The sequence below is a fragment of the Cygnus atratus genome, chromosome 2, assembly GCF_013377495.2.
Source record: "Cygnus atratus isolate AKBS03 ecotype Queensland, Australia chromosome 2, CAtr_DNAZoo_HiC_assembly, whole genome shotgun sequence".
NCBI classification, from domain to species: Eukaryota; Metazoa; Chordata; class Aves; order Anseriformes; family Anatidae; genus Cygnus; species Cygnus atratus.
Window position 1 is genome coordinate 59,796,757 of NC_066363.1, and position 560,619 is coordinate 60,357,375.

A 560,619-nucleotide genomic window follows, 5' to 3' on the forward strand; every position below is an offset into this window, starting at 1 on the left:
TTTCAGATCTATAAATCTGAATCCTGTCATAGAGAGTAGTTACTAAAAAGTGAAGAACTGACGTTAGCGGCAGTCCTAGTACATTTCCTTACTATTTTCTGACACAAAAAGCTCATGTACGGAGATACTTACATAGAAAGTACTTATGAAAAAGGTTCTCCTCAGATTTCTGCTATTTCTAGCCTTCTGTTAAAGTGCCAGGAAAACAGACCACATAAGATGACTTTCATTATTTCTGGTTTAGAAGATACTTGGAAAAAAAATTAAAATAAAACAGATTTGATTCTAATTTGTAAGCAAGGTTCAGACAGCCTTATGACAAAAAGTTATATCAGGGTGATTCAGAAAAAGAAAGAAGTAGCATTTCTAAATGAACATAAGTTGTCAAGCCAAGAAAACAAGAAAAAATGAGCTAAGCTCCCACCTCTAAGGTACCAGCTGTATTTCATTTGATATTGGGGTAGCCAATAACTGTGTAAGGGGTTATTTACACTGCAATTCTACAGCTCATTTCCACTTTGCCTTCTCCTTACCCTCACCCTGCACATATGGATCTGCCATACAAACAGTTAATTCATGGGGGCATGGATGTGTTCTAGATACTGTCTCTGTGTAATCCCATGTCCTTGTGTGACCTGAGCAGCATCAGAAGAGTATAGAGGTGACAATCTCACACTTGAACATACCCTTCATTTTTCAGGGCAGAAAGGTGGAACAGTATGAGAGAGTCCTAAATCACTTCTTCAAGGCAGGCCGCATTATCCTGGCAATGGCTAAAACCAGAGCCAGCCCTGAGACTGACCACTCAGAGATCTGCCTGAAAGAGTTCCATGGGATAAGGCCCTAGAGGGAAGAGTGGTTTAAGAAAGTTTATTGATATTCTAGGTTCACTTCCTCCAAACTCAACAACAGGCCATCCTGATGAAAAGGTCTATCAAAAATGCCAGGAGGCCTGAATGGATGAACAAGTACACAAAAGATATACATGAAAAGTACAAAAAAGTGTCCAAGCATGCAGATACGGGATTAGAAAAAGCAAAAGTCCACCTGAAGTTGAATTTGGGATGTCAAAGGCAACAAGAAGAACTTCTGTAAGTACATACAATTAACAAAAGGAAGACCAGGGAAAGTGTGGGCCTACTACTGAATGGGGAAGGGGTCCTGGTGACACAGGACTTGGAAAATGCTGAGGTACTGAATGATTTCTTTGACTCAGTGTTCAGTAAAGACAGTCTTTACAGTCAGGAATGCCAGCTCCCAGAGACCAGGGAGAAATTCAGGAGCAAAGAAGACAAACTGTTGGCTCACAAAAATTGGCTGAAAATTAATGCGGAGGGTGGGGATCAGTGGTATGAATTGTAGTTGGAAGTCAGTAACTAGCAGTGTACCCCAGGAGATGACAGATGCTCCTTTCAGTGGTGGCCAGTAACAGGGCAAGGGGCTATGGGCACCAGCTGAAACACAGGAGGCTCCCTGTGAACATCAGGGAACACTTTTCTACAGTGTAGGTGACCAAGCACTAACACAGGTTGCCTGGAGAGGTTGTGAAGTCACCCTCCTTGGAGACCTTCAAAAGCCCTTCGAAAGCTGCCTGAACATGGTCTTAGGCAACTGGCTCTAAGGTAGCAGTGCTTGAGCAGGGCTGTTGGACCAGATGACCTCCAGAGTTACCTTCCCACCCCAACCATTCTGTGAACAAATTACATCAAGCATAGGTCTGCTGTGGATAAAGCAGCCCCTGAGAAGTCTTCTGCCCCAGAGGATTGTGTCCAAAAGGTGCTGTAATGCTTAGAGGATCATTTTGGGTATGATCTGCTTCATTTCACATATTTCACAGCTAGGTAGCTGCTTAGTATAGAAATGAAAAAAAAATGTTAAAGGCTAACAGAGACAGGGCTCACCTGAATCTTTTGGGCAGAGAATAGCACAAAGTGTCTCTGAAATGTTAGACTAATATGAATAATATCTGATGTGAATCTAAATTGCTGTTGGTTATATTACTTCAGGCCCTAAAACACATGAAAACTGGAAGATGTCCAGGGTAGCATAGGACCAACTTACCTCAAGAAGGTTGAGGAAGTGGGAGTTATCAGATCTACCTATAAACACTGCTTGTTAAGAAAGGACTACTACCATAGATGTAAAGCAGACGTGTCAGAAAATACACCAACCAAAGATACTATAATAACCCCACTCCCATACTTTCCTGTAACTATCAACTATGATAGGATTCAGACAAAAGATCTAGAAGAAATGCTTGAGTCAACAAATACTATTTCTTTCAGTATATATTCCAGAAAAAAAAAAATAAATAACACTCGTTTCCTAAATCTTTTCCAGCATAATCTTTATTCTCTAGTTCAGCAAAAGAGCAAGCAAGTCCAAGAGAACTTTGGAAAGTGGGAGATATTTGTTTCAGCCTTTGCCATCTGAGAAGTTCATATAAGCACACCTGTTAATGTAACAAAAACATTTCTGAACTCTTCACCAATTTGCTTTGAAATTTAGTGTCTTCATTTCCTGAGGAATAGGGCTTAACATTATCCAAAGACTTGGCTTAACAGAGCTGATATTTACATGGTGCAAAATATGAACTTTGGCTAGCTTACCAGCCATTTCTACACTCCCCAGAACAATTCAAATCATATTCTCCAGTAGCTTTGTCCCAGTATCACAATATCTGCATGAGATATTACTCATTTCTGCCAAGACAGATACAGACAGACTGCCATGATAGTATTGTCTGCCTATCATCTTGTTTCTTTCCATATATGCACACTCAAGACCCAAAAAGCTATTTGCATTGCCTGCTGTGTTACAAAGACAAACTTAAATGGTCTAGCTTTGTGTTTGCATCTAGAGCATCTGAAACAGTGGCAAACTGATACTTGAATGTCAAAACTGGACTTGACAATGTCCCTGTCAAAGCAAACACTATACATGACAAAACAAATCATACAACTCCCCTTGCCCTCTCTCCCCCATTAAAAAAAAAAAAAATCACACTTTTATAATACTTGCAAATGCTTAATGGCAAGACTGATAAGAAGGGGATGATGTGAATTTGTGGGCTCTGTGAGAAAGATTCCTTCTTTCCAAGTTGTGTTGTATAATATGGGTTTCTAGAGAAGGAACAGTTACATGCATGAGAAAAAGCAGTGAGATGGCAGGGTAGTGAAGACTATGTTCATTGTCATAGGCATCCTGATAAAAGCTGAGGAGGAAGATCATTTAGCTAGGAATAAAAGGAATACGAAATAAGAACAAAGGAAACGTTTTCATTATAGTTTAACAGAAGTTAACATATTTCCTTTTTAGTTCAAAAGAAATCAACAATTCTAAGTCCTTAGGTCATTTATATGCAAAAGCAAAGAAGAGACATATAATACATTGAGTCATTGACCACAGTCTCAGGAAGAAAACAGGAGACTTGATCTGTAAGTTAAACCCTATGGTACAACTTGAGGTACTGTGGAGAGAAGCAAAGTGAGAAAGATTCTCTACTCCCCGCATGAAGAAAGCAAGGACTGTGAACAAGAATTTCTCATGCACTTCAGCAGGAAAGTACTTTCCATTAGAAAGTAGAGAAATAAATATATATAATTATATACTACCTAAATCTGGGAGAAAGAACAGACAGGAAGGATTGCATCTTAGTTCTATGCTGTGGCATCAGTCCATCAGCACACAAAGCTCAGGAAAAGAAGCTTGCTTTCACTCTCTAGAAGATACCAGGCTATTCAGCAGAGAGGACAGTGGACTGTGCACAGAGTCCTGTTGCGACAGAGGGGACACTGGGAACAAGTGTGGAGGAGAGAAAGGCCACAAATAAAAAAACATGACTTTAAAAACTGAGCAACATAGAAGTAACAGGAGATCCAGAAGTTGGGTAGAGGAAGTCAGATAGGGTAAAGAGACAGGAATGCAAGACGAAGGGTTACTGCAGAGCAAGGAGAGTGTTCATGCATCACAGAAAGTTTGGATTAATGGAGTTGCCCTCCAGCTGAGTTGGGGAACTGACTGAATGTGTTCGTGCTCTGCCAACTCCCTGCACCTCGCTGCCAGAATGGGCTATTTTTCTTTTTCTCTAGAAACACAGGAATTAAATTATGGCTTCTTCCAATCTGAATAGTTCTATCTTCCAGCTCCACAAAGCTGTCAGATGGGCAGGAGACAACGGGCAGAACAATACAACCAAAGTTCCAGAAGAAAGAACACAATTGGATAGGGCTGAAAACAAACCCAGAAATGTAACTTTCTTGTTTGGAACTGGTTACTGTTAATGCACAGCGAATCCCTCGTACTGTCAGAATACAGAAGACCACTGGGTAACAGATGAGTTCAGCTGGTGACAACCTCCCTCAACTTGCTACACTAACCATGAGAGTAAAAGGCAGGGTCTTATCCATGTATTGAATATAGACAGCAGGGTTTTCCCTTCAGCTACTGTCCAGTCTGTACCAGCAGTCTGTGAAAGCAGGGGAAAAGGGACTACCTCCTTACAAAGCAGAAACAGCAATGTATCTTCAATGGGAACAAATTGCCATGAAACATATGTCACCAGCTCTGATGGTGGTTGGTACAGACAACCATGGCTGGAAAACATCAGGGGAACAAAAGTAAGCTCCTTGCCTCAGACCACAGTTGACTAGAAGTGAAAGCTGCAAGAAATCAGGGACAGTTGCACTGAAGTTTCGCTTTCTGCGGGAAACAAATGGGCACAAACATTTCCAAGTCCGTACCTATCTGTCCAGTTTCCCTCCAGTAACTGTGGGAAAAGAATGTGAAGGTTCCTGACTCTGAAGACAATCTTGGGTGAGCCTCATCCTTTTTAGCAAGGATGTAAACACCAGAAAAGTAGGAGAAAGTCCAGAATGTCTGTCTTTGGGCAGGCAAGATGAGCAAGAAAGGTGTATCTGTATATAGGCACTGCATTTTCTTTCCTGAAACAGGAACCATCTGTCTATTAGCACATGCTCCAAGCCTTCAAAGACATAAAATATGTTATTTTTGAAGCCACCTCTTTAGGAATACTAATAGATGAAGAAAGACACTTTCTCAAGAGAGATCAGGAAGAAGTAAAAGTGTTCTCAGTGCTGAGACAGGGCACATAGGATATGGAATGACAATAATCTAAATACTTCTCTGATTTTTAAAACAATTTTGAACCAAACTCTGATTATTTAAAACAATAAACTAGTATCCAGAAACCAGAAGATATTTTTGCTTCCAGAATTGCATTATGTTGTCCTGATCTTTAAAGAGCATGCCCCGCAATGAGAAAAAGACCAAGCTGACAGCATTAACTTGCTTAGACATACGAAAAGGTGGCTGAAGGAGCTGGCAACGCTCTCCTTTTTTCAGGGGCACGTTGTAAGCCACAACGTGTATGGGGGCATACTCCACACTGGGAGGAGTTCATACACAATGCTGATGGAACTAGAGTAAACCACAGTGTCAAACAGGAGCTAGGATGACACAACTTGCCAATGACTTAGAGGCAGGGGTATGAGGAGGAAACAGTTCTGAGTTTCCCCCAGGTAAATCCATGCTTGTCTTTATAATATGAAGACTGTATTTTCTTTGACCTTTATATTGTCACACATCTATGAAGCTAACCTAAAGGAATGCTGGAAAGGAGGTGAGAGACTATTTTTAACTTTGGTTTCATAGAGAAATGCCCTGAGGCCTTACTCATCATGACAGTGCCAGTTACAATGCTGTAATTGAAACGTAATTTCTTTTTCTGTTTAAAAGAAGGTTCCTCATTCTTTGTTTGAAAGCTAGAGAATACACAGCACAATTCATCCTGTGATCAAAGATTATCAGTAAAAACATACCTTTAAGGAATCTGGTTACTTATGTCAGACTTTTCCTTATCCCCATATCGTTTAACAGGAAAATCATGTAGAAATTTGACACCTTACAGCGTGAATATCACCAGATGAGAAGCTTAATTGTGGTATCAATGACGAGATCTAGGGCATGAGAAAATTGACATACAGACTCAACTTACTGCTTTCATTGGGTATTAAAAAGACATAGCCTACCTCCTTTCTCAGGAGGAGAAAGGACCCCACAAAATCTTACCTGTCATAATCAATGTTTTCTCCAGCTACAAAAATAATTTTAAGAATTTAATTTGGACTTCTGTCCAAAAGGTTAGTTTTCTTCGGGCTTTTCTGGATTTCTCATAAGTATTCCTTTATCTATGTTACCATGTTATATACATAGAAAGTAAACAAACAAACCCCAACACCTTACTTATCTAATTTTAGGGATGCCTTTATCCTTAGTATTATTCTACAGCACCCTTCCAAACAGTGACATAAATAATGAAAAATGTTCTGGGAGCTGCAGAGCTTCCCAGAGCACTTTTTTCATTTCCCTACAGCCTAATTTCTTGAAGTCCTTTTCATCAGGAGGGGGCTCCCCAGCAACTGCAAGGACTTTGAGGCCCCACTTGTGACCCATAATCCACAACTTAATATGGCAAACTGAGAACCATCAAGGCCCAATTTTCATCTCTTTTACCCTCACTCCAATCACTAGCGCAACTACCTTGAAGACAATGGATTTTGGGCTAGGATAAAAGTAAAGTTTTTTTTTTCTTTTTTTTTTAAAAAAAAAGAGGACTGAACAAAAATATGCAGTCCGATGTAGAAAAGGGAAGGGCACAGCAGGAATGTAACCATAATTAGCTCATGATGAGAGTCAGCACCTGCATAGATACTGCCAGACAACTCTAAATTGGTCCATGATTATGGATGGGTAAAGTGGAGCTTGGCCACTCCCTGCCCTTCACCCTCTGCCGCAGATTCCCACCCCCCCCCCCAGTGCCATGTGGTAGGAAAAGGGGAAAGGAGGCAGGAGCCAACATGCTTATGCCAGCAGGGAGTTTTCCTATGATGGGATTAGACATTTGCAGCTGTTTTCCAGACCCTCACTTCCTCCAGGTGCAGAAAGAGACCTGGATGGATGCTGGGCCTTTAGCCTCATAAGTCTAAGTGATTTCTAAATGACCACAACTACACATTCTTCAGATCAAGAGCAACCTGCTCCTATACACCTCAGCCTCATCCAAAGGGAATAACCCCACCAAGGAGACAACTTTTTTCAGTGCCTCTGCCAGGCTCCAATATCTGGGGTGGGGGGAAGAGGGGAAATCATTTTTTCACTTTATATTCTGCACTTTCATGCTTACTGCCCTAAGGCATTTTGTTCACTTTACTGACGTGTTTATGGTTCAAAAATGTTGATATCCAAAAATGTTTTTAGCCAATTAATAACCCAAGTTAAAACAATTACAACAGAAAACAAAAACAAACCCAGCTTTGCTTCACTGTGGCCTTAACAGGTTGTACAGAATAACCTTCAAAGTCATTTTCACTTATTTCAGGGTAGGAGAAAAATAAATAAGAAGGGCTGGGCTCAGCCAGCATCTCTGTTGTCCTACCTGGGCACCTTCTGGGTGTTCCCCAGAGACCTAGTGACCACCCTGAATCAGCCTCCCCGTGGGCCCCAGGTTAGCACTCACACGTCTGGTGTTTTTCTCCATGGCCCTGTGAACAATGATTATTCTGCTTTGGCACATAACCAGTATGTTGCATAACTGGGAAGAAATCTAGCATGAATCCCTGCACCGCAACGATCATTCTCAAGCAGTGTAGGCTGCCCTCCAGAACAGCAATGTCAATCAAGAAGCAGAAAGATGCTTCCATAAGGAGGGAAGTGGGGGGGGGGGGGAGGTGGGAATAGAAAAAAATAAAAAGTTCCTTTAATAAAGCTTTGACTGTTTTTTTTTAATGCTGTAGGCTCAAAAGCAGAATTTTCACTGATATCTCAAACGACAAAGAATGTGAAGAATGTTACCATTGTGATTGCAATAATAGGTACAAAGGACTTGGCACAAGAGCCACTTTGTCTAAAGCCAGGATTAATTATCAGAATTGACCTGGAGAGAAAAAAAAAAAGCCTGAACAGCCTTGAACTGAGCTTAATGAAAACGTTGTGACATCCTTCTGACAAACCTGCCCTTCAATTGCTTGCTTTAATGATATGAAGCAGAACACCCATAGCTCAGAAAAAAAAAATCCTACAAATTTAGATGCCATAAAAGAATCTCATCATGGGAAGCCCAGGCCCAAAAATCCTCTAACATACTAACAGCACAGATGGAACCAGTATCTCATTTTAACTGGAATCCAGAGCAGAGCAGTTACAGGTATATTTCCTTTACACAGAAAACTGCCCACCAGGCTCTTCTACAGTGCATCTTCAGTTTCTCCATTTCAGAGCATAAGAGAGTTTTTCAGACAGAATTTTCAGGGGTAGATGAGCCAAAGTTTGCACAGTGCTCCATTGATCACAACTCGATTCTTCTGTTTTGGAACATTGATTTTTACACTTCCCGGACTCATATGATCAGGTGTCCAAGGCTGCAGTTAGCTTGCTTGAATTGTACTCGACTTCTCTTTGTGGAGCAAGTAACTGTGGTTTGCTGACTAAGCCGTTCACTGTTTTTAATCTGCTTTTGTAAAGGAAAGTTCAGTTCCATAGCTCAGCCTTAAATTGTCATGGATATCAATAGCACAGAAGGAAAAGTCCTTTACTAAATATCCTTCCCTGAATGCCAACTAAATGGACAAACTGCAGCCTTGTCACTAGGAGAAAACATGATAAAAACAAAATTGAGTGTGAAGGGCTGCTGCTTCACAAAATTCTCTCATTTAGTTCCTCCCCTCCCCCTTTTCGTTACTTTTTTTTTTTTTTTTTAATGAATTCACTACTTAGCTAACAAAGAGAGTAAAGAGACTGGAGACAGCTGCCCTCTGCACAACCCATGTGCCAAGTGCAGCGCAGACATGAGCAATGCCGGCTCACCACGCTGCTCTGTTGCTGCACATGAGGCCTGGCCAGTAGACACAGCATCTCATGGTTGGAAAGCAACCACGACACCTACCCATGACAGGTATAAGAAGTGTCAGAACATCACCCCAAATGTGGGCTGATGATGCCAGTGAATTCTAGAGTGCCTTCTTCTCAGGGTGAGACATTATTCCCTGAAAATTGTAAAGCTGCACAGATGCAGTGTTTTTACAGTACTTTTCAGCTCAATTTCAAAACTCAGAATTCTAAGTATGGAGTATCTACACTTGTTAGCAAAGGAAAATATAGACTTCTAAGTAAGTGACCCAACCCTGTGAACAGAGGATGACAATCACACTGAAAACATAGCTTCTTGACAGGGACTTAGGGACTAACCTCAGGGAGTTGAGCCCAGAATTCTTGACCCTGAAACCTGAACAAGATTTTAAGTCCTCAAAAAGCACTTCCATTTGTGAAAACATTCAGTAGTGATGAGGGACCCCAAAATCAAGTGAGCCCTTGTAGCTTGTCCCATGGTGGTAATGGTCAGCTTAGGGTGCTGATAAAGTTGACATAAGTCACCATATAATCAGCAGCTCTTTCTTTCAGGACTTGGATTTATTGCTCATTTCTCTACTCTCTCCCACTATTGACAATGGAAGATCAGTAGCTGAAGCCACACAGATGCCCAGGTACTTCCCTCAGTGAGGTTTTAATTCATGAAGCTACAGAAAAAGCCAGTAAAGTGGGCATACATTGCAACATCTTAACCATATGCTCTGCCTGTTTCTCTCTTGTCCTTTTCTGCCTCTCCAACCCCCAGTAGCTCTTTCAGCTTTATGGCACCAGAGCTCTCCAGCTGCTTTAAACCTGAAAGTTGTTCCTCCTGTATGGAATAATCTTACCTTGCCACTTCTAAAGAAAGGAAAGAAGTGTTCAGCGTTAACAATGTATCAATGTATTTTTATCTGTTGCCCTGCTTCAGAAGCTGTCTTGAGCTTGCACCACAGAGGACAAATTGTAGCCCCAACAAACAGCAAGATCTTCTTTCATTAGTCTCAACAGCACAGAACTGATGTCAAAGACCTTTACATGCACCAATTCATGAACCCTCCCAGTATGCCTATGCAATGCTATACTGACTATAACCAAGTTGTTGTATCTAACTATAGTTACAATTCAGTGACTTTTATAAATTGACATTCCTTTCTCTCTACTCCAAATATGCACCCTTCATCACGTTAGACATGAGACGCATTAAAGGGTTGCAGCAATTTTACTGTTATTATTAACTTGCATAAAGAAAAATAAGTTTAATCTGCTCTTGAAACCTGACATCCATTTGCTTATAAGTAGTAACTTAATTTTGGATATATAACGTTACTTTGGGTATATAACTAGAATAGCTTAACTTTTGCTGGAGAAAACGCTTTCTTTTTCTTTTCTTTAAGACATTAAAAAAGCTTTCTTTCCTAGTGTAGATGTGGTCCCAGAGAATACGCCAGTAAATAGGTTAGCTTACTGCCAATTAACACCATCTTTTACAACTTTATTTTAAAGATAGACTAGATATTTGTCTGAGACACTCAACTTTTTTTTTTTTTTTTTAAACCCTTGGACCTCACTTACTTGGAGCACAAGAATTCTTACCCTGACATAAATCTACCCAGACTAGCTTGTAGAAATATGCTAACTGCCTCGAGTAAATTGGCACTCAGGTAATTGAAGCCTGAATAAAGAAAAAATAGTCCAGTGTAGACAAACAATAGTCATCCAGACAAGTAAAAAACATAATCATTTGGTATGATTTTTTTGTCTGCTGAGATTTTTCACTGCTACAATTTATATGGCCTTTCACTCATCATGCATTTGGTTTACCTGAATGTAAAAGGCAAGCCCACAGGTAGGTAAGTCCCTTACAAGAATAAAAAATTTGGTTTGGAATCAAAGACATTTAAACGTGAGAAATTTGACTTGTGATTTAATCTCTAAAGGAATGAGAATGACTAGTTAAAGATCATAAGGTAGTGTTCAAGTTGTAAATAGAGATGAATTATGAAAGGAAGAATAAATCTCACTTGAACCTAGGACCTGTTATAAAGTCAAGCTGACAAATCCCTCACTTAGCAGTAACATTTTAATAAAGTAAACATTCAAAAGTCTAACAATACAGACTGACATAGCTAGCAAATCAAGGAATCAGTATAGGTTGTGATGGAACTTGCTAATTCTTAAATACTCAGGACCATCAAAATATACTGGCTAACAAGCGTTAAACCCCTGGCAGATAGTTTCTGTTGAGTGTGCTGAAATGTTCCAGCTAAACCTTTGAGCATAACTGCTGAAACAGTGCCAATGATGCCTGTACTAGCAAGAAGCAGGTAGATCATTCAAACCAAGTTGGGGCTAGTTTCAGCAATTCGTGGGATTAAAATTATGAATGAGAAACTTATACCCCAGCAGAAATAGATGTTCAACCTAAGAAAAATTAAACTCGTGAAACATCAAGATAGCATTTTAGCAATACTACCTCAATATTTTAACCCAGTTATTCAGGATTCACAGTTCAACATGCAAATCCTCCCTGAAATGTTAACAATAACCCATTCAGCAACGCTGGAAAAATCTTGTTACTGCGTCAGTGGAGCATTACGTAAGAGTTAGCAATCTGCACTTGGCCAGGAGAATTATTTTTAAAAACCTTAAACTATGAGCTATGATAGAAGATGAATGGAAACTAAATAATATCTTACAGAGACTTAAAGCATGAATGGCGAAACAGTCTAGGAATGAGTGAGAGAGACTGTGCATTGTTTCTTGCAAACCCTGAACTAAGGGCAGCTGAATACAGGGTCTCACTAACTGAAACATCAAAAGTTAGAAAGAAAAGTTAGAAAGAAAAGTTATGAACCGAAGGAATTTTTTTTTCCTCATCCCTGTCATGAAGAACTATTTCCTAGGTCCTGATACAGCCCTTCACTAACACAACAATCTTTCATTCTTGAGTCTAATGAAAGAACCTGAGCCTTTTTTGCCAGTTCCTGTGCTCATGATTAATCAGGTCCATCCTGAAATAGCAGGCAACAACCTGAAACACCTTTGCAGATTTGGGGGTTGGAACTAAACGATCTTTAAGCTCTCTTCCAACCCAAACCATTCTGTGAAATCTGTGCCCTTTTGCCAGGGAGAGCGTCAATTTAAAAGAACAACCTCCAATTCCAAAAGTTAAAAAAAAAAAAAAAATTCCAAGAACAAAAGTTTTGTCTTTTTTTTTTTTCCTTTATATGACTCCCTTATATAAGGCAGTTCAGCATTTGGTTTTTGAACACTGCGCATTCAGTCTCTCAAGTTCAGTGAACTGCAAGGAAGCAATTTGATTTCCAGGTGGTCACATGGTTCATCTGCCACCAGGGCAGATGGAACTCCTGGCTCTTCTTTCCTTCTCTAACCACATATGTTCCTTCACTCCTTGATATGAGATGACCACATGAGAACTGGAGATGAGTGAGTCACACTACGATCCCCACCACACAGTGAATCACAGCATGACACTGCTTTACAAGAAATCTTGTTTAGGGATGGGTTTGGGGGTGAAAGGGAAGTTCAGCCCTCGGCAGAGGCATCCAGGCAGGGACTGACCAATGACTTGCTGATATTGTGCTGGCAGCGACTCCCCAAGCACAGTAGGTCTGCGAGAAAAATAATATCAAGCTGATCAGTACTGTAAATTGGTGTCCTGTCAGCTTCATTAGGTTTGCTTGCATCACGTTAGCAGGAGAAGGCCTGCAGATGCTGGCGATTGTGATACTGTATAAGTTGTAAATTGAATATAATTAATGAAGATCTTTAATAGACAGGCAAGCATTTGGATGGCTTCCAGAATTAATGTTGACTATGCATTTTAAACCTAGACCTTCGTGATAATGCCTTCAACTAAAGCTCACATTCTGTGGGGTTTTCCCCCTACATTTGACTTCCTATGTTGTATTCCACAACTGACAAGAGTTTTTATAAAGTCTCCAGCAGCTAGCCATCCTTTCCTGAAAGCATTAAATGCACGTGACTTAACCACACACCTCTGTTTTTATTTGTAAAGTTTTAATCACCTTTATCATGACCATAAGTAACTCATCACCTACCAAAAATCCACGGAAAACATGTACGGTCAGGCATTTAGAGTTGTAGTTTTTACAAATGGAGTAGAATAAAGTGGGCTTTGGGCTTTGTTTGTTTATTTATTCATATACTCCTTAATGATTATACTTAATGGTTAGAACTTTGGAATTATATTAATTCTTGTGAAAAGCTGCTCATTAATCATAGATTGTTGCATTTGTGCTATATGAAGAAAATATACATTTAATTTTGAGAAAATGTTATCTTGGGATCAGTTCCAAATTAAGACATTCATAAGTGAGACACTCAAAAAATGTACATTGCACACCTTCATAAGGTAGATGAACTTCAAACATGCCTAAGGTATGAGTTACTCAAACTCTGGAAAAATGTCAGGTCTCTATCAAAACCAAGATCCACCCCCCTACCTCCGTTTAGAGGAGGTAAAAGCAATACCAGTCTTCTTTGAGATGGAGTATGTTAGCTGCTGTTGAGAAGCTCCAGGGAGACACCACAGTCTCAGGAAAGAGCCTAGAAATATCAAAGGATGACCCACTGAATTTAAATAGCAAACTGACGTGTAGCACCACAAAGCCAAACTGCTGATGGTAACTCTGGGCGTGAGTGAACCACCTCAGCTATATACTGCTATACACTATAGCTATATAGCAGCTATATAGAGCTATATACTATCGAAATTATGCCCTCAAGTAGATTCATTAGTAACACAATTTTCAGCTGTGCTGTTTGGGTAGTCATTGTATAACAATATGTTACTATTTATATGAACTACCTGTAGCAAATAGGCCTTCTGTACTGCCTTTCTTCAATACTTTGAACAGGACACTGTTACATTAAATATATATTTTAAAATTAGGGAACTGAGGAATTTAAGGAACCCCAAGAATTCTGATAACATTTCTTGAGCTTTCACAAAAGATAAACCTTTTTGTACTTCCTAAAAAATCATAAACCATTAGAGTTCATGAAATTTTCAAAAATAAAATAAGAGAAAGTGATATATACACACAAAGGTTTTAAACAAGACTTGGTTTGTTTTATATTCTATCCTGGTGAGTTTAGCTTGATTTCTAAGATGTATATAAAACCTTGACATTACATGCCTGACATTCTACATATTGTTAAACGTTTTCAGATTCAGGACTCCAGACAACAGAAACAAATCTAGACTTAAGCTAATTCTTTTAAGTGATTTTTTTTTTTTTTTTTTTAATTTTCAGATCTTTCCCCAGCAAACAATGACTGTTTTCTTTACATAGCTTTTTTTTTTTTTAATCACATTTTCTCCCATTGGATTAGAAGTATAGATTAGTTTGTTGTTACAGCCTTTTCTAAAGATGCTGCTGTTCTCAAAACCCAGACTTTTAAAATCCATCTTTTTCCACTCAAAAAATAACAAAAACCCTTGTCTATAGAAAAAAATGCATATTTTCTTCCAAAATTGACTTTCCTTTAGAAATTCATCATTACACAGTAAAGCACTGTTGACAGTGAGATTTCACTTAAGTTTACAACTGACTTTAGACATGGAGAGCATTGCTGAAGCAGACAAAGTTCTGCTCTTGCTTGGCTGAATGGCTGCTGGGGTACATGTGTGTGAGGGGAGGGAAACAGGCAAATTAAATTAGCTGATGACCCCACTGGAACATGATGAAACAGGAATACTCATCCATCCCCCTCCAGTTTACCATCACTCTCAGTGAAGTAACTTAAAACCAAGAATGAAATTGGCACCATATTCAACAGGCCCCCTTCACAGACAAGCTTTGGTCTGCAGATGAGAGGCAAGCCTAAATTTTCACTGCTTTTGCCTCCCTGAAGTTCTAAGCAGGGAGGAGAGGATACACTGGATTTGAGCCTTCCTGCCCACAAGTGGCTTTTCTTCCATCTTTGCAATGGCTTGCATTTGTGCACCCTCCTGAGTGTGGGTTCTGTGCAAATACAAGACAGCCCTGGGAACTCCTGTCCAACCAAGTCAATAGGAAGAATAAAGAATCCAGCTTTGTTGAGTTTTTTTTTTCCCCTTCTTATTTGCCGAACCCATCAGCTCAATGCAAAAAATAAATAAATAAAACAATTCAACACAATTGTATTTGGGAATCAAGATTATCTGACATACAATTAACGAGGAACAAATAAATGTGGTATTTTCCAATGTTATTTTTCCTCCTAGGAAACCTCCCAGACCTGAAGCAAACTTTGTTTTCCTTTAAGGAATCAACTTGCTGACCTGCCATCCCCAAATGGCCCTGCACATAATGCTAGAATCCCTGTGAGCAGATGAATTATCAACTGGCAGAGAAGTTTTGCAGGCTTATGCAAAGACACAGGAGCTGGCTCAGTTGCTGGTTTACTCCTTCCTGCCCGAACACAGGGAACGTCCCTTCTGACTGAGCACAGCAGCATCCCTTCTCTCTCTTCATACTTGTAGTATAAACCATTGGTCTTTTTATGCTCATTATTGCTGTTGAGATTCGTCTATCTCAGAAGCTGACTATTTAACAAAGTTATCACAATCAGAGCCCCTCCTATTAACATTTGCTCAGTGCAATCTCTTATGTAAGACTATTTTCTGACCTTCAAAAACTGCAAACATTTTAATTGTTTACTATGTTCCTTTATGGGCTGAATTATATATTATAGTTCATTTCAATAAGAGGTTGACTATCTCCAAGAGTGCAATTTTTAGAGACAAGTAGAAAAATTGTTTACATCACTTTTGACAAAACAGAAGTTTAATAAGCCTTCTTCGTATAGCTCCACTCAAACTGTAGGTCTTTGAAATATCAGTTAAGCCATGTAACTACCCCTGAGAAGCTACATGATATAAGCTCTGTTTAACAAATTTTCTGGATGCCTAACTTGAATGCTGATTTTTGAATTACGTAAGTGCTGGTCACTTATGGCCACAGCTATCCTGCATTGCATAGATCAAGCTAATTTGGAAAAAGAAAACTTGGAAAAGAAATCAGGTCCTTGGCATCTCAAATTTCCTTAAAATGAATGGATACATTTAACTTAATCTCTCTTGCATATCAGTTTCCAGAATGCAAACCTGAGATAACACTTCCTTCATTTTATTCATATGAAGGAAAAGTTCTTGAAGCAATTTGAAAATGCAGTGATAAGAATTAAAAACAAATTAACAAACCAAACCCCACATTTCTGAGGAAAATAAAAATTCAGTATTTGAAGTATGGTATGAATGCAGTAAATGAGTCAGGTCCACACTGTGAACAACAATAAAAAATGTGATTAGTTGGTAACCAGGAACATTATCCATCCCATTACCTGAATAATGCAACGATTCTGCAGAAAAAGAGAAGCATATGACTGTGTGATTGAATAAAACTTTATCAATACAAATACATAAGGGACTGACCTAAATTCATGCTGACAGCCTCACATAATGGTACTTCCTACTATCTGAGTACTTGGCCATACAATGTTATTAATAGTCTTTGGAAGCAAAGGAAAAGTTTCTGCACATAATTTACACTGCTGAAATTGGAAGACTCCATGCCAATTTGGATCATCATGCTAACATAACCAAAATCTCCGTGCTAATATGAGCTTGTACTAGTGTGATTACAAGCAAAAAGTGATACTCAGACTACAAACAGATAAAGATTTCTCTGCATTTCACCTCCTGTGATTTTTTTATGTTAAGTTTTAAAGAAATGATGATTCTCACCACTTTTTGAGAAGGAACAGACATCCAACTTTTTCTAGCATTTAGAGTTAAAAATTATTTATTTTTTCAATAGAGATATACACCATCTCAAAATCTTGATAAAAAATAATGCAGGCATTTTGCCCAATGCCAGGGAAGCGTCCATTACACATAGACACACACATCTATATAAAAGCGGACATTTTCCCTAGTATTGAAGTTGTTGCTCTGTGTCTGAATGAAAGACCCATCAGCCCATTTTTTACTTCCCCATTGTTACAATTGTGTTGTCCCTAGGCTCATTCATACACCCTATTTCCTATAGGCAAGCCCCCAAAAGTGTTTCTCTATTACATTTTATATCCATAGCTATCATACAAAAGTTACACCAATACATTAATGGAAATTTCTATGGTCTTCACTACAGTGACTTTTGTCTTCGCAATGCTTAGACTGTTACTAAAACATGTAATAGAAAGACTAATATTTTTCTAACCATCTATCTGGGTTGATTCATGGCTTTTACATGCAATAAAACTATTGATTAATGAACTGAGCTCAATTTCAAACACACTTTTTACATACACAGAGTCAAAATACTAAGTACAGTTGAAATCCAACTTGCCAGAAACTTACCTCAGACTATTTTTCTTATCATCCTTACTGTCACCAGAGCTACCAAATTCAAGAGAAATAGTTCAAGATAACTCCAACTTCTACATGAATGCATTTGGATATTTTGAAGATATAAAAAAAAGCTCTGCACACTTATTAATAACGTAGAGCAGAAATGTTGTTAATGTGCAGTAAGAAGCAGATAGTGTAGTGAAAAGTACAGGTGACAAAGTCTACTGATGTTTATTCCTTAGAGTAACATTTGTGGAACATAAGTGTCAGATTAAGAGAGAAGAGGGAAAAATAAAACATACAGATGACAAGACAAAGAGTAATAGAATTCCCTAGTAAAACCCTGCCTGACATTTTTAAACAGACGAGAATAAGAAGGGAAACAGTCAAAATACAATCAGGAAAGAAAAGTAGGAGGGAAAGGGGATTTGGAAGTCTGGAACACTTGGTAAAAGTTAGAGATGGACTGTAACCAAAATTCTTGATCCAAATACCTCTAAATTTTGGAGGACATTTGAGAGCTTGAACTGGATTTGAGTTCTACAAAGTTGCCTTCCCTCCCCTCCCCCTCCCCCCCAATACATTTCTAGCCAAACTCTGCTTCCAAGATCTGCAACAGCTTGAGAAAATCTTTGGATTCATGTTCCTGAATCTTCCACCCACATCAGCTGAAAAATCTTACATTAATGCAATTGTTGAGAAATAGCGCTGCTAGCCAGGCCTCTATTTTCAGCAGCTCAACCTCCAGAGCTGTTCTAGGCCACCTTTGTCTAATGGAAATAGTGCATAAGGCTGGACCTGGGCAGCTCAAATGCCTCTGTGCAGTGCACAGAGGGAGGTTTTATTGTAAGCCTCTTTCCACCACTTCAGTCCCTCCTACGCAGCTCAGTAAACAGTTAATTTATACACTCTGCTGGAAGCACTCCCTCTGGCTTCATGACACAATATCTAAAATGATGAAAGTGTATGAAAGAGTGGACATGGCTGTTCCAAAGTCAAGTCCTTAGCATTGCACTGCCTGCTGGCACAAGGACTCTCATCGCCAGCCCTGCATCCCGTGGCAGACCGGGATATCCTTAGCTGTGTACTGTGCTCATACCTTCCCTCCACATAGGCACCTCGCTCCACCAGTGTTTCCACTACGTTCCCTGTGCAGCATCCTTGCTCCTGCCAGGTGCTTCTGGAAAAAATTTTAGTTTGGAAACTGTTTTTGTGCAAAGAGGCTTACAGAGGAGACTAAGGGACATGAAAGGAGGAGGAAAAAAAAATAAAGGAAGGGTTGAAACGACTAGTTTATGAACACACAAGGATTCGCTAGCACTATTCATTGTGCTATATATATATTCCACATATTTCTTGTGGGAAAAAAATCAATCAAATAGCTACCTAGAAAAATGTAAATGCCAAATCATTTTCTTTCCCCTTTTGAGGATGCTGGCAGGGACCCAGCAACACAGATCCTCTGTCAAATCTGCCTGAATCAAGCAAGTGGACCCAAAAGTTACTTGGGAGAATACACTAGAAAAATATCTTCACAGACAATGCAACCAAACTAAAAAAGATGAGAAGCAACCTGTTGACTGCCCACCCTCTCTGCAAAAAGCAAGGGGAATCAAAAGGACCTTTGGGCACCCTCAGGAACTTTCTGATGTCCTCCATATGTAGCACCCCTATAGAAAGGTGATCCACAGGAATTGCCATGTAAGTTGATAACCAACGTGTTTGCTATGAGGACAGTAGCTTTTTATTAGCCCTGGCTCTGAGACACTTGCTAAACAGACTTTGCCTCATTTCAGATACTTATTTGTACCTAATAGGTAAAATAATACCTTATTAGCATAGTGCCCAGTTCCAGTAAATGTCTAATATGGCTATAGGTTTGTGCGTCTGTACATAAGAGCAGAAAACAGATTTCCTGTTTTTTCCTAGGATGTTTAAAATATCAAATTGTTCTGATACTTCAGTTTTTCAATACATCTCCAAGAGAAATAAAAACAAACTTTATTCCAATCTAATGACATGAAAATGTTACCATTTTTAAGAAGTCAATTCTGAGAAGTTTTTAAATATTTGTCCAAAGTTGCCAAATGGATAATTACAGCAGTAATTTTTTATTTTACAATACATTTTAAATTAGATGCATGTTACATCATGTTGAAAAGGGCAATTCTTTTTCCGAGAAAAATGGCCAAGTTCCTTTTTGGCCGTCCTCAGTTTCAACAAGAGTCCCGTCAGAGGCTTACAGATGCTCTTCTGCAACATTTTCTTGGTAACACAGGTGAGACTCACTGTCCCTGTGAATCCTTTGCTATCCTGATGAGATTAGTGTAGGGTTTCCCAAAAAAGATGACTGAAAGGTGAAAACAGACTGTTAGTTTCAGCCCAGGAACACAAATTAAAAACTGATAGTTGCAGCCTATGATGTTCACAATCAACATAAAGGACCTGGGAATTTGAATAACTTTAGCTTTCTTGGCTTTAAAAATCAGTATAAAGAGAGCAAATGACTTGATTCCACTAGCCTTTTGTACCAAGAATTCCATTTATATCCATATATGGATAAAGGAGACTGAGACAGTACAGTGGGGTTTATTTTTTTTTAGGGGGTTGGGGGAAGGCGTGTCTAAGTTGTAGAAGAAAAGGACTTTGGAATTTATGTCAGAGGAAAGGTAAACAGATATCATCTACCCCTGCCCCTCTTCTGTATAATATATTGTTCCTTGCAACAGAATTTAAATTAACATAATGCAAAAGCAAGTTACAACTTTGGGATTTAGTTTCCTTTTGGTTTCTTTTATCATTTTTTATTATTACCTTCTGAGTAATTCCTTTTTAGAAAAAAATGTTTTATGAAAACACTGTGGCAGGAACACCAGAATATTTTTTAGATCACTAATGAGATTTTGTCTCATGATTCATGCTGCACAATCCAATTCCAAATTATTGCTTTTTATGTTCAAATATTTTCTTATGTAAGCAGGAATTCATATACTTGTGGCATGGGAAAAATGTGGTAAATCCTATTCCAATGTAATTCTTTTCATGTACAACCTGTCATGCTTAGCTCCCAAGGATTTTAAAATAGCCCAAAGAAAAACAAATGAAATGAAAATAAAGTAAATTCTACAAGTAGAAAGAAAAATACAGTTTACCACATACCAAATTAATGTTTATTGGGTACATAATACTTAGGTACAGGTTTTCACAGTTTTATTGATAACAATGTCCAGTACTTAATTTTAAAACTCTAAAGGTAATTCACCAATCTTCAAAATCCTTCAAAGTAAATAAATATTATTTTAGAAGGATTAAAAAAAGAAGCTGACAAGACTTTCAAGGCTGCACTTTGGTTTCAGACTTGATTCTTGTTGATTCAAAGGCTTCTGAGGTTTACCTCAATGCTAAAGCCATTGGCTTCATTAACTGTGTGTGGGAAAACAGCTGCATTAACCTTAATCAGTGCACACCTAAGCCTCAGTCTCTAAATAAACAGCACATTCAGGGAGAACATGCACCACACAGGTGCATCTCAGCAACTCACTGACCAATATGACTTTGCAGCAAGGGTGGGACCATTCCTCAGCAAGCACAAAAAGGAATTAAATCCCCTCCCATTGCTCCCTTTTCTGTAGTGGAAATGGTTTTCCACAGAAACTCATCCAGCTACTGAGCCTAACCCACCAATCCCTCCTCCCTAGAATTTCCTGAAATTCTCCTAAACATTTAATAAGTTTTGAATATGTTTAGCTCAAAATAACAAGCTATTTAATTTGGATTTCATCCCACCTTAAGGCTTGCTTCTTCCACAAGGCCTACCAGACTCTGACAGCTAGTAACATGCAGCCAGGAAGAGATGAATTGGGTGATAACTAATGGTAAATGAGCTCATCCTCCCACTATCCATTTCTACCAATTCGCTTCATCCACATGTTGTTGCTTGTTATTCACTTAGATTTTAAGCTTTTGGAGGCACAGTCATCTCTTTACTATAACTTGGTGTAGTCTCTAATCAAGTCCAAACTCCAGAATGGGGCTTAAGTGTGGTCCTGCAACAGAAACCCTTTGTCCTCCGCATGCTATCATTTGATTATATCATTAGGCAATAACTGAAGCTATTAAAACTGTTTTTAAAAAAAAAAACAGTTCAAGTCCAATGAAGAAACAGTTTTTATCCCAGCTGACTCGACTCAGCAAGGTGTTACTACAAAGAATAACCATAGGGCTGAAAGGGACACCAAGAGCTCCCTCAGTCCCTTGATCCAGTCAACACTACACCTATGAATCTACAACAGCTCAAAAAAAAATATGCTTATGCCTTTCTTGACAGATGTTCGTTCAACATTACCACTGAAAATCCTACAGTGCCTACAGACATGAAGGTTTCACCAGTATATAGTAACTAATCAGTATCATTACTGCCAGATAATATTTTCTACCATCTCACTTCCATATTTTTCCATGCATTATAAACTCATTTCTCCTTATGCAGAAATATTACCAAAAGATTTCTTTGCAGTTTGCCATCTTTCAAAGTGCATCCTTCCTTAGTCTTCTCTGCTTTAGACTAAGCAAGCCCTAAAGGAACATAACAGTCCATTACTGGGAGTGCCTTTAGTCATTTGTTTCCCACTGGATCCCATCATTTTGGGAGGGCAAGCTCCAAAACTCCAAAAGTACAGTCCTCCAACTTGTTCCTTGCTATGGCATGCCTAGCGCAGTACAAGATTTTGGTCATATCTCTTCCACAAGATATTTCGCCCAAGTATCCTCATACACCTACACCTGCCCCCCACCCCCCACCCAATCTATTTTTGGCTCACGTTCAGTTTGTAAGCTACAACAGCTACAGCAGTCTTATAAAACTGCTACTGAGCCAGTTCTTGTCCATCATGTTTCTGCAGATGATCAGATATATTCTCCCTTTGGGGGACAGGAGCTAGACTTGCCCTCACTGACTTGACTTGTGCTGTTTTAAAGAGGTATCACCAGTCCATCAAAATAATTTTGAAATTTAATCCAATTCTCCAGCCTAGGATCCCCGCTCTTTCCATCTTACTATCACCTACAAATTTGGTGAGGCACATTCTCTATTCTCCCAATCGCTGTTAAAAACACAAGGTTTGATAGAGAAACTTGATAATCTCTTTCAAAATATGGTTTTCCAGTCAGTCCTTCCTGTAGAGTCTAACACAACCACATACTTTCATCTATTGCCATGCCTCTTCACGTTTAAAGCCTCACTGAATTAGGATGGCCTGATTTTAACAAATAGCATAGGGAAATACTGTTGTTGCTGCTGCTGCTTCTTTGTTGCTGCAGTTATTATGATGCATGACTCACATTCTTCAAAAGCAACTATTGTTTTTCAGCACTCATTTAAGCAAATACAGCTTAATGGAGATGAATGCACAGTCCTTTAACAGAAAAATCTTCTTTGAGATTTATTCTCAGCATTTCATCATTCATTTCCTGTTCCCTGTGGTTTACATTTTCTTTCAGGTATGTCTAATCTGGGGACGCTTTTGTAAGTAACACTTCTTTCCTCATGTGCACCTTAAACTGAAGGCCAAAATGAAAAAAGGTTGAGATTCATCAAAACTATATTCAAGATTCTGAAATACAATCTTCTCTATAATACCCAAATGCTTTCTGGAAGTGCAGTAGGTAAACCAACAAGGATTCAGGGCATAAAGATACACATATATAAATTGCTTTCACTTTTCAGAAATCTTAGAAAAGGGAAGTAAAAAGAGGGGTTACATCTAATTAAAAATCTGTGCCTGATATTCTCAAATTAAAATCTGGTTAAGAAAACCTATCATCTTGGATATGTTGCACAACTTTTTGGGCATTTACTCTCATTTGACTTTAATATGCTAGCAAAGTTTACTTCTTCAATGATTCTGGTTTGCAATAATAAAAGTTAATTTGAAAAATTATTATAATCCAAATACAAAGATATGTCTAAGTAAGCTCAACATTCCCATAGTATTAGGGGATCTTAAAATTAGGACTGAAAACAGCAGATCATCTAATTTTACCCCTTCTCACAGAACTGAGAATGTAAAATTCTCTAAATATCACATATTTAGATAGAGATTTTAAAGTGGAAAAAAAAGTTAGTTGATAGAGAAAAAGAAGTATGGTCATTACTAATCAAATGGGAAACTGGCCTCCTCAGTTCAGCATAAGAAAAGCAAATAAATTAGCAGAATACAAGCCTTTTTTAAAATTAGAAATCACTTTTTTTTAAAATCTCTATATAACCACAGAATATGAAAGCCCACTGCTAACTCTTCAGAATCAGTTTTCTCTGCGATTACATCCTTTTCCACATCTTTTCTGAGAATAAGAAACTGTGAAAAATACAGGTAGTGTATGCTTCTAGAATACAAGATGACAGAAATTGTCTGTGAACTCCCTGAAAATTACTGTCATCTTTCCTTAGCGGAATACTTTTCCGCCCTTAAATCTAACCACCATAACCTCTATCCAAGTGCCCTGGGGCCCAAGATACATATTCCAATTTCAGTCCAATTTCACCTGGGGAGTAAATGGCAACAAACATTATTGCTGGCTGTAACATCACCATGCATATCTGTCGTTATTCCATTTATTGCATGAGCAAGTGAAGACAGACAAGAAATAAGTAGATGGCTACCATTCATTTCAATCTTCACAAATGAAATCACATTCTCATGACTATTTCTAGTAAGCTTTCCTTCCAGTCAAATGCAAGAGGTGTTACCAAGAAAACATCTTACTCCAGTATCACATTACTGGTCATTTCTAAACAAGCTTCTGTGGCTTCACAAACTAACAATATCAGACAATAAGTAGTCTTAAGGTCCTTTTCATTCACTTGCTTTCCCTCGTTAGGGGGAAGAAGACAAGGATCTTTCATAGAGGTACTTTCTTCTAGACTTGTCCTCTTGAATTTAGGCAGCTTAAGGAAACGACTGCTGACAACTTCATTATTACCAGCAATTAATGGCCAGTTTGTTAATTAGTGTCCTGAGGCAAAGTTAATGTAGCATTTCCAGCTAAAACAAAAACATAGCCCACATCCAAAAATATTCTGACAGCTCTGTATTATTCACTATTTTTCTTAACAAGGACAGATTTTCCTGTCCAAATCAGTGGACTCCAAAGTACATATTCTGGGAAAAGAGATCAGCTTCATTAAAATGAAAAAATAATAAATTGGTTGTGATCTTTTTCCTGACCCAAAACATTTGAAGTTCCCAGTGCATTCAGGGGAGAGAGGGAAAAAAATGGAAAACTTTTCTCTGCATTTTCAATGAAAACTCCAATCAATACTGGGGGCTTTCCTCACAGGCTGTCTTTATGTCAATTAATCAAACAAGAATAATCTATCAACTACTGAAAGTGCCTTAAAGGAGCTAACACCTTAAAAAGTAAGAAAAGTAATAGCACAGGACTTGGTTCTAAGAAGTGTTTCTTATTTTGATGCTCCCTACTTACGCATTAGAAAATGATCAACTCCCTTAATCTTTAAGAAGGCAAATTAGAAAACCATTGCATACTCTTTTCACCACTTCTCTGCCTCTAGAAGTGTGGTAAAATCTTCATCTTTTCCTCACTGAACCAGCAGAGAGAGACAAGATACCTTCCCTCTAGATAATGGTGCTCCTGGAGTAATGTCTATATTGGGCATCAATATTGTTCTTCAGGATTTCTCAGAGGTGTCCCAATAGGGTGTTGCTCTTGGGACCTCCAGGACAGGAACAAAAATAAATCAAGCCAGCCTTAAAAATCACTGCCAGCTGCAAAGGCAACAAAAATCCTACAGTTACCACATTTGGATCACAAGTCTTTTTAGAAGTGACCTCCATTACCACAATTTCTATATCCTCTATACTGCTCCTAACATGTAACCATAGTGGTTAACTCAGGGGAAAAAAAAACTAACACTAGCCTCTGCTCTTCATGACAGACACCTTAAAGACCATAGATTTCTCTTCAGCTTTCCATAAGGAAAATAGCCAAAACTGAAAACCTGCCCATGTGGCTCCTCTACAAGCCACATAGATGGTAATGCCAAGGCAGATGTGCCAGCAACAGTGACTCTGAACAGCTCATAGGGAGGTTTCTGCAGCAGAGAGGCTGAACTTTCATGCTGCAACAGCTCATTTCATGACTCTCCAGGAAGAGGTGGGCTACAGCCTGCAGCTCTAGTCAGTGAAGACATTGCTAAGAACATATTCCCTATCAATGTGTGATAAAGCTTTACACAGAGTCAGAGTATTATAAATATGAAGTTTCCTTCATTAATAAAGCATAACCAGGCTGATTTAGTTTCAGACTTCACATCAGCCAAACACAACTTTCAGCTGTGAAACATTTATAAACGTCTACATTTAATAAAAATGTTAAAACTTCTTAAAATAATTCTCTCAAACATGTTAAACCACATGAAATGCAATCAAAGCTGCAGCATGTTTTAGAAATTTTACAAGGCTTTTATTGTATAAACTATATTAAGCTTTAATACCAGCAATGATGTACTTACAACAAAAACAAAGCAAAGTGCACTAAAGAAAAAAAAGAAAGAAAGCTACTTGAGCAGTATCTCCATAAATAACTGAACCTAGCCACCAGCTAGTGGTTGTGCAGCCACTTCCCCCACAAAGGAATTCAGGAAGTATGCTGTCAGAATACTTCAGAGAGTAATCAAGGTTTCATTTGTTTGGTTAATATATTCATTATTGCTGGGAACTGTACTATATGTAAAAGTAGAATAATCAAGAGCCATCTTTTACATGTTTTTCTCCCCATTCTCACCTCCTAATGGATTACAAATCACTTTGAAGTTATGAATAATGACTTCATGATAAGTTTAAGATAGCTTATTTAAGGGCTGTAAGAAATATAAAAAAAATCAGGATTTTAGGCCAACTTTGTTACTCTGCCTTTGGGGATCATTACATGAATACATTTGGAGGGAAATCATTGTATTCCAATAATATGTCAAGATTTGGCATTGGTGACACTGTTTCAACACAGTGATTCTACAAACCGCTGATAATGGATTTATATATCATCATCTACATTTATAAAAGCAAACAGGGATAACTTGACAGGTTGTACATAACATTTATTCACCAAGGCTGTAACCTTAAGAAATCTGGGGCTTTATCAGCACCCCCTTCATTGTTGAATGAAAAGTTGTATGAACTTCAGACAGTTACGACTTATACACAGAGTCTGTGTTAACATCTTATATGTAAACTTGCTGCACTTGCATCAGACAGGCTTATTGCTAGCGTCTTATATGCAAGATTCAACCTCAACACAAGTCTGAAGCTAGAAAAGTCATCTTAAAACATAATCAAGTCTTAAACCAATGCTGACTGTACATTATAACTACTTAGACCATCTGAAAAAATCCCATTTAGAGCAAACAAATCCAGAAGCATTCTGCACACCCACTGTAACAAGCAGCATCCAAGAAGCATTTAGTAATGCTTTAATCAGGCATATAGTAAATAGTTTTCATTTTAAATGATGTGCATCTTACTCAAAAGGACCCCAGAAGTTTTCACAAAAACAAGTTGGAAGATGAAGACATTTTCTACATAAGAACTTCTGGGGGAGGTTGGAAGAGATGACAGTCTAGTTCTGCCAAAACCTGCATGAAAGTTTCCTAGATAACACACACTAACAGTAAATGAGCTTCTTCCCCTGCCCTGTCACCACTTGAGGAGTGAATATTAGACTGATCAACCAATCTTTATAGTCCTGACATCAAAAAAGGATGTTTGAAGCCAGAGCACAAACTCAAGATTTTTTTTTTAAAAGGCTGAACCAACACCATCTGAAATCTCCTAGAACATAGCTCCAATAGCTACTTAAACAAAAGTTTAATAGACTTCTATCTTAATCAGCATTACAATAGAGAAACATAGCACAAAGCCACACAAAAACAGAAGAGGCAGGAAACGATGAAAACGGTTTAAGTATAGAAGAGAATCTGACTAAAACAGCCCACACCTCAGGACTGAGTTTGTTGAAAATAACTTTGCTATAGAACAGCAATTAGAGGAAGAGACAGACATAATGTGAAAAAGTATTAACAACAGGTCAAGACTTCAGTAGAGTTCCATCAGAAGTAAACAATGATTTGCTGCCTGGGTTCCTTCTCGTTCAGAGATGACGTTTTCTACTTTGACACTTCACACCTCTGAACCACAGTATGTCTTTACTGCTATTTGCTAAAAAAAAAAAAAAAAAAAGCATGGTTGTGCTTTGTCCTTTGGAGTGGGGAAAAGAAAATACCTTTTCACTTTCCAATGCTTTTATCTTAATATGCTTGGTGTGAACAATACAGCATAGTCATGCAGGCCTATGCCCAGGTGAGTCATCCATCTGAAAGGTGTACTACTCCATGTGAAACAGTCTTCTTTATTGGGATTATATTTTGAGTCATGTGGTGAATGTCTGGGTAACAATTCCACCCCAGGCTGTGTGTGGTAGATCTGTTCAGGGATTAGAAGCAAAACTCTAGTCAGCTGAGAGGATGCACTGAAAAATATAGCCATATCTACAGACTAACTGACCTCCACCTATCCACCCATGCAGCTACCTGCATCAGGAAAGAAGGTGAGTAATATATGCTCACTTCTGTAAATTTGTTTAATATTACTGAGTGATTCACAGAAAGAGGAACATGGAACAACAACATATACGGACAAATGAAAAACAAAAAATCCTTTCAACAGATATACATTCTTTGGTATGAAATACACCTGGGCTGTCAGCCACATTCTTCTCTTTTCTTTAAATATACCTTTCACTCCCAGAGACCTCAATACAACTTCAGAAGTCTGCCTGAGACCTCCGCAGCACCATTTTTAAAATGGTTCTCATTCAGGTGAAGCATAAATTCTCTTCTCCATTCCTGATGGAGAGCTCTCCATAATCACAGCACAAACACACCAAAGGAACCTTTTTCCTCCTGTCATGCTCTAATGGAAATGGATCATGCGTAGTTTTGATAAAGCTGTGCCAAGGCAAAGTTTCTTGGCAATGCTGTTCCCCACACACGCCAAGCAGAAAAAGTAAAAAATAAAATAAATAAAGACATTCCCCCCCCCCCCAAAAAAAAAAAAAAAAAAAGATTTCAATAAGAAGAAACCAGTGTTAAAGAACACCTTTGCTGCTCTGTGTGGAGGACTGGAGAACAGATGGGAGACAGCATTATTCTCCTAGTCTTTATAACAGTCAAAAAAAGAAGGCTTGAGAAATTCTAAAATAATTTTAATGAGCAACAGGTGAAAGAGGCAGATAACATGATTGTATTTGTGCACATGAGATAACATACCTAAATAAACCATCATGGTGATTGCAATGAAGCTACTTTGCCACTAACACGCTGATGTGTTTTCTACCATAGAATCATTTAGATTGGAAAACACCTCTAAGATCATCAAGTCCACCCGTTAACCTAGCACTGCCAAGTCTGCCACTAACACATGGCTGTAAGCACCATATCTACACATCTTTTAAATACATTCAGGGATGGTAACTCTACTTCTCTGGGCAGCTTTTTCCAATACTTCACAACCCTCTGAGCGAATAAATGTTTTCTAATACCCAACCCACACCTCCCCTGGTGTAATTTGAGGACATTTCTTCATGTCCTATCGCTTGTTGCTTGAGAGAAGAGAGACTGCCACCTCACTACAACGTCCTTTGAGATAGCTGTAGAGAGTACTAAGATCTCCCCTCAGCCTCCTTTTTTCTAAGTTAAATAATCCCAGTTCCTTCAACCAGTCCTCGTAAAACGTGTTCTCTAAACCCTTCACAAGCTTTGTTGCACTTCTTTGGGTGTGCTCCAGCACCTTGATGTGTATCTTGTAGTGAGGGGCCCAAAACTGAACACAGTATTTGAGGTGGGGCCTCACCAGACCGGAGTACAGAGGGACAATCACTTCCCTAGTCCTGCTGGCTGGCCACACTGTTTCTAATACAAGCCAGAATACTGTTGGTAACCCTTTTGGTCAACTGACCACACTGCTGGTACATATTCAACCAACTACCAACCAATACCCCCAGCCCCTTTTCCACCAGGCAGTTTTCCAGCCACTCTTTCCCCAGCCTGTAGCACTGTGTGAGGTTGTTGCGCCCCAGGTGCAGGACCCAGCACTTAGCCTTGTTGACCTGCATGAGGTTCGTCGATCCAGCCTACCCAGATCTGTCTGTTGAGCCTTTCTACTCTCAAGCAGATTAACACTCATGCCCAACTTGGTGTTGTCTGTGAACTTATTGGGTGCCCTCGATCCTCTTGTCCAGGTCATTGACAAAGATATTAAAGAGAACTGGCCCCAGTACTGAGGTCTGTGGGACACCACTTGTGATAAGTCACCAACTGGATTTAACTGCATTCACCGCAACTCTTTGGGCCTAGCCACCCATCCAGTTCTTTACCCAGCAAATGTGTACACCCACCCAAGCCATGAGCAGCAGGTTTCTCCAGGAGAATGCTTCGGGAAACAGTGTCAAAAGCTTTACTAAAGTCTAGGTAGACGGCCACAGCCTTTCCCTCATCCACTAATCAGGTCACCTTGCTATAGGTCAGGATAGTCAAGCAGGACCTGCTTTTAATAAAGGCATGCTGACTGGCCCTGATCAGCTGGTTGCCCTGTGTGTGCTGCATGATAGCAATCAAGATGATCAGCTCCATAACTTCCCCTAGCTGATAGGTCAGGCTGATAAGGTCTGTAGTCTCCCAGATCCTCCTTCTGGCCCTTCCTGTAGATGGATGTCACATTTGCTAGCCACCAATCAAACTGGGGAATCCCCAGGTAGCCAGGACTGCTGATAAATGATGGAAAGTGGCCGAGCGCTTCTGCCAACTCCTTCAGCATCATTGGGTGGATCCCATCTGGCCCCATAGACTTGTGTACAACTAAGTGGTGTAGCATGTCACTAACCATTTCCTCTTTGATTATGGGGGCTTCATTCTGCTTCCAATCCCTATCTTCCAGCTCAGAGGGCTAGGTACCCAGAGAACAACTGGTCTTAGTGCTAAAGCCTGAGGCAAGGAAGGCATTAAGTACCTCGGACTTTTCCTCATCCTTTGCCACTGTTTCCCCCCCAAATCCAGTAATGGATGGGGATTCTACTTTGTCTTCCTTATGTTGCTAATGTATTTATAGAAGTATTTTTTTTTTTATTGTCTTTAATAGCAGTAGCCAGATTAATTTCCAGATGGGCATTGGCCCATCTAATTTTCTGCCTGCATAGACTCAAAACATCTTTGTTCTCCTGAGTGGCCTGCCCTTCTTCCAAAGGTCATAAACTCTCTTTTTCTTCCTGAGCTCTAGCCAAAATTCTCTGTTCAGGCAGGCCGGTCTTCTTCCACACTACCTCGTCTTTTGACACATGGGGATAGCCTGCTCCTAATATATTTTTGTAGACCTGAGTTCAGGAGAGCATACCTCCCAGGGAAAGGTGCTCATATTACTATTTGCTTATTGGTAGGCATGTACTTGAGTACATCCCTGAATTAAGATACTGTTAAAATTGAGATCCTATGTTATATCCTTCACTTCCATAAATGTGCTGAACTTGCCAGAACAAACACTGTGAAAGTAAATGAAATTTTTAAAACAGCTCCTAGTGTTTTGTTCGCATCTGGCAGACCAACATCTACTTTCAGGCACTTTAAAATAGGCCTCTTGTAATAAGATAAGAACATGCAGCTTCCACAAACATCCACACTCATCACTGGGTAGCTTAGATTACCTTAAAAAATGCAAAGATTTAACATCCCTAAACTTAGATTCAGAAGCCTAAATTTAAAGTCTGAGAAGCTGCCTCTGAGCTTTAAAAAGAACAGGAACCTGACATCATGCTCTAAATCATTTCCTCTTAAATAATACCATAAATTAATGCTGACTCTCCTCAGATATAAAATTAGGTGATCAACAAAACAGCCTTTTCATCAAAAGGTGCTCTGCACAACTGGAAAATCCAGCTCTTTTAAATAAGCTATAAACATAAACTTTGTTCCTTTTTTCCTTTCAAAAGCACTGCAATAATTTCAAAGGCAAGAAGTTCTGAAGATGTTTTATTTTTAACTTTTTTTTTTTTAATGAATACTCTATCACCCAAAATCACCCAAATACTTCTGCTCCAGTGAGCTCCTCTTTGAAGAGAGAAAAGTCAGGTAGGATAAGACTAGCAAAAGCCATGTCATGCAAATCCACTGGACAAAGTCATTTCACAGCAAAAGGAGAAGAGAGCTATAGTCAAGGTTAGTTCCCCAAGAGCAACATCTCCTAAGGTCTTGGGGGCAGATCACCAGGGAAACACAGAACACTTGTATAGAGGGTCCCAAAATCCTACGGTCATTGGCCTACATACAGATTACAATTATATCAACTGATGATTGATCGAATAATGTGAAATTACAAATATTACCCAAAGGACAATAATGAACCCCAAATGAACATGAAAGTTTCATATCTTTATCTCTTAGCAGCACCATGCTCAGGCTGAAGCCTTGCCTTTAAAACAATTTTAATTCCACCTACTACTATCAGTGTCATAACATTAACAAGCATCACAAGATAATGTAGTCACTCTGGACTTGAAAAACAAACTGCAATATGTGTAACAAGTAAGTTTCAATTAAATTCTCCACCTAAATACTGCCAGATTAATGAGATACAGTTGTAGGAAATAAAAATACTGCAGTACCAAAGCATTTCTATGTTCCTGTTAGTTGGGTGCCCTCTCTCAGCAAGAGGCTTTGCTTAAGAGAAGCTTGCAGTTCTTCAGAGGAAGAAATAAAATTCTGGTAATATACGTAACTATGATGAACTCTCCTGTAAGGAGAGGGTTCTTCCTGACCACAGCTGGGAGAACGGGGGACACACTGAGACCGCTTGTTGTCTGTTTATCTTAGTAGTAATAAACCATGGGCCAACTCCCTCCCTTTCACAAGTGTACTTTACGTTTGGTCACTATATAACATCATTATAGCAAATACTATAATTACCATATATTGAGAGCAGAAGCAAGTAGCTCTGTAAAGCCAACTTTTAATGAAATTCAAGATGTGAAAATAAAGAAAAGGGTATATATAAGGAATAAACTATCTTTCTGTAGACTTCCAGAAAAACTGTTCCACAGACTGTCAGACCGCCCCCCCAGGAAATCAAGTTTCACTCTTCTTAAATAACTCTACAAAATAAGTACTATTCACTGTAGGAGAGTTTATCACTAAAAATGCCAGGACTACATTATTTGGCAAGGAGCCTCATGAAATGTGATAGAGGGTGGCTCAATTTGACCCCAAAATTTCTCACTAACCTGTAGAACTTGTTGTCTAATCATGCTAATTACATGTGCAGTAAAACAAAACAAAACAAAAACTTCAATGAGTTGTTCTTGTGACACTGAGAAATTAAATGTAGGGCGACCCATTTATGTTTCTTCTTTATTTGTTATTCCAATGTCAGTCTGTGACTTGGGGAAACAGTCAAAAACTGAAGTGGATACCTCCCACCATTTGATAAAAGTAGATGTTCCAATTCCTGAGCACAACTGTAATATGGAAAATAAAGCAGAACTGAAATAACTATTACTTTCATAGCACCTTTTATGAAGCTGTCAAAGCAATTAACAAGCATTATTGGTTTCACAACAGCCTGATGAGACACTTAAGTTACAATATTATTTTAACGGAAAGACTTCAAAGTACAGCAACTAGTGAAATATGCAAATTTTTGTATTGCATAAAAATCGTATTTTTACAGGTAGCCTACTTTCAGTCTCCTCTTTTTCACTGCCAGTCTCCCTTCCCCCCCTTCTTTTTTTGAATAAAGAATCAGCTACAGAGAGTTCATGTATTTCTGTACTGAGTTCTTACAGCTAACCCTAAGCCATAAAAATGGCTATGAATCAAAGACTACAGAATATATTGAATCAAATACTGCATGAAGTAGCAACCCCTCTAATTCCCCTGGAACACGGCAGGTGATAAATGCCACATTCCAGTGGAATTAGCACCTCTCCCTCCTTCCTGCTCAATCACAGCAAAAAGGCACAGGGGGGTCATCTGAGGTTACAGGAAAGGTATGCAATCAAGAAACCCAGCACCAGCAGAGGATTCCTTTGGTTCTGGAATATAAAGGGAACTTGAGCCATACTCAAAGGACCCCTCTAACTCACCTCAATGACATCAGCATAGGCCTTCTCACAGCTGGTTAAGATCTGCTCTACACAGCTAGCTAAGGAATTAAACTTGTTCTTAGAATAACCTGAAAAAGCTGTGGAGAAGGCTCCCTGTCATGTGTCAGGCAAGCTTCTTCAGCTCCTGCATAAGAGGACATATAGCTGTAAGCAAGTCCAAAGCAATGTTACACATGCCCATCTTATGAACTGTGTATATTTGAAACTTGCCCCTAGAGCCAAACACACTAACTGTAATGAACATAGAATCATAGAACAGTTTGGGTTGGGAGGAACCTTAAAGCTCATCTAGTTCCAACCCTCCTGCCATGGGCAGGGATGCCACCCACTAGACCAGGTTGCCCAAAGCCCCATCCAGCCTGGCCCTGAACACCTCCAGGAGTGGGGCATCCACAGCTCCTCTGGACAACCTGTTCCAGTGTCTCACCACCCTCATAATAAGATTTTCTTCCTGTATCTAATCTAAATCTACCTTTCTTCCCCCCCCCCCCAACTTTTTTCTTAATATTAAAGCCATTACCCCTTGTCCTATCACTACACTCCCTGATAAATGCATTCATGTTTTCACAGCAACAAAACTTAACACCACAAAACCAAAGAGTAAATCTTATTTGCTCTTAGTTTGATCTCAGGTGACAGCTTCCAAGATTCTGGTGGAGAAAGAAAAATTGTTACTGTTTATATAGTGTTCCTTATGGTAAGTCACTACAGGTTGTTCTCATATGTCAGATATTCATTCTACAGATACCATATAGGCAAGTTTTCAGCCACAGCTGGCATGTCATTCACAGCAGTACACATATTTAATATGCTGACAGTTCCTAGCCATGTTACTTTTGTTACAATGGGCTTTTCTGAAGAGTCCTGCAAGAGCTTTAATTTCCCACTAAAGATCTGGAGCTAGCAGACAAGTAGGCAAAAGCATCGCCTCCAAGGTTAGGCCAGAGGTCTTATAGGCCCTATCTGGCTTCATCAGTTGTCAGCATCTTTGTTTCTTCATCAGGGAATAAGAACCCGATACTGACCATGCTGTTCTCACTCATCCATAAGGGCAGTACACCTCCTAGACTCACATGATGTTCCACAGTAAAGTCCTTGTAAATCCAGGATTTCCCATGACAGCTCTCATAGGGCTCACAGATCTACAGCTAATTCTTGTCACCAGTTTCCCTAGTGAGAGGTCCTGCTGAACAACACATGACAGCCACCATCCACACCAAGTGGGTCTTCATTGCCATATTACCACCATTGGAGAAAGGCCAGGGCAACCCATATCCTTCTAGCTCTATTTAATTTCTCACGCTTTCCTCTTACCTTAAATATCAGGCAACAGGCACAGCCATAGCACTGCTTTATCTATATATACAGTATTAGGAGCTCTCCATTTCAAATGCTGATCTGGATGAATGCCATACACCCCCTGGAAGCATCTGCATTTGAATTTAAAGGGGTGGGTGAGTGACAGCAAAACTAGCTTCTTCTTCTGACAAGGCTTTGGCAGATCATCGGTTGTCATCAAACCTATTGCATTTCTTGGTCTCTGCCAAGAATTCCACCTACATGCCTGATGGCAATTAAACCTTTGTAGGTGCTAATGAATAAAAGCAGCACGCACACTTTACAGACCTAAAAAGAATATCCCAATCCATATATTAATTCCATAAATAAATTCACATGCACACACAGTTCCCCTCCTTCCCCTATCCACATGCCACTATGCACCCACACCCAAATTCGTGCTTAGAAAAAAAACAAGCAGCAGTAAGATGATCATTCAACTGTGTGCAAGTAGGATTTTTTCATGAATCATTATCTGTTTTTCCATAACTCATCTACTGCAAAAAGCATTGCTTTATGAATGCAGAAGGCAGCCTACGTTTGGGATAATGAAGCACATTCATCTCATGCTTGAACCTTTCAAAGGTTCAGACATTTCACACTCTCTCTCTAACCATGACTTTTCTGTGGTAACCAAAATCATCTGGGATATGATAGTACGACATAACCACGCTTCATGCAAATACACCAACAATTTCCATAGAAGGGAAAATGAATAAAATAGGGGCACCATGAGGCTTCAGCACCACAGTACTTCTGAATCGACAAACTGAACATTGCTTTCATGTTTGTGTAATTCTGGGTTTTCTGTTTTCTGTCAATTTTAGAAGACAAGGCATCAAAACAGCATGAGGAGACACAGTGTGTAAAGCTGATTGAACAGTCCTTATTAGCACTTCATATCAGAAAAAATCAGTTTAGTCAAACTATGTTATGGGAGTATATTAAGTCAAAACCAAATTTTTACACGCAAACATCGTTGGTTTTTTTGTTTGTTTGTTTTACATTAATGCTATACGCACAAACAATTTAGGTTTTAGAGTAAAAAACAAGTAAATTAAATTCTACAGGAACATTTGATTCATCCTGAAAGCGATAATGTATTTTTTCCCCAACCCTCAGACTACACTTTTTACAGGAAGTTCTAGCTCTCAATTTGAGCATAAAATGCTTTTGAAATATGGGAATTTCCCAGCCACTTTCACACTATTTATGAATCAATCAAAAGTAAAGTGCTCTGTATCTTACCATAACATTTCCAGACCAGGTTTCACAGACTCCAAAAGACTTCAGAAACTTGTTTTTTAAATCATCACTATGTAGATAATACCTTTCTTTAGTCTCACTCAATTACAGTGGGATCCACTTTTTTCTACTAGCTGAACTGCAGATCAGAGAAAAAAAAAAAAAAAAAAAAAAAAAACAACAGCAGCTCCAGAACTTAAATGAAGTGTGTCTCAGCTGAATGGTATTGCCAATCACTGGTCAGAAAAGGCAGCAGCTGTTGCTGCATGGCTTTGCCTGAGTTCTAAATTGTCTGGACCTTCACATAGCAGGGTCTTTCTTCTTCCCATCTGCTGCTTCCTGTGTTACATGCAGTAGCATTGTGCACTGTACTTACATGGTATTTTTGATAGTGTTCCACCATACCAGCCACTAGAAAGTCATCTCGTTTGTGAGGTCATTTTACCTTTTGTAGTATTTCTATAAAGGCAGGAAAGTCAGGGAAGAAGTCTTAAGTATTCCCAGTGCAGGTGAGTCCAGCATTCACAAGCAGCTGCAGCATAAAGGACCTCTCCACATTGTCTCCATTGTCTCCATCTGTGACATCTCCATCAATGTAGCACCTGGGCATCTCTTGCTTTATAATGTGGTTTTATCTGTGTAAGCAGCAGAGATGAGGGGGACAACTGTCAGACTGCACCTCTGTGAGTCCTTAGCTGTGGCATCCTCTCATTTTAGTTTCCAGAAGAGGTCTTTAAGTTTTATGCCAAAACAAACACATTTTATAGTTCATCTGAGCTCGGCAGGGAACTTTTTTTCCATTTTAATTTACTTTCTTCTAGCCTGCAACAGGATCACCGTCCCAGCCCATTCTGAACCATAATACATCCACAAACAGAGCATGGATCAACAGCAGACATGTTTTTTCTTTTCTTTTTCCTGTTTACAAATTTCTCCTCCAATTTTCACTAACAGCTGAGTAATTCAGGTCAAAAAATCTGACCATTCCTGTCTCCTCTACCATATTAATATTCATAGTACCAGCTACTTTACAAAACACTTAACATCATCAGCATAGCATTGATGCTAAACATCTGAATGCTCTGAAATGCCCCAACACTTCACCTTGTGCAGCTCACATTTCACTGGCAGGACTTTGCTACTAGAGGAGGCAACTGTAATTTCAGGAGTATTGCAACTGTAGTCACTAAACCATTTTGCAAAGGCCTGTTTCTATCACGGGTATTGAAGTACACTTTATCCAAAGGAGGTTCCACTAATTCCCACTGGGAAAACCAAACTCAGATGGATGGTTGTTCCTGCAGGTGGATCCCACCTGTGGGACCTGTGTGCTTTGAGAATAGGCCAAGGTTTCAGGTGCTCCTGAAGGGCCTGTTCCAGGAAGGGCCTGGCTGAGGTGCTGCTTTTTCTCAGCCTGAAAGGGCTAAAACCTCTGTCTTTCTCTGCTCCAACCTTCTAATTATAGCATGCTGCCCCTGTGAAGGGCTTTTTCTACAGATATGCTCAAAGTTGGTTGAAACGTGGACTATGGTATGGGCAAGAAGGCACCACTCTTCCAGCAGAAGGCAGGACATGGGATCTGTAGCCTGATGGGCAGAACACACCACTGGGAGGAAGAAAACTGCTTCCTGAAATTAGCCCAGGATAATTTTCTTTCTGTTCAATGACTGTTTAATGTAAAATGCATTAAAAGCTTAGGAGCAAAATGTGAAAACATATGGAGTGAAGATGTTTAGGCAAATTTACAAATATAGCCCTACCTCCCTGGAAAGTCTTACAAATGTCTTAGAAACTCCTTGGATTTAAATATCCCTTTGGCTTTCACTGTCCCCTATTGTGTTCTAGACAGCTTTTGGGAATATCACTGCTCAGAGTACTCTGTTTTATAAGGTTCTGAATATCCCCTAAGTTCCACTTATCTTAAGAATTGTCAAATTATCAAGGTCATCAATGTAATCCTAGTGTTTACAGAAAAACTAAACTTTTAACTGGCATGTCTTACCACTCTGAAGGGAGTTCAGCTACTGCTTGTGTTTCATCTGTAGTCTCCATTCAGAATCCCACAACTATATGACCACATTTTTAATCTCCTGCTCTCTCTGAGCTGTAAAAGTTTTCTATTTTCTTCTTCACTGAGTGGTTACTAAAGTGGAAAGATAAAAATAAAACAAAGGCAAAGAAAAACATTAAAGTAATATTTCAGGAAAGTGATTTCTTTCACAGTATTTTTAATTTTTTACATGATTCAAAATAATTTCACATACAGTAACCACTCAAACCAACTGACTCATCTTCGTGTCCACATGCTTTCTTTAAAAACTGAAAATTCTTCTTTCTCCTTTTTTTTTTTTTTAATGTTCAAAACATAACATTTTGCTGGAACAGATGCCTTATTTGAGCAAAGTGCCACATTCTGCAATATTTAAAATGATGTTTCAATTTAACCAAGATGTGACTAATAGTCAATGAGTAGGAAAAGGCACCATGCCTGTTTTTTTGTCCAGCACCAGTGACACTATCATGAACCATTCTGATAAGTGGTAAGGACTCATGGCTGAACAGTATTTTTTGTCTTCTTAGTTATTGGTTTGGTTATTAGCTTTGCTCAAAGGAACTGAACAGTGCAAAAAATAATGAGGTGAGGCTTGCAACCTTGGGCTAATATTGACTTTTTAATGATTCATTTCTTGTCTTCTGTCTTATTTTTATAATCTCCATCTTATCCCTTCTGCTGTTAAATCTTGTGAAAAGCCACCTACTCTAGTAGCTGGAAGAATCCAGCCCCCAGTGAAGAACTCACTGCTTTTAAGTCCTTTTTTCTTTTTTTTTTTCTTTTCTTTTCTTGTCTTTTTTTTTTTTTCCAGCAGCAGCACATCTGTCTCTGAAAGGTTTTGAGTGTCTTTGTAACTAATACAAGAAGAACTTCAAAAAGTTTTATTTGCTTTGGCTCAGCTAAAGGCTTTGGTTTCTAGCTGTGTGTTCAATCCTCCTGGAACTGTAAAAATAGATGGGGAATCTCAGGATGTTTCACTGTGTTTTTGTCACCTCCCCGTATCCAGTATGAAATTTCACAAGAGCCTTCTTTATAGTAAACTGACATTTATGTTAATGGATCTACATCTTAGTTGTAGACTTAGCTGTAGACTTATACTGGCCAACTTAGCTGTAATACTCACAAGACATAGGAGAAGACAAGGAGGAATAACAGACCATACTTATCCCACTTCCGCCATTTTGGCAGAGAGAATTTGGTTACTGTTTTGAGTCTAATCCAAGTACTCAGGATTTCCATAGAGATGATGACAGTGTTTTTTGTTGTTTTTGTTTGCGCCCTCCCCCCCTTCTCAAGCTTTATGACCAAAATGTGGTAGGGAATTGGGTCTCTAGTGTCTGCTATCCAGAAGCTCTCTAGAGATGTAAAGGTACAATTTAGAAATGGTGGAGGGTTTTTGGTAGCCCTTTTTCCTGCCCAAGTGACAAGACCATAACAGGTTATGCAGTGAGAGACCCTTCAGGTCTCACATGCTGAAGCTGTAAGGAAAAGAGTCAGCACAGCAGTGTCATGAGGTTGCACCACTATTTTGATTTTTCAGCTTCTAAATGAGAAATGTGAAAGTATGACATCTGTTTACAAGAATATAACACGTACGCAGCAAGACCCTCAATGCTGACTGAGGGCATAGCTAGACATGTAGGCAAGGGATATAAATAGCAGGGTCTATGGATTACAAAGACAGAGTGAGCACTGTAGGATGGCAATGGTCCCTTGCCGCATCCTAGTCCATGCTGTCTGCTCCACTGCCAGCTGATGCCGACTCCTGTCTGTACAGCCTGCCAGAAACCCTGCAATTCCAGAAATGCCCAGCCTCTGTCATCTCAGAGTGGACACATAAATGATACTCAATTTTTTCTCACTGTTCCCATAATTTTGATAATCTAATAACAACTCAGGTTGTTATGGGATTTGGAAACAGATGATTTCATCTTGAAAAGGCATGTGAAATCCATACAGATGTTTAATATCTCAGAGCTGAGCGTCAAATCCAATAAATCCTTAGTCCTGAGCAATGTAATTCTGTTAGTCCCTAGGAAATGGAGAAAGAAAGAATTCCTTTTCATGCCTCTTTAGTTTCCTAATCCTAATATGTATGCAAATGCTGTACATCGCTGTACTTATTTTCTGTCAGTATGTTAAAGGAGTCAGTAGATAATCAAGAGTATCAACAGATTTTCTAAAGGTGGATAGACACTGACCAGTGCTGGAAAAACTGATGGATTTAACCCAGTTTAGACCAGCTAGGAAACTGCACTTTTATTAAATAATACATTTAGGAGTGCTGATTATGATTCTCACCATAAGCCTCTAAGTTATATCCTCTGGTTTTACCTGTAGCTAAATCTATCCTATGAATGCTCTTGTCCAGCACTTGTACTGGCCAGTTCCACACTCATGAATACATCTTGTGGTTTTAATGAGATTGAAATTATCCAGGAAAGAGAAGGTGACCTAGATGATCTGGATATCTGAGGTGATACACTGTGGTGTACGTTGGCAAAGGAGAATAACAGAAAAAGGAAAGACAAAGAAAAACTATCATGTGATTACCTAAATTTAAATTTATTAAAAGCTACCAGTTTTAGACTAACACTGTTATGTGCCCTTCCATTTATCTGGTCTGGTCTTCACAAGTTCCAAATGCTTATGCCTCCGCTGTGTCTTCTGTTAAACGGGACCATAAGTGCTGCCAGCTGTTTTACCTTCACTAGTGTCTGTTTTATTGGATCTTTAAAAGACATTATTACTTAGGCTTATCTCCACCCTCATTTACATCAGTCTTGGATATAATGGCACAGATACTCTAGGAAGATGTAGGAAAGACCAGAACAGAACAGAACAGAATAGTTCAGTTAGAAGGGACCATCAAAGACCATCTAGTCCAACTGCCTGTCCTCTTCAGGGCTAACCAAAATTTAAAACACATTATGCTGGGCACTGTCCAAATGTCTCTTGAACACTGACAGGCACAGGGCATCGACTACTTCTCTAGGAAGCCTGTTCCAGTGCTTGACCACCCTCAGATAAATAAATTGTTCCCAGTGCCCAGTCTGAACATCCCCAGTGCATTTCTGTGCCACTCCCATGCATCCTGCCATGGGCGACCAGGAGCAGAGACCGGCACCTCGCTCTGTGCTTCCCCTCCCCAGGGTGCTGCAGAGAGCAGCAAGGTCGCCTCTCGGCCTCCTTTTCTCCAGACTGGAGGACCCAAGTGTCCTTGGCCTCTCCTCACAGGACAGGCCCTGCAGCCCCTTTGACAGCTTTGACACCCTCCTCTGGAAGCTTTCAAGGACCTTAAGATCCATTTTATATTGTGGAGGCCAGAACTGTGCCCAGCTTTCAAGGTTAGGCTGCACCAATGCTAAACGTACCAGGAGGATCACCTCTTTTAACTGGCTGGCTGTGCTGTCTTCAGTGTAACCCAATATGCAGTTTGCCATCCTGGCTGCCAGAGCACACTGCTCATGTTGAGCCTGCTGTCACCAGCAACCCCAGATCCCTTTCCGCAGGGCTGCTCTCCAGACACTCATCTCCCAGTCTGTACTTGTGTCCAGCATTAGTCTGTCCCACGTGCACAACCTGGCATTTTCCTTTGTTCAGCGTCATCAGTTCAGTGTCATCAGCAAACCTGCTGAGGATGTACTCCACTCCTGCATCCACTCCTGGATCCAGATCACTGATAAAAACTGTCAATCCAGTTCATCACCCAGCACAAACAAAATCAAACAAATAAATCAGGGTTTTGATTACACCTGCTTGTGATAAGAATTTTCCTTTTACCCTTTTCCAAGGAAGATCTGGATTGTTATGTCAAACATGTATTCCTCAACCTGCTGAGAGTTTGAATTGGATGCAGAACAGAACTTAAACGCACTGGATCACACCTAGCTCAGTTCAAAATCTTTAATATTGATACAGACTACAGGTGAAATTGAATCTATCTCCACAGTGTAGGTGGCCTCTAATATTAGTATACTATTTCCTAACACGAAATAGCTGGAGTCTGTGAAAGAGCTCAGCATACAAATTACATGTATCCAATCAAGTAATTTTCTTATTACTTTTATTTTTGTCATTAATAGAATTATCAACAGAAAGTCTTAAATCACCAGGTGAGTCACCAGCAGGGAGGTGTGTCAGCATAGCAACTGCAAGGTATCTCCTTGTTCAGTCTCATTACCTAGTCACTTTTCCTACGAGGAATTCTTCCCAGAGGGCAGGAAAACCCCATAATGTCCCAGGATGATGAAGAAAGGAAAGTACATCTTGTGTCATCAGAGCGAGGCAGTCACTGAAGTGCATTCTGTGAAATGACACAAAAGGGTTTCTCCATAATAAAACGCGCAGTGCTGGCTACACAGTGATTAACTCTGTCTCATAGACAGGAAGCAAGAATCACACCCCTTTTTAAAGTATGTTGATAATTTTAAGTGTATCAGATCCTCCTTCCTGTTTACCTCCAGAGCCACAAGAGTAGTCACAGAAGACAGATACAACCCTTACTATGCTGCATTTTTCCCTTCCTTCCAGTAGTAAGAAACTTCCTGGAATTTGCTAAAGGCTTTGTATTAGTGTTATAAATGACAGTACATGGAAGGGGAAGTATTTCCATGCTTTTTACCATATTTGGACACCTCTTTGAAAGCTGTGGGATTTAATTTCAGTTGTGAAATTGCAAAGATTGTTGCTCAGGGAGACACATGTGCCTGTCCTGGCTTTACTGAAGTCAGCATGGCTCCTCTGAACAGACCTCATTTCAGGACTTAAAAGTGTAATTCAAGACCTGTGGTCCAATTTCCATTTGGCGCTCGCAAAATGAGATGCCAAGACTAGTCTATGGTTTCAGATCTTATTTCCCTTGTTATCCTAAAACCGGGAAAAGGATTTATTTTCAAAGAAGTCTCTTCATAGTTTGTATAACAGCAGACTTCTTTTAGAAATTTTCAATTCTGAAGGGAGGAGGAGGAGGTGTGCAATCCAAAAGTTGAAGCTGGAGTTAGACAAATTTAGGCTGGAAATATGTACAAACATTTACCAAGAAAAGCATATGACCACTGAAGCAATGGATCCTTCAGCATTTTCTGTCTTGAAATGTGGTTCAGATATCTTTCTACAAGATGCAGTTGTTCCCATGCCTCCAAACTGACACTTTTTACGTCAGCATGAAAGTCACTCTGAAGTGAGGAAAACACACACACAGGATACATACACATAGTGTGTGTATCCTCAGGAGACAATGTTACTCCCTGGAATGGGTGGGTCAAGGTGATACACACATCTCAAAAAGTTTTATCAAGGAGCAAATCTAAAATGTAAATTCTAAAATTCTAAAATTCCTCGAGAAAGTCCATCAGCAGGGAATTCAGCAGGTCTTACTCAGTACCAACTCAGAAGTGACTCCCATTGAGGTGGATGTTAAATTTGCTCAATAAGAAATGACTAAGATGTAGAATAAAATGTCAGGTCTCTCTCCAGCTTCCGCTACCATTAATGGCAAACTGCATACCATGGAATTCAAATTCTTCTTCTTTCTGTGGTTGATGAGGTGACTCTCTGGAGTGGAGGCTGAGACTTCACCCCCTGCTACAGAGTCTGGCAGTGAGGTTTCTCAAATCTACTAATCTACCTAAGCTTTCTTTAGACCTTCATAGTTTGACAGGGAATGGGCAATGAGATTGTGCCACCACTTCTATTATCCCCAGTTGACCCCAGAAAAATTAATTTTGGTATTTCTAACTTTCATCTTGACCAGAGGTCATGATGGAAAAAGGCTAAAAATTTCATTAACTGTTCTAATTTAAAAAATCTGAACATAGAGTAAGATCTGTGTTTCAGCATCAGGCCCATACCTTTGCACTGACTGCCATGACCTTGATGCTATCAGGATCAAAAGCCACTAAACTCTCAAAATATTCTAAAAGTAGATGATAGAAGGTCAGTTTTTCAGAATGAAACAAGCCCTCAGAATACGTCTTTTTTTTTTTTTAAGGAAAGCAAACATTTATTTTTGTTAGTTGTTTATATATTTAACATAAATGTTAACCTGAGTTTACATCAGCAGGATGTTCAGAAAAGTCTCCTATACAAGTATTTGAGCAACATTTCATTCAGTTTTCTCAGGAGACAGTATTCTGAAACAAAGAACCCAAAGACAACCTAAAGTTTTCTTTTCTCTATTTAGGGAGATATAGCTATGTGCTAGCTTCAAAAAGTGGTAACTAATACTCTGAATTTCCTAGTTTTCATATAATTATATTTACAAATATATTTTAATATGTTTAATTCCCAACATTTCTAATGTCAATAAAAGAATAAATAAAATTTCCTTATATTTTCTCCAAACAGAAAAGAAAATAAGCTTTGGGCTGAGATCAAGCAGAGGAACGTTTTGAGCCCCAATGAATATTTTTTTGTTCAAAGTTCAAGATACGAAGTATAATGTTATATAGAGATAATTTTGCTTTCAGAAGTAAAAGTACTGTAACTTTTCTTTCTAATGATACATAGCTGAAAAAAAAAAAACACAAAACAAAACACATTTCTCACTAGCAACTAAGTAATCACCACTTTTTTTTTTCTTTTCACCAAAATGCAGTCTATCAACATTTTTTTGACAATGACAGACAAAGTGCTGTCATACTGATAACAGAACCAGATGAAACATCCAGAAACAAGGAACACAAAGGGGTAAATACTGCAATACAGAAAGTTTTTTTGTTGTTGTTTTTGTTTTTTTCTTCTTTCTTTTCATAGTTTTGCTGCTGGAAAAAGATCACTCTATATTCACACATTGCCTCAGACCTTAGCTTCTCTCAAAAAACAGAAAACCTTTCCAGAACCTTGGTCTAGGTTCCCAAAGAATGCTAAATAAGAATTGTTCCCACTAAGTGAGCACCCCCTGAAAACGTATGTATCAATATGGACCAAATGCACTAATGACCTTTGCTAACTAGATACTAGTTGCTAACACAGGAGAAGATCAAACACTCCCATGTGGGGGAATTTTATTCTACAGACTGCAGGAAAAACAGCTGTCCTAACAAAATGGTGTGGTTCTACCAGGGGGCTGGGGTGCCTGGAGAGCCATGTGTGGGTGACAGCACACAGCCACCACTGGAAGCCACTGCCACACAGGAAGACCCATCTCGGAGGAGGGCTTGGGGGACACACAGACTTCAGCCCTGGCCTTTTGTTGAAGAAACACTCTCACACGTGTTTGAATACTGCATCGTTTCAGCAGAGAAGGAAAGGCTTCCAAGCTGCACAATTAAGCTATTGTAGTCACATGGCGCAGGCCAAATTAGACAGAGTAGCTCTGTTTTCCCGAATCCGGTTTTTATAAGCTACATTCTAGCGGCGCTCCATTACGCTGCTATGCAGAAGTGTCTGGCATTGTTTCCATCACAAACAAATCTTTATGCCCTAAATTCATGTTGGACGGAAACTTGGCTTCCAAGGCTTAAACCTAAGAATTACATTTGTTTGTTTAAACAAATTTGAGGGAAAACATACTTGGCCATCTTTGAGTTATATGATGACAAGATGATTTAGATTTCCCATAAAAGATATAATTCTTTTTCTCTCCTCATGCCAAACAATGATGCTTTCTTATAGCTGGACAGTTGCTGGCTAAAAGAACAAACCTATCAAGAAAAGCCAACTTGCAGTTATATTGATTAGGGCAGCAGATGCTGAGCACCTCACAGGATGTGGTTCTTTCTTTGGAAGAGTGAAGACAAAGGTTTATCTACATTTATGAGACTGCACTTGCATTTCTCTGATGCTGCTCTGTGTAAAGCTAAATTGAAATTGATTTATTTTGACTGTATTGTGTAATATTGGAATGATTTTATCTTTCTGTGTAAAGCTAAATTGAAATTGATGTATTGTGTACTATTGGAACAATTTTATCTTCTCAAGACAGCACATATTTACAAATGGCTACTGTAATAAGCCATCCTTGAAAGTAAACATCCTAAGGAAGATACAATTGAAACATACAAGAAATGCAACCAAAACTCAGTTTTCCACTTTCTCACAACAAATTATCCCTTATCCTTAACCAAAGTACTATCAAAAGAAAATGATGGTAACATTCTGCACCCAACACACACACATACACACAAAATCAGATCTTTGAGTTTATTCCTCGAAATTATATGTCTAGTTTTATTCTTATCTCTTTGTAGAATAATTGGAAAAGCACTTCATATATTGCTCCAGAAAGTAATTTATCCTGTGGAGAAAATATCATAGTCTAAATATATTCATCTTTTCCCTCTCTATTGGAGAAGTACCATCATTTTGGGTTGTTCATGTGATTATGTATATCAAACTAATCCCACAAAAATCTGGCACTGAAGTATCACAAAGGAATAGAAAAGTTTGGCAAAAATAGAAATCATTAGGAAAGCTTTCTCTAAAATAAAAGGTTTAACTATCCCTAGCAAACAGTATATTATCAGTCAACTTTTATTACATATTTTATTTCCTATCACATTTCATTCAGTTGTGATCTACACTCTACTAGGCTGTACCAAAAAGGAGAATAAACAGGTACCTCATAGAAAAACTACATATATATTCTTAGAAAAGCATACTGGATAATGTTGTATAGCTCCCTTTGAAGATATTTTAGACATTGCCTTTCTGATTGTCTAAAACCCATTTGTACCTTTGAAAACTGCTGGGTTAGGAGACAGCAAAAATATATGTGAATGTTTAAAATTTGAAAAGTGTTTTATAAATTCTATATATGACCAAAGCCAAGCCAAAGCTCTTCTACTTTATTGAAATCAAGCCTACAGTGTACAGGCACAAGACTCCAGACTTCTTGGTAGGCTTGGGTCTTGATTAAGCATTTTCTTGTTTGAGAAGATATTCATAAGACATTCTTTACAACCCCGCCAGACCTACCAGCTAATTGCCTTTTCTAAATTGTCTCTTAAGATTTAATTTCCAGGACTGAATATTATTCCTTGGCAGCCTCAGAACAACCCAGAAATACACATTAAACAAACCATTACATGCTTAGACACCTGCTACTCTATGGTATACAATTAACAGAGTCAAGTCTCAGCAAATGATTTCGTTTGTTCATTGTTATGTTTAAGCAAGTGCTTGCCATTTAAAATAAAGCAGTTCCGAGCAGTTTCCATTATGGAGTTATCTGTTCTTAATGTCATCATTCATTAGAGCAGTGGTCAGAAGAGGATTTTCCATCTTAACTAGATCATAGTTTACTTTGACATAGTAATTATCTATTATTCCCATGTATACTGTTTGTTTATAGGTTCAGTACCACATTCTTCTTTCTAAACAGTGCTTCAGAAGTGGTGGTAGTTGCTCAAGGCAAACAAAGCAATGAGTTAACATGAAGAAATAGACTGGTAGACACTTAAATCCTCATAATTTAAAAACCTACAAGCCAGGCATGAAATTGCTTTTGGACAGAGGAAGGAAATAAAGAAGCTATGTGGTGAGCTAAGAAGCTGACACTAGCCAAGAAAGGACGTCACAAGATGATTGTAAAACTTTAACCAATTTTTCCAAGCTATCGAACCACTAAGGGTCACTTGGACCTCCAACTAAGATTACAAATATCTCCCACAACTGACTGAGCTTTCTATACTTCTCCTTGACTTTGGGATTCATGCTCACCCTCTTCCCCTTACAGAGGAGATGCCTTTGCATTTTACCTTATTACTGTGCCAAAGCAACCCTGAACTCAATTTGATTGTTTCCCAGTGTTACAGCCTTGTAAAGAGCCAGGGAACATGCGCTACTCATCAGCCCAAAACATCGACTCTCACTCTTCCTTGGGACTTTTTCATATTGCACTAATTTATCTGGCTGGCTTCCACTATGAAATGACACCGCACTTCTCCTTAGAACCAGTCTTCATTTGTTTTCTCTGATCCTCCACCAATAACAACATCCACTTTCAGAAATTGTGCTTTTCCCCACTACTGCCCACACTTCTTTTTTCTTTTCTCAAAACATTTTGTAGGGTGAGTAACTGATCTTTATCATCTTCCCAAACTTCACTTTTTATCCATCACAATATCTGATTCCTTACTGCATGCACCAGTTATTGCTTCCTCCTAAGAAGAGAAGTCAAATCTGGCACAGCTGACATCTAGCTCTCTTAAAAAATCTATTTCCCTTTGTTGGTTGAAGTAAAAATGCATATTAAATCTTTCAGCACTAGTTAAAGTAATTCATTACTATTTCCTTCTGAAGGGAAATGAGGAGGGTGATCTCTATGTACCAGCATGACAAAGTAACACCTGGAGATGTGACATGATCAGCCCCTAATATTTGCAAGGAAAGGAGGGACAGAAGGCAAGGCTGTTCCCAGTCAGAACAAATGCACACTGAAACAAGTTCAGAAGTAGTTCACATTGGTCCACCCTCATGCTTCTGCCAGTACCACCTTGATCTAGCCCTCATATAAAAGAAAAGGTTTTAAGTTGAAACTGAAACAGTGAAAGACATCTTAATAAGAAGCATATGCAAGCACACGTGCAGACACATATACACACAAAGCTTCTTGACAGCAACTGGCACCTGGAGACTGGTTTCAGTATTCAGTATCTCAGTTCTCCACAAACATTTAGAGGGAAACAGAATGGGAAACATGAAGTCCCAGGCTCCAGTAAAATCCACGGCAAAACTCCCACTGACTTCAGCTATCCTCATTCTTCCACTCAACCTCAAGTCAATGCGCCTTTTTGTTTATTTTCTTATTCAAATACTTTCCTCTAACAATATTAACGCAGGAAAAATAACTGCTTGTCAGCAGAGCTGTACAGAAATTAGCAGTTTTTGTTTGAAGGCGTTTATGCAAGCTTCGTATTTAGTTTGATTAGAGTAGATTCTAGCCACAGTATTTGGACACAGATCAAGACAGAAATTTCAAATTCTGCCCACAGAACACTCATGTACAGCATTTGAATTGGGCTGAGGTCATTCTGCCTTCATTTTCATGCCTTGAGGTTTGTTACTAGCTTTAGAACCAGAAACTTGCAGCAGAATCCAGCTGAAGCCATCTCCTTTCACCTAGTTTCATGACACAATTATCTAACATCAGGAACTACTTGCATGAGTGAGTGTATACCAACAGTTATCACACAATGGTATCTGGGATGGAGCATTTATTTCCTGTTTTAAAACCTAAGGAAATATTATGATAACAAAATGTCATTACCCCTGAAAGTATTGTCTTTTACATGATGACCACAGGGTCCATTTTTGGACCAGTTCGTCTGAAATTCATCACGCCAACAAAAGACTGGCAGGTTGGGTTCTTTCTTTCTTTCTCTCTCTCTGGGTCATGTTCTAAGAAACTATGGAGTCATAAAAGTTTAGTGCCATGTGAAACTGGGCAAGAGAAGCTTTGCACAGTTCGTCAGTTTGTCTTCTTCTGCAGCTGCAGACAGAATCAAGAGACAGTAGCTTTCACAGTAATGTTCATTAGTAGATCTCTGAAAATCAATGGTCTTTTAATTTCCATCACTTCAGAGGAGTCTGCTGGAAAAGTCTGTGCGTCCTTCAAGACAACATTTCAAGTTGCAGCCAGTGAAACTCTGAACCCTACTATGAGAGCACAGAACTCAAGCTGGCATGACCAAAATTGGTCTGTGCTGGATATATTCAAAATATATATACATATTCTGAAGATTGACCTCAAAGGCCTCTCATAAGCACCAAAATAACTGCCAATACTGTTTTTGCTGGTTTCTTAATATTCTTGTTTCCTCGTCAGTCTCAGTATCTACTTATTTCTATTGTCCCTGCAAGTGTTTCTCTCTGATCTGCATTCCTCCCTGTGTCACAGTGCTGATCAAGTACCACGCAGTCCTACCAATGATACTATTCATCAATTCATATAATGTAAAAATTATACTAAAATGCTGTTATGTTACAATATCATCTTAGATATTTCATATTAGAGCTCATGTAGCAGCATTTTAGCTTGTGACCATGCAGAGGTCATCCCCATCTAATTGAATGGAAAATCTGCAGCATTCGTTCATTTGTACATTCATGTATTTTTGAAGGACAGAGCAGTCTGGCAACCTGGTGAAGACCACTGCCAGCTTGCATACACAGTATCTGGCTAGCGAGTGTTCCTGTAGAACCGTGACTCCACACATAACCACATTCTGTTTGACTTCCCCCCCTACCCTGGTTCTATTTTCCAAATCAAATTTTAAAGGGTTGGATCTGACCTTCTCACCCTGAGAAACAGAGAAAGTGCTCAAGCAGGAATACCTGGCCAGTCACACTATTAAAACAAAAACAATTACTGCCTTATTTAACAAAACAAGCCACAATCTCAAAATGGTAGAGGCCGCCTATTTTGTTAAGGTCTTAATAGCATATTTTGTGGTTCCCTGAGGAATAATTCTCCTTATTCAGAGAAACACTTATTAACCTTCATAATTTATTTGTGGCTTCACTAAACACACACATACTGTACTGCATGGCCATTAATCCTGAGAATGAACTTATTAATGATGGGTTAACCTTAAAAGGTTCAGTTTAGCTCAGATAACCACCCAGATTTCTGGATGCCTTTTCAAATGTATCAGCTTTTTGAGACGTACTACTGCACTTTTTCCAAAGTCCTTGTTATTTGGCTCAGTGTTTCTAGTCAATCCTCCTAGAAGGTCCTCAGTTCCCTCCCACGACGTTAGGTGAAGGGTTACCTCAGACATTTGTTAAAAGACACCACAAATAGCTTATTTGACATTCTGGAATAAAACCTTAGCTGTTAGCTAAAAGGTCCTAGGGTAAAGCAGAGTGTATTTTATTCCTTATCTTTGCCAACAACTGCATCAAAAATACATGGTGCCTCTCCTCTATAACACTTGATTCAATGACCTTCCTCTGACTGAGTGAGAAGAGCAGTGGGACTACAGAAATTACCCCATCTGACTCCTATAAATTGTGTGTATGACCAGCCTATGCTAAAACCTCATCTAGCTTTAGTGACTTCATCTTCTTATTTTCTGTAACCTGCTTATTCATTCTGTATTATTCATTTCTGTAACCTGCTTATTCATACCCAGCCACTATTAAAAATAATATCAACAATTTTATTTTAAATATCAGAGAAATAAATTCTTAATACTAAAGAGAACAAACACCCATGTACTGTGAAGCCAGTCTCTTTACTAATGCCCACTGCTGTATGGTTTCTGAATAATTCTCATGTTTTTGACTTTTGCTACTACTTTCATCTAGTTATTGCAACTGAATATGAAGAAGAACTCCTTAACATATTCTGTCATTTTCAGAAAATGGAGGAACTCAATGCTAATGATTCTGACTTACAGGAAATTAATACATCCTAACATGGAGCCTGTGGAGCCTGTGGAAGGAACAGACGTACCACGGTTATGTGAGCAATTACTGCTTGAACCAGAACTAACTTTACAGAAAGCTATAGTTATTTCTAGCCAAATTGAGACTGCCATGGAAGAGGCTAAAATAATTACTCAAGAAGCTATAGACCATGTCCAAGCAGTTCATTCATTAACAGGATGATTACCAAACTCACATAAAAGTGGCAGACAGAATGGTGGTAAATGGAGCACATTTGATACATCTAGAAAGCACCACACCATCTCAACACCCTCTGGTACTTCAAAGTCAGCCTTTGATTTTGAATCTGTACTGTGTATTGCCAACTGCATTGTAAAACAAAACCATGGACTGCAGGCAATTACTGTATTGAATCATGCATAGGACAAGGATGAGACTGAAGAATCCCATACCTGTGTCTATATCTACCACATGCAAAGACGTGAAGAGATCAGGCATTCATCTTTTATCAAAAAAATTAAAAAGTGAGCAAACAAAAACACACTAGAGCACCTGATTTTCAAGCCTTTGCTGATTACAGAGAAAACTTTGAAAACATGACCATATGTAATCCATGTAACAGGCCAGACTAAATCTGCAGACAGGCTGAAACAGTGGTACTGAAAGATGTGGACTGCCCTGTGCATATCAATAGAGAATTAACGATAAGAACAACTGCTCCACAGGACCTTATCCACATCACTGTAATGAAACACATCCATTACTGGAACACCTCCTGGGAGGGACTGGGGAAGGAGGAGAAGGATGTCTTGTTGTTGACATCTTTGTCTGGTTGGCCAGATAAAGGGAGAGAGGAGCAAAACGATATTTCTGACTGCCCTCAGGAAGAGAAGGAAGGTGCTACTCTGGCCAGATTGGGAACGGAAGGCCACTTGCTTCTTCTGACAACTTGACTTCAATGTGCACTTGGGCACAGGGCTCACCTGGGCATACAAGACAAAAGACCCAGACGGGACCGAACAAGAATGTGCTGCTGTTGGAAGTGAAGCATCTGATTCTATTTAAGGGTCTGAAAGATGTTGTGCTTCCTTGTAGGTTACCCCAGTCAGCGTCAACTCAGTATGAAAGAACAAGTCAAGATAAGCACATGCTGTGTAACATTCATATGGCTCGGTTAGCTTTCATGTGAATAATTAAATACAAGTCCTGGAACGAAAACACTTCAATAGCTCGCTCACTGAAACAGAAAGACAGACAATTGCTATCTAAGGTGGGGAGGGCATAACACTCTTCACTTGCTAAAGAATCAGCCCATCTTGCTGAACAGTTCAAAGTACGTGATGGAATAGATTCAGAAAATTTGAGGCTACCTAACTTGTGTAAACTGCAGGAAGATTTCCTGATATGTGTGTGATGAGTCCCCTCTGCCTGAAAGAGTTGCAGGGGACACTACTCTGTGTCCCGCTGATCTCCAAAGCCAGGTGCCTCCAACTCGTTCAGAAGCTGCTGAGAAAGTTGGCTGGAAGACCTATGGCTCGGAACCAGATTAAAGACCTAGGAAATCCTGTTACTTGCCAGAGGCACGAGAAAAGAGCTGCAATACAGTTGGCCCAATTGTATCCATTGTTCCTGATATGCTATATTAGGACCTTTTGCAACAGCATCAGAGAGCTTACAGCATGCTACTGCTTGTAATAGCGTACGCCAGCCAATGCCTAGAAATAAGCTTTCTATCTGCATTACTTTTATAATAGAGCATCTATAAAATACTCCTGTGTTGTCTAAGTTATGCACCTATATGGAATACAAGCCTTATTGTTGTTAGGTAAAAGCTCCAAGAATAAAATAAACAGAAGGGCTGGCTTGTTCTTTTTCCTCTATGTTCATTAGCATAGCCAGTCACAAAAGTGAAAGTAGGAAAACAAAAACATTTTCCTAGAGAAGTTCATTTTTAACTGAAAATATGTTTTTAATTATATATTTTTAGTCATCTCTTCAGCCATTCAAAAAACATGTGTTCTTTATGTGCTTGGAGATTGGGGGGCATCACTTTCAATAACAATTCTCATTATTTTCCATTGAAAATGTAGACAAAATTTTTCTGACAATCTGTACTAAATAAAATGTGTAAAGCCTGCAAATATTCATTTTATTTATATCATGTTAATCACCACCGCATTTCTGGAACACCTAAATATAAATGGAACCCTATATTATAATTCCACTAGTTCCTGTCTGTTATTATGTATTCCAATTGCAGAAGAGTGTTTTCTGACTGAAAACACTGCGCACCACTGTAATGTAAACGTTAAATACAATAAAATATTAATGGGCTATTGTTGTAATTTACAGAGCTAAAAATACACAAAGTATCTGCAAAGAACATGTAACAAGATAGGGTCAGGAGTTTTTAATGGTTTTTCGCATGTGGTTGACTGCAACTCAAAGTTTTGTTAATAATTGCATTAAAATCTAAGTCTCATTTATCACAACTTGCATCCTATGGTAACTGTGAGGAAAGAAATGGTCTTCCACTGACTCGCCCTGCCGGCTGCTGGTACAACAGGGTCATGAGCAAGGCAGGCTAAGCAAACCAAGAAGACTGATGTTTCTATTTATTTACAAAGGATATCTTCCTTCCTCTGGTCTGCCTACCTCCCTTCTTCACCCCCGCAGTCTAACCCTGCCCTGTCTGGTACGTGGGCATGGTATTTGTCTTCAAAACATAACAAATAGAAGTTAACATTCACCAACTGTGACTTATCTGACAGCTCAGCACTCTGTTTCAAGTAGTTCACCATTGCAACTTGATTTCCACAAAGCCCTGTGTCATGCAATGGCATGCTGCCAGGTCATAGGCTGCTCAGTCTCTTGAAAATGGAAATTTGTAAAGTTCACTTAGCATTTTCCTCCTTCTCTTGCTGTACTTCATATATTAAGTGAAGAACATGCCAAACAGTATTATCGCAGGGAACAGAGATTCACAGATCAGCAAAACTGTCCCTCCTTTTTCAGCATGAAATTTTACTGATCTTTTTTGACTAGGGATTCACCAAATTCCTCTCCTATGAAGATTTTGTCTTTCTAATATTCTTCTCTGGAGTAGAACAAAAATTCTCCTATATGGTTCAGGTGTCAATTACTCCAGTCAAGAGGTAACATCCTCTCCCTCTCTCTAACCAGATTTGTTTCAGGCATATTAGGGCATTGGTCCAGACTCCTGCTATGATCAACTACTTCCTGACCTCAGCTGCACCATAGCAACTTATTTTAAACTTTTTTTTAAAGGTCCAATATGTTTTGTATGTTTTTTTTTTTCTTTCTCCCTTTTAGAATTTGGAATAGATCAAGGACTATTTGAAAGTCAAAATGGAGCAATTCATAACAAGTACAACAACAAAAAATAATGAAGAAACATGTTCCAAAATATGGATTTTCCATTATGGCAAATTTGTCTGCAAGTGTTTCTTAAGAGAGCTAGTAACATTTTATTTTGTCAAACGTCCACTCATATTTGTAACTATTTCAGGAAGAATAGAAACTTCTTAATCCCTTGGTATAAGGGCTGAGTCATCACAAGCCAAATCCCATACTCTGGGGGCATTCAAGATCTGCATGGCAACAGTAACTTCCTTTCTTTGTTTTTTTTGCTCCACATCCAATCTTCCTGCCCCATTACCTCACACTGAAGCGATGCCGGAACCTGTAACTTGCAGGTGCACCCCCGGATGCCTAAATCCAAAAGCAAGAGTATCACATTGAATCTGTGATGTTGGATTAGTGGGCTAGAACCCTTTCTTGCTTTCAGTGCCTCTGCACCACTCCAGAAACTCAGATTAACTTGAAAAACCCTGGATACAAACGTGATTTGCTCCACCACCTGTGCTAACTGCTCTGATGGGGGGTGTGGGTGGCATTTGCAGAGCCCAATCTACAACACATCTCTTCATAGTCTCCAGAGGATATCACAAGACAGAAACATCACCAAACAACTTGCAGGGTGATACTCTAAGACATGTCTTGTTAGTCTGTTCTTAGGAAACTGAGTTTTACAAGATGGACTTTCCCAAGGACCACAGAAAGTTGGAATAATGTCCTAGCTCACTACTCTGGTCATCTGTAAGTTAAGACCAACCATTTCCTAATTGTATTTTGCTATTTTCTGCTGTATGGCACTGTGTTCGTGAATTCTTGTTAGCCTAAGTGATGAGTAGCCCCTGTTGGTTACTTCTGTCTTTGTGCCCTCCCTACCTACCAGGGGAGATTTCCTCAGCTGAAGTGCAATTATGTCCCAGCCTTCAGTCCACACACCAACTGTGTGTGGTGTGGAGTTCTGTCCCATGAAGAAGCAGGCACAACTTTGGACTCTCCTCCTGCGTAACACAAAAATCCTCCCCTGTTGCTGTTAGTCTATATCTTTGGTGATGGAAGCAAACGTAGGAATCTGCTTTTATCCATAATTTAATTTCACTGATACCTTTTTCAGAGCACCACGTGCTCTCTAATGGAGTGATCATACTGGTATTACGCAGAAGCGAGCAACAGAGCACCCAACCCTGACTCACTTTCTTAGCTGAACCTTCCTTAGACAGAGAAGGATTGAATAAAACCTCAGTAAAGAACTACAGACATGGCCCACAGTGATTAATTCTCTCCCACAAGTACAAGACACAGAGGGTGGTGCCTGACCATAGGTACCAAACCCTTCCCGTCTCTCTCTAGGGCAGGAAATCCTCACCCATATCCTGAAGGAGCAGGGCACCCCCTGCTGACCCTGCACTCAGAAGACAGGCACCTTTCCATATCCTTAAACCCAATTAAAAACAAACAAACAAACAAACAAATAAAAGAACAAATCAGTGGAAATCGTGGTGGTTTTGTTTGTTTGTTTGTTTTGTTTTGTTTTGTTTTTTTGTACAGAGTCCCAATCTCATTCTTTACAGAATACATTTCATTTCTCTCTTCAGAGGGAGTTGCTTCTCACAGCTCAAGAGTTGCCTAAGTTGCAACGAAATAAGATTGCTCTTCTCTGTTCTGAGCTTTCCTTCTTACTCATGGCATCTTTGGAGAATTTGTCTGAAGTAACAACAGTTGCAGAGAGGAAAATTGGCTTTTATACAACGCTGTTATGCCTTTCCACTGTTGTTACCATAGCTGAATAATAGGTCTGATTTCTTGTATCTTTTTCCCCTGTGGGACACTGCTGGAGGGAAGAATTACTATTGTTCAGTTCTGATACAGCCATGTCCTCAGCTCCAACACCTGCACTGGCTTCTCTCATCAACTAAAGGTAGCTTTGGAAGAAGTGTACAGAAAGGCCATTAATACTTCAGTATTTCTACAGGAAGCATGAAAGGATGAGCGCTTGCCTCTGTCTTGTATTTGTCTGGGGACAATTTAGCTTGAGGACAATAAATGTGGTTCTAAAATCTGAAAGGCTTCACAAATGCCAGGTCTCAAATTATTTCAAAGTCTCAAGAACTTTGGAAATCAAGATCCATATTTTAAATTGAACACTTTCAGCTTTCTACCTGACACACTAAAGACACATGAAGAATCCTAAATCCCATCTTCTAGCATTCAAACTCCAGATTACTCCTCTTTAGGAAACGTCTGAGTAGGAAGCAGAATAGGTGAGGGATGATTACACCCCACAGAAAAAATGCACATGAAAAAATGTCATAAATCTCTAATCCAATCTGGACAATCTTGATTATAACAACACATTCTCTCTTAATATAATGCAATGTAATTCATTTAAATTCATCACATATGCCTAAAATTGAAGGAAAACAGATTCTTCTTTTCTTAGGGGAGGACATAATTCCAAGTCTTCTACCTTTTTTGTGTGTTTTCAGCATCTCACAAAGGCATTTAAAATTGCTGTTCTATTTCACAAGATATTTCACAAGGGGCATTTTCCCCCATACTACATTGCTAAAAAATACAAATGTATGGAAGCTTTTACTATCAAACCTGTTCTGATAATTCCTTGTTAAGTTTTTTATTATTATTATTCGAGAGCTGAAAGTTTTAAAGTAGTAGAAACTTCCAGTCTTTTCAATTAAAAATTTCAGTTTAAAAAACTTAAGTAAACTAGAAACAAAAACAAAACAAAACAAACAAACAAACAAAAAACTCAGTGCAGAACAAATATAAACTGAAGCACTATTAAATGTTAAGGAATAAAACACTGTTTGAACCATGAGTATGACAGATGGAAAAAGAGACGGCCTCTTTCCTGAAGATCAGTCAGACTAAGGGCTTGTCTGATCTCTGCAAGACGATTTCACATTCTCTGATTAAGAAAGTCTTGTATCTGGTTCTCACATACTTTCTTCTGGGCAATGCATTCTGCTTCAGTCAGTAGGAATACTATTGTCATGATGGTTCATACATAAAAATTTGGATTTGATTAGCTGCTGTTGATTCACTAACCACTTTCAGTACTGAAAGTGACATCAGAAGCTCACCAAGCACCCTGAGAAGACTTGAACTGCTATGTTCAAGGTAGCTTCCACCACAGAAGAATAAGGTAGCAACATCTACAGACATTTAACACACCACTGGGCAGTTGCATTAACCTGATCCTGAACACGAGCATCATTTTTACACTCAGATGAAACACATTCAGATCAAATGAGTTTCAATAACCTACAGTGGAAGCAGCAAAGCTGTGTGCTCCTGCTCTCAGGTTATCACGGTCTGGGAGGAAAGAGGGGACATTTCCTAGCTAGCTAGCTGTGAAATGTTTAGAAAGCAGCACTACCTGGCCATCGAAGCCAGGCGGGACCCAGGGGCTTTGCACAACTTTGATAAATGGAGGCCATATGTCTTCAATGAGCGGAAGGTGGAGACAGTCCCTTGGCCCACTCTTCAAAGCATTCCCTCTTTCTGACTAGCATTGCTTTGGTCTTGCCTGTGTTCAACTTGAGCCAGCTGCTCTTTATCCAAGAGTTTATTTCCTGAAGGCATTCCAAAATCCTATGGCCAGTGTGAATATACTGTCAGGTTAGACCATCTAATAGCCCTGTCTGCCCTCAAAAACCTCAGAATTGCTGAAGTATTAGCACCTACAAGGCTCAGCTGAGATTACAGCCTGCTGAGATTATGCACAGGAAGGCAGCCCTTGCCTGGAACAGTTTCCATCTGAAATTAATAAAGCAAATGCAAAGGCAATGGGGTTATTCAATGGCTGCAGGACTCCCCCTAGGAGTGGTGAAGGCACACCAGGCATGGCCAACCTCCATTCCAGTACTTAACTGCTCCACAAGCTCCCTGGTAGAAGAACTTTGACAGGAGATGAAGGAAGAGAACTTTGTTAAAGGAGAAAAATATTAACCCCAATTTCCAGTTTCTGAATCCAGAAAGTACCTCAGTCTTAGAACCCTTTTTTGCCCTGTAGAAGTTCATGGTTTTTCAAACTAGACTATTTTAATGACTTAAAATATTTGCACAGAAATATATACTGACACCTTGTTTTTTCCAAGACCTGTTTTTTTATGAAAATAATGCAAGTATATCTAAATATAACCAGAAACATTCTTTTAATCATATTTCTTGTCTTCTTCTCTAAGAACCTATTTGTTGGAGATTTATTTATTTATTTATTGTGGGTCAGAAGCTACCAGTACAATCAGCTGGTCTATTTTCCTACCTAACAGACCTTAAAATCATCTTCAGAAATTTCTCTACTGAGCCCAGTATTCCTGCTCAAGTCAGAGGATTTCTCCCAGATCTTTGGCAAATCAGAAATACATTTTTGTGGTCTGTATTAAGTCAGTAAGACACTGCAGACAAAGAAAATAAAAAATAAATAAATAAAATAGCCCCTGTATTTTAATTCTCACATATTCATTCTACTTCTCATAGAATTAAATATCAACCAGTTAGCTAAAGCCCTAATCAATTAATGTTCACAATGTGCACTGAGTAATATTGATCATTACTGTGTGCAACTTTCTTGTGAATTTTGTTTTAACTCATCAAAACTGAGAATGAGAGAAGTGCTAATGTCAACCTCATGATCATAACCATAACATCTTTCTAATATATACCTGCTGCTGCTACATCTTTTCATGAGAAATTCTTATTTTGGCCAGTAGAGACCAAGAGTAGCTGTTATACTTCTGTGCAGAGGAAAATCTTCCTGACATAGGAAATACAATGAAGGGTGGTGAATGAGACTTTAAGGTCTTTTGTGCATCAAAACAGATCCAGCCATGCTGGCTTTGCATAGCTTGGCATCTTCGTGGCTGAAATCCAAGCTGATTCCCTCAGGACCACAGATGCATCGATCCTTGCTAGCACTGCCTTTTATATTTCAAGCTATGAAGAGCACAGTGCAGATATATGCAGGTGGCTCTGAAGCTTAGACTGCAGTCCTGTGGCAGGCATGCAGATAGGCAAGATGGGGAAGGTACTGTCCCTCCCCAATACCACCCTTTTGTTCCTGTTTATTAACACAAGTTCAATATTGTGGAAGAAATATATATATATGTGTGTATATATATATATATTACTACTTTTGGATTTTGTTTATCCTTGAAAATAATGTGGCTGCACATGAAAAGCAGTGAAACCTTCTGGAATCTGCACATGCAGAAAAAATGTTGCTAACCTCTACCAAAAATTCAGTTGGCACTTTTCACCTTTTGCCCCCTTAATGATGAAGTTTTAGGTTTTCATGCTTTTCTTCCCTTTTACAAGTGATATATATATCATTTTTTCAGATGTTTTTTCTTATCCCATGAGTCTAAAAATTAGCACTTCAAAAACTGAAAGAACTGGTAACATTGCTGATTGGTCACCAAAGAATTAAGTCAACATGGCAACAAATGTACAGCAGGAACATTACACATGTCAACAATTTTCACTAGTATATTTACCACAGTGGGAGAGGTTGGGAGCAGAGTCAGCCTATCTTTGAGAATAAACAGCTTTCAACAATTTATAATTAGACAGTGGACAAGATAACACATAATGACTGCATATCTTCTATTCCCCTATATTTGGATGAAAATAAATAAATAAATAAATTGGAAATTGCTTTCTAAACAGATAGATTTCCTGTATTACCCCAGACAGTTTGAGAGCCACCATGACTTTTGTTATGTCTAATAATGGCTTTTGGATGGAATTCTGGCTCTCATTTATTTCCTATATATTTGGCATAGATCATAACTCAATATCTTGGATGAAAAAAGAACCAGAAAAGTCATTAACTTTATAGAGCAAAATAAATTCATTATGGTGGGCTAATGGTATTAGCCCTCCCTCAGCTGGCATTGCGTCAAGGTCACTGTTATGGTAGTAGGTGAGACTTCTTGACTGAAGCTGAGAATGAGAGAAAAGGATGGAACTTGACAAAGCCGCAACTGTCATGACTATAAGATACTGTCTGGGGACTTCATGGGCTTTATTATGTAATAAACAATTGAGTAATATATATAATTATTCCAAGAAAGGACACAAATCAGCAACAAGAACACAACATCAGTGAACCCCCTGAAGTATGATCCTTTGTGAAGGCCATAACCATCAGGAATAAATGTACTTTTCTTTTTTTTTCTTCTCCTGGTCTGTCACTCCCATCCCCTACAAACATTTTATCACATCTTTTAAGAAGGATATGAGAATTCTTAATCCCTTATGAACATTAAATTTATATGTAGACAACAGCCTGAACAACAACAACAACAACAAAACCTACTTCCAAAGCACCTCAAACTTTGTGAGAAATGTGCACTTAGCTCCTGCCTGGTATGACCCAATCCAAATGTTGTAACACAGCAAAGTTCAGAAAGGGACAAAAATGATGGTGACTGGGTAAAGGAAACATTTGGTTATCAACAACAAAAGGGAGATTTCTGTTCCAGGAGTGCAACACAAGACTGGTGTCATCTCAGAGACTTGTGTAGGGACAAACCAAGGCTACACAGCACAGAAGCAGAGTTTGTAACAGGAGATTGGCAACATTTACCCACATCTCAAAACATTTTTCCACCAGGTCCCAGATAGCAACAGTTATACCTGATACTTTCCCCTTGTTTAATAAAATTTTCAACGTATGATTTTTCAGTTCTCTTTCTCTCTCCTTCCTCCCCCCATCCAAGTGCTATGATCACTGGAAATAATATTAAAAGTTCAAGACCTGAAAACACTTAAAGCCATGACTAATTTTTACAGCTTAAGGAAATCCAAGATGACATATAGTAATTTTACATATTCATGCAAGTGACACTAAGTATTGTTAGGCCAGCACAATATTCAAATAAGAATTGTGAACTTGTATTCTCAAGAGCATGGGATATTCAGGTCCCAGGTTTTGCTAAAGATCAAGAGGGAGTCTCTGAATCACAATCCAATTTAATCTATGATTGCTTCTTTTAGGAATGTATCAGAAACTTCCTTTTTACTTTGCTATTAATCAATATGTGAATCCATGTCCTAAATTTCCAGTGCAAAATTTGCTCCACAACCTAGAGCAACTAGGTGTTGCTGAAAGGGAAGGACTGCTCTCACAGTCAGAGCTAGGCAATACTTTTCAAATAAGATATTTTTTAAGAAAAAGGTAGATTTACCCACGTTAAAATATTTCACTCATTAAAATGCTTTCATTGACATCTTAACAGCATCTTAAGTTCTTGCATGCTGAATGTTTGTTTCAATGTTTTCCTGGCATTTTTTTAAACTGAAAATCAATTGCCTTTTAAGTTATTTAAATGCAACTTTTTTGTAGCAATGTCAGAATACAAATTCATTGGTATTCCATTTTGTACCTTTTTTTTCCCACCCTCAGTTTGTTTCATTTGAAATATCTGAGAGTCAAGGTGTCAAGACTGCTAGTGCACTGGAAAATAAGTTATTGAAAGTGGTCTAGCCGTGCCAATTGAAGGTTTTACAAATATTCTAAAGTAAGGACTCTGAGAATTTCGGAAGAGCACAGAAGTGATTCAGCATGCCTGTCTGAAGCACACACTTAGCAGGAGGATTTTCAGTTTGCAGGATCAGGTTGCGTACCGGCACAGCCCTGGTGAATCAATGGAACAACTTTGGTAACTGCACACCAATGTAAATGAAAGTCTCCTCAGTGTGACTCTACATTTTAACTTTACTTCTAACCAAAGCTAATTTGGGAAACAATAATTAGCCACTTTTCTCTCAAATGTCAAGCCACAATATTTGCTCTTGTTGCCACCAAAAAAACAAAACAACACACACACACAACCTCTCCTAACTATTTGATATATCTTAAGCAAAATGCTAGAGATAAAAAAAGAAAAAGCTTCAAAACCACTGTAGGAGGCTGCAGAATGACCTCAAGACCTGGTTTGGTAAATTTATTCCTACCTTTCCTCACAAGAGTCATCCTGTTAACTTCAACAGGACTGTTGGCACAGGCAGACTCATGCCCAAGTGCTCAGAAGACGGAGTGGATGAACTATTACAAAGTAACTGAAATTTGGGATTTAAAACCCTCACAAAAATGGCTAATGCTTCAAAAAATACCTGCTGCAGCCTCTGAGGGCTGTATTGGCATCCTCAATACCCTATCCTCATTGGAGAGTAACTCTCCCAGCAGTGATCACTCCTGGTAGCAGTAGCATTTCCCACCTTGCTCCCCATTACCACCAGTGTATTTGTGCTCAAACAGGACCCTGGGCATGCAGTAACAAGCACAATCTTGTAAAGGCAGAGAGAATCCTGGCCCTGCCTCCCCAGCTCATGCAGCTGGCAGAAGAGCAGGAGGGCCATGACGCTTTGCAAATTTTGAACCCCATCCCCTCTCTCCATCCTGGGGGAAGCAGGAGGAGAAATGCAACTCTTGAAGGTGAATCCCATCCTACTTCTCATACAGAACTGAGGTGACAGCAAAGGTTTAGACCTCAAAGCATGGGTCAGGCCTGTCTCTAGGCAGCCCCTTGGACAGGATGCCCCATGGTCTGTAACACAGAAGCTTTTTCTTTACAGAGGACCAAACAGCAGCTTTATTATTATTTGCAGAAGTATACCAAAACGACAGGATTGGAGGCTGATAGATTCTGCTTATTGCTGGCCAGGGACCTCAGAGTATTTGTACCAAGTGCTACCTCCCTTTAAAAAACACATATAACATCTACCATCAGTTTCCTATTTGTTTATCCATGGTACAAGTCACACAGGGGCAGTAATTCATCTCCCATTTAGAGATGTTACATCCAGGCGCTGAGAGTGTACAGGTCATTTATGAGCATACAGCTCATTTGCAGACCATTTATTACGCCCATTCATCTCACAGCCTCTCGCTGGCGTTGCCAATATAAGATAGCTGCTTTTCCAGTTCTACCAAGTTCCTCATTCCCAACATATCCGAGCATCTCCGTGATATTAATGAACATCTCTTCACAATGCTCCCATGAGGCACATGGATATTATCACCATTTACAGAGGACTTGCCTATGGCTATACAATCTGTGGCAGAGCTGGGAACAAGACCAAGAAATCTGGTGCTTCAGTGCTCTTCCTCTGCTCCTTTTTATGAGCTGGACACCTGTTCACTGGTGGAGGACCACCAAACAGCTATCAGATGGTAATAAACTTTTACAGTCACTACAGACCTGAGCTGGATTTGAACCAGCATTTTAGAGGTGCAAAAGCTTTATATATAGCCTGTTATTAGTCCCTCGAGCTAGGTATTCCTCTGGTGGATGGTTTGTTACCCACTGTAAATGTAAGCTTACGATGCCAGCAGTCTCCAAAAGGAGGTATCGTCATGCACTCAACATTATTTAGGTTTGACGGAGAATTCATACGGTGAAGGTATGTGCGTGCCTGTATGTGTGTGTGTGTGCATGTGAGTGTTTTCCATGGGAGACCCATGGAAACATTAAGAATCAACCTTAAGGATGTGAGCTTAGTTTAAATGTCAGCTGAAAAACAGCTGCTAAAAAGACCTATAATCCACAAGCCAAAAAAAGTGGGGCTGGGAGGAAGTTGAAATGAGAGATGTTTGGTTCACTAATGCTCCTGTGTGAGGATAAAAGGGTGAGATGTGGGGAATCTTCTTTGGCACGAGGTCCCGCAAATTGTTCTGGAAGATTCGGGTTAGCAGAATATGATCTTCCCATATGGCAGTTTTGAAAAAGTGGTGAAAGAAGTCCAAGCATATGCAGCAGTGATGTAACAGGGCCAGAGGGGTCAGGCACCTGTGACTTTCTAGCCACATTAAGTTCTTCAGAAGCTGCTTTTTGACTTAGCAGAGCAGAGTTTTCCATCACATATGTGTAAAACATTTCATCCATTACAGGTTTCTTGGCTCTTCTGGATTGATTTTGTTCATGTGTGGGGAAATTTAAGGAAACAAAACAACAACAAAAAAGCTTCTGAAACACATTTCTTCTCCTATTTCAAAATTTATCACTCATCCCCTTGAAGCACGAGTCTCCTCTCTTGCATTTGAAATGTCAGCTTTTCAGTATTGTGTTTTGTTATGTGTTTGCATACTTATTTAGCACAATTAACAAGCAGAGCTGCATGAACTTTCACCTATCAGTAGGTATCTTAGGCAGTGCTACAATACAAGAACAGTAATGAATCACTGCCTACTATCCACCCTAAAACTTTACAAAAACAATGTGTGAGCTCTAGCCACAGGCAGACAAACAACTGCCTATCCCTCCTCATATCAAAAATGACTTAGAGCAGAGTTTTCTCCAGATAGCCGTAATCCTCAAACAATCCTCACTTGCCGCAACAAAAAATAACAGAAAAAAAAATATTCACTGTTGCAGTGCAGCTGTCTCCTTTACCTTCCACTGTGTCTGGTAAATGAGGAAAGGAGAGAGTATGGGGGCTCCAAGCAGCTATGTGGGGCTCAGAGTTCATCACAGACCTCAGCTCCTATGCAGGTTCAAGCCATCACCATGAGGAGAGCAGGAATGCAGCCTGTGGAGGAGTCCCAGCAGATCCAGGATTACACCTGAGTCCACAAAGGATGATGCTGCAGTCTCCAGAGCAGGTTCCCAGCAAAAATCCCTCATCTTCTGCCAGTTGGGGTTGCTGTTCAGGGCAACAGCTGGGTAGACACAAACAGTAATACTAAAATACCTTAAAAAAATAGGATGTCAGCCTTTACACCATGTATACTGCTCCCGTGATAGGTGCAGAAAGAGAGAACCTGACTCCAGTTATCCTGAAGCCTAACCTTCTGAAATTCAGCCCCTTGTAAAAGCAAAGGTAACATTGATTCCTACTTTTCTGCAACTAGGGATGAAATCATCTTGTGCTGCTTAAACATTGAGCTATCCAGAGCTATCAGCCATCCAGAATGAGCTAGGGTCAGCATGGTCCTTCAGGGTGTTATCTCTTTCCCTCATTACGTTCGTTACTCTGTAATAATACGCTTGAGGCCCCACTCAAGACAGCAAATTTTGCAAATTAAAGCAACAATTAGTTCATTGTGCAGCACTTCAGAAAGTTGTCAGGCTTTCCACAGCCAAAGGTGTAAAGGCTGGGCTAGCACTTAGCCCATCCTCAAGTTCTCACCCTCCAGCTAGAAGAGCAGGAAAGATGTGCCAGACTTAATTTGTGCTCCCTCTAGCTTTTGAGCCATCCTGAATTCACCAATTCCTTTAGTTTCAGGAACACGTTAGAAAAAATATAGTTCTTTTAAATGCAGCATATTACTCATTACTCTCTTGTTGAATTCCTCACACAATTCCAGCTGTATTTTACCTTGAACTGTATCGCAACATGTTGGAGTAGGTTCCTTAAACCTGTCTAGGCAACATCACAGGTGTTTGGAGAGCTGCATTAAGTGCAAGCTTTCACCAACCATGACAACACCCCTTGATGCACTGGCTGCACCCACAGGTCAAGGTGTTGGCAGAAAGTTCCCTCCATGGAGGCCACTGACTGAGCTGCTCACCTTTGTCTGAGTGTAGATACGGGGTGGGAAGTGGAGGGGCTGAGAGGTTGAAAGGTTTGCTGCCATTAACCGCTCTGGGGAGAACGAGCACCAAACGGGAGCCCTATCTCTTTCAGCAGTAGCACCTCACCACTCATGGACCAGTGCAGTCTTCCCCTGCAGCAAACCCAAAGGAAAACCCACAGGAGGGTGAGCTGCAACTAACCAGGTGCCTGGCAACAGCACAGAGAGCCACCATGCAGCCAAGAGACAAGGGTGAACCCCCCAGACTCCCCCACCCAGTGCTGAACGCCACCAGCCATCCCGGCTGGGCAGCGCCACAAGGTCTGTGGCAGCGGTCAGAATTAGGGCCGTTCTCTGGCATTTGATGTTGTTTGTGACAGCACCCGCGAAGCATCACAAGTGGATACTATCAAGGATTACTATTTGTGTATTAGTGAGTCACAATACGCCAGATTCATAAGAGCCAGATGTCACAGCTGACCCAGACAAGGCACTCAGACAGATCCCACGCGTTTCATGTGTCAGCCTTATATCCATTCATAAAACAGCTCCCTCCCAAAATATAAGTCTTGGGAAAATTTAAGATCATGGTGCAATTCTAAGTCAAGTTTCAATCAAATTCTTAGGTTTATTTTTCCCCTTCTCCTTCTTTTTCTTTTTCTTTTCTTTTTTTTTTTTCTTTTTTTGGTCAACAGTGGTTGAAAGAAAGGAGGGGCAGGAAATGATGTCCATCACAGTGGAGGATATAAAAAATGAAAAATATGGGTAGACAGGCTTGGAAAAATAACTTTTTTTTTTTTCTTCAAAATGTTACAGCTATAGAAACAATCTCCTGGACAAAGTCAGACAGATGTTTTTTTCTTCCACCCCCCCTCCCCCTTCCTTTGGATGGAGTGACTTTCTCAAGAGCACAGCTGAAAAACTTTTGGAAAAAAAAACACACACGCAGTCTCAGGCGTTGGAGGTGTCTGGGTCTGAGGATTACAGAAGTTCAAATTGGCTCCCCCTGTCAAAATTACAGCTGCACAAAAGATGGTACAGTGTATCAGCCCAGGGCTCAAAAGGACTTTTTCCGGTTCTCAAGAACGATGCAGGTCTTGAGAAAACGCAGCTGTGCGGCGACCAGACAGGCGGTGCTGGCGGAGCCAGCGCTGCCGCCTGCCCTGAAACCAGTTAGCGAGGATGCCAACCTGCTACGGGGTGCGATTAAAGGATACCTCCCCCCACGCATTTGTCATTTAGGGAAGATTTACTACCAGGGCATACCCTTCATGACTCCTTATAATATGTTTTATTTGTTTTTACACTTTCCTCTTGAGACTTGAAATTTAATATCTATTCCAGCAAGCAGAGTTCTTGCTCCCTTGCCCTCTCTGTCTCACTCTCCCTCTCCTTCCAGCATATTACCTTTGTCCATTGCCCAGATGAAGTGAGCTGATTAAAATTTATGTGCATTGTCACTGAGGCGCTGTTTTAAGCATACAAATGTTTTCTGAGGCTGTTGTTCTGTTCGAACCCACCCCACACTGCTGACCCTGCTAATCTCAAACCACAGCACTTGTCAGGTGATGACTACCAAGGGGTCCCTGTACAGGCAGCACTGCACTGTGGTTTCACGGCTGTGCGGGTGTTGGTGTAAGATTCCTGCACGCTACACCTGGCTTCTGCAGCATCAGCCAGTTGCGTGCAGGTGGAGCAGTTCAGTGGCCTACACACAGCGTGGATGTTCTCAGTATGATCTGCCAGATATTTTTGCCTATGTGTTCTAAATGCCACATTTCCCCTTCTCCCTCCTTCCTTCAAAGTGAAGACAAGTTGACTGGTTATGGAAAGCCAGCTACATAACTGGATTTGCAGCTCCTGAGCAGATATTATGCATAATATCGCCTGACTCCTGCACACACTGCTGTTTAATGCATGAGAGTAACACAACCTCCTTCTTGCAAAGGCTTAATACTTCAGCTACAAATTATGCTGTGGTCCTCAGAAATTCTGAAGCAAGGGCAAATGATGCACTTCTATAGGAAAGACAGCTAAACTACTCATTTGACTTTCCCATTTTGATCACACGACTAATGAAAACCATAACCTAAGAACACAAAGATCCTCCTAGATCACTCACAAGCTGGTCAAAACTTCTGGTTCACCTCTAAAACTGCTATTTTTGTATAGTAAGCTCTAGATAAAATCTCTGTGATTTACAGATACAGATTTACAGATACAGGAGCACCTGTAAATTCTGGGTTCTTCCCTTGATGACTGCTTAGGTCTAAAAAAACTTGCACCCTCTAAAAATTATCTTGCAAAACTGTCACTATTCTGTGTGTTATATTCTGCCAGCTCTAGAATTGATTAACTACCGTTGCCTTCCTTCCTTCCTTCTCACTCAATAGTACCAATTATGCTGCTAAAAAAATCACCCTCCTCCCCCACCCATCTAATCACATTCTTCTCTTCAAATCCTTCAGTAGGCTTTTCTATACTCAGAGGAAATTTCTCATGCTTCCACGGTAATCTCTACTTACGCCTATATCCCTGTTCTCCCTTATTTGAGTTCCATGCCCTGTTGCCTAAACGTACTCCCCAGGATCCTTCTGATGTCTTTCACCAATTGTTCCTCCCCTTCCAGCTCTTCCTCACAACATAGGGCTACTTCCCATCTTGCTATTCACCAAATGGTCATCACTTTCTCACTCTTAATTCTGGGAGGTATATCAGCCTAAAGGCAGCCTGTATAAGTCATGCATATGTAGAGATGTATGTGTATAATATTAGACTGCTCTCAGGCTAGATCATTGTCCAGATAACAGATGCATTATCTGAACACCATTTCCTCTGAAATTTAAAACATTGCCTTAGATTACTTGTAACTTGTTGAAAAAATTAGTTATGTGCTCAAATTTTTCATCTTCTGTCAAAATTTCTCTCATTCAATATATGGGTAGTGGTAAAGTATAACCATATCACTAGAAATACAGTGCAACCTTTGACAAGTCATTTAATTTATCACCCTGGTTTGGTTGCCTCTGTAAAGTAGATGAAAGTAGTTGTTCTCCAAGGTAGTGGTGATGAGGCTTCTTATCATGACCTTCATCTGTTCAGTCCATTTATAAATCCCTCTGAGTCTGAACTAGGTCTTGGTATATCAATGTACGTTGCCACACACACTGAAACCTCTGATCTTGGTCCGTACCAGTGTAACACAAATCTAACAACAGAGTCATGAAAATTAGTTAATATTTTTTCCAGTGCCTTGAGCATGGAAAACACTGCATAAGTGCCAACAAGGTGTTTTGTTTGCTTTTGGTCAGGGACATTTTGTGGCAGGAGTAACAGTAAAATGTGTTAAACAGATCATTCCCCAGGAATTGTTCAGTCAGATCCCAATATTATTATTGGAGTCAAGTACATGTAATTAAATATATTAAAACATTTACAGTCTTTATTTCAAATTATATATTCTGGATTACTCCCATAACATTCTCAAATTCATACCATTGGGTTTTACAGTAGCTATATTGTGTAAAGCGTACATTAAGTAGACTTCATTATATGATGACAGTATTTTTGATCAGTGATCTTCAGAGTATATTGTATGTGGCATATGTTTTTCTTTTTTTCCCCAAAACTATTATCCTTGATAACAAAACTCTTGGAAAAACTTGGAGATGAGGGGGATTTTCTACTGCTGCTAACTCATTTCAAAGCCAACTGGAAACGTAGTTGGAAAATTTTCCATAGCATTTTCCTTTTTGCTTTCTGAAATGATAGAAAATTAAATCTGATGCCTATTGAACTTGTTGATTAGTAACACCCTTTATACCCAGGGACAATGTTTCCAAATTCCCCTACCTCTTTTCTTTCAAGCTTTGTGTGTAAATTCAGTCCTCATGGAAGGGGGGAGGGGAAAAATCTGATGTCAGTGACCTAAGTCAATACAGTAGAAGCAGATGCTGTGCTAGCTCCTACTCAAAGCTTTGCCACTACTTCTGATTCCAGTTTGTTATATCCTCTCCCATACTGAGTCTTATCTCTTTTCTGACTAGATCAGCGATTGTCCCTCAGTAAAAATTAAATAGGAGAGCTATGAAGTTTGCCAAGTGTCATCTACAAATTAGAATGAGCCCCCACAAAAGGTAGTCATGCTTGATCATGCTTGAGATCAAATTTGATGAAGGCCAAACACTTTGCTCTTCTCCAGGACCTGCTAGTGGGGTCTCAAAGCTCAAAAGGCATTTGAGCAGTGGTATTCAAGCATGGTCAGTCCACCTCGCATAGATCTATACCGTGAGTGCACACAGAGAAGACTTTTCATAAGCCTACAGGAAGAAGCCGGGACAGAAGCACAAGTGTCAGATTTCCCATCAATATTTCACATCAGAACAAACCATGCTACCAGCATACTACTACTTTAAACACGTAGGAAAGTGCTACCAGATCAAAATGATCACATTTTGCTTTGTTGTAAAGTCACAGATGGCGACTCACAAGCTTGGCACCTCTCTTTCCTTTATTTCAGCCTTTCTAGAGGCAGAAATGGTCTTTTGTGTATTGTAACTCAAACTTCTACACTGGCATTACACAGGGATACTGAATGGTGCCCTCTTGCACAGTCCTACATGCTTTACACTGCCTTCTATCTTGTTTTCAATTTCATATAGTTTGCCAAGCTAATTGCTTTTGCTGAATAAGGCAGAGATGTAGGAGGAAACAAGCAGCATGAGATCACACAGTTAGAGCCTACATTAATGTGTGTATCCACGGTGCACATGGGGCCAAACTAGGGCAGGAGCAACTGATTTAATATTCTGTTTTCTCCAGTTATCCAGATAGAAATGGCACTGAATCTATGGCAGTTGTTTTAATTCTCAGGATTCATTTAGGGAAAAAACAGTATAGCATAGGCTCAGTGTCAAATACTGAGGAGACTGGCACTGTACATGCTTTTCCCAGCATTACAATGATAGGGATTATGGACACGAGAACAAATCTCAAGGCAGCTGCTCTCTAGTAACCACCCCCGTGAATGCTATCAACACATTATAGATGTGAGATAGCTTATTATTCCTTTACTTAGGAGTAAACAGCCTTGAATCACCTCACAACAACATAACCAGGGATAGCTACACTTTGTATGCATGGTAGGCTGTTATCCTATGGAAACTTTATTTAATTGAGAATCACAAATGACAGATTTAAAACCAATTACAGTAAGTAAAACTTCATCTTTGATTCAAGAAGAAAGAATTCAGTAACAGTATTTGTGTATGTGTGTATGTGTAACTAAGTAGCCCCTCTTCTTGGCCATTCCACCTAGAAGTATTATCTTCTTAGCCACTTCAATTAGAGTTAAAAGAAAAACGCTACAATCCTTGTTGACTACCTATGGCTTTATCTACATTGTTTCTTCCATCTTCTTGTAAAAGATATGTCTCCTGTCAAAGATGACATGGGACTTTGTGCTTTAATGCTGTATATCAATTCCAGTGTTCTTAAAAATGTTAAAATCCAAACTGGTTAAAGACTTCAGAATAGGCAAAAATTTTCATGGTAACAGAAGTTTTAGATACTCTGCTTGTAGAGCCTTCACAGAACTAACAAGCGCCATAAATCTCACCTTAACCAGAATACCCAACCTATCACAAAGCCTAACTTTTTAAAGAGAGATCACATCAATAAAAGAACCTTTTATGTTGAATGTGCCTCTGTGTTTTATCTTCCAGCACTACTGCAAAGAAACACTGTTAAAGCGTTAAAGATAAGTCAGAAGATAGAATCTTCAGGAATCCACTTATTGAAAGATTAGCAAAGAGTTAAGTTTAATTCTCATCGGCTCCTATTCCTGTAGACTGTTCTAATACAGTTCCTACCCTGCTGCTTACCACAGTTAAGAGACTGCATCAATATGCCTATTATAAATGTCATGTTTCCAGTACTTACAGCTCAGCTGCTGGTATTTTCCTTTGGACTAACTATGGAAATTCAAGCCTATAACCTAAAAAGCATGTATAAATGCTCCATTTACTCACACAAAACCTTTACTGCCAGCTACCTAAACAGAAAGTTTTAGGAACAACAGCTAAAAATGACAGCCTACAACATCAGCTTTAACCACCTACTGCTGCAGGCAGTATAATCCTAAACATGGCAATATATTAGGCTACAATATAGTCTCATAAGAAGTGACTGGATATATTTTTAAACTTTCCAATCTCACTGTTCAACAGTAGTGTTTTAAGATATCTATAATCACTTAAATCACACGATGGCCCGCAACAGTTCCAATGATGGGCAGTAAAAAAACAGTCCTTGACTTAAGAGCTCTCAGACTAATTTCTGCTGTGGTTGCACATGTAGCCACAGCAAATTCACAGTGGTCATAGTTGCCAGACACACAAAAGAGCAATAAAAAGTGAATTTTTACACAGTGGTTGCACACAAAGTCCCTGGTGGCCACATTTGGGAATTGCTGGTTTAGCAAATACAACTCTTAAATGAGACTGGGAGCCTCAGTTCCATTTCTGGTTCAGACCTTTTTGCTTGCTATACTCATTTAACTTGCCAGTTCCTTCCTAGACATAGCACCTCCCTCTGTGCAGGCCTGTGGGGTAAGCACTTTCCAATAACAACTGGATTTGATGGCAAACCTAAACACTAAACATGCAACTGTAGAAAAAGTGCTGCCACCTTTGGAGTTAAATATTTACTAAACTCTGTACAAGCTTTTTCCTCTTCATTTGACAGTTCATGGCAAAGTCAGCACTTGTATGAAAAGCAGAGTTCTTAGCTGAGTCCACAATCTGTTTAACGCCAGAACAAGTATGAGCTTTCTACCAGGACCTCACATACGTGTTTCAGCACTAATCTACACATCATTGTGGGATGGAAAAATAAAGAAATAAACCACAGCAGTGTGTCAGCTGGCATCATTTTGGCATCCACCTCAAGAATTTTATGAGGCACAGAACTGATACCTAAGAGGCTTCTCTAATCCATTAAATGCATGTTCTGAAGTGACCTTTTGCTTCGAGAGAAAACTCACCAACTAAAAAAGTGATCCCTGCCTGCACAGTCCTGGACCTTGTCACTGTGACTCTCACTGTAATGCCATTTAATACCAAATGTGGTGACAGAGTTTATCATTAAAGTTGCTTTTCCAGGACTGAGCCATCAATTCATTTCAGCAGTCACCTTTTCTCATAGAACAAATTATCACCAAAAATGCAAAGTATTTGCCTCTTCTAGTAACAGATGGTCCTTAGATAACAGAGAACCGAGTCTTATCAATAACACTCTCAGCTACACAGGGAAAAGAAAGCTTCCTGAGCTGCAGCATAAAGTACCATTTACTGCCACAAGGGAATGCTTGGTGGGGCCAGAGCTCCTACAGCACGCTGACTTGAAACAGGAGATAGAAGACCCTGAGGGGCCAATTCATACAGATTTTTCTAGCCTGTGGAATGTATTTCTGTGGGGAGAGAGGGGGGAAGAAAGAATGCAATAGTAAAAAGTAAAAAGGAGTAAAAAGGAGTACTGTAATCTAAAGGGGGTTTGGCTGATATCAGGAAGGTGAGGGATTGGAGTGCTGTACCCCAGGAGGGACAAGGCTGGAAGAGCAGGGAGCTGAGCCAGTGTACGGGTTGAGCACAGGATAACAGAAACACTGGAGAAGTAGCAAAGACTCAGATAAAAGAAGAAACTGCTTTTCCCGGCTGTCCGCTAATGAAGGTGCTTATAATTTCATTCTAAAAAGGGGGAGAACGGGAGGAGGAGTTGGAGGAGTGTGTGCTCTTTCTCATTAAAATCCTTCCTTGCTGCCAACTACATACCCATGCTCTAACTGCCTCTTTCTTTGCCATGGCTGGGTGGCTTCAATACATAGAGCAAGAGAACCAGCACAGGAAAGCCAGAACCTTTACTTGCATCTTGTTTGCAAGGACCATCAGAGCTCTAACCCAACAAGTACCTGCCTATCTACTGACCCTCATATAGGGCAGTAGTCCCAGAGAACAAGAGATAGTTCATGGGTGAAATCCAGAAAGCGATGCAGGACCAAGGTGCCAATTCCAGTACACTCTGATCAGAAGCAGCATGTTCCTGAAACCTGCTAATGCCTGGAGTATAAATATCAAGAACACCAAGTTAAAACTCAGGCTATGGACTATGCACTGCTGTTCAGAAATCCTTCCTGACACATCCCCCCAGAATTCATTCAAGTTTTGTTGCTTCTTTTGGCTTTAAAGGATGACATACTTACTACCCCATAGCACTTTGACATAAAAAATGGGAGGTATTAACACCAGTACCAAAAGAATAGCTGTTATTAGTGGGATTTTATCTTTTTTTTTTTTTTTGTACTTTGCTCCCCACAGACACTTCCTTTCCCTTTGAAGCTTCCTTCCCTTCTCTCCTGCTTCCACATACACATCTATGATCCTTTCTTTAATCTGTGTACCCAGAAAAAGGAAAAGAAAGGTCAGTGAAAGGTGTTGAATTAGACAGAAAACATTTGTTTCTTCTCATGGGAAAGGTCTAGTGTTTTTCAGCTAGCCTAAATAGAGTCTATCAAATATTCTTGTTATAGATGAACTTTTCAGAAGAACTGTGAAGTTCTGCTTCTGAGGAGTTATTCTAAATCAAGAGTCTACTCTCCTTTAAAACCAAAGGCACAAGTGGTATCAGAATTATAGCAGACAATGACTTAATGCCCCCACACCTGAGAAAAATCTAAAGTTCCTGTTAGTTTCTTTTCTTCTACCTTGCTCCAGTTTCTTTTTCTCTGACTGGCAGAAAGCAGGCTTGGTGCAAGTTTTGCAACATTTCTTACATTTATGAACTTGCATTTCTTTTATGCAGTGTGTTTTAAAATGCACCTGTTCCTAGTAACCTTCTCCATTAAAAATACTTTTTGTTTCTGAGCTGGATTCAAAATGGAGGGCAAGTCACCTGTGGAAAATCTCCTCCCATGGCCTTATGAAAAAAAAAAAGTCACCTTCTGGGTCAGCTGCAGGTTTGCCCCCAGTTCTTTGTGCACCGCCTTTGTTGAGCATGGCTGTAACTGATTTTTAGCCACCTGATCCTCACAACAGAAACTACAGCTCTCATCCAGTGGCCTGAACTTCCCTTTTCATGGGTGGAGAGAGGTCTATCTGGGTAGACTCAACCATATCCCACGCAATGAAAGAGAAGCCACTGAAATTCTGTGATGGATGTTTATTTTATGTGCCTTTAAAAAGGGGAGCATAAAGACCTGCTTTGTCAGCTACTGAGCCTGCAAGGTGCAGTAGCAGACAACATAGTCTGAAATATGGGATTCCATAGCACAAAACAGAATGGAAAGGGTTAAGGTGTGAAGAGGCATCTTTCTCCGACCAGCTAACACTTGCTGCTACTCAGAAAATCACCAAATTGAAAGCAACAATCAACCCAGTGAGACATGGCGGAGAGGGTGAGGTGTATAAACTTTTTACAATTACTGTTCCGTCTGCTATCACTGCTTTGAGCTCTTTCTATATAAAAAGTTCTTGACTTTTATTCTAAGCAAATTTTGTTCTTTTAAGTCAACAAGCCCTTTGGTCATTTTGGGAAGCTCACTCCTGGGAAGAGGTCTGGGTACACTGACTTCAAACTGTGGCCAGAGAAGGGTACCTGCACATTAATCAATGGGAAATGCTAAAGAGGGGAGCAGATGCTTAACTTCTTTGGCTTCAAATGTGTAGCTAATTAGCTCAGAGGGCTGAATCCTGTCTTTGACTACTCCTTTACTTAAAATATTACTTCTGCTAAAACCATTTTTTGTCCATCGGAAGCTGTTAAGAAACTAACCTGGAATATGGGAGACCCAAGCTAATTTGCTTTTCACATTGACAAGAGGAATGGAAGCTAGATCCACTTAAAATAGGCTATAGTCTGATCTTTACCAGTAACCAAACACCAAAGCGTCTTCAGGTGTCCTCAAACCCAAAGGAAAGGAGATACCTTCTAATAGACCAGAATTAAAGCCCATAAGCCTGAAGAGGGAGACATGCTTATCCATATTATTTCCAGTCAGCTAGCTTCCAGATGCATTTGTAGGTGGAAATAAGTGCACACACACTGAGCTTACCAGCTCCCTTCATACAGGCATGTTAGTATCAGCCCACTTCCAGTCACCACACACATAAATTTGTTCCCTTATTTACTGCTGTATCACTGAGGATAGTTGTTGTGAATTGCACTTTGAAGACCCTGGTTCTTCCCACTCATAGTGGATATAGCCCTGACACTGAATTCCAGGTTGAGGCAAAAGTACCAAGATGCCTAAAAAAGTTAGAGCTCCCTTGGTGGCTTTAACTCATAGCACTCAGAAGTACAGTTAAAACCATGGCAGCTAGGAGGATTTAAGTATCCCTGATGACAAGCTGTAAAAAGGGAGGTTACAAAAATTTCTTAGCAATAGTGGAAGTAAATCCATTATTGTCTGGAAGATGCTCAGATACTCCAGAGGAGAAGTAAGGGAAACATACATATTAAACACACATATTATTTGTAAAACTAAGCAGTATATCTCTCTGTATCTGAAAACAAGCAGCTTGGCTCAAGTGTGGGAAACAGGAGACATTTAAACTATTGAGAGCAATTTCTCTTCTTATATGAATTTCCTGTATATTTAACCTAATTTTCCTATTATTATGTTCACATTGCACTTGGTAAGGTACCTAGTAACTGAACACATCAGTAGTATATGCTGCATACAGAGCTTTGATTTTCTATCTCTGCCACATACCATCACTACACTCATTTATCTTAGATCTCAGTCGAGTCAGAAAGGCACGTCAATCTGTAAATCTAGGTTTTTAGCATTTCCAGTTCTGTTATCTTTAATAGCAATACACAACCTTGTGTTATCATAACTCCTTCCAAATCAGTGGCCAGAACTGACACATGAAAAGCAATTTCAAAAGAAAAACAAACAAAAAACCAACCAAACAAACAAACAAACAAAAAAAAAAACACATGGTTCAGCCACTGAATATCTTCGCCATAATGATTAATAATGTTTAAACCACTTTTAGCAGAGCTTCAGTATTTAATGCACATGCCTGTCCTTACGAATATCACATTGCCTTGCAACAGTGCTTTTCAGGTTCATTCCCCTGGTGAATGACAGAGAGAGTTCAGAGTGATAACCTGGGCTGCTGCTACTAAAGAGTCACCTGAAAATATAAAATAAAAGATAATTTAACTGTAACTCTGAGTAGCTACCGTTGTCAGGCATTACCCACACAATACACAGTTTGGTTTGGTCCACCCACTGAAGGTGGTTCCCTGAGTCCTCTGCTGAAGGTCTTTTTTTGTTCACCTTTGCAGAACTGATGCTGCTCTGTGCCTTAATAACGTCTCCTAAGACACCGAATATATGACTCATCAGGAGAATAGTGAGAGGGAGGAGAATGTGCATAGGAAGCTCACGTTAAGGCACATGAAAAAATTCCTAAAATTCAGGAGGGAAAAAAGGACAGATGGATTTTTTAGTAAATACTGTTGCTTCACATCTTCTTGGCTCCATAAGGGAAAACATTTTCTACTAAAAATAGAAGCTGGACCGAAAAGGTACCAATTTATCTAAGGGTATAAAATGAGGTGTGAGCTATTGGAAAAGGCAACTCAAACTGTGTTTGCCAGAAAACAGCCAGAATATCATACCACTAGGTTGGGGGTTAATCCAGTGGTAAATACAGGGTATGTGCCTTGGGAAAAAGTTTTGAGCGGCAGAATACTTAAATGATGAGGTGCAAATCTGGTAGCTGCACCTCCAACAACATATTGAGGACAAAGACATTGGTACAGTATTTCCACTTCCAGCTTGGACCTCTGCTTGTTTTTCTGATAAACAAGCCCCATCAGGCTTTTCCACCTTCTTTTTGTTCCCAGACCCATCAGAGCATCATCTTCTGGCCGGCAGCCTTGAGAATAACTAAGCAGCTATGCATAAAAAGTAATAAGCATGCATGCAAAACCAAATAGCTATTGTGTCTATACTTAGTATAGAAGAACTCTGTGCATTTGTTCCATTCTTGTGACTGCTTTGTTGTCTACTTTTGTGTGTAACTCCACTGCCTGTGGCACTGGGACCAGGTTAAGCATGGCATCCTCATTAAGAATGCACTTATAAGTTTTGATGAACAGGTTTTCTGGCAAGAGATGAGCCAAACATTTACTTGTAAGTATGCTATTGGACCCAAATGCTTAATGATAGGAACACCTCTAAATACTTACCTAATTTTAACAGAATAAGTAGACAGAGAGCACTACTGCTTGGGGTATTTTGCACTTGCAAAATTTATTATGCAAATGCATAGAGTTCCTGCCAGATATCATGAGCTTCCACCCAGAGCTTTGACTGAGTACCCCTGGGAAAAAGGTTTCTTTCAGGTGAAAATTCAGCCAATGAAATCAATACAGTTCTTAAGAGAAGCCCAAAACTCTGCTAGTGTCTGTAGAGAGAGAACCATGCAGTCACCCCAGAGCAAGCAGTAGCTGGAACGGACAGGCATACAGGAGGCTGGCAAGTGAGTGTTATACATATTGCTGCCTGCGGTTGTGAGAGAATTAAAAGCATTTGCTGTGATGACATTTTCATTAACAAGTTTCCACTTTGCTCACAAGGGAATATAAACCAGTCGTCTCCACTGGAAGAATCACATCGTGCGATCAGGAAAACATCAGAAAGGAATAGACATAACATGGGTGAATTTAATTTTAGAAAAACTTGCATAAAGACTGTGGGATATTAATGGAAGAGGCTATTCAAATTCTTTCCCCTTCTTGAATGGAAAAATCATCCTATGATTGTAGGTTTAAGGCTCTGGAGGGGACACATTTATTCCCTGTTCTTCAGCACAATTGATATAACAGGCTCTGATATAATAGACCTGAAACAGCCAGGGAGAAGGCAGTGATGACCTGGCATTGGGCATCCATGACCTCTGAACACAGGGCGAGGGAAGGGTGACTTACAGCAAAAATGCTGGGCTACAGATGTTGAGAGCTTGATGAGCTACATGGCTTAAGGTGAAGGAGTGTTCCTGTTACTGAAATCATTGCTTTAAAAGTAGGCTTTTGATGGCTAAAAGAAGAAATTGCTTGTTAATCACATTCATTTTTCAACTGCTTTCTCTAAGGACTCTTTATTAAAAAAAAGGGGTTTTCTCATTCCATAACAGGAGAATTCAATAATGTTCATTTTTACAGTCTACAAGCTGACACTGGAAATAGATGCTGAAACCTTTCCTATTTGCTCCAAGATGATGTGATTTATTAGAGCATTCTGACTAATACAAAGCTGCAAGGTGCATTCGTGAAATCTGCTTACTCTGGAGGTTGCATAAAAAAAAAAAAAAAGTTGAGAAGTTTGGGGGCAGAGTTTTTTCCCGTGGGGGTGGTCTGACTAAGAAATGACTAAGAGCTCTAAAGAAGAAATTATAGTAAGCAAAAGAGCATCCTAGGGTATCTGCAAACAACTGGCATAAATGTAACACTTAGTAAGGCAGATGACTAACATACACATCACTAAGCACTTTGTGTGGCATGGCTTTTCAGGTCATCTCGTGGTGTGTAGGCTCACACTGGAAATCTCCACGAGAACTACAAAGGTAACCAAAGATGCGCAGGCGGAGGAAGCAATAAAAGTTCAGGAGTAGAATGTGAGGGAGTGATAGTGATATAACTCTAATTGAGCTGGATGAGACATTGCTGTCCTAGTGAGCCAAGAAGTTTGTAAGCTCTGAAAGGATAGCGATAGCAGCAAACTTAAATAAAAATCAGAACTCTTACAGGATATACTAGAGCTGAGGAAGATAACACACTGTAGTCATGCTTCAGGATGTTGTGCATGATTTACGAACTTGAAGGGATGGCTTGCACTAACCAAATTGTCCTCCCAGTTTATGTGAGTTCAGTGACAAATTATGTATGCCTTTAGTTACGGATTTACCACAGCATTTCATTGTCCACCTGACCAAAACTGATACTTTCTGATAGGATGTATAGCACTCACAGTTCCTCATTCACAGAATCACAGAATCACAGAATCGTCTAGGTTGGAAGAGACCTCCAAGATCACTGAGTCCAACCTCTGACCAAACACTAACAAGACCTCCACTAAACCATATCACTAAGGACTACGTCTAAACGTCTTTTAAAGACCTCCAGGGATGGCGACTCAACCACTTCCCTGGGCAGCCCATTCCAATGCCTAACAACCCTTTCAGTAAAGAAGTTCTTCCTAATATCCAACCTAAACCTCCCCTGGTGCAACTTTAGCCCATTCCCCCTCATCCTGCCACCAGGCACGTGGGAGAATAGACCAACCCCCACCTCGCTACAGCCTCCTTTAAGGTACCTATAGAGAGCAATGAGGTCTCCCCTGAGCCTCCTCTTCTCCAGGCTAAACAACCCCAGCTCCCTCAGCTGCTCCTCGTAAGACTTGTTCTCCAGACCCCTCACCAGCTTCGTTGCCCTTCTCTGGACTCTCTCGAGCACCTCCATGTCCTTCTTGTAGCGAGGGGCCCAAAACTGAACACAGTACTCGAGGTGTGGCCTCACCAGAGCCGAGTAAAGGGGGACAATCACTGCCCTAGACCTGCTGGCCACGCTGCTTCTTATACAAGCCAGGATGCTGTTGGCCTTCTTGGCCACCTGAGCACACTGCTGGCTCATATTCAGCTGACTATCAACCAATGCTCCCAGGTCCTTCTCTGCCAGGCAGCTTTCCAACCACTCATCTCCCAGCCTGTAGCTCTGCTTGGGGTTGTTGCGCCCCAGGTGCAGGACCCGGCACTTGGCCATGTTGAACTTCATACAGTTGGCCTCAGCCCATCGGTCCAGCCTATCCAGATCCTTCTGCAGAGCCCTCCTTCCCTCGAGCAGATCGACACACGCACCTAACTTGGTGTCATCTGCAAGCTTACTGAGGGTGCACTCGATCCCCTCGTCCAGGTCATCGATAAAGATATTAAAGACGACCGGCCCCAGTACTGAGCCCTGGGGGACTCCACTAGTAACCGGCCTCCAACTGGATTTGACTCCATTCACCACAACTCTTTGGGCCCGGCCATCCAGCCAGTTTCTAACCCAGCGAAGCATACGCCAGTCCAAGCCACGAGCAGCCAGTTTCTTGAGGAGAATGTTGTGGGAAACGGTGTCAAAAGCCTTACTGAAGTCAAGGTAGATCACATCCACAGCCTTCCCCTCATCCACCAAGCACGTCACTTGGTCATAGAAGGAGATCAGGTTTGTCAAGCAGGACCTGCCTTTCATAAACCCATGCTGACTGGGCCTGATCGCCTGGTTGCCCTTCAAGTGCCGCGTGACGACATTCAAGATAATCTGCTCCATGAGCTTCCCTGGCACTGAGGTCAAACTAACAGGCCTATAGTTCCCCGGGTCTACCCTCCGACCCTTCTTGTAGATGGGCGTCACATTTGCTAGCCGCCAGTCGACTGGGACCTCTCCTGATAGCCAGGACTGCCAATAAATGATGGAAAGCAGCTTGGCCAGCTCCTCCACCAGTTCGCTCAGTACCCTCAGGTGGATCCCATCCGGCCCCATTGACTTGCATACATCCAAGTGCTGTAGCAGGTCACCAACCATTTCCTCATGGATAGCGAGGGCCACATCCTGCTCCCCATCCCCTTCCACCAGCTCAGGGTACCAGGTATCCAGAGAACAACTGGTCTTGCCGCTAAAGACTGAGGCAAAGAAGGCATTGAGTACCTCAGCCTCTTCCTCATCTTTTGTAACTAAGTTTCCCCCCGCATCCAGTAAAGGACGGAGATTCTCCTTAGTCCTCCTTTTTGTGTTGATGTATTTGTAAAAACTTTTTTTGTTATCTTTAACGGCAGTAGCCAGATTGAGCTCCAGATGAGCTTTGGCCTTTCTAATTTTATCCCTGCACAGCCTCGCAACATCCTTATAGTCCTCTTGAGTAGCCCGCCCTCTTTTCCAAAGATTATAAACCCTCCTTTTTCTCCTAAGCTCAAACCACAACTCTCTGTTCAGCCAGGCCAGTCTAGTTCCACGCCGGCTCGTCTTTCGGCATGTGGGAACAGACCTCTCCTGAGCCATTAAGATTTCCTTCTTGAAGAGTGCGCAGCCTTCCTGGACTCCTCTGCCCTTCAGAACCTCCTCCCAAGGGACTCTGCCAACCAGTGTCCTGAACAGCTCAAAGTCAGCCCTCCAGAAGTCCAAGACAGCGGTTTTACTGGTCCCCTTCCTGACTTCACCAAGAATAGAGAACTGAACCATTTCGTGGTCACTCTGCCCAAGACAGCTCTCGACCACCACATCTCCCACCAGTCCGTCACTGTTTGTGAACAGAAAGTCTAGCGGGGCACCTCCCCTGGTAGGCTCTCTAACCAGCTGCATCAGGAAGCTATCTTCCATGCTCTCCAGAAACCTCTTAGACTGCTTTCTCTGGGCTGTGTTGTGCTTCCAGGATATGTCTGGGAAGTTGAAGTCCCCCACGAGAACAAGCGCTGACGATTTCGCGGCTTCTGCCAGCTGCCTGTAGAACTCCTCATCCGTCTCCTCATCCTGGTTCGGCGGTCTATAACAGACCCCCACCAGGATGCTTGCCTTGTTGGCCTTCCCTCTGATCCTAACCCAAACAGACTCAACCTTATCATTCCCACCCTCAAGTTCCACAACATCAAAACACTCTCTAATATAGACAGCCACACCACCACCCTTTCTGTGCTGCCTGTGCCTTCTGAAGAGGCTATAGCCAGGCATTGCAGCATTCCAGTCATGAGAGTGGTCCCACCACGTTTCCGTGATGGCAACCAAGTCATAGCCTGCCTGCTGTACGATGGCTTCCAGCTCCTCTTGTTTGTTACCCATGCTGCGTGCATTAGTGTAGATGCACTTCAGTCGGGCCATTGCCTTCTCCCCCGGCCTTGCCATTGTTCCCCCTGGTACAGCTCCAACAAGCCTTATTTCAGCCCTGTCCCCTTCTTTCCTAGTTTAAAGCCCTCTCAATGAGCCCTGCCAGCTCCTGGGCTAGGATCCGTTTTCCCCTTGGAGATAAGGACCCGTCTGCGGTCACCAGGCCGGGTGCCGAGTAAAGCACCCCATGGTCAAAAAAAACGAAATTTCTGTGCTGGCACCAGCCTCTGAGCCACGTGTTAATCAGGTGGGCTTTCCGTGTCCTCTCAGTACCCCTCCCTGCCACTGCAGGGATGGACGAAAACACCACCTGTACTCCCGCTCCATCCACTAACCGTCCCAGTCCCCTAAAGTCCCATTTGATAGCCTTCAGGCTTCTCTCTTCAATATCATCACTGCCAGCCTGGACTATCAAAAGAGGGTAGTAGTCAGACAGGCGAACCAGGTTGGGAAGCTTTCTGGCAACATCCCTGACCCTGGCCCCAGGGAGGCAGCAGACTTCCCTACGGGTAGGGTCAGGCCAACAAACAGGGCCCTCTGTTCCCCTGAGAAGGGAGTCACCTACAACGATCACCCTTCTGTCTTTCTTGGTGGAGGCTGTCTTGAGGTGTGGAGTCGAATTCCTCGCCATAGGCATCCTCCTGGGTAGACTTTCTACCTCGTCCTCACCCACCGGCCTCTCAAGCTCCAGGGCCTCAAATCTGTTATGTAAGGGCACCTGGGAAGGAGGGGCCGGTGGGGGGGTGCGTTGCCTGCGAGGTCAAGCAGGGACCTGTCTCCATTCCTCCTCAACTCCTAGGTCGCCTCCCTCTGCCCGACAGCGACAGGGCAGGGGGTCCACCCCCATTTGGGGTGTCTCGCCCCGGTACCTCTCCTTCAAGCCCTGCAGGGAGTCGCTCCACCAGTCTATCTCCCGCTCACACTCCCTGATAGCCCTCAACCTATCCACCTCCTCTTTGAGTTCTGCCACCAGGCGGACCAGGTCATCCACCTGCTCGCACCTCACACACACGGAGCCTCTGCCTCCCTCAGATGGCAGCAACCGGCTCAGACACTCCCTGCACCCAGAGACCTGAACCGTCGCATTGTTGAGCAGGTGGTCAGTCTGGGTGGATACAGACTTTCTAGAGAGACCAGTCTGCCCAGTGTAGACCATTGCAGCCTAGTTAGCAGTCGACAGCCGTTAAAGGTGTTGTTCTTATGGGCGGGGGGAAACTCTGCCCTCTCCGCCCTCCCTGCTCGCCCTCCCTGCGCGAACTGAACTGCCGCGCAAACTGCCGCGCCCCGCCCTTCTGATGCGCCACGCCCTGTTTGCCCGTCCTGTTCGCCGCGCTCCTGGTCGCTCGCGCTCCCTAGGGGCTGCTTTTGAACGGCCAGGGAGGGGACGCTGCTGGCTCCGCCTACGCCTCGTCAGCCTCCCTCGCGAGGGCTGCCGGGTCCTGGCGGCTCCCTCGAGCGGCCTCGATGTCGGAAAAAAAGCCCTGCCTGTCCCGATCCCCCGCTCCGCTGCAGAACGTGTCTGCCCCGGAGCCGATCGCCTCGGCAAGTGACAAATTATGTATGCCTTTAGTTACGGATTTACCACAGCATTTCATTGTCTACTTGACCAAAACTGATACTTTCTGATAGGATGTATAGCACTCACAGTTCCTCATTCATGATGTCTTTAAACTCCATATTAGAGGGGAATGAAGAATGTATTTTCAAGCATATCTAATGAAGACTGACTGTGAATCAAGAAAAAAAAAAGACAACGCACACCCTTCTATATATATAATTTTTTTTTCTGGACTACTTTTGTGCAGGAAGATGCTTTAGAAAGGTGATATTATTTTCCTGACATTTTCATAATCATTTTAACTTTTTCTTGTGTTCAGCTGTTTCAATGGGACATTACCTAGGTTTTAAGCTATAAAACACTGCAAAAACATTGCCTAAATCTGAGCTTGTAAACCAAATTACATAGCAGTTTGAACAGCATTTTAGGAACTCCAATAGCTAGTTGAAGAAGAAGGATATGATATATACTCCCAATTTCTTGCAGAGACAGCAAAAGCACTGTTCAAGTGTAGTGGGTTTATGTGGCAAGGTTTTGGTAGTGAGGGGGTCATAGGGGTAGCTTCTGCGAGAAGAATCCAGAAACTGCCACATGTTAGGTAAGGGCCCCACTGCTGACCAGAGCCAAGCCAATAAGCGATGTTGTTTGCACCTCTGTGAGAGCATACTGTTTGCAGAGTAAAACCACCACAGCAAGAGAAGAGTATGACTGGGGAGTCCTAGAGAAGTGTAGGTTGAGCAGAGAGGGCTCCCTCCTCCAACTTAATCTACTATATATCATCACTGCCCCTCTAAATGCTGCAGTTATTACTATGTGAACTTACTACCTATGCCAAGCATGAAATTGGCACAACTGAGTATGATGTCTCTAACTCACACTTAAGCCTGTTTAAATTATTCCTTCCTTTTTAAGGAATGGAAGCAATGAGCATCTTTTGAAGAACAGTCTCAGCTAAACCCAGTAAAACAGTGACAGTCATAGAATGATCTAGGTTGGAAAAGACCTTCAAGATCATCAAGTCCAATCATCAGCATGAGCTACTCAGTCCCATCACTAAGACATGTTCCTGATTGTCACATCGACATGTCTATTAAATATCTGAAGGGATGGGGACTCCACCACTTTCCTGGGCAGCCTGTTCCAATATTCGACCACCCTCTCCAAGATGAAATTCTTCCAATTCTTCCTAATGTCTGATCTAAACCTCCTCTGGTGCAACTTGAAGCCTCATGTCCTATCACTTCTCACCTGAAAAAAGAGACTGATACCCACCCCACTGCGAACTCCTGTCAAGTACTTGCAGAGAGTGATGAGGTTTCCCCTCAACCTCCTTTTCTCTAGACTAAAAAACTCCAGTTCCCTCAGCCTCTCCTCATAACTCGTATTCTGGTCCTTTAACTAGTTTCATTGCTCTTCTCTGTACATACTGAAGCAACTCAATATCCTTCTTTTAGTGACGGTCCCAAAACCAAACAATATTCAAAATGTGGTCTTACTAGTACTTCTGAGTACAGAAGCTGTCCTGCTGGCCACATTATTTCTAATACAAGTGAGGGTGTCATTGGCCTTCTTGGCCCCTTGAGCACTCAGCTGGCTCATGTTCAGCTGGCTGTCAACCAGCACTACCAGACCTTTTTCTGATGGGCATGTTTCCAGCCACTCTTCCCCAACCCTATGCTGCTGAATGGAGTTGTTATGACCCAAGTGCAGCACCCAGTAGTCAACCTTGTTGAATATCATGCAACTGGACTCAGCCCATCAATCTAGACTATCCAAATCCTTCTGCAAAGCCTTCTTACACTCAAGCAGACCAACAGTCCTGCCTAACTTGGTGTGATATGTGAACTTACTGAGTGTACACCCCACCCCCTCATCCAGATCATTGATAAAAATGTTAAAAAAAAAAATTGGCCCCAGTACTGAGCCCTGGGGAACACCACTGATGACTGGTTGCCAAGTAGATTAACTCCATTTACTGTGACTCTTTGAGTCCAGTCATCCAACCAGTTGTCCACCCAACAAACTGTACACCTGTCCAAACCATGAGCAGCCAGTTTCTCCAGGAGAATACTGTGGTAGACAGTATCAAACACTTCACTAAAATCAAGGTAAGCAATAGCCATAGCCTTTCCCTCATTTACTATGTGGGTCACCTTTTCATAGGAGATCAGATTAGTCAAGCAGGATGTAACTTTCATAAATCCATGCTGGCTGCTTCTGGTCACTCAGTTGCCCTATATGTGCCATGTGATAGCACTCAAGGTGATCTACTCCATGACCTTTCCTAGTGCTGAGGTCAAACTGACAGGTCTGTAATTCCCTGGATCCTCCTTCCTGCCCTTCTTGTGGATTGGAGTAACATTCGCTAACTTCCAGTCAACTGGGACCTCCCCAGTTAGCCAGGATTGCTGGTATATTATTGAAACCAGCTTGGTGAACACTTCCATGAGCTCCTTCAGTACCTTTAGATGAATCCCATCCAGCCTCATAGACCCATGAATATTCAAAACATGGAGGAGGTCACTTACAGTTTCACCTTGGATTATAAGGTTTTCATCTCACTCCATCACTGTCTTCCAACTCAGGGTGCTAAATATCCTGAGAACAACTGGCTTTACTAATAAAGACTGAGGCAAAAGGGGCATTAAGTACCTCTGCCTTGTTCTCATCTTTCACCACTACTTTTCCCCTCATATTCAATAAAGGATGGAGATTCTCCTTAATCCACCTTTTGCTCTTGATATATTTATAAAAACATTTTTATTGTCTTTTACTATGTTAGCCAAACGGAGTTCTAGTTGGGCTTTACCCCTTCTAGATTTCTTCATGCACAGCTTGACAACAGCTTTATAATCCTCCTGTGTTGCCTGCTCTTTCTTCTGGGGTTTCTAACTCTCATTTTCTTCCCGAGCTCCAGAAGAAGCTCTCTGTTATGTCAGGTGTTATACCAGGCTGGTCTTCTCCCCCAGTGGCTTGACTTTTGGTGCATTGGGATGGCCTGCTCCTGTGCTTTTAAGATGTCATTCTTGACGAAGGCCAGCCTTCCTGGACTCCTTTACCTTACAGAACCACCTCCCAAGGGACTCTATCAGCCAGGTCTCTAAATAGGCCAAACTCTGGATTTCCAGAGGGATTTGGCAATTTGGCAGTTCCACCAACAACCCTCCTTTGAGAAGGAAAAACTCCATCATTTCATGCTCATTGTGTACAAGGCAGCCTCCAACCATCACATCACCTGCAAGTCTTAGTCAGGACAGGGAATCTGGTAAAAGATGTCCACAGCTGTGTGCAAGTGGGAAAAGAAATGTTAATAAACTTGATTGAAAGCCATGGTGTTTTAAAACAGACAGCTAGGGACATGGAGCTGTGAGCCATGTTCTGACCACACTGCTGAATGGGAGAGCAGTAGCTGTAAGGACCCCACCACTAAGTAACAATACAACAGCAGGAAAAGCACCCCCTTTCCTTGGACAAAATGATTACTATTTCCTCATTTTTTTGTTGGTGTAAAGTTTTGTTTGTTTTAAGTATTATTCTGGTTCCAAGGGAAAGACTTTTTTTTTTTTTTAGTAGGAAATTCTTGAAGTTTCCTCCATGCAGTAAAATTTATCTTTTCACCCCTGGGATGATAATAGTTCCATTTGCCCACCCATTGTCTCTCTTGTCCATTTGTATTACTCTCTTGTCCATTTGTATTATAAACTCTTAAGTAACAGGGATTACTCCTTTCTCTCCAAATATATATGTAACATCTCCTTCATCCTGAGTCTCCCATTTCAAATGACACCTCCACTGTAAAATACAGCCAAGCAAAAGGAAGTTTAAGAACTGCTCTACACATACAGATGATTGCCAAGGCCAGCCAGGGACAGAATGAGAAGCAGAAATCAGGACTTTCTGTTTTCCGCTCTTGCTTAGTTCACAAATCCATGCACTTTTCAAGAATGGAAGCAAGAATTTGACAGTATGGCTTTGTTAGTATTCTTTAATCTCCAAATGAAAAAAAAAAAAAGTATTTTGATCAAGTTAAATAAACAAACAAAAACAACAACAACCAAAAAAAACACATTAATTTGTGAATATTTTGATCCTATTAAATGGCTGTAGAAATGACTGTAAGTCTCTCCCTTGACTTCTGTGAGCCCTCAGCAAGAGCCCTTATGAACTCAACGCCAGACAGAGCTGAGTGGGGCTGAGGGATGTTTTTTGTACACACATCCTGCTCTGCTTTGGGGATTTGGTTTCTGCTCACAGAGGAAAGAGGGTCCAAGATAAAATAGAAGGGGAGCTCCCTCCCTTCATCTGATTTCAACAGTCAGAGCAATCTGAGAAACATTCTTGTATGAAATAAATCCTATCCTCACTACACCCATGCAACTGAAGGCAGCATTTGGCTGCAAGACAAGTGTATTTCTTAACTATTTTGAGTGCCATATGCTATATGAGTGCCATATGTTAGCATTTCTTAACTATATATAGCCATTTCAAATGGTATGCAGAGTTAAAGGAGAGAGCACTGCCCTGGTCTCCCCTTCACCTCCCCTCAGATCTCTCCTCCCCCTTCCCTTCCCTTCCCTTTTCTCTTTCTTCTGCACTCCTCCCTGCCTACACTCAGCTTCCTTCATCACACTTCCTACTATTTTTTATTTTAAAAAACAAACAGTATTTTTCATTCTAACAAACCTCCTCCTCCCTCCCCTCCCATCTGACATCTGGTTTTATCCCCCCCCCCTTCCCCCACACAGCATACAGCACGAGTTTCCATTTTCACAAAACTAGGGTGATGCGAGGCAGTGGCAGCAAGGGCAGGAGCTCTGTGGCAGGTGCACAAAGTGCCCATGAGCCCTCTACCCCATCCTCTCTACCCCTGCTCCCACCTCCCTATCTCTCTGAATCTTTTCAGGACCTCTTGTTTTCTCCCCTGCTTTGAGCAGTTGGTTGAGAGATGCTGCTTCCCACCAAGGCTGGTCCAGCGGGTGTTGTCCTCCAGAATACAATGATTTGTTTTATTTTTTTTTATTTCAAACCTCCTTTAATCCCTTTCTTTTTCTTGTGTGGCACCAGGTGCTCGCTCATTCCTTTCCAAAATGCAATGCATGGGACAGCCTGACTCTGCCATAAAAACACCTCAGCTTTGAACCCTGCATCCTGCAGGTTAAAACAGCTTCCATCACACATCTCAGATTGTTTGATCATCTTTAAAAATACAGAGCCCAGCTGTTGTGGCATGGTACTTCTCAAAAGAAGAGAGGAAACACCATCAGGGGCATTATTTCCCTGCCCACCCAGACTATGTGAACCATCCTCTAGCATCTGTGGTGAAAGAACTGGGACACTTCCACCAAGCTGTCACTTAACAAAACTAACTTTATTATTATTAGGCTGTGATCACTAAAAAAAATATATAAATAAATAAATTATTTTGACTGTTGCAGTGGCACAAGCACTTAGAAATTTTTGCTCCTTGTAGGCCCCACCTCCACAAATCTATTCATGGAAGCAGCAAAGTGAAAAAGGGAATAAAAACACAGGGGAAAAGGCAGGTCCTCAATGTAGCAAAAGTCCCTTCACAGTCCTTAATGAGGAAAGCCAAGAACAATAAATATTATAAGGGAGGAACACTAAGGCAGGATAAAATCCACCTCTGTTCCCATAATCAGTCTGAAACAATGTCATAAGTTACACTTTCCTTAGCACAGGCCAGGATGAGCAGGATTCAAGGGGTGCATAGGCCTTTGCACCACAGGATGCCCCCATTTTTACACAAACAGCCCACAGGCTGCTGGTGCCCTGTGGGATACTGCAGCTCCTGCCTGAAGAACTGAAAGCAGAATCCTACCATGACACTGTGTTGCCTCCAGCCCTTCCTTCTGTCAAGCTCCCCTCTTAGCAGCTGGGCTCCATGATGCAAAAAAACATCCTTTATGAACAATGGTGCCGGGATGAGGGAAACGCCACAAAAGGCTGGAACAGAAAACAGCATGGGCTCCTCTCAGCTGCTCCCAATGTTTTTTATAATATACCATAGAGCAATAATGCCCATCTGAATGTGACATTCCTCTGAGGTCTAACCTCAGTCTGTACCTTTTGAGAACTGTATGAAGTAACTTACGTACTTGGTAAAAAATATTGTGATTTATGATTTGCATGTTTTATTGCTTATAATTATAATCCAACAGTGCCATCCACTGCTTCTCCAAATAATCTTTGCTTGGAGTTTCTTCCTGAAGTCATCTTTCATAAGTCACGACACTAAAACTGAACAGTTTTGCTGTATCTGTGTATATATATATACATATATATATATATATATATATATATGGTGTATATGAATGTGGGGCCAGATGTGGAAAAAAAAATTGAAAGAGAAAAATAAAAATTGTAATCTGGTGACATTCATGAGGGATTACCAGAGCTGTCAAACAAAACCTTTTTGGGCTGTAGATAACACCATGTTTCATAGTTAGAAAAAACACACTCCTGAGTCACACAGAGAGAGCTTGTGTGCGTAATTTTATAATACTTCTTGAAATCAATCCAACAAAATAATTTCTTTCAACTCAAAGTTTTCCTCAAATATAATCACCTAGCAGACGGGGACAGAGCATCCCATGCTGTGAAATGCCAGTTGATGACCCTCTGAGATCACTGTTTTGGATGATAGTATCCAGCACTCCAAAGAACCACAATTAACACCTAATTTTTCTGTGTCCTGTGACTGTTGGAACTCCAGATCTGCTTGATAAAGATCCCTTGAAGAAAGCAGCAAGCGTGTTCCTAGGACACCACTAATGGTGTTGCCTTCCCAGCAGGAAGCCATAAAAATTTAGCCTGACCTTATTCAAACCATTGCTATTTTCTTGTATTTCATATGTGTCTTCATGTTATATTTTGGGTATGGTACATGGGTGTGTATATACATATCACATATAGATGCACATATATGTAGGTATACGTATGCAGATACCCACACAAATGCTGACACCAATAATAACACAAAGTAGTATTTAGCTGCACATATTTTTTAAGTAGCTCTTTAAAATTTTGCTTCTAGCTCTGTATTTAGGAGCTTAAGTAAATTTAGACTGCTTTAAAGATGTAATAAGCTTTGACTCAGTTTTGTTAGAGCTACAAATAGCTTCACAGAAAATTTTGAACAGTAAAATTGTGTGGAGGGGAGGGGGGTGGGATAAGACCTCAAATCTTTTGTACCTTAGCTTCCTTGTTTCTAAAAAGCAGAGGAAGTGCGCAAGTCCATGAGACCTAATGAGATACATACCCAGGTCTTGAGAGAACTAGCACATGAAGTTGCTAAACCACTATCCATCACACTTGAGAAGTTGCGGCAGTCCAGAAAAGTTCCCACTGACTGGAAAAGGGGAAACATAACCCCCATTTTTAAAAAGGGAAAAAAGAAAGACCCAGGGAACTACAGGCCAGTCAGTCACACCTCTGTGCCTGACAAGACCACAGAGGCAGATCCTCCTGGAAGCAATGCTAAGGCATATGGAAAATAAGGAGGTGATTGGTGACAGCCAACATGGCTTCACTAAGGGCAAACTGTGCCTGATGACTTCGGTGGCCTTCTAAAACAGGGTTTACAACATCCATGGATAGGGGAAGAGCAGCTGATGTCATCTACCTGGGCTTGTGCAAAGCATTTGACACTATCTCACACAATATCCTTGTTTCTAAATTGGAGAGACTTGGACTTGATGGATGGACTACTTGGTGGGTAAGGAATTGGCTGGATGGTCACACTTAACGAGTTGCTGTCAACAGCTCAATGTCCAAGTGGAGACCAGTGATGAGTGGAATTCCTCAGGGGTCAGTATTGGGACCAGCACTCTTTAACATCTTTGTCAGTGATGTGAACAGTGGGATCGAGTGCACCCTCAGCAAGTTTGCTGATGACATCAAGTTGGGTGTTGTGGACAACACGCTGGAGGGAAGGGATGCCATCCAGAGGGACCTGGACAGGCTTAAGAGGTGGGCCTTTGTGAACCTCATGAGGTTCAACAAGGCCAAGTGCAAGGTCCTGCATCTGGGTTGGGGCAATCCCAGGTGCAAATACAGGCTGGGTGGAGAATGGACTGAGAGCAGCCCTGAAGAGAAGGACCTAGGGGTGAAAAGCTTGACATGAGCTGGCAATGTGTGTTTGCAGCCCAGAAAACCAAGCATATCCTGGGCTGCATCAAAAGAAGCATGGCCAGCAGGTTGAGGGAGGTGATTCTCCCTCTCTACCCAGCTCTCATGAGAATCCATCTGGAGTGCTGCATTCAGCTTTGGGGTCCCCAGTATAAGAAGGACAGAGTCAGTGGTGCGGGTCCAGAGGAGGACCATGAGGATGATCAGAGGGCTGGAGCACCTCTCCTGTGAAGACAGGCTGAGAAAAGTTGGGGTTGTTCAGTCTGGAGAAGAGAAGACTCTGGGGAGACTTTATAGCAGCCTTCCAGCACCTAAAGGGGACGTACAAGAAAGCTGGAGAGGGACTTTTTACAAGGCAGTGTAATTACAGGGTAATAACAGCTTTAAATTCAAAGAGGGGAGGTTTAGATTAGATATAAGGAAGAAATTCTTTACTCAGAAGGTGGTGAGGCCCTGGAACAGGTTGCCCAGAGGAGCTGTAGATGCCCCATCCCTGGAAGTGTTTAAGGCCAGGCTGGATGGGGCTTTGAGCAACTTGGTCTAGTGGGAGGTGTCCCTGCCCATGGCAGGGGGGGTGGAACTGGATGATCTTTAAGGTCCCTTCCAACCCAAACCATTCTATGATTCTGTGACTCTCTGAATTCATAGAAGAAAGCTTCCAAATTAGTGAAAAACTGGATTTAAAGAAATCAAAAAAAAAGAGATTATAATAGGTATTTGCGCTGCACAAAAGCTCCCAGGCAGGCAACTGCATCTGGAAATGAATCAGCAGCCTCAGCATTAATAGCAGAGAGCTACTGCATACCGATTTATCCAGTCTGCATGGATGCACATGGACATACACAACATATCAGCTACTTTTAAATAAGCATTTTATTTACCACCTTCACATGTGAACCCAAAGCAAACATCCTTGAAATGCATTATCTCCGTTATACTTCCTGACACTGAGAACTAGGATGTAAATGTACTATTTTTAATTTGGTTTGCCAACCCATTTCCTAACAGAATCCAACAGAATTATCTACAGTTTAAATTGTCCTCTGGAAGCAATTCATGACCAGAAGAGACTTACCAAACCTTGTCCCAGGGAATGAGAAAGAACTTCTGGACATGTGCAACTGGGAGTAAAGTGATTTAGTGGTAGTTTTTATTTTATAACTAAAAGGATCATGTTTATACAAGTATTACTTCTGCCAATACCTCCCACTACAGTAAATTTATCTAACCCTTGAATCATCAATAGCACATGAAAAAACTACAAACATCTATCTGGCCGTTACTGAGCCAAAACGCAGGCATATGGACTGTTGTATATTCTGTCATCAGGAATAAAGCATTGCAGTACGTTCCTTCTATTTATAGTTCAAAGAAATTAAAAAGAAAATTGCAAAACCTTAAGTGTCAGCAAAGGGAGCTACAAAAGCTGCTGGGGCTTACACTTTTCATGACCACAACTTCACCATATGCAGTTAAAAAATAGTAACTCTGATTGACAGTATTTATCAGTTCTGTTTATGTGAAGCTAAAAGGAAGACTTGTAATACACTGTAGAATGTCTGATCTGACACTGTGTTGTATACTTGGAAGGAAAACAGTAACAAAATGTGGGCAAGTTCAGTAGCTAAATGCACAGTTTATGACTGAGAAAACTGCTTCAGAACAAAAGTTCTTTTTTTCCTATCATGTGCCAAGGCAACACTTTCAAAAGACAAAACCTAGCATATTTATGAGAACGGAAAATTTTGGAAAATTATTTCCCAAATACACGTGCATACATATACACACAGTGAACAACTAATGAAAAGCTTTTTCAATCCCAAAAGCCAGGTAGAAAAAACAATCTTCCTTTCTTCCTTTTTTGAGTTTTGTCAGTCAGACAAGACTCATCATCAGTTACACAGATCATGACGTTACTCAGCTACTTGCAATGAACACAGCAGCAAAATGCTAGGACAGCAGTGGCAGCAGGCACACTAATACAGACAGGAATCCAAGGGTCAGATCCTTAGATGGCCCAAGCTGGAAGGAATCTGTTGATCTGAATAACAAGAAACTGAAAAACGAGCCTGACAAATTTCCACAGACCTTCAAAGATTCATGGAAAACATGGCTGGCAGTGATCTGAAAGCATTATTCAGTACATATTACTGACCGAAGGGAGGATCGGATTTCTCCAACCAAAAGTCATTAGCTATTAAACACAGTGGTTTAGGAACATTCTTCAGATCATTCCTAAAATTTGCCAGAAGTGAGAGGGATGTAATGGGAATGCTGTACTGTCCTTATCTCCTCATCAACATATCCACTGCTTACCACCACACACCAGGATAGATGAAGCTCTGGATCACCTGCTCTCCTGTTCCTCTTTCCCCAAAGTCTTTGAAATAACTGCGTAAGCATGCTCCATCTCCCCCTGGCTCTTGAGGTTATAAACTAATGCAAATCTTTCTATTTTTCATCAACCAGAAGAGCAACAACATCTTGAAGACCACCAACATAGCAAGTTGAGAGCAACGCCAGACAAGTAAAAAGATTAATTTATGTACAAAGAGACTACAACCCATCCATAACAAGCCATCCAGTGCGCATCCACAATCAGATCCAGCAAATGAACACTGGTTCTAAATAAAGGCAAGTGAGAAACTACAACTCAGAGGAAGAGACAGAAATGGTACCAAGGAAATAACATTCCCACCCCACCCCCCGCCCCCCCCGCCCAGTATAACAGTATTTTTCCTTTTTTTTTTTAATTATTTTTATTTTTACTTTTTTAATATATGGGAGAATGCAGTGCAAAACTCAAAAATAGTCAGAGAGGTGGCCTTGGGATCCAGCCTTTATCTTGAGTTGGCTCTACTTCACCTGCAGTGGAAGAGGCAGTCCAGCCCACGCCAAGAGCTCAGCCTCTATGTAGCATTTAGGCAAGCTGAGATGGTTTTTGGCAGAGAAGTCTGTACAGAGCATCCCAATATCTGATTTAAAATGCATCGACGTCAGTCCCTCTGTTAAGAATCACATAGCAATGTGACTTAATGTGACCTAGTACCAAGAATACCATCTCCTCTGTACCAAGCAGAAGAAGACAACACAAGGAACAACAAAACAGTTGCAACTCTGAAAATAACCCCTATGGGATAATTTTATTCTTCCAACACCCATGCAAGCAAAGAAACCATTGCAGGGCAAACCACATCATGAACCTTGGTGGCAGAGACCTCTGCTTGGAATCCATTATCCAACCTGAGACCTTTGTGATGGTCTTAGATTGGAGAAGACATAACATCACAAGAGAACCACACTCATCCCCATATATTGTATGACCTCGATTAGTACACAATTGAAGTAGTACGCAATTGAAGGCAAATTAAAGAAGATTGGAAGCTTACAGTCTGCCCCAGTACACAGGAATACAAATTTCACAGTCATTTTCACTCTCCAGGCCTCTTTGGGAATGTTAATCTTTTTTTAGGTCATAAATGTGTGCTTGGTGTGGGATTTGCAGTGGGTTATCACCGCTGTCCAGCCCATCTTTGGCAGACCTATACTCATTCTGCAGTCTCCACAAAAGCCAGGCAGTATCACCAACTGATTACACAGTGGCATGAATTTGTGACAATGCCTTATGTGGTAGCACCATAAAGCAATGACTTTATCCTCAGTGTTAACCTCTTAGTCCAAAACACATATTTCCTCCTCACTGTTGCTGTGGGAAGATTTTTTTTTTCTATTGCTATTTCTCCAATATTTGTACGGATTTACATCCTGCCCCAACATATTTTTCAGTCTTATAGCTGTCAATGAGGATCAAGTTTAAGCTTCATAACAAAGCTACTGTGCTTGAGCCTGGAAACTACAGGCAACATGTACTTAAGCCCACACCTGTGAAACAGAATGACTCTAAATGTGTTTTCTTTTCTTGGTCATTTTTTGAGTACTGTCCTTTAAACTCTGGTAGATACTGCAATTTGTTATTGCTATGGGAGGGAAATTTTTTGTTGTTGTTGTTGTTGGATTTTTCTGTATGTTATAAATGTGCAGCCCTCAGGAGTTAGAGCAGTGGAAAAGGAAGGGCTGCTCCTCTTCGCTATCTGAGGAACTACAGAATCAGTGTTGCACGCCAAGTTTTATCATTCTGCAGGGTGATGTTATAACTTTCTCACACTCAACCATCTTCTAAGGCAGTATTTGTATGGAGAATAGAAAATGAATAGCATGCTCTCCCTCAACTCAACAAAGGGCATACACCTGTCCTTAATTTTGGTAAGTTTCATGTTTATAAAAACTTCAACAATAGGAGAATATAATTTCTAAATGAAATACTGTCAGTTAATCATCATGACCAGAAGGAAATTACTGGGGTGGACGTTAGATTTGTTGCTTAGAGTTATAAAGCATACAATAATGGCTGGATCAAACACCAAAGATGGTTTCAATGATGTGGAGAAAAGGATGATGATATTAAATTGACAAAGGCCTGTTATGCATGAATTTTAAGAAGATTTCAATAGGAGATAGGGGTAAATCAAGTATTAAAGTATGATTCTATGTGAAGAGGACTAGTTTCACATCTAATTTAATGAAAAGAATAAATGGCTTGATATTATGACCTTTTGCATCTACTGTTATGCAGATCCTGCATTATATGCATAACCACCTTTCCTTTTGTGTGCAATCCTACTAAGTTCAGTGGGAATGTTAATCATGTCTAATTACTGTAGAGGGGAGAGACTCTTCTCTCCCCTTTGAATCTGAACAAAGTTTACATTTAGTGAAAACTAACACCATCACCTAAGTGATTTGGTTCATTATATGAATTTATAATCAGTTAATGCTCATATGAATTATCAGGTGGTATTTTCCAAATTTCTGAGTCATTTAGAAGCTCAAATTTCCATTTTATGAAGGAGATTTAGAAGAAGCCATGCACTTCCAAGGCCTACAGTGCTTTTAAAACCTGTAAACATTCTAGTTCATCTCAGATGTTAGGTTGGTGCATTTCCATTAGCAGAAAAGTCATGAAATAATTGAGAGGTTTGCCTTTTTCTCTATTTCCTACTTAAATTGAGAGAAGAACGAAAAGGAGATAATAGGCCTTCCAGTAATAATAAAAATTCTCTTAAATATGTTTAGAAATGCATACAGTTAATCAGAAATAGACACAAAAAATCAGATGTGGTATACTGCAAATCTATTGTTCTAACCACTATTTTCTGCAATGAAATTTGTAAAAACAAAACAAAACTGACAATTTAAAAAAAAAAATCCCATTAAACACCTTTGTGAGTTCCACCAATGTTGTTAGAACTTTTTCTGATTTTATCAAAGTAACATCATTGACATCATTAAGGAGGGATGGCAGCTGCTCTAAGTTTAAGATTGCAACAGAGCCCCCACTGGAATTTCACTCTGGACCCCACAAAAACATTCCACCGAATAAGGGGGTTTCCCTTCTGCAACCACAAGACAAATGGCAGAAGAAGAAAGGCTTTACACAGGCAGGACCTACCATCATGTTTCCTGTTTGGGTTGAAAAATCTGGCTTTCTTTTTCACTGTAAGAAGTGACCAACTTTTACATCTATGTTCAATGTGTAGCTTGCATTTTGTATTGGGAAAAAAAAAGTGAATCCATGGGAAACAAAGCAAATTTGGTCTTTGGTGTCCTTCTTAACCAGGCTCCTCTTGCAAAAATCACTTCCATGCTGCTTTCATTTTCCCAAACTTACCCTGCTTAACCAAGTTTCCTTAGAAATGAGGATCTAAGATACCACACTCTCATCCAGTCATTTTCTCCTATCAGTTGATCCCCAATAAGTTTTGAATTTCCTGTTCATTTGCAGCCAAGTCTGACACAATGGTAGGTGCAGGCTGAGTGAAAATCAGCACGCAGAGCCAGTGTGGGAAAGGTTGCAGAATATACCCTTACCAGACATCAGAGGATATAAGCAGGAGACTTGTAGAAAGGAGGGAAGTGAGAGAAAGAATCTTTTAGAGAGAAGTCTATAGGAAATGAGGTTCCATGAGCTGTACTATTCACTTAAAATATGGGAATTGACCTGTCTCTAGTCTCCATATAAGTGATGTATATCCTTCTCCTCTGTTCTTTACTATTAGGCATTGCTGCTTTGGCTTTTCTTGAATTAACTTCATATTTCTCATGCTACTAAAGACAAGTTGCAAGCTACAGTGCAGTTGGCTTATTTACATTTAACTAGGAAATCTACCTGGACTCAATATTTGCAATACCCCTTCTCTTACCTGTTAATACAGGTAACTACAGTAACTTGGTTTGAAAATGCTATGTGTCACCCTAATACTGGGAACAAAAGATACTATAATCAACAGTAGTTTTATAAAAGAAACTAAGATAATAAGATAAAAGGTAAAGCTAAGCTAAATAACCTTCAGTCATGTCTACACTAAACCCAAGGACAGCAGGGCCAGGCAGATTCTGCTTCTTTACATCCTACAGCAAAGCCAAGCCCCACCAGCATGTCCTGTGTGAACTGGACCCAAACAGCTCTCTCCTCCCTCACTCCACGGAATGGTTTAAAAAAAAAAATATTTAGTGTCCTTTTGATCTTTTGGCTCCTTGCCTTGGCATGTCTTATGACTTCAGCCGGAACCTGGAAGAAACATCTTCCTAATTAATAGCTCAGGAATTATTTGAGACTGCCACCCACCAGGACTGTTTAGCTGGATGGATTGTGTGACCTTTCTGCTGCTTTCCTCTAGCCTTGTCCCAGGGTACTGCTGTGACCTTTTTGTGACTGTGCCACCAAGCTCTTGCCTACCCTAGGCACCATCCATCCTTTAGCAACCCTAAAAAGACCTACCAGAGCCTTCCACCGCTAAGCTCTTCCATTTTACTAGGACATTTTTATATGTACTTTTCCCATGCTTCAAACAACAGCAATGCTGCAGTGATGCTGCAATGCCCTATTCCCTCTTGACATACTTTGTGTGTGGTTAGTAAACAGATCCACATTCGAGACCTAACCTACGAAATCTCCCTAGGCCTCCCTTCACAAACTTTGAGACCACTACAACTGTTTCTGCTTCTAGCAAAGTGCTTCTACCTACAACATAATTTATAAAAAGTGCTGTTAACATTTATTTATAGAGTCTGTATACAAACATGCAAGGAGTATTCACAGAGAGATATAAACCAGAAAACAATACCTTGGTGCATAACTTTATGGCTAACACTTTCAAATGAGAAATAATTTTGACAACTTCTGGGTTTTCTTGGTGTCCAGCAAGAAACATTTATATGGATCCTCAATTTTTAGAAGGTTTTTGGAACCCGTATGCTGAAACACAAGCCCTTTTAAGGTATTTTTAATGGATCATCCGAAGAATAAGACATCCAAAACAATTAGTCACCCTCAAAAAATCTTGACCATTTATGTAACCTTATTTTTCTAGTTGTGAATAATTGACTGAGCTTATGAACCCATACAGTCAACTTCATGGCATTTCTTTGTTGGTTCATCTGTTTGTCTGTCACACAACAGCTTGGGAATTCTGCATTTGCTCAATTAAAGATGTTAGAGACTATTCCAGATGCTCCCAGCCAAGGAAAATGAGAATGACAGTAATGGGGAACACAAAGAGCCTTCGTCATTAGCTGTGTGCTTCCACCACTCCCTCTTAGGTCAAAGGTTTGGCTGACAAAATTCATTAACACTTTCCGAAATAACAGTATCACTCCCTCATCACTTTCCATCCCATCTTCCCAATAGAGCTTATTACGCCATCTCCCCACAAACATCTTACTTTCCCAAATAATGGGAGGAAGGAAATGGAAGGTGAGAAATACAAATGCAGGCCTTTGCAGGGAAATGTATGGTGTGGGACATGGGTAGCAGCATAAATGACCTGAGCACATGCTTTTTATGGGAGCATGATTAGTGATCCTGGTGAAATGGAGGTGAATAAGGGGAATGAGAATCGAGAAGGAAGAGGTATGTACAAGGTGTCCATCCTAACAGAAAGGACTAGTGGAGAAGGATGGAAGATGGAAGAATCCAGACCTGGAGGTACAAACTGAAATAACACAAATTCATACTGGAAGGAGTTCTGAAAACTTCCTTCAAATTTCATGTCAAAACCAACAGTTTAGGACACTTGATACTGAAAGTACTGGAAGCAAGGACCAGAATAAATACTTTTTGGACACAGTATTGCACTTTCATGTTATTGAAAAACGAAGAAAAATAAAAAGGAGAAGAAGAAACACGAGGGCCTACCAAGTGTTCATTTCATTTTTTTCACCTATCATTCCAGCTAAAATGCACATAGCATTGAGACATCTTTGACTTTGCAGAGTTCTTTCAGCAGTGGAATAGTTTTCATCTTGGCCACAAGTTTACTACCTTCAATAAAGACAAACCAAGTATAGTTGCAGTCTATATTGTTTTACACCCTAGCAGGAGACAGCATTCAGCTTGCTATTACAGGTTTAATCTGGGAGAAAGAATTAGAAAACACAGTGTAGAAAACATGGTCACATACTTGACTTTTACATATTTAACAGATGAATTGAAGGAAATGTACCTGAGGGCTACACTCCACAGAAGCCTACAGAAAACAAAACGATATGATGGAGCTGATGATTATATGTCCCCCGTGATTATGTTTTCAAAAACTAGAACAGTGTGTACAAGTGAAAAGTTGATCGACAGTCTTGACATTTTGGCAGTAAGGAAAACATACAGATGAACTTTCCATAAATACTGTGCAAGCATCTGTTTTGTCCACACAAATCTGATAAGTGTGTGCACAGATGAAGAAACTGCATGCACAAGCTGAACCATGCAATCAGCAGAGTTTCATAACAAATGGATGGTTTGACCAACATTCTTGGCAGATGAATCAGAGACGTGGGCTTTAAACTTTTGTCTCTCTAGACTAATCCCAGGATGCACTGTGGTTATACAGGTAAGCATAATTGGTAGATTTATAAGTATTTACACATCCGGTACAGTACCCTGAAGAAATGTGATTAAGATCTGTCTCTTTAGCACTGCTGGCACTGGAAAGGACAATATGCAACTTTCCTGAACAGACAGAAATAAAACCAGTAGGTCAGAAATTTTGACATCTACCTTCTAAGTTACTATTACTAATTAGAAACAAAATAGCGACCAATTAAAATAGCATCATGCTGTTCTTTTAAGATATGCAGAATGTCATTGAAAATCCTCCTAGCTTGAAATGAATACAATGAACTGAGCACCAGATTACACTTACCAAGCACACTCCTGCTTTCAGCTCTAAGTGGAGCCTAAGCTGCCTCCATAGCACAAAAGTATTGCACTGGCTGTGAAGAATTGTGCTAGTTTGGGTAAGCCCAACAAGCTTTACCACAATGTCTGTTCAACATGGAGAGAGAGAAAAAAAAAAAAAAAAAAAAGGCTACAGAGAACGCTTTCAGTAAGTTTGGTCCAACATTATATTTTTCTGCCACTCTGCAGACATAAAAATAGGTACAGGTGTTTGGGAGTGGTAGGTCTGTCCGTCAGAGCACAGGTGTACACTGAAGCAGCAAGTTGCTTTTATCTTACACACTCTTCTCAGTCACTGTTCTGCAGGACTAACACCTCTGCTGAACAGTCTGTGCCAGATTATCCCCCTGAAGTGTTTGTGGTGGTTTTGATTTTGGCTGGCTTCACTGACCCTCCTTTGCAAGCTTCCCATTCTCCATTTCTTTTTTGCAAACTCTAAATGCATTCAGCTGATTTCCTGCACTCAGAGTTGTTTTCAAATGCTTCAGCCTGTGCATTTCATCTCACACAATTTAAATGAAAATTTTATCTGTAATGAATAGAGGCCTCAGACAGATCTGCTTTTAAATGGAGCACTGTACTACTAATGCAACTCAAAAATGGGGACCGAGATTTCTAAAGACCTCTAAAGTCCCCGGTGCCTGCAGTTGGAGCTCTCTTCACTTCAGCACTCTTGGAAACCAGGTCCACAGTGCCCCAGGTGAAGAAACCATAGAACTGGTGTCCATCATAATTAATAATAATAATAATAACAACAACAACAACAACAACTATAATAATAATTAAAGAAAAATCAGACTTGAGGCTTCTTCATACACAGCCAAGCCCTCCCAGAGCTGAAGGCCCAACATGCTACGAGAGGGAATCACTGGTCTCACAGGCAGTTGAGAGACTGAACCCTCATTTCTGATGGATTTGAGACTCATGTGGGACTGACTCTGGGTTGTGAGAAAGGACAAGCTCAGACAGCAACACCTCGTGTATTGGCAGCCTCTGCGTTAGTAGTGGTCATAATGCGGCCTCTCTTCCTTCCTCCATTAACTGACTACCTATTTGCATATAACTTATGGGACCATAACCAATTTAGAGATTTCCAAACCCTCTCTTAAACATTTCTGTAACGGTCAAAAGGCTCAGAAATCACAGGGAAAATAGGCAGACGCAAAAAATCTTGGGGCTGAAAGACCTCAGTTAAAGCTCCAGGCTGGGATTTTGACAGGACATTATGCTTGCATCACAATGAAATGGAAACTGAGCACCTCTTCTGAAGCACATAAAACAATTCTACAGAAGATGATGAAATCAAAGCAGATAAAAGTTTTTTGTTTTGTTTTGTTTTGTGTTTTTATAAGTTTTGTTTCTTTCCAAAGCAGTGTTAGCAATGATACTGCAATGCTGATATGGCTGAAGAATCAAGGAAAGCAATGCTGATTTTAAACTAGCATTGTTATGAGTCTAAGCCCTTAATTTTTCCAGTTGCACTTGTTTGACATATTGGGAAGTGCTGTTCTACTGAAAAAGTCGTTACTGCCATTTAAGTACCAGTGATAATAGCGATGTATTATCAGCCATTTTCACCCTATTCCTTTCAGGCTAAGAAGCAGCTGTAAAGACGTCACGTTTTACAGCGTGAAACTCTGGGATAGAACCCTTCAGCCTTTTGCCCACAGTTGTGTTTACATACATGGTCAGGCCTGCATCTTTACGATTTCTTCTGCTGAACGCTTATTCAATCCAACCAAGGGCGAAAGCTGAAACCATGTCAGCTGCTTGCTCCGCAGAGCCCGGCGCGTAACCTACAGCTTCAGATTCACACAATAGCTGTAAACAGCCACCGTAGACAGAAACGATTATATAACAAAGTTCATCTAGAGGATGTGTTCAAAAACAGGGGAAAGGAGGGGAGGTAGCCTAAGCTTTCCTTCATAATGGAAAATGAACTCAGAAAAGGTGGAAACTTCACAAGGAGACAAGAAAATGTGAAATGAATACCCTTTGGTTTTCTGCCCCAGAACTCATCCTCCCCAGGCTTTGTTCTGTGGAGAGGAAGTAGGAAACAAAAATGAAAATATTTCTGGCATGAACTGAGAGCTAAGAGAAAAGGGGGGTTGGGGGGGGGGGGGGAGAGGTTAGTGTGACTGCTAAAATTCCATATTTCCACATCTGCTTTCAATTATACTTATGTCAAGTCATTTTACTATTTGACGAAACCAATCCAAGGAATTAGGCTTTTGTCAGATGCCTTGAAATGTCATTAAGTGCTCAAACACAAACACACATACAAATAAAGTCACGTTTTCCACACGATGCAAACGTGATCACCAGCCTCGAGGGTAGTGGGAGGAGAGAAGTATTACCAGCTTTCAAGCTGCCACTGCCCTGCTCTCTGGCCAGCGTTGCCCTCCCAGGCAAGGCCAACGCCAGGGCAAGGTCCCTGGTCCTCTACAGTGACAGCTGGGAGACCCATGGTGCATGTGCTGGGAGCAGCAAGAGGAGGAAACATGAGAGAGAGCACTGCTCAAATTAAGCTGGGAAGGGTTGGGGGGCAAGTGTCCGTTTACAAGTTATAATTTTGTCAACAATCCAAATCTGGTTTTAAATTAAATATTAGCAATAAACTCGGAGAGAAAAGATTTCCAAAACACATGACAAAGGAAGTGCTAGGAGCATATGTCTTTTCAACAACTCAACAGATGTCTCTCTTTCCCTCCCAGTTATCCCAGCCCTTCTATTTAAGGTTCTCTATACTTTTAAGAGCTGGAGCCCTCTGACCGCTATTTGTATACTAGCTTCAGAGGAAATCCCCATAGGCCTTCTGTTCCTTTAACACAACCTGAGGTATGGCTTTGCGGGGGGAAGTGCTCAACAACTACTGAAAAAAATCAGACCCCGTGGATTTGCAACCCAAAGGTGTACAGCACCAAAGCTCAAATAGTCACTTAATACAAACAAAAAATAAAGAAAAATCAACCTCTTGTCTCTGATCACTTCATTTGCTACATGTTTTAGAAGACAGCATTGCTTTACTACTCAATACAATCGTGATCTCTCATGGTAATAGCTGAGGAAATAAAATCTGCATGTTTCTTTTGGCATTTTCTCATTTCAGGATCTGCAGGCTTGGTGATGTGTTTTCATTCAGCATGCTGATATTACTGGCTTTTCAGTATCTTATCAATGAGGCAGCTGGAGGAATCCATCACCGACACCTACTTGGGCCATAAAAGATAATCCTGGTCCTGAAGTTTTCCTTCCTCTGCTTTAGAGACTCTCATTCAAACTTTTGCCTGAATTTTTTTTTGGCAAAATAATGACAGGAATGGTACCTTTTGCATGACAGTCAATGGTTTGCAAAATGAGACCTCTCAGCAGTCAGACAGCTTTCTTTTATATATTTGAGCTCAGCCTATTTTGTTCACCTTGCAAGTATAGGCTGAAAATTTTCTTCTATCTATATCACTCATGCTCCCAGAGCCTAGATGTCCCCTCTCTTCCACGGCAACAGCTACATGTACTACAATACCGATGTATTCAACAAGGCTTTTATTTTTCCTGCCTTTCCACACTGTGACCACTGGCATTTTCCTTCCAATACTCTAAGCAACACTTCTGAAGATCAAATTTTGACAGACATGGGCTGTGACAGAAAGATTAATGACGACTGCACTGCATGTGGAACAACTGGGTTAACCACAAGCAGTAAAATATGAAGCTTAACACATGATCCTGAAACATATCACAGTGATACTGCCATCGCATCTGCGGTGTAAAGAGTCAGGAATTATTCAAAACCAATTCAGGTTTTAGCAGAAGTCCTAGCAACCTGGTCAGCTTCACAAATAAGAGTACAAATCCCCAAGAAACTATCTTATATTGGAAATAAAAAGACCTCATCTTTATTAGTTTTCCTTTATACCTTTTCTAGACTAAGTGGTAAACTCAAAAAAAAAAAAAAAGAGCAATACATGGTATGAGATGAAAAATAAGGAGGAAGATATTGCAGTAATATACTATCAAATTTCAATTAAGAATGGGAACATTCAAACAGGATCTAAGACACTTGAAAATGGATAGCATCAGTAGTTGCTCCTTTTCGGTTGTTGTCACAAGGAGGTGAGAAGACCCATCCCAGAATACAACCTGCTTCCAGGTGACTCAGGTACCAGACCAAAACAGTAAGGACTTGAAAGTTACCTATCATTTCTTGAAAAACCTGGCTCCATATCTAAGCTTGCAATGCGAGCTGACCTGCCAGAGACACTCTAAGGTCTTCCAGACAGGCTGGAAATGTTCAGCCAATGTCTTTAAAATGACACCTCAATGGCATGATTCATACTAGCTCAACAAAGCTCAAGGATTTTCACTAATCAGAAAATATCGAACATCAGAAATCTGTTGCCATGCAACACCCCACCCAGTTTTTCTGACTGGAAATATATGGAACAAATATATTTCTTTCCTCTTTGGAACACAACCTTTCACATATCCCATCTCTAATTTTAGTATGTACTCCTATTTGTAAATAGTTAATTAGGCTGCAAAGATTTCAGGATAGAGAAAACATCCGCAGTTCGCACACACACACGCACACACACACAAAAAAAAATCCAGACACTAGTAGAATAGAAGTAAGCAATTGTTTTAATAAAAATTGCAAAAGATATCGGAAGTGGGGGACCAGGAATTACTTAGACACATGGAACAATTGGAAATCATTTACCATACTTGAGATGTTTGTGTGTTGCATAATACTGTCTCTGGTTACAAATACTGTTGTTTTTGACTGGAGGAAGAGAGGAGTAGGTAGCAATTTCTAATGCGCTCTCACTGATAGTGCTCATGCCATTTGTCTCTGTTGACTACTGCATAAACAATGATTAAAAGCAAAAGCACAACTTAGGGGTAGATTTGAGACTTCATATCCAAGGTGCCACTAAAAGCCTGGGCTCCAAGTGCCAGCAGACAGAACAACACTCGAAGAAGCTACATCTACACAAAATGGGTAATGAAGCAATAGCAGGGGCGGAGGGGATTTTTTTATATATATATATATTTTTTAAGAGTCAGGCTTGGAGTTCATAAGCTGAAACCTTGGGTGGAATTATGATCCTTAAGTGTCTGTTGGGTAATGTGGCATCAAAGCTTTGTTTGGGACCAAACAAACTGAAGCTTTAAGGAAAAAAAAATCTGTTTGTGGGTTGCATTCCTGTAATAATAAAGTCATGACTCACTGAATGACTGACAAAGTTATAAATTAGATGGTGATTTAGTGAGTTATCTCACACCTACCTTGGAATGCAGTCAGGAGGAAGAATGTTTTTAAAGGGACAAAAAAATAGCCGTTGCATGACTGGAACTAATGGGGACCTAAGTCACAGTAAACATTTGTTGTAAACTCTTCTAAGCTTTGGTACACAATATCACATTCACTTAAGAGTATGTGCAGGGTAGGATGGTTCTGAATTCCCCTTATCACAGAAAAACAAAACAAAACAAAACAAAAAAAACCCTGCTCTCAATCTACAGACTAAATTTAATTGCAAGGCTAAAATGCAGTTGGATTCAAGGACACACACAAGTTTTACTATGCTGGAGAAGACTCAATCTTTAGCCAAAATAACGTGTCATGGCTTCACTATGGTTATTGACAGAAATACTGAACTACTACCTCATTCCATAGAATCACAAAATGGTTTGGGTTGGAAGGAACCTTATAAAGATCATCCAGTTCCAACCCCACTGCCATGGGCAGGGGCACCTTCCACAAACCAGGCTGCCCAAAGCCCCATCTAACCTGGCCTTGAACACCTCCAGGGATCGGGCATCCACAGCTCCTCTGGGCAGCCTGTTCCAGGGCCTCACCACCCTCTGAGTAAAGAATTTCTTCCTTATATCTAATCTAAATCTCCCCTCTTTCAGTTTAAAGCCATTACTCCTTGTCCTGTCACTACAATGCCTTGACAAAAGAGTCCCTTGCCAGGTGAGGGCACGGCCCATTCCCCTGCTGGGTCACTCCAGTGTAACCCCAAGAGCAGTCCTCTATGGAGACCCAGGCACTGCAGGTGTGGTGCAGCAGGGCATGTGAGCTAAACAAGGCAAACGCAAGCAGGAAAGCTTTCTGCCCTCCTCTTCAAGCTGCTGTTGCCAAACCTAAAGTGTGGTGATAAGCAGGGAAGAAAAATAAAGTGGGGGAAAGAATATTAAGAAGGGGCTTAAATAGGACAAATATTTGCACAGGACACAGTTATTATTTTAGAGGTGGCTCAATCCAGACAGACCCCTAACAAATTGTGCAGTTTCAAGGATCCTGTGCTTTCAAAGCTACTCTTCAGCATGGTAAAAATGAGTGAGCTTGGGTACCATTTTCTCTAGCTTCTAGCCCTGTTAACTAAACTGCAAAATGAAAATGGGCCAGCAGGAGAAATGCTGAAGAACTGAGAAGAAAGTTTGACAGCAAAATGGAAAATAAAAACTTAAAAATGCAGAGAACGGCTTATTTTTGTAAAATAAACATATTCCCTTGTGCCCATAACATGTGGAGACATCAAAGAAACCTGGTGGTTCCCAATCATGTTTTGCAACAATTTTGTGGCTTTGATTATTTATACAAGTGACTTGGCTAAATTCACCTTCCATGTTGCTCTCTATATGCCACTTAAGTCCCATAAGGGATGAATCTGTTTTTACTCTCTAAGAGAGCAAGCATTTGACAAAGGGGGAGCAGAGGCTACCAGTGCTGTTCCATGGTCTATAGCAATATCTGAAGCAATCGATCTCATTTACTGCCCTAAAACAACCACCACCATAGGCACTGGCAGCCTGCCTGTTGTAACTTGACCTCAGTAAGCACACAGGGAGATGCTCTTCTTCTTCATGTTCTTGGCCTCTTTACTTTGGTTAGACCCTGTGTCCAAGGAAAGCTTCATGTGCATTTTTCAGCATGTAGTACTCCAGTCTCTCTCATGGGCTGAACGCCACAGATGAATTTAACACCTGTGCTCTTTACTTAGGGAACTGGGGGACATTCAGCAACCTGGACCTCCATCACCCCTGCCCGAGGATGGTGCACCAACCACTAGACCTTCCTTCCTCTTCTCAAACTCATTGAAACTTGAGCATTTATCTCAGAAGGCAGTCCCACAAGATTTGGTTACCAGCCCTACAAGCAAAATATGACTTTTCCAAGTATGGCTTTTTTTCCTGAAGAGTCAGCATAAAAATGGCATACTGGTGTTCAACAGATACGTTCCTGATTGAACATGCACTCCTGCCTTCTGTCTTAGGAGTCAGGGGGTTCAGAGGTTTTTGATTTAAGCCTAAATGCAGAATAATTTTACATAGTGTGACATACTTATTATTCCTGCCTTCCCATTTATTAATTTAATCTGTCCCACAGAAACCTTTAATGTTGTCTGCGCTTTATACTGAATAATCATATGTTCAACATTCTCTGTGCAGTAAAAGTAGGCACACCAGCAGTAAGCAAGGATTAACTGGTGTGCTATAAATTTAGACACTAACTCACCCAGCAGCAACATACTGATGTGCTTATATCCCTGAAAATTTGATTTTCTATCCTCCTTAGTAAAACTTCAGGTCTGGAATCTAGTTTCTTTATTCTCACAGTGCTCCTTCTGCCAAATGAAGAGTTGAGGTAGCCTCTCCATCACTTGAATAAGGATGCTGGTGCCAGTGAATCCAGGGATATTCTGAGGCTCTATAGGTAGAGCTGAAAACAGAATCCAATTCATAACTTTGTTTGCTGCATCCTAGGCTGTTGCTATGGAAATGAAGGTAAAATCCTATAATTATAAATTGCTTGCTTTCAACATGGTATCTACTTTTCACTTGCACATGCATTTATTAGTAAAATTGCAGCCAGGCAAAGCCCAAGCCTTAAAATCACACTGCATGTTTGGTATAGGTAGTTACAGACTTTAACATTCCCTTGCTAGTTCAACTGATAAATGCATCAGAGCAAGTATCTGGAATCCAGACCCTTCTAGCACTTAAAGCTATGTGTACCTGAGGCCAACTCCTTTTCAAAGGAAAAATTGGAAACTTCACTCTAGGAGTGAGACCTGAGCTGGGAATCTCCTCTAACCTGAAAGCCTGCAGTGCGCCAAGTCAAACAAATGCATCTAGTATGAAAATACTGGGTATCCATCAGGGAGAGTGGGGGGAAGAGACATTATTTATCCTTCTTCCTCTGCCATCTGCACTGCTATCACTGCTATTAAGTGCATACCAAAGTAGTTAATGCCCTGTGTCTGTTTAGATACAAAAGGCACCTCCAACCCTAAATACTGCTAATGAGCAGCACCGCTCACCTGGAAAATACTGTTAAATCAACTTTCAGATGGAGACGGCCACACTAGTGGAAAAGCATACACTCCATAGATTTTTTTTTAAACTGCTTTTTTTTTAATCTCACCTTCTGCATTGCCTTTCTACACAGAAGTTTCCCTCCAGAGCCCATACAATTTTTTGACTCCTCAAAGTTAAAATTCCCTTTTTCTGATCGCCATGTCTTGACATCCAAACAAGCAGGATGATGCGAACAAGAGGCAGTCCCATAGTCTGATCTGCTAGAAAAAATAAAAATAGCTGAGACACCCTTCAAAGGTTTTCTTATAAACCAGCAACATGGAAGATAGTGTTTTCTGTAACTTTAATGTATAACACTACCACAGTAAAACAATCAGCAGCAGTACATCTGAGAAAAGGGTAGAGATGACTGAAGGTATGTGGGTAAAAGAGATTTTCATTAAGCAGTGCTGATTTACTGGATTGTCCCCGCTGCAAGAACACGCAGACGAGCAGCAGCTTTGAATTCGGCAGAAATCCTCCTGGTTTTCACCAGAAGCTCACACTCTGGATCCCCACACAGCTCCTCAGCTAGAGCACATCCTCATGAGGACAAGTGGGACCTGGCCTAAACTGTGTGTGCTCGTTTCGACCAGAGACTTAATGACAGGCTTCATACACCAGGTAGTTATTCCTACCACCTGGCTATTCTCAAGTGAGATTCCCTGAATTTCTCCTGTGGGAACCTCTGTGCTTTGCTAATCAAAAAATTCACTGGGTCTCCGGCATCCCAGATGAATGCCTGTCTTTGGAGCTTCTAGAGCAGGAGACTTCTGTCTTGCTCCCATGAAAAAAAAAAAAAAGTTGTTTTCAAAGGCCTTGGTTTCATTCCAGGGAAGAAGAGAAGGCATCTTGTTAATAAAGAAAAGAGAACATACTGAACATTTTAATAAGAATGGTAAGCTGATTTGTCTACTGCAAACCTATCAGCAGCACTTGGGATAAACAGCAAAACTACGTTTTTTTTTGTTTTGTTTACTTGTTTTACAAACAGCACTCACAAAACCCATCACAGACAAAGTAAATAGCATTTTCTATTGGGCTCTATTGTGAAATAAATACATAATACAAAGAAAGATACTTGTGTGCAGCATGCCCTTGTAATAAATCAAGTGTATGCAATGTTTTGCTTGGTCCAAGAGAGAGGGCACAAACTATGTTTTGATCTAATGGAAACAACAAAGGAAAACACTGCTTATAATAACCCCCTTGGTGACACAGGTTGCTCTGAACATGCCGGGGCTGCTGGTCCCTCCCCTGCAACCAGGCAGCACCCAGCTCAGTGTCCGCACCCCTGCAGTGGATGCTCCCCGTTCCCTGGGGCTCTACAGCGGTGGCTTGAGGAACCCTCCCCGCAGGACCTCCCATCCCCTGCATCAAGAAGGCTGCCAAAGGGGCTTGTGATCCTGGGCTGCAGGAATCCCTCCAGAACCAAAGCCAGTCTTCGGAGCAGATGTTACCCTGCCTGGTACATGCAAAAAGCCCTAGAGCTGTGCAGCGGCTGCTGTCGGATCTGAAGGATAAGCTGACTTCTTGTTTTTCTTAACAGGCTTACACACAGGAACCTGTTCTTAAAATAAGAACAGGTAAATAAAAAAGCCATACAAAAGGGACAGGATGATTTATAAAAAAACCACACACATATTCCTGAAAATATATGTATATATTCCTGGGTATAAATACATGAGAAGTACTCAGACATTTCAGCAGTATGGTCCATGCAAGTACCTGTATGCGTGTAGATAGGCCACAACCCTATTTTAAATGATGAAATTTAAAATCTGCCACTACAGAACATTGGCCTGAAACATTACACAAATGACGTGAGTTAAGGATGGAGTAACAGCCTTTACACTCAATTTCCTGGCTTTCCTTGGTTTGCATCACACCCTTAATGTTATTTCAACATTGCATTTTGTCCTCTAAATTAAATGTACAGTAGGTGTTTTGTATTTAATTTCCTTACTGTTTCTTTCCCTCCTAAAGGAAGAAGAATGGAAGAGATTCATGAAAGGTTATAAAACACACATTGTGTACTGGAGAGGCTGGAGTAGCTCTTTTGGAGCCTTTTCATTCTCCTGGGAAAATATGTAATTAGGTAGTTTTTTTAACATGTGTATTATGTACTGAATTACATGTATTTATACATTTCTCAAAGGAGTATTGCTTACACAATAGCCTGGAGCAACTCTTTTGGAGCCAGTTAGGTCTATCATGTAATTATGACCCATTTATAGTAAATTTTGTTGTGCCTACGTAGTAGATTTTTTTTTATTTAAGATTAATTTCAAGGCTTGTGAGGGGTGCTACAATGACAACCCTGGAGACTGCAGGCTTCTGTTTATTTTACAGAAAAGGAAAACACAGGTAATGAAAGTGTGGGCATCCCCAGACTAACCCCTCCAAAGTTTACCTTATTCATGACTGCAGGAACAACTTCCCAAAGTAGAAGGCAAATGATTCAGCTTTCTTAGCAAATTGTTATGGCAGGCTTTGGGATGAGGACAGCCATCCGCCTGGAACTGGACTAATACCAAAAAAATTATTCCACATAGGCTGCTAAGTATTTGCCATCTGCTAATCTGCAAATTATCTCATTTCATTTTCTTCTCTTATATAGGAGGAGAAGAAAAAAAAACACTTGCAGCAGATTTCTGTAGACATTTATGTGCTTTAAAACAGACATAGGCACCAAATATGATTATGAAAAAGGGTATTAGTTATATTTGTGTTCTTCCAACATACAGCTTTCTGAGTCTTTAAACATCAGAAAGAATTTAAAGGTTCTGTACCTTTTTTTTCCTGGAAAGAAAGAATATATAAACCAAATTATTTTTCTCTTAAAATCATAAACAAACACCCTCCACCCCCCAAATACAGTGCAGTTAAAACATGGCTTAACGTGATACTGCTAAGATAACATGGAGACAGCTGTAATGGAAATGCATGGATGGATATATTCTTAAGTTACCTGAAATCCAAGGACAATGTCTTTCTCTAAATGAGAGAAACTGCAGTCATCAAAGAGTAGTAAATGGATAAATCAAAGACTTCTTTAGCTATTAGAATTGGAAAAGAAAAAAAAGTTGATATTAACTTCCAAATTAGTTTAACATCCCCCATCCCCAAGTATAACTTCAGTTTGCTTAGACGATTTTGTTTTGAATTTTAAATGTTTTGGTTATTTCAAAAGTTCATGTTCTTTTTATTTTTAAACAGTCCTCTTTTAACCAAAGTTTCAGAAACTATTTTTCAGAAATGTTAAAGTAATTCTGCTTTTCCCAAGTAAAAATTTTACATGGGAAAAAAAAAGTTGAAAGACTTTTTAAATTCTTTCTTTTCAATTAAAACATGAGTTGAATTCAGCCCAATATGTGAAAAGCCTTAAAACCTTCCAAAACTCAGTTCTTGGAAAAATTCCTATATGTAAAAAAGCCTTCATCTCAGCTTCCTAAGGAGTAGTCAAGAGCATGATATTTGGCTCCAGCTCCCCTTTTCCTTAACAGGCTGTGGTGGACAGAGTGAGAAGGGAAGCTAATGATGTAGGTCAGTATGAGATTTTATTTTTTAATTCGGTCAAAGCAGTGTTTTCAGAGTGTAAGTAGAAGTGACACACACCCTACCTTTCTCTCACTATAGTCCATCACTGAGGTTGCTTTTCTGTTCAGAAAACAGTAGCACCCCCTAACTATGGAAAGGCAGGACACATTTCCTATCTTATGCTAGGAGAATATTTCTCAAAAAGCAATCAAAAAGCAGGGAGAATGCCTATAACTGACGCACTGCTACACAGGTACCACCATCATTTTATTTATTTTTTTTTTTATAAAAGGTTCTGTTTAGCTATGCATTTTGCCAGCTTAACGCTCAGTACAGAAAGTACCTTTGAGCACAGAGAATACATATTTCAGTGAGTTACAGCTGACTCAAATCAAAGCTACCAAAGTACTGTGTGTCAATCTGCTTTCCTGGAGGCTATTTCTGTGCCTCCTTCAGCTTTTTCTCCTCAGCTCATTTTGCAATGAAGAGGTCCAAACCAAGTTCGCATGTACGTAGTTGTTAAGATTTAGGAAAGAGACAAGCTCCTAAAATATCACTGATAAATAAAGGAGCAAGCCTGGAAAGTTTCAGCTCAAAAGGTCAAAGATACAGAAAGGAATTAGTAACAGGAAATAGCAGGTGGGAACAGAAACACAGTTAAGTTTCACAGGTGATGTCATTTAGGAAGACGAATGGCACAATAGGCAGACTACCAGGTTGAAAAACAGAAGACCAGTGTCCTGGCATCATTGTGCCAGGCTTCAGGTCCCCAAACCCTCAATGCTTCAGCTCCTTTACCTGTCAAACATGCATCACACTGCTATTCTAGCTGCAGCATAGAAGGAAATGTGTAATCATGAGCATCATATTTAAAGGTTGTATGAATTTTTAGCAGCAGCAGGAAACCATTTAAAGTTATGAGAAGTCCCTTATCTCAGTACTGTCATTTTTGAGATATTTCTGATTTCCAATGATAGGAGCTACTTTTCCCCTTTCAGGTTACATGATTGAAAGTCCAGTTTTGCATCCCTTTCTCACAAAAGGAACCTTATTGTTACAAAAGCCGCAGAGATATGGGGCTTTGCCATGAACAGAGAGTCACTTACACAGGCACAAGCAATGCTGGAAGTTCCCCCAGACCATTAAAGGACATTATTAACATAGCCATAGTTTAACATCAGCACTTTCATTTTCAGCAGAAGGTATTTTTTCAGGACAGAAGACCACCACCAGCTGCAGAACATGTCCTTAACCTTAACCCCATACTAATGCACCTGGTTAGGGATATAGGACCAGAAGGAAACTACACAGTTGCGATGCCTGAGTCTCTGTGGATACAGGCACCACACAGCACAGTCCCTCTCATGGACCACAAAAACTATTTCTTGCCACTGTTGGTCCTGCTGGATGGCAGTTTCAGGACTTCACTATACTGAAGGGTAGAAACCACCCAATTTCCAGTTTAAACCTATTCAGGGCCAAGTTTATGCCCATTTGTTCTTATGCAAATATTGCTCTTGGGCTTAAATAGCTTTTTCCCCTCTCTGGCAGTTAGCCCTGGCTGTATTTATAGTGTGCTGTCAAATCCTCTCCCAACTCTGTTTTGCTAAACTAAACAAGCCAATCTCTTGTTGTCCCTCCCCATAAGATAGGCTTTCCAGTCTTTTAATAACCTCGCTAAACTTTCCATACATCTTTTCTATCTTGAATTCTATTTTAATGTAGTTATTAAAAAAATCTGCAATATTTTAAATAAAGTTTCCCATTATTTTGGACAATGGTACCAGTGTCACGCCTGATATATTTTGCTTCTCTGCAGCTTCGTTGCTCTCCAATAGTCACCATGCCACTACCTAGAATAGGGTGGACAGAGTTAATCTTGGAGCTTTAGCCCTAGATGTGCAAGTACCATGGAAAGTTGAGCATGAAGTTAAGAGGGTCCTTCCAGTCCCCCACAGTGCAGTTTCCTAACAGGTCAGAGAGGCACTCTCTCACTCACGTGTGCAACAGGTCTCATTTTTATGGCCAGCGCTGACCAAGAGACCAGAAAGTGATAGGTTCCACCAAGGTTGATCTTTTCTCCCACACATCCCTTCCCCAGCCATAACTGGCCACACCTCTGCATCTAGGCATCTGCTTTTGTTTTGAAATGAGAGCAATGCCAAATTGTCTCCAGGTATCAGGCCTGATTCATCCACATCCACAGATTTAGACAGGAACCAGCTTGATTTACTGCCTTCTCCTGCTACTACTGCCCTCTTCATGGGGGGACTGGAGGCTGATCAGCCTTTCGCTGCTGCACTGACATGTCAAAGGCTGCACTTGTGTCACCTGGCCTTCCAGCATGCTTCTCTTCAGCCCGCAGCTGAGCTGCAGTTGCCCTGCTCTGCTCTCAGCTGCTGTATGCCAAAACAAAACAAAAACAACAAAAAAAGTCAAATAAAATAAAAGTCGCACAGCAGTAGGCAGCATGCTGTGTCTCCCTAACTGGCTGTGACAGCTTTGCAAAACAAGCAGAACAGCAGCAGCGTGCAACACACCAATGCAGGTGCCACGTGCTATGGCAGCAGAACAAACCTGAGAGCTACCGATGATCATGACCCTCTCTGCCCCCTGCACACCAATGCTTGAGGCCCTGCAACATTTCATCATGCTTGCAATTTTATTTTCCCCCACCCCAGATGCTGTCCTGAAGCCAGAGCCTGATCTGGCAATCTATCAGTGCCAAAATAAGTGCAGCCACCCACACACTACAGCTCTTAAGCATCTGATGAGCATTTAGTACGAATAAGTATTTCTTCAAGCATCCTCAATCACTAACCTTTTCAGAACATGTGTCAAGAATATGAATGCACTAAAAGGACTCTCTAGATGTGGTTTCTTACTGCTGTTTTCCCTATGGTGGCAACCAAGGACTCTGCAAGGAGCTCACTATGGTATGCACTAGGTAACAAGGTAACATAGGACAGTTGCCACCCTGTGATTTTGCAGCCTATGGTTCTGAGGAGACGGATGAGGCAGACAGCTAATGGTAGACAGGGGATAACATGACAAGAAGCGATAGTGAGGTGCGGCAACATAATAGTTATCAGTAATACTTGATACAGTCACTCTAGTCCACGGCCCATTTTTCCTCTTCTCTGTTTCAGCTCACACACTTTGCTTGGACACCCATCCCAGGAGCAGTTTATACAGTGCAATTTCTGCAACATATATACCCTGGGTTTTCCATAGATGGACACAGAGGCAGCACATCCCCCATTATCCTTGCTGTTTCTCCAGGCACAGTTTTAGGAGAAGGAGATAGAAGTCCTTCTGAAGCACCTTCCCTTTCCTGAAGGAAGTAATCCTCACATTAGCCTTAAAACAAACAAACAAACAAACATGAGACCACCAATACGAGCTGCAATGTGCTTGCAGGCTAAAAATCCTTCCTTGTCTTCCCACTGATTTCTTCTACAAGCACCCCACCTTCCTCACTCATATATATACAGGTCTCTTCCTCAGAATGTAACACCTTTTCCTCCTAAATATTTAGAAAGCTTTCCCACATTTTAATGGCTCAAAAATAGATTTCCACTAACTTGCTGGTATTCTCAAATTTGCAGCTCCAAAAGCACAGTGAGTGGTCTGCAGAACAGGTCTTGAAAAATATTTTAAGTGCATGAAAGATTAATATATAAAATCAAGGCAGAACCAAAAATATCATTTGGGTCTTGGCTATGTCCTTCTTACTTTAGCACAGTTGGACTTCTTTAAAGTGTAACTTTAACTTTCAATTACAATATCCCTTTAATGTTTTACCCATGTTTCATCAAGTTGTGTAAACACAAGTCTCATTTTTCTTCTCAGAATACATGAAACTGTTACACAAGAAATTCAAAGAGCCTGCTGGTCCTGCATCACCAAGTCAACAGCAATATATGATAACCAGAGATCATCTTGAAGTCTGAGATTCACTCACCCATTCAAGCAGGACATTAAGCACAGCGCTACATTAGCAGTAACTCTGCATTTCCACAGCACCGCAAGGTTGCCCTAGCCCCACTAATACAGGCAAACACAGCTCCTAAGAGAGCAATGATTAATAGAACAGCAGCAGCAGCAAGTTATCAATGAAAATAACACACTGGTGGCTCTCTTAATACACACCACAGCAAGCAGAATTGTTATGGATGCATGGGACAATGAGGGTAGCTGCTCTCCTCCCCATGTTACAAGCACTAAATGAACACTAAAATGCTACTGTGTTGGCACATTTTATATGCTCTTAGTGATTACGTACAACTCTTCAGACGTACGCTTTTCCAAATGCAATGCTTACAATTAAATTTAATGATAACAGGTTTGAAGTGAATAAAAATCCATTTTAGGTCACAGTAATAACAATTTGCTTATGGGTTTTGAGAATACGTATTCTGTTACTCAAAAAAAAAGTGGTGGGCTTCACTATTTACAGTTTAAAAAAAAATAAAAGTGACAGACTTCTATTAAAATAGAGCCCAGACTTCTGAGCTAGAGATGATCTTCACTATAAGAACACCTTCCAGAAACAGTAAGCTTAACACACTCAAAGTTGCAGATTCTCCCTTTTGTATAGGGTGTTGTTTGGGGGGGGAGGTTTTTTAGCCTCTGGTAAATTCAGGGAAACATTAGTGAATTGATATGAATGTATCTCTATATTTTTCCAGCGCAACTGAAGTTTACTTGAAGATGCTCTCTAACTCGATGTAGATACTTGGCAGTTATCTACAGTGAGAGTTGAAACATTCTAGAAATGCTTAAGGAATGGATGTTTCAAAGACACCTTCAGATCTGAACACTCAGTTCTCTGGCAAAGAACCTTTGAATAAATGTTCACAAAAACCGGGAAACTCAACATTCCAGCATGAACCATTTCCACAAAATCATGACAACAGATTAAAGTTCTGAGACACAAAAATTTCAAATTCATATGCAGGCATCTTTCTCTTCATTCATCCTTCCTCTTAAACAAACAAATTCTGAGATTCTCTTCCAGTCTCTATTCCAGAAACTGAAACCTTATGGAAAAGAAACTTGCAGCATGCCTCCTCCTATGGCTTGAAGTGTAAATTTTCATCTGGGAGAAATAGATATTTGCTTTTATATTTCCTTAGGGTCAGTAAAAATGAAAGGTTAGCCGTTAATTTAAGGGTTTTGTCTTATGTGTCTGAGTGCATGCCTCATCCTTCTTGATTAGATCACAAAAGTAAAAGGCCTCCATGAGATTTCATGGCTTCTTCAGTTCTTGCTTCTCATCACGGGGGGGATAAATAAATCGAGCCCTAATTCTAAATCAACAATTGCTACTGCTACTCAACCAAGTTTTATGAAAATTTTGTTAGAGAAAAATATTCCTGAAGTATTTTAACATGTTTGCTGAAGAGGTTTCAGATACCTAGTTAATCTAATTCCTGAGCTTTGTTCTACCGTATTTAATTCTGGACCACCAAACTTCTTTCCAAATTTCTCACTCTTCTATCAAATCACACTGTCCTCTAGAAAAGATAAAGGATAAATCATGGCCTCATGGCATGGATTTTTTTTTCAGCACTAGAGATTTAATTGGTTAACCAGAATTAATGGGAGCCAAACTTCCCAGAAAATTAAAGATGTTTTCAACCACAGCATCCACCACTCAGCTTACGGGCATCTCCACTGAGATGAGCAGACTGAATCCAGGTCCCAGATATTAGGTACATCGTATTATGGCTACTTGAAATTATGGCCAACAGCTTGGCAACACCTCTCCTTTGAGATGATCAGGTTTTGTATAGAGTTTCTAAGTTGTGGTTTGTTATGATGACATCTTTTGTTTTTAAAGGACATTCTGATAAAGTAACTAAATGAGCTTAGATGATAAATACAGGCTCAGTAAAAATGGACCATGCCTTTAAAGTAAGTGTACATGTCTGATAACAGTTCATAAAATAATATTGTTTTTCCTTTTCTCAATAGAAAGAAATGTTAACAGGGAGCAAGCCAAAGACAGGAAGGGAAGGGAGGTGCCAAGGATTCTTGGGATGTCAGATTTACTGCAATTGGGCTCAATTCTCCAGTGTGGTTTGTTCCACAGCAGACACAAAGGGTGAAAAGGCCGAACAGACTGGTAGTGGGTATGGCTGATGGTTTACAAGAAGCGTACCGAAAGAGCAGTCTAAGGCTTTGTACAATGCTCTGAATAACCCTTCATTTTCACGCTTTTCCACACAGATAAAGAGATTGAGCTTGAGCAGCAGTAGTGACGGATAGTTGCCACACCAATAGTTATCATACCAAATCCAATCTGTTTTAGCTTCATTTAAACAAGTTAGTTTTCTAAAGGTTTTGTTATCCCTTGAGCTGGAATAAGAATATCTCTTATTTATATTAGTTGTTTAACACTCTCTTGTGTTATGCGCTGTGTGGTGGTATAGTAAGTGCGTTCCATCCTGAAGAGCTCACAATATAAACAAAAGATACAGGGGATACTATTATTCTTGCTTCTAGTAATACAGACCCAAGTCATAGAATGATCAAAAAAAGACTTCTTACAGTCACAAAGGATACCTGTAGCATGACTGCATTTTTTTTTTTTTAAATGAATTCAGACCTGTCATATCCTGCTATAGCTGTCTGCCAGCAGGCTTGATGTCATCCCTTGAGAGACTAAAGCTGCCACTGCAGGTTCACCGATGCAGAGTTCTTACTGACTTAACAGCTCTCCATCAACTCTATCCACATGCAGCCCCAAGCTTATTCCAAGCTTAACATTATTCAAAGCTCCCATTTGTTCACTAGAAGCATTTGTAACACTTTCCACTTAGCTCCTCCACAGCTAAGTATCTCCTACTCTTAAAATCTGGATGCTCATTTCCAGTCATAAGAATTGCTCTAGTATCTTAATACAAGCCTTAGGCCATACATCTTAACTAAATCCAAAGCCTAGAGCCCTTGATCATCCCCGTGTATCTGAGTATTTCACGAATCAGCCTTCACAGTACATAAGCCAGAACTTCACGCGGTCAATTCCCACGGCTGTATCTGTCATTGAAGGCCACCTGAGAAGGGAGGCATTGACTCGGGTCACATAGGAGAAGAGAGCCCATCACACTTGGTCCAGTGTCTCCTACCAGACTCCTCCGAGCTCCTCTTGCTGCTACGTGGCCAGTGACCTGCCTCAGGGAGCAGCAGCAGGTCTACACTACAGGAAGAAGATGAGGAACAGCTCTAGCACCTGCACAGACAAGCCCTGTGCTCAGCAACTAGTACTTGGAAGGAACATAGGAGAGAAGAATTATACATTTTCCTTTCTTTTAAGGAATATCAGTGTGTATTCCTTCAACCATGAACCCAATGTAGCAACCCAAATGTAGTAACATGAGATGACACACAGCTAAACACTCAGCATAAAGTAGTTACTACATACAGGAGAAGGGGAAAACTGTCCATTAGGATGGCTGACACAGCCTCAGCGATACAAACCCTTTAAGCAAACTCAGTGCTACTGAGCCTCAGTAGTGGGTTTGAAGAATGCCACAAACACCACATGAACATTAATTAAGCAAAAGGTAAAGCCATAAACATTTTAACAGTAACCACAGCACTCTGGGAGGCCTGGTTACCCACTGTGGTTGGCTCTGACCTGGTAGTTCCCTCAGGACCTCCTTTCTGTCACACTGCTGCTTGAAGGCCATGATGACCTGCTTTTCCAGAACATTCTCAACATGTTTCAATGGGCACTGTAGAAATACAGATGTGCGTGCCACTTCCACATGCCATTAATTCTGGGACATAAAGTAACTAAGTACAAGCTCCAGCTTTTCAGCACTCTGGGAAGTACCAAAGAGTCATTCAGTGAAAGTAGGTGTACATTCAACTACTTTGGGCCTTCACTGTAGGCATGGGTAATGTCACAGTCATTAAAACTAAGCTCAGTTCCATAAAGTTCTACTGAAGACAGAATTTACTTGATAGAAGAGTAAACTGACTGTATGTTCTATTACAGCGCATAAACAACAATATCTTTAAAAAAAGAGAACTGAACAACTATTACACAACTATTACATACGTACTTCTCACAAAAAGAAAAAAAAATGAGCTAGAAAAAAAATCACTTTAAAATACATTAAAGGATCATTACACCACACTCTGTTTAAGAGCAGGACTGACATAAGTGCTAGCACAAAACATCAACAAAGCAGGGCATAAATCTTTTGAGTCCGGAAAAGACTCTTGGTAGTTTTGATTTTTTTTTTTTTTTTTTCCTACAAAGCAACAATGTAATCTTCAAGCAAACAGAGTGAGTGAAGGAATGAATAACTGAGGGCCAGGCTTATTTTTCACTAATGTAAATGTATTCACCTCCTGGAACAATCAGGAAGTTACTCCTTTCCATGGACTTCCTGCTATTTTACCTTCTGGAAGGGAAATTATTTGAAATGGTATCTTTGCATACATATGTGCACTTGTACTCACACGCATGCATGTAAAACGTGTTTAGACTTGTAATACCATTATCCATCCATCTCTGTGAACTGAAGTGATGTATGGAGACAACATTCATTTCTGTTTTTGTTTTTGTTGTTGTTTGGTTGGTTTTTAATAGTATGTAGGGTAATAGTTGCTGACTTTAAGGAATGGCACAAGGCTATTCTCTGGGATGGTGAGGAGAGGAGGGACAAAGAACAAACCCAAAGGAGAACAAGCCTGTAAAAAACTGAAAGACTTCACCCTGGCAAAAAGCACTCCAGTAACACAAGCCTCAACATCAGCATGCACATATTTGCTGAGGTATGCTCTATTGTTTTAGCAGGTCTTTAAACCCCAAGTAAGCTGCCGTCTTCGTATCTCAGCTCTAGGATTTCTCCTAGTAAGGACCTGGACTGCCTTCCTCTGATTATGGGAGAATATGAAGCATGGGAAATCTCAAAGCAGCAGGCAGAAAAGTCTTTGCAGAGAAACAGAGACAGATCTTTATATAGGCCCAAACTGAGCCAGGTATGTAAACATCTGTACAGCTATAAGCTGAAGGAGCACTCCCATTGTAATCAAGAAGATCTCTTAAACACGCTTACCATGAGGCTTGTGCTTACATACCTGGCATAAACGGAGACAGAACCAGCCACCATGGGGCCTCCCTACAGGGAGGTTTATGGTGCACACGGACAGTAAGCAACGGGGCTGCATTTCCAAGAGTGGCTGATAATTCTGGATGGCCAATTAAGGTAAAGCTGATATTTAGAGAATCTAAAATAAACATCTAAGAAACTTTAAAAAAAATAGGTGTATATGTGTGTATTTAAATATTTATATACAAATAAAATCATGCTATAAGATTCAGGATGGCAACTCACAACTTCTGAGGCTCCTGAAGCTAACAGCATCTGCTGTTACAAACCAGGATGTAAATGTCAAATACCAACGTTTCTTAAGTGCTGCTTAATTAAAACGGAAGAAAAACAGCATTCATGTATGAGTTCAGTCATTCAGGAGATTTGTATGTATTCACAGCAAGAACCTAACCTACTCTCCATGGAATCCAGCAGCTTTAGGCTCTCTAAGTTTTTGCTTAATGGCTCTTTATTTGTAGAAGTACCACATTTCTGCATGCGAACCAAAAGCTGTCATTATCTCTATAGCCCTGGTAAGTCAGGTCTCTACTGTTTAAAGTATACCCCATGCCTTACTGATATTCTGTAGCCCAGAGCATCATAGCGCATAAGTGACTTGTCCTACAAGACAGACCTTTGCTCTCAACAACATCCCACCAAGGACACTAATGTCAGAAGAAAAAAATCACAAACCAAGTAGGTACTCTGCATACTTCAGTGAAAGAAATATACATAGTAGTTAAATACAGTTTAGCATGACATATTCTAGTCCCAAACCAACAGCTCTGAGTTACAGTTATCTGTGCAACAGGAGCAGAACTTTGACCAGAGTGTTTTACTGATGCTTATGCTATATAAAAGAAATAGCTGATACATAACATATTGTAAAAAATATTGAATTAAATTAGCAGACATATTGAATCCACTTGTGTGAGTAAAAACTGAGAGTTAATTATTAATATATTGTAATACAATTAACAGCTTAAATGTCAACCTGCAGTCCAGAATTTTCACGTCAGAAGGAATTTACTACCGATCTTGAAGAACAAGATTAATTACATGCACTAAACCATTTTATGACACTATTTGACAATAAGAAAAAAAAAAAGTATCAAATCACATAATCCATGAATCAATAGCAATTTTCTAAAGAAAAACAAGGTGAAAAAGAAGAAAAATACTATGTTTAGGAGTGGGTTAAAAAACAACAACGCTCTTGCTTTCTCCATAAGGAATTAAACTTTGCTTTACAGTATTTCTTTGCATCATCAGAATCCATACATAGTTTTATTTTCTTCAAGCACTTGTTGCTTTGCTTCTTCATAAAGGAACTGCTCCACATGCATTAAGTCTTTTTATTAAAAAAATAAAATCAACTCTTTCCTGATCTTTCTTTGCAGCCCCCCTATTTATTTTAGCATGGAGAATTTTTTTCTGTCTCCATAACTCTTGCCAAAATCCATTCTATATCTTAAGCAGATAAAGAATGTGTTTAAGGTACAGCACCTATCTTGCTCTTCTAAACACATCGTTTTCTGAAGGCTAACAGATGCATCAGAAAGAATAACAAGAAACTGAACTTTCAGAAAGGTTTTCAAAGTTTGATCACTTCATCAAATTGCCATTAGCTCCCTTGCAACCAACCAGACAAAACTCTGTTGCTTTTTCAAACAAAACTTCTGGCACCTACACTGAACTCTGAGGAGTCATGGTTAAACTCCATTAGGTTATACGGCTGCATCTCTTTGGATATCTTCTCCGAGAACAATGGTCTCCCATGTTTTCACTAGTTACCAGGGATCTGTTTTTGAAGCAGAAACGTACACTAATATGAGAGATGTGATAGCTTCACCAAAGTATTACCATTATACCAGTGTTGTCCTGCTCACAAGTACAGGTATTTTTCTAACTGTGGCAGCAGAGCAGGCAGGATTGTGGGGGAGACCAGAGTTCATGGTTACGCTACATTTAGGACTAAAAGTGGTTTTAACAAAGATGTCCCTGGCTACTTTCCATAAGGAGGTTAAGTTTATGTTCTTCAAAGATTGCTAGGAAACTGTACTGGAAGACAGGAAGTTCCTGCCTAATGGTCAGTGCTGCTGTGATGTGTACCCAACACATTGGAAAGCAGAAAACCACTCACTGGAGTGATCAGCTTGAAGAGATACACTTGACTAAGTTCTGCAATATCTCTGCTTTGATTTAGCAAGAGTTAAAGGATTAGAGAAAACAAATGTCCTGTTATTTCAGAAAAGATAATTCCTGGAACAATTGCTGCCAGGGGGACACAGCAACAAAGCAAACAAAATGGGAGAGATTCAGGGTAATTCTTTCCTATCAAGTTGGCATACACCCCAGAGATTGTTCAGCAATTCTCCAGGATCAGCAAAAGAAAGTCAGCTGTGGGAATGTAGCATTGCCATTGCAAGCATCGGCAACCTTATAAACACCCAGTAAAAAGACTCCAAAGTGAGCAAAAATATGAAATCAGGCTGCATTCCCAGCTGGTGTGAACTGGTGTAATCCCACCTACTGAAAGCCAAGCTGCTTAGTTTCCTCTCTCCTGCTGAGATCATGTTCCTAGGTACCACTGGACCTTTCAGGCTACAGTTCAGCACTAAGGAAGTTTTGCAATGTGACTGTGTACAGAGACTCTACAAGAATCTCCCTTTCAGACCTGGGGGCAGAAGCATTCCCTCGCTGCAGCAGGCACGTGCTTTTCTCTAGAGCTATTTTTGCCTTTATTATGGAAGAGGAACTAGCTGAGATAGAGCACCCTCAAACTGCCCCAGTAGCACTGTTCTACACTCAAAGCACTGGAAGGAGCATATTTGCCCCTTATCAACAATAAAAAGGTGGCAAAGGAAGATTAGTTAACCACACAGGATTTCCCTAGGCCCCACCAGGCAGAGCTGAACTCCAAGACAGAAACTGAACAGTTAAACTGCACTCCTCCCTGAGTACCCATTAAAAGAAAAGCCCTTGTCTTTAGCCAACTGAAAATCCACTATTCTGCAAAATTGAATTAAAGTAGCTGGAACAGAGCTTTTCTAAAGCAATTTACATTGGAGAGATTGCAAGAACAATAATCACAAAACATGCTTTCTGTGAACCTTCCAAATTATCACATTTCTTCTTTTGACAACAACAGAAAGCATTCAGAAAAAAAATTAAATAGCCTGAAATCTAAGGGATAAGTGCAAGGCAGTTTTAAGGGTTAAGAATCTGAAAGAGGAACAAAAGCAAAAGGTTAAATAAAAAAAAAAAAAGTCTTTTGAGCATAGCCCAAATTCATAGTGATAGAAGTCAGATACTTGCTTGGTGACAAAGTTCAAAAACACAACAAGAAAGAGCCAGCTTTCTCAGAATTTATAGCTGATGAACAAAACACATATAAGTGTAACATCCAAGCAAAATCAGTACCTCATTATGCTAGCCAAACACACAAGAACAGGAGGTCCTTGCCCAAAGAGATTATAAGCTAACTGGATAAAACAGAGAGCAGGAGGGGAAAGAGCAACCACCAGCAACCCTCAATAGGGCACTTCAGCAGCAAGCTCAGAGAATACCCTTCAGTGTCCTGCCTCAGGGAGCAAACCACCTGCCATAAATTTCTGCTCATTTGTTTCAGGTGAGACACATCACTGCATCCTGGTATTTTCACGCTTATATTCCCCAGCTTGGAAGGACAAGGCATAAGTACAGCCATAGACCTGCAGCACTACTAAATCTCCAGCAGTTTTGCTGGCTTGCTCTATCTGCAGGCTATCTGTCAAGCTCAGGAGTAAAATAAATCCAAGAGCGGTTAATGCTAGCTGCTCACAGATTTGGCATGATAGAGTGGTTCAAATCACGTGACTAGCAGCCAGCCGGAGCTGCCCTGCTGCACAGCTTAGCCTTCCCCCTCAGCCTTCCCCCATCCCTATATAGCTTTACAAGGCATCTCAGCTGCATCGGACTGAATTTCAGGACCCCTTCGCTTTCAAAGAAACAGAAATAAGGACCAAAACACCTTTGGGGTTCCCAATTATCCCACAAGGCCTCCCTCCTTCAACTGGTCCCTCAAATCATCACTCCCCAACCCTTCACACCCTGAGTTCTCCCTGCAAACCTTCCTTTTTCCTTCACCAGGCATGAGCTCCGTGGGCCCAACTGCCCCCCAGCTCACCATGCTGAGGGGCACAGGGGTCCGTGCCCCCAACAATGCCACTCTCAGCCTTCCTTGCACGAGAAGGCAGGACACTGTTGCATCTCAGGGGCAGCTCTGATACCCTCTCACCTCTGCCTTAATGCTCTCATTTTGGGTTGGTCTTAAAGGAGTTGAGCCACTGCTGGGATACCCATGTCTCAGCTGCTCCTCTGCACCAGACACCCACATGCATCAGCAGCATAGTCAGGAAATGCAAAAGGAGATTTTTTCTAATGAATCTAAATATAATATCTAAATAAGTATCTCTGGAGCCCAAATGATCTTTCACATACTTTCAATTTCTTCCCATCTTTAAATAGGAAAAAATAAGTTTTTGGTGTGGCAGGTCAAAAGGTGAGTTACTGACATTAATGTTTGAAAAACAGCCCAAGTTCCTGATTTTTCTTCCTTTGGAAACTGATGCATTTCACACTGACTTGCATGGAAGCTAAACTAGATTATTTAAACTGCATGGCTTGACATGGCCGTGTAGGTCATTTTATTTCTTTTCATTTTTTACTTTGAGAGCAGATTGCAAAATTGGATATTAGCTGAAATCAAAAGGAATCCTGTTTTTTTAATGGGTGGAGATGACTTCAGTAACTAATGAGCAAGGCACAAATGACGGCCTTAGCCAGGCTTGGGCTGTTTCAGATTTCTTCTATATTTGAGCATGCAAGCTTTCAATCCACTTTTCGTTGGTATCTCTACTTCTTGAGTTCAAATATTTCAGTATTTCCTGGAATGCATATGAGCATTACAAATATAATCAGACTGAAATTCACTTTCAAAACATTTTGTCGTTACTGATTCAGATCTACTTTTAAGCATAGGCCAAATTCCACATTCATCTGTGTCCGGGAAGTTCAGTGGGTTCCACGCGCACACCTTGAAAGCAGAAACAAACCATCTGAAATTAATGAGATAAGTGTGGGTCCCATCTTTATATCTGGAAAAGGTAAAGTGAAAAGTTCAAAACCAAATACTATTTATAAAAGACTATTAATTAAATGCTGAGCCAGAATGTATCAAAGACAAAGGAAGTAATTCCATGTGCTCCACTTGGCACGGGATCAGGCCCTTAGTTTGAAATTTTGCAGGGTGAGGAACATAGAAAAGAACACAGTATTACCTTCTGATTTTCAAAAGGCAAAGTCTGTTGTCCACTCCTCTAGGGAAGTTTTTGAAGCAAGTGATCAGAGCACACAACTCCAGATGAGGGCACAGATCACATGGGATTGCCTAGCTCATTTGAGTGTATTTTCCAAGATTTGGATAGCTTTTGTTTGCAGCCAGTTCTTCCTGGGTTCCTCTGTGCCCCAGTGGCAGAGGTAGCTCTGCTTAATGCTCCACCCACATGTCTGTCCTTCCCCATGTGATTTCAACTTTCTGCTTAGTAAACACTATGCACACACCAGTGACTAAATCATGCAATGCCTGAGGCCTTCCAGTATTGCTACTGAAATCAATCCTTTGGCTAGCCCAGGTTACTGCTGGTGCTGTCAGTCTTTCCATGGCTGTGATCATTCTGTGATCATGGCATTAATTCTATATATCATTCTTACAGATTAAGCTACTGGAAGGATCAACCACAGCAACATATATGACAGGTTTTTTCTCTCCTCTCCTCTCCTCTCCTCTCCTCTCCTCTCCTCTCCTCTCCTCTCCTCTCCTCTCCTCTCCTCTCCTCTCCTCTCCTCTCCTCTCCTCTCCTCTCCTCTCCTCTCCTCCCCTCCCCTCCCCTCCCCTCCCCTCCCCTCCCCTCCCCTCTTCCCTCCTCTCCCCTCCCCTCCCCTCTTCCCTCCTCTCCCCTCCCCTCTTCTCCCTTTCTCTTTCCTTCCTTCCTTCCTTCCTTCCTTCCTTCCTTCTTTCCTTCCTTCCTTCCTTCCTTCCTTCCTCTTCTTCCTTCCTTTCTTCCTTTTTTCTTTTTTTCTTTCTTTCTTTCTTCCTTTCTTCCTTTCTTCCTTTCTTTCCACCTTAGACATAAAAACATCTTTTTTTCCATTTCCCCTAATGCTGCCAGTAGTCCTTACTGGGAATATACGTTGCAGCTAATCTCCCTAACCTTAAAGTCACTATTCCAGTCAGAAAATGAGATTAACTTCCTGAACTTTTTTGCAGCTGCTGCCAGAAAGGCCAAACTCTAAAAGTTTGTGATCTGAGTTTTATATGTAAGCAATCACTAGGTACAAAGATACTATCTGTTTATACCAAAATGATCTGTGGAGGTCTTTCACAAGCCCTTTGGGGAGGCTTCACTCTGCTTCAGTAATGGGAGATTGGGAAACTGCGGTTGTTCATACTGGTTTTACGGGAAAAATAGAATGTCCTCACTTTGCAAAACAATTTAACTTCTCTGCTATGCTGCAACACATGCATTCTAAAATCAACACAATGGCTCTGCAAGACAGACAATGCATTCCATCTGTCTAAACAGAGATGGCCTCCACTACAAGGTCAGCTCACAATCTCTAGTTTGTCCTTCTGATTGGAACGTACCATACTACATATGGACAGCTTAAAAGAAGGGAATGGGACTTGCCCAGCATCAAACAAGAAGTCTGTGGCATGCAGATTTTCTGGTAGCCCTTGGTTAGCCCAACAACCACTGGACTTGTCTTGTTTAAGGATAAATCCTTAAAAGCTATGTAAGCCCACAGAGCTAAGATAGATCCACTATTTCAAAACCTTCTCTGCTATCAATCTTCACCCCATCTTAAGAGTTGGACTTCTGGCTCCTTCTCCAATAAAGATTTTGAAGAACTGCCTTTAATTTTACTGGTAGGAAGAAGTGGGGAATGCACTTGACCAGTCCAATTAAGATAGCTTTTAATCACACAATGCTTATTTTCTTTACACTGCAAATTTTTACATCCAACTTATTCAAATGCATGGTGCATAACATGAAAGAGCACCTATTTCAATATATCACACAAAATCAGCTGGATCTCAGCATTCAGTTGCTGACTGAATGCCCAGGTAGTACTATAAACAGCCAGATATTTAAAAAATATCGCTAGCAAAATCATCATCAGTATTCATTTCCAACAGCTTCCTAAAAAAATTCCCTGAAAAACTGAACTGCCTAAAACTGAGAGAACGGAGCTGGACAAATTCCAGGCATTCAAGGAAGCTAGTAATGACCTGCATTTTGTTCCACAGACACACATACGCATAAGAAATGTCACCAGCTCCATCAACTTTATCACAAATCTTGCTATTGCTTATTTTCCTTTTAAAATCTCATCTAGATATGTAGTTCTATCATACTATTTTAGAACTCTCTTATTAATTTTTAAATGGCTCCTGATTGTTTTAGGGTCTGATTCTGGATATTTGAGTAATTAAGGTTGGCAATAGTCCACACTTCCCACAATAAGCTACTCACAAAAATGGTTAGGATTTCTCCTCTCTTCAAAAAACAGTTCAGTAAATGAGTCTTTTATTGATATTACATACTGGCATTACTAATAGTATGATTACTAATGTAATTATACATATATAAAGCCTCATGGGACATTTGATTTAAGAAATACGTATGATATATTATAATTTAAAGTGAAAATGAAATGACAAGAGAGAAAGAACAATTTTAACTCTACCAAAGAAACAAAAACAACAAGAAAATAATGTTTTAAGTTTTCTCAATGGGAGCATAGAAAAATATGAAAGCTTTTCCCATGGGGAGTTAAAGAAATAAGGGTTTGTGTACCTGCAATGTCTCTGATTATTCTAAAGCATCTCCAGAGAGGAAATATGTTAATAGGTTGTCTATAAGCAAATGACACAATCTGGCATATTCACAAATATGAAAAATTCATGATGTTGACTTAGGTTTAGATTTAAAGCCCACTGAAATCAATGACAGTTCCCCTTCATTACCTTCAAAGGGCAATGGATTAGGCTTTTAATTATGCAATGTTTATGGCATAAAATAGATCTGTAAAGTTTTCTAATAGTTTTCATACTTTGGGATAATCGATTGCTTGGTACAGTGTGTTGGAAACCAGCAATGCACTATTAGAAAGCAGATGTGTGCCCCCAAAACTCTGCAAATGCAGTTGTATATTCAAAGGAGATAGGACAGCCATGGAATTCAGAGAGAATCCAAAGAAGACAAGACCCATAAAATCACACAAAATGGATCAGCAGGTAGGAGAGAGTCTTCAAAAGCATTAAAAAGGCAAATTTGTTAATGAACTAACATTTCCTACACAATTAACATTATGGGTGCACCCACTTCACTAGGTCCAAGATAGTTAATTCTGGTTTGCAGTCAGGATCTGCTGCCATTCTATTTGTTCATGTAAGCTCTTGACAAGTGTGCTGCTGTTACAACTAGCATCTTTCTGCAGAGGTACGGGTAGACTTGGGCTGTACACAAGGGCTTTAGATAATTCATCAGCCTTACTTACCACACCGCAAAATCTGGAGGTCTGTGTCAACACAGATGTAACTGAATATAAGTCTCAACCAATGTTTGCTCTTTGATCATGGCTGTTCTTAAGGTCCCTTATCTATCTCAAGCTGTTCCCAATAAAATATGCCCCTTAGAGCACAGAAAATTCATTGAAGTGGATACATTACACTCCACAGGCAGGACCTCATAGGAGTACAGGCAGATGATGGGTTTTGTTTCTCTATACTTGAATTCAGAAAAATGGTGCCCCAGTGACTCATGTATAGTTTTGTAGTGTGACTGTTTCTTGATCCCATTTTTCCTCTGCCTAGGTTGCATTTCCCATTAAGTGGCATGGTATACTCTCATGAAAAACTCATGATACATCACAAGAGTCCTGTGGCCACCTGGCCTGAAGATGAAAGGGAGCATGAGATACTTGCAGGAAGCTCCACAGTGGCATTGCTGAGTAAGTATTTTCATCTTTCAGCTAAAAGCCTTCACTCTTGGCTTTGGGAGATGGTTTTGATGAAAAGAAAAAAAAAATCAGAGAAATGTCACTTTTGTCACAAGACATCCAGTTTAGCCAGAGTTTCAATCCTCTAGGAGAAGAGAGTGTCAGTGGAAAATGTATACGCTACCCTGCATTTTTATATGAAAACTTTTAATGTGGGATTTTAGCTTCTCCTAAAATGGATCTGCAAGAGATGAGAGCTACATATGTATTCTTTTACCAGGTTACACATCTTCAAATTTCTTCCTGTACTTTAAAGCTCTTTTGGACAGTTTGGAGTAGTAATTACATTGACAAATTGTGAAATAGCTAAAGAACAGAAGCAATTTCAGTGAAGTGGGTTCCTCCTTGGCCTGCTTTCCTGAGTATCTTTTAAAAAAGCAGTGTGACACTGCTCATTAAGTTAGACCATCATGAGGGCCTTTTAAGGAAGGTAGTTTAGCATACCCTTTACATTATGATTTTTAAGAATTTCTTATTAGCTAAGGACTAATTGGTACTTACTAATTCACTTTTATCTGTAACACTGGAGAACAGAAAAAAATAAAAGTTAACAACTTGTCCCCACCTCAACCCTTGCTTGGCCCCCCTTCAATGCTTGATGGAGCCCATGCCAGAAAAAGAGATCTTGTTGCAAAAGTTGCATGGGTCCTTGGCATAAGTGAACCCAAGCATTTTTCTCATACATCTGATCCAAATTCCAGTCACAACAGAAACACACAGTAATTGAATTGATTGGTTGTCAACTTTAAAAAGGTGACTATATCACTGTTTATCAGTGTATTTTTAGCACATTGGCCAGTATCATGCAGCCTTCTGTGTGGGGAGGTTACTTGATCCTGCAGGAACTGCTCTGAGGTTGATTTTTTATTTTTTATTTTTTGTCAGCTAATAGCGTTTAGCATTTCACCAGGCCACATTAAACTCAATGTACAAGCAGTTAAGAAAAGTACTCTATCTGGCACTGTTTAATGTCACTGACATGAAATGTGAGCAGCTGTGCCAGCATTCCTGAACTCTGAAAGTACTTTACCTTTCCTCTGTCTTTTGGCAATTAAATACTTTTTAATACATTTTGGGGAAATAAATACCTTTTAATACACTGCTATAATGTTATGAAAGTTGAAGGATTAACTATGTCTTGTCATTTAGATATTTGAAGAAATTGTCACCATTTTAATCATAGAGATGCATAGCTCCCTTTTATCTCCTGGTTCACCAGGCTGAGGAGTTACAGCCCTCCGTGAATGGCAGAGCTGCATGTTGATTTAATGAAAATGCCTTCCCCAGTTATTGAGTATACATGCACATGCACTAAAAGAGTTATTCTGACTGCTACTTTAGCCTTAGTACATTGTCATTAGACATCTTCAGATTGAGCTTTAATCTTTCAAGAAGCGAGGCCAAAACCAATTAAGATCAACAGGCATCCAGAGAATCTCTTTCATTGATCTTAAAACAAAATGACCTTTATATTTTGTATATAAGTCAGGAATGGGGATATTTTCCTTTCTCTACTTCTTTATGTATGTGTATATATATATATATATATATGTATATATATATAACAGGAAATAAAAATAATATATTTTTTCTGTTCACTTTTGCTGATTTTATAAGAAAAGGAGCATTTGCCTGCATGCACAATCAGGGGAGCCCTATCAATAGATCAGTCTTCACATGAATATGGCTACACTGGCCTTTGCACATAGGCTGGATAGCTGACAAGGCTTCTGCTTGTAACTTGTTCCTCCTGGCCACTAATCAAAAAAGACTTACTTTTGAACATCACCTGTAGGGTACCTACTGCAGGCAACCATGCAAGGACTTCTCATGCTCTCAGGCAACCATACGGGGACTTCCCAAGTGCATGGGAAGATCCTGGAGAAGAGATCAGGAACAAGAACAAGGAACAAGATCTGCTTAGGAGTGAGAAAAATCTGTCACTATCCATTTGCCTGTTGTTTGACTGAGTTCTCTTTTGATGCACTAAAGTATCCCGGAGGTAGATCCTCAGACTATATGACTACACAAAACTGTCCTGACTTCACCATCTTTTCAGTCTTCTGGGTGATTTATACCTGGTGAAGAGCCATACTAGCTTTCATGGGAAAAGAAAGGAAGACAATTATCTGAGGTAGCCTGAGTATTTTTTTTTTTAATGGTCAAGTAAAGGTGATACAAGGACAATGGGGTCCTCCAGTGCAGAGAATGGAGTCAAAGAGGCCACAGGCCAGAGTCAGAACTGATGCAAAAATGAAAATCTTCCTTTCAAATAGTTGTTAAAGGATCCTGGCAAACAGTTATAGGTGGGTTCAGTTTTGAACTAGACAAGTGTCTAGTGAGACAAGTGTCAAGTGACTAGACAAGTGATCGACAAGTGTCCTTTTTTATTTTATTTTTTTCAATACAGCAATGTGTAAATCAAGTCAAATTAAAGCCAATCCCACTCACACCATGGCAGCAGCAGATTCCTTTCCAATTTAAGTAGAGAGAAAAAAAAACATTCATTCCAAGAGAGCTGTGCATCCTCATTCCTAACTATATCCTTTCCTTGAAATTGGAGGGATCTCAGCTTATGGTCCAAAATCCCATGTGATGATTTATGTCCAGTTTTGCAGGACAAAAGAAAGCCACTTTGAAATGAAAGACTGTCAAAATGTATCTAACAATTGAACTCTAGGACACATAGTCCTGCAGATTACTGGGAAAAGTACATTAAAATTTATAAATACTTTTTCTGTATTTATTCATTCATTTTTTAAGGAAAATTGTACTATAATAGTAATAATAATAATATTATCAAAATAGTTATTTACTGCATCCACCAATTATCCGAAATTAAAGGGCCAAACCTTGTAAAAGGGCAAAATTTCACCATCAGATCTTGGAAGGTTACAGGACTTTTGGGGCTTTGATACCCACCTTTGATACCAGATACCCACCTTTTTCTAACTTGAAGAAGAGTTAGCAACAGTCTCTGTTTTAGCGTATGATTTAATCAAACACAAAAAAGGTAAAATGGTATCTGGATCACCCTTATTGCAGTAGGTACTGTAAATTAGACAATATAATGTCTCTGATTATCCCCTTAGGCATTTGATTGTCAACATACCAGAGAGGAAAACACTAAGAAGAAAAGAAAAAAAGAGAAACACTGTTTGCATGTGAACTCTGCAAGAAATACATTACAAAGTTAACAGACAAATATTCAGCTGATTTAAACCAGCATTGTTACGTTAAAGTCAAGGAAGCTCTGCCAATATACTGTAGCTAAGAATGTGGTGATTAGCTATTACCATTGCTTGGAAAAGCACAGGGGAAAAAAATGAATTCTTTTTTTTAGACATCCTTTAAAAAAAACCTGAGCAATATTTTAATATACCTTATGTATGCAGCTCTTAGAAATGGGAAGAAAAGGACCCTTAAAAAGTAAAACTATCAAATTTGTTTGTAAATGTTATCTGAAAGTACTAAATAGTTTTCATTAATAAACAAAGTTCATTTTAATACCAGATTATCCATTTATGTGAAGCTGAATTGAAAATTCTGCTTTTCTCATTAAAAAAGGGATGTTCCCCTTAGATTAAAGGGAAGGTAGACTATATCAAAACCTCTTCCAATCCAGTTTCAATTCTTCTCCTATGGTCTCTCTATTCTCAGTTCAGACTTATTTCTATATTTATTTAAGAAGTCACTCTTCCAGGATCTCTTTAACACATGGACAGAGTATGGAGTTTGGTGCCAGGAATGCAGTGCAAGTCAAAAAAAAAAAAAAAAAAAAAACCAATCTGAAAATCAAATCAAAACAAACCCGAAACACAAAAACACACAGAAAACAAGCAAACAAATGGACCATAACACACTGGGCTTCAAAAATAAGCAACCACCACATAGGCTTCCACTTCAATTTCATAACATAATAACCTCTTTTCTTCCACCAGAAGGTAATACAGAGTTGTGAAGTTCAGATATAGTGCAGAGGATGTTGCTTGTTAGAGTGAAAACAAAGTGACAAGCTAGTTATAATGCCCGGACTTTGTGATACTTTGGGAAAAATACAGACATGATTTGTTGAGCATCAATTTGAGTTAGTTTTATTTAGTTCTAGAAATAGGAAGGCTTTGCCTCTCTCCTGGGGTGCATACAACAAAGGTTAAGCCCTTCCCATACACAGTTTACATTAGCTGTAAATTATATGCTGGGATAGAGGAGCATGGCATTTCTTCTGTGAGTGAAGTACTGCCAGATTGGTTTGTTCAGGGGAAAGGGGTATTTTCCTTACTACTCTTCATGGATCAAATTCTTCCACCTTCTCACAATATGTGGTGCCTTACTGTTAAGTGCAACCCTTCTACAGGATATGACGTTACTAACTTCGAGGTAGGTTTGTCAACTCTGACCATGCTTTAATCATGGGGGTGGGACCAAGTCAAAAGCTTTGCAGAGATTTGTATTTTAACTATATTTTCTTCAGAGTGAAAGGTATTTTGGTTGGGAATTAGAGTCAGAGATAGGGATCAGTACCTACCCACAGAACCAGATTTAAATCTTGGGCAAGTTCTGGTATTTGACATTCAGCATGTGGTTTTGTGTGGATCAATGTTTAATTAACAGCACCCAGGGCATTCTTGAATAAAATTACAAAAGACTATTCAATCATAGTTCATCTCTCAACTGGTCTTGGAATAGGTTCATTTCATAACTGAAGAACTCTGCCAATTCCAGCTTATTTCTGCTAACATGCTGGGATTGTCATGACCATACAATGTAATATAAAGACATACCAGTAATTGGTAATACCAGAGAACTGAAGTGAGCTTTGCAATGGTTACTCTACCCTTGATTTGAAATAGAGATGAACAAAGAGTTCATAACCAATGATTCTGTTCAAAATCATTCAGATCAACCACCAATTTGTACATGGCTGATTTTCTCCTAAAGTAACTGTGCAAGCCAGCTTTCTACAAATGGAGAGTTTAGTACACAGATTTCTAAGGTTCTGCTTCTTTTCACTAACATGATGTCTTTCTGGGGACAAACATTTAGGCAATTACTGTAATTGTGATAAGAACTCCATTTCCCATACGATGTACTGAAAATGAGTAGCCACACAGGACCATATAATTACATTTACCCCTACCCCCCAAGAAAATCTTTCAGTCAGACAGTATGAGATTGTTTATTTGATACATCAGTGTTAAAATCATACAAATACACATGGAAGAAAATTAGGAATTAAATTATGTCTTCTCTTTGAGTCCCATTAGGGGAGCTGAAGGGAGCAAAGAGAGGACAAAGCTATGTGAACTCAGTGTGAAGGAATGTAGCTAATGTTCCTTATCTGACCTCATGCTGAGCCACAACACCAGTGTGGAGCAGTTCTTCTATGGCATCATCCTCATACTTCAGCATGCCCTTCAGTATCTCCACCGTATGCTGTCCAACAAGTGGAGGTGGTCTGGGATGCGACACAGCAAATTCACTGTATCTGACACCTGGTCCTGGAAAAAAAAAAAAAAAAGAAAAAAAAAGAGGGAAATTATTTACTGTCTATATTAATATTGAAGTGTCTATGTTAGTTTAAAGAAAAGTATCTCATTTTCACAAGTCTTATCACAGTGTTTATTTATCACAGAAATGTTATATTCTAGAATTATATACTAAACAAATTCCTGCTGACAGTAAAGTATTAATAAGCCAGTTTTACGTAGTACAGCCAAATGCAGAATTGCTGCATATTTGCCCAATTTTAAGAAAGTCTTCCCATTGTTCTCAGTGGTATGTATATCAGGTATTCTGAGTCATATTAAATCCCAGATTTACTACTCCCTGCTTCCTGAACAACATATGCCCAAACCACAAAATGGGACGTGCTGCAGAAATCCCCACACTCTGTATACAACAGGAGGCAGCACAACCATGAGAAGCCAAAGAAGAGTCATGTTAAGGCATTGTTACTACTGTCACAGCAGCATAAGATGATGGGCAGCACCATTTCTTGTCAGCAACAGCTCAAACACCTCTGCAGTGTTCTCCATTATCCTGCAGTGATGAAGGACTAACATCATGCACAGAAATGACATTCCCCAGATTGTTTTATGTCTTCTATCAAAAATGTAGGTAGCATAAGAAACTCAACAATGGTTTATTTACTCTGGCAAGAATCATTTCAAAGGTGGAAACAGCTTAGGGAAGCTGGCAACGATATGAAGAATTATGTCTACTGCAGATAGTCAGGTCTTACTTTTTAGCAATCCTCTGTAGTGAAACCAACAGAGATTTCAGTGTAGTTCCTTGCAGACAAGTAGCTATATCATTACTATCAGTCTCAGAAGAGAGAACAGGCCACAGATTTACTCCAGAATCAAAACTGAGATATACGTTCCCTGTATGTGTAGAAAAACTAACTGCTTTATAGAGAAGCAGGGGATAATAATTTCCAGAATTGTCACCTGAAAACTTGCCTTTAATAAAATATTCAACAACCTCTGATGCTTTGGACAATGGAAAAAATGATTCCTTTATTCTTAATTACAGCCTTTATTATATCATCATAAAGATTTTACAGAAAAAGTTATATGTAGTTGTGTCTTTCTGCATGCCACTACAGCTTTACTTAGAAATGCAAATAAATACATAAGAATAGTGTTTGACTTAGTTCCAAAGGAACAATAGACTATCACATGGCAAGGAAAACAAATCACAACAAGAAGTCATCCTATAAAAGCATGAGTAAGGAAGCTGACTACTTGAGTTACTACTTATTTGAGCAGAGCTGATGAAAAAGGTCATGCCAAAATATTCCATTTTTGCTGCAGTCTTCATTAAACAGATCACCAGTGATAAAATGTTTAACACAGTAAAGGTATTTACCTCAAAATGAGCAAGAATACACTCATGGGTACTTAGAAAGATTTTTTTCCAAGATGATTAGGTGTGTTCCTAATGAGTATGCTCCTGGCAGAGGCGAGGTACTGTTCCAGTGCTTAAAAAGGAAACGAGGGGGAATTGGGAAATTACAGACCAAATCATTTAACTTGAAGGAACATTAAATATTGGAACCAATAATCACACTGTACTCAGGAGATGAGGAACAGCGAGCATGTATCTATTAAGAAAAAGTAATGTTCACTCAGTTTGATTTCTGTCTATCAGGAGACGCACTTACGGTGAGATACATCACATCTAACTTTAGATGCAAATAGTCTAGAGATAGATTTTTAGTTGCTTTGATATTTAGTTGACTCCCTTTTGAGTGATTGCAGACAAGAAGACACACGTACAGTGCAGTTCGTCTCAGACACTGGTAAATGCCTAAACCTGGTCAGATGAATTGTGATCATTTACATTTTTCCATAAAACAGAGGACACAGAATTATCTTAGAAGCAAACCTCTACATTCCAAACATCCAAAATCATGTGAGATGACCCCCTCCCCCCCCCCCCAAGCCACCAGGATGTCAGATCAATATTTGAGTTTCAGAAAGACTTTCAGCTCTATCTTCCGTAAATTCACTAAAGAAACATGGTCTAGGTAAATCCAAAACCAGGTGGAGTCCTGAGCGGGAAATCATATTCAGAGAATAGCTACCTAGGGTCTTCTAAAAGAGGAGGATGTTTCAAGTGAGCTCCACAGGAATCTGTTCAGGATGAAACATTCATCAGTACTTTTTTAGTGGGTCAGCTGATGAAACTTATATTGTACTCACTCAGGTTTCAGAGGAGTTCAAGCTAAAACCGACTGTGAAAAAATTTTACAATGACTGGGCTAAACTGGAGAAAAAAAAACGGATAAAACAGATGAAATTCAATAATGTCAAGGGGAAGGAGCTGCATTTATTAATATAAATACAGGGCAGAGGACAAACAGCAAGGTAGGAAGAGCTAGGGGTTACTCTAGATCACAAAACGAACGTGAGTCAACCATGTTGTTGAGAAAAAGGCAAGCGTCATACAGGGATGTACAAACAAGAGAGAAGCCTGCAGGACACATGAAATTATCTTTTTGTTCTAGTTGGGGCTGGCAGATCACAGCTGGAGTAGTGGCTGGTGGGGGCCCCCCACCGCACAACCTTGTGGAGCACCTGAAGAGATTCTACAGGACAGCAACCAAAGCGAGAAAACATGAACGGCTGAACAAAGTGGTCATGGGCCTGAAGAGAAGGCCAGGAAAATAACACTGTCTTCAAAACTGTTTTCAAAAGATGAAAGAAGAAAAGAAAGAGAAAAAAAAAAAAGAAAAGGAAAAAAAAATGTAACCCTTCTGCAAGAAGAAAGCAAATCCTTTCTCATGCCCATGATAGATGACAAATTAATTGACTCAAGTTGAAAAAAAAAAAAAAAAAAAAAAAGAAAGAAAGTTGGCTACTTGAAAATAAACTTAAATCATGGTACAGGTAGTGAAATGCTAAAACAGGTCATGTGAGGAGGCTGCAGACTTCCTACCAATTAGGACCTTAGGAACTAGAATTGCTTTGGTATAGCTGAACCTATATCTGATCCTTGGGGTTGCTGATGGATTGGGTGATCTCACATAATACATTCCCCCCACTAATATTCATGAAAACTAAGAAAGGGCTTACATCAGGGGTAATTTTTCTGTTAACTTATTCCCCTAATTCTACTCAGTTTGAATATACTAAGTTAAATTTTGAGAGGAACTCTCATGTGAGAGATCAGTAAATTTTAAAGGAACAGGTGACATCACTAAACAATATTTGTATTATCTTCTCTTCCTAGCACTGCCTGAGGGCTGTACTGGCCCTAGTGCAAGCCACAGGAATGATGTATCTGTGCCAACTGAAATGCTTATGAAGACAATTTCAGAGTAAAAATGCCCCTTAGAGATTTATTGGTCTAGAATTTCAAAGTAGCCATAAAACTATTAGGCAATTTCTATTAAAAATGTAATAAATAGATATAAAGATTCTCATTTCAGGTGTCTGCATCTGAGACCATATATATGTTCTCTTTATACAGAGAAATCATCAGACTAACAGGAACTAATTTAGTAGATATACATGGTTTTCATTTGCTTGTGCAATTTTTTGCTAGTGTAAAAATTGCCTATCTCAAACCCCAGGAGTTGAAATGATATCAAAAGACATTGAATAAAACCTCTAATGAAAAGAAAACAAAATTGACATTAAGTGTACAACAGGCATAGAATGCTTCACACTTCCCAAAGAAATTAATCTTACAAACTAGAGCATGCTAGAAATTTGCACAGCAATTATAAAACCAGTGTCTTTCTTGAGCCTTTATTGTTTGATGCATCATTCATCATGCTACTTTTCACTTTGATAGAGTTATAAAGTTATCTACTTTCATTCAAAGGAGCTACTTGCTAATGATCCATCATTAACGATTCTCTGTTCTTTCCTTGTGTAACTTCTACTTGGCTTCTGTGTCAATTAGGAGGGTGCAAAGCTTGCCAGTCAGGCTTCAGCAATCCCACGCTCCTACTGAACAACGCTCCCGGAGAGCAACCAGCAGAATGCTATCCAAATGCTAATTAAACACAACTGCCTTATGAGGAAACCATCCCTTGAGGCAGAGAGAGGTGAACTGCTTTAATTAAGGTCAGAAGCATTTGCATGTGGGTGAGTTACAGGGAGCTTTGCAGATGAAAACAGGCCTTTGCTGGGATAAAAGCAGTTACCGGTTGGAGGAGGTCACCTGCACATCCCAACTGTAAGCAGGACACTATATTCAATTCAGCCCTGAAGTTAAAGGGACAGATACAGTCACCTGAAGAAAGCCACAAAGGAATGAGTAGTAGCTGAGATTTGACTTTGTCCTGTTAAATTAAAAGGAGCCTTCTTCTCTTTTTATTTTAACTTTTGCCAGTAAAGCAAAAAGTTATTTCTTTTACCGCATTTAAATTCTAGGCTTATTTTTTATTATAATCATTTTGACTTTGGCACATTGTTAAAATACATGCTGTGCATAACACACAATGTTCAAGGATTAATAGTGCAACAAGAAGTCAAAATTTGTATCAGTTGCAACTACAATGACAACTCTACCAGGTTACCTTGAAGACTTCCCCAGTATTTGAACTCAACACCATCACAATAAATTCCATTTCTTTTGTGCCTATCTGCTACAGCAGTGCTAGACATCAAGCAGAGCTATTAAGTAGAGACATATTAAACACATTAAAGCAAACGATAAAGGGAGATAAAACCACTGAAACAGGTCCAGAGGAAAGGCCCAACAATAACGAAATGCCTTTGAACATACACCTTAACCAGGTGAAACACATGGCACGTTTTGGAATGTGTCACTGGATGTTTCTGAGATTCAGGGCTGCAGAAGCAAAGTTAGTTTTGTTCTACTATTCAGTAGTAGAAATTGAAGTTGAATTAGAATATTAAAGGAGCAAAGCACAAGTGGATAAAGGTAATAAATTTTGCTTTGTCCTGCCAAATAGCAATCCTGCAGCACTGTGCACGAGTCACCAGATAACACTTTCTCTGCAGCACAGGTTAAAGCATATTGAACTAATCTAATTCTCAAATTATGTAGAGGGAATTAGGCCCAGGGACAGCCAAGCTCAGGAAAAAGACATGAATATTTGTTACAATTCAATTGGGACAAGGAAAAAGAAAGGGGAAGTCTGAACTAATGTACGTGTATATGTCCTTCTTCCAACATATCACCTACGTTTACAGGAAAGAGCAATGAGTAACCTATCACCCCTCGTTAGCTAGCTCTACCCCAGCTCACAGTGTAGTCTATATACATGTATGAACCACACAAAAACAAACCAAGAACTTGTACCTCTTCCAAATAACACCGTGTTGCTACATAACAGTTTTGCAATTCCAATGAAATATCATTAACAGTCAACAGAGATGGCCCAGAACCAAATCATTTGCACCCAGATCCCATATACACTACAGTTCAAGTGTTTGGGGCATTCAATCAGCTAGTTATGAAACCAGCCAAAGAAGAGGACCAGCAGGAAACAAGAAGTAACTTTTAAGGCACTGAAAAGGAAAACAATAGAGAATATGTCTGAGAAATGGCCTTAATGGCTCACATGAAGGACACTCGGGAGTTAGAAGTGATGAGTTCAGGGATATGTTACCAGGAGTAGACCTGGGAGACTTCATTTTGAATGTCAGGTCTCTTCCCTTTTGTCCCAGCCATGACTTCTGTTAATTCATCATTCACAGCTGAGAAGTGGATGAGGTGGCTGAGCACACAGTACAGCCCAGCCTGGCTACACTGCCTTTACACTGAGCTTCTTTCCCGTGATAAAACACAAAGTAAAAGTACACACAGGCAAAAAAAAGCCTCATTAAAAATTGATGTTAGTACAAGTAGTGCACACAGACTTCAGGAAATATCCAGAACAAATTATTTGCTCCAGCTTAACTGGGGAACTACAATGTTTTTTCTTTCTTGCCATAGACATGACAGTTTGGGAGCTTGGAGGGCTTCTTAGGAATCTTTTTAATCACTGGAAAAATCCTTTCCTTTTGCATGACATTAGAGCTGGTGATTTACCTTTTAAGAACAACTCATAATAGATTTGGAAAAAATAAATTAAGGGAATAATATTCAAGAACTCACTCCTTCTTTCACTGCAGGTTCCACTTCCTCCCCCACTTAAAGCATAGCCACACAGAGTGTTCATTTGGCACCCAGCGCAGCTGAGAGGGTGGAAAACTTTGGCAGGATGAGTAGGAATGAGTAACTGAGAGAAGAGGGGATGGACAACCCTTTTCAGATGGCAATAAAAAAGGTATATCTTGTGTTAGGTGCCATACAAACACAGATGTAAATATATTAGTAAATAGTAGTAGTAAATAGTAAAATCAGTAGTGCAGTGAAAGTAATATCAATACTAAACATATCTATAAGTCATCTGTTTACCTTTTCTCATCTGGCAAATGTTGACTGCCATGGGAGAGCTAAAAGAATTATCACAATTATTAGCGACAAGAGTCAAGAATGTAAAAGCTGAATCACTATGAGAGGAAGGAATTGAGAGGCAGAGCACAAAAAAAAAAAGGTTTATTTGTGATAATCATAGATGGGTGTTTAAGAATCAATCACTTTTAAACCCTGACTTAGACATTCAGGACATCCATTACACAACTCTTAAAACCCTTTGTCAAGTACACTTACAAAAGTACTTTTTTTTTTTTTTAACCCAAAGCTGCACATACAGAAATGCATTAAAAAGCATTTTATGTATTTCCTATCAACCAACATCCTGGATATAATCAGTGTAAAAATACCACTCAGCATTTATATACACTTTACATTTTCAAAGTGTCACCATACTAACTATATCTAATTAATCTTGCATGACTGCTGGGGTAAAAGCAATCATTTATCAGTCACTCTGCTTGCATATTTGATAGTAATCCTGACTAACTGCATCACTCAACACAGTTTTGAGAGAGAACTCTTGGCACGTAAGAGCTTTAAGAACCTCACAGTAAGGTAGTGTCTACTGCTTCCCATATGTATCACCTCACAACATTGAAAATTTGGCCTTTTTGTACAGCCTCACACAGTTCCATTCCTTTATGAAACCCCCAAAGACCTAAAGAGAAGACAAAGAAAGGCAGGAAGGAAGATGACAAGTAAGAATACTCAGAGATAGCAATTTTAAAGAACTGTAAATTCCCTAGGTAATAAACCGTAGCTTCATTTCCTAAGGAAACGTGTTCACATGTCTGTGCTGTCTTTCTAATCATCTGTTTGCCTTGCTTTACCCACTGCTCCACCCCTAACTTTTGAACCTGTCAATCTGGACAACAGTATCGAAATCCTAAGGAAAATTAAGTTCTTACCAGTTTTGCAAAAATTGGCAACTGCTGAAGGACAGACACCCAAACTACTGCCTTGATGACATTGTATAAATAAATAAATAAATAAATAAAAGAACTCAGGTATTATATACCCTGTTTGGTTGCAAAGGGCTTACTAATAAGTACAGACACAACTGTGTAAGAGTCACCTAGCACATACTGTGGAGACACAGCATAAAGGACATGAGACAAGGTCAGGTCATCATAAGTACACATAGGGTTTATAAAGGAGAGAAGTCTGAAGGAAAAGATTATTCAATTCCACTGTACATGGAACAAGTCTTCTAGACATCTTTCCTACAGCACTGTGGGAGGTGTATTCAGGCTGTGCAAGCCCAAGGTAAGGACACTAAACACTTCTAGTTTAACATAAATTGGTCTTGCTGGAAAGAGCTGAATAAGTAGAGGGCAAAAACTGGGAGAAGCCTTACAAAACTTTAATAGGAAAAACCTACAAAGGCAAGCCTAAACTAATGAAAATCCAAGATAAAAATGTAATTTTTCTCCAGTTATAATCTAGTCAATACAAAACTTGATGTATAATCCCACCACAGGATGCAGGTTAACCACAGGATGTGTACCTAATGCAGAAATTGTGGGGTCAGGCTGAAAGGCTAGCGCTATTCAGGAGGTCAGACTATGTGACCATAATGGTTATTTCTGGGCATAAAGTACATGGAATTCTGAAACACCCATAAGCACAACTGTTTCCACAGAATGGAACTGGGTTTAAGATGGACCTGAGCTTCCTCTGATACTTGAGAGGTCAAGTGAGATATTGTTTCACTAAGATATTAATGCCTTAATCAATTTCTCTTAAAGAGAGCAATCAGTGAGAGGTGTGTTACAAGCATGGAATAAAAAAATCAAAATGCCACCTGAAATGAGTCTCTTAAAAGGACAGAGAACTGCTTAGTTGCAACATGCTCACATGATCTTGGAAGTTGAATCATGTCCCCAGCTGTGCAGGCAGGCAAGAACCTCCTCAGGGACCTCCTACTGAGCCTGGTGAAAACTATTTCCAAGTCCCATGCCTTGTGGTTAGTGTGACCCTGCATGTTGGAATAAGACACGTCAGCCAACCCAGAAAGTGTCTGCATCTCCTCAGTACACCAATCTGTCCTTTCCTGTGTCCAGTCTCCAGCTATAGGTTAGATTCTTTGGCTCTTCAGAGACCCCAAAGGTAATCCTCCTGGCCAGCTGTGCATCATCAGAGTAGGAGGAGATTAACTTTTCCTTGCAGATGAGCTCTTCCTTGCTCTTTAGGCAGCTAGCTGAAGCCTGCATACCTGAAGCTGATTCTAGTCTCTTAATTCTGGGATGCAAGACAATCCACGCTGAAGAACATACACACTGTGAACCTAAGGCTGGATATAATTTTCTCTCTTATCCCTTACTTGTTAAGCTGCCCTTTTTTGAGGTAGGAGTCTTTAAGTTTTTCCCAAACAACTGGTAAAAATAACATAAAATTAAAAACCTTCTCTTAACGTAAATTTGAAAGAATTTTCAAAACATTCTCCTAAGTAACTTTTGCCAATGCACTTATCATGCCCAAACACACTGAAAATGCTCACATCACAAGTCTGATCTTCCAGCTCCTAGGGATCATTTTTCTATGTCCTGTCCTCAAAGTCTTTGCCTAGTCGTTTCTGCACCATTTTGAAACCACGGATATCAGAATGGGGTACAGTTTATTGCACAGAAAAAAAAAAAAAGGAAAAAAAAAAAACATTTTTCTGTATCTCTCTAAAGCTCTTTTAAGTACAGCTTGAAATGGGAACTGATGTTAAGATGATTATTTATGATGATACCAATCAAGTTTATTTAAGTCTCTTTTTAAAATCTGAGGTCTATCTGGCATTCCGGCCTGACGGTATTAAAACCCACTGTAACAGCTGCTTTGGCAGAGACAGTTGGTAGCCTGGAATAGAGTGAACTGGGTGGTAAACGGCTTGTGACAGAAGCACTGTATCACAGAGCTTTGCTTTAGTTCCCTAGCCTCAACACAACCCATCTGTATATTAGTACATGATTTATTCATTAATTTAGGATAATTAATGTCTTAAAGCATCTATCTTAGCCTGTTGAGAAAAAGAAATTGAGAAACAAAAACCTTCTACAGTCTACCTGTAGCAGAACTATTTGCAATCACTTCTAAACACTTTTACATTGACTAATTTTTCCTTAACAATCCCTTCTTTTGGTCAAAGGATTAAGTCAAAAGGGGTGTATTGTTATTAAAAAAAAAAAAAAAAAAGATCAGACATTCAGTTAGATGTCAAATCATGTGTCTGTTACATGTTGCATGTTTATTGCCATGAGTGTTTATTCTACACATCTTCAGACTGTTCCTCTGTGGCTACAATGCACAGGCATATAAACCTTCACATTTGGAAAATTCAACAGTCTGATGATATTTTCTTGCCTGGTTAGTGACCCACACCAAGTAAATATCTGCTGAGTGAGTATTAAAATAATGGAAAAAGTCATCAGCTGCAGCACAGCCAAGGAAATTCTGGTGGTTGAAATTCTTCAGAGCAAATGACAGCTAGGTAACTCTATGTTTGAGCACCATGGAAATATTTGGAACTTGATTCTCGAGCAAGGCATCTGTGATTAAGTAGGGCTGAGTACTTTGCATAGCCTGATCACTCTTCCAAAAGCTCTCCCACTCCACCCTCCATTTACTTCTGTTGTCCCCTGTGCTGCAGAATGAGGCCAGTTCCACTGCATAGGGACTTTCCCTGGCAAAGGAAGATGGGAAGGGATTTGATACTTTGTTTTGGATTACTTGAAGAACTGCAAATTACATTTTTAGCTCTTTTTGGGTAAGGTGCCCAGACTCCTTGAGGCATAGGCTACTAAAAATGCTGGCAGAGTTTTGAAAAGCACTGTGCAATCTGGGACAACTCTCTTTCTGAGTGTCATACTTGAGACATCTTTACAGGGGCCCAGTTTCCAGAAAAAGCTGAGGACATCTGAAAATCTTTCTCTTTTAGGATGTCTCAATTTGACTGTGCAAAGACATCTGGTATTCAAAATAGACAAGAAGAGCAAAAATCCTTTCATTTAGCAGGGGAAAGTAAAAGTCTGGATATATAACTCTTTCTAGCCCTTCTATTTTCCTATTTCCTACTGAAAAGCAATCATCAGGTTAATTATAAGTTTTTCAAAGGGAAATTGGGCTTTGGGAGTCAGCTAGAGAGGGAGCATACTGAAGATTAGGCTGGTTTTTTTTCCACAGATTTGTAAGTGACAATTTGATCAATACTGTCTCTGTGTGAAGAACTGGGAACAGCTTTTTGGCTTTCCATTGTCTGCTGCCAATCCCTGACATGTGATATTCAGCTCATCAACTTGCAAATATCAAAGCAGTATGGGGCACGAGAAACAGCCGTTTCAAACCAAGCAGCCTTCAGTCTGGTTTTTGGTTGTGTGGGCATGCCGATGTGAGCATGTGTATGTTAGTTAAGTATAGGCTGGTTCTGTATCTAAGTTCTTGTGGTTTCTAACATTTGCCAGCCTTTACTCTGTCAGAAGGGATTTCAGTGTTGTGTTCTACCCTACAACGGTCAAAAGAGTCAGAAATCATCTCTCCTCACCCACAAAGACTACAGTAGGATTAAGAAACAGAAATTTAAGTCGGACACACCCATGAAGAGGAATGAGGCACAAGGTTAGGAAGCCATCCAAAGCTCACTTGCCTATCCCCTTACTAAACTAAACTTAAAAGACTCTTTTTTGCTCAAGAAGACAACTAAAAAGCTGGGAAACAAAAATTAAAATCATATTGAAACCAGCCATGCCTAAGCAATAGCCCATTTTAAATGTGCACAGATCAGTTTCATTAAAATATTTCCCCATTCTCTCTTTTTCCACCTCCTAATATTTTTGCTGTTTTCTTTAGCTCCCCTTTAAACTCCAAAGCAAAATGCTTTTACTGACATGCTTTGTAACTTTGGAGTCCTAATCTTAAGCAGCAGGTGCTTAGTTTTAACGGAATTTTTCCATCTCTGAATGTCTGGGAGCATCAGTAGCACCTCCCTCCTACACAGCCCCTCACCTTTGATCCTTTGCCATTTGCACTTGTGGGTTTTCATTTACTGTATTTCTTCTTCTTTCTACAATCTGGTTTTTCACTGCAAAGCCTTCAATCTCTCCTCTCCTTTCTTTTACCTCATATGATTGGAAAGTGCTGTCTCCTAAAAATCCTTATAAAATATGAAGGGCCTGGCTGTCCCTTTCTTCATTTTCAGAAATGCTGTGTCTATTTTACACTGTACTGGCAATTTAAAATGGCCTTAGAATGGTTGTAAATATTTGCATCACAAGAACAATTATATTTTAATTGCCAGAGGTCCCAGGGCTTATCCACACAAAAACTGGAACCAAAATAACAGTTGGTTTTACTTCACACAATTACTTACTTTGGAGCAAGTCTGTGTGTGGGCACTTTTGTTTCATACTAACAGTTTTTGTTTCCATTTAATTTTAGCTTTTCGGGTAATCTGATTTTACTTAATTTTCTCTTATAATTTCCCATTTTGAGTAAACATAAATGATTTTGTACAGATTTAATCTCAAGTAATATCCAAGGAAAAAGCATCTATACTCAGTTTACACTGATATATCTAAAAGTTTGGATTAAAAGTAGTTGTGTAAATTCCTGTTTGCATGTAGAAAGAATGGGATTCACATCCTAATGTTAGAATTAGAGATGCTGTAATGAGTGAGTATCTGCCCTGCCTTGGTGCTGGTAGATTTCTCCTGAACACCATATGATTTAACAAAGTTTAATCGTCTGGTGTTTCTTATATCCAGGAATCTTATATCCCTAGTTTGTGTTTCAGTTAGTCTCCAAAGCATATTTGTATTTGGCTGTTACAGAATAGCTTCTTACACTCATTTGCCTTTCTATTGCTTATTGTATGCACATCAGAATAGAGTTCTTGCTCAAAAAGCAATGACTTGTTGCAGAAGTGACCTCATCTTTATCCCTAATAACTCAACAGAAATTTGACTGAAAATTCTGCCTTTTAAAATATGAACCTGCATTGTGCTGCAGTAAATCACAAAGGCTCACATAGTTTTCTAATAACTAAATTTTAATTGAATTTTCCATTCTTAACAAGACGACCCAATTCCAGAAAGTCATATCAGCCCCTTCCTTAATCCACAAAGTTCAGAGGCTATCTTCTGCACTGACAGCGTGCAAAAATGTTTAAGACTAACACAAATACTTTTCATAGATTATTCTGATTCTTAGGCTGATTTCTAAGCCAGCTGTTCTCTGCCTGATTCAATGTGCAGATTTCATTTTAAAACACAGAATATTCCCTGGTTACCTGCCATATAACTAGATCTTACAGGTGTAGGGCATGTTTGTAATACTTGTTCATCCAGTTGCAGGAAAAAAAAATCATAAAATAAAATACTTTGTCTAGCTTTCCTGTATTCTAATGCTTTCCCCCCAACTTTCACATACTGTATCAACTGAAGAATGCCAGGAATTACTTCATGCTTTATATATGTACCTGTTACAGATTATATTCATTAATTTCAAAGCCAGCTGCTGTTTTTGCTTAAAGTAATCCTTGATGGAACACTTTTTTATGACATAAGTCTTTTAACAAGAACTGCTTGCTATGATATAGAAACATTTAAATTTACCCTAATTATAGATCTACTACTTTTCTGTTCTTTTTCACATAAGTAGGGTAACTAGCATAATGCTCCTCCTTGGACTTACTCTCTCTATAGCAATTTCGACACACAACACCAAATACAAAATACAAATACAAATTCTTTCAATACAAAAGAAAACCATGTACACATAAAAAAACTGTCAGAAGAAACAAATAAACATCTAGTAGATTATTTAGAATTAGTAAAATCAACCATAGAATAGACTGCAGGAGTTGAGAATCTAAACAGAGGCATTTGGCTCCTTGCTCTGTCACCAAACAACCCTGTGATCACAGGCAAATCAGGTTCCTTTACCATACCCTTCTATTTCCCCTACAGTTTTGTTAGTCTTGCCTATTTAGATTATAAAATGTGAAGGACTGGAGTTGCCTCTTACTATTTGTTTGTCTAGTGTCTGACACAATGGGCCACACTTTGTATTGGAATAAAATACAGATAATAATTTTCTGATATCCTGACTCCCAAAGCTGCTTCAGCAAAGTATGAACCACTGTCCCAAGTTATATCTGATAAATTGTGCATTACTCTGTTGTGGGAGAGATTTCTTTCTAATCCTAAATCCATCTGTCTTGCTGTGCTCCAAGTGATAGTTTCTGGGCAGAGAGCATACTAATTGCAGGATTAAACTCTTAGCTAACTCTTGGGTGGAAACTGTTTCCCATAATGTGGTAGAAAACACGTGTTGGTTTCTGTCTGCAGATCCTTGAACATCATAGCCCTGATCCTGACTGGGAAATTTAGGTTCTCTATTGAAGCGTGTCTCTGCAGTATAATTTAATTAAAATTAAATAATAACTAGCTATCAAAATGTATTATTGAGATTTTGGTGGCTCCAGAACTGCTTAGCCTGGTTTAGTTGCTCTTTGAAAGGCAGACACTATTGTGCTGAATGCAGTGAATTGAGCACCTCCTCCAAATAAGCAGGGCACAAACTTGGAGATGAAAAATGAACTGTAATTTTGGTTTACTGTCTTAGGACCATTTTAATTTTACAAACACAGAAATTTGAAACATTTTAAGCACATCTGAAGTACATCTCTGTATATGACATTTAATTGTAATATATATCATTTATGTGGACACGCACACTGAGGTGAATGACTGACATCACTGATGTGACACAGACTCTACTGGGAAGCTGCAAGACACAGCTGGCCTCCAAAATCTTTTCTTCCCATGGGTATATAAGGGGGCACATACCAGATTGGCAGTCACAAACATTGAAATCTTTCAGAAATTATTCTGCTTGTATCTTATCTTCTTAGGGCTCTCCAGTTAAAAGCCATCTTGCTAACAAAACACTAAACTTTCCGTAATATTAAAACACACTGAAAATGTTGAAAACAACCTCATATTTCAAGAAGAGCTACATTATTAGGCAAAGCTAATTGTTGTTTTAATCCAATTCTTAAGGTTGTGTTAACGGTTGCACTGCAATCAAGAGACATTACTGGCACTAGCACCCAACCAAGAGCCCTGTACTATATTTTTAAATATTTGAACCAAATCCCCATGCCAGACAGCATTAGTAAACCTAAGAGTAAAGTTAGCTAGGTGAAGGGATTGAATGAAGCAGGGTGAGATATGCAGAGGGCTGGACCAACAGGTAATTTTTGAGTTCAGGAGTTCCAAAAACCAGATATGTGTTTGTGAAAACACAGTTCTTCTGGAACATAGGATAAAGTTCAGCTGGGATAAGCACTTCCCATCATTAACTTCTGTTCCTATCACCTTCTGACTCTTATCTGCCCTCATGTTACAGTGGCCTAACCAATCTATTAGCACAGCAAGGCTTAAGCTGTATCTATATTTCTCCCATTGACACTACTCTTTGTTCTCCTTTGCCAATTAACCACATCTTGGCAAACATTCACCCTTCCATACAGATTATCAAAGTCAATATAAAGACAGAAAGACACCCATAAAAGTTCAGTACACTAGACCTCCCTCTGCAAAGGTCAAACGTAGATGTTTTTGGAGGAGGGCAAGAATAGGGCGAGAACATCCAATATTTTCCCCTGATACTTTCCTCGCCTCTAACAATTCACCATCTAGCTCCACTATCCCACCCTCCTCTAATGCATACTCCTCTGCTCTTCCCAATTCTCTCCCTAGTCTCCCATTAACCAACGCCTACTCTAACATCCTGAGGATAATCACCACAAGCAACTTAATACACCATGAGATAATATATCCCATGTAACTCAATTACTCATCAACCTTCAGTGCTCTTTCTTGTTCCCAAAGCCCACAACTCACCACGGCACTTGCCATTGAACCCTAAGCCTTATTTTCCCTCTCTCCTTCTCCCACTCCTTCTCCAAAACTTTCTACTGACCTTAAGTATTGAATACTGTGAATGCTTCATATTCTTCACTGTTCACATTTTTCCTTCATTAATCCATGTACTCCCTCATCTATTTCTCACAGAAACTGACAAGTTGCACATTGTACATTGAAAGTAATATTTGAGAAACAGAGAAAGATGAAGCAGCACTTCTGACTAAATAGACTATATTTGCTGAATTCTTCCTCTGGATTTGTTAGATCTCTGCAGCTGGGATTTATCCTTAATTACAAGCCAAGTAACCCCACTTCGCAGCATGCGCTACAACCAACATATTTTAAGCAGGTGTGGGAAAATTCAGCAAAGCGCTAATGACTCCTAAAAGTGCTAGCAGAACCTGAATTCATACTGAAAGTACTGAAAGATGTAATGCCAATTCAACACACAAAGTGATTTTTTGTAATTTCTGTGTCTGGCTTATCCAGTCTTCCTAGAGGCTGACCACAAAAAAAAAAAAAAAAAAAAAAAAAAAAAAAAGTAGAAACAGATTCAGATAAAGAAATCAAATAGGGTGGGAAAATGGGTCTGCTTTAATACAGAGTATCTCTGTATTAATATCTCTGTCTGATATCATTTATTTAATTTTGCAGTATCTAGAACTCTCTGTGGAAATATGCTGTTTAGGTAGATGCAACATCAATCTTAGGGTACCGCAGCCTTCTGTATTAGATATGAGAAACAAGATTTCTCATTAAAGAAATCCAACTTCTGTTTTTTCTGGGTGACTCAGAGGAAAGACACAACCTTGGCATCTTTACTTATTCTCCTAGGTGAACCAACAGAAGCAGACTCTATACATAAAATGTCTAGATACTCAGCTTGTTAAGTATAGCACTATGACAAGTTAATCCAGGTCAGCATATGCTTCCCCCATCTCTTTTTCCAACCAGCTTTGACTCATAATGTGACTAGAGAGAAATAGGGACATAGTTTTCACGAATGACTGAGTAGGAACTGTCTGACTTTGCTTTTGGATCTGAGATGACTGTTGTAGTCCTAATGTGAAGAAAGTACACTCTCTGAAATTCAGTCTTTAATGCAGCTTCAGCTGTGTAATCAAATTAAGAGTAGCCCTAACCATTTATCATCTTTGAAAAGTTCATCTTAATTAGTATTTTTGTGCTGTAGCTGTCCTCTTTTGTAAAGCCTTCTGAATCCTTTTAAAGATGTTATAGAATGTCGGCCTTAATTCTATTAAAATAATTATGTCCTGCTTGGTTCATAGACAAAACATAGACAAATAACATACGTCTGCTTTATATGGTGTGATTTCTGCAACATGTGGAAACTGCTGTTGAAGTCACTGGCAAATGGCAGCATGCGAATAATCCTTACATCTGTGTACAAGCAAACCCACAAGTTTCACAGAAGCTGCTCACATTGGATATTCTTAGAGTGAGAAAGACTGAAAAGAAAATCACACTGTTTCTGATTAGTTTTAATTAAAGCATTGGTTCATCTCCTTATTCCCATTCATACTAAGGTATATTTTACAACTTGAAAAGATTTTAATAGGATTCAGATCCTGTTTTTAAATTAAGCTCTGGCTCTCCCTATCCATCACATTTAATTTGCAGGCCATAAATATTGCCACTTTCAAATAAAAGACTTAGGACCAGATTCAACAAACATTTAGTCTTGTAAGCACAGTGTAAAATCAATGTAAAGTTAGAAAAATAAAAATTATTTAGGAATATAGATATTTTCAATCTACATGTTCCTCAAGATATTTTGAACACTTCAGAAATAATGTTGCTTTTGGAGAGGGCATAAACTGACAGCATGGGCAAAGTAAGCCACTGGTCACTTTAAATCCTTTGGTTTGATATTTCTAAATAAAATTCAGAATAAAAATACTCAAGTACTGTGCTATTTTCCTTACAAGCTAGCATCAGGTTAACTATGTCATCTCAGCAAGAAACTGTAGTTATAGAAAAGCTCTTAAGAAATGAGTGAAAAGAAGGGGGAAATAAGAGAATGACTGTGAATGTGAGAAAATAAAGGAAGAAAACACTATTAATCTCTCTATAATATGGTTACACGTGCTTTAGAATTGTTAAAAAAGGCCAAAATGGGAAAAAAAAAACCTACAGGATTGTAACATATTGTGCATAAAAAATGAATAAAATTGTAAAAAACAATATCTCTGATGTGATGAATACTGTTATCAGCTCTTAGACTTACACTTCCAGGATAATTGTATTTCACACTCATTGGTGGTATAAATTTCAAGCACAGTTTGAAGAAGAAATAAGTTTCATACCAGAAAATCAAGATTTTTATTTCAGCTACTTACATTTCAATAAGCATTCCATTTATACATAGATGTACTGATATTAGATAAATGCATATGGACTTGCATTCATACAATGAGATGTCTACATGACATACGTATTTATATAGCATGCTTATAATTACTTCCATTAATACAGCAGAGGTTTTCAGATGATTATTGCCCTCATGGAGAATATAATTAACAAAAACAGGCACACACTTTTCGATTTCTTCCTTCCAACAAAAGCCTAACCCTTATGAAATGGTATCTTTCACATTCCCAATACAAATCTAAAGGAGAATAACCATTAGACACAGAACCATAAAATTCTAGCACCTTCACTAACTTGCAATACAGCTTCATGTCAAGTAGTTACTATGTGTGGATATGAACCAGCACACCATTTCAGCATGTGTCTAAATGACTCAGTCTCCCCAGCTGTAATACACTGATAACAGTATTTGCTGACTTAACTCAGGTTATTTTGAAGGCCTAGGTAACATTTGCAAGGTATGCTGAAATCGTAGAGCAGCAGATGCAGTGCTGCAACCACTAAGGACTATTAAACTTCCCTTAGAACAATGCTGCTAAACTTTTTTCTGTGTTGCATGCCAATATGCCTGGCTGCAATAGAACTTTACACTTAGACAGTGGGCATGTTCCCTCTGTGGTATATCTCACTCCACAGTCCTTACTGTCTAGAAACATGGTCAGACAAAGCATCGTGTCTTTCCCACCAATGCACCTGCTTTTCTTTCCAAAAGAAACTAGGAGAGTAAAGGACAACAAAAGTACAGATGAAAGAGAGCAGAGATGTTTACCCGCCTGTATCTGTGAGCTGCAAAGGTGCCTGGGCTGCAGAGTACAGACTCATGGAGAGCAGACATAAAGCAGGTGAACAGGCAGTGAGAGAACAGAGCCTGGCACATGCCATTGCTCCTCTGCCATGAGGAAAGGATGGGCCAGTGATGAGTGGGTAGTCAAGGACCTGAGCACATGAAATTCATTTTTCTTCTCTGTTATCAGTGGCCCTAGAGTGACTTAGGGAAAGTGTTCTTTGTCCCTGTGAAAGAGGTATAAGAGTTCTTAAGTGGTTCTCAGGATGCTAAGATTCATGAGTTTATCTACTGTTTAGATACAATAGTAATAGATACATTAAAGTATCTTAGGCAAACAGGAGTTGTGTTTTTCAGGTAAATTTATACAAACAATCAAACAAAAAGAACACTGGTACAAATGAAGTCAAACTTACTTTTTAATTTTAGATGAGTTAAAATAATTACTACCCAAGGTAAAAATGAAATAAACTGTTATGATTATTAAAGGCATCCCATAATACTGGTTATTTAAAAGAAAGAAAAAAGCAAGACTGCCTTTTTAGCTTCTATGACCTGGCCCAGAAGACATTAACCTCTCCTATAGATGAACACTTCTAGGGGAAAACATAACTTTATTAGCGATACCCACTGAATGTGCTTAATATTTAGAGAGAAGTGAAACTGCTATCTCTCACAGATGCAATACATGACTATCAGACTAGACCAGAGTCCTTGAAGAGATTTTAGACTACTAGAGTAAAAACTGCTTTCAGATGGATATGACTTAAGAAATTTGAAGAAAAGAAAAAAAAAAGGCTTTTAGCAATTCAGATCTCAATGGCCATATTTTTCTCTTATATGTCATGGACTCTGTCTTGAAGTGAAAAACAGATCATCTTTATAAACAGTCTAATCATCATGTTTCAATTAACACCTTTTTTAGCACAACCTACTGTCCTATTCTCAGTTTCCTCTCAACATACAGATGACAGATCCTGAAAAGGATAAAATATTTTAAGGTCTTCCAAAGGACACCTTGTGTGAAGGATGTGATATTGAAAGTAGAGAAAATGAACCTTTCAGTTGAGAAGAGAATGTGCCTTTAAGGCATTAATAACAAATGCTAAAACACCAAAAGGAAACTTTTCCAAACTGGTTATGATTAGCTGTTCTAATTCTGTACACTGCCCTGAGGAATTTGAACACCCATTGAAACCAAGGATCTTCCTTTAAACAAGGAGACATAAAACATAATCCCATAGACTTTAAGGCAAGTAACTTCCAAGGGATTTGCTACAGCGATTTATTTGCAACAGGTTTGCTGCAGTAATAACTTTTCACTGCAAGTACACAATGTCTGTCTTTTGCAAAATACTTCCACTTCATTTTCTATCAGAGGGCCACCAATCCTTCGTGCCAGGATTTCATAAAATTAATAAATCTACTTCCATAATCCTTGCTGCCTTTACTGACAAACGTAATAAACTACAGGATGCAAAACTCTGGAAGCCTACTGGGATTTATTTCCTTTTTTTTTTTTTTTTCCTTGACAAGCTTTACAGAGTAGCACTTCTGAGACATGCTCATGTGCCGTAAACCTAATCCTTAGCAATTTCCTCTTTTCTCAAATAACCCAAATATTTTATGAATAGTGAAGGATTTCCTTTATCAGACAACACTTGCTTTTTTTTTTTTTTTTTCATATGAGTTGTTCTCAAGGAAATGCACTTTTTAGAACGATTGGATGTTCTCAAGTCGACATTCATAGGACACATTCCTAACAAAGCATGTAAAACATAACCAAGAAGAAAATTTGCTGTAGTTTAAAGGCACTACACAGAAGGTGGGAGAACTGGTGGGACTTGAGACCAAAACAACCTTGTTTTTTCTGTCCTCATCATAGTATGTCTTTTGGTGCTATTTTTTATTCCCATCAATCTCTGTAGATTTGCTTTTCTACTGCAGGAGGTGGCACATGGATGCATTTTTCAGCATTGATGGGCCAGTGAAGTCACAGTCTTCTGCTACTTTCTTTTCTCAGTCCTCTTTTCCCTGAAATGTGGGTGACACCATTCCATCTATAACAGAAGGTTTCACCATACTGATAGAACAATTACATTTACTTGCATGACTTCTTCAGCTAGGCCAGCACCTATGCAACTCTTCTCTAGATTGAGCTCATCCTTTGGCTGGTGTAGTTTTAGTGGGCAAGTGTATTAGTGCACACGCACATCTACACTGATAGGAAGTGACCTTCTGGAAACAATTCCTCAGTGCAAAGTTTACTATAGCACCAACCCATCTGCTAAAAATTCTTATTTTTGCTGTAGAAAGAGAAGTGTGACTGGAATCCAGCTCCTAATGACAAAGCCAGCACACTGGTTCCTATCACCTTCCTGCTCCCACACGTAATGGCTGCAATCACAACTGTACTTCATCCTTCTGCTGCTGAGAGACACCCTTGATTTACCTGGGAAGTGGGGAATAGGGCAATGTAAGCACAACGACTCCGTTATTTCTTGTTTATTCTAAAAGGACCGATAAAGGGATAAACACAAATCTTGGCTGAAATAACTGTGAGGAAAAATGGTTGAGATTTTTTTTGACATTTAGTTACCTACAGGAAGCCTTAAGATGGTCTAAAACTCGCTCCTCAGAAAGAAGAGCTGCTCAGAAATTCCTTAAATTGACAAGCAACATTTAAGAAATTAATCAAATGGAATTAATTTTTATTTTGCTGCACATACAGCTCCAAATCAAATATTACAGGAGCACAGAAAATCTCGAGAAAATGCCCCATGAGGCAGGGAAAACAATTAGTGGGCAAAAAAGAGAAGTATTCAGCACATCCCTCACCCTAGAAGTCCAAGCCAATTACAGTAGAAATAGTCAGTGATTCAGCACAAAGGTTCCTTGGCAGACTAGTGAGGAAAAGGCAAGACTCCAGCTGGGTCACTCAGAGAAACAAAAATGCAACAGTACATCATAAGGGCAGGATTTGAGTTTGCAGCCCTTAAAAAAGGGGGCATTTAATAATTTAGTACATGGCATTCTTAAAAAGTTCTTCTTCAATTGTATTTCTTCTTGAGATTGTGAACACAAAGTTTCCATTAGAAGTGGTTTGTTATCACAGGGTCACAAAGTTCTCCAACCATCAAGGGTCTCTGCTGTAGTTCAAATGAAAGAATGATGCTTTTTTTTTTTTTTTTTTTTTTGGGGGGGGGGGGCGGGGTTAGTTGAACTCTAATACTTCTGGGAGAAAACAGAGTGCAAACCAAAATTTCCATTTTTAAACCATCCTGGATTCCTGGATTCTTTACCGAGTTTTACTAAAAGAGAGAAGAGGGAAAGAGAAGGAAGAAGAGGGAAAGAGAGAGAAGGAAAGCTTTGATTATTGTTTTTTTGTTTGTTTGTTTTTCTGATGGGAGAGCCAAAACTTTGGTTATTGTCAGAGAAAACCCAGAATGAGATACAGACCTTCGAACTGCCCCAGAATGATCACTCTTAGTTTCTTGAGTATGCATGAGCCATCCTTGAAATGAGTTTGGGGAGAGTTAGAGAGTAGAAAAAAAAATATGGAGAAGATAAGAATGGAGGAAAAGGCAACCAAAAGCAGGGAAATCAAGAACTACAGAGGCAAAGAAAGAAGTTGGAGGATGAGAGCAAAAAATAATAGAGAAAGCAGCAGGAGCAGTGGAGAGTTTGATGTTAAAAGTGATGAAAAGATAACTGAGATGCTTATCAGTGAGATTCAGAAGAAATGCTGGTGGAGCAAAAAGATGGCAGATACAAAGCAGAGTCATCATCACTTGCAACTGAGGAAGTCCATATGATCACGGGAATTTTTCATAATGTGCTCAGCCAGCTGCGGCTGGCTCTGTGAATAATGTAGCTGGGAACAGGGGTGAAAAAATGAGCTAAGAGACAATGTGGAAGGAGCCAACAGCTGATTTGACAAAAGGCAGCAAAAAGGAAAAAAAAAAAAAAAAAAAAAAAAAAACAGATAATTTGAATGGGTTACATCTGAAAAAAAGTCAACTGCACTGGCTTGAGCATCACTGACAAACAGCATCATAAGGACATGGAAAGCAACTTTGAGATAGATTCTCAATTCCCTCTGCAATCAAAACGTCTCATCCAAGAAGAACAGCTTTTAACAATGAATTACTCTTAAAGATAAAACTGCAGACTGTAAAAATTGTATCCTTCAGGAGTATTTAAAAAGCATGTGTGTGTATGATCTTATTAGCTTAAAAATAAAAAGATGTAGTTTGAATAAAAAGTTGTTTGTTTATTTTTTTAATGTTCATGTCTTCTAACCCTTTTTGCCATAATAGAGCCACAACATATCATGATACAAAAACTGCTCATGCAAAACTATTGTCCTTACCAATGGTGCCAGAAATGTGAGTTTCATAAATTTTACTGTACAGCTGGAGGAGTATGTGCATGTGTTACTGTTCCACAGCACTCATATAAAACAGTTAGAAAATAATCATTTTAAGGTGACACTGTCAATTTTTAAATAATACTAGATGTCTTTTTTTTTTTTTTTTTCCATTGTATTGTTTCAGATAACACCTGGCAATACCATAATTGAAAGTGAAAAGACAATCTATTTCCCACTGCTCCAACACAGTCTGCCTTCAGACAGCAGGTTTCACAAGAGCTTTTAGAAGACGTTGTGGGATCTCCATCTTTGGGGCTTTTCAAGCCAAAACCCTAAGTGACCTGGTCTCAATTCAGCGCTGAACCCGCTCTGACCAGTGTGATTCTCTGAGTCAGATCATCACATATAGACAAGTTCAGTATCTCCTTCTTGCTAGTCAATCTCACCAGTAGGGCACTATTCAAATATTGTCTTCACTTAACATTAAAGACTATGTAAAGGTAAATATAGTATTTAAATAACTTCATTTCATCAGCGAGGGAGGGAGAGTGGGGAACTCAGTATCAAACACAGGCAAAAGGGAGAGTAAAATGTAAACTGATAAAAAACTAGGGAGGGATCACAAGTAAGCTTCTACAGTGCTATGTCCTCTTTTATTACTCAGTATTGCACTTGTTTTTCATGTGAAATTCATTGAACGTGGTGCTACATAACTTTTAACAGGTTTCTATTCTACCCACAATGTATGAGATTAGCCAGCTAGATTTCAAACTGACTGTTTCAATCAAATCTCTTATAATGCTCTCCCCACTTTCATTAGGGGAGAACACGAAAGTTCTCAGGGTTTTCAGATGTCATGCAAAGGCATTACCTTGGATCTCAAAAGGTTTATGGTCTGCAGCCTTTTTTCTTTTGCACTGGGGAAATGAGAGTGGATAAAGCATCTTGTTAACAACAACTTCTGTGGTTCTCGAGACTGCCTGGATGTCCTTGTCTCGTCCGTTGTTGTATGGCTTAAGCCTTTTCAATCGTTTACAATCAGACCAGTAAGCAGTTTCTAAAATCATAACCATTTAAGAAATATGGCATGCAAAAATCATTTCTGAAAAGCTCACATGTTTTAAATATACTAAATACTTTTAAACCTGAAAAAAAAAAATGAATAAACTATAAAAAGAGATAACTTTTCAGATTTTTTTGTCTGTCTGTGGATTTACATTGTCCCTGCAATATGCCACAAACATTAAACTTTCAATTGGAAGCAAATGAGAACAATTCTCAGCCACCTCTTTCATAAAAACCCTTCAATCATTTGTAATGTTTTTTGACCAGTAAATAATAGAGCTGCTTCACTGAGCTATTTAAGCCATATTACTTACAGCTGGAGAAAAATGAGGAACAGTCATTTTCTAGAGAGGCCAAAAAATATGATACACCCATGCAAACTAAATTAGATTAGGATTTCTTTGCCATTGGTTTGAGAAGATAAAGGATAACCTTTTCAACTTTTACTTTGCCTGGCATTGCATTTATATTTTCATATGAAAGATCTTGAACATAGAACTTCACAAGTGTTAATAGGTTTCAGTCCTATCACCAATGTGCTGAGACTAAATACAGATGGAACTACTGAAATATTGCTGTAGCTGAAATGTCCATGCTGAGGCTTCTAGAAAAACAGCAGTCAGTGGCATTTAATTTTTCCTTAATTACATGGTGTCAAATTAAACACGACTGTGCAAAGACTTGTTAAACAGACTCCTGAGAAAGCATCTTTACAGATTTCTTTTTCTTTTTTGGGGGGGTGGGGTGGGGTGGGAGGAGATATAGGTATAAAGTTATATCCTGCATTTTGACTTGCTGCTTACATGGGGTGAAATTTGATCACTGCACAGCACATCTCAGCACAGCGTCCCCACAGGCAATGGAGACTTGCTAATAAACAAACAGGGCTACTCTCCAGTAACGGACAATTCCTATGCCGCAATGCTTGCAGAATCACCACCGAGGGGCTTTGGGAAGAAGGAGATGTTAAATTTGGGAAGCACAGTGGATCCATTGTATTCTGAACCTCTCACCATTTTCCATTACTTTCTCATTAAAAAATGGAACATTTGAAGGCATCTTCAGAGTACATAGTTGAGTTATTGCTATTGTTTTTAATCTAGACAGAGGCCCAAGCTGAACCAAGAACTGCACAATTAGAAGAAAACAACCCTCAATCTGAAAAGTTTTCAGGCTGAACTTACACTACTGAGCTACATAATAGTAAAAAATCTCAAAAAAACAGCAAAAAAAAAAAAATACCAAAATGCATTTACTGAAAGGAGAGGTGGAATAAATAGGTAGAAAATGGTCAGGTTTTCAGCCTAAACCAAGATGGTTTATGCTAAAGAGCGAGCTGGCAGAACCTGTTCTTTGCATCTCACACTGTTCCCAGACAGAAAGCTTTGTGGGAGAGAGTTACAGAATAGGCTGGCAAGTTACCTTGGGTGTAATAAACAGACATACAGCCTTTCTCTCCTGCATCTTTTAACTTAACTAAGAGAAGCAACTCAGGAGCCTTTCAGAAACCCATTCTTCTATGAGTAATTAGAATATCCACAATAAATTTGACCAAAGAGCTGAGACCATTTATTCTATGCTGACTAGTGTTATGTTATCTCAGTGCTTCTTTTTGCTTTGTACAGTTTTGTTCCCTCATGTGTTACACCTAGATTACAAACTCCACAGAGAAGGGTCTACCTTTTCATTCTATTTCATTTATGGTTGTGGCACAATGTAGATGGGAATCTGACCTCCAAACATGTTGTGAAAGATCAATGAAGGACTCCACCACCACAACCAATTTGTCCTATACAGAGTTCAACCTTGTAAGTTAACTTCCTCACTGTTTTCATGTCAATAAACCAAACGTTTGCCCCATTATACCTTACACCAAAATTTAAGGTGTTTTTCCAAGAGCATAAGAAGCCAAAAGTACAGATTATGGTCCCCTCATTTAATAGAGAGACCATCTTTCTCTCATCAAGCAGACAAAATGTGTGCAAGAAACACTTTTGTACATTAAAAACAAACAAACAAGCAAACAAAAACAATTATGGTGAGCCTCAGTAATTCTGATCTCTGCTTACGAACAATATATATAACTTAGTTAATAATATACATTGCATATGCAACCTCAATTAATTGTTTGCCTCATAACAATTTGGAGTATCAGGGAAAAATAATATCTCTCAGCTGTGGTGCTGGCTGTGGTTTTAGTTTGTTTTGCTTTTCCATTAGGAATCTGGTATTTGTGGCTGACATTTTTATTGCATTAATGGCAGGAAACAATATGAAAAGAATGCAGACAGAAGTGGAAAGCATTAACAGAAACATTTAGAACCATTGCAGGGACATTCTAATTATGATGGTGAGTAATAGTCATGTAGTGGAAAAGGCCAGGTTCAATGAATGTTCAAGGAACAAGCTTCACACTTTAAAATTTAATTTCAAGTCTAAAAAGCTGAAGATATGCAAAATCTTAATGAGTATTCACTCTTTGCAGCTTTGTACTAGATATGGACCCCTTCACTTCTGGAAACTGCCAAATAAAACACCATGAGACAGAAAAAAAAAATTATCTGTATCTTCACACAGCTTCACTGAAAAGTCCAATTATTAAGAAAAATACCCTTGGTTAAATCTCTAATTCAAGGTGCTACTCTTTGTTTTAAGTTGTTTGTCTTTGCAAACACAGCTTGGGTTTCTGGCATTTGAAGATAAAGGCTGAGGCATGATGAAAATTTGGGGTCAATGTGTCATGCTCTATTTGTTATTATAGTAAGAAGCACAGTATATTCCGTACCAATTGCATTTACTCATTGCCATATTTACTTTTATTAAAAAGCAACAATAAAAATATCACTGTTTAGTTTTGCTCAAAGATGCAACAGATTTTGCCATTTGTTGAGAAACAGAATACATCCAAAAAAAAAAAAAGAAAAGACGGCTTATCATGGAATTTATGTATAACTGGAGATATATCTAGCTTTGTCTTATTAAATAAGGACCAGATCTAACTGCCAGTGAAGTTAACAGAAGACTTCCCCTTACACTTCAGCAGGCATTGGATTAAAGCATTGTTTTTTAGTGAGTCACAATTTGCTACAGCTGTCATTTTATCAGTGTTGCAGACCTTATTTGTGAGTTTCAGTACATGCTTTCCTTTCATTCTGAGCTTTAGAAGTTGCCTTGTGGGCTAGGAAGGAGGATGGCTTTTTCAGGAATGGGTGTATTTAAAAATCCTTTTTTCAAAGACAACTCAATGGGAACTGTATTGATCTAAATATAATTATCTCCCCACCAATAGTTCAGCTGCAAAGGATAGCAACTAAGCTCTATACAGTGACTGCACTTGGGCCCTTCAAACTCCTGTACTTGGGAGTAACTGTACATATTGACTAGTTCCACAGGTTCAGCGGGACTAATCACTTCAGTGGTTACTGATGTACATGGGTGTTAGCAAGAACAAGCACCAGCAGAGAGAAAACGTATCCTTGGAGGGAGCTACCAAACAGAAAATACATGAGGGGTGAGGAACAAAGAGATATTTCAAGATGAGGTACTGCACACAAAATACATGAGTCATGGAAAAGATGGTAAGTGATTCATTAATACCAGAAGCTTAGCCAATAAAGAATGCCCACGTATGAAACTAGTGACCGTGCTTTTACAGTACTACCAAATTATTTGCTTTTGTAAATTTAACATAAGAAAAATTCCCATTTTGAAAATTTATTATGCAATTAGTTGTCACTTGAATAAACTGTATGCATGACTGTGATACCGGTTGCTCAAAATACTGAGGAGTTTACAGTTTTTGTTTTAAAAAAGAAAAACACTAGGAACTTAAAGTCCTGCCAATTTTTCCTCTCTGCCAAGTCCTATTAGCATAAATGAACGGTTTATTTTAAGAAATGCCTGATAAATTACTCTACACAATCAGTAATGAGGGTACTGTCAGCAAAGGAGAATCATTTCCAAAATTTACTTGGCACAAATGAGTGGTTGACTAGCTCACAACCATTTTACATGGCCTGAGGCCCTGTTTTATTCCATAAATCTGCCTGACCTCTTCAGGGTGAAAGTAAATGGTTCTATAGAAAAGGTAGCTGAGCAAACCTGTTGCCTTTGTGCATTTCCACCTTTTCTGTCTTTTTTTTTTTTCCTTTTTTTTGTTGTTGTTGTTGTTGTTTTAATGAACGCATTCAAACTCTCTAGCTGTAGGAATATTCTTCTAGCTTCATCTTCTTCAGCAGACTGGAGCTGCATCCTTAAAATAATTGTCATAGGTAGTATAAGATTGCACATCTTTTTCCTATTATGAACTACAATAAACAAAAACATAAAACCAAGAAGAATACAATGTCTTAAGAAAAAATGAGATGCCACGAGTCTCCATCCTGATTAAGTTAGTCTCTTACCATTAGTGTGTTATCTAACAAATTGATTCTCTTTCCTTTTTAGAATATAGTTTCAAAAGTAGAGAGAAATCCCTTGGCAATGATTGCTGTGTCAATTAGCAACTGAGGCTAATAATCATTCATCATCTCTTCTAAACATTCCCTGGTATAAGTCCCTAAATACCTCACTCATCATTGCTATGGAATTCATTACATTAAAGGAGGGGAAAAACCTTTCAAAGAAATAATTTAAGATTATAAGATTAAAAAAAGGCCTAAGAAATTGCTTATCCTCTCCTCTCCCACTAATGCATATTATTTCCAATTGTCATTCTTTTTTTTTTCTTTAAATTCTATTGTTAATGCTTTGTCCAGCCTATTTTTACAAGTCCCAATTTATAGTTTTCCAACAGTCCCGCGAAGACCTCTTGACTGATTAAAAAGTTTTTATTAAAATTTTCAAAATATCTCTAATATGGTTGGTTTACTCTAAGTTAGAATACTAGATCAGAACCTTTTGTGTTCCCTAGTAGGATACAAAAGTGTCCAATGTAATTTACGCGGCACTTACCTTGTGTATAATGTGCCAAGTTCTTCATGTGTAACCATACATTAAATATACGGTTAAACATTCATAACCAGCTAAAATGTCTAACACAATATGAGTATTCAGGCAGGCTATATAAAGTACAGATGAACAGAAAAGGTCCCACAAGTCTTGTGAAGTTTCATAGTAAAAGGATATGCACCAACTGCCTCCCAAAAGATATGTTGTGAATCCCACTCTGCTTGTCAATGCACAGCTGTGGTATTGTCAGTTAGATGTCACACTACCCTTTTTTCCAACAAGAAAGAGAAGGGCCTAGAGAGCAGATTACCCTGAGCTGCAGGAGAGTGCTGTGCAGACTCAGTCCTGGAGCTGAACCATCACACTGACTGACAGGTCCAGAATACAAGCTTTCTGTGCCGTATCCAAAGGTATCTGTAACAACTATTAAACCTCGGGTGGAAGAAGAGGCCGACTCAAAGTAGAGTAGACTAGCAGTCATCCCATGTTGAGGCTTTTGCTCAACAAAAACTTTCAATCCTGAGATGACTGTGAGTGATGAAACCACTCACTAGGAAGGTTTACAAAGATGGTTTCCCTTCTCTGCAGGAGGGATTTTAGCCACAGTAAACTCAGACCAAGCGATGTATGTGAGTTTAAATGTAGCCTGACATTTCAGAAAAGTTTATCTCTGCACAACTGTAACTGTGTGAAACAGCAAGAAAAACCCTATTCAGAGACTCTAAAGTCTCTCAAGTTTTCTCGCTTTTCCATATTAAGTTGATTCCAGGAAGCTGCCTAATGAAATGCTTGTTTCTCCAGAGCAGGGTTCTGAACATGAAACTTTACTTAACCCACGTGAAGCACATTCTGCTTTTTTTTTTTTTTTTTTTTTTTTTTTTTTTCTGCCAAAAAGAGCACTGAGGACCAAGAAAACAAACCTGCCAGGTCAGACACCTTCCTGGAAGAAGGCTGCATCTGATCTCTTGGGTCCAAGATTTCACATCAGAAGAGGAAAAGGTTTTTCACTTTTGGGTAGTTATTCTGACATTGCAATGGGTACAGTGTGAAAGCAAAAACAAATCTGAAGCATCTCTCAGGATGAGTTTTTATTTTCTCTATTTTTCTGTGAAACTTGTTTAAACAGCTTACAGGTATACAGTACAGTAATGGGGGAAACTGGAAACTACCACTCCACACAAGTGGTGTGCTCTCCTGCAGCTACAGCTGCGTGCTCACAGGTTCTGGCCACAGCACACCTTCAGAGCCGCCTGTAGAAAATCAGTCAATCAAGAGTGCCTTGGCCGTATGTACTTTCATGTTAACTTTTCCTTCAAGCGAATTAGTAGTTGTTCAAGTTGTTCAAGTAGTTGCGTCAAAAGATGCTAATCTTTTGACACAACTACTTCATTATTTTGCTTCTTTTTGTATTGCTCATTCACTTTGCTTTTGATTTTGCAGGGTACTATCTTCAGATTTTCCTCTGCTAGTAACCTTAGCCTTCAGTTTTTGCTATTGTTGCCAGCAGATTTTTGGCAGCTGGGCCAGACATGGTTGCCTACTTAATGGTATCAAATCATTGACTTTTTTCACTGATCTTCTCTAATTCATCGTATGGTCTATTGTTTCCATTTTGCAAGCTCTTTGCCAAATTTGCTTTCCTGATGTTCTCTGAGCATTCAGCCTAACATGGCCTATTTTGTGCTAAATTGTTTGAAATCTACTGCCAGGCATGTTTAGTTTTCAGACACTGTCTTGTAGTCCAGACCTTGCAAAGTATGCTTTTAGATATACCTCAACTCCTGTCACAGCCTTTGTTTGAATGTCCTCCAGCAAGCCTTAAAGCAGCTGAAAAGGTAAGCTTGTCTAACCATCAAAACAGAGTTTTTTTTCTTTTTCTTTTCTTTTGTTTCTTTTTTTTTTTTTTTTTTTTTTTTTTTTGCTTTTTACCAGGGCTAACCTTTCATGAAGCTCTTCAACCAAGTGTCAGAATGCTCTTTCTGTGCTTCCACCTTCCACCTTGGTGTTCATGTCTGGCTAATAAACCAGCTGGTTCATTTCACAGACATTTATCAGCAGCTCTGAAGTATATTTCAGGCCCACTATACCACCCTTTAAACCTTCCAGGATTACTGTTCAGTCCTCTTTAAACAAAATCCTATTTTGCATGTACAGCTCATCCCTAAGAGACCAAAATGGAGTAGATTCCTGTGGCAAAGGCTCCATCAGACTGCCGTGGTTGGCTGATTTATTGCCTGCTCATTAGAGGACTGCTTGAAGTCTACCATGGGAGAGGCAGTTTTTGTTCCATAAAGCCATGTGTATTGCATTCTGGAAGACACATCCTGTTCTGTGCATCTACCATAGGTAGTGATTTTCCTGTGAAGCACCTTCTGATAGATTTTGAGCAAACAAGACAATTGATAACAAGTTATTGGGTGCCAAAAGGTGAACTGAAGGAACTGCATTTCAAAAAGCACAGCTCTGGTTTTCCTTTTTATTTCTCAACTTTAAGCAAACATTCTGTGCTGCTTGATTTGCGTCAGTACTGCTCCTAAGCACCTTCAGAACAAAATACCATTGCTTTAGATGACCTACAGAGTCTTAGGAACAGTCCCCGCCTTCTGGGTTTCCTCACTGTTTTAAAGGTCTCTGATCATTGCAGAAGTTCACTAATTCTAAAAATGGCAGGACTCCTTTCACTTCAAGAGCTTTCCTAATTGCTCTGACTTTTCCAGGATCTAACGGCCACCCAACAGATGTCAGCTAACAAAGGAGTTTTTCTCAAGTTCTGTGCATCTACATTCAATCTCATATTCTACTACTTACTTAGTGACATTGACTTTCTTTTTTATCAGATCATTCATTTTTAATAGATCTGTCACCAGCCCCAAGCTATGGGAATCCATCCTAGTGCCTCAGTTTACACTGGAACACCTTAGATGTTGGACTCAGGTTAAAAGCATTCACACCAGGTGATTATCTGCCAAAAAGTGCAGTCAGTGTTGTCATGCTGCTCAAGGACTTACCACAACATGGTAAAACTCCATCTTAGCATCACAAGCAGTGATGTTAAGCAGATGATAGATTAGACAGTACAATCTTCATCGGTGGTGATAAGCTGCAACTTCTTTACAATGATATATTTAGTGGTTTGGCTAAATGAAGATCCTCTGTTTACTCCAAAATTTCTTCAGCATTAATTAGGCATCTGAGTCATTCTCTGAAAATTTAATGGATACAGTGATGTCTTTTCTTAGTAGGTTTGTCAACTTTTTGTAACAGCTCTGCCATAACAAAACTCTGAATTTCAGTCACCTCACTGAAGGTATATAGGGGATTGCTTATTTCTGACTTTCACTTGTCTTTTGTGTGTCTGGTTCCTTGAAATATGATCTTAAATTTTCTGAAAACGGTTGAAAAAACCCACAGGGGCTATTTTGTCTCCTTTCTCATGTTCAGGAAATAATGCTTTTGCACATGAAACATCACTTGATTTTCGGGATTCTTCGCTACAGGCTGCACTTTCTCTTTGACTTCATGTGCCCACATGTACATCATGAATACCTGATTCTACTCCTACAGATTAATGTGGACAATAACCAGCTTGGTAGGATTAGACTGCTGGATGGTTTTACAATCCAATCAGAGTCAACTTATAAAGACCTAATACTGTAGTTCCAAAAATGAACAGAATAGTTGGTATCCTTCTGTGGTGCAATGAGTTTCTTTGGACCTATGCAAGGCAGCCAGTAGACATCTTTCTTTTAACAATAATCTCTGTGTTCTCCATCTCTATTACTGTATGGGGTTTTTGTTTGTTTGTTTTTCTTCTGAGATAGCTGCAACACACTGGACGGAAAGTGTTGCTATGCTCACTGCTTTTTACCTATTTTCCCAGGAGCCAGGCAATTTTCTTTCTGTCTTCTGAATTGTTTCTCTCAGCGCACACCATGCATCATGATGCCTGCATTCCTGGTCAGTCTATCTCTGCCCTGCTTCCCAATTTCCTTCAAATTGGCTCTGTGAACTTGTTCTGCACTAGTGACACTGTTTTGATCCTTTTCCTAGACAATTCAGCTGTCCTTGCCTTTTGGGGAAATTTCTCAAAGCTTAGATCTGTTTCTTTCAACAGCTTCTCCTGTATGCTGGAGTCATTTGCCCCATATATATTTCTGTCTCTCATTAAGCAACTTTTTATATCTCTAAAAGTACATGTGGATGCCAGAGCATGTGACTGTCAGGCAGGCATCTATTCCCCCTTCTGTTTCTTGGGTTTGAACAAAAACACAGTCACATTCTTTCTGGGGTCACAGTGTATCAAATACTTCTATCAGCTGCTGCAGTATTTTAGGTATTATTAGTACCAACATCTCATTCAATTATCTTTTTTACCTGAAGTGACAGTAAAACTTCTATCACAATTTCCTCATTTTTACCTTCCTCAGTCAATGCTTTATTCAGTACATATTTGTACTGCAATGCTTGAGTAAGGATTTTTTGTATGGAAATTCAATATTCTTAGTGATACTAGTGTCTCATGGCTACTTATTGCCACATGATTGCTGGTTTTCTCTCTTTAAGGCTCTTGCTTTATTTGTCTTTCAGTTATGCTTTATTCTTGCTGTCATTCTCACCCAATTGACTTTTGTATCGCTGTTCTTTACAGTATAAAGGATAATAAGTGAGAGTACCTCCTATTTGTAAAGTCCAATGGTATTGTATTGAGAGAATTACCAGCAGAGATCCTTCAACTGCAGTTAACATCTCAGCCACAAGTACGCAATCTAGCTCTCTGATGATTTCTCCAAATCTCTTTTTCCTCTTGAGATCAGCACTTTTCTCTACCAGCTCCATGCCCTGCTCAGCAAGAACAGACTTGAACAAAAAGTCAGAATCTAATGGATTACCCTAGCCCATATATAAAACTAGTGAGGCAACAAAAGACTGCATTATGTGGCAGAATGCTCCACAGTGGCTGCTGACTTTGTTCCAGAGAGGCTGCCCATTGTCTCAAGTATTCCAACCACTTACTTCAAACTAGTTGCTGAGAAAAAATATTTTCATACTTATAAAAAGCACTGAAAGCCAAGCACAAGACAAACTGCAGAAGAACATCACTGTAACAATGAAGCACAGCCTGTGCTATTCAGGACCTTAAGCACAGCAGCTAGAACCAAGGGGTGAAGCCAAATGCACAATGTTACTGACTGGTGACAGCTCCTAGGACAAGCAGAATAAAAGGAGGGGGAAAAAATCCCCCAAAGATGGCTTTCTTTTTCAGTTATTTGTGCATGAGTTATTCTGTACGTCCTGTAATTTCTGTGACCTCCAAGCCTCCCTAGGATTATGAATACCTATTGTTGACTTAATTGGCAGAATAACAAGAACCATCTGCCAAACAAACCCAGTTTCTTATCCTCTGCTGGTTCTGGACACATTATGACTTTAGGGAAAAGAATAATGGGTTTTGTTTCTACGAACCATCACAGACTGGATGCTTTCATGGTTCAAGGAGCCATTTCTAGTGTACATCAGAGAACCAACATCAACAGAGATTTCACAAAGGCCTTCATAGTATCAGGTACCCATCTGACATGGGCTTTGTATTATGTCCAGAATATTAATGCCAGAATGAAAGGGCAGCATTAAAGACTAACAAAAAAACTTTGCCCTTGCTAGTAAATCATTCTGGGAGGAGCTGGGTGGACACACAGGTGGGCAGAAGATATAAGGAAGACCTAAACAAAGATGTTGTAGAATTACAGTGCACAATAAAGGAAGCAACTTTCACTAGTGATGTGTATGGACTATATCCCTTTGTGATAAATTAATTCCACCTAATCCAAAATGTTAGCATATATGGTACTCTGAGCACTTCCTGTTGCACAAGATCTCCTTTAGTATACAGTATATGGAAGGCATATGCCTACACTACAGTTGCCTGGGACAAACTGAAAAAAAATGTGCCTGAGAAACCTGCGTGGAGGTGGGGGCAATAATCCCCAATACACAAGTATTACGAAACAAAATGTGAAAAAGAATGTAGTAATTTAAACTTAACAGCTTCTTTACACAATCAAAATACTATTCAACATCACGTAGATAACAACTGCAATACACAACATATATGGCTTACATCTATCTTTTAGGCCTATGAAGTAGGATTATTGAAGAAAGAAGCACTAGTTCGATATACTTTATTATATTTGTCAATTTGATGCAACAGCATTGGAAAATACAATTTTATATCATATCCTGTATGGTGAGTTGTCAGATAAAAGTACCCTGGTAAATGTAGATCGTTGTAATAATTTGACTTTCCTATTATATAGCTCTCCCACATCTACAGAGATGCAAATCTATTCAATCATCCTGCTTTTTATTTTAGGCTGAATGTTACCACTGGGAGACCACCACCAGTAAGTGAACTGTACATCTTAAAGTTCACATATCTTAAAGTTCAGATTAAAATTGTTTTCTCTACCGACATGCCTCAGTCATTACGTTTCATAGTTGCAGCATTTAGGAAAGACTGGAAATATGACGGTTGTGGAAGAAGACAACATTTAATCAAAAGTTGTGAGTCTTTCAAAGGCTGTGTGAGTTGTACACCAATTACATCTGTACCCAGAAATAACTTCTGAATTAAGTATAATTGCATTCCTGCCTAGATTGGTGTCATTGGTCAATAGGTATGATAGTTAAGTAGCTAAAAGCAGCAATGAAGTAAAAATTAGCTATTATCCCAGTATGACAAGCAAAACAGTATACAGTTCTTCCTCCCCAAAGCAATGGCTCAAATACCTTCATCAGTGAGAGTGGGATTTTATTATTTTTTTTTTATGGGGTAAGGTGTGGTAATTGCTATACTACTCAAATACAGAAGTAGAATTTGAACTCCTGAAGACTCTTCAGATAGAGTTACTAAGTACTAGAAGAAAGTGAAATTTCTTAAATTATGATTGAGTTTCTGATCTTAGCTCTCGTCTTTTTGAAGAACCTCCAAAAATGGATCCCCTAGTTCTGTATAGTTAGAAGACAATCTGAATTGGTATGCTTACATTCTCTTGCATGTATTAGGTTCAATATTATATAGTACATTTAAGTTGATTACCAATCATGACCTCTAATTAATTACAGTAAATTTAGAAAATCTATATGACAAAGTTTCTGAAAATAGAACCTAAGACTTCAGAAAGAACAGAGAACTGTTACTGAGGATTTCATACTTTGCTGTAAATAAGATAACATTTAAGTCATTCATCTTGAGTTTGAAAATTATCCACAATTTTCCAGGGCATTTATGTTCAACAGTGTAATCTCCACATCATCAGAGCATGCAAATTCCCCGAAGGTGCTCAATATTTGAAATCTTGCATATAAATTAGTAAGTAATGACTTTTTCTTCTCTTTGATATCACTTTGATATGAATTACACTTAAATACTACTCAAAGATTATCAGATACAAAAATGCAGTATGATACTACCTTGGTTGAGCTTTCTTTTCACATACAATAATTTCCGTTGTACAATACATTATGTTGTAAAAAAAAAAAAAAGTTAATGTTATGTTTTAAACACAGAAAAATACTATTTTTTTTAAAGGTAAAACTATTAAAATCATCCTCGATAGATTTTATACATTGATACTTCCTAATTCTTCTCTCACTACAAATAACCTTCATGGTTTCAATACTTTCATGTTCTATAATGGTATATAATATACAGTCATATATATTACACAGGTGTGATATATAACTATGTTATAGAGGTACAGTGATGAGGGAAAGGCTGTGGATGTGGTCTACCTTGATTTCAGTAAGGCTTTTGACACCATTTCCCACAGCATTCTCCTCAAGAAACTGGCTGCTCGTGGCTTGGACTGGCGTACGCTTCATTGGGTTAAAAACTGGCTGAATAGCCTGGCCCAAAGAGTCGTGGTGAATGGAGTTAACCCAGTTGGAGGCCAGTCACTAGTGGAGTCCCCCAGGGCTCAGTACTGGGGCCAGTCCTCTTTAATGTCTTTATCGATGATCTGGATGAGGGGATCGAGTGCACCCTCAGTAAGTTTGCAGATGACACCAAGTTAGGTGCGTGTGTCGATCTGCTCGAGGGTAGGAAGGTTCTGCAGAAGGATCTGGATGGGCTGGACCGATGGGCTGAGGCCAACTGTATGAAGTTCAACAAGGCCAAGTGCCGGGTCCTGCAACTGGGGTGCAACAACCCCAAGCAGAGCTACAGGCTGGGAGATGAGTGGTTGGAAAGCTGCCTGGCAGAGAAGGACCTGGGAGCATTGGTTGATAGTCAGCTGAATATGAGCCAGCAGTGTGCTCAGGTGGCCAAGAAGGCCAACAGCATCCTGGCTTGTATAAGAAACAGTGTGGCCAGCAGGTCTAGGGCAGTGATTGTCCCCCTGTACTCGGCTCTGGTGAAGCCGCACCTCGAGTACTGTGTTCAGTTTTGGGGCCCTCGCTACAAGGACATCGAGGTACTCAAGCGAGTCCAGAGAAGCTGATGAGGGGTCTCTGGAGAACAAGTCTTACGAGGAGAGGCTGAGGGAGCTGGGACTGTTCAGCCTGGAGAAGAGGAGGCTCAGGGGCGACCTTATCACTCTCTACAGGTACCTTAAAGGAGGCTGTAGCAAGGTGGGGGTTGGTCTATTCTCCCACATGCGTGGTGACAGGACGAGGGGGAATGGGCTAAAGTTGCGCCAGGGGAGGTTTAGGTTGGATATTAGGAACCCTTTACTGAAAGGGTTGTTAGGCATTGGAATGGACTGCCCAGGGAAGTGGTGGAGTCACCATCCCTGGAGGTCTTTAAGAGACATTTGGATGTAGAGCTTAGTTGTCACTAAGTTTAGTGGAGGTTTAGTGGAGGACTTGTTAGTGTTAGGTCAGAAGTTGGACTAGGTGATCTTGGAGGTCTCTTCCAACCTAGACGATTCTGTGAGTATATAATTATATTTCGTTGGAGCAGGTGTCCAGTATGTCCAGCAGGTTTCCATGAATCAGATAAGACTTAGATTTAGTTTCCAAATACTCTCAATGAGGCATTTTGATTAACTTCTGAATGTACCTGGGGAAAGGAACAGCAATCTGAAAATATCTAAAATTAAAAGTATTTGCTATACCTCTTGATGTAATAACTAAACTGCTAACTTCCCACATACAAAAAAAAAAAAAAAAAAGTAGACATGGTATTGCTTCCTTCCTTAAAGTCAACTAGAAGGAAGCTTCCAAGGTATCTCTACACTAGTGAACATTTTGGGAGACTTTAAATAAGTCAGAACAATTACTCTTAGAAAGTGAATGGCTTCATAAGAAGATACCAAGGGTTTTCTATTAAATTTTCATTTACTAATGCCTCTGAACTATTCCTACAATTTCTTCTTCTCTGCCCCCCTCCCCCACCAGTAGCTCTATCTACAGTGTTAGTATTACAGAAGAACTTCAAAAACTATGAAAGATAGGTTATGTTATCTTCCAATCTACATTGCTATACAGCTATACCAAATCTGCACTTCACCTGTGTTCTGCAGTTCTTACAACACTCCTTCAGAGCTGGTGAAAGCTAGAGCACGGTACCTGAACCTATGAGAACACAAGGACATTTCAACATTTTCTGATGTTTTCTCAGGAAATCCAAACAAAATGAGGAGCAGAAGTGTAAGCTATTAAAGTACATATACATTTCTGAAATAAAAAAACTATTCAATCATACAGTGGATTTACTGGGGACATTGATTTGTGAGTATAATCAAAATCAGGAAGGAAAATTGCCCTTTCAGGAATTACAACTCTAATCCGTATCTAGATATCTAGGAAGGTAGCAGAGGTAACTACACTACCAACATGAAAATATATGCCCTACTTTATCTTCTCTATTTCTCTAAGTATGAATAAACATAAATATGGGAATGTTGGCTGAAACAGACTCCTTTGCCAAGTAGACTGATCCGTAACACATTCTCCATTAGGAGCTGAAGGCAGGATTTTAAAACATAGGCCCATTTAAAGGAAACAGCAGAACATTTATTTACATAAACATCTGGCTTGCACATACAAAATAGTAAACAATACATTCATATGATCAAGTATATCATTCACTTATAGAACTCATTAGAAAGTGATCACCTTTGCAAAGAGATTTTTTTGTTTTCTTAAGTGACATTTTCTAAGCACATCCACAAAAACTTACGTCCCAAGAGGCAAACCACATATGAAACCATGCTGAAAAATGGATTGCATAGACTGTAAAGCTAGGAAGAAATGGCTTCTTGGCATCACCAGAACTTGACCTGGCTCAAAAGAAAAGACACTAGCTCAACACAAAATTTTATTATCCACTTCCTTGAGAAAGGAAAAACAACTCCTAGATATAACTCAGGAATTTAGGGGACTCCAAGAGTTTTCATCACAGATTTACTCATGCAGGAATCTAAACCTCATAGTCAAACCAACACAAATCACTTCAGTGCACCTTAATTTTTAGCATTAATCTTGTAATTTCTTGAGAATACTATTGAGTTGCTAAGAATTGATACAAGCTTGCACAAATATGTCTATGTTCATGGGCTGGGAATAGCAGATGTGTGCATGCAGTTGCAATTTCAGTATGTGCAAGTTAGGACTACACAACTGGAATTGGGTATTTGTGCATGCTCAACTTTGAAATTTTATTTGCCCCACATGTTTGTTTGTAAATTGTATTGCCTCACTTCACAACTGTGCCTGATTTTACATTCCCTGTGATGTTTCTAAAAACAGCTTGCAAAGAATATTAAAAAGCTTGTTCTAATCCGTAAGCCTCTGTGTCATTTCATCTCTGCATCCAGTTCAAAACCCACGAGGGACACTCTTATACAAAAATCAATATAAAACTTTTATTGGCCTGCCACAGGCACAATCTCTAAACAACTAATTTAAAGCAATAAACTGGCACCAAATTTTAAAATTCATTAAGATATCAATCCCTTTTAATAGAACAATTATCTGCATTTCATAAGGGTAAATAATTTTTATTTACAGCTACATTCAGTCTAGTTTCAGACAGACAAAAAAAAAAAAAGTGGATTCTGTGTCTTCTCTGGGGACACTGTTCCATACCTCAACAGACTTTGCGTCAGGAAGATTTTTCTAATAGAGTCTTGACCTGATGCCTCAGGTTTTCAATAGACCTTAAAATAACTGAGTTCACATCTGTTCTGTCTTGGTTTAAACCTTTTACATGCAGTGATAGGATGGACAAACCAGTTTTATTTATTATTTTTTTCAAGAAAATGTTTGGTTTAACAAAACACGATTTGCAAGTCTACGTCAAATTAGATGAGTAATTTTATCTAAATAAAAATCTGAAGAAAAAAAAACAAAACACAAAAAAACAACAACAAACAAACAAAAAAATGGATGTCTTCAGAATCTGAATCACAAAACATTTGTGAAGTCACAAAAAATCGGAAGTCACAAAACATTTGCAGAAAGTCTTGGAAGTTCTTGACTCTTCCGGAACTCCAAAAAAGCTCCAGAATAATTAGCAAAACAGCAGGAGGTGAAATGGCAACAATGATTTGTTCTTGATAGCCCAAATGATGAAAGCATCATTTGGAGTATTTAAGACAGATCCAAATCACCATGCTTGTTTTGAAGCAGTGATTTTATTCTGGGCAGAATATTACAAGAAAGAGCTGTGGAAAGTGCAAGGAAAAGGAGTAAAAATAATTGCAAGTTCATGTTGACCACTAGAGCTGTTAAATTTGCCCTACTTCAGGAGTTACAGATAAAAAAGTTAAATATATTTATTAAGCCATGTCAGGTACATGTTATATATTGGTGGTAGGCTCTCCACAGCTGAACAGTAAAGCTACCATTTTAACCCTTATTTCGCCCCTCACTTCTACCCAATCTCTTCTTCCACAATCTATAAAGAAAGTGCAGCATCAGATTTCATATATTGCCATCACTGTAATTTGAGCAAATCTGAGCATATTTACCCTGCAATTACCTGTGAGTTCTATTATCTCCGTATTTTGGATGAAGTGAGAAATGTAACTTTGAGGGCTACATGAGGTTAGAGGTTTGTGATACAGCACACCTGAATCAAGTTGCTGAGGAGCAACTGTGATTCGAAAGACTAAAGAAGAATAAACCAGGGAATACTATTATAGTCCTCCAGTAGTATAAATAAATGGAAGAACAGATCAAGAGGGAAATGAACAGATTAAAGGCTAAAGTTGTTCCTTTTTCCTCTAGAGTACTCCTTTTCCCATCTAAACCTGACAACATAACTCAAAAAGACTATAGAGATTGGAACGGTAGGTTAGTAAACTAAATTCAGGTATTGATAATGAAACTCAAACCAAAAAAAAAAAAAAAAAAAAAAAAAGTGAGAAGAAATTGGAATGGATTCTGGACCAGATCTGTTCTTTAGACCCCTAGGGTAAGCTCACGGGGGCTGAATGCATAGTGCAGGCTGATGCCGCTGCCAAACCTGCTGGTTGCAGGAACCTGGAACACACATAGGATCTATCCATCACAAAGAACAATAAATGCAAAAATACACACTGACCCCTAAAGAAGCTAACTGACGGGAAATATTTCAACTAGAGTTGGAATTAAATCAAGGCAAGTTATGTTATAAACACACACAAATAAAACAAGATTTTTTTGTCAGTAAAACATATACACGTAAAAAGGAAAAATATATATAATTATATTCATGCAGATGCATGGAATGTAGGGAAAACAAAGTTACTGTACTGTCTATCCCTGGTATTTTCTGCTATTCCGATCAAGTAGACTACAAAGGCTTTTCATGTGTTATGCCTTCCCAAAGTCGTCATCTTTTTGTAGCAAAAAGTATCACTCCATACATCTGTACACCTGCAAATTTTTCCTGTAAATCTGCAGTGCGCAGACTGCAATATAAGAGACAGAGCTGCTGCACTTTGCTTACACAATGTACCTTAAAAGACCTAGCACAATACCCTACATGGTTTGCCAAAAAGTCATCTAGATGTGACTTCTGTCATGTAAGTACATGACAGTTTCATGGGCAAAAAACAGAAGTAGTTAAAGCTCTCGCATATGTGAGAAAGACAAGAATAAACCTAATGGCTACACTATAACTCTAAGCTAGTTTTGGACTAATATATATATATATATATTTTTTTTTTTTTTTTAAAGAAAGTGGCAGATAGTTGATGTATTTTCCATTTCTTGAGGACTTCTGGATAAGACACACTGTAGTCAAGCACATGAAAGGAGTAAATTGGTGAAATTCGGTGTCCATACCTGTAGGAAGGCAAACTATATGATCTAATGGCCACTGCTGACCATAAAATGTTTTGGTCTAGGTTTTCATAAAACAGCTTAAGTCCAATCATTCTTTTCACTCACAGGAGGCAGGGCTTGGGTCAAAGTGACATGGCAGAAACACAAATGAGGATTAGTATACTCAGTATCCTAGGGATTAAGTAAAATTGTCTAAATGTTTAAAACATATTTTTACATTTAATGAAACCAAACTTCTTAGCTGACAGTGGATTCTTTTTCATATCCAATAATTATTAAAGATCATAAAGATACACTTACAATTTATGGGTGTTGAAGTAATTTGGCTGTTTTACAGTGCACCCGAGGCATGCAGATATATCTTTAACAATCACACACTCTGAACTCTGTGAGCACCTGGTCGTGCTTGTTACAGAGTGAGGACCTAAGAAAGTACTTTCTAAGTTACTGTTACTTACATAACAAGAAGTGGCAAATGTATTTAAACAGAGAAAAAAAATCTTTAAACAAGGCTGAATTCTAGAACTGTGACCTTTGGTGGGAAATTAATGAGTTTATTTGGATATTCAGGTAATGCTTCAACTTTTCTTTTCCTCATGTACCAGCGAGGTGACATTTATTGTTTAGTTTACTCTCCATAAGAAACTGTTATGTTCAGTTTAAAGAAAGTCCTAGTATATCTCAGGACATATGGAGCAAAATATAAAGAAATATTCTCCAGTAGAAATATAATTACCGATCAGCACTCAGCCAAATTCAACCACAACTGCACTTGACTTAATTACTTTATGTACAGAGTAGAGAAATGTCCTCACTTGTCCACTGAAATATTTTTATTTCATATCCCAATACCACAGAATCAGGTCCTGGAAAGAAACATGTGATGCAAGAAAAACAACTTTGATTGCCACATATGCACACAACTTAAAGAAAGACTTGAAAAACACTCAGGTCTGCCAACAGAAGAGTCCAACTGAGACACTCTTAATAGCAACCACAAAGAGCCACTGCCTGAGCAGCACAGATCACTACTTGTCCCTGCCGGTGCTGTCATGACAGCAAAGCACATATACACTTACTCTGAGCCTGGTGGGAAAGACTTCCACTGTTTCTTAATTTCCCCCAATAACTGAAGCCCTAAAAGTAGGTAAGAGACAGGTGGCTTTTCTTCCTTAAAAAATTAACTTTAAAAGTATTAGCTGTGGCACTAAGAACACTCTAGAAAGTATAACAAATTTTAAAATATAGGGTAGAAAAATGCTCTGGACACATACAACAAAAGAGAAAAAATATTAAGAGGTTCGTTGTTTATGTTTTACTTTAAAAGAAACCTTAAAGTTTTCAAATAACTGTATCATACATTAAGAAAGATACACTAGCCTTTTCTACATAATCCTGAAACTTGTAACATAATCCTCTCCATTCCCACCATGTCTTTTCTCCTTTTGCAATCTGTATGAATATATTACTTAGATATTTATTAAGATTTTTTAAAGTACTTTGAGGATAGCTAAGTGAGCTGTCATACATCATTTCTGCTGTGTTTCTGTAATGGTCCTGAATTCCTCAAAACTGAAATCAGGTCTGTGAATGTAAAAGACATAAACAGTCAACCCTGATGACTAAAAAAGGTGAATGAGGTAACGGTAATGCCGGTGAAGCTGTTTGTCTCAAATGTACCATAAATAGTGAAGTGAAATTAAAATTTTTCAAACATCAGTTATGCACATGCATGCACATACACATGCGCGTGCACACACACACACACACACACGAAAAAGCTGCCTGATGAGAAGCAGACAGGATCAGAAGTTCAAGCAGAGGTTCTTGAAAATAAAATAAAACAAAAAAAAAGTTGGGCTTTTTTATGCTGTTGTTGTTGTTCCTATATGGTGGGATCTCCTAGCTGCAGGAAATGATGGCTTGTAGTACAGACCTCCTTAATTTCCTTCAAACTCTCCCCAAGCAGAAGTCACTTTTCTATGGCATATATCTAAGTCCTACTGAAGCTTCCTCTACTTCACTCACATTAAATGAACAGAAAAAGATAGTATATATCATTAACAGCCATATCTGCTCCCTGTCTTGAAATGTAATGAGCAAACATACAGAAACCCCACTGTTATTAATGTTAATTAGTCTTCCCTCTACATGGAGAAAATAAATATAAATACATACATAATAAATAGTAATATATATTTAAAATAATACATATCATTTTTACAATAATTTGTTCCCTTAGAATTCAAAGTATTTTTAAGCTATTAAGATCTCAAAAACTGCAAATGATTAACAAGGTGAGACAGAGAGTGATAGATGATTTGTCCAAGGTTAAGAAAGAAATCTGTGGCAAAATAAGGAAGTACTATTAGATTTCTTCCCTCCTAGTCTTATTCCTTAAAACCATTCTTCTAAGAGATTGATAGCAATTAGTCTCCATGGAACCAGGACATCATTTAATGAATCATACAACAGGAAAAGGCTATCTCAAAAAAAAAAAAAAAAAGTCTTTCCTGTTCCAGTAGTATATTTGTAATGTACAGTGACAGGAGAAGACCGGAAAAAAGGACATTTCTCCTGAGTAGGTTCATTAATTAAAATAGATTGCCTGAATTCAGTCCAAGAAATCTATGCCAAGGAGGAATCCTGTAGTGCTTTTCCTGACTGAGCCTGGATCAGTCCCCCAAATACATTATCTCAAGAGCACAGAAGGAAGTCATGAAGCCAGGTATGAAACTGCCCTCTCAGAGCAATAAAGACATCGTTGATGTAGATAATGTGCCAAAAGACAGAAAGAGTGTTTATCAACTGAGGAAACTGGGATAAGGAGAACACAGAATATGAACACTATCAAAACTAAGAATAGCTGTTTTGTCTGGAATAGGTGTTTTACAAGATTTCTACAGTTACATTATTTCCTGTTTGATGAGAGATGATTCCAAAGTGTAGGCTTATATCCAAATCCCCATTTCACTAAAGCTTAGAAGGGGTCAGAAATAAGGTTTCTTTCACAGAGTTTCCTGCCAGTTAATAAAGTAAATTCTGTGAAGGTTGATTTGTCTGTGACAGCTGAATGCCTTTTTTTTCCCTCCTTTTTTTATTTTGTCATTCTACAATCACATTTGACTACAAAAAACAACTGTCAACTTTTAAAAGTCAACATTAGCCACTGCATAATGCAAAAGTTGAGAATATTATTATTTGAATTTCCTAAACCGTATAAAATAGATGATAATGGAGACAGTTTGGGCAAGACTGCATTGCATCCGTTAGCTTTTTCTTTTTTTTTTTCTTTTCTTTTTTTTTTTTTTTTTTAAACAAAGTCACTGTGGGTTGGTATCCATTACACTCCACATAGCTACTCAGAATAAATTACTCAGTGGCTCCCGGAAACCCACATGCTACTGCTCTTTGGAAAAGTCCATTACCCTTTGGCAAAGGACCTCAAGACTATTCCAGATGCTAAAGCTTCTTGAAATTTTGTCCCTTCACTTAACTGTATTGTATCTGTGCCATTCAGCATCATCTGCAATCTGGCACTCTATAAAACATATCTTCCCTATCATTTTTTGCCCTCAAAAGTACTTTGTGCTCTACATTTCTCATTTTCTTAAAAATACGTTATTCGTACAAATGAGAAATCTTCCAAATCTTTATGGAAAGGGCTAAGTCAAAGAGAGCTTTGTGAGGAGATACTGAGGTTAATTACAGAATAAGAACATAAACCAAGTTTGAAAGTACCTCAAGAGGTCTCCAGTTTAAGCTCCTGCATGAACTGAGCTCAGGTCTGAGGTCAGACCAACTTGCTCAGGGCTTTATCTAGTCGTTTACTGAAAAACTCCTAGGACTGAGCCTGCACAACCTCTCTAGGCAACCTGCTCCACTGTCTCGTTTCACGGTGAAAAAGAGTTTCCCAATATTCACTCTGAACTTCCGTTGTCTCATCCTCCCACTGTTCACTGTTGTGAAGAGCCTGGCTCTTCTCTTTGATAACCCCCTTGTAGGCTGCTGTGCAGGATCAACCTTTTCCCAAGGCTGATACAGACTTCAGCCTCTCCAGCTGAGGTACTCTAGCCCCTGACTGTCCTGGGGGGCATCCCCTGAACTAAAAATGATCAAGATAACTTTAGAGATGGAGCCAGAAGAATCTCATCAGTACAGTCCTGCAATTGAATGAATCAGTCCTGCAAAGAGTAATGAGTGCAGTACAGTGCCAGGTCTTTGGGACTCAAGCAAGGATCTCTCACAGTATTGCATTCTGTATAGATGATATATGATAATTCAGTATAAGACAAATAAATATATCTGTATATGACAAGTTAGCTCTTGAATAATTTTACAACATGACTATACTGAATTATCCTAATGACATTATCCTAATGACATTTTCCAATTAATACTAGAAGAAAGAGATATCCAAACACAAGATCTGTATCTCTCCTACCATCAATACGCATTTTTGAAAGCAATTGAATAGAAATATACTATTTATAATGCAACTTCTCCTATTCCAGTTCCATCAGTCACAGATACCTTAGGATGTGTTTATCAGCAAACAGTATATCAAGCTGGGAATTGTAAAAAAAACAAAGGCAAGGGGGAAAGCATTGACCTGGTGTAGAAAGAACCAAATTCAGTAACCATATAAGGAGTATTCAAAACACATTTAAGCAAAGGAGGGGTGTGAATCACCAAGTCCAATGTTACAAATGTAGCCTGCGTTAAAGTCAATGGCAAAATCCATCAGGATTTCAAAAAACATGAGATCTACAAGTGAGAATTCATATACAGACTGGAAGCCACTCTCAAAGTGAGGTTATGCCTGGAGAAGGACTAGTCCAAACCAGTATGTTAGAGATAGAGGTTAACCATGATATTCAGAGCTAAAACATGCCAGCATGCTCACTCTCAGTAAATGTATGTCACTGCACTTGCAACTTTCCTTGGCAGCTCAAGTCTGACCTCTGTCAAGAGCCTCAAGAGTGATGTCCAGTTCAATTAATACATATTAAAATCTTGCTTATATGGTTAAGAAATAACAGTTATTCACTTTACTTTGGGATCAGAGTCTCTCCAGTCTCTTTAAGGAGAGGTATTTTTACTCTGCTCAGCTCCAACATTCACATTAATATCTTTATTAAGCAACCCTGAGCCAGTAACTGAGAGCTTAGTAAAGCCCTTCTCTGCCTAATGTTCAAAGATAATTACATCAAAGAAACAGTTTTTACTAATTTAAACAGTCATCAAGAGACCATTTATCTGCTGGAGGCCTTCTCAACACACTTTCTCCTCTACTCTTCACATATATCATTGACCAGGACAATTCCAGGATACTTCCATTACCTACCATCAACTGTAGCCAAACTCCTTATGCACTCCAGTTTTGAGACAGAATAATGCTGTGTCTTTCCATTGATATCAATAGGTTCATTCTGCTCACACTGAGTGAGTGTCCTTCACCCTTCCCTCCCTTGTCTCTCCCCTCCCTGTCCTTTCATGCCAGGAAAGGAAGGAATTCTCTTTTTCCTGCTCAAATATCCAATAATCATTACAGCCATCTGCTTCAATACAACGAACTCTTCATAGAAGCCCATCTAAATGGCAAATCATTAGAGATTAAGATGATTTATTTTTGTTTTGTACAGTGTCACTGGTTTGAGTTTTAGTAAAATAAAAAATAACTAAGGATTTGGGAAGTGCTATGGCTTACCTATGTGAAAACTCCCTCTCTTGCCAATACTCTCTATCGCTGCTGACAGACATTAGAACATTCCTTTCATCTCCTTCCTCTTCTTGCAGTTCAACCTATCCCCTTAAGGAGTATTTGCTTTCTCTAAGATAGATTATACATTGTATGCAACATGAAAACCTTACACACTTTTTCTACCATCTGCAAGGCTTTTCTGCCCACTTCTCAAAAAAGAATTAAATCAAACCCCTTATTACTCTTTCCATTTTGTATAAATAAAACAGGATTACTTTTCTGTTAGAAACTAAAACAAAAGGATTGGTATTTCCAGATATGTGCATCTAAATTAAAGAAGCATTTTTGAATACAGTCAAACAAATTTCCAAGCCTAGGGGGACCAAATGTGGAATGCAAACTGTGATAAAGAGCAAATATGAAGCATACACATACACACACACAAAACACCCCCCTCTATTCATGCAGAAAACATGATCTAATATGGGATCAATTTCTTTCAAATAATTCTTTCTGCATCCCAGTGTGATTCCAGGATGTGCAAATTAAGATAAATTTTATGGGTCAAATTCTTCTTACCACTACATGTACTCAAGTCAACTGAAATTGATGACAACTGGATGCTGTGTCAGAGGGTGGAATTTGGCACAGAAAGTTACAATGTAAGGAGAAGATGTTATAAAAATAAAAATGACATGGTGCTCTGAATGAGGGAGGAAACAATTCTCAATGTGGCTTGGGAGAGAGAAAAGCATAGAGAAGCAGGAAAAGTTGACCAAATAGCTAGTAGATTGTCAGATAAATCTCAGTCATCAAAACAGAGTCAACTGCAATGATCTAAATGAAGATTTACATAACAGCCCTTTATGAACTTAACCCCATTCCACAGCTAACTCCAATGGAAGTAAAGCTACAGCAACTCCAAGTCCTGATCCACTCAGAGCTTAAAAGATTCATTCATTACTTCTGTATTATTTGGAAATCCGAAACAGATATTTAAGACTTCATCATTGCAGAGCTTTATGTCTGGTTTCATTAAACAAAATGCTGTGATGAAACCCTCAGTATGAACATCCCTCCTCTTCCTTCTTTCTTCTATTTTTTAAAACTGAAATGTTCCTAAAAGAAGGCTGTGTAACTTGCAAAATAGAACTAAATCAAAAACAGATTCACGTATTCATGCAATGATTTAGCAGTAATATTTCTAGCAGTGGGAGTTTGCAAATATTATCAAATCCATGTTCATATTTTATGACAACTGACCGATGAAAACCAGAAGCTATTCTGACACATATTTTAACCCATTTTTCTGCTACCAGGATGGATATGAGCATAAATGTCTTCCTGGTTAAACTTTTGCTCATTTGAGTGAAATTTGAAGATGTGTCATGTCCTCAGCTGAGTTCCAGAACTATTCAGGATGTCATGTAGCATTTAATTTCAAGCTCCATTTAGAAAAGAGAATTAAACATCTAACCTGGAACAACTATCCTCCCAGCTGTTGGATGATTCATTTCCATCATAAGTCCATTGTGCAGCACCTATTAAAAAAGAAATATATATATATATGTATATGTGATCAAAAAACTATAACTAGTTCCTAAACTCAAGAGGAAAAAAAGATACATATATTATCATGTTATTTCAAAGAACATCTAAAAATACAGAGAGCTACAATTCACATAATTTGCTTAATATGTAAAATGGAAGCCCTGATGTTTGACACTACTCTCTCTATATGCATCTCAATAAACGCTTCTGTAGGACTTTACATGTCTAACATATCTTTAAGCTTCTGTATCCATCAAGCACAAGCAACTGTTCTGCAAGCGTGTCATACTTTCCACCACTGACAGACAACTGCTAGCAATGTGGAATGAGAATTAAAACCCTCACCCACTTTCCCTTTTACTCTGCAATATATATTAAAGGCATACAAGCAGCTTACATTCTCTAGTTTTCTGTTACTCAGCTGATTTTGAGCTCTTAATTGATCATGCTATGCAATGCTGTCCTAATAGCTCTTACAAACATTAAGGAAAGACATCAAAAGTTTGCTGTTATTTCTGTTCTTTAGGGAGTGTATGCCATAACTCAATCCTGTGTTTCTCTGTGTGGGATGATTATTCACCACAATTTCCAGTTTCTTGCTATTAACCTCAACTAGGAAAAAATAAATAAATAAATAAATAAAAAAGGTATGAAACCAAAACTCCCAAATAACAGAGAAAAAGAAATTCATAATAGCAAATTCACTATTCAACTATTCAATGGAAATCTACATCCAAAGTCAATGAGTACGCTTTTTAGTTTCCTCACCTATTGCTCTGACATCCTTCTAACACTGTTAGTTTAGTCACATAATCAGAAATATTAATATTCTCTGTAACTGAAGTATCCTGTACAGATAAGCCTCCCAGTAACCAATTGTTTTTATATCCAATGTAACAACAAATCTGATATAAAATAAGAGTGCCTTGCCAAAGATAATGGCTATAGAAATGAAGGACAGGAAAAGACTCTTAAATGATCACCTAATCTATCTACCTTTTCACCTTCCATTGTGAATAACATCAGCAACCTTGACTACTAATCATACGTATTGGTCTAATTATTCTTGAAAATTTCCAGTAAACAAGATGACAATTTTCTTAATATAGCCTGTACCAGATTCTCCTATTAGCATTAGAATTTTTTCTCCTAATACAGAATCTAAATATCTTTGCTTTGTATTAAACATCTTCATTCCTGTCTTGTCCCCAACTGGATACAGAAAACCAATCAGTAGCATCTTTATAACATTCTTCAACATACTGGAAGATTGTAATCACATCCTCCCTCTGTCTGCTCTTTCCTAGACTAAACAAAACTAATCCTTTTAACCATTCTTTCCAGGTCAGATTTTGTGAACTTTTTATTTGGGTAGAATAGCATCCTTAAGAAATTCCCATTCTTGAACAGGTGGAGTCAAAAGGTCAGGTCAGCTTTCTCTTAGCTTGTGGGTTACATATACTTAGATGACATTTAGAAAGATATTTCTGATAAAAGATGTTGCTAGAAGAAAGTCTGTTCACTGGTCTAATTGTTTGGCACTGTACCAAATCATTAGTTCTATTTCTCTTTCAGAAGGTTAACACCAATTTTGGTAGACATTCAAGCAAGACATTCAGATATTTTTTTTTTTCCAAATGACAGAACTGGAAAATGTAATTGCTTGTTTTAATTCATATTTAGAATCTTTCCAGTTACACCCTTAATCAAACAGTGTTGAAAGTTTAGCCTTCTTCCTCCATAACTTACTTGTATAGGTTTTCTTTATGCATTTTTTTGAATTATGATCTGAATGCAAGAAAACTAACTCAATTGAACTTGAAATCAATAGGACATTCAGGTGCACACCCACTTTAGACTGCAAATTAAAGGCTGGGCCTAAAAATGACATCATTTGGTTAAAGAAAAACACATTCTCTAGCAACTAACTCAGGGTTCAACAAAATTCATGCCTTTCTGTTCCAGGTCCCTACAATCAAATTCTGATTTTGCAGACTTATAATAATTTAAAAAGATTTCTTTTTATTAGTTTCAAATTCCATCTCCTTTTTTTTTTACAGAATGAACTAAGAAAAGACTTCTGTATCTTTGAGGATCACCAGTGACTTCTATTCCCTTTTAAAAAGAACTAAAGATGCATTCTAAATCTTCCTTTCCATTTTCATGATAAGTATGGTGTTGATTTTCCCTTTCAGATACATTTGATCTAAAACACTGAAATTCTGTAACTCTTGTTACTCTTCTGTTTATTTTCTACAGTTATTACTGATACAGATCAATATACTCAGATCTATCTTCTTTGTTGAAGGACTCAATGCTTATAACTTAACCTCCATGCAATGAGTCTGGCCAAAGACTGATTTTTTCCCACATCATTATACCATTTCAAAGAATTGTGTATTTCCCAGTTCATGTGTTCCACTATTAGAATTCTCAAAAAGAAAGAAGAAAAAAATAAAAATAGAACACTTTAGTGACTCCTCCTCATGTTCTCATGTGCATTCTAAAAAATTCATAGAAACATACAAGACTAGAATGCAGCGTTCACATCCTTTACCATCAAAGACAAGGGAAGTCTGAGAACAAATTAAGAGACAGAACTTGAAGGTCTTCTCCAGTGTCTTGTACCCCTCCTATGGTTATGATCCTTCTTATGTGGTAGAGTCCTCTATACATTTCATATTCATACACCTTAGCTCAGCATAAGGAATTGATTAATTAAGATGATCATACAAAAGATGATCTTTTTTTAGAATCTTTTTTTTTTTTTTTTTACATTTTTTTTTTCTATATGGCTTACTTTCCACTTACTTTCCAGGCTAGAAATATTCTATTACTATATTACCTGTTACCATTTGAGGCTGTGTGAATCAAATTAATGTTTGGGTGGCATTTTAGTCTAAAATCACAGAATCTCTGATCGGTGATTCTGTGATTTTAGACTGACTATAATGGGATCATTGTAAGGGAATCAGAAGCATGGTCTATCCTTCACTAATAACCTTTTCATGCCTTTTCATTTTATTCTAAATACAGTCATCTAGTAAATTAAAACAGGAACCTCTCTTGTCTGTCTGCTGGTTAATGAAAAGAAAACCTGATGTCACCATTTTTTAATCTTAGCCTAATGACAACACTAGTAGTGTTCCACTGTTATCTGTGACACGTCCATGTAGAACTAATTTTTTCTGTTAATACATATTTATGTCTTTCAGCCTGACACTTAGAACTGCAAAGGCAAAGTCTCTCATATTTGCATGAAATAAAAATGTACATAACATAAAATAATAAAAAAATACTCAGCATCCTATTGATGTGAATCGAATATAGTGTTGCTTTGAATTGTGCCATCCTGGTATGTTAGTATGATTCCTACATTAACTTTTGCTAAATAATCTTTTTTCTTTTGTCTTTTTTTTTTCCCAGAAATTGTGTTTTCTTGCAGACTGAATTTGTAAAATGATATACCTATTATATATACGACACAGAATATATGTAAATTTCTATCATTAGTTGCTGCAATTCTATTTTGGAATTATTTACTGTATATGCAGACAGTATCATATTTGCTCATGTTATAACAGAAAAATATTGTTCAGTGATGGATAATAGTAACAGAAGTCATGTTTTAATTTTGTTTAGCTGGCACACGTTATTGCATGACTTTATTCAAACTACAGCAAATAGAATAATTCATATGATTGTCTCCTAACCTCAGAGAATAAAATAATTTAATTTAAAATTATTTCAATATTCTTTTCCTAATATTATACACAAGGAAGTCCACATAGAATCTTTTAAGCACAGATCTTAATATTTTACTTGTGTAAAGTAAACCAAGGGTAATTTAATATATTTCATTGTGTATATTCTCAGTTATTTCATCATTTCCTCTAAGCTTGTCATGAGAACAAGTATAGAGAATACTTATATCAGCTGTTATGAAGCTCAGATTAATTCAGATATAATAACTTCAATGATTAATTTTGCTCTTTTCCCTAATGCTGTTATTAACTGTAAGTTCAGAAGTGGTAAAACATTTTATAACAGAGAAATTCCCTTAGCCATCCGCTTTCACAAGGAGGATTAAATATTAACTCTACTTATTTCTGTATTCACACCTTCTTCAAAACCAATCATTCAACTGACACTGCTTTTCTGCATTAATATTTATGTTACCATTGGACATGTTCAGTTCAATATTTTTATTTTAATTGCGACATTTGAGTCTCTTGATTCTCATTCTAGTTAACTGACATGTAAGGCAGAAAATATGAATAAAAGAAACTCTGAAAATATATAATTATGATATAAAAATAAAATATGTTTGAAAAATAAATTTTAATCTTCATGCAATACTTGTAAGGTTGAAAATCTAGATTCAAATAGGGGCTTTATCTTTGACCACTTGAGAGTTAAAACTCATTCTCTACATGTTCACATATCACAAAAAGTAGTACAGGATTCTTTTTCAACTTTCACAGATCCTTCAAGGCAAAAAAGTGAAACCCTCATTTTTCTAGGACTGCTTTCTTCTTTAAAATAGTAAGACATACAGACACTAACACAGTTGTTTTCTTTGGGACTTATTTGTGAGTATTGATTTATCTAAAGGACAGCTAGGCAAATTATCACCATGCAGGATATGTCTTCAGGAGAATTTAAAGAAATCTGGTACTTCTTGGACACTCCACAACTTACGGATGTTGCATCACCAACAGCTTGATGATTGCTCCCTTAACTGCTAAACAAGCTAACTGTACATGCAAAAAGGGTTGGGTGGCTTTTATTTCAGCAGAAAGATTCTATTAGTGAAGTAACAAAAGCTGTGAAACAAATTAATAATGAATGCATTATTAACAAGCATTCATGTTCCTCTCACCCCTCAAAAACAAATGGCTCTGTTACATGTAAAAGAAGTAAAATATTTTATTGTATTATTGATGTAGCAGCAAAAAGGCAGGTAGGAGAGAAACAGAAAGTTTGTCTTTTCTCACATGGATAATTGGGTGTTTGGCCATCTACTAAATATTTGGCAAATTCTGCAATTATCACAAGGTTCACGTCATATCATATGAGTTCATTTCAGCTGTAATGTAACTGATTATGCATGTAACCAATCACCTATGACAATGTAGTTCCTTTCTGAACTACCAGCAAGGTTTCAAACCCATTCTAGTTACTACCTAAGAAACAATTAACTTCCATATTCCAAATGGAAGGTGATCCTGAAATCAGAAACATGTCAAATATGTTTCCAGTCAAAAAAAAAAAAAAAGGTTTAAAGTTCTAGTTAATGTAGGGCCATGCGTTCTGCATACACATTTGCACAGATACTACTTTTACACAGTTTTCACAGTTTCATCTAGAGTTCAGTGGAAAGGATTTCCAGGGACACAAAGGAAATGATGTAAACTTTTTTTTTTTATATATGTATTTTTGAAGCCACAAGATAGCTGGCTGTTGGTAAATGTAATTACAACTCATGCCTCCAAACCACACAAAAATAATAAGACTGTTTTTCCTGTACATGCTGAACATAGTGCCACAGCCATAATCACTCCCTGAAGAAGTAAGAGCACATGTTGTGAACAGAATCTTATATTGGAATTGTATCCTGCACCTTAAAAACACCTCTTTCCAAATAATAAAGATTTTAACTCATTTGAAATTTGAAAAGGGGGTTAAATATGTCTGTATCTCATGTCTAGTTTAACTTGGTGGTGTATTATTTGAATGATGTTAAGAAGCAGAATGTTTTGCATATCACCATATCATGTTCTCCCAACCCCCTTTTTTTCAATGCAATAGTTCCAGTATTTTCAAGACCTGTTGCAACTGAAAATTATATTTCTAATAATTTTATTCTTCTGTTTTGAAACATAGCTTCTACCTTCTAATATATAGTTTACATGTTGTATTGTATTAGCAAAACACATCTCTCTTCACCTGCATCTACCTCACATGTTTGAAGCATCTCACCATTTTACAATGGAACAGTACCTAGTTAAACAAAATTAAGGTTATTAATAATTTTTTGAATGAGCGAGATCTGCTTGTTTGTTTGTTTCTGGTTTCTTTTTGATTTATCTCTTTACTCCTGATCCTCTTATTCTGACACATTAAATTCTGTTAATATATCATAGTCTGTTATGTCACTAGCACCATATCTGTGATACTAAATGAATACAACAGAAAACTACACTTCACTGGAATGCCCTTCCTATCCATATTTGCTTTCTGCTAGGCATTGATTGCTTGCTCTGGCGAATTTTTTCCTTTTTTAATGGGTATGAGGTGATGTTTTTGACAGAGTCTTTCTTATGCCACAGCTTCACACCTTTTAAGCACATGCCGTGGGGAAGAGTCCATTTTATTGACATCCCTCGGGATTGGTTTCTAATTCCTGAAGCATGCATCTTTGGTTCAAAGAAATCCTGACCCACATAACCACATATTCAAATACTTCTCTAATCCCTTGATTGCTGTGTCTCTTTCTTGGTCTATTACAGAATACTACAACTGGATTCTGTATCAGTTCTCAGGATTTAATTTCCTTACTTCTTATTTAGTTTCTTTTGTTTGTTTGTTTGTTTTCCTAGATTGTTTTTACATTCTCCAGTTTAATGGTGTTTCTATAAACTTATTTCTAGCTATTGGAACTTCAATATTGAACTGCAGTTTTACAATGATCATGACTTTAACAAACAAAAAAAAAAGCAACTTGCTAAGATACAGTCCTGAATTTCTTACCTGCCTTCCTGTGTGTCACTTAAGTCAAGAATTGCCACTCAGTTTGCATGCCCTAGAACTAAATGTTCCAAAATGGCTATCATTCACAGTGATGAGAAATTACTTCCCTTATGCTTTATCCCACTGTGACATTTGACCAGCTGAAGGTAGTTGAAGTCACCCATTATTACTACCTCATTAGGCTTAGCTGATTCTTTGATCTCCTTCAACATTTTGGACTCAATATCCGTTTCCTGATCAGAAGGCTCAACCGTATACTGCTCCCCCAGCTCTATGACCTAATCTGTCCTTCCTGTTCAGTTTATAGCCAGGTATTACACTCTCCTATTGATTTTTGTCATTCCAACATTCTTTTGTAATGGCTACTATGTCAAGATCCTCTTTCTTTGCCAAGAATTTCATGTCACCTATTTTTTTCCTTTACACATCTCACGTTGGTATACAGATATGTATAGGTTTTGCATGCATTTGGGAAGCAGGGAGTTGGCCACATAATTTTTTATTTAACTCTTAGGTTTGACACTATATTAGCTTTCCAGAATTTCTCAGTTGTCCCTCCTTCACTTTTATTGTACATTTCATTCTTGTTTCTTGCACTTTTTGTGTGACTGACATCATTAACAGATGTCTTTAAACAGTCTGAGCCCTCATTTGTCAGCTTTTCCTCAACTCCTGTATGAGAAACTACACTCATTAATTTCCTACACCAGCAATCTATTTTTACTGCAGTTCAAGCCAACCTGTTTCACAGAGGTTCTTCCTCTTCTGTGTAAGCATTCCTCTTGTGTGTAACCATTTTCCTATGGAAATCCTACTTCTCATCCTTCAGCTGCAATACTGAAGATCTTCTTAAACTGTGGAACCTACACATTAGCCTAAAAGCATTTCAGAAATGAGCAAAAAACTGATAAGACTTTTTACCAAGTTTCCAGGCAATATTTTAGTAGTTTCTTTTTCTGGCACTGAATACGTCCACTACAGTGAACTCCTCTCAGACATATTACAAAAGTCTGTTCATCAAGTTCTGGCCTCACCATCTTCATATCTGAGACTCTACTCTGCAAATTGTTTTAGTTGCCAATCTGAGCCAGACAATTAATGTTCTTAGCAATTAGTTTCCCAGATCATCTTTCAAATTCAGTAACTGAAGTAATATATGACTGATATTTAGATGACATATTAACATTTTACTTCCATTGAAACTTATTGCTGCAAAATAAAAATGAAAAAAAAAATAAAATCTTCGCTGCTAAATCAGCCATAATCTAATGCAAAAAAAGAAAGACATTAAACAATCCAAAAAATATTAAACAATGAAAACCATTTGTGACAGAGCAGAAACAGCTTTGCCTTTTACTAATCTTCAAACACATACTCATTCTTGAGAAAAAGTATTAAATTCAATTTATACCTTACAGTCTAGGTAAATGTAAGACAGCTGCTAAATACGTCTATATAAATCTCAAATGTTTTCATCAGACATATTGGAAAATAATGAGAGTAAAAGAAGGTACTTTTACTGACCTATTCCAGCAAAGAATAAGGTTTTTAACTATTCTGGAGAAGCAAGTATTTCGGGGGGGGTTGTTAGCATATGAGATAATTAATATTTATAATGAATAGCTGGGAGACTAATAGAACAAGGTTTTGTAACTTAGGACAAAATATACAAAAATGCAAGAATACAGGTCTGTAAGTAACTGCATAAATATTCTGTTTTACAAGTTTACAGACACAATCCTGATTTCATGGGGTTTCCTGGGTGCTCAAAAATCTGTACCCTTCACAGGTACAGCTCCCTGACAACCTCTTGTGCCATCAGTCTGGAAGTGTGGCAGAGGAGAAAATCTGCCCTTCTTGGCTAAAAAGAAAAAAAAAAAGTACATATACTCTTCAGATATTTTTTTATTTTCCCCTGAGAAATGAAATATGATTGTAAAACCACACTTTTGGTGGGTTTGAATGTGTAAATCCTAAGTTCACAGAAAAGCTTAAGCAAAGATGGTTGGCTGTACTGCTATTTGGATATGAGACCTGGCTCATCCTGAGAGCAAGATGTGCTGTGGTTGCATTCAAAGCACTGGCTCTGAGATCAAAGAGCCTGTCTCCAGCTGTGGCATATTTTTAATGTATAACACTGATAACTCCAGACTGATCACCTGGAAAGTGCTACAAAAACAGATTGATTTTACTTCTGCCATAGACTGAATACTGTTTGTGCTTCTTGCAGTCAGAATTACCAGTAAGTCAATGCTGACAGTAGTGTTACAAATCACTATTTTTCCAAATTTTTTCTGACATTAGGTTATTTCAAATATTATACTCAACTTGTAAATATTATGTTTACAGTTTCTCTGCTCAAAAAGCATGTAAAAACCTAATTACAGATTGTTTAAATGCAAGTGAATGAAAAAAAATGAAGAAAAGTGTCTTGAATTGTTCATGAATATATTTTTATATATTTATGTATTATTATATTTTGGTATCAAGAATGTCATGCAAAAAGCTTTCATTTTATTTCATTATGATTCAGCTTTCATATTAAACAACAACAGATGTTTTCCTTTGTGAAAACTGACTTGTAAATGCAAATGACTGTAAGTGTATTCCTAAAGTAGTAATAAGCAATGACTGCCGGGCCTTCAAGCCCTACATATGAAGTGGGAGACTGGTGAGGAAGAAATACTAAGAGCCTTTCCACTGCCCTTGTTTGCATACTATTCCCATAAATATTTTGTATGTTCATTACATTTGGGGACCATATCCAGACTTGCCTACGGAGCTGGCAATTAAGAGAAAATTCTGATGGTTTCTGTGGGGCTTTGTAGAAGTGAAGTTTTACAGAAGTACCTTTTTGCTATGTGGTATAGGAATAAGTCACATACAGTTGCAACTTTGGATTAAAAATGTACTGAGGTGTTTCTCCAACATATAGGAGAACTTTTTTTAAACAATAGTGAATAGAAAGAACACTTCTCATAGTTCTGTTATAGAAATCATATCTGTTTTCTCAGATACATACGCATAGTATGGCAAGCATACATTTATAGAAAGAAAAAAAATCTCAGCAGTCAGGAAGCCTCAAATATTCACAAACTTACTGCTGGGCTAAGAGAAAGCAAAGGAACCATTAACAACAGTGCTGTACCATCATGCTAATATATCACTTGGTTTCTGACGGTCCTTAGGGACCTCACCTGTTTCTCCCAGTACAAAGTACATAATCAGTATAGGTTTTCCAATCTTGCACTCCACACTGAGTTCCCAAGAGCCTCCTTTTAAGTACTCCAACCATCTTTCACCTGCCATGTAAGTGTTGCAGTTTATTTATACATCATTCATTGTTTTGTTAGAGCTGGTCTGTCAGCTCAGAGTACTTAACCCTTCCCAGGACCACAAAACTTGCTCATCCACAGAGGAATGCCACTTAACATTGGCACCTGCTTAGTGTCGTGACGTACATCCAGATGGGAGCATCTCCCTGCAGACACTGCAGCATGCTGCAGTCAGATATGCGTTACACTTCTCCTCATAAGCAGTTTATTCCTGCATACCCTTGCACTGACCTTTGTAGCCCTTCAGAAAGTGAATGGTGATCATGGTTCAAACTATAGCATAGCATATAGGTGTTTTGTATTTTCTCAGTGCTTTATGTCCTCGGCAGTCAGAGAAACATTCATCAACAGGAACTCTGGTGCATAGAGATCTTTTGTGATTTACACGCTGCCCTGTTAACATTGGTCTTCATAACAAAAGCCTTGAAGATGGAGGACTCCTTAACCATGCATACACCAAGGAACTGGCATTCAAGAATGCTACTTGCAGGACACATAGAAAAGCATACCTAAGTGGAAAATAGCTTCCCATATTTATCGATCTCTTCTACTCCTTTCTAGGAATGCAGTACTTATGTATTTTTGTCTATGTTTCCATTATTAACATTTAATTTCATGAATTTTATTATGTGACCATAAAATTTCTCTACAATTTGCAGTAGGGCAAAAATATTTGAAGGCTAGCCAGGTATTTCAGAGCCATGAATGTACAAATGAAAGAGGTGATTTCTTTCAGAAACAGAACAGAAAGGAACGAAAAGGAGAAGGGGAAAGGGAAGAAACAGAAAAAAAAAAAAAGAAAAACAGAAAAGAAAAAGAAGAGAAAAGAGTTTTGAAAACACTACATTTCACAGTTGTTTGGTTAATAATGTGCATCAGATGATCTGTGAAAATTTAAATTTTTTAAAAATTTAAAAAGTGATTAGTATTTGGACGCTATTGATGTAACTGTGGGGAAGGAAAAAAAAAAAAAGGGTTTTTAAAGAAAACACTTTTTATGAATGTGTAGTGCTTCCAGACTTCCCTTGCTTTGAAGTTAATGATCCTACACCATTAACCTTAACAATGAAAATACTGGTCCTAAGTTTACAAAATATAACAGAAATATCAGTTGTGAGTGCTAATGTACAGAGTAACCAAATAGCCTACAGTAATGTCACTAGCTATTACGCTATACATTTTATTTATGTTCCCTTACCAAAACACAGTTCAGATGGAAAATACACATCAGCTAATTAATAGAAATTTTAGGAAAGCACTGTTCATTTCCTTAAGTCACAGAAACGTTAGAAAATCAGAAAGTTCTAGATATACCAGTTCTAGATATATTTTGCTAGGTTAAAGGTTGGACCAGATGATCTTAGGTCTTTTCCAACATAAATGATTCTATGATTCTATACCCCTAACAACACGGAGAACCTGATAAAGCATGAAATGCTGTTTCTGCTCTGATCTTCCACATTATGTTCCCACCTGTGGTCAGACCTGTCGTGTAAGAAGTAGCCTGAACTTTGTTTTGCCCTGTAAGATTCCCAGCAAGGACACCTCAGAACAAAGGTACTAGGGATAAGCCTCAATAAACTTAAGGATCAGCAACTCCATGTGGAATTACCATGAAACTGGTAAGTTTTCCTGAAAACTCATCTGCAGCAAACAGGCTGAATATAAGCCATATCAGTCCCTTGTGACATGCTTTCTTCATCTCTGTTCCCAGCACAATCAGAAATCCAGAGAGTTCAGTGTCTATACAGAGACAAACTTTCACATGCCCTCCAGAAAAACAGCATCATACCTTTTACAGATCAGCTGATTGGAAAAAAGAACTGCTGAAACAAGTTGTTCAAGAAGCTATAACGGACGAGGAAATAAATATATATATATTAAAGAAAAAAAAAAAAAGGACTGATTTTCCCACTTGAAGTCTTACACCAGCTGGTATGAATAAAGGTATGAAATAGTTCACCTGGATAAATTCACAGGTTCAAATGTTCTGATTTATTTGTGAAGTTACACTCATCTTTAACCCCACACTTTTGTGATGAGGACTTTCTTCTACCTCAACAGCAGTACCTGTTGTGTATTATTACATAAGTCAATATTGTAATTTGATATCATTAAAAGCATAATTGATGACAATCTCTCATGGCAGAGAAGTCTTTTTTTTTTCTTTCATTTAAATATAAGCATATGTCCAATGTAATTGGAACTGTGATTTGTACTTGTCTACATACTGAAGCATTTCAGAACCTGCATAACACCATCAATTAGCAACATTCACTGTATCTGTATTCACTGTTCCTTTGAAGCAGGTTGCACAGCAATTAACTTTTGCCAGAAGAAATCTCTCATGTCAAGCCATAAGCATTACTCTAAATGTTCTGTTTGTATAAGACCTTTGACTTTTAAGTAGTACTATTTAAGCAATTAGAATTAAGGAGAATCAAACCATACAAAATGTACAGAGGTGACATATAATAAAATATACATTAAAAAAAAAAGTCTGTTTTGCAGCTGTTTTATGAGGCTAGGTCCTCCATGGGTTAAGATGAGACACAGCTCAAGTGCATAAAAATTGCATGTTTTCAGCCTTCTGATTAAAATGCCACTAGCTAATTATACAGTATATAAAAAAGAGCAAATGTATTTAATAATCTCCAGTCCTGCAAAAGGATTCTTCTTCTGGATCTACTTTTGGACCTATAAATCCGTTTGACTCCTTAAAATTTCCATACAGGCCAGAAGAAGTTGGACTTGGTGATCCTTGTGGGTCCATTTCAACTTGGGATATTCTATGATTCTATGATACTAAGAAGTTTGCGTACACCACCCCACCTGAATATCAGAGTAAGCATCTGCTATACCCTCTGGACAAAAAAAGGCAATTGAAGAATGTAGCTGTAAAATTGTATACAATTTACTAGTAATAACTCTTCCATGATAATAAATTATCGTGAAATAAGTTATGATAAGTTATCTTCCATGATAACTGTCATGGAAGAAACGACCATTTACAATACCTAAATAGTAGCAATAGCAATTGGTTATGCAGAGCAACTAGTTAGGGTGATGCACTGGGCCATAAGAAAATGAAAATAAAATAGGAAAAATATAAACTTAGGAACATTTAAACTTCCTGCTATGAAGATCTACCTATGACTTTCAGATGGAGAGAAATTTTAAAACTAAATAAAAACATTAGAAATATACTATGTACAACAACCTCGGCTTTTCAGAAAACAAAGATTTTTCATGATGTGATCCACCTCTAACATCTAGGTTCTGTGATTAAGTTAAAGCCTGATATCAGGGTATTTCCAGTGAGGATCAGGTCATGTCAGAGACCTAATGGGAAATCTATTCCCACAAAACTTCTAGCCTAATTTCCACATGAACTGCATAAATTGGTTTCAGTTAGACAAGCTTTTTTATTATCAGAACTGAATCTGTGAACCTGGCATGTTTTCTCACTTATCTAATGCCACTAAAAAAAAAAAAAAAAAAGATTCCAACATTTTCCAGCCTTTTGCTTCTATCTTATATCTGAAGAAATATTCTTTTGGAAGGACTAGAAAGTTCTGTCTTCACGTTGATGTTTTCCTTAGCCTTCTGAAGATACTGCAGCTGAGGATGTCAGTATTTGACCAAAAGCTGTTTTTTGAAAGATGATTGCTGTTCACCGGATTCAGCCCACCTTCCACCTTCCTCCAAGCACAGTAAAACAGAAATTATCAAAACACTGTTGCCACATAAAAATAATTTACAGTGGCTACTGACTGTACTGACTGTACTCGAATATGTGACTTGGTGAGTTAGTGAAGAAAGTCTGAGGAAAGGATTTCTCATTGAAAAAGAACTCACATAGTGGGATCTTTTGCTCTGCTGTGCACGTCTGGAAATTAACCATATGATCCACACTCACCTCAACTAATATCAGACGCTTCACTAAGAAGCCTAAGGTGGTAACTGAATTTCCCTAGTTATAGGCAACAGAGAGAGACACACACACACAGAAAGTGATTATGACTATGAGGTTTGACTATGATTTTCATTACTATGATCATGATATTTCTCCACTAACCACAGAATAATCTCGGAACGAGTGTTTAACTATCTCAGAAATCTCACTTAAATACTTAGAGTTAACATAGATGTATTCAGGGCTGGGTATATCAGCCCCTCATCTGTAAATTATGGGAAATAATATTTCCACTTTTTTTTTTTTTTAAGAATAAAAGGCACATGGGACACTGAATGATACAGAAGGGACATGGTGTCGGGGCAGTTTCAGATCAAAAGGCCTAAGTCATCTGCCTTCTGATTTACAGCAGCAGAGGTGAGACAAGCTGCCAGAATGAATTTGCACTATATAATAAAATCCTCAGTATTGCTGAATTTTACTGTCACTGCTCCCATATATCCACCGGCACAGATGTTCCTTATCAGTTCTTTCCTTTCTACTCAAAACAAAATATTCAAAGGCTTAGAGCCCATATGCAGTGGGTTGAAGGAAAAGACAGTAATGCATTCAGAAAACGTGACCTGAATGAGTGGTAAGTGAATAAGGTATAAAAGGACAGCTCAGATATATGTATAATCCAGTTCTCCCTTTCAGCACCGACAAACGCTCCGTCTTCAGTCAAGCCTCTGTGTGTACAGGCAGTTGACAGTTAGGGCCTGCCTGCATTCTCCCTTAATCCATCAACATACACGTGAAGAGGAAAGAGATACTCACACCATCTCCAGAAGAAATCTGGAGTTTTTTTAAGTAAGAATCACGGAGATAGCTTGTTTGTCCTGCATAAACACATTACTCCAGAAGACAACATCAAAGACAGCAGAACTGTTGTAAGTCTGATGCTTGTTTTTTTTGTCATTGTAATTGCTCAGCTATTCAAGGCAATGAAGTCTTCGCTAAACTTCATGAAGGTAAACCATGCAAAGCTGGGATGATTTTCAACTTTAAGAAATGTGGTACTAAGAAGAAAATTATAAAATAATTCCATAAAATAAGTTCCATGTGTAACTGATACCCACATGAAGCTACAAGATATTAATACTTATATTTACCTTGACTTTGATTAGTAAATTGTAGACGCCTAATTTTGATTGCAATTTATTATAGGCAAAAAGCAAATGAGGTACGAATCTAATCTGGTCTCTCTGAGGTGGCTCCACAACGTGAACCAAAGCATAATAAATAGAGATTTTCATCAGAACCTCTAAAATGCTAAAGTAAATGCACCTACAGTTGCTTAAAGGTTCACTGCAAATTAGGTAGGAATAATTTCACAAAGAGGAGAAGTATTCAACTGTGGGCCTGTACAAGGAGCTGCATAATGTAATCTAGGGTTGCGTGTTGATTAGCTCAGAAGACAACAGATCCTGCTTGCACTGACGTAAACAGGAGTCAGAGCAAAACCCGAAACGTGCTGGGTTTCTGCTGTTCAGTCAGGTTTTAAATTTTAGCCTGTTAGTGATGAATACCAGATGGACATTCACAGTTGTCTCTTGAAAAACTGGAGTAGTAAATACATTTTGTGCATTATCATTCGTTTATGTAGGTAAAAGTTCTAAGTGTCAGGCTACAGACAGCCTTCAGGCATGCAGAATATTTTTCTTTCTATTGCTAGGTAAGAGATGTTAGACTAATGTGATTCTGTCAGTGAAGGTAGCTGCCTGAATCTTTCTCCTGAAATACTTACACTTTTCTGTTTGCACAAGCTGTCAGAGTTTGAAACTGGTATTGACGGATCTTTCAAATTCCAATTAAAATAATATGTATGTATGGAGCTTTAAAGCCAGCTATTTCTGCTTAGAAAATATGTGCAACCACAGAATCATTTGAGACTAAAAACATAAGACACAGAAACCCCTCAAGAACTTCATCTTAGGCCAGCTGTCATTCTCATAGCAAATTTCAGAAAAGAAACAACCTAATGGAAAAAAAAAAAAAAAGTCTCTTCTGTTCACAACAGTAGAAATAGTGAAGTTGTATTTTTCAGATTTAATAGTATTTTTGATGGATTATATGATCCAGAAAACTGTTATTGCTCTATTTTGAAAATTATATGTTTATATAGTAAAACAAACAAAGAAAGAAAACTAGTTCATCAACCTCTTACTACTGTGCAGTACTGAGATGTCTTTAGAAGTGTTATTTTCCTTCTTTTGATAATGGCAAGATTTCTAAATGAATTTGAGAAGAACATGAAAACCATATGTTAAAATTTGACAGTGGTGATCAAATGACAACAGAGATCTGTTAGTTCTTCCTTTAACTTTGTAAATATGTGTTAAAATATTTCCCCAGATCATCACAAGGATTAACAAACTAACACATGTAAAGACAGTAGTCAAGAGGTTAGCTATGAAAATGACATTAACAGAGTTACCAAGGAAGAAAAAGAATACAAATAAAGAACTGAAGCTGCAACTCAAAAATTCAATAGCATAATTCATATTTCTTAAAGAAAATGAGTTCCACTAAAAAAAATTAAACCAAATTCTCTATTAGCTCCCTGTTAGCTTTGACTTCCATTTGCTGTGACATTAAATGGACATTTCAGAATCTGATCTATTTGCAATGTTTCTCTTCATCTTTGAATACCACTAGAGAAACACAAATGCTTCACAATCCTATCTTCTGCTTCTCTGCACTGGCATCTCAAAGTAAGAATTCTTTTTAGTTTTACTTGATCATGATGGAAGAATCTTTCTCTTAACTATCACTACAGATCTGACAGCAGATACAGTGTTAGGGGCATGCTTTCATGCCAGGAAGTCCATAGTTAAACTTTTCAATGGAGCCACATCTCAGTTTAAACTCCTGCCATATTGAGAAGACAAACACAAGAGTTGTTTTCTCATCAGGATGTGATGGCAATCTAAGCAAAAGACTTCAGTTCCATCTTGTTTAAATATATGAGTTGTTTAATGGATTTTCTTGGGAATGGCAGACATCAAACTGTTTCTGGAATGCTCTATTTTTTATTTTATTTTTTTAAGACTTATCTTATACACTTGAATATTTATAGTTGTATGTAGTGTTTCAGATACACACAGTTTTATGTACAGCACATTTTAAAGCTGCATTTATGCCTTGAAAAAGGATTAGCAGAGCCATCATTCTAAGAAAAACAGTAGCTGTTCCCTAGGCAAGCTGAGGAGTAAATAAAATGTCTGTGTCATTCTGCAGCACTGAAATTAAGAGGTCAGCTGCCAATGGTGGCACTCTCTGAGGGACAGAGCAAGGGTCTGGAGGAAGGGCAGATGTCCCCATGACTCCTGCTTGCTGATGTCTGCTGGTAGTTAGTTTCATGTGCTAGCATGCTAAGGTCATGAAGGAAATCTATAGTTGTTCCAGAAACATTTTCCTCTCAGAGATGTCTCCAATGACATAAATTAGAAAAAAAAAAAATATTTGGACAATATGCAATGAATACATTATTCTAAAAATGGTGGCACTCAAGTGTTCTATGAGAAAAAGCCCAAAATCAAGACTCCTCTTCTTGCCCTAGCACAATTTAACTAAAAGGAGCACTTAGCAAATCACAACACTTTGCACATTTGCTCCACTAGTTAAACTAATTTCACTATGAAGAAAAAATCCTAATGCAATTTTTGAAGCTCCATGAACAGAGAATGCATACTCATGCTTTTTAACACTTTCCATTGCCATACATCCACGTCAATTTGCTCATAATTCAGTTTGTTTAGGAAGGATGGTACTTGGGCTAATGTGGACTAACTAATAGCAGACAATTCTACTATTTTAATTCTATGAATTCTTGCAAGTGTCTTTAAAGCTCAGAGGAGAGATTTGAATGGGGGGACTAGGAAGAGAGTAACAAACGAAACAGGCACATGGTTTTAATTTGGGGGGAGGGAGTCTGTTATGAAATTTACTTGACTGCTGCAGGCAATATTGGAGAATTAAATGGAAACTGGCTGAACCTTAGCTTCCAGTTTATAAAGAGCATTCACTCTATAAAGTTTCCTTATAGCACCTTTTTACATAATGAGCTTTAACTAAATTCTGTCAGCACGGAAAGTGCTTCATATGGTTTAAGATGTGTCTTACTTCAGGAATTCAGAAGCTTTTCCTTTCAAAGGCAGAGAAGCAGCTTTAAAAGAGAGCTTGAGTCTCTAAGCAGTGGAAGATATTGTACCTTTCCCATGTCTCATGCTTTCAGCTAAAGACTTAAACAAATCTATGGCGGGATGTTGATCTTGTCAGCTGCATGTATCCTTTATCTGATTATTCATATACTGTACTATAACCCTCAGCCTCCAGAAAACGTGAGCTCTCCTGATAGTACTGTAACAGGTAAGAAAAGTAGGAAGGACAAATATATATCCCAGTTTCACTTGTATTTAATTTTCTTAATTTTCAACATGTTTTCTTTATTTTGGTTTTGGGTTCAGACAGCTCAGGTGGCTTGCCCTTTCTGATATCTATTTGACTCATCTAGGTGCCTCCCTTTCTTTCCTCTTTGTAGCCCTTCAGGAACTTCCAGCAGGCTCTGTCTTGCATAAGTACCACTGGATGGTATAAGAAGAGGAACAAATGAACATCCAGCATCAAGATTTGTAGTCCTCCACCTGTTTTTTTCCACTTAGTTATTATAAACAATAATGATGAATGATATTTTGTGTAGTTGTGCTTAGAGAAATATCAGTGTGTGTTGTTTCAGGCACTGTATAGCCACAAAACCTTTGCTACCGTTTTAAGTAGACACAAAAGCTAAGAGACCTAATACTTCAAATGCTTCTAAGAAGGTAAGTATCTTTAGCAGTGTACAGTGTTCCTGGGAACTCAAAGTAGTTACACTGCTCACATGTGCAGTTGGAACTGAGCTTCTATTTGCAGAACAAAAATCTTAAAAGTCAGTTGAGAAACTTTTTTTTTTTCTCTAACAAGGAATCGTGGAGATTTTTGAGTCTTCTAGATGTAAAGATGTGTTTTAGCAATGTCATCTTTCTGCAAGTATTTGATTTTTCAACCCATCGTTCAAGACAAAAGGATTAAAGGAATAAAATCTGTGGTCAAACGCGATGTTCATTTAAATTGGAAATTAAATATTGATACTTGTGTTCTGATAAAGTGTAAATGAACTTTGTCTCAAAATGTTACTTTCAGAAGAAGGATCAAAGTTCTAAAATTTCACACACTAAGTGCCTGCAAAGATACACTGTGCTTATTTTTTCTTAAGATGAATCTATTTAAAGATTTACCAAAAAAATTCAGTTGAAAAATACCATTACCTCACAAATCAACTATTGATTTGAACTTTTTAAATGACTGTCCTTGTAAGTACTATTCAAATGAAAACACTGGAATTCCTTATAAAGGTTAGGTACACAGTGTAATTTAATTAAAAAATTTATGACCATCTTTACAAAAGTAAGGAATAGCTATAATGAGGTAAAAGGCAGAAAAATATATAATGCTAAATTTGCTTCATATTCAGTACAGAAGCTAGAATGCAGAAGAAAATAATACAAGCAGGTGATAGTCAAAACAGAATCAGCCAGAGTGTTAGAATGACACGTGTATTCTTCTTTTGTTTGTTTGTAATTTGGAAGCCAGAATTATTTCCTTGAACTCCATCAGACAATTAAAGTTTCTGGCATACTAACTCAGCAAAGGGGGAAAGAATCAATTTTACAAGTGTAATATAAAATGTGATATTTATACTGTTTTCCGGTAGTAATCAGCACTGTCTGATGTGCAAGTAATTTGTTGAATGCCAAAGACACTTATGTCTGGCTAACAGTTGTTGGCTGATTTTGCTGAAAGCTGTGTGTCAGACCAGGAATCTGTTTGCGGTAAAACAGTTCGTGCAGGAAGGTAGGCAGCCTGCTTCCACGTTCTGCACTAATGATGTCTCTTCCCGGCAACCACATTTTCCATTTTGGACCCCTGCTCTAAGAAGTCCCTAAACTTCCTCTGAGGGTATGCTGGGGGAAGAGGGTATATCCCTTCCTCAAAGACTCAGTTCCAAAATTCATAAATTAACCAAAATGAAAACAAGATGGAAATGACTCTTTCAGATAAATTAATATTTTCTTATTTTAAGCCAAGTAATAACTATATTTTGTCTTTGCTGCCCACAGACCTCAATATTCTTTACATTAGATAAACAGGCCTCATATAATTAAAGTATTACCTTTTGCAAGCATTTTTATCACGTTATAAGAAACAGTGAAATGAAAGGATATAATAGAGAAGAATGAGCTGCCATGTATGTTGCTTTTCAGAAACACTGAGAAAGTGCTGTGACAGTAGCTGAATCACAGCCAACCTCTTCCCAGCTCAACTCCACCACCCGATCTTGAGAGAGGAGAAGTACCAATTGCAAACCCTCTAATTCCTTCTCTTCCCCTTTCTCCTGATGCCCAACCTGGAATAGGAGTGAAGGGAGCAGTAATATAATCATGCTGGTAGGGGAGCTGCTTTATACCCTACAAGAATGCCCTGGAGCACATTGTAATCCAGCCATGACTGCATGCCAGAGGCCACACAGGAGCTGTGTGGCACAAGCTGGGAAAGACCCCAGGTTCCCAGTACAAAGATCTAACTCTCAATCATAAGACTACCCTTTCTTCTTCCTTAATCCTTTATTTTATTGTCAGTAACATGATAAATTCTAATCTACCTCATAACCCCATTAGTGCTGCATGCCAGTCCCTGGCCCATCTGCAACCATCCTGAAACCACTTCAGATGGCACTTTTTCAAGCCACGCTAATCAAAATGAAGTATCTCTCAATTAATTATCCCTCTACAACCTGCATTCCAATCCCTCTCCATAATTGGCAATTACTTACCCATTCTTCCTCACAAAGCCCAGAGTAAATTGGGTAATTTTAGCATTTGTTTTACTTTGACTGGTCCTAAATTTAACGTGGGAAACTCTTTGCACCCCCTCGCCTTTCTGTTTTGGTAAAACAAGTTAGAACCCATGTCTTCACAATTAAATTTTCAACAACACATTGGGAAGGTCATTGCCTCAGCTGTTTATTGATCTCATTATTACTAAAAGCATGTGTTTATAGCTATGTCTGGCCTTTTATCATACTTTTTCATGTTATTTTAAAACATATTAAACAATGTATTCAAAATATCATTTTTAATATAAACATTATATATTAAGGCCTCCTCCCCAATTTCTTCCAGACCAACATGTTGCAAAGTATTTCCCAGTTCATATTAAACACACATGAGAACATTTGCACTTATGATTAGGAATCAGCTCTTGACCTTCTAAACTTGTATTGTTCCCTGATGAATGCTTTGGTTCTAATTCCCCAGAAGGCCATGACCTGCTGAGTACCCAAGGTCAATTAAAATGAAGTCCTTAAAGCTTTCTCATATGAATTCTAACATGCTTTCTAAGAATTTTAGGCTCAAATTTAACCCTCTCTGTTTTATAAGATTTTTCTAATATGAGTTTCTGGTTATTCTGAGCAGCTGAGTGTGCTGCATATTCTATGGTTCATTCCCTGCACAAACAGCCCTTCTGGCTTATCACCTTCCCCTTCATCACTCTCTCCTGGAATCACAAGAATGAGAAGCATTAGAAATCTGCTCAGCCATCAAGACCATTGGCTTGCTTGGACAGCCTGTTTCTTACGGAGCTATCCATGCTAATGTTTTCCCAGTCTCATTTCAGTCTCATATGGTTTTGTTCACAGGGTAATGGCTGATATTCAACAGTTTTTCTCTTGGTATTTAGTGTAGATTTTCCCTTTCAAAACTTACTGTCATCAACTTCACCTTGACCATCTCTGATCTCGCTTATGCTGCTTCTGCCCAATGATTGTGTTCCTACTGTGCAACATCCCTATTTATGCAACCTAAGATGACAAGTAATGCAAAAGATAGTGAAACAAAAGACAAGGCACTGGAAAAAACTCTGGTTGGGTGACTTCAGATGGTATCAAGGGAGGGGAAAAAAAGCATGACCAGAATTCAGAATTCAGACCAGAATCAGCAAGCACAGCCAAGAAGAGACTGCCAGGACTGACGTAAATGGCCCAGCTGGGAAATGCACAGGTGATTAGAAAGGAAACTAGTCAGAAGATCGTGGGAATGGGCTGTGAGGCCTGAAGATAGGCAGCTGGAGCTGAGAGCTGCAGAAAGAGGGTACGTAAGGTAGAGCTAGTGGAGAGATGTAGAGGGGGCAATTCCTGTCAAATAGTAGGGTTGTGACACGGTCAAAAAATCTCTGCTGAGCACACAGATGAAACAGCCAGGCGAAGCACAACTGGAAATGCTATCAACCACACGTGACAAATTGGGAGGCTGGGACAAAAGACATCTCTGGTATCCTAGTGAGATTCAAAGGCAGAAACGCTGCCTCCAATTATAACATGCTCTTAGAATAACAGTAGAGAGCATGGAACAGTAATTATTACATGCAACAGGATTTGGGAAGAGAGGCAATATCTTTTATTAGCTCAACTGATATAGGTAGAAAAAAAAAAAAGACAATCTTGCAAGCACGCAAGGCCTTTTTCCATATCTTATTTTACATACTACATCTTTTAATTGTTTTATGAATATCTTAGTAAAACATTCTTTCCAGTGTTACATCTATTTTACTTTTTTTTTTTTTTTTTTTTTTTGTAAAAGGCTGCTAGCTTGATAGAAGTGTTATTTGGCTCATCTTCTTTTTAGATTTTGGTTCACACTGTGGCATCACAGAAGCTGATCAGAAAGTGGCAAAGATCTCAGTGAGGTTAACGTTCAGCCCACCAGACTGACATTTTTTAACAGAGCTTTCTATTTTTATGTTAATTTTTCAGCTCATTCAGATTAAAAAAAAAAATATCTTTGAGATAAGATTATCCTGGGCTAACTAATCATCTAGAAAAGCAGCTAAAATAGCTTTTCACAAAGTAAAATCAAAACAATAAAGCAGATAAGGAGGAATAGTATATATTTCTTAGCTTATACAATACTGTATTTCAATTGTAGTGCACTTAAATAACAGGGATTTAATAAACTAGTACTTAATAAGGTAGCATTTCAGGTAATGGGGTTTATGAGCTTTTTTAAAATCTGTTAAATAATAACATGGGAGTAAGGAGAATCTTAGAGTGCTATCATGCTGCAAGTTTGTTACAAGTTTAGACTGGCAATAACACTCCTGATATTCAGAAATGTCTGTACATACTCAGCTGGCACGCAGGTGTTTGGCTAATAAAACAGAAATAGAAATTTGACAGTGAGGCAGAAAGCTACCAGATGTTCCTAAGGAATAATCAGGAGAAAAGAGAAAGATGCACTGATATATCTTAAAAACAAACAAAAACCACGGCTACCACCTTTGCTTACCTGGTATCTTGAAAGTTATCATGATAAGAAGAATTTCTCTTTATGTTTAGAAAACAGCCATATCACTGTATTTGCAGAGTATTGTATAAAATGTTAGGGAAAGGAACCTAGGAGACTCTTATAAAACATATAGAAATAGCTGTAGAACTGTATCTCTATAAGGCAACTAATTTTAAGGACAGGCAATTGAAATGGAGGGAAGTTAATTGTTCAGTTGGAAATGTGCTTAGTAATGAAGACTTCAGTTTCTTTAGATATTCAGACATGCTAACCACAAGGTCAGTACTGATTAATTCAAGTTTTCTTCATAAATCAGGAATAAAGTTTAATAAAACCCAGGGTTGAAATCTGATCCCATTTACGCTTGCACAGCACTAGAAGAATAACCCACCTGAATAATCTCCAAACTTACCCTAGACTAGCAAAAACCTCCAGCTCCACATCCCTAAGTGCCAAATCTGCTCCAAGTACAATATTCAAAAGCATAAATTTTTATGCAATAGCTTCATCAAGAAAATCTTTATAGTCTATAACTGTGGTCCCCATGCACTTCTGTTGTTTCAATAACACTGTCTTTATCAGTCTCATCAAAGCTGCTGTCCAGCATGAGGTTGCTGGTAACTATAATGAAGTGATGATGCTGTAGATTTCCTTATAGCTAAAGACTTTCCACTGCTAGGCAGGTGACTGCAATTTCCATCACATCAGGACAATTACTTTTAAGAACGGAAGGAACCTTCACCCTCCCTCCTTTTCCTCTACCCCTCCCAGCTTAGGTTGCACATCATGATCCACAAACTTTCAGATAATACTTTGCTTGTGATTCTCAGCATAATCAGTACTATAGGAAATTGAACTGCAAGACAGAAAGGTATTTTTTAAAGGAAACTCTATTTGAAAACCTAAGCCTGGGAAACAGATCACGGAAAATACTGTGAATAAGCTCTTGATTTTACCTTTTGAACAAGGAGATGATACTATGGGTCCCTGCAGAATAGGTTTTCAGAAACAGCCATTAAAGCATGTAAGAATAAAAAATAAAATAGAAATATAAAAAAGAAGTTTTTAATACAAGAAAAAATTGAAAAAACTTATTTTAATTTGTACACACTACAAAACTCCAGAACACCTCCATGTTTTCATTCTTATGGCAAACTGAAAACATACAGGATTCTCTTTTTCTCTTTTAAGTTATGACCTCCCTAAGCAAAAACTTGAAAATCTGAAATACCAAATCCTTAACTGAAAACATTTCCCTTGCAAAATAGAAAACTAAATCCAACTGTGAAGGCATAGGAACCCAAACTCTCTAAGAATGGTTAGAACAAACAAGGCATCATTAATCTGCTCTGTTTTCATATCCTGTTCTAAAGATTATGAATTGCAACAGTTTACCTTAGTGTGGTAAGAGACATGTACATGGCTATGCAACACTGCAAAAATAGGAACATCACTGCATCTTAATACTACAGAAGCATTTACAGCTTCAATTAACTGCTATCATGGCCTGACTCTGCATCATTTATTTATTTTATTATTTATTTATTTTATTATTTATTTATTTATTTTATTATTTATTTTATTTTTGCAATAGGCCAAATGCAATCACTAAATTGCAGAGCACAGTAACCTGGCAAAATAACATAATAATATATCTTTAGAATGAAGTCTGCACTGTTTTTTGTTTTGTTTTGTTCGTTTGTTTTTGTTTTCCTGGGAGTGAACAATAGCACAATTAGCTGACATTACATTACCAGAACTCACTCCATGTGCTTACGGAAGCATATACCTCCACTCATCCACTTGAGTAAATTACTTGCATTGTAATTTACTCTTACACAGTGGACTTACACAAAATAAACAGAGGTGTTCTCCCACTTAACTGAGCAGCACACGGGAGCTGCTAAGTTTAGGCTAGAATGTGGCTGTAATGCAAGGCAAAGGTGAATGAACAGAAAGTGTCTATCTGTTATTTGGCAAAAGTGATGGTCTCTGATTAATTACCAGTGGGCATCACTGAACTTTAGGAAAATAGGCCATACTAAGAAAATGCTATGGTAAGTTATCACAGCAGAGATGCTAGGTTCCTGGGTAAGTATCCTATCCTTGCAAGGGGCATGATTCCCATTTGGAAGCAAGTCCCACTGAAAATGTTTGTCTCATCTGACTGCTAAATCACATTGTATGTAAACAGCAAACTTTTATAAGCACTTTATCTTAGGCTCTGAGTTACTTACTCTGAAAAAGGGTTAAATACATGTAGCTTGCAGGGAAATATTAACTGTCCCATTCTCTCTTGCTCTTTAATGTAGAACAGGATGGCACAGTTAAAATTTAAAATTGATAAAGCAGCTAGGAATATTACTGGAAATTAGCAGAAAACACTATTTTCTTTAGGTTAACTGCAAGTTTTGAGTGATTGTTTGCAAACTGATTTATCTCAGTGTTTCAGTAAAAGTAACTGGAGAACATGTATACAACTTGCATTTTCAAATCTGAGGTAGAGAGTCGAGATGTCCAAAATGGCGTGCCAGAAAGGGGCCTAACTTCCGGAAATCAGTATCTCAGCATTTTCTTAGTCTTTTTAATTAGAGTAGCGTAAAAATGAGACATTCAGCGTCACTATCATAATTCCATCTCTCTCTTTCTTTAAAGCATGTTTGTTTACTAAGAACTCTAATCCTTTTTCCTCAATGACACAAATCAGTAGGATGAAATTACAGAGAAATACCTATACATACTACGTATCACATATGGGTTTGAAGTAACCAAGTCATTTTAGAAGAGAAAAACTCTCAAAGTATATCAAAATCATATGAAATGACAATCTTTATTGCTATTTTCAGGACAAGACTTTTTTTTTTTTCCTAGACGTTTATCAAAAATCCTCAAGAGAAACCCAGTTTATCTTTCTACCAACCATTGAGTCAATCCTGTTTGTATTTAAAACTGCCACCTCATAAAGTCAGAGTTTTAAAACTGTAAAATTCTGGATCCTTGAAGTCAACAGCAAGATCTCTATCAACATAAATAAAGTCAGCTTTTCACCTTCATGTTTACTTAATATTATTACACACTGCATTTCTACTGGGCTATACTTATGATGCATCTACTGAGATATGCTTTTCAAATGTACTTTATTTATTAATGTAGCAATTTGAAGAGCATAAGATTACTACATTTTGGACTGAAATTCTTGTTCCTGTTTTATGCCTAGTTTTTTGCAAGCGTAGTTAGTAAATGCTTGAGCTATTACTGCTAAACAGCATATCAGTTCTTCTGACATTAGAAAGGAATAAAATGTTTCTCCTTTATGTGGCAACTCTGGTTAATCCATTACGAATCTACTTTAAAAATGTCTTGAATCCTGTTTCCTGGAATAAGATCAATCAGACTGTGGCAGATTTTAAAACCACAACTTGCCTACAAGCTGAAATGAAAGCAAAAGACAGAATAGCCTTGCCTGTACCAAAAGAACACTGAAAAGTTATTTCATTTTGTTTTTTATCAAGGTGGTAATGTTTGAACTATGGTTGGAAGACATTAGTAGCATCTTTTTTTTTACAATGGAATTTCCACAACTGTGAAGATCTTGTGAAGTATTTATCTGTGAAGATCATGTGGAGTATATACAAACAGGGATGATACAGTAACAAACATTAGAGCTGAAGCCAGTAAAAATATAAAACCTCAAAACTGGGATTCTTTTGACGGATGGGGACATATGAAGCAGAATTTTGGTAAATCAGAAATTCACATTCCAATAGTAATCCATTCCTTGAAGCATGCCTATGAGAAAGCAAAACAGAAAGAATCCTAGCAGCATATATTTGAACAAGCAGTTTAGAAGATCCAAACCCATTTTCTCAGAAAGCAATAAGAAATTTGTTATTGTGTTGAGGTGGATAATGTTTACTGAGCTATGTTCCCGGATTTAAGTTCTTATTCAAACGAATCTCCATGGAAATCAATTAGAAAGCAGATGTGAGAAAATAACTCAGGTGCTGAGCTCAGATCTAACGTTTTGGAAAAATGAGTCAGGATCCCACCCTCAGTATAATGGCAAAACATTACTTGAATGGGATCAGAATCCTATTCTTCATCCTTTCAGTTTTTAAATAAGATAGCATTAAACATAGAATTTTAATCTCTGAAGATTCTTTTTTTCATACTGTCACAATAATATTTTATAATGCTGGGGAAAAATTATGGCTTTTGTATTTTCCTTAAGTGGGTTACTCAACAGCATAATAATAGTAGTGCAATAATATCATAATTTTGTTATCATGACTAATGGTATTCATTAAAAACACCTGTGGCCATAAAATAGAGGACAGATGCAAATTCTCTTGCCTTAAGATGTCACCTCTTCACCTTGCCAAATCTCTTCACCCTTGCACACAGGGCTGGTATAGTTAAGTGGCAGTAGCTAACAAAGTTTAACAAAGTTAAAGCATTAACTTTGTACCGAATAAACAACAATTGTCATACGTTTAGCAGACATAAAGCACCACTAGTATAAAAAACTACAACAAAAATCAACTTTTATCAGATCAATTTGATTTGGAACATACAAGATGTGAGAGCAAGCTTGCAGTACCGATCCCTTCAGTACAGCTTTTCATGACCACTAAATCCCAGTTGTTAAATGCTCTATTAATTAGAGGTAGATCCTACTGAAAACCTATTGTATTGTTCAATTAATTACTCACTGCTTGTCAAGGTTAAGCAAAACTCAAACTTCAAGCTAAACTTCCATACTTGTTGCTATTAATATGTATATGAATCAAGCAAAAAACACTAAAACAGCTTCCTAAACACTAATGCAAACGTGCAGGCAATGTTATCAGGACTATAGGCTGAAGCAGAAATAAGGCTTTCCCATACCTGCCAGTTCCAAAAAACCAATCAGAACCTGCACTTCAGCTGCAGATACTAACAAATGTACTTTTAAAACTAAACTAAAGATTCTGTTGTAAGAAGTGAATAAGTGCAAACGAGATCTCATTGATACTGAGAGATAACTGCAGAAGAAGTACCAGCCTTCATGAACTTAAAATTCATCATACATGAATATTACAAGGTCAGCAGAGTGCAGAAATGGCTTGCATAGTTCTTTAACCCATGTTTCTTTGTAGTAAAGTTAAAAGTAGAAATTCATATAAGCAGACAACTAGGTAAGTCAGCTGAAAAACTGAAGCTGAAGATGTAGTTATCAATAGGCTGGAAAGTACAAAGAGATTGTGTAGGCATAGTATTGAACCTCTGTGAGAAACCTTTGGTTGCCATAAATGAATTGAGTGCTAGCAGAAGATGCCAAACTCCTATTCCTGGAGATACACATGCTCTGTTTATCCACAGAAAGGAAACCCACCCTGGATACACTGGTTCTAGCCAACTACCGCCCAGAATAAAATTTCCCACGAGCAAGTCCATAGAGAAGCTAGTCAAAGGCCAAGGACATTCTCATGTAATTGAAATTAACCTTTTAGACGCAGCATAATCTGGAATCGAGCCAGGACACAGAATTCACACCACCTACGAGACTGATGAATATTCTCCACCCATCAGTGGGCAAAGGACAGACATCCGTTCTCATCATCTTGGACCTCTGCAGTCAGAGTAGTGCTCTAAAATTATTTGAATCCTTCCTGGAGAGGTACGCCCAGTGAGCAGTGACAGGAAACTGTACCTCCACCACTGGACTCCTCAAACTGTGTGGGCAATTGCAGAAGCCAAGAACTGTGGAAATGACATTTACGTCAAATATCACTTTGTTCACACAGCTTTTGTGTGATACCTCTACCCCACCCTACCCCTGCTTTATTTGGACTGTGAGCTCCTTAGCTACTGATGATCGACACCTCTTTGTTTATCCAGAACCTAGCACAATCATGGACTTTGTTGGCAGTCCTTTGTATAACTTAACAAATACTCTCAGTATTTGTAGAGTTTCAAAAGTATCAATTCTCCTCCAGATTATTTTCAACAGCTACATGGAAAAACTAGCTGAAACTGGACTGAATCTAGTCCCAACAATATGCAGAAAATAACCACTACAACAGATCAGTTCCTGCATAAGCAACAGCCAACTATATTGGAAGATAGACAGAGAAAAAACATTCAGGAGTTAACATTCCTATACATGTTAACGGCCATTCAGTGAGTGCTGGAAGAGTATACTTTGGTTAAGCTGATCTCTCTCTCTTTTGACCAGAATCACTAGCAATGTTTTTTCAACCTGAACCAAGTAGAAGACTACCCCAAATATACTGACAATATTGGGGCACTTTGACACCTCAGCTCAATGATCAGCAAGACAATATATCTGGACATGAATATTTCAGACCCTTGAAACCCCCCACTAACATAGACCATGGGACATCTCCTGAGAATCACAGCTGTTACACTGAATTTTCAGACAATCTCAAATCAAGTTCAGATCTCTTATATATATATATATCATATGTATATATATATATATGTATGTATTCAAGGCATTTAATGGCCTGTGTCACTTCAATACTTTATGCATACACACACACACCACACACATATATAGGTGCATATACATACACAAATAAAGTTCTATTCTATTCTGAATATATACCACTACTCTATTCTGTTTGGATACCATAGGTACTTATTTGTTAGTGCAAGGAATCCATGAAGGGGAAGAATACAGTACACAAAAGAAAAATACACAAGAGAGAATACAGACAGTGACAAGATTTTTCTCCATAATTCTTTATTAATGCATTGTAAAGTTTCATTTCAGTTTCAGTGCGCTAATTTACACGCTTTTCTTTAACCTGTATTTCATTCCTATCTTAGAAAATGATCACACAGGTGTTTCCAAGTAAGATAATACCATGTGTTTTTCAGGTTACTTTTGATTACACCTTTGAATTTTTAAAAATCTTTCTACAAGAGTTAGTTGTGTCTAGACTTGCAACAGACCCTCCTTCATCAGTTATTCGTAGGAAATTTTTCCATTTATAAGCTTGTTTCTAAACTATTTCTCTGTGCTATTCATGACTGTGTGACCGTGACCATGAAAATATAAGGATCAGAGGGAAAAATACTGTTTACCTTTCAATATAACCCAAAAAAACTAAAGAATATGGGCAATACATTTGTAAGATCTGAGCTACTCTATGTAAACTTCAACTGAGCAATTTGGAACAGTTGTTGGTGAGAGCTAGAACACTGGAAAGTTTTTGGAGTATTAATATGATACTTAGAAATGCAGCAATAATAGTATTCAAAGCAAGTGGAGACAAAACAAACAAACAAAATCACTAACATTTCAGGGTCTATGTAGAGACTTTCCATTGCCTGAACACTGAAAAGTTAAGCAGATCACTTTGGCTTTGTTTGTAATGTGTTTATTTTCAGAAGATACTGAAAGACAAATGAACAAATATCATAGGCATTAATATTAGGACTTGTGGCTGAATTTTTTTAACATTATGTACATGCGTCTGTTGTGAGAGCATGAGAGTACTCCAAAATACTTCAGGTCAACTTAGCAAAGATTCCCCCCCGCCCCCCCCCCCCCCACCCCCCGAGTGAATGTTTAATTTATTTATTTATAAAGGTGACTTCTACGCATAAAGCATACATCTTGGAATTTTATAACATCTGGAGACACCTCCTGAGAACAATACCTAACAGGAGAAGCTGCAATGCAAAGTGGGCTGGATGAACCTGTATGGGAATTTGGGAATTACTGGAGAACATATCTTACAGATTATATGTATAATTATACTGACATCTTGAATATAGCAGAGCTGTGTGAGTTCCTGAGGGATTTGGGCAGGTAGAAAGGTAATCTTCCATTTGACATTATTTGTTTGTAGTTCTCTGGAATTGCAAAGGAAGGAAGAGAAGGGAAGGGCTTTAAATGGACATATTCTCGTTATCAGCAATCTATGGATCTCAGCTACAGTTGCTAGGAATAAAGGTAAATACTCCAGACTTTCACAAAAAAAAAAAAAAAAAAAAGATAAGAATCCTGCAGTTGGCTCTAAAAAAGACTCTCTTACAGCCATTTAAAACATTTACAGTGTTGTGTGCAACGATTCTATCAATCAGTGTCTGTGCCTAAATTCATAGAATCATTTAGGTTGGAAAAGACTTTCAAGATCATCAAGTCCATCCATCAAGTTCATAGCTTTTTTTGTCTTAGGCTCCCTAGAGCTTGCAAGCAAAGCAGTAAGCGGTAAAAAGTAACATTTTCTTTTATTAGGGTTCTGTATAGGGACAGGCAAGGGGGAAAGGGGGCACTTTTGATGTAGCTGTAACTAGAAAGAAAAAACAGAATTTTAAATAGTAAGCTAAAGAATAAAAAATACAACAGAGAACTAACATGTCCACATCTCAAGTATGCATGTGAAGAGGTTTTATGTGAGCCCTACACAGTGAGTGCACAGTCTTTTTCATTGCCAAACACAACAAACCGACAAATACACATACATACCAGTGTCACTAGAACAGAGGTAGACCAGGCAAAATTGCATTCCTCTCACTGGCATACCCTATCTTGATCATTTCTGAAAATGTTTCTCTCCTCATTCTGTGCAGATGTGAAGGCAGGTAAATAAAAATTTAATAAGAAAATACCATCAAGAAGGAATAATGGCTGGTTACCACATATGTTTCAGACAATAAACTGGTTTGGTAGAAAAACTGAAGGGACATGGGAATTGAAAGAGCAAACTGTCAACCAGTCTCTCCAAACATACAAAAAAAATACAGTGGTAATGAAAACAAACAAACGAACAAACAAACAATAACAACAAGACATATATCAATAAGCAATAGGGAAATAAGGGAAATTTGGTTCTGATAGCTGTCTAAAACTTGGAATAATCTCAGGAGCTATCCCGGTCCAAGGAAGCCAAAAGCCCACATGATTAACTGTCCCTTGTGAACTCTTCCCCAGGTGAACATCCTCAGGATGAAATACAGTTGTTTATTGTGTGTCTTGGTAACAGAAAATTCAATACATCATTGGCCTCTGACTATCCATCTCATTTCCAGTCTTCACAATATCTGGTAAGTTATTGAGAGAATTTTCTCCCCAGTAAAGAAAATCATCCTTTAAAATGTCAGTGCGATTAATTAGACATTAATGGACCCATCTCAGCACCTTGTCTGCTCAAATGTCACCTTTTGTGGTGTTTGGCAGTTCTCTTTTCCTGAAGGGCATAAAAGGCGACAGTCTTGATCAGACAAGAGGTGCACTTGTTGGCACATAAACACAGACACTAACAATTTTAAATTATACAAGTTAACAAAAAGAAACTGGTTTTATCCTCTCTGGAAAAATTTGTAACTCAGACCTTTCACTGCTTCTGATGTTGCATTTGGCTGAACACCATTAATTTGAATGCTTGTACTTGTTGCGTGTTGGGTGATTGAACATATTTGTGTCAAAACAAATGTCTTGTTCATACATGCTGTATGAAGAGGCTTCTTTCTTCCTGCTGAAACGTGATCTTTATTAACCTTTCATATCAGAAGGAGGACGTTATATATGAATGTCTGGGCAAAGTATGCGTTATTTTTGACAGCCTGCATATAGTGAGGCATCAGCATACCTATGCCTCAACTCTTATCTCATATCTGTTATTTAGGAAAATAGGAACTAGCAGTAGTTTCTAGATAGAACAGAATGTACACATATGACTCAAAAAAAAAAAAAAAGTGAAACTTACCTAAAAATTTATTTTAAGGTTTTAATTCAGAAGTTATTTTATTTATACCAATAAAACTATAAAACTACAGTTTGTATGATTTACTGGTATCATTATTTTAATATGCATGATTTTAATTTTAATATGAAAGTCTAGCACCACCAAAGATGAAAACCAAGAATAGTCCAAAATGTTGTTCATATTCTAGTGTGGTATATAGATCAAGATGAAATGGATCCATTGATCTGTGAGCTTTATCCATATTAATCTGAAATGAGTGGTAAAAATACATTAAAAGGATAAGTGACAACAGGGAAACTGATAGCTCCATTTCACAGCAAATTTTGAGGTTTCATTAAATGCTTTCATTCTGTACTGGAACGAACACATCTTTTATGCATTTTTGTCAAAATTATCTTGTGCTCCCTTTCTGATTGAAACTGGAGCTTTACATGGAAAAAAAAAATGTATGCTTCTCTCTGTGTGGCTTCAGAGAGGGAACTGTTTTATGGAATAATGTTTTATGTTGATAATGAAGTTGTATGGCCAAAAGAATCCAGATTCTTTTGCGTCTTCCCTCCCCCCTTGCCTTATTCAAAACATAACTTTCAATCCCCAAAACATAAATCAAGGTAAAAAAGTTAGACTGAGTGCCAATATTGAGAATCAAAGGGCCCAGCTTTAGTGCTCCAATTAAAATGGGGCCTATAATGTATAACAGACCAAAAAGATTGTGTCTGATTGTAGTTGGAACTACTCTAAAAGATTTTAAATTATTTTGCTAATAAGTGGCCCGTTTACTTCCATAATGGGATTTCTGAAAAAAACTGTAGAAGTTAGAAAAAAAACAGCTGTGATTGCTCATTTGCAATTCACAAAGTTGCCTCATAATTTATAACTTTATATGGTTGGAACCACATCTTCTGAGAAGGATGACCATATGTCCTTTGTATACATTACAGTTATGACACTGATTGTCACCTACTGAATAAATGAAAAAAGCTTAAATTTAAACATAGAAAACCTATATGCAAGAGATATTTTTGGCAAACCAGTGAAGGTTTCCTGTCAACAGCAATGGCACATGTTCATAGACTGTTCCATTAAAATTATTTGTAATGCATATTAAATGAGTGCTACACCAATTAAAATAAGGAGGTAAATGAAGGCAATGAAGAAGGAGGAGAGATGTACTATCAAGTATACTTTTATCTTTCCATTTGAAAAATCCATATTAAACTGTGGGACCAAAGATAAAGATGTAAATGGGTCAAATTCATGCCAAATGGAATCTTTCAATTTCTCCATTATATCTTTGTGTATGTGCAAGAGGCCAGACTGGAAAAAGAAACAGAATATGTTACAATACAATACTCAGAGAGATGGCCAAAAGGGAGTTATTGCTCTGAATTAAACAGATAGGTTTCCATGCCAAGCTATGTTGCTTTTGCCTTTCCTTCACTCAACGGTAAGGGATCAAATGTAACATTTCCTTTTTTTTTTTTTTTTTTTTTTCTACAGCTATCCTAAGTGAACAGAAGTATAAAGTTATCCGTGAAACAATTTAAACAGAAAAAATAAATACTAGAACTGCAGTATAGTATGGTGACCATATGCATTAATCCTCAAAAACACAAAGCACAATATTAATTTCCTTATCCTGCTAGAAAACTTTTGATTGCTGACATAAGCACCTATTACTGCTAAGTGGTAATTTACAGGAACTATTTTTTAAATGTGGAAAGCTATGGATACAATAAACAACAGATGGAAGAAGATAACTGACGTAATCTGGAGATTTACTCCTAATATTGTAAAGGTTTGCTTCTTTGGGGGAGGGTTAATTTTTATTTTGGTTTTATTTCTGACAGTTCCACAGGCATGTCATAAGAGATTTCAGTGAAGGACGCTAAATCCTTGTTAGAGAATTTATAGAACAGAAACAAATAATTTCTCATCTCATTCCAAAGTGTTGGTAATTACTGCCTTGGACAACTGAAATTCTTTGCTAGACAGTGTCCTTTTTCTGACACAGGGGAATAGAGTGTTTTGTCATGTGAGGATTTCATCTTCATTATAGGCCAAAAGTTTGTGCCAGTAGGAATGATATTTTTTTAAAGCTAGCTTTTCTGTTGAGATTCTTATGCAATATTTTTTTCTCTCTTTCCTACTTTTCCTCCTCTGCTGACACTTTACATAGAAGCCAATCTTTTCTTTTGCAAGAGAGCAGAGTTCTTGGAAAGACCATAAAACTCTTTCACTAGGAAATCTGTATTTCCAGGCTGACTAGAGACATAAAACAGATATAAGGAATTAAGTATTCATCCAACTACCCCAGCCCTTCTCTCCCTTCAGACAGCCTTAGGTTTCCTGGGTACACCACTTGCCATTCAGTGCACATCTAAGGCTTCAGATCCAACAATGCAGCCTATGCTAGCTGTAGCTGGATTTTCAATCATTCAGTATGCTGAAGTGAATAAAAACAAAACAAAACAAAAAAATGCAGCATAGAATGATGGAATATGTATTAAGGTAGTTCATGGCCTCCACCGAATACCCCATTTACAATGAGTTTTAAAGAAATCTAGAATTTTGTTCTCAGTGCCATGGAATAAAAATAGTTATTTTTTCCACTTCTGGTTGCCAAATGTGAATAAAACAAATCCTACATAAAAATCATATTCCAACATTACTGTTCTTAAGACCAATCCTTTCATGGAGTTTTTTGTTTTGTTTTGTTTTTCCAATGAATTTTTGTCACATATATCATATCATACATGCTCATACTGTTCAATAACACCGCTCTAAAATTCTGACTTTGGGGTTTTGGTGGTCTTTTTCTTCCTTATCTATGTATAACACCTATCACATATGTATCGCTACCCAAATCCCCTAAATTTAGGATTTATATCAGTTAAAGAATTCAATACTTCTATCATATGAAAAACAGATCATATTTCATTTTATGAAATGAGCTATTCACAAAACTAAAAATGCCAGTGGAGGACTGGATGAATCTGTTTTAAAAAATTTGTTTTCTTCAGTGCTAAAAATCATATTTCTGTTGCCAAGTAAAGGCAGAAAATATTCTGTTTATACAATGACCTTATAATGAGAACTTTTTTCATAATAAAATTATCATGTAAGGATCATAGGAAGAAAACAAAGGTTCTTTCTTCTTTTGATAAATTTGATGCCAAGTCACTAACCATTTTTTACTTGATTTAGCTGTCAAGAGGAGAAAGACTATAAATTCAAAGCCTGTCAATATCTGTGTTGGGCTGCTTTAAGGATAGACTATCCTTTTAAGGGTTTTCCTTTTTTATTTCTGGATAGCTGAAAAGAGTTCACTACTGGGTGAGCATAGTTCTCCAAAAAACATAGTTAAACAAACAAACAAACAAAAAATCTAACCCAGATTCAAAGCAAAAAAAATGTTTTCCTTTTAGAATAAACTCTGATCTGGTGTTGCACTGCATTGACTAATATTTTGTGTTCACATCCACAAGTATAATTAATATGTAAAATCTTCTCTCTCTTATATTCATATACATATATACACAAATACAAAATGCTCAGAATATCTGGCCTCTTACCAAAACCTTTCTCTAAGAATTGAGTGCTTTATACCTTAGACATTCTAGAAAGTACTTGCTAATGTAATGACTTAAAAAAAAATAGATTTGCATGAGTTAATTATAGGAAAAGTTATTTTTGGAGGTAGTGTATGATTTACAATCCACATATTATTTCAGGCAGAATATCTTGTTTCCCCCTGTGTTGGCAAGATTGGTCATAAAGAGATATCATCTGACACTGTAAATCTGTGTTTTAAATACAAATTGGTCTGTTCACACTGGCCATTTTTTCTAACTACTGGAAAATGCCAACAGCCTCTGCAGAGGCAAGAACTACATTTCTGTGTTTTCCACTTTATTGGATTTGAAAGATAGATTATATTTATGTTAGGTTTTTTTTGCAGTTTAATACACAGAAGACTTAAAATTACTGCTACTATGAGACCCTTAACTATGAAAAAAGCATTGGAAAATGACCAAAATCTTTGTTAGCAGCCAGCAATAGTCAATGGTGCAGAAAACTAGCGTTCTCAATATGGCTTATGACAATCTTATGTCAATGCTAATGCTGTTCATTGTGCCCGATTCCACCAGTTAAAACTTCCTACAGTGATCTGTCATTACTTTTTCTGCTAGTTATCATCTTTTAGTCATCCAAAATTTTCTTTTATGCTTTTTTATGTATTCTATAAAAGAGTACCATGACATAACTGCTGATGACTAAGTATACTAATGAATATCCCATGAACATCCACCAACAGGTTTCCTACCTCCACGGAAAGAATATGTGAAATCAGCTCAGAACATAACCACTGTGCAGTCCACAGTGTGCAATGCATATAATACGTCATTGAGTCTGTAACATCACTTTCTCTTGAGTGTAAAGTTGATATTAAAATTTCCCTTGCCAAATCCTGACTTAGGTGGGCAATTTGCCCCAGTTATCGTTTGGCAATTGCAGTTTCACACATCTAAACTACAAAATACTTGACTGTACTTCAGACCTTTAGAGTGAGACCGTACATCTATTCTGTGCTTGTACAGAGCCCTGACTGTGCTTAAGAGCTATGATAAAATTATAGGGATGCTGTTAAGAGACAGCTGCTTTGTCAGAATTACCTGACTAAACTAAAACTTAGTCTTGCAATTAACTTGTCTGCCTCAGAAAGAGCCTACATTTACTGCTGCTGCTGACCAGCAAAGTCTTAGATAGCTACGGCTTACTGTAATGAAATACACAACCACTCCATACATACAGATGAAGACTGAAATAAAAGATGAAAGGGAAGAGTCATCTTCCTCAAATTTAACAATACTTTAGAAAATATACAGTTGTTATTTTATAATGACTGTGTCCTTTTCAGCAACAGCAGACTCTTTTCAATCAGTATAACTTTTTATACCAATCCCCATCTAAATCCAGATCTCCTTCTGATCAATAACAGTTTTCAAAGAAACTGCATCACTAACATGAGATCCAAACCTGAAGGGCAGTCATAACCAAATAACAACTTATTCCAAGGATGTGAAATCACCCTTTATCCAAAATTTGCTCTTGCATTTCCTGTGAACAAGAGGGTGTTGCTGAACCTTTTATCTGATATCTTTCATTCCTAGGACATGGACAACAGCTGCATATTCCCTGCTATCTCCATATTGAACGAGTGTTACAGAGAACACAGAATAGCAAGATGAACCAAACAGCTGAACAACCAACACACGAACAGACAAAAGTATCCTCTTTTACTTCAGTTGGAAAATCCACTGTAAACTTAGTTTTAAAAGGTGGGGATATTTTCTTTCTTTTTTTTTTTTTTCCTCACTACCTGAATAGTGCTGGACAACAATATTACAAAATGTTAATGTAACTCTCCTGCAAAGTCAGGTTTGCTGGACAGAAATCCATAGCACACATCTTGTTTTATTAACCGAAGCAATGCAGATTTATATAAATACTTGAGGTAAAATTTAATTTTTTAATGCTGCTAACTAACCAGAAAGCGTGTGAATGAAAATGTATTATTGTCTACTGGTTAGTTTTACCAGATGGCTGTATCAAACAAAATATAATTTTTATGTTCAGATAAAAGCCTGCATTTTTGGTCGCTTATTTCATGAGGGCACAAGTGGCAGAATAGGCTCTATATTATTCATTCTCAAATTTAAACTGGAGGTAAATCCTATGATTTGATAGGATCTCCTACTGCACATGTACACGGATGTGTGTGCACTGAGCGTGCATGTGTGTACATGAATGATACAACTGCCATCCAGTTTTACTCTGTTTCATAACATTGCAGTCCACAGGAGTAAAGTGGCACAGCAAAGATGTTCAATGACAGAGATGTGTGGAGAACTTGGGAAAGACAAAAATTAGTGTGTGCAGTAGCAATGTCAGATGTGAATTAGAATCACAGAATCATAGAATCATAGAATATCCCGAGTTGGAAGGGACCCATAAGGATCATGAGTTCAACTCCTGGCACCGCACAGGTCTACCCAAAATATAGATCATGTGACTAAGTGCACAGTCCAATCTCTTCTTAAATTCAGACAGGCTTGGTGCAGTGACTACTTCCCTGGGGAGCCTGTTCCAGTGTGCGACCAACCTCTCAGTGAAGAACCTCTTCCTGATATCCAGCCTGAACCTCCCCTGCCTCAGATTAACATCGTTCCCACAGGTCCTATCACTGGTGATAACGGAGAATAGGTCACCTGCCCCTCCACTCCCCCTTGTGAGGAAGTTGTAGACTGCAATGAGGTCCCCCCTCAGCCTCCTCTTCTCCAGGCTGAACAGGCCAAGTGACCTCAGCCGCTCCTCATATATCTTCCCCTCTAGGCCCTTCACCATCTTCGTTGCCCTCCTCTGGACACTCTCCAACAGTTTCATGTCCTTTTTGTACTGTGGTGCCCAGAACTGCATACAGTACTCAAGGTGAGGCCGCACCAGCGCAGAGTAGAGCGGGACAACCACTTCCCTCAACCGACTAGCAGTGCCGTGCTTGATGCATCCCATGATAGGGTTGGCCCTCCTGGCTGCCAGGGCACACTGCTGGCTCATATTCAGCTTGCTGTCAACCACAACCCCCAGATCCTTCTCTGCGGGGCTGCTCTCCAGCGTCTCGTGGCCCAGTCTGTATGTATAGCCAGGGTTGCCCCGTCCCAGGTGCAGGACCCGGCACTTGCTTTTGTTAAACTTCATGTGGTTGGTGATTGCCCAGCTCTCCCATCTGTCCAGATCTCTCTGCAAGGCCTTTCCACCCTCATCCGAGTCCACAACTCCTCCAAGTTTGGTGTCGTCAGCAAATTTGCTCACAACACCTTCTAGTCCTACATCCAAATCATTTATAAAAACATTGAAGAGGACTGGCCCTAAAATGGAGCCTTGAGGGACCCCACTAGTGACCATCCGCCAGCCAGATGTGGCCCCATTTACCACAACCCTTTGAGCCCTGCCCGTCAGCCAATTGCTCACCCATCGTATGATGTTTTTGTTAAGTTGTATGCTGGACATTTTGTCCAGTAGGACCCTATGGGAAACCGTGTCAAAAGCCTTGCTGAAGTCCAAAAAGATCAAATCAGCTGGTTTCCCTTGATTAATTAGATGGGTGATCTCATCATAAAAGGAAATCAACTTTGTTAGGCAGGACCTACCCCTCATGAACCCATGTTGGCTGGGACCAATGACTGCATTGTCCCCCAGGTGCGCTTCAACAACTTCAAGGATCATCCTCTCCATAATTTTACCAGGCACTGACGTGAGACTGACAGGCCTGTAGTTGCCAGGGTCTTCTTTCTTACCCTTCTTGAAAATTGGCACAACATTTGCCAGCTTCCAGTCTACTGGCACCCCTCCAGATTCCCAAGATCGTTGAAAAATAATTGAGAGAGGTCCCGCAATGACGTCAGCCAGCTCTTTAAACACCCTGGGATGAATCCCATCCAGACCCATGGACTTGTATGGATCCAGGTGGAGCAGCAAATCCTGCACATGTTCAGGGTTGGTTGGGAGTTTATCATTCCCACTGTCATGGTCCTCCAGCTCAGGACACCCTGGGTCCCGAAGCCCATCATCAGTGTTGAAGACAGAGGCGAAGAAGGCATTAAACGTCTCTGCTTCGCCTATGTCATCGTCTGCGAGGAGACCTTCCCCATCAAGTAATACCAGGTTCTTGTTCCTCAGATTATCGAAATTAGGCCCAGCATAACTTTGATGCTAGTCTGTAAATCCACCTAGTCCTGTATGTGTTGCAAATACTCTCCTGTACCTCCTTCAGGAAGGTAATAGAGTATTGGCAATAAACACTGGTTCTCAGGTGGCTCTTTTTCACCTGTGGCTGACAAAGTAATCTTGGTGAAGGAATGTGAAATAGAAAAATCTGACTTTTCTTCCAACCTTGTACTGTTTTCCCGTGACCTGCTCAAAGCCCATGTAGTCACTTTGTGCCCCAGTTTCTCAAACTTTATTTTAATTATGAAATCTGCAACATACACCAAGGGTAGTAAGTCAATTAAAACAATATTAGACTAGAAAGTATAACCGTAATGTAGAACAGTTGAAAAAGAAAATAACCTCCTATAGCTAGAAAAAGTATTCAAACACGAGATAAAATGCCCCATAATGTTTTAACCATTATTGGATTAAGACCTGCAACTTAAACTGAACATCCCCTGGTTTCTGGGTACATAAACCAGTACACAGATCACAATTTCGGACTCTTAAAATCATTTTATATTTATTTATATTTATTTTATTATATTTATTTATATTTATTTTATTTTAGCTGACAACTTGTTTCTCTGAAACTCCTTCCTGTACCACAACCTATTAACTTCTTCTGTTAGCATATGCCTTTTAAAGATATCTGAGGATGTTTAAAGCCTTTGAGAGAGTTTGTGCATGCGTGTGCACACGTGAACTTTCAGTATCTTCTGTAACATTTGGCCTACACATGGAGAAACCTGTGATTTAAAACTAGCTAAAGATTACCAGACAGGCCCCTAAGCAACACACACAGATGAATGTGCCAAGGGACAGTTATTAGAAAAGGAGAAGGAGATTTCTACAGCTCCGTAAGAGGAATGCAGTTTACCACTAAAATAAGCATACATTCCCTTTAAGAGCCTCATTTTTGTATGCGTGACTTGAAGCAAACAATTTGTTTAGTTCTATTTTCTCAATGATCAAGACAAATACATTAAGACTGAATTTTTTATAAGTAACCAGTTACTTCGAATGCTTCCATTTTAAAGTGCCTGATCTAAGGATATCTAAGGATATGCGCCCAGCACTTAGAACAATTAAAAGAGGCAGGAAACTGCAAAAAGTTATTTTCATCCATGGTACTTCATATTCAGACACACTGTGATATAGTGCAAGCTGGCACTCTTTTCTTGACTATGAACAAACTGAACTCCCAAATGACGCAGGTATTTGGCATGCACTAGCAAAACTTCAGGTTGGATCCAATGCCACTTGGATGAGATGATATCTACAGGATTTAAAAGCAATTATGCTTTGCACACAGCTTTTTCTTCTGTAAGAGTCCCTAAGACATTTCATGATTTATACAGCTGGATAGCACTTCCAGTGAATGATGTGCGATTTTTGAGCCCAAGTGAAAATGATTTACAAATTCAGGTTGAAATCAGCAATACTTTTGCAGAAAAGGAAGGAGGGAAGGAAGGAGGAAAGGAAGGAAGGAGGGAAGGAGGGAAGGAGGGAAGGAAGGAGGGAGGGAGGGAACGAGGGAAGGAGGGAAGGAAGGGAGGGAGGGAGGGAGGGAGGAATTACAAACCTAAGACAAATTACTTAAAAGCGTAATTATTTCATTCTAAATTATGTTCCTATTTCAAAATTCACTTTTAAACAAAATGAAGAAAAAAAAATAAATTTAAAACTCAACAAAATATTTTGATTTGTGATGACAGGGCTATACCTGACTCCAACAAATCACTTCAGATCACCAGGAAATGTTTTTATATTTTTTTTTTCACTGAAAATAACAAAAGAATAAAAAATAATAATTAAAATTCAGGTCCACTAAACAATCCTCTCACTCTGGGAAGCACTCCTCATTCACTTTCACTGGGATCTTGTTCATCCCCAAATCCAGTTGCTTCTCTCCTTTTCTGAAATGGTAAAAGGACCAACTCCACCCTACATTTCTGACTACATTTTTTTTGTCCACTCACAATTCTTCTTCCTCCTTGGCCTCCTTCTCCAACCATTTGTCTGCAGCTGGATGTCATTCTTGTGCTGGGATTGCTCTATCGATCTCAAGGCTCCTGTATCCCTGAATCACATCCTCTCCCTAAATCTCTCCTTCCTTCTTCTCTTTGGCTTATCTGTTTCATGGCTTTTTCACACAAGGAGGACACTACATAAAATTCACACCGTTCTGCAGCCATTTATTTCGAGATAAGGCACCATATTCAAACCCAGGCAATGAATTTACAAACATCATCTGCAATTCTGTTATTTTTATAAGGCACTGTTCTATGAGGGTGGTACTAGCTTGCCAGTTAAAATCACTAACTGCAATTGGCAAAAATGCATGCAGTACAAAAAGACTTCAGCTTATATCCACAAACTCACTGCCAGCATTGTTTTTTCTCATAGTATGGGAGCTGGAAAAAAAAAAAAAAAAGGAGCAATAAATACAGAAGGGTGCTTCAAAGTTGAAAAACGAGCTCTCAAAACACATATGTAATTTTATAAACAAAGATTAAACCAGATTAAGCAGGACCTACATTTAAAAGCCTTCCTGTAGGTGTATGGGTGTACGTCTGTTTTTTTTTTGTTTTTTTTTTTGAGGAGCAAGTTTGTAATTACCTGTCAAAGAACAAAATAGCAATGGCGTCAGGAAAGAATGCATTATTTAGAGAGAGTGACTACTTAAGAAAGAGGCTTTCATCACAGGATACCTTCTGCTGAAACATACAGTTTACCTTGTACCATGAGCTATTTTACTGTAACTTAACTCCCGTCTTGACACTCAGTTTTCAATGAAAACAACCAATGGCTACTTACTCAGCCAACCTACACTAAAAAACAACCCCTACCCCAAAACCTCCCCCCCCAAATAAAAAAAAAAATCTCCAAATCTCTAAAAAGAAATATTGGAAATACTGAATCTAGTAAAAAGAAATATTAAAACCACTTTTCTTTTTTTTTTTTTTAATTTGTCTTGAATTAAAATGTAAAGCAAAGCTCATGACAGACCATTTTCCAGTCACACCACATCATGAAAAAATTTACTTGACAAGATAGATTAATGTTAACATGTACTTGGGGACCCTTCACTCTCAGACATCATGATATAAAAGCACTTAATAAGTAAGAATTGCCATGGTATGAAGGCGTGAAATAACAGTTTCCAATAACATTTTTTAAATACAGGAGATCAATTAAAGAAAATTCCCATCAGCATAAGTATCAGCATTTTCCATTACAGGGGCATTGTTACCATAACCCAAACTGTTTGTCTTTCCACTTAATATGGATACGTGAGACTGAACTCTCAATTTCAGTGTAGTTGCTGAAGTATATTAGGTCATTCTAATTCTAAGCCATCTGAGTTCCTGCAATGAGAAGCAAGAAATGTTTCAAGGCCAAATCTGTTGCTTTTGTGAATGCTATCAGGCCAGACGCTCTCCTGTGAAATTTTACATGGAAAAGGCAAGCTAGGGAATGCTATCAGGAAGCCATTTATAGCTCCCTAATTCTGTGAGCACCTGGTTGAGACAGCAGAACACAGCTGCAATATGCCCTGACACACATATACACACACACCCTTCTTGCCCCCAGCATGCAATCAAGGGCTGGTGGGACAACTGGGTACAGTAGCAAGGGGCTTCATGCACCAGGGGAGTTCTTCAGCGGGCAGGTGGGAGCAGGTTCCAAGTCCTTTCATTTGCACACACACTGCAAAGGTGGCTAGCATGGCCTTTATGAATTCAGGTTATCTGACTACAGGTTATCTGACTAGGTGGAAAGGGGATCAAATGCAATAGGAATATAAAGCTTCTTAAGGAGACTTTTTGTTGATGTTGCTGTTACAAGTAGCGCACGAAGTGATTAATCCTCATACACTTCCATGGTACTATTGCAAACATGAAGCTTCCATCCTGAGGGCTATATGTGGAATACCCTTTTCACCTTGCATGTGAAAATCAGGTTTTTACACCATGTTAATAGCCATCTGTCTTACATATTTTCCTTTTTTCTCTGCACTGTATACCACAATGTACCTTTTTCCTAATGCCATAAACACACCTTCATATTGCTCTTAAAAAAAAAAAAAAGACACACCAAAAACAAACAAACAAAAAAAAACCTTCCTCAAAAAAATACAACAAAACAACTCCATAGCAGGTGGACTCAGAAAAAAAAAAAAAAAAAAAAAAAAAAAAAAGCAAATGTGATTTCAGGCTTTTTATTCACTCTGCAATATTCCCCCAACACAAACATCAAATTGCAGGTGCATGCAAAATACTTCTGTTATGACAAGAGCTGCGTATCTTCATAACCAGTGCTTCTCATAACGACGTGTGAACTAAATGCTAACTGGAATAAAATGGACAAAAGCCAACAAAGTCCCAAGTGGCAGTCACATACAGAAGAGGGACTAAACCATGTGAGAACAAATGCTCACATGGCTGATGGTCCAAAGGGAATCACCATTTCCTTTTGTTTCTTAAAATTCTAGGGTTACAGGAGTAGTGACTGCACAGTAACAGGATTTGAGCTCACAATGCTGAGGGATGCTGAGTGGCATCATAATCATCACAGTGAATCATCACGTAAAGTAAAGGACGACAGACAGGGGTAAAGGTTGAAACAGAGAAATTGGCTGATTCTTAAAGACTGTAGCTGGCAAAGTTTATACCTTTGTTACTTCCATTTAATAAAAACTGCATGCCACAAACTATCAAAAAAGCACATAGCTGGGCCAAGAATTTAGAAGACTGAGATTTCTTGGAAGAAGCAAAGACTATGTTCACTTCCACCTTAGGTGTCCAGATCTGGGCCTTTGTACTTCAAAACCATAATCTTCTCTGTAAACTCCTTCTTAAGGACAAGAACCGTGAGGACAAGAACTCAGAATATCCTAATCACAATGTCCATAAACAGAAATCACCTGTATACTGTGCATTGGTATCCTGTTAAAAACATACTTTAACATGACATTTTTCATTAAGAATAAATTCTCACCTCTTTTCCCCACTTGTGTAGCAAGAAGCTAATACAAATCCTCTAGCATAACCTTCCACCTGTAGCTAGATATGTTTTATCTTAAGATTGGCCATACATTTACAGTGCATTGACAAAAGAGGCAACTTCACTGAGTAATGGTTCCCAGTACTTTTCTTCAGTTCTTTTTTATATAGATCATAAGGAAATTTCTATCCTGTTGACTTCAAGGACCTAAGGATGCAAGACTTACTTTAAATTCGTTAGATTGTGAAGCTTCTTCCTCTAGGCCAACTAGTAAAGGTGAAATTCATCCCCTCTAAATTCAGTCAGATGACAAGTAAGCACCTCGGCTCACCTAGACAGGTGGGATGAACTGCCATCTAGAGGTGCCCCTGCTCCATTTCTCTTCACTGAAAACTGACTATAAAACCTGCTTAGACTATATGAGTAACTTGAAAGCTAAAACTAGGCAAAATGAACACCTCCCCTCCACCTCCAGCTATTTAAAAAGACCCCAATGCTATGGGATTTTTCTGTAAAAATTCTGCAGCTAATTTTAGATTTTTAGATCTGTATCTTTATTCACTTTCTCAAGGTAAAGCATCCTATTAACTGGATGCTACAACAGACTGGGATGAACTTTGATGAACAATGTTAAAATGCCCTGGTTACGGACCAATGCTATACAGGAATGACCTTACCCTTTGCCACCTCAGTTCCTTCATCTGCCACCTCCAAGCACAAACCAAAAAGTTCACTAACTTGCTAGCTGTGCAGGAATTACATTTGATTTACAAATCAAACTTTGGACACATATCAGTACTTACAAGTAGGGGTACAGTCTTTCAGTCTTGAGAAACTGCTCTATGACCTTTTTAACAAAACCTAGACAAGACTGTTATATCGAGTTAATGCTAAGATCTATGTAATCTCTTCAGCAAGAATCATTTAGAAACACATTTCCACTGAATAAACCCAGTATTTCACTCGTTGTCCTCGTGAAAACAGCTCTATATATTAGTGTTACACCATGCCACTTACTTGACTTTTTTGTTAATTTAAGACATAGCTCAAACCTATAAAGACACAACTCATTAGCTCTGTTTTGCAAGACTTTCCACGCATTTCTCTAGAAATTAAAGTTTCTTGTTATGCTGGGGTTAAGGTGCAGTGGGAAGGGTGTGGGCAAACAGGGAAGGGAGATGACATTTAAAAATGCTTTATAAAACACCAGATGTTGCAGAACCAACAGAGTGGAACAATGTATTTGCAATTATCAAAAGAAGAGAGTTGTTTGTCCGCATTTTTAAAAACTCATGGGATACTTTTAAGTCACTTAGTTGTGGTCTTTGTGTGTGTGAAGAACATAGCAAACGCCCTTATAGATTTGATATTTAAATGACATGCACGACAAGGGAACCGCTTGATGTGGTTCAGCATTTGCTCTTGTTACACTCTGTACTATGCTGTAAACATTCCAGCTGTGTGAATAATATAAAAACTATGTAAAAGCGTTTTGTCCTTCTTAGCATATCTTCCTAGTGCTCATTTCAGTTCTACAGAGTTGTCATGGACATATTGCAACGTGATCCTGGAAACACACTACTGTATAGTTCCAATAAGCTAACAAGAAGATTCTACTTCCTAAATTATGCTTACAGCTTCAGTTTCAAAAAAAGAAAAAACAAAAAAAAACACTTAGACAGAATCCTAAGAGCTATGTAGATTTCCTATTCCCCAGCAATGAGCAGAGTCATTTATATATATATATATATATACACATATATTGTCAGTAGGAGAAGAAAACATTTTAACACTCAAGCATCTCTTCCTTCTAAAAATTACAGAAAAGGCCACATTCACTTAAAATCAATCCATTCTCACACATTTAAAGAGCTGTTGCTGACGTTTTACACAACCTGACAGATATTTTTGTTTGGAAACAATTGTGCTTGCATATTACATCATTTCTATATTGCTCTAGAAATGTTCTGCAGAGGCTAGGAGACAGTCAGAAATCTTGAGCTCTGTGTTCACTCTGCCATTAACTGACTGCTCTTTTAGACCATTTAATCTCTCTGTGCCTTGGTTTTACCATCTGTAAAAAGCAACAGTTATAAATATTCAGCTCTCTGACAGAGGTGTTGTGAATGCCAAAATATAGTACAACTCTGAAAAGTGACTATGCAAAAAGGCATCTTCTGACTCAAAGAGCCTCTCCCTTGGTGAAATCCACACATGAATTCACATGGCCTATACACCACATAAGCCCCATTTTGAGCACTTAAGGAGAACATTGCTATACAGTGGGCTCGTGTAGAGTGATGGATTTCATTCCCCAGAGGATATTCAGCCACATGTGCTGACTTCGGTGGCAAAAAAAAAATGTATTTTTATTGATTTTACTCCTGATGGTCATGCAGAACATAGTTGAGATTGATGCAGCTGCAGATTCCATTCCATCCTGTTCCCCTTCGATACAATCATTTACTCTTCTTTCACATAGAGCAGCAACAGTGCGGCAACACTATTGAAAGTGTTGGAATTGCCTACAAATCTCCAAGGGAAAGAATCTGAAGGCAGAGGGATAAAATGAGCCTTGAAGCAAATTGGACTGCACAGGTGTAAATAACTTGGTCAGCAGAATCTTTATAACCAGTGATGATGAATGCATTGGGAAGAATCCAATCAGCTTTCAGAGCAACAGTTCTGAAATAAGGATAAGGAAAAGCTTATTTTTAGCGGCAAGCAGCAATGACTTGATCATGAGTTTCTGAGGACAACTAACATTGAAGGTTTCAAAACCATTTCTGCAGCAGCTTTTCAAAAAAATCTTTAATGTATTAATACTTGAGAAGAACTGTAAAATTGTGAGATGAAAGGCAATGCAGAACATATTTGAATGCTTCTCCTTTGGGTTTTTGGTCATTTACAGGAAAACAAATCTTTGCTTCTTAAGAATTCATCTGCTCCTTATATTCCCATTGTTTGTGTTTATGACAATCATTTCCACAGCAACTAATTAGGAGAAATCAAGAATTATGGTCTGAGATGAGGCCTGTAAGGAGCAAATGAAATCATACAAAACACATAGGAGGCATTTTAGTGGTCCTCTATCGAGCTAACGCAATGAAGTAGGGAAGCCACAATTTACTACGCAGAAGTTAATTTCTTAAAGTTGAAGAAATTCAAGCAAAGCTGTGTCTTTTATTCACTGGCCCATTTTCTTCTTGCGCATATAGTGCACATTCAAAAATAGGAATGACTGTACCGAGTCAGATCAAAAGTCCAGGCAGTTTAATGACCAGTGAAAGAATATAAACAAATATGTGGAGTTACTTTTCCAGAATACTGTCACAGTAATTTTCAGCCAGAGACTTCCATATGGATGTTATTCAATGTCAGAGAATCAATCCTCCTTCACATAATGCCCCTATACGAAACCACATTAGAGTCCTCCTCTGCAAATGGCTGACTCTCTTACTGTCTTGGGACAAAGTGTGAGGAAGGGGTTCATTAATCCCTCGTGTTCTTTGGCATGCTGAATTACTCTTCAGCTATTGTTATAGAAAACTGCTAAATATCAAAATCATGAGCATCTGAGCAAGGCTTAAGTCAAAGCTATTGATTCTATGGTTGGGTGGAGTATGGCCAAGGGCAGGCTTGTGGAAGTGAAAGTGGAAGGAGCATTCAGGCAGCTACAGTGCACATCAGTTCACTTATAACTAAGGATATTTGTCATAGTGATTTTGGCCATCCAGTGGCCAGCCTACCTATTTAGCAAAAGACCAAAGAGGGATAATGACTTATATCACTAAGGTGGAATTAGGACTAATATACTTTGCCACATTCCCTCAAAACCATTTTAGCTTACCTAAAGTACTTTCCTCCAGAGGTGCTAAGTAGCTCCCATTATCAGAGCCTCTGAATCTTAGAGAAGTCACTTTGTTTGCTACACTGCTTTATGTCTTCAAGAAGCTTCAAGATGCTCACAGATACCAAAGAAGATTACTTCTTTTTCAGAGAGACAGCTTGAATAACCAGCAAAGAGAAGGCAGTATAGAAGATTAAGCAGGGAACAAACCACCTTCTAGGGACAATCAGTTTGTAAAATACTAGTTTATTCTTCTTCCTCCAGTCACCAAAACCCTCCTTTGAGAGAGGGACATTGGGGAGTGAAACAAAGAGGTCAGCAATGCCAACTGGCCTCCATGTTATGGGAATTCAAGGAATGATCTTTATTTTCCTCATTAGATGTGAACACACACGGCACAAGGAAAAGGCATAACAAAATGGAAAGAGGCTCCTTGCCATTTATTATGTAGTGTTTGGCCCTTAGACTGAGAAGGGTGAACATAATTGTGCGAGATAAAACTTTATTGTACAGTCTCCACTCCTGAGGTTAAAAGGAGTTTTTATTAAAGTGAATTCAAAGTTTTGCTTATTCACTATAAACATTTCAAGGATACACTGTGTCAAAGAGCTCCTTATGTTAAATAAAATATATGACACTGACGTTTTCCACAGTTTATCATTGATAGAACTGGAAGTGTAACAGCAATGGTTTTTAACTTTGTGGGCAGACAAAGTCAGCTTGATAGCGGTGGCCACCAGAGACAGGATGAAGTCTAAACATTCTTGATCTTTGGGGTTAGTGGGAAATCAGATGAATGTGGAGGGACCACACATGGTCTCTTGGGAGAAGGGTGCTGGCAGCCTTGTGTAACAGTCCTTTTTTTGGCTCACACACAAAGGAATGGGAGAACCAGCTCTAAGAAAGTTACACTTCTGGACAGATGCAAGTCATTTCAACTGCATGTACCATATGTGGGGAATGGTAAGAAAAGGACTGAATATAAAAAAGCAAGAGAGGGAAAGTGACAGAGCCCTGGAAAGTGGGTTCCTCCTGAAGTAGCAAGGAGCTTAAAGAAACACTTGCCATGCCAAGTAAGCCCAGAGAACTTTCCCTGCTGTCAGCTGAGCTCTCAGGCAGATTAAACAAAGAAAGGAAAATGAACAAAAGGGCATTAACAATAAAAGGACAGGAGTCAGCGTAAGATCCAGTGAAATGAAGCCTTTCGTATGTCAGCCTGGTCTTGTTAACCTAACTTGAACTCCCCACATGACTACTTTGGGTCAGGAAATGGAGTGATTACAAGCAAAGAGCTACTGCTCTTTGTCCACAGGAGGAAAACAGTTTTTCTCCTTGCAGCAATGCTCCATGGAAATGGAGCATGGTTTTGAAAATGCACTGGTTTGAAAAACCAAACATGGTTTTGAAAATGCACTGAAGAGTTTCACATTAACGTGCAGATCTACCACTGTGAGAGTTGCCTGCTTTAAGGCAGGTAGAGTGGTTTATTCTGCTACCAAAACAGACAGGGAAACAGACAAGAAATTGCTGTTAAAATGTGCCATAACTTCTGATGTAACCAAAAGGCTGAAATACTCCCATTTGTTTAGAGCAAGCCTTTGCCAGCCTACATCTACCCTCTATCAGAAAGGATCATGAGGAACAAAAAGCTCACCTCTGACTTAGCCTTACTAGCAAAAGTACATGCAGTTAAGCTATGAAATAAAATTCTGCCTTTTTTTTTATTGGGGAAAAACAGTATGACCTATAGCAACAAAACCCATAAGCTATGTTTCTCTAGGAGGCCTTGCCAGTACAGTTTAGCCAGGAAATACATTTTAGTGTTAATAAACTTAGGAAACGCCATAAGATATTGCACCAACAATGTTAACAGAAATTGGAAAACAAGGAGTTGAATCCTCCTTATTGGTTGAAGTTTTGTCACCAACTTCATTTTGGGTTAGATTTTCACCCACAAATCCACAATCCACAATCCACAATACTTTTATGATCTAGGTAGTTAGACTCAGGTATCCAGAACTATCGACACACAATTACACATGAAAAAAATTAATTGGTAGTCTCCATTCTACATACACACAGACCTAGTATTTGTACAGTGCTTAACATGCAATTCAAGCTACATACTTTGATGCTGTGGTGATTTGCTTCATAAGGGCCCCCAGAGATTTTGATTTTCAATCATATAACCAATGTTGTTAAATAAAAAGTTCCTGGATGTCAGTTTCATGACTGTGCAAGAGCTATGTTATGAACTAAGGTTTCTGTTTCTTCCCTCTGTGATATACTGGCAAGATGCAATCCTTCTCCCAATGAAATCAATATCATCTTTGTCACTGATTGCCTAAAGGGACATATTCTTAGGTTTGTGTGCTGTCATTAATGGGCTAGTGACTCCATCTCACATCCCAGATTACCTCAAACTCACCAGGTCCTTACAAAAAAGACCTGAAATATACCAAAAAAATAAAAATATCAGTTTGGAGAGGATTGTTAACAATTGAATAAAAGGTTAACAATGATTTAAAAACAGCTGAAGTCTTCAAAATTTTCAACACAGTATCCTAGAAAACCAAAATATAATTAAACTTGCCTTAAAAAAAAAGAAGCCTCTAACATCAAACAGTACTAGGTATTTATCTTCAGAGCAGTACATTACAGGTGACCTCTATAGATTGGAAATAGGATTACATCAACAAACCTTTCACTTTAAAGTGGTGGATGGTGCGAGATGAAAGGGTGCTCTCCCTAACATTTCACAGTGCTACTGGCTCAGGTTTAAAGGAAGTATGCAACCAGGTATTCCCTGTCACATTCTAATCTGCAATACTGACACAGACGTGAAAAGCAAAAGCCTTTGAAAATGATACTTTCAGATGATGAAAAAAATCTGGAGAACTGTGCACAAATGGGTGTGAGAAACGTGAGGAGGAATACAGATAAGGAGATAAAGAGGAACCTTTACAATGAACATGGCCACATACTTATGCCATCAGCAATAACTTATGTCTGTAGCAGTGTGGATTGACTTCAGATGAAATGATATTAGAGTTTGAGGTTTAAGCCTAATACCCACATTTGGTGCCTCCTTGTTTCTGTAAAGTTTTCAAAGATGTAGCCTGTTTTTCACAGCAGGCAAGCCATAAAGTTACTTTCCTGGACCGTATTTTACAAACAAAATAGCTACTTTTATTCAAAGATTTAGCAAACAAACAAACAAACAAAAAATGTAAAGCAACTTCAGTCCTGGTATTCCCTTTCACGATTTGCATGGTGTTCTAGGCACACTGAGTTGGTTTGAACCACCCCTGTTTAGTGCAGTAAGAAATTCCTATTTACTTCTTATTTGATGTTTTTGTTCCATCACAAAAAAAAAAAAATAATGTATCAACAGCTGCCCAACTGTACTATATCTTGATGACTCCTTTATAATAATTCACATCATATCCAAAGGCCTCCACGTGAAACTGATGAGAGGACTCAACTTCCCAGCACTACTCTTTTTTAGGGATCAGTGCTTTCCCTGATGAACTGTTCTGATTCAATAGACCTGAGCCTACAGCGGACTTTGTATGTCATATGTCATATTAAACTTAAAATAGTTATTATCTGGAAAATAAATAGAAATTATGAGAGGAGAATCTTGAGTCTCAAGTCTTCAGGTACTGATTTATCACTGTAAAGTTTAAGCAGGTGTATACAAAGAAAGCCTGAACACTAAATGATTCAGTGAAGCATCTGAATAAAGAAATACAATCCAAGTAGTTATTTAACTCACTGCAGCAAAACTACAGTTGGAAAAAGTGGCTTACATTATCCCATCAATCTCATTGTCCAAAAGAGTGACTGTAACAAAGTGATCATAGAATCATAGAATATCCTGAGTTGGAAGGGACCTACAAGGATCATCAAGTCCAACTCCTGTGGGTAGACCCACACAGGTCTACCCAAAAATTCAGACCATATGACTAAGCGCACAGTCCAAACACTTCTTAAACTCCGACAAGCTTGGTGCCATGATACTTCCCTGAGGAGCCCGTTCCAAGTGCGCGACCACCCTCTCAGTGAAGAGACCCTCTCACCTCTTCCTGATATCCAGCCTGAACCTCCCCTGTTGCAGCTTGACTCCATTCCTGTGAGTCCTATTGCTGGTCACTAAAGAGAATAGATAAGCGCCTTCCCTTCCACTCCCCCTTGTGAGGAAGCTGTAGACCGTAATGAGGTCTCCCCTCAGCCTCCTCTTCTCCAGGCTGAACAGGCCAAATGACCTCAGCCGCTCCTCATATATCTTCCCCTCTAGGCCCTTCACCATCTTCGTTGCCCTCCTCTGGACACTCTCCAACAGTTTCATGTCCTTTTTGTAATATGGTGCCCAGAACTGCACACAGTACTCAAGGTGAGGCCGCACCAGCGCAGAGTAGAGTGGGACAATCACTTCCCTCGACCGACTAGCAATGCCGTGCTTGATGCACCCCAGGATAGGGTTGGCCCTCCTGGCTGCCAGGGCACACTGCTGGCTCATATTCAGCTTGGTCCAGCAATGCTTGATCCAGCATTTGTCTCTAACTCTATATACTAGTGGTACAAAATGAGTTAAATATATACTCATAAAATCAGTATATGTTCCTCACTTTTACTTAGTGACATGAAAATTATTTCTTAACAGTATTCTACAATAGTGGCTGATATTTTTAAAAGCTTTACAGCGTCCCCTGAGCTCCATGTTTGGTGGTACACTAACTGCAAGCCAGTTGCTAGTTCTGTATAAAGAAGGATATAGCCCTCTGTTGCCAGACACTTCCTTTATTCCTCATAGTTTGAATTTTGCTGGAAGAGATTTCAAATCTGACCACAACAGTTAAGGAAAACAAAAATGCATTCTAGTATAAAATATACAAATCAGAAAATATATACAACTAACGAAAACAGACTCAGTACTACTTGATGAGAGGTATTTGTTTTCCCCTCCAACATTCCAGCAATGTAAAACCAGCGTATAAGGTAGAAAATCATTTTTCAATTTCAGGAAACATCATTACTAGCTGCCAAAAGTCTATCCATATAATAAGAACTATTTGCGAAAGCTGAACACCTGCAGTTTTATAGAAGGCCTCCGAGGACAGCTGTAAGTAAGTATTCCAGTCTACTGATACAGCAGCCAATCAAAACGTGAAGGTTTTGTCTCTGAAAACACATTTTGCTAGCCAGGGCTACATTTGCATGTACAAACATTCTATTTAGACAGATAGACAGACAGACAGACAGATAAATACACCGATCTCCTGAACATGATATAATGCCTTGTATGCAAAAGCCAAGGCTAATGAAGGAGGTCTTAGCCGCATCCTAAAAATACAGTTTCCTGCTTCCAAAACGCTCTTGGAAGCACTCCAGAGTGCTGGAAGTTTGCATCGTAGCAAACTGTCATACAAATATGTGTGCGTTAGTTGCCTTCCCAAATACAAGGCAATTGTTTTGAATAGTTCATAGAAAATGATCAGTACAAATGAAACATCTTTCTCATAATATATATAAACAATACATGCACTCCACTAACTCTGCTGGCTTCAGTCCTACCACCATTTCAGGTATTAATAAGATACACTTTTTATTTGGTCAATGACCTCGTTAACAAAGTTCTGCTATTCTTATTTAGTAACAGCCAGATGCTGTTAATAAAAGGTTATGCTTCTTTACAGGAATTTCACCTACAAAAAAATCAGTCCTTATATTTAAAAGTCCGTGCATATTTATGAACTACCAAAGTGCTCTTAATTAAATTCACATGGACAAGGTGACTATGACAGAAAATAACCAGACTTTAAATGTGGAGAAGCAGCACAGCAAGAAGGAGGACTCTCCCTTCTCACTGCACCGTGATAAAAAGTATTTCCCACTACTCTATTGCCATCCTCCTTGGTTGGTGCAGGTTCTTTCTCAGATCTCCAGCTGCATTAACCATCATATACCACAGGTTTTGTGCACACATGGTATTTTTGCCTCCAGTAATTAAACCACAAATAACCAATATGTTCAGAAATGTTACAATAAACAGGTATCCAGACAGAGGACACCTCTTTCCCCTTAACTTTTTGTCCATCTGTTTGAAGATGAGCTGAAATTATAGATGCTGCTTAACCTGGTATCTGCTTCTCACCTCTTCCACAGGCAGAGGTCATGACCACAGACATGCACAATGCAGAACTTTTTCCCTCCTCCTCTGAGCAGAGAACGCAACCTATCTTCCAAAACATGTTTCTGAGCACACCCAGTTTTACTAACTGCCAACCAGGCTCCATGTCATGCAAACTGCATGCTGAATGTCAACCTTTTATAATCCACTAAGTAGAATCTTCTGCAAAGAGAAAGATTTGGAAGACATAATTTGAGATACAAATAAACTTTAAAAAAAAAAAAAAAAAAAAAAAAAAGCCAATGCATGAAACTCTCAGTTTCAACAGGTGTTTATAAAACCAGAAGTAGCATCGTTCTTGAAGTAAAACCAGAAATTCTTTTCAATCTACTTCTATGTAAATGAGACAAGCTCAGCTGTTATCTAAAGGTAAACAAAATGAACATTATGTACCACCTTCCAAACTTAAAGGAAGAAATGAATGCTGTTAACTGCCCTGAAAAAAAAAAAAAAAAAAAAAAAAAAACACTCAAATCTACTCCTGTTTTGGCCGGGAAGTTGAAAATACAGCTATTACGTAATCTCCACCAGCTTTCCATGTACCATGGGGTCACTGCACATTTTGTACAAAATGGAAAGATGTGAATGTGGGAATGGTTTCAAGGAAAGTTTCAATAACTAGACTCTAACAGAACCTCTGTGTATGCTCAGACTTGTCTCCTCCTCAGTCATGACTGCAACCAAATGCAATCAGGTCCGTGTCTTACCAGAAGAGCCACGGTAAAACTGATTTGAACCACAAGCTTATCTTCCCATCAGAAAGACTAGCTTTTTTTTTTTTTTTTTTAAAAAAAAAAGAGGGGGGTCTATGCCAGACAAGCTCATGTGGTTCCTCAGTAAGGTTCAACCCATAGTGAAGATGAAGGTCTAAAAGCAATTAAGTAACTTAAAAAGAACACTTACTCAAGCAGTATCTATTCACTGTGGCCCAATAACCACATGCTTATCTATAATATCAAATGACGTAATATCGCACAATCTAAATTTTCAACTTTTCTGACTGAAGCTCTAGTCACACCAAAGTCAGTCTCTACTGACTACTTTCCTGAGGCCAGATTTCATCCTTGTTATTTGGAGAATTGGCATTCTGCACTGAATATCTGGATATAAAAGCACAACAGAACACAGGACACAGAATACAATCTGCATTAAATAAAAATATTTTTTCATAGAATCATTAAATGCTTTAGGTTGGAAGGGATCTTTAAAAGGTCATCTAGTCCAAACCCCCTGCCATGGGCAGAAACATCTTTTGGGTTGCCCAATGCCCCATCCAGCCTGTTCTTGAACACTTCCAGGGATGGGGCATCCGCTACTTCTCTGAACAACCTGTGCCAGTGCCTCACCACCCTCATAATGAAGAATTTCTTACTTATATATAATCTAAATCTACCTTCTTATAGTTGAAAACCATTACCTCCTGTCCTAACACTACAGACCCTAGTAAAAAGTCTCTCCCCGTTTCCCCCCCCCCTTTCTTTTTTTTAAATAAGCCCCCTTTAAGTAATGAAAGGCTGCAATAAGGCCTCCCTGGAGCCTTATTTTCTCTAGGCTAAATAACCTCAGTTCTCTCAGCTTTTCTTCATAGGACAGGTGCTCCAGACCTCTGATCATTTTTGTGGCCTTTCCCTGGACCTGCTGTAACAGGTCCATGTCTTTCTTTTGCTGGGGGTCCCAGAGCTGGACACATACTCCAGGTGTGTGTGTGTGCTTTGCTTTTTCAATTGTATGCTTCCAGTAAGGTGTATTTTCTACATGAAAATTCTTGTTCCCTCTTCATTATGTTTTAATTTGATGCACATCTCTTAGCCGATGTCCTACACTCCATCAGTAAATATATTTTCTTTGGATTAAGAGAAATATCCCACTGCCCAGGTAGGCACTACACAAACATAAAAATGACATCCAAAGAAATTGAAATGGTCATCACTAGACATCTTTTCTGAGTTTTTTATTTCAAACAAGAAAATATAATAATTATATCCTTAGCATACAATCTTATGCATTGCTTAAAATATATGTTAGTAAACCTACTGAAAGGATAGTTTTCCACAAAAACCTATAGCTCCTTTTATCTTGTAACTGTATAATTGTTAATATATATATGGCTCATAAACATTCATTAATTTTGTTATTGCTGACCATCAACTTTCTTCAGCAGAAGTAATAACTTAATTCTTGGTTCAAGTTCAGAAAGAGCTCAGAATGTTGTTTTAGTTAGAAAGAAAATCCCTTAGACTCTACACAGGCAAAAGCTGACTATTGCAGAGGCACCTGTGTTTAAAGGGTTACGTTTAACAAATTGTTCATAATTACATTTTTTTTTAATTAAAAACTGATCATTAGTGAAATATTTAATTCCATACTTTGATCACAGCAAAAGCAGGAAATTCACAGTTGACATTCCCACAGAAACTTTAACTCCGTCCCACTGTGTATATTCATTTCAACTGAGTCTCTTCTATGACCTCATAACATATGTGAAACAAAGGAAGGTGCTAGGAAAAAATCCTAAAATTCATGTAAATCAGACATATGTTGTTCAGTTCCACTATCACAGCAGTAGCATTTGAGAGTGGAGATTGTATTCTTAATAAAAATTATATATGTTGACTATTCCATGTGTTTATTGAATATTATTGCCTGTGAATGCACATGTTCTACCAACATATCTGGTTGCTCACCTTTCACATTAGGATGGTTACTTTATCCACATCTGGATGCAAGAAACCTGGCACCTGAAAGGGTCTGTTAGGTATCAGTCTCCAGGTAAGTGCTACTAAACTGAATCCAAATTTGGCTCCTGGAGGTCTACAATCATTTGCATTCCAACCAAAATCTAATAACCTGCCAATCCCAATCTGTCTCCATACATAGAAAACTCAAAAGCTGTTGGCAGCATTTTCCCAGAACCAGAGCACTAGGATACTCAGGGCATCAACTCTCTTGTGTTCCTACATGGAATTGGGACAGGCTCATCTAAGCTTATGAGCTCTGGGTCTGCTGTATACGGACTTGTTCCATTCCCCTTTGCCCTCAATTTCACATTAGAATGGATGCAGAGTGGCACAGAAACATGAATCTATCACAAACCTGGTATGTACATCCTAATAAGAGCATTTGCTGTACTGAAGGTAAATGTGATGCAGTTCCTTCCCTTGTGGATTTTCAGGAATTGGCCTGAGCCCAACAAATCCAATGCTGTGTTCCACCTCTCAAGTGAAAAAGATTTGTTGCTGTTCTCCTCAGGATGTTCATCATCTTGGGTTAACCATCAGACCCAAACAGGTTCCATGTATTTGTGGCCCAAATTGGCCTGCACTGGGTGACACTGTGAAGCCTCTGTACTCTACTCCCCAAAATAATATGTAATACAGCAATGAGTGGATCTTTCCACTACCTGGGTTATCCCTCTTCCCCATGGTACATGACAACACTTGGTACTTTATGAAATTTGAGTGCAAGTACTTCCACACCTGTATTTAGGCAAGCATTTTCAAATGCTGCTGAAAGACCTAAGTTATCTGCAGAGTTCAAATTTAAAAATAATATAGAACCAAAAGGATCTCTTTCAGCTGCACTACACTGGGTATTTCACATCCTGAAAGCTCAAAAAGGCATCTCACAGCACTTCATAAAGCAAGTCAGGCATAGGTCTCACAGACAGAAATACAATTCAGAAAACCTAGCCTCCAAGAAGAGAGGGCAATTCCAGTGACTTTGCACATCTCTATCTCGAGGTAAGAGAGGGAGATGATTTGAGGTCTAAAGGTAATGAAGAGACATCTCAGGGCTCTCATGTCAGTGAGGACTGCTGCTTTTCAGAGCAGAAAATTTGAGAAATGAATGAACTCTAGCACAGTTCTGGCTGCAAAGCTGGAGATGACACAGCTAACTGGAGATGTGTACCTACTAGACACACTCTGGCTATTATTGAGAGAGAACATATTTATCACCTTAAGTTTTGGAGGAGATTTTTTACTGGAATGGTGCATAAGAGGCCTTAGCTAGAACCTAAATGCTGTTTCTCTAGAGAAAGTTAAGATGTCAGTCAAACACAGTATTTTTCAACTGGAAAACAGTATCTAAACTATGATATGTGCTCTCTGCGGAAACTTAGAGAATGATTTTCAGAGGGAAAATTCTGATGCCATTCTGCATAGCCCTCTCTAGAGTTTTCAGTACTGAGCCCTTGCTTTGTAGACTAAACAAGGAAACTGTATCTTACCGGATAGTGCATGTGGAAGAATCTTCAGCCATTAACTATTTGGCTTTCTTAAACCCAAGAAATTTTTAACCCCACCTTTGGAACAGCTGAAAATATGGCACGTGGTATACCATGAAACAAATCACACAAGATGCACATGAAAAACATGCTAATTGCAATTACTTTTGGTCACTAAGAACTATATACCGTATGCTTGAACTAAACATGTATCTCTCTTCAGCAACAGTGGAAGTTCACTGAACAGATGGAAGCTGTACATAGTCTAAATTTGCTGCTATGCAGCCATTTCCATTACCTCTCAAAATGAAATACAGTGTACGCAGTACATAGAGGCCACACAGTAATGTTTTCATTCACCTCTGCAGTTCAGCACAGCTTATTACCTTCCTCGTCTGCAAAAATGCTTGTTATTTCTAAGTACTTTTAAATGGATGGCTATGGAAGACTATTTTAAAGTGTAGCATTGCTTTTTTTTTTCCTCTTTCTCGTGAGAGAAAGTTAAGTGACTACATGGGCACTGGCTGTGTAAAATGCATCATTTTAAAGTTGTTTATGTGTATCAACACAGAAGCTATGTCTTCTTTTCAGTTTGGAAAGGCAGGCAGAACAACATAGACCTCATCAGAATCTAATATCTAACAATTACATATAACAAAATATTTTAAATATGTGATTAAAAACAAGAATAATACAAAGTTACCAATAATCTTCCACAGTGGCATATAAATGCTTTTTGTCAACACCAGAAAGTTAGTGAGGCACTCACAGTACCTATAGCATGGAAAGTTTAAGCCCTCATTCAGTATTTATTTACAAAATGAGTACAGCTGAACAATGACCTCCACCTGTCCCTAAGGAAAACAAATGGACAAACAAAACAAGTGTTAAATCAGTTTCTTTGAATTCTGTAAAAACTACTGTGATGGGGTATGTAAAAGTTTAGGAAACTGATGGACTTTTCAGATGTCTGCAGGATAAGGAGCAGCCAGATAGAATTACTGGGGCTCATGTCATTAGAAACGACACAGAGACAAATACATTTGTTTTTATCTTTCCATCCCAATGGAAAGGTTTGTAGTTGGTTTCCAAAATGCTGAGTAACAGCCAGCAGAATACTAACAGTTCACATAACAGCATTTTGATGAGGCCTCATTGGGCACCTTCATTAACCATTCCTCTATGTTGAAGTGATTTTTGTTACTGTCCTGTAAAAAGTAGTGCAAAATACCTTGAAATAACATATTTTGATAAAGATCATATTTATATATATATATTTAAAATAAATAAATAAATAAATAACAAGCCAGCTAGACAATTCCTCTTAGGAAACAGTATGTACAAAAGCAGTACCAACAGAATTCATTGGTAGATAAATAAAGGGATTTAGGCTTTGAAAACTTGCTCTAAGGTACACCAGATGATTCAACTATAATGGCTTTTTTTGGGGAAAAGCATAGAAGCTTTGGCATTTAGTAATAATGTATTTCTATTAAAATGGTCGTTCTTTAATAGCTACTCCCACTTTTAATCATCTCATAACTTTCTTTTTACAATGCATAATAATATACCAACTCCCTGGCTCATCCTTGCTTTGGACTTCTGTGGTGGCACTTGGTAACCAGTTCAGTCCTGACCAACAGCTTCAGTGGTCATTGGATTGGGTTCTAATGCTGCAGGAAATTCAAGCAAACCCAGAGAAAATTCTACCAGCTAGCATTGCAGATGATATGTGGGGTAAGCAGTAGGTTAAAGGCTATAAGCTGAAAGATGTGAGTGTATGGCTGTACTCCATCATGGACTGCTCTGGATAGGCCACTTCCACCCAAATTTACAAACTCTCCAGGAAACCAGTGTCTTCAGAAGCAATCGTGCCCAACCAGCACTGTGGAACTGGGTTTATTTTTTTCTGTGACTTCTACCTTAAAATAAGGAAAACAGCTTTTTCTCAGATTTTTAGGAGGATAAGTTCACTGAGGGCTTAGAGCACATGCAAGAGAGAGAACACTGGGAGTCAAAGAACTTTTTGATTCCCAGTCCCCACATTAAAGTCAATTTAATAGTCTTCTAATGAAGAATTAGCTTATTCTAAATATTTACTGAGAATATAACATTGATAATTTTATTTTCTTGAGTGATTTTCAGTAGTCAAAAATGAACAGTTGAATGAATTTGAATACTTCTATAAAAGAGAGGGAGAAAATTACAGATGTATTGCTTTTCCTTGAAGTATAAAAGAAAAATATCTAAGACTGTAATTCAATAACAAAAGCCAAAACAAGTGACTATTTTTGAGTATTTTACTGCAAAATCCTTTCCAGAATAATAATTTCAGCTACAAAATGTTCTACCTTATTAGTTTTCTGTATTTTTGGATATCCACAGAGAAATGGTGGAAGTTCAAACTACAACTTTTTTTTTTTTTCACTACATAATTCAGAAAGAACAAGAGGAAAACTGTTGTTTCCTCCATTACCAGGCAGTAAGAAAAGGTATGCCAAAAGGAAATTAGCTTACACAATTAACTTTGTGTAGCATCAGTGTCAGAAAGTGAGGATTTGCACACACACACACACACACACAGATTTCTAGGTTGGAAGAGACCTCAAGATCATCGAGTCCAACCTCCGACCTAACACTAAGTACTCCACTAAACCATATCACTAAGCTCTACATCTAAACGTCTTTTAAAGACCTCCAGGGATGGCGACTCCACCACCTCCCTGGGCAGCCCGTTCCAATGCTTAATAACCCTTTCGGTAAAGAAGTACTTCCTAACATCCAACCTAAAACTCCCCTGTCGCAACTTTCGCCCATTCCCCCTCGTCCTGTCACCAGGCACGTGGGAGAACAGACCAACCCCCACCTCACTACAGCTTCCTTTAAGGTAACTGTAGAGAGCGATAAGGTCGCCCCTGAGCCTCCTCTTCTCCAGGCTGAACAAGCCCAGCTCCCTCAGCCGCTCCTCGTAAGACTTGTTCTCCAGACCCCTCACCAGCTTGGTCGCCCTTCTCTGGAATGCAGCTGAATGTCATAATACCATTTGCAGTAGATGTATTTGAGCAATGCTTCAATGTCCTTAGTATGCCTACAGTATCATACTCAGCTACGAACAAGTGCAAAAAGAATACAAATCCCTGTTCTAGAAGAGTCAAAGCCTAAAGGCAGACAAAACGGAATAATGTACACAACTTTTCCAGCCTTTCTACTGGGAAAGCCCATATCCTAGAAATACCCAATTATGGTGGCAAGAAAAAGTTAGAATCTATGAACTACACAACACCCCATTAACACAAGAAGTATGTCTTTATGACAAGCATTAGGAAATCCTTAACTAGAAACGTTCAGAAAAATCCAGGACCTTTTATCTTTAAAAAGTAGAAAGGCTTCTTCAGTCCAATAATGAACCTTAGCGCATGAAGAAGCATTAATACAGAACTGAATCAAATTAAAGGGCTTAAGTACTTAAGCAATTTTAGTATCAGTTTCTAGTGGCATCTTGTTGTACTTTATATCCAAGCAATGACCCAAGTCAGACTTGTACAGCAACATAAAGGAAAAGCAAAATTTTACAGAGATGAAGAACACTTACTGTGCTTGGTCTGGCATTGAGTCTTCTTACAGGAAAAAGAAATAACACCTTGTCCTGTCACTGGTGGACTATGTTGCACAAGTTTGCAACAGCTTTTCTAGAACAGTGTGTACCTGGGCTCTATAAAATTTATTACAATCCTGTGTTACAAAAAGGAGATCTCAAGGCTGTCTTACTCTCAAACTATGATTTTTTGATAGTTATTTGAAGCACTGTGGTAAGTTACAACATGCATACCTTCTGTTTTGCCCAGAGAAGGGAATGAAATAAAAAACAAACAAACAAACAAACAAAACAACACAGTGCCTTTTAAAGAAAGTAAGAACTAAACAAGAATGCTGGTGCTGCAGTATCAAATAAATTTTGAGGACATAATTTAAAAATAAATAAATAAAAATCACAGATATAGGAATAAAATGCAATGTTAACAGAAGGGAAAAATATTTTTAAAAAGCAGCAAATGAATTCAGCAAATGAGAACTTCAGATGAAAAGAAGGCTAACCACAATAGGAAATCATGTTTGCATACATGTTAACAAATTTAAGTGACTATTTAGAACTTAATTGTATGTTAGGCTTGGAAAATATATGAGCAAAAGAAAATAGGACTATGCATATGTATGTGTATATGCCATCCATATATGCTCCTCAGACATTACAGTTTACCATCTGAAATTTCTTATTATTACTGTAATATGAAAGTGAAAAAAAAAAAGTTAAACTCGTTTAGTCAATTTTCAAAATATTCACTCACAATGTTTCAGTCAGCTATGGCTACAATAAAATTGAGACAGACTAGGGATAGTGCTCTTGAAATGCGAAGAAATCATTTGAAACATGGAAAAAAGTAATATTTTATTTATTTTCTAAGCTTTTTGTCAAATGATACCTATGGTACCTATCTTCACCAACTCAGAATGCGGCCTGTTGCATGTTCTGCTTGTCAGATACTCATGGGGAATGTGCTATCTGTGTAAAACAGTGTATCTGAGCGTCAGAAAGCACAGACACCCTTGTTATTCTCTGTTATTCTCTGGAGGCAACACCAGAGTAATTAAAGAGGGGGCAAAATAAGATTAAAAAAAAAATCACAGAAAGAGTAGGATGGAACTGGGTGAGGGCTTCCACATCACCCAGGTGGAGATAACCCATCAGAACCAACAGGAAAAGCTACAGCTAGGGAGGATTTTTAGGAAAAGTGAGATCACCTATATTTGGAAAGAACACCAATGTCGACAAGGAAGATTTACATGTGTGTAGGTGTGAGATAAAACAGATCCTATTAAAGGAAGGTATGCAAACTAAATGAGTCTATATGTATTCATAGGGGAGAGAAGGAACAAAAATCAATGGCAACAGACACAGGGTATGAATTTGGAAGGTAATTCTACTACAACTTCTTCCTACATCTGCCCAAAGAGGATTTGGGGCAGATACTCACCTCTGTCAGCAATAGGACACGGATGACAAGGAACTAATCCATTGCATTCCTACTAGGGCTGGTCAGAATTTGCTGCAAGGAAGTGATGCAAAGGAGAGCAGACAATTCCGAACTGAGGGAACTGGCAGGGGAAAACCTAAAGTAAATAACAGAGCACATGGTTCAAGGTAACACAGTGCCATTCTTAGTCAAAATTCTTTAAAAGCTAGACAAAGTAAAAAGGAATAATATGTCTGCCCTAGTAACTGGGTCAGGTTGCAACATAAATAAATAAATAAAACTTTACAGGAATAAAAAGGGAATTTAGTTAGAACTCCAATGTAATATATCACTCAAAGTACTGAGCACATGGAGAGAGTTGCCAAGTGAAATCATCAAAGTAAATGATATAGATGAGCTTAAAAGATACTTAGACGTTTTTATGGCGAGAGAGAAAAAGGGATTGAAGGATACAGTAGATACAAACCAGGCAGTAAGGACTGCAGCAAACTTAAAGGAGAACCTTCTTGGTTCGAAAGTACTCTTCCGGTCCAGAAATTCCTTTTGACCATACTGGTGATTAAATGAAACTAACTCCTTATATGTTAAGTATCTGCTAAGCAGCATAGTCATTGCTCTAGAAGTTATGATAGACAGCTGCATGCAGAAAATCCCCACAATTTCGCTTTCCTTCTGGCCACAAAAAGCTACTGTGATCACTGACCAACTCTGTAACATATATCACTAAGAACAAAACTCATAAAATTCAGATCCTCCCATTGGACGTACGCAAGTTGATGGGGCCGGATGGGATCCACCAGAGGGTACTGAGAGAACTGGCGGAGGAGCTGGCCAAGACACTTTCCATCATTTATTGGCAGTCCTGGCTATCAGGGGAGGTCCCAGTCGACTGGCGGCTAGCAAATGTGATGCCCATCTACAAGAAGGGCCGGAAGATAGACCCGGGGAACTATAGGCCTGTTAGTTTGACCTCAGTGCCAGGGAAGCTCATGGAGCAGATTATCTTGAGTGTCATCACGCAGCACTTACAAGGCAACCAGGCGATCAGGCCCAGTCAGCATGGGTTTATGATAAGCAGGTCCTGCTTGACGAACCTGATCTCCTTCTATGACAAAGTGACGCGCTTAGGGGATGAGGGAAAGGCTGTGGATGTGGTCTACCTTGATTTCAGTAAGGCTTTTGACACCATTTCCCACAACATTCTCCTCAAGAAACTGGCTGCTCGTGGCTTGGACTGGCGTATGCTTCGTTGGGTTAAAAGCTGGCTGGATAGCCTGGCCCAAAGAGTCGTGGTGAATGGAGTCAAATCCAGTTGGAGGCCGGTCACTAGCGGAGTCCCCCAGGGCTCAGTACTGGGGCCAGTCCTCTTTAATATCTTTATCGATGATCTGGATGAGGGGATCGAGTGCACCCTCAGTAAGTTTGCAGATGACACCAAGTTAGGTGCGTGTGTCGATCTGCTCGAGGGTAGGAAGGTTCTGCAGAAGGATCTGGATAGGCTGGACCGATGGGCTGAGGCCAACTGTATGAAGTTCAACAAGGCCAAGTGCCGGGTCCTGCAACTGGGGTGCAACAACCCCAAGCAGAGCTACAGGCTGGGAGATGAGTGGTTGGAAAGCTGCCTGGCAGAGAAGGACCTGGGAGCATTGGTTGATAGTCAGCTGAATATGAGCCAGCAGTGTGCTCAGGTGGCCAAGAAGGCCAACAGCATCCTGGCTTGTATAAGAAACAGTGTGGCCAGCGGGACTAGGGAAGTGATTGTCCCCCTGTACTCAGCTCTGGTGAAGCCGCACCTCGAGTACTGTGTTCAGTTTTGGGGCCCTCACTACAAGAAGGACATCGAGGTGCTCGAGAGAGTCCAGAGAAGGGCAACGAAGCTGATGAGGGGTCTGGAGAACAAGTCTTACGAGGAGCGGCTGAGGGAGCTGGGACTGTTCAGCCTGGAGAAGAGGAGGCTCAGGGGCGACCTTATCGCACTCTACAGGTACCTTAAAGGAGGCTGTAGCAAGGTGGGGGTTGGTCTATTCTCCCATGTGCCTGGTGACAGGACGAGGGGGAATGGGCTAAAGTTGCGCCAGGGGAGGTTTAGGTTGGATATTAGGAAAAACTTCTTTACTGAAAGGGTTGTTAGGCATTGGAATGGGCTGCCCAGGGAAGTGGTTGAGTCACCATCCCTGGAGGTCTTTAAAAGACGTTTAGATGTTGAGCTTAGTGATATGGTTTACTGAAGGACTTGTTAGTGTTAGGTCAGAGGCTGGACTCAGTGATCTTGGAGGTCTCTTCCAACCTAGACGATTCTGTGATTCTGTGATTTGGCTTGTGAAGAAATGCTCAAGCAAGTTGGGCATATTTTTCAGCATTGATCGATCTAACCTCACATATTCCAGCCCAGTAACATGACAGAAGAGCACAGACAGACCAGCAAATATAGTATGACAAAGACCTTGATTTAATCCTTGTTTGTAGCAGTTTTAACTAAGAAAAAGGACAGAATGGATAAAAAATTGGGAAAAGAGTAAAAAGTCAAAATTAGGTGCTTTAACCAGAACAAATTAACATCTATTGCACAGAGACCCTATAATCATGATCATATAGAAATAAGAAAAGCTGCTGAGAGTGCTGTTACATAGATAATCAAATACTGTTTTGTTGTGTTTTTGTTTTTGTTTGTTTTTTCTTTTAAGGACACATACACACTATAAAATTTGACTTATCTTTTGATTCTCACACCTCCTGCATTTAACTCTTGCTCCATCTTTCCTAAATAATTTCATAGAGCTCACAGTATTCCTAATCACACCACCCTAAGGCTCAGTAGTGCTTTTTGCACTCTAACAGCAGGCCTGACATGTAGGATTCTCCATGTCTTTTAAGTATTTTGAAATAAAAAGCAAAGGAAGTCCCTTTCATGCTAATGGACTAGATGGAAGAGCAACACTTGCATCTCTTCCACCTCCTTCCCACAACACACTACACTTCTTACTATTTATGCTTTAGCAATGGTTGACAGCTTGAAGTTCAGAAAATGATGAAATACAAAGACTCCCCTATTTTGTGACCCACTCTGACATTTCAATCATTTACTGTCTGTATATACAACAAATTTCTTTCTTGTTTCTGTTGAAAATATATTAAGGAGAACAAAAGACTAAGTGCAAAAAGAGATATGCATCTTTCCTGTTGTTAATAGAATTTTTATTACTAGCAGATAATTTTAATTTTTCTTTTATATTTAAATATTGACCCAAGAGGCCAAAGTGAATTCAGAATTTTGCTTTAGTTAAGCAAGGAAATAGTCACATGTAGGTATATTTTTATTATATCAAAAACTATATGGTCCTATCTCCCTGAACACAGGACATATCAGATAAAAATCATCCTTTCTGTATTGATAGACCAAGAAGCTTGTCAACTTATCATCTGACTGCAAGCCATTTCCTTGAGGCTCTTCTCAGACTGACAAATTCTCTGGTCTGCAACTGAGGATTTCTTTTTAGCTCCTCTTGTGTCTTTCTCAAACTTCTTTTTTCTCTTCATCCATTTCCTATCAGCCTCATAATATCCAGAAAAGCCCAAGTCAAACAGTTCTTAATTCCTAAGGGTTTACATGTACACTTCTTTTTCAGGACAGTGACATGTTTCTGAGTTTTAGCTCATGGCCCCCCAAATGTTCTTCATTTTTCACTCAATAGCAGTATTTCCAATTGACAGAATTGCAAAACCGTCCTGATTTGGAGTGAACTGTTTTCCAGACATTCCACAGCTGTAACAATCTGTCCTTGCCTCATGTGTCCACAGGAACTAACTTGCTCAAAAATAAAAATACCAAGAAAAAAAATACTGTTAGGTTGGCAAAATGAAGCATATGACTAAGACTGATTTTATTCTCTGTCCCCTTTGTTTCAAGGTGGTTCTCATTACAGTAGTAAGCCTGACAGCCCTAAAGTCTGAAACCTTGTGGTCATCCCAGAAAATCAGCAATGAGAGTTTAACTTTCTCCTCTGTCTTGCCCGTAAGCTTCATATACAATCTGGAGGAATCAAAGCTAGCCAGAAGAAGAATATTCAGGCTTCAAAACTATCCAGATATCTGCTTTTGTCCTTTAGACTGTGCAACGAATGTGCCCATTATGCATATGTCTAATGGGAGATTACCAGCAATGGTCACTAGGTCAATATTCCAAATTTATGTAGCTTTCATAAAATGGCCTGATTTTCAGAAACTAGAACCAAGCATGCCTTCACCAGGGTTCTAAGACTATGCTGCTACTCCTGCAGTGACAATTGCCAGTAAGAGATTTTTATTTATTTATTTATTTATTACCTACAAGGAAGATTTTTTTTAACTTGCACTTCTACCCTCCCACATAAAAAGTCTTGAAGAATAACCATGCTTCCAGGAGATTGTATTACTATTTTATTACAGGAGATGCTATGATGTAACAGGGTTCAGATCATTCTCCATATGTCTGCTATTTTTATTTCCTGTCTTAATGATCTCCCACTGCTCACTCATGAAAACAGAATATTTACTTAGATAAGTCTTTAGTCTAATCTAGTTTTGTCTCATGTTCTCAATCAGATTTTGTGTGCTACCCTGAAACACAGAGTTAAAAAATGTCCAAATGACTTATCAGTATAACGTGTAAAAGAACTAAACAGGTAATCAATAGGGTAACTATATAACAACACACAAAAGAGGCTTTTAAAAGGGCTGTTCAAGCAATACCTAGAGCAAAGCATTGGAATTCACGAAGATTTTGTTACCTTCCTGCATTCTTGTAAAAGCAAGGTGATGCTTTTTCTCACTGTTCTCTGAAGTATACTGATAGGCAGAAAACCTCAGGACATTCAGGTGAAAAGCAAATTATGCACTGAGTGCAAAAATCTAATCTTCAGCTAGGCAGTTTTTTACTAGCTGCTACATAACGCTTCTGCCATCACCATTTCTCAAACAAATGTGTTCACATTTGGCAAAGCACACACAGGATTTCAACCTGCAAGCTGTGATGTATATGATTAACTTCACTAATATGGAGACCTACTGACTTCAGTGACCCACACATGTGAGTATCCAATCGATGCTCACTCTCTTGTACCAATGCTTCAGTAATCACACCTGTCCCAAGGAGGCTCTCAAAAACAGCAACCACAAGAGGAAGACCTCTGAATGGAGAAATGACACAATTGCACAGTGAATACTTATCTTGCATCTGAATTCTCAGACTACTTTTAGCTTTCCAAACATTTAATTTCAGACATGATTACTTTTTCACTATCTATTCCTCTTCACCACTATCACCCCACCTCACTATCCAAAGAGACTCTCTTCCAGCCACATATGTAAGCTCTCACTGGACATCTGCAAGGAGGTGAGCTAAAAAGCAGCTTCCCCCTTCCCATATAGTGGTACAAAGTCTGCTCACAAAAACGTGTCCTCAGAAATGCAAGACCTTTCTGGTTCACAACCCCAGAAATTTGAAGAAAGAGAAAGTAGGCCTAGATCCTCCCCACGCTCTGCATTAGCATGCAGAACATGGAAAATAATTTGGTAATACACTGTACATGTACTTCTCTCACCCACTTGTACCCACAGCATCATTGAAAGGCTTGATCCCTGTTTTCACCAGTTTATTCTCTTAATGTTTACTATTAGAATAAATACTCCTGCCAGCCAAGTCATTTTGTTGAATCTCCTATGAACATAAGCATTACAGGGCCAAAAGAAATTGGTGTTTTTCATTTAGGAGATTCGTTCCTCCTGTCTTTCTCTTCACCTGAAAGAGCTGAATGACACAAGTGAAATACCTGAGCGATTTCATTGCCAGCAGTAGAAGTAGGTGCCAAAAAAGAGGAAGGCAGAGGGTAGGGAAAGGAGAGTAGACAGAAGAATGCAAAAATCTCCATTTTAAAGCCTGTTCCAGATCATGTAAAGCTGGCAGTGCATTTGGTTAATCCCTCTAGTGCTTCAGTGGAAAAATCACAGCAGGCAGCTGAATACAACAGTCAAGGCTGCCCTTTCTTGTGTTTTTTCCTTTTCTGGCAGCATACTGTCACACATGCAGCATCTGTCCATTTCCACAGACTGTGGCTGTACATTCCATTGACTTAAAACAGGTAAAGGAAAAAGCAAAAGCATAGGTTCAGAGGGCAATGAATAGCTGGGGCTCATGGAATTCTGCAGGTGTGGGATTCCAGATCTCAGCTAGCTACCCCAGCAGCACAAATCACTACAATTACTTGCAGTTTTCATGTCTGCCTTCTCCCACCCAACCAGCATCCAAATTTCAAAAGCTTGATAATGCTGCCATCAAACATTAATAATAACAAAAACAAGAATTATAATAATTAAAAATAATAATAATTTCTAACCTGGTCTCTGACCTTGAATTTTTAATGTGGAAGGACAAGAGGGGCAATCATAATTCAGGAAAAAGCATTTTTATTAATTCAGAAGTATAAGTATCAGTAATGTAGATGCATAATGCCGTCTTTAGGATGCCTTTGTACAGATAAAGCACAATTTTCCTTCTTCTACAGCTGCTACAGGTTTCTCAAAAAAAAAAAGTTTAAATATTACAAGTGTCAACTCAGAAGCCTCCTTTTTCATATGATAGATTTCTGATGCACTTATAGATGTAACTCAGTCTCTTTTAAGGACATTGTATAGAAGGATGCTGCACAGATGCATAAAATCTTGCCCACTACTATGTGGACTCTATATTTATGCTCTTTTTTATTTAACTTACATCTGGTGACTTCTACTAAAAGTGTACTTGAGCTTGGCACAGTTAAAATACTTACAAACACAAAACAAAGCACTGCTCCAAAGAGCTCTCAGTCTCAATAAATAAAATGGACAAAAAGTACAAAAGGAAGTTGGATTATTCAGTTTTACATAGTGAGAATTAAAACCATAGCTCTATAATACTAGGTTACCAAAACAAACAAACAGAAATAAGATCAGGATTAGGCACAAGCAAAAAAAAATCATTTATTCTCAAGCTAACCCCAGATGTGATACAGACATAGCACTGGCTGTAGAAAGACAAGTTAAGTCTGATCTAACAAATATTTACCTGAACACCGCTTAAGAAGGATGGGTGCCTTTCAGGTCCTGTTTCAGACATGGTGCCACACAGTCACAAGATCTAGCTAATGCTTGTGCACTTTTTGTTATTTCTTAGTGTTGCTGCAAATAAAAGCATTCTGATGATGCTAAAGTAACCACACATTCTATCTTAACCAAAAAATAAAATAAAATAAAATAAAATAAAATAAAATAAAATAAAATAAAATAAAAAAGGTAATTTTTACTATTGTAACTCTAGCACTGAAAAAGTGGGAAAAAAGCAAGTGTGTGAACATGGACAGCATAAAGATTTGCACTGTGTTTCATTGTTAGTAGGTGTTAGGATGTCTTTTACACTATAAACACATCTCTGGAGTTACTCTAATAGATAAGTATAACTGACAGGAAAATAAAAACAATTAAAAAACATAGTACAAGTTTTGAAGTGCTGAGTGTAAATATTCATAAGACTGGTAGAGTGTTTGCATAAAAGAGTAACTCAGCTTAGATAAAAAGATAAAAGTGTTTTAACAGACTCTTGGTCAGCTGCAATATTGACAACCAACAGATATATAAACCAAAGAGACTCAGAAAAGAAAAAACATCCTGCTCTTTCTATACAAAGCTGTTGAGTGAAGGTGATTCTACAAATACAAAACCTTGATCATTATCATAAGTTAGAAGAAAAACAATACTTTTATTAAACAATGTTTATCTGCCAATGGCATTTGAGGCGTTTCCTACAAAATAACACACAGATTAGAGACAAAAATAGTGACAAAAAATAGCACGATTAAAAACAGAAAGCCCCTTAAAAACATTCAATCGCCACATAATGCTGAAAGTCTCAAAAAGGTTTCTGAGGTCAGAAAGTACATGAGTTGAGTGAAATCGTTTGTGGTTAAGAAGCAATAGAGAAGAACATAGCTTGCCATTAGATCCTGTTTCTTACCAACAAGTTTCTCAAAAAAAAAAAATTACTCCTTTTACTTGTAAACATATGTCATAATACAAATAAATTTAATGGAATTTAATAAATTTATGTAATTTCTTTAACTTTCAAGTAAGACCCATGCTACTGATACTGTTCAAAGCAAAATCTAGGACCAGTCAGCAACTAGCTAAATGAACAAATACCTTTTCATGTAGAAATGTTTTGCTTATAGTGTATAAGAAATTAGAGTTCCCTACTGAATTAAACACTCCTTCAAAACAAGTGAAAATTTTCAATCATACTTCATCGCCACATCCAATTTGCAGACAACATTCAATATATTTTATTAAAAATCTGCCCTGATCACCATTCTTTAAAGCTTCCCTGTGTCTCCTTCAACGTGGAATATTTACATTTCTGAATCAGCATCTGAAATCTCAAGGCTTGTTTAAATATAAATATATACGTATATGTAATGTGTGACTCTTACTCCACACTTCAAGAGTGATAACAATCCATGGTTTAGTTGATATATTAGCTTTAGATAGAAAACCATCAAATTTTACTCAGAAATAACTCTGGATACTTCCTTGACTAACCCAAGGCCTGCAAAGTGCTATCTTTCCTACGCTTCCAAAGCAACTTAATTTGTTTTAACTATTCAAAGTAAAACAAATCTCACACTTCAGTCCAAGCAAAATGTGCACCTCTTTCATAAACTGGGAAATTCTTTCTGGCGTTTGGTGTATTTTTGCTTGCCTTCATGGTGTTTTCAGTCTAGAAACATTAAAACACTGGAGTAGACAGAATTTTTAAAATTAATTTGAAAATATTTTTTCTCGTTAGAAAAAGAAAACTAATTTAAATCACAGCAAAGGTTGAAAATGAAATAACTCTTTCAGTATGTGCTGACTTCCACCAAGATCTCTATGCAGTCAAGAAAACGTGTTCTAAATATCTATAAAATAGGGAAAACAAATAAAGAAAGGAAGAACAAGATGTAAGTGAAGTATATTAATTTACTGGATAGCAGAGGTATATTAGCCAAAACTGGGAATGAACCAGCTATTCTTGTCTACTGCTATTGTGGACTGGAAATGTGTTGATTTAAAAGGTTCTGGACCAAAAGAGGAGAAAATCCTGGGCACCCTCCAAAAATCCAGAAAAAATCCTCATCCCAAACATCTTCACCAGGTTGCTGTGATAGGCCTATACTTGTTAACTTACCCAGCAGAGCCAGGGCATCTGACGTCTTCCTGATCAGCCCTTTGACAGAAGCCCAATGCAGAAATTGGTATTTCACTTCTCAGCAGAGGGACAGACAGCTTAAAGTCATAAGTAACAAAGCTGAAATATATATTTTCCTGCTCTTACTGTCTCCCGTATATACTTCACAAGAACCGTATCTGTATGTAAAACAAGGATAGTTCATCCACTAGGCAATGACATCATCTGTAGCCCATTTTTTTCAGGACTGAACAAGAGCTCATTATAAGTAGGGAAAAAAATACTGTTAATTTTATAGAACTGACAGCTGCATACATGCCATTAAGAATACACCCCTATTTTCATTACTAAAGCCTTTAAAAAGTAATAAACCAACTCACATGTACGCTCTTTTTTGATAAAGAGTTTTGAAATAAACATGCCTATCACGTGTGATAAATCATGTGCACATACACATACTCTGGTTAGAGGACATTCCACTGTATAAAAGCCCAAAGTAGAATTGAAGGGAGGGGAAAAAGAAAGGATTTCAGTCCTAGAGTACAATCCACATTTGATTCAAGCAAATTGAAATTTTCACATTGATTTGAAGTTGCATTCCACCCATAATGAGTTATAGATCCCAATTCTTAAGCACAACAATTCAGAAACTTTTCAGGAAAGTCTACCATGCAAGTTACAGTTGGCCACTTTTGAGTCCATCTTATATTCCACGACTTGTTTCAGTTGCACATGTGCACTACTAGTATATTGCACGTATATTACATAAACCTAAGGGAGTAATTTTTATTTAAATTTTGACTGGGTTACTTTCTACATGCATTTTACAATGAACCATGCAAACAGCACCTGATGCATACATTCATGCATTTCCTTCACTAGAAACAGCATTAGGTATTTGCAGTTACTGGAGTATTGCACTGTATACTTCTACATTTTAACCATTATTCTTAATGCTGCAGTTGGAGGAACCTATCAGCTTTATAATCATTGGGTAAATTTGGAAATGCACATGTTCAGGAATGTGCATGTATAAAACTGTATATGTATAGGTTCCAGATTTTGAAAATCAGACCCATAAATCATGTGTTCCAAGTGGTAAACCAATGACACCCATCAAATGATAAGAAATAATTACAGATGTTTCACTGTTTCTACCCTACCCCTTCAATCTACAATAGTAAACATAGCACAAATTACTCTCAAAAGTTCTGGCACTGAACTGCAAGACACGATACCCAGTAAAACAGACTGGTGCAATAACAATGGATACTGGTGAAACAGAACTCCCTCTGCTTTCATTTACACTGGCATACATGAACTTAGAGCAGCATAAAAACTATTGCAAAACATATATCAAGACATTTCTTCTTAAGTAAGTGAAAATAGTTCATCTATTCACTGGAGAAGGAAATACTATAAGCCAAGGAGTGGACAGAAATCAGGATGCCCCAAAGCCTTCCTGGAGTCATATCAAGGAAACTTTGGTGTTGGGCAATTGGCCTTCCACAAACCAACCTTTTCCAGTCCCTCAGGATTTGAAAGAGCAACCTTAAACAAAATCTTAAAGTGCTTTGTTTTTTGGTCTGAAATTCTTAACCATAAAGACCAGCTCCTCTTTCTTTTAAATCAGCAGTTGTGCCCACTTAAGAGGCATCAGAGGAGCACTGTGGTTTTCTTTTAAAAATTAAAAAAGAGAAGCAGAGAAAGAAATATATCCCCTTATTTCCTTAAAATTGCTAGTACTTCAGGAGCTTCTAGAGCACTAGGCTGTTTTATTAAATTGCCTCTTGGTAGCATTATAGCATTGCCAAAAAGGACTTCTTACTGCCATGATTAAAAAGTTACGCTTTTTCTTAGGAAAGCTTTGAATTTTTTAGTCTGTCCCTCCCAACAGTAGCAAGTGGGCAAAGGGTATGTTTTTAAAAAATAAATTAAGAAAAATAAAAGGCTTAGCACAATGGAATTGGATCACTGTCTTCCCCCAGTAAATATATCTAATATCACATGCCTATTCAAAGTGGGAATATGGGATTTCCCCTCAGTAACCTCCGTGAGAGAAGCAGAGAAGAGAATGCAATTGTTCCCCATCTCATTGTATTTGTTACTAAGCCCTGATGCCAGCCACATGCTGATTATCTCTTGTGTTACATAAAGCGCTCTCCTGCAGGGCCAATTGCCTGCCGTGTTGTCTGTATCCTGTTACATAAAGCGTTATCCTGTACCGCTGTGCACGGTGCCAAAGCACTGTTCTTTGCCACCATGCTCCCCATCTTCTGAGCTCAAACGCCCTTTGTTTCCATGCCCAATTCTGCCCACATCTTAAAAGCCACCTAATAATTAAAACAAAACAAGAATAATACTCAATAAACAGCAATTTTGCAGTTACACTGTAAAATGAGAAAGAACACGAAATTGCTCAGGGATACTAGGGGAATATGAGAGGATCGTAGGAAGAGATCCTGGGAAAGACAGAATCACTGCATGGTCTTCTGCAACTCAGATGTTGCACCTACACATTTTTATCATTTAAGGGTCATTCTCAAGATAGTATTTCATCCACCTCGATATTTCTCTAAGGTGGTCAACTGCAGTGAAAATAATCAGCTGCATTGCTGAAGATGAAAGCATCCTTGGAGTAAAATCCACTCAGAGTAGCTGTCTCTCATGATGCATTGCAATAACAAATGGTCAAAGGGCTCTGTTGCTCCAGTGATGTGTAAACATGCTGCATAATCAAAATGCTGGAACAATGAGGCGTTATTGGAAGGATGGCAGCAGTATAGGAAGAGCACATCTAGAAGCAGAGTTCACCTGACTGTAGGCTGACAGCCAGTTCACACAGTACAGTATAATAGAAAATGCTCTTTTGGGTGGCCTAGAGGGAACAAAACTGCTAAATCAGCTGCTCTGGCACTACCGTTTCTGGCAACTGAAAATGGCAAGTCTTACATACACAATGATAAAGGTTAGGCAAATGGTTTCTCAATTGAGAAGAAAGAGAAATTGAATTATCAAATTTTTGTGAGGCCACACAAAACAGAATCTCATCTCCTGCAGCTTGTGGCCTTTTCTGCAATGCTTTGTAAAGAAGGATGACAGCCAGCAGTACTATACATTTTCCCTTGAATCACTGTACAAAGCTAAGAGGGATTTTAGAATAAATCTTTCAATTTGTGATTTTCTGTTTTTTGTTCGTTTGTTTTGTTTTTAATATTTTTCAGATTTCAAATAACCCTCTTTTGTGTCTGGTAAAATATTAATTAAATATCAATACAATCCATCTTCAAGAGCAAAGAAACCCCGCAAGCAAGAGAAAAATAGCTGTGCATGGTCAGCCTCACTTATCGAAGGGCCAAGATTAACTTCAGGGATGCTTCAATTTTTGGGAGCTTCACTCCCATTCACATGATGAAGGCTAGGGAAGGAAGAAGCATAACCTCTTCATTTAAATCAATGCCTCTTGAGACTTAGTTACGAATATGCAGGGCAAAGTTCTGATGCCAGACATAAAATATGCAGATAGATGTGTAAGTAACAGTTTCCCTCCAGTTCTACATTGGAGCCCATACAACAGGAGGCAAATATTTAAAAAGACACAGAGTAGGCTTAGTAGATTAGTTAGTAGATTCAGTTTTTGTGAAAACATGAAGTCTTATAAAAACTTCTGACTTACACAGAAAGTTTACAAGAAAATAATGGCAAGACTGCCTGAAATGGGGTACCTCAAGACTTAAAAAGCATTAAGAAAATCCCAAACCCTGTCACAAAGCCCTTAGCTTATACAGAGATACAACATTATTTCTGCTGTCATTCAAAGCTCACAGTGGAGATTTTCCATTTGTTACTACTAGCTTTGAGTTGGGATTAAATTGCTCAATTTTGGGGGCTACAGAGACCCTCTCCTAGAATCACAAAAGAAAATTCAGTGTCTTTGAAGAAAACTTAGCAGAAGAAGCAATTGATAATAGATAGTAGTCTTATGGTGCATAAACACTGTGGAAGTGATTTTTACTATTTTTTTTAAACTGAATTAATGCAATCAATGTGTCTTTCCCAGATAACCTTTCTGCTGTACCATTAATTTCTTGCACTGTACATTGTGTCATACTGCACCATATATTCTTCCCCCCCCCCAACATCCCTAGGGTCAAAGGTAGAAGACAGAAAAATTCCTGGAATAATATCCCCAATAAATTACTGTTAACTATTATAATTCAACATGGGCATATAAATGGCACTTTAAAGAAAATTGAATTTGTTGAAAATTAAAGTAAACCTGGTGTTACTTTGAACAAGAGGCTCACTGATTGTTTTCAGACTTCCATTATAAAATAGGCTTTTTTGTTTTATGTGTTATATACCCTCTGAGGAAAGGAATCGTACCTCAAAACATATGGGTGTTCAGAATTTTTATTTTTAAACACAATGCTCCATGCCCATAAAACTTTGCTTGGAAGCCAAGGAATTTATAACAAGGTGCATAACAGCAATTCTGAAATAAGGCTAAAGATGAAGAAAAACATAGCTTGTACTCACTAATTAAAATAAATAAGAACAGAGCATAGAAGTAAAAGCAAACTTAATTTAGGGACAAATATCTGTGGTTTAATTTAGTGCTGTCTTCTCGTTATCTGTGGTTGTACAGACACTGGAATACGCAAGAAGACAGACTAGTAAACAGCCATGTATTTTGTGGAACAGGCATATTGTTTTCAGTCTACAACATGGTGCTTTCGTTTTACTGCTGTACTACATTACACTAAAGAGCATGAAGAGGGGACTCTTGCTATCTGGATTTTAAGAAATTTTTTCATGCACAGCTTTCATTTTAAAACACACATTCTGTTAGAACAATAAGCTTACACATCTTATTTTAAACTAAGTGCTATATAAACAGGAATGCTGTTAAATATTCTCTTATAGTATAAGCCATGACTGAGTGTGCCTTGCTATGATTCAATGTATGTCTTGGGTGTGTTTCAGCTTTGTGTATTCAACCACCTGTGAAGAGTGCTTATAACCCACTAATGCACACCCGGGAGAAGCTTTTTACTATTAGGAGAATGGCTCATTAATTTTACATTACGAAAAAATGTAAACACTCATTTTTGGTTTGGTTTATGCAACATATCCTTTTATTATAGAAAGTCACTTCCAGTGAGAGGTAAGAGCATGGAAAGGGGAAGGTTATCATTGTTTTTTATCTATGTTGTCCAAAACCTTGCGTCTTCTGTTACCTAATGGACTTACTTTCCCTCTCTCTGCTCTTAGCTACATAAGCTTTACTACTTGTGTATGGTTGTGTTCTGTATTCATCCTTTCACTAAAAGACGAGACCAATATGCCAATAGGGCCACAAAGTTGTAGCTAGAAAGGAAAACTTGACAAGAAACGTCAATTAAAAATATAGTGCCTCACAAAGGATACTTCCTGCCTCAATTCCTTGCTCTACGCCTATTACATTCTCATACATTAATGAATTGTTTCAACCCATCAGGCACAAACTTGGTTTGATGGTGACATGAAACCACCACCTGCGTGACCAAGGTGAAAGCACTCCTGTAATTTTTCTAAAAAGATTCACCCAGCCAATCAGAGTGTAGTTTTGAGTAGTCAAAATCTACATCCAGAATCTGATAGTTTATTCACTTTCAAATGCTATCTGATATTTCCGATTCATCAGTTCCCTCCTGATGATCCCTCTGAGCCTGGTCACTGTCATTTTCTTGCAGGCCTAAGAGCAGGTGGAGAAGAGCAACTGGAATTTGCTTCAAGGATACTCAACGGCACAAAGAGATCAGCAACCAGTAGTCTGCGGGCATGCACAGATAGTTTGTCTATGCAATTGAAGTTGCACAGTTAAATTGCATGCACAACAGTTTTACGAGCAATACTGGACTTCACAAGTTTGGGAAATCGGGCTCTGCAACTATAAAATTATACACTTGATATATATTAGTAGTACAGTAAATAGAGTATAATTAGAACAGAATACAATGTACTATTTTTCACTGCTTTTTATTCTTACTTCCCTAGAGCTACAAAATGAGCTTCTAATGAGCTTTGGGTAGTCACATAAATAGAAAACCTAACCTTGTAATGCCTGATAGTGATCTAAACTGCTTAGATATGTTTTGTATTATACCACAAAACAGTGGTTTGTTCATGGAATGGAACAAAATTTCATGTGTTACTCATACTTTGGCCCTAGGCATGCATGTGTTGAAACCATAATCCCCAGCGTATTTCAGAATATGTTTGGACAACCGAAGTTGCTCTGTGAAAATGACCCAGAAGGAAACCCCCCTATCCATTAAAAACACAAATTACCAAGACCTCAATGGTTAAGTGTAGCCTACAGCATATACAGAAAAATTTCCAATACACTGCTTATTTTCTCAGTTAAAAAGAAGGAAGAAAGAAGATGAGAAGGATTCATTCAGGAACCATACAGGAAAACTGTAAACTAGCTGTATGTGGATACACTACATAAATATTATAATATTCTGTCCAAAAGAAAAAAAAATATTCTATGCCAAGACAGGAAATTTCCCTATTAAAATGTCTTTGAACGTGACTGCACAGATCTGTCCAGATTTCATATAGATGGGTTCTCCCCTAAGATTTCCAACAGCCATTTGTTCTTTCTCTTGCAGGGTAAATAACATGAGAAACAAGGAACTTTTCTGATAATAGCAGAAATTGTTTTTTTTCCCACTCTAAGAGTTCCTTGCAGCTATTAGGCAGACTCTTGTATGGGAAGTGTAATTGGCATTATTCTCACAGCCCCTCTATGATGCAGACAGATAAACAGACAGGCTGACAGGTCAATAGGTAGATATACAGAGACTAAGAATTACCAAGAGCCAAACAAGGAATTTGCCGCACTTAAGAAATGGATCCAAATCCCCAAACTCCTTTCTGGTGTTTTAAATATAAGGTGACCTGCATACAGTAACACTTCTTTTTACCAGGTAGCAGCTAATACCTTTAGACTACTTCTAGGTGTCTATTGTTTTATAAGCAGAAGCTGAAGCTTCATAAGTTTATTTCTGTAGCCTCGTAAGTGTCCATTTTATGCAGATGGATGGAGCTTAAAACCAAAGAACAAACAGATTTGAGAAGCTTTAGACGTAAAAGTCTACTTATACATTCTATATATGCAAAGTATACTTTAGAATAGGAAGATAAAGTATGTTTCTATGCATTATCTTCCTGTTCCAACGCATGAACCCAAACAAGACAGATTCCAATTGACATTATATATTTCTCTTAATACTTTTTGCTTTTACTTCTTCAGAGTAATTCAAGAAATAAGCTGTGTTTAAATGAGCCAGAAAAAAAAAAAGTAACAAGAAGAAGTGCTAAATTTTGATTTGAATCTCTTGGGGATAAAACAGATCAACTGTTCATTACAAAAGATTTACTGTAAGATGGTATAACATACACTAAAAGTAAGCTAAAAGTTACATTGATTAATTACATTATATTTTTACAACAGGAAAACAAAAAATTGTGAAAATATTGCCATGAAATTAAAATATCTTTTTTGTGAAGGGCTGCATTTTGGTCTACATGCAGCACCATTTTACACAACTTTGGCTATGAAAAGGGATTTTCAGTGGGCCTTTAGTGGAATTTTTGCTAGCTTTAAGGGTAGTTGAATAGCCAGAGGATTGTAAGGAGCCTTCATGTAAATGAAAATCTGTTCTTTAATGTGCACACTCCTCAAAGTAATAAAGATTTTATTATTTTGAAAGTTATGTACACCCACTGCGCAATATCAAATATGCATGTTGTAAACACAGTGGACCAACTTCAGACATGATGTAAGCATGTGTAACTTGACTGACTTCAAAGGGACCACTTTTGAAACAGAACTCTACTTCACATGGCTACGGTCTACAGGATCCACACTAAGTAGTCACGTTATTTTAAATAGAATTTTTTGAGTAGCATAGTGTTACACAGCATCAGAAAGTATAGCAGAACTGGGCTGTCAGTAATTTACAGGGTCGGGTACCAAAAGAATTAATTCTGGCTTAGTGCAAGGCACAAAAAACACTTCAAGCACACTGAAAAGAATAGACATTAAGAGTGCTGAGATGTCATTTCAGAGCAAGAATGGCCACCATTGCTTTAAACAAGAAAAGCCTAGTAGTTTCTGTACACTGGTGCTGTATTTAAGAAAAACAATGACTGTGTAGGCAATGTACAGAGAAAAGAAAAAGGACAAGGACTGGGCAGAAAGGACCATTAGCAACAAAATGACAAGAAATATTGGCCAGGACTCTGGCACATGTATTATAATGCAGAGAGCAGTAGACTAGGAAGGAGGTGGCACAGATCTCAAGTAATTTTTTACAGAACTATGTTCTCCCTTAAACTTTTCAATTCCCATCATTGCATTTATTAGCTGTTTTCTTACCAAAGTGCTTTTGGAAAATAGAAAATGAAGTTCTACTTTGTAAGACGGCAGACACTAGTTACTTCCTCTTTTTCTATTTTTAAGAAAAAATAGGGCATTGGATGATTCACAACACTGAAGATGTTTCATCATGGATCATCAATTGTAGACTATGAGCTTGAAATCAAATGGAAAGGAAACTCAGAGAAACCACAAGCAAGAAATTCTGTTGAAAAACAATCTTCAAGAATAAAGACATTCAAGAAGAAAAGGCATTTCTGAAACAAATGCATGCAATAGAGCTTCTGACTTCCTGTGCAGATAAGCCCCAGTCCCAGGTGTTGTCTCCCTAACAGTATGAACCAGTGAAGACTTCAGCTGGCAAAGCTACTCCAATATTTGGGAAGTTGTTCTGACTTAGAGGACAAATGCACATGGACTTTTTCTTGTGAAAGTTAAACAGTTTACTGCATACTTTCAAAATCCTCCCAAAGTCACTGTTTTGCTCAGAAAAACTCCAGAGTTACTCCAGTGTAAATCTAAAAGTTGCAAAAGCAGTAAGATTTCATGAAACAATGGAGGATTTCTTTCTTTCAGCAGCAAGAGAAATGCTGCAAGTGTTCTTTTCTCCCAACATAAGCAAGTGGCTGACTTACTGTTCCTCTTCTGTCAAAAGATACAGTGACAGGAATAATCTGAGATCTGGGTAAGAATGTGGAGAGAAAAAAAAATAATAAATAAAATAAAATAAAAAAGCATTTGCAGCCGTTTTGCAACTGTTTGAAAATATCATCTAAGATGGCTTCCTAATTTAATATCAGACATGAATCTCAAAGTAATGTGAAAAAGAACTGCTAATAAACACCCATATGAATATGAAAGCTATTTTTCAAATACCAAATGTATTCATATGTGAGAATAGCCCTAAACAGTCACACTGCACTGGAATATACTCAGAGAGAGGACAACTCCCCAGCTGCATCAAATACCAATTCATTTTTAAATGACATTTATTGGTCTCAAGAGCAATACAGCTGATGTAGTATTTGAATTTTGCCCAGAGTACAACTCTTCTTGTTTGAACATTCATTTGGTTCTCCCCATGCTTTGATGATATCCTGAAGTTTGTACAACTTGCTTACTTAACTGATATTTTTGCCCAGTCAAGGACTGCAAGAGCATACAGTGTACAAGAGAGTAATGAAGCCCTGCTTTTAAATGCTGATTCTGGGAACTCAGCAAATAAATGAAGATAGTTTTGACATGTTTCATGGTTTGGCAGCATGCCAGAGAGCACCTTCCATTCAAAATGAATACATGTATTATTCATGAAAATTTGACACTGCTCAAATAACCCCCATTTGAATAGTTCCCCAAAGACTAATGTAGCGATGAGTGTATTAGTAAGTCTTTCACAGCAGTAAGTAGCAATATTTAAAGTTTGTCTTGAAAAACATCAGCCACCTCTTGGAGACACTAAAGACTTTATCCAATAACTGACCTCAGGAAAAAGGTCTGTAACTACACGTAAATACTTGCCCCTTACAAAACCAACACGGAAATGAATGTTTAATGTCTTTTATATTGGCATACCCACATGACAACAGGTTTTCAGTGTTTTCCTGTTACAGACAATATAAAGGGCCAAGCCTGAAGCTGCCACAGCCTTATGGCTTCAGACACCTCCAATATGACAGCACATGCGTCAGTATATCTAATACATCCATAGCCTGAAAGATGAGCACAGAGTTTCAAAATTATTCTGCATAAGCAGCTTTGGGGTCACCCCACAGGGTTAAAAAAAAAAAAATAAGTATGTGAACACAAATCTGTTGATCATTACAAAGCTGAAAGAGACCAAAAAACTTTTGAAAATCTGGATAATTTTCAGCTCAGACCAGTATTACAATACAAAGAAAAACACAGCTGTAATTTGAACCCTGGATAATACAATACAGTACCTACCGGTAAACATTAATATTAAAAACTCTGAATGTCTTTGAATGTCAAATTCTTCCCTCTGTGTAATCTTTCACCTATTTGCCAATATATGATCATTTTTGCTGTATTCTCATGCCAGTACGAATGACTGTTTGTGTATTTAAATGTCTTTGAAATATTGTAATATTGAACCCTACAAGCTATTAAAGAAAAGGAAGCCTGAAAAAAATATTTTTTTTCTAAATTTTGTTACAAATTCACAACACTGAATGTTTACCTTGATCCTTTACTTTTGCTGTGATCTTGCTTGAAATAAAGGTGACAAAGCTGTTCCTAGCTATTGAATAGGGCACCATTGCTTGTGGTTTTACTTAGTAACAAGAAACAAAAGAAAACCTAGCTTATGCTGGAGGGGAAAATTCTCTGGGACTTTAAAGACTAAATTGAAGAATAATTCAGATGAGATGCTTTTTTCACCCTGACCACTCTACAAAGGAGATGGGGGAGGAAGGTGGATAATTCGTGTCCCTGGACCACCTGCAGCAGCCTTGGAGACCCCAACCCCGGAGGCAGAGCAGGGGAAGTGCACAGCAGGACTGCCTGCCCAGGGCTGCCGAGAAGGCCAGGAGGAGGAAGAAGAGGAGGAGAAGGAAGAGAGGGGAGGGGGAACCTGCTGAGGCAGCTGACAGCCTCATCTTCCTGGCTAGAGGAAACTGCAACACACTCAGCCCTGCTGAGCCCTGTTTGAGCCCCAATATGTAATGTGCCAGAACTGGTGCAGAGGTGTGTTTCAGCTGCCTCCTTGCAACAGGAATCATGCAGCCTCTTTCAAGCATGCACACAAACAGCTAAGCGCAAGTTGGAAGGAGGTTTCAAGTCATGGGACAGCGCAACTCAAACTGTGAAACCGCATTGCATAAAAATATTCCTTAAATGAGATACAGCCATCAGGCATAGAACAGAATGGTGTTTCCTACCAGATGCCTGACTTACTTGTCCTCTATCAGATTCTGGAAAAATACCCTGAAAAGTTGTGATACCTATTAGTATGTCTATTTATTTATTATTATTATTTAGATCTATTTATTGCTCATTTTCGAACACATCTAATCTGTGTTACTTTGCAAAAGCAAGTGCCAATTTCAGAAGCTCCCCAAAAAAATCACATCTGAAGAGCTTACACGTGTCCCCATTAGCCTTGAAGTAAACAAAATGCCTCTAAGTGTACAATAATGACTTATTTGGATATAATGACTTATTTGGATTCAGTTCTGTCATTCACTGCATTTCAACTCAGCATTTTTCTTTTGTTTACCAAAACTGGGACAAAACCCCACTGCCTCCATATACAGTAATCAGAAGTAGAATAATGGAAAGAAGAGCAAAACAATTGTTACACTTGACAGTAAATCCATGACAATGACAATAAAATCCATGTGTTACACAAACAGGGCAACTTTAAAAGATGGGGACATCTGAAAAATTCAGGTTGAGAATTTGTTTCTATATAAAAATACATGGGTAGGAAATGCTGGGATCTACAACTTTGATTTGAGTCTATCTCTGTTTAAAAAGAAAGTATTGTTCCATGAAGAAACAAAGGAAACTTCAGCCCAGGTTATACTGCAGGGGACTGAAAAGCATAAATACTCTAAGGCGTAACAAATCATGCCACTACAAAATATTAGCTAACATTTCACTTAATTCTTTAACCTTTCTCTTTGCATGCTTGTATTTCTCAAAAACTTGTAGAAACTAATCATAGCCACTCAGATTATCTTTAGGACAAGAATAGCATTCCCAACAGCTGGAAATCAAGCATTCCTCAAAGAGGTAAACAATAGCTAGAAAAGGAATTTCAGCCCATTGTTTGAAATAAATAATCCAGAAAAGTTTCCCTATGGAGTATCTTGGGGAATACTGTGAGACATACCTCTGCGACAATCTGAGCAGCAAGCCCCCACATTCTGAACACACTGGGTATTCAGTCACCTGAGGCTACCCATCAGCAGCATACCCATCTAGGAGACCACTTCTTCATTTCCCAGAAAAATATCAACAGCTGCCAGTGGGCACGAGAGTTTTGTGGTCAAAAATCTGCATCTGGGAATGGGTCCTCAGGAATCCAGTCTCCCACTGTGAGACGTAAGCACAAACCTAGCACATCCAAAGGAGGTTGGATGATGTAACATGCAGAGAGTTCACTACGTCATGTAAAAGCAATGAATATTGCACTAGGTAAGTATGTTATATAAAGCAAAATAGTTTTCTCAGCATGTCACTACCTTACAAAAAATGGATGTTCAATGGAACACAGGAAAGGGGCTTCTACACAGTTAAATCCAATTTCTGCTATGATAAGCAACCACAGTATGTTATCCTTTTTGTAATAGATTAAATGGAGACTGTAGATTGACTGGTATTTCTTGCATAAAGGGGAATAGGGGAATGTGGTAAATACTTCCCTCTGAAGGAGTATGCATGAGCTGCAAGGTCTAAATTTACAGCTGGATCCCATCGACAGTGCTAAAAAGGAACAAAATTCTCTCTCCCAGCCCTCCCTTCATTTTCTTCCTGCTGTAAATGCCAGTCACAGCCTGGCCTGTAATACACATGGAGGGGGGGGAAGATGTTAACTCTTCTAAATACAAATCAACAGATTTGCAGCTGAAATGAGAAATAAATCAGGTCTGCATGTTCTACTTTGCATGAGGAAATAGTTTTCCTGCAAGTAAAAGCTGGATGTTCTTAAAAACACATCATAACACAATGACAGGAGAATAATGAGAAATGAGGTAAACTGTTGCCAGATTGGTATCTCAAAATCTGCTCAGTGATGGCTCATTCCCTAACCTGTATGTGAATTAAAACAGAGCAAATGCTTGGCTGTAATGGACCTCAAGAGAAAGTTGTAAGATGAATCCTGATCCTTCTGGGAAACAAAAGAAAGATCATGACTCTATGATAATATCACCTCATGATAAGATTTAGGAAAAAATCTGAGGTATATGCTAATACTGACAAAAAAATCAGTATGACTTGACTGTTACTCCACAGAATCACAAAGCATTTCAGAAGTTTTGGGTGGTTTTTGTCCTGCTTTTAGCTGGGTAGCCACACAAATACATTTGGTTTGTATCATGGGTACATCTTATCTCCTACTTCACAAACAGTACTACTGGATCATTGATAAGCATTTAGTGTGTATGTATGAATTCATCCCAGTTTAAGATCTGTTTTTGTTGATAGGCTGGACTGTGGAACAAGACAAATAAGTTATTTTCCACCTTTGATTCTGATTCAGTAACAAAACAGAGTTGTACTTTGTTCCTGGTACTGAAGGGTAATATTTATTTTAGGCAGGTGCTTTACTTAACTGTATTTTAAAATGATGCAAACTTCAAGTGGCTAAAAATAAGTTCTATTGAGTAAAAAGTCAATAGAAATTCTGCCTCTCACATCAACAGGGTTAGAAGCTAATCCCTGATATTGATTGCTTCAAACAAATTTAAGATTACATAGAATCATAGAATGGTTTATATTCAAAAGGACATTTAAAGAGCATCTAGTCTAACCCCTCTGCTATGGCTAGGATCTTTAATTACACCTAATTCACATTGTCTTAAGTGAAGAGAAAGACTCTAAATTGTCCTAATTTCTCCATAATCTGAAATTGTCAGGCATGACAATGAATCTCCAAGTGTTCAGGTCTCTAGTAATTGTTGAGTTTGTTAAAGTGCCCAAACACTTAATGAGGAGGAAACCTCTAAAATTTGTGTTTTCAAAATCTCTGCCCAAGCTAACAGCCTACTTTGAGGTCTGCCACCTGCCAAAAGGGTGAAAACCTCTCAAAATCACATGAATATTAAAGAGTCTATTTTAATACTGTATTATGACCAGAGAGTAGAAATCCCAAATCCTCCCAACTGTAGAAACCAGAATTTTGAATTGAGCTCTTTCAAAGGAGGTGCTGGGTTCTTGTCACTCCTGGAAATTTATCATCAGTTTCCTGAGGAGACCACATAATTTTAATAGCAATGCTCAAACAGATTTGTATATTTTCCCCAAATACTCTGAAGTATATTGTACTATGCGATTCTTTCAGGAGACTCATTGTGGATTGATCTTTTAAAATTATCCTGAGTAAAATGTTTAACTCTCCCATGATTCAAAAGAGAGAGGGGGGAAAATAAGTGTGGATCATATTAACTTAAGTCAGAGAAATGATGTAAAACCTCCAGGGATTACACAGATGCATGAAGGTTCTCTCATATAGTCCCAAAACAGATTTGTGCTAACAAGATTGAATTTCATACCTTGGGATTTTTAAGAGTTGATTTTGCATGCCTCTATTGATATAACTGGTCTCCTTGACTTCAGTGGGTCGAACTGTAAGAGCAACGATGACTAGTGAGCTTGAATATATAAAAGTGTGTTTATAGGGCAAAATAAAATATACCCAACTCTAACATATATTTAACAAGAGCCCTTGAGGAAATTAAGATCAGGAAGAATAATACAGCAACTAAACAGCTACAGGAACGAACCACAAAGTACAAAAATTTGCAAGTAGAAATGTAGAAGACAAAAAGATGGCTCATGTCTGAAAGAGACAACATAAACATGAAAATCATGACATGCAAAGGGAAGACTGGCTGCTATTTGATAAGGCTAAATTATTTCCATTCTGCATGCAGGACATTTTGGAAATTAACATACGTTTAACAAATAATTATAATCCTGGGTTTAATCCCTCAGCATGAATGCTGACCATATCATCCTTCGAAAAGTACCTAAAAATGTCTTAAGTGGTGATTTGATTTGGAATAAAACAAACAAACAAAACAACAAAAGCAACCAAAAAACTCCTTTAGTGAAGTCTTTCACAGCACCTCTTTTTCATTAAAATGATTATTTTTTTTTGCTTTACCTTAACACAAGAAAGCCTCTCCCAGTTTTCAGTGTGCAGAATAAAATTTTTGTAAAATATATGCATATATAGCAGGAAGCAGATAAAATCATCTAATGCACTAGCATTAACAATATAGAAAAAGCAGCTGCATTTGCTTCAGTGGCTAGCTCTATTTGCAGCCTAAATTCCGACTGAATAATTCCAAACTATTTCTACCCATCTGAATGGAGATAAGACTAGATACGCACCTCTATAACCAAGGAAAGAATCTAGTCTGGAATTACTAAGATATTTTTAAGTCATCAGAATGCATATATATTATCATTAATGAATACTATTTTAATGAAAATACATTGTATCTAACTCCCAGTGCAAGCTTGAATTGTACAGCATCATTTCTGGGGAGTTCAGATGTTCTGGGAAAGCCTCGATAACAAAGATGCCAAAAAAGATATGCAGGTGAAACACAGGACAGACTCTGAAATACTATATTATACTGCCCAAAGGAATGAGTTTGCGTTGTACTACTACCTTGCACAGGCTGTACATGCATTATGCATTTAAACCTGTCAAAGGCTGAAAACAAAACTAGCAATAAGAACTTGAACATTTTTATCTAATCTGGGACTTATTAATTTCTGTCACCTCATGTTATATTTGTTCAAAGAGAATTAAGGTACTACAGAGGATGAGTTGCCATCAAGTACTCTTTCTAAAGCAGAGACTGAACATTAGACGAGATGGGAAAAAGGATGGGTATAAACAATGAGGGCATTGGCAAGAAATGTACATTTCTCCAAAATTGGCTAGACTACTGCATGCTTAGCAATGATGGAATGCTGCCTTCTCTGAAGCTGGCATAGATGATTTCAGTTATTATGAAGGCCAGATGGTCTTCAGTACTTTTCATCATCTATGTGGTAGGCCAGAACTTCCTCAAGGCTTCAAACGCTTTCTCTGTGACTGGCCCAAACCATGTCAACAGAGATAGGCTTTGGATGCTTATTTTCAGGGTTTAGTTCTTGCTTCCTTGGTCACAGCAAGATATTCAAAGGGTCTGCTGATCTGATCAGAAATTCCAATTCTGAAGGCAGCTGGAGGTGCTCCAAGAAAGTCTGCTTTTTGTAAGGAACACTTTCAGATATTGTGATCTGGTGGTTATAATTATGGCTGAATATGTCGGGTTCAGTGCAAGTTTCCGAATAAAGCATTTGCAGTTATTTCAGGACTGGTTACATGCAGGTTCACAAGTCATTGGAACAAACAAATTAACTGAAATCCAGCCTGTAAGCACAATTTCAAGACCTTCAGACAAACACTGCCCACTCAGTTGACTTCCATTTAATAGCACCCCAGTGACAAGCTTTGGAGCAAATGTTCAAGTGATCCCCTTTCTTCCTCGTTTTAGAATGAAACTTTTTAAATTTTATTCAGCTTTCTGTTCAATGAAGTCTCTAGGCTATTTCAAGATGAAGAACAGAAAAAAAGGAGTTGTATTTGAAGCAATCCTAATATATTTTCTACTAAATACCATGACCATTGCTAAATAGATTGATGAGTCATGCCTGGTAGTGATCACTTGTTTTCTATCCACTGATGAAAACTCTTTCAACTATAGCAGATTTTTGAAGATGATCTTTTTTTGTATATTTGCATACAGAACAGCATACACATTTGTTTGTATTATAACAAGACATACTTTCAAGCCAGAAACAGTTTTAGCTTTCTTATGCCAGTATAGAAGTGTAGTGAGTCGGTAAGAATTATTTTAACACGAGAAATAAAACTGTGACAGAGTATTCCAGTTAGATCCTTCTCATGATGAAACAGGAAGGTCTACAAAGAAATACGTGCCAATATAATGAGCTTATAAATTCATAGTAATTGGTATATATCCCTTGATATCATCCAAATCAACTTAAGTCATTAAAAAAATATATATATAAGCAACTTTTACACAGATCAGTATAAGTACTGCTAGTTACTTCTGAAACTCCTGCCTAGCCAATCTGAATTGAATTTGTTTATGCTTAAAGGATTTTACCAGATTGAAGACATGAGTCAATGCAAAAATCTCATAGTGAATAACTCATAGTGAATAATATGAATAACATAGTAATTCTCATTACTGAAGAAAAAGATTCACTACATTTATTATTTATATGGATTCCTTTGACTGCTCTCCCAGGGGCATATACCTAAATCAGACTGTGAAGGATGGCAAACTATCTCAAATTAAAGCATCAGACTTTAGATGTTTCTGCTTATTTTCTAAAGTCCAAAGAACTGGCTTCCCTTCATAGATGAAGCTCTTTATGTTATTAGCTAAATTTCACACACGCCTAAAGACTTTCCTCTTTGGCACTGAATTTTCATATCCTGTTTGGTTTAATTTTTTTTTTCAAAGTACTACAAGATGTTTGTAGGAAGGGCACTCAGTAAAAGTGAATGTATTGAAAGGATGTACTGCATACAGACTACGTGCACACACTTTTCATAGAATGCACCCCATATGCTAATTCACATCTACATACTCACATACACATATTTAAATAACATCAATGAAGACAAACATTACTGCTAGGAAAAGTTACCAATCAAACTATAAATAGCTATTCCAATGCCTAGCTATTTCTCAGCTGTAAAATCCTTAATCCTCCCAGATGGATGGAGGGGGTGAGAGGGAAAGGGGGGAGGGGAAGAGGAAATGATAGGGAAATGGAGTCCCTCTAAAGAAACCAGCTCTGCAAAGTCATAAACAGAGAAGATAAAAGTGTTTAATTCAACACAGAGACAATTTTTCAAGTGAAAAAAAAAAAAAAAAAAAAAAAAAGCAGCATCCTGGCAAGAAGCAAGTCCCTAGTGCTTAAATTTCTTCCTAGAGAATAACCATCAGATCCTGAGCTACTACTTATGAGCACAATTTCCTCATTGTTAGCAGCTGTTCATTGGTTAGCATTGCACAACTGGCCAGGTGCATTATGAAGGAATGAAGGAGGAGAGGGGGTTCTCTTCCTCTAAGGCATCAGATGGACTAATAGTATTCTGCAATACAGCAGTAACTGGCACACATCCTAGGCTACATCTGAGTTTTACTGAATGTAAATAAATAGCAGAGGGAAAAGGACACCCACAGTCCTGGACAAAGTTGAAGTCGTCTTCAGGTATGTGGGCTTTTTTCTCCCCCCACTGGAAGCTGGGAACTGCAAGAAGATTAAGGTTTTTTTCTGCTAGCCTCCCGAGAATTCCTGGGAAGTCCTCAGGGACTGGACCAGTCCTTCACCAGCTGCTTTGGGGCCAGCATCCCGCTGGCTCTTGGTGAGACCTGTCATGTTTACATTGTATTTACTATGGCTGCTGATATTAAAATGGACAAATACAAGTTATTTTGAAAGCTCTCAACTGATTTTTGTCAATTTGTATTTCCATCTTTTCCATGTATTACTGAGCAGAATTCTTGACACAATGAGTACTTAGTTTTAGCAGTTCTCCCATATCAGCTCAAAACCTAATTACTTTTGTGCTGCTACAGTTGCATACTCTTAAGAGAAAGAATCTGCCATAACCTTGTGCAGAAAGATTAATGGATGCAGGTTCAGACGCGTCTATAACAATCACAGCTACTGAAATGCTTCAACTTAAAACATTTATCATTATTATTCTTGATATACTGTCTGAAATGCACCAAAAATATGACTAACACCCAAGAGAAGACCAATATCAAGGATTGAGATACTAATGGTATATGTACACATGAACATGTCTTAAATCTAAAAGCTTTTCTATAATGATTGACATTTTAAAACAGGTCTCAAAGTAGCTTTTTTTTTTTTAATATTATGACATGGGAAGGATATAAAAAAGACTGAAGCAGAGAACATCTTCAGAAAAAGGTGTTTAGAACAAATTATTTTTCCAAAGGTCTTGGATCTAACATGTAAACCATAACACTGATGAAACCAGAACATGAAAAACCTATTTTAACCTTTTTTTTCCTTTTTTTTTTTTTTTTTTTTGACAGAGGATAATGTATCCTGGATCATTTGTGCAAGCAGTGATACAAATGTATAGCAAAACTCATTGAATTGTTTTCTGGATGGCATACAATCTGCCCAGACACCCTGCTTCATACTTAGAACACCAAGCTCTAAGTAAGGCAGTGAGGGAAAGAACACATGGAGTGCCACTTGCCATACATGCTGTGCCATGAATGTCTTGTTGATATCTAACTGTATAGATTCAGATAATAAGTTCATGATATGTTGAGATTACACATACACAGCCTTAGATTGGCTTTATTGCATTTATCACTATGGAAAATAGAGAAGCATAAATAAATACCTACAAACCATTATATAGCAATTTAAAGCAAAGTTTGAGAACATCACCATAAAAAGCTACCATCTTTTTCTTCTCCCAAATCAAGTGGAAAAATACCTAAAGACTATCTAAACAAACTTCTACCAAAGAAAAGGAAATTGGAAAGAATATATTTTTTCCCCGGCTTTGTGACTGCAAATGATTTTTGTTTATGACTCCAATGATTTTCTCTTGCTCAGTTTTCATCCATTGTGTTCTGATTGTTTCCCTTTATTATTATGGGCATATTTAAACTATATTCTTCCACTGCTTTAACTGAATGATTAACATTGCTCCACCATTTCAGAAATCCCAAATAAAGTTGCACTTGTAATGGTAACCAATAAACATCTTTTAACAAAGAATTTTTACTTTTAAGTAGCTAAATGTCTGACAGCTATTCCCTTGAGAGGTACAAAAAGAGTTACCCATTGTAGAGCTTGGCTCAGACTGGGCCAGATTTGTCACCAAGTACAAGAGAATCACAAGAAATAGTTTGGCCCATTGTCTTTAATATCTTTAATATAGTGGACTGGGATTTTCATACTTGATTATTTAAATGAGTACTTTAAATATCTCAGTTCATGTTTATGCCTAATTGGCTCTTCTAGAAAAAGCAGACAAATCACAACACTGATGTTAGCGGGTGCTAAAATGTAAAATGACACACGCTTTTGAAGTCCATTAATAAAAATTATTCAGCTTAATGTTAGATCTTTGGCTTCAAAAATCTTGTACCTCAAGGCATAATGAATCTGATTTTTGTTTAACATTACCTTACTATACACTAATCAAGCCTCAACATGGTTGGTTTCACCTAGCTGTAATTTAAATAAGGTCTATCAAATCTTTCCTGTCGGATCATTTAATGAGTAGAGAGATTTATTACAGCCTGACTTACTTCTCCTAGTGGCCAAAGTGACTATATCCAGCTTCTTGGGGCTGGATGGTGACTAAGCACTTCCCTTAAACTCTAGATTTCTCTAGAGAACTTACAGTTGACACAGTTTTCCCTTCCAGTAGGATGCTGTCATTCAGCTGCTCTGGATCTTGATATTATTTTTTTTTTGAGTTCATAAACATTTCTGTCAAGTTCCACTTTGGGCTCTCAGATGGCTAGGGGAAAATATGGCAAGCAATCAAAGACTACCAGCTTAGCAAAGGAATGCGCATTAACCATTGACATGTCTTGGCAACAGTATTCAGAGCCACAGATGACTAAAAGAAATAAATGGTCCTGAACTTGCCTCTACCCCTGTTCCCATTCAGAACTCTATTCTTTCACTGGACTTCATCAAAGAAGGATCAAGAAGTCCAGTGAAGGACCACTAAGAAGATTAAAGGACTGGAGCATCTATCACATAAGGAGAGGCTGAGGGACCGACCTGGGACTCTTCAGCCTGGAGAACGGAAGATTCAGGAAGGAATCTCATCAAATGCATATTGGAATATCTGAAGGGATGGTGCAAAGAGTTCTCTCTCTTTTCAGTCATGTTCAGCAACAGGTCAAAAGGGAACATCAGAAAACATTTTTCTTAATGTAACGGCGACCAAGTGATGGAATAGGTTGCCCGGAGAAGTGGTAGAGTACCACCCTTGGATGGAAATATTCAGAAGCTTGAACATTATCCTGGGCAACCTACCCTAGGTGACCCTATCTGAGCACAGGGGTTAGACTAGATGACTTCCAGAGATCCCTTCCAACCTCAATCATTCAGTGATTCTGTAACAAAATACAAGGTAACACTCTCAAATGGAGGTTACAGCACAAAGCAAAAGAAAGTGAAATTAAAAAAAAAAAAAAAAAGTTCGTACTGGTGATATAGATATATACTTGGCTCTGGCACAGATTTCTTTATGCTATTGTTGCTATATAGTCCCTTTTTTTTTTTTTTGCTTCCTCGAGAACTCTGATTTGTTACTTAACATACCTTTGATAACACGAAGCTCATGCATGAAAAAGTAAACCCTTAATTTTTTTAAGAGGAGCAAATGAAGATTTTTAATACTTCTCTTATAGACAATCAGATAAAATCTAGTTTACATCTAAAATATTTTGAAAACCATATATTGATGGCTGTTCTGTTACCTGCTATGAATCTGTCTTTAACAATTATACGTAAACAGGTGATCCATCCTGCACAGGAAACAGTTACACAACTTTTTAATAAAGTTCTAATTTTTCCCACGATTTATATAAAATACAATCTTCATCCTGTGCTTTCCATAGTGTTTCCAATGAAAACAACTTGTGACACCACAATATTACATTACTCTTTATCTAAATGGAATATAAATGTGAGCAAGGCCAAAGCTGAATACGAGAAAGGAAATGCTAAATAGTTATTACCTTGATCCTGAATATATGCAAGAAATAATGATAAATGGAACATCCTTGAAATATCCTTTTAAAGTCTGAACAGGTTCAAAAACATTTAATCTGCACTAGTGGAATCTTTAAAACAGGATGTTATACTTAAGGTATAATGTAATGTGTTTGTCTTTCATGAAGCAATTAATCACTGGATGGAGGAGTTAAGACCCAATCAAAACGGAAAGGTGTTTATTGCTGCAGCTGGTCATTAAATTATTTCTATAAAGCTTAAACACTGGATTTTATTGTTTTTATTACAGATCCGCTCCTATAAAAAATACATTTAAACTTCCCTTTTTAGATTTTGTGGTTTAGTTTCTTGTGCTTCTGTTAACCAAACATTTCTAGTGAAACACAAACATGTTTCCCCACCCAAAGAAATGGCATGCTATTATGTTATCAGTGGAATTATCACTGATAGTACAAACCAGAACAAAAGAAAAAGATCTCACTATGAATTCCGAGGCATAAACATGCATCTATGGAAGAAGTTTTAAATGATAGCTGTATCATAAAATAATCATGATGTGAGATTATTTTTGCTTGGGTAGGAATTCCTTTTATTTAAGGCAGGTGATTAATTAAGAAGTAACAATAATAACTAATATATGAATGTACTTAAGATTTTCATTAGTCTGAAGATACTGACTTTTGCAGCCAATCAATCTAACAAAGCATTTATCGTTTTGGATTGACTCCTTGGCTGGTAGAGAAGGAATGAAAGGAACTTCTTTGCTATGTTTAACCCTTCAAATGACAATAGTAAAGGAAACATGACTGTGGAAAGGGACATCCACCCTCCCTACCTCACATTAAAAGATTTGTTGCCTTGTTTGCTTCAATAAGGTATTATAACAGATACAGATGCCTTGTTGAATAACATGTTCATACTGAGACAACAGGTGGAGGTTCATGTCTTTGGTTTGTAGCAAAACCTACAGACTGCCCTGACTTCTCGTAAGAGGAAATTTGAATTGCAAATTCTGTCACCTTTGGAGCAATTGCCATAATGAATGCTACAGCATTGACACATTATGGCAAATAAAACCACAGCATGAGTTTGGGTGACATTTCAGAGAAGCCAACCTGACACCAGAATAATTTCTAAAGAAAATTAATGGGTTACAAAGGGCATATTGAACTAACATTAAAAAGAAAAAAATACCAAGCTCATACAAATTTTATTGAAAAAACTTACTTAAATAGCAGAACTGATGCTTTCTGGCAATAGGACACAGACAAAATTATGTTTTGCAGAATGAGTCAGAAATACTGAGGCAAAAGCTGGCATCCTTCTCCTGGAGCTGGAGCAAAGCACAGAACTCCCATGATATATGTACAACGATTTTGCTAGCCAAAAATCTTACAGTTTAACTATGTGGCTGTAAACAGATCAAGATCAGAACATGTACACATTCTCTAAGATGAAGCAGCAAATGCTACAAAGATTTATACAAAATCCTTTTAATGTCCTACATGCTTCCACTTAACACATCAATCAAGAGGAACAAATTCCTGATAAATTCATTTGTAATGACTTCAATACCTTTATTATGGTATTAAATACTTGACTCCATTCTTTGGAATGTAAATGTAGTTTGTTCACATTGTCACAGCTAGAATTTAGAAAAACGATCCTTGAGTATAAACTCTGTATCTTTTTTAAGGGTAGGGAACACACACACAATACAAAAATCAGTATAGTTCATAATAGGAATTTTTGAGGGAAAAGTACTTATTGTCAAGTCATCGAATTTGCAGGGTGGAAATGGATAGTAATCTAACATCAGGAAAAGAGAAATCAGTAAAATCTCTTCTGTGTTGCAAAAAGCATGACTTAAACTTTTTGGAAACATTCTTTGCAGTATGAGGGGAAAGTTATATATTGGACATCATATTGCTTATGGGAAAAATAGACTGGATTAAGCCACACCTGGCTGGCTGAAGAGGGAAAAATTGTATTTGAAACAGTCTGCAGAGTTCATTAGTACCTTGATACCAAATGATTCAAAGCTACCTTTGGCTTTAACTCAAGCTGTTGTCCTAAGCATGGCAACACAATGACAATTCAAAAAGCTCCACAGATGTATACTAGAAAATAATAGTATTTCATCAATTACCGAAGTAAAAGTTTGCTAAATGAGCTCTTAGATACCAGAGCATTTTGGAAAATGAAAAATAAGGAGACTGCTAAAAACGGATGGAAAATTGACTATATAGGCCATTACCTTTATATTTACAACTGATACTAAGTATTACTAGTTTGTTAATTTTTATATAAACATCCATGTTTGTATTACTGCATTCAGTTTTACTCGAAGTTCATTGTACTACCTGGACCATTAAGCTGATTAAAAAAAGATAAATCATAAAACTTAAAATTGATAAGTTCTCCCAAGCAGAGTGAAATCGAGAATAACCTAGGCCAAGACTTTGGTTAGAACTGTAGTAAGATAACAATGGATATTTGAGGCATATGAAGAACGTGTAAATCCACACAGCTACTTGAACATCTATTCATTGCAAAATATAATGATAAAAGCTTTACAATACTAAACATAGCAATGCTTCTTTCTTCATTTTATGCTCGTAAGAATCACGTTCAACGTTTGAACATTTTTTGGCCCATAGTGCAACTCAGAGTAACGTAAAATGTCTGTTCACATGCTGTGCTCAGCACAAAGATGTCCACTACATGAAGAATGCAGAAGAAAATACACAACTGGCACAGACCTGGAAACAGAAAATTTTACAACCCAGTAATTTCCCGCTGACAAAAAGGAGAGATCTTTAGCCTCTTGGTGTAGCTATGGGAACAAGAAGAGCCATAAAAATTATGCCCTGAGGTTTTTACGTTGACTTACTCTCTGATAACTACTCCATTACATTTGTTACCTTGAAAAATCCTGACTACTTTAAAATCTTTAAAATCACTTTTTTAAGTTTCTTTCTTCACACTGAGCATACCTCCATTTTTAGCAGAGGGAATTTAAAAATAGAAAAACTCAGACTTGACTAAATGATCTTTTTATCTCTAGAATCGTATTTGGAGATTGAAAATCTCTGTTAATTTTCCCTTGTACTGTTATTTTTTAATTCAAAATATTTCTATATTTTCATTAATTTATTCCTATATTTTTGAAAGAAGAATACACCTTGAACCTCTCTCCTGCATCTTCAAGGTCCTCCAGATTCACTTTTCACTCATTTGGCTGCCGAGAATCACGCTCTTCCTCTAGGAAAGATTTTTCTACAGTCAGAAAATACTGCCATGAACCTCAATAAATTTATTTCAAACATCTGATAATACCTGAAAAGATATTGCCTAACCTAGATTTAGCACCAGCTGTTGAGACCAGGAGGTGTATGTGGGATATTTGTTCCAAGTCATCTGAGACACCACTTGTTCTTCTTGATACATCTATATTCTTAAAACACTGTCATTAATTTATCACATAGCTTTTTCTTTTTGCATCTGTGTTCCAATTTAGGGTGTGATAGGGCATAACAGAGAAAATACTTCCTCCCATTTCCCCTAAATATGGGTTCTAAAATTGACGACTTTATCCATAGATTTTCTTCTTTGTGGAAAAAAAAAAAGGGGTTTCATGGGAAAATACAAGAATATATATATATGTTCTTGGTCCAATATATGCAATTGCACAATTTTTTTGTTTTCCCTATGAAAAAATGAATTTAATGATACTAAGACATTTCATCCAGATTTACTCCTGGGAAGCCACATATTTAACAAAGATAGTAAGTTGGCCAAGCTACAGTCTTGTGTAATGCTAAACAGACTTAATTAACCAATTTCTGCCAAAACAAATTTTGAATGCTTTCTTCTACACCTCATTGTGGTTTATCCTTGTAGACTCTGGTCATTCCCATGAATTTAGCCAGAACTACTGTACTGGCCCAAATATAAGGTGACTTCAAATATAAGACCACCATCATTTTTCAAAGGATAAAGAGAAAAAAAAAAATATGTATTTAAAACAGTCTAAACTCCCTGGCACTCCTCAGCCCATCTCCTCCAGCCCCAGTCTCCAAAGCCCTTTCTCCTCAGGGTCGGCTTGCCAGGCCAGCTGCTGGCTGTCAGCACAGCTGTCAACTCCATGGCTATTTAACCACAGGGCCTGGACCAATCATACCAGTTGTACATGTCGCACTGCTGGATCTGGACTTCAGCAGAGCAAAGTGGGGCTGGGGGACAGGGACACGGAACTACTTTCCTGTAAACTCTCTAAGCCCTGTGGCAGACTATCAACTACACACCTTTCTTCAAAACCCTAAAACGAGTGGGCCTGGGCTGCTTCCTGCCCTATGCTCGCACCTGCTTCCTGTGTCAGGCCGGCGTGTTCAGAAAGCTCACCTCTTAAATGAGGTTTTAAAGGAGGCAAATACAGTTAATCTGTGCCTTAAAAATACAGGAATAAGTTGTTTTGGGGGCTTTTTACCTTAAGGTTGGCCTTTCAACCACACTTCATTGAAATGTGAATTGAAAGTAGAGGCCTACTGAAGTAATATGTATGCATTTTGCAATGCAGTATGGATGATAATCACCCTTTTATTCCCCCCCTCCCCCCCCACCAACCTATCTAAGCACATATGATTTCATGCAATTTTATATCACTGTATGAATCTGTATCTTATGGATTCATACAAAGATGGTGAAGGGTCTGGAGGGGAAGTCATGCAAGGAGCAGCTGAGGACCCTTTGTTCAGCCCAGAGCAGAGCAGACTTAGGGGAGAGGCCTCATGGTGGCCTGCAGCTCCCTCACGAGGGGAGCGGAGGGGCAGGCGCTGAGCTCTGCTCTCTGGGGACAGCGACAGGACCCAAGGGAACGGCATGGAGCTGGGACAGGGGAGGGTCATGCTGGGTGTTAGGGAGAGCTTCTTCACTGGGAGGGTGGTCGGGCAGTGGGACAGGCTCCCCATGGCAGCGGTCATGGCACCGAGCCTGTTGGAGTTCAAGAAGCATTTGGACAATGCTCTCAGACACATGGTCTGATTTTGGGGTGGTCTTGTGTGGGGCCAGGAGTTGGAGGCAATGATCCTTGTGGGTCCCTTCCAACTCAGGATATGCTATGCTATGATTCAAGTTAAGTCTGTGATACTTCTGTTAGTTACCAACTTGTTGTTTCCCTCATTTCCCTTCAACGGTATAACTTTTCCTTAAACTTTCATAAGGCTGTGATCCTATCCTAGCTGACGGAGTAAGGGAAAAATTCTGCACTTACTATCCAAATGTAATTGCTACCAAGATTAACAGACCTGCACAGAATAAGAAGCACCTGTGAGATTAAATTTTGGAGATAACAAAAAGGTAGCATGTAAATAAAGAAGAAGCATATACCTACCAACACACATCAAGACCTCCTTATACTGTAATATCTACCTTGCTATTTATTATTATAATTATTATTTTTATTATTGCAGGTGCCAAATAAATTCAAGGGTTTGGATATGATCCTCCACATGTTGAAAATTTCCAGCCTGGCTGCCAGGTATCTTTAAGGTTATTACCCCTGATTCACTACTGGTTATTTTACTATTTCATACTAATCATCATGTTTTCTAGAGTAAATCCAGCACTCCTTCTTTAAAGCAAAATTTGCTGGGATACCCTCAATCAGAAGCAATACAACTTTACGTTTGGGATATAAAGATCAGCTACTCTGAGTGACATCTGTGATTCAGAGGATGCAATTCAAATGTTAGATAATGCTATTTACAGATAAAGAGGAAACTCCTTTTGGCAAAAGGAGAGGGCATCAGAGGTCTAACACTATTTGTTCATGACCTTACGTAAAGATTCTGGTCATGCCAAAGTCATTTCCCTTTACAGACAGGTGGGCTAAAACATGGCAAACAACACAGTGGGAAAAATATTATGGTCATAGGGTATGAATAGTGTCAATAAATTCTCAGTATCTCAGAAAGTTAATGATTGCACTGTGACCCAGAAATGAGCAGTAATGAATAGTGTTGAATCATTTCATCTTTAAATGTAGCAAGAACAAAGTCTAATTGTTATCCACAGCAGCTTAAATTCAGAAAACCACAAATGGATTTACCATTCAAAATGCAGGGAAAAGGCTAAGAAAACTTGCAGCCAAATGCCGGAAGGGTTAGTTTAGGTCTTTGAGTGTCAGAATCCTGCTTTCTAAGACTGGCTCAGGGGGTTCTGATTCAAGTAGATGGCAGAAAAGCCAACATGCTTTTATCAGACGTTAGTGTTTATAGAAGCAATACAAAACAGGATTTTGTTAAATGTATATTACGCCAGATCAAACTATAAATTGAAACATCTGTGTCCAAGTTAATCTCAGATGCAGCAAGGAGATTATTTGAATTGTGTGTTTCCTTTTGTGACCCTTTTAGATGTGGCTTTGTTTGAAAGGGGGAAGGGATAATTTTCTTAAGTTTTTATTCCTAAGCAACAATGCCAATAGTCCAATATAACAGCAATATCTTTTAAAATCACCCACCTGAATAGCAAAAAAAAAAAAAACAAAAAAAAAAAAAAAACACTTTAGTAATTTCCCAATATTGTCATACAGGGAGCTCTAAAAAATAAACCATAGTCATATAAATAGAGCCATGTAGTTTTAAGCATGCTACAAGCCATTCATGACATAAGCATTCAATTAAAACTACTTTTATGAGCAATAATCACATTCTGAAAAGGCAAACATGGACAGTTTGTGGATATAGCCATAATGCCTGCAAAATTAACTTTGAAAAAACAAACAAACAAACAAAAAAAAAAACAGGTAAACATAGTTCTGTCTCTATACTACTTAAATAAAGGATCTTAAAACATTTTTGTTCCTGCCTCCAGGCCACAAGGGACAGGAAGAATCAAGGATTAATATATCTTTTTTTTTTCATTAAAAACTATGGTAATTATTTGTATTTATGCAGTCATATTACCATAAACCAATCTTAGTGTAATTGAAACAATGATTTCAATACAGAAATTTGAGTGTAGGAAGTAATAGAATGAAACAGCTGAAGTTTCTAATAGTATAAATCAGGCTAACTGGCAACAGCATAGCAATTTAAATCAGAAAAACTTTTAGCTTTATAGGCCACTCCACAATTACTCTTGAGCTCAAGTAGCTTATGATGAAGTTCTGCAGTGGTCACCTTTTTTTTAGAAGCATATATGCCCACCCTTAAACCCCTAGAAGCCACTGTTATTGCACTGAGACAATATTTACAAAAGAGACAACTAAGTTTGCAGGGAATACCTCTTCCCATTCCCCTGACTCTCCCTTTCAATCTCTTCAGTCTCCTCCTTCTGAATGCTCCTTCCTCCTCCTCAGCTCCTAACCCACTGCCTGTCATGCACACTCACAGGTTACGTCCTCTAACTGGTCAGACAGAGAGCAGAGTCAGGGCTGAGAAGGGTTCATGTAAAACAAAGGAGAAGATCACTGTTTTACGGAACGGATGAGGGTATTGATATTTGGTACTTCAGAGAAGAACTTTTCTGGACCACAATATAAATATTTTGTACAATATGTACAATATATATACAGTATACAATATAAAACAGAAACCAGGCCTTTGAAATTCAGCTGCTCAAGAAGGGCATGAAGGGTCATCTCCTCACCTGTTCAAGGCACTTTCTACTTTTTCCACGCTATAGACTGTGGCATCACACTCACCAGCAGAACTACATTTGTATAACTGCTCTATTAAATAAAGCTATTTTAAGCCCACCAACTGTTCACACTCCATAGCATACTGCATAGCTTTGAACAAGATGGTAACAAGATTTTATTTTATCCCTAACGTTACTTGATAAATTCTTTCCCTTTTAGAGAACTACAGATATAGAAATCTACTCTAAGGCACAAGATAGCATAAATACATCAATGGGAACTTCAATGTTGACTTGGAAAAAGTGGGATAGAATTATATTGCATTTCCTTTCACTGATCTACTGTTAACTTATATAGGAGTGATAATATGCTGCCTATCAGGGCTCTTTCAAGGGATGCTTTGCTTCTTGCACATTTTGCTGAGGGAACAGCACATTGGAACATATATTCTCTGATATACAACTTTTTAGATTTTCATGTATTGGGGGCAATTTTTTATAATTTCCAAATGCTTGGAACATTTACTTGGAAAAAATGATGGTTCAAAAACTTCTGGATGATGTTTCTCATACTGATATTTCTCATTAGAACAACTAAAAACTGATCAAACAATCATAGTTTTCACTGATTGTATTGATTTCAGTCAAAACTTAAAAGCACTCTAAGACCAGCCAATGTCCTCAGGTTAATGGCCCCAGCCACCAGGTGAAAAGAGTTGCCAGAGGTTTCTTTCAACAGGACTCTGCTAAAGTTATGTCTGAAATAGAAGGCAAGTGTGAAATCTAGGTATAGAACTCAAAATACCACTTCAGAAGAAAACCAAAACACTCAGTATAACGAACAAAAAGAAAAAAGGAAAGAGAACTGTGAGGTAATAGTGGCCTCTGAATTAGATCCAATTTTACCCTTTCAAAATGACAGTCTGAAGTATATTGCTGTCTGTTCCTCTAACTCATAGCCAGTTATAAAGTCGATGAGTGCCTTGGCATGACTTAAGTCAAATGAAACTGCAAGTCTACAAAAACTGGGAAAATCTCTTGTAGAAGAAGTTGTACTTAGCTCACTCTTTGTTTTGAAGAAAGTATTATCTTCATGTCACAGCAACACAGAAAAAAAAGAGTGTGATCAACCTAATATACAAATCGATAACTGAAAAAAATTAAGAATTCTCTACTAGTGGGGAACTGAAGAGATTTTGGCAAGAGTGGAAAGAACAGCAGGGCAATAAAAACTCAGGACAAAAATAGCTCTGTGATCCACTCCCTATTTTTGAAGAGGCCTCTTACATGGTAGTTAATTATTCTAAACATGCAGGTGGGAAAGGTGAGGAGAGAAGGGTAATTCTACAGTCCCCTTCTCCTGTCCTAGTTAAGGCAGTAGATATGTTTGCCTTGATATTTGGCAGCATAACATACCAGGCACAAAAATGTTTCCAGAAGAAGTTTCTATATGATGGTAATAGAAGTGTTACAGACCCACTGTGACCACTTAAAAAGCAGATCGGACACATTGACACATATTATGTACAGTCTGCTGTATAAAATTGTACTGGTATTCAGAGAAGTAGAACCATCTCCAAACAACCAGCTGTTGAACCAGCTCCACAATTCATACAAATTTCAATCGACCTGAGGAGGTATCTAAATAAGATTTTGAAGAATTTGAAGTATATTTATGCCACTTTTCCCCATCTTGCATTTGGAACAGAAAAGGTGCAGGTTTCCATTGCTCTTGATTGTCCCAAGATCTTATACCTGCACAGATTTCTTGTGAAAGGTAGCATATGGAGCTTGGAATTAATGGGAACACAAGACATGGAGAATAGGAGTTAAGACTAAGGTTTGCAAGTGTGTAAAACTGTGGAAGCTAAATAGTTTGCAGGAACTAAACACCCCAGCCATTTTCACATTCATTGGAAAGTGGAGAAATGAAATTTCTCTGACCTTACCTAAGATAAACCTAAAGTAACATAAACATGTCCAAAAGCAAAAACATTAAATCATGCATTATTAAGGTACCTATCTCCTCAACAAAGCATAAGATAAAGAACAAACAACATATGGGAGATGCTAGTCACATTGCTTAATGTTCTATGGGATGGTCCTTGGATTTACAAGGGAAAAAAAAAAAAAAAAAAAGTAGAAGATTCTGAATACAGTAGAAGAAAAAATAAAAACTTGCCAGTATAGCATAGAGCCCAGCAGCCAACCAAGGAAGAGCTCACAACAGCATTCTCCAAAGCCACCTCTAAAGAAAACATTCTCTCACATTTTAACAAATATATTTCCATTTGTGTGACTGATGCGCTTTTCCTCCAAATTCAAGAAAAAATAAAATGGCTAATGGACTGCTAAAATGCCTCAGTTCCAAGTCTGTACTCATCTATTCAGAAGACCATATATTATAATTAATTTATCAGGATTTGCAGTTTTCTCCTAGAAGCACTGGGGCTTTAACAAAAGCTTATTATTTATGTGCACAGAGTTCAGACAGTTGAGCTGGGGCTTTTCTGAGGCATGGGATCTCTTTCAAACTTTTTTTCTCATTTTCTGTTCAACAGTGATAGTCTATATCTGTGAATCCATCTTTCCTATGCAATTTTAAACCACAAAACAAAAATGGTTTCTTGATCCATCGCTGAGTCCTTCCACACACAGAGGAGAATCTTGGAGAATACAAAATTGCTGGAAATCATTAGAAAAAACAAACTTTTCTTTCCTGTAAATTCAAGCAAGCAAGGACAAGTCCCCTGATTTGCCTTTAGACCAAAAATAAAGGAAGCATCAATTCTCCTGGGAACACTGTTATCTGTCCTGTTGTTTCCTTACCCTGAACCTCATCTTTAGTATTACAGCTTGCAAGAATAGTACAAAGTCTTGTGATGTGTAGATGACCAGATATCCTCCACTGAAATAACTGGAGTCTTCACCCAATTCTCAGTCACCACTGGACAATAGTGCTACCAAAGCTCAAGTCAAGCACATAGATGGAAAAACCTTCTCTGGTCAGATCTACAGCATGATAAAGAAATATGAAGTGAAAATCTGTCCTGTACCAAAGATGAGCATGATATGCTACTGAAGATTCGGGGCTTGAGAAAAAAGGTCAGTAACTAGCCAAAAAGCTGTTGCTGAATAGTAGCTCCCTCTGCAGACATGCTTATTTCAAGCAGCGCATCTTTATATTGTTTCACTTAGCCCCTTTGAAAGGGAAACCACAAAATGGCTGCCTTTGAAAATAAAAGCACCCACATGGCATGTTAGAATTAAACACTCATGAAGCTTTACTGTCACTTCTTTTGCCAACAGCTTTCTTGTCAGGAGATTTTTTTTTTCCTCACTCAAAGCAGTTTTATTTTTGAACAGGATTTGTAGCTGTATAATAAAATTAACCTCAAGAGGCTCAGAACGCAACAAGGCCCAGAGTGGCTGAAGGCAGAAGAGATGGTACAACTAAGCTATAAACAGTTTCTGGTAGAACACAGACATTGAAATCATAGGCAGTGCTGGCTGAAGAAGAAACAAAGCAAAACATCAAGAACACTAGGTGTGTTCTTTAGATAGTATCTACTGGGAGATAGAAGAGGTGGAAATTGTGAAGTATATAGTTGCTTGCACAATGCGTTGGGGAATGCAAGAGCACATATTCAACCTATCCTCTATTGTAGTTTAGTTTGCTTTCCCCTGTTGCAGACAGTTGATGTGTTCCATAATGTGCTCCAACTCCAAGCTGTGTTTCGAATAAGCTACAGTACTAAAAGGAAAGGCAGAAAAAGAAGAGCAAAAGTTCTCAGTCCAACATTGACTTGCGCTGCTTCTGGAATTTCAGAAAATGTATTTTTCCCCCTCCTTCAAAATTAATGTGCATTTCCTGCTTTAAATAAGACAAGAAAGAGACTTCCTAGAATACTGTGAGAATGGTTGCTGCAGTGTAATCAGAAGAAGAAAAGGTCATAAACTTTACAAGAAAGTCTGTTTTGAAATTTCCAGTGTGATTTTGCAAACTTCATACAGTCCAAATATTTTGGAAAATGAAACAAACTTTTAATAATAATAATAAAGCAATAAATACTTAACATTTACCCTTTGGTATTGAATAAGTACACTAGAGCATACTAGAAAACATTAAAGAAGAAGGAACCTGATGATTCCCAGTTTTGATCTTCAGTATGAGTCAGATAACATGAAGTTTAAACATTTCTTAGGGTGTATCTCTGTGTTTCTTTATGCAGATCTATAGATAAACAGTTTAGAAATGACTTGGCTGAATACAGATTGTTTTCCACATACACAATTTTGTGATCTGATTTTAGTGGGACTACTTTGTGTGTATTGCTTTGCAGACTTATTCTATACCCTTAATATTTTTCAATCTTTTGACATCCATGTAGCCAACAGAGTCCAAGAAACAACCAACCTGAAACCCTCCAGTCTTTCATGCAAACACTTCATTTCCAAATCCTGTACGGTGATCTAAATGACCTTTCTCTTATCTCTGGTTGTATATTATGCAAGAAACTCCACTGAAACTCCACTGGAAGTGAGTCTGTGAGACTACTACCTTTACTACATGCAGTCAAAAACCATGTACTCTCCTTTGCTGCCTTCTAACCTCTGCAGGAGAGTGGAAAACACACAGCCACCATTGAGATACCATGTGTTTTCCACACTACAGTGACTTTTTACCTTGTTGGGTTGCTTTGAGAAAGAGACACAAATCCTGTGGCTTACCATGGTTTGCACAGTTTGAAGGAACCATGTAATATGAAGATCAAGCATTGAGCAGGCAGAGACACAACAACAGGTTGTCATAGTGGAAGAAGAGTGGAGGATAACATGGTATTTAGAGGGGGTGAGTGGTAGGGAAGAGAAATCATGTTTCATTGGAAGTATGTCATTCAGATTAGCCAAACTACCTTTTTAAACTCAACCAATTCCTTGTTGGATATTGTCTCATAAAATAAAGAACTCCTCCTTGTATTTCTCCATTTATGATACAAATGAGGATAGCTGGAGCTTTGGAGGAAAGAAGGAGAAAAAAAAAAAACCAGGAAAAATCTTAACCAAAATGTGACCTTAGCAGATGTAATCCAATCTGATTTCCACTACATTAGCCTACGGATGCTTATGCAACTGCATAGCACAGCAACTGAGAGACAAAACAATGGAAGTTTTAAGGCTTTATTTATTGCTCATTCTCAAAACATTCAATCGCCATCATGCTTCAACTGCCAAATCTAAATTAGAGAGGTTATATAAAAAAAAAAAAAGTACTCTTCAGGGGAACATTAGAGCTCTATAGAGAGGTGTGAGCTCCAGGAGATGGAGCATCTGGCTAGAGACCAACTTGCCTGTAAGTCCAGACCAAGTGGACCCATATGGATAGCTTTTAGAAAATCATAAGTGGTAACAAGTAGAAGAATTTCCTCCCTTCCATGTTCAGCATCATTTTTTGGCATTAGTAATTAAAACGTACTTATTGCCATTAGCAGATTACAGAAACTTCCATCATAATCTAAAATAATTTCATACAACCTAATCAATTCTTCATTTATTCATGTTTACCCACAATTTTCCTCCTCTATTCTATAGATTGCTGTGGAATATTACAAAGCATAACAAAACCTATTTTACTACTAATGAAGTGCACCAGAGCAGTATATTCATCTCTTCTTTTGAGAGCACAAGGAATATGCATCAAATCTCAGCTTGCAGGTTTAAAAAGATTACCACTTAAGCTTTCGTATGTCCTATGCCTAAAGACTGCTGGAAGCATTTCGTCATTACACTTTTGCTAACATACAAACTCTACACAATGTTCAGCAGCTGCATTATGAATCTATGCTAGTGATCAATGATACGTTTAACCTCATCTCTCACATAAATTTGACGCAGGCCACATATTTATAATTTGCACAGCTTTTTTTCTTGTATTTTTGTATTCAACCAATATGCTTTCTTCCTTTGGTATTACCCAGCTAGTGAACACATACAGGACATTACTGAACTGTTACTACTAATTTCTCACATAATACTCTCGAAAAGACAGGAATCATCAATATTTCCATTATAGGGGAAATCAGTCTTTTACTTCGTAAATTTCCTCTTTTCTCATCAAAACTTAGCAGCAGAAATAACAGGAATCAAAATTCATTACCTGCTCTCTGATCTAACCTGCTTTTACTTAAAATTAAAATTACTAATTCTCATATTTCTTTAAAATGCACCTGCATCATGAAAATGAAAACAAAAGTAATGAGAACAAGATGGACAGCTATTCCCTCAAAGAAAAACAAACAACAAAAAAACTCTCCTGTGAATTTAAGAGGCCTTCACACCAAGAAATTTGGATCTTTTTTTCTTCTCTACCAGAAATTTTATATTTAGTCATAATATGCATTATACATACACAAGTGAACATGTAAGCATACATTTTAAAAATAACTGAGTTATGAAGTAATGCCCCTATTTTACAAGGGGAAAACTATATTTTACAGAAGTTGCCCTTATCTTCATAAGGAATAATATTATGTTCTGGCTGCTCATGAATGGTAGTTAATACATGGGAAAATTAGAGTGAAAACTAAGAAGCTTTTGTGAATGCTACCACTTCACCAATATGAGCTAACTCTAGAATCCTGCCTAGCATTTAACTTACCTTTCCCCAAACTCCAATACATAATTACTAACTACAACGTCTTCAATTAACATCTCATCCTAAAATTAACTGTAAGTTCCTATGTTCACTAAAACCCTTCCCCCTTTGGGGGTACACTATTGAGTGATTTTTCCTAATGCCAAACAGCATATCACCGTCAGAACCTGCAATATTCCCAGACAGAATTATGCTTAATCCATCAGATACTACAGTCCCCTAAATAGCATGAACTAATAATCTGCCTGTATTCCTAAACTGGAAAACAAATACAGCAATCAAACCCCTGAAGAAAGGCAGGGCTAGGGAAAAAGATAGTCTAAAGATGAAAAGGGAGCAGGATGGAAACCCAGTGGACACTAGACTATGGTTCAGAATGAGGTACCTTCTCTTCTTGACCCCCTAAAAGAGTGTTATAGATAAAAACATTGCACGAGCAGACGTGTATGTTAGGATAAAGCCCTAGTCATCATTTATGCACTTAAAACTATTTAACTGTGAAGGCAAAAGGGAAGAAACAAAAATAGAACAAAGAGGCCAACCCCCATGACACATTCTGATCTCGATGGGTGAACAACGAACTGAATATTTCCATCTGGAGAGGAGCGTCATCTCAGCACTATGTGATGTATTAGCCAAAAGCCAAGCACGGGTTTCTAGTTTCAGCCCAGCATTAGACAGTCAAGTCAACTCTTAGAGACACTGGTTTTCACAGGAAAGTAGGTTTGAAAATCTCAATTCAAATACAGTAGAAGAATAAAATAAAAAATAAATCATTCGCTGCCTGACAGTTTTTGTAACGTGCCCTCTCTCTTCATTCCCTTCATGACGTGAACTGAGAACACAGAATTCTCTACTGAATGGGTACATCCTTGAAAGTTTTGATTCACTTCCAACCAGCAGAAAGGTATACTGTAAAGTTGAGTGTGGATTGGGTATTTTTATTTCACAATCGCTCTTTCTGCCAGTTTTTTCATACTCAGTTTTACTTCAAGCTTCAGACACAAGAACATTTGAAAATAAATGGTAAAACCCCAACTGAAATTGACATGATTTACTAAGTGAGCAAATATAAGTGATACGTTGCAAACTTTTACCTTACAGCAGTTTGACCTTGCTGATTTCAAGATTGACTGGTTCACATACACACACACACAAAAAAAAAAAAAAAAAAGAGGTCTGAAGAACCCTGTCCCTTCCCAGAATCCTAAAAGCATGAAAAAATTGTAAGGAATATTCTCCTATAATACAGCAGATCCCATTTCTTTTGCTGACTGCCACAAGCCTGATGTATAGCAAGTCCACTGTCCTAGTGTTTCTATTTCCTGGTAAGTTACCTGGAGATCCTGACACTTATCTTTTCAGCAGACCTTTGAGATGTACAGATCTAAAGTGTTATAGATAGGACAAATACTGTTATAGAGAAGATTATTACATTTAAAAGATGCTTAAATCAAACAGTTTCAAAACAGTGAAGTGGGAAATCATGAACAAACATTTGATAATAAAGTGTTATATTATGATTTACTTCCATTTTTTTCTTAGAAATTTTGTATCCTCTACCTACCTATATTTTTGGTTATTTTGCAGTACCTTTTGGCTTCTAGATATGGTTTCATATTAGAACTTTTGGAAAAAAATGCTTATTTTTTGAGTTCACAACCATGACCAAGAAAAATGTTCTAAAGTTATCGAAAGTGTTTTGCATCACACCTTTAATTGAGAAAACTGCATTATGACATAATTTGTGTTCCTTTTGTGACTTTCTTTATATATACTGTTCTAAATAGAAAGTAACAGATACAAATTCACAGATTTCATGACTCTTTCTTGAAAAAAAGATGCCTTTCCTCAATTCTCTTTTTTTTGGGGGGAGGCTATGTGAATTGCCATAGCCAGTACTTGAAAAAAAGACTACATACTGACATACTGAAAACTTTTCAACTGATGATGAGTTAATGCACATCAGATGCTCACTCCTCAGTAAGTCTCCCACATGCTCTGGGCCACAGTAAGCATGATGCAAACTTTCAACTTTTGTGTCAGTGGGAAAGGTACATTACCTCACCTTTTCCATGCACTCATAAATAAATAAATAAATAAATAAATCTGTCAAAGCCTTCAGAGTGGAAAGTATACTGCTGGGCACAGCCCACCCATTCTGCTGTCTCCACCAACTGGAACTGCCATACTGCTCATGCAGTGAATATTATTCAATGACGTTAAACAGTATCAAAGACTTCTCTCCTATTTTGAAACAGTTTAATAAGTGTAATCTGATTATCAACTAGACAAAGTAAATTGGGAAAAATACTGGTTATTTTCTGCATAACAAAAGCAATTATAAAAATACAGAGGGAACTGCACCTTTTCAGACTTCTATGTAACAGTATCCTGCTAAAATAATATATTTTACTATAACGATTTACCTCATTTTTCATTTCTTCTTATCAAGAACAAGGATCTTAATGGCAACAAGTTTCTTAGGCTGAGAAGCATTTACCCTAAACCACCTTTTTTTTCTGAAGTTGTCTCTCTCTTTTAATCTGTAACAATCTGGCCTGATTTTGAGAAAGAGAACACTGACAGCTTCTGTCGATTTCAGCAAGGACTGAGGATGCATTTTGCTTACAGTTTCCTCAAATTCACTTTATTAGTTGGTCTAAAAAACTATCGCCTTTCCCATGTCTCCGAGAATCTGGTGCTCAACCCTTTCGCAGATGTCATTGAGCTAACTTAACTCACTGTGGATATTTTGCTGAAGTCTATAAAATACAAGGCTCTTCCACAGACTAACTACAGCCTGAATCTCCTAAACTTTAGGAACAAGTCTATTCCAAGAGATATTTCTATTGTTCATCGAGGACTGATAATAGCTCATGTCTTCTCCTGCCTTCTTTAACTAGTTGATCCTCTTTCCCAGTTTGCCCAGAGGGAGAGAATGGTATCCCTGAACAGATACGCTCAAGTGAAATGCTAGAGGAAACGTACAGCCATGGAGGAGAACGCGTGTGGCTTCCGCACTACTCTTTCTGAAAAACTAAGGCAAGATACTCTATATTTTTTAATACAAATAATATATAAAATACGAAGCGGTAAATGTGGTTCGCAGGATGAACACAGGAGGAAAAAAAAAAAAAAAAAACACACATAAAAAGACATACCCAGCTTCCCCACAAAGATGCCTTTTCACGGCTTTCACATTATCTATATCCATCCCAAAATAGATTCTGCAATGGGTCCTGCAACTGACACATCAAAAATTATGGCTCTGATTCAGGAAAGATTTAGACCATCACCATTCAGCTAAGCACTTAAGTATTTTAAGTAGATGCTGAAAATCCTGTTGAAGTTATGGACAAGCAAAAGCAATTTTCTTGAACAGTGAATTGTTGACTTGAGTGAAGCTTATAAGGATACATTTATTTTTGAGAATTAACGTCCTCCCTCATCTGAGAACAAGACCATGAATAATATACAAGACTGGGAATCAATGATGACAATACACCAAGTGTCAGAGGAAAAAGGAGAGATTTATCTTGATAATCTGCAAGAAAACCTGCATAACTAACCACTGCCAAAAGTACCAGATGCACAACTTTGCATAAATGCAATAGAAATTGGAAAACCTTAAGGTAATGATGATTTCAACTTCAGAAATGTGAGACAGGGAATGCACATCCACAGTAAAGCTTGCACTGTAGCTGCAGGACAACTAAATATACCCTGTCTTTGCACTAGGGTGGGCAAAAATGGTACCTGACCAGCATGCGTGGTGGCTGAGTGATTTGTTCGATTACAGTTAGGAACTGATATATGTTAAAATTGCTCCCTGAATTTGAAACACAAATAGTAAAGGGTGTGTACATATTTAGACCCCAGCTGTGGGACTGTACTATATAGGTCACCTATGGCATTATATAGGTCACCTATGGCATTATATAGGTCACCTATGCAACAGTGCATCATTAGAGCAGCAGCCTTCACATCTAAATCACACTACATTGCAGCAGTGAAGTTTCACGAAGATCAAGTTCAACTTTGTGAAATGTTTGAGTTACCCTTCAGAAGGAATACAGGACTTATGAGGGAAAAGAAAAGGCCACAGCAAAACCAGGCCCATTACCTGGTTATGAATCTTTGCCTCTAAACTCCATCTAATGAGGAAGAAAACTCTCAACATAAGTTTTCACCCCTGAAGGTTTTTGATATTGCAGCCTTGGACCTGCCCATTCCAGAAATGCCAGATTTAGCATGCCATTAAATCTGAAGAAGAAGGATCACAACAGAGGAGAGGAAGACACTCTTCACCTAACCAAATTCACCCTGATACCTGGAAAATTTATTTCATCTTGGAAACCATCATTTAGTTTCAATTAATGTACGCTTCTAAGAAAAAGAAGAGAAAAAAAAAAAGAGGAAGTTAAATTTTAAACTATTTGATATGATGTGTACACACAAAGCTTTGAAAAACACAGGTCTGGTTCCTATCTGTTTTTTTCAATCACAGCAAAAAAAACATCATACGAAAATAATAAAACTGTAAGTAAATCCAGCTCATGAATTTACTTATAGTGAAATCTGAAGCAGCTTGAGTGCATGTGAAAGAAATGAAGCTTCCTTTCTTCAATGACTTCCAAAATTCTGTGAATGAAATATTAGCATTCATCAATGTGGATTCTTCTCTTGCAAATATACTGTTCAGGAAGTACCTGGTTAGCAATTAGTGAGATCATATGTAATGGTCTACACATTAAAAACAAATAAAATAAATATCCAAGACAGATTACAGATGTAACAATACAGACATTACCAAGCCAAGAAGACAATGAAGGAGCCCTGTGTCCTTTCACAGGCATTTTGTATCTCAATCTACATCCTTATCCATAGGCTAGATTCCGCTCATGGTGGCATCAGAACAGGAATGTCTTCAAATGGTCAGGTTTGAACAGGCTACCTCAGAAGCAAATCCAGTTGAAAAACTTAAGAAAGAACACTTTTCTAGAAAAGCTGTAGTTTACATTCTGTTTCATACCTGGTCTATGTAAAATGGGGTCAAGGCACAAACAAGCACTGCTTTCTCCATTGGTTTTTATCTCATAAATGCTGCATGTATGTAGAAGTATGACTAATGTAGCTGAAAATAGAGAAAGTGGAAGTAACACCCAGGCCCCTGCTCTAATGCACAACTGGAACCCAGCAACAAGGAACACAGAATATGGGTGATACTTCTCTACTTTGCTGCTCTGCTACCAGAAAACTCTGTGCACAGCAGCTGGAAGGCTGCCAGAAGGCTAAGGGAGAAAGCAGGCTGAATTTCTGCCAGCTAACGAATCTATCCTTTTATGCTAATTGTCCTAAGAGAGAATCAGATGAGGTGCCAACATAAGAACCCTTGGTGCCTTCCTGATTCAGTGGGACAAAACAGCTCCTACAAAGTGGTTCTGGAGACTACCAATGGGCCAATCCCTCTGCTTCCATTCTCCAAATCCTTGCTCCATGTTACTAGTCCAGCCAAGGCTGGTCCCTGATGCTGTACACTGGTACAGCACATGGCAAGGGGTGGAGGCTTCATTTCTTGCCATTAATGTAGCTCTTAGAGTTCATAAAATCCCAACACCTCTGCAAGAAATTTTACTGTGGCTCTTCTATACCAATTACATGATGCAAATGTTAAGCTTTGAACTTTGCTGTCAGGGGAAAAAAAGTTAAAAAAAAATACTTTAAAACCAGCTGCATTTTCCAATTCTTCTACCAACCAACATGTTCTGTAAGCCTGGCCATGTTACAGCAGTCATCATGTTACACTCACTGGGAATATGCCTAAGCATACATATGTACATGCATGTTTAAATGCATACTCACACACCAAAGCTATAATACATGTGTAAATTTCATTCTTGTATTTACTCATTTGCTGTAAGCACCATTCCTAATGGAAAATAGACCATGTCTCCTTTTCAAGGGAATGATTAGGACCACATGTTTCACTGACTGTTACGTTGAGGACTTTGACAATATTTTCGAAACCAAATTACTAACAGCATACTGAACTTATTTCCCTGGTGAAAACCACTGGCTACTAACTTCACGAATATGAATCCATTTGTCCCTAAACATGCAGGTAATCATCATATAAAGCCAGAGGCCTAAAATGAGTACGTATGGGGCAGAAGAGAGCAAGGTTCATATGCAATAGTAACATATTCTATAACCAAATGACTTTGTTTATCTGAGAAACCCAGTATTACATCAGTTTTCCTAAAGAGAATATAAACAGCACATTTTTGAAGAAACGGTTACTTAATGTGCAACTTGTCACCACTATCAGCTTTAACATAATAAAATACATGTGGAAAATCCCTTGAAGCAAACCTTCTGCAAAGCAGATTCTTCTCCAGTCTGGGTCAGAGGGTGTGTATGTCTATGAAGGAAATGCTATCTCTCTGGCTTTCACACACCCACTCACTGTAGGTCATGCAGCAGAGCTCACTGTTGTGATGTGTCTGCTGTATGCGTGGCATCAACTCCTTGAGGTAAAGAAATTACTGTTGTTTCTTGGGGAGCATCTGTGCCTTGTAAAGAAAACCAGCAAATCGCACTTCAGTATATTAAATAGCAGCATTCATTGAAATTTCAACCCAGGATCTCTGAAGTACTTTGCAGAAAATGACTAAAGCATGTTTCAGCAAGGTAAATATTACTATCCATATTTTGTAAATATGGAAACCACAGCACAACCTAGCTGAATAATTTAACCGAAGTCATTCCAAAGGCCTATGGGAAGTGACAAGTGTTATAATCAAGCCCTGGACCCTCTAATTTGGGGACCATCAGACTTCTACAATTAAGTCTGGATGAATGTTTGCACAACCTGATCTTGCAAGGTGCCAAATGTCTCCTGGCCAGAGATAAAGCTTCTCATTTCTCTCGGACTCTATGATCAGTACTGCTCACACGCCAAGGGCAGGCAAGTTGGACAGTTTGCTCCAAATTCTATTTTAAGAGGTTAAAGCAAATTTCACAGTAAGTGGATCATAGTACCTTTGCATTTTGCAGTAGACTAGATAATTCCTGTGCAGCACCCTGCAGAACCACTCTTGCATTAACCACTTTTTTTTTTTTTTAAAGTAAGTAAACCTCAGTCCAGCCTGATAAACACTCAGGCATGGCTGTCGAGAAGATTTTGACAACAACTTTTATACTATAGCTTTGTCCTATAAGCAAAGATTGATAAACTTTACAAATTCTGAGATGCAGAAGTCATAAATATTATTTAGAAGGCAACCGTGCAACCTGATTTCTTTTAATTTCATACCCTTAATATTAAATCAAAAAATTCATCTTTAAGCCATTCTAGTATATTCTCTCACGGTATCATAAATTTTGAAACTGTTCAAATTATTGTGCCCATCTAACTGTTCTCAAAGTTTATGTCAGAACTAATATAAACTGTACCACTTCTTTAATCAAAAAGTGATATAGCTGAAAACATTAAGTGACAAAGAAAATAGATGAGAAGCTATACAGATACACAAATTTGCCATTTACATGTGGCAAATAAGTTATTTAATGCCATTAAAGAATTATTTTTGCAGTCTGAGTTGATAATTCTTTTCATTATGCAACAGAGTCTATCTCAAAACTGCTGACAAAAGAGTTATTGGTGAGCAGCAGTAATGGGTTAATAAAAGATGGTATGCTATTAGATAAACCTTTTACAGGTTTGCATCTGAAAGTCATAACATAACCTTTTATTTCATGTGTCACTGGGACAGAAGGTTTTCAAGGCAGAGTTCTTGAAACTGCAAGATGTTAAACAGATGTACTGTACAGCCTTCCAGATTTAAATCATGAGAACTGCATTTGCAGCCTGTGTGTTGTATCCCCATTTTTTTTCCCCTTATCAGCTTTGGATACTTTAAATAAATCCGTCTGTTTTATGCACTTTTTTATTTTATGTAATGGACCCTAAAAAACACTTTCCCCCCCCCCCCTCCTCTGCTCTCTTTTCTTTTTAATTCAGACTAGAAAAGGTTATTCAAAATACATCCTTTAGGCAGGGAAATCTCTCCCTTTTTCCTTATTCTGCAGGTGCTGGCAACCCAGACCAGTTTGTTAATGTAAAGAAGTCTGTAGGAATAGGCAGGAAAGACAGCTGAAAGAAGAAATAAATAAAAACAGACCTGCTGAAAATTCAGATTGAACATGCCTCTAAACTACTTAAATATTGATAGTCCCCTACCTTTTCAGTTTCAACTGTTACTTGCACTCTTACAAAACTCTGCTTATAAATGTTTGCATAGTCATGCATTTAGCTTTCCTGCCTAGTCAAGTGCCACCATTTGTGTCCTTTGGCACAATTAACACAACCATACTTTAAATATATTGTTAAAATCAGAGTCATTTTGTTCAGCAGGTATCTCTTGAAGTCTTTCAGTCCAAATTCTTTGTAAAGCAGGGCCAACTTTAAAGTCAGGTGAGGCTTTAAGTTCATTCATTTATTGACCATCTCCTGAGGATGGAGATTTCACAACTTCTCTAATCCAAAACCTGATCATCCCCACTGATTTTTTTCTTCCTTGTTTGTAATCAGAATTTCCCTTGCTGCAATTTTTTCATCATCTCTCCTCCTGTCAACATGCACTTTTGATGCTGCAACCGTACTATTTCAATGCAGCATGGAATTAGTATTTCTCACAATGACACACTGTTTTCTCATGTTCAGTTTGTAGCCCACAAGGATCATCAGGTCTTCATCTGCAAAGCTGGTTTCTACACTGTCCATCTCTAACCTGTTTTGTAGAATGTAGTTTTTCTATCTCACCTCAGGTAGTGGGCTTCATATCTGTTTGTTTGGTTTTGTTTGTTTTTTGAACTTCATGAGGTTCCTGTTAGCCCATTCATCCAACCTTTGAAGGTTCCTCTGAATGAGGTTCCTACCCTCCAACTACTCTACCCAGTTTGGTGTCATGTGCAAAATCGCTGAGGTTCACTCCGTCACATTCTTCAGGTCATTAATGAAGTGGTTAAACAGTATTGGTCCCATCATGGACTCAAGGAAAACAAGACTACTGTATATTCCATAGGGTATATAAAGGCTGAATACACAAACTGTACTGCATATTCCATGCAACACTGCATGAAATAAATGAAGTTTTCGATTAGTAAAAAATAATTCACTAAATTGCACAAATAATTTTATGGTAGTCAGCACAGTACAACAGCTAGAACTCACACTATACCATAGTAGCATTTATGTTTGTTTTTTTTCGCATCTATGTGTATCTTTTAATTGACATTGCTCGTATTGCCCTGCGGTATTCAGAGAATATGCATACAAAGAAACGTGGCACATAAAAGAATGGAGGAAACACATTCCTTGATCTAAAAAATTTAAAATATATCTCAAGAAAATATGTTAAACTAAAATTGTGGATCAGCCATCACACCAGAGAACTGAGTGAATGCATCAAGATATTAAAACCAAAATTATTTCCCCAGTTCCAAAAGTGAAAGACCCATATAATTTTCACAGTGAGAAGCAGGAATAGGAACTGACATTTCCAGCAGAGGACAAGAAAGATTAGGCATATATGTATGGATGAACATCATAGCATCCAATCCTGAAAGAATGCAGAACAGCACCACCATCAAAAATTAGACCAATCAGAATTAGTGGTCGGGGGGGAAAAAAAAAAAATAAAATATTTTTGTCCTCAATATGAACAGGAAGAACAGATAGATCTTGTTTAGAATTCATGAGATGTTTGAACTGAACCAAAGACAAACATTCATAGATCCCTTCTGTGAACTACTTCTAGACTTATTCCATAGATGCTCTCCTTGCTCTGCTTTTCCAGAGTAGCCAGTGGTGGGTATCGTGCAGTTTTCAGCTTTTCGGTGTGCAGTTCATTAGATCAGAAAAAGGAATGACTTGAATTAATTTAACCTCAGCACTGATATCATTCCTCTTTTGGGGGACCATATTGATTTTTATGCTATTAAAAAATTCTATCTTAATAGTATCATAGGCTTAATAGCATATCACAATTATTACACTGATCATGTTTCTGAGTGGGGGGAAGCATTTCTTCATATCTCTCTCCTGATCTGGGATACAGCATATCTGACAGAAAATACTTAATGGTCTCTTTAATATTTTGTTCACATTTAAGCTTTTGACAATATTTAAAACTAGTTAGTGAATTTAATACAAATAACAAATCATTTCATTTGTACTAGAACCACTCTTCTTATGAAGAATTCACCAGAGAAGCCCAATTCTATGTAGTATAATTGTCTTATTAAAAATAATAATAATAAGGCCTAAGAGAATAATAAAAAAAAATCTCCACTACTTTTAAGCCATATTTTCCCTGTCAGAAGAAAGCCAGTCAGGACCATACATTAATTTGTTCAAGGAAGCAGTGAAGAAATGTTTAACTGTTGAATACTTCTTTGCTAGGAAGGATTCGTGACAGTATGAAGCTATACACATGGGGAAAAATGCTTTGCTTTAGTAACAGAAAACATTGTTAGATCAGCAAATGTACTTCGTGTTTTGCTTTCCTGAGAGGTGCTGCAGTGACTCAAAGACAGCGTAGTAAGTGGGACAGGGAAGAATTTTGTCATTCGGATGAAACAACTAAAACATGCAGCCACTAAACAGAGAAAACAATGGGTATTACCAACTATAGCGATCTTCCTGTTCTTATTTTTATCACTCTGTAGCTTTTTAAGGGATTTTGAATAAGTGCTAAAGTTAGAGGCAAAACAGCAAGAATATAAAAACTTAATTTAACATAAAGAAGAATAAGAAGATAGAAGTTTTCTAAGCAAGAACAAGTTTCATATTATCTTTCATCCCCTGTCATAATTTAAAATACAGCTAAATCAAGCTGCAGTCTATTTTATATGCAATTTTAGCCTCTTCCAGAACATCAGGCAAACATGATGTTTTTTTACTAATTAACCACACACAGCAAGCAGGCAAGACTCCTCTGCAGCAAGACTATGGTCTATAATTGGTGAAATAATTCCTAGTTCTGCTTTCTACACATAAATTTCAAACATAATTGCTATGTGTAGATTTTACAATTTTATACATTTATTCATTCCCACATATAATGTGCACAAAATGCATTAAAAATGTTCCTGACAAAAGATAAAACAAAAACAACAACAAAAAACACAACCATTTCTTTTTCAAAACATAAAATAGATTTTTGAGTTCTCAGTTATGTTTTCACCTACTGAGTAGTCAAAGCTAATTAGCACTAAGCTCACCACACCCTCTCCAAAAAAATAGTGACCTCTATAAATGAATTGGTGATCTAATGTAAAATACTCATGTCAAAGTATCTTTCTACCCACCCAAAGGCTGTCCTACATACTGGTTCCTTCATCAGAAGAAAAAAAGGCAAAAAATAAATAAATGCTGTGAATTAACAAACCAACTCCATAGCCATCAGTAGAGCAGTTGCACTGCTTTATCTGTAATATACTTTTTCTTTTTAACATTCACATCACTTGGATAACAATATTTTGTATTAATTTGTAATCAAGGGCATGGCTGAAGACAAACTATTCACATAAACAAGTACTGAGCTGCAATCACACCCATCACTTTACTGACTTCTGAGATTATTCAGATGGTCAGCTAGAGACAGCTACTTCAGCTAGAATAGCAGCACTGGGTTCTCGATTTGACACAGGTCAAACTGATGCAAAGGCAATAATCTCAAATTAAGTACACCTACAATATGACAAGTGCATCTGTCTTTCCTTTTGAAGCAGCTGAAAGCTTATAGCCATACGTTTTAGTATGTTCAAAACAAAAATTTTCTTAAATGAATTCAAGCCAAGAAGCTTGAAAAAGTGCTTTGTATTGTGAAATGACTAACACTTCTTTCTGTACCCTTTCCTTGATGATTTGTAAAGATATAAACTATCTCCACATGCTTTCATTTCATGTTATTTTCCATCAGTCATATAAAAAGAGAAGTAAAATGTATACAGAGAGTGAACGTGTTTGCATTTTGCTCTAAAGTAAGAAAAATGACTGGATTGAAGAGTGTTCTGTAATAGCAAATATGTCACAAGGAACCTATAATTTGCTGTTACTTTTATAAATCTGCTAGTCATACAGGATAGAGATAGATATTTACTTGATTAACAGTTGCAGTGGTTTTTCTGTGCCTTTAATTTCAATTAGAATAGCAGTTTGACTAATATTTTAGCTTTTTTGAATTTGAGGACATGCTCAGAGGAAAAAGACAAAGGTTATGATATTTAAATTTCCAAACATTTTGAAATTTTACCACAGAGATACTGAATGTCTTTAAAAAAAAATTATTTGATGCTAGTTATAGCAGCATGTTTACTGGAGTTGACAGCATACAACAGAAAAAAGGCAATTAAAAAAAATCATTCTATATTAAGGATATATCTTCTGTGTTTCAAAACACATGACCTACAAAACCCTCAAGTACATATTCCTATTAAAGGCATGTTCTTACATCCTCAGACCAGGAAGTTAACACTCTGAAAAATGCAGCAAGTTCTTACAATCAATAGGAATTGCCCTGCAAATTCTCTCTCCTTTCATATATGTTGGTTTAGGTTAAAGAATAAAGTGTAACAGAATACTGCATCAATATAACTTAAGTTTCCACTAGTAAATACTATGAAATAGGATAACTTAGGCATAAACACTACATACAGAAAATTCACATTGTATGGAGCATGAAACTCAAATTCCAGATTTAATATTAGATTCACAAGGGAAATGTTAAAAACAAAGAATCATCAGCTTGAAAAACATATAAAGATGAAAAACAATGCCATAGTAGCATTAAAGCATCTGCCTACTGCATGCTTCCAGCTTCCTTTTCTTCTGCTAGTATTTTTCAGTAGTAAGAGACATATAAGAAAAACTATATATAATTTGCTACTGCAGTTCTTAACCAGAACAAATAACATAGCCCAAAACAGATGAAGAAAGTCATCAACAGAGAGCCGATTCCTACAATAAAACATACATTAAAGGTCAGATAGCAAACCTATATGGCAAAGTGTGGGATGTAACAGATTCCTTTATCAAAAACGTGTTTGATGAATCTGGTACAAACAAGAAGTCGGGTTTACCTGCTGACAGCATCAAGACAAATGAGTAAAATAATATCATGATAACTTCAGAAACCAAAAGATGCTGTCTCCCTTCAGAAAATGATGCTTCTTCCCAGTTCCCTGTACAAAGTAGCCCCTAATTGCAAGGGAGCATCATGATAAAAGTTCAGGATTATTTTTTTTTTTCGCACACTCCAGTTGTCAGCAAATGCTATTCTCTTCTGATTTCATGAATTCTCATGGGTAAATGGAAGGAGGAGAAGGTTTGGGTTTGTTTTTTTGTTGTTGTTGTTGTTGTTTTTTCCACAAAATCTGTTATTACAGAATTTAAACATCAAAGTTTCTCTAAAATTCAAAGTCTGTATCTTGATGATTGGAAGAGAGAATTCAGCTATTTTAGATAAATGTATAGCCTTCAGCATAACAAGGGAAGACTAGAGAAAACCTACCTCTTCCTTCCCCTCATTTGTGACCCTGTGGAAATATAGTAATAGAAATTAAAATAAGATATGCAGATGCTAAATGGTGTTTCTGATCCTGTCCACTTTGGATGTGAATTGAGGACTGTGGGAAAAGGCACTTCAGTTGCTTGCACCATGTCAGGGGAGCATCTGACTACATTTGGCAAAATCTTCTCTCCAAAGTTCAGCTTGTGCAAACACCAACCCTCAAACCTGTGGAGGTTGGTAGGAGACACAGTCTGATTTTTGAAATTCCCACATATATTTGACAGCCTCAGTTTCCAATGCATAGTGTTCATCATGAATTAACTGCTTCAGAAGAAGCAATATCCCTCACAACTCTATGACCAAGGGCATGGACAGCTTTAGAGGAATTTTAAAACATTTTTGGAAACCAACACGTGCAGTTCTTGATTACAAAGCTGAAAATAGAATTAAAAAATGAGAAAAGTACAAAAAATCTGAAGTTTGAGATCCCTAAAGCATACTGGGTGACAGAATATGTGCATACAAATACACCTCTTGAATACTTGTTCTCAAATATAAATATGGCAAATAAATTATCTCAAGCACTTCATCAGCATTTTGCAATGACTTTATAGTCTTGTTGCATGGTTGGTGGGTTTGTATTGTTGTTTTCATTGTCTTTTTTAAAGAAGTACTCTTTCTCTAATCAAAATAACCATCCTTCTGGTCATTTTGTTTTCAGAAATTATCATATTTCCTGAATCATATGTTAAGAAAGTATGCCTATTACCCTATAGAGATGCTAAAAAAGAGTAATAGTTTAGATGATACACTTGAATTTTAAAGCTTGTTGTCCAAACTATCTTTGTGACCTTAGTTAGCTTTAGAAGATTGGAGAGGTCCTCCATAGTTCTTCTCAGTTTTCTTAAAATCCTTTTGGGGTAGTTCACATCCAGACCGTCAAGGAAGTAAAGTCATCTTTTACATGGGAGTTTTCACGTGCCCTTTTGTCTTGAGAAACCCTATGCAGAGGTTTAATTTCAGCGTCAGGTTAATCTCACTGTATTATGGGCGCTCAGCTGAACACTGTCTGGAACCTAGAAGAAATAATCTCACACCTAGGACTGACAAGGTGTATTATGGAACTGCCTTCCTTCTGCCACCTTGCTAATTTGTCACCATGCTAAGAAGCTTCTAAGAGACTGCAAAGGATCATCTTGGAAATACCCAATTCTTCAGGCTAGTCAGAAAAGGAAAAGTAGTCTTTAAATCGTAACGTGGGATTTAACATCAATGTTTATATCATGGATATTGAAATAATAGAGACAAACTTCCAGTTGTTTTATTTTTGTTTGTTTTGATTTCTAAAGAGTCTCTCTTTTTACCACTTGTTCTTAGAAATTAAACTGGAATGCACAGTGTAAATATTGTCTGTTTGGCATCTCAATTTATCCTTGTGACTTTCTCATGCCATTCCTAAACTTGGCTCAAAATTCCCGAAGTATCATTCTCTTTGTCCACCTCATGTGTGACTCAGGATCTCCACATTTAGTATTATCATTAATCATCTTCAAGCACTATTTTCACATTGAGGTGACTCTTTCCTTAGAGGAATGTTTATTTTAATAGGCCATTACACACATGCACAAGAATATAAATACATTTTCCTCTCATGTGAGCTATGTTGTATTTCAGGTGTCATTCTAGACAACTAAAATTCAATTGAGCTATCCCAAAGGCCTTTTTGTAAACCTCATCAAGATTTGGCACTCATATTTTTTAGGTAACAATATACCTAGATTATTTTTCAGAACTAAGAAAAGTTCTGAGGAGCACCCAAGATCACCAAAAATATTAATCAAGATTTATATGCGATTCAAATGAAGTTTTACCCCTAAAACATATACTACAAAATTACACAACTTGATATTTAAATTGCTATAATTGAATGCTACAGTTGCTAAGTAGCCAATTGAAATTGTGTGGAAAAAATTTCAACATGTGGCTGGGTGCTCAGAGTGTTGACATCAAAATGCTGTAGCCAGTTTTAAGCTTAGGATGAGTTCTTAAAAACAATGGTAATAATGCTCCTGGCCTCAGCAACCATGCACAGTGAAGAAATATTGCCTGCTTCTTTACAAGCTGTCTACTTGAATCATCATAAAAAACCTACACAAAACCAGTCAGGGATGAGAAGGAAAACAGCAATGACAGAGAAAACTTGCCTGACTAATTAGTGTCTTTTTGTGGTGGTTAGAAATCTAAGTCTTTGAATATCCACTCCTACTCAGCCTACATACTTGCCTTTTCATGGCTCAAATATTCCTCCTTGTCAGCAAGAAACAAAACAAAAACAGTATATTTTTTTTAAATGTTACTGTGCAAGTACAATGCAAAGTGAACATGTCAGTATCCCATCTGCAGGGGGGGGGTACGACACTTTCCGAAGTGAGTGGGTCTCCAAGATGAACTTAGGCTGATGAGAGGAGGAAATCTCATAATTTCAGGATGACAGGAAAAGGTCGTGGCTTGAGCTAAGATTTTTGAGTTGAATTGAGCACTCCGAGAAAGCAGTTGAAGATCAAACGATAACTAAAGCCTGATCTCCACAGTTTAGTCTCTGCAATTCCTTTTTATTTGCTTCCTTGCTGGAATACAGATATCATCATCAGAATCTCTCAAATGGTAGCACCTACAGAAGCACAAGGTACCAAATAATTATTCTCCAGAATATCACTGATATTTTTATGCCTACAAAACAATTTGCACTACAAGGATGTGCCATGCTAGTTATATTGATTACAAACCAATCTATTTGAAAGTGAACAAGACCAATCACAAAATCTACCCTTCATGGTCTCTGAGAAAGAAAGAAAAATCCAGGTTATCTTCATATGAAGTCCAAAGAGACAGGGTAGCAATTAGTTTTCAAAACATAAAAATACAATAAGAAGCTTAAAAAGTAACCCTTTGCTGGAAGCAGTTATATACTGAAGCATATCTAAAATTCAGTCTGAAATACCAGTGTTTATTATTGACCCTACTATATGTTTTCCTAAGTAAGCAGACACATCTACTTAGAAAAAAAAAAATGTTTTGAATGAAAAATTTAAAAAAAAAAAGTTCTCTTGCTTGACCGTCTATGGTCTTGTTATTCAGTAAACCAACAGACAATACAGATACAATTTACAGACTACGAGGAAAGTAAAGAAGATCCATGCTTAACCGGCCACTATTTTGCAACCATGATTCAGCAAACGCTCAGATGAAGAAAGCTTCTACACAATTTACTGAGTCAATTGGGCTTCAGCAGACAAACTCTGTTCAGGCTGCAAGACTTGAAGGAAAAGACAAATACAGATATTTCCCCCCAGCCCCAAACACATAACAGACTTGATAGTCATCAAACTTCGGATAAATGCAACAACTTGCTTAATTAAAAACTCTTTTGACCTTCAATTTACACAGCTTATATGAATAAAAGTTCATGTTCTGTAAGGGATTTCTAAGTTACACATTACCTAGCTCAGTACACTAAACTACATTCAGCTAAAGATGGATGGCGCTATCCTGACCATACTCCAGTAGAGCAAAGTCCGTCCCAAATACAGATTCTTTGAAGCCAACTGACATCAATGACCAGCAAGATCAGGAAACCAGCATGTAACTCCTGCAGGGACAGACACTACCCCAGGAGTTTTGGTGGCAAGGCTGTAATACACATTATGGATTCCTAACCATGAGACCTAACAAAGACTTTAAGGCTTAAAAAAAATTGTTCTGCTCTTTGCTGCAAAACCTGAACATGGCTTTTTGACCAGTCTCCTTCTAGAAGGGTGTTCCCAAAAAGGCTAGGTGACCCTTCCTACCTTTAAGTGGCATTGACTGAAATGTTTTTAAGTGCAACTTTAAAAAAAAAAAAAAATGACAATGGACCACTAATAAGATGGTTTTGAGAATTTTTTTTCCACTACCGAGAAATATTTGTACAACTCTTACCTTGATGGAAGCTCATACTATTTGCACATGCATAAGACATACAATTCACATGTATATACACACTTGAAAAGAAATTAGAAGAGAACATTCAAAATGCTTCTATTGAGCATCATCTGCTTGCTAGCACAGAAAAATAAAATACAAGACGAGCTTGAAGCTCATAATCAGATGACCTTTCTGTTAGGCTCTTTCCTCCTTCAGTGAAGCAAATGGTATTCAAAAGAATTTCTATTTCTCATAAGTAAGGTGTAGTTGCAGGCCTTACTGCAATATTTCTCACACAAATCACACACACACACAAATAATTTCCCACAGGGTTATTTCTCTGGTGCTCTCATCCTAGAAGCTATACTTTTCAGAAGCATAACTACTTCATCTTTAAAATACTGCTTTAAGATGAGTCCCAGTTTCATGGCTAAGGAACAAAAGTACAGGGAAATCTAAGGGTAAAACTGCTGCATTAGGATTTTTAGCTTTTTCAACAATATTACATCTTAAAGTGACCAAAACATATTTTCAACAGTTGCATTCAGATCCATGAGAACAATTGATGCTGTATATGTAGCATACAGTGTCATAAGGAGCGCACTCAAAATAATAATAAGAAGAAGCAGCAGCACATGTTTAGTGAGCAGTTTTTAATGCTTTGATTTAAAGGACTTTCTCAAAATCATGTGTGAACTGTGTGGCAGATGCAGGAAGAGATTCTTGTCTGACATTCAACTTCTATAAAAATGAAGCCTAAAACTTTTATCTAGTGTACTTAAACAATTTCTAATCTGGGTCTTAAGCAAATCTGACAGCTTTCAGCTCACAAAATACACAAAGGACTGGAATATGTGGTAACAGGTGAAAGCTCATCTTTTGCATGCACTGTCTAGGGACTCCATTGCTCGTTATTCATAGCCAGCATCTCTTCCACAGCCTTAAAAAAGGACAGCAAAAAAAGCTCATTCATGACACTGCAGTCACCTTTCTGCCCAAGCCACTTTGTGTAAGAACTAGTTAACTTGTTCTCTAAGAAGGGGCAGCAGAGCTCTAAACAAAATAAATAAATAAAATAAAGTTTACAGATTTCTGTAAACTTGTTCTCAAAATATTTTATCTAAAATGTTTCTATATACAGTTCACAAGTAGACAGACAACCAGCACTGGAAATTTTAGATCAAATTATTAAATTCTGCAAAGTTATAAGCAATTAAAATAAAATCTTAGAGTAGAAAATGCTGAGCTTCCTTCTTTATCTTTCTTACCTAGACAATAGATGTGTATTACATGTATGTACAAACCAAAGCCTACCATTAATATAAACATAACCATATATTTTTATTTAGAAACCCAACATATTTCAAGATGTCTCCACCATAAGCATTCTACTATTTGTTGTAAGACAAGCAGGCCAGACAAAGGTATGGCATAGTGATGGACCACATTTCACCACAGGCAAAATTTAAACACTTCTATTACAATATTTCTCACACAAAAATACAAGTGATATCTCATTTTGAGCCCTTTTTGTAACATCTAGATATCAAACTATCTCATAATTTATATAAAGCCTGCATAATTGTGCACATGTGGGAATCACAAACTACAAACAGTGTTAGAACTAGATTTTCCATTTCACTTCTTCAAACTGTATTCCATTCCTTAATGCTTTCCACTTCAGAACAGCATTAACTTCCCTAAACTTCACACAGACCAAAAAGCCTAAAAACATTTGTAATTTAGTACAAAAGAGATACTTTTGACAAAATTAAAGGTCAGGGTATGGTTTGGTGGTTTGGTTTTTTGTTTTGTTTTTTTTTTCATTGCATAAAATTTAAAAATTGAAGTTAAAAAGTTGGTTTGAAACCCCAAGACAAAGCTAGGCAGTACACACTTTCAACTTAGCAAAACAAGCAGGAATAGAGCTCAAATTCTGTTTCAGGACAGAATTTAATTGTAGACACCTTCGTGGGGATGTTTCACTTTCAAAGAATTGGCATTTTTAAATGGAAAAACATTCCATCGGAAATTTTCCAGCCAGTTTTAGTACTTAATAGACACATGTAAAATTTAATTCCTCTCTTTCTCTTGTCTGTTAGGAATTACTTCCAGACACATTGTAATACCTCAGGCCTGCATCAACTGCTTTTCAGTTGCAGAAACCTCTGTATGTAAAATGAAAAAAGAAAAAAAAATCCCTGCAGTATTGTGGAAATGAATATAATTTCATTTGACTTGGGACAGCCGTCAGTGGGCCACAAAAGTCTCTTTCAACAAAGAATAACAATTAAAGACATGGTCCATATAATCTGTCACCATATTTGGGAGGGAGTGAAGGGGAACAAAAAACAACAATCACAAAACCATCAACAGACATGCATAGGATTCTTACAAAAAAATATCACAACATCACTGTATGTTTTTCTATGTGTTCACAAGATTGATTGTAGAAACTTTAACAGATGCTATGAAATTTTTGCCAGAATGCGTTCAAGCCATTTTGAAATTACTTCGAAAATAAGAGATGATCCGGAGGTTAATAAAAACCTACCAGTTTTCTAAGTTTCCACAAATAATAAATGTCAGATAAATTCCAGCTATCAAATATTTCAGTACTTCAGTTTCCTGGTAGTTTGTCAGGTTTTTTTTTTTTTCCTGAGGCATATTCAGAGAAATGGCTAAAGGAACTGTAATGGCCTTCTGGGACAGGAAAACTAAGGTTTCTGTAAAAAATGTTAAATTAATTTTTATAGTGATGCAAAGTCAAGGAAGAGTTGTTAAGGGATGGCCTCTTGCCACAGGGTGGAGTTTTGTTTTGGTATCCTTTTAGAGTCTGCAGGTGTTTGGCAGGAGCTGAAATCAGGGCCAGCTGTGATATTTCAGCCCCGATATTTCCCTCCCCATATTTCTCAGAAGTGATGCATCAGAGTGATGTCTTACACCTGATGTACTCAACTTGTGTGGTATGACTGTAACTGCTTTGAGAAGAGGAAAAAAGTACCACTGCATGGCTCATTTTTATTTTCGGCAAAGCAGCACTGATATAGTAATATTCATCAACAAACACTGATTTAGTCTGGTAAAACATTAGCTAACAAACTGCTTATAATATTTTTGGGTTGCTCTGTTGCTTCTTATATACGTCAGTCATCTGAAGTAATGACATTTTATAAGGACTGTGAAAAAATTATATTGCAAGAAAAAGGGAGGATAATGCTTTAAAGGAAACAAAACAACAACAAAAAAGCGTTTATTTGCCTTGCTTAACCAGCAAAGATCTTTGTTATTTCATAGTTAGCTGCAGTACAACACGTACCTGTTTTTGTTTTGTTTTATCTTTTGGGAGAATTTGAATAGTTTCTATTAAAAATTGTATTCTCTTTTAAGTTTGTTTTGTTTGGAAAACCTCAAACCACGTTGTATTTCATACACATGTTCCCCAGGGTATGCTAAATAGGACCATACTGAGGTCACTAGTAAGTTTTTAAAACGTTTTAAGAATTCCTTTAATGTTTTGTACTATCTTGGCCTGGTTAAAAGAACATATTTTTAAAAAATAGCTTGAAGAAGTTTGACTATAAAGTTTCATGAAAATAGTCTATACTGTACTATTTAGAGTTTGTAAGAACTTTTACAAACATTATTTCCTCCCTCTTGTTTTTAAGAAAGAGGTCTCCTCTACTACAAAATCTGCTTCTCTTTCTCTCAGCCCTTTTAACCATGCATGCACAAGTACACATCTAAGCATGTACTTCTATCCACAGACTGATTTACTTAGCAGTACTTAGCCTGTGGTATCCATTTTAGCTTCACAAATGAATAAAAGATTATAATCGGTGGGAAAAGTGGATATTTTAGTCCATTCATGGAAAAAACAGTATCAGCTGGCACTCCAGCTTAGTGAAAAATAAAAAATCCATGGTTTTTGGCAGCTCACTTGGAGTATGATTGAAACTGCTAATGATATTAACAATATGTGCTGGGACCAAAAAATGTGTTGTTTTATCTCAGTTTATAGAAGCAGTTATACAAACCCCTCTTGGCCTTCAGGGTTCTGAGGTCCTTTTAGTTAAAAATAAAATTTAAAAACACAACCCACCTGTAGATGATTAAGTTCCATTAGACCACTTTAGTCACCTCTTTTAGCTGGTCTTTCCCATCTCCTCAGACTTACTTCTGTTACTCCTTTGCATTATTCCAACAGTTCCAAGGACTTCTGCCTTTGGCTGCTAACAGCTCATTGCATCCTTTGAAGCACTGCTAACAGCTGAGCTGGCATGTGCTTTGAAGACTGTTGACATGCATGTAGTGCACCTTGGTCACCAATGGTGCAAGACTGCACTTATAATGAAAGACAGCTACATTACAGGTATTCAAATCTGTAGATTAGGAAGATAATGGCAATAAAATAAAAAATGGAGTTGTGTTCAGGTCCAGTTCTGCTGATAACACTTAAAATGGAAAAAATCAACAAAATCTAAGCAGCATCTGTTAGCAGTAAGTTGAAGTTTGCCTATACTGAAGTATCACCAGGTTTAGTATAAGTATTTATACTTGTTGCTATATAGTATTATTAAGTAAAGCTATTACTCACAAGCTAAGTGGCAACTTTCTTAGAAATACATTTTCTGATTTAAACTAAGCCTGGGAAAAACAAACAAACAAAAAGAAACTCCACATTATAATGCTAGTGTTGTGGAGAATTATTACATTCTCATATTTAATGACTGATTGAGCTTTACACATGAGATTTTTCTTGCTGTGATTACAGCATGTTCTTTTTGGTGTGTGCTGTTTCTTCCCTTATATAACTGGGACTTCAGAGTGAGAAGATTCTTGAATTCCAGATTCTCAGGTGTTGAGATAGATTTCCTCCTAGTCTGGACATTGTCCCAGGGCACTCTCATGCTTTCTGAGGCTTCAGAAACCAAAATTACAGACTAGGTTATGAAAGAGCAAAGCTATGCACAAGCATGTGTGTTTATCCCAGATACGTGCTGTCTATACAGCAGCAGAAGGATGAGCAAGTGAAGGCAGACTGGACAAGGTACAATAGCAAAAACTGTAGTTCACACAAATGTGAAGGTGAAAACCTTTGCTTGAACTGTCCCTAAGCCTCTGAATCCAAAGTATGGGTAAATGAGTCCTGTGAAGGTCTGAAGTGGTCACCACCAAAATAAAAATTCAAGGAGAAGTTAGCAAAATGTGCTGAAGAAGCTGAGTATGCTATTCCAAATTGCTCATCTCCTGGATAGCCTCTCAGATATATAAAGATGGAGCGGGGGGCTTAACTTTATGTGAAGTGATGTAAATACAAGAACAATTCTATAGAATGTCAACAACGCTTCATATTTCGAGAAAGAAAAGGAAAGGACTGGATAGACTCTCCCCCCACACATACACTGGAACAGAACAAGAATTGTGAGAAAATGCTTTAGGAGGGAGGCAGCATCAGAAATTAAACCTAAGTATAACATCAGACATTACCAGAAATACTGACATTTCATTTCCAACAGTAATAAGAACATGGTCACTGAGTGCCATTTATTTCAAAGAAGGGTGTAGAAGAAACTTTTTCAAGGAGTTTCATAAGGAGAAAAGAAAAACATACAATTTGTATGACTCTTAATGGGGAAAAAAAAATTTGAAAAACCTGCCACTATTGCAAAGCACTTATACCTTTCATGGACAGGTTATTTAATATTTAGATGAACTCTAAGAACAAGGTAACCACACTAATCTTTTTTTCAATTTGGGAGGTAGCAGACATGCCACAACATACAACCTTTTAAAAGCAGTCTTACAGGGGAATTGACTTTTTAAAATTTGATGCACCATCAAAAAAAAACCCACAGACTATTTTTTTCAACATTGTCCCAAGCACAGCCAAGTCAACCAAGTTCAGAATAAAATAAATTAATAAATTGCTGTACATTCTTCAAAGTTCAACCATAATCCCTGTGAAAATTATGAAGTGAAAAATTTGGCCCACGCATACTCTACAGCATGGTACTACATCATTTTAAGGAAAAAGAGCACATTTATCTGTGAAAGAAATTTCTGTCCTTGTGGTAGCCTTACAAATGTTCTTACAGTTCTAAAAGTACAGTAAACATATAAACATATTTATAACAACCATTTATAGTAAACTTATTCCCTTATGATAGAGATTGATTTGCATGTTTTTTTCCCCAAAGACAATATTTGTATTTGCACTCCTGACAAACACTTCTTGAGAAAAAAGACACACAAAAGATTGGCTCCTTCCCCCCCGCCCCCCCATACTATAGCCAATTATTTCTCTTGTTATTTCCGTTAGTAGAAATTTAATTTTAACATTCATCGCAAGATAGAAGAGCTGTAAATACTATTACACCATTCAAGACAGTATAGTTGAGTTTGTGTCAGGCCCTTTAAACTAACATAAGCCACAGTGTGAGGAGAAGGGGAGGGATCAGTGAATATGAAGATATACAAACTCTACAGATGCTGGAAAGCAAAAATATTGTTTAGATTTTTATGTTTCAGTTTTGTGATTGCAGTCAGAAACCTGGCTTCTTTTTTTCCCCTCCAAAACTATAGATTCTGGTCATCTGTACTCCGTACAGAAAACTGGTTGCTTGTGGACAAGAAAGTTACTTGAATGTATATCTGATAGAATGTGATTATGAATATATTACAGTTTCTTTCCTTCCTTTACCAGCCATTTTTGAAAGACAGACTGCATACGGGACATAGAACACCTACAGTTTAATGCATCACGGCCAAGTCTGTGTTCCCAAGCACATAACTCATTTAGGGATCTATATTTACTTCTAATTATACCGTACTATTGGCCTTAAACTCAAACCCCCATATAATTCTCAAATACCATTTTAAAGTAGCTGAAATCTGGTTTGAGTGGCAGGAAAAGTGATCATTATTAAGCAGCTGTAAAACACATGTAGTAATGTATAGAAAATACTGGGTAAGAACCAACCTGTGGATCCGAGAATACCTGCTGCATATTGTTGATCGGACCATATGGAACTCCACTTCCTTCAAAGAGCTGCAACCACTTGACTGTTGTTTTTTCCAAAAACCTAAGAGCATAAGAAGCATGTGGTTTCAACTCAGTGCTTCAGATTCTAAAAAAAAGTATAGCATCTCTCCTCCCTCTCTCAGTGCTTCCATACCCTTCCCCATTGATTTCTTCCCAGGCAGTCCATAACATAACGAAAACGTACTATACGTGTTCCTCAGAAACACAAAAACCAAAGCCATAGGGGAAAGGACATAGCTGAGCTGACTTCTACTTCTATCTGACCATCTGAAGAAATCCAGCAATGATGTAAAGCTAAATTTATTGGCAGTTTCAAAAAAGGATCAATGGTTTTCCTCCAGTCCTTAATTACACTAATGTGCTTCACATTTGTTTTCTTTTATGTACATATTTAAAAACAGAAAAGAAAAAAAAAAGATATAATGTGTGTATGAGTCTAACGTGCAACGCTGCTCACGAAAAGATGATTTTAAAGTACCACAGTGTTTTTCGTCCATTACATCCAAAATATATGTCAGGATTAACAGACACATTTTTTGGTCAGATAACAACATTAACTACATATTTATTTGTTGTTTGATTGTATAATCTATCCTAAGGACATCCAGTTCAGCAGATATAAACTGTGCCTATGCTGGTGAATGCAGAGCTTCTTTTCCTTTACAGAAGGCTGTGCTGAATTTTTGCTAGCAACTGAACCACTTCCTTCCTAAGAGGCTCCATAATTCATGGCCCACTAACCCCCCCCACTTCCACAAATAAATTAAAAGGTGTTTTTCATCTACTACTTTTTCTGACCCCCTCCCCCAACCTCCACAGCTTTCTGATTTCTAACAAAAGATAATGTATTTAGAAGAGGACTCTAAAATAATCATGGTGTTGAATACAACACTAAGAAATGAACATAATTCTCATATTTGTATTATCCATGATCATTCCCTAGAACCACTGGTAACACAAGTCCTGACATATTTTGTGCTTTGTACTTTTTTTTTTTTTAAGTTTATAAAATTCTCATTAAAAAAATATTTTGGAATTTAAACGCTATTTTGAAAATGAAGTCTTTTCAGCTAAACTGTCAGATATCTACATTTGCATAATCAGTATGCAATTTCATGGTGTCATGGTAAGTTTGAATAATATTCTGGATATACATCCTTCCTTATTATGAGTGACTGAATGTACAGTGAAGTGCCTGTTTTGCAAGAGTTCTATGTGGTGCATAAGCTTCTGAAATTTTAGCTTCTGCTTAGGTTTTTCCTTACTATGTAACAGACAAACAATTAAAAAAAAAAAAAACTAACAGTCTTAGTCTTACTTATTAATTTATTTAATTGGTGGTTGGAGAGAATCCCTAAAATCTTTAAATTCATTCAAAGTTGTAAAATCCCACATTCACCATCCCAAAGGAAACACACATCATTTTCTCTTGAAATTAAAAATCTTGACTCAAATCTTATGTAGTATAGATACCTTTATTTGTAGTAAAAAGGGGCTGTTGAGAGCATATTGTTAAGCAAACTGTTTAAAAAGAAAACAGAACATCACCACTGTCAGTAAAGGCCCATTATTCAGATTTTGAGAGCAACAGTATGCAACTATTTTGTTCATTCAGTTGTGGTTTACATATTGAAATATCTGTTATACAGTTCTAAGAGAAGAAATACTGCTTCAAAATCTGATAAAAGATAAGACACGGATAAAAAATGCCCAAGTTCATACCTTTCTGATAACAGCTACACAAACTTAAAATTTTATTTATTTTACTAACCTCCATGTATCACTCATCTAACTATAATTTTAATAACATTTATACAAATAAATACCATAAGCTTTCCTCCTAGCACAGTGCTGATGTTTAGGTTACTGGATGTCAATTGATATCATGCTCACTGCTCCAAAATATCAAGTATAGGAAATTGATGGCAACTAATATAAAGTATAGCAAATTGATGACAACTTAAACTTCCAAGAGAAGTACAAGACTGAAATTCTCTCCTGAAAATGAAAATCTCTATCAGCAGGAATTTATGAGGCCTAGACAATCTTTCTCCCTTTAATGTTTGTTTTAAAACATCCTATGCTTTGATATTGCCTTTTATATTTCCCTACTTGGTACACAATTTCCTTTTGTAAACTAGAAGATTTACAATGTCATCTGCTGCCTTTCAGTGGGAAAATATATTTTCTTATATACATGTATAAAAGCCCTGACAGAAACACGCACAAGGCTAACAAACAGTCCATCTTCCTAACTTAAGCTAGGGCCATAACATCCAAGATTGTACAGCAGCTGAGTTCTGAGGCATGATAGTTGCATGTGAATCTTTATCTGTCCACAGAGCCTCAATGGTATTGAGTGGCTGCAGGAGAGCTCAACCTTGGGATTCACACTGCAGAACTAAAGCTTCTTGTATTTCCAGATGAATCCCTTTTTCATCTATAACAGATGGAGCATTTTAGATATCACATAAATGCCATTTAAATTATCTATGATTTGTCTGTGTAATCATTTTTAATCTGTAGTTTAGCTGTCTACAATTACTACTAGTATTTTAGAAGTTCAAAAGAATTTATTTTTTACTCTATTAGTCTGTAGTATGATACTTGAATGCATGCTTATTCCAAAAAGTCCTGAAAAAAGGGTATGTACTCTGACGGGGAATACACCAATTTCATTGTATTTCATTTTAATTGGTAGCATTCCTTTAAATATAAAATAATAATGTGTGAACACTGAGATTTATGAATACAATATCTTCTTTTTGTAGTGGGTTTACGTGGCAAGGTTTTGGTAGCAGGGGGCCAGAGGGGTGGCTTCTGTGAGAAGGACCTAGAAGCTGCCCCATGTTTGGTAAGGGCCCCACTGCTGACCAGAGCCGAGCCAATAAGTGATGTTGTTTGCGCCTCTGTGAGAGCATATTTAAGTCAGGGAAAAAAAAAAAAAAAACACAGCGCCACACAGCAGCTGGGAGAGTGACAGGAGTGAGGGAGAGCCTTGCAGGTGCCAAGGTCAGTGAAGAAGGAGGGGGAGAGGTGCTCCAGGCGCCAGAGCAGAAGTCCCCTGCAGCCTGTGGTGAGGACCATAGTGAAGCAGGTTGTCCCCCTGCAGCCCATGGAGTACCACGGTGGAGCAGGGTTCCACCCTGCAGCCCGTGGAGGAGACCACGGTGGAGCAGGTGGACCTGCACCAATGGAGACTGCAGCCTGTGGAAGACCCCTGCCAGAGCAGATTCTGGGCCGGACCTGTAGCCCGTGGAGAGGAGACCACGCAGGAGCAGGTGACCGGGCAGGAACTGCTGCCCATGGGGGATCCAGGTTGGAGCAGTTCGCTCCTGAGGGATGGACCCCGTGGTACAGACCCATATCTGGAGCAGTTCTTGAAGAGGTGCGGCCTGTGGGCAGCCCACGCCGGATCAGTTCAGCAAGGACTGCATCCCGTGGGAGGGACCCCACAGCACAGGGGACAAGAGTGACCGAGAAGGAGCAGCAGAGAAGAAGCGCTATAGACTGACCATAACCCCCATTGCCCCGTTCTCCTGCACCGCTTGGGGGGAGGAGGTGGAAGAGGGTGGATGGGGGGGAAGGTGCTTTTGGTTTCTTTCCTTTGTTTCTCGCTTCTCTAGCTTGTTAGTAATAGGCAATAAATCTTACTATCTCCCTACGCTGAGTCCATTTTGCCCGTCACAATAATAATTACTGCGCGATCTCCTCATCCTTATCTCAACCCTTGAGCCCTTTTCATCGTATTTTCTCCCCGTTCCTCTTTGAGGAGAGAGAGTGAGAGAGCGGTTGTGGTGGAGCTCAGCCGCCCACCTGAGTAAAACCACAATTTTAAATTGTATTTTCTAAAACTGCATTTCCTTAGCTCTAACAATGGGAGAATGGAACATTTAAAAAAAAAGTGCAACTGCTTGACACACACAACTTGGATAAAATAACGTACTAATTTCTTGTTAATTATTTGTGTAAACTTTGTTTCTTTTAAAGAACAAGGAATCTTTTTTGGTTGATCAATCAAGGCAGGCAGAGAAACGCATGACATTTCTGAACACAAGGACAAGAAATAAGGTAGGTAATGGGAAGGCTGTACCTGCACAACACATGGTAAACTTGAGGGTTGAGAAGAAAGAAGTACACGGAGTACAGAACAAAGCAAATCACAGAGAACACTATGAAAATAATTACATTGTTAGTCTTTGCCATGCTCCACAAAACAGATATGCAAAGGTGGTTATCTTCCCATCTCACAGATGGAAGACTTATCTGCAATTTATCAGTTCTTGTCAAACATGTACTGGCAATCACCTATGAGCTGTCACAACAGATCTTGCATACAATATCAAAAAAATGTCCTTCTGTTTCTGGGGCCTTTTCTGGTTATGGATTATGGTGCAAGCATTAATTCACTGTGTGCATTCTTCACATATGCCCCATTTTCCATGTTTTCTAGGAAACATACAGTCAGTGCTGTGCATCCTCTCACACTTCTCTAATGGACGAAGCCATCTAATTCCACACAAAGTATGTTTAGAAGAACTACTGAAGCAAAATGCTGCTCTTTTCTATATGAAGCATATGGCTATTAATTTGTAGTAGTAATTTGAACCAAATGGAGACACAGCAGCAATCGAACTAGGATTCTGTGACAGTTTTTATTTTGGACTGTTTTGTTTGTTGGTGTTTTTTTTGTTAGTTTGTGTTTTTTTTTTGTTGTTGTTGGTTTTTAAACATGTAGTCAATCACATAAACCCTCTCTGCACTCAAAGGTCACAGGCATTCTTGTGTTTTGTAACATGACTGGAGTTTGCATTATGTTTTTTGTGTTATCCTTTGCTCTATCAACAGTCTATTAACTTTCAAATATCTACACCATTTTCTCTCTTCACTATTAATCATCCCTCTAGAGGTCATTAACTCAGTAAAATAGTTTGTGTAGTTTCTAACAGTAGCATCTGTGGGAGACACTGTATAAAACATAAATCATAGGAAAAAATATTTTGAAAATTCAAAAAACAGATCATTACCCCCTAGTGTACTATAAATATACCATTACAGCTTTCAAAATGAATATTATAGCATTTAGTCAATAATTGGTAAGCATCTCTGTGTTAGAGTCTAATTAGTCTCTTCTCAGTTACAGATTAATCACTCAGCAAACCACTACATACAGTTAAAATATTTGGGGATCAACATGATTGTACTGACATGTTTTGCTGATGAATATGTCAGCTACTTTAGAAGATGTCACTTACAGTACATTGTAAGTGATGGCCACAAAGTGTTGTCAAGATACATGTAGGTACCACAAATTCACCTTGGAAATTGTATTAAATTTCTGCATACCTGAAACAATGTTACCCATTTAGAATAGAAACATTAATAAACCTTACTTTTATGTGCAGGATTTGTGCTGTAGAATGTATGGTCTATACATATATAAATGAATGCACATTTGCGTTCCATTTTGATGTTTTGCAATCTGTTTTAAAGCCATATATGATTTTTAAAGAATGGCATACCAGAGAGAGGAAAATATGTCTGTATTATAAAATATGTTTCTCCCAATTCCTGAGTAGCAAAATCCAGCATGTTCCAGAACTATTTGTTTTTGGATTCAGATTTTAAACTACGCATGTTAGAATAGATAAAAGATAAATAGATTAACTCCTTTCCCCAAGCCTTCCTCTCCTTTTCTCAACAGGAGAAAGGACTGCAACTTTGGTAGTTAGGACAAAGGAAGTGGAAATCAACTGAAAAACATGCATCAGTAAAAACACATTGAGAATAATGGGAAATAGATTTTGTTGTTGTTCTTTTAACTATTCAGGGGAAGTAAAGATATGGATCACATAAAACGATTCATTGAAAAATCAATGAAAAGATATCCCTTGATTTCAGCATCCTTGTAGCTAGTAATGCACGGCATAAGAAAAAAAAAAAAAAAGTCAGCAAATTATTTTACAGAAAGAATCTCAAGTTTCACAGTTATGTAATAAAATACTTAGAGGCTTACTAAATAGTGAGAAAAATAAGAACGAGAAAATACACATTAGCTTACCTACTCCAAAAACAAGATGTTTAAGACATTTTGGATCTCTCTTGTTTCAACACATAAAAGTCAATGTGAAACTAATAATGATTTAAAACACAGCATTTTAAAACAAACCATGGCAGCTGGTGTTCATGTAGCTCAACCACCTCTGTACCAATGGTGAGGTATATGATTAGGGAAATTAAACGTCATCAGCTATGCTACACTGAACTCAATCATCTTTCAGACCAAAGACACCTGTCTTGCTGAAGGAGTAGGCAATCAGACGCCCATTCCTGTAACATTATCAACAGTGACTGCAGTCTCCAGTCTCTTGCACTCTTGGTTTAGTAAAAGAAAGGGTGGGGGTGGGGAACGGGGTTTACAGAGACTAGTTTATAGACACTCAACAAACGTAAGTTTAACAGTGCTCCTCATCAGGCAAATTAAACATTTTGCAATAGTTTTCCCTCCTCTTCTGTTATTAGGTGGAAACAATTTAGCAAGGTCTCATTAACTGGGGATCAGGTTCCTCGGTGTTTCCTTCCTGCTCATTCCTTTTCCCCTCACACTCACATGCACAACATGCAGCTGTGGTGCACAGTCAAGAATAAGGTTTTTAAAATATAAGTCCTAGGAATAGAAGTTCCACTCTGAATTGTTTCCAGCCTTAATACTTCTAAATCTACAATAATTTAGCTCTCTAGACAGTGTGGTTTCATTTAGATGTAGCTGCAGGAGTACTAATCATGATGAATTTGTGTTCTTCATTATGTTAGCTGCTTCACTTTAAAGTCTGAGGGAATGCCTGCTATTCCCCTTCCCCCTTGCACTCATACAACCCCACAGACCCTGCTCTACTTACAGGTTAATTTCCCTGAGTACTCTGGCCTACACGTTTAGGTGCACTGTTTTAAAATGTGTCTGCATTACTGAGGTGCAGGGTGGGATTAATGTTCAAATTCTGGAGTAATTGGAAGAAGGTCAACAGATTAAGCTCCCTTCCTCAAAACAGCTTCTCTTAAAACTGGCATTATAACAGCTTTTGCACAGATGCATTTCAAATTATAGCACATGCTACATACGTATGTCTTAGCATATGTATATTTCTCTATATACACAAAATAATCCATGTTGTGCCTAGCACTATTCTTTTCCAGAGGAAACAAAGGTAAAAGTGGAAGGGAGCAACAATTAAAATTTGGTTCTCTTGGATGGATGTACATCTAACTCACAAACCAGAGGTTTCCATTGGAAACATAAAAAAACAAAATGCTCTGTAGTCTGTCAGCTCTCACATGAGCAAGGAGTCTCAGGGGCCTCTGTAGTAGCCATTGAACCCGACCTCCACCCAGGTAGGGTCATTTCAAATTTGACTCTTGGAGCACATCCAAGGGCAATTCACTTTTCAGAATTCTGCTTTCCTGTCACTTGGGGAAAATGTCACCTAAATAAATAAGAAGATACAGAAGGCTGTGAAACACCTTTTTTTTTTTTTTTTTTTTTTTTTTTTTTGTAAAGCAGATGCAGTAGATGTGCAAACATGGGCAGTGGAAGAAATAAGCAGTAGGAAGTGGAGAAGGAAGATGGGGACAGGAAAATAAAAGGCACAGCAGGAAGAAGAACAGAGATGGGAAAGGAATAACAGCACCAGTAGCGAAGCAAATACAAAATACCCCATAGGCCTATATTCTTCTTCCCTGTAAATATCTTATTACCCAGTGTTCCTTGCAGCATTGCACTTACTTCCCCATATAAGATGGGAACTGAAAACACTCCCCCTCGCAAGATGTCTGGGATTGGTTTCTGTAATTTCTTCTCCTTATCTCAATGTGAGAGCTGTATATTTCAGAATATGCTTATCATGCTAGCGTGGTCAGCCTTCCAATTGCTTTTATTGCGATCTGACTGTCTTTATGGATATGTGAATTTATTTCCTCTACCTGCTCTCGCTTTCTTTCTTTTATGTGTGCTCTGTGGAGGGAGTTGAGATGATGGAAGCAGGCAGCAAGGAGAGGCTGCGGTGAAGAGCTGAGGACAGATGTGCCTCCCTCTTCAGATCTCTTGGGAGAGAAAGGATGAGAAAATTCCTTCTGAAATGAATAGAGCAATTCACACCTCTCAGAGCTGTTGTTTCAAGCTACATTTATGTCTCAAATAATATTCATCTCCATCTTGTATTCTTACTCAACTCAGGACATCCGACTGTGATGAATAGGTCATTTCACACCTTTCTGAAAAGTCTTCTGTTTAAAGGTCAATTTCTTCTAAGTGCTATATAATCCCCATGCTTATCTAACTGCCTTGAAATCTGGCACAGTTACTGCAGGTGGTGAGTAGAATTATTGATCTAAATCAGAGGTCATTTGAGCCAAGAATTCCCAAGATACAGCCTTCTTTTAAAAAATAGCATTCCTTAACATTGACCGATTGTACCAATGTTTTCTTTGTGCACACTTCCAGAATCAAACTGTGGCTAAAGAATTTCTATTGCTTAACATTTACTTTAGCAAATGAAAGGCATCAACTGTCTCATTGGTATTCAGTGTTCAGATGTATTTAAAATTTTGAGCTCTACACATGCAGCAAATTAAATGCTCAGGACTTCTGGGATTTTCTGACCCTTTGAGTAGGTCTAAACATCTCCTTCTATTCCTAAATAAAACCTGGGAAATCTTTTTTCCTTTAGATGAGGAGGACAAGAATTCTCCTTGCTACACTTACTAAGTGTTCAGGAGCTAGACATGAATTGCAGTTAGTCCATTTTGAAAATTAAGAAATAAAGGAAACAAAAAGGTAACTCACACCTCTGGAAGCAGTTTAAAAGAGAGAGGAGGAAGGAGACAGGTTATATAGGTCAGTGGAAGCCAAGTCTAAGCTCTGGTGGGATCTTGGCTCAACAAGAACATCAGCTTGTAAAGAAAGTAAGCATACACCCACTGTGCAATGGCAGTAATATATGCAAGCAACAGCAAAGAGTACCACATTTCTGCCATACAGATGACCAGATTCCTATATATACATGCAAATTTTACCTCCTTTTTACTGCTCAGCCTGGCACAGCAAACAAGATTGCTCATTTTTCCATTGCAATGTTACTGGAAAAAGCTGCTTTGCCTCGGGTCAGAGGCAACCTGCCTGTCACAGCACCAAAATTATATGTGAATGAATAGCATACCTAAATCCTTAAAAGACTTTCATGTTCCTTTTCACTTTCCAGAACACAAAGGAGGTGCTCGTTTCAACAAAAGTGGTTGTAATAGAACTCACTGCTATGACAATCACAACTCTTTTAAGCTGTTCCAGTTATTGTCACCATAAATTCATCATGAGGTGGATAGTAGTGTAGATATAGTAACTGAATGTGAGGTGAATGCAGGTGTTTCTTCCCAACTAATGCACCTTACGTTTATATATTCCATGTTTTGGAAGCTGCAATGCTATCAAGCAATTGGTGATTTAATTAAGGTATTTTTCAGTGAAATTATGCCATTACTATTTTGTCATTTCCTTTCATTTCTCAAGGGCTGACATTTTTCAGCACTGACAAACTATTCATTTAATTCTCTAAGTAACATCCAAAATGAACTACATGTAATTTTACAAACAACTGAGTTAGTGAATAAAAGGAAAGTTACCATGGAATGCGTGTGGAAACATATTCAACCTCCATTTGAGTGCCAAAGGTGTTTGCTAAAGTCAGTGTTTCAAAACTGAATGCCAGATGAATTCACAGTAATATGACATAACATAATACTATTGGAAGTGTCTACTCCAAAAATGTGTGTACAGCCACATCTGTACTTGCATATAAATTACACAGAAACGCAGCCTAAATGGTGCTAATAAAACAGAACACAAACTGACAAAAAAAGATATAAAGCAGTAATTGACAGAGCAATGATGTAATCTGATGAACTAATAGCTACAGATATAAAAACAAATCTGGCAATTTAGTCACAGAACAACTGTTCCGTGAACTTTAGCTTCTTATTCAGATATTGTCTATAAAAAATAATAAATAAAATAAAATAAAATAAAATAAAATAAAATAAAAACCTGCATTTGGAATCAACCACATCATTAGGTAATTATCTGTGGATGGCAAAACAGCACTTCGATAAGGTTCCAGAGTACATCAGATAAATACCATATTAAGTGAAATGAACTCCAAACAAATCAACTTTGAAACTAAGAGTAAGTGTCAAGAAAGTAAGAGCTAAAAAGTAGATCAAAAGATACCTATTCCCTTTCAAGGGCTTAAAAAATGTAGGAAGAGTGGATTCATCTATTATCACACTGCATTTCTAATAGGAAGGCAAGTAAAAGACAATCACAGAATCACAGAATCGTCTAGGTTGGAAGAGACCTCCAAGATCACCCAGTCCAACCTCTGACCTAACCCTAACAAGTCCTCCACTAAACCATATCACTAAGCTCAACATCTAAACATCTCTTAAAGACCTCCAGGGATGGTGACTCAACCACTTCCCTGGGCAGCCTATTCCAATGCCTAAAAGTTGTAAAAGTTCATTATGGACAGTTGTATCAAAATTATTTAAAAATGCAAAGTCACTTGGTACTTCTAGTTTTCAACAGGGGCAAGATACCTGAAAATGGACAGGTAACAGAGAGATAAAAGTGCAACTAAACAAGAAGAGGAAAAATTACTCTCTTTGCAGTCGTAAATGCAAGATTATTCTGGTTCTCATTATCCAAAAAATGTGTAGGGTTGGCTTGAGGGGAAAAGGTGTGCTATTGAAACTTTTCTCAAATGCAATGAAAAGACAAGGTATCTGGCTTAACGCTTCTTTAAAAAAAAAAATAGTGTCTGAATGAAAATTGTTACACATTTGTTAATAAAGACTCATACAGGCCAAGTGTCAAAATGATAGTGTGACTTTTCTTGAATTATTGACAATGACAGATATACTGCTTCTAATGCTCTTAACCCAAAATGCAAAGTGTTGCTGAAACTACCTTCCAATAGCTTTACAGATTAGTTTTTTTCTTATATTGCAGAAATATACCTTCCTCTTTATCAAAGAGAACTCCACAGAACTAAGGCCTTCTCAAACATAATGCAGAAGACAATTAAACTATTTTAATCTCTCAGTTAAAAGATTCCTGAGCTTTATCTTATATATTTTTTTAATTAAGTACTTAATAGGATGATTCTCCTGTAGAACAGTAAGTACACATCCTTTTTATTTCAAAAGAATTCACCCAGGGAGGATTTGGGGCACAGAGTACTGCAATACAGAACCAACAGTGAGGGTAGAGTCAAGTGGAACTCCCTTGGGTACACAAATTCTTACTGAAAGCTTTAAAATCCCTTTCACAGCAAAAGTAATGTCCAAGAATTTCATTACGAGCACTGATATTTGTCCAGAAAAGCAAAAAGCACTAGTTGTTTCACTAAAATTCAAGTTAATGAATTAAGTTAAAATGTTTAAAAATAAGTTTAAATGATTTCTGAAAACCTAGAACTATAGTTTGGCTTCTTGGTAGCCCACATTATAGTATGTGTGCAAAAGACACAGTTAATATCAGTAAGTAAGCTCAATTCTTTCTTTAAAAAAAATCTCTCAAATATTACAGAAAAATTTTTACATAATGAGTGTTCCTTATACATAACTGTTTGCATTAACAGATTAAATATCATTTCTTTGCTTTTAATGAACTTACCGAGTTGACAATATGTCAATAAGTTCTTTTCTGTTCTGGACTCTGAGTGTATTAGTTTTGTATCTGGAATCCTTACTAACTTCAGGCAGATTCAGGATCTAAGTAAAAATAAAGCTGAGTAAGACATGTGCTTGGCATGAGACATTTATAAGGTAAAGAAAATTCATTAAGGATTTAAGATAGCTTTCCAAAAGTCACTACTTCTCCTTAATCTTATATAGATTAGGAAGTTATGAAAAGACAATGCCTCCTATTCAGTTACACAAGCACAGAAAAAAGAGAAATTAAACAAGAAAGTTATGAAAAGACAATGCCTCCTATTCAGTTACACAAGTACAGAAAAAAGAGAAATTAAACAAGATCCAAATCTTAGTCAATAGCTTTGATTATTAACTAGGAGAAACTCTTGTTATTATACTGTAGAACACTAAAACGTTTTTTAAGTTATTACTTTGAGGTTGGAGAGATCTGTGGGATTCTCCTTCACTGAGTTATAAATCACGGAAAAAGAAATGTGACTGTACTTCATATGCTAGACTGAGAAAAGATATGTCTAAGACTGTTTCTTTTGATTTCAGTAATCTTTTCAAAAAGGGTGAAATAAAAAATAAAATGTATTTTCTATTGAAATGTCATAGTTTTTCGTTATGATTTCTTCAAAAACATCTTATAAAGAAAATTGGTGGTTTAACCTCCAAGAAAGTAGAAGCATATCTTCTACATGTAACTCCTACCTGGCATATTAAAAGTATGACCCTCCTGCAAAGACAATATAAATTATATTATAAAGAGAATTAAATGTGGAGAACAAGTGTTAGAATTTTGTAGAGGCATATATGAGACAGCGTAGTTGTGTGGACAATCAATATTTACTATATAACTTATCTGTTCATGCTATAATGTACTTACATAGAATATAAATAAACAGAATGGGTTGTTCTTTTCAAATTTAATAAAAAATATCCCAGTAACATCTGCTACTGAGGAAGGATGAAAAGAAGTTTACAAAAAAAGAGACTGTCATGTATTTAGTGGTCCTCAATAGATTCTTGTTTTATTAACATGTCCAGTCACTCCTTGAATTCATATGTCTATGTACTACCACATATAAGTGATACACAGATTGGTGTCAATCGCTTTGGAACTTGCTTCAAACTTAAAATTCTACTAATACCTCTGAGACCGGTTCAGACCAAAGACACTATACTTTAATGACTTTGCTGGAGTGAATAAGGATATAGCTTCACTCTCAAGTGAATAGCTGTTGAAGAGTTAAAACCATGAGCAAAACAGATATTCTTTCAACAGATACTTAGAGATATTCAAATCAGATAGTCACCCTTGACCTGTTTGTCACCCAGAGTGACAAAACTGAGCATGGAAACCAAAGTACCAATTAAGTTATTTTAGAACAATGATCATATTACATAAATTTTCTGCAGATTTTTATCTGTGAGGTAAAACAGCATTCTAACATCTTCCATTAACACTGAATTCACTGCATATTTTCTTTTCCATCTATGTTCACACAATCTAGTTTATGAAAATTGTAACATATCATAATCTGGCTTTAGAAAATTTTCTTCTTTTCCTGCCTGAAAGTTCAACAATAATATTGGCACTCCATTAAAATTATTTCCTCCTTTTGATACTGTTATTTTTGGCATTAAAAATCACTGCTTTAGGAAAAAAAAAAATGCAAGGTTGTTCAAAGTAAATGATAGTGAATACTTATTTATGAGAGCATAAACAACTGAGAAATTCATAAGAAAACTATGGTTTCATTTGATAAATTATATGAAAAATGATCATATTGAGTTGCTTAGTATACTGTTTTAACGTTAATGACTTCATCTTTAACTTAATATAGATCTGTTAGAAAACTCTTTGTCTATATATGTTCTTCTCAATTTTTTGTGTTTAACAAATACACATTTGAGAAGTTATTCATCAATGTGTCATTCATCTTTCTGTATCATGCTGCCAATGTTATTTTCTTTATTTCATTCTGACCAGCTGGAATTAAACTGCTCTTTACCATTTCTCCTTCAAGCTTACCTGATATACAGTTGGTCTCTACAGTACAGATCTAAGAAACACAGAGTTTACAGTCTCTGAGTTCTTTCCCCCACTTCTAGCAAAATTGTTTGCACACAAAAGCAGTCTTCTGAAGACTCTTGCTCAGTATTCCTATTTAGACTGAAGCAGCCACACATCGGGATGTGCTTTAGTAACTCTTGATAACTATGAAATGCACTTCAACCAGCACTGTTATGAAGTTTTTCAGCAATTATCAGTCCCCAAACAAGCTACAGTTCATTTTCACTGATTCTGAAATTATTTCATTTTTTTCTTTCTTGCTTGCTAATTGCTTCTCTAAAAAGATACAGTTGAAGCAGAATGTTTGCAATTGTTTACAGCCTAAGCCAGCTGTTACATCTCTTGAGTGCGTCTGCAGGGCAATGGCTTCCATACATTCCGTATTTTTAGCACCAGCTCATCTCAGAAAGGTTCTCTAATAGCGATCCCAATGTTTGAATTAGCGTCCTCTGTATTTACTAAAGGTTCACTAGAGTGTTGAGGGCCTTCCTGTAAGAAAGTCCTTTTCCTTTATTGGCTCTCCCCCTTCAGTGTCTTTTAAGCTCCAAATCGCCTTCACCTTAACACAGAACATACCTCTAACAGTTTCCACAGCATTCCACTGAATTCCACATTCCTCAATCTCTGGACACTTTAACAGTCTAAATCAATATCTACAATATTTTGATAAGGGCAAAAAAGAATGTTCATGCTATTTCTCATACAAGCCAGGATGCTGTTGGCCTTCTTGGCCACCTGTGCACACTGCTGGCTAATATTCAACCAGCTATCCACCAATACCCCCAGGTCCCTTTCCAGCCACTCTTCCCCCAGACTGCAGCATTACATGGGGTTGTTGTGCCCTAAATGACACTTAGGCGCTTAGTCTTGTTGAACCTCATGCAGTTGGCCTCAGCCCATCGGTCCAGCCTATCCAGATTCCTCTGGAGAATCCTCCTACCCTCAAGCAGATCAATACTCACACCTCGTTGTGGTTTAGCCCGGCTGGCAGCTAAACACCACACAGCCGTTCGCTCACCCTCCCCCCTCCCTCTCTGGGATGGGGGAGAGAAACGGGAAAGTGAAGCCTGTGAGCTGAGATAAAGACAGTTTATTAAGACAGGAAAATAATAATAACAATAATAATAATAATAATAGTGATAATAGTATTATTAATAATAATGTGTACGAAACAAGTGATGCACAATTCAATTGCTCACCACCTGCTGACCGATGCCCAGCCTATCCCTGAGCAGCTGGACCCCCACCCCGGCTAGCCACCCCTATATATTGTTCAGCATGACCCCAGATGGTATGGAATACCCCTTTGGCCAGTTTGGGTCAGCTGTCCTGGGTCTGTCCCCTCCCAGCTCCTGCTGCACCCCCAGCCTGCCTGCTGGCAGGACAGAGCGAGAAGCTGAAAAGTCCTTGGCTTGGTGTAAGCACTGCTCTGCAACAATTAAAACATCAGCATGTTATCAGCGCTCTTCTAATTCAAAACATAGCACCCTACCAGCTACTAGGAGGAAAATTAACTCTGTCCTAACTGAAACCAGGACACACCTAAATTGGTGTCATCTGCAAACTTACTAAGGGTGCAGATCCCCTCATCCAGATCATTGATAAAGATGTTGAAAAGAACTGGCCCCAGTACTGAGGCCTGGCAGACACCACTTGTGACTGGCCTCCAACGACTCTTTGCACCCGGCCACCCAGCCAGTTTTTATCCCAACAAAGCATACACCAGTCCAAGCCATGAGCAGCTAGTTTCTTCAGGAAACTGCTGTGAGAAACAGCGTCAAAAGCTTTACTGAAGTCTAGGTGGACCACATCCACAGCCTTTCCCTCATTCACTGAGCACATCATCTTGTCATAGAAGGAGAGCAGGTTCGTCAAGCAGGACCTGCCTTTCATAAGGGCATTCTGACTGGGCCTGATCAGCTAGTTGTCCTGTAGATGCTATATGATGGCAATCAAGATAATCTGTTCCATAAGCTTCTGAGGTGCTGAAGTCAGACTGACAGGCCTGTAGTTCCCCAGGTCCTCCTTCCAACCTTTTTTGTAGACGGGTGTCATATTTGCCAGCCTCCTGTCAACTGGGACCTTCCTGGATAGCCAGGACTGCTGATAAATGACGGAAAGCAGCTTGGTAAGCACTTCCACCAAGTTCTTCAGTACCCTCAGGTGGATCCCATCTGGCCCCATAGACTTGTGTATGCCTAAGTGGTGTAACAGGTTGCTAAACACTTCCTTGTGGATTATGAGGGCTTCACTCTGCTCCTCATCCCTATCTACCAGTTCAGGGGGCTGGGTACTGAGAACAACTGCTCTTGCAGTTGCCTGCAACTGCAGGCAGAGGCAAAGAAGGCATTAAGTACCTCAGCCTTTTCCTCATCCTTTGTCACTATGTTTCCCCCCACATCCAATGACGGATGAAGATTTTCCTTAGTCCTCCTTTTCTTGTTTATGTGTTTATAAAAACATCTTTTTATTGTCTTTAATAGCAGTAGCCAAATTGAGCTCCAGTTGGGCCTTGGCCCTTCTAGTTTTCTCCCTGCACAGCTGCACAACATCTTTATAGTCCTCCAGAGTGGCCCAGCCCTTCTTCCAAAGGTCATAAACCCTCTTTTTCTTCGTGAGCTCTAGCCACAGCTCTCTGGTCAGGCAGGCTAGTCTTCTTTCATGCCAGCTCATCTTTCAGCACATGGGGATGGCCTGCTGCTGTGCCTTTAAGATTTTTGTCTCGAAGAGCGCCCATCTTTCCTGCACTCCTTTGCCCTTCAGGACTGCCTCCCAAGGCACTCCGCCAACCAGTCTCCTAAACAGGCCCGTCTGCCCTCCGGAAGTCCAGGATGGCAGTTCTGCTAACCCCTCTCCTTACTTTTCTAAGAATCAAAAACTCTATTAATTCATCACTATGCCCAAGATGGCCTCCAACGTTCACATCGCCCACAAGTCCTTCTCTGTTTGCAAGCAAAAGGGCCAGTGGGGTGCTGTCCCTAGTTGGCCCACTCACCAGCTGTGTCAGGAAGTTATCTTCCCGACACTCTGTGAACCTCCTAGGCTGTTTCCTCTCTGCTATCTTGTATTTCCAGCATAAATGTGGTAAATTGAAGTCCCCCACCAGAACAAGGGCTAGCAATTGTGAGACTTCTCCCAGCTGCTTTTAGAACATTTTGTCTGCCTCTTCATCCTGGTTGGACAGTCCGTAATAGACTCCCACCATGACATCTGCCTCATTGGCCTTCCCTGATTGTTACACATAACCACTCAACACTGTCATCACTGCTGTTCAGCTGAAACCGTCAAAATGCTCTCTAACATACAGAGCCACCCTCACCCCCACCCCACCTCCCACCTCTCAAATAAGATAACTGGTTTATAGAAAAATCTGGCCCTTACCCAAAACTTGAACTAAATTTTCTGGTCTTTTACTCTCTTTGACAAGCAAGCAATCACAATTTTTTCACGCTTTGTGCTTCCTACTTTCAATTCTAGAAATACCAAAACATCATTACAAGGATGAAACAAAGAACCAGCAGCCTGTAGACTAAGGCAAATATTCATCTCACTTAACTTCAGGCTCTTCAGATTCTGTAGTAACACAAATCATTGACATGTTGCCCCATCTTCTGGGGTACCACTTGCTCATTACTGATCACAAAGGGATTACGTAGCAGCAAGTCCCACCATAAGTCTCACAGCAGCACCCTAAAGAGAGGTGAAAGCATGGTCTGAATTTTCAGTGCCTTCTAGCTCACACTATAGTGCCAGAATCTACTGAGCCAGACTTTCAGTTGTGCCTTACTCGAGGATGGCAGAATGACCAGCACTTGATGCATAATTCTTCAGGTGACAAAACACAAAGAAGACATTCACAGCAATGTGCTGGGACCTTCTGGGAAGATTACCTTTATGGGACAATGAGTCCTTGAAAAAACACAGATGTGGCAGGTAGATACTTATTCAGTCATTAGTCCATTAGCCTTCATTCATGTTAATATAATGACCACACTATAGTGGTTCAACATTTGTATGATGAAAACCCACTGAGAAAAATCTGAAGAAGTTAACTTGCTTCTTACTGTGAGAGCCAATCTGAGCAAATGGAAGCAGACTCCTCCAGAGAGCTAGGTGGGCATATGTAGCCCAAAACACACTAGGAGAGAAGAGAGTTTCAGACAATCATAACTGCACTATCTTCTTACTACATATTCCAGTTATTAGTCATGAACAACCATGGAGATGTGAAATGGCTGATATGAACAAATGGAAGAAAATAATGCTCAATTTCCTGAGGCTGACAGCTCTTCAGAGTATGAATAGTACAGGCTAAATATCCCAAGTCCAAGAGGAAAAAAACTAAAATAAATAAATAAAAACAATGGGAGCTAAAAGGTAGAACTAATTTTAAAAAAGCTGTCCAATACTATCTGAAAAACTTCTCTTGTGCCATCCTACATGTTAATTGGATCTTTTGTTTGGAATGTTGATTTTTTTTCACCTTCAATCAATACTTCTTTTTTTTTAAATATATTCACTGTCCAGGGAAAAGCAATTCCAGGTCTTGAAATGACAGGAAAACAGTATGTGAAAAATCCAAAACTATTTTAAAACTTTTCAAGCTACCCTCTGTAAAAACAGAATTGCCAGAGAATCATGTTTCTTCAATCCAAAATAAGGAAGATCGCATATTTTTGCTGAAGCTTTCTTCTCCGATGTCATATCTGCACCGCTGCCGTGTCAGCCCACAGTCCTGTAATACTTTTCCAAGAAATCCACAAGTTTCTCTGTGAGCACAGACCAGTACATAATAGTTTGAAAAGGGACTGCATGCTCGGCTACTGATTAAGGTGATACAAGAACTATCCATCTCCTAACTTGGGTATGTTAATAACTGTGCCTACACTATGTGTTTTATGGAGAAATAGTGTCACATTTCTTCCTGAAAAAGACACTGGTGTGATTTTCATGACATTCATCATTTTATATATAGGAGGTTGTTAGCTGGTTCATGTTTTGGCAAATTAGCTGTGCAGGTGCTTTGAAGGGGATTCAGCACACACAAATTTTGGAGTTAGGGTGTTCTTAATACACAGGCAAATCACAGAATTGCATCAGTGCCCTAAACTACCAGCTAGAAGCACAGAGTTAGAATTTATAGTTGCTACTTACTTTCATTAAAAAAAAAGGGGGGGGGGGGGGGGGGGGGACGGAGGGGGACAACACTAAGAAGCAGTCTCTATTTCCCTACACAGCACAGAAACTGTCACACGTTTTTGTATTGTCAGCCTAATACACCATTACCTTGCACACAGTGACAAACTGCTGATCGTTTCCAGCTCCCACCACAATGTAGCCATCCTTGGTCTTAAAAGCCTAAAAGAACAAAGAGAAGTGATAAGTTGTGACGGAAGTATAAAATATTAGTACAACTATTAGGATAAAACTTTGTAAATAATTTTCAAATGCTTTCCTTAAATAAACATTTCCATTCAAACTCTCTCTCTAGTTCTACAAAAGTGGCTCACAGTCATCCACAAGGAGGAAAATTCAATTTAAAAGGGGAAGTAGCCCTTTTGATTTTATTTATTGTTTTTGGAGTTGAGAAATTATCTTAGTTCATAGTTTTTTGCTGAAAATACAGCTTGAGGCAACCAGAAACTTTGCAAATGTGACCCACACTCATAGGGACTGAGGACGATTTCCCAGAATGACACTTACTTGTTATGAGTTATTTATTCAGCTTCCCTCTCAGCCTGACTGAGAGCAGACAGCTGCACTGAGTCTCACAGATACTCATTGAATGTGCCAGCCACAAGGCTACAGGGTAATCTGAGCAATTCTAGGGCAAAAAAAAAAATTGCCAAATAGCAATGACAAGTTAGGCACTTGCATGGGAATGAAAGGGATGGGCTGCATCTTTCCAGCTCTTCAGCTGGAAGTTAAGCTATCTCCTTAGTCAGTGGTCTCAAGACCAAGGTCCTAGAGAAAACCGAACTTTTTTCCCAGCTTTGAGGAGTATTTTTTTGTTTTGACTTCATTACAGTACCCTTACTGGCACACTTCATGTTGAAATCGTCTCCACTTAGATTTTCACAGGAATGAAGAAAATCTGTAATTGGCATCATCCTAGATTTCTACCACTGCATCAGGGCATCTTCCAAAAATGGATAATGCAAATAGATTCCCCTTTCTTCCACATCTCTCCTTTATTACTACCACAGTTGTCATTAGCACTTGGGAAATACTCTTTCACTTTTAATTTGAATTCAATGCACAGGTTCATGCACAAATGGGGACGAGGCCTTGTGCTAGTTTCTCACAGAGAACGTAACGCATCTTGCATTATCAGAAATCAATTTTCTCATCAGTTATAATGGCCTGATCTAAAGCTGTGAATTCTTAGTATAATTTTTTGTAAAATAACACACAAACAAAAGCTCTGGTATGGGAACATTTAATAATAAAGTCTTCTCACACCAGTGTGGCTTATTCTCCATCACAAATATGCTATTCTAGCTTGAAAACTTTTATAACATTAACCACCTGGCGCAGTCAAAGCTTTAAAACTGTATGTGGAAAATTATCTCCATTGAAGTGCAAGGAACTGTATATCACATTTACAGTATCGTTTGTTTGCTCCCTCTATGCTTCATTTCTGACAAATAGTATTAGTCTGATAAAATTTATGAATTTATTTTTCAGACATTTAATTAAGCACTTGAGTCTAAGACTCTTAGCAAACAAAGATGAAATTCAGCAAACATTTAGTCTCAAGCATGCAAAAAGTAAAAAGTCTCATTTGGCCCCAATACAATAAAAGTCTAGAAGCATGCATAATATATAGGTACTGCATACTCACACTGATGAAAGCAATGAGCACAGAAACAGTTGGGAAAAAGAATACAGAAAAGTATGTAAATGTATAAACATTTTTAGATAGATCTATTCATGCAGATTTTTGTCTAAAACAGTCAAGAAAGTTGTGAAAATTGTTATAAATATACATGTTATAAAGTCTAGCAATATTTAAGAAACTTTTTTTTTTTCAGAATAAATGGCTTTTAGTAGGAATAGTTATGAACTAAAGCTGTCAGTATAATCTTATTACCTTTACTTACAGGCAAGATCTGTTTCCTGAACCCCCCTGCCCAAATCCTGATGTCTTCGCTGATGTTCTGAACTTTAAAAGCAGCCACACACATTTCACACAAATTATGGGGCAAATACTACACATATCTGTGTGTGTATCTAACACAACATAGTTTTTTATTGGTACAACCACCTACTACTTCCAGTAAACACAAATTACAAATTCTTTTACACAGTCTTTTAAACTTGTAGTCTGAATGTCTGTTACAGACTGCAAACACCACAGTGCATGTCATGTGCACTTATATACAGATTCCCTTCCTCCATACTTCAAAATCTATCTAAACTGGCGATATGGTCAAATCTTAAACAGTTCGCTATTTATCAGCAAGTTCTTTTGAGACTCGCATCTCTGTAAGAAGAGTGCAGTCACACAATAGCCGCATACTACTCTGAGACATACATCTGCAACCGTGGGCTGTCCACGCAGCAGCAGAAGTCACTCAAAATTTAAGGGCCTGGTTATTAGCATTTGGGCTTCAGTGGCTTTGTGGAATGTGTGGGAAAACTGATTATTCTTAATTACATTGTATGTCTAAAAAGCTAAAACAACAATCATGTCATCCTTACACAACAAAAATGGTATCATCATAAATGCAGCAGTGTCTTTTTCCATGGAGCTTAACTCAAATGTCTTCGGCTGCTATTTTAAGCTTCCCATTACAAAACAGCTGATTATTTGCCAATCATTGCTGCTGATAAAGCAAAAACTTCCAACTGTTATTAGCACAATACTGATGCCAAAATTTAAGGGTGATAACAATGGTTTTATTCATCACCCATAAATGTACGCACACTACAGGTTACCACAGGTTACTGACTGGTCACAGACAGCTTCATGATCTTATTATACAAAGGAGAGTTAGGGCAAAGTGCAGACAGACTTTAATGAGATTTTGTTTTGATAAACTGCTGTCCATCACATCGAATCATTTCACATTAGTGCAATAAAAGGCACTACACACACAAGGCAAAAGTCTTTTTTCCCTTCCCCTTTTTCTGAATGGTTTCAATGAAAGACTGTCAATCTCCTGTGTTTATTGCCCACTTTATGAATTTTAAGCCTATAAATGCTATGGCAATCATCAATCACATAAATATCTTTGCATATATTTCAATTTGCACATTGATTCCACAAACAAAACTTTAAAATATAAGGGACCAATTAAAAGATATGCCAATTACAAGAAAATTATCACAATCCAGGTCAGTCTGCAGTATTTGAATCACATCCATACAAATCACAGAAATCAAAGCAATCAGAACATCTGCTGTTGTGTATGATGACTCTTTACTCCTCTCTATCATGTATTTATACACATTCATAGGATCTTCCAGAGCCTCCTCTGGGATAAACAGTCCCAGCTCTCTCAGTCTTTCCTCATATGAGAGATGCTCCAAATCCTTAACCATTTTCATGGCCCTTTGCTTGACTTGCTCCAGTACACACATGTTCTTGTCCTGCAAACCTCAGAAGTGGACCCAGTTGTGGACCCATAACTGGATCCACTGGTGATGCATCCTTACTGCACACCTGAGCAGAGGGGAAGGACCACCTCCCCTTGACCTGCTGGCAATGCTCCTTCTAATGCAACTCCAGATTGTGTTGGCCTCATTTATCACAAGGGCACTCTGCTGGCTCACATTGCACTTTTTGTATATAAGGATTTTCAGGTCTTTTTCTACAAAGTCATTTTCCAGCCAACTGTGTCCAGTCTGTACTGATACATGGAGTTATTCCCTACCATGTGCAGAACTGCATTCCCTTAGTTGAATTTCTCTACGTTCCTGTTGGCCTATTTCTCCAGCCTATCAAAGTCCCTCTGGATGGCAGCACAACCATAGAGTGTGTCAAACACTCCTCCCAGTTTTATTTATTTTGCAGATTTGCTGAGGCTACACTCTGCTCACCCACCCTGGTCACTAATGACCATGTTAAACATTACTGGCCCAATGATTCCCTGTACACCACTAGTATTGGCCCCCAGATGGACTTCATACCGTTGATCACAACCTTTCGAGTCCAACAGGTCAACAAACATTCATCCCATGTCAAAGATCTAAAGCTAAAGCAGCACTGACGAGGGAGAGCACATTGAGAGCACTTAGTGGTCTAATCTCAAAAGCCATTGGCAGATCAAATACTGCAAACACCGAAATATAGCATTTCATTGCCATGAGTAGGCAGCCTCCCAGTGCCACAAGGACTGCCAAGCTCAAATGCAAAGGATGCAGGTGACATCCAGGCAGAAACTAGATGTCAATTCTTCATAGACTCTTCTCAGGAAGAAAAAAAATGGAGGCCAAACAATACTTGGAGAGACCAATAGAACAAAGCATTGGGTTTTTGAAACTCCATATTTAGGAGAGATTAGAAGCTTTAATTATCTGAATAAGTGACTGCTTATTTTCACGAGTAGATACCCTCTTGGCTCCTTTACTGAAAATAGCAGAGTTGATAGTCCAAATATTTGAAAGCTTACAGGTTTTCCCCTTGGAGGAAGATTTGCACTACAACAGGTATATTGAAAAGGGGTCTAATTGCTTGTTTTTATGAGTTTTCTGGTCTGATGTTCCTATGTGAAGAGCAGTTGGGATCCATAAAGATACTTTTTAACCCTTTTCACTGGGAATAGCTGATGTTAGATACCCTCAGATTTGTACCATCTTGCAACATAGCACTGTCTTTTGATTCAAAAAGTTGAACAGCAGTATCTAAAAGCTTCCAAGATCAGACAACCTGAGGGTTTGCAGAGAGTCTCTATGCATTGGTGAGTTCTGGAGCAGGGTAGTAACTTTCAAATGCCTTCTAACGGATGTTGGCTTTACAGAGCAGGTGTTTAATTGTTTCAGCTGGCATCATGTAGCAGCTTGCTTAAGATTTTGGAAGGGTGACATCCTTTTATAAAGACTAGATAGAGTATTTCTGTAAGGTACACGTCTGTCAGCACAGCAGGGAGCTCTCATAGATGGCATTGTGAACAATCTTCTGAGCTTCTTCCCAAGGCTGGCATCAGAGAAAGCAGCTTTGGCTGAATGTGGAATGATTCTTTGGGACTGGCTGGTGACACTGCAGAACAAATACACCTACTCAAGAAATCTATAAACATAAAACCAGAAAAAGTGAAAACAATATTTTCAAAAAAAGCTTTGAGACTTATTATCAACACTTTAAAAGAGATTTTCATATTCCACTCCTTCCTCTCCCCTCCACTCTCCTATTTGCAGAAGTCTCTGTGCATGTACAGAATTAATGCATAGATATTCAGTAAAATATTTTGTGACCATGCAAAGGTCTGCACATATGTGCTGTAGTTTCCTGCTATTAACGAGTGTGCTCACAGACAAAAGCTGGTCTCTTGCAGGCTTGGAACCACAGAAAAATTACAATGTTACTTTTAATTTGTTGCATAATTTTTCTTCAATTGCACTTTGAAGTTTCCAGTCAGATACTCAATTCAACATACAGATCATTTAACGAGCAGTGTTCTCTAGTCTTAAAGCAGATTAAAGGCTGTAATTAAGAAGGTGACGTATTCAGGATTTGACTGACCCATACACAGGTTTTTTTCTCCTGCCAATCAAACATATCTAAAGCATATATTGATTTTTTTGTCTCTTTCCGACCTTATCAACCTCTGGTTCCCAAATACATTACAGAGCAGGAGATCCTCAGCTTTGCTTTGGATCCAGAACTGTTACATTCCTTCCAGATGGGATAAACTTGGCACATCATTTCTCTACCTTTTCACACCGGCTTGAAAAAAAAAAAACATCATCTGTGCCACAGTATCATAGTATCTGTATGTTTTTTTCTTTCAAGGGAAGGTCACAGTTCTTTCATAAAAAATTAATATTTAATTACACTCTAACAAACGGGAACAAGACCAAGAAGTTTGGTCAGTGGTAGTTCTGAGCAAGATATATAAATCATAAGGACCACACACTTTGAAACTATTTGCCTACTTTGCACTCTCTTCTAGTGAAAGCAAACAGTAAAAATAAAAAGTGTAAATTTCATGGACTGGAGTAATGTATGCTGAATGCTCTCACTAAGCAAATTGAAGAAGGGCATTCCACAAAAATACTTCACTTCTTTGCTCTGGTTTTCTCGACCTGCATTACTTGTCTCTCTTCACTGTTATGTCATAGGATGTACTAACCTGCAACTTCATAGCCATCACAGTCTACCAGACAGATCACTGTCAATTACATCTGCAACAATCCACTTGTAGAGAGTGATGTTTGACTGGATGCCATGAGGTGGGAAAGGTGTTCATGGTAAGACTGGGAATGATTACATGTATGTATCCACAATGTGTATCCACACGTGGATACATGTGTATCCACAATGAGGCAGAACACCAGCACAGATGTTAAAGAAAGCCCACTACACTCTACCATCCGGGGAATATCATTCACTTCCATTGGACACCTTTTCTGGTCAACCTTTAAGTTCCATGTATGTCTGAGGGTGGGAAAAATGACACGGAAAGCCAAGCACCTCACTCTGCCCAGCTGATCCAAGAGCAAAGCAGATAGCCATTAAATGCAGTCTGCATGCTCCTTGCTGAAAGGAGCAGCAAAGTTAACACAAAATCACAGCATCGAGCAGGGATATCTACATTTGGCTTTATAATGTATTATTCTCAACACTCAGGAAGTCGGACAGCCTAGTTTTGCTCTCCAGACTATGTCACACTTTTATCCAGTTGTTGCCTATGTGAGAAGTATAAACCACTGGGAACAGAGACTGCGACCAAGACCTCTCCAATCCTTTGCTCAGTGTCCTAGCCACTATATTGGAGGCAGGACTCCTCTCTCACTTACTGTTCTTCCAGTCATATGACATCTGCATTGTTGACATTCATATGAAATAGACGTAATGCATAAATTTGTAATCTAAAAGTATCAGTCGGGCACACTACTTACCCAAAATACTTTTAAATACTTTTATAGCTGTTACTTTATATTCAACAGAACAATGAATGTTAACTTTGGATTGGTTTCTTGGTTTTAGAGATAAAAGGCTTTTGTCTCAAAAAAAAAAAAAAAGAAAAAGAAAAAAGACAATGTGGCAACCCACCAAGCCTACTACAGCACAAGGAGGAAAAGAATATACTCCACAAGGAAATACACCAATTTTCTTTGCTTTCTAATTTAAATGCAATATACATCTAGTCTCACCACCCAAAAAGCCATTTAAAAACTCCTGGAAGAGCGGTACACAGCTTTAAAGTGGGCAACTTGTCGCTTTCACAAATTTCAAGAATATGAAATACCAAAGCTATACCTCAATTAAAAATAACTTCTCTAGTATTGTAAACTGGCATTAAAACTGTTCCTTGCTGTTGAAAAACAAAATATCACACACAGAATCACATTCTCCATTGCCACATTAGTTTTCCATTAGTTTTTCAACAACGAAATCACACACATACACACACACACAAAATAAATAAACTTTAATCACAGTATCACACTGGAGCCAGTGTAATTAATGTTGTGTCAGCATTTCCATTTAAGCCACTATTTTCAAGAGGTTTATAGCACAGCCATAAAAATTCAGTTAGGTTGAAATTAAGCAAACAAGGTCTTATACAGCAAGCAACATTTAAGTATATATACAGACAGCAGCCACTTACTACTTATATGGGAATTAAAATAGACGCTTACTGATTTTAAAGGGCACTACAGAGCTGTTTTTTATATAATATTTTTCTCAACATTTACAATAATCTCTCAAAAGTCTGAATCCAAATGTTTCCTTACCCTTTCCCTTCTCTCTCAATACCTCACACAATTTCGTTCAATTTTAGGATTGCAAGCATTTTTGGTTTTTTTCACTCAAAGTAAAGAATGCAATGAAAACACTTATTTTGAAAAAAAATAAATAAATTAATTACATTTAAAAAATAAAAATAAAAAAGAGCACATATGACCAAAGTCTGATCCTGATATGGGCCTCCGGGCATTACTGAACTAGAAATAATAAATAGTTCTTATACCTTCCAAAAATCATATGATATAGCTGTGTGGAAAATCTGAGTAGCTAAATATGAGTTTTTAAGAGTGCTATTTAGAATCTAATTCTAAACAAGATCCTAATTCTGCTTTCAGTAGAAACCATCAGAGCAGGATTTGTCTCGTTATTTTTGTCCCTTTTCCCTCCCTGCTCTTTGGCTTTAAGTGATATTGTGGTACTTTTTCCAAAGGTCAGCTTTGTAATACTGACTACCTTTGTGGTAACTCACATTGAGCCCATCAGCCTGGCATTTCAAGCAGCAAACAGATGACGCAGTGCAAGCAAACTAAAACTCACAGGCTGGGCAGCCAACGTTATTAACTTAAAGGTCCTAATAACCTCCTGTCCTGCTGCAAAGAAGGCTCTTTAAAAAGCTGAGCTGAATACTTTGTGAGCTCCTCTGTCAACAGACCAGCAGAGAGGAGCAAGGGATCAAATTATCACTGATGCTGATGAGAATCAGCAGAGACAACAGCAAGGGCATAACAATTACAGTGGTGCAAAACTGGCTAGGCTTCACAATTTGGCAACTGCACAACTTAAAATAAAGCAAACTCATAAATGAAATCTGCCATTTAGCAGCAGAACAGGATGAACAAAGGCAGGAGAAACTCTCCTCCATTTCAGCAACCTGCCTTTGCCCTATTTTGGAGATTTTTTTTCAATTAATCTCTCAAACAGTATGTTATCTTACAAACTACTCAGTAGACACAGTATGGTGAACTAAGAATGGATTTCACATACTTCAGCCTTGACTCTTCAGTTTCCTTGATTTGTGGTTTTAAATCAGACTCCTTAAGGTTTATTGCACATAGTTTATTTTGGTTTAAAATGCTACTTAATCTCTAATCAAGGATTTAGAAATTGAAATTGTCAAACATCCAGGATGCTCACTGTTTGAAGCCCTCAATTCATGACAGAAAAGCATTACCAGACCACACAAATAATAGTAGTGAGATGAACTTTGAAAAGAAGAAACATAATAATGATGAGTGGAACATTTATATGTTTGAAAGAGTCAGAAGCTCCTTTCCTCTTCATCTCCCTACACATTTCTGATAGCCTTCCTTCAAAACATAAAATTCAGACTTTTGTTTTTTCTCTAATATTCTTTTTTTATTGTTCCCTAGGAGTCTGAAAAATATTGAAATCTGAAATCACATTACTACAATTCCAATCTTTATCTACCTCAAATTTAGCATTATTTCAATTATTAAAGTTTGAAAATCACTACAATTAGAAATTAAAATATTACACTTTTGCCAACTTAAAACTGTACCTGCAATATTTAACAGGTTTATATCTAAATATTTAAATATGTAACTAGCATTTTTTTACTTATTTATTCTAGCAACTAATCAGTCAAATTTTCTACTAATAAATAGCTATGGAAATCTGTATGGTAGTAACTATTTTTTTTTTTAACAAGGATCTTTACATTTATGGCTCATAGAGTGCTTTTGCGTAATGGACATAACTATCCTTTACAAAAAAAATGTTCTGGAGAGTCAACATGGTGTAACTGTGCTTTCTGTCATCACAGCCTAAAATCTACATATTGACATTGTCCCATCTCCTTGCAACCCCCACCCCAAAGTCTGACTGACACAACAATGCCTGTAAAACTGTGGAGAAGGTAAAGGAGACGGAGTGAGGAAATGGAGAAAGTCCCAGCTTTCAAAAAATATTTTCCTTTTTCCCCTTGCAAGCTCAAAGGGATAAAAAAAAAAAAAAAAAAAAAAAAAGCTATGTTAGTTTTCAATCACAGGTACCTCATGCAGTTCTTTAACAAATAAGCTTGTTTCTCATTAATTGCTAGGTTTATTTCAAAGCTTTCATCTTGCCTTAAGCTATCATAAATTCTGTGTGCCTCCAGACAGCCTCTACTTCTCTGAGATGTCATAACACCAAAACAGTGTGAACACTCATACGACAATTCTGATCTCATCATATTAAAAAGGGTTGGGTTTATCTAGAATCCTGAATCTGAAGATCACCCAGTGTCAGAGACTTTGTATTTGTTGATATAACCAGCCAATTCACATCCCCTGCCAACCTAAATGCTTGCCTTTGACTTTTGTAAAGAAATACCCAACCACAGTTGCAACTAAAAAGGTTAAGAACCATGACTATAATTGTCTCTGCCAAACACCATGATATCAGGGAGACCAATTATGTAAAATTACTGCATTTTTTGCCACAGATAATTGCCATAAATTGTTACCCAACACTGTTCCAGCATCATTATACCTCCATCATGAATGCATACTGCTCCCACTACAGACAGTCTTTGGTAAAAAACATGTATTGTTTTACATACTTTTCATAATAAATAATTTACAGAAGCTAAAACAAAGCAAGGACACACAGAGGGGTGATTAAATTCAATGTCAGTCACACGTAGTCAAATCAGTTTAATGCTACCTAGCTGTTGCTAAACATATACCATAGTGCAGCCATGGTATATGCGGTCTACTTGCTAACCAAAAAGGTTTCCAGTAAGAGCAAGCATCTTGTAAAGAGTGAATGAACTTTGCCAGAGCAGTGATCCCAGCTATGGTGGGGTCTGGCCTGGCTATGGCAGAGGGATGATGCCAGCAAGTGTGGAGGAATAGCCTGGCACCTAGCCTTCCTCAGGCTCTCTTCCCTCTTTATTCAGCTGGGGAAGTCAGAGGACTGGTCTCCTAACAATCTAGACGGCCTTCTGGTGACACTAGGGTTGGCATCAAATGTGCAGCAGCAGCAAGCCCCACACACAAACTCACCATCATGCTGGTATGGACCAAAATGGGCTGCTGGCAGCAGCGTGGCCTCTTCTTGCACCCTGATGACAGCCTGAAGTGCTCCCTGCCCTCTCTTCCTTGGAGTTTGCTATGAAAGGACCTTTCACAGAAACAAGGATCTTGTTGCTTGGTTATTCAGAGTCAATTATTTGAATTCTCACCCAGGGAACAGAAGAAGGAGCAAACAGGGAGAAGAGGTGCATGGATCCTCTCTCCCTCCCCTCTACCAGGGTGCTAATAGAACTGTTAGGATCCTTTGCAGCACCTTTTATAACACTACCAGAAAGTAATACATGGAGAGGAGTAACAACATTCATTGCAATGGCCATATTAAGACAACCAGAGATGGTTTTCAGTAACAGTGGGATATTGGTACACTTAATTTCTTTCCAATATACACTTACTTTCATATGTACAAAGCTTGGACACTTCAGTAGACACTGACAAAGCTGTGTTTAGAAATGAGAAAGATTGCGAGAGAAAATTACACAGGTATGCATACCAATTTTCACATCAAGTTAGATACTAAAGCATAAGACTTTTTAGACAAAGACTATTATTTTTCCAGATGCTTGATTTGTGTTTTTTCTTCTTTTCAAAATACACGCAAGTTAAAACAGAATGCATCAAGTAACCAAGCAAAGCAACTTTAAGCGGCTATAAAATCTGACCTCAGATTCACCATAGGTACAATTCAGCAATGGATGCCATAGAGAATGCAAAGTCAACTGAAATGAGTAAGCCACATAGTTACTCGCCAGCCTAGAGATTCCAAATGAAAATCAAGTTCCCACAGAATGAGATTTGTGTTCTGTTCACATACAAAGAAAACCTGCTATGAAACAGGAAGATAGCCTTTCCCTCCCCACTAAAAAAGCCCACTCAAAATCTTTTTGATCTTAAAACCTAATGGAACAGGAAGACTTACAGGAAGACTGTGGTGGCATATAATTGCCTGCCCCAGGTTGGGCAGTCCAAGATTTCAACTAGAGAATTTGTTTACCTCTGTAAGAGAAGTACAGACGTTGGCTCAGGCTACCTGCCTTCGCATTCACCCAGTTTTTGAATGGACTGCAGAGCATGAACTGAGCCCCATCTTCCTAAATTGCTGAAAGTGCAATGATACTGGTAAAATGCAATACACATTGAATACACTGCTAATAGTACCCTTGCTGGTACCTAAGGCTATTTCAATAATACCTGCTTGGACAGCAGGATACCTCCATTTGTAGAGCAGCAGTCATCCTGTACTTGGATGCTTTTGAAAGCATGCTGCCAGTCTGCTGCTTGTATCAGGAATCACAAACTCAGACAGCCAGGAGAAAGTTGAGAAAATCACGACTTCAACTGATCGTCGTTGTATGCACATTGTTAAAGTGCCACCTAGAAATACAGTTTGCAAAAAGGCTGACAGCTTCAGGAGACACGGACATATTTTCCCTCTCTCTTCTCATATCAGTTAGCAGAACATAAGCTTAAAGATCAGAAAGCCCTTATGATGCAAACGTGTTAAAACAAGACTCATGTATGAGGTGGGAAAGGCACAGATGTGAGCAGAAGAGAAAGCAAAACAATTTATTTTTACGTACCCGGGATGATGTTTGCTCCCATTCAGACAACAACAGAGATAGTGAATAAATAAAGCAAGGGGACTTAAACATTTTTCTGGACAATTATTTTATCCAAAATGCCTCTTCACATAAGAAAGGGAAGGTAGAAAAGCACAGGAGTTTTGTGAAGCCTAACAACTGAAGCTGCCATTCATCCTGCTAGCTGCTCCACGGCTGCACATCCCAACCAAGTATTCACATACAGATATCTGAGATAGGGGTTTGGCAGAAGAGTATCTTGTGGAAGTTACTCAACCTCATTAAATCCACAGACATGACCAAGAACCTGATTCAAAAAGTTTGTACTCACTCTAAACCTGACAAATGATTTAACAGTTAGACCAGCATACTTAAAATGCAAAGTAGAGAATTTAGCTGGTGGGGAAAAAATAAAATAAAATAAAATAAATAAAATAAAATAAAATAAAATAAAATTTGGTGGTTTAGAAGAAACTAGCTAGGACAACCCAGTCTAAAGAACTGTTTTACATCCTGAAGAACCATAATGAGACTGGTTTTGAAAATTACTATTGTGTTTTGAAGTATCCAACAACCTTCCTCCTCCTAAGGCCAGTAGCAGTAGCTGAATTAGCAGGAATAATGATTTGAGGGAGTCATTATTTTAACTATTAGCATTTAGGGAAACATTTTAACCCACCAAATTGGCTTGACTTAAAGAAAAATTAGTCACTGAGTGGAACACATCAGTAGCTATCTAAAAATACAAGATTTTCTCATTCCATGTTAAGTGATCAACACAAAAACATTTAACTATAATTCTTACTATGATATATCTATGCTAATGCTATACAATTCTTGATTTTTCCCAAGCAAAAATACAGTGCCTTGCTCTCTGCAGAGAAATGATCTTCCCACAGATGAATACAGATTCTAGCAAAATGAGGTAGGGAACTAAAGCTTTTAAAATGCAGTATAAGGTATAAGGTGCAAACTGAGGAGTTGAAGAACAAAGATTGTCCTTGTTGGAAAGAATTTGAATGTAATTGCCTTTATTGTCTCTAGTAACACAGGGGTGGCAAGCACCAAACAGGAACACAGGAAAAAGTATACCACCACTGCAGAGTTAAACCTGGCTCTAATCACGTATAAACTTGGATAAAAGGTTTTGATGAGTGTTTAGGAGATTGGTCTGCTTTCTTGGCCCAGCTGGCGTTTAGGCTGAAATAAACTCTAACACTTTTTATTTCTTAGTATGATCATAGCCATGAACAGCTTGTAGCCAGATCACAGACACCAATCTACTCCTACTGAAATTCCTTTCTCCTCCCCCTCAGATATGCCAAAGTTCACACAAGTTTCTAAAGCAAGCAGAAATATATAGACTTTACTATCCAGAAACTTTGCTGGCTATGCCATTTTGCCTCAGTTGTCCAAATCATATCATGGATACCTAATTATATGCTACTTAGAACACAAAGAAATTTTCTGATGCTAGGTTTCCTCACATTTTACTGCAACTGAGAGCTGTAGCAGTAAAGGAGTGCAGCAAGCTTACATATTAGTAAGTACCCCTTCATCTGTAAGTCCTAGTTATGCACATATACAGTAAGATCTTTATAAAGAATGCCTTCCTTCTTGGAGAAGAAGCCATGCCAGATGTGCAAGAAGATGCATGGGGATTCTACAGCTATTCAACCTGCTTCAGCTGTCTCCACATCTCCCCATCTACACAAGAGACCTGGACAAAGCATGCTGCTGGCTTCTTAGGGCAACAAACTACTCTTGAAATGCTTTCATACTGCATTTGATGCCCAGAATTTCCTGGTCTTCCTAAAATGAGAATTGCAGTAAAGCCAACACCTGGAAAAGATCATCATCTAGAGCTGGATTCATGCCTTGCTACTGGCTGGAACAAAAGCCATGGAAGTTCTTTAGACAGTGAAGTCAAAAGCATTTTTCTAAAGTGGTCTGAGGATGAAAAGTTTTCCCACAATACACTGAAGAAAAACCGTACAGTGATGTAATTTAGTGAAGTACCTCTAGAGCTGTCTGTGCTTAATCCAATGCTGGAGTAGACAGTGCTTCAGTCTGACTTGCATATGGATTTACAAGATGAGTTCTCATACTTGGTCTTTTCTAAAGATTCCTAAACATAGGTGCTCTGCAGTGAAAACAGTTTATACAGAAAACTTTGCACCTGCCCTCTCCCTCCCCCCCATTCCCCAAAAGGAACAAATAGAGCAGCTGAAAAAGGGTGCTGTCACAAGTAGGTCTGTCACAACAGCACAGAAGAGAATGCTCTAATATGAATGGAATAAATTGCATCAGAAAATCAGAGGGAAATCCCTAGTCTTGGAACTTGCAGTCTCATGGTCAGACAGAGCAAATGAAAGGTCACATAGGTCTGTGAGGGAATATTTGAGGAATCCAAGGATGGGCGCTGAGATGGGAAAGGCAGTGGTTTCCTTTTCTACAAAACAATCCCAATCAATACTTCACTACAGAGATTACAGAAAAACTATAATAGAGGACGAGCTGCCAAATCCCCAGTCGTGCAACTCCTACATTCAGCAATTCTCTAGAGCAATATCATGTTTGAACTTTATTGTGGGTCTACCACAGCATTACCATTCTACATCTCTCTTCTCCATGCCAATCAACATAGTACTATCACTCATATTCACAAAACAGTTTTATTTCTCTCTCTGGCTCCAGACTTTTCTTTTTTCATGTGTAAAACTTCTTCAGTGATATTCTCACTTATGCTGAAAAGCAAAAGATTTATCACTGAACACTTCAGTTCTCTCTTTTCTCATGGGATGTAATTTTTCAGGCTGGGGGTCAAGGACCTTTCCGTTTCACTGCAACACCCAAGAGACTAGTTTATCTGGAATGTGCATTTCCCGTACCTTCAGTAATTTCTACTTAGAGAAAATTTAAACTACCATTCAGAACTGGCTAGAGCTCCATGTGTTGCAAAAAAAAAAAAAAAAAAAAAAAAAAAAAACCTGCATGATTTTAGACTTGTCTCCTCACCTCCCAGTTCTTGTCCACTGCATGCCTCCAAATTTCACATAATGACAAAGGGTGTAACTGACTTCAACACACTGTTGAAGTTTCTCCCTGTCACTGAAAGATCCAAAATACCCTTGAGCAAACTACAGCTATCATTCTCTCAAGTCAACCTCACCTTATTAGACACCAGATTTTACTGTTTGACTGTTTGGCGGGTCACCTCTGGCTTCTGAACTGCTAAGGATCTTTCCCTGACTTGTGTGGAGATTGCTAAGGAATTGCTGATCTTTCCCTACGGAATCCTTGAAGCAATGTCCTTAGGCCAAAATTTCAAGATAAGATTTGAGGTCACTGACATTTCTCTGCATTTTGCCTCAGCAGTCTGGCATCCTACAAAGGACATTGTTTCTGCCACCCTTATTCCAGTTTCCAAGAACAAGGAGAAACTGAAGTCTGAACCGAACAAAATTGAATTGAACAAAAATTCAATTATCTATGGATGCATAAAAAACTGTAATATTTGCATTATTCTATATTAATAGTACTAATAACTACTTCTTCAGGATTTAAGCATTTTTGATTTTTTTATTATTTTAATCAAGTATCTACAGAATTATAGCCATTATAACATACCCAGAATTTTTATAAATCCCTGAAATCTAAGCATGACACTGTCTTCTCTTTATAATTTCCTGTTTCCATTTTAGCAAATGTTGAATAGCAGAGTTTTAAGGACAACCTTAGGGAAAAAAAAAAAAACTACTATTTATTAGGGATTTGTTTTATTTCAATTGGCAAGAAAACATAAAGATTGTTCCATAAAGTCTATTCACCAAACAAAGGCAAGCATTAAAATAAAATTATTGTTCTGGTTTCAGCTGCTAAGAGCAATGTAACTCATCAGTCAGGATCAAACCACCAATGTTTACTCACAACAGGGTACACTTTCGTAAAATTAAGGCTGGCACTGCAGAAACTTGAGCTTTGGATACTTAGCTCTGAATTTCCTTCCTTTTATGATCTTAAGCCAGAGAACAATAGATGTATTTTAATCTTGCCTTTTGTGAATTTTCTTGGTCTTTTCTTTCAAGTGTTTACATACAATGACACAGCCCTGAGTGATGCCACAAAGTAACAAATCATCCAAATCTAGCCATTTGCCACATATGATATGCTATCATTCAAGGCTGAATTAATCTTTTTTTTTTTTTCCATGCAATGATAATAGACAAAGAGGTCAATTTTCTTTTTCACGTCATTCACCCACGTCTGCATCAAATGGCATAGTATAAAACTGTTCATGATTAGGAGCTGCAATATTATGATTCCCCAAACTTATTCTAAATTATTTTTAAATGGAAGGAGAAATTGATATCTGGAAAGGACCTTCCACCTTGGCATTTCCAAGTCCCTTTGTTCTTCTCATTTTATAAAGAGTACATGGCTGGAATTCTGCCCCAGATTCTCTTCAGCCATTGCAAACTGTTTTGGTTTTACTAAAGTCATCAATAAAAAGGCACACCTTTATAAAATAAAACCAAAACTAAGTACCTCCTCAATCTCATATTTTCTTTTTTTATTACAATACTGACCACTTAAAATATAAGTGCATGAAAAAGAAAATTATGAAGAAGATTAATAAAGATAAAATAAACTAATCAATTACTAGTGAGAAATTTTACAACATGGGTTTTAAAACTTTGCAATTTGCAGAGGAACCTGAACAAAACTCTTAAATTAAATATGAGTCAGAAGGTACACTCTGTGGTTTGTAGGACTCTGGCAGCAGACCCCAGAAAACTTAATGCAGCTTTGGGCGCACCTGCCAAAACCAACAGATTATCTACAAGGTAGCAAGGTATACTCAATGCATCTGGGAATTCACAATAGGATGTACAATGAAGAAGCAGATATTAGGATAAAGCAGTTTGGTTGTTTCTTTAAATGGGGTTGGACTTTCCCTAATTAAAACTTTAATCTTTATTTATCTTGTTTTTTTTGTTGTTGTTGTTATTTTGGTTGGTTGGTTGTGGGTTTTTTTGCCTCACTTGTCTTTTACTAGATTTCATTAATGTTTTCTGACAAGCTGTAGAGTGTCCATATAGATGCCACAGTCTTGCATATTCCTTATATTGGAACAATCAGATATAAAGTTCATAAAAACTGTTAAAAAACAAAGATGGAAAAAGTAAATGTCTAAATAAGTCAAAGAATGTAATGACCTGATAGATATTTTGATTTTTAGATTTTTTCTACATATCGGTGTTTTTTATTTATTGCTCTCAATTCAAAATGTTTAAAATGAAACTAATATTCACTAATATTATAACACTAATACACTAATATTCAGTAGATTAATTCAGTAGACTTAATTAATTCAGTAGACTAATAACACTAATATTCAGTAGAAGAAACAGTGAAAGACTACAGAAGCACTGCACATAGCATATGTATTTCCTTTAAATATCTAAGTCCCATAAATTAACGCTGCTGGAATAAGCTGCTGCGTAAAACAATCTACATAACCCAATTCTATTGTATTTACATTCTTCATGGAAAAACAGACTTTCTAATCAAAATGAATTTGACACTCTCATTTAAAAATTATGTATCTTGCCCTCAGCTTTCTTTTCAATATACAAAAGAACACATTCATTCTGGTTTGCTTTCAATAATGCATAATATTATTGTGCAATGTGAAAACATTCTAATGTCTTTTTCAGTGACTATTTCTGGAGGAAGCTAAATCCAGCATTAAAATCAAAGTGTGCTTCCTGTCTATAGAAGAGACTTCAGAGAAGAAAAGCTTTCCCTCCCAGATTTGCCACAGGGAACCCAGCTCTGGAGATATTATGCTTCCAGAATGGAGGTATAAATCGGTTCTCCTTGGCCACCCTAACATCAAGATACCAATGGCCATAAAGATTTATGTAATCTTACTATTTAGGAACTTTTCTGAAAAAATAAAATAACAATTGTTTGTTGTAAACGTGGAGCACTAATAGCTATTGTATGGTAACGCCTGGCCTAACTTGGATGGCAACTACTGATTTAAGGATAAATGTTCTAGCTCTTTTCTGGTGTTGTCTTATTTATATAAACATTTGTGTAATATGGTAAAACTTTATTCTACTAACTAAATATTTTTGTTATCCGATTGTTCATCTCTAATACCCTATCAAGCTATGTTAAACAAAAGATGTTTAAACAAATGGCTGATCAGCAGCTAACCAAAAGATTTCTAATTTAACAGAGCTTCTTTCATCTGCTTCAGGATAAACTTTTTGTACTTTTTTTAACAAGCACACCAACAGCTTATGTGGTAATCCTAATTGGCCGGAAAGCCTAGAACTATTTATTTTTATTACGATAAATGGGACCACTTGGTGGTCAAGATGACGAGAAAAATCTAGAGGAAAATTCACTTCAAAGTTCTTCTAAAATATATTTCTCTTAATACTTTCAGATTTTGTCCAGGAATATGTGTCTTAGTTAAAGGGAGGCTTCCACTGAACAATTGAAGAAATCAACTGCATCCTGAAATGACTAAAGGTATCATTAGACTTAACATTTCTTTTTTAAAAACATCTTGCTCCTGTTTAGACTGTGAATCCCTGTTCCTTTAGGGGCAGATACTGCCTGTTATCTAGATGAGAGAGGAACCTCTGACACTGCCATAATATAAATAAACCATACTACTGAAAGCACACCTGATCCATGTCATGTTTTACTTTTCTTAGAAGTCAAGCAAGCTCTTATAACCCAACATTTTACTTCTGCTAATAGTTTGAGAAACAAATCCAAGACTTTTACCGTGGAGCTATGGTAGAGCTATGCATGCAATTTTCCTGGTGGGAGAACAGCCCACGCTGTCAGAAAAGATATTTTGTTAGTATAACCTATATAAGCTCCTGACATATTGCATGCCAGCAAAGTAACCCTACTTCCAGTACAACTGCGTACAGTAGACCTCATGCCAATATGGCCATGTCAGTTGTACTGAGATTTTTTCCCACACATCTAACCAATATAACCATGCCAGCAACACTTTCAAGTATAGCCAAGCTTAGTTTGTGATGCAATTGCAAAGATCATATTTTTCCATGTGATACGAGTTTTATGTGAGATGGAAAGTTTATTAAAAATCTGCCAGCCCAAATGACCTGTTGTCAACTGGAAGAAAACACCACAAAAGATACAGAGAACAATAGTCAAAGTAAAATGTCACTGCATTTTTATCATATGAAGGACGATTAAGGGGTGTGTAGTAATTTATTTATTTATTTATTTAAATTAACGGTGTCTTGGTTGCATTAATTACAAGAAACATTTGAGTCAACTATTCCTGGCATGGATTAATTTCATGATTCAAATTATCCTGAATTTACAACACATTTGTGTGTGTTTCATATTGGGACAGTTTTCATCTTCGTAAATTAAGAGCTACAATCTGTTTCATTTGATTGTATTCCATTACACTTTGTTCTCATATAATAACTACCCTTCAGACTTCAAAAGGCTTATCATATTGAGCTGCAGTTAAAAATAAGAAAGACTGACTTCAATAGGGAGTGTGACAGAGTTCGATTTTCTGATCCTCTTTATTCACGAAGAAAGTATTTTGTGGCCACTGATTTACACATCTACACCAAATGTATTTGTTTTTCCTTTTTGGCATATATCAGATACGGAAGTTGTGTGAATTGCTTGATGTGAAAATAAAACAGTTCTATGCAGCTGTATCTTGCAATTAATACAAAAAGGTCACAAGCTAGCAAAATTTACTAGCAAATTGTATCAGTGCACATGGACCTTTCCTGTGCCTATTTCCATTTCTCCGAAAAACAAATCAGTTCATTCACTATGGGTCAGATGGTCAATAAAATCTCACAAACAGAACATAATATAACTCTAAAACAAGATCCAGAACTGCCACAGAACCCAAACCATTTAAGTTCCTTACTTTTAGATTTGCAGATGATCATCCAATCTTGATGTTAAATACTTCTAAAACAATGACTTTTGTACAGATGTCAAAACTTCTGTGAAGACTCAAACGCTTTTTGGAATACAATTAGCCACTGGATCAAATGATGACACTTACATACCATCTTAATAAAAGTCTACCTGCCACATCTAAAATGCATCTGCCTTGATACTTAAAACGAATGAATCACAAAAATAACTACATCATGTTATGAATTCCTTCCTGTACCACAAAACACTATTTATGACTGCAACTTCAGCCTGGACTGGAAACCTATATGCATACTTTTCCCATGAGGCTGAAAAGAGCATCATGAACAATTTCACCATTGTATATTTCTCTCCTCGTAGAATGTAAAGCTGGCTCTGAGATTAAAAGGTCAGAGCAACTGCCCGTCTAGATCGATTCAGTCAGCACTGCAACAATGACATTTCAACTTTAGATGAAATCATTTGTTTATGAGTTATATTTATAGGTGTACCTGGATACTGAGAGTATAAATATATAATGAGGCATGCTTTAAGAAAAGTATACTCCCTTACGTAAGGGACCAAAACTCCACAGCAGTAGTCACTCCAATGCATTGCTGAAACTGTAACCTTTACTGGTTTGTACTATCATTTTGGAGAAGGACTTACCAATGTTTTTAGCGCACAGAACTATGCTACACTATTATGTGGAGACAGTTCCAAGGACCTGTATGACCCCTCTGAAGTCCATGGGATTTTACTATACAGTGATATAATGTTCTCCCAAAAATATTACTCTCTGAAGAGCCTGATAAATATTTATCTTTGGCTCTTTTTCCTTCCTGTTTAAAACAGTATAGTTTCCTTGCTCTTCAATAAATACTTGTTTAAATTTAGTATTTTCATACCCAAACTTCTAACATTCCTATGCTTTTGAAATTCATTATTTTGTCTGCTATGCCTACAGAGATGTCACTAGAAAACAGTTGTTGCTTGCTTGATTAAAAATTTAGCTGCTCCTAAAACACTTAATTCACACAAGTCTATCAGATAAAATCAAAGTTCCTGTTCATGTTTTATTTCATCTTGCAATACGGTATATTTTATAAATTGCACCAGACTGCATACTCCGGATGCAGTCTACATGCAGGGTTTTTTTTCAAACTGACAGGTTCTATTTTATTTATTAGAGTACAAAACTTGCATGGGACTCTTTAATTTTAGACATAGGGAGTTTAATGATGTTTGGCTCACCGACATCTTTGCATTTTCCGCCAGGTCAGCAGCTGAAGGCCTTGCACTTTTGTACAAAACCTAATAAAATTATGGAAAATGACAACTGAGAGAAAATTAATGCATCTTAAATGTATTTTAAAGCACGATACAGTCCAAAGGGGACAAAAGAAAATAGGAAAATATATGCAAGAAAACAGGCTATGAGGAACAAAAAAAAAAAAAAACCAAAACGTACAGGAAATAAGGGGGGGGGATCAAATAAGCTAGACAGATACAAAAAAATAAATGCTTTGAGAGCAATTATTCCTTAGGCTGCAGCTTTATGCAGTAACCTCTAACTGACTGGAAAGCTGACATCCTGATGTCTCCAGTAGAAAGCCTGTCGTATTCTCACCTCAGTCCATAGAAGACAGTAGGCCTCAGCATTAAAACCACAGACAGTTCAGAAAATTGGCAATTCTTGCACAGTGGAGACAAGGACTTATGTTGTTTGCAAACTGAACTTCCTCTCACCCCAAAGTGGATGCAACCTATTGAGCCAACGTGAATCACATGGATAACTTCTATAGGCTGGCAGTTTTTGTTTTTGTTTTAATATATTTATGCTTTCAAGCTCTAACTTCTTTCTCTTCCACAAACATTTACCATAACTATTCACAAACTGGATCTAGACTCCTAGAGTCCTATATTTTTTTCTTTTTGAAATATAATAAGCTAAATTAAAAAGCCAGTTTCACTTGTAAAATGGTATTTAAACAGAAAAACAAAAACATTTGAACAAATGAAATATTAGGCTGAAGGGAAAAATTCAGCCACTGCAGCAAGATGCTAAGCAGCCGTAATTTTTTTTTTCCCCAACATCATTATCAGGAGCTATGTTAATACAGATGAGTTTTTTTTTTCCTAAGTTTATTCCTTTTTTTTTTTTTTTTTTTGCATGTGCACTGAGGGGTATGGAAGCTATTATCTGATACATACATTCAAAAATAGAACAGTAGAACTGGCAGGAACTTCTAGAACTGAATTTTTTTCTACATAAAACATTTATTCATCAGCACCAATACCTGCTATAACACACTACCAAAGAACTAGACAAGTTTCAAAATGAAAATTGAAATCGGAAAGTTGCAGCCATTTTGAAACATGGGTTACTTTGACTTTTTCAGTTAACTGTTTTTATTTTGAAACAGGCTTCTATTTTAATTTTCTTCATATTTTACAGCAAAATGAGTTATGTAATGGAAAAACTAAAATCAAAGTGAAACATCTCACTAATTTTAGCCTGTGGAAAACAGCTTTTTTGTTCGAGGGTAGGGGGTCATGGAAGTAAGAAATGGGGCTTATTTCTGCTGAGACAAAAGAAATTCTGAAATTGCAAGATTCTCACCACATGAAAGGGTTCATTTTCTGTACAACTGCCCACAAGAGGTGATAAACTGCTATAGATAAAACACTGAAACAATCAACCCTGGCATTTAACCAACATAACTTGGCATTGTAGCAAAGCGCATTAGAGAACCTAAGGGAGTATCACTGTCCCACAAAGCTGAGCGTTGAACACTGAGCAAGCCTGCAGCTTCCAAACAACCTGCATGCTACAGGGATAGCGCTGCTTGCAGTTCCCTTCTCCGTGCTCCACCACGCGTCCTTACCTGCAGTTTAAAGCTATCAAAAACCAGAGCTCTAGCAGATACAAACTGGAGCATTACATCATGCAGCCTTTCCACACTGCAGAGTGGAAGCACAGCAGGTCCACAACATCCGCCTCTGCCATATTAATGGTTTTCACACCATTGTATGCTGAGCCAAGATGCACAACTAAATCACAATGATGCTGGAGCAGGGGTCTGGCTCACACCTTGAGTAACTCCTGATCTTTATTGCACTTTTTTTTCCAAAGGGCTGGAGTCACACTCTTATTTCCCATTTGTTCCCTATAAAGTCTCCATTCAAAACTGTATTACTGAAGCATTGTCATGGAAACAGCAAAGGCTAATACTTTACTTTAAAAACAATCTTGAAGAGGTTTAGGCAGTTCTCAGACCAAAGCTGCTATATGTTTTCAGGCACAGCCATAACAGACGTCACCAGTGATTAAAGAGAATCTCTCCAAACATTTTTTTATACAAGATGTATGGTGACTCTCTTTATACTACGGAAGGGTGGGGAGCCTCTTTTGTCTTCCTGTCTCCTTTTCCCCATTTGTCCAATTATTCCTGCCTACTCTTCTCTCCTAACAACTCCTTTTATGGTGCACATCATTTTGCTGCCTTTGCCACTCAGTACCAATTTTTAAAATGTCACTACAATCAGCCACTGCCACTTGCAGAGCCTTCCATACAGAATAATGCAATCAGAGTAATCACAGAACTTGTTCTGCAAGTACCATCCAACAACAGAATTGAGGCAAGCAAGACGTTTTACTTATATGCAGCTCTGACTGAAGGATCATAGGATGTCAGGTTGGAAAGGACCATGGAATGTCTCTAGTCATCCTCCTTCTCAAAGCAGGGTCACTGATGAGCTCAGAACAGGTTACCTGAGGTTTTATTGAATCACTTTTCGAAAGCCTTCAAGGATGGATGCTGCACAAGCTGTCTGGGAAACATGTTTCACTGACCATCCCCATGGTGAAAACAAATGCCTTGAATATATTCTTCCTGGAACATACCCTTACACTAAGCAATCACCCTAATAAGGACAAGAGATATAAACATTTTCTGTAAATATCATACAGTTGACGATATCAAAATAAAGCAGTACTGCCTACTGGAGAAAACCATAAAATAGACTGGTGACACTTTGGACAATTTTAACAGGACTTCTGATAGCTTCGTGAATGACCTTAGACAAGTTAACTTAATTTCTGCCTCTGCTTCCTCATTTAAGAAATAAGTGGAACTTTTACTCCATAGAATCTTCTGATGTCAAGTAACAAAAAAAAATGTTATAGAAAAAAGGTAACTTTGATGATGACAATATTGATATATTTATTATTACTGTAGCAAAATATTTAAATATGCATGTGTGTAGATCCTAGTATAGCTTTAATCATACTTAACAGTAACTGCCCCTGAACTAACCTCATCCAAGTAGGCAACGTGTAAATCTCATAAATGTACAAGTTACATATATGTGTGTGTACATATATGTAGCTTATATACACTTATATATGTATATACACATGCAGACGCACACACATAAGTAGTATCTATAAACAATAAAACTTGTTGTATGTCTGTGTGTATAGAGATCTACTAAATTAACTATTTTCTATAAACTGAGACGGTCCTAGGAAGACAGTTGCTCATCAATAAGACACAAATCAAATTCCTGCGTATTCTATATTCCCGGGGGGGGGGGGGGAGGGAGATCATTAGAGTTCTTTGCTTCATTATTTTTTAGTTTCCAAGGCCACTGAAAATATAGAAACACAGAAGTTTGATCCAAATTTCACAGGACTCCTCCACTCTCACAAAGGTATGTGCTGAACACATCTTTTACACCCACTCCAGGCAAGACTGTTCTTTACAGCCTGCTATTGTGAAATATCAAACTTAGCCTTCAGAAGAAAGAACATAGAGATTTCAAGGGAAGTTTTTATTCTGTAAGGGGTTAAACAGAGGGTAATCTGAAGAAAACATTAACTGCTTTGCAGCCTGTACAGAAAACGTTTGCTTTCAGGCTAATAAGGTTGCAGTAGGAAGCCAAATGAAGCAGCCAGATTATTAAAAGGTGGAACAGTGTAGATGAAATCCTAACTCAACCAGCAGTGCAGAATCACAGCACAAGATATTATAAAGACTGCATTAAGTACTGCTCCATCACTTAAACAGCATTGCTTTATAAGGTTACCACTGAAAGTGAGCTTGTACATTCTGGCTCCAAGATCTAGTCAAGTACATGGTACAGTTTTCTTGCCAATTTTGCTACGCAGAACTTATTATAGAACAAAAATACCCTATCCATAATCAACAAATACTAGACATACTGTACCATACTAATAATGTATGTTCACGCTGAATTTTCCTTAAAAGAGTACACACTGCTTTCAAGGACATGTTGTATTTGCCTATAGCTTGTAGAGTGATCCCAATGTTAACCATTAGTTTACGAACAAAATTGGATGCCACACATCTGCACTTTCTATCAATGTTTTCCACAGGATGGACAAACAATATTTTCTGGTGCCTAACAGGAATGACAGGAAAAACATAGACAGTACAGATAATTTATCCATCGGTGTAGGCTTTGCTCATATATACACACATCTGTGCATGCATGCATGCATAATATGCTTATTGACAAAAATTCAGTTCCTTAAAGGCTATTGCTTCATCACTACATGGACAGCAATTTCCTCATTGTCCATACTATCTTTTATCAGTACTGAAGGAAAGGAATAAAGCACTGTCCACTGACTTTCTTTTCTACTCTCCCAAGCCTGTATGCTTCCCAATCTGATGCACTCACACAAAAAGGGAAGTGGTCACAGGAGGGAAGACTGCTGAAAAGGGATTGCAGCACACTTCCAGATCTTTCCCCAGCATTGCTCAAGCATAGAGGGTCTGCAATAGCATTGACTAACCTTGGGGAAGGTGTGGGACAACAGCATCCTTGACTGGAAAGCATGGAGTACAAAGTGTGGAGAGGAGATAAGAATTAGTGTAATAGGTTTCAAGATAGTGGGGTGAATGCAAGATTTAAAAGCTTGGTATTCAGCTCTGAGTGTTTATAACATTACAATCATTCAGGTAGCAAAGCACACAACATTAATGTATACAGAACGAGATACACTAGATGAACACCTGGACTGAGCCAGTAGATAAAGTGTCAGACAAACTGTCCTTTATGAGACATTCACAATACAAGCAGGGAATGGAGCCTGACATTTCCAAAATGAAGGTGGACTTCTAATTAAAATACTTTTATTGTCATGGCCTTTTAATATCCGTGCTGTTCCTAGTGTCAATGGGAGTGGCAGGTACTCAGAGCCTGGGAAATTCAAGCCATTTTCATTGAGGTGTTTAAATATGGCACTCCTATTTGAAAAGGCTGACACTAATTTTCATAGGAATTGATCAGTTTGACTAAGTAAATGGATTTTGGACAAGTGAGAACATTTTGACGAATGCTCCCCTAAAAAGAATATGAGGACAAAGAGGCAATTTAAGAGAAGTTAGGAGAGAAACTCAGAAAGAAGTAGAAGGGGAGAGGAAGGACACCAAGCCCTGGCCAAGCCCTAGCTGCTGCTTTTAACATGTGCCTGGAACTGTATATATGTGAGTATAAGAGGGAAATGAGCCAGAACAAATACAATTGCAAAGCAAATGCTAAACATGTTTTTCTGCCCCACCTCATGGGAGAATAAATATTTTATCCTGCTACAGTTCTATTATTTATCTTCTTCATACCATGTCCAATTGGGAAGTGAAACTGTTAAGACTTAATGTCAAGGTTTAAGGGAACTGTTTCATTTTGAGTTCAAATGCTTCAGTTTGGCAGCAGAACATCTGCTTCAAATGTTTCAAAGTCTCTTGACATTTACTACAGTGTGCCCAAAAAAATCAAGTAACTTAGAGTACCACTGTGTAGGTTGTAAAACTGAGCATTCTTTGCAGCAAGTCCTTCGTACACTGCGCATCATCCCAGGGCAGAAAACGGTGTGCCACTCTGTACTAAGAATTATTTCAACAATGTAGTAATAACACACATTTTATTAGAGTGATAAAAATATCATTTATTTCTTGATATAAATAAAGATGACAGGTTATACAAAAGAGAAAGAAGGAAAATTAAAAAGAAAAAAAAGCAGAAAGGTTTACCCCAGTCTGCTCTTCAGAATCACCCTACAGCATGTTTCTGTGTGTCCCTATTTGATTACAGTTCAGAGCTGTAGCTACTTTTCAGTGAACATCAATTCAAAAAAAAAAAAAGATTAAAAGACATCTTATGGGTATTTCTGAGATTAAGAAACAAAAGAATTAAAAAAAAATAAATGAATTTTCTCACATAATTTTTTTTCTTTTTTGTTTGCTTGCAAATGACCTTAGAACTCATACATTTAAAAACTGTATAAATATATTTTAATTGAATCTTTTATTTAGTAAAAAGCAGCCAAAAAGTCTTAGCATGAAAAGAAGGTAATATAATATCTACTTTAAGGCCAAATTTACTGACTATGCTTACACTAAGTAATGAAAAACATAATGGGAAAATTCTTTGTCTTTAAAGGACAACAAATACAAATCATAAGTCTAATGATAACTAAAACCAATCCCTTCACTACTGTAACAGAAGAATCATTCAAAAGAACAAAATACTCAAATTTACATGTTCCACATACATTGGATGGGTCAATACCCCATATATGATTTATTTCATGCTGTGTTTGCACATGTTAAGGGTGAACAGCACCTGTGAGCTGCTCAGAGTTTACAAAAATGCCTCATATACATTCAACAGGGCCTATTCAAAATAAAGTGCGAGTCCTACTTAATTGCTACTTATCAATCAATCCCATGTGAAAGCTCTCAATCAAATCAATAGCCCATACCAAGCAACATATTAAAAAAAAAATCTGGGTTATCCGTCACTTTTAGACATTTCTTCCTTAAAATCACAGTGAGAAGGAAAATACACATACATTATTATGGTCTTTAGACTTAATTGTCCACAGTGTGTCCTTTGTGGATTGTAAGACCAATCAGCGGAAGACAAAGCACTGGAAAAATCTTAAAAGGCATTTCTTTCCTGATTCGATGGCAGCAGGTCAGCTTCTTAATGTAGTAAGAAAGATGCACAACCACCAGAGAAAAATGATCCCATTGCCTTGACAACTACTACCCATGTCTAATTACAATGGATTTTATATATGATCACTGGAGTAAGAAAGCTGATGGAAAAAAATTGCAAATGTCACATACCTGGCTTAGGCTTTAACCTTCAGGAAGAAAAACAAGCCAAAATGGCATATGCATAGAAAGTTGAAATCAGTGCTAAATTTGGATGCACATTATGCAACCAAAAAAATGGGATATTTTTCATATGCTCAGGCAAATGTCATAGTAGGGAAAAGAGATACTGACCAGGACGTGAATGATGCCAAGTCTTTCTTCCACAGAACTCTCCAAAAACAACTTCATAAGAAGGATTCCAGTTTTCAAACACATTTGTTACCAAAAGAGGCTAAAGGAAATGAGTTAAAGTTGTTGATCTAAAGGCAGTTCTGTAGTTCACATATCCTGTCAGTGTACTTGAAGTATTACAGTGTGACAGATGCATCTTCTGGTATTCATACACAAGGGTGTTTCTGATTCTGCTGCCCATACACCAGTTGTGTGAGATGCTTACATGATGCATCCCTGGCGTGGGATGGGGGTCATCAGCTACTGACACTGGAGAGAATGTGCACTACAGAGGCTGGCTGTACTGTTCAACGACTGTTTGCCATAATCCCACCGGGGCCCTAGAAAGTACCATGCTGCCCCCCATTTGCAAACACCAAAGACACCTTGCTCTCCACTTCACATAAAATAGAGTATGAGGTGTACAAGAACAGATTCTAATTCATTATTAGCCATTACAGAAAAATAAAGGATACTAATGACTATTTACATCTCTACAGCATAGAATGAAACAGAGAAAAGTCATTTGTATTCAGCTTCAGTGACAATGTTGGGCTTTTAATGTAATCTGCACACAAAAATTAAAAGTGCAACCTAAAACAACCCTATTTGTCCTAAAAAAATTTCAACTTTAGAAAATATCAAAGTTAAGCAAAATTCATAGTAACCTTTTTCACTCATGACTCAGGTTGCCAGTTTGGGTCCATGCCATCTTGCAAATCCCCATATTCTGCATCTAAATAAGATGTGACTTTTATCATATAATTTAGCAAATGACACAGTGGAAGAAAGAGATGTTGACCAGGTTGTGAATGAAGCTGACTCATTCTTCCAGAGAACTCTTCAGACATCACTTTGCAAGTCTAACTACTTCAATAACTCCAATATAAGTTATGTTCTCTTTGAAATTATAAACTCAACAACATATCATAGGGTCAGATCAACTTTCTATGAGAGATTAATATATAATTGCTAAGAAGAAAAATACAGAAGTAAAATAAGAGCAGCTTGCCACAAGGATTTCTGGGAGCAAAGTTGTGTTATGGTTACCACAACAGAAAAGTGAATCTCCATTCATTTATGTCTAAATTTATTTTGTCTTTTTTCAAGGTAGCTAAAGACTCTACTATAACTGGGAGAAAAATATCCTACAATTAGAGAACAAATTGCAGATTAACTACAGATAATCTGGGCTAGTTTTCAGCACAAGTACTTACTGTAGTCCAGCTGCAACTATGCAAACATTCCCTAGTACTAGAGCAATACCAACAATTATTCTTAAAATCTGAAAATACGTGAGGAAACACTGATATTCTACAGGCTGAAAGCAAAAGCTCTTTGGCTAACAAAGGTTATTTCTTCCTTGACGATTACTATTTAACTTTATAAAGATATTTCTTTTATATTTTTTTATTGATATTGGAACATTTTCAGATTAATCCATGTGAACAAACAGTTTCTAGAGCTTTGCTTTTTTTTCTTTTTATTAATTTGGCTGGACACCAGAACAGGTTTATATTTTAAATATTCACATCGTATTTGGAAAAACTTGTGCTTCTTTGCTTCCAAGAATCCCTTCAAAAATACTTCTTTTGAGCTTTACTGAATTCTGATGCATTTTATTTGTTTTAACAAAATAGCAGTATGAATCTCAATCCCACTGCCTGTGGTTAAAAAAGCACAAACATATTCTTATACCTTTTTCTGTTCTGTGCAATACTTAAACCAAGTCTCATTGTCTGCAGTAAGAATTTATGACTCAAATTAAGCACATCCTTAAGTTTTTCTGAATAAGGATGTTTTTCTACATCATGGTTGTAGTGCTACCATTCTCAAACACTAATCGTTTGCAAGAACATCTTCATTTATATCTTGACACCATCAGATTTTCTAATGTTTTTATGTACTGAGTGCAGGGAATACACAACTACAGTCCTTGTGTCTTACATGCAAAGTGGTTTAGGAAGATGGTCAAAAGTACTTTTCTTTATCCATACACCCTAATAAGATACTTTTTTTTTTCTTAATTTCTAATTTTCAGGATCACAGTGGCCAAATAGAAGCAACAGAGGTGTTCAAAAAAACCCAATAGCTCTTGAAAACATATTCTCACCATATTCTCTAACATTCCTAAGTGTTCATACAAGTCCACAGTCTAATTCCAACAGAAGCAGAAGTACATGTCTGTCAGTGCAACTTTTGGTAAACCAAGCAAACATGCACATGGATAACCTTATTGACGTGTTACTGATACTGAGTATTAAAGCAGGATGGTATAAAGTTTTGTAACAATATGAATGTGGCCATAACCTAATCCATGGAAACCCCCTGGACTGACCACACTAGACATTCAGAAAACTGAAAAAATCTTTCAGGAGAGTTTGTGCTATGTTGGATCAAGTCAGCCTGGCTTAAGCACAAAACAGTATCTAAACAATCCAGCAGCAAAACACTTTTATTTAGCACAGTTAATAGACCCAAAAATATATTTGAAAATGGATTTTAAATAATGTTATAAATCATGGATCTATAAATCATAAATGCCAATTCCATACAAATCTTTTCTTTTTTTTTTTGTTAACCATACACATAAACAGATACCATGTCTTACAAAAAACTGCTATCGCTGCCTTGAAGGATTTCAATAACCTTAACACAAACCTCATTTTTCAGAAGTCTGTAATTCTGCCATAAAAAATACACTTTAGGCTGAAACTCCACATCCAGAAGTTTTAGCCCAAAAGCATTCTTTCAGTTTAATTTGGTTTAAATTTGAGTCTTTTCAAGTTATAAAATTCTCAGACAAAAGCTCTATGGTTTTACTGCTTAGAAATATGTTCTTGCTACTCAAAAATAGATTTGAATTCCTCTACTCCATTTAATTTTTAAGTGAGTGGATATTAACTAATTTAATGTGATATTTTATGTTAATTTACCCCTCAAGCTCTCTCAGAAAAAAAAACTATGCTATACAAGTCAATAAAATCTCATCTAAAAATTTACACATTAAAAATTAACTGTTGAACATATATCCTTGCTACTCTTCTGTAAATATGTCTAATATTGTTCAGTATGCATAAATACATTATTCCAGTAATGTCTGTGTTTTTTTTCTAGCTACACACTTTTATTTTCTCCACCTCAGCAGCCTCCCCCATTTTCTGGCCCAAGTTCAATGGATAGTTGTGCGTGTTTGTTCCACATACTCCTTATCCATATGGTATACTATCAATCAGCAAGTCCACTATGGAAATGACAAGTCCACTATGACTTGTCGAGGCGATCGGCTCCGGGGCAGACGCGTTCTGCAGCGGAGCAGGGGATCGGGACAGGCACAGCTTTTTTTCCGGCATCGAGGCCACTCGAGGGAGCCGCCAGGACCCGGCAGCCCTCGCGAGGGAGGCTGACGAGGCGTAGGCGGAGCCAGCAGCGTCCCCTACCCGGCCGTCCAAAAGCAGCCCCTAGGGAGCGCGGCGAACAGGGCGTGGCGCGGCAGTTTCCACAGGCAGGGCGAGCAGGGAGGGCAGAGCGTTCCCCCCCCGCCCATACGAACAGCTCCTCTAACAGCTGTGGACCGCTAGCTAGGCTGCAATGGTCTACACTGGGCAGAGTCCTCTCTCTAGAAAGTCTGTAACCACCCAGACTGACCGCCTGCTCAAAAATGCGACCGTTCAGGTCTTTGGATGCGGGGAGTGTCTGAGCCTGTTGCTGTCATCTGAGGGAGGCAGAGAGACTGTGTGTGTGAGGTGCGAGCAGGTGGATGACCTGGTCCGCCTGGTGGCAGAACTCAAGGAGGAGGTGGATAGGTTGAGGGCTATCAGGGAGTGTGAGCGGGAGATAGACTGGTGGAGCGACTCCCTGCAGGGCCTGAAGGAGAGGTACTGGGGTAAGACACCCTCAAATGGGGGTGGACCCCCTGCCCTGTTGCTGTCGGGCAGAGGGAGGCGACCTAGGAGTTGAGGAGGAATGGAGACAGGTCCCTGCTCGACCTCGCAGGCGACGCCCCCCCCCCCCACCAGTCCCACCTTCCCAGGTGCCCTCACACAACAGATTTGAGGCCCTGGAGCTTGAGAGGCCAGTGGGTGAGGATGAGGTAGAAAGTCTACCCAGGAGGATGTCTAGGGCGAGGAAGTCGACTGCCTCCCCCAAGAAAGACAGAAGGGTAATTGTTGTAGGTGACTCCCTTCTCAGGGGAACAGAGGGCCCTGTTTGTCGGCCTGACCCTACCCATAGGCAAGTCTGCTGCCTCCCTTGGGCCAGGGTCAGGGATGTTGCCAGAAAGCTTCCCAGCCTGGCTCGCCCCTCTGACTACTATCCTCTTTTGATAGTCCAGGCTGGCAGTGACAATACTGAAGAGAGAAGCCTGAAGGCTATCAAATGGGACTTTAGGGGACTGGGACGGTTAGTGGATGGAGTGGGAGTACAGGTGGTGTTTTCGCCTATCCCTACAGTGGCAGGGAGGGGTACCGAGAGGACACGGAAAGCCCACCTGATTAACACGTGGCTCAGAGGCCAAAACAGAAAATTTGTGTTTTTTGACCATGGGGCGCTTTACTCAGCACCTGGCCTGATGGCCGCAGACGGGTCCCTATCTCTAAGGGGAAAACAGATCCTAGCCCAGGAGCTGGCAGGGCTCATTGAGAGGGCTTTAAACTAGGTAAGAAGGGGGACGGGGCTGAAATAAGGCTTGTTGGAGCTGTACCAGGGGGAACAATGGCAAGGCCGGGGGAGAAGGCAATGGCCCGACTGAAGTGCATCTACACTAATGCACGCAGCATGGGTAACAAACAAGAGGAGCTGGAAGCCATCGTACAGCAGGCAGGCTATGACTTGGTTGCCATCACGGAAACGTGGTGGGACCACTCTCATGACTGGAATGCTGCAATGCCTGGCTATAGCCTCTTCAGAAGGCACAGGCAGCACAGAAAGGGTGGTGGTGTGGCTGTCTATATTAGAGAGTGTTTTGATGTTGTGGAACTTGAGGGTGGGAATGATAAGGTTGAGTCTGTTTGGGTTAGGATCAGAGGGAAGGCCAACAAGGCAAGCATCCTGGTGGGGGTCTGTTATAGACCGCCGAACCAGGATGAGGAGACGGATGAGGAGTTCTACAGGCAGCTGGCAGAAGTTGCGAAATTGTCAGTGCTTGTTCTTGTGGGGGACTTCAACTTCCCAGACACATCCTGGAAGCACAACACAGCCCAGAGAAAGCAGTCTAGGAGGTTTCTGGAGAGTGTGAAGAGAGCTTCCTGATGCAGCTGGTTAGAGAGCCTACCAGGGGAGGTGCCCCGCTAGACCTTCTGTTCACAAACAGTGACGAACTGGTGGGAGATGTGGTGGTCGAGAGCTGTCTTGGGCAGAGTGACCACGAAATGGTTCAGTTCTCTATTCTTGGTGAAGTCAGGAAGGGGACCAGTAAAACCGCTGTCTTGGACTTCTGGAGGGTTGACTTTGAGCTGTTCAGGACACTGGTTGGCAGAGTCCCTTGGGAGGAGGTTCTGAAGGGCAGAGGAGACCAGGAAGGCTGGGCACTCTTCAAGAAGGAAATCTTAATGGCTCAGGAGCGGTCTGTCCCCACGTGCCCAAAGACGAGCCGGCGCGGAAGAAGACTGGCCTGGCTGAACAGAGAGTTGTGGCTCGAGCTTAGCAGAAAAAAAAGGGTTTATAATCTTTGGAAAAGAAGGCGGGCCACTCATGAGGACTACAAGGATGTTGCGAGGCTGTGCAGGGACAAAATTAGAAAGGCCAAAGCTCATCTGGAGCTCAATCTGGCTACTGCCGTTAAAGATAACAAAAAATGTTTTTACAAATACATCAACACAAAAAGGAGGACTAAGGAGAATCTCCGTCCTTTACTGGATGCGGGGGTAAACTTAGTTACAAAAGATGAGGAAGAGGCTGAGGTGCTTAATGCCTTCTTTGCCTCAGTCTTTAGCGGCAAGACCAGTTGTTCTCTGGATACCCAGTACCCTGAGCTGGTGGAAGGGGATGGGGAACAGGATGTGGCCCTCGCTATCCATGAGGAAATGGTTGGTGACCTGCTACAGCACTTGGATGTACGCAAGTCAATGGGGCCAGATGGGATCCACCAGAGGGTACTGAGCGAACTGGCAGAGGAGCTGGCCAAGCCGCTTTCCATCATTTATTGGCAGTCCTGGCTATCAGGGGAGGTCCCAGTCGACTGGCGGCTAGCAAATGTGACGCCCATCTACAAGAAGGGTCGGAGGGTAGACCCGGGGAACTATAGGCCTGTTAGTTTGACCTCAGTGCCAGGGAAGCTCATGGAGCAGATTATCTTGAATGTCATCACACAGCACTTACAGGGCAACCAGGCGATCAGGCCCAGTCAGCATGGGTTTATGATAAGCAGGTCCTGCTTGACGAACCTGATCTCCTTCTATGACAAAGTGACGCGCTTAGTGGATGAGGGAAAGGCTGTGGATGTGGTCTACCTTGATTTCAGTAAGGCTTTTGACACCATTTCCCACAACATTCTCCTCAAGAAACTGGCTGCTCGTGGCTTGGACTGGCGTACGCTTTGTTGGGTTAAAAGCTGGCTGGATGGCCGGGCCCAAAGAGTCGTGGTGAATGGAGTCAAATCCAGTTGGAGACCGGTCACTAGCGGAGTCCCCCAGTGCTCAGTACTGGGGCCAGTCCTCTTTAATATCTTTATCAATGATCTGGATGAGGGGATCGAGTGCACCCTCATTAAGTTTGCAGATGACACCAAGTTAGGTGCGTGTGTCGATCTGCTCGAGGGTAGGAAGGCTCTGCAGAAGGATCTGGATAGGCTGGACCGATGGGCTGAGGCCAACTGTATGAAGTTCAACAAGGCCAAGTGCCGGGTCCTGCAACTGGGGTGCAACAACCCCAAGCAGAGCTACAGGCTGGGAGAAAAAGGCTGGTTGGAAAGCTGCCTGGCAGAGAAGGACCTGGGAGCATTGGTTGATAGTCAGCTGAATATGAGCCAGCAGTGTGCTCAGGTGGCCAAGAAGGCCAACAGCATCCTGGCTTGTATAAGAAACAGTGTGGCCAGCAGGACTAGGGCAGTGATTGTCCCCCTGTATACTCAGCTCTGGTGAAGCCGCACCTCGAGTACTGTGTTCAGTTTTGGGGCCCTCGCTACAAGAAGGACATCGAGGTGCTCGAGAGAGTCCAGAGAAGGGCAACGAAGCTGGTGAGGGGTCTGGTGAACAAGTGTTACGAGGAGCGGCTGAGGGAGCTGGGACTGTTCAGCCTGGAGAAGAGGAGGCTCAGGGGCGACCTTATCGCTCTCTGTAGGTACCTTAAAGGAGGCTGTAGCAAGGTGGGGGTTGGTCTATTCTCCCACATGCCTGGTGACAGGACGAGGGGGAATGGGCTAAAGTTGCACCAGGGGAGGTTTAGGTTGGATATTAGGAAGAACTTCTTTACTGAAAGGGTTGTTAGGCATTGGAACGGGCTGCCCAGGGAAGTGGTTGAGTCGCCATCCCTGGAGGTCTTTAAAAGACGTTCAGATGTAGAGCTTAGTGACATGGTTTAGTGGAGGACTTGTTAGTGTTAGGTCAGAGGTTGGACTGGGTGATCTTGGAGGTCTCTTCCAACCTAGACAATTCTGTGATTCTGTGAAATTCATGCTGTCTGAAATCATTATGTTATCTTGGTCTAAAGATCTAATGAGTTGTTTATGACTTGGAGCCACATCTCCACATAGACGGACTATTTTCTACAGCTTACATATAATATGTAATCCAAAAATCACACCTGAAGTTAGAACAGTCATTATTCCGTACTTTAACTCCAAGTAACCTAAGATTACTGACTGCAGCACTCTTACTGGTATGTGCTAGAATGCTTTAAAGCACTAGCCAAAGACCACCTCCTTTTATCGGTTAAATTAGTATGTACTCTACATCAAAAAGAAACAACACTCTCCTTCAAAAAATGTCTCACAGTTGGGGATCTATGAGTACTGATTAACTGCAAATGCACTTTTTATTTACATACTTATACACACACACACATATATATATATACACACACTTAATAAAACTTGAATAAGTACCTGTTTTCAAAGGGATCTGGCTAATATACTATCTTTTGATTCCTGACATTAAAAGAAAAGTTTCTGAGTATGTGTGGTACTTTTGCAGTCCCTGAAGAATTTCATCTCTTTTTCTGCTAGGATAAACATCATAATTCAAAATCAATTAAATTACTACCTAGAAGAAAAATTCAGTTAAAAAAAAATCACAAAGCAAAATCATAAATGATTCAAGAGACCCTTCACGTATTAAAAGATTTCTTACTCTGTATACCAAGGATTTGGTTGTATGATATATCTTGCCATTCCAATTTGCCTATTTTTTCTTTATCCTGCTTATTTTCTCTTCCTTGCATTCTTTGTGTATCAAAAAAAACGACAATGTTATACAAGATACTCACAACCAAAGAAACTATTTATTCCCCCACATCTTCCAGAAGAGAACTCTGGCTACCTCTAAGTCTTTCCCCAGTGAGTAAGAACAGCTTAGACCTTATTTTTATATGTGTGTGTATATATATATATATGTAATTTTGTGTGTATTTCACTGTCTCCTTCCATTTAGGCTTGCCCCAGTTCAGCTCTGCATTTGAGTATGAGGAAGAACCCCATTTCCATCAACTTTTGCATTACTGTAACTTGAGAAGAAATGAGCCTGACTTAGTATTGTTGCTTGGTACCATACAAAGCAACTTTCCAGTAGCTTTTCCTATACATGGAATTCTGGTTTACATCACTACAGTCAACAATATGGATTTACGAGTATCCTTCAAAAGAAAACTTGCAAGCCTGTTTTTGCAGTTCATTCCTTTAACAAAGCAGTGTCAGTCTTGCAAGTTATCCCTCAGTATCTTAAATGAGCAGTATAACAGCTTATAATACAAAAGTATCATTCTACTAAATTTTCCTCAAGAGAACTTCAAGCAGAGAGATGGCAACTGTTCAACTGAAATGGACCAGGTAGGAAAAAGGAAAAAATAAACATATCAAACGTATCAAACTCTCACTAACTATCTCTTAAACATGTCATAGTATTGTCAATGGATATTAAAATAATTTCCAATCAACCAGTCACTTCAATTTCTCCTACTTATGAAGCACAGAGGCTTCTGAGAAACTATTTCTGCTACATCTCAATAAATGTTGTAACGAATAATATTCCATTTAGATTGTCTTTGTTCCTTTTTATTTTCACAAAAAACACACCTACCTAATTATACATCCATTCTGCACCCCCATAGCATTCTGTCCTGTTATTCTTTGGCAGTGCGAAAGGCAGTAGGATCTCAAATGAAAGAACCAATGTAGTAAGAGTTATCTTACATACTTCATCTAGATCAGATATGTAAACCTCATCCCTTTTCTATTCATTTGTTCCTTCCTGTACACCTGGGTCACATTCCCTTCATTAACTGAGGAAACCTAACTATATGTTCCCATTATCCAATCAACAGAAATGAAAGTGCCAAATTTTTCAGTTTGATGACCTCACCAGAGGTCAACTGACAAACTGGATATACTCACTTCCACTTACAGATATGCCTTGCTTTCCAGTTTTAACAGCTGCATTTTTAGCATAACAAAAAATCCCTTTCACATTGCCAATCTTCATTATTGGTTCTTAGGCCTGCTTTATGTAGCTTTTAATTGATGCTACCATTACAAGTTCCAAGGTTCTCAAAAGCACTGGCCTGAATCCCAAGTCATCTGTTTTCCTGCTGTTTTGTTGTTTTTTGTTTGTTGTTGTTGTTAATATATAAATAGACAAAATTTTGCAGGATGACATAGAAACCTGACAAACCACAGCAATAACAATTACTCATTTTAAAACTTATCCTTAATCGAAGAAATTACACACTTAGTCAAGTGCCTTAAAATGTATTTTTGTCTGAAAAAGGAAGGAAAAGGAAATAAGTTCAGATACTGAAATCCCATAGCAAAAAAAAAAAAAAAAAAAAAGCTTCCAAGTACTAGCCTGCCATGCATCTCCTTGAGTATTTAGTCAACAATTATAATTTAAATTATTACTTCTGGTACACTCAGTAACACCAGACACTTGATTGTAATTTTATTATTAAACAAAATAATAAGTCACATTTGCATTTAAAAAATGGCTTATCTGTTCAAAGCTACAAAAATGCCTCTATTTTTTTACTAGCCATAGGAGTACTTACTTCTTTGTAGGACAAAAGGTGCTTCTGCTTAAACAGTGTAGTATCAATGACTATGATATCAGTTTTAGTTTTATTCTTTTATTTTGATATAATCTAACTTGACAAAATTTAATCTAACTGAGCTAATACACACACTTTCTGCACACCAGATAAAAAGCCTAGGTTTCCAAGCTACATAAATGTTCCCACCACAAACCTTTGCCTAAAATTATGTTCTACTTTTACATCCTAAGTCATCTCAGCTGGCAAATCTTAGCTACTGCCTGCTACATGTCCCTGTGTTATTTTCAGGTCAAGACTTACTCTTCAGAATATTATCACACCGCATCTCCAAAACAAATCTGAATCACTCTGATTGTTAAGCCTTAACGTAAAATGCTCGAAGGAGAGCCTAATGCGGCAGGATTATCTAATGCAACACATCCTTAAAACACAAATATACATAGCTAAGAAAACTCTTTAGACTATACATGTAAGATTTGTATGTTCCTTGATGCAAACTGGTCATGGTATGTACCATGCCTGTAAATCAAATTAGCAAATTTAACAAACAACAGTTGGCAGGAAATGTACAGTACTCCTGCCTCTGGGCTGTCCTGCAACATAAAACAATGATTTATTAAATACATTTAACCTACATGAGAGCAGTCGTAACATACCTCCACAGGTTTCACCCACCTTTGTAAGACACTGTTTACTCTGAGTATAGAAAATAGGTACTATCCATACAAGATGAGTACAAGAATATACACTTACTAAGCCTTGGTATTTTATTAAGTGACAGAAAGTAGAAGAGAAAGTACAGCAACTGAAAACTATTATTTAAAAAACACAGCAATTGAAGAAAATCTACAGTGCAGGTTACACTTACGACACACTATTCTATTAAAATAGCCACTGTTATCTTGATACACCAAGTTACTTAAGCATATGTCTAACTTTAAGAATGTGAATAATCCCCTGAAGTCAAATGACTACTCACTCAATTAAAGTTAGACATATGCTTAAGTACCTTAATGAATTGAAGCCTGTAATTGCCTGCAGTTGTTTCTGCCAATTTTGCTCTAAGTAAAAAAAACAGGTTTTTTTGCCAGTGAAAATGTGATACCATAATGCTTTTATCACTGCAGAAAGGAAATTTATTTCACCTGTTTGTTTTTGTTGTGTTTTTTTTGTTTGTTTTTCCACTCATAGTTCTAGACAAAGAGTTTACCAACACAGATACAGGGAAGAAAATTACATTTTAAATGTAAAATAAATGTGAGGGTTTCGTTATTTTTCTCTTCCACTTGCCAGTGGAAAATCTTTAGTAAAGTATGAAGTGTAAGACTTGAAAAAGACATACGTAGAAGACCTACTACTTCAAGTAGCTGATACTAAATTTATTGGGTACAGTCATAAATTCAAAGAGTATGATGGTGGAGTGAATGGATACAAAAAGAAGTTTCACTTCAGAGGAGTCTTCCATGATAGGCAGCTCTGCAGCGCTTGCAAGAATTAGGCTTACTGCAGCACCTTGTGAAGTTCACAGGAAGACTTAGGTCAAATCTTGAGAGGTAGATTGAACCATTACTTCTCACAGGCTTCAGCTTCCCCTTGTCTAGAAGGAACTACATACTTGGCTACCTGCTTAAGTTTATTTTTTAATAGCTCCTAAAAAATAGGATAAGAAATAAAAGGCAAAGCGAAGGAATATAAAGAAGAAATATCTCTATTAATAAACAGAATGAAATCCTTGTAAAATATGTTTCTTAGATCTATTAAGACCTTTACAAACATGCTATTAAAAACATAGCCACTCTAAACAATTTATAAGGTCACAGTTCAGTCTGCCTGAGCTAAGGTTAAAGCAGAAAACGGTTGCTGTTCTATGGCTACAGTTTAAATATTTTGCACAAGGAAGACACAATTATCAATGGCCAAAAGGCAAAAATCAAACATGATCTTTTATCCCATCTAAGAAGTCAGCATTCGCAAATTTGCCAAGAACAGACTTTGCTGGTAGAACAATATTGTTGGTGACAAAGAACCCGCATAGATACATTGTTAAAAATGCTGACAAACAGTAAATAAAACAGCATAAATTCAGAAGAGTTTGAGGGATTCCAGTCCCCTATTTTCTGGATAACATCTGAAAATAACATCTATACTAGAGCCACACTTGTAAAATCCATACACGCTTAGCAATGCTAGCCTGCAAGTCTCTTCCCTCAGCTGAAATTTTTGATTAAAAGAATTGTAAAGGCTTTTCAAGTCTTTGTAACAAATTGTTTGGACACATGTTATTTGCTTTTCTCCCCGCGAGTCCTAACATTTCCTTTTATAAAGACAAAATAGGTATAGCCCAAATTTGCCCACAAGGCTTAAAAACATGTAAAATATACCCAGAAGGTAACTAATTCTACGTTTGGAATTATATCCAAGGGTTCTGAATAAAAAATCATGTTTGTGTATTAACTTACAAAAATGAATTGCTACAACTTCTCTCAAATCTGTATGTATCTCAAGAATTCATGATCTGAATTCAAGCACCACTCCTGAATCACATGGGACGAAGGGGAACATGCAATGGGAGTTTCAGGGTTGTATACTTATAACATGAATACAACAGGAAAAAAAACAGTGAAGGGGGACTGTTCCATAGTAGCTTAACCTGCTTACCCCCACAAGATTACCTAGCAGAGGTAAATATGTTATTAATCTAAAACAAGTATGACTTCACCAGGCATAAATTTCAAACTGTATTCCATGCTCCTGAGAATAACCTTCCTCTACAAGTCTTCCTACGTGTAGCTATGTAACACTCATGAGGTAGTTCTCACTGCAACATACAGGCACTTAATAATTAACATTTGGGGTTAACATGTTTAAAGTACCTTTTAAAATGATTGCTAAATAAATCTGTTCCAACTTGATTGAAATCTACAAAGAAATACCTATCATTTCATTGTTACTATATTAACTCACAGTTCTCCCTTGAGAAAAGAAAAGAGGAAACTAACCTGATTTTCCACTTTAAACTATGTCCTCTGAACAACTTTAGTGTTAAAATTTCTGCTAAGACAATCGTTGCTTGCAATTTTCCCCTGAAGCTACAACCATTTGTGGCCAGAGTTTGTCAGACTGATGCACTGAACTTTAAACTTTTAAGAAAATGCCACAAACAAATCCAAAGAAAGTAAGTATGCACCTGCTCCCATAATTAATTCTTCTTTGTATTCAGCAAGGCCGTAGCATTCTCTTGTTAACTAATAGTCTGAATCACATCCTGGTTTAAAAAAAAAAAAAAATCCACAAATAGTTCCTTAAAAATCCCTAGGTTTTTATTTCAAAAGTTTTATAACTAAACAGGGTTCAACTCCTACAATAACTCTACAGATTGTTTCCACCCACATAAAAACAAATCCCATCCTACTTACTATACACTTTATACGTAAAATGCGTAACACTATTTTCCAACTGAAAACAAAATCAACAATGAGAAGAAGTGTAGAGTTCATGCTAACTCTAGAGAAAAAGAAGTCCAATATATCTTGTTCAAACAGTAAGTGAAATCAGAAAAGCTCACAAGGAGCAGGAGGGGAAGTTCAACCTTAAATTGAACTATTACAAATGGCAAAAGTAAATTTAGGGCCTTAAGGGGGTGAGAGAAGAGAAGGATGTGAGGGTTGAAATCCTGCAGCATTTTTTCAATAGCTTTACACAATTCATTCATTTCCAGATGACGAAGAGCAACTTTACAGATGAGATAAGAACACCTGAATAGCAATACAAAGACACCCTCACTACAAATTTGTCATCTTTTCATTTTTTCATGCTCCCATTACTGAACTTCGGAGAAACAGTAACACATAAAGGAAAAAAAAAATCAAGCATTTAAGAAAACCCTCATAACTAGTTTGCCCATGAACAGAAAGAAATTCACCTTATTTGGAACATTTTTTTCCTTTATTCTAAAATATTTTCATTAACACGTTGAATTCCAGAACCTGCACTACTTTTCCACACCCCCACACACAAACAGAGCCCCAAGCAAATAATTACTTTTCCTGTTTACGTAAAATAATTATGCAGGATTTCCTGAGAACATGATTTTCAAATTAGGGACAAACCAAACTGAAGAGTCTCTGTTTCCTTTACCACAGGAAATGTAGTGGATTTGGTTTTAAACTCAATTTATATATCAATTAAAAAGCTGGAAGTTCTTATCTGTGACTGAGTTGTGGCAACTTTTGAAGGCTGGGGAAAACAATGCTCTAGCAAGTATTTAGCTGTTGAAAATATCTTTTAGAAATGTTAAATTTAATAGCTCTCTAGTGCATGTCTGGGATTTCTTTGTAATCTTCTTGAGCAATGTGTAATATTTTGGCAAAGTCCCAAACTCGCTCAGTTAGTAGTAGTAGAGAAAAGGAAAGGCTATAAAGTGAATTTGTTGTCTCTTTTTTTTTATTAGTTTTAGAAACTTTAAACATTAAAGAAATCTTGCTTTACATTAACTTTGCCCTGTTGCTGCATTCCAGAAATTTAGTGCAGATTTGCATGTGCTCCATATGTATCTTTCCATATCTGCCCTACCTGGCCTAAACAAGCATCGTGCATGTGCTGACCAGCTGTGAAGAATGACGGAGGGGGAATGACGGAGAGGGGGTTGAGGGGAAACAACAGAGCTTTGGACTTGGAAAGCAGAGTGCTGAATTTCCTGGCTTACCCTGTGGCCCACTTAATGTCTTCAGTCAGGTGACCAAAAGAGGCAAGTAAATTACACAGGAGCAGGCACTGGATGTCAAGCAATACATTACAGCCATGCAATACTCTAATTTCCTTTTCTGGTCATGATAGCCTCAATGTAGGTGAACTAGCTAGACAAATTTTTGTGTTTGCTTCTCCACATGCTGCATTTCCATGAGAGTGGAGTATGATGCTGCAAGCTCATGTATTTCTTCTCATTGGAGGAAGTTGGTATTCTTAATTTTATTGACAAAGTAATCTAAAAGGGCAATGCTGGCTTTAGAATAAGGTTTCCTTTACTACTTAAATGTGATGTAAATGTGATACAGCTTAATGCAGTCTGATGAGTATTGAAAAAAAGTTATGTGTAGTTTAATCAGCAACAATAAAGATTGATTTCTTCTAAGGATTATTTTCTACATGCTGAAAAGAGGCTTTTGCGATGAATCTGTTACTTTTTAATTAGCATTAAGGTATGCTCTCTGAGTGAATATCAAATATTGGCCTAATGGGTGTTAGAGGGTAAAAGGAAAAATGTAGAGTTTGCATTTACTCTTAATTATTGGTACACGCATCAGGAAAAACACAGAACTAGAATGACGAAAAAACAATTCTTAACTTCAAGTACTCAAATTATCACTTCTAGCAATCCTTTTTTCTTTAATATGTTTTTCCAATTTTATTTTTTATTGGTGGTTCATATTCATAATGGATGCACACAGAACCACATTGAAAAGGAATTGCTGCGGCACAAATTGCTGTTGAGCAGGAAAGCCAGGTCCAAATGGTAGGCGGACTTTCTTGCCTACTACTCTTTTTCTGGTTACTTGTCAGAAGGGCACAGTTCTTACCTGGTGTTTTAAAAGTATGTCACATTCGTTGGCAGTATTATAATTTCAGATTTGATGCTTCCCAGCTATAGCAGATTTTTAACTCATCAGCTCTAAAAAGCAGCTGTATGCAATATGGGTTCATCTATTCTCCTAGCCTTTCCTACTTCAAATATTCTTTAAAAAAAAAAAAAATGGTGCTAATCCCTCAACAGTAAAAAGCAGTACTATATTAATTCACATGTGGCAAACACAGCATCTTCCCTGCCTGAACTGGAACTGCCATCATACCATTACTCAATCACCAACTGCTGCCAGTTCCACTGCAGCCACTTTCATAATGGTTCCGGAGACACTCAGTCTGCGGTATTTCTAATTCTCATTACAACTATTTTACATATATTCTTTAAGACATTCTTGGAGTATGGCATCAGAGCGACAATTACAATGGATTTTAAATATAGTAGATATGACATTTGTCTCTAAGAGCTCTTTGGACATGCTAAAAAGCTTGTTTATCCACAAGGAAGCATGAGTGCAGAGCTCAGAAGCAGGGTTATCAGAAATGTTTTTGGGGTAGGGATGTCAAGGGAAACATCTCTTGCTGGAATTACAGCAGATGGTACAGTGAATGATCATAGTATGCCAAGCCACATACTAAATATGACTCAGATCTACCAAAAAATCATAAGGTTGGCTTAAAAACCGTGAGATGTTCTAAAACAAAAACCATCAGTATTTTTCTCTTTCTGGGTTTTTGGAGCTTCAGGGAGAAGCTGCCTTCCCTTCCTGATGAGTCGATACATTACTGATGAGCCTGGTGAGTCTGATATAAATTACTGAAAAGTACTACTTACATCCGGACAGTAATGTCTCACTAAATCAAGAACAGCATCTTGATTCCCTCAAGGAGCTGAAATCAAAGATGCAAAATCCAAACAACTGAGTAGGTTTTTATTAAAATGGTGGGCAGAAAAACACAAACCCCAGCCTGCTGCCAAATCAACTTGGGTGATTGTGAAGGAGTCAGCAGTTTTCCTTCTTTTTCCACCAAAACAATTTTTGGACCTCATATGGAAAAAAAAAAAAAAAAAAAAGGAAAAAAAAAAAGCAGAAGACCAGCTGAACAGACACAATATATACGAATTTTTGATAAACCTCATTATTATTATTCTGCTACTCTCATGATTTTCATGATGTGGTACACTAATTTAATGGTAAGCAACAAGATGATCTGTACATCTGTTAATACTTAGATATTGGAACCTCATTTCCACAACGTTACATTTCATAGAAGACATGCTGTATATGCAGTGTCTGCTTTATAAAATTATTCATATTATTGAATATTATTTTTCATAAATGTTGGGATTTGCACTTTTTTTAGATGGCAGTGTTTTAACTTGTCTTTCCAGATGAAATTCATGAATCCTAGCACAGAAGTTTATCAACAGGTCTCACGTGTCCTTGAAGTAATACATAACTTCTACTTTAAAGGGTTAAGTTGGACTTGAGTGCTGAATTAAGCCTCGTGAAGATGCTAGGCTCAGCAATCAGTATCAACTGAAAGTAACTCACAACCCTCTTGATTCCTGTGAACATTCACAACCTCCAAGCTGAGATGCTCTTTACTAACAGGCCCTACCTACTGTTTATAAGTACTATGTTACTATCTCTGCTTATTATTTTGCATTAAAATAATGCCTACTGACTTTATATGCACTGTACAAACGTATACTCAGTGAATTCATTAGCAAAGGCAGAGAAGCACAGTATCATGGCGATATACTTGGGCTAGAGTATGAAAAAACTACTTTTGAACATACTTCTGCCCTTTAACCCAATGTTTTCAGATGTCAAGGCTTGTTGAGATTTCTTTTAGAATTATTGCAGAAGAGTCTGAGGAAACTGCACACTAGCAATTTCTTTTGTGAGCATGTAGACCTTGGGGACCAGAAGTGAGAAACCAGAGCTAAGAAATTGCAAACACCAAGTGGATTAAAATACATATCAAGCAAATATATATATATCAAGCAAATTACACACGAGCACTTACATGCTGGAACACACACACACATACCCTAAAACAACCAGAGGATGGGTAAAAGCCACTATGGACTTATAAAGTACAAAGACATTGGTGATCATGTAAAGACATCTAGGTCTAACTACAGTGCTGGACAATATCAATTTAAGTTAGGCCATACAAGAAACAGGTTTATCAGCTGGTTGAATATCATCAAAAGGACTTACAAATGATATGCCAATATGTAAGAATACTGTCAACTGTTTAAGGGTCATTTCAATATTCTCTTTAATAGCCCAGATACTGAGAGAAGAAAGTAGGTTTATCAGATTTGAAGATGACACAAAACTAGAAGGAACTGCAAGTACTGGACAGGATAGAACAGAAAATAATTGGCAAATGAAGTCTGAAAACAAGATGGCAAAATTCAACAAGGGAAAACAACTGGGAAGTTCTAGAATTAGACATGAAAGATTCACTCTACTGATACAGGAGAAAAGGATCAAGAAGTCACATTTCAGAAACTGCAAATGAATTAACAACAGTCTCCTTTGCAACAGCAGGATAACATTAAATTGGCACTTCAGAAAATCAACAGAACCCACAAGATTCATGAAATAATCTGTTGTACTTCAAGATGATAAAGCTGGAGTTGGAATAATGTGCTACATTTGGTTCTGGTTGCCACAAAAGTGATGTGTTCGAAAAGCAAAGCACAGAGAAAAGCTGTAAGTTCTGGAAAGCATGATCTCAGGGGAAAGGCTAAGAAAGTTTAGAAAAGCTAGACATAATGACATGAAAGACTACTGAAAAGAGGAAAGAATCTGGCTTCTGCATTAGAAACCTTATCTTAATATCTGATCTGCCTCTTCCTTGCTGTGATTTTCTTGCCTGGTATGCCATGGAGATAATAAACAGTGAAACACTAAAATTAAGTGCCTGGGAGGTTATGGGGTCCCAGAATAAGTCAGGCAAATATCTGTGGAGAGCAACATTGTTCAAGATAATCTTACATGGAGAGGGCGTAGCACCATCTAAGACTGTTTTTCTAGGATTATTCCCTGTTTGCAGCATTGAAGCTAGATCACATACTTTTACATGACACTGCTCAATGATGTGCAGTCAGACCCTGAAAGACAGCAATAATCTCTTTTGAGGAGCTTACTATTTAACTAGAGACCAAACAGGAGAAAAGTAGTAGGAGGAGGTCAACTCTTTTACAGATGGAGGAGAAGCACACAAAAATGACCTACTCAAATCACAACAGCGGGAGTCAAATCTCGGCACAGACAGAACTGTGATAGAGATCACAGCAGCAGAGATTCAGGGAGTAAACACCACACAGTTACTTGCTGCAGCCTGGAATTAGTGATTTCAATAAACTGCTGTACCTTGTATTAAAAATGGATTGGAAGCACTCACTCAAACAGCAGTACCCCATTACATGAGGTTGTAACAAGGCACTCAAAGCAGAACACAGCTATTTTGCAAGCCACTGTAGATTATGTTTCTGAATTTGAGTCCAATCTCTTGACCACAAAATCATCTATATATTTTTTTTTAAATCTCAAAAAGCTTATACGATGAATGTTTGAACAATGTCACACAAGATGTACAAGAAACCACTATAAAAAACAGTGATATTCTCAGTTGCTTTCAGCACCTGGTACTTGAGGAAAGAAACTATTTAACTGTTTTCTCCTCCTCACTATTACTTAAAACTGAAATATGACAGGAAATAAAATTATTTAAGAATCTCTGAGGGGTTTGAAAAGATAACATTGAAAAGATAACATAATTATGCATAAGTGCTAAGAGGTGTTACTAATAACACTAAATGAAGTACTAATAACAATAAATGAAGTACCTGATCAGATTCTTAATACATAGAACTCTTCCTGCCCAGGGGCCTCCTCATCTTCTGTGGATGAAATTAAACTTCAGTAAACACTATATGTATTAAGCAAATCTCAGATTCTTTCATGATTCTGATCGTATGACAGTATTTTTACTTCTCATTTAACCTTCAACTTTGACAAACTGGTAAATGTAAACCTGGTATGTGAAAATGGATAAACTAAGACAAATCAAGTAACATCTAGAATTAACCTCCATACATTCACTCCTATATATAAAACTCTCGAGCCAAATAAAATGCTGTAAGCATCTATGCAAGGAGGAAGAAATTATTATTTGTGGTTTTGTTGAAGCACTAAAATAAGAATTGGGGTCCATTGTTCTACAACTCATGCTAAATTAAAATGCACTCTCTGCCCCATTGAACTAAGTTAATTGCTAGTATGTACTACAAAAGGCTTTGTTGCATTGTTACAACTATTATTCATGGTCAAAAGTCTCTCGCCATTATCTCAACCCCACATTCCAAATTTGACAAGGTCAAAAAATTGTCTCTGTTCAGAACAGACATTATCATACAGACTGATATTGATATTTATAATGTTTTATATTCTTTGTCTTTATGTTAGGTTTAAAATAAATTATGTAGACTCATCTAATGCTTCTCTACTTGAAATCACATCAACTTTCTATTTATTTATATTATGGCCATTCCATGTGACAATGGATTGTTCTGATACAGAACCACAACTAATATTAACTTTCTTCATACCAGTTGGAGAACAAATTAAAGATTAACTTTGTGTCTGTTTATTATTATTATTATTATTACCTAGCAAAGAATAGCCTTTCTACTAAGATAACTTAACTTCTACTTTTTACCCTGGTAGCCATCTAAAACATAAAATAATACAAGTTGGGTCTTCCATATCCTTGCTGGACAACTTTATTTAGAATCTCAGAGCTCATTTATCCAGGAAAGAAAAGATGACTACTGATGTTAAACTAATGGGTATTTTGAAAAGATCATTAAAACCACACGTGGACATACACTTTCAAATTCAAGTGCCCTAAACTTGCTGTAGATGACAAAACAAGACAACAGTCAGACAACAGTCAGATAACATTTTTGTCTGCTTTACTCAGATTCAGAGATCACTCTAGTATTGAGTGACCTTACCTCTGCAGGTTTCACCAAATTGGAAATGATCAATAAAACTATTCTGTAAATTATCCACGAAAAAAAAAGTGAAAAAAAGAAAGCAAAAATCATGGAACACAAAGGAACCCCAAGAATCTTTTAATGGTAAATCAAACTGAAGTTGCAGCTGGTAAATAATTAGCAAAGTTTCGGCATAGAGCTATGTGCTGTTCTCCTATCCTGCAGCTGAAAACCTGAGAAGGATGAGATACAGCAATATGTTGCTGTTAACTAAGAAAGCAAATTATTCCCAGGTATCTTTCTCAAGTGAAAGCTCTTTGTGTTACTCAAAAACACAAAGAACTCACCTGGAGCACTCTGTCAAGATTTGGATAGCACAGTTGAAGAGGTGAACAAAGTGGAAAAAATGCCAGAGAGAAAAACAAAAATTACAAGAGGTGGAAAAAATACAGGGGGTGGAAACGTGAATACGGGTTGGGGAAAATGTGAAGAGCTGGCCTCACACAAACCAGCAAACAGTACCCTATAGAAGAGTACAAATTACCTATATAGAAATACTTTTTATAGACATCAAGGCAATCAACTTCTGCAGTACACTACTAACAACAGAGTAAAAATGTTTTTCCTAATCTAGGACATCTATGCTGAAAATGAAATTATTTCTTTTCTTCCTCATAGTGGGCACAGAGGACCCACTTATGGGCTTAACAAGACCATAAAACATATTCCAGAACTTCCAATGTAGAGAAATTGGGACAGACATCTATCAAAAGTAACTTAGAGCTAATAGAACAAAGGTGGAGGTGACAGCTAGATAACCAGTTGAAATCTCCTTTGGGCCACAGGTATAGGATTGCTTTCTCTAGATTAATTTACATGACCAGGGTAAACTTCAGTCAGCAAATACTGTTTTTAAGTGATTGTCAGGAAGTACAGTTTTGTCAAAGCAGATAACTAGAAGAAGGTGTCTCTCACCTTCACCCTTACCACTCTCAATATAAGTGAATTAAAGTCCTGTAGCTAAAATCCCGCTTCTCTTAAAAAGCAAATGTATCAAAACTATTCTGATATTAATAAGGGCTTAATAATAGACAAAGCCTCAGGTTACATTTTCTCACTTTTTAGCATCAAGGTTTATTAGTGAGGGTATTGATTAAAAATAATACCTGTTTTAGCATCATGCAGCATTATATTTGAATGTAGCATAGGGCACAAGAAACAACATTAAAAAGCACTGTAATTTAAAGCTCATTTTCATAAGTAGATTTAGCACTTAATACTTCAGTGCTTTTTTGCAAGACAGCAGGACTTAGACTTCTCAAGCGTATATACTGCTTTGGAAAACAGAACAGAAGCTACAAAGTCATTCGGCTCTTTCAAAAAAATGCTGCCCTTCCAATTAAATTCTCAGAAGCTGCCTGCACACTGGAGGATCACAGCTACTACTGCACTGGAGCTAAACTTATCATAGCAGTACTGCAATATTTTTAGAAGAAAAAACAGCACACACCAAATTTATTAGTATACATCAGTCCTAGGGAATTAACTTAATGACCAAATTTGCATGACATGTCAAGCTCATTGTGAAAAGAAAGGGCCATCCTACAAAGTAGCAATAAAGTTCTACACTAAATCTTTACTCAGTAGCATTTAGTACCAAAACTATCTAGAAATGCCAAACAAGCTTCTTAAACACCAGTGACTCACTGACTGCCCCACTCTGTGAACATACTCACAGGATATCTGTCGTAAGATCTCCCATCAAAAAACATGAGAATATGATTTATACAGCAACTCCACCAGTTAAACCAGCTCTGGATGGTCATGTTTCAGTTTCACGGTGACAATACACAGACCTCTTACAGATGCATTAAATGTGAGCAGAAATGTAATTCTCATGATGAGAGAAGGAAGAATGTAGCAATGAGATGTGGGGAACAGGAATTTTTCTAGGGAAGTTGATGCTATGCGAGCTTAAGTGTTTTACATTCTTGAGGACAATATGCAAAAGAGTGAAACAGTTCCTAACACAGTTATGTTTCTGATGGCAGATAGTTCTCTTGGCTGAACAGTGGTAAAGGTTCTTAATCAGGTCTAGCAGTACTGCAAACCTTCACATTGCTGAAAGAGAAGCATCACTCCATTAAAAGCAAGTTCATAAGCAAGTGTTAATCCCCACGCAATGTAGCATTTATCATTTTTCATGCAAGTGCTCAATCCAAGAGGATTATCACTTCCCCATCCTGCCCTCTGGCTGACTACACAGGGCAGAGAAATTCTTCATTCCATACAGGAGGGGAAAGGGAGGTTGGAGGAAGCTGTGATGTCAGGCTTCCAGTTTTGCTGTAGCTACCCCAATGTGAAAGTGGGAAAGAGCACAGGCCAATCTTGCAGCAGTTGCTCTTCAATGAGAGTATAAATAATAGATTCCCAAAAGCTGTCTAACAATTAGTGACACATGCCATACTAGAAAGATGGAGAAGAGGAGGCTCAAGCACACCTTGCTAATGAATTCACACCTGTATAGATCCCACCAGCCTGCCTGCAGGACTGATCAGATGTACCTCTGATTTGTCCACTCACACATGTAAGCTTACTTTCATGTAAGCTTGCTTGAAGTGGCTCTATTTTAAACGTCTTAGATATTAATAAAGTGACACTAATCAAGAGCTGTAGCTACAGTTTTATAGCTAAGATCCCTAAATATATAAATCCATTTGTGCCAGTTATGAAATTCCAGATGTTTTTCCTAATTAGATATGCATACTTCTAATGAACTGCCCTTTGAGGTGTAAACAGCTTCGAAAGGAATAAATTTCAAGTGGAATTATATTAGTTACAAGGTAATTTTTGTTTCCTTAGGGACATAACATCCTCACTTTTACGATCATATGGCTCCTTGCAGAACAGTTACAGACTATATACAGCTCATCTGGGTGCTCTTATATGAGAGATTAATTCATACAACAATGCAATGGTATGTAAAAACACATAAAGTCCTAGACCAATAGGTATGTCAAACCCATGACAGAGACAAGCAGATGATTTGTACCATGCCACACTTATACATAAAATCAGTAGCACTGCCTATACAGAAGCAGCTAATAATGCTGATAATTTGCATCTACCGTTCTAAATAGATCCCTAGAAATAAATGCTGCAACAAAAACTAGATTACATGAGTGACATCTAGTGGACATACCCTTTCATAACAATCAATATTTTCCAACCAAAACTGTCACATTTCACATAATAAAAGCACACACCTGAGCATCAATTAAATAATGGTAAGAATGTTCCTGATTTTTTTTATTTGTTCATTATTCTGTCTTTATAAAGTTAATATCATCATGTAGACATGTCTTAATCTCTCCTGTGTCTTAAGGTTGAATATTATTCACAATAAATTACCAGCTCCTCGAATTCTTAAGGAAATACAATCTCAAAAAGTTTCTAGGATTGTGGACACCTTACCCAAGTCCTCACTTCTGTCACAAAAAGTAACTCCTTCATGTTTCATTCACCAATACTGGTCAGAAAGAGCTAATTTGTCCTGCTTGTACAATACCTTGTACAACATATCATGACGTGTTTTTTTGTTGTTGTTTGTTGTTTTTAAGAGCTTCTATCTGTGATAGCAACACAAATAGCCATTTATGTATTCAGGATGATTATGTCAGGAGTCACTGGGTGATGACGCTGCACATGGGTTTCTGAGATCTCTTTGAGACTGTTTAAACATGTTTATACAAACTCCTGCGATGTGTTGTTATACAATGATTGTGAAAAGTACTTTCAGGAGAACAAAAGTGAAGTTTATTCTTCTGCTCTGGATCTAACAAGCAGATTGAAGGAAAGCAGTGATCCAGTTGCAGCTGATATCTCCTCTACAAGCCCACTGATCATACTTTTATCCCTTTCCAGCCAGCAATAATGTGAAAAGAGGTCTTCTGATCAGGGCTCTGCTATGCTTCCCTTTCTAAAGATTACAATTTGACATGGATATACCTACCTGCAATGTTCAGTAATCCTGCAAAACATTTGTAGGCTAACCATGCTGCTGTAATACAAACTAGATCCCTCACACATCAATGGAGGAAACAAGGAACAGAACAAAGAGGAGACAAATATGTACACTAAATGACTCTGAACGCCAGCGCACCCATGTTTTGATCCCAGATGACTTCTCATGAAACCACGGGCAAGTGACAGACTAAAGATCTTAATATACACCCAGTTTAAATGACTAAATATGAGTTCAAGATACAGAAATGTTCTGTGACAAACGTTCTGACAAAAAATAGCCTTGCAAAACAGTCCTGTGACATTTCCCTGGAGGAGATGAAAAATGAGACAGTATTAACTATCAGCTATCATTCCTAAACAATAACAATGATTGTCCAAAGCTATTTTGCAAATTCAGAATATTGGATACTCATTAAAAATACCTTGCAGGCATTCCTTAAACCAGAAAGATACAGGATGATTTTCTTCAGAAAAAAAAAAAAAAAAAAAAAAGTTAGTTTCAGGTTTTAAATTAAAAATGTATTTCATTTCCATCTGAAAAGTATCTGTGTACAGGTAAGAAGCTGTCTATAATAATTAGATACAAGCTCAGCTTCATTAAAGTGCTATGTCTGTGACAGGATGGGATATATATGAATGAAGTTATAACACCACCTCACATCTCACATCATACACCAAGCACATGTCTAAAACTGCCCAAGGCAAACCTACTGATTTCCTTTCCAGACAGCAGCTTTGCCCAAGAGAGAGGCTTGACAACTCATTGAAGGACTATCACCAGGAAGGTTACAATATAATGTCATCAGTTTTGAATAACTGGAGTTCATTCCCCATAAATGGGAACTTTTCTACACTGCATTCCACAAATGATTCTTATACCTTTGAATTGACTAAAATAACAAGGAAACAGAATCCCTACTTAAGTGCTTCCCACCAAGCAAAGGGCCAACTGTGGTCCCCTATCATCACAATAAAACCAAAACATTTGTGTAGTATGTAGTTTAAAAGAAAAAAAAAAGCCAAATACACTTTTTGTTTTCTTGTTTTACAGGATCCAGGATGACACAGGCCTTTCTGGCTTTCTCTGTATCTTGTAAGATAAAGATAGAAAGGAAATGGCTGATTAAAAAAAAAAATGTAGGTATGTAGTTCAAGGAGATACAGTAGGTCACCAAAGTATCCAGGAGACCAGCTATTCATCATATAGAATCACAGAATCATTTAGTTTGGAAAAGACCTCTAAGATCATCTAGTCCAACCTTTAACCTAGCATTGACAAGTTAATCACCTAAACCATGCTACTAAGTTCTACATCTACAAAGTTCTTGAAGACCTCCAGGGACAGTGCCACAACCACTTCCCTGGGCAGCCTATTCCAATGTCACATAACTCCTTCAGTAAAGAAATTTTTCCTAATATCCAACCTAAACCTCCCCTGGTGCAACTTGAGGTCATTTCCCCTTGTCTTTTCACTTGGTGCTTGGGAAAAGAGCCCGATCACCTCGCTACAACCTTCTTTAAGGTAATTGTAAAGTACAATAAGGTCTCCCTTCAGCCTTCTTTTTGCCAAGCTAAATTATCCCAGCTCCCACAGCTGTTCCTCATAAGACTTATTCTGTAGACCCTTCACCAGCCTCGGTGCCCTTCTCTGGACATGAATTGAGATAGGTATCTTGAGGACAGACAAACTGTTCTTTGGAATCTGAAACCATACAGTGGAGAGAACTAACTTTGCTGCTTGAGAGCACAAAGTTTCTATTCAGTCTATCTGTGAATACATTTAATTTTCATATCACATGGGCAATGCTTTCAGCAGTGATAGTTCATTACTCAGAACAACAGCGTAGGACAACAGGCCCCCAGGGCAGTTTGAAAAGTCCATATAAAAATTATGTTGATGAGGTTCAGACAGTAAGAAGGGTCATCTTGCATTTCTCCTAGATTGAGCAAACAAGAAAGATCTTCTTCCATTAAATAAGTTCTACACTGATTTTACAAAGAGAATTTTACACATAAAACAAAACTCCAAAAATAATCCAAGTTCCATTCTTTGTTGATTTTGATTCCAAGACACATTAACTGCAGAAGTATCCCAATAAAACCAAATCAAGATAGGAAAAAAATGACCACATACCTACATTCTTGTGTGGAATAAGCAGCATGAAATTTCTGAATGACTGACATTTTTTTTTTTTACTGAAAAAAAAATATTTTTTTTTACATCTTAATTTTTTTTACACTGCAAAAAGTAGATAATCATGATAAGTTCTGTGAGATTCTCCAGAGCCAAGTTAGGAAAATTGGTACACATATGCACCAATGAAAAGCACCTCTGCCAGATCAGTTGGGCAAGAATGAAGGAAATTTTATGCCTAGCACAACAAAGGGCTGATTCTTAGAGAATCTCAGTGATGCTCTAATACAAAAAAACATTAATGTTGGGTGTAATTCGTTATGACAGTGCACAGGCACAGTAAAGATAATTGATTAAAATAATTTATTTCCTGTCTTGTGATTTCACTTTCTGTGCAGAATGGTCGTGCCCTTTGCATATTCTGAAAATATGATGTATATTTGAGAAGTCCTTGTTAGTATTAGGAATAAACTTGGAACAGCAGTAATGTATTCATGGGAGACAATTTTGGGAGGTAGGGTGGAGAAGGAGGTAAGTGGCTGGAGAAGAGAGATTTGTAAGAGCTTGGTCTCTCAGTTTTCAGACTGACTTTTACCATTATGATGTGAAAGCAAACAGCCCTGTACCTTTAGCTAAAAGTTTGCATCTGAAACTACTGCCTAGTTATCCAGGTTGCTGACGAAAAGGTGATAAGCTGCCACAGGAAACAACATGTAAACATGCAGGTTATGAAATACTCAGGAGAATTTGTCTGTTCCCAGTGGTCCAACTGTAAGATAAAAAGTGAGTGTCTAGATCTCAGGCATAGTACAGGTGAGATAGCTACAGTGGTGAAACCATGAGAATGAGGAAAGACCTTGTCACCCCAAATGAAAGACAGTAACATGACTTTACTTCTCTGCACAATTATGTAAACCGGATGCTTTTAAGCTCTTGATTTCCTCTGGATAATCATGGAACAGCTGTAGCTAAACAACCCGTCTCATTATAGAAACTTGTTTAAAAAAAAAAAATGTACTAATTACATTTAAGATACAGACCAGAACTCAAGGTTTGTGTTTTAACATCTGAAACTAAGCAAATTGGGATCTGGTTACAAGCAAGATATTGTTCCTGTATGATCACAGGAGTGGCCTATTCCAAGTACACCTCTCTGACTGAAAAGAGATGTGCTCAAAGTAGACAGTTTCTCATGAAGGGTTCAGCACTCTAAAATTTACTTCTGACTTCTGTTGACAAGAATCCAGATTTGTTCACCTTTGTGGCACATTACAAAGTTCACCTCCATTGCAAACCCTGGCAAACTATTATATACTGACAGCTTTACAGGTGCAATGAAAGAAATCATGCACTGAAAAGAAGTTGAAATTCTTCCTTGTCAGAGAAGGTGATGAGCAAACAGAACTGAAAACTCAGACATTTCAGATGGTTGTGCCACAAAGGGAGCACACTATCAGAAAATGAGAAAAAACTTATAAGGGTATGAAAGTCCTTGTGCAGCAAACTTTACATCACTTTTGTTAAGGGCTTGTTACTTGGACTAGAAATAGGTTTTCAAAGGGGCTACATATCTTGGTAGTTTGGGGAAAGAAAATCTAGCTGAAAACTTAGCCATTTGAAGCCATTTGCAAATAAGATATTCTGGCCAAAATTATGAAATTGAAGCTCAATGAAAAAAAATTACAATAGTTTTCAGTATATAATGCTGACTGCATTAAACAGAGCACTAGAACACTTACCACAACAATTAAAAGCAAAATAAAGTACTAATTATGTACATATTTAAAATGCTTTCAACTTGTAATTTTTATTAATTTTTGATCAGTCTCTGATCAGACTTCTTTCACAAAAAAAGATCACAGAATCATAGAATGATTTGGGTTGGAAGGGACCTTAAAGATCATCCAGTTCCAACCCCCCTGCCATGGGCAGGGACACCTCCCACTAGACCAAGTTGCTCAAAGCCCCATCCAGCCTGGCCTTAAACACTTCCAGGGATGGGGCATCTACAGCTACTCTGGGCAACCTGTTCCAGCGCCTCACCACCCTCACAGTGAAGAATTTCTTCCTAATATCTAATCTAAATCTCCTCTCTTTTAGTTTTAAACCATTATCCTTTTTCCTATCACTTCACTACACGCCCCTTCCCATCTTTCCTGTAGGTCTTCTTTAGGTGCTTGAAGGCCATTCTAAGGCCTCCCTGGGGCCTTCTCTTCTCCAGGCTGAACAATCCGAACTTCCTCAGCCTGTCTTCACAGGAGAGGTGCTCCAGCCCTCTGAACATCCTTGTGGCCCTCCTCTGGACTTGTTCCAACAGGTCCTTGTCCTTCTTATTTTGGGGGCCCCAGAGCTGAACACAATGCTGCAGGTAGGGTCTCACAAGAGCAGAGCAGAGGGGAAGAAATCATCTCCTTTGACCTGCTGGTCATGCTTCTTTTGTTGTAGACATCATAGATCATATAGGTTTTGTCATTTTAATGTCTATAAAAGGATCTCCCATGATTACTCTCTATCACTTTAAAGTTCCACCAAGGTGGAAGCTCAAAATACAGCAAGGGGCCTTAAGAAGAAAAGAACAACAGTTTGCTACCACATGCTTGTTCTATGTTATACCTAAGTTCAATTTTAGGAAATATAATTTTTATTTTTTCAACAAATTATATAATTTTGCACAAAATACCTTGAAACAAACATTTTTCATTAAAAAAATAGCATTATGATAGTCACATACTACTTTATTAAGTGAAAGTGTATATTTAGTAACTGTAATGGGGTGAAACTCAGGTTTCGGAGTTCTATTCTAAACTATATTGCACATGAACTATGGAAACAGCTATAAAAGCAATACAATTCCAATAATGCAAGCTAATTCAAATTTCAAAAGAGCTTTGCACTCTCATTATAGCTTATGCTAGTAAAGTGAGAAAAACTAGCAAACGAATACACTTTATGGTTGCTGTCAAAATCATAACCACGTTAGCTGACAGAAAGTTAACAGATGAGCCACAAAAACACACACAAAGCTCCACTCACTATGAACCCATCCTAATCACTGGTTTATGAACAAGAAAATTGAGATTAAGACTGTTTATAATATTGAGGTAATATTTATAATACCTACTGCAGAAACAGCCTACAGAAACAGAGAAACCATAGTTTAGATAGGATTATTACAAAAAAAAAAAGTTATTTACGTATTGATTAATGTTGATTAAAACAAAAAAAAAATCTCAACTAATTTTGTGTATCTGGAGAGCTGTCTATGAAAAAAAGAAACAAAGGATACCAATGTGTATGCTTTTCTTTTCATTTTGACTGTGGAAAAACAAAAGCAAAAAGGTGCTAAAAGAATGCAAGTTTCATTTATTCATCCAAATGCAGTAGGGTGAAGATAAAATGTTTTGTTTAGTCAGATTTTTGGTTTTGCTTATAGAAACTAAAGACACTTCAGATCTGTTTTGTACTTTCAACATACCAAAGTTCAAAAAGGGTTGCACCAAAAGGTCGCATTACAGAAACACAGCCAAATGCAACTACTTGTGTAGCAGATGCCTGGTTAGGCTGGGTCACGTTGCACTTCAGAGCTCTACACAGTGTTGGTCCTACAAAATATGGCCATACTGCTCCACTGACTAGAGCAGCTCTGGCTGTGCTGCTCTACACCTGAGATGAGAATACTGCAGGACCAAACTCATTTCACTTGCAGAAACAGCTGCAACATTTCCCCATCAGTCTCAGAGACGATTTGCAATCTATTCTAGCTAGTCCAGAAATTGATGGTTGACTATGCAAAAGCATGTATTTAAATAAAATAAAATAAAAATTAACAAAAAAAGAAAAAAAGAAGTGTCCTAGATCAAATATACAAAGCTTTTACAAAAACAATTGATGTTTGTTGTAGACCTGAGGAGATCTGCTGTACTCTTAGCCAGGGACAATGTTCTGTGTAATATACATATATGTATATTATAATATACGTATATATATGTATATAATACACATATAATAATAATATACATATATATATATGTCTTCCATTTGGAAGATTTTTGCTTCAGAGTTTCTACAGCCACAAGTAGAAAATCCTTTAATAAAAGGATGATCACCACCACCTCCAGCACTGGGAAGTAAATATACATTGAGTTCCTCTTATTCTCTAACAAGGGAGACTGTAAAGCAACTGAGTGGTGTTCAGATGCTAGTTGTCCCAGACAAATGCTGGGAACTGTCCCTATCAGGATTGAAAGGACTCCATCCAGAAATGAAAAAATCCAGACTCTTCCTAGCTAGATGCAAACACAAGTACTTGATGAGAAGTGCCAAAAATGAAACAAAGAATATATTAAATACATGACCAAATCTCCTTAAGTTAATATGACCTCCATCAAGATAACAAAATGATCAGCTAGAAAAGAACAAAATTGTCTTTGTTTACTTGAAGAGTTTCCCATACACTAGCCAGAAGCTAAAGCCTGCAGTGAATTTTTTTCCTGTGCTTGTTTATATGGTGAAGGTCATGTTATTTTAAGGAATTTCAACCCTTCATTAGATGTAGCAGACTATGAATTCCATTGGAGAGATCTGAGGTCTGGTTAATTCTTTTTCTAACCTGTTGTCTCACTGAGTACCAGTGATTCGCAGCAAACTCAATGGATAATGGCAAATAAATAAGAACTCCCAGACTTTCATGAATACTTAGCCTGTTCTTGTAGACTCACAAGGTAAAAACAGTAAGATTCAGAGGCAAAAGATTTCAGTTTGTGGCTGGTATGGAAGTCAGGTAACCCTTAAAGTGAAAGAAAAAAAAAACAAGCTTTCTCTGTCAAGTAAAAAATGATCTAGTCATTGTGCTAGCTTTAAAGTCATCCAATTTCAGTGAACACCTTTGATCTATGTCAGTGTTCTGTTACTAATCTACTGCTGATGAAGAAATACGCAAAATGCAAAAACTACAATGAACAACAGAACCTTGTCCTACCTAGACACAGATACATTACAGAATACAGCAGGTCATGGGAAAAGTAGTCAGTCAGTTCTCAATCTTATAATACACAAAATCATGAATTCTAAAAGTAGAATAAACCAATGCTTTTGGCTTACCTGATATGGAACAATACTCCCATGTGCTGTACCCCAGCGTTTTCCTTCAATTTTGCAATTAAGATAATTAGCTGCTACATGAGTAAGACATGCAACCTATAAATGGAAAAAAGTAAAGTATTCAGGAAAGCTCAAACTTCATTGACATCTTTGTGAATTCTGTATATTTGTATGTGGTTTATATACATAAGGTAAAACATTTTATATCACAAAAACATTTTTTATATATTATATATTATGTATAGCCTGAATTTTTAATATTAAACAAGTACATGTATCATGGAAATGGTTGGGTAAGTACAATTCAAATAGTAAAAAAATGAGTGTCCTATAACACCAGTAGTGCTGGACAAATCTAGCATTAAACTACCTTAAGAGATAAGGCAGTATTACCCTAAGCATTTTGCAGAATGGTCAACAAAATAAAAGAAAATATCAGTGTCTTGTCCAGATTCTGAAAGGAAAGGAAGCACCATGGATTTGTGAGCTAGAACTCACATTTCCTGATCCATGGTCACAAGACTTTCTCAGTCAGAAGATTAAGTTTCTGTTCTCTCCTATTCTCATTCTACATGTCCAAGCTACAGAAAGTATTTCAGAAGTCTTCAGCTCCCTGCAGTATTATATTATATGTTCTGCAGTGTTAAGAGGTAGGCCTCAATAAATCATCTGCCATTAGAAGATAAGGAGAGATTAATCAGGTATTTAATTTGACAGAAAAAAAAAAAGAAAAAAAGATTAATTTTCTGAAAAATATGGCATGCTAAATTTAGTAACCATAATTTCAGGGGTAAATATATATATTTTTAAGCACAAATGCATCTTAGGAAAAAAGTGAAAATTTATGATGCAGTAATGCATGAAAAACAGTGGGTCTGTTATAATCAGTGACAGATTTTTCATTATTTCTCTGGTAAAACAGTGGGTGACTATGTATCTAAAGCCAAGTAACGCATTAAAGCATTGCAATTAGTAATTCAAGTTCTCATTAATTCATCAGACAATGCATTTGTTTCACACTGTTAACTAGTTGTGACAGTAAGTGCAACTGTTCGCTTAAATAGTAGGCCTTGTGACAATATTTTTTTTTCCAAAAACATGATTTTCTTCAAATATCTCCTCTAGATGGAAGAAATTTCTTACAATGATCAAAGTGTTTGCAATGTTCTGTAACTATTAATCAGGCTAATCTACATCTAAATATGTAGTAATTAATTCAGAGTCCACCAGTAATACGTGAATTATATAAGAATTTCTAGAAAAAAAAGTTTTCTCTTCATTTCTTCATATACCCTGAAAAGGCAACAATAGCGCATCGCTTTCACATTTAAAGCAAGTATTTAGCAGAAAACCTAAGAAAATATACAGCAAATGAGAATTTAACTGTTGCTGAAAAACTACATCCATATGCTAACTACAAATACAACACCATATTCCTGAAAACTGCTGGAAAACATTTTGGAGTTGGGTTTTAGTAGCAGCTTATTATATCCCAGTGTCACTTCATTCAGCTAAAATGTTAAACAATGTCTAGTGTGTCCCTCAGTAGGAGATCCACTGGAAAATCTCAGCAATTAAGGAAATGGATCTGCAAAATATATAGAAAGGACTTTTCCTTCTGGTTTGCAACTTTCCTCAATAGCACAGAATGAAACACACTATATTACAGAGTTTGATGAGTCACAAAAGTGTATTATTTATTAATTACAGATATCCTAGTCTTATCATTCCTGTCATTTTTCAATTTGGGGTCACACCACTAGTGAGGTTTTTCTAAAATAGCAAACGGCTATGCAATGATGATGAAATTCTTACCATATAAATTGCTAGATATTGTTCCATATTGTTTGTGTGTAGCACTGTACTGTAGCTGCTGTATTACAAGTTTCACTGACGGGTGAGAAGCATCCACTACAATGGGCTTGGACTTTTAAAGACATAAGAACATCCTATGCAACATGTATTTGTATTTAGCTTTTCACACTTCAGCAAGGAAATGCTAGGCTAATCTTAACTGTAAGAAGTATGAAGTGAATTAAAACCCAGTGGAACAGAAATCCTACCATATTGATATTGAATACAATCAAGCCAAGATGTCATTCCATTTATTTATTTATTTTTCTGTAGTCTATGCTGTAGAAATAGATTTTTCACAAGAAAACTGCTATCTTTAAGTATAAAAATATTTTTAACAGTATTCCATATTGCTTGAGATGAATATAATTCTTTTAATGGCAGAAAACTACTTGTACACATTTCTCCAAAGCACCTGTACCTTGTACAATGGGAAAAAAGATTTGGAAAAAGGATTTAAAACATAACACTCGCTAAATACTGGAATTGCATCACTAAAGCTTGTTCAAAGGCTTGTTTCAGTAGCAATAGGCAGCAACATACTGATCTTTTGCTTTCATGCCTGTGTATCCTGCTCAAGTTGTTTTACTTATAATTTTTTTTCAGTAAGTCATGAAGGAAAAAGACTTTCAGTTCCTTTCGAATTATGAGTTGTGTACCTTGTTTATAGTCTTATCAGCCAGCCAAAAGGAAGTATTATTTTTATTATCATCATTATTATACAAATAAACTTCTATTGAGCACATCAAATTATGTATTTTAGCGTTTAGTGTTTTATGCATAACTATACTCAGTTGAGTAAACTTTGTGGCATTTGTTCCTTAGTAATAACCATCTAATGAATTCAGCAGACTTAGAAGACTTGCTTCTATTCCTACTGTTCCATGGAATTGTTACAGGCAGTCCCAGGACTTTTCCCTTTCCCTTGCTTTCCTATCTCAGTTAATTCTCCTTGGTCTCCCCAGAGCTTTACCTCTCACTGAGAAGGCACCACAAAATCTTTACACTATGTCCTTAAAAAAGAAAATAGAATTTATTTACCTACCTTTATTTACCTACTTACCCTGTCACTGTTAATCAAACTGCTGAATTATAAGCATTAAAACACATCCCTAATGAACATTTCTACAGATATTAAAACCCCCAGAAAAAGTGTTATTAACAAAATAAGCATTTATTCAAATTCCTCTGTACTACAAGACTCAGTGAAGACTTCATTGCTAGAGATATTTCCTGCACTAAGAGTATCTTCAGTACAACCAATCTCTCAAAATGAAGACAGGGTACATTTGTATTACATTCTCACTTAAGTATTTTTAAACCTTTATTTAAAACTGCTTTCATGAAACCTTTATAGACCCATTTATTTTCTCTTTTAACTAATAAGAGATTCATAAAAGTAACCTTTGGATTTGTAACATTAAAGCAGATGTAATACAACAGTACAGACACCTCTGTATTCATTTGCTTTCAGAGACAGATTATGTACCGTAAATATGCATTATCAAGTATCTACGGATAAGCATTTCTCTATTTCACATCAATAAAGGGAACACACACCTTAAAATTCCTTTCTGATATTACTGTTGGTGGCCAAATCACGCTTTTGTTACATACTTACATAAACCAGAACAAAAACAGACCTACATTAAAGTCTGAAAAGTTATGCTCATCTTATGACAGAAACAGACAGATGGGAAACAAGATATTAAAAGCCACAAGGTGAGCAGACAAAGAAAAGAGAATTTCAAAAGATTTTTTTCAACACAGCACATCAAACAATTTATTACAATGACTTCACTGAGTCAGTCCATCATTTATTTATGTGCAAGCTCAACAAGTGTACATGAACAACAAAAGATGACAGGTAACTGGAAAAAAAAAGAGAAAAGTAACATTTTAATTAGATTCTTTACTTTCTTCCTTCTCCAATTTTGTGTCCATTTTACTGCTATGTATCTTAACAAGGCTTTAACTCTTACTGAGTTGATTTATATTTTTCTTCATTCTCTATTTATTTTTCCTTAGAAAAGGCATGTAGGCCTCTAGGAACTTCAACAGACAGGTGTTTTACAGCAGCATAGACAACTTATTTCACAATACTCTAGGGAACTAGTAACCAAAATATTAATCTATAGGTGTGTAGGAAAAAATCATCCTAAAAAAAAAAAAATTCAGTGACTTATATTATGCAAAGGCCAACAACCTTCCGCAGGGGCTCAGGGCCACAACATTCCCAAGAGCCGTCAATGAACATTGCCTTTTATCCAGGCAGATAAGGGACTCCCTTCTAGCCTGGAGTTTAGAGCTCAGCAGAAGCTTAAAAACAGCACAAGAGTGCCATACATTCATAAACCAGGCAGACATCCCCACTCACAAGTACACAAAACCACTGCCCAAAAAAGAGCAAGATTTTACAAATTCATCAGTGATATCCCTACATCCATGTAAGGCAGCAGGTCTGACCTTCTTCTGAATATTAATTCATAACTGTTGTCCCATAATCCTCCTCCCCTTCAAGAGCCCATAGCCCTATGGCTGCTTTCAACCTGTGTTTTGCAGAGCAGCAAATTCCGTGAATGACTTTGAAGAGATCTGCAAAAGCAACCTCAAAAATCAAGACCATGATCACATAGGCCAAGGCTTACTGTCAAAGAATCTCCACCCTCTTCACAAAATCTTTGTGGTTATGTTAGGAGCACCATGCTCTGGCTGAGAAGGTTTTACTTCCCAGTGACACTGATTTCTTTTAATGTGAACCTCCATGTTGTGATCAGGAGTTCTCTCTTCACAAATTAATACTCCTGGCATTGAAGCACCAGCACATGGTATAATCCCAGACACAAATACAATTGCCTAAAGTGGAAATCAAATTCTTATTGACAAATAGCTACAAATTTAGAACAGACCTCATAGTAGGTCCTGTTTTAGAGCCCTCCAACCAGACACTTAAGCAGGTATCCACGTCTGTACCAGTAATCACATGCAGCTTTTAAGACTCACTGATTAAAGATATCCACTTGACAGAATAGTCCTTTGTCAGATGACAGCACACAGCAAATCAGTCACAGAAAATATGTGTTAGGACATGCTTAATAAACTACTAACAATAAAAAATAACAATAAAAAATACATGCAAGGAGATAAACAAAGGCAAAGGACCCTATGTAAGGCATGAATTCTCAGAATGGAAGGAAACTAAAAAAAAAGCAAAACAGACTTAAGTTTCAGTCTGCAGTGGTGTAAATAGTGCAAAAACGATGCCTGAAAACTACACTTGTTTAGTTAAAAAAAAAAAGTTTAGGCTATATAGAGACACTAAAGCATCTTCACAAAAAAAGAGGCATTTCCATTGCAGAGAACTGCTACCTGAGTTCAGTAAAATTCAACATCAACAAGTCTAATCTATGATTTTTTTTTTAATTAGCTATTTAGAGCTTAAAGAGGACCGGGATGAAATTTCTGTGCTTCTGACAGCTTTAGCATCCAGTGGAGAGATCATCTCTTCATTAAGATTCAATTAATATTGACAACAGTAAAGACTTGATGCAACTAACAGATGTAGCACTTGAAATTTCAAAAACAAGTATTGTTCAGCACACAGTTTCAAGAGAAAGTAAATGCCAAATGGACTCCTGTCTCCTTACTCGCCACTTCAAGAAAAATGACTTACAAGAAGAATTTTAGATGAAGTATCAGAAATAAAAATCTTGACCATAAAATCTATTAGACAGTACTGGCATGAAAAAATAATAATAAAAATTCTTGTACATGAGTTGAAGAAACCAACATATTTTTTGAAGGAAGAATCAGTTGCGTTTTCTTAATGGAAACAACATATTAATAAGCTTTTTCTGAAAGGGTAAATAAACATACTACTTCACTTAAAGATGAATTTAAAAACAAACAAACAAACAACAACAACAAAACATACAAGAATTCCAAAGTTCAGAAATAGTTACTCTATACACTCTGCAAGATTGTGCTACACATATTACTACCTGAAAGTTGTGGGGAGCTGGGGGTTGGCCTCTTCTCACAGATAACTAATGATAGGACCGGAGGGAATGGCCTCAAGTTGTGCCAGGGGAGGTTCAGGTTGGAAATTAGGAGACACTTCTTCTCAGAAAGAGTGGTCAGGCATTGGAACAGGTTGCTAAGGGAGGTGGTGGAGTCACCATCCCTGGGGTTGTTTAAGGAAAGGTTGGACCTGGTGCTTAGGGACATGGTTTAGTGGGTGACATTGGTGGTAGGGGGGATGGTTGGACTAGATGATCTTGAAGGTCTTTTCCAACCTTAATGATTCTATAATTCTATGATATACAACCCTCAATCATATACTACCTTCTCAAACTGTCAGCTCATGTATATATTAGGTATTTATTTACTTTTAACTTCTCAGGGAATACACAGTCCAAATGCTCCACTGAATCTCCTAGAGAGTCTCTATTGGCCTTTATGAATACCATATGTTGTGCACATTGCACCTTCTGCCATCCTGGGTTCCTTTCAAAAGACTTCCTTGAAACTAGGGTGAATCATCTACCAAATTTAAAGTTTCCACTCCAAAGAATGAAGGCACTGAGTTTCTCAGGAGAATGAATAAAAAAAAAAAAGTGCCCATCAACGTATTTTCCCATAACTTGTTCCTGGAAACAGATGAATCACTTTAAGAGTAACTTTGAAAACAAATCATCTTTTGGCAATTCCATGACATGGAAAATTCGGCCAAAACAGTTAAAACTTCAGTGAAGTTACAAGCAACTAAAACCAGACTCTGATAACAGACATATCGGACAACCTTAACAATGACACTTCTACAATCATTTCCTCAGCTCTCCATCTTCTGTGAAGAAAGAATATATATTGCATATGTTACCCTCTACATTTTTACACAGCTTTACCAAGCCCATCAAAAATGTAACTTCTTAAAAGTTTCTTCTGCTACATTTTATATAGATTTTTAAATATTCTGATGTATTTTCTTATAATATTCGTTAATTGTAGCCTTAACCACTAGGAACCTATGCCTTTATTAAAGGCATAAATAAAAGTTGAATTACAAGTTAAAATATTTAGGTTTTCATTCTGTTGGTACCTGGCTGTATTTCATTGATTGTTTAGAAAATAGCATGGATCAAATTCTTAAAGTGGCTTCTATTCATGCAAAGAACTGTAAGCATACTTGCAAAACACAGAATAACATGCACTTAAAAGAAGTAGCTAAATTTGATAATTGAGAATAAAAAAAGCAAAATGTGCAAATAAAACCCAGACAAACAGACTTTGTTCATATAAAAGTTAATTACCTATGAGAACAGGCATCAAAATAACTATAGTAGTTTTTCTTACTGTTTGTTACAGGGTAGTATCTAGAGGCTCCAGTTTGGATGCCACATACACTTTTGTGAAGGATTCTGTTGTTTTATTGAATCAGTAAGAAGGATACTTTTCCATGTAAAGCTGCCAACACTCAAAATAAGTTGTACTAAGGCATTTCTCACTTCTGATCTTAGATTAGAAACAGTGCCATTTACAATGAAAGTATGCGTAGACCTAACCATTTACAGCACTCATCTTTTTGTCTCCATATTTATCAGCATTAACACTTACACACACACACAAAATAAATAAATAAAATAAAATAAAATAATAAGAGTTTGCCTGTCCCTGAGAAAGCTATTATCTGCTCTGTCGATTATTGTCTCTCCACAAAAACAATGCTAATTTTAACAGCTTGAGATGTTGAAGCCAGTCCATAACTTACTCTCCTTTAATATGAAATAGCCATTTTTTGTAGGAAAACAGATTATATAGATTAAGGAGAGAACAAACATGAGAATTTCTACACAGAAGGCAGTTATGTCCAGAAGACTGCTTGCTTTGAATGAAGAACATCATTGTCTTTGTATAGATATGGAAGATAAACTCCATCAAAAAGCAAAACATTGCTTAATTTTAACAGAAGGTTTTCAAGAAAACCCAACAAAATAATTTTTGGGGGGAAAAAAACTTTGCTTTCAACTGCTCTTGCATAGACCGCAGTAACAATATCCTCCTGCACACAAAGCACACAGAAATAGAGGGAGATGGGTAGCAGAAAAAGTCATGTATTGTATTACCTCAGCAGAACAACACTGGCATTAAATGTAACACTAAAAGATGTTTGGATGCTGCCCATTAAGTACTTCTGTGCTAATGCACTACAGGGATGACACAAGAAACAGACACATGCAATTGAATGAAATATTAGAAATAGCACATATTTCAATTCATGAGATTGATGTTGCAGAGGCACAGAAATATAATGAACACCCTCCATTCGTTTGTCCACCTTGCTTTTTTAAGCACTGTAATGCTGTCTGCACCACAAACAGGGTTCATCTACGGAGCTGTTAAGCCACATACAACTCAAAAAGAAACATGGTCCAAAGTCCTATTAGATTTAGAAAAAAATGAGGTTAGAATTACCAATGTGTCTGGAGTCAAAATATGGCATTTCTGCATGACATTTTGAACAGTGACAAGTTTGTACATGCTTCTCTGAAAAACGACATTTTTCCTTAACAGGTTTAGAAAATTATTTAATTACTACCAAAAAGAAAGAAAGAAAAAAAAAAAAAAGAAAGAGAGGTTACAGAGTAAGCTTGAATGAAGTTACAAAATAATTTCACATAATTTTCATCACAGAAATCTAGTATTACAAATATTCATTCCAAAGAAGGCAAAGTATTTTTACCAATAGCTGAACTCAGCCTTTTAGGTAGAATTTTTCAATTTTTTTTTTTTTTTTTTAAGTTCTAAACCAGAGTCTGGGCACTTTTTTATATAGCTTTCACTATAACATAATATGAAAATAATGAATCATAACCTCTGGCCTAAGCATGTCACTACACTGAAGGGTTTGCAATTTAATTGAAGAGCTGGAAACAATACCGTACAGAATAATACAAAGAGAAATACAGTCATGGCAGCCAAACTCCATTAGACCAAAAAAGTCATTAGTCCAAATTTGTTCCAGCATCATCCTTTACTTCACCTTTAAAATAAAACAGTCAGTCAGAGCTATCTGAGATGGTCACATTAAGCACTGCTCAAACCTTAGTTACCATTCCTTCAGCATAACCAAAGACCGTAGAATCATAGAATGGTTTGAGTTGGAAGGGACCTTAAAGACTATCCAGTTCCAACCTGCCTGCCATGGGCAGGGACACCTCCCACTAGACCAGGCTGCCCAAAGCCCCATCCAGCCTGGCCTTGAACACTTATTCTGCTACTGTTTGCTTATATCATTGCCATTTCTTTTGAACTACTCAGGTTATTCCTTTTCTCCTAATACTTAGCATGATCCCAAAATATGATCTGTTGGTAATAAACTACAATAAACATCTTGATTCCATTTTCAAAATTGCACTCATATTCAAAGGTCATCTAAATAATAAATTCATTAGAAGAAATATCTTCCTTTGTCTTCAAACTCTCCCCCTTTCCCACTCCAGATAACTGGCTTTTTCTGTGTATTGAGTGGGCATATTTTTTCCTATCTCCTTTTTTTGTCTTTCTCTAATTGATGACAGAGGTAGCTCCAGAGAGGAAAATGAAGCTGCAACACATTCAGGCTTAGTTTCATTAGCACAAGAAACAATAGTAGTAAAGACAAAAAGGCACAGACTTCACTGTCAAGTAGCAAATGAAGAAGAAATTTTCCTTGCAATCTGGCTAAGTACTCTGTTTACAGCGAAAAGAAAGCCACTAAATCCAAGATGCAATTGGAGTATGATCTACCAACGACTAACTAATCATTAGAAATCACAACACACATTCCACAGAGGCCAATATTAAATTGAGTTACTGTCATGTTAGTGTGGTCTTCTGGTCTACTTCAATAAAATTCTGGCCACTTAAAACCCTGAGGGATAACTTCTGTTCTCAGTTATACTGAGGTCCTCAATTGAAATTTTGAAGAATAGAGTCTGAGGCACTGTATATATGTAAAGAAACACTTGTTTTAATTTAGATTTTATTATCTTTCCATATCAGAGCTGTGTCATGAAAAAGACAACACATCTCCATACAGTGCATACACACTTTTATAACATGACAGAATATATTTTGCAAAGAGGATGTTTTATAAGCTTGTAAAAAAACTCTTTATTCAAACCATAGACAAAATAAGGCAACCATGCAAGAGTCCTGCTAGCTGGCTTCTGAAATCACCAGAAACAATGGCCTCTGGAAAAGCACATTTACATTCTGTATTCAGTGAACTCATAACTTATCAAGCAGAGAAGCAACAAGCTACCACCATGATAACCTGAATAGCACCCGAGTCCCAAGATTGGTATTTCTCACACAACTTACCGCCGAGGGATCCCATTATGCCATATATGCCCTATGGGTAGCATGCAATCACTACAAGTTTCACCTATATTTAATAATTTGTAAAAGACATATCATGAAAGCTCTAAATAGAGAGCACTTGAAGTACCTTAAACAGCTATGCCTTCAACACATACTTTTTGGGAAAAAGGGATTCAAATACAAAAACTAACAGTTTCTAAACCTCACCATTTTCTCAATAAACTAAATGCCACACTAAAGCATACAGATAGGATCTAAAAAATAATTTATGCCAAATTCCTAGGTTTTTATAGGGTCACTTTAAAATTTGGAGAAGATGAAGAGTTTCCTATGACAAATACAAATCAAAACATAATAATAAGAAGCAGAGAAATGTCTGATGAACAATCATTTAATACAAACAATATTAATTGCATTATCCTGTCTGTGGAATCTGGAAAAAAATTACACTCCAAAACTGTAGAAATGTTAAATGTAAAATACTTCTTGCAGATTTTCAATCCAAGAGAAACCAACTTATTACAGTATTTGTTGGAGCCTGGTTGTAATTAAATACAGGAAGGATATTAAAACTTCCAAGAGATTTTTTTTTTTTAAGCCACAACAGAAGAAAAGGCACAATTGCATAATTGGAACCAAATCCAAAACCCACTTCCTTCTTATTTACTAGCATCATCTAAAGGACACTATTTAGATGCTGACGCTGAAGGGTCTGGAGCTGAGAACTGTAAATCATCTGATTTCAAAAATTTCAAAGGAGTTGTATGACATGGGTTAAAAGTTTATAGATGATAGATATAGAAAGTTTGTGCTCATTGCAAGACCACATTCTAGTGGTCACTGTATCTCTCTTGTCGGTAAAATCCTAGAATTCTGTTTTGCTGTGGGGAAAGAAATCTTCTTTGATAGTAATAAACTGCTATATTGGGCAAAAACGCTTGATACAAAGACTTTGAAAGGAAGATATGTTTTAAGATATTCTATAAATAACATTTTCAGAGAACATGATTTCTCCTATCAGATACTTGTTCTACATAGACCAGTCAAATATTAAACAGACTTGCCAGTCAGAAGGAGATTTCTTTAAAAAACTTCATTGATGGATGAATTCAGTTCTGTGATCTCTGTCATTAGCATATTTTTGCAAGTAATAACATCAAAAGCATCCCCCTATACAAAAAAAGAAGCCTCTTGCATTTCTATAAGGCATGCAGAAAAGTAATAGCACAGATACAGACGGGGATGTACATGCTAGGTTTCTTGCTATAAAATAAACCAATTGTTTTTCAGGAATTTCCTAGCATTTATGTGATTTAATGCCTGGGTTTTCTTTTTGTTGTTGTTTTGTTTTCATAGAATCACAGAATGGTTTGGGTTGTAAGGGACCTTAAAAATCATCTAATTCCAAACCCCCCTGCCATGGGCAGGGACACCTTCCACTAGACCAGGTTGCCCAAAACCCCATCCAGCCTGGCCTGGAACTCTTCCAGGGATCGGGCATCCACATCTTCTCTGGACAGTCTCTTCCAGTGCCTCACCACCCTTGTAGTGAAGAATTTGTTCCTTATATCTAATCTAAACCTACACCTACCCTCTTTTAGTTTAAAGCCCTTTGTCCTATCACAACATTCCTTGATACAGAGTTCATCCATATCCTTCCTCTAAGATCCCCTTAAGCACTGGACGGCCACAACACTGCTCACTGAAGATACTAGAGAGAGAGAGAGAGGGAGAGAGGGAGATTATATAAAAGATACCATTTACCTTTATATTTATGGTCTTGTTTCAGAATTCCCAGTTCAGGTGAAGGGATGTACAAAAGGTATAAGCACATCAGATCAGTGCATGAAATGCTGTCAGAAGCCAAAAGTTTCGTATAGGTCCCTGCTGTCATAACACTTAATAAGAAGACATTTCAGCAGTACTTTTGTTTAACACACAGGAAAAAAAAAAAGGATTTTTTTTCCTCATTAAAAAATAACTACACTTCATTGAAACCCACACTGAAGGAAAAGTTATTGTGATGCATTTATTTGACATCTAGATCCACAATCAACAACAACCAGAATTTAAAGTCTACAACTTCAGGTTCCTTACTGTTTTGACAGCATCCATAAGAAATCTCAAAGACATATTCTCTTTAAACATTAATCACAGAAGGAGCTAGCTTTAGATATCTCAGCTTGCTAAAAACATAATCACTCTAAAAGCATGGATCTTTCAAGAACCTGATTGTACCATAGTAGTTGTCTAACTTCCCTGTAAAACATTACCACAAGAAGTACTGAGAGCAATTTTTTTTCAACACTATTTAAATTTTGTTCTTTTCTTGTCTTTGATGACATTGACCTTTGAAAACAGTTTTGGAAAAAAGGAAAGGAAGAAAGGAAGGAAGGAAGGAAGGAAGAGAGAGAGAGAGAGAGAAAGAGAGAGAGAAAGAGAGAGAGAGAGAGAGAGAGAAAGAGAAAGAGAGAGAAAAAGAAAGAGAAAAAGAGAAAAAGAGAGAGAGAGAAAGAGAGAAAACCAGGACAACTAGATGTTCTCAGAGAGACTCAACTGTCAGTTATATTTTTTCTTCATTTATTTTAACATGTTTTTTAATGGGGTTGATCACATTTTGGTGTTGGGTTTTTTTACTCCATCATCTGATCCAAAAATATTTTTTCCAATTACATAAATGTTCTCGTTACAGCTTTGGGCCAACACCCCAGAGTTAATTTGTACTGAGGTAGTAGGGTTATTTAAAACAAAATAACTGTTTTCTGAATAACAACTCATACATGTATTCTACTCCAAAACATCAACTTACTTAATTTTAATTTATCCAAGTTTGAGGTAAATAAAAACATTTATTTTGGAATTAGAGTGCCCATGCATGGAATTACTCTTTAATCACTTTTATATAAATAATTTAATAACAAGTATAAAATGAGATAATATATATAAAAGCAAAAATACGAAAAAAAAGTCCCCTTCACCATTTTGCTTTTTCAGCTGTGCATATAAGAAGTCAAACACCACAGATCATGCTTTGTTCACCAACATGCATCCAAGTGCTCATTCCCTTTCTTGGGTATGTCTATGAATGGCTCCAAATGATGATGATGTGAACAGAGATGTAAATTTCACAAAGACAGAATACTTTTTTGCATGGCTAAAGTTGCCTTAACCAACGGAAAAGATTCTAAAGACAACTGTGCTGAAAAAGGAAGGTGAAATGTGAGTTACACCAACACCTAGCTTTAACTCTTACTACTTTCAGCATTTGATAAAATATCAAATAATAATCACAGAATCACAGAATATTAGGGATTGGAAGAGACCTTGAAAGATCATCTAGTCCAATCCCCCTTCCGGAGCAGGAAAACCTAAATCATGTCAGACAGGAACACGTCCAGGCAGGTTTTGAAAGTCTCCAGAGAAGGAGGCTCTACAACCCCGCTGGGCAGCCTGTTCCAGTGTTCTGTCACCCTCACCGTAAAGGTTTTGTCTCATATTTAAGTGGAAACTCCCATGTTCCAGCTTATACGCACCCACTGCCCCTTGTCCTATCACTGGATGTCACCAAGAAGAGCCTGGCTCCATCCTCCTGACACTCGTCCTTTACATATTTATAAATGTTAATAAGGTCACCCCTCAGTCTCCCCTTCTCCAGGCTAAAGAGACCCAGCTCCCTCAGCCTTTCCTCATAAGGGAGATGCTTCACCCCCTTAATCATCCTTGTGGCTCTGCGCTGGACTCTGTCGAGCAGTTCCCTGTCCTTCTTGAACTGAAGGGCCCAGAACTGGATGCAATATTCTAGATGTGGTCTCACCAGGGCAGAGTAAAGGGGGAGGAGAACCCCTCTCAACCTACTAACCACACTCCTTTCTAATACACCCCAGGATGCCACTGGCCTTCTTGGCCACAAGGGCACAGTGCTGGCTCATGGTCATCTGGCTGTCCACCAGGACCCCCAGGCCACTCTCTCCTTCACTGCTTTCCAGCAGGGCAGTCCCCAACTTATACTGATGTCTAAGGTTGTTCTTGCCCAGATGCAGGACTCTATACTTGTCCTAGTTATATTTCATTATGTTTCTCCCTGCCCACTTCTCCAACCTGTCGAGGTCCTGCTGGATGGCAGCACAGCCTTCTGGCGCGTCAGCCACTCCTCCCAGTTTAGTGTCATCAGCAAACTTGCTGACAGCGCACTCCATTCCCTCATCCAAGTCATCAATGAATATATTAAACAACGCTGGTCCCAGTACCAACCCTTAAAGGACTCCACTAAATACAGGAAATTCAGAAGAATCAATTAAAAAGACAAAAAGCAGTGGAACAAAGAATCAAGAAATCACAGAATGACTCAGAAAACTACTGGAAGTCCTTTAATAAAATTAGAAGTGAAAATATTAAGCAAAAATTGCAGTAATGTAAAACACTATAAAATATCTTAAACGAAATAAAAAATACTAATATATTAAAAAAAGAATTAATAAGAGTTAAATATATATTTAAAATATTTTTCTAAACTGCTTACTACATTTTTCAAGTCCAGACACAACATTTACAAATACAGTTAAGTTTGATAAAGGGTTCAGTCCTCACAAAATTTTCTGAAACAAATTAAAAATTCTATGTTAATTTAAGCAAGCATTTCCCCTCCTTTCCAGATCTAATTTCAGTAGATATTAAAATGAGTGAAACCTTCCAAGTCTCATTCATTATCATATAATGATATAAATTGAAAAGGACCTCTGGACGTCATCTGGTACAACCTCCTGGTCATAGAAGGGCCAACTTAGAGCAGGTTGTGCAATAGGCACTGTACCATCTCAAACATACTTACAGGTATTATGATTTAAAGAAATTAAGAGCATTGTAAACAAACATACATTTGAATAAAGAAGAAAATAATAGAGCATTGTTATAGCTTTGATAAGTAGCACTTACAGTCTTGACATATATTTTAAAATGTACACCAAAATTCCTATATAATCATGTTCCCTGCTTCTACCAGAAGGTATTTACATTAGCAGGTCAACATATAATTTCATCACGTACACCTTGTAGCAACATCACTTTATTTTTGTGAAGTATAAATCATTATACCAATGGTGCTTAAATGTTCAAACGCAACGTAAAAGTTTTCATTATTACTTGTATACTTTATAGCTGTCATGATCAAAACATCTTTGTCTTTACAAATCTGATGAGATTTCTTTTAAATGCAGCTATAGAAAACACTGCATTTTCACACTTACTTTATTCTTGAATTCCCAGAAATAGAAGGCAGATCTCCCAGATAAGATTACTTAACCTGCACATGGATTAGGGCAATCCCAAGCACAGATACAGGCTGGGCAGAGAATGGATAGGCAGTTGTGGATGCCCCATGGAAGTGTTCAACGCCAGGTGGGATGGGGCTTTGAGCAACCTGGTCTAGCAGAAGGTGTCCCTGCCCATGGCAGGGGGTTTGGAACTAGGTCATCTTTAAGGTCCCTGAAACGCAAACCATTCCATAGTTCTATGATACTTTGGTGACACTTGATTATTTGACAACTTTGGGCAATTTTGTTCAAGACATTCAATCGCTCCAGTAGTTATACTAGCAAGTGCCAAGGCCCCCCTCCCAACACTTGGTGTCACCATTTATGCTTGTCTATCTCCAACTTGTTACTACAACTGCTACTTACTGTCTCTTGGAGATCATAAGCCTTGATTAACCTATGTTTTCAAAGAACATAGTGGTCCTTTGTAAAAAGTGAAAACCAAACATTGCTGTAGTAATTATAAACATGTCATATAAAACGGTCACTCTCAGAGCAGTAGAATATAGAAACTGTCAATGAAACCATTATTATGGTTTTCATAAATTGTACCTACTCATTTACATTAATTCATGGTAAAATGGTGGGTTTTAGGTTCAAACATCTACGCAACTAAAAGCTTTTTTTTTTTTTTTTAAACTCCTACCTGAGATGACATGAGATTACAGTCAATGTGCAGTCCTTTCCCCGTCTTATACCTCTGAAGCAAACCAGCCATAATTGCTCCGCATGTATACAACCCAGTAGCAAGATCTGTCATGGCTACTCCTACTCTAACTGGCTCACCCTCCTAAAGAAAAAAGAAAACACCCCAATTTAAATCAAAAGAAACAAAAACAATCAAGAAACAGCAAAACATTACTTTGTTTATAGTACATTCTGAATAAGACTTGTCTTAAAAAGTATTTACATGGATCTGCATTGCAAGCAGCAAGAGATTAAGAGCATCTTTGAGTGAACTGAAACAAAAATTACCCCTGAAAAAGATACTCTTGCAGTATCCACACAATTCCATACCTGAAGATGCTGTAAAGCCTGCAAATTACAAATGATTTTTATGCTACTTTTTTCCCTATTATCATCAGTGCTTCCACTCATGAATACAAAAAGGAAAGAGATACTGTAAAGAGACAACAGAGTGAAAGCCAAAGGTCTAAAGGATTTCCACAGTACATTGGCCCAGGTACATAACTCCTTGCATGGCAGAACCGTAGTTCTTTGCTCTTCTCAGTCTTCTTAGTTTGAAAACAATTTCCAATATTTTTAAAGTGCAATTGATTTCAACCTTAACAGAGAAAATTACACTTTGAAGATATAAAAAACACAGCTATTTTAATAGACTGCTGCATTTGAATTTGTCTTCTCAATCCTTGATTCCAGTGCTTCCTTCCTCAAGTACCTAAACTTTTAAGGCTAACGCTTCCTTTGCCTTTGTAAAAAGTTAACTTTTATTTATAAAAATATTTTCACAATTTCCCCTTAATCAAGAAATCAAACTACTAGCTCTGTACTGCTATGTTATTTTAAACATTGGCTTTAACTTCATTCTAACCCTCCACAATCTATAATTCTGTAGCAGCCTGAACAATTTCCATTCCTCTTTGTTATGTCTAATAATATAATTGAGTAGCAGCCATCTTCCAACTTACTCAGCTTTTAATGTCCACCCTGTGCCTTTTTTGTGACAGGATGCATGCTCTTACTACTGTGAAATAGGTTTAGTTTTTTTTTTTTATCTGTCCTGTTGAACAAGGGATATTAAGCTGCTTTAGATGAAAGATGAAGTTCCATACATACAGATAAACCTTTCTTTGTTGGAAAAACCTCTCATCAAAGGTGGAGATTCTGACAGCACACCACAGTACTTCTGTAGCTAACACTATACCAGTTCCCCAAGCAAAGTAAGGGCCTATACAATATCTTTTCTTCAAACAAATGATTTTAAAGCAAAGCTCTTTCTCCCTACCCTAAAGTGACATTACTGTTCTAGTAGAAGAACAAAGTGTAGCCTCGGGTCAGGGAGAAAGTGGTTTAGGCCGTGGCTCATAGGCTGTGTTGAATTCCAGTTAGGGTTAGCCCCAGGACGTGTCCTTTGCTCATTTGAACAGAAGATCCATTCCAATAAAGCAGACCATTTCTTCTGACACTGTGCTTTGCTATTGCTCAATCTTACCACCAGTTTACACTTTTATTCTCAACTTTTGCTGTTTGCCAAATTCCTTACGATTTGTCAACACAATCTGTCCCCGTGATAGCAACAACACATGGCTTTTTTTTGTTTTGTTTTGTTATTTGACATAAGACATAATTTCTCTTCCCAAATTTACATCAGCAATACAAAAATGATCCCTTAGAAATGGAAATTGTTTTGAAATGACATGCTTAATAAAAGTATTCTAAGTCCAGTAGTCTTTACAGATGGGAAATAACTGCTGAAGCTAATATGAAACAGCAATGGCTATATTTTTTTCAACAGCTCTGCGCTGTATACCATGAGTACTCTTTTGTTGGAGTTTGTTTGTTTTTAAGTTGAAGAATGGCCCCTCTGGTACTGTAGATCCCAATCATGCTTTGCTGTTCTGTGCTCAGTAAAACAAAAATGCTTCTTCATCAAGAAAGAATGCTTACTAAATAGGCTGCACCACCATAAAGATATCTAACATTCTGTGTAATGATCCACTTAGAGATCTAAAGGGAACTTGCATCCAAATTGTTTTTCATTTAATTATGTACAAGTTATTGCCCTAATGAGTCATTGAAATTTTCAAAGGAATATTCATCTGACACTAATATATCTGAATATGTTAAAGTACAAATTTTCTGTTCATCAAATACAAAACTTGAATGTGGTGTTTAGCCAATAAAGTATCTATAAATTATGTCTTCCGGGACAATAAAAGTGTCATTAGCGTAAACTCAGTCCTTTTAGCATATTTTAATTTATGTTAAAAAAAAAAATCTGGCCTGCAGCATCAACTTTCATTTCAAAATGCATTTGTGGTACAGATTTACACAAAACAGATTCCACTCTGTTGCTTGTAAATTTTCATACATACCAGAATTTTGGATTTTACAGGTGTCATAACATTTCTAATACAGAGGTAGTCAAATACATTAGCTTGAACAAGCTACAACAGCTTGAATTCCATGCAAGTCCCCCTATCTACACATGAAAATACAGTTTAAAGATAGCAATTCTACTCTACACTGAATGTGCTTGGTTTAGTATGATCAGCAAAAACACTAGCACAAACTAGTATGATCAGCAAAAACACTAGCACAAAGTTTGTGCCTTTAATTGCAATATTGCAAAAGACAGTTTGATTTCAAGATTCAGAAGTTTGCTTGGAAATCTTTCAAAAATAGTCAGCACTATTTCAGTAACAGCTATTTCTTAGCAAAGAAGTAAAAAAGGTAAGACATACAAGATTTCTTTATGAGGGAATCTTCTCTCAGATCTTGAAAAATCATGTAAAAAAGCACAATCTTGTATTCAAGAGTTTTATACTGTGTGCCAAATGTGATATTGTTCTGTATTTTTGGTACATTCCACTTTCGTATTATATTTTTTCTTCCTTCGCTATATCCTTAACAAAAAGGTAACTGAAAAAAATACTCGTTTTAGTCAGAAACTTTCTTCTTAGTTTCTTCCACTGTGATCTCTTTAATGCCTCAAAGATAGTATTATATAAAGTATTGCAGGAAAAAGAATGTTACAAACCATCAATTTTGTCACAGAAGAAGTTTTACTCGAACCTCTGTGTTGGTAATATATAGATTTCATGGAATACTATTTAGAGTTTACTAACTGGAGGCATGGCCGCTCAGTACCCAAGAAAGTTAAGTGATCTGCAACAGTAAACTGCTTTCTTAGACATTAAATCAGCAGCCAGATGGCTGGAATAAAGTCAAACTCACAATATGGAATGTCTCTAAACTAAAATTCATGTTGCTATAAATTCTATCCATTTTTAAAACGTCAGATATAGAACATAACTTTTAGTATCCTATTATTAAAATGCTTCATGAGGAGCTCTACATATGTATTAATACACGTTAAAACTAAGCCCCTCGGTGATGTATGCAGATGTTTTGTTTCCGCTGCTCAACCTCGTAGTTTGTCTACTGCAGCTAAGACCTCTAAGACTGTCCTGCAAGCAGACTGAACAGCTTGTTTACAAAAAGAAAGTTTCCACAGAGCACCGTTATACTGATGTTATTGTGCTGATTATGAATAGCTACACCACAAGGCAATACAAAAACATCATCTGTTCTAACTTTTATTTCTTTTTTTCACCAGTTCACAAGACTAACATTTTCAATTTACTGTAAGGAAAAAAAAAATCATAATCTAGTTTACTGGGGTGTACTTCAGATCATCATGTTATTTTCAGTATACAAATTCACATTATCTAGTCAACAAACAACAAGTTTTAATAGAGGAAAAATCACAGAAGTGAGCAAAATTCTTTTTTCTTCTTTGGCCATTTCTCTACATGCTGACTGAAATAAGCTTTTTCTTCCCTTTTCAGAGCTGGTAGCGTTTGAATTCCAATAAAATCAGGCACATGTATAAATATAGAACATGGGAATTTTACTTGAAAATAACACTTTAAACAGTAAAATTTTAAGCAAGCATACAGTGTGATTTTAAAAACATTTTGGTCAATTTTCACCACAACAAAAAGACACACTTGAATCTTTGGAGCTGTTGACTATTTAAGTATTTGAAACAAAACCGTCCATCTATACATCAGAAAATGTTTTTTAGAAACTGATAAAATATATGACCAATTTCAAATGAAGAAAAATAAGAAGCAATTTTTAGCATGTTTATTTTAATCATGCAAGAGAATGACTAAGTTTGAATGAATTGTTAAAATCTCCCAGTGAATAGATGAAACTGTTACCAACAATGATTAAATGACTCTTGATCACATCGCCTCAAGTCCTGGTGAGGTGATGCAAACATCTGGATTCCCAGTGTAGGTCTTAACACAACCTTTTAATTAAAGCCATTTCCATAAATGCCATGGAGGAATACTGCTCTCATAACACTTATATTTTCTGTCCTTTACATATTTAAAAACCTCACAAGAGTCTTGTGTTTTGTTTGTTTTTTGTTTGTTTTCCCCCCTCAACATTTTTAACACATTCTCCATACCCTTTTATTTAGCCAGTACTAATAATATTTGCCCTTTTCTAACAATTTATGTTTCCACCTAGCCTTGTTCAGTACATTTTGAAGTGGGCATGAAGTTTCTGGCATTGTATTAGAAGCACTGAAATCTAGAATTACTGTGCTCAATCATTGGTTAATATATATGTGCTTTACACATCAGAAGGGAAGTATCTGTGAGGAGCACGTTCAACTATATTTTCTTGTGTTTTGAGATGGAACACTCTATGCGTATCTAGCATTAACATAGCAGCAATGGGTGGTCTTAGGACACTAGGCAAGAGATATTTCAGCTTCCTCAGTCCTAATGCTCCACCTTAGAAAGACGACTGGTAACAATAATTGTCTGGAACACAGCATTCTGCTGTTTTGCCATTGTTCACAGGAGAAAACAAATCTACTGGCAGAATATCAGTCCTAAAGTAATGTCTAGATCATCTGTGGTCAGCTTTCAACAACCCACTCAATAAATATGAATATCTGACACTAAGTACAGAAACTTGCTGAGCTCCTTGTTTATTTAGGGCATGCAAGTGTCATACTACAAAGATCTGCACTACTGGTTCCAGACTATCAGGAGCACAGAGGACTATCTAGTATTTATGACACAGAGAACAGACTTGTAGTACTACCTCACTTAAGAAATAACATTTGGAGACCACATTCCCTGCATCTGTAGGTGATTCAAAATGGCTTAAGTAAATGCCTATTTCACCAGCACATTCTGTGTATTCCTGGAATCCAGATACTAAGTTACCTCTGTAATGCTTCCTGCACTGCTGCAGCTAACAAAGATCTTGGATATCAGTGGGAATAGCAGCACATAAAGCTTTTCCAGAGCCACTAATGACATGTCTCTGGGTATTTTAGGGCAGGATGACTGAAAAGATACTTTGCCAGAGTTATCTGTGTGGCTTCACAACTCCCTCTTTTAAGGGGCTGGTGTATTCACTATATCAAAGCACAGGTGAGGCTTCCTATACAAGTATGGTTCCATTATCCAGGAGTCAACAATGTGTCTATTATAGCTCTTGAAGTGTCTGCAAGTCGCTTAACAGATAAGTTATAATAACCATAAGTTATTGATTACTCATTCACCAAAAATTTAGGACACCCTTTTTCTTCCATTTTCTGCTTCTCAGGGCTTGGCATTGGTTTTGCGAGCGTGGCATGAGATACCTCAAGGGCATAAGTACTATCATTTTATTAGATTCACAGAAATAAGACCTCTTGTTGGATTGTGGAGGGCATGCATAACACATGTTAGCATAGACTATCTTACTCCATACACTAGTCACTATAGGGTATGTCAACGATACTATTAAGTTTAAAAGTTGAGCACTGTACCTCATGCCCTGTGATATGCATGAGACCAGAAACAGCAGCTGCAATTGAGTCATATCCACCTCTCTGAACCATTGGACCAGTCTGACCATAACCTAAAACAGAAAAAGAGCAAATAGTAATTCAATCGAGGACAAGTAGAACACTTATTATTTTAGAATGAAAAGAAATGGAACCAATTAATATTTCTCATCAGCTTCTGTTCACAAGTTGTCCAGACTGTACAACCAATGAATGTTATTGTATTCTACTTATTCCTGCACATTTTTAAGAGTAAGTGGCTGTTTTATTAATGTGCTTGATGAGGAGGATTTTGATCCTAATTCTGGATAGATTTCCTATCTCCTCTTTACTTCATTATGTTCTTTCAACAACTATTGAAAAATCTTCATTGAGAAGATCTTCCTACATCAGAAAGATCCAGCTGAAGAAGTTACCAAATCCAGATATCAGTTCTGTCTCCCTTCCAGGTATTACCACCTCTCAGTCTAATAATTTTAGACTGAAATTGGAGACTGTAAACGCACTGTGCCTGTACAATGCAATGACACAGTGGTCAAAGCATCATGGCTGGTTTCTTTTTGCTCTTCGTTTTATGGAACTAGTGAACATCAGCACAGAGGGCAGAAGTCAACAGGGAATCAAAAAATGTTTGATTTCTACTATTTAAACTAATAGAAATTCTCAGAGCCTTTAGAAGTCAAAGATTTAAGTTTCTCCTCCTCCTTAAAGAGGTAACAAATTCAAAAGCTACTCTCATGCTTTCTTTTCTCTTTTCAGAAATCTCTAGCAGAAATACCCCAATTACAGGAGCAAACTGTTAGAAGCTGTATGTTACATACAAGAATTCTAGTTTGGCTGGCACTTTTAACGTAATGTTTCTATATCACTCTCAGCTGTGAGAACAGTATTAAAATAAAAATATATCATCATGTACTGGCAAGACAAAAATTTCTCATTCTCCCAGAATAATCTTCTAGGAGCCTGTTTAGTAGATGTGACAGTCAAGGTTGGCTTTATTGATTACAGCACAAAATTAAAAGTCACAATTTATTAGGATAACCTTCTTCAATTCCTCCATTTGGACCAATGTTGTTATGTACAAAATTCAGATATGACTCCTAATGTACAGTGCAAGAGAATAATCATCATTTCCGAACTGCGGTTAAAGTATTTTACTACCCCAGTATTTAGTAAATAATACAAAGAAAAACAATATCCAACAAACACATCAATTCCCCCCACTGTACTACAGAATATCCTAATTTCCTGCTAGGACATTTTTTCTGGGAGACATCAGATCCCAGTTGTTCAAGGCTGAGAAGGAACTCAGCTTCTGCATTCAGTACTACAAGGGATATCAGGATACTACAGCCAACACAGACTTCATTGATGTAGCCTCAAAACAAATATTTCAGAAGAAAGGATTCACACTTCTCTTATGGTCAAATCTATATATTATTGACTTCACTAAACGAAAGAGGGAAGAAAAAATTGCCAGTTTACTCACTTTTATTAAAAATTGTTTCTCTGGCACTGGCTAACTGGAAGATCCTAAAGAGCAACTAGTGACCTTTCGTTTTATACTTACGGACTCAAGTTTACAAAAAGTAATAGTGTGTTGATTTGCAAGCATAACAGGATTTGCAAATAAAATATTGAACCCACCCCAAAATGCTCTGAATAGCTCTAAGCATATACCATTATCTCATTGAGATGAACTGTAGCATTAAAATCATTTAAATATATGTGGGCCCACTTCAAAAACAAAATCTTGCTCAATAAAAAATATACTCAAAACAACTTTAATTGAATAGTGAAAAGCATGTTGAAGTGAGAAATTATGCACTGACCTCAATTATTAACAAAGAAAAGACATCTCAACAAATCTGCTCACAAAAACGTTTTCATAAACAGAAAACATCTGATAATTAAACATTTAGTATGTAGACAGAAAAACTATAAAGTTTTTGCAACGCTCTTCTGGTAATGACAAACACCCATCCCTTAAACACTAAATTCAGGAAAGGTGACAGGCAATAATTCACACATTTTTCTAGTGGTATTTTAGAAATGTAGATTTTAAGTTCTTTTCCACACATGACAACAGCCTGGTTTCAAGACACAGAAGATTATTTGACGTCTTTCTGGTTAAAATCACAGGTTGTAAAGGTGTGTCTGATTAGTTTTCAAAGGTCATAATAAATTTAAAAGGAAAAAATACATTATTCTGGTTTTAATTTAAAGTCTAAGTTGACAATGATACTGTGGGGGCAAAAATCTATTGTCATTGTAGATAGCTTGGCCCAGAAATGCCTGGAATAAAAGGAAGCCATCTAACTGTGAAAGATCTATTTCTGAAAATGAAAGATCCCATTATCCTCCCCCTCCCCACCACCCAAAAAAAAAAAAGAAGGCTGAACATTATTATTTGAGTAAACTACACAGGTCAATGAAACAACGCAGTGCAGATGTTTTAGAAAAAAATAGGAATACAAATACATAAAGCTTGAAGGAAAGCACAAACTTTCAACCAGCTGAACTGATCACAAGACACGGTAACCCCCAGACAGATCTCCAAGTTCTTCCCAAGAATTGCCATCTTCAAAGCATATACCTGTATAGCAAGCATTTGAAACCACCAGAGCGCAAACTGCAAATGTCCACAAAAGGACCATGTGTTTATTCAGCAAAATCACTTCCACCTACATCTTCCTAGAGCTGTGTTGAGCCTTCAGCCAAGTCTATCTTCTGCATGTGAAAGAGCATCTTAAAATGAACAGGATGTGAGAGAAGTATGAAAGAACAAGTTGTGCTGGCTACCTTGTGTTAGCTTAAAGGAAACAAAGGCCTTTATGGAAAGTATTTACAAAGCAAATGCCATAGCCTTGCACAGGCAATCCTGTATCCCTTGTGATACATAAGTTAAGAACGAAAAAGTGGCCTTAGAGGATGTATTTCGCATCCACAGTTTTTCAGAACTTCCCATGCGGCTGAAGACAAACTTGCAGTTGAAATATTACAGAGAGAATATCCTAATACCCTTAACTTAAGATTGCCACCCATTTCTTTTTGTTAGTATGCAGCATCATAACATACATTGTATGAATATTCAAAATGAGACACACTTAATATGATGTAAAGGATACATCTTTTTTCCACTATCTTCCCCTCACTGACACACACACACACACACCAAATCTGGGGGCATATTACAATTAAAGTTGAATAAACTAATGCATGAGATGAAAAAGCAACTAAGATGGAATAATAATGCAGCTCACAGCTGTTCTAAAACACCTGCAGTTGCTTGAAGATCAAATCTTCAATATAGTGCAACAAGAGAAAGCTCAAGATGCCTAAAAATTATTTATGTAGCAAAACTAGAAGATAATTACATCAAAATAAACACTAAATTACTCAGATTCTCATCACTCATTCGAGGCATTACAGAAGTAGTGACTTTATGCAATGCACTAATTGCAATTGATTGCAGATTTATTTGGTAAAGTGAGTCTCAGCAAGTTTCCCACAAATATTGGCAATATACATCCATCAAGTTAGAGCTAGAGGTGAGACTGCTGCTATTATCTGACTAAATTATACCATTGTTAATACATTGCAACAATTGCTGACAAATGGAAAGACTATTTATTTTCCCCAGATTTTTCTAGTCAGATCAGAGAGAACTAATAAAATAAAAGCACTCTTCATTGGGAAATAAAACTTAGCTGCTACTTCAGAGTTGGAGCGACATTCCTGCTCTGATGAAATGGGGCCAATTAGTGTGAAACAGAAGTCACCTCTGACACCATGAAGGTAATCATTTCTGCAACTAGTGTACGAGTGCCATGTGATGGCTCTCAAGCTTTGAAACATACCACAGGAAAAAATGATAATATTTACAGGCATCATATGGCGTTATTTTTTTCCCAAACTTTCCAATGTCATAACAAGCGACTGCTAGTTTATCCACTTAAATACAATCAAAATTGTTAGAATATATTCATCACATGAGACACACTCTGCTTTGGAATCCACCCTAAATAATTCTGTTCTGGGACAGAAATAAATATTATGAAGTGAGAAAGGTCAGGCTGAAGATTAGGAAAATTTCAATAACGGTAAAAGCTGTTAGACTGCACAAAAGTATTATTAGTAAGCTGCCAAATGCCAGATGCTCAAAAGTGTCACATTAAATTCAAAAATGCTAGCAAAAACTGTGTCCAAAAAGAACTCTGTTAGAAAAACAGACTAATGTATCTTCCCAGGTTTAGCTTTATAATACCATGTCAGCTACAACATAGCTTTAATTCATTTTTGCCAGATGACAGTGGGATTTTTAGCTACATTTATGGCAGGCATTCTTCATAAATTTTAAGAAAGCAGGCAAACCAAATAAACAACTATATCCCAGACGAACTTCCATGTGTCTGTAGATCTCATGCTATTCCAAGTCGCATTCTGAACATGCATTTGGACACTCCGTTTGCTTACTTAGGAGTTACTGATGATATGATGACAGAATTCCTAACATGTGTATAAAAACAGTTCAACTAGGAGCCGCATGCAAGCATCTGGGATAAACAGACACCAATGTGTTACAATATCATCACTTAAATGACAATCACCTTAAAAAATATATATATATATTTTTATGTAGGTAACCTTTGATTCATTTGGGATTTTTACAAGGGTTAACAAAAATACTTCTTCATTTCTGATGTTGTTGTACAATTGATTCATATTTGATTAATTTTAACACTTTTCCCAGGGTACTGGTCACTTAAACACAGCGTGCAACTTCCAAAAAGCAACAGAGAAAGAAGTTTAAAAAAAATAATAATGCATAACTAAAAGCACAGAAACTGGAAGGGAGGAAAAAGCACTAGTGCAACACACTCATCTCTTTAACACCATTTGCTTTCAAGCTAATGATGGCCTAGCAATTAACTGCTACGGGAAAGTCCAAATATGCTACTCTGTTTCATAAAAAGAAAGGTCAGCATTTCTCATGATGACCTTTGTCCAAAATATTTGAATCATACACTAGAGAAAACCAAAAGCCATTATTTCTGCACTTCTTCGTGATTTGATAGCATGATAAAACTTTATAAGACAAAATATAAAACACATTGTACTAAAAGGAGAGAAAAAAACAACACGGAGACATGCTGTCAACACAGACCAATTCCCTGTAGCTCAATTCCCACATGACAAATGACATTATAAAGTCAGCCTGTATAGGATATTCTGAGCAAAACATAGAAAAATATGTTCAACATCGGCATTTCTACAAATGGGGACTAAACATTGTCACAAATTCAATCCAGATAGATGGCTATCCCTGCTGAATAACAAATTAATGAGAAACACCTTTTGACTTGTTCTATTGCCAAAAGAAAACATTCAATTAAAGACAGCTTACATCTTTACTTAATAAAGATTAATGAAACAAGCAGAAGAACACAAGCAATTCCCTATAATGAGAAAAGCCAAAATCTAACAGACGCATTACATGAAACTTTGCAATGTCAGAGCTGCCAAAGACGTTTGCAGAACGAGTAACGACTTGGAAAATGCTTGCCATGTGTTGGTCAGAAGGAAAGGAAGTACAACTTCCTGGGCAGGCAAGCTTACAGGAGATCAGAACTGATATGAAAAAGGTGAAGTCAGAGCAAACTGTCAGGAGAGATGAAAAGAGTGAAAAATAAACTCAAGTCAGCAAGTATAAAATCTGAACAAAATCTGATAAATACATTTCATTTCCCCGTTGATGACTGTGAATGTGTACAGTATACCAATTACTTTATTGCTTTTACACATGCAGATCTAAACATTCTAGTCCTGTATTAAACAATGTCACATGTTATAAATTGGAAGGCAAAGATAAAATGATTAAATCAAATTCAGAACTTTCTGCTAGGATTTAGATACTGAAAGACGAGAAGGGGACAAACGTTAGCCTCTGCCAGTTGTCCAACTCCATTCAATTTTCATGTGATCCGGGTACCCAGCCTCACTCAACTCCTCTGAAAACACCAACCACACTTCTGGGACACAGCCACAGTTTCAAACAATGCAAGTCTGGTTTTCAACAGGCTTGTAATCAGGTCTGCAAATTCCTGGAACGTGTTTTCTAGCCCTTCAACATGCCAAACAAGCCAAGAGAAAGCAGTTGTTGCCTCCATAACCTAAACTGTAATCACCTAGAGGATGCTCTTATTGCTTTTATTTTTGTAACCACGTCAGCTGAAATTTAACTGTCATACTCTGAATTTCAGGGCAGAAGTGGCTTCCCAATCTATGTAGAGGTGCTCTTCTACATGACCTCGGAAATCAAGTGAAACTCAGTGCCTATTTTCTGAAACCAAAATTTCAATTAAAAGCTTAAGCTGTTAAAAGACACTTGGATTAAGTACTCAAACTCCCCCTCCCAAGGAGACTCAGACAAACCGAAATTCCCCACCATTGTTTTGGGTTAATACAAATATTCCTAGCTACATGCTCATAAAGGTAACAACTCACTCCTTGCACCCTGCTTGATACAGATCAGTTGATCTTATGACTCCAAATACTTACATTGTAACAGCTAATTTTAAAATAGTAAAGTCAACTACTCCGAGCTGTACAGCACAAGCATTCCCTCAGACTCATCCAGGTCATAACACTTCCACAGAAACTAGCTAAGTCCTGAGGTGAACTACATCTATGAACCTCTGTGTTGTTCCACATGCTTTGCTTTAAGTCCTCCTCACCCCACCCACCTGCCTCTACCTTGTTATATCTACCAAGGTATGGGAAGGAACGTTTGGGACAAACCCCTGGCTAAGGTTGGGAATAAGCCAAGGGAAAGATTTTTTTCAACAGAAAGATGTCATATTTCAGCTCAACAGATACAAACAATCTTGCTGTTTCTGTAGTGAAAAAATGCATAGAACTAGAGAGTGGCTGTGGAGTACATTTTCCATGAACATTTATAATGCTGTGGGCAAGCAGTACAGTGTCAGAGAGCTATCAACACCAAAGCAAAAGGTACACAGTAATTGATAAGTACATGATTATCCCATGACTCTGAAAGAATTTTAAAGTAACTACTTAATTACACAATTTTTTCTCACCTGAATCAGCCAACATTCTTTCTAAAGTAGTTGTGGTCTCAAGAGACCTTCACTTGGTGTGACTGCTTATACTTTTGTGCAGCCACATCCACTGGAAGAAACAAACCTTGACCGAGTACTTCACTGCATCCATCTCTGGACAAACATGAGTTTGCATGCTATAACTATGAACTCTCCCTCTAAGTTCAAATATACAGTTCCTCACATGACATTAATTACTACAAGTTGAAGCTAGAAAAGCAAGTCAAACAAGCTCAAAATCAGTATGATTTTTTTTCCAAACATTTCCTCAAAACTTTCCAAAGCAAATCTCTAAAAATTAGTTCCTAAATATTTAATTTCTGAAGAGGATTAGGTTATATGTAATACACTATATTCTTAAAATTCCAGGCTTTTCTTCCAACATAATAACTTCGTTGTTTTTTGTTTGAGTCTGATTATAGCTTTACATTAGGTTTACGTACATTTTACTTGTATAAATATAAGCTCAATCCTTTCTTAGTTCAAAGAATGAGCTCTCTGACTTCTGACATCACAAACAGTAAACTGAATATAATTTGCAATCCTCATACTTTTTTCTTTTTTTTTTAACATAGTGAAAGTGTAAATCCCAGCTTAAAGTTTAAATGAACTGCTCTGAAAGATCAGATGGAGGCAAAAGGATCCAGTAACATATATGTACATTAGAGCCTACATGAACAAAAAGAAAATTTGAAAGCCTTTTCTTGGAAATACATATGAAAGTAAGCTCTCCTATTTTTAATGATAGCAGATTCCTTGATTAAAATATGCATCATTACATACAATAGTTACTGATCATTTACAGGAATTCAACACGCAAACCAAAAAAAAGTAAATGCATATGGTTACTTAAAACAGCTGAACTGGTTAATTCAACGACTCATTATTTATTGCCTAACTTGAATATTTTTCTAACAATAGATTTTTCCAGTTGCCTTCTAAGGAAGAGTCATATGTGAAAAGAATCTTTGCCTTCATAGAGTAAGTATCTGCAGGGCAAAACTGCAAAACCTAGCTTTTTTTTCCTCTATAAAGATTTTCTTAATACAGGTAAAATCTAATCAAGTTCTCTGACTCATATGTCACTGATGAGAAACACCTTCAAAATAAATGATATACAACATACAACAGGATACCAGAAAAAGAATGTCCAAACAACTGAACAAACCTTTAATTAGACAACACTAACCATCTTGAGATATCACCTTGTGAAATTTTTCAAAACTGCAATGAAGTTAATTTGAGAGAAATAAAAATCTGACAATCGTACGTCATATTATCTGAGCAGGTACATAATAGCAGTATTTAAAGGGGGACTACAAGAAAGCTGGGGAGAGACTCTTCCTCAGGGAGCGTTGTGACAGAACAAAGTGTAATAATTTTAAACTAAAAAATGATAGGTTTAGATTAGATATAAGGAATAAAATCTTCACTATGAAGGTGGTGAGGCACTGGAACAGGTTGCCCAGAGAAGCTGTGGATGCCCCATCCTTGAAAGTGTTCAAGGCCAGGCTGGATGGGGCTTTGGGCAACTTGGTCTGGTGGGTGGCATCCCTATCCATGGCAGGAGGGTTGTAACCGGATGATCTTTAAGGTCCCTTCCAACCCAAACCATTCTATGATTCTATGATACCTGATAGCCCGTCTTACCATACAAAGAATATAGCTTTGTGTAAGCAAGCATCTGGTAATTGTAGCTCCATTGAATTCTTATGAAAGACGTACTGTCTTAGAAGAAGTTACAAAATTTTTCTTCCCAACCCCAGCCATTCTTTTGAAAAGATGGTCATGGTTCGCTGCAAGACCTGTATTCTGACTGCAGTATCCATAATGAGTCTACTCCAGTGCAAGAAAGCCTTCTATCTACGAGGGTGCTTTTCTTAACTTTTAATATGAGTCTTTTTTATTTACATTTAAACAATCACTTCTTGTCCTATGCGTCACAGGCAGATTATTCCCTTTCCTTTACAAGAACTTTTACTTATGGGAGGACTGTTTTGCACAGTCCTGTTCTCATTACCCTTACATTGCCGTAAAATCTACAACTTCTAATGACAAAGTTTTCTGTACAAGACAACTTGCAGATCAGTGGGTTTCGGCCAACTCTGACATAAACACAGGGATACAGAATGCTTTTAATGTTCAAGCACATGGAAAAGTGCCAGATACTGCCACCATTTCGGTTTCTGTAAATGACAAAATACAGGCTATTTTTCAACAGTTTGTGTCTTCTACACCCAAAACTGTTTTCTTTTTCTTTTTTAGCTACTGGCAAAGGGATTTATTTTATCACAGTATTTTAAAAACAGAAGTAATGAAGACCACATGCATACTAGGAAACATTTTCAGGTCAACATCAGCTACTTACAGTCTTCCTACCAATCTAATACCCACAGAAAATACAGTGAAGACCAACAACAAAGACATGGGAACTTTGCATCATCTTAGTAAGTCATACTGATCCATTATTTTGCTGAAATCTCAAAGCGTCAACATTTTAAACAGTAAAAGAAACAAAAATGCTGCAACTCGCATATAGAAAGTCTATCACATACAAAAAATATTAATAAAACAACAAAGCAGAAAAGAGGGTTACAAGACATGACTGTCTCCTGAAACGAACTTCTTTGGAAACCAGATGAGAGATCTTTTTAGTAATAACAAAAACTGCTTGGTGATCTTTGCTTGGGTCTTCTCCTTAGAATATTAGAACTCAAAAACAATAAGCATAGCTTTACAAAAGCCTACTGCATGGCTTCTGAAGCTGCCTAAAATCTTCCAGCTTTATTTCTGTTAACTTAGCTAGGCATCAGTCCAAGTATAATAGCTACTGAAAAATAAACATTAAACCATCAGTAAGTGTCTCCACAATTGTACTGCGTTGCTATGTTGTTCATACCCAGGATTTCAGTGCCTAATCTGGTTTCATTCACTGTAAACTAACCCAGTGTCAAACCTTACAACTCACAGGCTGTCTTCTCTGGTATTCTTCATTAGGACGGAGTCCAAAATCCTGAAGTTTCAGATTTTATACAAAATATTTCTAATTTTAGGGTGCTTACATTTAGATGAAAGACCAAGCAATGAGCATGAAGTCATAAGAAAACCACTACTTCTATGCATAGCTTAAAGTCAATACTGAGTTTTAAAGCAAGGAAGATTTATGACTTGTTCATTAAACTTTGTATATATTTCTCATACTGAACAAGGAACAGGAACACAAGAGTGTTTCAGAACTGCAATCAGTTTCAACCATTTCTCTAAACTCACAATATTTTGGACATTCAGGCTACATGTGACTGGAGAAACAGTAGCGGAAAAAAACAGCACGGCTTTTCAGCTAAGATGTTTAATGCAAGCGCAAAAGGTTAGCTCAATCATTTACAGCAAAAATACATGCATCCTAGCTGCTGCTGGTGTGCTGGTGACAGAAGCACGCAAACTCGAAGACTTAGAGGCACTCAACTAAGCCTACCTTCACATCAGATCTGAATCACACAAGGATACCAATCCCACCAACAGAGAGGGGGGCCTGTCAGCTCCCATCAGTTTCTCAGAAAACTTTGTTTCAACATGTATCCTTTCAGCTTCCAACCTTTTCTTATTAGTTTGTATTACTGATATATTTTGGAAGTTTGTTCTGTGTCTATGCCAGAGCCCTTCATTACTCTAATGATAACAGTACACCATATACTGGCAAAGCACTGCTTATGCAAATGCAACTTTCCAGGACAAATTATGCTTTATACTAGAATGTAAAACCACTTACAGAAATGCAATTCTGAGCAGATCAATTTTACCAGTAAAAGAAAAAAAACTTTTGCCAATATAATAGCATAGTTGCTAATGGCTTCTGCCAAAACAGCTAAACCGGTCAATGTTCACACCTCTTCACATTCCTAACCAGCACAGCTGTGCTGACAGAAGCCTGTTGTATAGAAAACAGCCTCACACTCAGTTCCAAGAAGTTTGTCAACCAGCTGAATGTTACAGAAGCCTCCCCACTTTGAATGGGTCTGTTAGCTCTTTGCAAAATTAATACATCGGGAACCCAGAAAAAAAAAAAAAAAAAAGATAAATACAACAACTATAATTTAAGTAGGAAAATTATCCTTTGGTCCTGTATCCTAACAACTAATGTGGTTAACATTTGTCTTGCACAAGGTGGCATCATTAAAGTTTGCTTTTATTCTGAAATACTCTTAAAATGCATCTTTGGGATATTCATACTTCAATCACCCCTGACTGGAGTGGACAGTTTTTGTGTATAACAGGTTAAAAAGCATTGTTGCCATCACCACTACAAAGAGACTCCAGAAGTCAAGCCCATTTTGCTTTTCCTCCAATTAAGAGGTACCCAGCTAAATTGCTCTGCAACATCTGTCAGGCCTGGATGGTTCACATTTTACTCTGCAACCTTTTGGAAACTCATGTTCCAAATTGTTTTTAAAGGTGCTGCTAGGGGGACTTTTTAGTCCTGCAATTGGTATTTTGGGCAACAATATTCGTTCCATCGATAATGCTCCAGAGGGACAGGAACACAGAGAATCTGTCTTCATGCTGTCTGAGCTGTGCTAATGGGTGTGAAAGTTTAGCTGTTGTCCAAAAAGCACGGGATAGCACAGGAATATAAGAACAAATGTACTAGATCAGACTCAAGACCCAGCTATCTACATGTTCTGTCCCAGAAATAGAGAAAAACAGATGCCAATATGAACAGGATAAGCCTATCTAATATTTTTCTTGAGTACTCTCCCAGCTTCCAACAGTTTGCAGCTGACAGACTTCCTGAATAAGCAGATATAGTTTTAAATTTTTTATACGGTTCATCTTCAGAGCACAATACAACTGAGTGGTAAAGTTATATGACAATTCCCAAACCAACTGTTTAAGGGTAATGCATACAGAAAGCCTTTACAAGTTTAAGGTGCTTAGAAAGCAGACACTTCCAACTTAATTACAACATGAACAAAAAAAAAAAAGTGAGGATTTTGAACAACTTTACAATATTATAACCAGCAGTCCCAAGAATTCAAATCCTGTTAATCAAGCTTCCAAACAAATGAACCTTAAAAGAGAAAAAATAAAAGTTTTTTTAACAACAAAGCAATTCAAAGTAATCCTATTGTTTGTCATCCATTTGTAAGCCTTTGATTAACAGTGGGGTCACTGTTTCCCAGTCTTCCTCAGAGTGATTAGGATTACTACTTTTTTTTTTATTTAAAAAAAAAATAACTCCATATTAAGAAAAAGCACCAAATATAACACTAAACTCAACACGGAAAAAATTATTGTGCCTAACACACTCACACAATGTTTTTTATTTGTGTCCAGAAAAGTAGAAGAGGTTACAACCTGTTTGTGAATATATCACCTGTGATATAAAACAGACAGTGGGGAACATTTAGGTGGTCTTCTTAAGGAACAGAAATCAAGATCAAGTTCCCTATATAGCACCAGTAAGAATGACCCATTCACATAGCTGTATATCAGTAGGATAATAATTAACACTAATGGCTGGGAAAAGAAATTAAAAGCTCCCACTGGCCGCCATAACTCATTTCTGAATAAAGCAGTCAACTGCTAGAAAGTCTTCTGTTTTCATTCCTACCAAATAACAATATTTGCTTTATTTTATAAATAAATAAATTTACACAAACTAAGTTTCATGTGGTTAGGACTGCAGCTTATATTGCATATATTAAGTATTTTACTTTGGGAAGAAATGATGGCCACAGAGTGCCAGCCCTGAGGCAGCAGAATTCTGGAACAAAGTTTGTGACAAGCAAAAGAAGGTTTGGGAACATCACAGGTGACTTTCTGCAAGAGGCAGCAAACCAGAGGCATGACACTATCCTAACATTTAAGAATGCCAAAATGACATAAAACCTTAGAACATGATAGTCCCTGAATTGCCCCTGAAACTTAGGGGCAATTTTCAGAAACCTCAGCTATAGTACCACCTTCCTTTAATCAACGGTCATCTCTTAACAGACTCTTTCCTGAAGTTTTGCATTTACACAAATCTTCTTTTAGCTCTAAACAAGTAATGAAAGTCCATTAACAGCACGTACTGCTACAGCATCTACACCATGACAAATGACTGAGGCAGGCAGCTCACAAAAGCAACGCAGCTATATCAGCACATTCCAGATAGCTTTTTTTTCTCAACACAACACTGTTGGGTTATGTAAATGCATTGTGACTGGCATCAAAAATTCACTTTTTAAAAAGAAAAATCTGCAGAACTATGTACTACGTAACACTACCACTGATTTGTCACTGTATCACCATTGTGATTGATTGCTTTGTTCTTAGGAACAACAAGAATTATTATTTCTCCATTCACAGAAACGAGAACAATTGTTTTGGGGTTGGGGGGTTGTGTTTGTTTTGGTTTTTGCCTTTTTTTTTTTCTTTTTGCATTATCAAAGCTGAATTTGGACATCTGAATTTCTGCCAATTAACTTCCTTGCATAAGAAAATTCTCTACTTTTAATGTTAAAAACAGTTTTTCCATTTGATGGTGTCCTGGTTTCATTTAGGACAGAGTTAATTTTCCTCCTAGTAGCTGGTAGGGTGCTATGTTTTGGATTAGGATGAGAAGAGCGCTGATAACATGCTGATGTTTTAATTGTTGTAGAGCAGTGCTTACACCAAGCCAAGGACTTTTCAGCTTCTCACTCTGTCCTGCCAGCGGGCAGGCTAGGGATGCAACAGGAGCTGGGAGGGGACAGACCCAGGACAGCTGACCCAAACTGGCCAAAGGGGTATTCCATACCATCTGGCGTCATGCTGAACAACATATAGGGGTGGCTAGCCAGGGTGGGGGGGCCAGCTGCTCAGGGATAGACTGGGCATCGGTCAGCAGGTGGTGAGCAATTGCATCGTGCATCACTTGTTTCGTACATATTATTAGTATTATTATTAGTATTATTATTATTACTATTATCATTATTATGATTATTATTGTTATTGTTATTTTCCTGTCTTAATAAACTGTCTTTATCTCATCTCACAGGCTTCACTTTCACCTTTCTCTCCCCCATCCCAGAGAGGGAGGGGGGAGGATGAGCGAACGGCTGTGTGGTGTTTAGCTGCTGGCTGGGTTAAACCACAACAGATGGATAAGCCAAAAGGAAAAACTGACAATTTGGATACTCAAATGATGTCTACAAGGCTAAAGATATTTCAAAATGAGACACAAATTTCATTAGATGTCTAGAAAGAGATCAGGTATCTTGGATTCATGAGATAATGTAGAAAAGGCAGAGTTCTGTATTAAGGTTTACCCAAACATTGAGAAATTCTGCTTGCAAACATGGTATAATACAAGTAGAGATTAAAATTGTCACATCAGAGGTTTTGGCTACTTTATTCATTTGGTGAATACAAGGAGTAAGGAATGATAGCTTCAAAAACTGTCCTACTCCCCAGCAGAATAGGTAGAACTAGTCTCAATTTACAAACATATATACAAGCATAACTTTTTGTTTAACTTCTTTATGAGTTTTTTTGTGTGTGTGCGTGTGTGTGTGTGTGTGAGAGAGAGAGAGAGAGATTATGGCTCTACAATATTTAACCATTGTGCCTTATAAATTAAAGCTCTTTCCTCAAGTCTTGCAGAAATTCATATTTCGAATGAATGTAGTCTTAATTGGTAAATTTGATTATATAGATGGCCACCTCAGATATCAGAATAACTACATGTGAGAAGCATAGTACCCTTTCAATAGTTTCTGCTGCATGCCATGAAGCTGCAAAAGGAGCCAGTTGTTAATTTTTGTGAACATGTAGTTTACACTGAGAATTACAACTGAGCACATCAGCATAGGGCAGAAAAGCACCAAAGTATTTGATTCTCACCATATCTAAAATCTACAAGGAAATACCGTGATCTACCTTCCTCAAAACAAGATCATCATTAAATTTGATGATTAAGTTTCTTTCATGTATCAATCCTGAACTGTACAACAAACAACCGACACGATGTAGTCTGGAATTCAAAGAGGTCAGTAGTTTCCTGGCTTGTTCCAAACATCCTGATGTGAATATCTAGTTATAACTATGCCTGTTCTCATTATCTGCATATTTGCCTACTCAATTTTTAATTCGACAACCATCTTGCTCTCAAGGACGTACGACAGCAAACTCTGCAGAGTACTATAAGACAAATTTCTCTGCAATGCACTACCATTTTTAAATATCCAGTCTTCCAACTTCAGATGCCACCTGGACTTACCCAGCTTGAGAAAGGCATCTTTAATAGTATATAATAGTGGATCTGCATCATTTATTATATCATATGCTGTTCTCCTATTCCAAATCACTTATCTCTCAAAATCAGACAACCCAATTCTCCAATGGTCACATCCAAATTCTTATTATTTTAATTACTACCTACCAATTTTTTTCTTGTTCTTAACACTCTCACTTTGAAAACCAAGCAACATATTGACTGCTCCTACACATTAAGCAAGGACTTTTTGCTGATGCCTTCACATACCATCAGGATCTTCATTTAAGAATTACTACATGCAAATTTACAGAACATTTTAGGAAGAACGGGTTAAATGGCCACAATAGCTCTTTCTGATCATAGCAGCTTTTAGTTAAGAAAAAATGAGGTTTCTGAGCTACCTTCCTTATACAATGATTCTTATCCATAGTTCTTCTCTCAACTCTCTCCAGTTGTTCACATCACTTTTTAAATATGTCACCAAGAAGCAGACTTAGCCTTCCAACTGAGAACACACCAATGTGGAGTAGGGCAGGAGTAGTCTTTTAGGTCATATTTGTCTTAATATAATCCAGTATAATGCAAATCCTTCATCTATGACAATATGATATCATGGACTTGTGTTCAATTTCGATCATGCCCCACCATTATTACATCCAAATCTTCTGAGCACCCTTCTCTCACCCACGGTATCTTTAAAAGGACTTGATTATTTCTGATTAAGGACAGTACATTGGATATTGGACTTGCTCCAACATTTAATTCTACCCTTGCTCTATTATTTGTGTAGACAAATTGGTCAAGGTCATTTCTAATTCTAATCGTGCTGTATAATACACTTGTACTCCCTTTCTGCTTTGTGGACCTTTTGAGCTGTATACAGATCTCACGCAATTAAATTGCAGCTTTTACACCAGGAATACATCATGCAACTGCCCATTGGGCTCTGGTGACACAGGGACTCTTAGGAATATTTTAAATCCCTGGTTGTGGGAGGAAAAACTGAGCAGAGATTTTGAGGCCAGACTTACATGACTTATCTGTGAGCTAGCCACACTCCCAGAAACAATTTTAAATAAGATTTATAATGCTATAAAGAGAAAATTATGGTTTATATCTGTAAATCAGCTCTAGACTCTTCCTGCCCCTTAACTCCAAAACCCACAATAAACAGCCTGTAGTTCTTAATCACATGAGGATTTGGGGGTCATCCTTATTCTACTCTATCACCATTTTTATCAAAACAAAATATCCAGCAATGTCAGTTCTGAGGTACTGCCTTCCACGTCACATATGAGATACTAATAGTTTTCGCTTGTATAGTACAAGAACTAAGGTAGTTTCTGGTCACTCCAGAAACGATTTTATTATTTGTTTTACATTGCATTTCCCTAGCTTATTTATGAAAGTGTTTTGTGAGAGTGTCAAGAACTTTACTACAGTTGAAATATATGCCACAAGGTTTATTGCCCTATTATACCTGCTAATAATATTATCCCAGTAATGATTTGTCTTTAAAGCCTCAAAAACTCCTCAAAAATTATTATCATAGACTATTTTATCTCTAAACCCTGCTTAATAATTTAACAACTCACTCAGATAACTTCAAGCTATCAAAAAAAATTGACAGGTCAACTCTTTAATCCATCTTCCAACTGCATAATGCAAAAACTAACACATTTGACATGCCTGATTTTCTTTTTAAGTGCTCTATTTTTATCAAATCAGGCTCAGGTAGATGTTGCATATTTTTTCACCTTCAAATGCTTTGTCAATTGCTGTCAGTAAGTTCATACCTCACAAATTGCAAATCTGATTTTTCTGTTTATTTAAGAGAGGTATAATGTTCAGAGTTTTCCAGACCTGCCTTTTCATTCTCAAACCACATCAAGAACTACTGGAAGCAAGACGCCCAGTTTCTTCTGAAAATGCCTCTTTTGACATGGCAGTCTGACAGTGCAGTACCTTCTATTTTTAGAAAACAATAGATCTGTTGAAAATTTCTCTGAACATTCTTTCACTGAAGACTGATACCATGACACTGATCCTCCTTTTCTGCAGTTCCCAGCTTCTTTAATTATCTCATCCTCTCAAATTATTCCTGTTTTTAGAGTATCAAAAGACTGCTGCAATTCTTTAAATTCTCAGCTAATTCTCCAAATTTCCATTTCACTCTTCATGCTTGCATTGGCTTGCCTTTTTTTTTGTCTCACTTTCAGTGCTTTTTTTTTCAACTTGTTTTGCCTACTTTTAGGATCATTTGATGAAATTATTTTGCTTTTTTAATTACAAAAAAAAAATCATCTTGTTAGTAAATTTGGGTGAGTGAATTTTTAATAACTTTTGATCAAAACCATTTCTACAGTTGCTGTTATTTAGTTACAACTAAAACATTGCTTGAGCCAGCTTCTGAGCAGAACTTCATTTCCTACTTGTATGCTATCTCCATAAGCACTAATTTACAACTTTAAGAAGTTACTTTGCCAATTTATGTCATGTTGTGAAACAAACTCTGTTTTCTTTAATGTAGGATCTATCATTGTGTTGGCAGGTAGTCTACCAATTTATCCCAAGTAATTATATCCAGATCTATAACCATCTAGAAGTGACAAAAACATCAGGCATGCATCAGGCGAAGGAGTGAGCACCAAGAATTAGACCGTCCAAGTTATCTATGATTTTATACGCCAGAATCATTTGGTAAGAGGGAGTCTACAAACTATACCTAGTCCAAGGCAATTCCACATCTCACCACTGAAAGTGTGCAAATTAGAGGACTAAGAACACTTTGGCTAGCCTTTGACCAGCAAAACATGCTGAGGTTGTTGTTTTTTTCCCTGTCATGAAAATCCTGGAGACAAAGTAGGACGAGCATTAAAATTATAACGTTACATCTTCTCATGAGGAGCAGCTACAAATCATCAGTACATTATTTTGAGTTATTATCTGTTATGCAGATGGATAGAGTGAAGAACTACTTTGCTTCTCAGATTCATCAGAATCATGCATGAGATGCATAAGACTTACATATTTTTGAAGGAATATGTTCATTTATGGATTTTAAGGACTTCATGTACATTCATTACAAGGTACAATTCCAGATTTAGAACCGTATGAAACTTAGAAGACACACAAAATGTGAAAAAAATATTTTGCCATTCTTTCCACTTATTTTTTTGTCTTTTTACAACACTACTCTTTGCTAGCAAGCACAATTAACACTTCAGTGTAGTCTAATCATTTTTAAAATCAGAGTTAAGACTCGTTGGGGCTAGAGACCACAAATCCCGAAGAAATATAATCTGTTACAGTAATACAAAGTTAATAAAAACAGCAATTCCAAACATCTTATCTTACTTCTTTTTTTTGGTTGAACTACAAATATTTCTGCATAACAGATCATCATTACGTCTTCAATCTCTTTCAAGCATAAATATACTAGACTATTTTTCTCCTGTTTACAAGAGAAAATAAATAAATCTTTAAACAGGCATAAAACTAAGTACCTCATAGCCATATTTTAAGAAATGGCATGACAGAAAAAGGAAACATTGAAAAGAAGAAATTGGGTAATGCTATAAATGACACAAAAAAGCAACCTGCATATGATACAAGGTAAAGAAGAAAAGAAGGAAAGGAGCCAAAAAGTAAGGAACACCAGCTTCAGCAAAACCTGTAGAAGAGAAGTAGAGCAAGCACAGTTCAATCAAAAAGTAATAAACGAACAGAGCAGGGGGACAGGGGTTGAGAAGCTAAGAGCAATAGCCTTCATCATTCAAAAAACCTACAAAATTCAAAGTCTGTCCAAACGTATTACCTTCAGAGGTATTAAGAAAAGAAAAAAGTGCTTTAATTTGAAAATAATGTTGTCCTTTTAAACAGTGCCCCCTCCTGTTCAGAAATAAACTGACTTTCTTCGTTGAACTATACAGACCATACCAATAGCAACAAATAGTCACTCTCCTGTGACCTGTACATGATTTACTTTAAGCAGCCAATTTTCAAAAAAAACTTAAACCAATCTCAACCACAGAACTGTCAAAATATATTATATTTAGACTAATTTTAAGATTACTCTCACCAGAAAAGCCAACTTGTGAGCGAGAACAGACAATCTGGAACTTGAGAGCACTTAAAAAGCAGCAGAAACATTGAGAAATACTGCTGCCACAGGGCTGGATACATTCAATCAGCACTGTTTGGATAAGAAACTTGGTTTGCTAATCAGGACTTCCAAAATGTCAAAAAGACAACAGTATCTGGCTTACCTATGTCTAAACTCTTCACCCACATATGACCTTGGACTTTCTGAAAAATTACACTGCCTTTCATTTTACTATCACTAACGATTTGCAACAGTCCAAAATTTAAAAAGAGGTGATTCCATACCAACAGCATTCCTGTATGTAAGAGAAATTGCTGAAGTCTGAGTAGATTATAAAGTAGCATAGCTTCTGACTTCCAGGAAGCCTGTCTCCAGATTTTTTCTGCTACAATGTGTGCCTAATTCCACTGAACCAGTCACCTCCATACCTTTCATTGAAAAAAGTATTTTATGCAGTATAGTCAAATCTTGATCTTTACACTATAATGAGAACAAAACTTTTGAATGTTTTCTCACAGAATGGTTCTGCTATTCCTAAGCACAAAACTGAGGAGGAAGCTGGTTTGTTTTGCTATATTAGAAAACAACAACTTTACAGCTGTTTGCTTAAAACCCTGAGAATTTCTATTCTTTATAGTGAAGACTTGAAAAAAATTGGGAGACCTTTTTGTCATGGTTATGCTTTTCTATTAGTAATATTGTTGTGTCTTTTGAAGGTTTTGTTTTATTTTATTTCCACCAAAATATCTGAATACAGTTTTAAGCTATGATGTGAGCTCGGAAATACACACTTTCCAAGGAAACACTTGCTAGTGCTTCAGGGCTAAAATCTCCAACGATTCAGTCCATGATGCACATGCTACACCATACCACATCCCAGCAGTTGGTTCTGACAAATATATCTATGCTGTCCTCACAGACCAATGGAGAATGCTCAAGCCCACTTTTTATTTATATTTACTGCTCATACCCATTATGCAGCAAAAAACAGGTTAGAATGAAGGTTCTGAAGGAGATTATCTGGAAAATTAATTTGGTAGGAAAGCGTGGGTTGCCAAAAGAGGTAAGCGAAACTGATGTTTGGTGAGGAACTGAGCTAGCGGGGGAAGAATCTGAACTTGCTAAGCTTAGCAATCGCATCTAGAAAAGGGCAAGGTAGAAGGTAATAGACAGAGATAGTCTTATAATTAAAATGATAATAATAATAATAACACAAACAATTACAACTTGAGCACACACTCTCTGGGATAATACAAAGGAAGGATACAATGCAGTCTAGAGTCAGAAAGTTACTTTCCATATTTTTGGATGGCCCCTAAAATTAAAAAAGTTTTAATATCCAACTTGACTTATTTACACTTACATGTAGCAACTGAATGAGACAAAAAAAATCTGAAAGACATCTTGATCACAGCTGTTATACAAGTTATGCTGTAGGGTGAAACTGATTCCTTCAAATTACTTGTTTATTGATTGCATTCCATACCTATGATGTTTAAACATGAAAGGTAATATGGTTCCAAAAATAAGAAACCAAGACATTCCAGATGATATCCAGTCTCATTAATGAGTTAACTAAATGGATAGGGGAAGTAGTGTCCAGTAATTACTTGTAATTTATTAAACGAATCTGCCATAATGTCTTCAGCATGTAGAATGAACAACAAGAAGAAAAAAAAAATGGGAAAACACCCTGATTCTGACACACTGGACATGTTTATTTCTTGGTTACTTATGCATTATCAAGTGTTATGCCAAAATGTCTGTCTCTGTATTCTCATATCTAAAATGTAACAGAGTTCATGATAGTCATTAACAATGACCAACATCATTTTGTCTGTTAATAATAGCCATGATACATAAAATACACCCTTTAAAAAGCATATTTGAAGCTGGCTGAGTGAAACAGCATAAACCACTCCAATCCTCTGTTCAAAGACCGTGTAACATAATTCATGTTATATTGTGTATCCATTATCCTTCACAGGACCTGCAAAACAGAAAGAGCTTGAGAGCTAACATGTTCCTATTATCTCTTGCGCAGCCTGTAAGTGAGGTGCAAAATGATGGATGAAATCCCACTGTTTAGAAGTAAAAGGGGTTTCTGTAACCAAGATAATTTGTCTCAACAATTTTCAACATTTGGGAAGACAACTAGTCCATTTAATCCAATGTTCTAGGCCAGCACATCTCTTACATCTGACAAACAATATTTCTCTTTGGATCTTCCTTAACTCATATTTTCCATATCTCCAGCTAGGCATTTTATATACACATAGCTTTTTTTATGGCATTACCAAATAATCTTAGACTGCGTTCTCAGTCTCTTTCCATCTGAAATATTGCATCTAAGCCCTCAGGAACCTACAAGAATTCAGTTTGTCCAAGGGTCATTCCACTTCACTTTAATTCCAATCCTTATCCTTGTACATTGTCACATGCATAGCTCCTGTCTACAGTCAGGGAACTGAGTACTTTTTGAGGGCCTTTCAGAACACAGCATTAACCTGTTTCCTGCACCAATTTTTCACAAAACCAGGCATCCAAATCAGATGCCTCAATTAACTCACATAAACCTGTTTTTTGATCACATACTATCACGCCTAACATCACAACATCCAAGACATTGTTTACAGACAGATTGCTGTGCCCAAATCCCCTTGTTTTTAATAGGCTTCCACATCTAAGAAACGAGAAGAAAGAGGAAAAGCATTTGAACACTACGAACAGCAAGCAAAGGAATAGGAGGTACCTTAAAAAGTGAAGGATTACTGATAAGGTTCCCCCATCTGCTTCAGAAAAGTGAAGTGATTCATATGTTTACATGAACAGCTTGATGTGGTCAGTTAACTTTTTGTATGTTTTCCTTGGCAAAGTTATGATGCATATTAATAACACAGACTCCAACAAAATTTCACCTTGCTCCGATATACTGATACAGATGATTTATAAGTATCCATTTTACCAATTTGTTCTAAAGCCTTTTATATTGAATATTCAAATTAACAATTTCTCAAATTGACCCCTTGCAGAAAATGGCTTAAGTACAGAAACTCCCCTAGCGTTCTCCATAATAATTAGCAGTACACATAGAATCATAATTACTATTAAAATGTTTTATTGCATTTAACAACCTCCTTTGCTATTTGTCTAGCCTTATTTGTTTACAACGGAAAAAAAAATCTTTTTGTCTCTTTCCATAGGCATTCACATTTTAATCTGAGCTTCTACACGAAGCAATTTTTGTCAGCAAATATTTTAGTTTTGACCTTTTTACCATTTTTTTTTTTAAAGCTAAATGTTCTTACATTAGCATTCATCCCACAGCTCCAAAAAAGCAAATGATATTTGAATGCAGTACAGTAAAAAAATAGTTTTGAGCTGTAGTGTCTTGAATCAGGTGACAGAGTTTAGAAATAAACCAGTTTGTTCTTCTCAACTTGCAGTAGTGCAAGCAAAGGGTTAGGAAAGCCAAGGCTAACCTGAAGCTGAATATGACAGAGAATGATCAATGGGCTGGAGCACTTTTCCTATGAACACAGGCTGAGAGAATTTGGGCTTGCTCAGCCCGGAGAATAGAAGACTGGGGAGACCTTACAGCGGCCTTCCAATACGTAAAGGTGGCCTACAGGAAAGCTGGAGAGGGACTCTTGGTCAGGAAGTGTAGCGATAGGACAGGGACTAATAGCTTTAAACTAAAAGAGGGGATATTTAGATTAGATATAAGGAAGAACTTCCTCACTGTGAGGGTGGTGAGGCACTGGAACAGGTTGCCCAGAGAAGTTGTGGATGCCCTAACCCTGGAAGTGTTTAAGGCCAGGCTGGATAGGGCTTTGGGCAACCTGGACTAGTGGGAGGTGTCCCTGCCCATGGCAGGGGGGTTGGAACTGGATGGTCTTTATGGTTAAGGTTGGAAGGGACCTTTCTGTGATTCCATGAAGATGATTAAGAGACTGCAATATCTGACACATGAGGAAATGATAAGAGCTGAGACTTTAGCCTAGAAGAAGAGAAAACTCAGGGGATTCTTACCAATGAATATAAATACCTGGTGGGAGGGAGTGAGCAAGGGGGAGACAGACCCTTTTCAGTAGCACCCATTGAATGATAAGAGGCAATGGGCAAAAACTAAAAACCCATGGCATTGCACCTGAGCACAAAACATTTTTTACCACGACAAATGTTAAACAGTGGAACAGATTGTCCAGAGACTGCGGAGTTTCTATCTGTGGAAATACTCTAAGCCCATCTGGACTCAGTCCTGAGGAACCCACTTCAGGTGACCTGGCTTGAGCAGGAGAGTTGGACTAGATGAACTCAAGAGGTCCTTTTCCACCTAAGCAATTCTGTGAAATGAAGTAGTTTTTCTTACTTCAAAGTTTTCATCTAATATCACAAACACGTAAAAGCATTCAGAAGTTGACATGTGCAGTGTGAGAGGAAAAGCAGATTTACCAAATCAAACGCCAAGCCATCACAAATAAATTGCAAGATGGGTATCATTTTATTCTTTCATCAACTGTACAGCAACTGAAACCACAAAAACATTCAATTTACTAATGATAAATTACATGCACAAGCAAATGTGAAAAACACTGCGGTAACTAACCACAGACCAACCTAAACATACGTAAAGAAAGACTTAACAGGTTTCACAGCTAGTCCTGAACATAATTGCCTTTCTGCCCTTGTCTTAAGGGCTCAAAAAAGCACAAAAGCATGAAAAATATATCACAGACTAAAAAACCTCATTTGCTCCCCATTAAATGGGAAACACACAGTAATTAAAAAGCTAAAGATGTTATTCAGAAATTCAGAAGCAAAACAGGTCTGGCCTGATTTGCAACTAAGATTTTGAATTGGTCTTTGAACGTGTGCAACTTCTTCGTTTTAATTTAATTCTAACATGTATGCAGGTCCTGATATTCATGTCTACTTCCTTTCCATGAACATGTAACTAGATAACTGAAGAGAGAAGCATGCTTCAGGGCAGTAAACATTGAAATGACTAGATTGGAAACTTGCAATGAAAACTGGTTCATTAAAACCAATGGGGGAAAAATGAGTTATCAATCTGTTCAAAGCAAAATGCAAGGAACCCCACCAATGCTGGCTCCTTTGTGGCCAATAGGAGTACAGCAGTCTACTATTGCCACTGTCGATCACCTTATAAAGTGCTGACATCGTTGCTGCCTCCCAATTTTTCTGTATTGGTTTTTGAATTAAAGTAAAACTTGTTTTCTATCTTCCAATTTAACTTAACTGACATTGAAATAATATACATTGATATTGCTACATGAGTTATAACAAGATGAGTGGAATAAAGGAAACAATGACAAGTTACTGAAATTACAATACCTGTTATTGAACAGTACACTATGTGAGGAGCAATCTTTTTAATGTCTTCATAACCTAGACCAATTTCAGCCAGTTTCCCAGGGATGTAGTTTTCCACAAAAACATCAGACACAGCTGCAAGCTTTAGAAAAGAGTAAGATTTGTTAATGAGCTTCCAAAAGTTCAATAAATTCCTCATATAACTTGACATCTCACTAATCAAGATGGTTCTTGTCTTTCTGACAGAACAGAATTCAAACCTAAAGATATTTTTTTGGTCTGTTAGACTGTGCATGTCTGCAAACTACACATTAGGGATGCGGCGTGTCTAGAAGAGAAACTACCAAAATCCTAAAGTTATTAGATGAAATTACAACATAATTGTATTAGCAGAATCACATTAATTTCCGAATACTTTACCAAAATTTACAGAACAGTCACCAGCTTTATACCTGTAGTTAGCGTGAGGAAAGAGGGGGAAAAGGATGCATGTTTATCTTCCATGTTTCCTCTACCTTACGGTTTTGTAAAATCTTGGGGGGGGGGGGGGGGGGGGGGGGGGGAGTTGGACATGTTTGTTTTGTTGTTTGATTTTTTATTTTTAAGTTTTAAAATGATTGATTACACTTACTGGAACAAAGGCTATATATCCCACTTTCTGTATGTGGAAACAAAATACAGAGCCCAAAAATGTTATGAGGTTAACATGGTTAACATGAACATCTTAAAATCACCTCGATTAGAACAGTGATGTCAAGCTCTGCAGCATGATTTTCTGCATCACATCTAAATGAATGACCTAGTCCAAAATCTACTGAAGATTAACATATGACCTTGATGGGCTTTAAATTGTATCTTTTTATTTTTATAGAAATTATGAACAGAAATATTTATACATGTTTCAATATAATATTGAGAGCTTCTGAAGCTTGAGAACTACATATTAACAGAAATATGCAGTGCTTGGCAGAGTTGTATAGTTTTGGAGTTTTTCCCCTGTTTGGTTGTAGGATGGTTTTTTCTTTGTTTCTTTTTACAGGAATTTAAAAGTTATTCCCTGAGAGGAACATGTTTGTGCACACACCTTTAAGCATGATCTAAAACATTTCATTTCTTAATGTTATTTCAAGATGATCAGAGTCACATTCTCTGGAACTACCATGCAGCTGTCTGATCAATATATACAGCAAATTGGGCCAGCTTCTATAAATTAGTGTCATCATATCAGCAATCATAAGCATTTTTGTTCTAGCATGTACACTGTTTAGTTGAATCTAAGGCCAAAGAAACAGCCAAGCCAGCAAATATTTAACAGGAAAGACAAACTGATTCTTATTCAGTCAAGAAGGCATGCGAATTATGAATGGTTTAACCGGAAGCATGGATGAAACATTAGTAAAATTTACAGAAACTAAGTTCAGCATAAGGTAAAAGTGGGTTTTAAAATGCATGTTGTAAGCTATTTCAAGGGGCTGTGTCAAGAACTGCTAGGACTACTAGTTTTAAACCATTACAATATGAGAAAGTCTCCATATTCTAAATAAGTATTGCTGGATTTCTATGTGGACAAATGGCTCTTTTTAAAAAAACTATTCAATAGGAGTGGACTCCATAGAAGACCATAACTTCATGACAGTTAATAAAAAAGCAGGCATTTGTCACAGGACAGTTCTCAAGAAGATAAGGTTTCTACAGAGCTCACAGAGCTAAAGCATTAGCTAGTAAAAACAGAAGCAGCTCAGACAGATCTACGACTGTCCCAATCCTCTGTGCAGGACAGCAGATCCAACCACAGAAGTAAATTAAGGGCAATGCAGTGGGGGAAGCTGTTAGTTGTTTAATGTCATGCCTTTATGAAAAAGAGAGCCAAGGGGGTTTATTTTCTCTCTAAATCCTTCACAGTCCATACATTAAATACTTTTCCAATTGGCAAAACTACAACCTTAGCTAAATTCATCCAAGAAAAGCAATCAGTTACAACTTGTGTACTGTTTTCACTATGCTTTGTAATCTATCAGATGCACAGAGATGGTATAGGCTAGTTTGAGATCCGTTGCCCACCTCATACTGAAGAGGTATCTCCTACAATCCACTAAGGGGGAAAAAAAGATGGCTAACAAAAAATAAGTGCAATACTTCTGGATGTGGCAACATATACGGTTGATTACAGTGTGAAGTGCAGATACAATGATTTAGGACCAGTCTAGCAGTGTGTATGTATTCTTATAGAGATGAACATAATGTTATAGATGTCTTACAAATATTGTGCCAGCTCTGCCACTAACATTCCCATTACTCTTGGAAATAGTCTTTAATGTACAAGTCAGTGTGTGCATAGTATGCATCTCTTTTGATGCTCAGTGAACTCTAAGAGGTACCCAGTGTTCTGTTATTGGCAAGTACTGAACTCAGATTCTGATCTTAACCAATTGCATGTTCTTAAAACACAAAAGGTGTTTTGGTCTTAAAATTCAACGGGGTTTTAAGTCCATTGTCAACTGAAATTTCACACTGTGTTCTACAAGCCCTCCAGAGCTTACCACTTGTACTTCTGATTCTACTAACAGCAACAGAATGCAGACCCGAGTTGGAATACTATATGCTTCAGATCAGACACTGATATGTTCAACCTCAGGACAGAAAAAGGTATCATGCATGCCAACTAGTCATTAAATTGAATATAAACAACACAATGATGCTACTAACTTGACAGAGCAGGCTATTCATCGCCTTCAAAAAGATTTTTTGAAAGAAGTACTCCACACAGAGAAATGTGTGAATACGCACACACACAGATGACAATATTCATGACACATGCTGACCTATCAGCTAAATTGAACAGGAGGAAAGGAGTGCCATCAGCTCCCCATCCAACTGAATTCTTTTAAGTCCTTCATGACTAAACACAGAATTTAATTAGTTAAGGTTAAATACTCAGGAGAAAGGTATCCAAGTTTCCTAAAACAAGATGCTGAAAATTGCTGAATAATGCTCTAAAAGATTGTGTGTCAGAGGATGGTATTAGTGCACATACCATCACTGAAGAGAAAATCATTTCCATTCAGTGAGACATTCAAATATTTGGAAGGCAGTTCACAGCAAGTTAAAAGCATTAGGAATGAAAACAGGGCTACAAGTGACACAGAATAAAGAAACAAAACAGAGCACTAAAGTAGTAGTAGGAACTTCAGTGTAAAATAATCACATAATTATGCAAGAACAGACCTTTGGGCAAGTGTGCATTGTTTTTTTCCTGTTTGTTTTTTTTTTTTTTTTTTTAAGTACTGTGCCAAATCCAGGACAGTTGATTAACAGGTTTCTTCTGCATACTTGATAATATTGATGCAATTATCAAGGTTGTGCTTTTTTCATACACCTCAAGACTCGATTCCTTTGTTAATATGATTCTGGATTCTGATATTAACCTCCTTCCACCTATATGGAATTTACAGGAAGGGAGGAAATGATTTATTCTAGCCATGCTATCTTTCTTAATAAAGAAAAATGATCATAACCTCATCACTTTTCTTTGTAGGTCTTCAGCCCAGGACATAGTTTGTATTTAATTGTGAGTAACCGATGTCCCAAATGCAAAGTTCCTCTTGCCATTAGTTACCTTGCAGATACAAACATTACTTTACACTATAGGAAACACACTGCTGAACAACACTCAATTCTTTACACATCTTTCCTGATGTTACCAAAAGACAACTGACAACAAATGATAGCCTCTTATACATAACACTCTTATTTTTAAGAAAATCCAAATGGAAGAAAATGGAAAAAAATATACTCTGGTTCCATTTGAGATGCAGTATTAAAATGTCAAGACCTCTGCACCAAATTCCCCCAAGGCTATCACTGAGTGAAGTAGAACAATGATAGGAAAGTTGCTACTTTGATACAAAAATCATGTGGGGTTTGAACTCAGCCTCAAGCACAAAGGTTGTAATACTGTAAAGTCACCAGCCATTGAGTGGCACAAACCATGAAGAGGTTCTCCATGTTGCAGGCAGGAGGAAGTTGTACATTTAACAACAAAATCAAGGAGCCCCCTTCCGACACAAATGTCAAGATGAGAAAAAAGGAATTTCTTAACCAAAAATAGTAGCATTCACACATAAGAAGCTAATGCTGCATCCATCCTTCCTCCAGTTCATCCTGACTCATAGTCCCAGATGTCTTCAACTTTGTCAAACAGGTTCAGCCCATATTCATGAAATCATTGGACATTTTGCTTACAGTAATTTTTCTTCCTTTCACCCTTTCTTTTCCCAAATGTCAAAGAGAACTAGGGTGTTTTTTTTTTTTTACTGGTTTTCTGGGAGGAACTTTTTTTTTAAACCCTTATTTAGAATGTGACTATTTTATCCAAAAAATACATCTGTGTTATTCCAAATGGCCTGTTTCCAAAACCTTTAGAAGATAAACATACAGCTTCATAACAATCAGTAATGAATGGTTCTGTTCTGCAAAGAGCACGGGGAGAGGGAACCAGAAAATCCTTGGCTTATATAGAAATCTTCGGAGTTTAAGCATCTCTCTCTCATAGAGCTGACAATAAAAAAAGTATCAAAATATCAGACAACTTAATCTACTTTAATTTCATATAAAGTTCCTAGCAAAAATTACTACCAGAAAAATTCCACTTATTGCAGGACATATACAGTCTCACTGCAAAAAACAAGAGTGATTGGAACTGATACTGAAGCAAACAGGATCAGAAGCCAGCTTACCATTTTAGATATATTGCTACTGCTGTGATTTTTAGCCCTACAGAACTATGTAGCAGGTCCTATACTTCAAGAAAAATGAAAAAAAAAAGGATGACAACACAAGTTTTACAGAATGTGAAATACGGTGCTTTTATTAGCTTTCCAACGTGGAAAAAAAAAGATCACCTTAAATCACCCTTGCATTCTGCACTGAAATACTGAAAAAATAAAGATATATGAAATCTGTAGGAATTTGACCTACAGGACAGCAATTCTCAGAAAGATGCAGAGCAACTGAAGTTGTGAATATACTGTAACACGCTGAAATATGCAAAGAGTGTATGTAGCCCAATTCTCCTTCTGTAAGCTCATTGCTGACTTCATTGGAAGGAGTTTCAAGCTAGGTTGATGAAGTTGTACAGTAAGATCTAACATAGCACCAGATAAGCACTAGATTGTTAGACCTTCTCCTCACAATATTTAATTTGAAGCTTTTGATGAAGTTTTCAAGTAAATTTTATCTAAAATCATTATAAGTTACACTGTGCACCAAACTTTTCTGCATGCAAAACTGCAGAGCGTAGAGGCAATAAACTGTAATTTTAGAAGTATTTAAGAAGTGAACTGCACATATACACATTTTTAATTATCAGATATCTTATACTTGAGAGTTTACGCAGAGTTTATTCTTTCTTACACAGGATCAAACCAATACAAAATAGGTATGATTTGCATTCCATTAAAACCTACCTCCCTGATTATTTTTGCTCCTCTTGAATCCTTCATATTGATAGCTATGCTCTAGAGACAAAAAAAAAAGTAATTAAAGTAAAAGCCCTTCTAATCATTATCAACATCTTCTAAACACAACCAACAGTTAAGTTTCACACTATAGCTAAATAAACAAATTTTAACCCCACTCCACCCCTAAAAATAATTTTCTGTTGGTAAAGCAGGCTTAATGGTCTCAGAACCAGACAAGCAACAGAACAAGCCTGATGGATGTGCAACTGGGAGCTGCACTGTGGTCTGCTCACTGTATGTTTGTACAGCACTTACTACTGCAAGTACACATGGGGACACCAGAAACATTTGTTTCAATGGCAACAAGCCACTAAACAGCTCAGGCACTTTGTGAAGCTTCATATTAATCCTCAAGTTTCAAACTACACTCAGCCAACCTAACTACAGTATGATGCCTGCTCTCCCCAATCCCCAGCTGCCAGGTAAGGCAGGTCAGCTCAGGTGATCCATCCCAAAAAAACGATCTTTTAAAAGAATTAATAACCCTGAATTTCATCAGGGTTAATTTTCAGTTGATTTGCACCAGCAACTGAAGACTGGCAGGACCACTCCTGTATTTTGAAATTGCCTCAGCTGACCCCAGAAGCATACCAGAGATTTACAGCCTTTTTTGTTTAAAATACTTCATTTTTGTCCTGAAATGTACTCACCTTGACAACATAACTAATGCCAATGTAACTATTGCTCCATTATATATGTTAAGAATCAAATGAAGTCAAATTATATTCTTATAAAGTACATCTAAGAAAATTAAACTAGTGAAGTTCTCTGTTAATCGTCTTTACTTATGGTTTTACTGTTCATTTTCACTTAGTTTTAAGTCAATGATAAATGTACTGTACAGAGTTCAGCTTTTATACCAGACCAAACGTAAATAATTTGAAGGAGGAGAACTACATCTTTAATTGCAATTACAACAGATTAATCTTCAATGTAGCACTTCATTTACCTTTTTATTTCTATTGACACTGAGAAAATAAACACTTTCTGTTCCAACAAAAGGTGGGCCCCAAGCTCTTGTGTCATCACCAGCTCCTGAAAGAAATACCATCACATTTTTTACATTTTTTATAACTGTCCTGTATTACACTGGCAAAACACAACAGGAATAAGAAGTTTTTTTTTCTTCTCCTAGGTAATATTTAGGCCTTCTAAATTACAATTAGTAGGCAGGAAAAAAAAAATAATATACATATTCTAGGACATTTATTTCAGAAAACACCTAAGAATGAATGTAATTAAGCAAAGTGAGTTTTGTTTTTGGTCGTGCTGTCATGATTTTAAAACAGCTTGCCTTGTTCCTGCTATGATTATTTACATTTTAAAATAGAAATAAATACATTGGGGAGCAGCTGTATTTTTAATTCCTTTTTAACTTAAAGCAGAGCTGCAATACCATTCTTTCATGCAATCTGGAAGAATTTAGCAGACGTTCTTGTTCACACAGTCAACAAGCCATTCATGAAACACTCCAGATACAAAGTCATGATATCACTAATCAACAACAAGTTGTTAAGCTGCGTGCTGCAGAACAGCACCAAAAAGAAGCATTTGCTACAGTGCTCCACCATTCAGAAATTCTCTTGCCTTACAGAAAGGGAAAATGGAATTCAAGCTTCTGCAGCTACTGATGTCACTGATTCATTTATACTTAATTTCCAATTTTAAACTTTTCTTAAATGTCATGAAGACTGGCAATCTATTTTAATTGCCAGTTTTAGTTTCAATCTAATTAGAATTAAAACTAAATTTAAGTTTGGATATAATCATGATCCCAAGTGCTAGCAAGCATGCACAATATCTCTTCATCTATTTCAGTATCTAGACCTTAACTCCTTGTTAACTTTAAGGGAGTAAAAACTTTCCTCAGTGAGGCAACACAGAAGATGAATACTAGCAGAGATACGCAACTGACCTAAAGAACCGTTGGTCCAACACAATATAGCCACTGCCATATCATGCTACACACTGGAAAAACACCTAAAGGTTACAGCCATCTAAGCTCAAATGTGGCAGAAGATATACAAATGTAAATTATACTCAACAACATTTGTATTGGTTATCATCTCAAAGAACTATCTTGGTTCAAGCAGGAAGCTTGGGGAAAAAAGTAGTATTGCTTCTATACGGTCCTATCTTGAGCCAATTAAACAAAATTTCAGTAATACTTTCCACGTAGGAAAAGGAACACACACGTAGTGTGACTACTATCCTCTACAAATAAACACTCCTGTGATTATAGACATCTCACAGAAAAATGAGATTATCCATGACTGACATTCAAACTGAATGTCAAATGATTGTCATCAAATGATTGACATTCAGACTTCTCCGGCTGCCTTTCTCCCTCAACCACCAAACAAACTCTTCAAGAGCAGGAATGCAAATCTCCAAAATGATTACTTCATACTAATCATCAACACTGCTCCATTCTTACTATGGAGATATTTAAAATACCACTGTCCATCTCATCAAATTGATGCAGCTTCTGCCCTGTCACTAACGTGAAAACATCTGAAACAGAACATGACTAAGGATGATCCATAGGTTGCTGTGACAAGACTTTTGATAGATGTTTTGTTAGATGTTCTAAAACTCCATATTCCCTATTGAAAACAAAATACAAGACGTACTATGTCTTAGCATCTCAAACATATGATTCATTAGTTTTGAAAAGAACTGGTAAATACGATACCAAAATAAAGTAAAGAAATTTAAAACATGGAAACTTGATGTGATGTGCAGCTCCTATGGCATAGTTACAAGCCTCAAATGTGTAATGAAGCTTAAACTAAAAGTCAAACGAAAGGTGTAATTCTAGAATTGAACTGAATGCCATGTGGCTTGTTATTCCTGTATGGTTTTAAGAACTAAAAAAATGTAGCTACTCCAATAGAATGAAGAGGTGGGGCTTTGTTTCTTTTTTTTTTTTTTTTTTTTTTTTACTTTACCATTACGCAATCCTCAACAGATCTCAGAAACAGCTCTTTTTATATCAAGTGCAAGTGTTGAGTGGAAAAACTATTATGTTAAGCTAAAACACACACAAATATTCTTCTCTTTCTGAAGTAAGTTCTATCTATGAAGCTAACTACTCGGAGTCCAACCAGACTCTAAAGTAGTGACAGAAATCTTCTTCTGCATCTGAAAACACACACTGGAAGCTCGTTAATCTCAGACACATTGAGCACTAGAATTAAGATTAGAATGAGTCCAGAGGAGTAGGAGCACCTCTCCTGTGAGGACATGCTGATAAATGTTGAAGTTATTTAGCCTGGAGAAAAGAAAACTCCATGGAGACTTTATCGCCACCTTTCAATACCTAAAGGGGGCCTACAGGAAGGCTGGCGACAGACTCGCTCACTGAGGAACTTCCTCAATGTGAGGGTGGTGAGGCACTGGAACAGGTTGCCTGGAGAAGCTGTGGATGCCCCATCCCTGGAGGTGTTTAAGGCCAGGCTGGATGGGGCTTTGGGCAACCTGGTCTGGTGTGAGGTGTCCCTGCTCATGGCAGGGAGTTGGAACTGGATGATCTTTAAGGTCCCCTCCAATCCAAGCCATTCTGTGGTTCAGTGATCAGAGAAGAGCAAAGACTCAAAATCCTAGCAGCAGCACAGTGTTTAACTTTGAACCTAGAGACAGTATTGGCCCATGATAAACAAAGAGAATAAAGAAAATTTCTCATTAGGGAGTAGTAAATAACCTCCAATTCAAGAAATCTGTGTGAGTATAACTGAATCCTGAAAAAAGGCATCCATTTTATTAGGTGTTGGTTAGTTGGGGGGGGGAAGAAGGGCAGGGTGTTCTTTTTTTGGTTTGATTTGTTTCTTTTTGTAAAATCTAATGGCTTGCATGTGAAGAGCTTTAACTTTTCACAGACACCCCCACCAAAAAAAATCTAAGTCATTGCAGTTTATATGTAAATGGTGTAGAGTTCAGGAAACTCTAAGGATGACATAGAAATGAAGAGCTAGAGTCATCCCTCTTTATAATTACATATTATAACTGAGATAGTAATTGCCAATACATGAATCTAATTACAAAAATATTCTATTATACTGAATGCTAACAGTAAAGCCTACTTCCACGCTTTCTACGTGAAATCTAACTGCATCAAAATTTACTTTTACACCTTTATAGGAACTAGATGATCTTTAAGGTCTTTTCCAACCCAAACCATTCTATGATTTATAAAAAAACACAACAGCAGGCCTGTCTTGTGGCTATTCATTCTCATAGCAAGAACGGACAAGTCAAAATTTAGATTATCATCTTCACAGATACAGGTTCACACCAGCACAACCTCCTATGCATTAACATTAGCTACATGTTGAATTCCAACACTTCCTAGATGAAAAAAATCTAGGAGTGAACAGTTTGAATGAGCTACAGATGCCCAATTAATATGGCAAAGGCATAGGATACACTAATTCACATAATGAATAATTGTGAGCATGCAATAAGGTTATTCAAACTTAGCATCTGATTCTTATGATTCCTGTACTTGTTTGTTTTTTTTTGTTTGTTTTAAGTTTAAACTGCTATATCATTCTTGTTTCACTGTTCTCTATATAATTTCCTGTTGCTAGGAAAAACAAAGCAAAAACTTTAACAGATAGCTGTATTGGGTTTACGTGGCAGGGTAAGGGCTTTTTTAGCCTCTGTGCGAAGAGTCCAGGAGCTGCCCCATGTCAGGTAAGAGCCAGCTCCAGATGGCTCCAAAGAGACACAGAACGCTGGTTGTGCTGCTGTGAGAGCACTTTAAGAAAGGGAAAAAACTGCTGCACAACAGCTGCTGGGAGAGAGGAGTGAGCATCAGCCCTGCAGCCCCCAAGGTCAGTGCAGCAGGAGGGCAGGAGGTGCTCCAGGCACGCAGCAGCAGTTCCCCTGCGGCCTGTGGAGACACCCCTGGTGGAGCAGCCTGTCCCCCTGCTGCCCATGGGTCCCACATGGAGCAGATCTCCACGCTGCAGCCTGTGGAGGAGCCCCCGGTGGAGCAGGTGGATGTGGCCTGGAGGAGGCTGCGGCCCATGGAGAGCCCCCACAGGAGCAGGCCCCGGGCCGGAGCTGCAGCCCATGGAGAGGAGCCCACGCAGGAGCAGGGGTCTGGGGGGAGCTGCCACCCGTGGGGGACCCGTGCTGGAGCAGTTTGCTCCTGGGGGATGGACCCCGTGGTACGGAGCCATGTGGGAACAGTTCTTGAAGAGCTGCTGCCTGTGGGCAGCCCCCGCAGGATCAGTTTGGGAAGGATGGCATCCCGCGGGAGGGACCCCATGTGGAGCAGGGGCAGGAAGTGACCGTGAAGGAGCAGCAGAGGTGAAGCATCAGGGACTGACCGCAGTCCCCAGTCCCTATTTCCCTGCACTGCCCGGGAGAAGGAGGTAGAAGAGAGTGAAAAGGGGGGAAGGTGTTTTCAGTTTGTTTTGCGTTTCTCACTGCTCTAGCTTGTTAGTAATAGGTAATCAATTATCGTCACAAGCAAAACAGACTTGGCATAGCGAGATTAATCTTTGAGTGATCTCCCTGTCCTTATCTCAAGCCTTGAGCCCTTTCCATCATATTTTCTCCTCCTTTCCCTTTGAGGGGGGGAGTGAGAGTGTGGTTGTGGTGGAATTTAGCTTCCCAGCTGAGTAAAGCCCCCACGGTAGCTCCTAATATAATGAATTTACCAACATATAAAAAAATTAGCTTGAGGGAAGAAAAAAATTGGAAGTATATTATAAACCTATTGAGCCTCAAATCTGAGGATCTTGACTGGGGACTCATAGTTCCTATATAAATCCTTGCTGGAAGTTTCTGTTCGCATGTCAAATTTTGGATGTCACTCTACAGTTACAACTGTTTTAACTCCCTCACCACATTACGAGAAATTTGAAACACCTAAGCATTCCCATGCCCAAACTAAAACCTCAAAGTCCAAACAACTCAACACATCAATTTAATTTTGAGTGATGGAATAAGCCATTTTAGTAAGTGATGACTTGGTATTGTTTTGTACCTTAATATCTGGAAAGAAGTGACCTGATCTTACAACTTCAACCTTCTCGCACTCATCTTCCCTAAATGTATTGGGTTTTGAATAAAACACACATACACAGAGTACGTTGCTAAAGCAAACAGAACATATACATGCAAACAAACTTACTTAACTAGTTCCCTAACGCACCAGAAATAGGGCAATGTCATCAGAGTATTCCAGAAATTTGAAAGCTATAGCTTTAAAAAATATAGGTAAACAGCTACAAAATTAAGGTTTTCTTAGCCAATACCACATACACACTAAACAAAAAACAGTCGCCAATGCAACATAGCATTGTCTTTTTAAATATTTTCAGAGTGTCCAGACTTACATTCTCAGTCCGTGGTAAACAGCCCACAACATTATCACAAACCAAATTGTTGTTAATAATCTGAGGAACACTGGAAGACGACAATTCCAAATACACAAACAATCATTTGCTAAACCGGCACGCATTCTTACCATAGCTAAAATAAAGACAAACCTTACCTGGCCTTTCCACTTTGATGACTTCGGCCCCTAGATCTCCTAAATTCATTGTAGCAAAGGGCCCTGCAAGCACCCTGTAACATTATAAGAAGATTCTTAGTTTTTCCTACTACGATACTCGCATCTAGACAGAGTGTTCCAAATGATAGACAAAACACAAACCTTGTTAAGTCAAGAATTTTCACGCCATCCAGTGGCTTTACATTACTAGCACCTGACAAGAAACAGAAAACAGTAACTCAGTTGATTTTTTTTTTCAAGATGTTTCTGATTGGAAGTTTGAAACCCTTCTTGTGACTCTCTCATCATCCTCCCTCCCCAAATACAGGATAATAAAGCTTTCTTTACAAGTATGTTATTAGGATTATATTACATTATTATTAAAGACTTTCAAAGTCAAAAAAAAAAAATCTTATGGCTGATATAGCAGAGCCTATTATAGACACCCAAGAATTCTACAGTAAAAACTACCTCGAGGTATTTTTATATATGCCAACCACAAACACACATCTTTTAAAGACTAACCTGAAGAAAGATCCAAGATAAGCATGGAAAACATTTGAATGACAAACTAAAATTAATGGATAACAGATGAATGTGAATCACAGTATCCACAGCAGCAAAGCTGTTTGACCTGGAGACCCATGCACTTGCACCACACAAAGTCTCTACATTTCAAAAGAGAAGTTACAAAACTGAAGGCAGAGTGTATGAACCATGGAAACACTCATTCTCTCTTTTAATTCTCAATGACAATTACACAGGCAAGACTACTAGCAAACCACAATTCTCTCCTCCTTTCCCTCTTCACCCTCTCCAGCCTGACCAGCCCTGAGAAACAACAGCAGTGGCACGACAAGGCAAACAGTCACGTCATCTAGACCACAGGTTTGCAAATATCTCTGGGTAGCCTTGAGTAAGGAAGTTTTTCTTCTGCTAACTTAATGTCTTGAACTGCAGACTGGGAACACAAACACTACACTGTCCCATGCAGACGGGGATTTCATTACTCTTTGTAAGGTTGGCTCCTACCACAAAAAAAAGGAAGCAGCACCTGCCCAATAACATCACAAAACTTACACAGCACTAGCTTGTGTTAGCTTTGTGTGTTTGTCAAGGTAAAAAAAAAAAAAAAAAAAAAAAAAGATGTAAAACATGGCGAAAACAGTTAACTCGAGCACAGACTTCCAGAACAGGAGGAAGGAACTACAATCCCTCAAAGTACAGGGCATCTCCAGAGCCACACAACAGTGGCATGCAATCATGAATGCCTGTGCCACACTCCCTCCGTCAGATCAGTGCCACCTATCACAACACCCCCCCCAACACTTTTTTTTTTTTTTTTAATTTCAATGATTTTTAATCTTAATATGTTTATATATATAAAAATAATCTACAGAGCTATGAAGAAGCATTGAGAATTCAAGGCTTTTGCTATGTTTTCCGTCACTGTACTGCTCCCAGTAATAAACATTCACATCCCATTCTTCATCTTTAAGACATTTCCCCTCAATTATTACAAATCACTCCAGAGATATTTGAGTTTAACGGGGTTTATTTTTTTAAATGCAATATGCAGACCAAGCAGCATGTTGAAAACAGGCTAACAAGCTTGTCTAAGAACAACCACATATTTTGAACATTTCGAACCCTTTAGGAAAACTCAGACTGTCACCTCTCTTCAACATTTGCACACCTCAGTGAAGACTCCTAGTGCTGGAAAACACTTGTGCTAGTGCCAGGTAAGCATCACAGATCCTCTAGTGTAACCTCAAGATTAGCAGGTTGGCTCTAGTTAGGCAAACACTTGAGCATATGCTTATCTTTTAAAGAATTAAGTCCATCTGCTTCACAATAATATTGCTGTCATTAATTAAAATTTAAAAATAAAAAACATCATTTGTTAGTTAGCCAAAAGGGCCCACCTTTCTCTCTTCTTTGCATTCCATTTAAAAATTGATTCTTATTCAATTGCTCACTAGCACTAGAAACCTTAGTGTCCTCCGGAGCCAGCATTCAGTGTTACCTCCATTTCTCATAGCCACACTACAACAGTCTTTCACAGCCAACAGGTTCCCTACCTGCAGCCAACAGTTTCAGGAAGCCATAAAGATTTTTCAAAAAAAAAAAAAAAAAAAGAAGTCTGTAAAAAGCCTGTGAAGCATTGACACTGGCCAATACTTACACATTCACACCCTGAGACTGATGAACGCTTACTAATTAAGCGCTTACACTATGGCACAGCTAATGCTCCATTCAGGGATTAGGACTCCAGTATAGCTGAAAGAAAACATGAGAGTACAAGCGTTGTTTCAGAGATGCAGGCCCTTGGGAATTTTCCATAAATGCTTGTAGATAAGGATGATGTCCACAATGATAGAGAAATGCAAGAAGAGAAGAGATCAAAAGCTTGCTTGTGAACGACTGAGAAGGCAACAGACCTGCTAGTCCCTTCAAACTAGAACAAGCACAGGCAGACACAGAAGAAAACTCCTAGGACCCGAGTTCTCATTCCAGCAGGACACCAATTTGCTAAAACAATTACAACACAAAGCCTTTTGGTAATCAGAGAAAGAGCAGTTCTGATGCACTGATCCTGAGTACTGGAGTGCTATCAACCCACCCACCACTGCAGGAACAAAAAATAAAATAAAGAAAAAACATACCATCAGAAAAGAACAAGTATTGACCAAAAGCCTCTCCTGTCCTCATTTTTTTTTTGACTATGTGCCTTGTATTACCTATGTTATAGTACCCCAAGTCAAACGTTTTTCCCTTGACTATTTTTTGTTGTCATTCTGGCTCAGTATAGCCTAAATTTCCATGAACCTTGAATTTACCATGAACAAGATAACTATGTGTATCCATTTTAACACATATTTGATTAAAAATAAATAGATCCATTCAATCTTGAGACAATTTAAACACTTTAGTTCAATTTATTATGCTGTCCCTATCATAAAGGTAGAAGTAGTGATAAATTGGCCTATTGTAGCAATTGGAGCAAGCAGCCAGGGAGATCATTCTATGGCAGAACAGATTGAAACCCATTTACTGTCACATTCACAGAAAAGTTTTCCTTAGTTGTTTTTCCTTAGCTGATTGGGACTTTCAATACTTACACAACAGTGTGAGTTAAATATAAATACAGCAATCCCGTTCTGATTGCTTCCAAATCCAGGGAAGAAAACCCCTGGAGCCTAATGTCCTTACCCTGCCTGCACACACTGCTGTGATTTGTGCACACAGCCAGCCTTGCTCGAGGCCACCACAACCGGGGTGAAATCCACTGTCACCTCAAGCCAGGGCTGCACCTGCTGCGCTCATCTCACACCAGGCTCCGGGCAAGTGTTAGTGCTTGTGTTGGTTATTTAGTAACAGAGTTACTCAGTAACAGGGCAGAGCGGAGCCAGCGGAAACTGACTTGGTCGCGGCCCGGGGTTGTTGTCCTGCGGGAATAGCAGGGAGCTGCTGGAAGCCATGCTCCTGGCACCTACGGGGAAGGGAAAAGGAGAGGATCAGAGCCCGGCTGCTGCGCTAGGCGACACGCGGGGCAGGGCTGAGAGCTGCCGCCCCCTCCTCATCTTCTTCCTCCATTTCCTCCTCCTCCTCCTCCTCCTCCTCCCCCCACCCCTCCCGGGGATGCGGCATGTCCCCGCTACCTGCCGCGGGGGGTGCCGGCGAGGCGGCGCTCGGAGCTCCCTGGCAGCGCGGCGAGCAGGCTCCGCCGGTGCGGCGCAGGCTCCTCCACAGCCCCCCGCCGCCGCCGCCGCTCCGTCCTCCCAGCGCGGCGCTCAGCATCCCCGCGGCGCCTTAACGACGGCTCCAAATAGCAGCGCAAAAAGTGGTGCGCTCCGCCGCAATGCGCAGGCGCATCGGCACCACTCACCTTTACACCCCTTTTCGGAGAGGGGAGCGTTAAATAGTTTCCCGATGGAGGCAGTGCGCAGGCGTGGGGCTGCTCCGCCCCGCGGCTGTTGAGGGTGTTGGGGCAGTTGGTGCGCGCGTGGCTCCGTGAGTGGGCAGCGCCTCAGCCCCGGCTCGGGGCTCGGTGGCCCCTGGGGAGATTTCTGTGAGACCCATCGGTGCTCACGGGCAGCCCGTGGGCTGCCCTGCTCTCTGGTGTTAAATAGGCCAGATCGGGCAGGCTTTTTGCCTCTGGTCCCGGTAATGGGCGGTGACTGGTGGTGGTAGCCCTGTTACCCACGTGAAAGGGGAACAAAGTGGTAACAAGCCAGGTGTTTTCTTAGTATGTGGGACACAGGTGTTCGGCCTTCATATACATGGAAATTTCTCTTAGGTGTTAGAACAGTGGCTCCAATTGCTTAATTGGAATGTAAACCCCAGGACTTAGCCAAAATCGACTTTTTTGCTTTTGTGATGTCTAGCTCTGAGCTGAACCAATGTATCATAGCTAGAAACCTGTTTCTTGTTTGCTGTACTGTATTGCCAAGGTGAAATAAAATATCCCCACGACAATTTTCCATGCCTACAAGTCAGGCAGTTATACCACATGCCATTAAATCCTCTTGCTTAGCACATGGTAGATCCTTGAGCTCGTTCTTACTTCACTAGAGGTGCAATGTTAGTTATGCTGGAAGCCCTCTCTTCACCTGTACATAACCCTGGAAGGGTTCAGAAGATTGGGTCTTTAAGTGAGTCTTCCCTGAGCAAACTATTTACAGACTGCAGACTGTTTTTAGTTCCTGGTAGGACAGAGTGAAAGGCTTGTAACAATCCCCTCCCCCCCCCCAAAAAAAAAAAGTCTTAATAGGATAAAAAACCCCGCACAGAGGTTCAGCATTTATTTATGGGAAATACACTGGGAGGATGACAGCTGCATCTTGATAAAACTGCATCTAGATAAAACTTCTGACTGCTTGAAAATGAGCCTTATACACAACACAGTATTGCTTGACAGAGCACCTGGACACTGAGGAAGAACAAAGGGAAAAGTTACATCACAGGTTTGTTGGCTGGATATACAATGTGTAATGGAAAGTGTGACTTGTATGCTTAGAATCCTAAAAGCAATTAGGATTTGTCAACGAGAAGAAATTCATCAGCAAAATTATCCCAGTGTAACTCGACACCTGTGTAATGATGTTTATTTCTAATTAGTTTCGTGTGAAAATGGTTTAAATTAAAAGAAACCATCAATTTCTGGAATAAGACTGGTCAGACTGAGGAACTGATAGTATGTTGATAAATTGCTTTGCATAGACATGGTATTTCTTGAATGTGTAACAGTACGTAGAAAATTGGTCTTTTAGAGAAAATAAAACAGTAAAGGGTTAGCAAAATATTTCCTAAGTGAGTGGGTTTAATCTCTGTGTTTGCATTGCAGCTTTGCAAGGACAATGTTCCATGTTTTCGCAGGGAAGTTGTTAAGCAGTAGAGAGCAGAGTTCGCTGGGAGTAGAAAGTGAGTTACCTCCATTGGCAAAGGAAACAAACAAACAAGCTGTTGTTTAAAGGAAAGCAAGACCAGTGAATGCAAGAATGAACCCCCCTTGTGTTTTCGGTTGATGTTTGTTCACTGCTGTTCTGAAGGCGCCAGTCATGCGCTGTGATGCGCTGAAATGAAGTAAGGCTGCATTGCAGGGATGGCAATCTGAAAAATCCATTCCCTGATTCGTTCAGGACTTATGCTCGTATGGCTAGGAAGAGGAATGCTGTAAGTAACGCTATTATGTTGCTAAACAGGGGGTTCTCCTCCAAGAGACTCTTTTTACGAATTTCTGTGAGTTCCACAGCTCTCGTTGCCCGAGCTACCGTTCTACTGAAGAACTGCCAGCAGTTCCAAACGCCATGCAAAGCCTAAAAAAGACAAAATTAAAACGTTAAAAGCCCAAAGACTTTTGCCACCTCCTCTCCAGCAGCTCCGAGCTCGTCATCACCCCGTGTGCTCCTCGCTTCGCCTTCCCCGGCCCGGAACCGTGCGAGCCCGGAACCTACGCGCCGGAAACGCTGCGAGCCCGGAGCCCCGTGAGAGCGGACCCCCGCGAGGCCGGGCCCGTGGCGGCGGGGCCCGAGGAAACACCGGCAGCGGTACCAAGACAGGCAGCAGCGGCGTGGCCCCGGCGGCCCCCCGGCCATGTACCGGCAGAGCTTCCGCCCCCCCACGCCTCCGTACCCGGGCGGCGGCGGGCTGCGGAGCCCCCCGCCCGGTGGCGGCCCCATGGCGCCCTCCCCGCGGGGCTACGGCAGCCCCCAGCACACGCCGCCCTACGGCCCCCGGGCCGGGCCTTACGGCGGCGGCCGCTCGCCCCGCGGCTTCGGCTTCCACGGCGGAGGCCGCTTCGGGAGCCCGTCGCCGGGGGGGCAGACCCCGCGTAGGCCGCAGAGCGCCAGCCCCCGCTACCCGGCTCCCTACGGCGGCAAGTCCCCGGCCGGAGCTCCCCCGCAGCCGCAGCAGCACAAGCGCTCGCCCGGGGGCTTCCAGAGGCGCTACCAGGTATGGGGCAGGGCGGGTGAGGGTGGGAGGGAGGCAGCTGGGACGGGGGCGGGGGGGCCGCTGCCGCTGCGTCCTGCCCCTCCGCAGCGAGGCTCCGAGCGCAGAGGACAGACGCCGCTCCGCCATAGGGAAGACGCGAGGACTCGCAAGGGAGTAGCAGTTTGCCTTTTAATATCTCGGCGATCCGAGGTACAGGGAGAATTAGACACCGCCCCAAACTGCAACCGACAGCTCTCCCTTCTGTTTACTTCCCTCTGATCAGTTTTTCCGTAATACAATGGGGAAGTGCTGGGTGTTTTGCTTTGCCTGTGCTGTCTGACAGCATAGAAGCAGCCCCGAACACATACAGAGCTTTCCGGGACATCGATAGAAGTAGTGATCTGCTAAAGACAACTAAGCCGAGTTTCCTTTAAACAGAAATGAGAACATCTGTTGGGATGGTAGAGTATTTGCTTAAAGTCCCAGCACTGCGCTGAAAGCTTAACTTTATATAAAGTAGTTTTTTTTCAAGAATCATCAACAACAGGCTGAGCGAGTTAACGCCTTTTTCAGGATGGTTTACTTGGGGTGTATGACAAGTGCTACAGATAGGGATGACGTTTCTTGGGATGACACCAACTTAATTGCATAAAGCAACTACATACATCTTAGGGAAACCTTAAAAGCCTAAGTAATGTCACATGCAATACAGGCGATGATAAAATTTTAAGGTCCTCTTACTGACACTTTGTTTCTATTCAAAAATAGTCTGATTACTTTTTTACTGTGAAGATAGCTGTCTTACAGCAATCTCATAGTCCGTGAAAGAGGATCATTAAGAACATTATATGTTTTCTTTCTCATCTAAGGCCCTCTCAGGGCAGAAGCCTATGGATCCTAAAAAAGCAAAGGCTGTGGGGTTTCTACTGCAGTAGTAGGATCTAATTTTTGCATTAAAATGGCTCTGACATTGTGAAGAGAGAGGGTTTTAGTCATTGATGTCTGATGTCCCTCCATAAGGTCACCATTTGGATATTCACCTAAGTGTTTTTTAAAAGCCTGCCTTAAATTAACTGAGCAGAAGAATATGCAGAAGTCCTTTTGTCTTTAGTTTTAGCCAGACCTGGCTCATATCAGGAACTGTGAGCATGAACAGCCCCATAGGCTTTGTCCTTGATGTTAGGAATGAAACCTGACATGAAGAACAGACCCGTTTGAATCTGGTCACAGACTGTCTACGTTTTCTCCTCTTCCCTTTCCTTCTGCAGACCTTGTGAGTAGCTTGAGAGCAGTGACCTGATGCCTTTCTAGACTAGAAGGCCATTTGTATGGCTGTAGCTTTGCCTAGGAGTAAGGTGATGTGTGTGCATGTACTTGTACACTTATACACATGGACTGTTTTGCCTGGAAGGGCAATTATGGATGGAAGAAATCTCATAACCTGTGAGTCCTCATTTTCTTTGACATGGGCAACAAAAATCTCAGTTCATGAGGCCATCAGTAGATTTCGGTAGAGGTATTTTATTGCACGTTCTCAACATCAAATTTCTTCAGAGATTGGTCCTTTGTTTTTTGTAGATGCTATTGGTAAGAGAAGTGCAGTGCTTTTGAAATTCGTGAAATACAAGATTTCTGTCTCAAAGGTGACAGTAACCCTTTAAAATCTCATTAGGAAATCCAAAAGATAGTTTATATTTTTGTGCTTGTAGAATCTCATTTTTGAAATGAATAGAAAACTTAAAGAATAACCTTTGTGTGGCCAGTACTTAACTGAGCTTTCAATTTTTCCACAGGGATGCACCTGCTTTTAGATTTTATGAAAACAAGTTTGTTGAATCTCATGAACAACACCTCTTAGAATTCACTTAGAGGCAGCATTTCCCTTTCTATACTAAACAGCAGTTAGTGAAGCCGTAGCTAATTGTCATAATGGGGTGAAAATTTTACAGAAAGTTTTTTGAAAAACAAAAACAAGTTAAACGGTTCAAGCAGGGTTTCTGTCTTTCTGTGCGTCTGCCAGCATCTAAAATTCAGGTGAAGAAAGTTGATTAAGGAAATGATTGTCCCTGTTTTCAAGGCAGCGTTGTCACCTTCAGCAAGTTAGTGAATAGTGCCAAAAGATGCTTTTTGTTATTTTTTTTATGTCATTGGCATCAGTTTCACTTGCACAGGTATGTCTGTATGTTTTCATTTTCCACAAGCTTGTAATGTGAATAATCACCTCTTGATTTTTTTCACAATGAAAATACAAAGGAAAAAAAAGACATAATGACTAGTATTCTAAATTAAAAAAAAGTTCAAATTTAACACTTATTGAAAGCCGTCAATCTTGTATCACATAGCAGCACATAATAATCTAGTAATAATAACAGATGTCAGGCATACAAAAATGTCGGTGTTATGGATGGTCTGCATTATATTGCAGTGAAATTTCATATTACAAAATAAATCCATCCAAAAGAGTCTTGCCACTGATTTAGTTTGTTCTGTCACTGGGTTCTGCAGAGAGTTAAGTCAGTCAGTTCAGCTTTCTTCTGAGTGCTGCAGATTACACATAACATTAAATACGCTCCACATTTAAACTGTTTTACAATGTAGGAGTTGCACAGTCTCTATTAGACATGGTGTTTTAAAGCTCTTTTTTTTTAAGATAGAAAGCACTACGTACTGGTGCTTTACCCTTAACATGAGTGCTTGAATAACAATAACGTAATTGTTGACTCAACTCCTTATCCCGTAGGAAGTTTTTTAGACCTTTTATTGAGGTCCTTCTCTGAACTTACCCTCATGGTTTTGATGTTATACTTCATAAAGTAATTCTCTACCTTTTAGTAGTTTTCCGCTTTTGAGATCATCGTCTTAGCTGCAGAACCTAATTTTCTGTGGTGAATCATTAGAAACAAACGCCCTGTAAATTAGACAAGGATGTTCCCATGTTTGGTCTTGTATCCATTATAATCAAGCTTTAGGAATTGTAGAACAGTAATGATTGGGACCACCTGTCAGTACATTTTCAGAAATAGATTCAAGACTGAGCTGTTTCAGTGGCTTACAGCAAAGCAAAGGGGTCTTCACTATATGGCAGTATTTCTCAGTTTTACCCAGAAATTGTTTCATGTGATCCACTTAGATTTAGTGGGGGTTTATTAGTAAAACTCAAATATCATCACTGTTGGTCCAAAAAAAAAGTCTTTAATCAGTGTTTTTACAGTCCTTTACGAAGTCAGAGGCAGCATCAGCCTCAAGGAATCCTTTTCTTAATTAAACAATGCATCAGGCACATTTGTAGACTAACTCCTGTGTATCTGTAGCATAGGATGTTTAGCCTTGGTTAAAACAAACCATTTTGAGTGGATGTGGCTTTAGACAAAACCTCCCTTTTTAGTGAAGTGAAGCTGAGGAAAAGAACAATGGATGATGAACAATGGCTGAAAATTTTTATTTTATTTTATTTAAATAAATATTAAAAAATATATTTAAAAATATTTATTTTAAATTGTTAAATTTGCTTTGTCGTAGCCCTCTTTAAGTTGCAGATCCTCGCAGGTTTGTAGAAGTAATTGCATTGATCCCTGATCTTTGGAGAAAAAAAAATATCAAAAGCTTCCAGGCAAAAGATTTTCTTTCATGTAATACCTGTTTAATCATTGATTACTGTTCAGATTTGCACGTCAAAAGAAAGTTACATTTTCTCAAATTTCACAAAACACTAGTTTGGTTAAAGCAAAAATTGTTTTTCACAGTAAGTTCCTCATCTCATTTGTAGCTATTTGCTTTATACATTGGTGCTCAATCTGTAAGTACTGAATATTTGACTTGTGCTCCTGTAAATGTTTCTGACTCTTCCTCAGCCTCTACACCCTGTTTTGTTGTTCAGCTTTTGAATTAGACATGTTGTTGACTTAGGCAGTGTATGAAAAATAGCAGAGGAACTTCTCTGTAGTTATGTGGCAGTATGGCAAAAAGGTGGTTTGGAGAAGACTGGTGTTTACCCTGGTAAATCACAACTTGTAATTAAAGTATAATAAAGCCAATTTATTCTGAGGAAGAGCAGGTGAGGAATAGTAAATGTTCTTTGAAGATTATTCGTAAGCTTCAAAGCTCTGCTACATTAGAAGGAAACTTATTTTAGTTTGAATTAGTCTATTAAATGTTTCTTTACTTGATGGTTTTCTTCCAAAGGGATCACCCAGGACATCTACTCCATTTGGTACAGCGCTTGGCAGAGAGAAAAGAGTGTCTAATGATGTGGAAAACTATTACAGACCTTCAATGCTTGAGGACCCATGGGCTGGCCTAGAGCCAGTTTCTGTTACAGACATAAACCAACAATACAGCAGTGAGCAAACAACATATACTGGTAAAAAAGGGAGGTATTTCAGTTAACACTTTTAAAGGCCAGATAACTCCATCTTGTCAGGAAAACTTTGGGACAAAATCTTTACACTTACACAAGATGAACAATAATAAAGACCTTAGTTAATGTTTTTATTTGATCACCTGTCCACCCTTTTATCCAATTTTTTTTATTGCAATGGAAATTTTTATGTGTGGGGAGGGAAAAGGAGTGGTAGGATAACTTACATTTCTGGCTGCGTGGAAGTGCCTACCAGCTTTGAAGAACAAAGTGTTCTTTAATCACCAGCGACTGATCTGTGACTGTTAAAACAGGTTTCCATATATTTACCTCTTCCATGCCAGATTGTTAGCCTTTTATTGTAAACTCCTTTAAGAAATGGTATTTTTTTATGTTTCAACATTTTTAGAATGAAGTAACTTGGAAATAAAATAAAGTTTTGTAAATCCTTGTTTTGTAATGTATAAAGATTATTTTAGGACTTTTGTTAAGGTGTACTCATTAACAGAACTAGTACTAGTTAAATTAGGTGACTTATGTAAATGTGCTTGTATGCTGTAGTTAACATCTGATTTTGTGCCTAGCATTTTTTTGTTAATTGTAGTGTAACATGAAACTGAAATATGACTTTTAGCCACCTCAGGAAACAAATGTATTGTCTTTGAAAAGTTTAATTTGTTGAACCAGATCTTGAGTCATAAACGTAATTCTGTAATCGTTTACTTTTGTATTTTAAAAAAATCATATTTGGAACAAGATTAGACGTTTCTGGATTATAGTAAACAAGTCTGTTCAGTGGCAATTTTAGTCTAAGCAACACAACATCAGAATTAAATAAATGCAAATGTACTTTCTGGATCTACGTTTTAGAATAGCATAGAATGATTGAAACTTTGTTGTACAGTTGACATAAGTATATGAATAGCACCTCCTTATTGATGTGCTCTGGATTTTTCAATTTTGTCTTTTGATTTTTACCTACAGCTGGCATCTTTGCTTAGAGAATTCTTGTTTTCTGTGTGTGCATGCTATATTTTTATACTAAAGAGGAAAATGAGTTTTTTTCTTTTTTTTTATTTTCTTAGGACTAGTCTAGTTGTGGAAGATCCATTCTTAAGTCTGCTAATGAATATTGTAATTTAGAACTAATTAGAAATAGTTCCAGCTGTAGGCATGCTCTTTACATGACATGTTAAGCCTGCAGTGGATATCTAAAGTGTTGAACATACTGTTATTTGTTTGTTGATCTTTGCTTTTTAGCAGGAGGTAGAGGGCAAAAATTTTTTGTTAACACAAAGCACTAGTTCAGTTTTCAAAACCTACATATTTTCTTTTAAGCTCATTGTATACTTCATAGGAAACACTTTTGTAGTCCTGAAGCACGGCTATGTAGAAGAGCACGAGGAATCACATCATGCTGTTCTTAGTAACTTGTCTTTTGCTGAGGTATGATAGCCCTAGAGTACTACTTGGACTGTTTCATCATAAAATGTCTTGGCTGAATACCACCTTCAGGAACAACATCAAACTGGAAGGGGGGTAACTTATTGATATGTGCTAGCTGATCTTATTGTTCTAGTACTATATCCCAAAAGATTGCTCAGAGAACTGAGACCATAATGCCTGCCTGATACCAAGAATTCTTAAATCTTCATCCCAGAATCAAAACTGTCCCTGAAATGGCAGCTATCAGTATTGTTATCTGGAATGCATACCAGCAAAACTGAAATTACTTGACAAGTTGCAGTTAGTCTTTAGAATTTAAATATCAAATAATTGTGTCACTTTAAATAGTAAAGTATAATTTTTTTCCTTTTTTTTTAAACATTGAGAGGTAAAGTTCACAAAGTTATAGGGTGCTTAACTGAATCACCTTTTTTGTTACTTTTTCCTTTGAAACTCAATGCAGTTTACTTTTTGCAGTATGTTTGGTGATCTTGAGGAAATAGATCTGATAGTACCTCATGTTTTTTAAGAGACTAAAGCTCTGCTGCGTTCCCAGTTAGATGTAAGAAGAAACTGGGTTTGGAAAGGAGAAAGGAAAGGAAAAGGATTCATGACAGAAGAGAGACTCTTAGAGGTGGGACTGCTTTTACAGTAGCCAATATCAGCTGCCCTTGCACATTTCAAAGATGCATTTTTCCACTTTGGCTTTCCAAGGGATCAAAGCCAGTCAACTCTGGTAATAACTGTTAACTCCTGGAACTGGGTGTCAGACATCAACGAAGGTAAATGTTCCAGAAAGGGATTTGAGGAAATAATCTTGGAGCATTGTATTAATCAATACAGTCCTTCCACAATTCCATCTGTTAAGCTGCTGCTCCTATGCACTTCAGGATATGACCCAGCAATTATAAGTACATCATACTACTAAAGACTCCAATAATTTGGTCAAGAATCTGCAAGGAATTGAAATGTAGATGTAATAAGCTTACTAAACTCGTCACACTGTACCAAAAGCTTAAAAACGATTTACCTTTCTGGCTTCTAAGAGAAATTCTGCAATTACAGTAAAATTTCAAAGTGTCATTGTTGAATAGCTGTAAAATGCATGAACACATGTTCAGAACTATAAATACAATGTACTTAAAGCCAATTTAAACTTTGCCTTTTTTTACTATGATATCCAGGAAGCTTGAGCACTTAACTTCCTCACTGATTGTAGTCCCTTTTCCCATATGGCAAACATTCTTTTTCCCATATGTTTCTAATGGAGATAGGATATATCACTTCCTCATTTGTTTATGAAGCCTCTTCATAGGAACAGGATGGCTCTGGAAATAGCATTTGATGATAAAAAGCACATCAGAAATGTATCCTTTCTTCATGAGCCCATGAAACAAAATAATGTCTGTGCTTTGCTAATGAAGGGATTCTTCTGTAATGAATACACTAAGAATATGGGCGTTGTTCTTTCCTCAACAGACGACTTAGACTTTAAGGTAAGTCACTTTCTTTTCAGAAGTTCGGATCTATGCACGTTCTATCCATTCCGTTTTATTTGATGGACAAAGGCAGAATGCAAGACTTACTTTCCATTCAGTTTTGTAAAAGAAACCGCATAACTCATTACTCTCTTCTAGCAAATACTTGTTTTCATTTTTTGCTATTTGCTAGCTACTGTGTTTAACAATGAGCTTTGTATCACAGTAAGATAACTTAAATCACCTGCATTCAATTCTGTGTGACATGGTAACACGCCAGGTGGGAAACAATCTCAAATTGTGTAATACCTCAAAGATAGTTTAAGTTAGGGTTTTCACTGTGGTTTTGTAATATAGAATAGTCATTCTTCTCTGGCACTGTGGACACACTGTTTACGTTGAAATTGTAAAACATGCAATTTAGAGTGTTGAAATTTCATTTAAAGCAGGATTTTAAAAATACATATTAAGCTACTTTTTTTAAACTAGCAATAAGACATTTTGCAGAAAAAATGCTTCTGGTCAACAGAATGAGAAAGTACTTCTGCACTCAGGCTGTTTTTCTTTTCCTGTTAGGGATATCTTTATCCTAACTTTATGCAAATGTGTTCATCAGACAGCTGGGAGAAGAAACATGCATTTTATGTAAAATCTACAAGTATCTATTCTTCAACTCCCCCCTAAAGAAGATTTTTTATAGACTGTTCGGGTTTTGAGTTACACTTGCAAGGAGTCTTGTTGACATTAGAGGATTTACTTGTACACCTAAGATACATAAGTATCTAACAAAATTTGAAAATTATTTCACCCGTTGGTCTGTCAGTGCTCTTTACCAACTCTGCAATAAACTGCAATGTCTAGCAATTGCTCTGAATTCCAAGTTGTACATGTGCTTTTCATACATGAGCCAACCCTATCTTGCAAGGAATTAAATCTTTTTACCACATTTTCCTAAATTCTTGAGAAGGGAGACTTTGTTTTCCCTTCCCCAAATTTTCCTTCCTTCCAACTTGTTTGTATTAGGAAGGAAAATGGAGGATTGCACTCACTGATTGCTGAGGAATCATATATTGATTTCATGTTGCAGTCTCTCAGAAGCTTGTGTGCTAGTTGAGAGATAGGTATGTATACTTCTCCATCATTTGGGATGGCTCAAAGAACTACTCACACCACAAAAAAACAGGAAGGAAATCACCAAGGTGTGTTAGCATTTAACAGTAGTATAGTTGTAGCATTCAGTCAGTTCGCAATCTTTTTTTTTTTTTTTTTTTTTTTTTTTTGCTTACAGCAACTTTTGTTTTCAACTGGATGCCTCACTATGCACAAAGAATTAAATCAGTTTCATTTTCTGCTGTTTTCTTTAAAATACATGCTTTACAGATTTAGACTTTAAGAATGCTTCCGCAACTAGGATTTCTGAATTTACCTTTACAAAAGGTAACAAAACTAACAAAATTTGTCCTTATCAGCTTAAGGGCAAATTTAGGCCTTCCCTTAAAAGCAGCTTAGATCTCATTAAAATATCTTTCTCATCCTCATTACTTCTTTGGGAACACAATTACCATGCTAGAAACAGAGGGGCAGAAGCTTGGTGCCAGAACAAGGTCAAACTACATTCCTTCCTCTCCTAGAGGTTACCATTAGTTCCCTGCCATTTCCATGTGCTCACATCCAGGAGATGTTTTCAGCCAAATAGTCATCCTTTCCGTTTTGCCAACTCTAAGTTGCAGCACTTTAAACTATATCAGAGAGTTGCTTAGTGCACGTCCTAGATTTAAAATTTTAACAGCACTATAAATTTTAATTTGTAGTTTAGCCCCTAAAACTCTTGTTGTTCTCTTCTTCTGAAGTAAAATCACAGGTGAATGTCACTGCCTTTTGTTTCCCTGGTCTACGACTGTTACACATTCCTTTTCTCAACCACAGTTGTAAACATTCTCTGACAAAAATGAAAAGTCTGGTTTACATAGAATATTGAACATAATTTCACAGAACTGTAGGCTGTAATATTCACTGGCTGTGGAAAGCTTTTGACACTACAATAGCATGTATTCCTTGCAATTTTAGAGTAAAAAGTATTCCCACATTAAGATTTCACATGCCAGCGTATTTGGTAGTAAAGTTATGCCTCCAAGTGCTAGCAAGGAAGTAGTTTTCAAATATTAGAATTAATTCCCAAAGTTGCTTAACTCTCATTATTCAGTTTTTCCGGGTAACAGCAAGAGGAATATGGAGGATTTTTTTTTTTAATAAAAGATAGCATCTTAGGAGGCAAAGAATTTGATAGCATGTCAGACTGAAATTTTTAAACCAAATATTTTAGGAAGATTTTTGATAACTGCAACCCATTCTGTGTTACCCTACTGCTGGCAGTGATAATGCTGCTCAATGTCGTATTAAAATACATTTAAACCTTCTGGTATCCATATGTATTTTACCACAATCTAATTGATCTGTAGTCAAGATAGTTGAAAGCTGTTAGTGTAGAATAAGCAAGTGTTTGCTTTGGGTTTAAAATCCTTGTAGCTTGCATGAGGAAATTCCCAAGAGTTCCTACTGCTGAACATGATGTTGATATATCACTGTAAATGCTTATAAATAGAAGAACAAAACCTTTTTCACACTGATGCAAACATTCCCTTTTCGAGAATCACATTGAGCTAATGCTGAAACAGGGGAAGAGGAATTAAGCTAATTGACAACTTCTGTGGATGTCTGCACAGCATAAACCACAAATAACAGAGCAAACATGAGCTTCAAAAAACACTGATTGCCAACTAGGGAGTAGTATCAGCAGTAATTGGATTATAAGTAGTAGTTGCATAGCACTTTTTAAAATCAAACCACTACCTCCTGTGGCTTAACAAGGATTTTTAGATTAATGTAAAATAAGGCTTTTGAGCTGTATTCCCTTAACAGCTGTCAGGAATTAAGTTGCTGTTCATACAGTTGAGTTTCCAGAAGAGAAGAAGCATCTTCACCACCTCCATGAAGTCTAGCATCTTTGCATAAGTCCCGTATCATCAATTCTTTCAATCTAAGTTAAACTTTGCATTTGAAGATCTCGGGAGTCTCCAAAAAAGGTGAAAGGGAAACACCTGCACCTGAGTTAAGGGTACACCTTGGGTCAGTAACTACAGGAAGACACCAAGGGTCCATCTATTGATTACTTGCCATTCCACTTTCCTAAAGCTATTTCCCTTGTCTGTAAATTTTTAGTAGTCATCTGGTTGCTATGGCAATTAAATTACGCCAAGCAAAATGATTTGGTTGTTCATTTCCAGATGTTAAGAAAGCAGTATGTGCACCACGGGCAAAAGGTTGAGAAACTGCTCTGACTGTTTGCAGATGAATGAACTGCCAAATTGCATCTCTGTTGAAACTGAAGACAGCTTACACTATGAACAGTGTTCCTGTACTTAGAATAGCTTCTTAAATAAAGTTCCAAGCATTTAGAAAGCCTGCACAAAGAACTTTTAAATCCCTGTTTTCAGGATTTCTATTACGTCTGGTTATGTTTTATGACATTTGATTTCCTTTCAGAATAATCACTGGATGTTCTATACATTAACTCTCCTGTAGCCTATCCTCCTCACTGCTGTGAGGTGAGGGAGAAATAACATTTTCTATACATTTTAAACATACAATTGGTAACATCGACCCAAAGAGCAAGTGACAGAATTCTCCTTCCATTATCACATCTGTCTCCTTAGAGCTTTGTTTCACACACACACTCCTTAACTTCACCCCGAAAGAATACCTCACTCAGATAGCCTTACCATAACTTTTCCTCTGGTGAGTCTTGTATTGTTTCTTTTCCCCATTTTTTTCTACCTCGCAGAACAGTCTGTGCACAAACTGTATTTTAAAGCTTTTCTGCAAAGGTTTTCCATGGAAATAAGCCTGCCTTTCTCGCCCCTTCTGTTGGAACAGGCTCGATCTGCCCTCCAGGGTCCCGCTAGCAGTAGTTGTCTACCGGCGTGTTTCGTGGAATCGGTACCACTCAGCCACCCACCGTCCCAGTTCACTGAACATCCTGTTGGTTTGCGTTGCTGGAGGGGATGGAATGATGCCAAGTAAAGTCTACAAAAACCATTTTGGCTCATCTAAATGAGCACTGGGTGGGTGGCTGATGGACTTCATTGTCAGATGTCTAGAAGGAACTGTACAAAGCAGACATGCCTCTACCATAGCTACCACCCTTTTCTTTCTAGTTTAAAGAAAAGTTGTCTTCTAAAGATACAAACAAATGGTATTCAAATCTGTCCTAAGCACAGTCGTTCTGTGGGAAGACAACAGAAGAAGTATGCAAGAAAAGGGTGTGGGCAAACAGGGACACTTTGATCCCATTTCTTCCTGTTAGCTTCCCAACACACCTGACTCTTAAATACTCTATTTTTGTATACCCAGCATATATACCTATCTACCCACATCCTCAACATGTATATACACAAATGCTCCATAAATTCTTATTAATGGGAGACTGAATTGGAGGGAAGAAAGGAAAACTTCTTCATGAAAGTGTCAAGTCGGGTACTATCCCTTCAGCATCCCGAGAACATGCTATTGTTTTTCAATCCACGAACAACAAGAAAGCAGATGTGCATTTCAGAGAGAAGTGAGTTTTATGAGCAGCAAAAGTAAGAAGTCTGCATGTGTAGCCACTTTTTCCATTCACTGTATTTAATCATTTACTGTAAATTTAAAATGTTCAGCTTCAGTCCAGCTACAGTTACCTTAGTACTCAGTTCTATTTCAGAAGCTTTTAAACTACCAGAAGATCTGCTACAGAGCAATTTTTTCTCAGTCTTGTAAACTTCCCAGTGTGCAGAAGGAAAAAGCAAGTTTCTGGTTTCATTCTAGTTGTATTGATGTATGATAGAGAAAAGCAGCAGAAGCACATCCAATGAAAGTACACACCTTTACTAGTGCTTAGGCCGTTGCTATGTAAGAATCCAAAAACAAATGCTCCAATTTCTGGTGTTACTTACGGGCCTGGGGAAGATCATCAGCACAGCAAACATCTCCCTGCAGCACCTCTTGGCAAGGAGACTCCCCAGTGGGAGGCTGACACCTTCAAAAGCACACTGCTCCCCTCAAATTTCCACATCAGCCTCTCTCCGTTGTTTGCAGCACCATACAGCAGAAGTACAGAATGCATCCCACGTCTCCCTGTGACATGAGAGTAGAAAGCTCCAGGTGTTAAGACCTGCATTCATTTCTTTCTTTACTCTGTTTCTTCAGAGGGTCCACAACATGCTTTGTGGCCAGGCCTTGACTTTTGTCCAGACTCCCTTTCCACTGACCATTTCCATATTCTTTCTTTGGCTAACACTCTGAACCAGATACTTCCCTCTTTTCTTCCAGTCTTATGACACTTAGATTTGGGATGGCTTAAGTCACAACAGAGTCTATCTTCTTCAGAGCTATCTGTATCACACAAATTTTTCCATCCTGGCCTGATTACCACTGTTCCCATCATTCTGCTGACAAAGCAGCTCTTTCAAGTGTGGTCAAATCAAGAAAGTTAGAGCTTGAATAGCTTAAAATGTGTTTCAAACTTGCTGATGTCTTGAGACAGGAAAGCTGACCCAAGTGAGCTTTTCCAACAATGAATCTCATGACAGAAGCTATCAGTAACCTCACTAGCAATACTATAATAAATAGTAATACTATAGTATAATAAATAGTAATACTACTTTTGCCAACTTCAATTGCAAAGTGGTCTGCAAAGGCACCTCTACCTGCAACCTGTCTGCGTCATCCTCCTTTTGTCTTCCTGTGCATTCTTTTCAGAATCCTGCTTCACTACCTTTTTCCTGAGGTCTTGTTAGGTCCTTTTTTGTTGTTTTGCTTTACTTGTTCTCTCTTTTTTTTTTTTCCCTAACCAATTCCATTTTTTAAGCATCTTTGAAAGAGGTAAATAGCTTTATAAGCTTGAAGCAAAATGTATACATTCTGAGTACCAGAGAGTGGGTGACATGAATAGCTCCAATGATAGCTCATTAAGAGGTATGGGATAGAGACCTTTTCCCTAAAGCATGGGTTCCACAAACTAAAACAGAATATGAGTTTTTATTTTCCTAATAAGTGAGGATAAATTCTATAGACAGATTTCATCAAATCACTGTCCATCAGTCAACACCAGAAGTGTTTATCCCAACATCCTGCACAATGTTAGGTCTAAACCTCACCTAACAACTTCCAAATCAAACCAACAGCTTCATTTAAACCAGACCGTACAACACTATCATAGAATCATCTAGGTTGGAAAAGACCTTCAAGACCACGAAGTCCAACCATCAGCCTGAGCTACCACATCCCACTAAACCATGTCCTTTAGTGCCACATCCACACGTCTCTTAAATACCTCCAGGGGTGGGGATCTGTCAGTTGAAGTTGATCCCAAGACCAACCTGCCACTTAAAAATCTGCTTTCTGTTTAGGCTTGCTTTGTCCAACATTAGCTTCTATTAGTGGATTATAGTTTTCATTTTTATATAGTATTAAAGGGTCACATAACAAGTTTCTATTAAAGGTAGATGATCAAATAACAGCTGAATATTCTCTGCAGCAATTAAATACAGCCATTAAAGTCACATTTGGACATTTTTTTTCTAGGACTGGAATTGTTTCTGTATCTGTTTTCTGAAGCTTTTCTAATATGTTTTAAAGTAATGATCTCATTAAAATCATATGCTAAAGTCCTACTGATTAATAGCCTCAGCTTGTGTATCATATTAACCCTTAGTTTCAGCATCACACTGGAGGGTAGTGGTCGGTCCTTTTCACTGTCACTTCATTCCAATTTCCTGTGTCTTGTTTTGTAAATGTGACCAGCTTCACTGATAGTTTATGTGCGATCTTAACATTTCACCACATTAAAATACTGAGGTAGGTGCTCAGCGTCCCTCATCTCTTTGTGCAATGGTTAGAATGGCACCTAAAATAAAAACTCTGTCAATACCCCCAACACAAACATTATAATACTCCATGTAATAACCCTGAATCTCAAGCATTAGCTACTCCATCTTTGGTGTCATTTAGGCCTTGAAAGGCAGCATTTGCCTTTATTCTCCAACAAGCATAAAGAGTTAAAACAATTAACAGCTCTTTCATAACATTTTCCTGTCCCCTCCATTCAGGAACAAGACAGAGCCCAGGTCAGGACTGTCCTAGAGCTCCCTGCAGGTTAGACAAACACTGACATCTGGCAGCTGTCACTTTGTTCTTCCTGCTTTTAAATTCATAAGAATAAAAAGCCACTTTACAGTGGCAGAGCCAGATGCTGTCGATGAAGCACATATGCTCCAGGCCACTTTCTGCTGTTCCTTCTTGCTCCCAAGCATCCACAACTGGATGAAGGATGCTGACTTTGTTGATACCATTTTACGGCCCTGGCAACTGAGTGTGTATAATCCTTTGAATGATACCTAATAATACCACTCTCTCTTTTAGAATACAGTACCAAATCCAATATGCTTCTCATTAAAAAAAAAAAAAGAAAAAGAACAAAATTGTCCAACTTTTGTATATCAAAATGAGCTAAGGGAAATTGTGAAGCATAATAAACATCTAAGGTGTGAAGATCAGTCAGCTAGAGACACTACATGAAAAAAGTGATTTCAAGACAAAAAGCATGGTATTTCAGTGAAAGTTTGTATGTTTCCATTACTTGCTTTTCTGTCTAACACAAACAATCCCTTTTTTTCTGATTTAGAAGTCAGCACTCATCTCTTAATTATTTTGCTTCTGTGTTGCTCCAGACAGGCCTGTGTGAAAGATAGGAGGAAGATAGGAGAAAGCAAGGAGAAAGATAATCCACAGTTCTAGAAATAAATTTAATTGCCATATTCCTCTAAATACAAATTTACCTTATAGATGTTACTTTTAATGTGAAGTTAACCAAGACATTAATTACATTTAATTAAGCCTTACATCAGACTTTAGAGAGGATATTACTATTACTCCATCATTTTACAAATGGGGAAATCGAATTATAACAAGAGGAGGTGTCTTTGTTAAGCCTTATCACTACTTAATGACAGAAGAAGACCAGCATCCCCTGCTCCATTACCTAAAGCTGATTAATCCAAAGCAAGTTGGAAATGTGTTGCCTTCCTTGGAGGAGGGGTGCCAGCAGAGGGGGAGCCATGCATTCCAACTCGTACCAACAGTAAAGGGTAGCTGCTTAATGCTGCAAGCATCTCTCTCTGTGCTATAACTATTCATTAAAATGTTCCAGATTCTGATTTAAATATGCAAAACTTCTTTCATTTTCCCAAGCACCTTTCAATTTTGCTGTAAAGAATACAACTAGACTCAGAAACATTTTTAACAAAAGAAATCCACTTCTTAGGTTATTAGTGTGCAAGGACTTAGAACAACTGAAAATCTCCAGTGATTTCTTAGATAATCCATACATTTGTATGGTTCATTGGATCAAGGAGAGATGAAATTCCTTGGCCAAAATAACTATGCCAAACTATACATTTTTTTCTAATAGAAGGTAGTTTTATAAAAAAAAAAAAAAAAAAAAAGGGCAAGATTCCATTCATAAGGGAAATTCACAGAACAGAATTGAATTCCCTACGGAAGTTAACAGGTGTTTGGATTTCATCTTTTATCTGATATAAACTCTGCAATGACAGCAGGAACAATTTCAAACTGATGTAACAGTCTCTGTTTTCATGCACAACTATAGATGTAGAGGTCACAGTCTCCTAAGAAATAGAGGAGGATAGTTATATTGTTGAATTTTACTGCATATGGGAAAGATTTATGTCATAATCAGAAGTGTAGCTTTTTCCAGTGGGAGAATCTCAAACAATTATCATGGAAATAACCAGTTTTTAAATTTATCAGTCATTAATTTAATGAGTTAGGGGGGTTATTTGTTAGGTTTTTTGTTTGTTTTTGATGACTAATATCTTAATAACTGATAGGTGCATAATCTGGCCAAGCATCTGATCACTTTTCTCCTGGAGACAAATGTACTTCTGCTTTTCTGATTAATGAATCAGAAAGTAAAATATGACAATATTCTAAAATGTATTGTAATACACTTTCATATTGCAAAACAGAAAAATAATCCAGAGATTGAGGTTTCAGGTCTTCAAGCTTTTTGGTATTTTTTTGTTTGGTTGGTGGGTTTTTTGACTGTTCGTTTTTTGACGGGAGTTTAAGTGCTATAATCTCTTCCTAGAGCATAAAACTATCAACATAATAATTACAAGCCTTTTCATGCATTTTACTTTTTAAAAGCTACAGAAAATCAAATATAAAAATGCTAATATATCATTAGTAGTGCTTAAGCTCTTGAATCATTGAATTTAAAATTCCTACAAAATAATATATTGCATGATGTAGATGTTTCAGAAAACACCAGGTGTGTAACACAACTGTTACAAACCCAATTTCTTGCTTTTTCTGACTGACTGCAGAACATTTAATGTCAACCTGAGCAGCTTTTTTACTTCCCACTTCCGAACAGTTTTAGAACTGCTCTGAAGCACAGCAGCAACTGCCAGCTTTTCCAGTACACTGAAGCACACGCTTTACAAAATCCTAGAAATAAGAAAGCTAATCCAATTTGTTGGGTCTGTTTATGTGCTTATAATAATGTTGGTGTCCAGGGGAATAGCTGCTGTTGATGTGTTTTCTCTCCTGTACCATGAAATCCTCCAACAGAGTCACACAGCTTGTCAAAGTGTCAAGCAACCAAATGATAAATCTGTTGGAAGAGAACTCGAGCAGTATGGGTCCTGTTAAACCATCTATGAGCGGTAGGGCACATGCTTGTATGTTTCTCATGCTGATTTTGTTCTGTTAAATTGTTTGTCCTGATAAATTATTGTTAAATGTGTAGAAAGATGGTCATTTATCCCCTTTTCTGATATTTGGAAATATATTTGGTTTTGAATATTGATCTCCCTTAAAATACACTTAGAAATAGGTTCCCTCAGACCCCTTAGGGTCAATGAAGCACCTCAGTTTGATGTTCATATGAAACCTGCCTATGAAACCTGGATCTTCTCATGTCATCTGCAACCTCTTTTGTTGTTGGGAGGAGGTATTAGATTTTTTTTTTAGTTTGTCAATATAATTTATCCCTCTCTTTCTCACTGCATTTTCCCAATTCTACAGAAACACTTAATATTTAAAGTACCAATTTATTTGTTTTGGACTTCATAGTAACTGTGTAATTCTGTTGGATGATGGTTTCTCCCCTTCTCCCTACAAATTCAAGAGGAACAGACATTTTAGGTAGTCATGCCAGTTTCACCAAAAGATTTTGGTAAGTTTCTTTACAATGTTGACATTTTCTCAAACATTTTCATTCAGATTGTTCCAGAAAAAAAAAAAAAAAAAAAAAAAAAAAAAAAAACAGCTTTTAAATAAATGTTGCTTACAAAAGTAACTGAAAAGAATAATTTATTTACTTAGCAGCCTACTAAATAAGTATGTGACATGTGGCTTATTTTTAGCATTTTTCATCTAGATTCCATACTTAAGAATCTATATCCACATTAATTGTATGCAATTTCTATAAAACTGTAATGTCATGTGTGCATATATTCTGAGCACACTAAAATAAGATAGTTAAGATTATTTTCCTGATTCAGAATTGATATTGTCTTATCCGTTCTGCATTTCACATTTTGCCTTTTTTGCAAAGCCAAGAGCACCATATTTTCATCACACTGTATCTGCCATAAATCTATGTTTTAAATAAACCCAGAATGAACTAGATTTCAAATCCAAAGTAATGCTTTGATTCACCCATAATAAAGTGTGTAAAGTAATAGTTTTTGTAATACAAAAAGCTCTGTGATTCTGAAACCTTAATACAGGAATTAAAAAATGAAAAAGAGGAGTCAATAGGCTGCAAGGGAGGAGTATTAGCTATCTACAACAAATGACAGGTGTTTCAATAAAGCATGCAAAACTTTTCCCTGAAGGTCAATAAGGAATTTGCATCCTTACGGTTATGACTTAAATGCTGTTTAAAAAAAAAGGAGTCTCCCATGAGACCAACTGAAAGAGAAAGAGAGAAAGCCATCTCTGGTTTATCTTATGATATAAGCTAAAATAGGTTTGTATTTATGACAGAACAGGCCTGCTGAATTCTATGGGATTTCTTTTTTTTTTTTTTTTTTTTTTTTGGTCATTGTTGCCAAAAGGCAATATTGTAACTGCAAGTACAGTTTGCAAATAAAAATTATTACTACTACCTGCATGTCTTCTTTCACTATCTTGGATAATTGTATGTGCTTGCTTGGAAGTCTCAGAGCAGGATCTGCAATCCATAACATGAAGCAATCTGGGGAGAAAAACGTACGTAGTTTCTAACAAAGTCTGCCAGATTTAGAGTAATATCTTCCTGATGTGGAATCACCAGAACATCTGCAGATAAGTTTTTAATTATTATTTACTACCCCACTTCTTTTCTACATCATTGATAGATTTCTTTTCATTTCCCAAGTCTTCTGTAGTTCTTAGTCTCTATTTTCCCCCACAATGAACAATTTTCACAAAAAACTACTCAAGCAAATGCGTACAATTACTGTTTGTTCCACAGTAGCAGTGTAGAAAGCAGGAAGGTGCCCGCACGGTCAGACAGCCCACTGCCAGGTTACCCGATGGGGTGGTCATGTTGACGGCATGTGCTCCAGCCTGGAAATGACACAAGTTTTAAAGAGGGGAAATAATCTCTGTTGCATTTTCACCATCTCTGGTCCCAGCTTCTGTCAACCAAAAGAACATTTTTTCATCACAAACCCTGAAGAAAGAGCCAGAGAGGTCCGGACATCAGTTACCATACAGATTTCCCTTTTCTGCTCAGAGAAGCAAGCTAGACAAAACGAGCTTTTCTGGATCACTGGGGCCATTACCAGAACTGCTCACAGCATCAGCATCAGCTTAACACGAGCACAGGGACAACACTTTACGTGCCAACAACCAAACCTCAACACAGCTCATCGTGGGCAAGAAACCTGAGGATATTCATTGTGTCTGGCTAAGCAGGGCATCATTACGTCTTTTGGCTGTCCCAAAGCAGAAGGGGTAGTTTTGCAGGGTGGGGAGCATTACAGGACCACACAGTAACAAATTCAGCTGTCAATTTTGTGTGTTGCACACAACATCCTTTGTTTCTCAAGGCAGTGATGGGTTTTCATTTTAAGCAACTCTATACATGAAGGAAGCGGGAAGGCCTGTTCTGAAAAACAGAAGATAAAAATGTCAATGCCAGTAACGCTGGCTTTTAAGTTGCTACACAGCAATGTTTGTGTTTTTGCACTACAAGCTAAACATTAATGCATGGGAATAGCAACGTTACTAGAAAAGCATCTCCTTCAAAAAAATCAGGGCTCCTCAGAGCCTGAGAAAGAGGACCTCCATTTTATCTTGCCTAGAAGCTTACAGTAGAGACAAATATTGGTGCTGCAGTGCAAAAACTGGAACGCCTGCATACTCATCTCCACACTCAGTGTTGTAACCTAGGCAGAACAACCCATATTCAGCTCTTCACTTCACTGTAGACATCCTACATGACCTCAGACAAGCCCCTTTATCCCAGATGACAACAGCAGCCACCTTCTAGCCTTCATCACCCCCAAGGCCAGGTGAGAAGGGTCATGCTGTGCTCACAAGGTGTGCTGAGGAGAGGCAGGTAATTCCCTTCTTGCGGGGGCGATGAAGAAGGGTCCATCCCAGTGGATGCCACATGGTTATGTGCTCCAGAGGACCTGCAGCACTGAAAATGGCGTCGTCACTGAACCAGTGATGGAATTTTGGCTGTTCTGGGATATTTCCAACCATGAATTAACTGACTCACACCTGGGGCTTGGATCCAAACTCTAGATGCTATGACTCCATGAAAGAAACTCGGATCAAAACCACTCCCTTTGCTATTTAACCAGGTGCCACAGTCCCACCACTTTCCTGAGAGCTCGAAGACCTCTGCCACAGTGGGGACGTCACCCACCTGCAGGCAGGCCTGCCGGACCAGGCGCCTGATCACGAAGGGGGACCTGAACAAAATGGTGGTCTCCGGTTGGGTTTCGTCATTTAGTAGTTGGGTGTTCCCTGCCTCCCAGACATCAAAGGCACCTCAGAGCTCTTACATGCAGGGGAACCCCCACTTTCAGTTTGTTTCCAGTTCTCGTCTACTGATATTCCTCATGTTGAAACACAAGATCCACCTCTCTGCTCCCTGCGAGGAGGGATTTTTAGAGCCTGCAAGGGCTCAGTCTGACAAAAAAGGGAGAAAAATGAGGGAGATTCTTGTTGGATGAAGGGCCAGACACAGTGCTTTGTCTCACAGACTAAGCAAAGTGCTTGCCATGTGGCTCTATGACTTGTTGCATACACTTTCTTCTTTATCTGCTGGTACATCGAAAAAAAATGAAACAATAGCAAGGAAAAAAAAAAGCCTGTTGTTATTTCTAGGTTATAAACACAGCTACTCACTTATCTGGGTAAAACGGAAGGGAACTAGACTTAGAAGAGCAGATCAGTGCAACAGGAAACCTTACCACAGGGCTGGGCCAATCTGGTGGTTCAAATTCTGGTGATTTATTGAAACAGAAAGCATTTTTTGGCTGAGGAATTCTTCTTTTTAATCTAGAGAAGCAGCCCAGGAGATAGGTGCACAGATCTTCTATTCTTAAACAACAAAAATAGCCACCTGTGTAAGAGGTGCTTTCCTGCTATGACTCTTCAGAGAGGAGAAAACTAACATCCCTCAGAAATTCTAGCACAAGTGATTGACCTTCAGCTTTGAGAGACGAGGTAAGGGGAAATATCCCATCCCAGCCGCAGAATCCCGCATCCTGCCTACACAAATCGGACTAGACAGAGGTGGGAGTAAAGAGAGCAGGAGGGGTGTGCCAGCAGGTCTGGCAGGAGCAACACGTGGCAGCAAAGCAAAGGAGGTCTTGCAGTACGTAGGAGGAGAGGGAGAGCAGAGACATCAGCACAGGCCGAGCACTAACCACAGAAGCCAGTTAATCCGCATTGGTTACCCTACAGGCAGCATGTGGCTGCCAGGCCTGCTACGTGAGTACTACCAGCTCCAAGGGCAGGTTTTGTAACCAAAATATTTCATGTTCTACTCAGTTCTGTCTTTTCCACACCATATTTTCAAGTGTTGAAAAAACTTTTATACAGCCTCTTTGGAAGAAGCTGTATTAGAGACGCATTCATCACGTTCTGAGGATTTGCCCTAGCAATCGTACATCCCAAGTACCCTCGGAGGAATTATTTAAGCAGAACTGAAGCCGGGCTGTGAAAAGTGATCTGAGTATTGCCTATTAGCAAGTACTGCTATACCTGAAGAAAAATTAAATCAAACTCAAATTTCTTCCTGAGTTAAATCATGCTGACTGCAAGCTCTCTCCATGGGCAATAAAAAAAGCCCAAAATAAGCAGCCATAACAACCAAGTGGCTTTCAAAGGAGAATCCTCAAGCTTCGTGGAAGCAAACACAGTTAACTGGGAAAAAGAAACAGTTCTCCTCATTTGTCAAATGAAAATTTCTCTCCACTTGTTTGTTGTAACTGCCAAGAGCTCTGACTTGTCTTACAGGTGATGGGGGAGTTTGATGAATGCTGCCCCCTTCTGCTGCATGGTCTGTCAGGGCTTACCAAGATGCCTTACAAATAGAAGCAACCTAATCCTGTTTCATCTAATCAAACGGAAGTTTCTGCAAAATTGCGTGGCTCCTGGTTCTTTGAAAGCTAACATGCAATAACTCACATGAGATGAAATGAAATGCTTTGTTTCCTTTTTCTGCCACCGATTCTGTGGATGCTTTTCCTTGCTCTGTGTTGATACCGGGTGATTGCTGCAGTTGCGTCCCTCTCTCCTCTCTCATTTGCTGCTATTTTATTTGCAGCTGAAGACACTAACTGACATGCAGGTCCAACTGGAATGCCCTATTCCCTATTCCATTGCCCTGTTGCGCAGCTTGGTGGCCATACAGCACTGCCAGCTGAACAGAGGCAGCACGCTTCTGGAGCCACTACAGGCTCATGCCACCAGCACAACAAAATGAACCAGTGCCGACTGCAAGCCACATTACCAGATGCAAGGGCAGTTTTAATGAGGAGCAGGCAACTGGAAGTTGTTTTGTGCATCCACCTGATCTACGTGCGAGTCGACATCCTGGTTAATACAGCCTGAATTGTTCATCTAAAGAAAAACCCAGGCTTCCATTATACCTGCTGCCAAAGTATTTTCTCCGAAATGAGAAGATCCTTTTGGCTTTTTGTCAGCCTGACGTCAGCGTAACCAGTGCTGACCTGCCCAACTTCCCGCTGCACCCTCACCGTGCCTCTTCCACCTATGTCAACGTGCTCCTGGTGCGATGAGAGCAGCTGTCTGCCCAACACGCTTTAAAAGCATGGAAGATATGGGAAGTGGCCTAGTTTTGGATGGAAACAGCGTTTGTTGAAAGAGGTGATCTTTTTTCATTAAATTAGGTGATAAGGCAGAAAAAAAGCAGAGAGGCCTTAGGCATTCAACGCACGGTTGCTGAAGTCGCGCTGGATTTACGCCGCCTCACCAGCACTGAGGGTGTACCGGCAGGTACTGAAAACACCTGGCTCTGTCTGCGATTTCCCACTGTTTCTAACACATCGCTCTGGCTGCAGTAGCGCTTGAAGCAGCAGCATCTTTGCACCCCCGGAGGGGCCGGTTCCTCTCAGCCTCCTGCTTTTGCTGCGGATTCCTCGCTAAGGTGGTCAGTGCCACACTGCGCCTTGTGCCTACAGCAAGCCAAGCTGCATCCCCCTCCAGAACAAGCACTCACACCGCCCCGTGCTGCCACAGCTTGCCTTCAGAAAAGGAGCGGAGCAGGAAATACTTTCTTGAATAATCTTTGATATTTGAACATGCCGAAAATCACACTCACTTGCATACTGAAAAAATAATTCAGTTCAACCCAGAGCTCTTTTTAAACACCAGTTGATAACTAGAGAGGGAAAACGATAAAAAACTTCAAGTTTTCATGTATTTTATTTACAGGCCACACAATACATTTTATATACAGATGGCTTAAAATAACAAAGAGTAAGCAAGCTGAAGAATAACAGTTTGATTATATTAAATTAGGCTGTCTTGAAATAACTCCTGCAATAAAGTATTCTTCACCCTGATAAGCAAAAGTTAGTTCAACTTTAACCAAGGTCATTTCATCTTTTAAATACAGAACTCAAATCACTTTTCTGTGATTCGTTAATTTCTTAACACACGCCCATGTATGAAGAACATCCCACAACTATCAAGAAGGGAAATAGCCAATTTCCTCCTATAAAAAAACCAGTGCAACAGAACAGCCTGGAAAAATGTGCTACGTAAAATGCTTGCGCGTCTTATTAGCTACAAGAACGCAAGAAATACATCCGAGATTTTCTCTCTTGGAAATGGAATTCATGGTCTGAGATCTAATTTGCCTGCAGACAAGAGGTATCCTACATAAGTTACTTCAGTGCTTCGGTTTTTACCACACAGTTACCAATTAAACTGATCCAACCACACCAAAACCTCCTGGTGCAACAAGCACCCCTCCTGGTGCAACAAGCACCAAGCAAAAGAAGAGCACTCCGACCTTTTGAAGTTAACATTACAGCGCTTGGCACCTCTGCTGGCATGAAGCACTTTACACTACCGTGTCAAGATTTAACACAGACCAAGTTTTACAGAAATGTAAGAAAATATAGAAGTTTGCCGTTTAATATTTCTTTTCCAAGAAATTATATTAACATTTAAAGATACATGTATTTTTACACCCCTCCCCAAACACCGTTCCTTCTGTTCCAGGTAACAAGAACTAGCAATCCGGGATAAAAGCTGTTTCCTCTTCCTTTGGCTGATTTTAAGTGTTCTACGAGTCTAAGCGTCTTAAGTCATAGTCATAGCAGTCCAGTTGTGCCCACATTCTTCCTCTTGGTATGGCTACAGTCCACTTAATATAAATAATGAAATACTCACTACTCGATAGTCCATGATTATAGTATTTTGCTATGTTTATTTAGAAATACAAACACACAACACTTACTTTCTGATGTAGTGTCCAGGTCTCTGTAGCACACTTTGGAATTGCAGCACAGAAAACGTAAACCCAAAGGAATGGGGGAAAAAGTAACAAAAGCCACAGCTCCACAGAAAAATAATGCGGTTTTCAGAATGCCTACCACTGCTTCAGAAATGCAACAGCCACGCGATGTAAGATGTCACACTAGGACAGACTCACTCTGCTGAGTGAAAATTGCTCAAAAAGGTCAAATTCTGAACTGATATAAGCACCTCGTGACTTAATATAAAGGAAATTTTGATAAATAACACACAGGCCCGGTACAAATGAACGTGGACCGGCAGTCCATAGGCCTGGCCCATGCCCTGGCTGCTCACCTGCTGAGATGCAACTCCTGGGCCAGGGCAGCATGGCCACAGGGAGAAACCCTCCTGCCACGGGCTGCCCCCAGGCCAAGGAAGGGCAGAGCACACCCGCCTGCAGCCACTGCACAGCCGCTACCTGCCCAGGAAGAACAAGTTGGTGAAAGAGCCAAGATCCCCCGGGTTGCAGAGAAGGGAAAAACCTCTTTGTAGTTATCACATATGGAAACATGTCAACCTTCCCTCCACATTATTCTCAACACTGCTGCCCCAGGAATATAGTTTTCAGTCAGAGGCTAGTCATCCTTAAACTGAATTTGGGAAAAAGTCATCGTGCAATACACATCTGCAACAGTGTGCAAGTTTTGGTTTTGATATGTCTGGAAGTCAACTGTCTACTCCATCTCCTTCGTATTCACCATAGGCACGAATACTTGCGTTGGCATCCTTGTATCTGAAGACTAAAATCCATTTCAGTGGAATGATGCAACATCAGACTACTGCCAGTCAGTAATCAAACTGCAGTCACTTACTCATTCAGAGGAGACTGATTTCTCTGCATTAAATGAGGGGAACTAAATGACTTGAACATTTACCTCCAGGAGGAAAGCAGGAGAAAATTTCCTTATATTTTTGTATTGAAATTTAAATCACTTAGTCCTCTTGGAGGTCTACCTTCCATTTGAACTTACCTGCTTTTTTAGCAAATATTTACATTTGAACTGCAGTAACGTAACACCAGACTGCAATTTTTTAGTGAAAACAACTAAGAGCTTTGAAAGTCTAGCCTGATTTTGAAAAAAATGTGTGTATCTGAACACTGAGAGAATGTTTTTATCAATTAGTAAACAAAAGCCTGAGCTGACACTGTCTGTACCTAAATGACACTAATGATTTCTGCCTTTAAGATTTTGCTAGCAGAAAAACGCTGCAGGAGTGTCCTTACTTAAGGAAACCTACCCAGTGCACGGTCACTCACATGTGAAATTCTGGTTTTAAGCACAGGCTATTCGAGTCACAAGTATTTGTCCAGGTTGATTTTATTTTCAGATGGTAGAATTCCCCTGTGCCTAGTAAAGACAACTGCAAGACTTACAGGGACATCTCCATTTTTCATCTGCCAGATCCTCAAATGCTACGTATTTAGCAAAGTGACTTCTTCCATGCTCTACAAGGTGGTAGTTAGCCATAAATGACAACCAGGATTTTGAACTAAACAAAAGAAAACACCAACAACTTTGGCTTCTATTCTGAAAGTCCAAAAAGTCACCGACGAGACTACATTTGTAATAGTGTAAGTAGAAATTTTACTTTTTAAAAAGTAGTAATTAAACACTCAGTTACATAAGGTACCGATTTGTCAACTGGATAATCAGTTGGAAAATTGTTTCCAATATGGGCTTTAAAATATTCTTTTACGTACATGCAAAATATAACCATACTTCCTCTCTGCAGGAGAGGGACCACTTGATGTCGAAGGAAAAAAAACATGCTGGACGTTGTAATTAATGAGGAGTGGCTCTTGGTTAAGAGTTGTAACTACAGTCATTTTATCAGTTGTTGAAGGAGACTCAATTCCAATACTGAAATGCTCAGTGGAACAGCAGATATAAAGACGATTAGTTGGCACAATCACAAGCTTACAGAGCGTTAGAGCTAGTGTAAAATGTTTTGCTGTTGCTTTAAATACTGGTCATTTTGCCCTTGGTTACTTCCCATAATGCAGTATTTGTGGTAAAAAGAAGACAGTGTCAGCTTTTCACACAAAGTAAAGTAATTACTGCTGTTGACATTTAAGATGAAAAACTATTTCACCACTTGGTAAGGACATATAAAGCATAGTTTATTTGGCAGAGGAAGTCACACAATTTCTACAACTCCAAGGGGGAGCTGAGGAAAAACTACTCTTCATTTTTCTCCTCACTTTCATAGTTTCTTATGAAGTTCAATCTGGAGATTATGACTTCATCAAGATAAGATTAGGTCTAAGTAACTGGCCCACATGAAGTAAACAGCACAAGGTTATGACCTATTTGAGTTTCCTATTATTATTATTTGAATTTTCATCTCAACTACCTAGGTTTAAGTATTATTTTCGCATCGATTCATAAAGTACTTCCAAATTTTTGCCCACCTTAAGCTTACATGTTAAGGCACTTACCATTCAAGTAAAACAGTTTTTATATAAACAAGCCTGGGAGATGGAGAGAACATTTTACCAGAACATCCATTCTTTTTTTTTTTTTAAAGAAAAAAATAACATTGACCAAATATTTATAAAATTTTGCATCAAGAGAAAGGTTGTGTTTTATTATCTGAAATGAGCACAAAGTACACCTTCCACAATAACACTGAAAGCAGTGCAAAGACTGACAGTGACCTTTGACTAAAGGTAGTTCTGTAAAAAGAAAAATACCAAATAAATCAGTGCCCTGCTTTGATTGTTGTAAAATCTTTTTTTTTTTTTACATAAAAGTTGGTCCAAACTTACAAAAAAAGCACAAATGTGCATAGTTCAGAAGATCTGAAAGAGTGCCATAAAAAGCTGATGTCCCTAAATTTAGCATCCACTTAAAACTGCCAAAATACAAAATAAAATTCAGAACTAGAGTTTGTGAACATGTACAATCAATTCATCTAGTTTTCAGACAGCATGAGTTTTAAGCATTTTTAATTTTTCCTACTGTATGCAAGACCCTTTTCCACATAAAAATAAAGCTGTTGAATTAACATTATTCAAGTCTGTTGAACTGCTGCTTTAAACTGCAGCTAGAAAAAAAAAGTTTTTCCAGATAAAAATGACGTGCCTGAGGAAAAACAGATACTCAATATGGTAATCCTCTGCCTCGCCCTCTCACTGCAGACGTGCTAATGTGTCCCCTGTATCCTTGGGAATAGCCAGGTCCTTGGGCAGGGGAAGTCCAAGTCTGTCCATGCATGTGGCCGAGGCCACCAGGGTTTTCCTGTAAGTTACTTCCGTAGCTGTAGTTGTGCATCTTGGTGGGCAGAGGATGAGTACTCTCTGGCCCTGCAGAAGCGTCGCTGCTGCTCCCCAGGACTGAGATTGGGCCGTGGCTGTATTCAAACCTATGGTCTTTATCTCCACTGAATAGCATGGGGCCAGCGTTGAGGTAAATGTCTCCGTAACCAGTTACTGAGCTGGGAAAGGATTCTGAAAAGGCAGATGGAGGAGGGGCACCACCAGAGTGAGATGAAGCAGTACTGTAGTTATCCAAAGGCTGAATATCCGAGTTTCCGAGGAAGCTCCTCCTTTCTAATGCTCCCGATGACCCGCTTCCTATGCCATCGCTACTGCCATAGTGGGCAGAGGAGAAGGTAGACGATCCAAAGTTATCCTTGTAGTCTGGGCCTGTTACATAGGAGTCTCTAGCCTGGTAATCCACGCTCGTTTGTACTGGCTCCTCCGTCGTTGCCTGAGCTTGATGCTGAGCAAGCAGCTGTAGAAGAGCTGCTTTCACTCCTGCGTGGGGATCTGTTCCTGAAGAGTTACTTATAGGCAAATGCTGGTTCTCTGTCCGATAATCAAGATCTTCATCAGTGAGAGGCGGAGGCTCCGGTGGCTCTGGGGGTCGCTGGTCTGGAGGCAAGATCCGAGGGCGTTCTTGTTCGGGTGTTCGGTTCAGAAGCCTCATCTCAGACTGCCTAACCAAATCCTCTGGACCTAAGCAGATAAAAAAGAACAGCTTTGGAATAAAAATCTACAGTAACAATACCAGAAAGGAAATGACTCTTTCCCGGAACACGACAGAGGTTTGTAAATAACAAGTTAATGAGAACTAAGGTAACGTTTACTAGTAGTTGGACAGGTTATTTTGGAGAAGGCAACAGCTTGGTTGCCTCAGGAAAGCAATGCAGGGTTCTCCTCCAAGTAAGATTTCCAAGCATTTCCAAGCAAAGTTAAACAGTACAAGCTCCTCTGAAAAACAACTACTAAAGCAACAGATAAACACTAGTAAGTTCAAAGAGCAAAAGATTTTCAAATCACACACATTAGAAAAGGTCTTGAGGGACAAAAGGACGTCCTTTCAGGGAACAGCAAAACGTAAGGCTAAGAACAAAACAACTTCAAAAACCCTCAAAAAACACTCCCAAACCACTTCAGAATATTTCTTTCAACAGCAGCACACACCACAGAGCAATGCATAAACCACGGTACAATAAAGCTGAAATAGCAGCCCAAGACGACCAAAAACAGAGCTCTAGACTTTAAGAAAACTAAGGAAATCACTACTATAACCCAACAGAGACCTTCAGCCATGTGTATTAGTGATCATTACGAGCAACCTCTTACAGAATCTGACACTAGGAAATTACTCTAGTCTGCATTAAAACCAAAAAATTTAATACCCCCTCCCCAAAACAGGCTTTACCTAAACACTCAGTCAAAACCAGTAAGCCTGAGCTACGAATTTGCTAGAGAAGCTGGTCTTCTCCAACACTAGGACCACTCAGAAAACCCCACCCATAAAAAACAATGAATTAAACTGCTTCATCAGAAAAAGCACAGGCATCTCTTTGAATGGGGACTACCTTTTACTCTGCCTGCATGCCTCCTGCGACAGTAAGACATGAAGTCCAGCCAGGCATTTACATTCCCACCAAAGGAACAAAACAAACAGAGCGGCTAGCGCTTGAACAGTCGTGACTATGAAAAAATGATGCAGACATAAGTGATAAAATCATGTAATCACCTCTCCTGTGCTCACACAGACTCGGTATTGTTAACCCGTTAACTCTTTCCCCAAACTATCGCGTCTCCATTGCTCAAGGTACCTGCCGGTTAGCCCCAAAGACCGCCAGTACCTGCAGCAGCCGTGTACAGTGACTTGATCAGGTGCGGGTAACCGGGTGCTGGCGATTCCACATCATCCCGGCTGACAGATGCAGGAGTGGTGGGCTCTGGAGGCTGCCTGAGTTGTAACGACATTTCATTTCCTGATCCGTTTTCCTTCTCCTCCAACACCAGATCTTTCTGTTTTGTTTGCTGAGCCTTTATTAACTGAGACAACAGAACAGCAAATGCACTCTGTACGGCTGCCTGGGCAGCGTCAGTCTCGACTTTGGGCTGACTCAGTTGAGCAGGGGGCACAGGAGGCTGCGTGACGGTCGTCTGTTTTAGAGGCTCCTGTTCCGGTGGTGGTGGCGGAGGCGGCGGCGGCTGCTGCTGCTGTTCTGACTGTTTTTCACCTGCTGACAAAATTCCAGCAGGAAGATTTATTTTATTTAGTTGCTGCTGAGTCTCTGGGTTTACCTTAATATTCAACACTTGGGCAAACTGTGCCAAACTAACACTTGTTTTAGACTGTAGCAGGTTTAGCAGGATTGCCACTTCATTCTGGTTTAACTGCTGTCCAGTGCTTGTTTTTGCTAAAGACAAAAAAGGTGTTTTTAAGTATTATTTAGAACTTCCATATTTCAGAAACTCAAAATTAAGACTAATCTAGCATGGCTGACACAACTGGCAAAGCATGGTTTTGGACAACATAGAAATGGAATGCTTTTACAGATTAACTGCCTTGGGGGGAGTCTCTATAGGAAATGGAATAGTAAGATCCAATATAAAGAAAGTGACTTCCAAGGGGTGCACACATGCACTTGGACAGATGAGAAACATCAAGCTGGAGCTCAATTTTCCACAGTACAACTAAGCTGGGGCTTAAGGCCACCTGCTTTAGGCAGCTGCAAAATTTCCAATCCCCACAAAATTTCCTATCTTTGACATATCACATCCCTCTGTTAAAAAGTGGCCATCTGCGAAACGCATTTCCAGTCACATTCTGGCCCATTCTAATTCAGCATCTGGATTCTAACACCTGCTCAAGTGGCCAGGCTGTAGGTGACCCAGAAGCTAGCAGTATAAATGCAAAAAAGCACATGCTGAGTTTGAAGGACAAGCAGTCAATCACTGAGTAGCAGGAAAATGCAGGTTTGTGATAATACCCATCTTTTTTCTTTTTTTTTTTTAAGTGAATTTATTTGCTACACGTAAGAAGAAATTATGATGATGCAGGGAAAGATAGATAAACAAGGAAGTCAGAATATAGAAATATTTTCTTAATTTCAAACAGCCATTGTGTTAGTTTATTTTGAAAGGAAAAGCGAAGCAGCATGGATTTCAGCATGCCCCAAGAGTAGATAACTTTGAGAAAAGTAAAAAATTAAAAAATGGGTGTGTATTTCCCTGAATTTCCGTAACCCAAGTCAACACAAACACCTTCTGTCCTCTTCTATCCCTGCCTGTCTGCTAATGCCCTAATATATTAATTCACGGCATTTTCAAAGCCACACCTGAAGAAATGGTCACATAAAACCTTAAGTACTTGCCTCGCAAGACTAAGAAGAGAACAGCCGGAAAGTGCTGCAAAACCCTTAACCCATTACCCTACTTGTGGATGTGCACCAGGATGCAAGCACTTGGAACTTAACTCTGGCAGGTTCCAAGGATTTCAAAGATCTTACATATTTATATAAATATAAAAATAAAACCATATTTTATTTGGCAAGAGGAAAAATATCATTTGTAATGCCTTCTACTGTTGGATCTCACCTAGATGTCATGCTTAACAGTTGATTTTGTGACATCTGAGGATGGTAATAGAAATAACATCCAAACATCCCCCAGCTTGTCAACATGAAAATGTCAAAAGAGGGTAACTAACCTACCTATTTTTATATTCTAGGCTACTTTCAAGTCCATTCCAAGAGCTAACTCTTTTCTGGGAAACCTAGCAGTTTCTACCAGAACAAAATTAATGAGCTCTACATATCTCCTCTCAAATTCTAAGATGCAACAGCCAGGGTTCCCATTCATGAAGCAGAACATTAGCAGTTCATCCACGACATTTTAAACCTCTTTTTGGCACTCAGAAAAATGCAGCAGCTTTAAGCATGCATACAGCATGTACACTGAGTCCTGTAGTATGCCTTATGGATGATTCTAACTAAGGTGTATAAGGATTTAAGGAATTGCTTTAATACATCTTTACTCTGAACTAAGCTCCCCTGAAAATTAAAATTCTGTCTTCTCTACCTAGATATATTTTTCTATGTAATTACAGGCAAATGGTATTTTAGATCTGGAAGATTCCTTCTCTAGTTGTTTAGTTTATTTTGCATTGTTAGTGTTAATGACTAATAAGCACATTAGACCATCAACAGGCTACCTGTTATGAAAGCATAAAGAAAATAACTATTACCCTCTAGACGTTTTAAACTCTTACACATTTTTCATTCGTGTGGAAAAAAAATTGTAAGGGCTACAGAAAGTCATCTTTGAAAATGCTGCCAAAGCTTTAGTTTAAGCTTAAGGAGTGGCAGAAGCTCACAGCCAGCTTAAAGTAAGAAACAGCATGAACAGGAGCAAGAAGCAATAAACTGCAATATGAAAAACTTTTTCTAGCTTTTCACAGCATATTTGGAACTCTGCTCCACTGTTAAATGACAAGTTGACTCAAGATGGTTAGTATTAAAGAATTTTCATGCTCATCTCCATTTCTTGTTTTCCTTCAGATGAACTCCTGTATCAGTGTCAGGATTTAAGGTCACTTTGCACAATTAAAATTGATCTTATCAGGTATGCATTTTGTATTATCTCAAGTGGTGTCAATGCAAGGAGACCATGACTTTATTTTTTATATTATATTCACAACATCAGTCTCGTAGCAAAATACTTTGGTTATGTTTTAGAATTAATGTCTGTGCAAGCTACAGAGGTGGTTACTTCTTGTTATAAGAGTTTGTTTTTTTTTTTTTTTTTTTTTAAGAGTTGGTTCAGCCCAAACAACTTGGAAAGCTGAAGACTAACATAACGTGCTGAGGGAATCTGTTTTATTTGAAGTGATGATTGTTTTAAAATCTGCCCTTGGGTCAGTTTATCAATACCAATAAAATTCCTTCCATCTCTGTAGACTGTGATGAACTTAGAGCAGAAGCTGACTAGTGGGATTACTGAAGATCTACAGATGAGCAAGAGATCAAATCCTTTCAAAACAAAGAGCGAAGTAGTTGTTCTGGCCAGATCAAAAATTTAAGGAAAAATTAAAAGAAATGCCCAGTTTCCAAAAATGAAGGCAAATCTTTTGTAACAAAGATTTAACTTACAATGCCGTTCCTCCCTCAAGAATCCAGGAGATGTCAGTACTCTGAAAATAACATCTAAAATTTCTAGAGGTGCAATCCAAGCAGAAGGTAATTATAAGAACCGAAAATATTTACTGACCAAGTGCTACACTAGAGTTGCCCTGAGTTTTGAGTTGGGAAGAAGTTTGCATGCCTTGTGGTGTGTTGGTTCTGCTCTCATCCATGCCTAGAGACAGGTCCTTCCGAGGGACTTTAGTTGCTGTTGCATCATCAGTCATGCCCATCTGCTTCTGTCTTCTGCGTTTCTTACTCCACAGCTCATGGCAATCCTGCCACAAAGGAAGGCTGCAAAGAACGATTAGAGATCATCAGTTTTATCCTGGATTTTTTAAAAATGCTTTTATCCACGGCAGTAAAATAAATGCTCAAATTATACATAATGTAACCGTTGTAAAGAGGAACCTGCTGAAATTCAGAAATACATCAGAAAACACCCAGAGTCAGCAAGATCTCAAGAATTCTTTCTTGGATGAAATCTCTTCTTCAGCTGCCTATTTCACAAGCGCAGGTCCCTCCGGCAGAAAAAGGGAACAAGTATCTTTCAATGACAATCAACATTACTTTCTTGCTTGTAAAAGTACCACATCTGCAAAGATGTATTTGTCCACAGAAAGAGACATGGCTATCCATTATTTGTAGTCATACAGCACAGGCAAACAAGAAAGGGGAAAAAAAGTTGCAGGAATAGATAGTACTTAACACTAGCAAAGTTAGGATGCTAGGAAGAACAAGGGATATCCCAGTCCTTTAAGACAGAAAAAAGCAAAGGCAAAAATCTTCTGTGCAACTCATCTGCTATGGGTTCTGTCCTTCCATTACTATTCCCTGCAGGCATCTCAATTCTGATCTCCTGAGGAACACAGAGCCCCATCCCATAGCTTATGGAAATACTGACAGAGGCATTAAAATAGTGCCTTTTGTTTTCCCATTACAAATCAATAACTGTCTGAGCAGTTCTCTCACCCAGGAACATGGAAAAAATGAGGTGTCAGATGACAAGAGCCATTGGAAAGGAAATTATGACAACTGTTTCCTTTATTCTCCCCCTTCACATCGCAGGTCAAAGACCTGCCAGGTATTTAGTCCGCAACAGCTTGGAACAATCTGGCAACTGTGAGAAGTCCCCTACAGTATTTGCAATCAACAATTTCTCAAATGAGCAGCTACTCCTTCCCAAAAAGGAACTTTATTCTTTCTTGAGAACAGTCAACACTTTCCCCTGAAGACTATGTTAAATGTGGGTGTGGTTCTTAATTCTTAAAAGGACACCAATTAATCATTTGTTCCAAATTTTCCTGTATCAGCTTCTACAATAGATGGATTACCAAACCCCTGGAAAAAAAAATGTAACAATTTCTTCCCATTCACTTACTTCAAAATGCATATAAGCAACATGCCACAAAGTGTTTCTGAGATTTTAGTGAATAGCCTAATATATAACATTGCTCATTACTAATATTCAGCCACTGATAATACATAATCATACATAATCATATTCAGATTATGAAAGATCATTTTATCTCATGCATCAGGACCATTAGTAAAAACCTGTACGTAACAGGTAAGTCTTGAAAGATTTTGAATAAAATACTTAGATAAAACTCAAATATTTTTCCTACTTGGTAACTAATTAAAAATAAGTCAGCAAAAGCTGCCTTGAAGGTACAATTCATTCAAACTATTAAATGCTCTATCATTAGCCAGCTATCTTGAGTGAAGAGTTAAACTTGCAGATTATGTCAGTTTTTCATTGTTTTACTTGGGGCTGGTTCAAACATTACTTGTACCAAATAAAGTGACAATCAAGTCACTACAAAAACCCTATTAGACCTTGCAATATATTTCCACTCAGAAAAACATACAGAGAAGGGAAAAAAAGAAACAACAAAAAACACACAAAATATTTCACTTGTTTGTGAAACCAAGAATCTTATTTGTCACAGGAAATCATGTACAGTATTTCACTAACTCTCAGATACCTTCGCAGAATTCTATGCCCAGTGTCATTCTACCATCAAAGACGACGATTCAGATTCATGAAGGACCCCAAAACCCTTGGAAAAAATAGACACTGATAAACAGAAATAAAAGGGAAACGATGTTTTTCAGAGACATTCGCATAAGAGGATTTTTTTTTTTTTTTAAATAGCACTAACTCAGTCACTAATTCTAGGAATAGCAAATCAGACTGGTCTCAGATCCTCACAGCCGCTGATACCAGGATCTGCATAGTGATTCTGCATGAAAATGATTATTAGTCAATGGTATGTATTAACGATTTTCTTCCACCACGAGCCTCTTGAACTGAAACACAACAAGCTTAAATGAAATCAGTGTATGTTCCTGTTTTGTTGAGGTAAGGAACAACTCAACTCAAGTAATGACTTACTCTGGGGGAGGCATTTTAGATGGTTCCACATCTCGCAGAAACTCGCACTGAAGAGCTTGTTCAGCTGTGCAGCGCTTGCTGGGATCCAGAGCAAGCATGTAATCAAACAAATCTAATGCAGCTGGTGGGATGCTACAAAAGAACAAAATGGAGAAAAGCATCACAACTGTATTTTGAATCACACACTTCAGTGAAAAATTTTAATTAACACAACCCCTCCAAAATAACTGATCATTAGTGTTAAGTCCTTGCTTGGTAGTAAGAGGTAGATAAAAAGTTCACCTTGGATTACACTTGGCTATTTATGTTTCTTTATCTTTGTATGATTTAATTGCTTGAAATATTCTTCTTCTAAAACAAAACCAAACCAAACCAACAAGAAAACCCACTAAACTGAGACTATATTGTTACTTTACACTTTGGAATTTAGCACGATGGGAGCTGCAGTTTCCATTGGTCCAAACAAAATAACTACTGCTTTAGAAATGTAGATCTCATTAGTACAAACAGGATGATGCATTTTTCCCAAACTCCAAAGTAGATGGAGGGGAACAATCCCTTTAAAATACATATACAGCTGTTTACCATAACTTTCATGTGTGATCTTTGCACAAAAACAGCCCAGTGGTAGTATTTTACAATACATGGTTCAAAAAACTCTTCTGTGCTGAATGTATTTATGACCCAAACGACTGTAATGTTAACCAGACTGCATATTTAGCTGTAACCAGTTGTCCTAATAAAAAACAATTAAGTACTCCAAGCTGTTTTTGGACAGGGGCAGCAAGCAGGTGTACCAATCGTGGAAAACAAATGCTTCCTTAGGTGAAAGCTGACAGGTGGCTGAAATTTTAGGGCCTTCTTCCCCCTTCTTGAAACTTTATTTAATAAGGGTTAATAAGAACTCTGCAGGTATCTTCGGAAGGATAAGAACCTAAAGCCAGTTTTCTTCACACTTAATCTATGTTCAGTCAGTCTCTAGAAAATAGTGAAGTTCATAAAGATTCCAGCAAAATTCAATGCTACTATAATTGACTAAACTAATTCTTCATCCTTACAAAGCAAACTCTTCTCTTAGTTTTCGACGATACTGCTTCTTTGGTTTCATCGTGTTGAAATAAGCTAATTTTATAACATCAGGCCACACTGCTGGACAAGGACTCCCGCAAATTCGACTGCACCAAAAAAAAAAAAGGAGAAAACAAGGGTATGAGATCGAAAAACCACAAGTAAACAAAGCTGATAATTTATTCTTAGAAATACAGTGGATACAAAAATATTTTTTAATTTTAATGTTCAGTTTCATTTAGCTAAAATTTCTCTACAGTCCAAGGCCTAACACCATTAAATAATAGTGAATTATCCAGGAAAGGCAACCACCCTTCACAGGATAAACTGGCTTTAGAAAGTCTACTGCTTCTGAACCCTCTCCCATCCCCAGGGCATCCTCCAGGCTCGGGAGAATTGGATACCCCAGGTTTAGAGTGCCGCGCCTTTATTTCCCAATGACAGTGAAGAAAGACACATCAAATGCCTGAAAGAGCAGGCCTGACAAATTTAAAACTAAAGAGAATTTAGTCAACACAGAAGATATTGAGGCAAAAAACTAAACACAGTAAGGCCTAAGGGCAAAATTATGACTGGACAGCTAAAATCCTTTTTTTTTTTTTTTTTTTACTTCAGTTTTGAGCCTTACATGTCAGCCCTAATCTGTCTCCACAAATGGAGTTGCCCAGACTCATTCCTCTCACTCTGTCCCTGCCTGTTTTGTCCAGCCAAGGACTGTTAGCACAGCCTGACCAACACCACACTTCCAAGCAGAAGATCAGAAGAGGCAATTTACCGTACTATGCAAGGCTTAAGACCTTTGCCAAAAGCAGTCATAAAATAATAACTTGCAAATACATTTCCTTAGTTCGCCCCCTTCCATTTATTTGACTTAAACAGCTAGTGCAAGAGACCTAATGATGGACTAATTATGCCCCTACCACTATGCAAACGAAACTGACTTTACACTTGTTGGGGTATGAAACTTGCAGGGAAAAGAAAAATAAGAATTTTATCTTTTCCCTATCAGAATTTTCTTCAGCTCTATCTTTGAAAAGTAATTTAGGATAATGGAAAGAATAAATGTAGAATTGTTGACTGTAACATGATGATGATTGAGCTGTTGATAAAATAAAATTGATATATTACACTTTAACAGCCCTAAAATGCAGAGTATCAGCGCATTAAATACAATGAAGAAAAATTAGCTACAAGCAAGCTAGCTGCCAGCCTCCTTTGAGCAGCAGAAAGTCTTAAAATTTCACTTCTGACAACTGCATTCTTATGGGCTTCAGTGCCATCTAGTGGGCAAAAGCAAAAACTCAACTCAAAGAGATCAGTTCTCACATTCAGAATGATTACTGATATCTTGCACCTCCTAAAAACTTGATTTTTCCAGGCGACCTAGTAAGATATTACACAGAACATAGTATTGTTTAATCTGCTTTGGAAAACATCTCCACATGTAACTTTTCTCTTTTTTTTTCTTTTTTTTTCTTTTTTTTTTTAAGTAACTCGACCATTTACTCTTCAGGTTCTGTTAAGTTCTATAGGACTCACTCTCTTTTCCCCTTGTTTCTAGGAAGAGGACCTCTCCTCACTTATGAGGTCAATTACAATATCAGAATCAAGAGCAATTTTTGCTTGCTGAATAAAAGGAAAGCAAGCATGCTCTGGTCCATGGATTTAATATACGTAATATCCTAAGATTTACTGAGATAATGAAGGAAACAAAAATTTCACCTCCATGAAGTACAGTTTGTACGGGAAGAGAAATATTCTGATGAAAATAATAAAGCCCAGGTGTGTATGTGGAAGTCCTAAAGCAAGAGCTCAAGGCAAGTAGCATGCAAAGTACCTACTGCTCCCAAACTCCACTTGTCATCTATTTTTTCCTTTTGATTTGCCACAAGGAAGTTCTAACATAGTCTTAAAAAAAAATCAGCATTTTAACCACTCCTTTACAACTTCAGTAATAGGCAACTCCAGCTGCACCACCAAGAAAACACTTACTGATCAATTGTACATTGGTAGGGCCACAGCATACTCACAAAAATCACTTATCCGCATCCAAGCATAAGCCACTGACTTTACATGCCCCTGAAAACCACTAATATCTCACTCGTGGTGATTATCAAGTCTTTGTAAGTGTTAGCAGCATGTTAGCTCCATTTTACCATGAACAAATTGACAGTTTATGAGGCACCTATCATGTGCCTATTTACCTTATAAGTTCCAGTTGAGCAAGTTCTTGATTTGCTTGAAATATTGGCTTTTTTGTAAAAAGTTCACCCAGGATGCAGCTGTAAAACAGTTTTACACAATTCCGTCATTACGGCTTTCAATCCAGCTCCACAGAAAAATCTAACATTTACTTCCAGCTTGTTCTGCTTGCTACACTCTGTACCAAACTCTTACCCACAGCTCCAGACATCGATAGCTGGCGTGTATCTTTCTTCTCCAAGCAGAAGTTCAGGAGGCCGATACCATAATGTAATAACTTTGTTGGTATATGGTCGGCTGTTGGGGGGAGCAAAAAAAGAGGACTATCATTTTACTACAATCTCATTTTTGGAAAAGTGGTATTTTGAAGGCTTTAATTCTGTGGTGCTGCTACAAGACAGTGCAATCTTCCATTTTTAGTTTTTAATTCTGCAAAGTTGCAACTGCATAAAAGCAAATGCAACCATCTGACCAAGGCTAGCAAATGACAGCCTGAAACATCACCTCAAAGATATAACAAATATATAATCACCTAGCCATCTTGATGCTATGTGAATCCTATATCAATTATTAAACAGCAATACTGTTTATCTATTACACTGCTAGTAATTTCTAGAGAAGGACCTGCTTGGACAAAATCAGTAACTTGTTGACAATTGTTGATCATTAGAATACTGAACATAGGATCTCTACAAGCATTTTGAAAAATAGAAGTCACTCTCCCCTCTGCAAATAAAACCAAAAAGATGAAGTCTTTATCTACATCCTTCAAAAACTTTGAATTCTAAGCCTGGAACTCTTCCAATATCTTTCTGTATTTCAACATTTTTAATTCTCTACAGCTCTAACCAGACGTTTTGGTCATTGTTAACAATCCTTTCCATCCTCACACTAAGGCAAGGATTCCACTGTCTTGGACACGCATTTTTGGTGGCTAGGTCAAGATACAGCATCGAGAACAGTTCAGAGTGGAAGTCACGCAACAGATGTTGGGGGTGTGTGTGTGTGGTGGTGGGGTTGTTTGGTTTTTAAATTTTTTTTTTTTAACAGGGTGCCTTAGAAATGATTCAGAAATACTTGTTTTAGTTTTAAAAATTCATGTTTAGCAATACAAAGTAATTCCAAAACAGAAAACAGAGTAACATTATGTGCAGTGTTTGAACAAGCTCTTACAACATACTCAGTGGTTCAGGTATTATTTCTGCAAAATCACCCGTCTCTTTTTCATAAAGAATATCTTTCTTTTTTTTAATATAGGATGGTTTTAGAAACAATCCCATCATTCATCATATTTATCTCTGAAGCAAACATTCATCTACAAAATGCTTACACGCTATGAACTTTCTCTACAGATATACTAGATATACAGATATACTCACATATATATTAGTATACGGTGCTTTTTGTTTGAACAGCTGTTTTCTTATACAATCTGTCACATTTCCTACTCTACACACATTAAGTCCTCCAAAATAACATTCAATGTAGCAACTACAACAATTGGTGGGAATTTACTTAAAATTTTATTACCTCTCCATCATGCTCCTACTGAACTCTGTAACCTTTTGAACAGTATATTGTTCTAACAGTAAAACAAAGTACATGAATGTAATCAGCAATTATTATATGCTCGTTGGTATACATCAATTACTTCTGTTACAGCAGCTCAGAAGCTATTCAGAAGGAAAATGAATGACAAAAGAATTGTCAAAAAACTACTAATGAGATTCTAATTATCCTCCCAAGTTCAACTAGCAATTTGATTAACTAGCATAACTACATTTTAATCTTGGTTTCATTTATATATAATGAACTAATAACATTGCTGTTTTCATGTACACTAAGATCTGTTATTTGCACTATAAATACATTCAATTTCACTCTTTCAATTCTTAGTGAACAGTTGGTTTTAAAACCAAAATATAAATTAATAGAAAAAAGACATTAAAAACCATCAACAATAAAACAAAAAAAAAGGCCGAATTGGTGCAGACTAAAATAGTGAGGTAGGATGGCACCACTCTCTTTTATTAACAGTACATCCAAAACAAAACTGAATTGTGCACCAGCCGCTTAAGATTATCTTACCCTGCTACTGTACTCAACAGTTTTGATAGCCGTTACTTAAGCATATGTTCCTCAAATAACAGTTCAGAAGACAGCGAAACTAACACTATCATGTTCAAGAACCTCAGAGCTCTGCGAGAAAACAATCAACTCATAAAACTAGCACTACAGACATTATTTCCCAAAATAAGCATGCAGAACTCAAAATGAGCTGAAAGAGCTAATATTTTCTGTATCCAGTAATCCAACATACACATACTGGTGCGATAAACATTCAGCCTGAATTTTGAAAATCCCATTCCAAACAACAAATACATGACATTACAATATAAATATCAAAGTTCTTATTCATAAAAACTGTGCACCTGTTTCCTGGAGTACAAGTATAATGAAGCCAAGAACAACAGAAGCACAAGTCACAAGAAGTTTCAGAATAGCTTTTATTTAAACTTGTATTTCTGTTTCCACAAGATTCAACAGGACTGTCTGCCTAAAGAATACAATGAACCTTTTCAAATGTAAGGTTAAATCTTAGACAAAAGTTAGGCTTTTTAAAAAGAAACTGTATGAATTTGTGTCAACATAAAAAATTCTCTTTTCCTAAGTAAACATTTCCCAGGTATACCAATACAAAGAATATGCTTTTGGTTTACAGGACCATAAACTAATATTAATTAAAACCCTACATATTGATGCAACCTACTTAGAACTGCAGCTCTTCATTTCCAATCAATATATGGCTGCTCTCTACAGGATCCAGAATACTCAGAAAGGCAATACATTTACACAAAGAGAGCTTTGTGTTTGTATGCAGTGCAAGACAACATGCTCTTCCTTTCCATCTCTTAAGCAGCTACTTATATTACAGTACAACATCTCCTCTAAACAAACAAAAATTCTGGCCCTCATAATACTCAGTTATGCAAGAAATCAAACTTCTCCATGCTTTTTCACAGTATAATTATATCTTACCTTTCTTCTGAGTTGTACAGCCGAGCAAGCCCAAAATCTGCAAGCTTTATCTGCCCTCTGGTGGAAAACAGAAAGAATTGTTTAGCGGTTAATCCTGTTAAATTTCCTCCCCAAAAACTAGGTGAAGTTTCAAAATTTTAAACAGCTGCAGCTGAACTTCACCAAATCACAATAATGAGTAGGCACTCCTTACAATCTATATATCTCTTCAATCAAGAAATACACTAATCTACCTGATATCAAAGAAAAGCAAGCAAGATTAGACATGGTCATCAAATGGCATTTACATCAGCAGATGCTTCTCAAAATTCAGGGTGCGTACTGTTAAGCATTCAAATCAGCAACTCTGCAATACAAAACTGAGGAGGAAACTACTGTTTTCTTATGCCTGACAGTTAAAATACTGCTAGCAGAAGCATTTGTACAGCAAACAACTACAAGCAGTCCTACTTCCTTCTAGGAAGCAGTCACAGCCCTGCTCTGCTCTTGTAAAGTATAAATACAGACTTCAAATCAGGGTGATCAAACAGATAAGGGCTTCTATTTTTGCCAGCAGACAACTTGCTGAATGACAAACCCTAACCCCTTCTTGAGTTTTCCCATACACGAGGTGAAGAGTAGAAGATACAGAGCTTTGCCCTTTTTTTTTCTTGCCATGGTTAAAAGACATTGCATAGATGCACAAACACATACAAGGCTCGATGCTGACAAGCCTGCACCATCTATAAAGCTGAAACGATTTAAACAGAAAGCTATCTGCAAGCTTTTTAATACATAGAACAAATTTGGCAATGTCACAAGTTTTGTTCCTTTCCCTCCTGTAATTACGAGCTCTTAAAACTTTTGACTTTCAAATAAATTATAGTTTTGGCTATTTTATCAAATCAGGACATGACTTGCTGATGTGTGCAAGAATGACCATTTTGTGAGTACAAGATGTACGGATTGCAGTTTCCATTGCATTTTTTTCCTCTTATGTATGAACTGCTGTAACACTTAAAGGAAATCCCCCAAAAGCAAATAAGTATTTCGCTCAAATTTGTACTTTTATTCCTCAGATACCATATTTGTAGAATATCAAAGAAATTTTGAGCAAAGACATTTAATTTGCACCGCTAAGAGATATAAAATCCCTGTGTTTGGCTTTAGGTGGTAATGGGATTTTCATAGCACTGGCTTAAAATTATTCAGATCAACTACAAACATTTTTCTTCTTCCAGCAGAAACCTCTAAGGATGCTCAGAAAGACATTCTGGGGGAAAATACTGTTCATCTTGAAGCTGAGAGAGCACAGCACAACAAAAAGCTCTTCCTCTACTGTACTGCTCCAACGTCAGGTTATACATCAGCTTCTGAGCTCCCAAAGCTGCACCATGACAGCAACATCACTGGATCAAGAGCCAAGCAAGACTAGGTGAATGGACAAGGTGAGTGATGTGGAGGCATGTGTAAGGTAAGTATCTTTATCAGAATCTGGCAAGGCTGTGGTGGGATCCAGAGCTGAGAAAAGTCTAGCATTAATTTAAGCAAGAAAAGGAGGAAAAAAGGAAAAATTCAATTTGGAGAAACCTGGGACAAAACTAGGACCCTACCAAATGAGACCTCTGATGTTTTTTGCCCAGTATTCCATCTCCACCAGTGGCATGAACAGATTTTTAGACAGAATGTGCGAGCCACTTTGAGGCTCACCTTCCCTGTACTCAGCCACCAGCAATAATCACTGAGTTAGAGATCCCTGTCTATTCCCCTCAGTAGGTTTTAATGATCCTGTCCATGAATCTGTCTCATCCCTTTCCGAGTCTCCTAACACTACCCTGAAAACCTCCTGGATAAACATTCCAGAAGCTGACTACCTGCTCTGTAAAGATACTCTTTTATCTGCCATAAGCCTCTCTCTTGCTAGTTTCTACAGTTGTTCCCTGGTTTTAGTACATTGGATGTGATGAACAGGAGTTCTGTATTACAGTTATCTGCTAGCTTCATAATTTTTCACACTCCAACCATACGTCCCCTTCAAAATGAGAAGTGACAGTTTTTATAATCCGTCTCCTTCCACTCTTACCAATCTTAGCTGTCCTTCTCTGTGTGTTCTGTACTTCTACTTTGTCTGCTTTGAGATACAGGTATAAGAATTCAAGATAGAGAAGCAAAAGGTTTACACAGTAACAAAGTGCTGTATCTTGCTCTCAACAGCCTTCCTAACGGTAAATTGCAGTTCTTCTGATTTATATTGAACAAAAGCATATTTATTAACATGGCTTATAATCACAAGTGGTTAAAAAAAGAAACAAATTCTTCTCTCCATTTGATTACAGCAATAACTGCAAGCCAAAACATGTTTGAAAATGCCTGATCAAATATCATTTTAAAGCATTATCCTAACTAACAAGGACCTCCTGCCACAAAGAACCAGTCTATCCACACTTCATTTTGAAATGAGATGGTAAAAGGAATACACAAACACTTATTTCCTAAAATTCTATTTTAATGTATTTTTATTTCCTAAAATTCTATTTTATAGTATTTGAACTTAGATAATTTCCCCCCATACTCTGACCTAGCAGATTCAAGTTTTAATCCTGATATTTTGAAACAGGTAAGTTTAAAAAACAACTGCAGGATCCAGCGTTAAGCAGTAACATTACAAGATAAGTATTTTACAATTGATTTTAAAGAAGCTAGGCAATCTATATAATAAAAAAATGGCTAACAGCTTATAACAGGTGAACTATAAAGATTACAAAAAGATTTAAACATGATCTTGAATACAAGTTTTTACATACTCGAAGCAATATCCATACCTATTATTTAGTAGAATATTTGAACATTTGATATCTCTGTGCAAAAAGTTCTTCTTATGGCAATAGGCCAAACCCTCCATCAGCTGTCTCATAAATGACTTTATATGATTTTCATTAAAATGAACCAAACCAGATTCCAGCAGTCCCATCAAGTCATGGTCCATATATTCAAACACCAGGTAAAATGCACCTAGGAAAATAAGGGGGAGGGGGTAAAGAAAACAGAGAAAAACAGATTTATCAGCAGTCAAAAACATTCTTGCTCCCTGCTTTTGAAAGTCGGGAGTATTTTTCACACAATTCTTTACATTTTTTGAAATATTTTTAGCTGCACCTCATTTCCCATCATAACAATGAAATACAGTGCAGTAAAATATTTTCATAACATTGCTTTTTCATGTAAGCAATTATTCTAATCACCAAATGTTTGTGAAAGCAAACGTAATTCTACAACACAATGCTCTTAGACAGACATTTACCCTCCCTATAGCTCTCCATCAAAACCACCATTTTGTTTAAATAAAGTTTAACTGGGTTAGTATTCCCTGTAATTTTTGTGGAGAAATCTAGAAGCACAAAATATATACAGCATGAGTTCATCTGTCATGATTCTTGGGCTTATTTTTAAGCTTTCAGCGTGGAATCGGGTCAGAAGTAAACCTGTCTTTCTTAGACTATTAGTACCTACAAGAAAAGACAAAATGAGAAAGAACTAACCTATTAGCAACAGCAGCTCTACAAAGATGAAGTTCATATTGCAAGTTGCCACATACGTACATTAAGCATTACAGAATCTGGCTTTATCTCACATTAGCCCGTGTTACTCCATAACAAACATATTAAAACCAAGGGTCTTTGATATATGTAGGTATTCTTAAAGAAGAAAAGCGCTAAGTACATCTGAGGCAGCAATAACCAACCCCCAGCACAACGCACTTGGTTTAGTACCAAATTCTTCTCTTTCTTCTTAACTCTGGGGCAGAGACAATGCAGACCCAGCAGAGCACTGGTTGCAACGCAGAAACCATATTTAAGGGTTTCTTAACTTTCATCTAACTTCCACTTAACTTCCACTTCCATTTTCAGAAACCTCCCCAAAAGATTTCAAAGCCACCACTCTGAAGAACAAAAAGCTTCTGCCCAACAAGAGCTCATTACAGGCTCTAGTTCCAAAGCAAGAAGTTTCAATTTGGAAGATAGTAAAAGTCTTGAAGCATAAGTCAGCTTGCTAAAAACATTTATGCGCAGTCAAATTTTAGCAAATTGATGTAGTTTCTTGCATAGTAGCTAAAAAGGGAAGAAAAAGTGCTAAATCACCAACTTTAAACTACATCTGATATTTAGTACTTAAACAGGAAAAAATTATTACTCACACAGCAAGCGTTTAACTTGAGACAAAGATCAGTGAAGAGCAGCTAAACTACAGACCACTGCCTAAGACACTCAGGGCTCACAGTTTTTAAACCACCTCATTTTGTCCAGCTGTATGTTGTATGGAGGAAGCAAAATACTGGTCATAAAACACCCATCCATATGCTCAGAGGAGCTAGAGCAGAAGGTAAACCAACTAGGTATAACCCAATCCCAGCACTTCAAGAAAAGGAATGAAAGATGTGTTAAGCCATATGGAACCAGAAGTCTGCAGAGTTTCAATATCTGCATAAACGAGCTCACCAGTGCAGTTCACCAGTTCAGCACAGCGTAAGCACAGAGGCTCCAAATCTTGGTCTTTGAAAGCAAGACAGCTAGCAACCTGGCGTTAGGGCAGCCTCACTGACAGCTGCTGAAGGATGAAGCAGGGAAGGTTTTAAAATCCCTTGAAACAAAGCACCTGATACTAATGCAGCAGTGCCAGAATAATCTAGACATGCCCTTCGGAGGATGTCAGCTCAACAAAACTGAGTGCCAGTGATGCTGGTATCTCCTCATTCCGGAATACAAATGAAAGTTAACCCTGTCATGGCAGCAGGCTACATGACAAGGACAAAGACTGGGAAGGGTCAGAGGGGTTTCAGACCTGTTCAGTCACCTGAACCCAGTCTCCTCTTTTATATGTAAAGCAGGCTCCACGCCTTGAGCAATTTCCTGCTCTGTCTACTAGCTCCCAGGGTTTTTCACCACTATTTATGAGTGGCAAACAAAATTGGTACCCTCATGAAAGAAGGAAAGCTTAAAATGGAGACTATTCATTAAAAAAAAAAAAAAAAGAGTAGTACTTGGAAGATGACATCCAGGTATTTGTATTCTCTGCAGCTCTCATTAATAACCGTACACTAGAACAGTATGAGGGAAAAATATAAAAAAAAGTTCCTCCCATATCAGAGCAAGGGCAAATGCACAGATCCATTATTCCTGTGCATTACTATCTACCTATTAAACAATGTTAGGGTTTGAAAACTGCCAAAGCTTAACCTTCTTTATTGGTTATGAGAAACTACTAAAAATAGTGTACTAGCCTTGGCAGTCTAGCTATCACAAATCTGATTATCAGTGTTATTCAAACTGATTTTTTTTAGAAGAGGTCATAGTTGCAAGAAGATTACTAAGCAAACTGAAGTGAAATTTCTGCTATTTTATTTCTAGACAAGTGTGGTGCCATTTTCTGAGAAGAGGTCAGTAGTCACCAAAACCAATTGCTTTATTCCGCTTGATCATTTCAAATCTCCATGCGTTTTCAGGTGGTCTGATCCTTTTTAATAGGAAAAGAAACTATCAATATTCAGGAAGAAGGAGTGAACTGTGCATAGGCAAAAGTCTGCTTATTACAGCATAGTATAATAAGCATATTACAGCATACTTAATTTGAGTTTACAGCACCCTTTAGTTTAACTGCAACAAGCACCATATAAATGCCACAAGGATTTATTCCTCAAAAAGGAAAACAGCAGACAGAAGAATCATTCTTTCCTTTATGAGGCCGTGATGTTCGATAGCTTGGAGGTTATGTCTTAATATGACTCTCCTTTGTTTCATGCTAACTTTGCCCACTATCCACATTTCTGGAAGCAATGTCATAAAAGCACCTAACGCTTTGTTTCAATAGAGTGTATGCAATTCAAATGAACCCACAGTTACTTATTTGGCTTTAAGGTTACTCTTTTTATTGCTATATGTTAAAGACCTGCACTCCCTGATAAATAGAGTACCTGTGGGGCAGCAGGCAGCCTACAGTCCATTTCCACGTGCTGCAAGAGAGCACTGAAAGGGATGTTGTGTCTTTGCCCACTTTCCTTTTCTAATACATGCAGCTGATCTCCATTCCTTCATCTACCAAGATAATAGGAATCCTTATTGTTGACAGAGAAACAGCTAGAGCAGCTGAAGAGTAGGAATACTGCCTACTTCTGAATATGGGATAACAGATAGCAGCCTAATCTATTAAGGAAGTACAGAATAAATAAAGGAGATTCGTGGATGGAAACAACTCTAGCCTTACTCCTTTTGTCTGCATTTAGAAAAACTCATCCTTTAGACCACTTTGTTAGTTAAGATGGATGAGGGTCAGAAAGTGAGATACTGGTTTAGAATAACTGAAGGATTAACACCTCTCCTTTTCCTGTTCATACATTTCTAGTCATGAATCTCTAAAAGTAATAAAGTTTTCTCAATCAAAACACTAAATGAGCTGGACTATATATAATGCTGTAGAGCTATGCATACAGCATGGTAAGTCTACAAAATATGACAAAATCTATTATATATAAAGCATTTTCTGATGGGCCAAACAACCTCAAAAAACATACTTTGCAATTGTAAGTCTGTTTTCAGACTGCCATCAACTCAAACAAATCTGAGAAAGCAGGACATCAAGTTACGCATCTGTTTCCAAACCAAGATACAAGTGCTTAGAGCAGAAGATGAAGGGGGATAATACAAAAACCTAAAAAGATAACAGCTTGTAAGCTAATATTTTCCAAATGTAATTTCATGGGGAAAGTGTTTGGGGTTCTTCAAAATGTCTGATTAAAAACAGATCAGAGGAACTGAGAGACCAGAGATGCCTTATTATGTGATAATCTTAATTCAATCCTTGTATATATGCATTACAGGAGTACCCTGAAAAATAAGAATGCTTTGAAAAGGGTGCCCTGCCTCATTCCATGAGTGGTGCATACAGTGCTGAGTTGTTGAACAGATTTTCATTTCACTAATAAGCCTCCTCAGCTTCTTCTCTGCTATACATAGATATTTTTTGCTTGATTGATTAGAGATAATTGGATTGTATTTACTCTTCCATTTCCTTAATGTTCCTCCTCCAGGACTCATGATATACTGTATTCCAAGATGGTTTTAAACACACAATTGTATAAAGCAAAGCTTGAAAATTTAAGAAGAAATCATCCAACAATTCCTTGAAGTTACAGAGTGCTTTTAGAAAAACAGACACGCATCTTTTCTTTCTACTTAGGTCATAAAAACCTATTTATGAATACTAATTTGAGAAATACCAAAGACATTGTCTATGAATTAATCATCTTAAGACTAAAGAAAGCATCACTACCATATTTGTTTTTCCATGTAGGTATCACAAGACAGAACAAGTCTTTCTGCTTAAGACAGTCTAATAAAACCAGAACTTTTCTGCTGAAGACTAACTAATTCCAAACCAGAGTTCAGTACAGCTCACAGAAATGGAAAGGATCACTCAGGCAGTCACACTACTCCTGATAAGTTAGTGGTAGTGTGAAGACTTTGGGTAAAAAGTTTCTATCAGCTATTTCAGGAGCAGCAAGGCAAGCTATAGATCATTAGAGGTTTCTGAATTTGAAATTGGTTTGTTTTTGTAAGCATTGGGTATAACAGCCTAAGCTCCAACAAGCTGCTTTGCAGGCAAGAGGATCAGAGAGGAGGCAGCAGGGATAACTGGAATTTGAGACTGCTTGAGCTGGAAGCGAAACAAGCATGGAAACAGAGGAATTTTGACACCTAAAGACCCTTTTACACCAATATACATGCAGAAATACAGTAACAACTCCTCAAAACAGAGAGGATACAAACTCCTGAATTCACCAGAGATGTTCTCCATCTTGCAAGCTGATCATGACCCATCAGCAACTAAAGAAAAAGCAGCCCTTGGTGTCTTGCCCAACAACAAATGCCTAGAGGAAGAACCATTCTTTCTTCCACAGATGTCTCCCTTTTTGCATTGTAATACTAAAAGAAAGTTCCCACAGCTGGGTCAGCATTCATCTAATTTCACTCACCAACAAGAAAACAACATATCTAATTAGATCTGCACTTTAGCACCATCTCTGCAGTCATTCGTTCCAACTATAAGAGCAACGCAAAACCAAAATGCAGTGTTTTTGTTTTTTAACCCTTCTGAATGACTCCAGGCAGTATGTATTCACTGAGTTTTCCATTTCCTAGCAGACTTCCCAGGAAGCCCAGTTCAAACTAGGTACAACAGGAGTAGAGAAAATCCTGTAGTCAAGCACTCTGATGACTGACTGCATGATTGCTGTCACGGACTCCTTCCAAACAGCAAGCTTTCAGACAAAGTACTCCTTGAAGGCTACGAGAAAGTAACTAGCTAGTCATATAACAAAGTACCACAGACTTGGAGTCCTTTTGATAAGTGCAGTACAGTACTGTTGGGATAGATACTGACTTCATGCCTAAAAGGGTCCATTGGTTTTTGTACTGCAAATTCAAAATTGAACCTTGCTAAAATAGCTTAGATTTCAGAATGAATTATAGAAACAGCCACACGCAGTCCAAACACTCAAAAAACCCCAAACAAATAAGCTCCAGTGTTACAGACATTTTTTGATCAGAGTCTTCCATGCAAAGTTTTATGTTTTCCCTTGGGTTAGCAAGTGAAAACTGCCTCTTCCAGTTAAGAGGAAGACAAGCCAGTCTGTACGTGTCAATGTGGTTTAACATTCAGAATAACAACAGGTAGGGCAGGCACTCTTTTTTTTTTTTTTTTTTTTACTAAACACACAGAGATCATGGCAGTTCCAAAACTAGACTGATCAAATGCAAACAGCTCACAGCTGATAAACAGGCAACTAAGCACTAGAGGACCACCTCAGGTGCACAAAGAAAACAGAGAGAGAGACCTAAGAAATTCCAGTCATATGAATGACAGGCTAATCAAGAGAACACAAACCAGAGCTGACAAGCCCAGGGTAAGAAAGGCCTTTTCCTCTTGCCAACTTTGACAAAATGGTTCAAATAATTTGTCATAGGACTATGAATAAATATACTTAACAAATAGTTGTTTTAATCAAATATTGCTTTCTTCAATCACTATTGCATAGGTAACATAACACAAACTCTCAGACAAAAAAAAGATGAGAGGACGAAGCGCTTCTGCAAATTACAATCCTGCTCCAAACCCAGATACAAAAAGACATGAACTGAAGCTCATGGATATAAACCCCAGTTAACTTGAACTACCATCAATCAAACAAACAGGAAAAGTGAAGGAAGAGTACAGTTGGCAGCAGACTTGGTCACAAGTACCAACAGTATCGTGTTGCTTCTACCACCATGAAAGACTGACACCCACAACTGTTCCTGTACTGGCTCACTGTGAGAACATTTTCAATAAGAATAACCAGAGTTCTGTGATTCAGAAAAATATTGAGTGGCATGAAGTGGGTCATTGGTGTCATCAAGCCAAATAAGGCTTTATGTCCTCAGAGAAGCAGAGGAAATTTTAACAGTATGTTCAGCGGATTTTTATTTATGTAATCAACTGGTACATAGATAAACATACAAGACAGAATGCAAACTATGAGTCATGTGTCCCATCCCTGAACTTATGGGTAAGCTCTGAATGACAGGAAGGGGAAGAAAAGCCTATATTCAAATGAACCACTAGAGAAACATACAGAACAGACACTCCTTCCTACCAAACCCAAGACCTGTGTTCTACCCAACAGGATTGTGCCTCAGAATCAAGATGCTACACTAATCAGTAACACCGTTCTCCAACTTTACCATCAAGCATATCTCATACACACTAAAGACTATAAAGGTAAAAAATTCAGATCTTCAGTACAACAGATCCACATATATTCTACGTAGCTGTGTATGTTCCCAGTTTATAAACACTACGATGCCATTTGCTGTGCTGCACTTCCATTGATGAAAATACTCTTAACACCTGCAACTCACTGCTCCAATGTGTTACATTTTCTTTTCTCATGGTTGGCCTAGAGAGAATAAAACAAATCCTTTCTATTCAAGCTACTGCTATTGTTGAGTTTACATCCCAAGCTGGTCAGGGTAAAACATAAGATATATTTTTCTTCCACTTTCTTTAGAAGTAAAATACTGTTCAAAATATCAAAGTAAGACATACTCAAAAGTTAGGAAGACATTCGTTTTTAAGCGACAAATCGTATAACACAGCTCAAAGTATCAGGACAAAGTGGTACAAGCCACTGCTGGTTTGCTGACCAGTGTTACCATCTTAAAAAGCATCCTTAGAGCACACACTGTATAAAGAGTGCCTGATATTTAATTACTACATATGCTTAATTACTACATATGCTGCATTTCAAATTAGTGAAATCCCAATTAAAAAATAAAGAACAAAAAACAAACTTAAGTGAACGAGTACATGAGTAACAAACAGGTCAGGAGATGACAGGCAACCTTAGACCAAAATCAACTTTACTAACTAGAGGAACGTGTGTTGGCAGAAACAGTCTCATTCCCTACTTTCATAAATGAGATTTCAGAAGGGTTTTGTAAGAGCTATATTCCAAAGCTAAGATACTCATAACACGCATTAAGCATGTTCATGAGAGGGCAACACACTTATTCTACTGTAATTTCTGCTTCAATAAGACATGTCACTACCACTTGCATGTTCACAGTGGTTTACCATGAAAATGACTGAACTTCCCATTTGCTTTCACTCCCTACGTAGGCTACAGCTTGCCCACAGCTACTCAGCTATAAATCTCCATTTCACAATGAAATGCTCATTAGAGAAATACAGACTGCAGGAGCCCAAAAAAATAAACAGCTTCCATCTTTTCAGAGAAAAATCATAATAGCAGTCTTATTGTCATGCTAATGCTTTCAAGAGTCTACCAAAAGCTAATTTTATTCTTGTATCTCCAGAGAAGCCCCTTCTCATGCAATTTTCTGAAAATGTAATTGTTTTAATAAGCTGTTAAACAAGAATGTGAAATTAAATTGAAAGTAATATCAAAAGCAGAAATACAGACTTAGACAAAAAAAAATACATTTGAAATTAACGAGAAACAGTTTGAAATGCACCAAAAATTTTACAACTCAGTCCTAGACATTGCACCAAGCAGAAATGGTGAAAATTAATTAATGAGACTTTAATACTTAAGTCAAGGTTCAATGTGGTTTCATTCGCCAAGTAGGTTAGACCTAATTAAAACTCAGTACAAGATCACATGGAAAGCCTAAGCTAGCTGTTGCAGAATCAGAGTTCAAAGAGGGTGCTGACCACTGAACCGGCACATATCTAGAGAAACTGTTTTCCTAGATGCTTTCTACTTTTAAATGATAAAAAAAAAATGTCAACACTGTTTCCTCCGAAGTATGCTACTTTCTAAAGAGACTAGAAAAAGAACTTAATTCCTGTCTTACTCTGTCAACCATCTTCTGACTCATGACAACATCACCTGGTGTTTCTGCTGCCTATGCAGTACATTTATTGTTTTCTACCCACACTGGTGCTAGACATGCTGTATGGAACTCAGGGTGGGAGAACAGGGAAGCAATACAGGTTACACACTCCTAACACCCCCTTCAGCCAGCCCATGCATGGAGATGCCCACAGGGCACAAAAATACCCCCAAATGATAGGTTTATAAGACTTGTAGCTAGAAGAAAATGGCCTCCAAAGACAAAATGACCAATTTTTCAAACAACTGCTCGGTATCAAAAGTACCGTGCAGCAACACTGCACAATTTCCATCATTTGCTCGATTCTCCAGGCTAAGGAGGTTGCAGTAACTCAGACAAGCCAGACTTAGCACTGAAGAAACCAAAACATTAATGTTAATAGCAGAATGGTTACATTATTTACCTTCTTGCACCTTAACAGGATGTAGCAGAAGAAGTGCTAATTTCAGGTATAATACTTTAAATAACTAAATCGGAACAAATCTACAAGTAGCTATTGTTCCTAGTTAGTCATCTCTTCTTTCAAAAGAATGCAAGCCTTCAATTTAGGGAAAAAACACTTTTATCCTTCTATCCTTCAACACACATGCTTAACTCTGAAAAAAAATGCAATGAAACAAAATCCAAACAAGACTAACATCTAGAGTGAAACATCGCTTCAATGTTGAGCCTTCAATATTCCAAATTATGAGAAAACACTGTGAGGAAAGTAAAAGGCTAAAAAAACCTCACATATAAGAGCTTCCCATTGTTGCTGGTCTCCCTAATCCATGTGTCACAGTCAAACATCTGTTTCTCAAACAGATTTTTTTTTTTTTACTGCACAAAACATTCAAAAAATATTTTTTTTAAATCAGCAAAAGGCATAGGTGAGTTAAGTGAAGGACTTCTATCAGTAATTAAGTCACAATCATAACCCCTTCTCAAGTGTCACAATTTCCAACTTTTTTTTTAAATGAAATTTCAGTTCCAGCATTGCAGCCTACTGCATTAAGAACAGGGTCAGAAAGAGCTACCCTGTGCTAGCATGCATACCTTTATCTTTCTTGAAGTCCAAAGCATCTTCCTTATCCGTCACTATTTCCTTCATGTTGATAATGCTTTGGTGATTAAGCTGTCGAAGAATCTTAATCTCCCGAATAGCTGTAATTGGAAACCCTTCTTTTTCATTATCCAAACGCACTTTCTTTAGTGCCACCATTTCTCCTAAAAGAAAATGTAAATAAAAAATATAAACATTAGCAGTTAATCTATAGGATTTAAAAACCCTTCCCAACTGTTACTATTTCTAAATTGAGATAGTAAAACTAAACAGTTAACATTTTGGTGCCTGTATCAGTGCCATGCTGAACAGAAACAAAATTAACCATTGTTGAGAAATAATCACACAGAGGCAATATTATATGTATTAGTTTTCAGCTAACTGTTCTAAGACCTATCTTCCTCCTGTGTACATCTCTTACCTGTGTCCTGATCTTCCACACCAGGTCTACCAATTACCCCCTATGTAACAGTGATTATTAACAGCAGCTTTAGCGACATAAGCCTATACCTGCTATGGATTTATGAGTACTGCATCACCACAGCTCAGAATGCAGAAGAAAATTCTTGTCTTTCAGTGAGAAACGTGTTTTACAAAGACCTGAAGAGTTACCACATAATAGTTGTGGTTGGAAGGGACCTCTTAAGATCATCCAATCCACCCCTCCTGCTCCAGCAGGGTCAGCTAGAACAGGCTGCCCAGGGTTTTACTACCAACTGTTCTTCTTAGGTACAAGCTGTCTATAAATATATTTACACCCACAGCTTTTCAGTGCAAGCACTGAAAGTCAAAAGAATTCAAACGTTTATGTTATTTTAATACAGTACTTGCAGAAGTGTAAGCAACTCTTCTCTTCCTCTACGTGTCTCCCATACATCCCTAAGAAAAAAACACATCCTTGCCTCAGAACTCCCCAAACCCCCCCCTTCAGACTTGAAAGGATGCAGTTTGCTGATGTACATTCATACAGATAAAATATGCTGAAAAACAGCTACAGATAGGTAATCTTCCTCTCAAGCGGTTATGTATATATTCACATTCCAAGCAACACTAAACAACACTGCTCATAGAGCTCCAGAACAGAGAAGGTTATCAGAGATACTGGTTGAGTAACCCTTTAGAACTGCTCTCTCAAGAGCTTGATCAGAAAGGACGAACAAAGATTGATGCATACCATGGGAATCGGGGTGTTCTACAAGGAAGCCACCAATAGCAGTGCACAGTCACAACCTCCTTTGCTGTCTTGTAACTTAAGTAGGAATTAGGCTCTGAAACAGTCCCTTATGTTTTAACCAATCCACCAAGTGAGGTAAAAAGCTTTCCTGAATACTTTGGTTTTTGTTGACAAAAAGAGTGTGCCTCACATGTTGAACAACAAATACAAAATACAAGAGCAAAGTTTCAGAAATGAGTTGCTAAGTCAAAAAAAAAAAGTGCAAACTGATTCCTCGGCTCAGCAGGCTTCTGACAACAAAGTGGTCCCCCCTAAAATAAGGGAACCCTGCTATTACACTTACTGAAAAAGTGACTACCTCTGGAAAACTTCATCAGAAACGAAGGAGGAAAGAGTCAGCCATCGGTTCTAATCACCCATCCAGATGACGTGAACTGGTGAAGATCCCATTGAGGAATGATTGTTGAGAGAGGAAAAGACTTGCCAAGCTATTCAGCTATTTTGTTCTGAGATGGCAGAGTAGCAAACATTTCTCATTCGTTAGCAAGTTCAGGGAGAAGATGGCTACCAAAACGGAGCAAATAAAGGTCTCTTAGTCCTCTTTAGCTATAGCTTCAAGGGATAGGAGCAGATAACCAAGCAACATACCTCACCTATGTAAAGTTTAAGGTTGTCTGAGAAGAAAGGAAGACATTTGGGACTGAAAGGCACAGCCTATGCCAGCACCCAAAAACCCTCCAAAGGCAAAGGCAAAAAGATTACCGCTGGCATACTGGGACATGCTGTACAGATTAGCATGGGCACAAGAGGCATAGAAGACACACCCTAACTGGAAGGGTGGGCACAAAGGGGCCTCTGAAGTGCTTCTTCAAATAGCAGGAGGCACAGCCCTGAGGAACTCTGGCCACCAGGAGAGCACAGTACCTTTAAAGATCAAAAATTTCTCTTGCCAACAGAAGGACTAAGATACCTGTAGCAGCAGAAGCACTTGGGACTCGGGAGGAGATAACTTGGAGAAGGAAATGTATGTTATGAAGAACACCTACCAGGGTGTCTTCCTCTAAATGCAATGCCTTGATGCCACAAACTCTGATGATACGTTTTCCCTCAAAGTAAAGATCTTATCACGTAGACTGGTTCTTGGTGGGCATACGATGCAGAACCACAATTGAGAAATTTTGTAACTCCACGGCAGTCAGGAGAATATAAACACCAGTACTGATAAAGTAAGAACCCGATAACCCAGGCTCCTGATCACATCTTTACCAATACACCGGCAAAGTTGTTAAGTCCTGAGGCGGTACTGAGAAATAACAATTTTGTTCAAATTCTCATGCATGTATCTGGAGAGAAATACTACAGTTCAAGATACGAGGCAGACAACTAAAGAGTTTTACTACTTATCAGTATACTTTCTACAAACAGAAGGTCACTGTTAGTTTACAGTGAGAAGAAATTTCCCTCATTTATTTTATTGCAGGCTGGCCTGGATGAAGCTAGATTCTGCAAAATAGCAGATGTATGATCTAGCCATGATTGAGGATATCTAAAAAAATGTATGCCAGCTCAACCACTTGGGGCTCTTGGGGAAGCTTACTGACAACACAGCTATCTATGTTAGCTCTAAAAAGGGCTTATTCTGCACCACTGTGTATAGCACACATGCAATATGTAATGTTCCAGTATGACTCAAGACAAATTCAGCTGGAAATTAACACAGAAGCAACAGAACAGGATTCATCAGGGCTAATAATTTGTGCCATCTCTAGAGGAAGCTAAGGTAGACACATGGACATGGCGATGTGAACATTCAGGTTCACACTGTGGTCCCAATAAAGAATTAATGGAGAGGGCTCACAGACTATAAGCATGCATAGTCAAGTTCTTCCCTTATGCAAGTGATGGAATATAGATGTTACTATTGGAACTCAAGATGCTCAGATGTTATCTACAAACTCCTAGTAGATTTATGGACTTTTACGGCAATCCATCAGATAGAAAAATTACAGCAAGTTGCCCCATAAACTGGATGTGAGAAGAACTAGGGCTGTGATAAGGAAGAAGGAAGGAAGTAGATCCCAATGTTGTAGCTTTTGTCTCTAAGCATCTTACTAATGCAGCAAGACCTGTTCTTAAACCTCATAAGGTATTGACTCTCAGATCATACCAAAAAGATGAGATGGTGTAGCAAACAGTAAGGAAAGCAGTAATAACACAGGATCTAATGAAATCTTTGTATCTTTTGAATTTCTATAAAAGAATCATTGTGCAATTTTCTAGGCACTATTAAGCTCTGTTCCAGAAAAGACAACAGTGCAGGTACTGGAGATCACTGTAACATCAGAAGCTGCAAAATTAGAGTAAACAGACTCTAACCTTTATTCACTGTGAGCGAAGTAGTTGTGCAAGGAGCAAGTGCTGCAAGCACAGAACACATTCAAATGCTTTGATAAAATTCATCAGTAGCTGTCACAGCCTAAGGGGCAGGACAGATGCCATTGTAGAGAAGTGCAAATTCTCCTCTGCTAGCATTTGAAATATCCAGACCATGGATCCAAACACACTCCATTCTCAAAAGCCATGTGAGAATGGCTTTTTTTTTTTTTTTTTTTTTAAAACGTGTGGCATCAGCTTTGGACTGGTCTCCAAAAGAACAGCTTTGCCCTCTCTCTTCAACATACTTGGTTTGAAAGCCCACTGCAGAGCCTGTTAAAATGTAGCTCAAAGGCCGTGATGTCACTCGTTACACAGGATTTCAATTCAAGGCTCGATGGAAAGGTGGAAGGTTTGCTGGAACTATACAGACCCATTCAATACAGAAAGCAACAAATTCTACGAGAGGTAAAGAAATGACTGCCACACACAAACAACCTGAAGCTGCTAAAGAGGCCAATATGGTTATGATGGGATTAGAAATTTAGCTGTGCAAAGAACAGGACAGCAGAAAGAAGCTCCTAACAATGATTTGCAATGGCTCCAAAGGAAGGAAGTAAAAAAGTAAGATCTGTGACAGCTCAACTTAAAAACTAAAGTTTGCAAACTCAGACAAGCACAGGTGAAGAATGGAAAAGAAAGTGTAATTACATTGCTCATTCTTCTGGAGACCAGAAGGAACTGAGGCTGGCATATGATCCTACGTGCTTCAGTTACTGAAGTAGAAAATTATACCCTATTCAAGGCATGTACAATTAAGCCAGAAGGGCAAGCAGTCAGAGAGAACTACTAATTGAACACAAAACTAGCAAGGTATAGCACATGTGAGGAAATAAATTTCACTGCATTATTTATTTAGAAACGGTGACAACATTCCTGCATATCATAATGGTGACTGCTTATCTGAGCATTAGTTTAACATGATATTTGTAAGTTACGTTCCTGCAAGAAAAATACCTGATATGCAACACTTCAGGCCTGCATGGCATAGAGATATCTTCTCTTCCTACTGCCAGCTAGTGATGATCAGTGTACAAAGAAGGAAAACAGCTAAATCTTCTGCATAGTTCCTTTCACCCTTGCAGCCTTTTTATAAACTTCATTATTCTGTACCACCCTGTCTAGGGTGCCATTTTGTGTCCCCTGAGTATTTACCCTCTTGTCTTTACTTCTTCAATCATGTACAGAGCATCAAAGCTCTAGAAATAACACATGGAAATTAATACTACTCAGCTTATGCTTTCAACCACAACTTTACAGATGAATGACTTTCCAAGGCAGAAAAAGATTGACTTTTTATTGAGTTTTTAATTTAGACAAAAGCTAGATTGAAAACAAAACATATAATGCAACTAAAAACTTTCAAACCATTGGGGGGGCCGAATACCAGATTTTATTTAACTATAAAAACAAAACCCCCAAAACCCACTGACTCCGAAGTGCAAGATTACATTTATTTTTTTGAACCTACCTGTGTCTTTATCTCTGGCTTTGTAAACTTGCCCATAAGTGCCTTCACCAATAATACCAATGATATCAAATTTATCCACACAGCGCTTTCCCCAGTCTATTTCTTTTTCTTTTGTTTCACCATGTCGTGGTCCACATATTCTAGAAAACAGTAAGAATCTCTAAGAATAAAACTGATATGTCTAAGGATTATTTCAACTGTGAAAAAAATCAATAGCAAATATTCCTGAGACATTACTAGACAACCCTTACTACTACTATGGCAATAAACCATGTAGCTTGATTCAAGCCTCAGTAATATTAAGGAAGTCATTACAAAGTGGAAATGGTTTTAATAGAATACATTTTTAAGAAACTATTATCACTTCTGTTTCCATTATAGACTTTAATATAAAAACTGTAATAAACATACTTTGGTCTTCTCTTGCTGTGTAACTGAACTGCTGGTTTCTTTTCTTCAGGACTTTTGGCTAACTCTGCTCCTCCAGGCAACTCAGGTGGAAGTGGCAAGTCTGCAAGCAGATGGCGAAGTTTCTTCTCTGCTTCTTTAACTGTCTTCACTGAAAGATTCTCTCGTAGACTACTAAAAAAAGGCACAGTTCTGCTACTATGTTGAACACAGTACAATGATATTAAAATAAAGAAAACCTACCGGATTTCTTAAAGTATACTCTAGGCTGTTAACGCATCAACATTTAAAATCTGTGCTTTTAGAATTTGCAGGAATTAGATTTGTACTTTACAAATGGCTTGCAAACAGCTGGCTGATGCACAACTGACTACCAAAATGCTAAAGAAAATGAAATCAGATGTTCAGACTTCACATTCCTGATGAAAGCTGAAGTTGGATGACACAGCAAGCCTTACCAGCAAGGACAACAAGCCCATCTGGGTTCCAGGCCAGACTTCTGCCATGTGATCTTTTCTTTTTTCCTTTTCCCCAAGCCTCTTAGGGATCAGATTAATAAGAATATTTAGAGCTCAGGTGCTGCCAAGTATCAACAGTGGTAAAATCTGTACTCTGACTTCTCATATAAAAGAGCAGATTATCCTAATCCAATTCACTACAACATTACTCTCCAGAGATAACTAGTCTCACGGTTACAACTACTGCAGGGCATTATGAGGCATCCATACCATGCCATTTACAGATTCCGATCTCATACATTTGCTGAAACACTCCAGATTCAACATGTTCTTACTGATCAGCATGCAAATGAAGTGGAAAAAAAAAATCAAGTGGAAAACTGACTAGATGTTTTTCTGGTTTACCGATGTCTTTAAAAAATAAACAAATCAAACAGGGAACAGACTCTGAGAGTCAATCTGTCTTGAGGAGAATCCCCCAAACACACAGCAAGGTATTCCTACATCAGCTACTATAAGCAATAATTCTAGAAATGCTCTTTCAATTTTAACGGGAAATTTTTGAGCACTCCCTACGACCTGCAGGATTATTATTATTTTTTTTTTTTTTAAATGTGTGGCTGTTTTATCAGAACTTCCTTTAGTTTAGCTACATTTTGCTGTTACTGTATATCCCATAACTTTACACCCATGACCCTCTCTGTATGTTTTGTAATTACATTAACTGTTTTCTGAGGTAGCATTCTCTCTTTAAATTTCAAACTTTGCCACTGTGTTAATAAACCTTTTTGTCATGCTCTGAGGGTGTATTTTCCAAGGTAGCTGCATTTGCCAAATCACAGTATTCTACTGTCAGCAACCCTCTCTGGGAACCTGTTCTGGAGGAGAGGTTTTCCTACAACTTCATATCTACCTCGTCTCATAGGTAAAGTAGAAACTTCTGTAAATAGAAAGATCTTGCTACCTCCCATCATGGAGAATAAGCATGCTCTTTCTTACATTAATTGCAATTACTGAGCTTTATATATATTTAAATAAAGCATTCCAGTATTTTGCTGATGTCTGTGCTTTGCCATGAAAACAAAACCCTTGAGTGTCTCCTACCAGTGCCTGAATTAAAAGAGGTACCTGAAGGAAGCACATGCTGTCCTCATCACAAATATAATGGTCAGCATGCTATAAGCCACCTTGAGCACAGCAAGTAATTTTCAGGGTCAAGAAAAATTCTTATTTTTGAAGTTCAAATATCTGCATTTCTCTCACAAATTCTGCCCTCAAACTTTCAGTATTAGTGGGAGTATGACATGTGAGAAGTTCTGAAACATTTTTAAAAGCCATACATGGAAACAGGGGCAGCCAAGAGCTGCCTTCTTTTCAGGTCTGTTAAATTACACACTGTTGACCACTGGAACAGTTTTCCCTTTCAGCTATCCTCGACAGTGGTTTCACAACACTGCTGTTCCTTTAGGTAGCTCATTTGTGGTTTGATCAGATTCCTACTGAACTTCACAACTGACACTACGTTAACTTCTGCAGAGTATCAAGCTTGCTTTGTTGGCAAAATTTCCCCATAGTAACTGAGTCTAAGGCAAACACCTTGGCCCTCCTTCCTCCCAGAAATCATAGATCATTTTCTTTGACGACATAAGGTTCGTCATGACTTGTGATCATAACCATTCTGACCTGAAGTTCATAACCTCCTAAAAGCAAAACAAAACAGAGCATAAATGACATCCTATTATTTGTCATTAATTTTTCTAATGAAGTTTGTTTGCAAGCATTAAGTTTTGTCTTTTTTTTTTAAAGGAGAATGAGCCCAGTGCTGATAGAACTGTTTAACCGTAGTTCAACTATTCCGCGCAGTTTAACTATATGAAAGACATTACATTAAAAAAACGCTAATAATGAGAAGCCATGTGCCAGCTTCAGGTAGAATCTCATTTCATGGTACCACAGTTAACGCTGCAAAGCCAGTTAAAATAGTAAATCTTCCTCTCAGACAACAGGGGCAGAAAGCCTGTTTACCTACAGAGGATGGTTTTGTTCTAAATTTAAATACAAGCATCCATTCACCACACAGATGTAATTCTGAACAACTGGAATGAAATTTGCTGGAGTACTGAAGGGCAAGAAACACAAGTTCTCTTTTACTGCTAAGAAAAATCTAATACCTTTTAAAGTTATATTTACTCACCAAGCCCTCTGCATCCTAATGTTTACCAGTGCATTAAATTGCTGGCAAACACAGAGAAGCATTTACACCACTAGTTATAACAGCTTTTACTAAATACTATGATTTACGAAGAGCAAGAGAAAACAGACTACTTTCACAGATATAGAATATGAAATAAAGTATTTCAGTATTTCTTGAATTTCTTTTACAGTTTTGTTTACAGATATATCAAACTTAAATCAGTTATTACTTCAATGCAAAGAAACTGCTTTGCTTGTTGTGAGAAGTTGATCTCTCCTATACACGTCAGAGACCAGTAGTACAATGAGTAATACCAAAAGCAACTTTTTTCAACTTCATCACCAAAACCAAAGGAAAACGGTCGATTACAGCTCAATAGCATCATTTTCCAGCACAAACCACAGCAAGTATTCTCTGTTAGGACAACGAAGAGACTCAATGTAGCTTAAACTCAGGCGACATTTGGAATACAGACCTGAGTTTCTTCACTACAGTCCAATTTTTATGCTTCAAAGTCAGCACAGATTACAAGCCACGAACCTCACTTCACTTATACCATAAAGAATACCAATCTCTGAAATAAATTACATGAAAATAACACGCATCTATGATTTTAGGAAAATAATTGCCATCCAAAGGGAAGAGAATCTTTACCCCAAACCCTATCTTATTAAAAGATTTTCAGATATTGCTACATCTTTTCCCCAGAACTATGCCCACATTTGCACTGAACTTGAAATCAAGAATTTTGCACACGTTATTCCCAAAGCTATTATGTGCCTGCAATTTTAAATCATCTCTAGTGTATTTTTCATTGAAAGATTCCTCCTAGGCTAAACCTTTCTTTTCAAAAAACAGTTGATTAAATAACTTTTAACATCACATTTCTTCAGTTCACCAGTAACTGCCATCTTAACTGAAGAGCAAGAACAAACTACTTCAGCACCCTCACCTAGCAAACAGAATTACATGTATGTTTCGCAAAGGAAAAATAAATAAATAAAGCCAACAGACAACCCCCCCCAAAGCAAATCTATGACACAACTCACCTATCAGTGTCTTTATCTTCAGGCAGCGTGGGAGGCAAAGGCAAGGGTGGCAGTGTGGAGGTTGGTAGTGCAACAATGCGATCCTTCTCCTTGGTTACTACACTTGGTGTACTTGGTTTGGTTTTCTCTTTTACAGTGACTGGCTGCTGTTTTACAACGGTTGTTTTATTCTCTTTTACTGCTGCAGCTTTCTGTTTAGTATTTTTGTCTGCAATTAAATTATTTTCTCCTTTAGTTTCCGGAAGCGGGGCCTTTGTTTTTGCCTTGTCATTCTTCAAATTTGCACTGCTTGTAGGAGAAGGTGCATGCTCAACTTTTATTTTCTTCAGGTCCTTTACATTGTTCACTTGAGGTGCACTTGCAGCAGTGTCAGTGTTTCCCTTGGTAGGTGTTGAAGTGTTGGAAGCTTTTGCACTGGCTTTAGCTGCCTCAGCAGCTCTTGCTTTTTTGTTTTTGTTCAGCTCAGCAGCCAGGCTACTCTTCAGAGTCAATGTACTAGGAGAGATACTCGAATGGCGACTTCTGGATCTAGACAACCTGTGTCTGCTACGAGACCTTGAATGCCTTGATGAGTACGGACTTCTGCTTCGAGATTTTGCTGATCTCCTGTTTCAGAAAAGTAATATTTAATCACTTGAAAATTAGTCTAACTTTTCTCTCAGTGTATCTGCTGTTCTGATAAAGTACTCTTTTTAAACCAACCACTAGAACCGTGTTTACAGAATAAACAAAAATCTACAAAATAGGTTGCTAGAAAACATTAAAGATCTCTTAGATACAGTTTCTCCCAATAAAGAACTGCAAAATACTACGCTATAGGGCTAATAACATACTATAAGACAAATATGTTTCCTTTTCCTCAGTACTTAGCAGAAACATTGTTTTCCTCTAAAGAAGATCCTCACGTTATACTACTTGTGCTGCCAACTTTAGTATATGCAAGATTTTAGAAAAATACAGCTGCCTACACAACCAAAATTCAACAAAATGAAATTAATGTTACAACATAACAAGAAGCAGCTAAACAACACTGAAAGAAGCAATTGTAGAATCTCCTTAAGTTTCACTTTTGCAACTGTGATTAAAACGTTACCTAAGAAATAATCTAAATGCTAAAGGCTGCACTGTAACCAGCTAAAAGACAGCAATAAACCTTCGTTTTTGTGTTTTGTTTTTTCAAAATTTAAATAAAGACTTCCCTCCTCTCCCTGGAAAGAAAACACCCAGTAATTTTTTGTTTTATCTACTGAGAGGCAAACATAATCCATGAGTAGCTCTATACTACATTTGCAACAGAATAAAAAGCCTAACAGAACAGGGATAAGATTTTATCTAAGCTGTCTACAAAATCATAGCAGGAAAACAACCTCAAATGGCAGCAGGGGAGGAATGGAAGTATCCTAACAACTGTAAAAACAAATTGTGCAAAAATACCATTTGATAGAAATTATTTTTCATTCAGTTCTTCAAAGGAATATATTAATTTTACCAGTAGTAATAATTCACGTAAAAGCAAAAAGGAAGAAACTAACTGAGATGAAGGGCTTGAGAACAAGCAGCCAAGACTGGTGCTTCAATACAAACATACAACATGTTTTTTAAATTCATTATACCATACTAAAAATAGCAAAGGCATTCATTATAATTACAAGTATTATCTTGATTCAGGTCTGCTGGAAATCTGTTTTTCTTGGGTACCTCACTTGCAGGGAAGAATAAAATTAAATCAGGATAAATAAAATTGTTTCCATTAGCTAGACAAAAAAAGTATCAAACAGTAGTAAAAATAAGACTTTCTGGAGATCCAGGAACTTCAGAGATCAAAAGACAGCATCACTGTGTATAACTTTCCAAAAGTTTAAGCCAAACAAGAATAAAGCTAACTACAATCATTACAGTCACGACTAATCACCATTGTGTCAAATCTGTATTTTGGTAACAATTAAATGAATGCAGTTTTAATTATCAATATATGAAATCACATTCCATTGCTTCAACTGAACAAATATTTAAGATAGTATAAAATGTTTCTACTTTATGTGCAGTATTTGCTAATTTCCAAGTGTACACACTTTTCCTGCATTAAAAAAATGCCTTTTCAGTCTTTTTTTCCTGAACAACAGAAAAAATTAAGACAATTGAGATTATGTAGGAGTGATTAAAAAAAGTCTAGGTGCACACTGTATATTCTATCACAAGCTTCAAAATTTTATAGATGAAACTGATAGTGATCCAAACAGCTATAGAGACCTTCAAAAAATTCAAAGCTCATGTGAGGGCAATTCTTGAAAACTAACACAGCTCAATCCTACATCAGGGACAGGTCTATAGAATTTTCTGGCACTGCACGATAACAAAGTAATTGAAATAAATTACAGGTAAAGTAAATATTAAACAAAAAAGAAAAAATGAATTCTGCATTTTTTGGGGGGGAATTTTTAACTGAGGTTTAGGGATCAATTAAAGAAAAAATAAAAAAACACTTGGTATAGGTTTTAGTGAAAGAACGGACAAAGTAGTGTTCGGCTTCTGGATAACTGGATGCTTTGATCCCTTCTATTCCACTTCCTAACACTAAATATTCAGTCATTTACTTAGGCCTTGTCATTTAATTGACAATCACAGCCCAGTAAAAGACAGTTCAGAAAGCCCATGTCCATTAAAAGCCAAGAAAAAACACAATATTGGCCAGAAAAATTCTCCTGAAAATTAATTTCTGCTCCATTATGAAAGAAGCCACTCAAGTTTTTCTCCCTGTTACCTGGAAAGTCTATGTCCTATATTTTAGGCCCAAAAAGTTTTCAGAGGCTTGGCAAAAGTGAAATAAAACAAGTTTCTTAAAAAAAACGTTAAAATGTTCCGTAATATAAAGTTGTGATGAGGCAGCAGGAAACAAAAGGAGGACTGAAGATATGCAAATAATAAAGACACTTTGAGTGCTAGGTCAGAGCTCTCTTCAACCTGCTATCTCACCTTCTGAGAGGAATTATTACCTCAAGCTGATGTATGGTGCTTGCTGATCTATACTGGCTGTAGAATCAGGATAATTCAATTTATCCAGCATCAAGTGCAAGCTAATAGGCCCTACGAGTCCTGAGCTGACTTGTATAAATGATGCATCATTTCAAAGAACGTCACTGCCCCATCTTGGAAAACACTTGCACATCTTGTTCCCGGATTAGCTCCTTTGAACTGAAACTTGCTCCCGGTACCTGCAGAACACAGTCCTCCACCTTCAGAGACCTCGCTGCAACCCGCCTCATCTGTGTTCGAGTTTTAACGCAAAGCATGCCCGGGGGGGGGGGGGGGGGGGAGGGGTGTGTGTGTGTGTGTGAATGTTTAATAAGTCTGTTTCTTTCACAAGTACGATTTGTGTTTTTTGTTCTTTTCTTATTTATTTTTTTTTTAAGAAAGGTGCCTAAAATAAAGTAATCTATGTCAACAAGCAAAAAAATACAGGCATAATTCCGCATTCACTTGAAAAGAGAAGCAGCAGCTTAAAACACTGCAGTTCTTGAGACACCACGTCTGATCATACAGCTGTTTCTATTCCACTTCAGTCCAAAATAAAACACGTTCATTTAAATCACAACTAAGGATGAAGTGAGAAAATCTGTTCAAATCACAGTAACTACAAATGCTCACCTGGTCAGCTCCCAACATTTTGGTGAGGAAGAGACAGTTTTGAATAGCTAAGAAAAAAGTATCTTAAATCTTTATACCAGCTTCAAAAAGAAACGCGCAGTCAAGTCAAGCACTGACAGTGGCTCCACATGCATATTTTTACCAATATCAGCCAATACAGCCTGGGACATGAACATAGATTTATGCGAGCTCAGCACGAAAACACCCAACTATTCCCCTCCCCAGGTCTCCTACCCCAAAAGACAACAGCGTAACATTCTCATATCAGAACTGCATCCAGAAGGGAAAGACCAAAGTCTCCTGCGCTCAATTATATAAGTTTCAGTTCCACTGCATACTACAGCCCTTAACATCAGATCAGAATGAGGTTATGAAATATGCTGAGCACAGCCTCTGCACTGGTTTTATTTTTCCAAAAAGTTTTTGATGATTTATGTCAGCTTTTTTTTTTTTTTTTACGTTGCATTACATAATGTGTGTCTGGGCTAATAACAAACCAGCTCCTCCATCAGCATCCCAAAGACCTTTGCAACAATGTCTTGCCGTACCTTGTCTTCTAGGCTCGATGCAGGAGTGGTAGGAAACACAAATACTTAGAACTGAACAGACAAATGCTGAAGCTTTGTTGAAGCTCTAGTTATCCCAGTTACATTGATAAAACTTCATGTCTTCCTAAGTTTAATGATCTTTTCAGATATTTGACTATCACTGCTATCAACATTCGTCCAAAAGTCTCGAGAGAATCTCCCACGCTAGACAAAACTTCTGTACAAGTTTCCATCTATAAAAATGGCACAAAAACAAAACAACAGACATTTACAAGCTTTCCCGCAGAAGCATACACAGGGCTCTGAGAGTGGAGAAATACTGCCCTATATGTAAAGCCAGCCAACTCGCGCTCTTCAGAACTAGCACTCATTAGAAATAAAAGATGAAGTCACAGCAGCACAGAAATGGGCTGACACAATAGCCAGTGCCTGCCATTTTAACGAGACACTAACATTTTACTGGGACCCTGAGAAAACACCAGGAGAGACATCTGAAATGCTCTCTAAATCTTCCACCAGACTTCTATGAAATGTGTATGCATGCATACGCACACACATAAAATGCCTTACCTGACATTTATTTGCTACCAATTATTTAGTCCTTAGTTAGGACAGTTTGTTTTTAACACAGTAACCAAGAACACCAGGACAGCGGCTCCAAACACGCAGAACTGTGTTGTGAACAGCAAACAAATCCAGCAAAACAATGCAGGCATCTTCACCCATCTTCTCTGGAGAGATCCGACACGTCCTAATCGCCAGTACTGCATCCAAACCTCCTAAACCAAGAGCGCCAGCATCTGCTAGTAACGCACACAGGAGGAAACAACTAGGGAGCCACTCTTCCAGTTAACGTTTCTTCCAGTTTGCACCCAGCAGTCCCGCCTCATTTACAGCTACCTTTGCCACCACGCTTGGCTATCAACAGCCTTCCCTAAGTGCCTTGGATTCACCTTGCACAGGTCTCCGTCCCCACAAAGAGGGTAATTGCCAAACTTCACCACTCTCATAAAACCACTTCTGAGCCATATACACATTCCAGCATGTTTTACATGCAGAGCAAAATCAATAAATAAGAAAACCTGTAAGTATCACCAGGACTAGTCAGCAGCAGAACGAAGAAGTTCCTTACACAGAGCTGCTTTTTTCCTTCCCTGGAGACAGCAACAAAGGAGACTAGGAGCACAACTACATTAGCTGTAAAGGGAAATTGACGTAATTACATAATATTATGTCTAGCTAAAAAATGAAACCAGAAAAAAATATTCAAGATGTTATCTAGAAAACATGTAGGAAAAGAGGCAGGTTTAAAGAAACAAAGGAGGACAGCACTAGTAAGGAATTCATCCCCAACCCAAAACTCAGCCTCACTTTTCCTCCATTTTTTATTGCAATAAAAAAAAGCAGAGATTTGTTTTCCTCTAGGAAATAAAGAAAAAATTGTTGTTGATTAATACAATGCACTTATTCACTGTATAAGAACGTATTTCTGATATCAAAGCGTTATCATTTACAAGTTTGCAAACTGTCACAATGCTCCTCCTTCCTGCAAAAAAACACTATTGCATTTCATTAGTTAATTTATCGGCTATCAAACAGTAGATTCCTTGATGAACTTTAACAAGAAATGTCTGTTAATGTAATGTCACATTTTCATGCAGACAATAAAACTATTCCAACCAGCAACTGAAAACTTAAAGGCCTACATTTTACTATCTTGATATTTGGAAGTAAAGAGAAAGGAAAATCAATGGAAAAAAATAGTGGACATTTATGAAAAATGTTATGAAAATTAACAGATAATTAACACGTCAGGTTTCAAAGAACATGGGTCTCACTTAGCTTGAACATTTCTTGTCATGCCACTTTCCTACGCGCTCCTCTCTTCCCCATTCCACCCCCACACATGTATTAAAAACAAACAAACCTACCCCTAAATTTGATTAACAAATCAGAACAGATGTGCTATCTTCTGTTTGTAAACTTGAGACCCTCTTTTCTTCTTAACTGCTTCAGGAGCGTGCCAGTAGTCAGCTACATCCCTTACCTACACACAAACAATATTACACTTGAAAGGCATCAGGGTCTGCGGAGCTGAACAATGAAACAGATTTTTGTCCTATATTCGCTTACTTTTAGACAAAATGTAACACAAAGGGATTCATCAGAGTAAGAGGGGAATAACAAGCAAGCAAACAGAACCAAAGGAGGATTAAAACGCTGTAGCCCAGGTCTATCACCAACAGGCAGCGAACGCTGCGCTACCGAGCACGCATTGCCAGCTTCCAGTTCATGGTAAGGTCAGAGTGCGTTTTAAAGGGGAGACCTAAATTTAATCAATTGGCTTCACCACAGATCTTCCAAGACGTTTATAATCACTCAGTAACATAAACCACCTTGACAAAACATTGCAGCTCACAGCACAGCTTTGCCATGTTGCAGTAGCAGGCCAATGCACAATTCATTCCTTAAAGCCGTAACAGCATTAGCGCTCTCTCACTTAATATCTTTTCAATTCATTTTATTTATTTTCTTGAGCCCTTGGTTCAGGGTTATATTCTAAGCAGCTCCGCAGTCAACCAACCACCTATCCTGCTTCGCACACGAAGACCACATAACTTGCTTTACTGAGTCAAATGGTAAATCTTTATAAGGCTCTCCAACACATACAGCACGGGAATACTGAAAAGGAATACAAATTTTGGTTTTCAAATCTGCTTTATAACCCAATGTCCTCAGATGAGAGCTCTGCATACAAAGAAATCAACTCACAAAAAGTAAAGTCAACTCAAATTCTATTACACATCAAGTTTTATTTTTTTTTTCAAATGATGTCCCTTCCCACAATAAGGGAAAAAAAGAAGCAAGAAGGAAGATGAAAGGCACATCATCACAGTTAGCACAAGGTAAAGTCCACTGCCAAGTAAGAAGAGATCTTAATTTCAAAATACATACTAGAGTGAGGGCCTCAAATGCACTGCAAGTAATCGCTATTCCAACAGGGAAAATAAATAGCTCCACGTTAAAATTTTGCAAAATACAGTTTTACTAAACAAGATTAAAGGGTTTTATACAGAAAAACTCTTTTCACCGCACAAGAGGACAAAAACATCCAAAAACCTCTCCTACTGCTTTAAATCCCGAAGTATCAAAATCACTGGCTGCAAAGCTATTTTTGTACAGCGTATGAAACCATGACTTCTCCACAAAGTGGGCATTTACCAGTTTAATGTCTATTTTACCACTTTCCCTACGCTCATCTTGGTTTATCACAGAAACGATGCATATTTCAAAGCCTCACTGCTACGGACTAGCTACAGCTGTAGAAAGAGGTGGCTCCGTAGTACCAGTAGGAGAAGCAAACTTGTATTTTTCCTACAAGCAACATCCAGGCGCACCATAGTACTATGCTAGTGGTGCCCCACCTACTTACTTTTATCCCAGGCAGATGGGTAGGTGCATCCACATTTGGAAAAACACAATTACTCATCTATACAACTAGCTGAATTAAATGTGTGATCACATAGCATATGACCTGACTGAAGTTACAAAAAAAATAGCCCTCCCCCTACAATCTCATCCTAAGCTAGTTTCCAAAAAGAGACTGCTTATTTTGTTGATCTTGGTGTTTTCTTATTTAAATAAAAATATCCCTAAGTTCAATAAAAATCAAGACCACTTCTCAGTAGGGAAATAAACTCCTCATGCTTTTCATATTATGGAAGAATTCCCATTCTGGAGATGTGCGCACGCTACTTTAGAACTGTGCTACAGTCCACAAGAAAACATAATAATACAAATCCACCAGCAGCAAGTAAAAAAAGTTTTGTCCAGCAAGTGGAAATAGCTCAAGCAATCAGTTTGCCCAAAACATAGAGGTTTATTGTGATTATAACGGCAAAGGCAATTAGTCCCCCATTCAAAGATAATTTTCCAAGCACGAAACACGTATTTAGTGTCTTTGCTTCTGTTCAGAAGCAATCTCCAGGCAACACCACTGAAAGATACCAGTCAGTCACTACTGCAATCAGAACTTATAACTCGCTTTAATTTCATTCTTACTGCTGCTCCAGAAAACCAGGAATTCAAATGAGTGGCACTGACTTCACTTGTTTCTCTTCTACTGTTTACTAGAATTTTCTCCCTAAGCAACTCAGAGATGAAAAAATCAGGGCTCCAGACACTCGAGTTCTCCAGGCTTGCTAGAATCACTTCATTCTCATTTTCTGCATCCCAAAATAACTTGATAATTAATATAACGTTATTGGAGATTCATATATGAAAGTGATCGAAAAGAGCAAAGACTTGCAGGCTGGAATGCTTAGCAACATACAAAGTTCTTACTGTCTTGACACCATTACAGCTGGACACAAGCCCAGAATTACATCTTTAAATCATCCAGATCAAGAAGACAGGTGCTGTAGGAAGCTGTTGCCTTCATGAAATTATATTCTATCAGGTCTAAGGCTGCTACACCATTATCTAAGCAACACAGCGACAATTTTCAGCATTTTAGGTGCAGTACCAGAAAGTTAAGCAAAACTGTCATTGTTGTTTTTATTGAAGGGCTAAACCAATCAGTTCGTTATCTTCCATCTTTATTTCCCGAGCACCACCACAATGCACATAACGCATAGGAGCTGCATGAGAGCAAAGAAACAGTAACTTGAGTTTCTCCACAAGAGACAAATGTTATGAACAACAAAGCTTATCCTCACACTTTTGTTTTCCTTCTTTTTCTGTGGAAATGACATTTTAAAAATGAATGCCACGTTAGGACAGACTGACCTCACCTTCTACATGGAATAACTTCTTTCTCTCAGCCATTCCAATTCCTCTCCAATAAACCTGACAATCTGCATTAGTTAACCAAACGATTTCTCTGTATCCAGATAAAGGCGGGATGCAAATTCCAGTTTAACTGTAGGAAGGAAGGAGTGAAGTCACAAAGCTAACTCCTGGAAACAGACATGCAACTCGAGGAAGATTTACACGCTTACGACAAAGACAATACAAAAATGAGGAAACAAACTCACGCTTCAGACCACAGGTCCCCTACCCACAGAAAAAAGTAAACAAAGAACACCTACACAACTCTGTGCTGTAACTGCACCCTACAAGAAGGCCTCCTGTACCTGCTGCTACAGCAGCATCAGCCAGCACATCAGATGGTATCCCAAATTAATGGGACTGTCAGTCTGGCTAACATGGCTACTCAGAAGCACAAACCTTGTGCATGCAGTTCTGACATTATTTAGCTTTCTTATTCCAAGACATAAGTATCTACAGAAAATATTCTGCAGGATGGTTAAATCCAAATATTCCAGTAACATTCCTGCAATCCTATTATTCAAATCATCCTGCAAAAGTATCCTTAACAACTTGGAACAGGCTCCATGAAGCAACAACAAAGTGCTCTTTTTCAGAGCACTCAGTGCTCTCTGCTTGAAACACCCTATTGTTAACAACATTTTTCCATACAACTGTACCTTAAAAGGATCCCTTTTTCTTTCTTTCCTCCAAAGGCACCTTTGTTTTGCCCCTCTGAACAGGGCGCAGTTTTGTTGCTTCACTCTATAGACAGCACTGGATGCACACCCCGGACAGCAGACATTACCAACAGCCAGCGAAACACGGGAACAACTTGGGCGTCATCACTGGATACCCCAAACAGTAACTGATGCATTAGAAACACCAGAGAACAGTTCTCAGACAACCTACCGGGTAACGCATTGCAAACAAAATTCTTGCCAACGTATCACCTGATACATTTGAAATCTAAGTCCAGATGTGAATTTAAGCAAGCTCATAAACAGGGCAACAGTAAGATTTCAATGTGGAAAATTAGAATCTTCAGCGCTAAAAACATACTAACCAAATACTTTACATTCCCAGTGGTTTTGCTGTAAGCTAGTATTCTGCAGTGCTTTAATTCTGATTACAGAGATACAGCTCTATATTTTTGCTCTATATGAAATTCAGAAAGTCACAGAAACATTAACCTTCACATTCTCTGTCCCCACTAACAACAAGAAAATGATTTGCAAGCACACATCAAATAACAGGTACTGTGAAACGAGCTCAGGTGCATTTTCATAAGCTGCGTAAAGCACCGAGACAATTTAGCAAAACTTGACGTTGGCTCATTTTCCTATTGAAATCGAGTCTGAATCTTTCTATAGGCCTCTAAAACGAACAAGAAACACTAGTAACGCGAATTGCCCATCAGCTTTGTTCCTCTTTAGACTAGTGGGAAGTAAACCTACACAAATATGTTTAACATGGACCCTCTTCCATGGGGGTACAGGATGTATAATAAGGATGTACCTGAAAATACCCTTAAGATTTAAGATTTAAAACCAAAATCGGTCCTCTGGAAAATTTGTCCTCCAAGAAACGTTTTCATTGGGTCATTCTCACTTGAAAGCGCCCTCTCCGGCTCCAGCACTGGCAGGCTCCTCTGCCAGCTATGCGGGGTCCCTGACAGGGAGGAACCAGCGGCAGGAGTGTCACCAGCACCCACGCCTCCCTCTCCCCATGGCAGGGCAGGCCGATCTTTGTATGAGGCCCAGCTCCCTTTCTGCACAGCTCTCTGGCAGCAACAGGGAGGCCTTTTATTGCCAGCTGCAAGCCTCTCCAGCCTGCCCTCGGGCCCAGCCCAGGCCCCTGCTCCCCTCCTCTACACACAGAGCCTCCCCGTGCGCTACTCCCTCCCTCGCCCCGCACTCACCGGATAACGGGGCTGTAGGGGCTCCGTGACCTCCGCCAGCTGCTGTAGGGACTGGGCGACACATCCCCGCCGCGCTCGTAGGAGCTGTGCCGGCTGTAGCTGGGGGAGCGGCGGCGGCTGTAGGGGCTGAGGGGCGAGCGGCCGCCCACGGGGCTGAGGGACTTGCGGCTCCGCTGGCTCTGCGATGAGCGGTGCAGCGGGGGGCTGTCATCCCGCCCGGGGCTGGGGGACGAGCGCTGCCGCCGGTAGGCTTTGGGCTCGGGCTTGTCGTCCCGGTAGGCTTTTGGCGGGTCCTTGTAAGCCGACGGCGGCTCCTTGGTCGCTTTAGTCCGGCTCCGGTGGGCTTTGCTCTCCCGTTCCTTCCTGCCGCTGCCGGGCGAGGCGAGGGACCCCTTCCTGCGGTCGCTGCTGCTGCTGCTCTTGAGTCCCTCTCGGTCCTGGCCACCGGTGTGGTTGTGGCGGCTGCGGGACTTGGAGGAGGACGACGACGAGGCGGCCTCGGCCCCCCCGCGGCCGGAGGTGGCCGCCCCCTCCTGCTGCGGCTTGTCGTCGCCCCGCCGCCGGTGCTCCCGGTGCCGCTCCTTGGAGCGGCCGCTGCTGCTCCGGTGCTCCCGGCGGGACCGGCTGCTCCTCTCCGCCTCGCCCCGCTGCCTGCCGCCGGGGGAGGAGGCCGGGCTCCCCGCCCCGCTGCCTCCTCCTCCTCCGCCGCCGCCGCCGGCTCCGGCCGCGCCGCCGCCCACCAGCCCCTCGGACTGGGAGCTCACGTCGTCGTACTCCTCCAGCAGGGTGCCGAGCCCCGCGCCGCCCCGCCGCTTCTCCGCCTCCTGCGCCCCGCCGCCGCCGCCGCCCCCGCCGCGGCCCCGCCGCCGCTTGTGCCGGGAGCCCGAGCGCCGCTTGCCCCGCGGCCGCTTCCGCTCCCCGCCGTCCCCGCAGCACGACGAGGCGCCGGTGGCCGCCAGGAAGAGCAGCGACTGCGGCGGCAGCGGCGGCTGCAGGAGCGGCGGCTGCAGGAGGGGCGGCTGCAGCAGCGGGAACAGCAGCGGGTGCGGGGCAGGCGGCGGCGGCGGGGGGGGCGGCTGCGGCTGGGCCGCGAAACGCTTCCGCCGCCGGTGGTGCAGCCGCTTCTTGTCGCCGCCCGCCTCCGCCCCGCCGCCGCCGCCGCCGCCGGCCCAGCCCCGGCTCCCGCCGCTGCCGCCGCCGCCCGCCGCCGCCTCCGAGGTGCTCGGCATGGGGCCCGCTCACGGCCCGCGGCGGGGACGCGGCCTCGGCGCTGCCACTCGGCCGCCGCTCCGCTCAGGGCGCCATGGAGACGCGGCGCCGCGTTCCCGCCGCACCGGGAGGCGGGCGCCGGGCAGCGGGCCCCCTCCTCGGCCTCGGCCTCCTGCTCGTGCTCCTCGGCCTCCTCCCGCGCCTGCCGCCGGCCGGCAGCCCGCTTACCGTGCCCGCGGCCGGCTGGGCCCGCAGCGCCGCGAACCGCCCCGCCACACGCACCGGGGACACGGCCCGGCGGCGCGCCGCGCATGCGCGGGGCCGGCGCCGGGGGGGAGCCGCGCGCAGCCAATCGCGCGCCGCGCCGCCGCTCTCGCCCGCATGCCCGGAGCCCGGCGCGCCGCCCCGGTCTCGCGAGATTTCACCTCCTCCCCCCCCTCCCCCGTCGCAGCTCCCCTCCCCTCCCCTCCTTCGATCGTCTTCGCTTCCCCGCTCCGAGGGGCTCTCGCGAGATGTGGCCCGCCCACCGCTACGCTCTCGCGAGAGGATCTCGCCTGTTCATGGCGCGGCGCGGGGCGGGGGCAGAAGGCGCTTCCGGCAGCTCACGGGGGTGGTTGAGGCCCGGCCTGCTCCAAGCTCCCAATGCTGAGGGCGCTCGGCTTTCCTGTGCCTGCGCTGTGCGGGGCACAGGCACGGAAAAACGGCAGCAACTTCGTTCTGCCTTGTCCCATGCAGCGAGCTAATGTTTTTCTCGGTGGCTTTCAGTTGGAAATGGTATGTCCAAGCCACAGCGCAATGTGAATCCCTTTTCTAGGGTCAGAGAAATGCACGCTGTTTTCTCCCAACTGGAAATCCACTCTTAGATAAAGTCAACTTTATCAACAATGAAGATTTCTTCCAGCTATAAGCATATAGAAAGATGTGCTCTATGACTAATAAGAAACAGCCCTAACTTTTCCAGTAGCTAGCTAAATCATTGGGCCCAGCTAGTAATTCTTCAAGAGTACAATTTAATAGTTTTAATTCCAGCTGGTAGCAAGTCTATTTTCTTCTACTCATGTACAACACAAGCAAATACCAAAGTGGTGCCCTCCCTCTGAGCAGGCCCCAGCCACACGTTTGCCCGGCCTCACGTGACACCACCAGGCGGTAACAGGAGAGCTACCTCCTTCACAGGCCCCAAGTTAAATCCAGGGCCAAAGCAGAGCTGCAGCAAGCAGAAAGCCAGCCCCTGGCTCCTGCCGGGCCCTGCGCAGCCATGAGGTGTCCTTGCGGTTGATGACATGAGGGGGACCAGGCCCGTCTGTACCCATCCGCTCCCAGTGCCACGAGAGGCAGCAGATGTGTTGGCGGGGCATGGAGGGGCTGCGCTCCCCGTGCTCACTACACCTGGGTGAGGCACTGCAGAACTGGTAGCTGGATGGGCTCCATCGCAGTCACCCGTGAAGTCGCAGCCCCAGCCCTGTGCTGGGTTGGAACCTTCCCCAGGGCCAGTGGGCCAAGGTGTCCCGCAGGGACGGGCAGAGTGGGTAGTTGGCCCAGACAGTGGCCCAGGGCCGGATGCACTCCATGCAGAAATTGTGTCTGCAGGAGTCCAGGCGAGCTGTGTTGGCCAGCGGGCCCAGGTAGATGGGGCACGTCTCGACCCTGTGGGTCTCCACTGGCAGCTCCTGGGGTGGCTGGCTCATGGTGCCCATGGCCACCCCAGTGTGGAGATGTTTGTCCTCCGCAGGAGGCTGTCCAGGTGCCAGGCAACTATCAGCAGCCTCCAGTCCACCTCCCTTGGGTGCCACTGGCAGGACTTCAAAATCTTGTGTTCCACCAGCAGGACCTTGGTGTCTCATGTGCTACCAGCAGGACCTCGATGTCTTGCATGCCACCAGCAGGGCCTTGATGTCTTGCGTTCCACCAGCTGGACCTTGATGTCTTGCGTGCCACCAGCAGGACCTCAACCTCTTGCATTCCTCCAGCAGGACGTTGATGTCTCACATGCCACAAGCAGGACTCAGTGCTCAGGACACTTAGAGCCAGCTACATTTTGTGAGACCATAGGGTGACAGTGACTCTGTGGTGATGTCACACGGCTCTTGGGGCGCCCCTGATGGCAGCACTAACGGAGGTAACCTGACTGTCATGAGAAAATGCTGACATAAAATGGCTGCTCCACGCTGGCAGGAGCAACATCTGCCAGGCTGGGGACTAGGCCCAGAGCTCGGCCTTCGGCCTGGGAGCCACGGATGTCCTTGACATGCAACTGGACGCCTGAGCACTGGAGACATCCTGAAGAGACCACTGATGAGGACACTCATCTTACTGCTATACTCATACTATCTACTACATAAATAAAACTGCTTTCTGACAATATCTATTATAGCTTAGTACCTACCTACAACACATCATAGAATCACAGAATATCCAAGTTGGAAGGCACCTACGAGGATCATTGAGTCCAACTCCTGGCTCCCCACAGCACCACCCATAAATCAAACCCTTTGAGAACGTTGTCCAGACTCTTCTTGAACTCCAGCAGGCTCGGTGCTGTGACCACTTCCCTGGGAAGCCTGTCCCAGTGCCCGAACACCCACTCAGTGAACAACCTTTTCCGAACATCCAGCCCAAACCTCCCCTGTCCCAGCTCCATGCCATTCCATTGGGTCCTGTCGCTGTCCCCAGAGAGCAGAGCTCAGCGCCTGCCCCTCCGCTCCCCTCGTGAGGGAGCTGCAGGCCGCCATGAGGCCTCCCATCAGCCTGCTCTGCTCTGGGCTGAGCAAGGGACCTCAGCCGCTCCTCATACGTCTTGCCCTCTAGACCCTTCACCATCATCATAGCCCTCCTTTGGGCACTCTATAACAGTTTTATGCATTTCTTACATTGTGGCACCCAAAACTGCACACAGTACTGGAGGTAAGGCCACACCAGCGCAGGCCTCAGCAGGACAGTCCCTTCCCTCGACGGGCTAGCGGTGCCGTTCTCGATGTACCCCAGGACAGGGCTGGCCCTTCTGGCTGCCATGGCACACTGTTGGCTCATATTCAACTTGCAATCAACCAGAACCCCCAAATCCCTTTCCATGGGGCTGCTCTCCAACCTTTAGTTGCCCAACCTGTGCATATAGCCAAGGTTGCAGAATCTGGCATTTGGCCTTGTTAAACTTAATATTGTTGGGGATTGCCCAGCTGTAATTTGTCAAGATCTCTCTGCAAGGCCTGTCTACCCATGAGGAAGTCAACGGCTCCTCCCAGTTTTGCATCATCTGCAAGTATTTAGTATCATCAATTAAGTCCATGGAATATTATCATGATCATCGTTTAAACCGTTTTTCAGGAGTACTGAACTAACAAGTGATTTCTATGTGGTGAAATCTTATTGCTAGATGCAGTAATATACTTTTCCAGTCTGATAGTTGAACCAGGGACAGAATAAAATTGATTTATCCATCCAATATTGGCTGAAACACTCAGGATATTCCACAGTAATAAAGCTTTGGGTTGAGATCAAGCACACACTTAAAAACAACAGGGAAACATAAGGTATTGGTTTTAGAAACCCAAAACGGTTTCTACCTGTCAAATAGTTCGCTCATAAAGAACAGTAATCCCATGCAGAGAAAAGCAATTCTTCCCTGTTTCACATAGCCCTTCAGATTCCTCACCCATTGTATTGGGTTTACGTGGCAAGGTTTTGGTCGCAGAGGTAGCTTCTGTGAGAAGAATCCATAAGCTGTCCCATGTTAGATAAAGGCCAGTTTCGGCAGGCTCCAAAGGGCCCTGCTGCTGCCCAGAGCTGAGCCAATGAGCGATGTTGTTTGCACCTTTGTGAGAGCAATTTAAGAAAGGGGAAAAAAAAAAAAAAAAACTGCTGCACAACAGCTGCTGGGAGAGAGGAGTGAGCGCCAGCCCTGCAGCCCCCAAGGTCAGTGCAGCAGGAGAGCAGGAGGTGCTCCAGGCACGCAGCAGCAGTTCCCCTGTGGCCTGTGGAGAGGCCCCTGGTGGAGCAGGCTGTCCCCCTGCAGCCCATGGGTCCCACATGGAGCAGATCTCCACGCTGCAGCCCGTGGAGGAGCCCCCGGTGGAGCAGGTGGATGTGGCCTGGAGGAGGCTGCGGCCCATGGAGAGCCCCCACAGGAGCAGGCCCCAGGCCGGAGCTGCAGCCCGTGGAGAGGAGCCCACGCAGGAGCAGGGGGTCTGGGGGGAGCTGCCACCCATGGGGGACCCGTACTGGAGCAGTTTGCTCCTGGGGGATGGATGGACCCTGTGGTACGGAGCCATGTGGGAGCAGTTCTTGAAGAGCTGCTGCCTGTGGGCAGCCCCTGCAGGATCAGTTCAGGAAGGACGGCATCCCGCGGGAGGGACCCCACGTGGAGCAGGGGCAGGGAGTGACCGTGAGGGAACCTTGAGGGAACAGTGGAGATGAAGTGTCAGGGACTGACCGCAGCCCTCAGTACCCGTTACTGCTGTTCAGGGAGGTGGGGCGGGGTGGGGGGGGGAGGTGGTTTTAGGTTTTTTGTTTGTTTGTTTGTTTGTTTGTTTGTTTTAGTTTCTCACTGCTTTAGCTTGTTAGTAATAGGTAATAAATTTTGTTAATCACCCTGTGCTAAGTTTGTGATGATAATTGCTGAGTGTTCTCCCTGTCCTTATCTCAAGCCTTTAGCCCTTTCCATCATATTTTCTCCCCCTTTCCCTTTGAGGAGGGGGAGTGAGAGAGTGGTTGTGGTGGAGCTCAGATGCCCAGCTGGGTAAAACCACCACACCCATCTCAACACTTTTAAAGCAGCTCAGCTAGCTGGGGTCTGTTTTTGCCCCATTGCAGTTCCCCAGTTTCTCTCAAGACTCAGCCAGCACTTTAAATTGTACCAGAAGCTACCTCATGGGGAGGGTTGCTTTTTGTGCTTGCTTCAGTTTGGAATACATACAGAAACATCCAAAACACAATCAAATCCATTCAACTATCAGACTCCAAGCAAACCTTTCCCATGGGTAGCATTGGCCCTGATTCCTTCGTAAAAGAGTGCATAGACCAGCAGAGACACTGCAAAGCCTAACCCACACCTCAGGGCCGGGACATACTGCCCTTTGCCCGCCTTGTGGTGGTTTTTTGATGGCTCAGCTTCAGCTATGAGAGCAGAGAATGGCCACGCAAGGCATTAAGAAGTTCAGTCAGACTGATTAGGTCTCCTATAATAATGAATGCATGCTAGAATTTGTAATGTTTAATGTTACTCAGGAGGGCTTTGCTAGGTAAATGATTGCTCATCTGCTATGCTGATTTGCTTTGGTTCAAACAATCACTGGAGAAAATAAACGCACAATGCAATCAAGGAGTGATAGCTGAGCAAACTGAAAAGGGAGCTCTGGAAAGCACTGCACAAAAGTCTAAGCATGCATTCTAACAGTCAGCTGGCCTTAACACTGAACAGTAAAGCAATTTCATTACTTCCTGGAAAATAAACATGTTTTTGCTGTATTACACTACTAAAACTAATTTCAATTTAGTGCATTACAATTTTTCCTTCCAACTTCTTGACCTCTGATTGCAGAATCTAATCAAGTGCTGAGCTCTTTCTTCCCTTTTTCTGCTCTCTATACCTTTTGCTTTTCCATGATTTCAATGAATTTCATGACTGGAACTGCCGTTCAGCTGCCTATACTTCAACACAACACTGCTTTCTTCAGATGATTTGGTTTTGTTGGGCATATTTGCCAAAGCATCCTGAACGCCATCCTGAGTGCTTTAAAAGCAGAATGTGTTGCCTTCTCTTGAGGTTGTAATAGGCCTCTGGCCACCTTGCTATCTAACTGGTGTTAGCTAGCCTACACACATTGTAGTTATGTATCTGCTATGTAACACACATGCAGAACGCCTCTTTTCCACTGTTGTATTTCAACACCCTGAATGCCAACAGTGGCTTCCTCTCTTTTCCTAAAGTCCAGCTGAAGTGTTCCTCCTAAGTTCTGTACGTCATCTGCTTCTGGCAAGCCTTCTTTCACAAGCATGTCATTTTACTCCACCCATCATCTCTCTGTTCCAATTCACATTTCTTACAAACGCTATCATCAAAGCATTCATTGCATATTTCTCTAGTTAAACACACACACACACTTCACATTTTCTCTTGTGGAGAACAGCTCATTCATTTTTCTCCTTTTCAACAGTGTCGCATAGGACGGGGAAGGAAAGAGCTGACCCACTTGCCATTTCAGGAGAGAAAGTTACTGTCCCAGAAGGATTACCACGACATAGACAACACTGCATTTATAGTTTGTTAAACTGTTTATTTATGAACCCACTCTGCATCATGAAAATCCTGCACAATTTAGGGGTCATCAGCAGCATGTCTTGTCTCTTCCCCACTGTGATAAGTGCAGTACTTCCAGATTTGGTTTGTGGTTATGGTGGAATAGCTTTTCTCTCCATAATGGCCTGGAGGCCATTCTTGGCTTCGCCAATATCCTTTCCTGCTTGTTGCGTACGTGAACATTCAACAACCGTAAAGAGGTTCTCCAGTGCATGTTGTGGCACACACACAAGCACACTCAGCAAAACAAGTACTCCATCAGGCTGCTGGCAAACAAGGAAACAAAAGCAGAACCCAGAAAACCAACAGCCCTGCATCACAGAGGCAGTTGTAGAGACTGTGGATAATTACATAGGACAGATCTGGACAATTCAACACAGGCTGCAATTTCCAATTAACTCCCAAGCATTCACTAGCATTTCTGGAGCAAGAATATATTATTTGGAAGAGTTGTGTGATTAGCAGCAGTGAGCTGGTGTTTTTGCATGTGCAGCGAGCCTCCTGACTTTTCAGAGAAGCTTCTTAACAAGAAGCTAAGCTTCTGATGACAGCAAGTTTACTCTGCCTGGAAATTGGCTACACCAGATTACAGAACGATTTGCCAACAGCTGTGAGGTGGTTTTACCCTGCCGGGCAGCTGAATTCCACCACAACTGCTCTCACTCCCTCTCCTCAAAGGAAGAGGGGGAGAAAGTAGGATGGAAAGGGCTCAAGACTGGAGATAAGGACAGGGAGATCACTCAACACTTACTGTCACGGGCAAAACAGACTCAGCATAGGGAGATTAATGTAGTTTATTGCCTATCACTAACAGACTAGAGCAGTAAGAAACAAGCGAACTAAAGACACCTTCCCCCCATCCAGCCTCGTCCACCTCCTCCCTTGCAGTCCTTCTGTTACCAAACCCTTGCCACATAAAGCCAATACATGTGGTCCTGTCACTGTTAGCAGCTCTCAGCCACCAGGCAATGGAGGCTCAAGATTTGTCAGTGAAAACTTATGGAAATCTATAGGTTCCTGACATAAATCTGAAACAGATTTCCTTTCAGAGAATGAACCCCTTCAGGAGCATTGAAGACACTGATGACATAATGCTAACCGTTGGCTTCCTGAAGAGCCAGGAAATGTAGGATGGATTACAACTTGCTTTTACAAGGCTTAGTGGTGAATTGTAAATAGCAGAGGAAAGGAGCACCAGGTTAGATTGGAAGATAAATTTTGGCAGTGTTTGCTGCAGCATAGTGGGAAGCAGCACTCTGAAGAGGTCAGGTCTTACTTTGTTGTTACATAACAAGCTGAAACCTTATGCCATAGGAATAGTGTTTGCAAGTGTCTGTTATTTTGCAAGGTGTTATCATATGCTCAGCAGATGAAAACAGTGGCAAACAATGGAAAAAAACACACCTGGAAAGCTGCAGCCAAAATGCTATCAGTTCCAAACGTAGTCAGATGCCAGCTCTTGAAAATGAACTTTCCTAGCTCTTGTGCCATGGAGAAAACTAAAGCTAGCTCTTGGGTTATTTTTAACATCTTGTCATAGCTCAACTTTTTGTTGTTGTTGTTGTTTTGTTGTTTTTTTGTTTGTTTGTTTGTTTTGTTTTGTTTTTTCCTGTATAGTTTGTTGGATCTGCAAAAGCACACTGAGTCTGTTCTGAGAAACTCTGCACTATTGCTAATGGGATGCTGTTGATACAAACAGATGCTGAGCTGGCCCGGCACTAAGGAGGCAGCTGCACTACATGCTTCAGGGACAATGTTGTCACTTCTTTTTTTGTTGTTGTTGTTAAGTTTGTTGTACTTTTTTCCTTCCTTTTTTAAAGTTTCTGTGTCTATCTTTGTCTCCATGATGTGTAAAGTCCTAGCAACATTTTTTCTGGTGTTGGACAAACCATTAATCCATCAAGAAAGAGGGATAGGAAGGGTTTTCAGTAGCATGGAGATCTTTATTTTTGAGCAAAATTCTTCAGTGCTTGTCTGTTGACCTGGCAGGGATTTTTGCTTAGGGTTTTGGGTCTGGGAGGGGAAGGAGGGAAGCTATCTATCCATGGCAGGGGGTGGAATTGGATGATCTTTAAGGTGCCTTCCAACCCAAACCACTGATTGACCTGTGACTCTTTTCCTCCAGAGCTGCAATAATTATGCGGACTTCAATTGAAGTTTTCTTTCTAGTCTTCCAGCATCAACCTGTTATTTTTGTAAGAAGAATAGTACCATTCCCCCAAGCATACAGAGAGCTAGAAATTAAAATTTTTGTGGTGTCTCTAATACCTGACCTGAATTCAATTAGCTTATTATCCTTGTGGGCTTTTTTTTTTTTTCCTGGTGAGTGTGGAAGTCTTAGAAGACATGCTTTTTTACTCCCTGAAATACTGTATGCATTTGCGTTTCTTCTAACCATTTAAGAAAAGTAGTCTGAGGTGTAAATGTACTGTCTTTTTGCAGTTGTTAATACCTCTGCCATTTCTTGACTGCAGTTGCGTTTTTATCTTGGCCTAAGATTGTGTAGTGACTGAAATGCAATGATTCAAGCTTCCCAATGTACTGCAGAAGAGCTAGCCGGATTAAATATTTCAGTGTTTGTTCTTTCCAACCAGGAGAACATTTCTGTGAACTGGGAACTCTGGTGTTTGAAAAGACAGAGAACAATGAAGGCCTGTGAATTTGCTGATCATGAGACAAATGGATTTACCGGTGAAAATGGCAAATGCAACCTGTATGCTACGAAAGTGTTCAGAGAGATTAATGCCTACTTTAAGTCACTGTCAGATCATTGCATCTGCATCTATTTTGGTTATTCTTACTCAGAGAAGAATGAATTTTCAACAGGTACAGAAAAGGCTATGAAGATTGCCAGTGGTACCAAGATCCTAAGTTCAGGGGAGAGTGGCAGAGCATGGTTAGTCTAGCATGACGAAGACAAGGAGGAAGTCACACTGGTCTGTAAAATTAGTCTGAGTGTAGAAACGGCGAAAAACACCTAGAAAGAACTACTTGCTCTAAGGGACAGAGGTAGTACAGGTGGTTATAAACAAACTCATAACACAGTCTGGAAATGTATGTTTTTTATTCAAGAAAATCATGGGGTTTTGCAGTCCTCTGCTAGTAAGAGAAACCAAACGGTGAAACTCAGCAAGGGCTGGAGCTTGATCAATTTATGAATTTCATTGCTTATGGATGAACAATGTGGTTGCCTGTGATAGTAGGAGCCTGAATAAGAACTTTTCCATTGTATCTCTTCAGAGCTAGTTAATTTCTCTTAGGATTTTGGCTTTTATAATAGTGTAATTTATCAAGCTTTCCATGCTGGGATGAAGTTCAGCTCTTCTGCTTGAGCAAAAAGGTTTGAGGTTTGAGGTTGGAGCCTGAAGTGGGCACATCTGAGAGAAACATTTCTCTGCTCTCTGCAGTCATTGGTCCCAGCCAACATGGGTTCACGAGGAGTAGGTCCTGCCTAACAAAGTTGATTTCCTTTTATGATAAGATCACCCATCTAGTCGATCAAGGGAAACCAGCTGATGTGATCTTTTTGGACTTCAGCAAAGCTTTTGACACGGTTTCCCATAGGATCCTACTGGACAAAATGTCCAGCATACAACTTAACAAAAACATCATACGATGGGTGAGCAATTGGCTGACGGGCAGGACTCAAAGGGTTGTGGTAAATGGGGCCACATCTGGCTGGCGGATGGTCACTAGTGGGGTCCCTCAAGGCTCCATTTTAGGGCCAGTCCTCTTCAATGTTTTTATAAACGATTTGGATGTAGGACTAGAAGGTGTTCTGAGCAAATTTGCCGATGACACCAAACTTGGAGGAGTTGTGGACTCGGATGAGGGTGGAAAGGCCTTGCAGAGAGATCTGGACAGATTGGAGAGCTGGGCGATCACCAACCACATGAAGTTTAACAAATGCAAGTGCCAGGTCCTGCACCTGGGACGGGGCAACCCTGGCTGTACGTACAGACTGGGCCACGAGACGCTGGAGAGCAGCCCTGCAGAGAGGGATCTGGGGGTTGTGGTTGACAGCAAGTTGCATATGAGCCAGCACTGTGCCCTGGCAGCCAGGAGGGCCAACCGTATCCTGGGATGCATCAAGCACGGCATCGCTAGTCGGTCGAGGGAAGGGATTGTCCTGCTCTGCTCTGTGCTGGTGCGGCCTCACCTCGAGTACTGTGTGCAGTTCTGGGCACCACAGTACAAAATGGACATTAAACTGTTGGAGAGTGTCCAGAGGAGGGCAACGAAGATGGTGAAGGGCCTAGAGGGGAAGACGTATGAGGAGCAGCTGAGGTCACTGGGCCTGTTCAGCCTGGAGAAGAGGAGGCTGAGGGGAGACCTCATCGCAGTCTACAACTTCCTCGCGAGGGGGAGTGGAGGGGCAGGCACCAACCTGTTCTCCCTAGTCACCAGTGGTGTCAAGCTGAGGCAGGGAAAGTTTAGGCTGGACATCAGGAAGAGGTTCTTCACTGAGAGGGTGGTCACGCACTGGAACAGGCTCCCCAGGGAAGTAGTCACTGCACCAAGCCTGTCTGAATTCAAGAAGCGATTGGACTGTGCACTTAGTCACATGGTCTAAACTTTTGGGCAGACCTGTGCGGTGCCAGGATTTGGACTCGATGATCCTTATGGATCCCTTCCAACTTGGGATATTCTATGATACTATGATTCTGTGCTCTTGAATGGTGATCATTAGCCAGTATGACTCACCTTCACCCTTTTGCATCTAGAAAAGGAAAACAAAACTTCTGGTCTGCAATTGTCAGCACAATTTCCTGGTTTGGATGTGAGGAGAAAAAAGAAACAAGATATCCTAAGGCTTTTCCTATAGAATAGGCATGTCTGCCTCTTTTATTTCTTATCTTCTTCTTTAAATAGTCCTCTCAAAACAAACAAACAAATCTTTTTGATGCCTTTAGCCTTCCATTTCCTCTCTTTGGGCTACATTGCTAACTAGCAACAAACTGAGTAGAGCTTTCTGGCTTTTCAGCAAATGAGAAGTCCTTTCTAAAACAGGCTTATTGCCTGCTGATGAGAAGACACTTTCTTAATCACTTTTTTTTTATGTTTTTTTTTTTTTTTTTTTCCCAAGCTACTTCGGAAAAGCAATCTGTTTATTCTTCCCAAAGCTGTCAGGCTAGAAGTTTACTGGTTGATACCAACTGTATCCATTGCTGAAGCAGTCTTAGCTTTGGGTGAGAAGGTATATGCTGCCCTCCTTCCATGCAGACCATACAGGGTTCTTTTCAAATTGTTAAGTTCCTAGTTCACAGATGTACAGAACAATCATGTTGTTTCTTAATGCAGGATGTGTTTCCTCTGCAGACTGAGCCCTGCCCAAATGTACCAAGACCTTGACTCACTCAAGCATGTTGGAACCAGCTGGGGGAGCAGCAAACCACTTGCAGCTTTGTGCGAAGGTGAACTTTGGATTTAACACCAAACACCTAGCCCTAAAACAAAAAGGGCAGTGACTAGTTTGAAGCCACGATAGCTCCTTATACAAATGCTTTGGCAAAAGGTTTTGCAGAAAAGTTTCCCTAGAGGTCAGCATAGCAAAGAACATGAGGCTCAGAGATGGAATTGACGCCAGCACTTCTGCTGTAAAAAGCCTTTGTTCCTCCAGCCACCCTTGCAGGCATTGCCTCCAATTCATTGCCCCCAGTTCTAGAAGTAAACTAACACCATTCATGCTGTTCTCTCCTCAAACTTACGGATGAAATGTAACATCTTTAACAACTTGAAACTTACTGAGAATGTGATATGATGATCCTGCACCTAAAGTACAAAATTCTGCCTCAGAAACTGTGAGGGCTAACTTTTCAGAGATGCTAAACCCAGCCATTTTAAAGCAAGGTGATTAATTCTGCTCATTTTTGTGCTTACCAACATTCTTCAGGAAAAAAAAAAAAAAAAGTAATTGTGGGAAACATTCAGCTTCTGCTAAAGGGCCATTTCAATGAAGCTTGCACTCACAGTTAGGAGCAGGGTTGGTTTTGTTTCTTTGTTTGTTTTTGTCAGGATTTGGATTTTTTCATAGAAGATAAAAGCCTATTGCCAAAAGGTTTGTTGTTGTTAGTTACTTTTCATGAACTCTTAGAAGTAGTTCATGAATCACTGATTAAAAGTCACTGAACTAGCATTTAAATACATGCCTCTGTATCTGGTCTTGTAAGATCAAGAAAGCACCCACTGTGTGCCCGTGAAGGTGGGAGATGCCCAAAACCACTGTGAGTAGTGGCAACTTGACCAATCCAACTATAAGCCGGACACAAAGATCACAGAAGTAGTTATGCAGGTCTTTCTTGGGTCTTCTGTCACATTGTAAAAATAAGTTGTAAACATTGCCAAGCGTGTACATTATTTCAAGACCCCTAATGGACCTGAAAAGTCTTTTGCTCCATTATCGGACTTTCCATCCCATTTCTCAGGGCTGGCTTATTTTAGTCCTGGCAAGCAACCTAGATCTGCTATACGGTGCTACCACAACATCCCTCTGTGGCCACAGAGCTCTGACGCAGGTGACCTGGTGGTAAATCTGAAATTTTCATCATAGTCTGTGGAATTACCCAATACAACCAAAACCAGCACCCGGGCAGCTGCCTTGAATACCACAGGCCAATAGCTACAATGGGCTTCAAGAGGGTCAAGTCTGGTCTCTGCCATTCCAAGCATTTCCACAGAGCAAATCCAGAATCATACCACACACCTCAGCATGCGTGGTGGGGGAAAGGGAGCTGCCAGCTCAAGAAACACCATTAATTTATATGTTCAAACAGCATCTCAGCCAGTGATGGTTAGCACTGGCTGGTGTAGCACACCTTCCTGTGCCACATGTGGTAACTGCCTGCAGGAGATGCGACATCTAAAGAAAGCAAGAACAAATGTGGCTGGCAGAAACACTTAACCTTGTGATTTCTTCTTGCTGCTTCTTTCCTGATTTTGCTTTAAAAAATAACCACAACCAACTGTGATAAGCATTTTCGAGTGCAGGAAGGATAATCTGGTTGTATTATGATAGGATTACTTTTGTTTTTAATCTCACTTTTCACACAAAAGGATCAAGATCTTAACATCAAAATGAAATGTAAGGTAAATGAAAAACATTCTTACATTTTCTTCTGCACTCCATAGTCATAAGGGTACTCATGTGACTTGAGGATTATGAATTCTTAAAAAAAAAAAAAAACAAACCACAACGACCCAACAACAATTTATAGCAAGCAGCTTGTTCTAAATGTGGTTTCTTCTACCTGCTGATACATCAGCAAACAGAAGCATTTTAGGGGCCAAACTGCATTGTCCTATTTAGGCTTGCCTACTGCCCTGGTGAGAGCAGCAGCCATTTCTGAGGAGGGAAGCAACACGCTGCAATCTCTCTCTGATACAACGAGAGGAGCTAGCATTAGAACAGCTCTGCAGTGGTCCTTGCAGACCACTGCCATCAGAGTAGGCCCACATGGAAGGGCTGCGTGGGTGTTCACTGACACCCATCCTAGATACCTTATCTGGGGATGAGGATACTTAGATTTATGAAGCTTTTGGGACATCAATGAAAAATACCCTTGTTGCATTGCAGATTTAAACAACGCTGCAAAACAGCAGCAGTGGCACACCCTCATTGCTATCTACTTAGTCTTGTGAGCAAAAAATTGACTCCTCGTCTAACAGCAGAGGGGCAGCCAAACTCTGCAAGCTTCCCTCCTATCAGGTGCAGCGTGAGTCTGTCACCAGCAGCCAAGGGCATCTAGCCCTGCCTCCTCAAGGCAGTTCTGACACTCGCGGGAGTTACAACAGCCCACAGCAAACTGCTATCCATGGAAATGGTACATTATTTTTTACCGCTCTTTTGACGCTTCCCCAGGCTATTTCAGTAGGCATTTTGGCAGTTATCAGATAAAAGAGAAGGATTGCTGTTTCAGGCTCATTCTTTAGAGATGACTAATATTTAACACATTAGTCTGGCAGCTTTTCACCCAACAGGTCTCCTATTTTGTTGCATTGAAAAAGACCTCTCCCATAAGTCTTTGCAAGACTTCTTGTCTTCACAAGACAAGAGAAAGGCAAAAATAACTATAACAGAAGCATACCAGGCATGCTGAACATGGTTGAAGGCAAATACTAATTCATTACCTTCAGGACTGCAGTCTGTGTCTAAAATATAACATTCAAACTCCTGGGCATCATCATGCCTCTCCTTTTAGCTTGAACACCCATGAGGCACAAGCCCTCTTGATTTCTTCCTTTTCCCACCGTGCGCTTCTGCAAATCCCATGGACGGCTGCACCCTATCAGATGGCTCAGAGAAGAAATGAGCTTCCTCCATCCTCTCGCTTTCTGCTGTAAATATTGTCAAATCCAAATAAAAATGGACAAGGAGGAAAAATGTGATTACTACCAAGCTCAGGAAGTGGACAATTTTATTTTATTTTTTTTTTTACCATTTGCAATGGACCCAACTGGTTCGTACAGAATCTGTAATTAATCTCCAAACGCTGTTCAAAGTCATTCATCCACAGGCACCCACTAGATTAATGCAAATCCACCTATCCCGATGCAGCTGCACCCACCTTTGTAACATACAAACATGACTCAGTGGAGACAGCCTCGTTACCTTGCTTTATTACCGAACAGGAAATTTTATTCCCGGATCTGGCAAGTCCCCTACCATACCCCTGGCTCACTTGCCTCCATCCATAAATGTTGAGATGGGTAGTTACCTTTCTCAACATGCTTTGAAATGAGTGCTGTATTGTTAGATTATTATAAGAAACAACTAAACTTTTCTTAAAATGTCAGGATTTAAGGAAAATTAAGTCTGCACCACTTAGGAACTGAGATTTCTGAAACTAGTTTCCAGTGTGAGGCATGCAAAAATGACTGAAACGATAATCCTAACAGACTATCTGCTACAGGCTTTTTTTTTTCCCCCCAAGAAAATTTGCAAAGTGGTTCCCGTAGAAAAAAAACTGTAGTGGAGTATCATTAATCATGTTTCCTCCCCACCTCTGTTTAGCTGAGAGCAAAGGAAACAGTGGAGTGATGAAAGATTTTCCAGTATTTAGACATTTTTAAGAGCATGTTGGAGTCTGCTTACCTTTAGCACATAGTTTTAGGCTGTAAATTATCCTTCCCTCCATTCCTTATTTTGTAACATCCTGTCATATTATATAAAGCAGAAAATAGGCAAAACACAATGTCCTCCTGAATATTGCAGGAGCACAGACCCAAATAAATGCTAGTATTGCAGAACTGCAGTTCATTGTTACAGGGTGTGAGATGCCACCAACACCACTTTCTTTCTTCTTCTATTTTTAGTACCTTTTTCTCCTCTCAGGAGCTTTCATAGCACCTCACAAGGATGGGTTGTTAAAAAAAAAAAATCTGTTTCACGCACAGGAATTGTCTGAATATATGGGAGCCCACAGCAAGAGTTCAACTAGGCAGCTGCTTGACAGCAACTATAAAACTGGCAACTTCCATCAAGTCAGAAAATCCAGGATCTTGGTAAAACAGCTGGCCTTGCTTTGAATCAGAGTGATAGCTAACTGCTGAAGTGACTGTGGAAAGCAGGAGGAGAACAAAAATCCTTTTAAGAATGTCATTCACTTTTGCAGACTTCTATTTCCACATTACTGGGGTGTAGACAGGACCTGTTTTTAACACTTCAGCATAGAAATCCACTGGTAGGGGATGTCCTTGCAAATGCTGAAAGGCATAACTGGATGCCATGGTTTGGAACCTAATCACTCCCATCTTGAGTGTTTTTGGTACATTTACAGCTTTACACAGTATTACCAGATAAGTAAGAGAGAGTCAGCAATTGCCTTGCTTGAGGCAGAACGATGCAGAGTAAAACAGGAGCATTCTTCCTCAATCAACTCGCTAAATTCTACCTGGGTTGTTTGCATCTGTATGACAGAACATTACCCTGTGCCTCTGTAACTGTCCCACTGACATCCATAGACAACAGATATTGCCTGTTAAGGGCTCTGGTAGTGTTAAATATTACTGAGTGCATATTAATCAAGAGAATGGTGGAAGCAAATGATTTTTTCTTAGCAACTTAAGCTTGGGTATTTTTCCATTCTACAAGGAATAAAGAAAAAAAAAAGGGGGGGGGGGGGGGGGAAGACCCCAGCATACACAAACAAAATGGACTCTTCTGAATATTGTATCAGCACCTAAATGGATTGTACCAGTGGTTGGTGAGATCCACCCAGGATAGCTGTGGAAATGAGAAAGGTCTCACCGTCTGTGTGACCCTAAGCAGATCTCAAATGGTTTGAATTTCAGCATTTCTTTGACAGAGAAACTTCAAGCAGAAATATTCCAAACTGGTCAATGTATTTAGTTCAAAGATTAGCTTGAACTCCAGTACTAACAACATTGGTACCTTTCCTACCACTCAGGTTTACTAAAAAGCTGAAGCTCACAGAAATATGTTTTTTTTTTTTTTTAGAGGTGACTCATGAAAGAAAGTCTTTTATGTAAGTTAAAATCACAACGAGAAATTGTCAAGAGCAAGTCTTGTAAGAAATTCAGTTTTTGCACCTGCCAGTACATCCTCATGGCTAGAAAAGCCAATGCATGTCTGACAGTAATGGGAGAGAGCTTAGAAATTAAGATGGGCTGTTAGCTTTCCCTTTTCAGTTCTGTATTGTTGTAGGCTCAGCCCTACCTTCTGATACAGTTCTGGTCTGCTAAATGTATTACATGCATTCACGTAATACCAGCGGTCTCTCTGCTGCTCTGCATTTTGCATTAGGCTATCACCATTTTGCACCCTCTCAGACTCTGGAAGACAATCTTTGCAAAGCTTGGTGTCTCAAAGAGGAACCCAAGATTTTCAGTAAGCCTGTTTCATGTAATAGATAAAATATTTCATTCCTGCAGATGAATATAGTGAGAATAAGGCTCAGATACAGATTGTATTTTATTGTTATGATTGCCATTAGAATTTGCAGAGGCTTTATCTGTGACCTCCTCTGATGTTAACAACATCCCCGTGAACGGGAAAGCACTTCCTGCACACCATGGGTGTTTCAGAATCGCCAAAGAAAACTGTTGGACGCTGCTATTGTTAAGCTGTGCTCATCAGGAGGCTACAGAGGCTACCAAATAGACCATAGAGTCCTTAGCCAGTATTTTTGAATGTCACCTGTGTTTTTAAAGCTACAAATGAAGAGGTATAGAAAAAAAATGGAGTTAGAATAAAAACTCAGTATTAGTTTTGTACACAACGGAAGGCTGAACT

General features: G+C 38.5%; 3 protein-coding genes and 1 long non-coding RNA gene across 24 annotated transcripts; 1 reads left to right on the plus strand and 3 right to left on the minus strand.

Moving 5' to 3' along the window:
* Positions 1-36,563: 36,563 nt before the first annotated feature.
* Positions 36,564-128,911, minus strand: LOC118250917 (uncharacterized). Of its 2 annotated transcripts, XR_007707869.1 has the most exons (5): positions 128,677-128,911; positions 113,674-113,761; positions 113,116-113,229; positions 38,115-38,255; positions 36,564-36,747 (listed from the first exon to the last, which is right to left on the minus strand). It is a non-coding gene; the product is annotated as an uncharacterized LOC118250917 (long non-coding RNA). The 2 variants fall into 2 exon arrangements; XR_004779611.2 differs by lacking the exons at positions 36,564-36,747; positions 38,115-38,255 and adding an exon at positions 111,608-112,267.
* Positions 128,912-136,314: 7,403 nt separating this feature from the next.
* SUGCT (succinyl-CoA:glutarate-CoA transferase) lies at positions 136,315-465,236 on the minus strand. 12 transcript variants are annotated; one of them, XM_050709076.1, is made up of 15 exons: positions 465,202-465,236; positions 464,737-464,805; positions 461,475-461,526; positions 461,313-461,386; positions 455,754-455,839; positions 454,751-454,801; positions 449,307-449,427; positions 424,466-424,557; positions 418,586-418,729; positions 402,416-402,511; positions 341,798-341,869; positions 334,412-334,509; positions 322,627-322,729; positions 187,298-187,361; positions 136,315-137,961 (listed from the first exon to the last, which is right to left on the minus strand). In XM_050709076.1, the coding sequence occupies exons 2-15, from the start codon at positions 464,792-464,794 to the stop codon at positions 137,798-137,800; spliced, it is 1,275 nt and encodes a 424-aa protein (XP_050565033.1). In that variant the 5' UTR covers positions 464,795-464,805; positions 465,202-465,236; the 3' UTR covers positions 136,315-137,797. The 12 variants fall into 12 exon arrangements, with proteins under 12 accessions (XP_050565033.1, XP_035408489.1, XP_050565031.1 ...); XM_035552596.2 differs by having other exon boundaries at positions 464,975-465,205; XM_050709074.1 differs by lacking the exon at positions 465,202-465,236 and adding an exon at positions 464,975-465,172 and having other exon boundaries at positions 322,645-322,729.
* A 1,967-nt stretch (positions 465,237-467,203) lies between these two features.
* Positions 467,204-472,553, plus strand: MPLKIP (M-phase specific PLK1 interacting protein). Its single transcript, XM_035552611.2, has 2 exons — positions 467,204-467,768; positions 471,930-472,553. The coding sequence occupies exons 1-2, from the start codon at positions 467,409-467,411 to the stop codon at positions 472,131-472,133; spliced, it is 564 nt and encodes a 187-aa protein (XP_035408504.1). The 5' UTR covers positions 467,204-467,408; the 3' UTR covers positions 472,134-472,553.
* Positions 472,554-491,037: 18,484 nt separating this feature from the next.
* On the minus strand, positions 491,038-543,366 carry CDK13 (cyclin dependent kinase 13). Of its 9 annotated transcripts, none has more exons than XM_035552429.2 (14): positions 541,865-543,366; positions 530,942-531,547; positions 527,244-527,411; positions 526,833-526,972; positions 521,748-521,918; positions 512,088-512,277; positions 509,287-509,343; positions 506,443-506,544; positions 506,250-506,327; positions 504,036-504,152; positions 502,978-503,109; positions 500,722-500,873; positions 497,253-497,816; positions 491,038-496,110 (listed from the first exon to the last, which is right to left on the minus strand). In XM_035552429.2, the coding sequence occupies exons 1-14, from the start codon at positions 543,091-543,093 to the stop codon at positions 495,254-495,256; spliced, it is 4,563 nt and encodes a 1,520-aa protein (XP_035408322.1). In that variant the 5' UTR covers positions 543,094-543,366; the 3' UTR covers positions 491,038-495,253. The 9 variants fall into 9 exon arrangements, with proteins under 9 accessions (XP_035408322.1, XP_035408327.1, XP_035408320.1 ...); XM_035552434.2 differs by having other exon boundaries at positions 497,253-497,636; positions 500,668-500,873; XM_035552427.2 differs by having other exon boundaries at positions 500,668-500,873.
* Between the last annotated feature and the right edge of the window lie 17,253 nt (positions 543,367-560,619).

Bases quoted from the DNA above. Each gene is read 5' to 3' on its own strand.
- SUGCT (XM_035552596.2), bottom strand. From the start codon at position 465,113: ATGCTGAGCGCCGCGCTGGGAGGACGGAGCGGCGGCGGCGGCGGGGGG. The intron at 455,840-461,312 runs GTAAGGTTTGTC...TATTTCTTTCAG, and splicing joins CATCAAAGTGGAAAGGCCAG to GAGCTGGTGATGACACAAGA. The intron at 454,802-455,753 runs GTAAATGAAGTG...TTTTGTCTCTAG, and splicing joins GTGTCAATAGAAATAAAAAG to AGCATAGCTATCAATATGAA.
- MPLKIP (XM_035552611.2), top strand. From the start codon at position 467,409: ATGTACCGGCAGAGCTTCCGCCCCCCCACGCCTCCGTACCCGGGCGGC. The intron at 467,769-471,929 runs GTATGGGGCAGG...TTTCTTCCAAAG, and splicing joins GCTTCCAGAGGCGCTACCAG to GGATCACCCAGGACATCTAC.
- CDK13 (XM_035552426.2), bottom strand. From the start codon at position 543,093: ATGCCGAGCACCTCGGAGGCGGCGGCGGGCGGCGGCGGCAGCGGCGGG. The intron at 526,973-527,243 runs GTATGTTTATTA...ACTGTTTTCTAG, and splicing joins CACAGCAAGAGAAGACCAAA to AATATGTGGACCACGACATG. The intron at 497,817-500,667 runs GTCAGTAAATAT...TTTTGTCTTTAG, and splicing joins CAACTCTAGTGTAGCACTTG to CAAAAACAAGCACTGGACAG.